Source organism: Manis pentadactyla, chromosome 17 (genome assembly GCF_030020395.1).
Source record: "Manis pentadactyla isolate mManPen7 chromosome 17, mManPen7.hap1, whole genome shotgun sequence".
Taxonomy (NCBI): Eukaryota; Metazoa; Chordata; class Mammalia; order Pholidota; family Manidae; genus Manis; species Manis pentadactyla.
Window position 1 is genome coordinate 52,673,835 of NC_080035.1, and position 576,716 is coordinate 53,250,550.

At 39.4% G+C, this 576,716-nt stretch overlaps 4 protein-coding genes, 1 long non-coding RNA gene and 1 pseudogene across 13 annotated transcripts; 2 read left to right on the forward strand and 4 right to left on the reverse strand.

Moving 5' to 3' along the window:
• Positions 1–2,489: 2,489 nt before the first annotated feature.
• On the reverse strand, positions 2,490–5,049 carry LOC118916735 (uncharacterized). The gene is made up of 3 exons (XR_005026512.2): positions 4,831–5,049; positions 3,417–3,484; positions 2,490–2,739 (listed from the first exon to the last, which is right to left on the reverse strand). It is a non-coding gene; the product is annotated as an uncharacterized LOC118916735 (long non-coding RNA).
• A 32,103-nt stretch (positions 5,050–37,152) lies between these two features.
• CLDN10 (claudin 10) lies at positions 37,153–135,476 on the forward strand. Of its 2 annotated transcripts, none has more exons than XM_036893963.2 (5): positions 37,153–37,618; positions 119,909–120,070; positions 120,159–120,240; positions 134,415–134,519; positions 135,133–135,476. In XM_036893963.2, exons 1-5 carry the CDS (start codon positions 37,405–37,407, stop codon positions 135,254–135,256), a joined length of 687 nt encoding a protein of 228 aa, XP_036749858.1. In that variant the 5' UTR covers positions 37,153–37,404; the 3' UTR covers positions 135,257–135,476. The 2 variants fall into 2 exon arrangements, with proteins under 2 accessions (XP_036749858.1, XP_036749857.1); XM_036893962.2 differs by lacking the exon at positions 37,153–37,618 and adding an exon at positions 113,263–113,774.
• DZIP1 (DAZ interacting zinc finger protein 1) lies at positions 130,799–186,619 on the reverse strand. 8 transcript variants are annotated; one of them, XR_005026521.2, is made up of 23 exons: positions 186,361–186,619; positions 185,591–185,686; positions 185,013–185,226; positions 184,058–184,285; positions 183,389–183,946; positions 177,143–177,227; positions 174,203–174,327; positions 171,938–172,099; positions 168,621–168,758; positions 161,450–161,590; positions 160,951–160,999; positions 159,712–159,768; positions 157,861–157,917; positions 152,880–152,939; positions 149,247–149,389; positions 145,948–146,110; positions 145,510–145,639; positions 144,782–144,835; positions 143,154–143,347; positions 141,827–141,954; positions 140,013–140,187; positions 138,243–138,485; positions 130,799–131,225 (listed from the first exon to the last, which is right to left on the reverse strand). XR_005026521.2 is itself a non-coding variant. In XM_036893956.2 (22 exons), exons 4-22 carry the CDS (start codon positions 184,058–184,060, stop codon positions 138,409–138,411), a joined length of 2,496 nt encoding a protein of 831 aa, XP_036749851.2. In that variant the 5' UTR covers positions 184,061–184,285; positions 185,013–185,226; positions 185,591–185,686; positions 186,361–186,619; the 3' UTR covers positions 137,479–138,408. The 8 variants fall into 8 exon arrangements, 6 of the variants coding, with proteins under 6 accessions (XP_036749851.2, XP_036749852.2, XP_036749853.2 ...); XR_005026520.2 differs by having other exon boundaries at positions 130,799–131,252; XM_036893956.2 differs by lacking the exon at positions 130,799–131,225 and having other exon boundaries at positions 137,479–138,485; positions 174,203–174,324.
• Positions 186,620–188,841: 2,222 nt separating this feature from the next.
• On the reverse strand, positions 188,842–189,502 carry LOC118916721 (AP-3 complex subunit sigma-1-like; annotated as a pseudogene).
• Positions 189,503–201,891: 12,389 nt separating this feature from the next.
• DNAJC3 (DnaJ heat shock protein family (Hsp40) member C3) lies at positions 201,892–239,066 on the forward strand. Its single transcript, XM_036893645.2, has 12 exons — positions 201,892–202,120; positions 210,764–210,874; positions 217,353–217,477; positions 219,159–219,233; positions 224,465–224,617; positions 226,115–226,296; positions 226,738–226,857; positions 229,647–229,752; positions 229,837–229,957; positions 235,753–235,885; positions 236,753–236,901; positions 238,891–239,066. The coding sequence occupies exons 1-12, from the start codon at positions 202,039–202,041 to the stop codon at positions 239,046–239,048; spliced, it is 1,515 nt and encodes a 504-aa protein (XP_036749540.1). The 5' UTR covers positions 201,892–202,038; the 3' UTR covers positions 239,049–239,066.
• A 9,881-nt stretch (positions 239,067–248,947) lies between these two features.
• UGGT2 (UDP-glucose glycoprotein glucosyltransferase 2) lies at positions 248,948–420,705 on the reverse strand. Its single transcript, XM_036893788.2, has 39 exons — positions 420,436–420,705; positions 411,925–412,007; positions 399,498–399,628; positions 398,750–398,862; positions 389,244–389,418; positions 384,271–384,367; positions 381,658–381,730; positions 379,431–379,531; positions 374,969–375,068; positions 373,383–373,443; positions 368,993–369,084; positions 364,765–364,915; positions 355,633–355,752; positions 354,662–354,747; positions 353,933–354,068; positions 345,691–345,822; positions 337,274–337,438; positions 336,806–336,929; positions 336,613–336,711; positions 334,407–334,501; positions 323,445–323,651; positions 318,395–318,526; positions 309,605–309,729; positions 304,658–304,753; positions 300,487–300,589; positions 297,652–297,731; positions 294,690–294,870; positions 290,502–290,660; positions 290,063–290,148; positions 278,550–278,640; positions 273,318–273,400; positions 270,771–270,869; positions 269,738–269,822; positions 267,826–268,008; positions 266,328–266,488; positions 265,574–265,688; positions 258,325–258,441; positions 254,220–254,343; positions 248,948–249,464 (listed from the first exon to the last, which is right to left on the reverse strand). The coding sequence occupies exons 1-39, from the start codon at positions 420,585–420,587 to the stop codon at positions 249,442–249,444; spliced, it is 4,536 nt and encodes a 1,511-aa protein (XP_036749683.2). The 5' UTR covers positions 420,588–420,705; the 3' UTR covers positions 248,948–249,441.
• Between the last annotated feature and the right edge of the window lie 156,011 nt (positions 420,706–576,716).

A 576,716-nucleotide genomic window follows, 5' to 3' on the forward strand; every position in this document is an offset into this window, starting at 1 on the left:
CTTTGATTAGTAGTAGTTATTAGCACAGAAATCTGGGAACTTAATCTGATAAATAAAACCTTTGTTTACTTGATCTGCAGAATTCAGGCCAGGAGCCAACATTTGTAAAGCTGACTTAGGTCTCCATGGCAATTTCAGAGCTTTGCCACTTTTGCTGCTAGGTGGAAAAGAAAACCTCTAGAACAAGTAAGTTTACCAGGCAGCTTCTCTTTTTATTCGGTCCCTCAGCTTCCAGCCTGGTAGGACACCAAGGCTGATGAGCATATTATGCTTACAAGCTCACACAGGGCCAGGGTGGACATTAAAGCCATGAGTGGGCTAAATCCTGTTCGGCAGCTTCTTAACTCCTCTCTGTTATGTGTGTGTCCTTCTATCAAAGGATTCCTCTTCCCCGTCAACAGTTTCTGATGGGATCTTAGACCAGCTTCTCAAGTTCTTGGGGCCTGCTGCCTGATCCCATGTGTCCCCTGCTCATCTGCATAATCCCTATTGTCATCTTGAGAGACAACAGAATGTCCAGGGGCTGGAACCCCTCTTGATAGTGAAGGAAAGTCACCCTACCTAACAGCACCAGGCCATTTTTGCCTCCCTGTAATACTTTGGTGGTCATGTGGCTAAAGGAATCCTTTACCGCTCAGCATGGAAGAAGTAGGAGGCCACACAAAGTGCAAAAAGAAACACAAATAGGGAATTCCAGGGTTTTTAGTCTGAAGGGCACTGGTGGGCAAAAAGAGAATAGTTGGCAAGAATACCTAGTCAACCAAGGTTTCCTCCACAGGAGAGATTAAAGCCCAGGCTGGAGGAGAGCAAAGCTTTGGGAATGAGAGGGAGAGAATTAGAGATCGCGGTCACCAACTGTCCCCACCCCCAAACCTCCACGTGAGGGCAAGGTAGAGGGTGGTAGCCATAGAACCCCCTTCCGGTGTGGCTCTGCCTCACCCCACCCCCGGTAGGAGCCACGTGAGCGGTCCGCTGGCAGGGATGACCATGTGCCATCAGCAAAGTAGAAAAGCTCTGATTTCCCGCTGAAGCTCTGGAAAATTCAGTGGGGATACTTGGCACTTTTTTCTCTCTGATAAAGGCAGCAGGCTTAGAGGATTCTATGAGCCAGAATAAGAGAGCGTCATAGATGACGAAGCATGAACTGCCCAGCTGGGGAGTAGATGAGGACCCCGTTAACTTCCTTCCTTTACAATCCTGTAGCAGATTTTAGTTGATTTTAAAAACAAAGTAAATTGAAGAAAAACCTGCCTGGGAAAGCTGAAACAAGATTTTGCTAAAGTTTAAGAGACAACAATAGGAAGATAAAGGAGACCTCTTCCTAAATCTAGATAACCTGCCTTACAATCAGGTTAGATCTAAAATCCCTATGCCCCATCCTCCACGTCACAGGACTAGAGACACCATTTCCCTGTTGGCAATGCCATTTCAGCCCCTCATCCGGGAGCCCAGACCCGGTTCTCTCACCCTAACGTCTGGGCCCTTTCCTTTCCCACCAACCTAATATCCACTCCTCTTCCACAAATGGAGGACACCAAGGATTACTGCTCCTTTCCAGAGATACATCAAGCCCCTACCGAAAGGGAGTTACCTTATGGGTAAAAAACAAAAACCAAACCAAACAAGCAAACAAAAAATATTAAATCAATACCTTCCCTGTATGGGATCTTCAGGCATAAGGGAAGAAATTGGTGTCTTTCTCTTCACCAGGATTGTCTCGGGGGTAACAAAGGAAATAGTCATTAAAGGGAAGGTAGGCCCTTTAATATTCTAGGAGACCATGGTAGTGGCACAGGAAGAAACCAAGCCCTCTTCTGCCCTATAGTGGGCTGTGATGTTTCCCAGAGGCCCAGCTAAGGGAGAGGCACCAGGCTAGTTAAGGAAATTGTGTTGCTTAAGTAGAAATGCAGTGGGCTGTTCCCTTGGAAAGTGATGCCTACCCTTGGAAACTGTGCCTTGCCTCCTGGTAGAAGTCAGCCTGTTCCCACGAAGGGACCTTTTTGCAAAGGAGCTAATTCTTTAAGTGATTTCCCTTTTAGAGACTGGGAGAGATACACTGTGAAAACCTTAAGCCATTCCCTCCTGCGCTGAACTACCCTTCTGAATTTATTCCAACTCTGGAGTCCACACAATTGGAAGGTGTCGGCCCACCGTCACGCTGCAGCCTCAGGGGACTGACAGGACGGGAGGGTGAAATGGGAAGGGGGCTCGGCCTCCCCACCTCCCCTCACTGACCTGCTGGGAGGAGAGCATCACCCTTTCAAGGGGACCGTGGGTCAGAAAACCCAGGTCTTGACCAACAGCCCTGCGAGGGGTGGCAGCGGGGAGTGACGGGAAAACCCCAGCACGTCAGGGTGTGCCGTAGTGCACAGCTCACGGATCCTAGTAAGAACAAATCACATACCTATTACTAAATACCAAACCACCCGAAGACATAGGTGGCTTAAAACATAAAACAATAGTTACTTATTTATTTAGTACATACAGTTGTGAGGGTTAAGTGGGCAGTTTTGTGGCCTTCCTTGGGCTCCCTTGCACGCTTGCACACTTGCAGCTGGGGGCCTGGGGGGCCCTGGGTGTCCCAGTGGCCTCACTCCCCTCGGAGGTCTGAGCTGGGCTGGCTGGAGGAGGTGGCGTGGTCTGGTTTCTCTCTCCACATGGCCTTTCATCTTATGCTTCTTCACGGCATGGTGGCCCGGGAGGGAATCTCGGGTGGAGTAACTTTTGAGCTGTGATCTGCTAAAGGATGAGAAGGCAGTAGTAGGTAGGCAAAAGGGGAACAGACTGTAAGACAGAGGGAACTAATTTACAGGAAGTATAACATGTGCCCAGACCCTGTGAGGTCAGAGGAAGTATGATGCTTTTCAGGAAAAAAAGAATAAAGCCAATTTGGTTATGGCACAGGATCCAGGAAAAGAGGGACAGTGGGTGCCAGATCATGCAGTAAATAGCAAAGGATTTATTTTGCTAATTGTCATACTAAGAATCGTGGGAAACCCCTGAAAGGTTTTAAACATGATCCAATTTGCTCTTCAAAGAAAGAACATGGTTATGTATGCAGGAGGACTCAGCACTATTGCGATTTGGGACTAGATCATTCTTTGTTGGGGCAGGGGGGTGGGGACCTCCCTGTGTATTGCAGGATGTTCAGAAGCGTCCAGACCTCCACTCACTACGTGCCACTAAGACCATCCCCCATTAATGGTGACAACCAAAAACGTGTCCAGACATTACCTGGTGTCCCCTGGGGGCCAAATCACCCCCATCCCCACCCCCACCCCACTGAGAAGGCCGGGCTTCTCTGGTCACTATTACATTGTCCAGGAGAGAATATTGGTCATTTGGACTTGATGGTGGGTGTGGAGCTGGGATAAGCAGATGGGATTTGGGAGACAAGGAGATGACTTCCACCGTACCTGGGTGGACAAACCCATCACAAAGGTCCAGTCCTCAACTCCTCTGCTTCCCTCCTTGAACATTCCACCTGCTCAAAAAGAACAATCCGGGCTTGTTTGTGTTGGGAAATAGTAACAGTCAGGTGGCAAAAGATAACACGTGGAATACAGAATGCTTTGTCACTCTAGGAGATTGTTGATGCAAAGCTCACCTAGGGTCAAGGTCTAATCAGCAAGGCAGGGTGTTTCCAGACTTATTTTTGAATGAGGGAAGTCTAGAGATTTGGACAGCAAACCCTGAGAAGTGACAGCAATGGAGGGAGGGCTCTGGAATGAAGCCATGCAAAGACACTGGCAACAAAACTTACCCGTGGGGGCTGCCTTTGTCCAAGGGCCTAGCCGCCTGCCTGCACCTCTGTGGAGGCCGGCCCGCTCTTTTCTATCACAGCAGTGCCCTCCTCCCCTTGGTTTCTACACAAAGACGAAGAATTCTCTATCTTCTGCCTGCCTGTAGGAAGTATTGTGAGGATGGTGAGCTCCCAACCTTAAAACACTTGGAATTCATCCAATAAAAGATCCTGCCCTTATTTCTCCACCTACAGAGAACAGCTTTCTGTAAAGGAAGAAAGGTTGTGTTTTCTGCTCCTATAGAGGCAAAACAGAAACCAAGACCCCTTTCAAATCAAAGTTTTGTTCCTGAGTCAAAGGCGCCTCTGAGCTTCCAGCCAGGTCCCATGAAAAGGCTTTGTCAGATTATCTAAAGTCATCAGAGTTCATAAAGGTCATCGCTTCATTCATGCTGAGCTTGAGAAGCATCCTTTCTTTGCTCCTGACACGCAGGAGAAGTTGAATGCGATCAAGCGTACCTGCATTCTTTTTTTCTTTTTTTTTGCTGACTAATGAATATAGTCACTCAGAAGGGAGTCAGTCCTGTGATGGTCTATTTTACTGTAGATGTATTATCATTAAATTCATGGCAATGTAGTCACATCAGAATTTAGAGACAATGTGAAATACTGAAGGTTGGTTCTTTTCAGGGTCACGTGGTGCTTTCCACTGACCTCCTGATTTCTCTCCTGCACAAAGGTGTCTGTGAATGCTGACCACTAGCCAACCTGCCTGCAGCCAGAACACAGTCCTATCTATCGTCACTTAAAAGTGAGCAGAAGACTGTTTTCTACAAAAAAGTCAATTAGTCAACGTAGAAGGGATGGCAGACAGTAGTAAATCACCATGCGGCAAACATCACAGTAATGACAGTCACAAGCCAGAGCAAAGGCTAAAGTTAGCAGGCCAAGATATGATGGGAAGCAGAATATTTGCACAGACTCCAAGTATAGTTTCATAAGACCCTTACTAAGTTCAAAGGGAGAATAATAAATTTACAGTGGAGACTCCTGTGATCAAGCTAATAGAACCAACATTGGAACATTACCTGCAGAACGTGTCTCCCAGTATGATGTCCGTTTAGCCCTGGTGTGCCCATTTTAAACACTTTCTTCTGGATGAGATCAGCCCTCGAATTAGTAGACTCAGTAAAGTAGATTGGGGAGGAGCATCAGCAAATCCTTTAAGGGCCTGAGTAGAAGAAAAAGCAGAGGACAGAGGAAATCACTCCTTTTTTCCCCACCTCACTGTGGAGCTGGACCTCTCACCCCATTTTCTCCTACCACCGGGCTGGGATTTACACCACTGGCGCCCCAGGTTCCCAGGCCTTCAGACTTGGGCTGGATCACACCACTGGCTTTTCTGGGTGTCCAGCTTGCAGACAGCAGACTGCGGGCCTTCGCAGCCTCCATAATCACATGAGCCGGTTCCTTAGAATAAATCTCCTCTTACTTAATATATATATCCTATGGATTCTGTTTCCCTGGAGAACCCTAATATAGATGCTATGCGGAGGAAGACACAACCTCATCTCTGTGGTATTCTTGCCCAAAATGCATAAACCGAATTTAATCATGAGAAAACTAAATTAGATAAGCCCCAACGTCCCCAGTGACCTTAATGTTGCCAAATTCAGTAATGATTCCTCGGTGCAGGTTTTACCAGGCCTGCTGCAGCGTTATGTGACTCCGTTGAACACCTGTTGTTAAAGCCCTTCCTTCTCCTGCTTTTTAGGGCGTGACTCTGTTGGTTCTCCTCCTGCCTACAGTTAGTCCCCTCTTCTGATTTCTTTTCACCTTCCTAAGCATGTCACTTCCGCTGCCATCATCTGTGCTGACCTCCAAGGCGCTGCCATCACTCCCGCGACTCTGCGGCTTTAGGAGTGCAGCGGTGACGTTCTCACTGCAGGCAGCAAGAATCAAAAAGGGCAGCAGAAGACCTCCTACACCAACACCCTTAAATCTCCACTTACAGTCCATTAGTCAGCATTTAGTCACATGGCCACTCTCAGCTGTAAGGGAGGGTGGCCATGTGCTAAGTGGCAAACAAGAGTTCTGTCCTTATGGAATAAGAGAATAGCAGATATCAGGAAATAACTAAGAGGTCCTTCTATCGGTGGTGAATCTTATCACACCTCTAGTTTATCCAGCACAAAATTCAGATGGATCTAGAGTAAAAATAGTGGATTATTACAACTTTGGTCTGAGAGTAACTCTGCAGCTGCTATTCCAGATAGAACGCTTTCCTAGAGCAAATCAACACAACATCTGGTAATTGATATGTAGTTACTGAGCGGCCAATTTCACTCCTCTCTCCCAAAAAGCAGAGAACATAAAGGGCAGATGGCTCTGATCTGACAAGCACATAGCATGCCTTGATGTTCTCAGTATAGGATGACATAAGCTTCTGGCATTGTGACACAATTTAGTCTGTAGTGACTTAACATTTTACTAGTACACAAGGTATCAGTTTGGTCCCGTATATTGATAATCTCACTCTGACAGGACACCCTAGTCCAGGTAGTAGCAGGCTTTGCACATAGTGCTTATTATGAGGGAAAGGAGAACCACTTTGGAATATCAGCCTTTCTTAGGGATAGAAACAAATGAGTTGATGGGAAACCCTCCTTGTGAGCAAAAATTTGAGAAATACATCTATATCATCACTCACTTTGCCTGGAATGCACGGCTGAGATAGAGGTCTATGCCGTTTCCCTTCCTTCCTTCCCCCTCTGTCTATCTTATCTAACTATCTATGCTAAAATTTTAGCCAGAGGGGGAGAACTAATGGTTCGAAGATTTGTAACAAGTTATATGGATGGATGGATGGATGGATGGATGGATCTTTTGGGTAGCCTGTGTACGCTCAGTGTTGGGAATGTTTTCAAGTCAGGTCTTACCACTCAACAACAGCTCTTTGCTCAAACATTTGAAGGCTTCCTCTCTGCCTGAGGATTTCAGCCCCAGGCAAGTTCACTATGGATTCCATGAAAGTGAAAAATGACAACAGAGTGTTGCTGCTAAAAAGGGGCTCATACCAAGCTTTATTCTCACTGTGGCAGGTCAAACACTAGAATCATGTCCTCCTCTGCCCCAGCAAGCCCATCTCAGTCTCTGTTCTCTTCTACAGGCTCTGCTGTCCTGTTCTCTCCGCCCTAAGCACCTGGTGGAACTCTTATTGCAATACCGGCAGAATGGCTTATCGCCAACAGGTATGCCAGCACGCGCCTGGGTAGCAGTCCAAGTATTACCTCATCGCACACACTTAGTGAGTATCAGGTGAGGATCCTGGCCGTGGAGCTTCCATTTTCCCTGCCCTTGCTCAATGACTTCATGCACGAAGTGGCAAAGGTGCTCAGGCTGGAAACCATGCTTGGGCTCAGTAACACAGTGTTACTGTCACCAGGCTAAGCTGCCTGCTGTCACAGCTGAATGTCCAGCTTGCCCACAGCAGCAGTGAACCCCCAGACCTCAAAATGGTACCACGCCTTGGGTATACAAAGCCACCCAGCCACCTCGTGGCTCATTGACACCTTGGAACTTTCTGCCACAGCTAGAGCAGCAATTTGTCCTCAGTCGGATAGACATGTTCTGGATTTGGATTTAACTTCTCTGTCCACCATATTTCTGCCAGCCCCACTATCTATGGGACTCACTGAATGCCTTATTCAAGGTCATGTATACCATTCTAGAGGTGATTCTGATCACAAAATTCACTGATAGCACAGGAAGTAATGCAATGAATTGGAGTCACTGGTGCATTCTCACTGTGCTTGGATTCACCGCATGCTCTATCACCGCACTGCAGCTGGCCTTAAAGAATAGTCTACCGAAAACTCAGTTATGTCCTCACCTGGGAGACTTACCCAGTCAGTTGCACTTAACCATGTGGATGAGCACTGGGTTGCAAATCCTCCACGCCAGTTTCACTAAGTTAGGTCTCATCGGCTCAGGGTCCTGACTACATCCTTCCAGTTTCACCTCACCATCACCCAGACCTTTTTTTTTCCACCTAGTGGCTTTGCTTCCTCCTGAAAGGAGCACACGCATGTGTGCACATGCACATGGGCACATGCACACACACCGCTCCCTGCAGTCAACTGCTGGGACTTCTAGCCTCCAGAACTTCAAGAGAATGAATTTCTTAAGTGGGTGATTTCCTGTATGCCATCTAGCTTGTGGACTTTCTTATAGCAGCCCTAGGAAACTAATATAGCTATATTCATTCGTTCATTTCAGAAATATTTATTGAGCACCTACCATGTACCAAGCGCTCTCAAAGACTCTAGAAATAGAGAAGTAAGATACGTAGGATCCTTGCTTTTAGGCAGCTTCTAGCCTGGTACAGAAAGATAAACATAGATAAGTAAACAATAGCTTCATAATGGGAAGAGCTGTGAAATACATAGAATAAATGGGGTACAGACTCTTTCTTTATAAGAACTCCAATCATTAGATTTAGTGTTCCCCAAACAAGCTTGACCTCATCTTACCTTGATGGTATCTGCAAAGACCTATTTCCAAATAAGGTCATGTTCACAGGTCACTGGGTGTTCAAACTTCAATATATCTTTTGATGGGCACAGTTCAACCCACAACAGATCACAACTGGCATCTCTATAGTGACAATAGCTAAAGTAAAACCCAAATGCCAAACTATGCTACTCAATACAACAGTAGCTTAGAAACCGAGTTCTAAAAACTCTTGTAAACAAACAAATCCAGGGTGAATTAATGAGTTTTCACTAGTGAAATGAATATCTTATATAAGTGCATACTGGGTGCTAGAAGTGGACCCTCATTGGTAAATAATGGGAATTCAAGATGTGTGCAGAGACTAAAAGATTTCAGCCAGCATCATGTAAAGCTTACAGGAGCAGGGTTTAAATAAGACTTTGAAAGACTTCCCCCTCTTCTATTATAGTGAATCCCAAGGCGTGGTTCTGAAATGGTCCTGTGTGTCCAGCCATAATTTCAGAGAATTTTGGTTGCTAGTGGGTTAACTAAATATTGCCTATAAATTTCCATATCTGTCTCAAGTCAACCTTTCAATTAAGGGGTAGTCAAAGCACATACTAGGACAGAGAGCAGAGACTTCCTAGAGTTTCCAGAACAAATTTGGTGAACTGTTTTTATGCTTGCTTGCTCATAAATGTTTGCCTGATAAATGACTCTACGTGTGCAATAATTCCACCTGAAACCAGCTGTCATTAAAATGTAGCAGCAAGGTTTTGGGGGAGTAGTTAGCCTTCCTCTACTTCTTAACTTTTGGCAGCTACAGAACCTACCAAAAATAATCTAATAGTTGTGCACAGCTAAATTCCCTTGTTCAGCTCTCAATACCATGAGATAATGTCACTGTTCCAGTGAAAGACAAGACGATGACACAGGGGATCTCCTAAGGCTCTGGCCCCAGTCTCCATTGTGAACTCTCTTCTTGGGCCTGATTCTGACCCCTCCTGACCTCCCTCTGGCTCCACACTTCCCGCTTTTCTTCTTGCCCCTTTGATAGTTGCCTTGCGTGGCAGCGTCTGTCCCTTCTATTTCAGTTTGCTCCTCCATGTTGCCTCCTGGAGCATCCTTGGCTCTAGGTGCTGCTGCTGAAATCAAGTTCTATCCACCTACAAGCTCATCCTGGGTCCCGGGAACTCTACCTGGAACAAATGCAGTAACTTTTCTTTTCTAGTCAAAGTATCTGGACGTTTTTTATAGAGTCACAGAAAAACACCAAGCTAGTTGCTGTCCTAGCTGTTATATGTCTCCCACATTAGCAGGTAGCATATGATGACACATTCACTGACTTGCATTTCAAATTGCCCTGAGAAAACCAAGAGGGACTGCCTGCCTCTGAAGTGTAGTCATTGGCAGCTTGCTGAGGGGAGTGGATGGAATGTCACTGTGACCTGTGGCTGAGTAGTTGCACATTAGTCTGGGCCAAGTGCTCCCTCTCTGAGATACATGAATTTATATTTTCTCTGGAGTTCACCCTTGGAATTTGGAACCGAATTGATTCAGAAATTCCAAAAAAAGAGGCTACTGTAGCCAGATTTACTTTGTGTTTCCCTGTGAAAATTAAAAGGCAAGGATGACTTAGCAAAAACTTTTTGATAAATAGACCTTTGTTACAGTGATAAGGATTTATTGGTTTATAGGGCACTTACAGGCATAAATCACATTTTTCCATCCCCCAATTGCTTTCTCTCATTCTCTTTCTGTTTTACATGCTTTTTAAGTGCACAGTTCAGTGGCATTGAGTACTTTGGGCCACCATCAGTGCCTCCATCTTCAGAAGTTTCTTTTCTTCCCAAACTGAACCCCAGCGTTCAGGAAACAGCTCCCTGTTCTCCCCTCTCCCAGCCTCAGGCAACCACCCTCTTACTGTCTGTCTCTAAAACTCCACTTCTCTGGGAATCTCAGATAAGCGGAATCACAGGGCATTGTCCTTCTGTGACCAGTTTCTTTCCCTTAGCAGGATGCCCTCAAGGTGCCTTCATGTGCTAGCACGTGTAGATTCTGTGCTTTTGCCTCATAAGCCACAACCATCTCTCATGCCTATAAAGATCCTGTCTAATCTTCTCCTCCAAAATGAGATAAAGTTCAACGATCCTCATATCTACCTCTAGTTTGTGCTTTTCTAGTTCAGTCACAGTCCCACCGGAATATTCTGTTATTTAAAGAATAAGTTGCAAATTTAAATGCCCTCAATAATCCTTACATGAATAATAGGTACATAACAAGCAAAGTAGAAAATTTGCCTTCATGTCTATTATGGATAGGGAGACTAGTTGGTATTTTTTCCTACTGCCCATTCCATCTTCCCTTGCACCCCAGCCAGGAAGTCAGCTTTTGGGGATTCTTGCGTTGGTGGTCTGCAGACTCTAGCACAACACCCTTGGGAGATAGCAGCTGACCCCCTGACCACAGTAGAGCACCGAGGTCACTCAGGAGCACAGGAGATGCTGCCCGGAATACCCACCGAAACACGGAGGAGGTAGGGGTCCACTGCTTTTACCAAGCACGGCAGGCCAGGGACTGGGCCTGGGTTCCCTCGACCAGATGTTATCCTGAAGCCATTGTGGCTAGAAAAACAGCTTATTCAGCTAAGTGAGCCTGAGACTCCCCTGCCACCTTGTCCCTCTCTGAGTTTGGTACCCACAGCTGTGTGACAACAGTGGCCCCAGCTTTTGGTGCTAGTGGAACAGCTCTCAGAAGTGTGTAAGAGAACAGGCTTCCGAAGCGGGTCCTGGCAGAGGTCAAGAGACCCCTATGCCAGCAGTTAACTGACATAACCTCAGGCAAATCACTGGGTGTTTCTGCTTGTATTTGCTCCCAACTCTAGCTATAAACCCAAATCTGCTCAGTTGTATTGCTTTGAGAATAAAGTGTACTGGGGCTTGAACTTAAAATCTGTGTTCTTCCCCAAATGACTAAATCATTCCATTTAAACTAGTTATACTCGTTCCCTACCTGCTTATCTCAAAGGCTAGTATTTAACAAATTTATTGCTAAACTTTATAGGAATTAAGTTATAGAAACTGCTGCCATGTTGGCTTTGCAAATAGAAACTGGGTATGTGAGAAATAACTGCAATATTAATTGGAAACTAAGTAGACACAAAAATAGATGAGAATTGAGACTTTTCTTTCCTAAATGAATACAAAACTCTGACTTTAGCTTTAATAAGTCATTTTAGATTTGCTTCTGCTAATCATTTACCACTTTGTGAGTTCTGTTACTTAATTTGTTTTAAATCAATAATGTCAGTTCTCTGAGATCAATGCAATGACTAGAGGGGTGAATAAATCCCCCTCTTCCTTGTCCCTTAGGCATCATGGTGCATTAAGGGTGCAGGTCTAGGGAGGGAAGCAATTCCTGGCTACTATCTTCAGTGCTTGAAAGCCCCCTGGCTTTGCAAATAAACAGAAAAAAACAGAGAGGGAGAAGGCAAAAAATTTCTAACTTAAGATTGAAATAAGAGACTTTTAAAAAAGATAACCACATTACCATTGTCACATTTAATAATCACCTTAACATCATATAATACCCAGTCATCCAGGAGCTGACTTGGGTAGAGGCCAATACTATATATATATATATATACACATAGAATATGCACACACACAATATAGTAGTGTATATATACTTGGAAAATGTCCAATACAATATAAATACATATATATACAGTATATAGTATTATATATATATATATTATTAGTCTATGTTAATTTTATACATAGTATTTTATATATTGGCCTCTACCCAATGCCATATATATATGGTGTATACTATATACATGCACATATATATATAATATTCAGTACTATATTCTCCAGAATATCTTGTGTAACTTTGTCGTATGCCTGCTGAAATCTTCCTATAGGATCTCACTATAGTTTTCTTCTAATCCATCAGCCTTTATCAGCAAATGCATTTAATTGGCATTATGTTGCTTTATTGAACCTAAGAATTTACCCCAGTGATCACAGCTTCCTTTTCTAAACCTTCACAGCCACCAGATTAATAATGCACTTTGGAATTTTATGTAATGGGCATTTCTGGAATGATTCATCTCTCCCCTTTGAAACTTTGTCTAAATAGCTTTGGTCTTGATACCCCTCATTTTTTTCATCATTATTATGCAATAATCTAATCAGAGAGCTTTCCATTCAACTTCCAAAGCCAGAAATTAGAGCGTTTGAAAGACAGGTAGGAGCACAGTGAAGGCCTGGAGAGGGGGAAGGAGCCCGCGTGCGGGGCTCTCAGGCTGCCAAGGCAGCTCTCCTGCCCGTCACCGTCGCGGGGGACCTGGTTCTGGCCGAAGCGCGATCATGTTGCCTGCATGTTTCAGGCACCAATCAACACATCAGACCCTCATGCCATTTCCATCTTCACCATAGCCCCTGCCCTTGTGAGGAAAGCCACTCAAATATCAAAGGATATGCTTTCAAATAACATATAAGTTAGTTTAAGAATGATTTCAGCTCTGATGCAGAGCTTTGGGGAGAGCTGAACAGATTTCAGGGGAAAATGCAAGGGTGGATACAAGGGCAAATGGGAACAGGAGGGCTGAGGTGACGGAGGGCAGGCAGGCGGAGGGCCGGCTGTGGGGCCAGAGGGCACTCCCTCCTCATTTTCCTTAGATTTCAGTCATGGGCTTGGAGGTCAAGGGCTGGTTATGCAGACATGCCTTCTCTAGGCCTCAGCCCTGCCCTTCTGGGGAAGGTGAGTGAAGAGTTTGCTACGTCTCTGTGGAAAAGTGTGGTCACAAATGTGTGCACGGCGATTCATCCCTGGAAGTTAGTCACAGCCCTTGGTGAGGTCTGTAGGGAGAGGCTCTTTCCTACATTCTAGGTCCAGGAGGCATTTTGCTGTACCTACCAGCCACATCCTTGACAGGCTCTCCTATGACCTCGAGGGCAAATTCTTAAGTCATTTGACCTGTTTCCCCAGGGAGCTCCCCCCAGCCCGTGTGGCTTCTGTCTAACCTGAGTTCTCCAAGAGATGTCCCTATGCCTTGCCAAACTCTCCTGCAGCCAAGTTGGGCAAAAGCCAAGGGGGACTTCAGTTAATTCCATCCTTCCCATGTTCTGGGTTTATCGTTGAAATCAAGGCCTCTTTTCCATAGGGAAATTGGAAGCTCTCCTATGATGAATGAAAACAGAAGCAGCTTGTTGACAACAGCAGTTCTTAATTACCTGTGCTTTGTTTTATGGCTTGGCAGGCTTCCCTGACCTGAAAGAGAAGGAAAAAAGATGTGTTTGCAAAAGACAATAAATAAATAAATAAAGTGCTAGCGCTCTTGACAGTTTCTTTGATATACAGTCGGCGTTTAATGCTGGCCTTCTTGGGCATGAATCGGGCTTTGTGGGGCACAGGGTCAGGAGCTCCCCGGAGGAAGAAGTGATTTGAGAACAGGAGCCTACACCTTGTTTTCTTTCTGCTATTTGGTATTTTCTCTGCCATCTATAAATCACCTGACCTGGCTTTCTGAGAGTCTCCACAGATTTCTCTTTTTTTACTTGTGGTAGAATATACATAACATAAAATTCACCATGTAGAAGCATACGGTTTGGAAGTGTTACGTACGGTTCACATTGTTTTGCAACCCATTTCCAGAATGACTTTCCATCTTGCAGAACTAAAACTCTGTCCCCACTAAATGACAACTCCCCACCCTCCTGCCCCAGCTGCTGCCGCCCACCCCTCTCCTGTCTGTCTCTATGAATCTGACTGCCCTAGGGACCTCATGCATGTGGAACCATGCAGTATGTGCCCTTCTGTGACTGGCTTGTTTCAAGGAGCATCATGTTTTCAAGGCTCGTCCGTGCTGCGGCCTGAGCCCCCACAGATCCTCACATCACCCATCTGACCCTGAGCTGCTTCCTTTCCTCCACTTTCATACAGTTGTACTAACAGATGAATCTGTTAATAAGTTTTAAATATACTCTTTTCAACATGGGAGGCCAGAGAACTGAAGATAAAAAAGGTTTATTTGAGAAGGAGAAAGAGAAGGCAGGGAGAGGTTGGAAAGCATCGCTGCAGAGGTGGAGAGGTTAGCAGCATGGCAACGGAGCCGCGGCGGGGGGGCAGAGGGGACGCTGTCCCCAGGAAATCTGTCACCTTCCCTGATGCCGAGCAGCCTGAAGAGTGAATCCCCACCCCTTGGTGCCACTGTGCCTCTAGAAAAATCTTCTGAACAGCTGAGCTAGAAATCAGGACTCACAACCTGGAGTCCTTCCAGCACAGCAAGACTGATGCATGTGGCCCCCAAAGTACCCAGGACATCCCCCGGTGAGGTCCAGTTCATTATCCTCCCTCCGCCGAGTCCCCTGGAGGCCTGCGCTGTGTCCTGTGAGTGGCCTGCCATCCCTCCTTGTCTCCCACAGAGCCCCCCCCAAGTCCTTTCCCTAACAGCGCTTGTCCCCAGGTGTTCTCCAGAGATGCTCTCTTTTCACACACCACTCACCCCAGATCCCACCATGAGGCCTGTGCCCTTTCTCCCAGCCTTCCAGCCCTTCCTCCTGTCCCTTCTTGCCAAGCGATCCTAGCTTCCCTGGTGCTCAGACCCTCAAACCAGGCCACCACCCCCGCCCACGTCCTGCCGCCAAGCCACTTCCTCCTCACTGCCCCCCACTCCTTAGGAGGAAGCTCCTGGCTCATCTTCCCTCTCTAGGGCCATGAGCGTCTACATGCCAGCCTCCCCTTTCCTTAACCACCTCACCTACAAGAACCTTTTCCTCTGTTCCACCCGTCTCAGCCACCCAGGCCCAACATCAAACCCTGGACCTTGTCAGAACCAGAAAGTGTGTCTCATCTGCAATCTCAAATTCAGACAACCCCTTCTCCGAGCCCATCTCCTCATCTTCCTGCCTATCAGCTCCAGGATGCCCACTGGAACAGCCCTTGGTCCTCACTGGGACGCCCATCCATGGAGGCCATCATCTCAGGCTTGCAGCGACCGGCCAGGGTTCCACGGCACATATGCAACTTCCTCTCTGTCCATCAGGACACTGTCTGGGAAAACCCAACCTGACTTAGGGGCAGCCCCCCACTACACCATGCCGGCAGCTGGGCATCATGGAGGAACTCACCCACCTGGGCAGACCGATCCTATTTAGAGATGAGATCACGAACTTTGAATGGACTTTAAGAAGCCAGAAATTGTACCGTGCTTCACTACAGAGTTCCCTCTCCCACTGCCTAGAAAAACCAGCCCCACGAATCCTGATATCTGCAATTCACTTTTTAAAACCAGGATCATTAGTGTGATCTTCCTGGTGGGGTTGTCAGTTTAAGCTTTCATTTTAAGCATAGTTGGTAACATGCTGTCTTGCATGGTCAAGGGGCCCAGCCCTGGTATGGTGCGTGTGGGGAGATCTGCGGGACTGTGCAGGAGAGATTGTATGTCATGCAGGCCCCAGATGCACAATCACGTGGTGTGCTGGAAGCGGCCCCAGGGCCTCTAAACCCTGCTGAGGGTGCTCACCATGCCCTCATGCCGCCCTCGGACGCCCACGGTGGAGTGCTTCCATCCATCACCGGGAGAGTTTTCCTCCTTGGCCTTTCCCACCCTCTCTCTCTCTCCATGTGTCCTCTGGATGCCTTCCTACTGATGAAAAGCTTTAGGACAACCCTGGAAGCAGAGGCTGATGTCTGCAGACGAATGAAGGCTGCGCTGGTTTACTAGCACCTGCTGTAAAAATTACCAAACACTTGAGTGTGTAGAAACAGAAATATGTTTTCCCACAGTTTGGGAGGCCAGAAGTGGGAGGTCAGGGTGTTGACAGGGTCTGTGGGGGAGGCTCCTCCCTTGCCCCTTCTGCTTTCTGGTGGCCCCAGGAGTTTCTTGACTTGCAGATGCATTGCTCCAATCCCTGCCTCCATCTCCACATGGTCAACATCTTCTTGTGTGTCTTTATATCATCCTCCCTCTGTGCTCGCATGTGTCCAGATTTCCCTCCTCTTGTAGGACATCGGTCATATTGGAGGGTCCCCTGCTCCAATATGACCTCATCTTGTTTAACGAATTACACCTACAACTACCTCATTTCTAAATAAGGTTGCATTCTGACCTTATGGGTATAATGGGCATTTGACTTCCACATATCTTTTAGGCAACACAAATAAAACCCACTACAAAGACAAACAGACTATTGAAGTGCCTTTACTTACTCAGCTAAAACAATGGAAATCCACAAGGATAGATTCACTGTTACCCCTGAACTGGGTGGGGCGCATGAATCAACAGGGCAGGATTTGGTGAAACTCTTCTGGAGATTCCAATGGTGTCTTGGGGTTTCTGTTGATATCTACCACCAGGATCAAATGTTCCTCACAATTATGAGAATGAAACCCAAGGGGAGAGATATAGATCCACTGAATATCTAGATAAAATGGGTAATGATGTTGTGGGACAGTTAGCAATTATTTTGGCAATTATTTTAAGGGATACCAAATACAATTTGTGGGAGACATGCCATTGGGGCTTTACTAGATGTTACCATGGAGCTTCAGAAAATGGGGATGAACACGAGCTTCTCTTTCTTGAAGTATGCCAGGCAAGCCCATGTAGAAACTGGCAAGACAGGTCTGGCTGTTGTGCAGCTGCGGTAGAGCCCGTGGAGGCTCCGATCCCCTTGGGAGGCCACCTGCACGTCCTCACGCCAAGCCCAGGGTCCCAGCCCCAACCCCACAAAGGCATCTGTCCTGCTCTCAGAGGATGCCCAAACCTCAGACTAATGGACGTATTCTTCTTTTCAAGACATAATCTGTTAATGTCAACTCATCAGAAAATGCTACCTTGTTTAGGGCAGTAGGAGGAAGCCTGGTATCAAAATATTTTGATTTTTTAAATGACGGATGTAAAGGTTCAGCTGTAATAGTCCTTTGAATGAAACTTACAAAGAATTTATCACATCCTAAATGTGCACTTTTTGGACACTTGTAAACATATTTTTTAATAAAGATATTGCATTCTAAATTGATATGTATCAGCCTAACACTGTCAATTGACAGTAATACTGTCAATTACTACCTATGTCAAATAACAGAAACCTTCTTTCTTTTTTCTGATAAAGGGTAACAGAATTTTTTTAAAAAGTACAGTCCTGCGTGTCCAGCATTATATTAGAGGGGGCCATACTCCACAGGTGGCCACAACAAATCTTGATATTGTCCCTATCTTAGTCCAGAATTGACCTGCCATTCATTGATATATTGGATGTCAAGAAACAGGTTTTTATTGGCAAAACTATTGGCCTATTTATTAGAATGATGGATGTTAGAAAGGGCGACTCCTTGAGGACATTGAAGGTATTCAAGGTGTGTGGACCAGCTAAACTAACTGGAACCACCTCCCTCCCACCTCGACACACACCCCTGTCACCTGTCTGTCTTACATGACCGCAGGAAGAGTACTACGGAGGCATCCAGCCTGCACCTCCTACAGAGGGGCTCTCTGCTTCCTGTGACCAGCCTTCCGCTGAGGAGGATTCTGACAGCATGGTACCAAAGAGAAGGCATGGAAGGTTGCCTTGGGAAAGTTGCCCAAGTGCAGAGCTGGAATATGTAAGCTGGAATCCCAATGTATTAGACAGCCTTCGCCAGCTTGTGCTATGGTACACGCAGTCCCTGACTCTCCATGGCCTATAATAACCAAAGCTTATGGCATATTGGCTGCAGGCCAGCTGAGGTTCTGCCCTTCATTCTGCATGCCCGAGCAAGCAGCCCCTCTCTGGGATGTCCTGGTCTCCAGGCAGAGGACAAAGAAGGACAGTGCAAGCAAAGGAAGGATCTTAAAACCTCTACTGGAAGCGAGACCCACTGCCTCTACTCACTTCTGTTGGCCAAAGCAAATCCTATGGCCGAGCCCGAGGTCGCTGAGCCAGTAGCAAGGAACAGGGACAAAAACACAGCCTACCCATCCTATGAGGTCCGAGAGCTGAGGGTGGAGTGAGTTCGCAGAACCGGTTGCATGAACTATGCTGCGCCTTCCTTGCTAATGACTGTCTAATAAATAACGTATCTGAAGCTTGTTTCATTCTAACTTTGTGGCGAGGCTGTGGGAGGAGGCTGATTAAGCATGACCTTGGGTGATTTCTTTGCAGCTACCCTTGTCTAACAAAAAGAAGCTGGACTGTGCACAACCAAAGGGGTTCAGGTCAGACCGTTTCCGCAGATTCACTGACAAAAGCCAGTGGCTCCCCAAATACTCAAGACAGGAATCATCCCTTCGAACTGGCTTCGGCCATTTTCCCCAGTCTCATTTCTGCACCAAAGCCTTCCTCTTTACTGAATCATACTCACCAGCACATAAACATGTGCTTTCCTTATCTTATAAACAAAAACATGGACCTTGAGGATGTTATGCTAAGTAAAATAAGTCAGACGGAAAGACAAATGCTGTACGTTCTCACTTACACATGGAATCTAAGAAAATCAAACTCAGATGTACAGGGAACAGATTGCTGATTGCCAGAGGCGGGGATAGAGGGTGGCAAAATGGGCGAAGTGTGTCAAAAGGTACAACTTCCAGTTAAAAGACAAATAATTCCTGATTTATGTGATGTACAGCACGGTGACTACAGTTTACCATGGTGTATTGTATATTTGAAAGTTGCTAAGAGAGCTGATCTTGAAAGTTCCCATCATAAGAAGAAAAAGGTGTGACTATGTGTGGTGATCATTTCACAATACATACATATAGCAAGTCACTATGTTATGTGCTTTGGACTAATGCAATGTTATATGTCAATTTTTGTAGGGGCCGGCCTACGGCCGAGGCTGAGTCCCACTATGGCTGAACACCGCCCTTCCACTCTAGTTGACCAATGCCCTAAGGTGGCGCACGCTTCCTGGGCGCCACCCTGCCTGGTTTGGTGGCATTAGCATAAGGAAGTTGCTCCTATAGGCTTGATCACCATAGGCCAGCTTCCTTTATATAAGGCGTAAGCAGGAAAGAAGCACTCTCTCACTCTGTCACTCACTCACTCTCTCACTCGCTCACTCATTCTCTCTCAATCTCTGTCTTTCTCTCCTCTCATTCTTTCCTCTCATTCGCTCCCCCCGGCTGTTGCTTCTTCTCACTCACCTTCTCCCGGCTTTCCGAGCAACAATAAACAACTGAAGTGAACCAGGTCTGTGTACGTATCGCTGTCGTCACCGCCACAAGGGGTGAACGCGGTAAATTTTATTTCAAACACAGAACAAACTCTTTTTAGTCTTCAGCCTCCTTTGGTCACTGCCTTATACTGCTTTCTTCTTCCAGAAAAGCATTTTAAAAAATTGTCTGTATTTACTCTATCTACTCCTTATGTGTTTAGTCATTCCCTAGCCCACTGCAATGTGCCTTCACTTGCGTGATGCCAAAAAGTCGGCGTTGGAACCTCCGTGCTCTGAATCTAGCAGACATTTTTCAGTCCTCATGTGCTGGCCTCCTCACGGCGTTCAATGCCATTGTTTACAGGCTCTCTTTTCTGAGCTGACTTGAGAGTTCTTCTCTTAGCTTTCCCTTACCCCTGTGGACACTCTTTGGAAGCTCTGACATCTTTCCTGAGCTCCGCACATTTATATCCACCTAACTATTTGACCTGCCCACTGGCCTTAGCACAGGCATTTCAGGCTTCTGAGTCCTTGACCTCCCTTCCAAAACTTGTTCTCTGTCTTTCCTGCTCATATCAGTATGTGCACTTCCACACGCCCAGACACACCTTCCCAAAATGTTATTACTGTTGATACTTCTTCTCTCCCTCATCTTTTCTAGTCCATTTCCAAGTCCAAAAGTTCCTACTACAAACTCTCTCTTGACTCCCTCTCTCTCACAGCACATAGTCTAAGCTGCCATCATCTTCTGCCTATGGAACTACAACAGCCTTCTTAATAAAAAGCTTGTTTCGCTGTTAGTGAAAGAGGATTTTGAAAACCCCAAGAGATTTGTTTTGGCCAGAATTTGATGAGCTTACAATAATATCACTATTTGGCATTTTTAATCTGAAGGAAGGATTAGATAGAGTTGTGTTTCATTCCACAATTTCTAGTTAAATTCCTTTAAAACATTTTTTGAACACACACACACACACAAAGACACATAGACACAGCTGTGTATTACAGGTACGTTTTTCACTGAGGGGGAATTCTGGGTGTGCTGGGTTGGAAGGGAGAGAAAGCAGTTCTGGGCATTCCCTGGTGATCTGGGGTCCCACCTCCCCTTCAGCAGGGCCCTTGGGACTTGGGCCCCACGTAGCCCCCAGGGCCCAAAGCAAAGTAGAGAATGGAGTCCTTGTCATCTGTCTGTGCTCAGACCTCACAGTGATTCTCAAACAAAACCCAGAGTGACCTTGGAGATGGTGGTGAAGTGTCGGAGGGGAAGATTGCTTTTCCTTCCTACATCAATGACTTTCATGTGATGCCACTTCTCTATTGCCTCTGCCAGACAGACAAGGAAGTGTCGAGCAGTCTAGCAGGCACTGTGGTATTTACAACTGAGTGAATAAGCATCTTGAAATATAAAAATGGTCACCTTTTTATTTTTGAAAGAATGTGATATCTTTCTTAAACCACAGCTTTCATTCAAAATGAGTGACACATCAGAATGTCAACCAAATTATAGCTGAGATTGGTTTTTTTATGGGTCTCTGTTTCTGATCATTACAGTCTATGATACTGTTCAGTGTTAGGGGTAAACCAAAATGTTTAAAAATCAATTTTAAATGGGAAAGGGATCTATAAATGATCCATGAGGTGAAGCCAGTTGCTTCTTTGCTTTTACATACATATAGAAGGAAAGGAAAGAAAGAAGCTGTGTCATGCTGGGTTGGACTCACGAATTTGTTTTCTCTCCGTGTCTTTCCTCTTCTTCAGAATAAATAAATCATTATACTGACACCCCCCAACCCCCTTGCCCCCAAGCAAGTCCCTGTTCTCTTTAATAAGAGACGGATGAATCAGTGGCATGCTGGCTGGGGAGAGGGGAGCAGTGGTGGGCTATTTCTGGGGAACGAATACTTTGTCTTGGTAATACCTTCCCCAGCAATGCTGCCGACAAAGGGAGAGGACAGAGGAAACGGGATATGCTTCAGGGGTTTTATGAACTGGCTATGGACTCATCAGTTCAGTGAGTTAGCTTTCATTTCCCTTTTCTGCAAAAGGAGAAATGTTAGAGGTAACTAAGTGAAATGTCCTTTCTGTGCATAAAATCTCACTGGTGCTTCTCCCTCAACAAATGTGGTCCAGTCTTGGATTTCTACCATGTTCTCTGCCCCCAGGAGAGTACTGTGTGCTTAGTGAGTTCAGGGTGCTGTGCGTGGTGCCCAACAGCATCGTCCCATTCGTTTCCCACCAAAGGACCCACCCTGGGCAGGTGCTCTCCGTTTCTCAGTAAGAAAGCTCAGGTGCCTAAGGCCACAGGGCTGGGCAGGCGGCAGAGCCGGGATTGGAAAGGCGGCCATTCTATCCCAAAGTCTACGTTCTTAGCCTCTACCTAACCTTGCCTACTCTACACCACCTCCACGTCCTCAGCCCTCTCACTTCCTCGGGTTCGTGATTCTGTTCGTGCCCTTTCTCAGGGTCACCGGCCCACCAGACCGCTGCCCGGACCCAAGCCGGCACAACAGTCTTTGCAGCGGAGCCACCGTCTTACTGGTGCAGGATGCCATCTAGTGGCCAAGTCAGGCAATGGTGGAGATCTACGTTACATCTATTAGGGCCACATTGGTGCTTAATTTTGGATGACGACAGAGCTCTCCAGCTGTTTTTATTATTGTTCTTTACTTTAAATGGAGTAAAATTAATTCGCATCTCAAAGAAATTCATGTCCCTATTTTAACTGATTCATATGGCAGGAATGAGAAATGGACATGAGGCAATAGAAGTAGGAAAGGGACGTATCATAGGAATAAGAATGTCTCAAGGATTATTTTGTTATTCATACAGTACTGGCACTTTTCTCGGACACTAATCAAAGACACAGAAGTACACTCATGCACGAGGTACTGTAATAGTAGCACTTCTCAGAAGTACATATAGCACTGTGAGAACTGACCTCCCTGTATCTACCTATGTTTTCTTGTATCTATTCCCAGTTTCAACAAATGTTAAATGAAAGACAATAATATCAAAACCCGGCTACATATTTGCTCATCCTTACTTGCATATCTGATAATGTTCTGTGACTTCCCTGTGGAAGTTACAACTGACTTTGCAGCCTGGAATGACTTCAGGACAAGATGATGGTGCTGTGTTCTCCTAAACCTCTCCTACACGATTGTGAGTGTTGGGAATTACTTTGAGAGAGACTGAAGCCTGTTTGTCAAGTATTTCTATGATGTGCATTTGCCATATTATTTGACAATAGTCAATTCTGCTATAGAAGACAAAAAAAATAGGAAGGATAGATGAAACTGCTAAGTGTTATGTACAGATAGTAAGCAAGCAAGTAGCTTATGAAATATAAGCAGAATTAATAGGATATATTAAATACATCTAACAAGTAAGTTGGTAATCTGAAAGGTGTGCTGCAAATAAGTAGAAAAGAAGGAATACATAGTGGAACAAATAATATTCCTCATAGATAGAAAGATGGAAATATTAAGTTGTTGGACTTGTTCTAAGCTGTTAGCTGTATCATGCCTGTGTCAACCACACACTAATGATACACAATACAGTCTCATTCTGGCGTCACATGTGCTCTGCCCAAGAAAAGGGAGATAAAGTGCCGAGGTGCTCAGCAGGCTGCCTGGCAACTCCTGCTGTGACCAGGGGAGCTTGCCCCCGGGGCTCTCAGAGAGAGCAGGGGGTGCTTTGGCCTCTTTCTCCTCACATGCACGCTGCCAGGGGGCTGATGCAGCAGACAGAGAGGAAGGGGAGAGAGAGAGAGAGAAAGACAAATACTGTAACTTCCACTTACATGAGGCACCTAAGTAGTTCAACTAGGGGCAGGAAATAGATGGTGGCTTCCAGGGGCTGGAGGCTGGGAGAGTTAGTGGGTCATTCAGAGCTTCTGTTTGGAAAGATTAAAAAAAAATTCTGGAGATGGGTGGTGGCGATAGATGCATAACAATGTGAATGTACCTACTGCTGTGGAATGGTACATTTTAAAATGGTTATTAAAATGGTAAATTTTATGTTACCTATATTTTACCATAATTTTTTTAAAGCTAAAAATAGATAAACTTGCCTTAGTAAGTGTGAGGCCAGCCCAGCTTTGCCTGGCTCCAAAGCCCCTACCCTGTGCTGGGTGCTGTTAACAGAAGCAGAGGCTACAAGGCAGTAGCTGTTCTCGTCTCCTCTTCACGAGGGGTCCCTGGGCCTCTTGCTCACAGTCCATTGCTGAACATGGTTTGACACTGGGACCCCCTCAAATGCCAACCCATCTCCATATAACATAGAATGATGTGTTTAAATTCTAAGTGAAGCTTTGATTCACTACAAAATAATCAAGAAAAAGCAGTTCAGCACTAAATGTTGATACAGTCATAAAATTATCATCAAAAAGTCCTGCCCAGAATTTACTGAAATCGTATTAATTCAGAAAGATAAGTGGAGAGACAGTGAGGTTTTGCCAAGTAATCCGGAGAGGAGGATTCATTTTGGAAGGAGCTGTCGAGTGGTATGAAATACTGAACTAGCATAAACATACGCCTTGAAAGAACTTTAATCTTCCTAAAGAAGTCAGAAAGTCTCTCAAGGGAAGTTGGGAGGTTTACTGCGAGCTCACAAGCCGACCCAATACACACCATCACTCCCATTGCTTCCGTATCTCCGCAGGGAGGTGTACGTGCTGCGTCCAGGTCTGGAGTCATTGCTCAGGCTTTGATCCTGTTGAGGTGAGCTGGGCAGGCAGCCTGAAGAAAGTGAGGCCAATGATGTGTTAACCAATGGCAATAAAGGAGGAAGGAGGTCTGGAGTGTGCTAAAAAAAATGGTTAATCCCAGACTCCTGTAGAGAGACAAGGACACAGACACCGGGGCCAGATAACTGATGTCTGTGAAGAAAAACGATTTGGAAATAGCCTTGGAATTCGAAGGCAAATGCTAAATACAAGTGGGCAGGCCACTGATGAGGATTAGAGCCCAGCTGTTCTCTGAATGGGGACAGTTGGAATTCCCAAGTAAGCATATGCTCTCCATTCACAACACATGTTGTTTTCAACACTCATGACTCTGCGTTATATTTCCCCATAAAGAGAAGAATTGTGCATGACGCCTGGGGTTCAGAGTGTTCGTGACTGTTTTGTGTGGCCATCCCAGTGCCTGACCTGCAGCGTGTTGCAATTCAACTGGACGCTGAAGATGAGGCTGGCTGCTGGCTCCATGTTCCTCCACCTGTGCCCTTGCTGGGGATCATGTTAATGCTGTGGTTTGGGGTGGAGCCTCAAGGATGAGCTCAGCTTTGGCTCCCACCGCCTTCCTGGGGATGCACCACAGGGAGGTACCCAAAGGGTCCCTGCCCCGTTCAGCCCAGGGCGGTTGGGCAGCATCAAACGTCAAGAGAACCAGCTCAGCTCACACTTCTCTGGACCTAACAAAGGGTCTTGCCTGACATCATGGCAAACAAGAACGCTTGGAACAGTTGCTCCTAATTTTTTGTTTGCTTATGTATAAGTAGAAAGGCATGAGTCTTTCCATGTTGGGCAAAGCCAGATAAAGCAGTTCAATTCACTCCTCATGGTGGCAACGACTAACTTAAAAGTAGGGAGGTAAGAACTCGGTGATGACAATGCCTTTCTGGAAAATTCAGAACTTTCTGGTTCTTCCTATGTGCATAGTACCGTGCATCAGATTATTTGTTGAATAAAATGATGAATAATTCAACAGCACATTTTTTATACTGCTACAACCCTAGTGGCAGATCAGGTTGCTTTGTTAATTTATCCCAGCCCTGAGCGCTTGAGCAGACCTCCCTTCAATACACTGCCTCTAATGAGTCCATTATTTGCTTTGAAAACCACTTTAAAACACGTGTGCCAAAGTGAAAACACATTTGTCAAGATAACACATTTTGTAATTTCCTGTAGTAAAACCATAAACATGATTTGTGATTGTACTAGTGTAATATCAGAGAGGTAGATGTGGGACATTTCCTAATTTTGAAGATTTTCTAGATTATTAGATTATTTTTAGATAATTTAGTAGACTTGGGACAATCTACTCCTGATTTTAGATAGTTTTCCATGACACTGAATAAGAAATATTGTTATTGTTAATGAGTTTCTCTAAGGAAAATACCTCTTTACCTCCCTTTATCTGCCCAGTGTCAATATCTCACTATTTCTCAGACTTCTTGACCCAAGCCTATTTTGTGGTTGTGATATCTTGAGCAAAGGGTTTAAGAGATTAATTTTTACCTAAGTCCAAGCCGAATAATTTTTTCAAGTAACTCAAGACCTAAACATGCAAGTGTATGTCCAGAGATTCCATTCTCCTAACATTTGCAAGGTCCCCTTTCTTTATCTTACTGTTATCTAAAAACTCTAAAATTTTATTGGCTGTGATGTAAAGAGTTGATAAACTTCATCTAAAATGTATATAGCATCTTCCCAAGGTTGAGTCAAGCTTTATACAGTTTTGAGTCCTCTCTTGAAGAAATTAGATAAGAAAACACGTATTTTTTTAAATGAGAAAAGACAGCACAACAAAATACCCTAGTCACAGAGATTCACATCCCCTTCTTGTGAGACCTCTCTCTGCAGTTCACCAACTGTGCTTACTTAGAAATGCTAGCTGACCTCAACTTGCTTTTCCTTCCCACTGCAACATTCCATGACTCTCAGGAACTCCAGGGGTGGGTGCCACGGATGGGCCTTGAAGCTTACACTTCTTACTTTCATGACAAATCTACCTCTGCTCCATGAATAGCAAAATCAACCTTGACAAGGGAGGACAGGGGCGTTTGGGTCATCGAGGAGGGCTGTGGGTGTACTGACTTTGAGTTTATTCGCTGGGAAGATGTGGAAGCTGTGGACCTGGTAGGAGCCCTGGCCAGTGCAGGCCTGGTGCCCCCCAGGCTCCAGTGAGTAGCACTGAAGTGTGGAGGAGACGGGCTGAAGACACTGAAGACAGAATCCAGGACTTCAACCTCCAAGGAGGAAAACATGCACAGGACTGTAGTCACGGAATGTTAAGTCTCCACCTGTGCTCTGGAAGACTGACCACTTCGTTTCTTAGGAGATGCGCACCTTTATATACACACTCCTCCATAAGCATTGTTAATGCTTCTATGATTTCTTATTTCTTCTTCCCTAACAATTTATTTTTAAATTTTTCAAACCAGAGAAGTTGCAGGTATAATGCAGAGAATGCCCAGACACTTCCATCCAGATTCTTCAATTAGCAGTAGCATCTTGCCACCTTTGCTTTAGATGTACTTAGTTTTCTGAACCATTGGAAAGTAAATTGCAGTCATCTTGACAGTCCACTTCTAAATACTTCAACACAGTTCACCCAAGGATAAGAACATTTTCCTACATCACCACAGTATCATTATCACACCCAAAGAATTTAACTTTGCTACAGTAACAGTGTCTGTACAGTCAATATTCAGATTTCCCCAACTGGCCCAATGTCAGGCACAGCTTAAAATAAAAAAAAATCAATCCAAGTCAAGACCAACCAAGGATTGCAGATTGCATTTAGTTTTAAGGTCTCTTAAATTTCCTTTCATTTAGAACAGTGCTTCTGTCTGTGCCTCACATAAATGTACATGATATTTGATATGCTACAATTTAAGGCCTTCAGAAATGGCAGAGAATCAATAGGTACCACCTTAAGATTGAAGACTTTAAGGTATTAGCTTGTGTGTTTTGTACCAAAGATTTTTTTATAAAATACAATTTACTGTCCTTTGACAGAAATGATGTGCTCCAACATGCTTTGTTGAAGGCAAATTATGAAAAGAAACCTATCTTAAATTTTCCTTCTGGAAAAAAGTAAAGATATCTGGCTTTAATAAAACTCCAATCAAAAATCATCATGTCCTTACTGTCTTTTCTAAATTACATGTATATGCAAAGCCTTCTGGTAAACTAACAATAAAAATTATTTACTATCAAAAAAAGTGAAGAGAGAGGACTTTCCTACCAGGTATTAGGATATTTCTGGAAGCTGTAGTTTTAAAAACAGTGTGATATCGACAGACAAATATCCAAATGGACCAGTGGATCAGACTAGAGGGATAAGTTCATGTGTATACGGGAGAACTTAATGGTGTGGGGGAAACTGTCTCATTACATGGAACTAATAAAACTGGGTCCCTGCCTCATATCACATAGTGACAGATTCCAGGTGAATCTGACCTAAATGTGAAAGATGTATTTCCACGGTCATGTATGTGAAATGCATGTAGCCAGACATGTTTCAGAATTCAAACTTTCTCAGATTTAAAAGAATAAGATGATATATATATTGTATATATTGCATAACACCCCCAACTGGGTCCAGGGTAGTATCTGGTAATCAAACAGTCAGTATTCCTGCAGTAAATAGTGAAAAGACTTAGGTAGATTCAATTTAGTTTCAGTCAGATTTCGCCACCAAACAAGTTCTGGGGCTGTGCCACGTCTGGTTTGCCCCACCTGTGTTCTCTTTCTTTCCTTCCCCACCCCATTCTCTGCCTAGAAGGCAAGGTGTTGGGTGGGGGCGTTAGGGTTAGCTCCTCCCAGTGGGGTTCCCAGGCTGGTTCTGTCCCTCTGCTGAGGGACCCAGGTTTTGTGAGGCAGCCTTTTCCACATTTCCACAATTCCTCTCTGTCCCCTGGTGCTGGGAGCCACTCCCTCCCCTCAGCCCTTCCCATTCTGGAGGGATGCCTGCAGGCTGTTACTAGCCTAAGGCCCTCCTGTACTATTCCACTTGGGCTCTGTCTCTACACCAGTTGTTCTTAAATGGGAGAGATCTGGCACTGTCCGGGCACATTCCGGGTTGTCACGGCTGTCGGAGCAGCGGAGAGCAAGGCTCCTGATAAACCACCTGCAGTGCTCAGGCCGGCACCTCACCATGTGCAGATATCTGGCTCAAAATTCAGTAGTGCTGAGGCTAAGAAACCCTACTTGCCGCTTTTATTACAGTCTCCCCAAATTACCCAGTCCCAGCATGCCATCAGTTTCCCGCCAACCAATGGGTGCCAATTTTATGAAAGTCTGGATTATTGGACTTCAGAACTGTGAACTGTGACCAAGGGATTAGGGACTGTAAAAGAAAACATGGGAGAATTTCCTGGTTTCCCAGGGCAATGAAGGAAACTTACGCAGAACTTGAAAAGCTCAGAATATTGACGAATTTGGTCACATTAGGATTAAATATGTCTCATGAAGGACACCATAAGCAAATTAATGGGTGCCAGGGTGGGAGAACAGATTTGAAATGTTTAAAATTGACAACAGGTTAATATCTAGAATATATAAGGAATGCCTGCAAATCAGTAGGAATCCTAATGGGAAAATGGGCCAGTTTAGAAGAGGAAAAACTAAAAAGCATGCAAAGAGGTGCTTAGATTCAGGTAAATGAAATTAAAGCAGTGATATTACGTTACAATGATTAGTTTGACAAAAATTTGGCAACTGCATAATGCTGAGTATTGGCAGGGAGGCGGACGTACGTAGATAGCCCCATGCTCTGTGGGGAGAACGTTTGTCAGGGCCCCTTTGTGGAGTGCAGTATGGCAGCACTTTGGCAAAGTACCTATGGGAAATGCAGACCCTATGACGCAGCAATTCTCTTCCTGGGTATACACCCAAAGGAAATCTCATAAGTCCCTAAGGGAACAAACATGGGCGTTAGTCAGAGTGGTGTTGCCGTAGGTGGGGATTTGGGGGGGCTTGGAGGCAAACCCACATTCCTCACAGGGGATGCGGATAGGAACATTGCAGCCAATGAGCAGCATGGAATGAATCCTCTGTGACCACTAGAAACAATAGGTTAGCATCATCAGACGTGTTCTGAGTGGCATAGTCTTAAAAGTGATTGTCAAGAAAAGGCAACAGAATGAGATATATTATACACTATTTTTATCAATTACAAAAACCTGCACACCAAACAAACATGCACACTTTTTAAAGAATACAGAACAAAACAAGGTGCAGTAAACACCAGGGAACAATTATTGTTCCTGGAAGAGAGGAAAATAGAAATGGGGAATGAGGAGAAATAAAGACAAATTAAATGAGAGAGGGCAGCTTCATACACTGCAAAGAGGATGTTACATCATAAACTGAGGTTTATGATTAACCCAACCTTCTGCACCTAAAATGAGAAATGAAAGCAAGAAAAGAACAGGAAAAAAAAAGACAAGGAGAGGCAGAGAAAGGGGGGGAGAAGAGGAAAGAAGGAGAAAAAGGATGCACACCCCTTAGCTTGGAAGAGCAATGTACTAAAACTTCACGGGAGGCAGAAACTCTACACGGCTCTAGGGAGGGAAACTGACTGCGGGGGTAGTTTGGAGCATGCCCTCTGCTGGTTACCGCTGAGTGGTGCAGGGAACACGCAGTCCAAATCATGCCCCCGCCAGCCCTCTCCAGGGCAAGGTGCTGACTTGCCTCCCAGGGCAAGAATTAACTTTTCTTTTCAGGTGGCCGTGTGAGAGGAAGAAAGGGTAGAAACAGTAAACTTGCTGGGCTTGTGACAGAAGCCACCCAATCAAGGCTGAAAACATGGGACCATTTGTTTCCCTGGGGCTCAAGGGATCCCAGGACACAGGGCGTTCAGCGCAAAGACAGATGGTCTGAACAAACCAAAAGGGTTGGCTGGTCACTCTAATCTCAGCATCCTCGTTTTTTTAGGAATAATAATAACAGGTGACACATATTTAGCACTTTCTCTGTGCTCTACATGTATTATGTCATAATCCTCTCACCAACTTAGGAAGGAGATATTTGTGATTTTTATTATGATTTAAAATTTATTAGCCTGGAAGAGCTCATAGATTCCCTCTGACCCTTCAAAGGGAACCCTGTAATTACAGCTCTGTTCCCAACACTATTCCTCTAGTTGAGTGTCCCGTGATTGAAACTAGCTCTTTATTTTATTTGTTTATTTATTTATTCATTACTTTGGTATCATTAATATACAATTACATGAGCAACATTGTGGTTACTAGATTTCCCTCATTATCAAGTCCTCACCACATACCCCATTACAGTCACTGTCCATCAGCGTAGTAAGATGCTATAGATGCTACAGAATCACTACTTGTCTTCTCTGTATATGCTGCCTTCCCCATCCCCCCGCTACATTATGTGTGCTAATCATAATGCTCCTTTCTCCCCCTTATCCCTCCCTTCCCACCCATCCTCCCCAGTCCCTTTCCCTTTGGTAACTGTTAGTTCATTCTTGGGTCCTGTGAGTCTGCTGCTGTTCTGTTCCTTCATAAACTGGCTCTTTCTAATGTTTCTGTCTTGGCAGACTTAATTCTTTCCCCTTATTTTTTCTATGATTAATTACAATGGACTCGTCCCTCCATTTCCACCTGCAATTATCTTTGGAATCCCAGGAAGCTTTATGAAGAGATCAAAAAACATATAAAATTTGGTATCTCTTAGTTATTTTGATCACGGAATAGTGAAAAGTTTGGCTGAATGCTTGCAGAGAAATGATCTCTTCTTTCCCTGTAGGATGGCATGACTAGAAAAGTGGTCTTATACTGACTCACCTAGGTGATATATCTGTTTTCTTTCTCAGATTCTAATCCTCTAAATCTTTATGTCAGAAAGGAGATTTTAATATGGATTTACATCTGAAAAATAATTAAAAGTGTACCAAATTCGACAAAGTGAGAGACTAATAACTACTTATAGACAGAACTGCTAATTTTTTATTACTAGTTATTAGCTATTCAGGAGAATGTTTTACAGTGCTCTGTTAAGCACTGGAATCAAGATATTAACATAAGAAGTGGATATTAATGTTTCTAATTTTTAAGAAATCTAGTTAAAAATCTCATTTGAATGATATAGAAAAGTAGGTGGTTCTACATTTTAAATTGCTGGGTTTTCATCTTAATTGTAGCACCAGGCATATCTTTTCTGGGAATTCAACTCACAATATGATGAAGAAAGATATAATGTAATAAAAAAGAGATTTATCAGACAATCTTCTTCTTTCATTATTTTTTTCAAGAGAGAGATTTTTCCACTAAAAACATACAACTACTTTCCAAATGAAGCTATACATGAATTGAGATTAGGTAGCAGAGCAAAATTTGCAGAAATCTGAAATTCCAAGATTCCCCCTGTTGAGGATCAATTCATTCATTGTTATTTCCTGATAAGTTATTAGATTTTCACAAATCACAAAGCACCTGTTCTAACAAATCACCAAGAGTGAGAGTCAGAAGAAGGAGAATGATCAATTCAACCTGCAAAAAGCATAGGTATGAGAACAGTGAGATACAGAATATAAAATAAGCATCTTTAATACTTAAAAATAAAATAGGGCATTTCAATTATGATGAAAGAACAAGAGATGAGAAAAAAGGAAACAGGCAGATATGAAGAAGAATGAAATAGAACATCTAGAAATTTTTTTAAGGATAGCAATAGTCATTAGAAACTGTGTATACTTTAAGAGCAATTACACATAGCTGAAGAAAAAATTAATAAATTAGAATACAGATCTGAAAAAATTCCCAGAATGCAGCATGGAGAGATAAAAACTTAAACAATATTAAAGAGAAGTTGAGACATAGGACTAACCAAGAAATAGACTTTATCGGAGTTACAGAAAGAGATAAAGAAAGGGTAGGGACAGAGGTAATACCTGGAGAGGGAAGGAACTAACAATTTTGCAGAATTTTTGAAAGACATGAATCATCAGATTCAAGAAGTTCACTAAATCCCACAGAAGATTTTTAAAATCCACTCTTATAAAATCAAAGTGATTGTCCCAAAACCAAACACAAACAAATTCTTAAAACCAGTCAAAGAGAAACACAAATTAATCTATAAAGAAATAACAAATCAGCTCTCAATTTCTGCACAGAAACAATGGAAGCCAGATGAAAATGGAATTTTTTCTTCCAAATACTGAGTCAAAATATTTGTCTACTTATAACTATATACCCAGAAAAAATATCTACCAAAAGGCAAGCACAGATTAAAGATATTACCTGGCAAAAACTAAGAGATGTAACTACTAACCCTCCCTCACTAAAGAAATTTTTCAAGAATAGACTTTAGGAAGAAGAAAAATTAACTTAACAAGGAAGGTTTGAGAAGCAAAATGGACTAGAAAGCAAAAAAAAGAAAAGAAAAGAACTACACTATATATAATACTAATAATAGTAATAATAAGTGTAGCACTAACACATGTGGAGCTAAAAATCCAATCTGTGGGGCTAAAAATCAAACAACATAGAAATAAAGTAATAACAGAGGCCAGAAAGAGAATAAAGATAATACTGATTTTATATATTAAGTTAAATATTCATTGAAATTTCTAGACTTGCTACTAAGCAATACAAATAATGTGTAATTTCCATTTTAATAGAGTAGAAAATTGAAATGTGGAAAAAAAAATTTAAAAATACAAGAAAGGAAAAAAACCATATGTATATACAAGAGTAGAATGGGAAAAATCATATGTTAGATAAAATAGATGTTAGAATGAGTCTGAAATTTAAGAATAAGTCTAGCAAAAAGTAACAAAACCTTTATGGATTAAAGTATATTATTCTACTGAAAGATGTCAAAGGTGGTTAAATGAAGACACATAGGATACTCACTGATAGGAAGATTCGATTTTATAAAGTTATCCACTTCCCACCAATAAACATCCTAATAAGTATATATGTGTGTAACTTGATAAGCTTGCTGTTCCTTACATGTTCTAAAATATGTAAGAACAGCACAGTTACAAAAAAAAAAAATCCCAGACACTCTTGAAAAATAAGAACAAGGTAAAAAACACCAATAAGATATCAAAACATTTATAAAAAATAAGATAAATTAAGAAGGTATTGTATAGGCAGAGGGAAAGACATGCAGATACATGCAACAGAGTAGAGAATCCATAAACAGACCATGCAGATACCTCTATCTCATACCACAGAGGTAACATCACACATCAATCAATAGGGAACAGAGTTCAGTAAAGATAGAAAACGTGGCTGTCCACACTGAAAAATTCTAAAACATAGAAAAATCCAGTCTGGATGATTTAAGAGATTAAACATGAAAGCTAAAACTTTGAAATAGTCATAGAGGGTGATGTATGTATATTTCTGAAGGGTGTTTGGTAATCCAGGTCTTAAAAGTTCATGTCATTTAGTGTAAGTTTGGCAAGTTTGACAACATGAAAATTAAGACTCTTTATCAAATGGCCACATAAAGACAAACCACAAACTGGAGGAAGATACTGGCCACATAAATAATCAACAAAAGATTACTACCCAGGAGATACAGAGAACTAAAAATAAATCATAAAAAGTTGAGCCACTCAATGGACAAAAATGAGCAAAAGCTACGAAATATCTTTCCAAACAAAAACAATGAGCCAACCCACAGCCAACATCATACTGAACAGGGAGAAGCTGAAAGCTTTTCCTCTGAGATCGGGAACTAGACAGGGATGCCCACTCTCTCCACTGTTAATTAACATAGTACGGGAGGTCCTAGCCATGGCAATCAGACAAAACAAAGAAATACAAGGAATCCAGATTGGTAAAGAAGAAGTTAAACTGTCACTATTTGCAGATGACATGATATTGTACATAAAAAACGCTAAAGACTTCACTCCAAAACTACTAGAACTAATATCAGAATTCAGCAAAGTTGCAGGATACAAAGTTAACACACAGAAATCTGTGGCTTTCCTATACACTAACAATGAACCAATAGAAAGAGAAATTAGGAAAACAATTCCATTCACAATTGCATCAAAAAGAATAAAATACCTAGGAATAAACCTAACCAAGGAAGTGAAAGACCCATACCCTGAAAACTGTAAGACACTCTTTAAGAGAAATTAAAAAGGACACTAACAAATGGAAACTCATCCCATGCTCTTGGCTAGGAAGAATTAATATTGTCAAAATGGCCATCCTGCCCAAAGCAATATACAGATTTGATGCAATCCCTATCAAATTACCAACAGCATTCTTCAATGAACTGGAACAAATAGTTCAAAAATTCATATGGAAACACTAAAGACCCCAAAAAGCCAAAGCAATCCTGAGAAGGAAGAATAAAGTGAGGGGGATCTCGCTCCCCAACTTCAGGCTCTACTACAAATCCACAGTAATCAAGACAATTTGGTACTGGCACAGGAACAGAGCCACAGACCAGTGGAACAGAATAGAGACTCCAGACATTAACCCAGACATATATGGTCAATTAATATTTGATAAAGGAGCCATGGACATGCAATGGCGAAATGACAGTCTCTTCAACAGATGGTGCTGGCAAAACTGGACAGCTACATGTAGGAGAATGAAACTGGACCATTGTCTAACCCCATACAGAAAAATAAATTCGAAATGGATCAAAGACCTGAATGTAAGTCATGAAACCATAAAACTCTTAGAAAAAAACATAGGCAAAAACCTCTTAGACATAAACATGAGTGACCTCTTCTTGAACATATCTCCCCCCACAAGGGAAACAAAAGCAAAAATGAATAAATGGGACTATATCAAGCTGAAAAGCTTCTGTACAGCAAAGGACACCATCAATAGAACAAAAAGGTACCCTACAGTATGGGAGAATATATTCATAAATGACAGATCCGATAAAGGGTTGACATCCAAAATATATAAAGAGCTCACACACCTCAACAAACAAAAAGCAAACAATCCAATTAAAAAATGGGCAGAGGAGCTGAACAGATAGTTCTCCAAAGAAGAAATTCATATGGTCAACAGACGCATGGAAAGATGCTCCAGGAGGGGAGCCAAGATGGCGGTGTGAGTAGGACAGTGGGACTCTCCTCCCAAAAACATATATATTTTTGAAAATACAACAAATACAACTATCTCTAAAAGAGAGACCAGAAGAGACAGGACAATAGCCAGACTACAACCACACCTGCGAGAACCCAGCGCCTCACAAAGGGGCTTCTAACTCCTGATTCTTTGTAAAAGCACTTAACATACCGTAGATGTCCTCACCTAAAAGATAAATCAGTTGTACTATGTTGCACACCTGAAGCTAATATAATATTGTATGTCAGCTATTCTTTCTTAAAGAAAAAAGCTTTCTTAAAGCTCCCATCTATTCTATTCTCAGAAAAATTAAAAACAAATAAATAAATCATAATGATTGGAAAAAAAAGATGCTCCACATCACTAGTCATCAGAGAAATGCAAATTAAAACCACAATGAGATATCACTTCACACCAGTAAGGATGGCCACCATCCAAAAGACAAACACCAGCAAATGTTGGCGAGGTTGTGGAGAAAGGGGAACCCTCCTACACTGCTGGTGGGAATGCAAATTAGTTCAACCATTGTGGAAAGCAGTATGGAGGTTCCTCAAAATGCTCAAAATAGAAATACCATTTGACCCAGGAATTCCACTCCTAGGAATTTACCCTAAGAATACAACATCCCAGTTTGAAAAAGACATATGCAGCCCTATGTTTATCGCAGCACTATGTACAATAGCCAAGAAATGGAAGCAACCTAAGTGTCCATCAATAGATGAATGGATAAAGATGATGTGGTACATATACACAATGGAATACTACTCAGCCATAAGAAGAAAACAAACACTACCATTTGCGACAACATGGATGGATCTAGAGGGTATTATGCTCAGTGAAATAAGCCAGGCGGAGAAAAACAAGTATCAAATGATTTCACTCATATGTGGAGTATAAGAACAAAGAAAAACTGAAGGAACAAAACAGCAGCAGAATCACAGAACCCAAGAATGGACTAACAGTTACCAAAGGGAAAGGGACTGGGGAGCACGGGTGGGAAGGGAGGGATAAGGGCGGGGAGAAAGAAAGGGGGCCTTACGATTAGCATGTATAATGTGGGGGGGGCATGGGGAGGGCTGTGCAACACAGAGAAGACAGTGATTCTACAGCATCTTACTACCCTGATGGACAGTGACTATAATGGGGATTGTGGGGGGGACTTGGTGAAGGGGAAGCCTAGTAAACATAATGTTCTTCCCTTAATTGTAGATTAATGATAACAACAACAACAACAACAACAAAACAATGAGCCAATAAACACATGACCAAATGGTCAACCTCATTAGTAATCAGAAAATACAAATTAATCAACATAACCTGATACCTTTTATACCCACCAAAGTGGCCCCAAAAAACCAAACAAACAATTCTGACACCACCATGATACCAAGTGCTATGAAGTGGACCAGTGAGGACTTGCCCACTGGGAGAGGATGGTAAATGTCTATAGTTACTTAGTAAAGCAATTTCGTATTACCTATAAAGTTGAAGATGAGCTTTTCCTATATCTTAGCAATTCTGTTTCTAGGCTATACACTGGAGAAACTCTTGCACATGATCACAGGAGAGATGCGTGAGAGCTGTTCCAACAGTTCCCAAGGGGCTGGGGTGGGGAAGAAACACCACAGACGGGCATCTCCAGGAAAATGGATAAATACATTGTGGTATATTCATTTAATGAAATGCTATATTCCAATGTAATATCTAAATAACAATAGCTAGTTTCCTGAACATGGATCAATCTCACAAACATAACGTATGAAAGAATACCTACCATACGATTCCATTTATAAAAGATTCAGAAGCATGCAGGACTAAAGCAATTGGTCAAATAAGCTTTAACTGTTACTGTGTAATTTGTACTTTGTAATATCTGGTTGTTGCATGGTTCGTTAAGCTTCAGGCTAACAGAAAATTAAGCATTAACTCTGGTGCCAGGGGAAAAAAATCTGTGAAATCAAAACCTTTAAAATCCATTTGCAAGATTTTAGCAAATCTCCAAGTAGGAAATTAGCAAGATCATCTTAGACTATCTTTAAAATGCCACCAGTAAATAAGACTTTATCCTAAATTCTGGTATTCTGAGGCCGTCTGAGCATGAAATACGACCACCTGTCCACATTAAGTGGCCGCAACTCTTGTCCAGGCGTTTCTTGTCTGCTGCATGCCTAGCCCACCAAAGCGTTCTTTCTGGCCGGCGTCACTGGAGAAGGCCGAACGACATGTCCAGAGCACAGATCTCAGCTCTGGTGTTCGGTGTCGGAGGGTTTGGCGCTCTCGTGGCAGCCACCACATCCAACGAGTGGAAAGTAACCACCCGAGCATCATCAGTGATAACCGCCACGTGGGTTTACCAGGGTCTGTGGATGAACTGCGCAGGCAATGCGCTGGGCTCCTTCCATTGCCGACCGCACTTTACTATCTTCAAAGTCGAAGGTAAATATAATAGCTTTGTTTGGGGTGGAAGTAAAATGTTACTTTTCCCTTCACTATGCTAGAGTAGCTGTATATAGTCGGCTGCTAACTCTGTAAAGACTGAGCTCTTATAGTGCCAAGGTTTGCCTAGGATGGATGGGGGTGTGTGAATGTTGGCTAAAAGAATGAAATCAGGCATTTTATACAGTAAAGGAAGATTAACAATAACTTTAAGGACCTTTTAGAAATACCTAATGTGAATGATAGACTCCAAAGGGGAGGGCTGAAGTGACTGGCTGTTTTAGAAGCTAGTTTTTCAATTTGTCCTGCATCATGGAGGAATCTTTTATATACAAGTATGTATCTATACACATGCCATCAGCAAATAATACATTATCCTAAATCTCAATTCTTTCTCGGGCCATCTGAGCATGAAATATACCATGCACACACACACACACACACACACACACACACACACACACACACATTCGTATAAATATTCAGAGTGATAGCATATGATGAAGACAGTGTGGAGCAAGGAAATAATTCTGTTTTCAGAGGGTTTCTATGGGTTTTTTTAAACCATATTTAGTGATAAAATAGCAGAGTAGGAAAAATTTTGAAGTAGTGAAGTAAAGAAAATGTCCATGAACTTTTGCTTTTTGTTAGTTTTATTTTTTTAAATATATAGACAAGCTCTCATCGTTATGCATATTAGAAACTCTATTACAAGCTCATGTATCTTAAAAAGGGAATTCTTTTAAAGCCATTTTCATACTTGAGGATACCTCCAAGGAAACAATTATTTGCTTTTATGCCACTATAAGAATAATTATCTGCCTTTGCTTTCTATTTGATATGCTTACAAGTCTTCCACATATTTGTATTTAGTAGGTTTATTATGTTAAAAATTGCTTCAGGTATTTTACAAAATATAGTCTTCTCACAATCAAATGGCAAACTGTACCTTGGCCCCAGTAAAGAAAATGAAATAAAATTTTAACTAGGAAGTTACTAAAGTATAATACTTTATGGGATTTTGTGTCAAGGATTCACGTCATTAGTCTACAGTGCGTGCCAAAGGATAAAGAGAGAATACTTAGCTAAAGCCAGGAGATTTCTAATGACAATCGACGGAAATGCTCAAGCCTGGACAGCCCAGTTAGGCCCTCAAATCACACGTACTTTCCTAACACCCATTTGAGGAAATGATGCTGCGTCTCTCTTCATTTCCAACTTCTAAACTTACCGTGGGGTATTTCAAACTTGCTTCTCCTGCTGTGGAAGGTTTCCCTAGGTACAAGGGAAATTCTAAAAGGAGAAGGAGAATGTTGTAGGGAAACAGCCCTAATTCCGCACACCAGCTGTGGCTTTTCTTCCTCCATGACCCCCTTGGCCCATTCCCATCTTGGGCAGCTAGTTAAACACACGTCATGTGGCAAAGTGTATTTCTTTGCTCTTTACTGGGTTCATCTTTTAAAAATATGTATATATTTTGTCTGATTTCCCTTCATCCTATCTTCCTTAACAAAACCCATTTATTGTGAAACATAGGCATTCAACTTAAGCTCCAAAGTGGGCTACAGGACCATGGTAGATTACTGTAGGGCTCTAATAGCTAATTCCCCTAATCTTAGAAAACACGGAGTTAGAAATTTTGTCACTGTATAGTGTTCATGATGATCCAAATAATCTTCCACCTTTAAAATCTTATCCCCCTGATTTTGCCTCTCAGTTGCAGCAATAATGTGTCATCTCCTGTTACCCTGTACATGAGAGGTAGACAGAGAAATCCTGTCCACGGACAATGCATTGGATAAGTTAATTTAACATAATCTCTCTGTTTTCTTCATTCTGAATCAAAAATCCTTATAAATGATACAGGTTACTACAAAAATCTACTTTCAGCAGCAGGAGCACTGATTCATGTTTCCCAAGGAAATGGGGAGTCAAGAGTTTGAATTTCCTTCTTTGCATGGAATCATTGCTGACAATGCTGATCGTTTTTCCTTTATTCCTATTTGAAAACATAACAAGCTTTCTATGCCAACATATGCTCGCACACCACAACAATTCCAAACTGAGAAAAAGAACTCAGAAGCCTATGAGGAGTGAAACGGTTATATGGCATTTTAAAAGAATCAACTATCTAAACCTACATTGCCAATTTGAGACAAATCTTCTTAGACTAAGGTTAGATTAAGCTTCTGCTAAGAAAGAAAAACAGAAAATATTTTTAAGCTGCCAGAATTTTTTTTCCTTTGCTTTTTTGCTTATTTTTCCTCCTTGCTGGTTATGTAACTCATTGTCAGAGTCATACCTTCCTTTTGCTAACCCTCTGAGGAGCCCCTGTACCCCCACCAGTACAGCCACAGCTTTTTAGGGGCCCATTCAGATTAACAGTGACTATGTCCTTTTAAGATCTGATGTAAGCCAGCACCTCTTTGAACTAAGAGCACCTACAGTTATCATGAGAAGTACAGGCCCCCTTCAACTATAGTTTCGTGGAAGAGATTTCAGGGAAACATCATCAGGCCACTTGTGATTCAATCCTCATTGCAGCCTGAAAGCCTCTTGACTCAATTTCAAAGCACTTCCCTGTCTTCAGATGCAATGTCCACTCTAGGCTGTGTCTCTTGTTTTGGCATATTTGTTTCTTTCTCGTGTCAGTGTTAACAGAGGCACTTTAATGATGAAAGGAAAGCTTCCCATAGGGAGAGAAGCAGTCATTTGGGGAAGGCTGGATCCAGAAAGCATTGCTACAAGGAGGGACTGAAGCTAAACTGTGCTCACCATAAAGACAGGAGTCTGATCTGTTAGGTCCTCCTGTGCCCCTGACATGTGGCCTCTGGATATGTATTTGCAAAATGACTGAATGAACAAAATAATGAGTGAGACAGATATTTCGTGATGAGGCAAAACCGGATACCTGGAGGAAGGCTGGAGTGTTGTGAACTGAGGAGTTATTTAGGACATTTACTTGGGCAACAGCAAAGAGAAGTTTGCTGGATTGCAATTGAACAGAATGAGCTTCAAGTTTTGTTTTGTTTCTTTTATTAAGTAGCCATGAGACCTTGACTTTGGCAATGAAATTCTCTGTGCCTCATTCATTAATTTCCTCCTTCATAAACTGAGAGGGCTGGACTCCAAGTGTCCCTTAATGTATCTTTCAACGTAAAGTTTAGCTCAGGAGCTTCACAATGCTCCACCTCCTTGCAGTAGAAGTGTACCAAAGAATTAGAGCTGCAAAGGTGCCTCTAACATAATTGCTCATGAGATTAGCCCTCCTTTTTCTCTCCTTATCTTTTATCTTGGCCAGCTTCCTGTGTTACTGACTGTTTAGAATCTTATCTGCATCTGGGTGGAGACAGGTTTAAATGACCTCAAATGACCACATGACCCAAGTAAAGGTGCCAGGATTTCAGTGGAATGAAACCAAACACTGTTCTGGAAGTCGGCAGTCAAATGATGCTGGCTGCCTACAGGAGTGTGAACCGTCTTCTCTCCTCATTTCCCACCTCCTCTTTCTTCTCCCCACTGCCTTCCAGGCTGTGCCGGAAGAACAGGGTAAAGAAAGGCATTTGCTAGAGGAAAGGGGTTTTCTGTGCATGTTTATTCACATACAGGGAACAGCCGGGAGCCATCTGATGTCATAACTTTAGATTTCTTGTTAATTGAAATGTGTGCCTTACTCCATGATTAAATAACAGCAGTACATAAATCTCAAACAGCATAATTACCAAATGAAAACCAATTACAGTATCAGTGAGGGAAAACTGACTGATAATTTAGATGCTTCAAAAATAAGATATTTGATAGATCTCTGTACCCTTGGAAAGCATTTACCTTTAATCTCAGGAGAGGTCTCCATATGCTAAGATTTTGACTGCCTTCTGAGACAATTTCATTAAATACAGCTAAGATTAGTTTATTCTTGGGCTTATTTTCTTGCTGTGTTCCAAATGCATATAAAGCTATTTAAAAGCATACAGAAAAACTCAAGTTTTGTCTTTGGCAGTTGTCACCCTAAAAGTAAGCCTAAGAAATATTCAGTGTGTTCTTGTCGCAACAACAAGTACTGACACAATCAAGGACCCAAGGTAGGTGAGGTGTACTCTCGCAGGAGAATTGGGGCGGGATGAGCCACCATAAAGTGGTCTCTGCACAGGAGAACTGGAACACCCAATGCTGACATGTCCCCATGCCTTGTGGAGGTGAAGGTGGCCCATGATTGGACTTGGAACCCTAAGTCAGTACGCTTTCAGGAAAGTATCAGAGATTTTCAACAGTTCATCTCCATCCATAGCTCCTCTCCTAGATGCCAGGACCTTATCTTGTTTATCCTGGTATCCTCAGTACCACCACTGTGGCTGGATCCACAAACCTCCCAATAGAGGTCTGTGGATTGAACAAACAGAAGACGAAATTGTTTACTGACTTATTTCATAACACTTAATATATGCACAGGGAATCTCCTGTCACGTTACCAAGGTCTGGAAAAGGAAAAGGGAGAAGACCTTGCGGAAGGGCCTAGAAGGTGTAGAAGAACCAGGAGTGTTTTTTCTGATGAGATTCAAGAAGCAGAATGATCGAGAGACTTGCTTCTCAAAGTGTGGGCTTCAGACTAGCAGCGTCTATATCCCTGGGGAGCATGGTAGAAAAGCAGAATCTCAGCCCCCACCACGGACTATAGAATCAGAATCTGCATCTTAACATCTCCAGGTGTCTCCTAAGCACATTAAAAGTTTGAGAAATCCTATTTAGAGCTTGGACTTCGAGTCTGATGGACTCACCCCTTAATAACTAAGGGTCTTAATCTCCCTCTGCTTCGGTTTTCTTACCTGCTCAATGGTGATTAAACGGGATCACACAGGTAAACTGCTTTACACAATGCCAGACACAGAGCTGCTCACCATAAAGGGTGATAATCATTACTATGAATGCCTCTTTGAATGCCTTGAGAGCTCACAGCTCCACTGTAGGAAGATGACCACTACTTCTGCTCCATCTATTCATTGCCCGTCAAGATTGTAGTAGCTGCTTCCTGGGATTCAAAACCTGATAGAAGGATGTCTCTCATCCCTATGTCAAATCTATAATGATGTGATGGTCTTGTACTCATCAGACTATAGTGTAGGCTTAGGATTCACTGCACCTCATGAGGGAAGACCATGCTGCACTTAGACGTCAGGTTCTCACGGCAGGTGTGGGCCTGTTCATGGTGTCAATCACGTGTTGCATCTGCTGGAAATGCGGAGAAAAAGCCCCCTTCCATCTCTATGGTCGGGGTAGAGCTTCGTCTAAAGCTAAGATGCGTTCATGTGCTAGGCAGCTGAAAAAGAACAAAGGTTTACTCAAGTATTCTAGCCCCAAGAACTGGGGGAAACTTGGTGACAAACAGTTTAGTATATGGATTTGAATCATATTCACATTTTACAAAGTGCTTTCATATACCTTCCTATATTTATCCAAAGATGGTATTCCATAGCCCCCACTTTATAACTCACTGAGGACACAGGGGAAGCTACTTATAACTCTGTATGGTCATCTATAGATCTGCGGGGGAAATGTTCAGCATTTTGTACTAGACCCAAAACCTGAATCCCAGCTCTGCTGCCACTAATTTTTTGTGTGACCTTGGACACATCGCTTAAATTCCTGTTGTTTCTCTTTCTTATCTATGGGGTGATGATGGCAATGAGGATATCTAATTACATATAGTTAAAGTTTGTGGGAAAATCAAGGAAAAGAATCCTATTACATGAAATAGACTTGTACATGTTTTAAAATGCACCTGGAATTTGTTTTTATCAGGGAGATAAGACACCCAGACACAAACGGTGTCATGCAGGAAGAGATTTCCCTACTCCTAGATCCCTAGAAGCAGGAGGCATGGCTCACCACACCGGGCCACGGGGGGGCAGCCCCAGAGTCAGACAGGAGGCAGGGACGTGAGGAAACACCGTCAGGTCAGGAGCCTTTATTGTGTTTTCTGTGGGAAGGAATGGGCGAGGCAGGGTAATGAGGCTAAGCAGGTTTAGGACTGGCTGGTTTGGATTATTTCATGGAGCGTGGGGGCTGCCCTGAAGGGTCTGGTACTTAGCCCTGGGTTGATTAGGGCAGGGGAACATTGTTTCCTGTGGGAAAGTTTGATAAAGGAGATAACTGGGGTGAGGGCTTTGGGGCTGTCAGTCTGCATCTGAAAAGGGCATTGTTTGTGACCTCGGAGAGTTGGCTAGCCCTGGGAGGGCAGTTCCCGCCTCTCTCCCCACCTGACCCTGCCAGAGCACGGAGATGCAGAAAATCAGAACCCACAGCTGACAGTGTGACACTAGATCCTGAGGGCTGTTTGTACAGGAAGGTGAGGCAGGCAAGTGCCTTCTCTTCCACCTCTCCTCTAGGGCTTCACGTGCTTGTCTAGTGTGCAGTATTCATTTTCTCCTGGTGAGTATTTTGTGTGGAACAGGTTCAGGGTTGTTCTGCACAGGGCTCACCACTCCTCTCTGCCTATTGCCTGTCTGCCTGCACTCATGGCACGCTGGCTCTACTGCACTTCCTCTGCCCAGAATCCATTACCCACTCTTAGACTCTCATCCTAAAGGCGACATACGCAAAGGGCGTCTTCTGAGCCAGTGGTGTTCTGGAACTCACAGTTTAAGACTTCCTGCTGCTGTGCCTTTTTAGGTCATTTCAGAGCACTTCAGCAAGCTATACTGCATTTAAATGAGCTCAGGATAACTGAGCTGGTTTTCAGGAGCCTGCTGGTTTGCCATGATACTTTGGCCAGAATTTTGTATGCATTACAAAGACAATTGATTGACAATTTTGGCAAATGGCCATGTGCCAGATTACAACTACCGAAGGAACCCTGAAAATTGTTAATTCATTTATTCACTGATGAGTCCCTTCATCAAAGCATTCATTAGATTCCTAGCGCAGAATATACGTCTGGAGACTCAGTGAGGAGGACATAGGCCTACCTCAGTGATGTGCTGCTTAGAGCGAGACAGTCATTTCACAATTAGCCCAGAATGGTAGGTGTTGTCCGGCAGGTAGGTTCGGGGAGAAAGCAGACTTCCCAGAAGAGCTAGAGCTTGAACTGTCTTGAAAGACAGGTAGAAGTTTGCCAAGGAGAAAGAAGGGGAGGGTATTTTAGATTACTGGACTCATCCAGTTCTACAGCTTGTTAACCGACTCTAGGCAAAATGCTTAACATATGAGCTCTCCCATCTGTAAAATGGGAATACTACTACCTACTTCCCAGGACAGTGGTGAGGATCAAGCAAGTTAATTTGTGTACAGCACTGAGCGCAATGCCTGGCATGTATAAGCCAAGGTCTCAAAGTGGGAGGGAACCCAATGCAGCAGGGAACAGCGAGCATGTTCAAATGCTCCAACAAGAAGTACAGAGAGATGGTAATAGTGGGCCTGCAGATGTAGATCAGGGGAAATGCAAGGGGACCTTTAAGCTCTATGAAGGGATTTGGACTTTGTTTTGGAGGTGCTGGGAAGCTATTGGAATGTTTTGAGCAGAGAGTAATTGATGGGACTAGCATTTCAGAAAGATCCTGCAGTATTTCATGTTAGAATGAAGGGGTCAGCAGTGGGAACAGACAAGGAAGATATTTAGAGGTAAAACTGGTAAGACTGAGTAACAGGGTGGCTCATGAGGGATGGGGGAACAGGGAGGCCTCTGAGGATTCCTGCTGGGAGACTTGGTGGGCAGAGAAAGAGACAGCTGGCTGCTGAACAGGTCCTAACATAAATTCCAGTCCCTTCTCTCAGTACAGTATTTTCCTGTGCATACCAACATTTCAGGCAATCAAATTCTTAACCTAAAGTTTGGCTTTAAAAAAACCAATTGTACAGAATGAAAGACAATTGTTTGACTGAATTTAATTTTTTTCAAAAGCCATGCTTTTCTGATGCTTAATAAAAGCCAACAAGAAAATGTAGCAGCCGTAAAGATCAATGCAATCTGAAGTGCTAATATTAGCACTATCAGAATTAATTGATTACTTAATAGCAATATCAGAATTAGGAGGGAATAGCCCCCCAGCCCCGATATCCTGGAGTAACACTGCATAGTGCTAGTCGTGGGCACCGTATTTTAAGGAACTTGGACACCAATCACACTCACTGATTCTAGATGAGGCTAACTGGAAAGATGAGAGGACTTGAAATAAAATCACATGGGCAATTGTTTCACTTGGAAAACAGGAAGGGAATATGGTGGCAGGGAGGGAGAGACACCAGGTAAATGTTGCTAGGAAATCAGATTTGGGGAGCTATGCAGAAGGAATTTGCCAGAGTTGTACAACAATGCAACAGGCTGCCCCACAAAGAACTGGCTAGAATTATCCAGAGGAGGCCAGTGATCCTCTGCTAAAAAGGTGGTGGAGATAATTCCGACACCACTGGGAAGGCAGACTAGGTAATCTCGAAAGTCATTTCCAGTTTGAGATATGAGATCTTGTGAACATGTAAAAAGATAGAGAAATGTTTAAACATTGATATTCCTGATTTGCATATTGGTTTAAATGTTGTTGGACAACTGTTGGCTCTGTGCCAGGCACTTGGAAACACAACAGTTAATAAAAGCCCTTATCTCTGACCTGGAGATGTTCATAGCCTAGAAGGGAACATGAGTTAAAGTAGTAAATGTTAAAATATATGTTATAGTAATGTTATTACACTGAAACCGGTATATTAATCTATGGCAGAATTAACATCATGAAGGGAAGGAATGACTAATAAATCCGGGCACAGAGCTAAGTGACTGGGTGGGGAGACACAAGAACAAGTCCTAATTTGAAATTTTTGGGGTCAGTAATTTTGGTACCAAATATAGTCCATGCATAAAAACCAGACAGGTAATCCTACTGGGAGACAGATTTTCTCCAGAACATAAAACGTGGAATTTTTGCAAGGTGGGCAGCAGGTCATGGAAGGCCCTTTTCTTCCTGTCTTACTACCGCCAGATGTTCTCCTTTACTTCCCCCAGCAAACCCTGAGCCAGTCACATCCAGGGATTCTGGCCTGCTCTGAAGGACTCCTTCCTATAAATATCCTGCTAAACTAACCCTCAGTAGTGCTGAGATCCTTCCTTGGCCCTGCACCCTGGCTCTGTGCTCTCACCACCTTGCTCAGCCTCCAGTTCCTGGAGATCAGCTGATGCCCACTCTCCGGGTTAAACCTGGACCTCAGGCCCCCCGCTTTGCTCTGGCGGCTGATGTCTGGGTTCCAGGCAGTAGATCTGTCTTATGACTGTCTTACCCACGAAGTCCAGCCCACCTGGCCACTCGGTACTGACCCAGTGCCTTCCCTGAACTCTAAGCTCCACACTCAACGGATCTGCCTGCTGGCTAATCGTATCCTCTGCCTCTGGAAGAACTATCGGAGCATATCTCCAAGCTGTAAGAATTAGGAAGGAAAGGAGAAGGTTGGGAAAGAGCAATGCAGGAATTACCTCCCCCGCCTGGTTGACAAATGGGAATGCAAACAGTCAGTCTTGGCCTTGGTAGCGGATGCAGCCACAAAGAAGAGCCAGCAGATGCTTTTATAGAATTATCTGGAATCCATTTTTATCACCTGGGAAAAAACCAGTGTATCCCTACTGACTCCTTCTGTTCTAGATTCAAGTCAGTACTGGGAGGGCTTTGAACCTGAGAGAAGATGGTGCCCTTCCCAAGAACCTTCCTATTTCAGCCTCAGCTCCAACTTTATCCAGGAGGGGGACCCCCACACCTTCTTGGGGGTACAGTAATATAGCCTCTGCCTTGCCATGCGCTTTCTGCTTCCTGTGCCTTCGTTAATCCCCAGTGGGAGTGGTCATAGGCAGGTATCTGCCTTTTTACCCAGGCTGGTAAGTCATGCGGCTTTTCTCCAGTTCCACCCAGAATTATAAAATAGATGCACACTAGAGGCTCACACCACATGCACACCGGCACAACTGGTTCTACAGCTCATGACACATCCATACAAACTATCCCCATGCAGACACCTCTACACATCTTACACATACGCAAATTCACCATGTGGGCTACATATACACTCACATAACCACTTGCCACACAATCACATACACATGTACAGACACACAAAGCCTCACATTCATCATGCAGGCACCACAAACAATACTTACCCATATACAATCATGCAGGCCCCACAGCTAGTGACACACAGACACACACACCTGGAAACCTGACTTCCTGATCAAATCCTAGGTCTGCCATTACTAGCATGTGATCTTGGTCTAGTTACTTCCCCTGTGTTTGGGTTTACTTATTTTTAAAAGGAGGCTAAGAATAGTATCTCCCTTATGAGAAAGATTAAATGAGTTAATACATGAGTTAGCCATTATTGCTGTTTGTCCCAGCCCACAAGCCCAGCCTTTCCAGACGGCTCAGAATCCTGACTTGGTCACCCCTGGAGCAGCCAGCCTCCCAGTGAAGCATCAGCTCCGAGCCTTCGGCACACTCCCTGCGGGCTCTAAGGGACTCCTGCACGGAGGTGAAGACTTTTCCCACCCATCCCCACCCCTGCCCCCAGATCTCCAAATCTGGTAGGCTGGCAGCACGTATTTCTCCTCCTTGCTTTTCCCAGACCATTGACCCCAGGCTTCACCAGGCCTGCCTTCTTTTGAACCCCATGCTATTTCCTTTGTGTCTGCCCCCCAGTCTCCTCCTGACTTCCTGCTTTTTTTGGATGAAACCACCACTCACCTGGCCACCCAGGCTGGAAACCTGGAGTCACACAACAGTCGCCTGCTGCTTCTTCAGACCCACACGGGGTCAGGGGCCAAACCCTGCAGAACCTCCGGCCCCAGCCTCCCACTGTCTCTGGCTCAGCCTCCAGGCTCCCTGCTGAGCTAGATCGGCATCAGATAGGAGACACGTTTTCCTCTCTTCTGTTTCCTCTAATCAAGGCTATCCAACATGGCCAGGTAAAACTTGCAAGGGAGAGCTTCCTCCGGGTAACCCCGGGCTTTCTTCAGCAACGTTTAGGGAACACTTACTCCACGCCAGCCCCACAGCACATAGAGTCTCACTCTGTCCTCAGAGGGACCCTATGACTTAGGTTCACTATAATCATGCTCATTCTGTCGGTGAGGAGTTTAGAGAAGTTGTCTCTGGCTCAATTTCATGGCTAAGGTGGTGGCTGTGGCAGGATTCAAATGCCAGGCTGTGTGCCTTGGGAACCCAAACGCTTTCTTGCCTGGCCATCAAGGACACCCCCTGCCTAATTCCCCGCAAAAGGAATGGCCAGCCCAGTCCTGACTCCCCTTTCTAGGCCCCCCGCTTCCTTCAAGCTGGACTTCCTGCTTAATCTTTCCCCAGCCCATGCCTCTGCTTAAGCTTTATCCCCATCTCTGTTCCTTTAAACTTTGCCTTAAATGCCATTTCCTGGGCAAAGCCTTCTATGTCTTCTGACCATTAGGGACCTTGGTCTCCATCCGTCCCCAATGGACATGGTGCTTTTCTTACTGCGTTTTGTTTCTCTGGCTTGCATTGTGGTTACTTGTGTGCTTGTCCTTTCCCACTGCCTGACCGCAAGTCCCAGGAGGACCAGGATTGAACAGTTTTTCTCCACCCCTTGTCTAGAAGAGCACCCTGCATAACATTTATGCTCTAGAGGTGGATGCTGAATTAGTGAGTTTTTTTGTTGAGTTGACCGAATGGGAGCAAGGACAGGACCACAGGGTCTGGTTCGCCATCCGTGCCATCATCATGTCTGTCTGGATGGTTACGAGGCCCATGTTTCTCCTTCTTGTCCAGAACAGCGTGGTTGCTAAGGACTCTAGTAAGTGCATTAAAAGAGAAAGTGTCTAATGCTGTGTTTCTTCCACTTAGGGAATCGCGCTGGCTCCCAATAAGAGCTTCTTTCTTTACTAAGAGCTCTAACACCATCTTACTAATTATCTAGTCTAGAATTTATCTGGGGTTTGCCACCAAGTTTAGCAATGGTAATTTCTGAAATGTACCCTTTTGAAATTTGCAACATTTTCTTGGCACCTGTTTCCTTCTCCCTGGTCTTGTTTCCCTTCATTCTTAGATCACATCTGATCCCTTCATTCAGATGTTAACATCAGAAAAACAAAATCTCAGCCACCATTCCCAATGTTCCCTTCAGGCTGGAGAAAACAGCCTGCATTTGAAAGTTGCAGCAGAGAAATCAGAATGGGATAAAAATGGCTCTGATTATTCTGATTCTTTGAACAGACTCCCTCTCTGAGGACTTTCTATCCTCTGAGTGGTTCCGGGCTGAGTCCTTCTCTTGGTAATTAATGACTCTGAGATATAGATGTGGCTGTTGGGCTTGTCCATAAGTCATCCAGCCATGCATGACCTCAGTCAGCAGAAAACAGGACCTTGCCAGCCGCTCATCTGGCTTCTGAAGACTGGCTGGGCAGCATGGCCATCTCTGTGAGGGTTCAAGTTTCTGCTTGTTCGGAGCAACTCAGTGAAAAGTGCAAGGTAAACATAAAGTGCCATTCACACAGGCCGACTAAATTGCAAGTCACAACTTCCCGAGATAGCCGGGTACCGTGGGGTTATCTATATTACCAAACATGTCAGAGGAGAATTGCTTTGGAAATGGTTGTTCTTCCATGTGTCTGACTATATGTCACCTCGAATGGTTGAGTGAGGAGTGGAAATCTTTTTCTAACAATAAGTTATTTCCTTCCTGGATTTTTTTTTCCTGTTCGGATTTTCTCTTAGTGACCCCATTCCCTGACCACACCGTCCCCTACAACTTAACTGCACTTCCTTACCTTCTTAAAATGTTCATGATTATCTCTTATTATTAACTTCATTGACAGGTCTTCTTTTCCTATGCATAAATCTTGATTCTTCCCTTAATCAGCAGGCAATTTTTTATAACGTCTTAAACTCTTCTATGTCTCGTACTTCATATTTTGTTTTTCCTGTATGTAAGTCTTGCCCTACCCTACACCAGCCTGTGCGAACAAATGCTGTCATCTTTACATTTATGCCTGAGCTCAGGTGGGATCCAGGCAGAATCTCCAGATGTTTGTAGGGACCCTGCCCTAGGTACCTCTGAGCTTCCCTGGCAATGCTGCCCATCGTCTCCTCGTCTCCTACCTGCTCTTCTCCTTGGGGGAAAACGCAGGCTCTTCTCAAGAAGGCCATGGTTTGGCACTGGTACCACCACTACCACCATCACCACTCTATCCTCAAACTCCATCAGCCTCTCCTCCAAACGAGCATGACACAAGAGTAAAAACCACGTCTTCTATGCAAACATGGCTGCTAAAAAAGGACGCCTGTATATTTTTCCCAACCACACTGCTGTGCATAAGCTCTTTCCACCTAGAATTCCACTGCTGTGTTTCCTTCCTTGGTCATATTCCACGTCTGCTGGCCTCTGACATCCCTGAATCCACCCTGTATGTCTCTCGCCCTCCCTCCCCATGTTACTGCAGAGTGACTTCTTCCAAGGGTCCCAGGATGGGTAACAATTTTAATTCACCTACAGGCAGGTGTTTGCCACAAAATATACCCACAGCCTGGAGTCAAGTCAGGATACAGCTGGTGCCACACTGGGCTAGCACCCGGCATCCTCTCCACCAGTTTAAAGAAGGCTCGTGCTGAGAACCCACCATGGCTCCAGGCACCGCTCCCTCTCTTCCCACCCTTTCACGGGCTTGATTGCAGGGTGGGAAGGAAAATGTTGTCCTTTCTACACTCTGGCCTCTCTTAGACAGTCACTGGAGATGGCGGTAAAAGGGGTGGTGTGTGAGCACGGAAGGATGCGGAGGGTGTGGGGAACTAGGGTCAGGTCCTAGTTCCTTCCAGAAACCTTGACATGACTGAAAAGTTGTGAATCTGAATATTTTGAGGGCAAAGGTGCTATCCAACTCAATATGCAGCATGTGATTTTTAAATGCAAAAGGATATTTGAGGGCTGTGGTGGAGCATAATTCATCTCCTCTTCACAACAAAGTTTGAATTTCAACCCTGCAAGTCCAGTGAAACACTGAAGTCCTTTTACAGAAATCCCTGGCTAATCAATTTTACTGCTAGAGGGACTTTCCTGTTCTCGGTGTGCTCTGTACCCCCAGGCCCTGGAGCCACAGAGGGAGATGGCTATCCCCATTTCCGGGGACTCTGATGACTCCTGGGCTCTCCCGGTCTTTCTAGACAGCTTTCTGTGGTTCCCAGGAAATAGGCCTCCGTGACAGCCTCAGGCCAGCAGTGGCCTCATCACTACTAGAGCCACTTCCCTTCTTCCCCTGGGGCCAGTTAGACAAGCAAAGCCAAGGGGCTCCGAGGAAATGTTTCCCTGATTTCTTCTGCCTTGGGCCTCTACTGGGCCTCATGACGCCTGTGATAGCTGTCCCCATCTCAAACGGAGTCTGCTGTCCTCCCCCGGCACACTCCCTGTGCAACTCTCTTATGGCATTTATAACGTGCTTTCCACCCTGTTTTTGGTTTGGACAGTGGTGTGTTCCCTTAAAGTGTGTATATATGGATATAAAGATAAAGCTATGTATACATATACACATATGCATATGTTGACATAAATATGCGTAAGTTTATGATAAATATTACTGAAATAAATACATAGCACAATTTACAAATAAATATAATTTGCAAATAAGAGGCACAATATTCTTTATCATAAATTTCAGGTTGCCGATTGATTCTCAAAGAATGTTTTTCTTGATTTTTGCTGAATTTTTGTGTCCATGGCCAACCAGTGGTTGTAATTGATGGACAAGTGTTATTCTGATGTGATTGTTGGCTGATATACAGCAAGTCATGTGAAAACAGAGCAATGAAGAAACATGCTGGCATCACTAGGGAGTCAGTGACGTGAGAAACCACTTTGCTGTGTTGGATAATAGCCTTGAATATTGGAGGAATATTTCCTCAATTTTTTTTGTGCTATTCAAAATGTAATGGCTACAGACATGATACACTTTTTAAAGCTTAATCTGTATTCTTAACATTTGATCCATCATTTTCTTAAATCTAGAAAATAAAAACAATGAACTAAGTCCTGGTTTGTAGCATTTGCTGATTTCTGGGGTGTTAATTTGCCAATTTACTTTCCATGGCAATTTCGAGCTACTAATGTGATGTCGTTGAGTACAGAGTCAGGAAGATACTATGTAGTAGCACACATCTATGATTTAGCAAGTGATAAGTTTTGAATATTGATTACCTTTTTGTTCAAAATAATGTGTTTAATTGTAAGTCTGCATACTCTTTTTTTTTTTTGTAATGTCTGGGTTTAAGAACTGGCATGCAAAATTCCTGAAAACAGCAATTGGCTCTCGAGAGCTGGTATGAGCCAGGGCAAGTGAGCCTCGGCACACACTGGTTACAGATGAATGTACTCTTATTTCCCCTGCTAGACCACAGGTCTAGGAGGACACGCTCCAACCTCTAATTGCCTTTGTTTTCCCCCGTAGCATCTTACCCATATCAGATACGACCTGGCAATGAGGAAGGGCAAGAGAAAACACTTCCTCCTTTGGATCCACCTCATAGATTATAGGGCTTTTCCTATCACTCCAACTTCACACTACTTTGTGTTTCACTCTCACCAGTATGCTTGTTTCATCTCTCCAGTTACATATTAGCTTCTTATAACTTGGAACTCAGTCTTGCCCATGGACTTCCTGGGAGTGAAAGCATATAATCAGACCTCCCCATTCCTTGATCTTTTCTATAATGGATGTTTACCTTTGTCCTGTCACAATTCACCTCTGTTACTATTGTTTCCTCTAATTCCCCCCATCCAGAAACCCTACTTGGGGTTTCATATTTGGGATGTGTCAGTCCCCTTCTATTCTTACCTTTCCTCAGAATCCTCTCCTAGAAGTCAGACTGCATGCTCTTTGAGAGTTCGTGCTTTATCCCTTTCATCTTAATAATTCCAATAAGCAGCAGAGCACCAGGAAAACCAGGCAGATGCAGTGCAAGATAGTGGATGGATGCATGCATGCACGGATGCATGGGGGGGTGGATACACTAAGGGGAAGTCAGTGGTCATGAGCCACTGATGAAGCAAGGAAATTCTCCTTCTTTGGCCTTCAGATGGTCTTTAGGACCCAACATTTCTTTCATCCAGTGCAGGAAAAACATTCATTGGTTCATGCATTCTACCACCCCTCCTCTGTACTATTCATTGTTCTAGGTACTGGAGACACAGCAGAAAACAAGGCAGACAGTCCCTGCCCTCATGGAGTTTGGTTTTAGCGGGAGCAAGAGGAAATGAGGCAGGGTTCCCTGGGTGGAATGTTTGTGTCCCTCCCTCAAACCCATACATTGAAATCTTAATCCCCAATGTGATGGTATTAGGAGAGGTGATTTTGAGAGGTGATTAAGTCATGAGGGCTCCGCCTTCATGAACAGAATTAGTACCCTTATAAAAGACAGCCCTTTGCTCTCCACCACATGAGGATTCAATGAGAAGTCTGCAACCTGGAAGACAGCGCTCACCAGGCCTGACCATCTTGGCACCCTGATCTCAGATTTCCAACCTCCAGAACTGTGGGAAATAAATCTCTGTTGTTTATAAGCCACCCACTTTGTGGTACTTTGTAACCCCAGCTTGAACTGACTAAGACGTGGGGGGCACCAGGGAACAGCCCTCAAATGCCATACGTATGTAACAATCATCCTTTCGATATATGAACGTTCTTCAGCCACGGCTACCTTAACCTTTCTAATAACACGCTGCCATGGAATTCCTGTCGCTTTCCGTACTTTGGTTTATTGAATCTTGACGCACTATAGTTCAACAAACAAGGAATGAAGTTGGGGCATAGATGGAGTAAATGGAAACTTTCTCAATGTGTTTTGGGACTATAGGAACATTTGGTGCTACTTGTCAATTAGTTTTGGCTAAAGATAATTCCTTCTAAAGCTACGTGGGCTCATAGCAATGCTCAAAAAAAAATGTACACCTGATAGACTGTACTAAGATCATTTCCTACAGCCCCTAATGAAAAAAAAAAAGTATTTTAAAATTCATTTCCTGTAGCCTACTGGCTAAGGGCCATAGGATTCAACCCAGGGTTGCAATGTGATTTTGCTAGCCTTTTCCCACACAGAATGTGCAACATCTTCTTAAAGTGGTAAGGAAATTGTTTATGGTTATTCTCTGTGGAGTTTTTGATTGTATTAAAACACCAGTGTAAATTGAATTTAAACGGTCTTTTGACAAATTTCTTTATAAAAAATAAAGCAAATTCTAAACTCCTAGAGAACAGAAACAGTAGCTTCTGTTTCTCTCTCTGTTGCATAGAACTTACCTAGCTCATTGCATGGCAAAAATAAAGGGCTCTGTAAGTTCATTTGTTAGATGAATGAATTTATTTATTCATGAATAAATTCTTTATTCATGAATGGACTTACTTATTCACTCATTATTTTTCTTCCTTTCCTTGTATTTTATCTGCCATTTTCTTTATTCTTTGACTCAGTGATACTTTTCATATCATTTTCAATAAGAGAGCTGAATAATTGACCTGAGTTGAAAAGAGAAATGGAAACAGAAAATCTGTAGCAAATTGGACCAAAAATCTCCCAGTAAGTTGCAAATTAATCCAGTGAAATGTTCCGGATGTTTTGGATGAAAGAATTCTATCCCAGACAGGTCACACTCTCTTACTAACCTTGGGGCTGACTGAAGGAAGATTCCAGTAATCTAAAACATCCTGCAATTTTAATTTAATTATGAAACAACATGTTGCACAAATTAAGTTAGACTTCAAGATGACTTAGCAGAGAGTCTCTGGTTTGGTAAGGCAAACAGATGCCGTCTAACACAATAAAAATGACTACGTCAGGCTGAACAGTCAGAGACAGGTACAAACAAGCTGAAAGAGGCATTTATTTAACATGGTAGGAGCAATAAAATTGTGTGTCATTTGGGGCTAAACTTTAATTTTACATCCTTTAAATATAAAACCACATTTGCTACCTGAATGCCAAGTAGATTATCCAGTTATTTTTCCCCTCTTTCTTTACTTTCCAAAACCGCAACTTATTTTCACGTTCTGCCAGCATTCTTTCTTATTTTATACATCTGTCTGCTTGTTATCCCCACGAATCTCCCAACCCCTTTTCAACCCCTACACCCCTATCCTGCCCCACCTTGCTCAAAGGAACTCCAAGATGCAAAGTAAAGCTTCTGTTCAAGAACATTTGAATATCCATCCATCCATTCAATCAAAAAATATCTACTAAGCATCTTCTGTGGGTCGGCATTTTGCTTGATTTGTGGGTGCAGATCAAAGAAAATCAAATTATTGTTTCTATTCTTCAAGAGAGATTTAAGCTTGAAGGCAAGATTGAAGCAGAAGGGGGAACAGGGGGAAGATGGAGCTGAGATGCATACCCACAAGACAGTAGGGGCCCTACCGGGCTGCAAATAAAGTAGGTCCCCAACCAAACTCCTTATGTCCCTCCACAAAACCATCTCCTTTTCCAGCCCTTCTCGTGTTGTCCTGGTCCCACAGCTGCTCCTCTGCCGTCCAGCAGCTTTTTCTTGTACCCATCTTTTGTCCACCTCTCTTGTCGCTTACACATTTGCTACTTCTTGAGGAGGAGTTTATCTTAAACCTGGAATATGATGGCACATCTGATTCCTAGTCACCTCCACGTCTCTGGAGATTACTCGAGTTTCCAGCATAAATTGGTATGCAAAAAATATTTGTGGAGTTAAATTAAATCCTTACCATTTCACAAACTTATAAAATCTGGTTCCGATGCAACAACCATCTTGTACCTTTCAGAGATTGTTTTGGATGCAAATGGACCCTCTTCCTATTTTTTTCTAAACTCTAAGTAACTCAGGCAAGACCAAAACAAAGGTGTCTGGGGCTCTGTGCTCTGCAGATTGCTGATAACAGAGAGAGTCCTGGTCACCTGTTTGACCTTGCACCTGGTGAACCACATTCTGATGTGGGGGGATTTCCTTCTGCTACCACTGTTGCTTCCCTTCTCTAATTTCATACATACTCTAGCTTCAGATACTCTGCAGCAAGAAACTTCCTGGGCTCCTCCCAGTTACCGGATATTTTTTGACCCTGAGGTTCCTTAGGAATATCACTAGCCTGGAATTTGAATGGTTTGCAAATAAGGATCCCTCTCAAACAGAAAGGTACCCCGAATGTGTAGTTGTGGTCTCTGACTCTTTTCCCTCCTTATGACCCCATGGGAAACCAAAACCCCCAAAACTGAACCAGCTGGGAAAGTAGGGGTATCCACGGAGGTCTCTCTCATCTCTTATGGGTCTGGTAAAAATGGGTGATGTATGAATTAGCCACTGTCAGAAAAATCATTGTGTAATAACCAACCAACAAATCCTCTTGGTCAATAACATTAAACATTATTTCTGGTATCTGTAAACTTTAGCCAATCTAGGCTGGGCTCAGCTGGGTGGCTCTACTGATCTCAGCTGATGATTTCACGCATGTGTCTAGGGGTGTGATGGCGGCTGGCTGATTTTAGGTGGGATTGCGTAAGGGGGCTTGGCTTTGCTCTACCTGCCCTCCTCCTGGGAGCAGTAGGCTAGCCTGGGCGCATCTTTTTCTTGGCAAAAGCAGAGCACCCAAGTGGCTTTTGTAAGCTTCTTCTTGCATCACGTCTTCTGACATCCTACTGGCCAAAGCAAGTCATATGGCTGAACTCAGAGTCGGGAGATGGAGAGATTTTGACGAAAGGAACTGTAAAGTCAAGTAGCAAGGGGCTTGGTTATAAGGGAAACGTTGGAGCCATCAATGCAAAATACCACAGTTGGAAGGACATTTACACAGTGACCTCCGTTTGTCTCTTCTCTCCTTTCTTAATGTTTTGCATCTCTGCTCTTTTCAAGTAACAATGTGAGCCTGAGTGAAGTAACTCGGCTAAAATACTCCAGAACCTCTGTTCTCCACCATTTCACAAGTCTGATTTCTGCCCCTCACACTGAATTGTGAAGTAGAGGGAAGGACACTTCTCAAGGCCTTTATTTTTGCAAAAAAACTCACTTATATTTTTTCCTTCATCATTGGTCCCCATTCACGCTCATCTCCAAATTATTTGGCTTTTCTTGTTTTATGGTCAAATACCCAGAATTCTGCCTCAGTGTTCTTTGTGTCCCCTCACACTGTGCCTTGGCATTGTCAGCCTGACTATCTACCCGACTTATTACTGCCTCATGAAGCCCAGACTTCCCTTGGAGGTCTGAATTATTCTCAGAAAAAAAAAACTGATATTAAACAACTACAGCTTCTTAAACCAGATTCCTGAAGACAATGCTGCTTTTTAAATCAAAGCCAACCATTCCTACCACATGCAAATGCTTTAACTCTGCCCTTCTATGAGATACACAACAGCAGAAAATGCTCTTTATAAAACACTTTACATGCAGTATTTAATCTCTCTTACTAGGCTGGAACATCTTTCTTCAAGTCCTTGTAAAATGGTTATAAGCTTCCCAATATTTTCATGCAGTGCACAATATATAGAGAAAACACTTACTGATACCCAGGATTTCTTGTAACTGGGGAAAGGAGTTAGGGAGAGGGATGGAGATGAGAGGGGGAGATGTGAATAAAATGATTAAAACTGAAAGGGAAGTTGTGAAAGATGTTGGAAGAGTAGGAGAGGTTATGGGGTACCTTTTAGTGGAATGCCAGGTGATGGCAACGACTCAGGATGGGGTTACCCCACAGAGGTGAGCACCTTTGCCTCTCATGAGGCTACTTTATAATTCAGTCAGACAGAGATAATTTGCAGAAAATGATAGTACTACAAGTGATTCCTGTTCACAGCAGTGCAGTGATCCCCATTCCTGATAATATAAAATAATTTTATCAGGTAGGACCATAAAAACCAGTCATTATAGTTTACTGATTCCATCATGAATTGATAATAATAATAAATAGCTCTTAGATGAATGACATCCATTTAATATTTGCTTGAGAGTCATTTTATCTTTTTGAAAGTTACCCTTTAATACTACATTGCTGAGTTGCTTTTGGATTATAATCCCTGAAGTCACTTCCACTGGTTTTGTTCATTCAGCCTATAAACACCATGCTTGAGTTCCTTTACTCATTCTCTAAGTATTTTTTGGAAGTAAATAACCTCCATAAAGGCAAGGGCTTTGGTACCAAAGGAAACCAAGAGGCTCAGAGGGACTCTCCTGGGAGCACGGAGGGCCCAGTGTGGCTCTGAATCACTCAGAAGATGGAAGAGAGGAAAAGGAAATCAGGGCCTGGTGACTGCTTGGCCAGGAGAGAGCTTTTAGGCCAGAACACACGGAATTGTTTGAGGCAGTAGGCGTTCAGAAAAGAAGACAAAAAAACCAACGGTGGTCAAGTACCTCCTTATTCTAAATCACATCTGAGTTTTAGCGAGCAAAAAAGGAAGAATTTGTAAAGGAGGCGGAAGCAATCAGAAATGGGAAAAAGATAGGCAACTGTAAAGATTCTGTGAGGCTACAATTCAGAGCTGTTAGCAGTTCAGTTCCTGCAGGTACTTATCTGACTGGAAGGAAAAAAACAATCTATGAGTTCAGATACAAAAGAGAATAACCTAGTTTATGCTTGGCCCCTGTATCAGACTGTAAGAAGCTTGCCAGGGAAGGAGGCCTTCACAACCTTCTCTGGCAGGTTGGTGCTCCCAAAAGGTTTGAATGTAAATGCTTTTAGACCAGGCAACCCTCTGAGCATAGGGCCACTTCTCTCTACAGCAGCCCTTGGGGCCTCCCCCAGGTGCTTTGCCCACAGGGACATTTGAGTTTGCACCCTTGACAGTAATTTTATCTTTCAGCAGTTTTTTGAAACCATTTATGCAGATTTAACAGTATGACATTATTTATGGCAATTAGCCAGGATGGAAGTAAGTTCAAATTCTGCCCCTCTATGAACAAAATCCTTTGGCAGTGATCCAAAATATAGGCTCAGGACTTGCAAAACCCTGCAAATCCCTCTTTTCTGGCAATCTCTAGCCAGTGACATCTGCCCTTTGTGCCATTTATGTGTTTATGTTAAATGCACAACAGCTGCTGTTATCTGAATTCTGTCTTATTCTGTGACCAACCTTTTCTTCAGGTTTCAAGGCTATTCAAGCAACAGATCGAGTCCCTAAACAAGAATATGAAGTGCTCTCGTCCAACATCATCTATCTAAGTGGCAAATATAATAGTACTGAGACAGACCCATGATTTACACAGTCTCGGACACTGTACATGATGATAAATGCTTCCATGGCCCAGGCACCGTGCAAAATGCTTCTTTGGTATTATCTTTTAAATTTTTCATCTTATAGTGTTGGAATTTCAGAGATGAAAGACACTAAAACAAAACAATTTTGAGACTTAAAGTTTAAATAACTTGCCTACAATCACACAGCTAGTGTTAAGTCCAAGTCTAAAGCACTTGTCCTAAACCTCCAATCCACTTCCATGGCTTTAATCAAGGTATTCCAAAAATAGTGACCACCTAGCCGGTGAATAATTATGCCTGCAGCAAAAAAGGAATACACACACATCCCACCTTTTAGGAGTTCACACTCTACGTTCCTCTTAGCCCTTGGGTAAGTCCTTCATGCTGTTCATGATAAAGGCAGATTCAAGAAGACTGTTTCCAATAGATTCAAGAAAACTTATTTTTCCGACTAGCAACCCCTGAGATCCATCTATGTTCTAGCCCTACCTTGGGCCTTTCCTCACTATTGTTTGTCATCTCCTATGTTTAGAGACCTTCTAGAATAAGTGTTCCTAAGGTGGGGCAAGAAGGGAGAGGGGGTGTGGTCCATGAACTTGGATTTTATCAAATGCTTTTTCTGCATCTACTGAGATGGTTATGTGATTTTCGTCTTTCATTCTGTTGACATGATGGGTTATATTAGTTGTTAAATCATCCTTACATCCCTGAGATAAATCCCATTTGGTCATGGTATATAATCATTTCTCTTTGTATTCTTTGACTGTTTTTCTGTTGTGGTTAAACATATATCACATAAAATTTGCCACATTTAAGTGTATAATCTTTTTATGTGTTGCTGGATTTGATTTGCTAGTATTTTGTTGAAAATTTTTGTATCCCCTGAATGTGGATATCAGTCTGTAGTTTTTTTGTGTGTGATCTCTGTCTGGTTTTGTTACCAGGGTAATACTAGCCTCATAAAATGGGTCAGGAATGGGTCTTCTGTTTTTTGGAAGAGTTTGTCTGCATGTAGGGCAGTGCTTGACTGTGGGGGCTTGATTCTCAAAGTAGGGGGTACCTGCATTTTATCCCAAGGTGATGAGGACCCGTTGGCACTTATACTATAGAAGGTACATTTCAATAATTTAAAAACTCACTACAAGTAAGTAAATAAGACTTGAAATAAATAGAAGATCTCCTCATGAGATACAGGAGGAGAGCTAAAACCACACAGTTCAGGAGACAAATGAAAATATATTTGCAATAGACAAAAAAGGAATTGGTTTTGATTGGTACCTTAAAAATATAAGCCCAATGTATATAGAAGTATTTGAAAAAAGCGCTTACTTGTAAAAATCTTTATTATGGAAATAATAAACAAAAGTAGAGAAAATCATGTTCTGACCCCCCACCATGTTCCATCGTTATCAGCACATGACTACTTGTTTCCTCTGCACCCTCTCGACTCCTTGCCTTCACTCCCATCCCTGCTGAATTATTTTGAAGCAAAGTGTCAGATATAAAAAGTTTTTTATCCTAAATATTTTACGCTGAATCTGAAAAAGAATAAGAACTTTTAAAAGCACAGCCACATAAATATCATTCTACCTCCCCCACATTTACAGTATTCTCCCAACACCATCGAATATCCAGAACACAAATGTGTGTTCTGAACATCCCGATTTTCTCCTAATTCTTTTTCTGTTGGTTTGTTCAAATCAAGATCCAAAAAAGTCTCCTATATTGCATTTGGTTTATATAGCTCTTAAAGCTCTGTTAATGTATAGATTCCCTGTCCCTCTTTCTTTTTTTATTTGTTGAAAAACAATAATTTCTACAGATGTATAGAACGTGCCATACTCTGTTTCTTGCTGATTATATCCCTGTGGGGAGGTATTTCCTGTAAGCCAGAAGTTAGATCTAGAGGCATACTTGATCAGATTCAGGGGGGGCATTTTTGTGTTGTTTTATTTTGTTTTGTCTTGTTTGATGAGTACACTTAGGGCGGTGTGGGGACTCTCACTGTATCACACCAGGAGGTTCGTGAAGCCTGCCTGTCTTTTTTGCTATCTGAAGAATTCCTGGTGGGCTCAGGTGTCACTGCCTGGTCCATTCATTATAAAATTCCCTCTCAGTGTTTCACCTGACCCTTTGACAGCCAAGGAAAACCATTTACCTTGATCCACCATTTCACTAGAGGTTGCCAAATAGCCATATGCCAGTCCTAGGAACCCTCTGTATTTATTACCCCAAATTCTTCTGGAAGATTATAAGAGTTTTTTCCTCTATACCCACTCATCTCCTCACCTTTACTCTCACTCCTGCTGAATTATTCTAAATTATATATTCTGCATATATACAAATCATATATTCTGAATTATATCTAAAAGAATAAGAGGAATTTTACCTCATAAACTATTAGGTTGCCCTTCAATAACAGCTTGAATTCAGTTCTGCAGGAGGAGGAATTGAGCAATTAATTTGCCTCTCTTTTTATTTCTTGGTTTCCAGAGCAATGAGTTGGATTCCTAGCTTCCTTCAAAGGTGTGTGTGTGTGTGTGTGTGTGTGTGTGTGTGTGTGGTGTGTGCTGTTATATATTCAACACATATATGTAACATATTCAGTGTGTTTCAGTCCTTCCTAGTTATGATTCCTTTTGGTGCTGAAATTGTGTAATCTCTGGCCTATGGGCTCTTCAGCCAGGCTCCTGAGCCTTTCGGGCATGACCCCGTGGTCTTGCTGGCTTCCTTGCTTGCTATCATGACAAGATGGTCCAGGCTCATCCCTGACCTTGAATCAATCATTTCTCTGAAGAGCTCTTTTGGTGGGAAATGGTTGTGAGAAAGCACCTCTGGTTTTGGAGGGTGCTCATGCTATGGGTGAATCAATATGTCTAGTCCTTCACAACAGAGCTAGAAAGGATTTTTTTAAACAGAAAATACATATGTAGTCTTACTAATATTTCTAATTCAAAGTTAGAATACAGGGTTTTGATATAACCTCTTTGATTTGACATTTATATCTCTTTTTTTTCTTGCACTGACAATCTTGGTTCCTAATGAAAAAATATACTTAATTTCCTTTGTTTTAAATATATTATTGTTTCATAACAATTGTACCTTGCTCTTATAAAATATAATATCAGGGGAAAAATCATGCTAAAAAGGAATTACTGAAAACCACTTGAGATTTCTTTGCAATTTTGGGGTGGTTCCTTTTACTCTGTTTTCCTTGGCATATACCCCACTAGGACTGTACAGTCCGATTACTGTGGTTTAAAAATAGAAGCATTTTAAAAGTCCAGATTCAGGTGACACCTGGGAAATTTTAGCCAGCCTTGAAGGTAGGAATGATATACCCTGAAGAGGTTATATCTGAGTGTTGTAAACCACTATTTATTAACTCGGGTTTCTGCTAATTCAGGGAAGTATATGTACATAGTTATATTTACAATACTTACTTTAACTTAACTGTCTATATTTAGGAGTTAGACCTTTGCTAATGATCAATTACCCAACTGGCTGAGTTAATTTCACTTATGAGACTTCTTTAGTCTTTAGGAGGAAAGTGCAAAGTTCTAAAGCCATACAAGGATAGAGGGCTACTGAACCTTACAGGTCATTTGGTTTAATCACCTCGGTTTGCATGGCAGGAAGCAGAGATCCAGCAGAGTCTAGTAATTTGCCTAATGTCACACAGCTATTTAGTAGCAGGGGCAGAACTGGAAACCATCTTCCTTGGAAGGAAGCTGTCATCTTCCTTCCATGACACTGTGCCCTGCTCCATTGCCTTCCTTCTGTGACTGCTGAAGGGTACTGTCATTTTTGCAATGACCAAAGGAGGCTTGGTCTGCAAGTTTAATCTCAAGACCCAAGATACTCAAATGTTTATAAGAATTTGCTCAGCCATTAGGTAAGTATTTAGTAATTGGCTCTGAGCATGTGGCAAGATAGTCTTTGCTGTCTACTTTTTTTTTTAACTTGTCCATTGAAGAGAACATGTATCTGGGACAATATAAAGGCTACAGACTCTATTTCAAATATTTAAGACAATTTTTTCACAATCTTTTATCAAAAAGCAACACTCCATTACTTTAAAATAATTTCTGCTGTCCCACTTTTAAATGTTGTTCATGTTTATCTAATTCAATAAACCACAACCACAGCCAAGTCTCTAGGCTAATGGGGATTTTCTAACAGTTAGAATTCTTCAAATATGGACCAGGCTGCCTCCTAAATTGGTGAAGTGGGGAACTGAAGCCTATGAGTTATTCTCAGAAATCTGCAGAGGAAATTCCTACAGAGTTTAAAGGATGGGACCCTGTGATATCCAATGCCCTTTCCAGCCCTGAGTTGGATGAGAGATTTGTATCCTCTGATTTGTGTGATGTTCCAATGAAAGCACTGGTTTGGGGTAGAGGGTAGCAACCATTTACACAAAGGCACACAACCTGTGTTTCCCTCCATGCTCAGTTTCTATTTACAGCCTTGCCCACAGAGACTCAATGTATCAGAGAATAAGCCAGAGGCCCTCAGGAAACCCTATGCCTGCTTTCATCCTAGGGACCCCTCTTTATAAGTGCAAGGACAGGCTTTGCGGGAGTCACAGCAACGTGCTGTTGGCCCTGCACTCCCTGAACTGCCTGATTCTTTTCTTCTTTCTGTCTTCTGAGAACCCCACCCCCTACCTGAGGTTTAACAGTGGCTAAGTTCTTAGTCCACAGGTGAAAGAGAAGCAAATAGACACATTTAGGACTTGGAAAGTTATTCACTGAAAGCTTATGTGCCCACAAAGTCATCCAGCAAATATTTGAGCCCCTAATGTGACAGGCTCTGACAAAGGTTCTGGGGGTACAATGAAGGAGATACAGTTTCTGCTCTTCCAGGCTTGAGGAGGAAGGGAGAGGAGAAAGGAGTCTACAGAGGGGAAGGGTCCAGGGAGGGGGAGGGTCCTTATCTCATGGACAAGAGGAGTCCTGCTGGGTAAAATGATATTTCCCTTTCCACCCAAAGGAGGAGTACGAGTTAGCCAATAAAAAGGGGAAGAGAGTTACCAAGCAGGGGAAAGACAGGTCCAAACGTCCAGAACAAAAAACAGTTTAGCAGACTCAAAGAACAGAAAGAGGTTAAGACATATTGGAGCACAGGTTGGAGAGTGAGAATACCTCCAGATGAAGCACGGGAAGAAGGCAGGAATCAGATGGCGGAGGGGACTGTCATAGCACCTCTAAAAAGGCTCACAATAACCGCCAACTAGACCTAAAGATAGACTCTTCAGTCCTAAAGGAGTTCTTTCCCAGCTTCTTAAATGGTCTATCAGAGTCTATCATTGTGTAGCCAAAACCCAGCATTTGTTAGGCACCTTCTGGGGGCCAGGCAAGGTAGTAGACCATGGGACAAACTCATTAATAACAAGCAGTCCTTGCATTAAGGAGCTCAGAAAATAATGTTCTTCCTTTTTAAAACACCAAGTCTTCACCGCAACAAATACATCCGAGAATCAAGAGACAAAAATTAAAAGGCTAAGAAGAACACATCATCAAATCCTTTAGACCACATTTTAAAAGAGAGATACTTATCACTACAGCTGCAATGGAATCGCTAAGGCAATAGTGTTCTAATTCCCTTGACAAAATGTTAATTTTTGAAACTGAGATATAACTGACATACATTACATTCATTTCAGGTGTACAGCATAGTGGTTCAATATTTGTATATTCTGCAAAATGATCACCACAACAGGTCTCGTTAACACCCATCAACACACACAGTTACAAAAATTTTTTGTGATAGGAACTTATAAGATCTATTTTCTTAGCTACTTTCAGATGTACAACACAATTTATTTTGTACCTTTTGACCCCCTTCACTCATTTCCACACACACACACACACACACACACACACACACACAACCTACCAAGCTGTTCTCGGTATCTATGAGTCTGATGTTTGGGGTTGTTAGGTTTTTGTTTCCTTTAATTTAAGAGCGTGGGATGAGAAATGCAGCACTGTGATCACCCAGTTGAGCCTGATTATACCAATCATGGTGCTTAGAACCCAGGGCTCCATCTGAGTACTGGGTTTCTCCTGAAGATACTCCTGAGACCTTCGTGTGTATTAACGCCCTCGAGAGGGGATACACTATAACACAACAATATACGAAGGGCTGAGGAAGACATGGACAGTGGGCGCCCCGGGCAGCCACAGTGCCCAGTGATTCCTAGTGACAGCGACCAGGGAGAGCTCTTCCCTCAACTAGTTACACCCCTGTGACCATTCAGTCTAGGCTGAATATAATAACAAATTCCATTCACATTCTATTTCATCAAGTTCTCACTTTTTAAATCCAGCTGACATCAAACTTGAGTGTGCACCAGCATCTTCTGGAGGGTTTGTGAAGCCTGGACCACGCCCCAGGGTTTCTGACAGACCAGGTCCAGCTGGGATGGGGCCGGAAATTTGCATTTGTTACACTCTGGCTGCAGCGGCTACTGGTCCAGGAACTGCACTTTGAGAACTGCTAGTGAACTCACTCTTCAAAAACTGTGCAAGACCTGCTCTGTGCCAGGCTATTAAGCTTTGGAGGTTACAAATCCCTGCCCTCGGGGGGCTTGCCCCCTAGTGAGGGAAACAAATTAAAAGCAAGTAGCCCTTTATCTGCAGGGGATACGTTCTAAGACCCCCTGTGGATGCCTGTAACCATTGTTGGTACCAAATCCTATATATACTATGTTTTTTTCTATCCATACATACACACATACATATGATAGCTTAATTTATAAATTAGGCACAGTAAGAGATAAACAGCCATAACTAATGATAAAATAGAATGATGATAATAGTGTCCTGTAATAAAAGTTATGTGAATGCAGTCCCTCCCCCTCTCAAAATATCTTATTGACTGTACTCACCCTTCCTGTGATGATGTGAGACAATGAAATGCCTGCATGATGCGACGAAGTGATGGGTGATGTAGGCGTTGTGATGACCTTCTGATGATTCGTGAGAAGAATGAACATCTGCTTCCAGAAGGCGGTTGACCTGGGTGACGAAACTGTAGAAAGCGAAACCGCAGATAAGGGGTACGGTTGTATTATAATGCGGCGCAATATACTATGTTAGGAGAGCTTGTGATGAGCACAGAGAGGAGGACCAGCCTGCAAGAGCCTGCAAGTGGGTGAGAACAGCTAGCTTCAGCTTCCATCAGGGAGGGTGTGGGTAAAATGAAGGTTCCTGTGGCCAGGATTCTCCCCTGGCCCTGGTTGGCTGGCTCACTGCACACGTGTGGGCGATATGTTGTTATCGACTATATAAAGAGCTCCGCCCAGTGCTCTGGGTGACACGGTGGCACAGCTGCAAGGTGCAGGTATGCACAGCAGAGGCTGGAGTGGTGGCAGCGCCGAGGACAGAGGCCCAGAGGACGGCTGTGTGGGCAGAGAGGTCCAGGGGCAGAGACGGGCTTGCTGCATGCAGACTCGCTCTGCGTGGACAGGATTCTAGTGACTGACCTGCCACCGTGGGAATAAAGTTGGGTGTAACCCTTTCACCCCAAGAACGTCCTATTGTCATTTCTTTGGTCACATTGACTCCATAGTGAACTTGCCTGGGGCTGAAACCCATTGGCAAGACAGAGGGGCAGGGGGGCGAGACCAGGAAGAAGGAGCCACGCGTTCCGAAGGTCAGGAGGCCCAGCAGCCTGTGTCTCGGGGAGACTGGAAGGAAAGTGCGTGTGGAAAGTGACCAGGATATGCAAGAGGCGACCAGAGACTGATAAAGGGTTCTGAGCAGTGGGGAGACCTAATCAGATTTGGCCTTTGGGAAGATCCCTCTGGTGGTAGGCAGGAGAGAGGCGGTTTGGCGTAGGGCCGGGACAGACTGGTCTCGAGGCTGTTCAGAGGCGCAGGTGAGAGATACGTTCTGAGCTCGGGCAGGAGCAGGCAGGTGCAGAAGGGATAAGGCTGATAGTATCCCGGTGATAATTAGTAGAAATAACAGGCCTGGTAGAGAAGTGTGTTTGGATCGTATAGGTCTCCTAGGGTTCCAGCTTAGGGGGAATTGGATCCTTTCTGCTCTGCATTCAAGGACACGCACCACTAGTGCCTCGTGGTCGGGGAAGAAGTAGGAGAGCATACTCAGTGTCGTCCCCCAGCTCAGAGCAGACAGCACCTGCTCCTGGCCACTGTTGAGGAGCCCAGCCCATATCCCTGCTCCCACAGGCGCCCCATACTGCAGGGACAGGGATCAGGGAACATCCACGTGGTAACAGAAGCCCCCCGATGGGAGAAGTGATCTGGGTAGAAAGGGGACCGTCTGGAGCTCAGTGTGGTACGAGTCTGTTGTGGGGAACCGTATATTCAGTGTCCTACAGCTGCCATAACGAGGACCACAGACGGGGGCTTAAACGATAGACATTTGTTCTCACATTTCTGGAGCCCAGAAGCCCACAGGGGGTGGGGGGGTCTGCTGGTTCCTCCTGAGGGCTGGGAGGACGACCCGGCCTGTGCGTCTCCTGGAGGTTCGTTGACAGTCGGTGGTGCTCCTTGGCTTGTGGGCACAGCACCAGGAGCCTGCCTTCATCTTCTCCCTGTGTCCAAAGTTCCCTTTTTTATAAGGATACCAGTCATATTGGATTAGGGTCCCCCCTAATGACCTCATCTTAACTAATTACATCTGTAATGAATTCTGAAATACTAAGGATGAGGAATTCAAGGTATGAGTTTGGGGGTGGGGGAGGCACAATTCAGCCCGTAACAGGAACACCAAAGCTGCTGGTCTGCCCTCTGTTGAGTTGCAAAGGTTGGGGTGGCCTCCATCAGATCCCCCCGCCAGGTGATTGGAATTTGCAACTAAGCTTGCCAACCTCTGGCCTTTGCCATATTTAAGATAGAATGGGCTGTACCTGGATGAGAAAACAGAGTAAAGAGCGGTCAGGTGATTCAAATGCAGGACCAGGTGTGTACACTGATGTGTGTCGAGGGTGGGGTGGACAGGCTAGGCCTGCAGCTGCTCCTGTCCCCCGTGTGGCCTTCCGGGCAGGTTTGGTGTCCCTGCCACACTTCTTACTCGGATGCCTGGATTCTGCTTCCCCCTGCTGGTGGTTTTCAGTATGGCACAGCTTTCGTAGAAGTCCCGCGTTCATCACACGTCTACGAAGATGAGTCCCAGGTGTGGTCTTGATGGGCGGGACGTCCTAGGAATCGTAAGCAGCGACTTCAGGAGCTGCTCCTTCACAGCGCAGCGCAGGGAGCCCTAGGTCACTAGCCAGGCACTGGTCTGGCACAGGGCTGTGACTGGAGCCCCAGCAGCTTCCTGTGCTTGGGCTTTGGGGAAATGTGTCTCAGCAGCCTGTGGCAAGTGTCTGCAACATCAAGTGTCAGGAAGTGAGGACATAAGGTAACAAGCTTGCTACTAAACAGCAGCCACCCCTTATTCAGCTGTGTGGCAAGGACATGGTTTTCCTTAAATATCACATGTAATTCTAACACAAGCCTAGGTGTTATGATTCCCATCTTACAGGCAAGGAAATGAACCTACACAGTTTAAGTGACGCACTCAAGGTCACACAACTCAGAGGTGACAGGTGCAGGATCTGAACCCAGGCTGGTGGGACCGCACATTCTGTCCCAGCTGCTCCCATGTCCCCTGCAGGACCCAGGAGGTCTTGCCTGCCCAAGGACTTACGCAGTGGCTTCAGCCTGAACCGCCAGGAGTCCGAGGGGTCCCCCCAGGTGCCCACAGCTACGTCCTTCTGCAGGGCAGCCCCCGAGAGCCCCACGTTGGCAGGAGGACATCCTTGCCCTGTTCTAGCAGAAAACTTGTCCCTGCAGCCATCTTGCAGGATTGGATTCAGGCCAGATTCTGAGTAGAGCTACTGAGGAAGCAGGAGGCACTGTGAATCCGTTGTCGGCGTCTTCCTCTGACCTGCCTGCCTCCCCGTCTTCTCCCAGCGCCTCCTGTCCACTCAGGGCCAGCTCCTCTCCACTCTGCCCCCATTACAAGTGCTTCTATAATCCTGGTGTGAGTCAGGATCTCCAGAGAGCTGGTTGGGATGCAGATTCGTAGGCTCCAGCCCCAAAGAGTGATCCTGGGGAGGCCTGGAAATTTGAATTTTTAATAAACAATCCTGCAAATTCTGATGCAGGTGGTCCTCAGAACACACTTTGAAGAGCATTCAGCAGAACTGCCACTAATATTTGTGGGTCCCAGGTCAGGAGTATAAATGAAGGTACTCATATGAATGAGTATATATTTATGTTTAAATGTTTAAAACTTATAAATCAAGCTAACAAATATACCTTCATAACTACGTGGCAGGGTAGGATTTCTGGACCCTGGAGTTCCTCAGAAGGTAACGGCACAGGGAGAGCTGATCCCAGCCCCAAGCCCTCGTCCCTTCTTCTCCACCTCTGGCTCTGACCTTTGTGCTATAAGGACTCGGCTGCTCAAGAGGACACCCAGCCTTCAAGTCTGAGCTCAGGTCAGCCTTCCTCCCACCCCATAAACAGCTGTATCTTGACTTCCTGTTGAGCTAGGAGATGGACCCCAGGGAGAAGGCCTGTCTTGGTGCAGGAAGCAGGAACTCCTGCATTCTAGGTGCCCAGAGTGTGGCCTGGAGGCAGGAAAGGGCTCCAGGGGGACATATCATGCCCTTGTCCTTGCTGGCTGCCTGCACCGTGAGGAGGGCACACCCAGAGGACGACATGAGCAGGGCTTCTAAACCAGTGCTTTTCAAACTTTAATTTGAGAAGGAATCACCTGAGATCTGAAGATTGTGAATCAGTAGGTCTGGAGTAGAGACCAAGCATTCCTAACAGCCTCGTAGGCATTGCTGATAATGCGGGTCCAGGAGTCTCACTTACAACGGCAAAGCTCAGGGCTGGCAAGGGTTTTCCATGAAGGGGCTGGGGAGTAAACTCTCAGGCTGTGTGGCTCATGTGGTCTCTGTGTAACTCAGCTCTGCTGCTCTAGCTCAGTAGCAGCCATAAACAAAATGTTAACGGATGAGCATGGGTGTGTTCCGGGAAGACCTTAGTAGCAGACACTCAAATTTGCAGTCCATACAATTTTCCTATGACACAAAATATACTTATTTTGATTTAAAATGTAGAAACGATTCTTAACTCACAGGCCATACAGAAACAGAGAGCTGGCCAGACTTGGCCCTAAATTTCTGAAAGATAAGGATGTTTGAACATAACCACGACATCAACATCGCACCTAAAAAATGATTGGCAGTAATTCTTTACTATAGTCAAATGCTCTTTAAGCGTTTGAATTTCTGTCTCATTAAAGATAGATTCACCACCATTTCAAAATACAGAATCGTGTCTCTTCTGTCCTTTTTCTTGCTCCCCTGTCCCATTATAGCTCAGAGCTTCCCCCCGTGAATGTGCTGTCATACTACACTTCACCAATAGATGGCACTAGTAGCCGGGACATTTCCTAACTCGGCTTGGCAGGTACGCAACAGAGAACATGATTTGTATGCAACTGGCAATTACAGGTGAATAGATGAGAAAAAACTGAAAATTTTACGCAGAGCCCGTTTGCTCTGTGTAACATGCATAGAACTTCAGTACATTCCAATTAAAAGAAAATTATCAATGTCAAACAAATTTTCAATTTGTTTTAAATCAAGAGTATAGGAGGTCAGTTGCTCTATGTTGAGGTTTCCCTTAACTATGTCAACAGTTTCAGTGTTCAATAATTGCAGCTTATGTTTTTATATTGCTCTGATTAGGAAAAAAGTCCATTGAATCTATTTGCACAATTGACCTATGTGTAAATACCCATTACAAATGTTCCGTCTGAATTGTATTGTGTGCTTACCTCTGAATAAAAAGCAGTTCTTTTCCAAACTTCCTCTAGCATGTTCTGAAAAACAAGGAATCAGGATGAGATTTCCATGGAGTCTTTAAGGCCATCTAGTCGATCCCTCCCTGTTGATAGCGGACATCAAATCTCATTACACAATCACATAGAAATGTATGCTTTTCTGTATGTATTTGCTATCTGCTGCCTGAGAGATCCCCTTCTTCCTTTCTACCCTGCAGAGGCATAAAATATTAAAAATATCAAACTAACCCATAATTAACATTTCATTTTAAGGGCACAAAACCCAAACTGAGTAATTAATCCTCCCCTTTTCTGTCTTTTCAGGATATTCGGCAAACATTTATCTGGGAGTGCCTTGGCTAAACAAGATCTTGTTCGCTTGCTAAACTGGGCTTTTTATCTGAGCTCACATCCTATAATTCCCTAGAAAGAAACTAAGGCAACTTTAGGAAATCAGCCTGTATTAAATTTCTGTCCTTTCTGTTCTTAAAATCCTCTCTCCAGGGCAGGCCCTAAACTTTGCTCTGGAATGTGAATTCTCACCAGATTTACCCCAAGCATAAGTTCTTATAGGTCTCCCCCCTTATCTTCCCCAGATGTTCTGGACTATCCAGGCTTGCTTTCTCTCCACTGTGGCGCCACCCACCGTCCTTGGGCTGCGGCCGTCTGCTCTGCTCTGTGTTCTTCAGGCTCTGCCTGCATTATTTCTGTGCTGTTGATCTCACCTACCTTTCCCGACACAAGCTCTGACTTCACCATGCAGTTACCTTCCACCTGGAAGAAAACACCCAGTCCTACAGGAGGCTTCACCCCAGTAGCACCTTCCAAGTGTGTTCTGTGAAGTATTCATCAATAGGGGGTGTTCCAGAGTCCAAAAGATTTGAGAAGCAATCAGTTAAGCAAATTTAAATAGCTTTCTTTACTGCAGGACGTTTCAGTGCCTTTGATTCCCTAATAGGCACTGTGATCCTTTAAGACAGGGAGTGAGTATAGGGCATTTTCCAAATTGATTTGATTAAACAACACCATCGCCTGTATTGGTGCAGGCTGCCGTAACAAAATATCATAGACTGGGTGGCTTAAACAGCAGGCATTTATATCCCACAGTTCTGGAGGCTGAGGAGTTCAAAGTCAAGGTGCCAGCAGTTCCAGTTTCCTGGGGGAAGTTCCCAGTCCTCACTGTCACCTCAGATGGCGGTAAGAGAGGAAGCAGGCCTCATCTAAACCTCCCAGAGGCCCCATCTCCAAATACCATCATATTGGGGGCTAAGGCTTCAACATAAGAATGTTGGGCGGACACACACTCCCCCTCCTGATTTTCTGATTGTATTGTCGGCAGTGTGCCGTGTGGAGCATACCCTGGGACGCACACGCCAGGGCAGGTTACCAGGGTTCAACCCCAGGGCCACTGCTTTCCAACTGTGGGTTTCAGATGAGTTAGTCCATCTCCCCTTGCTGCAGTTACTTCATCTGATAAATGGGGATGATAATGGTGCCTCCTTCATAGGGTGCTTGTGAGCATTAAATGAGTCAATGCAAAGCAATAGGGCACAACACAGAGTAAGCACTCAAAAACAGAGCGACACTCAAGAAGTGTTATTGACAATGAATTGCATAATTAAACAATTATTGTATCAATTATTAAAAACATTAATAATGCCACTTATGCAATATTTCATTTTGATTTAGGTTGAATATCGAAATTTACACTTGGGTCAGAGTCAAGCCTCTATTTTCAGTAGCAGGCTTTAGAGGGCAACATAAGTACTGAAAAAAATAGGCAAGAAGAGATATCACAAACATGTGCCAGGAATCTGAAGTGCTGTGCCTGGATTAAGGAGAAGGGGCTGCTGATCTTGGTGCCAAGGCTCCGTGCCAGCCCCCACAGCCCTGGCAGGAAGCAGAGCTGTGAGTCTGCAAAGGACAGACTGGCCCCACAATGAGGACAGCAGGCCTGCCCAGCACCCTCTCCTCTATGCAACCACATTTGTACTCATGGTAAATAACTCCACTGTTTGTGTCATTGCTAAACGTGCATAGCAATTACATGGGATACCCAATAATCCAAGAACAGTGAAACTTTAACACAAATGTTTGCCTGGAATTTCAAGGGTGTAAGGGGTCCCTTTATATAACAAGGCAATGTATTCGTGCCAGCCAGGAAATCCAAGTATTTAAAACCTGTTCAGCATTTTTGCAGCCAAAGAGTAAGTTGCCAAACATTTTTCTCTCAAAAGAAAACAGGCTACTGAATGAATGCTAGACAGGGAATTCTGAAAAATATCAGAAAAGGGAAGGGAAGGGATGTCTTAAGAAAAGTGAAATGATGTTGAATTTAAAGTGAGATGATACCAAACTTGCATATGCTCAAAACACACAGTGAGAACGCGAACACAAGCTGACTTTTTTAGGCCAACCAAGAAAACCTGTTACAATCTGAAACTTCTGGATGTAATAAAACAAAACAGAGATTCTTTGTTAGGGATCCATAGAGCCCTCAAAGAGTTATGGATTCTGGCTCTTCCTGAGTAATGACTTAAAAGGTCAAAGTCATGGTCAGAGGCAAGTACTTCCCTGGAACTCACACTCCAGTGCTCACCTCCTAGCTTCATTAACATCTCCCCCACCCTGCCTGTTGTTATTTTATTGAAGTCACAGGATCCACAATGCCAATCTCCAGCTTCTCATTACTTAAATATTCCTCAAGTAGAATCAGAGTGGAAAATGTTTCAAAGAGAATTTAAACTTCCAGTACAAGTAAACACACCGTATATATATAAGTGTGTGTGTGTGTGTGTGTGTATAGTATATATACATATATATAATACACAATTATGTGATATATTTTCCCCCTTTTAAAAATTAATTTCATTAAATATACATAAAATTTACCACCTTAACAATTTCTGTGGGAGTTTTTTGAGGTAAAAAACATATAACATAAAATTTACCATCTTTTTTTTTTTTTTTAAGTGCATGGTTCAGTAGTGCTAAGTACACTCACATTGTTGTGCAGCCCATCTCCAGGACTCTTGTCCTCTTGGAAAACTGAAACTCTGTCTGCATGACACAGGGCTCCCCATTTGCCCTTCCCCCAGCCCCTGGTAACTGCCAATAACTTTCTGTCCCTATGATTTGACTACTCCAGGGACCTCAAGTAAGTGCAACCATACAGTATCTGTCCTTTTGTGACAGGCTTATTTCACTTAGTGCAATGTCCTCAAGGTTTACCCACATTGTAGCGTGGGACAGAACTCCTTTCTTTTTAAGGCTGAGTAATAATCCATTGTGTGTACAGACCACATTTTGTTTATCCATTCATCTGTCAGTGGACCAGGCAATACATTTTAAGAAGTCCATGAAAATGTGTTATGTTTAGAGTGCTTCACAGCAATTATCAAGCACCTTCTGTTAGTGCCTCTCTGACAGGCATTGAACGTAGGTAGGATCTAGGTGAGAGGCCACAGTCTGCCAGGCAGACAGACACTAGTGTAGAAGTAATCAACTCTGCTGCGGGTGGAGATGGAGAGTGCACGGGAAGGCTTGAGAGCTGGGGAGGAAAACTGTCGAAGGGGCAGATGTCAAACTGGCAGCAGGAGCATGAGGTTGAATGGACATTTGGAAGGTGCTGACAAAGAAGGCCCAAAGCCCAGGAAAGGAATTTAACATCAGTAAAAAATTCCCCTATACCAAATATCTCCTAATCTACCTACCACTCATTCATTGTTACTAGCTGCCTACTATGTGCTCTGGGATCTGAGGATACATCAGTGAATAAAACCCATGAGATGCCCATTCTCCAAGTCTACGTTCTAGAGCAGGGGAGATGCACAATAAGCAAATAAAGCAATAGGGTGTTCAAGACAATGAAGAGAAGTGTGGAGGCAATAGAGCAACATAGTGAGTGAGGGGTTGGGTGCTGCTTAGGAATGGGTGGTCAGGAAAGGACGCCAACCACAGGGTCTGAGACCTATGTGACTCAAGGGGTTACCATGCAGTGATGTAGGAGGAAAGCATACCTTGGAGAAGGAACGGCAAATGCAAAGACCCTTCACTCCAGTGTGAAGTATTTGAGGCCAACGTGGCTAAAGTATAATGAGCAAGGGAGGGTAACAGAGGCCAGTTCATGTACAGCCTGTGGCCAAGTACAGAGGATACTTAATGAACGTGTGGAGGAAGTGAAAGGAGGGGACTTCTGGCAAGTAGAGGATGTAAGCACAGAGAGAGGCATTGCTTGTTCTGGAACAGGAGTAATTGCTGTGAATGGGGTCAAGGATGAGGAAGGATCAATAAGAGGCAAAGTTGGATAGTTGGGTTGGGACCACTATAGCAAGCTGAGGAGGGGACCCGAACTCCATCCAGCTAGTGACTGGGAGCCATTAAAGGTTTTTAATTCAAGGAGTGACCTTATTTAAAAAAAAAAAGGAGCTTAGAGCTGGGATGGATTGGCATGGGGGAGAGACAGCATCTTGCCAAGAAGCTAGGAGGACCAAATTGAGCCAAAGGATAAGAAAGAGTAGAGAGGAGGTAGCATGTGAGGCAGATACTATCAAGGGCAGATTTACCTGGTCTTCTTAAGGAACTGTCCTATTATCATTATGAAATGACAGTAATCATCTCTAGTAATTCTCCTTGTCTTGAAGTCTTCTTTGCCTGAAATCAATACAGCTACTCTAACCTTCTTATAATTAGTGTTTGCATGGACATATTTTTCCATATTTATACTTTCAGCTTGCTTGTGTAATTTATATTTAAAGAGAATCTCTTATAAACAGCATTTAACTGGGCCTTTTTAAAAATACAACCTAATATCTCTGCCTTTAATGGAAATGTTTGGTCCATTTACATTTAATGTATTCACTGATATAGTTGGGTTTAAGTTTTACATTTTGGAGTTTTCTCTATTTGTTCTGTTTTTTGTTTCTCCTTTCCTATCTTCTTTTTGGTTAAATGAATAAATTTTAGTATTCCATCCCATTGCCTCTATTGACTTTTTATCTTTGCTTCTTGGTAATTTTTTTAATAGTCGTTCTAGGGATTATAATACACAGCCTTAACTTATCACAGTTTACTTTGAATTTATATCACCTAATGTAAGAACTTTACAACAGTAGTGTGCCATTTACACCCACTATCCCCTTTTTTCAAGATGAATTGCAGACAATACACCCAAGTCAGAAACCTAGGAGTTGATCTCAACCTCTCCTTTTACTTTACTTCGGAAATCTAACGAGTACCATAGAAATCTATCCATTTATAACATGTGCAAAAGTACAATCCTATAGCATAAAGTCCCTCCTACCACATCAGTGAATGATGAGGGGGTTTTCCTTAGAAGCATCAGGCAGATCTCAAAAGAGCAACTCAGTCAGTGTAGGAAGAAGCATTTCATCCTTGAAGACTCAGGTCTCCCAAAGGAAAGATGTCACCCATGGATGCTTCCCTCCCACCTGATCTTTCTTACACTCTCTCTCAGCATTGGGCCTATTCCTGAAATTTCTGGTTTCAAACCCCATCTGTTGCCTGTCTCCTCAGAAGGCTCTACTCCCTCTGCCTCAGGGACGTTCTCTCTTCTCAGTCCCATCTGGTGTCTGCAAACGCCAATGTCTCCAGCTTCAGCCCCTCACTAAGGGTGGCCTTTCTCTGCTCCATAAAGGGAGAGTGGGCCTGGGAGAACCAGTGTTGGTGGGCCAGGTCCAGTTCAGTCTCCCTAGCAGCACAAACAGATTTCTTTAATATTTTATCCAGAAATAAGAACACCTAGCTAAAGTGAGCTTTTTTTTTTTTCAAGCTGAAGGAACCTGGTCCTCCTATCAGTTGGCCCTTGTGGAGCTCACGTGTCCTTGCCACACCAGTGGCAGGCACTGAGGCAGTCCCAAGACCACACGGTCCCAGGGCTGCCCTCTCCCCACACCCCAGCCCATGCAGTACTTGGCGACATTCCATATGAGATGAGCATCAGTCCTGTGGGGGTGAGAGGCACAGACTAGGTTTCACCAACCTTGTAAGAAGATCAGGTGTACAGGCAGGTAAAATCCCCTCTTTCCTCTACAGGGAGAGGGAGAGTCACCACTCCACAAACTCAAGTGCCCCAAAGGAGACCTTCCTTCTCACCCCCAGTCTTCCCCTCGCTCCGTGTGGGTGGGGCCTGGGGCAGCACAGCCCTAGAAATGGACGCTTCCATCAGGCCACGAGGAACGGGGACAGGTCAAACAGAGAACAGCACAAACCTGGCTCCTTGTTGGCCTTCCCTGGGCCTGTGGAACCTGACTCTACCCTGTCATGTGTACTTGCAAAGCCTCAATGTAGTGTTGAGTTATCCCAAAGAATACAACTTCTCATGGATATTTTTTTGAGATAAACCTATCTCATAGAAGAGTTGAGGATGACAGGAGCTTCTGTGTGCACAGCATCTGGCACGCCCAGTACTTATCAGATGTTCACCAGCTTCCTCCCCACTTATATTGCTCTGTCATTCATAGTACTTCTCTCAAGGTACTGGCCCTGAGGTCCCCACTGATGTCCTGGTGACCCAGGCCAGCCTTCCCATCACGCTAACTCCCTTCTCTGCATCAGTATTATTGGCAAGGCAAGTGCCATGAAACCTTTCACTAAGGTCTTTCCAACCCTTGCATTTTGGTGCCACACAATAAAGCCAAGAACTTATCATTCCCCCTATTGTATTAATTCTGCGACACATTAAATACGTGACTCCTGCAATTTCAGGCCACTACCCCACTTACAAAGAAAATCAAGTCTACAACCAGCAATTATACAATATTTCTCAAGTATCTGCTAAGGGCTGGGCAAAGGAGACACGAGACCAAAGAGGACATGGCTCCTGCTGTATAGTAAGGGAGGCATACAGGTGCCCAGCTGTGGGACAAGACAGCATCTGAAAGATACACACGTGCCATAGGAGCAGCAGCACAGATGGGGTTGGGGAGAGGGCGCTAAACCAATCTGCATGTCATGGAAGACTTCCTTTCAGGGTGATGTTGGGCTGGGGTCTGCAGGATAAGCAGGAGTTAGCTAGACAATGAAGTAGGTAGAGGGGGAGTCAGGTAGAGGCATTGGGGGAGTCAGTGGAAATTCCGGGCAGAAGACACAGCGTGTGCAAAGGCCCTGACCTCTGAGGAGCTGGACAGAGGGCAGCTGCAGAGGAGTTGAGAGGATGAGAGCAGAGGACTAAAGAAACCTTGTTTCGTGGTGCCTCTTGGGCTGATGTGAGGAATTTGAACTTTATCACGAAAATCTAGCAAACTTTTAAAACAACAGGGAAGGGACACAATTAGATTTGTGTTTTCCAAATGAGAGCTTGCCATAAGGAAGATACTTGGAAACAGATGCTAAAGATATTAAGTTGACTGATTAGATGGGGTGGTGAGGGAGATACAAAATCTAGAGAGGATACTCAAGGTTTCATTTGAGCAACTACTCAGATGATAAGCAAGGCCTGGAATGTGAGAGAAGAGGCAGGTGTGGGTGAGAGATCATGGGTGTTGTATGTACTGGGCTAGATCTGCCCAGAAGCAGCAAGGACATGAAGGTCAGCCACACTACGTGCCAGTCAAACATGGACTTGTATACCTCACAGGGAATCAGGCCGTGGGGGGGACAGAGCCGACATCTGTCTGGGAAGAGTTGAGTGTAATGCGATCCTCACTACCTTAAATCAGAAGTGAGCAGCAGAGGTCTCTAGGCAGAGCCAAAATTCTTCAAGAGTTGTTCTAGATCTGCTCCAACAAACACAGGAACAAAGTGGTCAGGCCATGTAGCAAAGCCACCATAACTTGAGCTTCATAGATCTGTTTAGGAGTGGGGCCGAATATAACCAGATTTCTAAAAAATCTTAATTCAGCACTCATGTAACATAAAGCTCACAGCACCTCCACTCTGATCTAAAGCGGGAAAGAAACCGATGCCATTCCTCCCTAGACGTGGCTCTTTCCTACTGACTCCTCGGGCACTCACTCACTCTTCGGGAAGGTCCTTGGTGGTTTCCTGCCATCCTCCCCTCTGACCCCTTCCTTATTTCCTCTGCCCCCTCTCACTGGTCTCCTTTCCTTCCCTCAACACCACTACCGTCATAGTCCCCGGACTGCAAACGCTCCTCCCCACCGGTGCGCTGGCAAGCGCCTAACAACTGGTGGGTGGGGTGGGCGCGGGGCTGGCCTGTAGTGTCTGCCATTTCTATCGGGTGAATGTTCCCACCTTGGCAGACCGTGCAGTACTGATGACATGTTGTCAATGGCCCCTCAAAATTCCTCACATTTTAACACTGGCGAAGCTCCCCGAAGCCTTTCCAAGGGCTCCAGCACACGGCCGCTTCTGACATGGAGATGACTCGCACTGAAGTGGTTGTGTTCCTTCCCCTTCTCCTGGGGGCAAAAAAGCCGGAATGAAAGGAATAGTCCGGTTTACAAGTGAGGACGCTTCTCAAGGGAATTTGGAAATTTGTACCTTTGAGTTTTGCTTAGGCCAATCTTCCCTCTCCCTGTTAGGGCTCATATTCACTATCTCGTGACCTAAAGCGACACTAACCTCCTTTCAGAAGCCTTGTGTGGTTATCCTGACCTCTTTGAGCACACCCTGACGTTTGTGAATTAATTCCCTACTTTGCCATTTTGCAGACCTTTGTATGTTGCACAAAGACGCTAATTCTTTGGGCTAGCATCAATCCGATGTTCTCTGTTTTCCTGGGTTGATAGTAAAATTCTTAAAAGTGAGGATCTTATCTTTACATACAATTGATTCCTGAACATTTAATTGCCTGATTATGTGTTAAGCCCCTCCCTGATTTGCCTTACCCTATCTTTACTAGGCCCCGCATTTAAAAAATTACTTTTATGGGTTAATACTTTGTGTGCATGTATATTCTTTTTCATATACTATGAGAAATTAACTATTTTTACAATCATGTGAAATGTCTTTGCACAGTCAAGAAATCTTTCAATATTGGTAATTCAGAAATTATGCTGCTAGGAAGTTAAAGTGATAAGATAGGCTGGTTCATTGGTGATTTACCTCTATTACTGCCCTGCTACTGAGTCAAACTACTCAGGCCTCAGGCCTCCAAATATAAAGCAAGGGTAATAAGAGATTTCAGGGAATTGAGAGGGCTGGGTCAGCCAAAATACGTGAAGTAGTTGGATACTAATGGAAAGTACCCTGTGAATATGATGTATTTGTGAAGCATAAGAATTTTACTGAAAATTAAAACATCTTACCCTTCAGGGATCCTTTTTTTTTTTTAAGTTCAAAGATTCTTGGAACAGCTACAAAACTTAGGACTTGACAACCAGTTTTGCAAGAACCTTGTCCAATCTGCTCATACATCTGAAAATCACTCAGCTGTAAGAACTAAAACGAGCCTTAAGTAAAGTAAGATACTATAAATACAGATTAGTATCATCTGTACAAACCATTGTGGGGTTTTCTTTAGGTGAAAAAAGCAAAACTTGTGATAGAATGGCAGAGAACAAAAATAAAAGAAAAAAAATGTCTGGAACAAGGAGATCTTTCAAATCTGTGTCTGTTTATTAACAGAAACAACTGTTGGGAAACTCTAGTGATGTGAAGGAAACTGGTTTCACAGAAAAGCATTCCTTTGGAAAAGCCATTTAATGTAAAGATTTATCCTTCCTTCCTTTCCCACTCCCCCCTTCTTTCTTTCATGTAAATGGCGGCAATGTGTCCGGCCAGTCCATGGCGAGGCTTCGAAAGGAGAGATTGCAGGCATGGTGAACGTTTTAACTCCTTTTGAGGTGAATGATTTCACTCAAGGACAATGGCTTCATTTCTGCTCACAGGATGCTGGGAATTTCTCAGGGTTGCAGGGCAGTGTCAGCCGTGTACCATCCTCCCCCCGACCCCTGGTGCCATCTGCTCTCTGCAGCCTCTTTGGCCTGTGCTCTCCGGTGAGCTGGAAGGTGGTGCTTCGGGGCCTGGACTTGGCACCCCCGCAGGCTTATTTGGGAGCGTGGACTGAACCAGAATGCAGAAACGCCAGTTTTCCACACACAGCAAATGCCTAAAGTTGTTTTATCAGTAGGTGTTATACACACAATTATTAGCTTGAATTTGGAATACTCCTATCATTGTAGAATGCCCCTTATAATCCAAAGTCATGATCTTCTACATCATTCATTACCCAATGAATATTTGAATACCCACTATCTGCTAGGCACTGTGCTGGGCAGTGGACACTCAGTGGTGAAGGAGATATGTACATTTCATATAGCAAAGGGCAGAATGTGCTCTATGCTGAATATAGGCTTCTTTTATAATTAACATAAAGGCAAAAGATCATTTCACTCAAGGGGTTCAAACTATAAGCTCTCCCCACACCATACTCTAACTTGTGCCACATTGCCAGCCCTTTCTCCATCTCTGCCCTCTTTGCCCAACAGCCTTTCTACTTCTTGGCCTTATGAATTTTAAAAGCAGTTAACAGAGTTTTGTCCATGGAAACAGGCACATGAAAAGATGGTCCACATCACTAGTCATCAGGGAAATGCAAATTAAAGCCATAGTGAGATTATCACCTCATACCAGTTAGGATGACCAACATCAAAAAGACTAAGAACAAATGCTGGTGAGGATGCAGAGAAAGGGGAACCCTCCTACACTGTTGGTGGGAATGCAAATTAGTTCAACCATTGTGGAAAGCAATATGGAGGTTCCTCAAAAAACTAAAAATAAAAATACCATTTGACCCAGGAATTCCACTCCTAGGAATTTACCCAAAGAAAACAAGATCCCAAGTACAAAAAGACATATGCACCCCTATGTTTGTCACAGAACTATTTACAATAGCCAAGACATGGAAGCAATCTAAATGTCAATAGATGAATGGATAAAGAAGATGTGGTACATATACACATTGGAATATTATTCAGCCATAAGCAGAAAACAAATCCTACCATTTGCAACAACATGGATGGAGCTTGAGGGTATTATATGTGCAGTGAGATAAGCCAGGTGGAGAAAGACAAGTGCCAAATGATTTCACTCATTTGTGGAGTATAACAACAAAGCAAAACTGAAGGAACAAAACAGCAGCAGACTCACAGACTCCAAGAAGCCACTAATGTTTACCAAAGGGGAGGGGTGTGGGAGAAGGGTTGGGGAGGGAGAGAGAAGGGGATTGAGGGGCATCATGATTAGCACACATGATGTCAGGGGTCATGGGGAAGACAGTGTAACACAGAGAAGACAAGTAGTAACTCTGTGCATCTTGCTCTGCTGATGGACAGTGACTGTGGTGGGGTGTGTGTGGGGGGGACTCAATAATATGGGTGAATGTAGTGACCACAATGTTGATCATGTGAAACCTTCATAAGATTGTATATCAATGATACCATAATAAAAAATAAATGAATAAAATAATAGAGTTTTGTCCTTGGAATAAGGAATTTTTTTTTTCATTTAGGAAAGCTAAGAAAAGTTAAAGGCTGTGAAAAAGAAAGCCCTCTTATGTGGAATGAGCTCTTGACACTAATTCACAAATCCTTTGTGGAAACTCACTACATTGATAAGAATAGACGAGGATCGAGATAGATCCTCCCTCCTAGACCTTACAACCTAATGTGTCTTTAAGCTGTAGGGACAGACAGAAAAGCAAATGTACAAAGACACACACTTACAGCTTTTCAGGGGTGCAGCGAAGGAAATCAACAGTCGCGTGTGATAGAAAACACTACAGCAGTACACAGGAGCCAGTTCACATCGGCTCACAAGAGCTAAATGCTTCACTTTTCAGAGAGTTTGCCAGCTCGTGGACCTCACACGAATAGCTTGAAATCAGCTATGGCGGTAGTACTTACACCACATAAGTAAGCGGACACCAGCGATCAGGGATTCACCCCCTTCCTCTGAGAGCTGATCGTTCAACATTTGCCAGCACACCACTGATAATGGCATAGAGGAATTGGGTTACTTTTTTATGTAAGATGATGAAAGGTGCCCTGTCTAAGGAGACCCATAGTTTGAGAAAAGTCAATGTAAATGCTTCAAGCAAAAGTTTCAAGAAATGCACAGGCAGTAAGGTGGGTGACCTAGAGGGTCTTCTAGGGATTGCCAATAGGAGAGCTTGGTTGGAGAACAGTGAGTGGGGGGGGGGATGGAGGTCAAGATGAGTCTTGGTTCAGGAAATGTGGGATTCTGAAATCAACAGACAGCATTTAGGCATTCTTTCAGGAGGAATGGAAAGCAATTGAAGGGTTTTACGCAGGTAAGGGGTGTATGTGACCTGATTTGATATTTATGTCAAGGGGCCCCCTCTGGCTACTGGGTGAGGAGTAAATTTTATGGTGATGGGGCAACAATGGAGGCCATGGCGGTGTCTCAGGTGTGAGAAGATGTCATATGGACTCACGTGGGGGTGGCGCTGAAGATGGAAAAAGCAAATAGATTCGAGATGTACTGTGGAGGAAGAGAGAGATGGCTGCAACTTGCAATCAGGACTAATATTTTTAAGAAAGAAAAATGTCACACACAAGAACAGAATGATTCCCTTTTGTGACATGAATGTGAGTCTTTCCACTGCATGAAGCGAGCTCTGAGTCAGCATCCGAAGGAAGAGGAACTGTAGTGATGGAGGAGACTCGAAGTAACCTCGGAGCTTGCAGAACCCTGGCCCAGGGGCAGGAGCGCCACCTGCTGAAATCCTGGACCTGAAATCCTGGAAATTAGGCTCCAAATTGACTCAAAAGTCTACTTTTCCTTATGCACCTCTTTTCTGAAAGAAACTGAGTTTTTTTTTTCTTTGAAATATAAGCACTGAAACTAGATGCTATAGCATTCCCAAACTGAGAATTCCATATAAGTGCCTTCTTGATAACTACTGGATGGGGAAAATGGGAGTATCTCAAGCCAGCTTCTTTCTTTCAGGTTTTTAAAAAATTAAGATATGTCTAATAATTTCAAAATCATATGTGTTAAAATATGCAAATAAATAGCTGCTATAAATGTACACCAACTAAAAGGTAGGAAAGAATTTGAACTTCCTGTCATAGAGTATTTCTCATCTGTGTCAGCTGGCTCATAGCAATGCTGTCTGTTTGGTGTCATGACATTCTAAACCTTCAGACAGATTAAACAGTATCATAAAATATAAGAAATACTATGCAGGTCCAACGCTCCTTGAAGATCATAGCTTGAGGCAAGAAGGATTCACAGAGAAGGAGCAGCAGACTTCAGGTTTGTGTTGACTGGAGAATTTAGATTCAGACTAAAGAGACAGACCTTCAAATGAATAGCTGTGTTTCGAGAGCATGTCACTTTGTGACTGCTTTCAGGCTCTTTCTTTTTTTTTGACTTCCTTTGACATTCAAGAGGGTAATGTTTTTACCAAACATATTTACAAGGAAATAGGAAACTTCAGTGAATCCCAGAGACAACCAATCTCCAAAAACCTTTAAAGCCCCTATAATTAGGCAACCAAATACTATACAGAGATTCTGGCGCCACTGCCATTCTCAAGGACTTCTTTGGGGTGGCAACAAACTTGTCAGGCAGCTAAGAAAATGACTGGATCCCTGCGTGTGTGTAGAAGGATGCTAAGGGGAGCCCTACCTTCTAACAGTCTTCTTACTTATTTTGTGAATCCTTTACTACACGATTAAGAAATTAATCAGAACTTCTGGTAGAGTGGAGGTCTCTTCCTGCCAGATACAGGACTAACCATGTCCACCACTAACCATAGATAATACTAATCCAGAGTCTTTGTGATAAAGCCACTCTCTAGGTTAGTAGTAAGAAATAACCTCCCTCCCTTCCTTCCTTCCTTCCTTCCTTCCTTCCTTCCTTCCTTCCTTCCTTCCTTCCTTCCTTCCTTCCTTCCTTCCTTCCTTCCTCCCTCCCTCCCTCCCTTCCTTCCTTATCCTTCTTTTGAGGACTTTCACTGAACACTCACTCCTGCACTGTGCTAGGAGCTGGAAATACAAACATGAATGAGGCCGCCCTCACCCTCTGGAAACAAATACTAGGAGCGTGATGGGACGAACACCAATGACCTTGGGGATCTGGGGATGAGAAGGGACCATCAAAGGAGGAAAGTTGATGACTCAACTGAATCTTCAAAGCTAAAAAGAAAATTATCAGTGAGACCAGTCGAGAATAATTTGTTTAGGCAGAGACTAAAATATATTCTATTTTTTCTGGTACAGTTATAAATAGGAATCATATTAATAGCTTTGCTAATCTTTTCTGGGAAGATATTGGCTGTTGGAATCTTTAGCTTGGACATGTAGACAGTATTAACATATCCAATATTAAAAATAACATTTTAAAGGCTCTCTATACTTTTTCTTTCCAGAAGAACTTTAAAGCAGCTTATAAAAATATATACAGTAGAAAAGAAAACATGAGCAGATGAGGCAAGAAATATAAACAGAAAATAATACCAAGAAAATGAAATAAAGCTTTCTGCCTGCATGTCATAGCTCTTTTACAGTTAATGGAGGTGGTCATCAGATATAATGCCAAGTCTCCTTCTTACTATATGGGAGACATAATCAGGTACAATGGACACAGGATCCATCAAATCAAATCAAGTCAGAATTTTGCCCACAGGTATATAAAGCAGACTATAGTAGAGCTCCTGGTTTTGCTGGCCACTGGCCACCTACTCTTACTCAGATAACTAAATATGATTTCCCTCTGGGGGGTCATCCTCTACCCACCCATGATCTATGTGCACCTTGTGGATTTGATTCCATCCCCCACCCCCACCACTGGGGTTGAATGTGTGACTCCAACAAAATCATTGAATGCATTGCAATCCCCTGGCCAAGGAGATGGGTTTGGAGAGAAACACATGACCCAGTCAGAGCTCAACAGACCTCTTGGACTTCCGGAAAGAGATTCTGAATTTGCACGTGAAAAAGCATGAGTGCTGGAGCTGGGGCTACTATTCAGAGATCTCAAGGGCAGAGCTAATCTGAGAATGGGGTCAAGATAAAGAGCAATGGAATGAGCAAAAGTAAATGCCCCTGACATCATGCGAGCATGACCAGGCAGCCCTTGAAGCACATCCAGACTTTTCAATTCCATGAGCCAATATTTCTAAGTTTGCTTTAGCCAGTTTACGTTGGATTGTTTGTCCTTCACTCATGTAACGACACTGTGTGATGGAGCAGAAAATACTTCCAGCGAGATCATTACGGCAAACACAAAAGCTTTGTGAACTTTCTTGTACTAATCCTCAAAGCAGCTCAACTGCAAAAGGACAGAGCATGGTAAAGTCAACCCTAAAGGAAACAAGCAACGTAGTCCTCAGTGACGCTGCTGACCTGAGCCAGGAGTATAAGCACACTTCACATTCTTCAGAAAATTCTCAGTGAAGACAATCTTGCGACCACATTTTAGAACACGGGGTGAGAGGTCTCTGGCAAGACTCTGAAGTGTAGTGACTCCGTGTTACCCACTGAGACAGTGAGGGCATGCTTAGATAGCCAATGAATGCTCTCTTAGGAGACAGGACATATTCCTAGAGCTAGCCTTCCACGCTTTGAATTCCTTTTCTGTCATTTAGCAGCAGTTAGGAAATTCGGGACAAGTAACTTAACATTTCTTGGCATGAGTTTCCTCACCAGAAAAACAGAGATTATTATGTGACCTATCTTAGAGTTATTGGGAGGATACAGTGAGTATATGCATGTAAAATGGTTACAACCATGCCTAGAACATACTTATCACTCAGTAAATGTCTAGAAACCATTGCTTGATCATTGTCACATCCTCAGGGAGGATCTTTGAGGGCAGGGCCAAGATTGTACTCAAACAGTTCTGGGTCCACTCCACCACCCAGAAAAATTCATGAGCTGGGTTCCAAAGTTCCATCACAGATCATATCCATAATTATTTACATGGGAACATTTGCAAATCCTGGACTTGCTAGTTGAAGTCATTAAAGAAAAAAATTTCATCCATAGAATGTCTGATTTTTAGGAAGTGCAAAATTTCCTGATGATTGCTCTAAGGCAGAGTATCTGCAAAGTGGGCCCTACCTAATTCAATGACATTGATGTGACCAGAGTGATAGAATTGTTGGTAGATGTTGGTCACAGAAAGAATTTTGATTTGGGGTGTGTCTGTTATCCTATCTCTGACAATAATTAAATAACCGAATCTATTGATGAGGCCTCCCTGAGAACATGACAGCCTTTGGCAGAGCCCTGTGACTTTGGGAAAACTGCTTAATCGCTCTGCAGCTCTGTCCGCTGCAGGAGGGCTCTCCTGGGGATTACAGAGCATAATACACCTCAGTGCTGAGCACAGTTCTAGGCACACAACACAGCTCATTAGAGGTTAGTGTCTCAGGCAGGGATTGAATTTATTTGCACATAACAGAAAGCGCAGGTAATGGTGACTTAAATTTTCCTCTGGCCAGAGAAGAAATCTAAAGGCTGGTAGCCCAGAGCTAGTCCCAAGGCTTGAGAAGGCAAAAGCAAGGTCTCTCTGACATTCTGGGCCTTTCTCTTGTATCTGGTCACAAGAGGGCTGCTGCAGCCCCTGCATCCAGGTGACATGCTTTAGGCAGAAACATCAAAACCTGGGGTGTTAGTTTTTTAAAAAGAGGGAGAATTGATATGGCAGTCCTCGCTGCAGTCAGCTGTCAGTTACATAGTGGTTCATCACACCAGATCTTCCCATGAGCCCTGGAGGAGGTATTATCTCCATTTTACAGAAGTGGAAACTGAGGCTAGAGAGGTAAGGAATTTGCCCAAAGTCATATAGTAAGTGGCGGCAACAGGCTTCCAGCTCAGACTACCATTCTTCTAACTCTTAGTTAATGACTCTTTCCAGCACATCAAACTGCCACAAGGAACAATTCTTTGTTATAGGCACATGCATGAGTTAAAAAAAAACAAATAAAGGGGTTAATGAAAGACAATGCCATTAAATGTAAATTAAGACAATGTGCTGCAAAATACTCTGAGAGTCTCAGTCTAGGTGAAGAGGAAAGGGGAGGACAGAGCTTAAAGATTAAGGTGGGAAGGAAATGAGACCCAAATGAAAATCATCTATGGAAATCAGACATGAAAATCTAAAGTACAAAGAAAAAGTTACTCTTTCAATTATGACTATATTTTCCTTCCAAATGTAGTTTAAGGAATATAGTGTGTGTGTGTGTGTGTGTATGAACACACATGTGCTCAAGTGAGTGCATCCACATGCCTGATAGTAGACACCACATGTCAACAAAACCAGAAATAATACTACATTACGCTCTTTAGGTTAATAAAAGCTTTCAGCCCATGTAGGTCAATTTTATGCAAAATATTTGACATTAAAATCGACTTTCCATATGATATATTACATACACATTACATTTAATATGACTTATGCAACTTTTAATATTTAAATATATATTGTATATCAAATGATCCCACAGTAACAAAACTCTTTTTTTTTTTTTGAGAGGGCATCTCTCATATTTATTGATCAAATGGTTGTTAACAACAATAAAATTCTGTATAGGGCACTCAATGCACAATCATTAATCAACCCCAAGCCTAATTCTCAACAGTCTCCAATCTTCTGAAGCATAATGAACAAGTTCTTACATGGTGAACAGTGCAAGGGCAGTCATCACAGAAACTTTCAGTTTTGATCATGCATCATGAACTATAAACAATCAGGTCAGATATGATTATTCATTTGATTTTTATACTTGACTTATATGTGAATCCCACATTTCTCCCTTATTTTTTTTTAATAAAATGCTGAAGTGGTAGGTAGATGCAAGATAAAGGTAGAAAACATAGTTTAGTGTTGTAAGAGGGCAAATGTAGATGATCAGGTCTGTGCCTATAGACTATGTGTTAATCCAAGCTAGACAAGGGCAACAAAACATCCATGGATGCAGAAGATTTCTCTCAAAACAGGGGGTGTGGGGTTCTAAGCCTCACCTCTGTTGATCCCCAATTTCTCACCTGATGGCCCCCCTGCGACTGTGCCTGTCTTAGGTTGTTCCTCCCTTGAGGAATCTTACCCGTCTCTGGCTAACCAGCCATCTTCCGGGGCCATACAGGGAAATGTAAAGTTGGTAAGTGAGAGAGAGGCAATATTGTTTGAAAAGGTTAGCTTTTTACTTCTTTGCAGATTTATGCCCTGTGGCTTCTATGCCCAGCATTTGTCTTGAGGTATCTTTACCACTTGGAAGAATTATGATACTCTGTAATTTTCTATATGAGGCACAAATTCTACTAAAGGGTTGTAATTAGGAAGGAAGAAGAAAAGCTATAGAAGTAGCAGACAGAAGAAAACATGGGAAGATTGATTATTTCTTTGACATATCTTCTTGTAGAGTAACATAAGCGTATATAGGTTTTAACAAACTACTAATTAAATTGCGTACACACATTAACAGAATAGGAATACAGCTACATAACAAAAGCAGACCTACAATTACCAGCCATATCCAGTGAAACCAAGAAAACCAGTTAGGTACCCTAGGCATTTGTGAAAACTTATCAATAATATGATGGATATTGACTAACTGAATTTGAATAGTTTGAGAAAAATCAGACAAATTAAAACAACACATTCCTGGGAACTGTTCACATCCCATATGTTCTTTTAACAGTAGATAGTCTATAGTCACACGATTTTGGAGCTGCACTTCTCCTAATTCTTGGTTAAGTTCCGACAATATAGATCCAGTCAAATTTGTTGTTTTACTGTATGCACAGGCCAGCTTAGATATCTCCTTCATTCCAATGGCAAGTCCAGGAACCGGTGGGATGAATGCAGCTACAACTGCAACAGTGCCAGGATCTTTGTTGAAGTTTTTTGATGATCATCTTCTGGAATGACTCTTCCAGGGGATGTTGATGTTGGACAAAACTCATTTTTGCATGTATATTTAAATGGTGGGGCAGGTTGAGGACCATCATAGTTAGAAGTCAAAATTAATCTTACTACAAATTCAAGTTTAATAAAGCCTTTCTTCAATGAAAAAAATGACTAACATGTTGTAGCCAAAGAGAATCCCCTGGTTCCATTCTTTGTTTCCTCTCCTGTAAAGTGGGGATAATATTTACCTCACTGGGTGGTTTTGAGAATTATATTTGATAATGTACATAAAGCACTTAGCACAGTGCCTGATATATAGAAAACATTCAGTATTAGTACATTTCCTTCCTTCAGTAAATTTCAGATTTTAGTTTTCCTTATCTTTATTGATTGACAAAAAGTTCCCTAATACTGGCATTAGACTTCTTATTTTAAAGCATTAAAATTTTTATTAGGGTAAAAATTTTAAAACAGATACCTTCTTAGTCATATGGCTACTAAAAGAATGCTAGGCATAGAAATAATTTCATGGTCACAGTTTATAAAAAATGGCAACATTATTACTCTAAATTTCAAAATGTACTTACTTGCTACAAAAATGGCCTTGGAATTTAGTGTTTATAAGATAAGACACTTAGAATCATTTACATTATAGAATCTTAATAAACTATTCCTGTCTTGATTGGTTAAATCCCTGCTTACTTGTGCTTAAAACCAGTGGACTGCCATCTTGGCTTCTTAGTGGTAGGGATCCGCATGACACTTTTCAAATTGAGGGTCTAAATGCTTCCACCAATTTTTATTCCTTTATGCAATGTAGGAAGTTCTGTTATGGTGAGAACCCTATCTCCAAAGATGTCCTTTATTCTCAGCAGTAACCTTCAGACACTTAAGCTTCCCCAAATAGAGAAGCATTTAGCTCAAACATGGAAGACCAATTCCTCAAACATTATCAGCAGCAAAATTCCTCCTATTTTGTAAGACACCTTCCTCTGTAAAGGAAGGAGCAGGGTGCCACAGGTTGACCTCAGGCTTCAGAAGGGTTGGTAAAACTGGAGGTAAGATTTTTTGGAATTATCTTGACCTAGTTTTGGTTTAAGATGCAATACAATTGCACAGAATTATACTATTTTATTTTAGCTTTTTTAAAAGTAAGTTTATGTTTTAATAGAATCCAAACACAAAAGCCCACAAACTACATTTGATTAATATTTCTCTTAAATTTGAACTTGTAAGTTTCCCCTGCTTTTTTTTTTAAAAATGACATGTATTTTCTGAAGAGACCAGGCCATTTGTCCTATAGGCTGTCTTACATGCTGGATTGTTTTCCCATTCACATAAAGTACACAGTCCCCCTGTAACTGGTTTTTGCATGTCAAGTAATGTAGAGAGTATTTCATTTTTTTCTTTATGGATATCCAGTTGCCCGAGCAGCATTTATTGAAAGATACGCTACTTAAAATCAAGTATATATCCATCTAACTACCCACCTATCATGTGCAGGATTATTATTCTGGCTCTGCATTCTTTTCTATTGGATTTTTTGTCTAATACCATCCCCCCATGTCTTAATTCCTGTAGGTTTGTAATAAGTCTTGATATCTAGTAGAGCAAGAAGCCCCAATTTGCTCTTCTTTAAGAATATTTTGGCTATTTTGGACTTATGCATTGCCATGTATATTTTAAAAACAGCTTATCAGGTTCCACGAGCTGTCCCCTGTGTGACTATCTAAAATGCCACCACATGCAAGTGGATCAAATAATGGTGTCAAATATTTCTTCGTTTTCATATATATGGTCCAGCAAGAAAGGATATCAGCTAAAGAAAGCCAAGGGTGGGACAAACGAACCATTTACCAAAAATCAAATTCAAGTGACATAATTGGTAACAAGTGAGATCAAATAGAAATAAATATGATAATTTTCTTCTCCCCTAAGGACTAACAGCCAAATGGAGTGAAGCTAACTCTAAGGAAAGGGGACACGTCCCCACCAGTCAAACGTGAAGCATATGGCAGCAGAAACAAGAACAGATGTAAATATAAAACCAATCAATGAGATTTGACTGCCCTAATGGGCTATTTTATTAAATGGCTATTTGGCAAGAAAGAAAGCTTATTCAATAAGCTGGTAGCACTAAGTTAAAGAGAGGAATTATCTCGGTCATTAAGACGCCATACAAACGGATCTCTAGTGCTTGAGCAGAGCACTGATTGATTGTCCATGGAGAATTAGAAAGGGTCCCAACATACATGACTGATGATGGCCAATTGGGAATATTTTCCTTCTTTTTGTAATGAAGCTAGAAACCAAGTTTTTTAAATGTAGGACTGGTTGGATCAATGAGGTAGCTATTCCTGCCCACACCTCTCTTTTTCCTAATATTTTTGTATGAATAGGACCATTTAGACACAGGCAATTATGTCTATGTTTCTAAATTGAAAAAGGGCTCAAAAGTACTGGGCAGTTACATTGCCTGCCTACCTCCTCATTACTATAGTAGTTGGTTACATATTCTTATTTGGAATAAACATGATGTACGTCTCCACTCAACTCCATTCATACAATCCAGGTAGCTACGCTAAAACCAACAGCAGCAGAGATACCAAGAAGAGACCAAGTGAGATTAAGTGTGATCAAATAGAAATTAAGACATTTCCCTATTAAGAGATATACCAGCATTAAGAGATATATTCCTATTAGTGAAATAAACCAAGTGTTCTTTGCTGCAGCCAAAGAACTTTACACCAAAAACTGAATTGTATCTAGACTAACACCAAACATTTGTGGTAAGTTTTTGACAATATTGTGACCATAATTATTTTTACTATTTCTCTTGCTAATGTCATGACATTAAAATGTGAGCTCAACTTCCCTTAAATTCCATTTGTATCATAAATGTTCTCAAATATTAGTTATTAACAGACAGAATAAATAAAATACTGCATTATCAAAACATAAATAAAATGAAATTCTCAAAATAATCAGAAAGAGTAAACCCAGCAGAGGTTATTAAAATCTCTTCTTGTTTTTCTTATGGATTTATTTCTTCAACCAGTAAGTTAGTGTGCTTTCTTTTCCTATAGTTGGTAATGTTTTCTTTTCTTATAATTGGTAAACTTTTCATCAGATCACATGAAATTTTTTTTTCATCAGCAAGTGAGATTTCCAACTAACTGAAGTGAATAAATACACTTCTTTCAAAACAATGTGCCATGATACATAGAAAACAGGGCTTGAAAGGTATTATTAAGAACCATTAGCCTTATTAATGTGTAATTTTTGGTACTGTCAAGGGCACGGGAAACTCCAGTCTTTCACTGTAGAATTCTTAGCTTCTAGGTGAGCCTGCCTCCAGGCTGGAATAATTTAGTCACCTGACTTTCCTGTAACTCTTATTATTTTTGGCTTCATGAGGCAGCATTCATGCACAAATGGTCCTTTTCCATTCCCCAAAAGTCTTTTGTAGGACACTGATATCTATTTTTTTTCTCTACTTTTCTGTACAAAGTGTGCAAAAGTCCCTGGTCATACCCAAGGCTTATATACAAATAATAGATACAATTAAGATTCTGATTCTGCTTTTATGTGTTTCAAATAGTTTTGAGTTTCATATTGTTATTTCTTGGTTTAGTAACAGATAGCTCTCCCTGGAAACTAGCTTATTAAAACTGATACTTTGGCACTGTTTTTAATAATTCTGGTGAGGAAAACACTGTAAATTATTCTGAAGCCAAACCCTAAATAATTGTTGTAGAAGGTCACTTACATTATTTAAAACACTGAGCATGTTATACTTAAATTTAGAAAAGGATACTAGGTGTGCATGAATTTCATATACTGAAACATCAGGCCACATACATATAATGATTTTTAATGCCAACCAACACCAGCTAGAGAGTATATTATTAGGTTCACATTTCCAAGTCCTTACATTTGTTTATTCTTGAAAACTGGAGGGCAGAGAGCATCAGAAAGTTCTCACAAGGCACGGTGAATTATTTAAATCCGTTTCCTGTGCAGTGAAAGACCTATGACATTTCCAGAGCTGCTGTTTATTTTGGGAAGTGAAGGCGGTTAAAACTCTTTGTGTTTAAACCACAACATTTATGACTGGCATGAGACAAAGACCCACGGCAGCCGTAAGTGGTCAGGCAATCCCCACCGGAAGGAAAGAGGCTATTGAATTACCGGAGTCAAGAGTAGGCAAATTCACCCGGGCTGGCAAGCTTAGCAGAGGCTGCAAGAAAGACTGACAGCCATTGTTCCCCCTCACCTACCGGTGTGTATTCAACCTAAAGGAGCGGTGTGTGTATCTCTTCTTCATTAGTGCCAAGAAGACAAACTCCAAATCACATAAAGGAGAATGTCAACACACTGGTTACAAGCTTTTACACAAAGGGAGAAAAACTACTTCACGGACGTGCAATGAGAACACCTTGTGTTTATCAACTATCTCATGCCATGTATTTTTGACTGTTTTATCTGTAGGTTCCATAAAGTATTTCCCTGAAACTCACTGATCTTTACAATACCCTGTTGTAATAGGAACAGTACAAGAATTTCTTTCTCTCTCTCTCTCTCTCTATGTCTCTCTCCCTCCCTCTCTCTCTCTCTCTTTCTCTCCCTTCCTCTTTCTTTCTTTTTTTCTTTCTGGGTTATAATTGACATACAACATTATATTTGTTTCAGGTGTACAACATAATCATTCGAGATTTGCATACACTGCAAGATAATCAAGGCAGTAAGACTAGTTACCTTCCATCCCCACCCATATAGTTTTCTTTCGTCTCATACTTTTTTTCTTTCTTTACAAATAAAAAATACAGGAAGGGATTTACTTATCTAAATCCATATATTAAATTCCTAGGAACACCTCTTGCCATTGAACTACATTAGATTCTAATAAAAAGAAATGGGTCATCTTTATTAAATAATAAATTAATGGTGAACTTTAAGTTAGAATGTAATAGCAGTAATGGAGTCTTTATTTTACATTTTTAAGGCCCCCTTCATTTTAAAATAAGGATTCCAGTACATTTGATTAACTAGGAATGTGAAATCCCTGAGAGAGAGATAAACTGATTCATACTTTAAAATTACAGAGTCTCAAATTTTCTAAATGGTTATTAGAAGTCATTATACCCTCCTTATGGAATTCTTTCCCAGATTATGGGTGCAAAGGTTAAATAATCTTTAAGAGAGAAAATTCTGGATGTTCATTGCTCAGTATTTATATTTTGAAAAAGATAGGTAAATAGACATGCACTTATGCAAGCATTTTATTTTCAACAAAGACACCAAAGCAATCCAATGGGAATTTAATCAAATAGTGCTGAAATAAGTGGAGAGTCACATGGAAAAATGAACATTGACTCCTAAGTCAGACCAAACACAACATTAGAAGTGGATCATAGGCTTAAATAGAAAAGCTAAAACCATAAAGTTTTAAAGGGAAATAGCTGAGCACATGTTCATGATTTGGGTGTAGGCAAAGGTGTCCTAAACAGATCACAAAAAGCAATAACTATAAAACAGAAGAGGGGAAGTACATATATCATTAAAATGTAAAACTTCATGAAGGGCTGGTATCTAGAGCATATAAAGAACTCCTACAATAATAGATAAATAATGCAGTTAAAAATGAGTGAAAGATTTTCACAGACACTTCACAGAGAAGTATTTGATTGAGTAATAAGCACACAAAGATGTGTTCAACAGCACTAGTCATCAGGGAAATTAAAATTAAAATCACTGCATACCCACTAAAATGGCTAAAATAAAAGACTGCAAACATCAAATGTTGGCAATGATGTAGAGCAGCTTCTCATACATTGTTACTGGGGATGTAAATAGTACTATGGGATAAAGTCAGGCAATTTATTACAAAGTTAAACATACACCTAGTCTAGTAATTTATTTACCCATGATATTTACCCATGATAATATATGTTTACAAAAAGACTTGTAGAAGAATAGTTCTAGCAGATTTATTTGTAATAACTCAAAGCTGGAAACAGCCCAAATATTCATCTATAGAAAAATGGATTAAAAGAAACTGTGATACCTCCAGATAATGGAATACTACTCAGCCAAAAGAAGGAAAAGAAAAAGAAAGAAATGAATTACACATGCATGCAACTACATGGATAGATGACTCTAAAAAATATACTAAAAGAAGCCTTGTGCAAAGGAGTACCTGCTTTTTGTCTGCATAAGACAAAACTAATCTACTATGGAAAGAAATAAGAAAATGGCAGGGTAGAGATTGACTGGGAAGAGATATGAGGGAACTTTGTGGAAAGATGGTAATATTCTATATCTTTAAGGATTTGTTTTGTTTATAAAGATGCATGCATTATTAAAAATCAGTAAATGGATACTTAAGAGGCATGCATTTCATCCTGTATAAATTTCACATCAAAATAAAAAATGACTATTAATCTCTAGCTAATGATATGCACGTGTAAGTATTTAGAGGAAATTTTCCCAAAATGAGATGGATTGAAAGATGGATAGAGGAAGAGAGGGATGAAAAGAGAGAGATTGAGAGAAAGCAAGAAAGAAAAGCAGGTAAAATGTTAATGGTAGAATCTAGGTGGTGGGTACAATATACAAGTATATTAGACAGCTTGGGCAGCTATAACAAAACCCCATATACTGGTTGGCTTAAACAACCAAAATTTATTTCCTAACAGTTCTGTAGACAGAAGGACAAGGTCAGGTGCCAGCATGGTCAGTGGCTGGTGATGGCTTTCTCCTTAAGTTGCAGACAGCCTCCTTCTCACTGTGTCCTTGAATGGCAGAGAGAGATTGTTCTTCCTCTCTTTCCAAGGCCACCACTTCTATCAGATTGGGGCCCACCCTTATGACCTCATGTAACCTTAACTACTACCTAAAAGCTCTCTTTTCAACTATAGTCACACTGAGGGTTAGTGCTTCAACACATAAATTTGGGGACACAGTTCAATCCACAGCAAGGGGTGTTCACTGTGAAATTCAACATTTTCATAAGAGCATGCTGAGAAAAAAAGAAGGTAAATTTTTGAAAGACCGTATTGGTCTTCCAGTGATCTTTAGATACATCACCTTCCTAATATTGTTTTGCAGAACTGCTCTCTGAGAAGACTTTGACAATTAACAATTTGTTCAATCGTTTACAAGATAAATCAGCCTGGCATTTCTGAGTATCTTCCAGTAATTGTAGAGGTATAAGAAGGTGGGAGGGAAAACCCTCAGGCCAAATAACTTAAGAGGTGTTCCTTTAGCATTCACTACCTTTGCACCCCGTGGGATACAAAGACAGGGAAGACTGAGAGCTTACCTGTAGGGGCCACACTCTCACTGGGCAGGTTTAAATAACGGAGCGAAGTTCAGACCTACAGGCCTGCAGGTGGAGGATAAATCTGCTCAGCATCCAAGGCTCAGCAGCGCTAACGGCTAGCCTCAGCACAACAATGCCTTCCACTCTGATCTTCCTCTGACATCCTCCGACCAAAGGTCCCTACACAGACTGCTGGCTCCATCAGCAAGGCTCTCCTCCTCCGCCACACTGGAGGATGCCACCTCATTCACCAAGCCTCAGACCCCACCCATTCCTCCAGGGACACCCTGACACAGAGGCAGAGAACACTTTTTGTTAGACAACTGCAGAGTACAGTAGCCCTTTATGTGAGAGCATTTGATTCAGTTTATTTATTTTATTCCTGGTCCCCTAGATTTTAAACTCCATGCAAATAAATTTCAATCATATTTCCAGCAATTAGCAGCACCTGGTACACAGAAGGTGACATAGGGAAACACATAAGAAGTTTGGGGTTTGGTGGGGTTTTTTATTTCAGTAAGAAAGGAAAAACATTGTCATAACCATATGAACCTACTGACAGGATGGCTTATTAAAATAAATTCAAGAAAAACATTTTTTTAAAGGTTAAGAGAAGGAAAATGTTTGTTGACTCACAGGATCTTAGGTTGTAAGGGACATTGTGGGTCATCTGATCCCACATGCTTCCCTATAGTCCTGTCAAATTTATGAATGTCTTTAGTAAATATTTTTTTAAAGAACTGGTTATTTCAAATTGCTAAATAATTGAAACCAAAACAATCCTCAATTCTTCAGAAACTGATCACTGTATAAAGCATTTAATACAATGCTTGATTCACCATTATAAGTATTGTTAGTGATAACAGTAGTATCAGTAGTATTGCATTGTTAATATTACTATTATTAATAGTATATTAATCACATGAAAGGCAATATTAATACTAATACCAGTAGCATTGCATTAACATCTAAGTAGTAGTGCATTATTTTTAAAAGAGGATGGGTTTTGGACCATAATAAACTCAGGATTAAATCACAACTCTGTTGCTAACTGTGCCTGTGGCTTTGAGCAGTTCATTTAATATCTCCAAACCTCAAATTTTTTCTCCTGAAATTCCATTAATGGTAGCCAGTATGGTTATAAGACAATAACCACAGTGAGGATGAGTAAGATTCTGTGTTCACTCCCAAATAGCTCACAATCTAGAGGAAAAATAGGTCAAATCTCTGACTGTGTGTACTAGATGCAACAATGGAATCACGCCACAAGAGGGTGGGAGAGTAACTCTCAGACCTGGCCTGCTGGAGGAACAAAGGGTTTTGTTTAAAAAGTTAATGAAAAGAACTCTCCAGGATGATGAAGAAAAAGAAAAAAATAAAAATAAGTCACCCTGGGCAGGTGAACACTGTGAAATGCTTTTGGTGTGATCCCAGCAGAATATTCTAAGTCAGGTGTGGCAGGAGATAGGCTGCAGAACTGGGGTGTCTTGTATGTTTTGATAAAATACCTGGATTTCACACGATGGCTGATGGAGAATGAGGAAAGGGCTTTAAAAAGGGAAGAGAAACGATCAGACTTATCTCTTGGGAAAATCACTGGGGGCGAAATATGGTAGATGTTTTGGAGGGATGAGGCTAGAGGCAAGGAGACCAGTCAGGAGGCCGCTGTGACAGGCAATGGAATAGGTGGTGAGGGCCTGAATTGGGATGAGCAGTGTGGGCTGAAGAGGTGAGAATGATTGAAGAGATAGTTGAGGAATAGAGTCAGCCAGATGGGGTGATGTGGGGTACCGAGGGAAGTGAGGGTCTGTGGTGACTCATGATGGATCCTAATTGCTTGGGGGAGTGAGTAGGTAGACAAATATGGTTCCACGAATCAGTAGAGAAGATACAGAAGGAAGAAGGGGGAGGTGGGGTGAAGATGAGAGGTTTGATTTTAGACGTAACTGAGTCAGCAGTACCCATGGGCCATCAAGAGAAAGGAGATGTCCAATAGGGACTGGAAATCTGAAGCACTGGGTCAGGGAATCCCGTTCTGGAGCCACCCATTTGCCCAGGGAAAGAGCGCCATGTGTCCCTTAGAATGCCGGGAACACCAGCCCAGGAGGAGGAGACAGAGACCATGGAACAGGCAGAGAAATCCAAGTGAGAACGGGGTCATGGAAGCCAAAGGGAGAAAGCATTTCACAAAGGCACAGAGGTCAAGCAAGATAAGGAAACTGGTAAATGCGTCCTAAATCAGCCGCTGAAACGAAGCCACTTAACTACCTTTGCCGGTGGCGTTTCGAAGGAGAGAGAAAGCTAGGAAACCAGATTGCCGAGGACTGGAAAGTGAACGGGATGGTGGAAAGAGATATCACGGCGATACACGACTATATTAAAACGCTTGGTTGAAAAAGGAAAATGAAGAAAATGTTCAGAATGTCCCCCAAGATATCTTTAACAATATTTGCGTATTTTCCTAAATCTGCAAGAAGCCTCTCCTTGAGATCTGTTCCATCCAGGCAGAATGCTCACACAAGGGACAGTTTACCACACCCACAAAAAAAATGACAGTTCTCTAGAGGAACATAAGTGCTTGTCACTGTTGTCTAGAGAATATTGGCCCTAAGAAACATGACTTTGTTCCCCTCATATTTTGATTAAAAGACAAGTATAGATTCCTAATTCTGAGTTCTTCATATGGCCATTTTGGCCTTTCCCTCACAAAATCTTTGCCTGGGAGCCCTGTTAATGCCGTCTCTGCAATCAATGTCTTTCACATCTGTTCTTTCTCCTCTTTTCCCACGGTGTTTATTTTTAAGCCATTGACTGCATTTTTTTTTTTTTGAAGTTCACATTTAGATGTCTTAACAATTTTTACCCAAAAGAGGGCGCAAATTTCTCATGCAATAAAGTACAGTATTTCACAAAATTTGCTTGCTCCTAGTTGGATTTAAATTTCACAGCTGCTGTAATTTAAGGCAGAAATGCTATTTCTGTGGCATGTGTATATGTATTAAGTCCCATTGTGGGAGTGCTAATTGAGGGCCTTTTACTTCTTTGGAGTAGTTTCAGAGAAGAGCCAGACTAATAATAAGTTGAAACTAATGTTTTACTATTTGGAGCAGCCAAATCAAAATAAGGTAGACATTTTGAAATTAAACATTAAATGCGATTAAAAAAAAGAAAAAACACAACTCGATTTGTTTACAATCTTCTAATTTTAGGACGTATTTCCATTCCAACCTGGCTTAAAGAATGACTAGTAAAGTAATACAGTTCAGACCTTGTGTGGGGGTGGTTAATAGCTAATAGCTAACTAGACTTTTTTGTTTGTTTGATTTTTCTTTCTGCCATAACTGGGATTGTCCACATTTTAAATAGCCACTAAGTATGCCTCTTCTCACATACCAGAAGCTGTATGACTGGTGAATAGAAGGGATAATGTGAATTTTGATCTCAGTTACTTCTTTAGTTAAGTGGCAACATGATTGTCTACATTTTTTCAGGTGAATGATATGCCAAAGATATACTGAATTACTAGGAGGCTTCCTAAATGCAAATTATGGAAATGAAAGAAAGTGCAAAGAGGAAGCCATTTTTTTTTAACTATAGGTATCCCTTACTTAATAGAAATCCATTAACCAAATTCTGTACTTGAAATGTACAGATTAAGGCACAACCTCACTCCACAAAATGGCATTTCAAAATCTGAAGGTCTTGTGAGCATTTATTTGCTCATTCTTGCTTCTGTAATTTGCTTAGATTCCAAATTCTGATTTCTCGATCATAACTAACTGCCTTGTCATTTGCTGGAGGATAGTAACAATGACCACTTATCTAGAGGAAACAACACCGTTTTGATTGGCTTCTAGCCCATAAAAATAAAATAAATTCTTAGAGAATCACTGAAACTTTGCTAATTGATTAGTCACTAATGGCTATTACCTAGGACTCAAATTACATCCTCCTGTGGCAACATAGAGATAGCCGTAAGTAAGGTCAAGCTAAATTCATAGTCCCTCTTTACGCACCAGACTAAAATGACAGTGCCAAGAAGTGCATACAGTTTTGATAAGGAACCAAAATAACAAGAACTAAGCATTATTTCCAGCTTTCATTTACTTACAAATCTATGACCCATTGCCAAACTTACTCTAAAAATGATCAGTAAGTGCTCATGCCTCCCTGCTTATATGTTCACAGAGTGTTGCAGTTTGACCCACCACATTGATTTCTGCTTGTGTCTGGCCAAAACTTCCCTTCATCATGCACACCAATCACCTGCAAGGCTGTGTGTGTGTGTGTCTTGAGATTCTCACACTGCATCTCGTCAGGTTTCCTCCTTTCCCGACTATAAGACCTAATCTCATCTTCTCTAGAGCACAGCCTGGACCACATTTTCTTTTCTGGAATTTGGGGTCTTATGACCCCTCCTCCTCCTCTGCCCCCTATCAAGCCAACACCCCCGTCCTGTTGTACCCCTTAGGGAAACACCACAAGCCCCTTAGATGCCTTCCTTGAAGATTCCACCTCAAAGGTGATTTTTAAATATTCAACTTCCTTGATAACGCCGGATGTGTCACTTCTGCAACTTTCTATTGCTCTCCAACAATACAAACCAGAGCAATCAACCCCCCAAAATGTCTGAGGACGACAATGAGGAAGTCAAGGGGACAAAGGCACAAGGGTATCTTATAACACTAAAGATCGAGGAGGTTGGTGATAGGGCTGGATTTTGGATCTGTTCTCACATTCAGTATTTATGTTGAGACATTTGGGAATACAACCTTCTTTCAATACATCTTCTCTGAAATGGCCATTTTCTGGTCAGTCCATGACTTTGAAAGGTTTGCCACATTCACTGATCTGAAACTCGCATCCTGAAATCAATGTGTTTAGAAAACAAATCTGATTTTATAATAAAAGTGAAGAAAATATCCAGTTAGAAATGTGAGGCTGGAAGAAAACTGTTGCGTTATTTAAGGGCTTTAATCATATATAAAGGTAAATGGATAATAAAAGCTAATTACAAGACAGCTTTCTTTCTTTTTTTTTTTTTTTGAGAAGGTATCTCTCATGTTTACTGATCAAATGGTTGTTAACAACAATAAAATTCTGTATAGGGGACTCAATGCACAATCATTAATCAACCCCAAGCCTAATTCTCAACAGTCTCCAATCTTCTGAAGCATAACGAACAGGTTCTTACATGGTGAACAAGTTCTTACATAGTGAATAAGTTCCTACATGGTGAACAGTGCAAGGGCAGTCATCACAGAAACTTTCGGTTTTGATCATGCATCATGAACTATGAACAATCAAGTCAGATATGATTATCCATTTGATTTTTATACTTGATTTATATGTGAATCTCACATTTCTCCCGTATTCTTTTTTTTTTTACTAAAATACTGAAGTGGTAGGTAGATGCAAGATAAAGGTAGAAAACATAATTTAGTGCTGTAAGAGGGCAAATGTAGATGATCAGGTGTGTGCCTGTAGACTAAGTATTAATCCAAGCTAGACAAGGGCAACAAAACATCCACGGATGCAGAAGATTTCTCTCAAAACAGGGCAGGTGAGGTTCTAAGCTTCACCTCTGTTGATCCCCAATTTCTCACCTGATGGCCCCCCTGCGACTGTGCCCAAGACAGCTTTATTTCTTATTGAAGTTATATTATTTACCTTTCCAGAATATTGTCATGACAACACTTACACATCTTTTTGTTTTGTTGTTTTGTTGAGAAAAACTGAGACCAAGAAGATGCTCATTATTTTGAACTGAAATCGTTATGATTCTTTTGGTTTTTATCCAGCTTTCATAAGATTATCTTGGTCCTTTAACAAGGACCTTTTTTTTTACCTTTAAGAACTGTTTACTGCTGAAATCTGGCAGGATAAGTATTAACTTACAAAAGACTACTTTCTAGTTGTTCGTCTGAATTGGATAAGAAACACATAGCATTTACACATCCATTGAAAGTATCAGAAAAAAAAGCTAAATAAAAATTAGATGATGGCTGATGGCTCTGAGAAATGACATTAATTCTTAAAGTTAGCATTAATTCTTAACCTTTGTTACCTGTACAAATATGATCAAATCTCTAACTTAAGAGCTTGAATATTTATGTTTGTTGGAATATTGCTTCTTTCCAGTGATAGTTATTCCCCCAGCTTATTATCCTAGCACACTTTTTTATTTAGCACTAAAAGAGATGCATAGCATTTTTTAAGGTTTTTGGTTTTTGGCATTTAGGCTCTTTGGGACGTATTATGTTTAATAAAGCTTGTTCACAACAATGGGCATAGAAAGTTCCTTGCAGTTGACAAGTGTGTGATTTGGAACATGGTGAGGAACAGCCGCGTGGCTCAGCGGCCCAGGGCCCGCACTGGGAAGTCAGCAGCCAGCCATGCTAAATCCCGCTCCATCAGCGCCTGCTGCTGGACCTTCCACAAATTGCCTGGTTCCAGCCACAAAAACAAACGTAGGAATCAATGCCCTAGACTAGATCCATGGGAATCAGCCATGTACACATAAAACTGAAGCTCCCTTTGCCTTTCCTGTCTAACACCTGTGGACAGGGAGGAATTTGGAATGACCAGGCTGCGGGTTACTGTTCTTTGCTTCCAATTAAAAGAGACAAATATAAGCAAGTGACCATATGTGGGAAGGGATGAAGATGCTGGGGTAAGATAAGAAAAATGGAAGTAAAATTTGAGAACCAAAGAGTTAAGCTCTGGAGTGGTGAGAAAGCTTCCCGGATGATTCTGACTCTCCTGCCGGCTCCATAAGCGCACAACGGCTCCATTACACGTGCACCATTTTGTCCTGCGTTTGAACCTGCCTTTCACTCCTATTTCTTCGTTCCCTTATCTCCCCCACTCCTCCTTGCTTTTCCTTTGTCAGTACTGTTTAAAGACGAGGCGGAAACAATATTCTCCCACTGCATTTTTTATTTAGTCCCTTCACTGTTAGAGGTAGGCAGAATTTTTTTTTACTTTCTTCACCCACTCACTGATGGGAAAAACGGGTCCGAGTAAACACAAATTAACAATGTAGTGACAGAGCTAGACCCAGGTGGCAGGTCCTTTGAATGTCAGTCCAGTGTGGTTTCCATACATTGTGTAATGATAAAAACCCTCCCAACGCAGCACTGAGCTTACATTTGTCATATGTTAAGTGATGTTCGAGGATCATTACTTTACAACTGTGGAATCAGAGCAGGAGGATAGATGGCATTTAAACTCATTTTTTAATTTCACGTGTTGTTTGGTTTAGAATACTCAAAAGTCAAAGTGATTCTGAAAGGTAGTCACAAAGGCAGTTCATCTTTGGCCCTGTTTGCCCAAAAATAAAGTATTACACTGGAAATACATATGCTACCGTCAGTAAATAATCAGATGAAATTTATAGTCAAGGTCAAAGTCATAGCCATAACCATAGTAAAAAAATGTCATAATCAGTGAAAACTGACGTTCACACTTTTGCAGTGATTAGGTAAAGCTAGCACTAGTATTTGTGGGGGTCTCATATCCACCCTTTTAAAAAATCTTCTGTCCTGAAACTGAGAGTCAGTCAGAGCTCCCCAGGTAGTGAGGAAAAAGTGCCATTTTAAATAGGGTTGTGGGGGCACATACCACTTGGAGCTGAGCTTGGTTTCCCTAAACCACTGAAATACAAGTGCCTTGAAAGTCAAAATTAATCAACTATTAGGAAAAAGGATATAAGAAACTGGTGATCCTAATCTATGAGTAAAGTTATCATATAACTATTCCTGGATTAGAGGTACCGACCCTGCTTACAAACAGAGCAAAATGAACAGATGGAAACACATACTGCATTTTCCTAAATTCATATAGTATGACTCCAAACCAGCTGTAAAAAAATTCTTTAGTGATAAACATAATTACTTACCTATGTATATACAATGGGTTTTAAAAGACAAAAAAGAGCAACTATTTGAAGATTAATTCGATCATTTGAGGTTTAAAATAAGACCCCATATTTGTTGCAAGATTATAAACAGAAAAGATCTGACATTTCTTCATTTAGAAAGATTATTTACTTGGAAGAGGAAATAAAAATCAGACATTTACAGGTAGTTTTTGAGAGTTTATGCTGAACATTTCACCCAATATTTTAAGTCATTTATCCATTTGACTAATAAAACGAAATTCAACCATTTACCAAATGCCCATAATATATTGTAACATCTGTGCTTTATTTGATCTTCTCAATCACATCTGGAAATTAAGATGAAATAATGGAACTTTATTATTTGCTTTTCTCCTCTATAGTATATAAACTCTAGAAAACCAACCAACAAACAGAATAGCACTCAGGTTGCTTAACCAAATTTCATTGGCTGATTTGTTGACCATGTCAAAAAATTACAACGTAATATTTTATATAGTGTTTTCATCAGAAAACAAAACATTGCTTAACCTTATAGGATTATGTATATGGGTGAATTGTCTGGTGGGGAAGTAGTTGATTTAGAGCATTTTTGTTTGTCAGAGAGATTTAGGTCCGGAATTCCAGAGGTGTGGCATTACAGTAATCACAGGTAAAACATGACATCAACTTTGTTCTTTAGATCTTTTTATTAATTCTTCACAAACCCTAAATCAAACATAGAAACAGCTATTGCTCTGAACCACAAAAAGAGGTGTGCCTATTATCTGTCTACCATATTAACAGCATACAATTTTGTTATTTCCTTTCTTTTCATGTTACTATTCAAAAGCCATTTGTGGAGATGACTCTGCATTAACCTGAAAGGAAAAAACCTCCTAGTTAATATACTTGTAAATATTTTATCAGCACAAATACGTCATTGAGGAGAACCTGTGTGGAGTATAATAGTTTTCAACTTTTAAATATTCCAGTCTCTCTCATAATTCAGTTCTTCTAAACTCACACATTTTCAAATTCATAGATTTTTGAAGAATAACATATACAATGTATTATTCCCACAGATACAATACTCTAACACACACTTTATAACTTTATGTATGTTAAGAAGTCACTTGTGGATGCCAGTTCCTCACCTGTACTTTTTAAAGTACTTTCTAACTTGAATATTCTAGAACTATAACACATATGTGCTATATTGCTTTTGAATGACATCAAACTAAGATATATATATATATATATATTTTTTTAGTAATAAGTCACATAGACGTAAATGTAGAAAGAAAAGCTGCATCAGACTATTTTCTGATAGATATAATCACATGACAAACAGAGGGGAAGAGGGTGGTGGCAAAACCATTTGGGGGCAGGGCGGCACATGGCGTGGGGCCCTGAGCCCACGCTGTGCTCTCTGAGCTGTGGGCCTGGTGCCGGATTGCAGCCACATACAGGAAGGGGCACCTTTCTTGAACTCACGCAAAGATGTCTCACAGGCCAGCAGGAGGCCCTACCATGGGATGATTTCTCTTATCCTAAAAAGTTAAAAATTGTAAAAGAGGAAAGCCTTTCATGATGCCACAGAGCTGTTTCCTGCTCCTCTCTCCTTTTCTGCCCCCCTCGTCCACTGAGCCTCCCTCCCTTCCATTTTGCCCCCTCCGCCTCCTCCACAAAACAGCTCCCATCAAGGACCACCAGGACCTCCAGGTCTTTCTTCCAGTCTTCACTTGGCTTGTCTCCTTGGCAGCATGTGACACCATTAATCCTTCCTACTTCACTTCCTCCTCCTTAAAAAAGTGTCTTTATGCAGATTCCAGGATGCTCCCCCTTGTTTTTCTCCAACCTAGATGGCTGTGCCTTTTAATCTCTTCTGTAGTTCCTCCCTAGCTCCTAGACTCTCTCTCTCTGGTCTATGCTCAGCCCTAGAGGATCTGGGTAGTTTCTTGGTTTAAAGGCCACCTAACCACAGGTGGCTCCAAAGTGTACATGGGAAGCCTGATTATATCTGCTCTTAATGCTGGACCTGTAGATTCAAGTGCTACTCAGCTTCTCCCCCTGCATGTCTCCTAGGCACCCCCAAACTCAACATGTCTAAAACTAAACTCTGGATATTTGCCCCTAAACCTGCTCATCTTGAGCCTCCCTCATCTCAGGAAATGATGACTCCACCCTCCTGGGGGCTGAGGCCAAAACCCTCATGTCTTTTTTGATTTCACTCTCTCACTCATATATCATAGCCAGTCATTTGGAAATCTTGTCAGCTCTGCCCCCAAAATAGACCCAAGATGCACAATCTGACCGTTTCTCGCCACTTCACTTCCACAAGCCTGCTCAAAGCCACCACCATCACTCAGCGGGGTTACTGCCCTAGCCTCCCCTTGGTGTCCTGACCTCCCTTCAGGCTAGCCTCAGAGTGAGCCTAAAACCTAGATAGGATGCCCCTTCTCTTCACAAAACCCACCCGTGCCTTCCCATCAAACTCAGAGAAAATGCCAAATCGGTGTTAGGATTTACAGGGCCCTCCACAAGTTGCCGACACTCATGTACACATGCTCCTCCACCTATACACATGCTCACTCACAAATACACATGGGCACACGCCTAGACGCACACAGACACAGACACATGAACAGACACACTCAGGTACAGTTCTCTGCTTTTCCGCCCACCTTTTTTCCAGTGCTGCTGCTTCTCTCCCCAGGCCCATGGCTTCTCAGCTCGTTTTTTATCCCTCGGCTTTATTTCTTGTTTCTTTCTTTTCTCCTTCCATCAAGGAGCTGTTCACCTCCTCTTACACAGAACTGCCATCTACTTGTCTATCTTACTTTTGAACTTGCCTTTGGACACCCACCTTCCCATTTTCTTGCCCTGGCGCATCTCCGTCTTACTTCCTGGCTTCTCTGCCTCTGCTCTGCCCGCATCAGTCTCTTCTTTGCTGGTGCTCCACCGAATGCTTCCTGTTGTTCTTGCCCATTCCCTCAGCTGCCCTCTGTCCCCTTCATCACCCTGCTTTATAAGGGAATTGAACTCCAGCACTTTATCACAAGTTTCTAAAAAACAAACATCAGAATTGAAAATAAGACTACACACTGATATTTTTAAAACATGATCTGCACACACACCCCCACATACACACGCACATACACACGCACACCCTTTAAACATGGCAGAGAGGGACAGTCATGGCAGGAAGCAGGTGGAAAAGACAGTGGCGAGGACACTGAAAGAAAACTCTTGCCTCTCTCCTCTCCTTGTTGATCTTGCCTCTGACTGATGGAGTTCGCTAGGAATCATAGAACCTGCAGGATTCAAGACCATCTAAAACAACTCCGTTGTTTACAAATGAGAATCTGCAGCTCAGAGAAATGAAATCGCTTAGCCAAAACTAACAGATTTACTTGCTGTCCAGTCTAAGTGTCTGGGTTGATTAATACTCATAAGATGCTTCCTGATCAGGAAATCCACCAGCAAGTCCTGGAAGGTTCCAGTATCCCAGTGTGAAAGTCATTCCAGGCTGGAGGCATATTCACCAAGAGAACTATGAGACTGCTGGGGCCCAGCTCTCAGCTCTCTAGAGGAATCTAGACAGTCTTAGGATACCTTAGAACTGGGAACGTGTGTGTTTTAAATGAATGCATGAAACACAAATCCCCAAGATATATGGCACCGACTTGTAATAGGCCCATTGAAACACTTGGATGCAGTACAACTTCAGAGGGTACCAAATGCCAAAATTAGGCACTATTTGTTTCTTTATACTTTGCAAAATAATATATATGTATATATACACACACACACACACATACGATCACTGATGCAACAATAAGCAATGAGTGTCCTTCCCATAGCCATGCCTATTAACTCAGTAGCTATCATGCTAAGTAGATTATAAATATCATTGAATTAGTGTAGGGCATTAAGATAAACTAAGAGGGTTAGGGAAAATGGACGGAAAAAGAACACAGATATGGTATTTTACTATCGTAGTACTGGCATTAATGTCCTCTTTAAAGTGGTGTAACAATATTTGGCTCCTGAGCAGTTGTTGTTTCAGTTAATACCACGTTTACCAGGACTTCAGTTTCTTCCCACCTGATTAGCCATGCGCCACCTCGCTGGAACCTAGGAAGGAGCTAATATATACTGAAACCAAATTTGATGCTTAGAAAATCCTTGAGTTGTTGAAAGGCACACCTGTGCTGTTTGGCAGGTGAGTTGAATCGCAAGTAAAGAATTTCTGCAAATCTCCTGTTCAGTCAGCTAAACTGGTTTCACTTCTATTGAACAACTGTGTGGGATGGAAGAATCCTCTATTTTTCCCTAATAACCATGGTAATGCCAAAGAAACAACTTTCGGGGCTAATCTCAGTGGCTGAGATCTCAAATGTGGAAAAGCTCAGAATATAGTTCAGAACATCAAATGTCTTCAGGTGAAATTTATTAATTTAAGATAAATCAGTAGTTTTCATATTTGAAAAAAATGACAGTTTTTGTGCAAAAATAATTACTGTTCATTACTTTGAATAATTTGCAGAAGTAATTTTCTAGCTGTATTCATGTTTATATTTATATTAGGGATATTTGCTTTGAATAGTTAAATAAAAATTTCAGTGAACTGAATCCTAAGGAAAATAAAGAAGCATTTATCAGTTGACAGGTACTCTGAAAATGGGCTTGCAGATTAACTGCAAAGGTTATTTCAGACTCTATAATCTTAAAGTGAAATGAGCCATTTATCTACTACTTTGAAAAAAAATTTCTCAGTTCAGTCTGTTTTTTGCTTTCTGGACATTCGTATGTTAGATTATGTGGCCATCTGTCCTATGCTTAGTTTTTTCTGACTAAACTGGTTTTGAAAAGCTTAATAAATAAGACATTCTAAAATAAATGCTTGATTCATTACATAATATTCTGCAGGTATTAAAGAAAGTTAACATTTTTCATCCTTTGGGCAGGCATTTGTGAGCTTTACAAAAAAACTCTCCATAGTAAATATGCAGTACACGCCAGGGAAGAAAAAGACAAATGCCAGAACAGACAAAGGATAAAAGTAAAAGAAAATTAATCAAGCTCATAGGCATGACGACCCTAGTCTGTTTCTGCTGGCAAAGGAACTAATAGTGCTGCCAACCAGGTCTTAATTTATGGATTGCTTGTGGTATTTTTCAAACCCTTTTAAGTTGAAATTGTGTTACAATCTTTACAGTAAGAGAGTATTTCTTTTTTCAAAGTTTTCAGCCAAGAGATTAATAGTCTTTCTCTCTATAATACACCCCATCTGTTTTGCTAAATTAGCTGTTCATACACAAATACATGAATCTCAACCAGTCAGAGCTGTGCTTTTCACACTGGCTGTATATTAGAAGCTTTGGAAAAATCTTAAGAGCTACTCTCAGAGCCACTCCCAGAGATTCCGGCTTGAACAGTCTGATGACACAGCAAAGAGAAAGTCGTTCTTGGAGTTCCAAGTTGGAATTGAGAACTTGTTTCCTCTGGAAGCTATGTTGCAATGATTATCTGGGTTTATGGATTTTTTTAAGTACAATAGGTAAAGTTATGTTATCTGTTAAATAAACTTTTAGGGACTGGTCAAAAACACCAAACCATTCTTCTCTGTTTAAAACAAACAAACAATGTACCTTTGGTTCCAAACAATGGAATTTATAACCAGCCTGTTGATAAATTAGGAAGTGCTTGAGTCTTCACGGTCACAATACTACACCTTTTTGTGTCAGGGGTAAGTTAGGATTTTGTCTTGTAAACAAAAAAAATGAAAGAACAATTTTAGCGAGTACCTACTACCAGGAAGACAGAAGCCAACAAAGGGACTGTCAAACAAAGCCAGAAAATAAAGTCCAAAACCAAATTTCTGCAATTTTTAATTTTAGGAAGCACCATAGGGAATGTCCCAGTTCATGACGTTTTGTGTGTTCTGAATAGTAAATTAGATTAAAATAGCTTGATCATCAGAAAGCACTATGACATAAAAATAACAGTGGAAATATGCTGGAGGGCAAGAAACCAGACCATAACACAGCACTTTAAAAAGGCAAATCATACAAAAGAATAGAGGACACTTTGTAGTCAACTCAGAGGTGAGTGATTTGAATAGCAGGGAAGATGAGAAGGATGAAGTTAGGTAGATGCTTCCCAAACTGTTTTTGAGCCTGACCCATCTGTGAACCCAATATGACACACCAAGACAAGTGGGGACCAAGAGCAGTACAGTGGTGTAACCATGGGCTTATGCCACCAGGTCAGCCATCTTCACCCTTATGCCCATTCACACAAGCCCTCAGAGGGCCACGCACACACAGACACACCTCCCAAGGGCCGCTGTGTTGGCCCAAGAGTAGAACTTAATCTGTGTTATCTCAGCATAGACCACGGCATTTGGGTGGGAGCTGAAGAGAGACAGGTTTGCGCTCAACATAAACAACAATCTAAAAGGCTGTCAAGACACCACAAAAGAAAAGCAGAACACACACCTGCCATGCACTGAACTGGTGGTCCTGAATGTTACACTACTGAGTGTTATCTCTAGAAATAGGACAATTGTGTTGAATATGGAGTGTGTCCTAATGGTTTTTGGTGGTCCTTCCAAATTGTTTTGATGATGCTGTCGTCCAACTGCCTTTCTTCTCCATAAACATCTAATCACCTCTAATTTCATTTTGTACCCATTTGGTTGAAAAAAAAATAGTGACCAAGGGGAACTGAGAAATTCTTCACACAAACCGAAGTGCCCCTGCATAAAGATTGTGAAAGAGGGTTAGCAAGTAGCTTTCTTGTAGCAGACTCATTTATAGGTTTTAGACCTTTGGTTACTTTTGGCAAGAAGTGAGTCGTAAAAGCTCATACCAAGAACGGCAAGAACTTTAAATGGACAAATAATAACCCCATAATAAACCTAGTGTCTTTGTTCTTTCATTTATGCCCAGATTTGTGACCTCCGGAGCCGAAAGTACACCCTGCTCTTTATGTGTACCTTGAGACAGCAATGAGCTTATTCTTCAATTAGGTGCAAAAGGTGGAGGTGGGAAAAAATTGAAACAAGATACAGAAAAGTTTCCACCCTAGCAGACGCATCAGTTCCTAGAATAGACTCACAGAACTGGAAGCTGGAAGGTACCTACAAGAAAAATGTCTTAGATGCCTGTCCTATGTGTAGTGCACTGATTAATATAAGCCAGCAACTGTGGCTGGAATACTCGAGATCGAGATCGCAATGAGAGCTCTGATGGAGCCTGTGCTCACCATATGCTGTTTGCATCACGCACCTCTTTACATTGACTCTGTGCATATTTCCCGGCCAAAAAGAACTGGAAAATTTTAGGGCAAAACCGATTTCGAGCCCAGAACTTGCAGTGATCCCTCTTTGACAAGCCGAACAGGGTCAAGCAAACAAGCGTGGCCTAAAAACCTTTAGCGCTCGGTGAGCCGAGGGCGGCTTTACCGGGCTGGGTCCTTTCGGGGCACACAAAAGGTTTTTTCCGCTCTGCTTTTACAAGGTATTCCGGAGAGCAAGCTACGTGCCCGTGGGTAGGGCTGGGGCGAGGAGCGGGGGAGGGACGCATCCGGATGTGGACAACCTGCTGCCAGTCTGTCCAACAGGAGAGCGATTGCACGCGGTCCCTCGGCCCCCGAGATGCGAGGCGCGGGGAGAAGGGGAGCGCAGGCCAGCCTCTCTCCCGACTGCGGGCGCCGGGCTAGGGGCTAGAGAGAACCCCTGCCGCGGCCGCAGCAGCGCCACGCGAGCCCCCCGGCCACCGAGGACGCGTCCCCGGGTCCGCGCCCGCCCCCTAGCGCCGGGCCCGCGGGCGGGGCGGGGCGGAGGCGGAGCCGCGGAGCCGGGCGCGCGGGGGTCGCGGCGCAGAGCTCCAGCTCCAGCTCCACCGCGGCTGCATCGGGCGGCATGGCGAGCACGGCGTCGGAGATCATCGCCTTCATGGTCTCCATCTCCGGCTGGGTGCTGGTGTCCTCCACGCTGCCCACCGACTACTGGAAAGTGTCCACCATCGACGGCACGGTCATCACCACCGCCACCTATTGGGCCAACCTGTGGAAGACGTGCGTTACCGACTCCACCGGTGTCTCCAACTGCAAGGACTTCCCCTCCATGCTGGCGCTGGACGGTCTGCATCCCCTCGGTCCCTTTCCCGGCCCTCGCTGCTCCCCGGGCCATCGGCGGGGGCGCCCGCTCGGTCCCACGACCCCCGCCGGGGCTCCTGGGCCATGCTCCGCCGAGGCCCGGCCCCGCTCCCTCCCCAGGGCTTGTCCGAACCCTGCACCCCCAGGCCGGGGACGGGGACGCGCACAGAGGCCTGGGCGGGGTGGGTGATGGACGCGTCGGGGAAGGAGGGAGGCAGCTGAGAGGTCCCGGCTGTGGAAACTCCGTCTCTCGGGGACTGTTAGGACACGGAGTCACGCTGAAGGGGCTTCTTTCCTTCACCCAGCACTGTCCAAAAGAGCTGGCTTCTGATTAAAATGCCTTGTCAAAGCTACATCTGCTTGCCCTGAACTCCCCTTAACTGTTTTGCTAGATCTATTGAAACTAGGCAGGAGGAAAGGAAACATAATGCAGGGGGTGGTTTTCGCCCCTAAAGCGCTTCTATAAACGTGTCTGCCTGGGTCTTACCACCTCCTCCAAGTTTTAGGAAAACAAACTGCCCTTGCGGGTGTGGCAGGGGCAGACGGTAGAGAAGCCTGGCCTGTAAGAAGCTTGTGCCAGAGACTGACAAGTTCTGCGCGCCGGGTCCCCCTCGTGTTATTCTTGTGTAGATTGTTTCTGCACTGTTGTTAGCTAGGCGCTATCTTGCATTGCATTAGAGCAACAGGTAGATGTTCACATGGAAAACTGGCTGTCTTTTAATTTCAAGGGAACAATAGATGTCATCCCGGACACAATGATTGCTCAAGTTCTAGCCTCACTTTCTTCCCAGGATTTTACAGAATATGACTAGATGAGATCCGGCAGAAACTTGAGGAGAGTCACTTTCTTCTTTTCTAAAATTGAGGTGTTTTCTTTTTCTTTCATTACTAACCTGCAAATTTGTATTTGCATAGCTGAGTAAATAAAAGACAAGGTTTAATTTCCCTAAATTGGTGCTTGCCATGAAAAGCAAACTTGCTCACGTGGTTTTTGATGGAAGCTCCTGTAAGAGAATATGTGTCTGGTTTTAGATGAGTGACACCTGGGTCGTATCCTGTTGTGTAAAATAAGTACCTGGACACTGTTGATTCTCTGAATTGCTCTTGAATTTCCTGTGCTCGGTAGAGCACACATCCAGGGAGATGGTTTGAACAGGCAGATTCGTGTTTCTGTGGTTTGCATTTGTGAATGTGGATTGACAGCTTTTGTGCTAAGTGCATTCTTCTGTTGTAACTGTATTGTTACCTGAGATTGCGTGCCAGATAAGTACTCTTCCTTCTCTGAGACAGGTAGGGGACAAAGATGGGGATTGAGAAATAAATGCTCCATGAGGAGCACTGGTTATAGAATAAAGTTTTCACCCTATGCATCTCAGGTAAGAGTGGACTTGTTATCAAGAGGGAATTGAGAATGGAGTAAAGATAGGAAGAGTGACATTTATATACAACCCAAATTGCAAAGTGGCCTTCCATGTGTGCTCTTGTGTCTAGAAAAGGACTTTTAAAAAAAGCAAATGATATCACACTACTGTTGTTCTGCAACATTTTAAAATTAATAACGTATCTTTCCAAGTCAGTACATGCCAAAGGAACTCTTTTTAATGACTGCATAGTATTCATTTGTCTGGGCAAACTGGTTTATTGAACCATTTACCCATAATTGGACCTTGGACCCTTTCCAGCTTTTCATTTGTTCTTAGTGCTGTATTAAAAATCTTTATAGTCACCTCTTTGTGCACACCTGTACTTATGAAGTAGATACTGAGAAGTGGTCTTGTCTGAGCAGTAGACAGTTCATTTTAATATTCACTTTATCCTGCCAAATAACATCCTACTAACGGTTCATGAGAATGTCTGTTTCTCCCTATTCTTATCACTAAGTTCTTCATCCAGTACTACAGGTAATACTTGTAATAGTCTCAGGCAATCATTTTAGTCGACATTTCCCTGATTGCCAGTGATTTTTTTTACCATCTTCTCCTGTATTTATGGGCCATTTGTTTTCTTTGAATTGCCTGTACATACCTTATGCCTATGGTCTGCTGTTTCCCCTTGATTATAATGATTTTGTTTTTTAAAATTCTAGATGTCAGTCCTTGACTTGTTATACGTGTTGCAGTCCCAGCCCATTGCTTGTCTTTTAAATTTATGATGTCTTTTATACAAAACTTTGAAATGGGTACTATAATCAGATGTATCAGTCTTTCCCTGCTGGCTCTGCCTTTTGTGACTTAAGAAGGCATTGTCTACCCCAAGGCGATAAACTTACTTTTCTTTAACTCCTAGAATAACATGTGCCACAGCTACATTTTCACATGGAGAGGCTACCCCACCTACAAGTGGATCTTCCCGGAGCAAGCCCCGCTGCTTGCCCCACTCCCTGCCGGGGGCAGCTGCATCTGTTAAATGCTGGTTCTGAGGCGGCCCTGCCAACAGCATGCTGGCTGTGCTTTGGACTTCCTGGCATTGCTTTGGAGTGGCCGGAGAAGGCTACGTTACCTTGGGCCACGGTGGCCGCAGGCCTGAGCAGGCCAGTCTGTCCCTTAAAGGAGGCAGAAGCTCTAGTTGAGAAGAAAATCCAAGAAAGGGGAGGGGGGCTCACAGCGCCCTCTGGTTTAGGCTGAGGTGGAAGAACAAATTTCTTGGACACAGATGATGAAGTCATTAATCTTAATTTCATATGGGAGGTCAAAGCTCTGATCCCTCATCATCAAGGGATATCATTGTCACCCCAATCTCCCTATGAGGAAAATGAGGCTGGGAAAATCTAAGCATGTAGATTTAATGGCATGGCATGTTAAGACCCCGAGTCTTATTTCTGCTTGTAATCTATCTTAGTGTGATGGAAGGGAAGCTTTGATAAGTTTCTTATCACTCACCAGACACTATGTTCATATGATTCTCCCTGTGAGGTAAGTACTGTTGCCCCCATTGTACAGATGAGAAAACTGAGGCCTGGAGAAATTAAGTAACATAATCAAGGGCACACAGAGGGTAAACAGAAGAACCAGAGCTGAAATTCAGAGTTCATGTCTTCCCGCACACCACTCTCCTTTCAAAACTTGCAAAAAGTACACAAAGCTACTAGCATAAGAAAAGCACATTCTTCTCCTCACACCCAACCCTTTAATTTCACAACTAACACATGTGCTCCTAGGAAACTGTCTCCACCAAGTGGATAATTTCATTTTTGCTGGTTTGCAATGGAAAACAAAGTTCACGTCATTTGGAAAACACTTAACTTTTAAGGGACACCTTGAAGGTTTCCTCTAACAGAATTCATTACTTTAAAGTCACTGTATTTACTAATTGAAAATTTCACAGTCGAATGAGCTAGTGATTTCTGTTCGTTGCTAACCCATATTCCTGTCCAAGCACCACTTGTACTGCAACTGAGACTCATTTTCAGCCAGGTTGTTTTTATTGTATACCATCTATTTTTGTTAGTGGGAATGTTTGCCATTTCTTCTAAGAGAATTGGCTATAAATTATACTTCAGAGAACTTCTAAGTAAATATGTTCATGCCTCAGCACCTTAATGTGTTAATTAGCTATTAACAGTGTCAGTAAATTAGACCTGTCAAAAATAATGGCCTCCTTGACGAGGTTTTTACTACCACTTCACTTGATGGTGTGACTTATAAGGTTTGCCCTCCAGAACTGTTGAATAGCAAGGTTGTTGAGGTCTGCCTTGCAAAAAATAAACTCTGAAAAAATGTGTTGGGGAGTCACCTAAGACCTAAGTCTGTGGGTGTTTTAAAGTCTGGTAGCCCTGATTTACACACATCAGGTTTACCAACAACTATATTCTTTTTACAACTGGCAGGCAGGAAGCCCAACCCCTGCTCTTTGCTCTCCATTTCAGACAATCGAGCCAGTGATTGTGCTGGTGAGGATCCTTCTCTCCTGCATGTGACAAGTTAGCAAGTCATTGTTACTATTCTCACACCAGAGAAACGCACCTTAGCTTCCAAATCAGGGTTCTGGCTAGTACTGAGAAAAAGGCCAGCCCACATCAGAACCTGCTCTCCATTTGTCCTCTTGTACTTGTGTCAAGAAGTCTGTCCTACTATACTACAAGTAGTAGTCAAATGAAGTTTAAAGTAACTATTTAGTCATATTAAGGATTGAATGCATCAGCCTGGCATTCTGACCACTGTTTACCACCTGGAAAATGTATTCTGTGTTCAAAATGATCAAATTGTAGGACTTAACCTTTTCCCAGGCTCCTGCATTTTGTATTCATAAAGCCTGTAATATTACTAAAGTCATTACAAATTACAGTGCATGATAACGTTGTCTAGGATGGGTTTTTTTACTATATGTTTTTAGTGTATATCATCAAGGTTACATCACACAATGCTGTTTTGTCTGTTGAGTGGACTGCAACCAGAATCAGCTAAGATACCTCAGAATTATAGATTAAGGTTAGTCTAAAAATATAATGAAACCACACTGTCCTAGTAGCTCTGGGGGTAAATGATGAGCCAGTTGTGGTTTTCTTGGTAGACCTTTAATCTTACAGAGAACCGACAGGCTCCCTCTCTTCTGTCGATAGTACAAAATAGATCTGTGCTTCTGCCTGCTCCCTGGGTTCTGCCTGCTCCCTGGGTTCTGGTTGGAAGACTGGAGGGTCAAGTTTAAAACAGAGCTGGCTTAGTAATTCTCAGCAGAGACCCAGACAGCCCTGCAGTGTGATTATGGCTACCAAAACGAGCCTTCGGTATTCTAATTTGCAAAAAGTGGGTTTCTTTTGCTGATTTTGATAGACCTCACCATCAGTGAAATTATTTCCTGTCTGGAAGTAGTTCACACTATAGAATAGAACACTGCTGTCACTGTGGTCCACATTTATTGCAATTAAGTAGAGCAGCCCTCATGCGCTCTTCAAAACGGGTCCTGGGGATAGGATCAGAACTTAAAATTTCATTCTTTCCCAAAACAAAAAAAAACTGGAGGCCACCTGCCAGTTCAATCATAAATTATTCCCTAAATTTATGGTTATCATGGGCTTAGAATTACTGTTGATTGTAGGCTTTGCCCAAACACACACAACAAATGACTTCTTGTATCTTGACATTTTTTAATTTTTTCAAATTAAGAAGTTTAATTCCACATATAAACCTGATATATATGTATGCTTCTTTGCTTAACACACATTTACTTATCGCTAATATATGCCCTCATTATTTCAGATTGAAATATGGCACTGTTTCAGGCCGAAATGAAAATGACCTTATGTGGTAAAAGTTCTTTGGTTTAAATCCTATTAATTTAAAATTTGTTAGTGTCTAGACAAAAGCCAGGCTGAAGTTTACCATCACCCTGCAAAAAAATATGTGTGACTGAGAAAGTGAACGGAGCAGGGGGAATGGTCCAACAAACCAACTTTGTAAGCTTGCAGGGTGCTTTGAAAGTATCCATTTATAAGTGAGCAGTTGATTTAATAAGCATAAAATATTCTCCAAATAAACAATCAATGCTTTTCTAAACCCAGTTTTTTTCCATGTGCCCTGAAAATTTTTAAATGTCATTTAAATACTCCTTGATTTATATGCCTCATGGTTCATGATGGTATGTCAGATGGTCTCATTTTTAAGCTTTCGCAAATACTGGCAGGTTTGACCCTTCAGGAACACTTGCTGCCCAACAGTACATGTTAGAATGTTAAATCCATTAAAATGTCTATTTAAAAAGTCTGAGGTGCAAAAGAGTAAGAGGGTGGTAGTGGCAGATGGTGTTTTTTGCAGAAAAGGGTGGCGTGGCATGGGATTTTGTAGTCAGATCTAAAGAATCCATTGTTGCCTCTTTCTAACTCATCCCTGGCATATCATACAACCTTTGTGCACCTTAGTCTACTCATCTATGAATATGGGACTAATAATACTCAGAGATGTATCCTGAGGATTAGGCATAAGCTAAACTGAGACGTGTGATATAGAACAGGCACTCCGTACAGATGAACTTGCTTCCTTTCTCACATGTCTTGCCATGTGGCTTAACAATTATCGTTACGTATTGGAAAACAGAACAATAATTCAGAACAACGTAAAATGAGGGTTTCCCCCTGGACAGCCACATGTTCTATGTTAATGGAAGTGACCTCCTCTAATTGCAGGTTACATCCAGGCATGTAGAGGACTTATGATTGCTGCTGTCAGCCTGGGCTTTTTTGGCTCCATATTTGCCCTGTTTGGAATGAAGTGTACCAAAGTCGGAGGCTCAGATAAAGCCAAAGCTAAAATTGCTTGTTTGGCTGGGATTGTATTCATACTGTCAGGTAAATAGTAACTTTCTTCCAAACAAGGTCCTTCAGGATGTTAATGAAGTGACACTAACCATGGTTCTTTCCCTATGACACTTTTCAGGGCTATGCTCAATGACCGGTTGTTCCCTATATGCAAACAAAATCACAACGGAATTCTTTGATCCTCTCTTTGTTGAGCAAAAGTAAGTAAGCTTCTGCATGTTTCTAGCTCACAGGAAATGTATATAAATTCATATTCGCCATTAAGATACGTAATATCCTACATGGCCTTATGAAAGTGAGACATACTGATAAATGGTATTCAATAACATCACTCAAAAGTAAACATATTATCAGCTACATTGGCAAAAGATGCATTTAATTACTGCATGAGTGTTAAATAGAGTTTGTCTCTCAATAGCTCAAGGCATAGGATCTAGAACTCTAGACTTCATACTGCACGTCATAAAATTGAAGTCAAGTAGAGGAAAAGCGGAAGAGAGGTGTAAGATATGGAGGAAAGATGGTGACAACTAAAACATAAATGCTTGCCTTGATCGTTGTCGGTCCAAAGTGATACTTGCAAGGTTCTGGTATCTGGACCAGTTTCCATTTTCTCAAAACACTGAGATGGAAACTGAGATGTGTGCTTCTGAAGATTAGAAACATGCTAATGCTATTTAAATGAAATGCCGTTTTTCATTTTGAATTAGCCTTTCGAATTTGCTCTGTTAACTCTCCCTTAACAAGCTCCACCTAATAAACCTTTATAAAGAGTGGTCCATGATGCAGGGTTTTTAGAAGTGCTCTCGGAGTGGCACAGACACCCAGATGCGACTGGTCCTGGTTAGAGGTGAAAGCTTTGGCATTTCCATGTCAGTTTGTTTGTTGCTGTTCTTTAACTATGAGCTGTTGATTTCTATGGTTTTCCCTAGTCTTCTCTCTTTGTATTGGGAAAACCCCAGGGATGCTAACTTAGAAATAATAACATATCCAGTATTTTTGTCATCCATGAGAATATACCCATATACCTCCGTGGAAAGCCACATGTGTATGCATGTGTATTGCTGTCATCTGGGCTGGTGATTCTCTTTCAGTCTGCAGATCAAATGTTACAGAATTTTTTAAAAAGTGGTTACTATGACAGCTGGTCAGGTGTGCATTACTTTTTTTCTGGTGGATTTAAGAATCTTCAGGAAATTTTAATTCAGTCTTTAGTACTTTTTATGCATAAATAGTAAATGCTTATATAATGAAATATAGTGACAGTAATAGCTACCACATGTTTAGTTCCCTACTGTGTACCAAGCAGAGCATTGCAGGCCCTATTTTATTATATTATTTTATTCTTACAGTAGCCTTTTAAAGTAGGTTTTCTTGCTACTACCTTTCTTAAAATTGAGGAAAGAGGTCAGCAATGTGTCCAAGGGAACCTAGACTAAACTAGTACTATGAGTCAGTCTGGTTGCTCTAAGATGTATGATTTACACTATTTCATTATTTTTGTGACAATATGGTATATATTTATATATTTCATCAAGGGAGTTTCTTTTGTACAGCTTAAAAAACCATTAAAAATTTTATTAAGTAGGAAACAAAAATGACTGTTTCATTACCAGTATAACTTTTTCTCCCCTACCCATGTTAGAAAAATGTGTTCTGATTTATGCATTTTCTCCACATTTTTAATAATGAGATTTGTACACAGGTACATGACACCAAACATTGAGATAAAAAATGAAACTGTGCTGTAAAGATTAGAAACATTTCAATGATATTTAAATGAAATGAAACTTGTCATTTAAGTATTTTATTTAAATGATACTTTATTTCAGGGTTTGGTATCATAAATGTACAACAAAACCATATTTCCCATGGTTTGCTTTATTAAGGACATTTTCCTGATAATTAAGAATGTCTTTGCAAGAATCCTAAAAAAACACTTTTCATCTTTCCTCAAAAGGTCAAGGCTAATTGGTTTATGTGAAGAACATAAACCTATCCTTTGTGTAATTTTTTTTCTGTGCTTGCTTTTTGTTCAGTCACCTTATCCAGTTTACTACTACTGGCATTTCTTCTTCTCCTTTCAGATTTTGGTTAAACTCAGTTCAGTAATTATGCACTCTGAGAAGTTTTCCTCTTTTCCACATTCTTGGTGTGACATTGAATATCCATTCCCACTAATGGCCTCTCTTCCTGTCTATTTTCTGTCTTTTTCATTCCTTTTTCTATTTATGCCTACTCTCTCTGTGTATCTATACTCTCACCTGTAAAGTCAGGATAATAACAATTATCATCTCACAGAGATAATGTGCGAACTAAGAGAATGTGTGTATATAATGTGCATATATGTATATATATGCTTAGAACTAAGGAAGGAGCAAACACCTTGTATTAGTTATTACTATGTTGTATTAACTATTGTTAAGATTGCTTTTTAATTGTGTGTAGTGTTTAAGATGTGGCTTATCTTTATAGATGTCTTTATTAGCTCTTTTCTGTGGTGACTTGAAAATACAACACCAACCATTCGCCAATTTACCTTATGAAATTAAAAACGCAACAGCTGTGGGTTATGAAAAACAACATGGCTTAAAAATTGGTAATATTTACAAATAACAGGCCCTCTATACCAAGGCCTTAGAGAAAATACAGACTTAATTAAAACAAAGCCTGCATTTTAAGAACATGTTAGCCCCTTGAGAAAGGAGCTCGCTCACATCTACACCCCTGGATGTGCCCTGTGCAAAGAAAGACCCTCCATGACTTTCATAAAATCCAGTGGGTCAAGGGATTATCAAGGCCTGAGAACTGCAAAGAGGGCCAGATTCTAATTACCCCCAATGGTGGAAAAGAGGCATAAAAATGACGTGTGACATCTATGGGAATTCACAGACTTCATTTAAATAAAACTCAGAGAAAAACCAACAAATCAACTAACTTGATTTTATCTGTTTTTTTTATTAAGGTATTATTGATATATGCTCTTATAAAGGTTTCACATGAAGAACAATGTGGTTACTACTATACCCATATTATTGAGTCCCCTCTCCATACCCCACTGCAGTAACTGCCCATCAGTGTAGTAAGATGCCGCAGTCATGATTTGCCTTCTCTGTGCTACACTGTCCTCCCCATGATCCCGCACACACCATGTGTGCCAATCATAATACCCCTCAATCCCCTTCTCCCTCCTCCCCACCTGCCTTCCCTCCCCTCCCCCTTGGCAACTGCTAGTCCCTTCTTGGAGTCTGTGAGTCTGCTGCTGTTTTGTTCCTTCAGTTTTGCTTCGTTGTTATACTCCACAAATGAGTGAAATCATTTGGTACTTGTCTTTCTCCGCCTGGCTTAGTTCACTGAGCATAATATCCTTCAGCTCCATCCATGTTGTTGTAAATGACAGGATTTGTTTCTTTCTTATGGCTGAATAGTATTCCATTGCATATATGTACCACCTCTTCTTTATCCATTCATCTACTGATGAACAATTAGGTTGCTTCCATATCTTGGCTATTGTAAATAGTGCTACAATAAACATAGAGGTGCATATGTCTTTTTGAATCTGAGAGCTTGTATTCTTTGGGTAAATTCCTAGGAGTGGAATTCCCAGGTCCAAGTATTTCTATTTTTAGTTTTTTGAGGAACCTCCATATTGCTTTCCACAATGGTTGAACTAATTTACATTCCCACCAACAGTGTAGGAGGGTTCCCCTTTCTCCACATCCTCACCAGTCTTTTTGATGCTGGCCATCCTAACTGGTGTGAGGTGCTATCTCATTGTGGTTTTTATTTGCATTTCCCTGATAATTAGTGATGTGGAGTATCTTTTCATGTGCCTGTTGGCCATCTGAATTTCTTCTTTGGAGAACTGTTCATATCTTCTGCTCATTTTTAATTGGGTTATTTGCTTTTTGGTTGTTGAGGCATGTGAGTTCTTTATATATTGTGGATGTTAACCCCTTGTCAGATATGTCATTTACAGATATATTCTTCATTAATGTAGGATGCCTTTTGGTTCTGCTGAAGGTGTCCTTTGCTGTACAGAAACTTTCTAGTTTGATGTAGTCCCATGTGTTCATTTTTGCTTTTGTTTCCCTTGCTCTAGGAGATGCGTTCAGGAAAAAGTTGCTCATGTTTGTATTCAGGAGATTTTTGCTTGTGTTGTCTTCTAAGAGTTTTATGGTTTCATCACTCACATTCAGGTCTTTGATCCATTTCAGGTTTACTTTTGTGTATGGGATTAAACAATAACCCAGGTTCATTCTCTTGCGTGTAGCTGTCCAGTTTTGCCTAGACCAGCTGTTGAAGAGGCTGTCATTTTCCCATTGTATGTCCATGGCTCCTTTATCACATATTAATTGACCATATATGCTTGGGTTTATATCTGGACTCTCTAGTCTGTTCCATTGGTCTACAGTTCTGTTTGACTTTATCTGTTTTCTATTAGAGGAGAGGGAGATGAAAATTAGGAAGATTAATAAGGTACAAAGTGGTTAGCAACACAAAATCAACTGGCTTCATAGGTCTTAAAATATCTTAAGCAAGACTTTGACTTGGCATATTTAGGGGATAGCACATCTTTGGTGGGCATTTGCTAGCATTTAGTAATTGGTGCTTCTGATTTAGCATGACTCAGAGAAGACTGACAGATAATTGAGGCTGATGGCAGGGCCCGCCCAAGGAGAGCTGGCATTTGGAGGGCACCCCTGAAGGAAAGTTCTGACCTTCTTTGGTGTTTTCATTGGCCTGCATGAGAGTAAGTTCCTTGTGGTCAGAAAACATCTATTTCATCTTGATCTTATTTGCCTACCACAGTGCCTGGTAAGTGGAATTCTTATCTCTAGAATAGTCCTTTCAGGATTAGCAGTAAAGCCTTCTGCTGTCTCAGCTGACTGAGAAAGCCTCCGAGAGGACAGAGATGGGAGGCACATTCCCATCCTTCCCATCTCAATCGTGCGTGAATCTTCCTAAAACAACCCAGCACCAAATAGCATCTCTCCCCACAGCCCTGGAAGGCATGCTTGTGTCTGGCCCTTAGGAAGGGCAGTGAGACAGCTGCTTGCCACATGCTCTAGGTGAAATTTCTGGTGAGCAAATACTTGCTCTCCTGTACCCAATTCCTACAACACTCTAGAAAACATTTGGACCTCAGAACCTGGTTTTGTTGGTGTTTGCTTTAAGAATTCTGTACTTTATTTTTTAAATCTTCTTTGTGGATTTCTAGGACGGTCGTGTATAAGTCCTGTGTAAAACAAGGCCACCTTGGTTGCCTAAGTTAGAAACACACAACTGAACTCATCCACCAGCTTCTCACTACATTTCCTATCCCGTGCAAGGAACTCAGTAGGCGCTTTGTTGATGAGGAGAAACTGAGTGGACGCTAATGCACAGTAGAAGTTACGATTGCGGCTGTAGCACTACAAGCAGTCTATTGCTTTATGTGCAGTGGCCATTTATTTCTGAAACCCTTCCTCCGTAAAACATATCTGGAAAGATTTTCCTTCCCGGCTATAATCGTTTGTCAGAATTGCAACTCTGAAAGAGTTACATCTGATGGTGATTGTGTTCCACCATTTCCCCATTTTCTTCCCTTTGTGTGGCTTGCTTGCTGTCATTCAAGTTATGATTCTGTTTTATGACTCCAGACTGGGCTCCTGCAAAGCCTTGAAAACTATTTCTCAACTCCTTCCTTTGGGCTGTTTCAAACCAACTTCCTCCTTTTCGTTAAAACAAAACCTATCAAATCCAAAAAAACTCTGCCCTCCCGCAAGCTTATGGTAACAGCTACCCCTTGGCGTGATTACCCTACCAGGGGGTTGAAATTTAAGTACATTATTACCACAACTGCTTTGTTGTCCAAACCACTAACTTCCTGAGTGTCTGCTTTGTTTTTTTAAGCAAACTGTTCCAAGTAAGACTTGATTGAAACTCTTTTCAAATTATGCAAAGTTGGGGCACTGAACCAATTGCCCTAATTGAGGAAACAGGGCATCGTGATCTTAGATTTATTCTTTTTTAGAACATGAGGTTTACCATTAATGTTTTGGCACAGCTATTCTCATGTTTGGGGCTTATCCTCCTCCAGGTTTTTCTGTTTTGTTTTTAAAACCCTGGAGTTGTTGATCTCCAGCACTCTTCATTCCTGGTGTGTATTTAGTTTAGTTTCTACTTTAGGATTTAAACTTTACTTAGGTAAAGTTTTTCACCACAGTGGCTACTTAGTAGTTAGAAATAAACAGCTGATTCCTTTCTGATAAATTCTCTCATTATTGTTACCTGTCAAGTTAAATGAACAATAGACAATTCAAGAAGGACATTTCTAGATTGCACTCATTTTGCCTGGGTGAAGTGGAAAGGAATATCGATCTCACTAGGTGACCTTGCCAAGATATTTAACTTCTCCCTTCTGTTGTTATAATTTCATGAGTTATGGATGTTTGTTTACTTAAGCTTACTCCATTCCCGAGGTTATTTGGAGAATGAAGTGACGTTGTTAAATAGCTCATAGATTCTTGGATAAGGGACTCCATGAAAGTGCCAAGTGTTTAAAAACAAAATAGATTTTGACTGTTAAATATTAAGAAGGTGTAGACATCATTCTATGATTTTACCTTGATCAGTGGTAGCACAGGCCACTCAGATTACCAGAATTGCTTTGATGTTTTTGTTATGCCACCATGACTTAAAAATCTGCTTGGAAACCAAGTATTTGGCAACTGTGTTTTGTTTTACTGACCAGTACATGAAGTCACAATTCCTGTCAGTTTGCCCTGCTTCCTGGTGACTCAGCGTTTACCCCTGCCCACCACCAACCCCCTCTCCTTGTCCCGCCTGGGCGAAATGCTGCTTACCCTGCAGGACTTCCATGCTGGTGAGCCACCCTCCTGGGTGCTGCCATTCACCCTGTGCTTCTGCCACAATCACAGGGCGGTGAGCACCTGCTTATTGGTCCATCTTCCAAACCAGACCAGGCGCGTCTTGAAGCAGAGACCACATCCTGCTGACTTTGGAACCTCTCATAGCTAGTCCATGCTCTGTGACATTTTCAGCAAGGATGGTCAGCCAGCAGTGTGGTAAGACTGTCTCTATCTGTCTGCAGCTCTCCTGGAGTGGAGACTGAGCATGCTTGTGGAGATATGGTTAAGAGACAGGGAAGAGGAGGCAGCATGCACATACTGTTTTGGGGTGATGACCCTGAATCCAGGACCTCCCAGCTGCCTGGGAGTGGACCTCAGCTCTGACTCTATTAGTTGTGTAGCCTTGAAGAATCTACTTATCTTTTCCGTGCCCTGTGTTCCTCGTCTCTACAAGGGGATAACAGCTTCTATGAGGTTGTTGTGAACATTCAGTGAGATGGTTGGAAATATTCCGGCTGTTTGGAACCGTGCCTTGCACATAGTCCATGTTAGCTATTATTTTTAAGGGTACTGACCCTTAAGCGGAGTACATTGATGTAGCCATTCATTACCTTATACAGTACATCAAGTTAGCCACAGGGAAATGAATATTGAAATGTTGGTGGCCCAGAAGAAAGGATAAATGTTGTAAGATGCCTTGCTCTCAAGTAGAGGCAGGTTTGAAAGGGACCTAGCATGAAACCATTTAAAAGAAAAAAGTCTTGTGTAATTTCTTCTCTTTATTTTTGCTCAGTCATAGCCTTGAGTTTGAGATATGTCAAAGCTTCAAAAATTTGAAACTGTGAAAGGGATAGATACCCTTGAGGCCCTTCTCCTGAGAACCCACCCTACATACATCTTCCTTAACACCTGATTTGAGCTAAGATGTTTCAGGTAGTCTGTTAAGGGTTCTGAATATGATGATAGGCTTTTAATTGACCCAGGCATTTTGGCTGCAAGTCTGTCAGTTTATTTTTCCCTCCACACAAACAGATGTGCACACGCAGCTCCATATGCACAGATTCTGGACCTGTGCTCAGCAATGCTGAGACCTCAGGTGTCGCCAGACAGTGTTGCTCATTTTAGGAGAGTCTTATCTTGAAGCCCAGCAACCTTGGCGGTGGCAGTTTATGCAGACTTCAAAATTTTCACATAAACATGTTATTGTTCCTACTTTGAGTATTATGACTCAGCACATCATTTCTCACATCAGGAAACCCCCAGTTTACCCACGTGAATGGACATCAATGGCGTGGACATTGTGAAACAACAGATTTGATTTTGAATTGAACTATGTAATTTTGGGGATGAGAGATAATCCTTATAAGTTATGATTTGCTTTGGCTAATATTAAGTTATACCGTGGACTGTTTTTTAAATGTCCATGAAGAATTGGCAAGAATTAGAACTCCTGTAAAGACACTCACTGTGCACTTTCCACATGGTTAGAGAGGGAAGGTGGCAGAGAGGTGAGAGGCAGGTTTTAGGGTTACAGCTCTGCTCGGCTCCTGGCCCTGGTCCTCGCTCCTCTGTGATCTTAGGGCAAATGCAGTTGGAAATGCTACTGGAAAATGGAATCGAGCCCCCTGCTTCTGAATGTTAACAGGGTTAAAGAAAATGACGCATGTGAAGCACCCATCCACAGTGGCTCCTAGTAGGTGCATTAATAAGAGTTTCATGTTATTAAGATATACAATTTGTAGAATTCTGGAGGACCCTAACAGTAAACCATAATACGCAGAAAGGTAACGCATGCATGTCTGTTATAAACTTGCCACAGGGAAGCATTTTAGAATTGGCATGCCAACCCCCACCCACACACACCCGAGAACTGTCAATCTTCGTTTTAGGTTTCCTAAATTTGAGAATTCTCCATGTAGGTTCCATATATAAGTGGATGCTTATTCTTTAAATTCCCCCATTCTGCTGTAGCCACCATTTGGGAGGCATCTGCTGCTCTTTTGCAAGTCTCCTGGGAAGGCTTGGGTGAGAAAGCCTGTGGCATCTTCCAGGAGTGGGAGAGAACGGTTAGCTGATGGAAAAGTACAGTGTGACAGCCACGGGTATGCAGGTCAGGTGGGCGCTAAGCAGCCTGCTTCCAGAAACTAGGTCCCCGAAAGAATGTGGAGTAGTTGGGGGTAGTGTGTGTTTGCAGGTAATACTTGTAGAATACTTATTTAACATAAAATGCATCCATATAGTTATATAGATGTTGGATTATATAAACCCATGAGTTGAAAAGAGCTTGTTTTAGATAGTAATCTTTAGAAGAATGGCATGCCAATGGAACTCAATTTTGAAATGTTAACATTGATAATATATGGGTGTACTTTCTAAATATTAAACTTTTTTTTTACATATTTAGTAAAATTGTTTTAAGGTAACTGGAATATTTATATTGGCTGCTACCACTCTTGATTAAAAGGAGGAGGAGTACAAGATGTTTGAAAACACTCTGTTAGGTGTCAAAAGACCTGGCTCCTAGCTCTGCAACCTTCAGCAAGGTCACTATACTTCTCCGGGGATCTTAAGAAGGATGAGATTTTTTTTTCCCATTCATTAAACAGCTTTTGTTTTGTTTTTGGAGGAGGTGCATTTTCTTTTTTTGAAGTCCAGCATGCCGGGATTTTAATTACTGCTGTCACCTCTTTCTGTGCTGGGTGAAAAGACAGCCTGAGGGGATTCAGAAAAATTCCACACCCCAGAGCTTGTGAGCCACTGAGAATGTAATGAGCTGGAGAGAGAGAAAACTGCCATCTTTCTGAAATGACAACTAAAAGTACATCGCACTCATTGTGTATTTTTCACATAAGTAAAATCTTTTCTTAGCTAAGGTGTAAGTTAAAAGAAGGGGTAATGGTTTAGAGCTTGGCATTAAGAGTCACAGTTATGGGTTTTAAATCCTGGTCTACAATTGACTTAACTGAGGTGGGGGGCAATTTAATCTCCCTGAGCTTCAGTTTCCTCATTTGTAATATGAGGACAGTAATACATAGCTGTCAGGGTTGTAATAAAGATTTAACATAACTATGCAAAAAATATCTGAACACACACACAACCATCCTAGTGAGCTGACAGTATTAGCAGCTATTGTTACTGTAGACATTTACTTGAACCACAATGATATGCATTTGGAAGAACAGGTAATGTTAATTTTGCAAAACACGCTCTTCTGATTCTATTACGTTTCGTCACATTTTACTGTATTTATTTGCGTGCTGTCTGACTTATCCCCACTGGACTCTAGGATCCCTGAGAACAGAGCCGTGTCTTTCTCATCCACCCCAGAACACATGATGAGCACAGTGCCTGGCGTGTTTCTGTGGCGGTGACCAGGGTGGGCTACACCAGTCCCCCATGGATGGCAAATCAAGTCTGAACAGGGGTTTGGGTGCCAGGAAGACAAAAATAGGAGATAAAAGTAAGAAGTGCTCCTTAACCCATTCATCCGGAATTACCATCCAGGTTACTGGGCTGAAATATGAGTTAAAGTACGAAATGGTCAGATTAAGGCCACCAGCGGGTACCATCTCTGGTTCTGTCAACATGAAATGAGAGATGTGAGCCTGGCATGCCGGGCACAGCCACTGGGATGAGAATAATTTTGCCACATAGTTCAGAGTACATTTTAATGCCTTAGATCTTCATGGTTCTTTTGGGGTAAATTTTAAAGGATCCATCTGTGTTTTAATTTCTTTGTACAAGAGTAAAAATTTTCCCTATTATTTGTTTATTAAATTCACATTCAGTTACATAAATGAATTAAAAGCATACAGACAACTTTTGGTTAGTCCTGTCCACGGAGCAGAATATCTGAGATAGTCTAAAAATGATGTTTCGATGTATAACAAGGAAGTCTTGTCCTCACCCTGACGATCATGGATCCGTCTGGTGTGAAGCAGGTTCAGAGGCTTTCAGAATAATGAAGAAGTGTTGGCAATGCTAACAGCTCAGGGAAGAGGCCATGCTCTGGGTGGGAAAAGCTGGTTTAGTCTAGGGCCAGGGGAATATTGTCAGCAATGGAAAGGCCTGCCACAGACCATCTGAAATGTGGATAATCTGAGGTTGAAGTCAGCTCCTTTAGCATTACCAAAAAAATGAAGGAAGATTTCCAGGCAGAGAGTGTTTCCCAATCAGCGTCAGAGGAGGCATGCTGCAGCACAAATGTGAGTGGTATTATATTCCTCCATCTCTCAATCTTGTCTTTCAATAATACAAGTCACTTTTTGTCAGATCACGCACACTGAGAGACACGAATTCAAGTCACTGTTGAGTAAGTCTGCTATGCAGGTCTATCAACAGAACGAAGAAGAAAAGGTCTGGAAGAGAAAGAACTAAGTCACAGAAGCCCTCACATTCAAATTGTTAAAAAACATTGATGCAGGAGTGGAGTCTCTTAAAGACTTCAAATCTAAACCAGTACTATTTGTTAAATGTTTGTGTTCAACAGAATTCACAAGAATTCAAGCGGAAATGGTATTTTCCTTGGAATCGAGTCTATATTTACTGACTTAAAATTAAAACATAGTTCAAAATGGGAATAAACAGACCAGTTTTTTAAAAATAAGACAAACTCATGATTCTTCAGAGAATTTCAAGATTACTTAAATGAATATAAAGACACAGTTTCTGACTTTTGGCCTGCATGGGAAATTTATCCTCTGATTTCTAACAACACTGTGCACATCTTTGTATGTACATGATGCATAGCTGAGCTGTGATTTATGCTCTCACCTTCACCCCCAACTGGCCACTATTAATAATTAGAGAATTATTTTTAATCAACTGTGGCACCTGGCACTTGTAACCCATTTTAGAAAGCTAAATATTTTAAGAAAATCTCTTGCTTCAGGGGTATTTACACTAAGAGTAATATACCAAGACATAGTTCCAGGGGAGAAGATAGCCTGCACTCTAGGGTAGAAGAGAGAGAAAACAAAGTATCATTAAACTGTAACTCTACCATTGCTCCAAGGAGGAATTTTCAGGATGCTCATTGCTTCAGCTGTCTTTGCAGAAAAGGGATGACAGTGGGCACCTGATGCCCGCTCACTGGGACTGCCAGGCATTTGAAAGAGATCAAATGACATGTACCTACAACTTGGCAGACACTCTGCTTGGTTCATTTGCATAATCTCCCTCAAACATCATAAAACAAGGGCTGATGGTGGATATCCAGGTTGTCCCGTTTAGACATATCATGATATTTAAAAGGTATCTTTTGTAAAACTACCAATTTAACACTCTTGATCTGGCCAGCTCTTTTCTTTTCCACCTGTGAACTGAGCTCCTCAGTCCTCTGTTGGGCTGATTTTCTGTGCACACCGAAGGTGTTTTTCTCCATGTACCTGCCATTGCCTCCGATGGGATTCAGGTGGAGAGGGTTCTGGGTGCCCAGAGCACCGTCACTGTTCCAGGGCAGCTGTTCTGTTGCAGCCGTTCCTTGCTTTGGCTATTGCCTTGGCTTCCCAGGAAAGGCAACACTAGGGTGAGGAAAGACGGCATCACAGGGCAGTATGCATCGCCTCTCCCCAGTTGCAAATGCAGGCCATGAAACTGCCTCCAAGGGCAGATCTGAAAACGAGAGGACCCTAAGTCCTCATTTTCTGAAGCGTTGCTCCCTGGCTGGTGGTCAGGGCCCCGCATTACACACCACCACTGCTGTGACTCGGACCACGCCAGAAAGCCTGCTGGTGCCTGGATGAAGTGCAGACATAGTGACACAGCTCGAAGGAGAGAAGGCAGAGCTTGCACAGCACAGGCAGCTCATGCCAGCTGCTGTGAGCAGGGTGGTGTGGCCCTGGTACCTCAGCCTGGGTCTGGCCCTGCCCCTGGTTCTGGGCGGGGGACTGGCTGGCTGGCTGGGGATGTGATCTTGGCCTTGTGTTTCCTTTCTCACCCTCACCTCTCACCCCTCCTTTCTCAGCTCCTCTGTGGATTCTGTGGATCAAAACAGACGCTTCTCACTCTGACTTCATTTTACACTGAAAAGCACCATTAGGTAGGGAATGGCGCCCATTAGTTTCTGCCTTGTGATGGAGGCCAGTGGGCCAAAAATGTTTGAGAATCCCTTCTTTGTTTAGAAAAACCACTATTCTTCAAGAAGGGACAGGCAGGCATGAGAACACACATAGTCCTGAGATTTGGGGATCCTTTTCCTTATTCCTTATTTGTTTCTCTGGGTGAATGTTCCTCCCCTAAAAAGATTTCCTGCTCCCCTCCACCGTGACTTCCCTTTTTGTTCTCAGTAGCATTATTTCTACCTCTGTATGGTGGCCTCCCCAAGGCAGGGGCTGTCTTCTCTCTCTCTGCATCTGCTCCATTGCCAGCACGGTGCTATGGCCAGCCATCTAGCAGGTGCTTAACAGAGCTCTAGCACTCCATGATAGCTACCTTGTGTTCCTCTCCCACAGGACTGCAGTGATAAGCGAGATGCTGCATCTATTGCTGGCCTCTCTTGGGCACCAAGAGGAGGAAAAACTATTTTTTTCCCTCTACTCTCCCAGTTTCTCTGCTGGGTCCCTGTCAATTAGACTGAGAGAAGAGCAATTAACAAGAGAAACACAAAGTTTATTAACCTGTGTATCACATACACACATGGGAGCTCCCAGTGATGAGTAACTGAAAGGGGTGGTTAGAACTCAGGCTTCTTTTGGCATCCTAACAAAAGAACAATACATTTGTAGCAAAGCGACAAGACAGGAAAAGGACTTTGAGCTTCTAGGGGAGCAAATTGTGGGAAGGTAGATACACAGATATACAGGGGAACTAATGGAAGAGAAGGGCTAGTTAGTAAAGTTTGTGCCATAGATTCCTCTGGTGTCCCTTCTGGGCTGATCAGGGTGTACAGTTGTCTCCAGTGATGAACTTCTGTCCTTTCTGCTAAGGGAGGGGGACACTTTACAAACTTATGTCCTGCTCTTAGGCAGATAGAGGGCAGGCTTTTCTGGTATCTGCTGCTTCTCAATTGCCTTCAGCTCAAAATAATCCTTATGTCAAAGCGACATGTTTCAGGTGGCATATTCTGCCACCCTTCAGCACCTTGCACATGATTTGCAAATAAACATTTACTGAATTGAACTGAAATGAAAGCAAAGGCAACCTTCCCTTTTCTAACTGGCATTTGCTACATAATTTACCCTATGCCGCGGATTAGGTGGAAAGCTTTGTGAGCTTCAGGCAGAGCCTAGAGGAAAGATGCTAGCTGGGCAGGAGGCTTTCTTCAGTGGCTTTGCTTCTCCCTTGCCCACAGGAATCCCCTCACCTTCCTCTTGGGGTGTTGGGGCAGTATAATCAGTGATGGCTATAAAAATAGTTTGAGCAAAGTTTAAAGCATTAAATACAGATGGAAGTTATTTCCTGTGCACACTCCAATAGGAAAACCTGGTAATAAGCATTTAGTAAACGTTGGCTAGTAGTGTTAAATACTGTTGCCTCCCCAAAGAAGCAAGCCATAATACTTGTGTAATCCTCCCTCACAGGTATGAATTAGGAGCTGCTTTGTTTATTGGATGGGCGGGATCCTCACTCTGCATAATCGGTGGCATCATATTTTGCTTTTCAATATCTGACAGCAACACGCCCAGGTATGAACAAGAGACGAGAATGACCTGTGAACGAGTACAATGCTGCTCTGAATTAGTGCATGTGGGACAACTCATAGATAGTTCCTAGGGTCCCTAGACACTTCAGAAAGCCAGAATTGGGAAAGGTTAGCAATATATAGTAAATACAATATTAAATACAGTAACTATGTGGAATAAATGCAGTTAACTTATTATAGGCAATTAAACCAAAGCAGAGCTCATCATTCTTACATCCCAAAGCAATTTCTCTAAGTAGAAATACAGGTCTAAGTACCGGGGCATTTTCTCCACTTTGGCCTCGTCCCCATTTTCACATGGGCAGGAATTGCTAATGGTCATCACAGTTTCCTAGGTTCTAAGATGAGTTTTAAAGCAGAGCAGCAGAGCGAACCAACAAGTCACGAGTCTCTTCTGCAGAGACTGTCACACCAACGGCTCAGAAGTGACATCGAAGTATTTCTTGGGATGACAGGAGGGAAGAAGATAGCTACAAGGAATCAGGGAAGAACACTAGGCTAGGACAGAAACGGGGGAGGGAGGGAACCGGTTCCTTTCCCATTTTGTTTGTCCTAAGTGTCAAATAGCATCTGCCAAACTGTGTTTTGCCTTTCAGAATGGGATACGTGTACAACGGGGCCACATCTGTCATGTCTTCTCGGACAAAGTATCATGGCGGAGAAAGAGATTTTAAAACCACAAACCCTTCAAAACAGTTTGATAAAAACGCGTATGTCTAAAAAGAGCCCTACTGCAAGTTGGGTGTTGAGTTTGTTACAAAAGTGAACTGTACATGAAATGATCCCATCAAAGCCCTCCTATAATTAACACCCCAACTATTTTTAAAATATGAATTTGAAGAATGTGTTGATTATATGGATGTAATGTTCTTACATAGCTACATACTGATCATTTTCTGTTGCGGCTTTCTATATAAAAATAAACAGGCTATTTACAGGATTTGTATATATTTTATACATTTATAGAACATGTACATTATTTAGCACCAAAGGTTAGAGAAGTTTTCGTAATGGTGCCTTCTTAATCACTCACACTGCCATCTGTGTTCCCATTCCTTGTTTCTTCTCCTTCATATATTAAACAGATGGTCTGTGAAGAGTGGTGTGTCATCAACAGTATGGGTGCACTCTGTGACCAGTCCTCAAAAGATGTTTGGTTAGGATAGACGTGCTCCTGGCTGCAGAGCTGACATCTAGTTTCTTAGACCTGCCACCACTGAGTCACAACGACTGCTAAGGAGGTGCTGATGGGGCCAAGGTGTTACTGCCTGTGCCCTGGCCTGTTCGCCTTAAATAACCACTGAGGCTCTGGCAGAGAAAGCCAGTTCGGGAACCGAGCTAGAGACACTGGTTGACTTTGGAGCCAAGAGGGGAAATCTTGGAGCCTGCGTGGGACCTGCCGCACTCAGAACCTATGGGACAAGTCTGGTACATCTTGCGGGTCCCATGTGTGGAATGAACTGGGTAATGGAGAGACCATCATTTAAGACATGTAAGTTGCTCCAGAGACCTGTGAACCAAGATGATGATCTATTCCTAGGGCCACAGCCCTTCTACCACATGCACCTGAAGGGGACAGCGTGTCAGTTAAAACACAGGGTACGTGTGTGGCAGGCATCGACCTAAACACGTTCCTGTGGTTCCTTACTTGAGCCTCGGGCCCTCTCCTGAGGAAGTGCCTAGTTAGGATCTTCAGTTGACTGGAGGAAATGGAAGCCGAGAGTTTAAGTAACTTGCCACAATGAGTGACAAAAACAGGACTTTGATTGAGGAAGTCCAGGGTAAAACAGTTTCAACCTTTGGATGAGAATCTGTGAGCAAGACACTTTCCAATACTAATCACAGCACAGGTGGGTGAATACATTTTCCTGAAGCATAAAATAGACTTTAAAAGGAAAATCACAGTGCTTGGAGGTGCTCAGTGGGAAGAAAAGTAAATGAACTAGTGTTACCAAATATGTAATATATATTCCAGACCTGGTAATGCTGAAAACTTATTTTCCATGGATACAAACTCAAAGTCATAGAGGGAGGTTAGGTGATATAAGCTGGTGGAACGAGGGGCAAGTTTAGTGTATGTTTAAAACAAAGTTTTTGACTTCAGAGCTGCGCTGGCAAAAAATGTGTTGTTTAGATTGTACTGAACCATTCTAGCTCCTGAAAAATTTAGGGGAGGGGGCAAGTGCTGAAAAGCTCTGTCAGTAGCCAGAAACACATTAGCTGTGCATCAGTGCCGGGAAATAAAAGGCAATGGTCCAGAGAAAAATGAACAAGTCGAATCCAGTAGGACAAATGATAGGACTCAACAGTGACTTAAAAGACCAGCTTTTGCAACACAGATGTGCTGACTTAACTGAAGTATTTACTCAGCAGAAGTTCTTCACGTTCCACCCCCTTCCGTTCAGGGACACAGACGTGGCCTGCGCAGGGAGGCCCCTGAGACCCAGTTGGTCCTGCCTTTGTCACTCTCTAGCTGTATGGCCTCTGGCAGGTTACTCTCAGTTTCTCACCTCTTGAGGACGAGGATAATAACTACGTCTCAAAGCTGTTCTAGTCAAATGAACAACGCATGTTCATAAAATAAACCCAAGTGTTCAGTAAATACCCATTGAAGAGAAGCCTGAATGCACACAGAGGCCTGGTGCCTCCTTAGGCACAGTGTATTTGCAGGTGGTTTATCTCTGTCCTGCATGAAAATTTGATTCGGTCTTTATTAAAGCTTTTGGAAACTTACATATAAAGTGAGTACATTTGCATAACATAGCCCCTGTGGGAAGTTTTCAAAAGGATGAGATTGAGCCACAAGTAAAAAGGGTTGAGGGGGGCAGGCAAAAACAGACAACACTGGTTTGGGTCAGGCTCTCATGTGGCATAGCTAACACGCAAGCTTAAATCCCCTAACGATGAGCTTCATTCAGAAATCAGCCACAGTCATGATGATGTAATGGAGGGGTTTACTTGAAAAGTTGACAGAATGGATCCAACAAACCATTTAGTTAAAATGTTACTTTTTTTGGAAACAGTACAGATAGTACCACAAAATATTTTTAGAAAGCAAAAAACAGTTTATATGAACTTTCTGACCATTGACAATGTCAGTGTTAGAAGTATATGAGTTTTGAGGTATTTATAATATTGGCTGGGAATTTTAAAAGTGGGAAAACAACTACACACAAAGATTCAGTTACGACTCTCCATATTTTCTATATAGTCTAATAAATTGACATTTAAAATAGCTACATTTCATTCACAGAATACCCAAGATAAAGATTATGCTGCAGAAATGCTATTTAAAATTCTACAATAATTGTTTAATAACAACATGCTCACAATGGCTCAAAGCTGCATATGGTAAAGGTACTTTTGGAAAATGTATTTAACATGGGCCTGTCTATATTTTTATAATTCTAAACTTACTTCTGTATGAAGAATAACCATTCTACTCTTAAGATTTCACAGATTCCACTAATTCAATTTTAAGGATACTAACAGAATTTTATAACAGAACATTTGCAGTGTGACAATGTACATAAAAAAGACATTAAAAAATTGTTTTGATTCAAACCAAAACCTGCAATAATTTTAAAAATTCACTTAAAAACCAGTTGGAAAAAAATACATTTAAACACTAGAGTACCGTTCTGAAAAGAAAACTTTTTATGACTTCAATGACATGTTATTTTTAAGTGGTAGAAATCTTAAACACCTTGACATGCTTCAAAATACTGTTGACAATTAGCTTTTCAATACTGAGTTAGGTGCCATTAAAGAGACCCTTGTTCTGTGAATTAGCTTCCTTGTTATTGTGGGAGCTGTAGGCTGGTTACTAAAATACTGTTGGCATCTGCACCTTCTGGCGTGTGGGATCAGAGTTACAGATCTGAAGAATCGCTCCAGTCAGTCACAGTTACTAAACTGCTTTTCATTGTGCTTGAATCGTCTTGAAGTCCTGGAGGGAAGAGAGGGAAGGAGGGAGGCCCCAGTGATTAAGCAAGCACGTTGTCCAGCCTGTAGAAATCCTTAATTTCATACTGTCATTTACCACTCAATGCCCGCCTCTGTTCTCTGAGCCCCACCCCCAGCTCCCACCAGCTCTGTAGGCGGCTGCAGTGCAATCCCAACATGGAATGGCCACCCCTCAAGGACACCCTCCCAGGACTACATATGGAAGCGTCCACCCAGCATCCCTCCTTCCCTGCAGTCTGCACAGGGCCTCAATTAGTTCTGTTGTCATTGGCTCTGAGAGAGCAGATGGTAAAGCAAGGAGAATAAAAGTAACAAATCCGTAGGGATTAAATGGTAAAAGGTACATTTTCTAGAGTAGATGAGCTTAAATATGAAGTTAGTTAAAAAGGGCCTTGAGCCACATAGTATAGTACAGAGAATTCCACTTGAGTTTGACTCTATAGAGATGTTTTCTTTGAGGGGCGTGAGGCCAAGGCATTGGGAGGAATGATGGAAAATGTACTAAGGGTGTCTTCTTGGGAGTCCCTGTAATGTAAACCTGGTGTTTTGGTTTTCCAACCATTAGAAGGGATCTTTACCATAGCACAGAACACTTCATGACAGTTAGAGGACAGAAGGGCAGTGTCATGACTGGAGCAAAGGTGAGCCCAAGGGCAGAGGCAGCCATGGCAAGAGGCACTGACGCAAAGGGAAGAACGCACGTGGAGGCCTGCGTGTATTAATGGAAATTTACAAATGGGGTACAAAAATACCCAAGGAGGGGTAAATGAGTGATGAAAATGAGCCCAGTCCTCATCTGTCTTAGCAGGACATCGCAGTTACTATCTCCAGCTGATGAGTCTGGAAATGGTCTAGAATCGGCCTGCTCCTCAGAGAGATGGAGGCATTAACAGCTGACAAGGCCCTGCAGGGGCCGAGAGGCGGCGTGGAGAAGCCCTTCGGTAGGACTCGGCTTTCACCATGTGCAAGAATTAATTTGAAAAATATAAATTGCATTTTCCAATTTAAAAGATGCTTTGAAAGTTAAGTTACTGGACATATTTAGGCTCTGGGGCTGACCCAGACAATTTGAACTACGGCTTCAATTGTAACTCATCCTGCTGGGTACAGTGCTAGAAGAGAAATCTTCCTTCAAAGAAAATACTTAATATGTAAACAGATTAATACAGAAAGACTGCCAGAATGATGGCCTCATTCAGGTAGATGATCAGAAATTTTAATTTCTATGAAGCACCTGCATGAAGAGAGAATATTTGGGTATTTTCAAAAAACAATAAAACTTGGGAGACTGAAGATTAGGCTTGTAAAATAAAACTAGGAAATATATACAAAACAGTAAATTGTACATATGCAGTTCTTATCAAAAGAACACAAAGCACTAAGATGTCTGTTATGCCAGCAGAGTGTGTTCGTCTGATGATATATTAGCAGAGCATAATTAGACGTTTGCAAAGATGAAACAGAACTGGAAAACAGCACTTCTCTTTGGCAAGACACTAAAGCAGCGAACCTTCTCCCTTTGGCCCTTTAAGGTTCGATGCACCCCAGGCACTTGGCACTTGAGCAGAATTTGATTGATTCTTCCCAGGTGGAGGTTCCTTCTGCTCCTTGGCAATTTTTTTCCCAAAAGATTTTTCTTCCTCCAAGGATGATATGTCCCAGTCATCGTCATCCACATCCACACACTAGAAGAAATACATGGAGAATAATGAGTGTTTCCTAAAGAGCCCCTCTGTCACTTTGTTGGCTACCCTGACGCTGAATGCTAAGAGATGGGGTCCCCCAGCTCTCCATCTGGTGATTTCTGGAGGCTGATGAAACAGATTTGGAAATCTGTGCTTTGAAAGTGGATGGAAACCGTGTCTTTGTTTTGTCTCTTGCCATGGAAAGTATGTTTCCTACCTACTCTACCAACCATGAGTTTAGAAAATTCCAGAAACACTACCTTGTGGCAGTAAAGTGAGGGTGCTCCCCAAGAGGGGAGCTAGGCTCTGGGTTCTGACCTGTGATAATATGACACTTAACTATAAGGGACATCACACCAGGCACAGCAGATTCAGCCCGACAGAGAGGTACTGTGCCCGAAGGAAGACAGTTAGCTTTCTTGAGTGACACGACTCTGTCATTTCTGGCTTGTGTAACAAATCGCACTAATTAATAATAGTAGTTTGACAAAATGCTCTGGATTCATAGACAGACAGAGGAATTAGATCTGACCTCAGTGAAAAACTAAAAGCAACTACTACTCCTGGAAGACCCCGTCACCACAGATGCACCGTGCCCAGCAATACACCACACCAGAGCTCGGCATCCACAGAAACACTCCCAGTGTCCTGGGTGTTGGAGCAGCTCGGAATGTTCTGGCTTCTCCTGCTCTCAGGGAGAGGAGTCAGGCTCTGCCCTCCACTCAGTACACACATCTCGGAAGCATTTCTCCATGGACTCCAGCTCCCAGGTGGGCTAAACCCTAAAAGTCCCTATTTAAGTTCCAGGTTACACCACGATATTGGAAAAGTCCCTGTGCTCAGATCCAGAGGCCCCAGATTCTAGACAGTCACAGGTTTCTGCACACAAACCATCTTAATACCTGCAAGCATCAAGCCGTACATGGCAGGACTCTGGAACCCTGTAAAGCTGGATAAGCACCTGATCATGACTAGTTATCATTCTATTATCTGATTGTCTGTGGAGTGGAAAGAAACGCAGTCTGGCACATCTCGTTTCATTGCACTTCACTTTACTGCCCTGTGCAGATACTGCATTTTTTACAAACAAGGTGTGGGGCAACCCTGCATCCAGCAAGCCTTTCAGTGGCACTTTCCCCCAGCATGTGCGCACTTCAGGTCTATGTCACGTTGATGATTCTCACAATATTTCAAATCTTTTTATTATTACCATATTTGCTACAGTGATCTGTGGTCAGTGATTGTAACTCACTGAAAGCTCAGAGATAGTTAGCATGTTTTAGCAATGAAGTATTTTTTAATCAAGGTATGTACATTGTTTTTTTAGACATAATGCAATTGTATACTCAACAGACTACAGTGTGGTATAAATATAGCTTTTACATGCACTGGGAAACCAAAAAACATAAATTTGACTTGATTTACTGCAATATTCACTTCACTGCAGTATTCTGGAACCAAATGGACAATATCTCCAAGGTATGCCTGACTGAAAACAAAACCAGGTAAAAATCTTAACCTCTGCTACACTAATAATGGTGTCTATCTTACATTTCACTATAAAAGATATGACTCAGAAGGTGTACTCATTAAAAGATGAATTTCTCTGTGTGTGTTTAGCAAGTAAAAGTGATTTCACCTTTAGTTCTTCTAAGTCTTTTAGGACGAACACCTCAGCCGCATGAATCCCACCAACTGGCTTATTCACATTTTTGTGATTTGAAACTGTCTTTTCAAGTTTTTCAGTTAGTGTTTCAATGAAGGTTCCTATATGACCAACAGAAAACAGGTAAAGCTTTAAAAAAAATTAGTCACAAAATAACTTTACAAGCAACTTTGAAAGTGCCTAAGCTTTACAACTAATTATATGCTATTAAATTAAAATCAGCTGATGTATTTGAGGGCTTAAAACAAGTTACATTAAACACTTGTAATTCCTTTTAAAAAAATCATGACCCTCTAGACTAGAAGCAATACAATTTCCACTTTAAATCAAAGGACATTCTCATTCAGATACATGGTCGCAAAACTTTAATTTCAGTGAGGTAAACTGCATGAATGGAACATTCATATGGGTAGTTTTCAAAAACAAGATCAGTTATTTGAAAATGAATGTTATGTTTTACATACTTATGTAAATGACATACATAAAATAATGATACATTTTATATTAATACATTTAATAAATTTTATCATTTTTAAATTGCAATAAGCAGAATTTTCTTTTTTTTAAACGACCCTTTAGCCCACTGCTCCTCAGCTCATTCCTGGCAGTCACACACTTGGATCTGATGTTCCTCTGGCACTGGCCTGTCTTCAAAGGCAACACAGTGGGTCACAACAGCCACTTCACAGGCACCCAGGGTTATGGGTTGAATTGTGTTCCTCCAAATTCATAGGTTGACGTCTTCACCCCCAGGACCTCAGAATGTAACCTCATTTGGAGACAGGGACTTTAAAGGGGGATCAAGTTAAAGTGGGGTCATCAGGCTGGGCCCTAATCCAGGATGACTGGTGTTGTTACACAATTGGGAGATTTGGACACAGACGCACGCACAGAGGGAAGTCCATGAGACAAGACGCAGGGAGAAGATGGCCATCTACAAGCAAGAACAGAGGCTCAGCACGGATCCTTCCCTCAGCCACCAGAAGGAACCAACCTTGCCATCCTTGACTTTGACCTTCCAGGCTCTGAACTGCTGTGAGACAATACATTTCTGTGTCAAGCCACCCAATGTGTGTACTTTGTTACGGCAGCCCTAGGCAACCGGTACACCTAGGCCTGCCCCACTCCTTGCGCAGTCAGTCACTGAGCCTGTCCACTGTCCTCAGCAGCAGCAGCCTCCGGGTTAGCCCCGGCCTTTCCTTGGCAGCGTCCCAACTAGACTCCCAGTGCCCGGGGCCCGGGTTGAAAACCACCGTCCATGACAAAATTTCCAAAAGGATTTTCAGAGGTACAATCTCACCTGCAGGCTTGGGAGAAACATTGGAGTCCTTGATTTCACTTCCCTCGGTCCAGGCAGTGTTACATTTGACAATGTTCTTTCCAGAGCTGCTCTTGTTGCTTTTAGACGACTGCACAGGAAGCAAGTCTGGGGGTGTGTAGGCCTGGACAAGGTCATCGTCATCCAAGTCTTCCTCTGAACTAAAGGGAGAGGTCCTAAACAAATGAAAACCCAAACAGGGGGCACTGTTTTCCTAAGTCTCAGGATTTGCCAAGGTATGCCACTTAAAGTGGTGGAATCTTCTCAGGTAATTCCCAGAAGGTGTAACAAACAAAGGCCTGTGTGGCCACAGGACAAGATAGCAGCCAGACGCAGGATTTGTGCAAAAGGCCAGAGAGCCATTTCAAATCCACACCTGCCAATCCTGTGGCATATTTACCAAAGTGAATAGAAGTTATGACATTTTTCCTCTAAATGCAAACCTGTATATTCTTAATATTCTTGGTTTTTACACACACCCCCAAATATCGGACAAGAAAATCTTCTTCAAGAAAATATTCCATCTTTTAAAATAGTGTCATAACTTTTAACTTTTCCTTTATACTTCACCTCACAAAGTGCTTTTGCACATACAACCTCATTTACATCAGCACATGGATTACCACCCCATGGAAAGGTGAAACAGAAGTTCAGAGCAGTGTTAATTCATTAAAAAAATTTCACTAAGCACTTAAATTCCAGACAATGTTCTGCTAGACTGTGTCCCATGAAATAAGACTCTTCCCATGAGTTTACATGAAAAGTGCTTTTACAAGGTAAATCATTATTTGTATTATCTCTGCTACATTATATTTATACTGTCTCTACTATACATATTATTTATGTCTCTACTATATGTATAGTACATATATAATGTGTATATATATATGTGTGTGTATACACACACACACACACACACACACACAATGCCTCAATGAAGTTATTCCTGGCACCAGTAACTCTAGAATAAGTCGATGAAATTCAAGTATGATAAAATTAGTTTTACTAATAATTAGTGACAATAATATACATACAATTTATTGAGTACCCACGAGTGCCAAGCACTGAGGCACTTTTCATACGTTCTCATTTAATTTGTAGAACTATCATGTAAAAAGGCAGCAACATCTTATATTACAGGTAAGAAAACTAAGGATTCTGACAGGTAAGCAAATGAATCCACAGCACATGGTTAATGAGTGACTGAGATAGGATTCTTAGTATCCTAAGAGAGTGAGTTCTGGGGTCACTGTCAATGTCCACAAGGACCTGGAACACTAAGATATTATCTAATTACACTCACCATCAGGGAGCCATTAAAAGTCAACATCATTCATTCAATTTATGCTTAGTGAAAATTACTGGACACTGTGGGGGGAAATGGAAAATGACTCAGGGTGGTCCCACTTTTTAATGCAGGCCATATGGGAAAGTGCTTTTGCTTACATAATATCTGCTAAAGAAACAAAGACATGTCACAAAGGAATAACAAGTATGACATGGAATAGTTAGGACTTCAGTTAATCACAATGAGCATACGAATTTACAAAGAGAGAGTCAGTGAAAATAATTTTTTAAAATCATCTCCCCATCTCCAACCAAGTACTCACGTAATAGTTGAAGACCTCCTGGGAAAATTATCTTCTGGGATGTTTTTCGTAATTCTAAAAACAACAGAAAACTATTTATAAACAGCATATACAAACAATGTATTTAACATAAATTTCTGTGGAATTGGTTATTTTTGCTATGAATATATATTATTGAAGGGTAGTTGACGCACAGTATTACATTACATTAGTTTCAAGTGTACAACACAGTGGTAGAACATTTATATACATAATATGAATATATATTAAAGAGGTACTTAGGTAAGCAGCAATAAAAATGTCCTGGTCCAATAAGAGGCTGGAGGGAACTGTAAGCATGATTTTCTGGGGGGCCAAAATTGTTGTAAATGTTTGTGCCCTCCTCAAATTCCTCTGTGCAAATCCTCATCCCCAGTGGAGGGGATGGACCCTTCTGGGAGGTGATTAGGTTTGACTGAGGTCAGGAGGGTGGGGCCCCCATGAGGGATAAGTGTCTTTGTCAGAGGAAGAGACCAGAACTCTCTCCCTGCCATGTGAGGACACAGTGAGACGGTGCCACCTACAAGCCCAGGAAGAGGGCCCTCAGCAGAACCTGACCGTGCTGGCCCCCCGATCTCAGACTTCCAGCCTCCTGAACTGTGAGAGAATGCATTTCTCTTGTCTAAGCCACCCAGTCTGTGGCATTTTGTTACGGCAGCCTCAGCTAAGACAAACACTAATACAAACATTTTCGGGTCAGAAATACTCACTTTGGAACAGAGGTCCTATCAGAAAAAACAGGTCTTTGTCGAATTAATTGTCTGCTTTTGGAAGGAAGCTGTACTGCCTTGGGTATTTCTCCAGCCGAAAGCGCGTCCACTTGAGAAGCACACGGCTTATCTGGAAGAGCAGCGCCACCCGTCAGTCTCCTTGCCGTTACCGTCAGCAGGTGCAAAGCAGGAGGGGGTACTACCGCGCTGTCTACGCAGACACAGAAACAAGCAAGCCTGTCTCTAGGGTCTACAGTCCACACTACAGGGGTTCCAGAAATAAATACAAAACCCAGGCCCAACACATAATGGTTCAAACAGTATTAGAGTTGCCGATTAAGTGCCAGAGGTGGCGAACTATTTAGAATTATGAAAAGGTTGTTTGATTTCGTTTCCATTGGCAGAAGTGAAATGCAAGTTGGTAACAAAAAGGCTCACCTGAAGACAGCAATGTTCTCGCCTCGATTTTACATCTGACCTGACGTTCAAGGCATTCTCGAATCTGCAGAATGTTAGGTATTTGTCTTTCTCGCTCATGTCTTGCTGTTTCCAGGACTCTTAGCACTCTACTCAATTGATCGCTTGGAATACCGCGTACATCCTGAAGGAATAAAGTGTTAATTGATCAATTATCTTCAGATACTTTTCACTTAGTGGATGTTTGTCAGCATTAACACACTTTCATCCTTACTGCCACGTGTGAGGTGGGGGACACCCTAACACTGTCCTGGCCCAAGAAGGAGCTCACAGTGCAGTGGGACATGTAAGGTGTGTATATGACTGTGGATGACTAGTTAGCTTATTAGGCTGTGAGTGCCAGGAAGGAATATGCAGAAGGGGTATGTGTGTGTGTGTGTGTGTGTGTGTGTGTGACTGTTTATGACTGATTAACCAGCAACACAAGGCATGCGATCAGGACCAAATGAGTCCACAAGGGCTAGACTAGAAGCGTTCCAGGGAGAGAGGCTATCAGAGGCCCCCCTGGCCAGAGAAGGCTCAAAGGGAAGGCTGGGCTGTGCCCTGAAGGACAGGTGGAGTCAAACAACTAGAAACAGAGTATTTCAGATGGGGATGGAGTGGGGGCACTTTGTGGGAAAGGCAGGTGCTGAGGCAGAAACAGTCAAGGAATGTCCAGTGGCTAATGCTACTGAGGAATGGGTATGGAGGTCAGAAAAGGAGAGAGAATGCTGAAAAGAAAAGCTTAAAGGTTATCCCACAAGTAAGAGAAAGTCATCAGAGGTTTTCAGTTGTGAAAATAGCATAATTGAAGAAGTGATCTGAGAAAATTCATCTGGATTTGACAGGTATCTAGACATAAGAAAACTAGTTAAAAGGCTATTCATTCATTTATTCAGTAACAGCGTCGGTCACACACACTTGTACCATCCCCTCACCCTTCCGTCAGTCCTTCCTGTTTTTCCAGGAAATCACCCCACCACCCACCCCACTGCCCAGGACAGAAATCTCCATCATCAGATCAAGGGCCATCTCCAGAAAGAGACTTTCTTCTTCTGCCCTGTTATTCAATCCCTCTACTTTTCCTTCATTTCACACTCTACAATCTACTGTGGATCTGCCATCTTTATCTGTATGAGCAGCTGATCAATGCCTGTCTTCCTATACCCTGTAGCTGGATGGAAAAACCCAACGCTGTGCAAATGTCAGTCCTCCTTAATGACTATACAAAACTTAAGACAATTCCAATTAGAATCCAAGGGGGTTATTTTGGAACTGCATAAACTATTTCTAAAGTTCACTGGGAAACAAAATATGGAAGAACTGCCAGAGAAGTTTTTGAAATAAGACTAGTAAGAGAGGCATGGCCTATCGTAGATATTAAAATACAGGACAAAGCTACTGCAGTTAAATCAGTATGGTGTTAGTAAAAGGATACAGCGTTAAGGATGAAACAATTCAAAGTCCAAAAAACAAATTCAAATGTATATAGGAATTTCCTATATGATAACGGTGCCACTTCAAGTAAATGAGGAAAGGATTGATTATATTCAACAAACAATACTGGGACAACTGAATCAATTGGAAATAAGGTTAGATCTCCAATTCATTGTTTCCAAACTTTACTGTTAAGACCCATATAGACCAAAAAAAAAGGCGTGCGCACACACACATACAAACAGCAAACAAACACAAGACCTATCCAAGCTTAGGAAAAACCCAGAATGTTTTTCTAATCTTAGGATAAAAGGAAATATACCAAATAAAATATATAACCCAAAAACCATATGCAAAGAACCAAAATGAAAACGGGTTTCAAGAAGCAATTTGCTAGAAACTACTGACATTCCATGAATGCGTTTGATTTCCACTGCCTTACGGGTGGTTCAAACCCACCTAAAAGAGTTCATGTGGAAATTTAAAAGACTGATTAACACTAAAAGCTGGTGAAAAACACGGAGCAACTGGAACTCACACACTGACAGGAACACTAAAAACTGTTACAAACACTTTGGAAAGCTATTTGGCTACACATATTGAAACTAAACACGTATATACTCCCAGACTCAGCAATTTCATTCCTAGATACATATGCAAGAGAAAAGAGTGCCTGTGTCCACCAAAAGACATGTACAAAAAGCCCCAAACTGGAAATCCAAATGTCCATCAATAGGACAATAGGTAAAATGTAGTATATTTATTTAAAAAATGCTACACCACAACCTACTGCTAAATGACACAATAGGTATGACTCTTACAGACAAAATCATAAACAAAAAGAAGTCACATACAAAACACTACATAATGTACGATCCGCTCAGAGGAGGCTCCAGAACAAGCAAACCTAAGTCAGAATAGCTTTTACCTCTGCTTGGGAAGCAGAGGGTGATACTAACTAAAGAAGGGTAAACAGAGTCTTCCGGGGTATTGGAAATGATCAATCTCTTGACCCAGGTGGTGGTTACTGATCATGCACACATACACATAAGTATACACAGATACAGATGCATGTACACCTGGATACGCACAAATGTACAGAGGTGAATATACACATATGTATGCATCCACATTCAAAAAATGTACATATATGTGCACATAGTACATACACACGTATGCATGCAAATACACAAGTGTACACATCTGTGCACATGTGCACACACATATATACACATGCTTTTGTATACACACATATGTACACACCTGTATGTGTAGACACATACATGCATATAGGTATATAAATTCAGGTCATTAAGATTTGTGTGTTTTATGTACATCGATAAAAATGTAAAAAGCAGACTATATATATAGCATGATGTACCAGAATTATTCAATCTGGCAACAATATGAAGTATTCATTCATCCATTCATTTAGCAAGTATTGCTTAAGTGCTGATTTTGGAATAGGCAGTTATTTGGAGTTACCATCAAAAGGTAGGCAGCACTGCAATGGCCTGTACACATACGAGTGCTGTCTCCATCATTACCCGCCCAGAGCGAGGGTGACCTGTGGCAAGGTACTTAACACCCTCTGCAAAATGGAGATAATACTGTCATTTACCTCAGAGATTTGTTTCCATGTTTAAATGAATTAGTACATGTCTAAATAAAGCTCTTAGAAAGGTGCCGGGCACAGGATGAAAGCCTTCTAAATGTTTCATAAAGCATTAGCCTCTGGTCCCCAGTTGTAGACAGACTGACATGACTTCTCCTCTCTGATCTTTTTCACTTAGAAAACAAAATAAAACAAACCCAGCAAATATTCCCAAAATGAATGGACGTACTGCACTAATCCCCAAGGTTTCCAGTTTCTCCACCAAACTCTGCTCCAAGACTGCTCTTATTTCCTTCGTGAGGGTAGGGTTACCCTTCAAAGCTCTTCTTAATTGTATCTTGTTGTTATTTAACTTCTGCTCGTTTTCCTTTCCTGGAATAAGGTTTAAAAAATGTGTTTAAAAATTTAAACCAATACATTAAATCTCTGAAGAAGAAATTGGCAAAACACAACTTTTAAACAGCAAACAAGCATTTGTAATGTTTTTAACTTTTTGGATATTTTAGTCATTCAGCACAATATACAATGCTTAAATCTCACAACTTTCAAAACTATCTTAAGTCTGCAGCAACACTTTAGTGTCTTTAAAGACTTCTTCCACCTGAGTGTTTAAACAGATCACCGTGTATGTATTATTCATCATTATTATGTATTATAGCTAGATAAATAATGCCAGGAAAATGTCTCTGCAGAAGCAGAGTGGAATAAACCATTTAGAAGTTCAATGTTTTATCCTAAAATTATTTTTACTATTTCCCGAAAAATTCATCTCTCCTAAATTCAGTAAGAACTTATGTATCATTTTATGGAGAAATAGGATTGTGGAAGATCTTGAACAAAATGCCTTTTGATTAAGATGTTTTCTAAACACTAGTTCAATTCCAACTGTAAAGAATATTTCTGTTCATTAATAAATGGTTTTGCTGAAACCAAAATTAGTCAAATTACTTCTTGTACATTAAATAGGAGGAAAATCCTGCAAGGCAATGCTTCTCTATACTTTGTTACTGTGGCTTGCTCAATCAAAATTATGAGATTTTATGATTATATATGAATAAAAGTCAGAAGTAGTCTTAAATTATATATTCTCAGCATTCATACTGCTGTTTTACCACCAATGTTTTCCAGTATTCTGAAAGCCACCTAAAAAATGTACTTCTGCTCTAGAAACTGAAAATCCCTCAACATCTGGAGGGCTTGGCTGCAACCACGGCTGTGCTGCTGGCTTCGGCTGCTAGGTAGCCACCAAGTCTGCAGCTATCTAAGGCTAAAAAACAAAAAGGCACCAAAAGACAGCCTGGAAGTCACGGCACTACCATTAAAACAGACATGCCTCCCACCCTGATTACACAAAAATAATTTTTTGGTCAGTATCTGGGATATAGGGCCACATGCAGAAGTCAAGTGATGCTGATGAAAGACTAGCCAGGGTTCTGAGGAGTCACGGGGCCTGATGGCAGTTGTTGAATTCTTGGCTGATTGGTCCAGGTTCACCCTCAACCTTGATGACAGGTCCATTTTGATGACCGAGTTCCCCTAAGTGATCACAGATTAATCATTTCCCTCTGTCCTCAAGTTCACTTTATATGTTGGTGCTTGCTCTGGAAAGCCATTTGTGAATGACCAGAAAACCCTTAGTAGGAAGGGCTCTTACAAGGCTGGTGCTCGCCAATGGAAGCAGGACAAAGACTGTATAGTGCACACAAAAAATAACAATAAAGATTTTAGGTAAAGGTGAAACTGACCACTTGGAAGCCAACCACAGCTGAAGATTTTAGTTAGTACGTACTACTCACCAAGATCAACAAAACTGTCTAGAGATTGGCATTTCCTTAATTAAAAATTTTAAAGCACATACGAGCAGATGGCCAATACATACACAATAGCCCACACATGTGATCAATTATAGCAGACAAACAACATACCACTGACGGTAAGCAAATAACTGTGGCACAAACAGTAAAAAACAAAAAACAAAACAAAATAACCCCAGAATTTCTGAGTTGAGGACACTAAAACCAGAGAGGTAAGAGATGTCCCCAGAGGTCACCCGGCCACACGGCTGGTCCTGGACCAGCTTGATGGAAAGCAGAAAACCTGGACTTTAGTTCCACCCCTGACACTAATTAAACTCAATCACTTGAAGCAAGATCCTAATCCCCATGTTTCAAGTTTCTGAGAAATGAAACGGCCTTGAAGACCCCTGCAGGCCTCACCTGCTACCATCCTACAAGAGCAAGAGCAAGTCTGCCTCAACTCAGCTGTTAAAATAAGGATGCAGAAATAGCCACGGAGGAGTTACTTCTTTGGTAAGAGCCACAGGGTTTTTGCAAACTACTGCCAAATTTTAGCTGTACAGGCAGCATCTGCAAAATGTTTGCACAAGCCGAGGAATTTATTGATGGCAATTAATCTGGGTCGGCAGAGGCACCAGCAGGATGCAGCCACTGGTACCTGTGACATGCACTTGCACGCAGGTGTTCCCAGCAGTCCTCGGCTCTCTCCCACTACAGCTGTGCCTGAACATGTGCAGGGGGGTCAAGGGCTGTTTTCTTTCAAAATCTGCTTCCCCCATGTGGCAACGACCATTGACAGTGGTTTCGGTCAATGATCCCAAACTCATGCCTTATGTTTTCTGGGTAGAACTCTAAAAAAAAAAACCACAGGCAGAATGATGCCATGGGAGGAAGCTGAGTTTGAAGAGGTGAGGTGGGCAAATCAGGCCCCTCCTGGAACCTTGCTGGATCGTTTTCTAAAGTGATCTACGTCTGGCTGCTGAGGCTCCACTTCCGAATACTTGGACCCTTCCAAGAACCTCACGTTTCAGAATTCTTTAGAGAATAAGATATTTTGTTCCAGATTTAATATATGGGACGTATGAGAGAGAATGCTTGTTACATGAGAGCAAAATGAAAATACACATCATATAGTTATTATGGATTAGGCCTGATTTAGTTATTACATCTCAGTTTGTAGATTTGTTTTAAAAAAAATGTTTGGAAAAAGTCGAGAGAACACTGAAGAAGTTATAACGAATTTAAGAATTTGCATATCAGAATATGTAATTTTGACTATCTTCCTATCAAAAATGACAAAACCAGACCCACATAAATATTTACAATTTGCTTTCTTCTAAAGGAATGATGTATAGTAATGCATTATTATCATATGAAGAAAATTATGATAAATTGATGCAAGTGTATCTGTTCTAGGATCTACAAGTCTAACATTAGAAAATACTCTTAGAAATGTACAGTTTTTCATAAACTTTAAAAATTGATAGTTAATAGTTTTTAGAAGTGCCAAATAAAGGGAGTAAGCAGTAACAATTTTAATTCTCTTTCCAAACCTTTAACAGCTCCCAAGTTGCACCATAAAGATATTCTGCACATAAATATTCCACATTCAGAGGTTAAATATTATGTTTTCCTTGCTATTAAAAATAGTTTTTAAAATGGGCACTTTACCCATTCAATTTCACAGATTCAGGGGTATGAGAAACAAGTACTGTGATATGAATATTTTTGTAGCACCTGGCATACAGCACATGTGTGTTGACTTATGTGATCAGAGAATATCTGCACTGACATAAAGACTTATGGTTTTTTTCAAGTTCTCTGATGTAAGGTATTTCTTATTCATATGCTTAGAATACAGTAAAGCAGGGAAAAAATGTAACAGCACATTAGAGAATAAAATGACAGAATGCCACATATAGGTTGAAAATGTAATCCAAACCTAAACGTCTTCCCTCATTTGGATACAGTACAATAAAAACTGCAGAATCATATTTTCAAGGCTTAGGTTTTGGCATCTAAATGTAATATATGCAGGTATAAACCCTGACGGCGCCCTCTGTTACCTTTTTCTTCCTCTGAAAGTTCTTCTATTGGTTCCAGTATGTGTGATGAGAATGCCTGCTCTATTAATGAGGAAAAAGAAGAAGAGTACAAACAGGACAACAGCAAAGTAAAATCAGTTTCCTTTCAAACAGTGTTGAAATATATAGTTCCACAGTTTTAATCATGCCTAAAAGAGCAAAAATTTACTGAGAAAAATATACTGAAGCAGTCAGTTAAAGCTGGTCACTTTCTCATGGCATCTTCTCTTTCATGTATTTTCCATTAACTCAACTCTCAGGAAATTATATTTCAAATATTAAGTTATAGTTTTTACTCATCAACCTCATGCTTGCAATAAACCTTCTTCATTTATCCCTAAGAACACTTTCCTTATAAAATACTCTGATCAGGTGGCTAAAAAGAAAATGAATGAAAATATTTCAATTCCCGAAGAAAAATGTAAATAATGCCCAAGGCTCTGGGATTCCATGTCTGCTAGCCCCAGGTTCCCCAAGGGGTAATGCAAGGATGGTAAAGGGCAAGGACAGGTGGCCCTAGGGTCAGCGGTGGGATGACGCATTCTTACAGACTTCCACATCCCTAAAGCCTGGTTCAAGACCTAGATCTGCTGCTGGAGAGCCCAGGGCAAGGCTGGGTCCAGTGACAGATGAAGACAGGCTTTCCCCAAACCCAGCCCAGAACAGTGACCAGGGAAGATGAGGCTTCTAGGTACTTCCCAGGAAGGTTACTGTGCTTACACAGGGAAACCCCCTAGCACCATGGATAAAGCCACACATGCTCCTATCAGCAGAGGGGCAATTCCTTTCATGGGGAAGGTCAGGTTTTGGCTGAAGCTCTAACCTCGGCAGTCAGAATTAGACATGGCATGAAATGCAAGCGGAAGTCTGGCATAGGAGGGGCAAGGGTCACTCATCTTCAGCTTGGAGACTGACACAGGCCACCTCCCCGCAGAGCTCCTCAGCTGCCCCCACGGGCCAGAGGGAATTTCACTTTCCCATCAGACCTCAGAGTGGGTGACTGGTGAGGATGACAAGAGCCAAGAGTCACTGAGGGCTCACCGGACACATCTAAGTGCTTTGCAGACACTATTTCAGATTTTCTATTTCCTACTTTGAAGGTCGGGCTTTTAACTTACAGGGTATTTCTGGTACCTATTTTAGGCATATATAAATACACATATGTACACACATACACACACACAGGTATACAGATAAAATAAAAAATACTTTCTATTTAGCTATATATAAACAGGTTCTTATAGCTTGTTCAGTGACCTAGTCAACATATATAAATATAACTTTGACTGTATGGAAGAAATGCCCTTTCAACTACTTTCAAATGAACTTTCAGAACACAGCCCATTAGTAAATAGGAGTCCATTTTAATTCTGAACATGAACATGGTCCTGCATTTAATTCCATCCATGTTCTACAACTACTGAACACAAAAATGTGCTTTCAAAGTTTTTATTCAGCATCAAAAATTTAATTTTATAAATTATAACTATGTAATGATGGATATTAACTAGACTGTGATAAGCATTTCACAACGTACACAAATACCAAATCATTATGTTGTACACCTGAAACTAACATATTATGTCAACTACATTTTAAAAATATTTTTAAATGTAAAAATAACGTTATACCAATTGAATATTTTACTAGTTTGAACTGCTGAAAATAGATTTTAGCAGAATGGCTAAGTTGTTTTTTAAAGTCACATGGTTTATATTTTATGAAAATGACAAAAATGCAGTTATGAGGAAAAGTTCTATAATATGTCATAAAATCACCATGTGCATATTTATTATCATTATATTATACAGATAATCCTATGATTTATTTCTCTTGAGTCAAGATAAATTGTCAAAATTCTGACTTTTCCTGCTGTGGTGCAGAGGGCAGCGTTCTGAGGGAGAGATCCCTGAACCCAGGCTCCTACAGTAACAGCCGAGGAGGTGAGGTCGGTCAGACCCCAGTTCCCAAAACAAGCAGGCTGATGTCCCAAGCGGGGAGGGGAGGGCCTGCCATTCGAATGCTTCCCAAGGTCCAGGTCCATCCTCCAAAAGTCCCAGTTCCTGTCCTGAGCTGATAGTTACATGGTGAGTGTCTCCCCTCTGAACTTGCTGGAGGCTTCCAGAAAAACCCTGTCAGTCTCCTACCAGTACCTCCAGAAGAGAAACTTCCAGCCCCTTTTCCACTGGCTGACCTTGCTGGACTTCCTCATCCCTACCCCACTGAACATTTAGCCAGTACTTGCTCAGTGGCTCCAGCTCCCAAGTCCTGCCTCCCCTGATCCTTAGCACAGGCCTCCATTACTAGTCTCCCCATTTGGCAGGCAAGGAAACCTAAGCCCATCTTTCATGAGTCAACTATGATTCCAGACTGTCCACTTCTAGAGTCCAGGCTCTTAGCCACGAAACCATAATGCTTCCCCACTGGTGCTAGCTGAGTTTGTCTTCTGACTTCTCTAAATGGGTCCGCCGTCCAGTACCTGAGATCACGCGTTCTGACCTTCCTCCGCAGCCTTGCCCCCGAGGATCTGCCCAGCCTTACCACCAATTCCTCTGAGCAGCTGTTAAGATTCACTCCCTCTTGCTTCAACACTACAACTCCGATTTCTAGGTGGGGAATCTTATCTAGACTATTGCTAGCCTCCCCACCTGGTCTCCCCAGCTCTGATTCTTTGAATACACTCTTTCTGGTTAAGCTCTCCAATCTGGCTATGAACAGCCCTAAAAAACATTCAGCAGCAACACAATGCTGGAGGAAGGGCCCCCAACAGCTAGAGCCCTGCACTCAGCGGCAGCCGTGGACAGTGACCCAACTCTCTCCACAAATCTCTCTGCTCTATGCTCAGCCAAACAATCCATCTGCACCATTAATTCACATCTAGTGCTTTCCCGCTACTTTTTTGCTGGGTCTGAGCTGGGAGCAGCCTACACCCCTGTCTCCTTCCTGGGCCAGCGCACATCGGGTAACTGGTTGCCTCAATCCAGGAAAACCCCAAAATGCCCATCCCAGCTCTCAAGTCCCTGGTGAGATCTGCTGAGGCCTCCACTGCAGCTGCACCCGGTTCAATGTCCCCTTCTGCCCATCCTGCTTCTCTCGCAGAGCAGCTGTCTGCGAGCACTGCCCAGCAAACAGGCCGCCGGCAAACCCGTCTCAGAGTCTGCTTCTCCAGAAACCCAACCTAAGACGGTGCATAAGCATGACATTTTTCATGGAAAAGAACCTCATCAAGCTGTGAAATGATGGTACAAAAGGAAAGACAGAGAAGCAATCAGCTAATTAATATTATGCCGTACGTGACTAGCCCTCCCTGGCCCCCTACCACAGCTGGGGCCATGGCCATGGCTGGGGTTTGGGAGCAGGAACGTGGGCCCAGCCAAGCTTCTTCCTTGTTTCTGCCCTTTGAGATGCTCACAAATCAGGTCTGATCCCAATCCGAGGGCTGGAGGCCCTCTGCCAGGTCTGGCTGGCATTTAAAGCCGCATTTCAATCCCAGCAGATGTCAGCAAGGGGGCATGGCTGATTTGTGAAGCCCTGGTCCCGTCAGGGGAAGGTCCACAGGGAACACAGTGCTTTAGAACTGACAGATTTGTCAGGACTCTTGAATGAACACCGGCAAGCTGAACATACGTGCTGTATGAGTCCTTTACCAGGCACCAAAAACGTGAAAAAACAAAACGTGGACCTCCTTTACTGTCAAACAGAAAGGCCTCCAATAACACAGTAGGAAGAAGAGACAAACAAACTAAAACACACTGTTGAAGTACAAGAGAAGCGGCCAGCAACACCTTATAAAAACCAAGCCTCAGAGAGGACACAACAGATTTTGGACCTGACATATAAATAGTAGGAGAATAACTGCCAGAGATAATTATCTTGTATATCAACATTGAAGTAAATTTACTTCAGTCCTACATTCATTTCTCTCTGTTGCTGGTCTGAAGGAAGGAAACCTGTGTGTCCTGAACACTTGGAAATAACATCTAGCATGTGGAGGATGTATGCATGACATATTGTAAACACATGCTCATGGGATCTGATCCACCTGAAATAATCTTAGGAAAAAGAAATAAAGGGAAATAAACACTTCAGTGAGTCAGTCAATGAGCAAAAGGCATGATTATGGGCCAAAATATGGGCCAAAAATATGGGCCGCAATATTTATGTAGACAAAACAGCTGACTCAACTACCATGGATTTAAGGCTAACTAAATGGCTGAAAAGAAAAGTGGGATGAAGGAATCATTAAGTTTCCAGAAGCCTCTGTAGGTAAGGCAGGAAATAGATGGAGGTCCACCACCCATTCTAATTCATTGAATATGTGACTGTAAGAAAACAACATATTAGAAAACGTCCTATAAAAACTGCAAGCACCTTAATAGTATAAAAATAAAATATGGCTACAAATAATCACCCTGTCTACTGGATCATGTAATAACAATTATCACCCTTGCAGCCCGGCTCAAGAGCTAAATCCTGGTAGCGATTTCATCCAGTGGCTCCTACTTTTTTCCTTTAGTTTCCATGCCTTGTCTTTTATAGATTTTCCCAACCAATCGCTGAAACTGTTTGTTTAAAAAAGGTGATTGCTGCAACACTGAAAGTTATAAAAACAACCACACATGCCCTGTGGCTTGGGCTGCTTGGCTGGTCTAGTAGAAACTCACCCTTTCATCCAATACCTACTACTTCCCACCAGAAATCAGCATCAAAAACACCCCTCAAAGTTAGAAGTCTCTATTCATGAGTCCAACAACATATTCACATTTTGCTTCATAACTTTGGAAGGTAGGTTCAGTTCATGACACTGTTCCATATGGAGACTACAGTTTTATTAACTGTTTTGTAGTCACTACAGTGTTTTCGGGTTTGCATCATCACCCCTGCAGAAGCCCTTTCAGTTAATAAGTTATCTAACTCTGGGCGGAAAGAGCACATAAAATGCTGAGGCTCTGCTGAAACTTACCATGCGCCATTGGTAGACTTGATTTGGCCTCCAAAGTCTGAGGGGCTGTGGCATTCGCTGCAACAGCATAAAAAGAAAAACCTCATAGGCTTCCGTCATTAAAGCAGAAGCATCTGAACACGATGCTGACCAAATACTCAAACTAGTCAAGATACATACAGACTGAAGGCACAAATGCTTTGAATGACAAAGATAATACCAACTGACCTAAAGCAATTTTTAGTAACAGCTTTATTGAAATATAATTCATACCTTTTATATACACAGTTCAGGGGGGTTTAGTATATTCATGGAGTTGTGCAACCTTACTATCTAATTTCAGAACACTTGCATCACAGATGACTCCCCACTCCTCCCTTCCCCAGCCCTTGGCGGCCACCGACCTACTTCCTGTACCTATGGGTTTACCTGTTCCGGACATTTTATGTAAAGGGACTCATACAGTATGTGGTCCTTTGTAACTGCCTTCTTTCATTTAGTGTCTTGTTTTTGAAGTTCATCCATGTTGTAGCATATGTCAGCATCAGCATTTAGTTTTATGGCCAAATGACATTCCATGGTATGGACAAGCCACATTTTATGCATCTATTCACTAGGTGATGGACATACAGTCGTTTCCACTTTTGGCTATTATAAATAATGCTGCTCTGAACACTCATGGACAATAGAACCATTTAAAAAAAATCCCATCACTGGGCTGGAAGACACTGTGAGAGTTACTAACTCAGCCACAGTGTTCAGAGGAGTACACTGGATTCAAGTAATGCTAAATACTTGAATACAACTTTGTGAATACAACTTTAAAATATCTTCAGAAAATTAGATTCCATGGCCTCCCTTCCACGAGGTCCCTCTCTGGACTATCTACTTGTCTGTTAGTTTGCTGATTCTTTCCCTAGTTCATTAGGAAATTTAATTCTAATCCGACTCCATGAAATACTGGCTACAAACCTCAGTATGTCCATACCTTTTTGTTTGTACAATGGCTACCAGTCAAAGTGTTCAACTCCAAACTGTGAATAAATTGCTAACAATACTGGAAACACAACCGTCAAACCCATTTGCCATTTTCACAATCTAGATCAAGGTTTGGGAACTATATAGCCCATGAGACATACCAGCCCACCTCCTGTTTTTGTAAATACTGCTCCAATCTTGTGTCAAGTAAATTAAAGTATAAGCAATAATAATTTAGTGCCTTAAGCTTTCTATCATCCTCTGAATATATTTCACAACATCTAAGTAGAGCTTCTTTCTTGCCTCCCAGTCACCTGCTTCTTTACTTCCTCCGCCCTTCTACTTTCCTGAATGGAAAAAAAAATATTTCAACTATTTAAGCTATTATTAAGAAAACAAGCTGTCCATTTCAAAACTGTGCAAATGATGTCTTTTTGGATTATAACCAAATCCTGCTAACTCCAGGAGGTTCCCGTGGTCAGCGGAGCTCAAGTGAGTGACTGACAGAGCATCAGTTCAAAGCTTGCATCACTGAGAGTCTAAGTGATGCCGAGACGTGGCGGCCGCCACAGTCACATCGTTATACACCATTACCTCAGGAAACTGAAAAGAACAACCTGCAGCAATGCTGAAGAATGTTTAGTTGTCCCTTCAATAGGCACACCAAAAAATAACAGGTGTGGCTAACCAAAAACACTACCAAATCACACGGATATTCAGAGTCTTGGGTTTGGGAAGTAGGTCAAAGCCAGGAATCAAAATAGATCATTACGTAATCTCCAAACACACTGGTTTTCAAAAACAAAAGTCATTAAATATATTAAACAGAAATTATAAATCAGTTTAGCACTTTAAAAATGTCTCTAGAACCCTGACCCTATTATAGAAACTTACTGGGCACAGCTGGGGCTGTTGGCTTTGATTCAAAAGTTTGCCAGGTTAAAGGATTCCCTGAAAGAACAGAAAAAACTTTAATTAATAACAAAATCTTAAGCTATGGGTTATATTTTGCCAGTGCTTATCCTAATCCTTGTCCTTCAGAAAGCAATAAACAAAGCTTGTCAACATACAGTGACTCACCCAATAAAGATGTTTAACATAAATCCTTACAAAGCCAATTTTTTCCTAAAATTACTTTTCAGTCAAGTATTTATGCTACCTAAGTAATCAAACAGGTATCCTCATTACCTGAATGTCACTATTCAAAGAGAAGTTACAGGAAACCATGGCCCTTCCCAATCCTTTATCTCAAAAAACAAATGGGAAGCAAGCATTTAGGTCACTGCATTTCCCATGGACCCCAGACACAAGGAGGAAGCCCAGCTCTTACATCTATTACCAATCACTGGTTGGCATCCCGCAAGCAGACCAAGATCGCTTAACAATCTAAATTTTGCAGGAACTATAAGATTCGGACCACTCAGGAGAAGACCAGGCAGAAGGCAAGCTTTCTGCCTGACTGTGAGACCCTGCATTTCTGGCTCCCAATTCCCCTTCTAGACTAGCTCTTGACTGACACAAAGACGGGCGGCTATCACGGCTATAGTCAGTAGCCTCTGTTTGTCCTCACTATGCTTAGAACAAATCTTTGATGCCCAATAACCTCAAGTAAGAATAATGAAGCAGGCCTCTATGGTACTTTGGAGGAGTTGACTTTAGTATCAGTAACAACAGCTAATACTAGTCAGTGTTTAACAGGTGCCTTTTACACATGTTCACCATTTAATCCTGGTAACTGGCCTGTGATGCAGGTACTGTTAATATTCCAACTTTAGAGCTGAGGAAACTGAGGCAGAGACTCAGAGCTACAAAGAGATGGGAGTCGGGCCTAGTCTGTCTCCAGACCTTGTGCTTTCAATCTAACTCCGCCTTATCGTACTTCAGTCCAGAGGTATGGTTATTGAGAACGTGCTGTGTGCATAACAATGTTCTGTTAAAAAAAATATAGGAGACTGTTCAGGTTATTTTAAATTCTTCAACTTTCTGAGTTGTGGTAACAGGTCTCTCCAGTTAAAATGCCTAGAGGAAGACATCTTAGCACGATAAGCCTCCACGGCCCCGCACTCTTGTGCTGCCCAGCTTGCAGTGAGGGAGCCCCGCTAAACCTCCAGCAAGAGACCCTGGTCCACTTACCTTTGGGCTCACTGACGCTGTTTGATGGTTTCCTGGTAAACTCTTTAATCTGCAAAGAAAAATACTCTTCTTGTGATACATGTTTGCAAGTGGCTAGGGACATACTAGACAATGAATAGACACTGTACTTACTGCATTAGGCTTTTCACTAAATCCTCCAACGACACAGGACGCACGGACTTCAAAGACATGGAGGCAAAAGTTTTATAAACGCAGCATTTATATGCAGCTGCTTCTCAAAGTAATTACCTAAAGAAATTCTTCTCCACCTTCAAATTTATTCTGAATTCTATCAGAATAAATCTGCTTGCTCTACGGTATTTTAAAATACCTATTTAAAAACTATTGTACCGGATTTACTTTTACAAACAGTCAGAGAGAGAAAAATATACCATCTCCTCTATCATACCCAACTTATAAATGCTCTAAAATAAAAACACATTCTTCAATCAACTGTATTGCTTAAAGAAAAACAGCACCAACAAATAGCCAAAAATACCTGCTGTCTCTGCGTGATAATCAATTCATTCTGCTCCTGGAGCCTCTGCCCAAGCTCTTCTATCCTTTTCTTGTAGAAAACATTACTGGCATTTAGGTCATCTATCATTGAGGTTCGAAGTTTCTCTGTATGCAACAGGAACTGGGAAAAAAAATTAAGAAAGGCTTCCATCTGGAAAGTGCATGTAAAATGTCTTCCTTCTGCAGTGTGTATGTACATGCCCTGCCTTCTTTGCTGGCCTTATATTATATGTGCACATCACATCAGTCAATACATATTTGATCAGTGTGTACCAAGGCCCTGGCTATATAAGGGGCTTCATCTCTGTTCCCAAGGAGCTCATGACCCAAGACACAGAAGACGGAGAAGGTAAACAGCTGAGTGAACTCAGCACATTACGTGAAACAAGGTGGGGATGAGCAATGACAAAGGATCAAGGCTTCTCCCACAGAGCGTCTCTGGACCCACACAGTCCTGACCTTCAGACGTCCACATGTGTCATCCTGGCTGGGGGGGTTAGGGGGGCACTCCCTTGGCAAGAGAGCCCATCTTAATTATTTTCATATGTCCAGCAACTAGCACAATCTTTGGCCAATAGCAAGCTCTCAATGAATACTTCCTGAGAAAAGGAAGGCGGAAGAGGGAAAGAGAGGGGGAGAAGGAAGGAAGGAAGGGAAGGAAAGAAAGGAGGGGGGGTGTCTCAAGACGGAAAGGTCCAAACATTCACAGATAAATTCATCTTGAGAGACTTAATTTCAGGGAGATCATAAACTGGATGAAAGGAATTCAAGAAGAGTTTGTTTCCAATAATTTAGGAAAGATTCTTAAAGCAATCTCAGTAGTTGCTTAAACAAGAGTACCACAAAAACCGTAGTAACTGGAGCTAAGGACATTCCACATCTACAGCCTGGAAATGGAGACAGGCAGAGGGGGAGGGTGGTTAAAACTGCCTGAGAGGAGAATAAAGCGCGTCTATGCAGCATTTCCTGACCTGCTCGGTTTTACAGCCAACACTCACTGTGTGCTAGAGGCTGTGCTAAGTGTTCATCTTATTGACTCCACACCACAAGCTTACGGATACGTGTTTTGACCCCACTGTACAGATAAGGAAACTCAAGTCTAGAGGGATAAAGCAGACGGCCCAAACTCCGCCAGCTGGAGGGGGAAGGGCCCTGACTTGAACTGCCATGTCTGGTTTCAACGTCGACGCTCTCTGATTTAGAGTCTATGTATAATTAATAATGTAATGCTTGCACACAATTAAGCAGCCCCCAGGACTTTGAGAAATAAATCACATCAAAAAATAACAGTGATGTGCCTATTAGAATGGTCAAAACCCAGAGCACTGACTACATGAGATGCCGGTGAGGAGACAGGGCGGCAGAACCTCTCGTCCATTGCTGCTGGGCATGCAACTCAGTACAGCCACTCTGGAACAGTGCAGCAGTTTCTTACAAAACTAAACATACTCTTCCCACCTGGACCAGCCATAGTACTCCTTGGCATTTACCCAGAGTTGCTAAGACACTGAAAACTTCAGTGCACACAAAAACCTGCACATGGATGTTTACAGCAGCTTTATTCATAGCTGCCAAAGTATGAAAGCAGCCAAGGTGTCCTTCAGTAAGTAATGGATAAATAAACTGTGGTCCTTCCAGACACCGGAATACTATTCAGCATTAAAAAGAAATGCGCTATCCAGCCATGAGAAGGTTTGGCGGAACCTTAAATGCATATTGCTGAGTGAAAGACGCCAACCTGAAAAGGCTACATCCTATGATTTCAACTGTATGACATTCCAGAAAAGGCAAAACCAGGGAGACAGTAAAAAAAAAAAAAAAAAAAAATCAGGGGCCGGGAGAGGGAGGGGTGAACAGGTAGAGCGCAAGAGGACTTTTAGGGCGGTGACTATATTCCACACGACACTTGAGTGGTGGAAACATGTCAGATGTTTGTCCAAACCCATGCCACCAAGAGCAAACCCTGATGTGAACTATGGACTCTGGGTGATAACACATCAGTGTAGGTTCAGCAGTTGTAACAAGGGTACCACGGTGGGGCAGGAACGGTAAGGGGGTGCTATGCACACAGGGGGAGGCAGCGGGTATTTGGGAGCTTTGTACTTTCTGCTCAATGTTGCTGTGAACCTAAAACTCCTCTAAAAAATAACCTATTTACATTAAAAAAGGAATAGCAACAACAAAAAATTAATGCTCTCAATCAATACACCTGAAGGGTCTTCCCTCTGAAGTGCTCTGTGCTCAGTGAGGCAGGATGAACACTGGGTTGGACCAAGTTAAAAAGGCTTCCTGAATGAGAACTAAAAGACCCTTTCACATCCCAGTGGACACTAAGATTCTCCACCCAGGAGGACACTGTCAACAATCTCCCCTACAGCCTCACCGCTGGAAGGGTGCTCCCCAAAGCAGTCTGGGCAACACTGAGCTGGAAAATAAAAGAAGGACCCCAAGAAGGAATGGGACATGGAAAAATGAAGGGAATACAATAGTCTAAGCAAGAAATACACAGAAATCAGTTCAAAAAGTCTGTGGCCCTTGAGCCCACTGCTGTGTCCTTCTCCCATTTCAAGCACTCTGCTTTTTTCTCCCCGTCCATGTCCTGATCCTCCTCTTTGGTTGTGTGACTGCTCTACAACCACCCAGGCTCTGAAGAGTCTTCTGTCGGGTCGAAAGGGCACGCTGTCGTGTATCTGTGACTCTTTTTGAACTTGCACCAATGTCATTAAAAAAAAAAGAAAAAAAAAAAAGGCTGCCAAGAACCTAGGTAAAGCAATAAAAAGTTGGCAATCGCAGCTTCCCTTCAACAGAGAATCACAATACGTGCATTGTAGGAAGAGTAGGCACCAATCATGTGGAATAATTACCAGTTAGGTCTCGGGCAGAGATGACTAACTCTGGTTGAATTCACCTCCCTGTTAAGGTTTAAGAGAAATGGAGAAGCAAGCAGTTTCCGAACAAGCCAAACCAACAGACAAGGGAACAGCGTAGCCTAGTGGTGGCACAGAAAACTCTACGCTCCCAGTGGGGGGCGGGGGCAAGGCACCTCCCTCAGAACCCGGGCAGGTCTCGCTTCCTTTCTCCCAAACCATCAACAGTCTTGCCCTCTCTCCTGACCTGCACTGGCCTTGTACCACACTCTGCACCGTACACTCTATTATAGCCAGAAGGCCACAGGAACCCCCACAACTGCCTGGAACGTAAGAGGCTTTTATTTAAAGGAGCAAGAATGAAAGGTCAGTCCCTCTTAATAAGGAAGTCTGAATTCTGTCCCTAAACAGAAATGCTGTAAGATTCTTTTTTTTTTTTTTTTTTTTTTTATTGAAGGGTAGTTGACAACAGCATTGCATTACATTAGTTTCAGGTGTACAACACAGCGACTCAACATTTATATACATGATATTTCTAGGTACCAGGTATCACCATACCAAGTTGTTACAATATTTTGACTATATTCCTTATGCTATACATTACATCCCGGTTACTTATTTATTTTACAATTGGAAGTGTGTTTATATATATATATATATATATATATATATTGTGAGGGCATCTCTCATATTTATTGATCAAATAGTTGTTAACCACAACAAATCTCTGTATAGGGGGGTCAATACTCAATGCACAATCATTAATCCACCCCAAGCCCAATTTTCGTCAGTCTCCAATCTTCTGATGCATAACGAACAAATTCTTACATGGAGTACAAATTCTGTAAGATTCTTAAAGAGGAAGAATAGAACTTCCAGTTCTAAGAGCAGTGGTTCAAATCATGGATCGAAAACAGAAATCATGTGGGGCTTTGGTGTTTTGTTTTGTTTTCCAAAATAAACGTCTCAAGACTTACCTGCTGAATCAGGATCTCAGGAAGTGGAGCTGGGTGTGTGCATTTTAGAAAAGAGCCTCAGGTCATCCTGAAGTGTGTCTCTGGTTGGGAACTACTACCTCGGAGCCTCTCAAGAGAAAGCTAGAACGTTCTTATAGAAAAGCAACCCCCCTCTAAGCCGTCATTGCCTAGTATCCTCCGGAGCTGCCTCAGTGCCCAGAATGTGACAGATGAGCAAGGCAGCGAGGTGGACAAGCATGGCCCAGAGGTGAAGAGGGCCTGGACACCCCACTCATACCGACAGACAGCTCTCAACCCTGCTCTTCTGATCCCTACAACCAGGCTTTCTCCATCCATAAAAGCAAGGTTGAAATCCCCTTACTGGCTACCCAGTGGTTTCTAGGTTCACAGCAAATATTTAATGAGTGAGAGCCACATTTTAGGCACATTTTTGGATGTAAGGAATACAAAAGAGAGCATAATAGACACAGCCCTTTCCTCACAGGGCTGGTGATCTGGCTAGAGAGACAGACAGGAAACAAGTAAAATATCACAAAAACTACTTAAAAGAGTAATCAGAGTTATATTTGTGAAGTGATGAGAATAACAGAGGGGACTGCTTACTTAGAGGGAGTGGTCGCAGGTGACTTGCACAGCAAGGCCAGACGAGGGTGTGGTAGGCAAATTCTAAAATGGCCCTCGAGTTCGCATCCCGGCAGAGCCTGTGACCCCCACAAACTCATACGCTGAAGCCCTAATCCCCAGTATGATGCTACAGGAAGGTGGGACCTTTGGGAGGTGATTAGACTTAGACAAGATCAGGAGGCTGGGGTCCTCATGACGGGATCAGTGCCCTTGTGTGAAACCTTCTTTCTCTCCCTACCGTGGTGGACAGAGAGAGAAGGCAGCCATCTCCCCACCCAGAACTCAACTGGCCAGCACCGGACTGAGGGACGTCCCAGCCTCCAGAACCCTGAGAAGGAAACATCTGTTGCTGCGGCTGCCCACTCTGCAGTATTTGTTACAGCAGCCTGGGCAGACTGAGACACAGGTTGGGTAATCTTCAAACCATCCGAATACAGCAACGGTGAAGGGTCCTGACAGATGTAACTAAATTTCCTAAATTGCTGACTTTGTGTTAACAGGAAGGGAGATATTCCTGCACAGGCCTGTCTTATTCAGGAGGGCCCCTTAACAGAAGTTCCAGGTCCTTCTTGAAGGGGGAGAATGAAAGCAGGAGACAGTCTCCTGCTGGCCTTGGAGAGGTCAACAGCCCGCCTGAGGGCTACGGACCTGAGGGTCTTGCTCCCACAGTTCACTGCACAGAACTGCACGCTGCCAACAACGTGAACAGGCCTGAGCCCCAGATGGGAACACAGCCCGGCTGACGCGCTGGATGCAGAGCAAAGGACCCAGCCAAGCTGCTCCTGGACTCCCATCCCATGGAAACTGTGAGACAAGGAATTTGTGGTAATTTGCAACACAGCACAGAAAATGAATACAGAGGGGAGGGAGCCAGCCATGTGAACAGCAAAGGGAAGGACTTCCTGATGTAGGAACAGAGAAAGGCTGGCATGTTCTACAAATTACCAGAAGGCCATTGTACTCAGAAAGAGTAGGTTTAGAGAGAGAGGGTCAGGATGAGGAAGTCAGATCATTTTATCTGCTCCACGGAGGGCAAATTAGGAAAGAGGGAGGTTGGATTTGGGAGACAAGTTATGGGGCCTTTTCAGAAACGGGGGCTTGGAGAAGGGCGGAAGCAATGGAGGAGGTACCTACGGATCCAAGCTGTCTATTTGGTAAAACTGTAGCAGGCATTTTTTAGTATATAATCAAAAATGTTTAGACACGTTTGCACTTGGTTTTAATCTTATACTCTAAGGCAGGGGGCCAGCAAATACTTTCTGTTAAGGGGCTAACAGTATTTTAGGCTCTGGGGGCCAAGAGACTCAGTCACTACTATTAGTAGTAGAACAGTCATAGATAGTCTGTAAATGAATGGGTATGGCTGTGTTCCAATTAAATGTAATTTTCAAAAACAGGTGCTTGTTCACAAACCTGAGGAGCTAAAAGGAACACGAAGGTTTCTGAGTCCATGGCTTCTGAAATGACAACAGCTCACAGGAAGGAAACATGAAATTTAAGTGGAGCCTTAAGATTTTCTAACTGGGTGCTTCAATTTCTGAGACCAGCTTATTGGGAGCAACTGCCAACAGTTCAGTTCGGGACACAATTCCTGGTCCCCTACTAAGTGCAGGCACCTTGCTGGGCAGCCCCTGGCAGGCTAGGAGAGAAGTGAGAAGCAGGCCCTGCCCGGTACAGGAGGAAAGTGGACACGATAGAGTTTCCCTGTAATTGTATGTGATTGGGTCCTGCTTGGGCAACTTACAGAAATGCAATAACCCAGAGGAGAACCCTCTAGAAGAGGTGCTGCCCCAGCTGACTGAGTCAGCCCCAAGTCCTGAAAAGTGGGAGTGCTGCAAAGAGTAATAGCAGAACACAGAATGCCATGTTCTGGGGACCACAGCCATCTGGGAGCATGAAGGGAAAGTCAAGGATGGTGGGGGATGACACAGGGTCCGAAGTCTCAGGGACTTCAAATGCTGGTTAAGGATTCTAGACTCTGCTCTGAAGCTGTTAAAGGATGATAGACAGGACACTGACAGGGTCAGCCTGGCTGCAATGTAGAATGTGGATTTGGGGGAGGGAGGTAAGATGTGAGAAGCAAAGCAGGAAGTAGTGGCAATATCTGTTTTCAAAAACACACTTCTTAAAATGACATTTTTTTAAAAATACTGAATTCATAAGCTTTCATCTATTTTTGTGTCCTGGGGAAAAAACAATGTTCCCCTAAACTGTTGTGACGAAATAACCAGGATGACGATTATGCCAATCATGAAGGTTCACTTCCAAGTGACTGTAATTGTGTTTGATAAATAAAGATCACCACTTCCCAATGGACCTGTATATGTAAGCTCTAAAAATAAAGTTTATGCTTCAAAATGCCTTCCTATGCCTTTTGAAACTGTGACCTACATCTGAAATATGAAAGATAAGTACTAAGGTAATAGCAAGTAATTCAAATAGATATCGTGTTAGGGAAAATAAACAGCTTTGCCAACTGTTCTGTATCCACATCTACAGTCAATCAACAAGCACCTAATGAACACCTATTCTGAGTTATACATGCATTAGGAGACAAAAAAAGAACTAGTCACCTTCATGGTCGCTGAAACAGACAAACATCTTTAGTTCTATAGATAACACTTGCTATAAATTCACTAAGAAAATCAGACCTCCACTGCACTTCTCGCCCACCTTTACATACCTGACTATCAAGACGTTGCATCGCATTCTGGAAATCGTGAGGATACTGAGGACCTTCTTCTTTAAAATCATGTGCATCTTCTAATGTGCCTATGTTAGATTTGATGTGCATATTGGACTTCCGGACTTCTGACAATTCCTATAAAATAAAATGCAAAAATCACTGGTACAAGTACTTTTGTTAGACTGAAATAGAGAATAACGTTGAGCGTGTAGCCATGTTTTAAATCTGATGATGCTGCAGACCCTTATTTGCTTCTTTTTCTCCTGCCTAGTGGTTTTCCTGATTTCTGCTGCTTTCTAACACAATGTGTACAGGGTGAATAAGGGAAAGAAAAAACATAACTTTCTAATTTTAGGGAATGGGTCTCAAGAAATTTATCAGACACATAACAGTTGCCAGAAACAGAGGAACTGTGGGCAGCTATTTCTCAAAATAATTTCGTGATGAAGTACCATCCAGGGATCGTATCAGTGAACCCATTCGGGACAGGACATGTCAATCTTGCCCTTTGCTTGTCATGTTATTCCCAAAGTTGTGAGGGTAAAAACCCTCAGAAAACCACAGAAGGTAATACATTAGTTCCAAAAACATAAGGGTGGGAAGCATATTTCCCTGTAAGTCCCAATAGCAACTTTCTTTTGCCAAGAGTAGAAATGGAGGGAGATAACTTTTCAGTAGAGAAACCTGCTCACCTGGCTGGGGTAGTGTTCAGCCAGGTGATCAGGGTCAACATAAGCAGTCATAAATCATGAGGAGAGTGTGTACCCTTGAGATAATGTGATGAAAACCGCACTTTCTCTCTGAGGTCTTCTTCCCCCAAACCCCTAAGCCCAGTCTAGCCATGACAAGACTATCAGATAAACTCCAATGGTGGGGCATCTACAATACTCCTCAAAATTGCCCAGGTCATCAAAAACAAGTCAGAAAAGTTGTCACAGACAAAAAGAGCTTAAGGACACATGATGACTAAATGTCACGTGGTGTCCTAGACAGGATTCTGGAGCAAAAAGAGAACATTAGGTAAAAGCTAAAGAAAGTGAAATAAAGTATGGGCTTGAATTAATACTAATATATTGATATTGTTCATTAATGGCAACAAATGTAGCATACTAATATGAGATGTCGGTAGTGTGGAAAAATTGTGTACAGGGTAGGAGAGGGGGTTTTATATGGAATTTTCTGCACTGTTTTGCTCAATATTTCTGTAAACTGAAAACTATTCTAAAAAATGCTCTATTATCAATACTAACTTGGAAAACCTCAATAGCTCAAAAGGGCAAACAACCTAAATGCCCATCGATTGACGAATGGACAAATTGGTATATCCACACAATGGAATATCACTCAGCAACAAAAAAAGAATTGAACACAGACACATATGACCGCATGGATAAGTCTTGAACACATTACACTAAAGTGAAAGGAGCCACTCACAAAGGGTCACATAGTGTATGAGTCAATTTACATGAAATGTCCAGAACAGGCCGATGCATAGAGACAGAAAGCAGATGCATAATCATAAAGGCTGGCGACCGGGATGGGGAGCGGATTCCAGCAGGTACAAGGTTTCTCCTTGGGGTGATGAAATGTTCTAAAAGGGCTGTGGGGACAGTTGCATTGCTCTGTGAACATACTAAAGACTACTGAATACTTTCAGTGGGTGAATTGTATGGTATGTGAACTATATCTCAACAGAGCAGTTTAAAAAGAATGGTTTTAGTAGTAGAAAAGTCCCAGGTAGGACAAAGTCCTATTCCACAATCATCCTAGGAACAGGGGCAGGGGACAAGACCAGAGAAGGAATTCTCAGGTGAAAGGACTGCAACCGGCAGCTTATCACAAGAAAGAAAATGCATGTGAACTCAATGGGAAAGACTTAAGAAGCTAGTTTTAAATTGGCTAGTATCAAATCTACAACTGTGGGTAATAGGGACTCCCACCTTCAGAAGGCACCACAGGTATGAGCTCCAAGAGGCCCCTGGAGTAGGGGTGGGAGAATAAGCTACCTAGGTAGGAGCTCTGATGCTTAGAAGGAAGAATGACAACCAAGGAGAGGTAATATGGGTGTAACTGAACCAACAGAAGTTGCCAGAAGGAAGCCCTACAGAAAAGACACAGCGAGCCATCAAGTTATTTCCCCTCAATTTTTTATTGGCAAATTACGACTCACAGAAAAGTTGAAATAATAGTATAATGAACACCCATTTCACCCTCATCAAGTGTTAATACTGTGCCACATTTGCTTTGTAAAAAAATATGACAGGGTTTGGCCAACGTCTTCTCTAAAAAGCCAGATAGTATTTCATCTTTGGGAGACATATAAGACCTGTCACAACCACTCAACTCTAAGGCCACTCAACTCTAAGAAAAAGAAATGATTTTCTTTTGACTTTCTTCAACCATTCAAAATGTAAAATCCTTTCTTAGCTCATGAGCCATACAAAAACAGGTGGTATGCCAGATTTAGTTCAGAGGTTGCAATCTATCATCCCCTATGCAAGAGTTCAAGGCATTTTAGAGAAGGATCTTGGCCATAAAAACTCTTATTTTAAAGCAGCCCTCTATTTTAGTTCGTAAAACGTGTTGGCCCCTGGAGGGAGCTCACAGATCCTCCCTTGCCTCCCCAGCTTCCCTTTCCCCGGGAGACTTGGCACTGAGTTGCCCACCTGCCCGCAGAGCTCTGACAATTCTTAGCTGGAAGACACAGGCCACTGTCTGAGGAAGGACTTCGCAGAGGATTAAGGTTCCAGCCAGCAAGGTCTACTATCCACGCGTGTAACCAGGGCACTCTGGACCAACGCTGCTCCCGTGGTGGGAGAGGGTCTCGTTTCGCCTCGTCAGGCTCCCTCAGACCCCTCGTCCTCTTCACCAGCCAGACCTGGTGTGAGCAAGGTGCCTGGCAAAGGTTTTCCCACTGTCTTCCTGGGTTAGCTTCCTTCTCCCACATTGGTGATGTGTCAGCCTTTCTGGAAAGTTCCAAAACTGAGGGAGGAGTTCATAGATTCTCGCTATTAAAACCTAGCCAGCTAAGTAAAGAAGCACCCTCTTCTACATCTGACCAAATGTACTGGAAGTACCAAGTGTTCTACACTGGGGGTTGGGGCCAAAGCTCCCCTTTCCAGGAAATGACTTTGCTGACTTGCTCTGTCTTCTGTATGACCTGAGGCCCCTCAAGACTGTCAGGGAAGAGGGGTATCTGGGCCAGCGCACAATAAAGGAACTTCTGGATCCTCTGGCCGTAATGCCATCCTAAGGCCACCTCTCAAAGCAGCGACTCTACCAATACTATAAGAACTTCTTGGTTTAATACTTACATATTCTAATGCTGAATTTTTGGAAGTTAATTCTTTCAACTCCTTCATGAATATTTGCTTGACTTTTTCCATTATATCAATTAATTTCTCCTTTTCTTCTTCTTTACATCTTTCAAATAACTTCCGAGATTCTTCCTCTTTTATTTTCTGCATTTCATATTCCTGAAATTATTTTAATATATGGCTTTAATAAAAGTTCTGATGTGAAGCAGATATGCAAAGTTTTAAATAAAGGGACATAGCTTCACCTCAAATGTGCCTGCTAGTTTTGCCTATTTCAGTTAGGCTTTCAATAACACTTCATACAGCAGCAATGTACACAGTGGTTTTTCCTAAAGCAAAGGTAGCACATGGCATCCTTTTGTCCTTAAATCCCTTAAAATACAAACATACAGGCCCAAATCTGAAGTATTCTGTGATCTGTGAACTTGTACAGTATATATGATAATGCATTAATATATAAAAATGTAAACATACTTTAAAAGTCTATTGACTAGAAGAATCTCTCTTGATACCATATGAACTGGGGTAGAGTAGCCCCATTTCACCCCCAAAAAATACAAGTTTGTACTTATATAAGCCAAAGTCAAGTTCTAGTTGATCGGCCTTTGATTTCTCTATAACCTCCAGTTTGTTTTTTGTTGTCATTTAATTGGGAACGTGGGTAACACTGTAAACAAACCCAACCTAACAAACGTACATAGAACACTGCACTCAACAAGAGCAGAATACACATCCTTGTTAAAATCACCTGTATGACCCCAGGATAGATGATATGTTAGGCTGTAAAATTTCTCAATACATTTGAAAAGATAGAAATCATACAAAGTATCTTCTCTAACTACACGAATGAAGCCAGAAATCAGTAACAGAAGGAAAACTAGAAAATTCAAAAATACATTAAAATCAAACAACATACTCTTAAACAACCAATGAGTCAAAGTAAAACTCACTAGGGAAATTAGAAAACACTGAGATGAATGAAAATTAAAACACAACATAATAAAAAAGGGAAGTAGCCAAATCAGTGCTCAGAGGGAAATTTGTAACTGTAAGTGCCTACATTGAAAAAGAAAGATCTCAAGAGACAAGGAAGGTTATTACATAATGATAAAGTGATCAGATATAAGAAGATACAAGAATTGTAAATGTTTTTGCATCCAACACTGGAGCACCAAAATATATAAGGCAAATACTACCAGAATGAAAAGGAGAAATAAAAAAGCAATACAGTAATAGCGAGGGAGTTCAATATTCCAGTCTCAACAATGGGCTGATCATCCAGACAATCAGTAAGGAAACACAGGTTTAGAACAACACTATCCACCGAATGGACCTAACAGACATGTACAGAACATGCTATCCAATAGCAGCAGAACACACATTCTTTGCAGCATACATGGAACATTCACCAGGATAAATCACGTGAGGATGCAGAACAAGTCTTAACAGATTCAAGAAGGCTGAAATTACATCTGACCACAACTGTATGAGCAAGAATTCAGTAGTAACAAGAAGAAAATTAGAAAATTTACAAGTTTGTGGAAATGAACATACTCCTGAACAACGAGCAGATGGAAAAAATCAAAAGGGAAATCACAAATACCTAGATATAAACAAATATGGAAACACAAACACAACATGCCAAAACTCACAGGATGCAGAACAAGCAGTTTTAAGAGGAAAGCTTATAGATAAAAATTCCAGCATTAAAAAAAAGGAAGCTCTCAAATAACCTAACATTACACCTCAAAGAACTAGAAAGAAGGAACAAACTAAACCCTAAATTAGCAAAAGGAAGGAAATAGTAAATATTAGAGCAGAAGTAAACGAAATAGAAAATTGGGATACAAAAGAAAAGATCAAAACTAAGAGTTTATTTTTGGAAAAGATAAATAGCTAGACAAACCAAGAAAAAAAAGAGGACTCAAAGTTATAAGTAAAAGAGGAGACATTACAACTGATAAAAACAGAATTACAAAGCATCATAAAAGCCTAGTATGAACAATTATATGCCAAGAAACCGGACAATCTAGAATGGATAAATCCCTAGAAACACACAATCTACCAAGACTGAATTAGGAAGAAACAAAATATGAACAAACCAGTAATAAGTAAGGAGACAGAATCAGTAATCAAAAACCTCCCTCCCAACAAGAAAATTCCAGAACCAGATGACCTTACTGGTAAATTCTAGCAAACACTTAAAAGGAATTAACACCAATCCTTCTCAATATGCCATTGTTTCAGAACTCAGTATCATACCTTAGACTGGACTGCACTGGCATGCTGCGCAGCCTCTAGCTGAGACTTGGTGAGCTGTAGCTGTTCCTTCAACATGTCCATCTCATTCTTGAGTTTAACAATCTGCACCTTTTTCTTATACTCTGTTGCAACAGAAATATCATGTTAAAATACCATCTCTTCTGAAGCCTGTCAGAAAACTTATGGGGTACAGTCTTACTGGTAAGACAAAGACAAAGGAAACTGCTCTTACTTGGGATATTATTCTTTCATGCCAGGTGAGACAATTTTGGCTTTTTAGTGTTTATTTGCAGCCCCTCATATTATTGAGTGCTGAATTCTTCTTAGAAGACTCTTTAGCCACTGTGTCGGATTATCCTACAGAGACAGTGTGAGAGCCCATTCAGGGAGCAATAATGGTGACAAAGAATAGTCCTGGGCTCTTCTTCGAGATGCCTGTCTCAATCAGAAAAAGGAAGTGACACCTTTCGCTGCTGGTACCACCATATTGAAATATCTATGGTCACCGTACTTCTGGCTCCTACCAAACTCTGCTGAGAACCTCATCAGTACTAAGGCAAGCAGAGGCTGGCATTCCAAATGCAAATTCAGGCCATAACCTATCCATGGGGCAAAAACGAGGTACTGAAAAGTTGTAAAAGGAAGCAACAAGTGAAAGGAAGAATAGTTATGTACATGTACTTACATGCAGATGTGCACATGACTGAATGGACATACATGTGTCTGTGAGTGTAGACATGAAAGGTATGGAAACCAAAGTAGAAAGTCAGAATCTCAAAGATGACCTGAAGAAATAATACTTATTTCAGAGCCTGAAATACTCTCTGAAATGAGTATGAGATAGAATAAGATACTGAAACAGAAGAGAAAGAAAGTCAGTTTCACACTGAAGAATGGTAGATTCATTAAAATATTTCATCTTTCCAATTTCTCCAATACATTGCTAAATTCTATCAGTGGTTCATGACTTACAAATGAAATTTTATGCTGTTCACACTGTTTATACAAGGCTTAGCTATTTCCTAAATAAATCTGTTTATCTGAAATAGGTAGGCATGGAAACCGAATAGCCCAAAAAGGAGGGGAAAGAAAGCAATGAGTAACAAGCTAGAAGTACCCACACGCAGACACCGCAAACGTTTAGGATCATCATGAGAGGTTCTGTGGGTTACTGTTTTGTGAGCAATCTGCAGAATCTTTGATCTGCTCATGGAGGAATAGACCTTGTATTCTTGGCTTTCAAGAACATTTAAATAATAGGAAACCTGGTTCCTTGGAAAGCCACAGAACCCCTGCCTTCTCCTGCTTCTTCAATTTCCCCCTCCTTACACCGGTTAATTCACATCAACACTCAAACACATCTTAGTATCTCCCACATCACACAAAACAAAAACGTTCCCTTGGTCTCACATTTCCCTCCAGACAATGCCTGTCTCTGCTTTCCTTCCCAGCAAATGTTATTGAAATATATATCTGTCATTAACATGACCTCTTTGCCTGACTCTCAGCCCATCTTACTCCATTTGGGCTTCTGGCCCCAGCAATCTCCTGAAGCTGCTATGTCAAGGGTACCAGCAGCCATTGTGAAAACAATGGTCAATTCTCAGTCTTCATCTTCTGTGCAGCAGGAACATTTGATATAGCTCACCCTGCCTCCTTGTTGAAACACTTATTTCCCTTGGTTTCCATGACAACACACTTGCCAGATTTCCCTCCTGCCTCCATAACTGCTATTTCTCACTCTCTTCCTGAGCTCCTGATGCTGGGAAAGCCTTAGGGGCAGCCCTCAGCCATCTTCTCTCTCTAGATGATCTCATCCAGTCCAGGTTTATATAAACCCCAGTCGAAATCTCTAGCCTGGGCTTCTCCCTTGATGTCCAGATCTCCAGCATCTCCCCTTGCGTGGCCACTGTGTGTGTGACCTCAGCTTACCCATGACCAAGACAAAATGCCTTCCTCCGTCAGTGGGCTTCCCGGGCTTCCCACTCTTATGTTCCCCATCTCAGCAAACATCGCCGCCGTTCACCCACACATCCAGGACAAAACCCAGGATTGTCTTTGCTTCATTCACCTCTTGCTCTCAAACTCAGTCACATCTCTGTGGGCTCTGTGCCTAGAATACATCCTCTCTTCCTTCGCTTCTCCCATCTTCCCATTTTCCCTGGCACCATCCTGTCCTGCTGCCGTTTTCTCTCACTATGCTATTCTTACAGTCTACTCACTCTTCCACCTGCTTTCAACATTGCCCCTTGTCTGTTCTCCACAGCTGTTATCCAGCAGCTGGTGGGGTCGTTTTAAGGTACAAATTAGATTGTCTTTCTCCCCTACTTAAAATCCTCTAGTGGCTTCCTAATACACTGAAGAAAACACCCACATTTCTGGCCCCTTTTCTCCAACATCACCACACACCGCTGCCTCACTCACTGTACTCTACCAACCTTCTAGCAGCATCTCAAACACACTGTCCTGCTTCCCTGTCACACACTTTATAGTCAGAATTGCCCTTGTCTGAGATATTCATTTTGCAGGTGTTCTCAAGGGTGGAGCCTCCTCATCATTCTGGTGTCTGGTCCAATATTGCCTCTTAAGGGAAGACTTTGCTGACTTCCTCCCATCCCTTCTCCTGTTGCTATTTTCTTCACTGCATTCACCACCATTTGAAAAGAAACACTCATTTATTTCCTTAAGTGTGTCTCCTCCACCCATTCCATTAGCATGCAAGACCTTAGAGAGCAGGACTTTGTGTCGCTTATGGCTGTGTCCCCAGTCCCTAGTGCACCACATGCACATAGTAGGGACTCAATATTTACTTACTGAATGAACAAGGATCATAACACTTTCTTTTAAAAGGATTGAAAGAGGCACTGGATCATGTCTCACTAATAAAAGAAAAAGGTACCAGAAAGAAAACAGCTCTTTGAAGTTAAGCTCACGACTTACCAAGGTGAGAATCCTCAAGGTGGCGGCGCTGAATATGACTTTGTAGAAAAGCTTGGTTCATAAAGGCCTTGTCACAAAAATGGCACTGAAAAGGAGGGAGCCACAAATCCATGAGTTTATAACGAATGTCCTTCCACCCAAATTCAATGAAAATTAGGGTACCTGAAACATGACCTTTTGGGGGCTTTCCCCTAAAAGACACCATTGGGACAAGGGTGCTGAAAGCATGACTAAAAAGACACATGTAAAACCAGGGTGTCCCTCCCAAACTGAGCCCATGGCAATGAAAACTCTCTCGCAGCAGGTAAAGTAGGCCCTCACGGTGCTTTCTGGAACCCCTGATGATGATCCCCTTAGACTGGTGGCTCCCAGCCTGTCACCAACTTGTCTGGGACACTCCAGCCAGGCCAGTCTTGCTTCTGTCCCTCCAGCGGGCCACCTTCACAGCCTCTGCTGTAGCTGCTCCCTGCCTCTATCCCCCCAGACCTTCCCGTGGCTGGCTCCTGGACCTTCAGGGCGTGGTTTGCGGAACATCTTCCACCCTGGGGATGAACGCATGCCCTCAACAAGGTCTCTGCGGATGATCCTGCTGCTAAGTCACCGTCCATCCCAGTGTCTTATTTTGTACATCTCAACAGTTAATATTTTCAGGTTGATTTCACTTGTTTATTAACCCCCTCTAGGTTCTAGAGTGTCGGCTTCCTGAGAACCTGGACTCTTGCTTGTCTGATGCACAGCTTTATCCCTAGAGCCCAGCATTAATAAACCACTGAACACACCCTTAAAAATATTTGGCCTCCTAAAATGAATTTACTGAAAAAAAGATCAATTCCATCAATATCTCTATTCTCTATTTTAAACCTGATTCACATTTTGAACAATTCAATTTGTTTCATCTATATCCTTGCCCCTGGATTACTCTGAAGTAAATCCTGGATACTGTGTATTTCATTTGTACTTCAGAATCTATATCTAAAAGGACTTTCTTTTAACACAATCATATCATTATACCACTTTTTCAAAATGTGAAAATTAATTCCTTGTTATCAACAAATACCCAAACATTTGTTGTTGTTTTTCCCCCAATATTTCACACATTGTCTTAGGAAACATTTTTACGATCTGTTTTGAATCAGGACCCCAATGCGGCCACATCCTGCACCTGGTTGTTATGTCTATTGGCTTTCTTCTGGTCTATAATGTGACCTTCCATCTCTTTTTCCTTGCAGGTCTTTTGCTGAAGAAACTAAACATTTGATGAACAGTGTTTCTCTCAGTTTGGATTTTATGTTCCTTTCCATTGTGCTATTTACATGTTCTTCTATTCAGGTATTGCCTTACTCTTAATCAGTACAACAGCATCAGAATTTCAGGTTCTAGTGACCCAGAAAACTAACATTATGGCATATTCCTGGGCATTGCACCTCAAAGCATCTTTCCAGCCTTCATTGCTCGTGACGACTCCGGACTCTGCACAGGACTTCTCACACTGACTCAGAGGGAGGTGCAGGCTCTCGGGCGAGCCTAGCCAAAGGAAACGGAGGAAACCTGGAAAGCATAACTTTTAACTTCTAAAAAATGGAAAATACACATTTTAACTATTTGAATAAAAGAAAAGAGTCATAAGCTCAGAGTAAGAAGGGCTGCTTCTCCAAAAAGAATAGGCTGACATTTTTACTTCATCCAAGTGAAAAACTTTTGTATGATAAAAAACACCAAAACAACACTAAGAAACTTCTGTTTTCTAGAACTGCATGAAGGAGCTTGAAAATCACCACTCCATCCTAACAATAAAAAGCTAACAGACTGAAAAATCAGCAACTCTTCTTGTATCTCTAAGGCAGGGGAGGACACATGGCACGCGACTACCCCAAGCTTGGAGAGACACACAGATGGCTACAGGGAGTCGCCGCTTCCCAGAGCAGAGACTCGCCAGCAAGAGCCCCTGAAGGAACCGGAGCCAGGGCAGGAAAACCTGAACTGTGATTGACAGATTGCTGCAGATTTTAGAGTGGATGAGTCTGAGAGTTAAAACCTCCCGCAGGGGAGAGCGGAACTTTCTCAAGTTCTCAACTTGATAAAAACCTACAGCTAAAATCAGACTTAATGGTGAGAACTCAAATCTTCCCCATTAAGATTAGGTACAAGGCAAGGATGTGCCGTCTTACCAGTGGAAGTCCTTGTTACTGAAATAAAGCAGGAAAAGGAAAAGAAAGACATAGTGACTGGGAAGCAAGACAGAACTGCTTTTGTTTGCAGATGACATTACCATCTATATGGAAAATCCAAAAGAATTGAAGAAAAAAAAACCTTAAACTACCAACCAGGAAAGCTGTAGCAAAGTTATAGGATACAAGGTTAATATACATTCTTATACTTTATATAACTATAGTTTAATATATGTAGGATAACAAGGTTGAATATAAAGTTAACTGCTTTCGTATGTTCCAGCAATGAACAAATGGAATTTGAAATTACAACACACCACCATTTACATTTGCACCCCCCAAAATGAATACCTAGGCGTAAATCTAATAAAACATATACAAATGAGGAAAACTACAAGATTCTGGTGAACAAAATCAAAGAACTAAATAAATGGATATTCATGTTAATGGAGTCAAGAAGATTCAATATTGTCAAGATGTCAGTTCTTCACAATTTGATCTATAGACTCAGTGCAACCCCAATCAAAATCCCAGCAAGTTCTTTTGTGGGTATCAACAAAGTTTGTATGAAGAAGCAAAACCCAGAATAGTCAGCACAATATTGAGCTGGCAAACTGACACTACTTGGCTTTAAGGCTTCATATATGAAAGCTACAGTCATTAGAACAGTGTGATACTGACTAAAGAAGACAAACAGATCCATTTGTCAGAATGGGACAGAATAGACAGCCCAGAAATTACATATTTAATTATATATATACCGTGTGTGTGTGTGTGTGTGTGTGTGTGTGTGTGTGTGTGTGTATATATATATACACATACATACATATGTATGTATGTATGTATACTGTCGCCTGATCTTTGACAAAGGAGCTAAAGCAATACAATGGAACAAAGATGGTCTCTTCAACAATGGTGCTGGAACAAGTGGACATCCACATACAAAAAAAATGAATGTAGACACAGACCACACACCCTTCACAAAATCTAACTCAAAATGGATCACAGAACTAAATGAAAGTTGCAAAACAATGAAACTCCTAGAAAATAACATAGTTTTCACAAGAAAACCTAAACGACCTTGGATATGACAATGACTTTTTAGATACAACACCAAAGATACGATCAATGAAAGAAATAACTGACAGACAGGACTTCATCAAAATTAAAAACTTGGGCTCTGCAAAAGATAATGTAAGAAAATGTGAAGACAAACCAGACTGGGAGAAAAAATCTGCAAAAAATACAACTGATAAAAGATCATTATCCAAATAGAAATAACTCTTAAAACTCAACAAAAATAAAATAACCCTACTAAAAAATGGGCAGAAGACCATAATAGACACCTCACCAAATAAGACATATAGATGGCGAATAAGCATATGAGAAGATGCTCTACATATGTCATCAAGGAAATGCAAATTTAAATGAAATACCACAACACACCTATTAGAATGGCCAAAATGCAGAGCACTGACAACACCAAATGCTGACGCGGATGTGCAGCAAAAGAACCTTTCATTGCCGGTGGGAATGTGAAGTGGTACAGCTACTTTGGTGGTTTCTCATAAAACTAAACTTACTCTTAACATATGATCCAACAATTTTACATTCCTTAGCTCTTCCCCAAAGGAGATGAAAATTTAGGATCCACACAAAAACCTGTAGATAGATGTTTACAGCAGCCTTATTCGTAATTGCCAAAGCTTGGACTCAACTAAGTTGTTCTTCAGTATATGAATGGATAAATAAACTGTGGTCCATCCAGATAATAGGAGATTATTCAACACTAAAAAGAAATGAGCTATCAAACCCTGAAAAGACATCCAAGAACCTTAAATGCATATTCCTAAGTGAAAGAACCAATAGGAAAGGGCTATATCCTATATGATTCCAACTATACGACATTCTGGAAAAGGGCAAAACTACAAAGACAGTAAAAAGATCAGTGATTGCCAGGGGTTGGGGATTGGATGAACAGGTGGAGCACAGACAAATTTTAGGTGAAATACTCTGTGAAAATACTCTGTATGATACTATAATGATGTATACATGTCATTAAACATTTGTCCGAACCTACAGAATACACAACAACAAAAGTGAACCATAATGTAAACAATGGACTTTGGGTGATTATGATATGTCAGTATAGGTTCCATTAATTGTAATAAATGTACCACTCTGTGAGTAGGTAGAAGGGGGACTGAGAATGAGGGAGGCTATGAATGTGTAGGGGCATGGAGGTATATGGGAACTTTATCTTCCCCTCAATGTTGAGGTGGACATAAAACTGCTCTTAAAAAAAAAAAAACCCAAAAAACTCAAGTTCACACAAAAAACTGCACATTGAATGATCACATCAGCACTATTCATAATAGCCAAATCCTGGAATGAGGTAAGATACTCTTCAAGGATGAAAAGTTAAACTCTGACATATTTACACTATGGAATACTAGTTAGTTAAAAAAAGAAAATGGATTATTGATACATGCAACAACTTGGTCTGTCAGCCTCAAAGCCAGTGCTCTCTGCCATCACTGGTAGAAGTCAGATCATTCTTATAAGAAGTAGCACGAGGTTCAGAAATCCTGGTTATTGCACAACAACTCTACCTTAGAAATAATGAGGTTTCCTTTCAGGATAAGAAGGCAGGAAGGAATTCTAAATAAACTGGAGTCAAATTTCTACATTAAAAAGTATGCTTTTTAGAAATGCTTTAAAATTTTTATCCTCTAAAACCTTTTGCACTTTCTTAGAAAGATGATTTTATATACATGATAAATATGGGTGTGCATTATGAATTTAATATACTGATGAATAACAGAAATTTCTATTTCAAAGGAATATTTTTTATAGCATTTTACAAAAGAAAAACAAAATGAATTAAGAAAAGTTAGGTACTATTAACTATTCATAGAAAGGAATCTAATGCTCTTTCCATGACAACCCCCAGGTCTGAACATGTGAAATTATGTTCAGTACACTTGGTTAAAAACGTATGCTACCTAAGTCCAACAGAGGCCTTTAAAACCATATTTAGCCAAAATTACTAGAATATAAGGGTATGAAATCAATCTCGTCAGTCTGTTGCTTATTTATCTTTATCGAACATTGCTTATAACTTTTGTGCTTCCTCCACCTAATCAGTAAAAAAAATATGGTGAAGTGGTGAAAGGGATTTAGAGATACAGACTTCCAGTTATAAATAAGTCATAGCGATGAAGAGTGTAACATAGGGAATAGAGCCAATAGTACTGTAATAACTCTGTATGGTGACAGATGGTAATTAATTGTGGTAGCATTGTATAATGTATATAAATGTCAAATCACTTTTTTTTACACCTGAAACTATAACACACACACACACACACACATTTCTGTTATACTAAAAATTTACAATATTTACCTTGGGTTCATTGTCTAACCTGTAATAGTTGGAGGTTAAGATAAGAAAACCATTTAAAAAATTTTAAATACTGTTACATTAGTGAGTGTCCTTGCTCTTAGGAAATTTATACATTGAAATATTTAGAAGTCTGAAACCCATTGTCGAATGGTTCAACAGTATGAATATAGAGACAGAAAATAAGTCAAATACATCAAATGTTAATAATCCGGGAACTGAGGGAAGGGTATAAGAAAGTTCTTTGCACTATTCTTAAAACTCTTCGGTAAGTTTAAAAATATTTTGAAATAAAAACTCCCACAAATGTAATCATTCCAGAATTGAGGGCCGATCTCCACAGCAATCTGTACTTGCTTTCTTTTTCATAACATCAGTTAGGAGGTGGAAACTACTTAAACAGCGAGCATTTAGATGACTTCAATAAAGCACTGCAGTTACCTGTTTAATTTTTAAACCTGTGGTAGTCTACACAAGGTAATGAACCATGACATCTGGTGGTTAAAATTACTGTTTTGCTTAAATATGCTGTTACTTCTGAATTACAGTACAAATCTCAGGGGGAAAAAAAAAAGCAAGCAAGCAGTGACATAGGAAAGGACTCTCAATATTCCAATCAGTGCGAATTGAGAACTTTACTGAATTATGAATCGAAATCCCTAGGCAGTTTCCCACCTGGTAGTAGTTGGCTTTGGCCTCGATCATCAGCTGCTGGGTCGAGATCATCTTTTTCCTGCGTTTACACTCTTCTTTGAGTAACTTGATCTCCCCGGCCTGCTTGGCGAGGAGCTTCTGGCTCTGCTCGCCGTCGGCCTGGCTCAGACGCAGCCGCTCCTCCAGGTGGTGCAGCTGCGAGGTGAGGAACTCCTGCGAGTGCATCAGGTACTCGATGGTGAACTGCGCAAGGCGGATGAGCTTCAGCAGCACCGGGTCCACCCCCGACTGGCAGTGCTGGCACTTCTCGTCCTCCAGCGTGCAGAAGGTGATGTTCATGATGTTCTCCTGCAGCGTGATCACGTCCACGGCCCCCGCCACCTTGTCCACGTCGATGGCGCTCAGCCGCCGCCAGTCCACCCTCTCCAGCCGCGGCCGGAACTGGAAGAAGGGCAGGGAGCCCGGCGACGCGCTGTGGGAGGCATGGGCCATAGCTGCCGCGCCCGCCGCAGCGGCTGCGAGGCCTTCGGGACTCTCGAGGCCGCTGGCCAGCGGGTAGTAGACTTGCTGCTTAAGGGGCTACAGGAAGGAGACAGTGCGGGGGTGATGCGGGAGCCGGGAGTCCCGCAAAGCCCGGCCTCCCCCAGCCCGGGCGCGCCAAGCGGGCATCCCCGCCCTCCTGCCTCTTACCATGCTTGGAAGTAAGCCGCCGCCTCTGCGGACATCGGAGGGAACCGCTCAGTCTACCGGGCCCGGGCCGCCGCCGCCGCCCAACCCCCCAGGAGCGGGAGGTAGCCGGATCCCAGCGGTGGCTGCCTGAAGTCTCGGCGTCCAGGCCTTTGTTGCTATGGCAGCGCCCCGGCCGGACCTGGAGCAAAGGGCGCGCTGCCCCCGCGCAGTCAGCGAGCGCCCAAGGCCCTGCGGGACCAGAGGAGACCTCGTGGGTGAGCCCGGGCAGACACCCCCGTCCCGTCCCCCCGGAAAGCGCACCTTCTGAGTGCCAGCCAGCTCCCCGGGGCACTACCCTTTGTGCTGCACACTCCAGGCCCGAAGGCGTGGGGAGCCACGCCCAAGGAAGCTGGCAACTTGCAGTCCTAGCTCCGCCTTAGGTTTTGAAATTTAGAAATACCTTTTCATCCTCATCTTTTACGCATAACGTAGAAACGTTAAGCAACAAAACTGTAAAAATAAATGGGATGGAGGGGTCTGGCTGCAAAAGGGCAGGAAGATACTTTTGGAATGTTAACAGAAATGTTCTGTATTTTGATTGTGCTGTTGGATAACCTGGATATACACATGTCAAAATTCACTGAATTGTACACTCTAAGTTAAGGGTGCATTTTCTATATTACACCTCAATAAAGTTGTTTTAAAATCTAAATTTGATGGCAAGATAAAATCTGGATGAATTTCTTATATCCAAGATGCTTTTTTAAATGGAGTCTTTTTTCATCTATAGACTGGCCACCTAAATATTAAACTCTTGATAGAAGTGCAAACCAAAAAACTTCCCCGAATACGTTCATACTTCATTTGTCCTTCCAAAAAAATACATTTTCCGAATATGAAGACAAAAACAATTCTATGGAGAGGAATTTTAACCATCAGCTTTACCATCAGGTTTTACAGAGCTCTGGTTATTTACCTTACAAGCTTGTGAGGCGGCTGCGTTCTATCTTCTGGAGAAGCTAAAATATTTCTAGCAGCGACTTGTAGACCTCGGGCCTCTCATTCTCGGCATCTTCTGGGGGCCGCCTGTGGCTGCCACATAGACCAAATTGTTGAGGAAAAGCCAGACACTCCCCAATCCACCGGGGAGTCCCTGCTTGGACCAACCATCAGGAAATTTTTTTTCTTTCCTAACAGCCAGAGACATGAACAGAACAAAGGAAAATACAAGTCAGAGTAACGGGAAGCGAAGTTGTAATCAAGTATTTTAGCACTGCGTAAACTAGAAAAAAAAACCCATATGAACAACAAACAAGAAATACAGCATACACTTAACATGACTTCGTATAAACCATACGTCCAAATCACTTTACATAATGGGCCTTTGGGAAAAAAAGAACTATTAAAGATTTACAGCAGCCGGCATAAAAATCTCAAAGACCTAGGTTTAAGGTTTGATTCTCTCAATTTTTCTTGCTGCATGACCTAAAACAAGTTATGTCAGTCCCAGGCCTGCTTCCCTATCTGTTTTTTAAAAGGCGTCAGGATACTGACCTGGCAGGTCTGTGGACCATGGGCTCCATCCACTAGGCTGCAGGATCGGCGGGAACAAGGGCCGTGGTTTCTCTTGCTCACCGTTGTCCCCAGCACCTAGCACAGGACAGGCAGAGAGAAGCATTAAGAATGTGTAGCCCGTACACGTGGATAATGATCAAATGAATTCAGCTTTTAGTTAAGTAAAAACTCGCAGCCCGTGTCCCTCCTATTTTCAGTGCCTCTGGCCTGTTCGGGGGATTCCCCCGTGCTCTGAGCCCTTGAAGGTGAACATGGGGGATTGTCCGCGCGTCCCCACTGCAGGCCGGAGAGGAGGCGCGCGCGACCCGAGGCGCCCATCCCGGCTGGCCGCCAACACAGGGACCCCTAGCGCCGCGCCGTTCACCATCCTCGCCCCTTGGATGATTCTCCGTCGCCAACATGGCCGGAACAGGAAAAAAGGGGTCACGCTTTCCCGTTCCCTCCGCCCCCCACCCCAGAGAAGGGCAGCCAACGCCGCACGGCACCTCCCTCCGCGGGCGCACTGCAAGGGCCGGCCCGCGGAACCCACAAAAACAAAGGCCGGGGTACGCCGGCTCCAGCGCGGCCTCGGCGCCTCCCCGTAGAAGACAAACGGGGAGTGGAGGCTGCGGCAGCCAGGCCAGCGGGGTCTGCAGCGCCTCGGCTCGCAGCCGCTGAAAAGGGAGGCGGCCCCGGTCTCGCGGGCACGGACATGCCCCGTCGGCCGCAGGCTCCCAAGGGCGCCCGGCGCATCGCGGGCCTCGGCTCACCCCAGCCGTGCGCTCCTGGGCCAGCGCCCGGCGCTGCAGGCGAGCAGGGCGACGCTGGGGACCCAGACCCCAGGGGCGTGGCTGGAGCAGCGGAGGCGGTGGAGCAGCCGAGGGGGAAGCCGCGGGCCGCCTCCTTCTTCCAGGGCGCAGGATGAAGCCTGCCTGCTTTGGGCAAGTTGCGGCAAGGAGGGCTGCCTGATGCCGCTCCCGGCCCTCCCAGACTGCCGGCCACCGGCGCCTCGGGATCCCCCACCCCCCTCCCGCCCCCGCCCCTCCGCGATCTCCCCGCGGCCTCTCCTCAGCGCGTCCCAGCCTTTCTGGCAGTTGGGCGGGACCACGCGCGTCTAGACCGCAGAGCTAAAATGCGCTCCGCCAATCCGGCTGTAGGTGAGGACACGTGGTGCCGAGGCGCGATCTGTTGCTGGCTGGGGGGATGCTCGCCCAGGAAGGCTTTTCAGAGAAACCAGATTCACGCCCACCCTGCGGCTGGCCTGACCTTAGCTAGCTAATTTGCTAAAGGGGCTTTTATGTAAATTCGCTGCCGAGAAGAGATGCGTTTTAATCGCAGTTGTGTGTAGGTCCAAGGGACCTTGAAGAGAATATCTAACGCAGCCCTGCGTCTGAATGACGTGGGATTAGGGACGTTGCACCCCACCACGCAAGGATTTAAACGCATGTAGCTTTCCTATTCCCTTTAGATTATACCCACGTTAGGACTAACGGCATGGATCTCTGTTGGTAGAACGTTTGGAGGTGGGGGTAGTAGGGATGTCGGAGTCAAAAGTAGCGTGGCTATTTTTTTAACCTCAAAGTGGAACACTTGTTCTGACAATGCGGCAAAATTCAGTATTTTTAAGTAGTGACTAATCCAGAAAATATGCATATGCCATTTTAACAACCCTGAGGTTGACCCAGGCTGAGAAATTTGAGTACAACTTTTGCAAAATTTTAGTGTCTGCTAAAATTTATGTGGTTCTTCAAAAAAAGTAACCACATAAATTTTGCTGAAGGACATGTCACTGTGAAATGGTGTTTCCTTGTGCTTCTCCCTGACTGAATCAATTTTGTGCCTTACTTTATTTAGCACAAGGCTTCAAAAGTAGTAATAGGTCAGTAGTATTTATTTTGAATACCTTGCTGTGGTTTTTACTTGAAATCATAAGACCTAGGACAGCTTTGGTGGGATTTTTAAATGTCTAATTTTAAAATTCCTGGATTTGAAAGACAATTCAAGATCCAAATAGAGTCCTCTAAAGTAGATTGGGTAAAGATTTCTGTGTAGAAGTTTCAGGCAGTATGAGGTAGAAATTCCTTTGCTTTGCAAAATCTGTTATGTAGACTTTTGCAGGTGTATGTGTGTGGGTGTGGGTAGGTGCACATGCACGTGCATGTGTGTGTAAGATGCTTGCTTAATTAACATTTGATGATAAACCATTTCAAATACATCAAATGTATTCCCTATTCCCCACTGTCATTATATAACCCAACATATACAGAGTTGGGAGAAATAAGATGTACCAGTTGACACTGACATGGCATAGCGGCAATCATGCATTCTTGAACCTTTCAAACCTCTTATACCAATTATCACAGCTGAGAACGGAGTAGCAGTGATAAATAATTACAAATTTTAAAAATTATTTGGGGGTCTGTCTCCCCCAGCAGACTATGAGAACCTTAAATGTTCTAGCATATAGAGCACATAGCAAGTGTTCAAGTAAATATTTGTTTCTTGAAGACAGAAATGATCTTAAAAAAGGGAAATAAAATTTTGGTGAATAGTGATATTTTGTATAGTAAGCAAATAAAAATGTAGCTGAATTTATTTCAATTTTTATTTCTGCTTCTTTTGTTTGAAAATAGCAAAGGTGAGAAAAAAATCACAGTTGCCCCTTGAACAATGTGGATTTGAACTGCACAGGTCCATTTATATGCAGACTTTTAAAAATTAATATATTGGAAAATTTTGTGGAGATTTGCAATAGTTTTTTTTAACAGTGATTAAATATATTTTTATTTAGTTTGTTGAGAGGGTCTTTAAAATATTATTGCTAAAGTAGGTATCAAGCAAACAGAAAGGTGCTTTAAAAGTCCAGTTACCTTAGTTTATTTAAACCAAGAAAAAAAGGTCATAGTGTTTTCATGCAGTACATACTTGGTTCTTTAAATAGCAATTCTGACAAATAACAGAAAGAATTAAGGAATGCTGCACTTGTGGAGCCATACAAAACACCAACATTTTGGGTTGCACATAATTTAAAGAATTGTCTCAAACGCTTTTTGAAATACTTTGGTAGCCAACTCATAGAAGCATGCTTAGATGGGCATAGGAATGCTGTTTTAAAAAGAAAGAAAAAAATCACACAATTTCTTCAAAATCACTGAGCAAGAAAAGCAACACTAAACTTCCATACTGATTTTACACAACTTCTGTATGTACCTTGACTTAAATCCAAGGGCAAAAGGTAAGACTCTCTTCCACTGTATTTTATAAACAACTGCATGGTAAACTTACATGACTATTCCCTTTTGATTTTACCTGGGAGTGGCCTTTTAACTTTATTATTTAAACGAGGGCAGGTTTGGCACTTTTATACTGATGTCACCAATGTTAATATTTCTTAGGGTCTCAAAATTTTCATATTCTTCACAGCTGATAACAGCACGGGCTGGAGCTCCTACTAAGCCAGCCTCAGATATCTCCAGTTTATTTTGCGCATCAATTTGTGTTTCAGTCTCATTTATGTTGGCCTCCAATACCATTTCCCCCATCACCATTTCTGCAAGAATATTAAGAACCTTGTCTACATGGAAAATTAAAGCAGTTCACAGAGATTCTCAAAACACTTGTCTAATGTTTCCACAAATACTCAAATTAGATCTAAAATGCCAAGTTCACTTTCTGAAGAATCCAAACAGAAGACAAAATATAATGTTGTGTAATGTTTAGGTATCAGTTTGCTATCAGATCCTCCAATTATGAATCCTTCTTCTGGGAAATTACAAACATTTTCATCTTTCTTGGGTACCAAGTGGAAGGTCTCCCTGATGATATGGTGTTGTGTATCTTCACTATAGGGGTGGTAGAACTTGAAAGCCATGGCTTCCCATGGTTGTTCAAGATGAGGATTGCCTTGATCATGGCTGAGCCACTGACCTGGAAGGAGCTGGGGGCCAGGCTGGGGGCGCTGTGCCAGCCTCACCTGGGAATCTCACCTCCCATCCTTGCACACCCGCCCCTTCTCGCAAGCACCAGGATTTGTAACAATTTGAAAAAACACTTTCTTTTATCTGGCTTACTTTGTAAGAATACAGCATATAATACCTATAACATATAAAATACTTGTTAATCAACTGTTTAAATTGTCAGTAAGGCTTCCAGTCAACAGTAGCCGATTAGCAAAGTTTTGGGGGAATCAAAAGTTTTATGTGGATTTTTGGCTGTACAAGGGGGATAACCCTCACAGTTACTGAAGGGTCAACTGTACATTGAGGCACACAGTGTGCACATTATGTGTACATATCTCTAAACATTATATTATTTTCTTTTGAAAAGCTGAGTAGCAAGCACAAACTGTGAAGATGAGTCAAGTGAGTATCTGGGTCCATACCAGCTTTACACACAGGCAGGACGGTTTTTTCCCCAGCCTGGCCCTTGTCTTAGAAAATTCTAAGGGGTTAATGGATCAGGCCCTCCCATAGCCTGTGCTCTCCTATTCTAGACCATGTTCCAGCACACAGAAGCCCAGCCCAGAATTTCCTGCACAAACAGTGCATGCCAACTTCCAGAGCATGGGCTGCTTCCCCAAGTCTAACTTCTTGAAGGTGGACTGTGCCACATATGGTTAGGCACATGGGGTGGCTCTGGGCACCAGTACTATTTATTAGAAATATTAAAAAGCGTAGACATATGGCTTGGAGGATATTCACTATGTACATAAGGCCCCTCACTGGCCGAGATGGTGCCAGGTAAGAAGAGAAGAGTTGCTGCCTGAACGCTTAGCTGAAAGTCCAAGAATTCTAAATTCAAACCTGGCTTTGCAGCCTCACCTTCCTTTGACTAACTTAAAATGTGCTGCTGCTGAAAGGCAGTTGTAAATGCATATTGTAAACTCTAGGACCATCATTAAAAAAATTAAAAAGAGAAGTTTTTTTTAAACTTCATTTTTAATAAGTTTAAAATTTTAAATTAATTCTTAATAAAAAATTAAGGAAAGAATATGCTAAGAGAGGAGTAAGTGGAATGATACGATATAAAATGCAGAGAAGGCAGAAAAGGGGGGAGAAAAGAAACAAAAGTGCGATGAATAAAAAGCAATAGCAAATGTGGGAGATACAAACCCAAATATGTCAACAATCATTTTAAATGTGAATGGTCTAGAAAAACTGATTAAAAGATAGAGATTGTTAGAGTGGATTAAAAAACATGTACACAAGACCCAACAATATGTTATCTATAAGAAATTTCAAATATAAGGACTTAGATAGGTTAAAAGTAAAGGGATGAAAAAAGATATACCATGCTAAAACTGATCAATAGAAATCTGGAGCAACTATGTTAGTTTCAGACAAAGACCTCAGAACAAGGAAAATGATTATGGATTAAGAGGGGTACTGCATACTGATGAAGGGTTCAATGTTACAAGAAGACATAACAAACCTTAACGTGCACATACATAAGAACAGTGTCAAAATACATGAGGCAAAAACAGATAAAACTGTAAGGAGAAATAGACAAACCCACTGTTAGAGTTGGAGACTTAAAATCCCTCTTTTAACAATTGATAGATCAGGAGGGACACAGTTGACCCAAATAGCACTACCATTCAACCAGATCTAATTGGCTTTTGTAGACTACTCCATCAACAGGAGAATATACATTCTTCTAAAATTTGCATGGAACATTCAGGAAGCTAGATCGCATTCTGGGCCATCAAACACACCTTAACATAGGTAAAAGAATAGAAATCCTACAAAATATATTCTCAGACCATAGAATTAAACTAGAAATCAATAGCAGAAAGACTGCTGGAGAAATTCCAAAATATTTGGAAACTAACACACTGATATATAATACATGGGTCAACGAAGAAATCTCAAGAGTGATTTTTAAATATTTGCAACTAAATAAAAACACAACCTACCAAAATGTGTGGGATACAGTGAAAATAGGGATTAGAGGGAAATTTATTCATTAGAAGGGAGTCAATAAATTTTACCCATACCCAAGGGGAGGAGAATTAGGTTTACCTTTTGAAGGGTAGAAGCATCAAAGATTTTGAGGCCATATTTTGAAACCACCAAAGCAACCAGTACAATAAGCCCCCTTTCTTTGTCCCCTCGTGGCCTAAGTATGGTGAAATGGCCTGGTGGCAGTCTCAACTAACATTTCAATGGAACCATTAACGTGTTGCCTTGAACTGACTCAGGTCTGGAAGATAGATGTTAATAAATAACACAAAAAACCCACCCCAAACTCAAACCTAATTTTCAAGAAAGGTGACTCAGTCCTGGCATTTTCAGTGGGTGTGGGAGAGGGTCATATAAGTCAGATAAGAAATTGTGGTTTGATGAAATGCCTCACTTTGGAGCCCTGATTAATTTATCATAACCAGGTATCATGTGGTTCCGACTCTGTTGGAATCTGATTGCCACAACCATGGAACGACCTGCTAGGGTAGGTAGGTAAGCTGCTAGGTAAGCTGGGTTACCTCTGATGGTTAACAACTTCAGTGTGGCCACAGGCATCTTGAGCTCCTCTCATCCTCCTTCAGAGTTGGACGTCCATTTCCATAGCAGCTCTTGCCGCCATCATTCCAAGCCTACACAGGGTTTTTTCTGGTATAGAAGCTGTCACTTCTCTCAGGAGGTGGACAAAGAATCACTTCACTGTAACTTCATGCCTCATGTGTCTTCCTGCTCTGCAGAGATTAGAAAGCTAACCACCTTGCTTTCCAGACTTTTTTCCAGATCACATTCTGGAAGCAAAGTGGTTCCTGCCGATTAGAAGCACTCTTGAACACTGTGAAAGACAGAAGTGAGACGGAAGCTATTCTCCTGCTGCTGTTTTGCTGGCAAGCAAGGTCATGTGGATCAGAGCAGCAGCTGAGTAAAGGCAGCAGCTGAAATCAGGATGTCTTGTCCCAATTTTTAACAGTGTCAAGTGGCTGTTGGAAACAACAGTTGTGTGTGTGTGTGTGTGTGTGTGTGTGTGTGTGTGTTTTAATCAGAGGATCAAACCTCTGAACTCAGCAGTTCCAATCCTGCCCCTCCCCACCCCATGCTCCTTTAGATCTTCCAATGATTTTGCAAGCACATAATTGCGCCCAATAACCCTACTACTTAAACTACCTAGAGTGGCTTTAACTTTCTACAATAAAGCCATACTGATATACCTTATCAGTCAGTAATTTTATTACTAAAATAAAAGTTTGTGTCAAAGATGTGATGAGGAGGTGCTTGGACTAGGTAAGTGTAATCTATCTAATCCTTTATCCCCTTTTCTGATGTCTCTGGATTCCTTCCCTTACACTAGTTAAGGGATTTCTGACTTTTGGGATGTGATTTGTTGTGGGACAAAGTTCAGTGCACATGTACACTGAACAGTTTTTCTTCCAACTTGTTGCATACTGAATACACAATCTTTGGGAAGTGCCCATATCCATACATTTGGCTTGATACAAAATAGGGACTGTGGGGAACAAGGGCAGGCTACCCCCAAACCCAGCACTGGCATATTGATGACTTTGAATTAAAGTGACTGGAGAAATAAACAGTGCAAGAAGGATCATAGGACCCTCCCCTGTCTCCCCCTGAAACCAGGAAATAAATTTCCCATGTGAAAGATACCCTTCCTGTATCAGGAGGTTAAAGAGACATCCTTATCCTCAGAGATAGGGAATTCAGAGCCAAGAAAGCTGCATAAACAAATCTTGTTCCTACTAAAAACAAAGACATGGTGTCATATCTGCTGGGTCAAGTCATCAAACTGGAGCTTAAACCTGAACCTACTTGCAGTTTCAACTTCTCCAAGAAACATAGTTGATCAGGAATTTTCTGGTCAGTATTAATTAATTAATGTTACATATGCCCTCTCCATCCCCAAAGGAAAATGAATTAATCCAACTAATGAGACCATTATCCTTGACTCCTCTCACACCCATAGATGCCATTGGAATGTGTATAACATGACCCTTTAGGACAGTAACTAGATGTATCCATGCCACACTGCTTGTTGTATTGATAAATGCTAATCCCTTTCTGCATGTAAGCCCTTCTGAAGAAAAAGTATTTAAGATGTCTCCAAATGAAGGGGCTTTAGAGCAAGTTTATCAGAATATGCTGACAGTTCCTCTCGGGCCATAGCCCTCAGTAAGACTATGAATGAACTATCTTTCTTAAACAGTTGTGATGATTTCAGTCGACATTACTTTTTACTAATTTGCTATCTCAGCTAAATGCTGTTTAGAATTCCTTGCTAACTGAAGCTCCCAAATGTAAGTTTTCTTTGCCCTGTCAATTCCTCACAGATTTATTGTCTCTGTCTAAAATGTATAAACAGTAACTGCCTTGGGCATTTCTTTGGATCTCAATTTCATTATTGGGCCTCTGTGTGCATGTAATAAAACTGTTTTTTCTCCTGTTAATCGGTCTACTGTCAAGTTGATTTTTAGACCAGAAGAGCCTTGAAGGGTAGGGGAACATATTTCCCCACAGCAGGACCATGCTCCTTGATCTAACCTCAAAATTGATTCCCACAAATGTTCTCCTATTTTTTTTTTTAGGGGAGGATGTAAACTGCAAATCCCTACAACTTCTAGATTTCTAATTCTCCTGTACCAATACTTGGAATTGCCTTACCCACCACCCACATCCCAAAGGCATGTGGAATTTATATTCTGGTTGCCACAGCAACAGTGGAAGTTGGCTTTCTGAGAGGGAAATTGTTTTCATATGCAAAGGTAGCATGGCTTCCTCAGCCAAAGAGGGCAGAGTGAGGAGTTATTTCAGGGTGGTTTGAAGACTTCAGATCTTTTATGTCAAGTGCACTCAAACTTTCATCAGAGTCCCTTGGAGGACTTGCTAAACCACAGATAACTGTGCCCAAACCCTAGAATATCTGATTAGTAGACCTTGGGTGAGGCCAGAAAATTTGCATTCTAACAAATTCCCAGGTGAAGCTCATGTCACTGGTCTGGGGACCCCATTTTGAGAACCACTGTACTCAGTCTAACAGATCCTCTTAAATGTTGCCACTTCCACTTGCCAGGATCCACTATCTTCTGATCAGTTCTCCAACCTTCATATGAAAGACTTAGAAAGACTTGTGAACCCAAATCACGAAATCAGTTTCTGAGTCTGACTCTGTATATCAACAGCTGTAGATAGGAACTGATTTTTTTTTTGTCAAAGTCACAGAAAGAACTGGAAAATCACAAAAAGAACAAAAGAAGAGGTAAAACTTTGAGATTTGATCTTATTCTGTTTAAGTTATACGTTGGGTGAAAAACAATCATCATGCCTAGCTGTCCAGCATTCTTCAGTCCTTTAAACCAGTGGCAACAACTACTTAGCTTCCAGAGTGAAAGAACTTAGTGAAAAAACTGTTTCAGGGTATGTTAAGGGCAACCTCAGATTGTTTTGCCTTGTATTAGCCAAACAACTAATTCTGAACACCCCACATTTCCCCAGGGTGCCCACTCTCTGGGACCAATTTCCCTATCAGTTAAGATTCTTTGCTTGTCAACAACAGCAACTGATTTGTTAATGTAAATGGGTAGGGTTACTGGCAGGATATTGGATAACTCACATTATCAAAGGAGAAATCAAACAACCAGACTTTGTGAAAGTAATCGGTTGAGCTCCAGGGTTCTGTTACTTGGGACAACCTCAGTGCCACAGAGATAATTCAGCCTCACCTACCTTCAGCCTTTTGAAATTATGCTCAAGATTCTAATTCCTGACAAAGAGAAGGAGATGGACGTTGCTTGGGCCATGTATGTGATGTGGCCCTAGGGTCGTGGTAACAAAAGGGGGCTGGGATGGAGATACCATCCAGTGAGTGGTTCAGTACCCAACAGAACTGCCTGGAGAGGGGAGTGAGATATTCCGGGTGGAACAGTAACAGCATCACCTCTCCCCTTGACCACCCACTCTATGATCTTGCATTTGGGAAAGATTCCCCACTTTTCTTAAAAGGTCTCTCTCCTGAAGATCCAGGATTTGAAGATACAGATAAGACGAAATGAAAGATAGTACCTTTCTATCCCTCTGAGTAATCCAGATTTCCCTCTCTCAGGGAGGTACTTTCTCATCATTTGTAGATTCTCCATGCAAATTCTGGGATATCAGCTTCCTTCATCCAGATTCTAAGATCCTAGTCTACTCCATAAGACAAAACAGCCATCTATGTTTAGAAAGGATAGAAAACCAAACACTTTGATAGGAAAATCCCCATCTTTTTAGGGATATATGCCTTCTTCAGTTTTTCCTCCTCCCTTGCCTTCTAATGTTACCTTTACTTGGAAGGGTAAAGGTAGGCAGGGTTTAAGAACTAGTTCTGTTCCTTGGCCCTGATATCTTAGAAAGTCAGCCTCAGATCTCTTTCTCTTTCTCTAGCATACACACCAAGTCTTTATCCCAAATAGGCAAAATAGCTTTCAGGAACCAATATATAGTCTAGTAATGCCAGATGAGCTGGCAAGCAGAAATTTCACCACATTATGCTGAAGTTAACAGACAATACTCAGAATATCATATTTATGATAGAAAGGTCTTTTGGTTGTTCTACATCAGTTGTATGTATGTCTACTGTAGCTTTGCTCCATGTGGCCTCCTCATGGGACCCCAGACAAAAGCAGCAGCCCTTATCTAGGACATAATTTTCTTTTGACAGATAATCATCAGACGTTGGCTCTCAAGTCTCTGCTGGGAGGTGCATCACTTCTATCCACATTCAATTAACCAAAGCAAACTACATGATCAAACCTGAAGTATTAGGGCTGGGAAGTATACTTCTCTCAGAGCAAGTCAGTGAAAGGCATTAAGCTACTGACAGGAATGTGAATCCTTTTACAGTGGAGCAAATAATGAGGAACAATAATAACCTACTACAGAACTATAAGGTAGATCAGGGATGGGAAAAACCAGGGATCTACGAAGGGTTAAATTTTGTGTGGTGCCAACTTGAGAATAAAATATGAACAGTTTGATGTGGCAACTCACCCAGAGAGCACCAATGGCAAAGAGAAGGGACTATGGTCTTTTGATGGATAACTTCCATCATCCAAACCAACCTATAGCTAGACTAGTTACATAAGAAAGAGGAGAATGCTCAAAATATTTTAGCATGGTTTATGTATTTTCTTTCTTTTTGGGGAAGTGTTTTCCTTTCCCCCTTTGCCTTCAGGAAGGAGCCTTTGTAACATATTCCATTTTTTTTTAGTGAAGAAATAACTGACTGACTGAATTGAGTGAACAATTTGTTTATTCTTGAGCCAAGACATATAAGAAATATTGGATTGCCCATTGAGATAAATCACAGAGATAACAGTAATAGATCTAATAGAGTATCAGAGGGACAACTGATAAAAACAAAACAGGCAAAAGCAAACCCCCTGAGGAATGCCAGAAATAGCTTAGAGCAAGACAAAATTTGCCTGGACCACTGGTAGGATATGGAAGTGGGTCCACTGAGAAGGCATTCCATGCTTGCTGAACTAAAAGGATCTAACAATTAAATGTATCCCAAAGTGTTAAGATATCATTTTAAGGTCATTAAGAACAGGGAAATGTTCCTGTATAGTGGAAGATCAAGTACAAAAAAAATTGCAGTAAGTGATTTGCAAGCCCAAAGTAAGGGACATTCTATAAAATAATCAACCTATATTCATCCGAAGTGTTAAAAGTCATGAAAGACAAAGACTGAGGAATTGTTACAAATAAAGGGAATTTAAGAAGCTTGGCAAGTGATTTCAAGTCATGATTGGGGATTTTCATTTTAAATTAAGGACACTATTGGGGCAAATTGCAAACTTTTAATAAAGTCTGATGCCAAAATGATTGCATATTGTTATCAACGTTATTTTCCCAATGTTGACAGTTGTATTGTTTTAGTAAAGGTGTTTCTGTTTTTAAGAAATACATAGTGAAGTATTTAGGGATACAGGGCATGATGCCTGCAACTTTCAAATAGATCAGGAAAGAAAGAAAGATAAAGCACATGTGGCAAATTGGGGACTCTGGATGAAGGATATGTGAGGATATTTTTTTGTACCATCTTCATAACTTTAAAAAATAGGATAAATTTGTGTCATTTAAAGGAAGTCCAGAAGGAGGCAGTGTGGGTCTGTATGATGGCTGCATGAAGTTTTCAGGCATCTGAGCTTCTCCCAGCTCTCTGTAACCTTGGACGTGCCCATCTCCTTGTGGTTGAAGGTGGGTGCTGTAGTTCCCACAATCCTCCTCAACCCAGGTAACTGCACAGAGGAAGGGGAGACTATCCTTGTAACATTTACGTGTAAAATTATGTAAAAATAAAAAGTTAGGAAAAATAAGTATTTGTGTAAACACATTTCTTTTTTAATGAAATTTAAATAATTGTATCAGCCAGCTATCATCACTGGGTCCCTGACAGTGATGAAACCAACCAGATCTGCGTAGGACTAGAATCTTAGGATTGTGACAAAGGGGGTCCCAAGGAGAAAGGCATCTACTCGTAAGTGAAGCCCTATGAGACCATTTTTCTTACAGGCAAATATATTGAACTATGAGTCCAGAAAAAAATTTCTTCAAGAATTACTCATAGGAATAATATTGTGGTGTTCTTGCATATTAAAAACTGCTGATTTGTGGCCTTTATTCTTAAGTTTTCTCAATTGTCTTATAGCATTTCATGTTTATAAATGACTGACCCAATCTAAATTAATTTCTTCTTATAAATGACTTGACCTTTTTGTCTGGCTGCCCATAGTCTAATTTCTTTTTTTAAAATTCAGTAATTTTACCTGGATATGTCTCAAGAGTATTTGTTTTGAGACAATTCTTCCTGGTACAGTGTTCTTTTAATATACAGATTCCTCTTTTATTCTTGGAAATTTTTGTAACACATCGATACACGTGTTTTCTTCCCTTACTCTCATTTTCTCCTCTGGAGACTGAAATGTGTGTATAGTAGGATATTGTTTGCCTGTCATCCACATCAATTTTTTCTGCCAATCTTAATTTAAAAACATTTTTATTGAAGTATAACATACATAAAAAACTATACAAATCATAAGTAGCTCATTGAATTATCACCAAGTTCACACACTCATATAGCCATAACTCACATTTAAATGCTTTTAAACATTTTACTTAATTTTGCTTATTTTTCTCATTCTTATACTCTATGTCTCTTACTAGGCTTTTGACACGATTTTTCTTTCCAATTTGGCTTTCACTGATGTGATAGCTTTTTTTTTTCTTGTACATCTTTCCTGACTTCTGTCAGCTTTCATCTCATTGTTATTTGTCCATAAAAGCTGTTAAAAATATAAATTACCCTTAAAAAAATAATCTGACAATAATCTTAAAATTTTAGATGTGTGCATTTCTTGACAAAATGACCTCACTTTTAGGAACTCATTTTATAGAAATGAAAGCACAAGTTCTTGAAGGTAAGTGTAGAAGGATGTATACTGTACTGCTTTATATTGATTGTAGGGCTGCTATTTTGTTTTTAACTTGGTGAAAAAAAAGATATTTATAAGTATCATACTTGCCTCTGAACATAAATTTCTCATCACTAGTCCATCAGCAAAATTTATCTTGTTTACCTCCAAAATGTATTGTAGATTCTGCCACTACTGCTACTAGTTCTGCCTACCACTTTCTACCAACATTATTTTTTCTGGCCAACAAATGTAGATATAACATTTTTATATATTAGAAATTATATAATATTTCTGGTTTTGGATATACCACAAGTCCAGGGAGAGGAAATCCTGGGGCAAAAAACCCCTAAAACTGAAATCAGTTGAAGGGAGAAATAAAGTTTAAAACACATTTATTGCTTACAAACTGAAGTCCAGGGCTGTTTCTCTCTCCTGCTCCAGCAGAAGCCAACCAGCCCTCCCCTTAACCTCTCATGTTCAGATAAGCCCTCAGTTGCCCAGGTAATTTCCCATTGATATGGGCGATGAACTCCCTCCACCCCTGAGGAACGCCTATTGATATACATCCACCTCTAAGGATACACTAAAGCCAGGTGAAATATTCTGGAAATATTACAATTTTACTCACACCACCTTAATTTAAATATTTTACCATTGTTTTAAATCTTTCACTATTATAATAGGTATTATCAATTGAGTAGAGTGTGCTCTTAATTTTAAGCCGGATTGCATAAGTAAGTGATGATAAACTAAGTTATTTATAACTTCCTACAATCACTGGATTACTTTGTTTTTATTGATAATTTTAGTGTTGTACACTTACTGCTGTCTAAAGAATTGTTCCCTTTTTCTTGTGAAATTCTCTTTATGGGATACTTTGTACAGCTTAGTTTTAAGACTTCAGATTCAGCTTTGTAATTTGACCAATGAATAAAAAAAATCACTCAACATTGAAGAACCTTGTTATTTCTATTTTCTCTAACACAAAGTCTACCATCTCCTTAGTCATTTAAAATTTTCATCCTTAGAACTTTTTTAACTCTTTTTCCTTGAGACCAGAATCACTGGCAGCATCTGGTGATGATTCATGGTCTAGCATCATCTGTTTATAAAACTTTTCCCTCACTAGGTTCAGAATTTTGTTGGCTGCCTGACACCAGTATTGTTTGAACGATGTCATCACTATTGGTGGACACTGAATTCATCTGCTGTTTTTTAACTACCACCACCTTATGTCAATAAAGACAAGGGCAAACCAAACAAAAAACAAAAAACAAAAACCAACAAAAGAACCACTCACATAAACCTAAACCTCAAGGGATTTCCAAAATAATTTCATATTCTGCTCTTGTTAGAAAGACGAGTACCATTTGTGTAACACTTCATAATTTACAAGAAGCCTTTTTGAGTCTATCAGGATCATACCCATATTACAGATGAAGATGACTTAGGTAATAGTCATGGTGCAGAATTACATTTCTTGGAGCTGAATTCTCTGCTCTTCACATTTTATCATACTGCTCTCCACCACAACCAATCAGGGCACTCTAGTTGTTTTTTTTTTCCCCCCCAAAACTGTTTCCTTTACATTATTTCCCCTTAGAATAGTTCCCTCTCTGCATCTTCAGGAAATCAAGGATTTTCACTATGCTATTTCTAATTCACGAGTTCTTCGGAAGTGTGGAGTAAGACCAAGGTAGCAAATGCATTATTTCCGTTTAGAATAGTTCCCTTTCTGCATCTTCAGGAAATCAAGAATCTTCACTATGCTATTTATAAATTCACGAGTTCTTTGGAAGTGTGGAGTAGCACCAAGGTAGCAAATACGCATACATACACTGGTAAAGTAGGAAGTTTGGACTTGACAGTGCTTAACACAGAAAAAGCATTACTGTTTTAACCCCATGTAAAACATCACTGGTATATATTGCGCGTGTTGGGTTGCGTTGCGGAAGCCAGAGCAAATGGCCGATAGCAAACTTAATGTCAAGTTGAGTAACGTGAACTTAATTTTGTTCAAGTTCACATCTCTTGTTGAGTTTCCTTTGACGCGCACAAGGTGCAAAATCCGTCCTAACCAGTCTCTTTTTTTCCCCTACGGTTGATGTTGTCTGTGCTCTCAACGCCTCTCCGAGGTGCTGGCCCCCCAGGTTTCTTCTTCTTTGCAGAATCTTCCAGAATTGCTCTTTTCTGGACACGCCGTTCCGCTGGACAGTCGGGGGAGGGGATTCCCAAGCTTCCAAGCCTTTCTCACGTACCTGTCCCTAGTGTGCTTCTCTCTGGTTGCCCCTGAAATGCTTCAGCCTCCATCAGCTCACCCCACCACTCTCTGGGCTCCAGATTCTCCAGGCCATTTCCCGCGCACCCTTCCGTTCGTACTCCTCTGAGCCGCTCGGCCGGGAACGGCGGCTCTGCGATTCGTCCAGTTCCCGGGTCCTTTCCGGGACTCCATCCTAGACGCTTTAAGGCTCCCCGCAGACTTCCAGGGACCAGGTTCAGCCTTCTCATTACGGGCGCGGCGGCACGCCAGGAAACCTCGGAGCGCTCACCTCCTGCTCGCTAACCCGACGCGCAGCAACCGACTCAGAAGGGCTTTCGTGGCCTGCGCATGCGGACTCGTCTAGCGCCACACAGCCTCCCCGGCCGCCTCCCTCCCTCCGACCGCGACTGTTTGCAGCTCCCTGACAGCTCCGCGAGCAGCGGACGCAGCCTCGTCTCGAGCTTCCACGTTACCCTATCAGGAGCGGGGCGGGGCGTCGGCCTCCGCAGCCTATCAGCGAGAACCACGACCCTGGCGAGCCCAGTAGGAAAGAGGCTTGGAAGAGAGCGATTGGACGGCGGCGGCGTTCGGGGCGTAGCGTCGCCCGGGCCCCGCCCACCGCTGCTTCCCTCCACAGGGCGCCCGCCGCGGCTTAGGCCTGAGCTAGAGCTGACGGCGGGCGGGCGCGCGCAGCTGCTGTCTGAGCGCCGGCGGGGCTGGTGGGTCCCGCACCCTTGCTGCCCCTCCCCGCCCGCGCCTTCGGACATGGTGGCCCCCGGCTCTGTGACTAGCCGGCTGGGCTCGGTGTTCCCCTTCCTGCTGGTCCTGGTGGACCTGCAGTACGAAGGTGAGTCCGGGACTGCTCTGGCTGGAGGAGCGGGCCCCTGGGCTAGGCCTCCCTGTGCTGCCCTCCTGCGCCCGGGCGCGAGTCTTGGGGCCGCCCGGACGGTCCGAGACTCGGCGGTCCGACCTGGGCCTGAGCCCGCCCCTGGGTGGAGGCCGGCGCCCGGTTCCGGGTTTGCCGGGGAAAGAGGTGCTGGGGCCCGCGGGCCGCTGGACCGAGACAGCGGGTGTGGAGTGAGGAGGGGGCCGAGGTGATCCGAGGAGGCGGCGGGGCGCGGGGCGCCGGGAGGTATTCGGGGGCCCTGGGACGCGGAGACTTGGGCAGCCGTCGGGTTCCGGCCTCGCTTGGGACCCGCGCCCGGCTCCCGGGGACACTTGGTCGGAGGTGCTGGGAGGAGGCTGAAAGGTGCCAGGGGGAGGCTTGCTTCGCTGTGGAGTTCCGGGAGGCGGAGGGAGTGTGTCCGGCCGAGCGAGGAGCAGGGGACAGTGCTGACTGTTCAAAGTGAGTAACCATCACTTTTCTGTGCTCTGTGTTGTGTGTAGAAGTTGTTAGGTTTGGTGCGTTAGGGAGCCGACTAGCTCCCGGAGGGCGAGGAACTAAGTTTGTGGTTTTTCAGCTCCCAGCATGGTGGCATTCAATTTAAGGCTGGCTTTCCTTTTCCAGAGTTCTCTGAACAAATGACCCTCTAACAAGGTACAAACGCGTAAATCATTTCAGTCCTACAGACTGCAGTGTTGGCTACTCTACCAGAATAGCAGAATATAGGGCTGGCCCCATCTTAGATGCTTGCGAAAGAAGAATTAAAGCTGAAAGTGCCAATTAACTAATGTTCCTAGCTTAGTTAACTGGGCAAAACATGTCACATGCACTGATCTATTCTCATCCCCATGAAAAGGGCTAGTAGTCAAGGAGGCTAAATTACACATTTTAATATAAGACTTATTAGACTTTGAGGGAATGAGGAGCTGAAGTTGGGAATTCTTTCTGGTAAAATTCCCTCAAAATTCTCAACTTAAGAAAAGTAATACTCTCCTGGTTTTAAGCAGGTGGTGGTGGTGGTCTTCTGGTGACCATATTTTTTTGAACCAAAAATCAGAACTGTAGCATGACAACATTGGGACAAAGAGTGTGACAGTGAGGCTGCCCCAGAAAATCTAGGGAATTGAAATGCCTGGACCACTTAAATATGGGTCATGTATTCCAGTTCTCTGACATTTCTTAATGTTAGCCACTCCTCATCAAGTCTAGCATTTATATCCAGTTACCTTGAATGATAAATTTTAGCCACTTAAGAGAAAGTTGCCTATGTTCTGTTTAATGCCTTTTTTTTTTAAATTACAAAAGTGCACACTTTTGTATGATAACGCTGTTCCTGCTAGCTTTTGGGCCACCTTTTTGAATTGATGTTTTGTGTATGATTCTGTATGTCTTGTATGCAGGCTGGAGACAGAAGTGAAGTGTTGGCAGCATCATGTGGGTGCAAGCATTTGTAAGTGGTGACAGCTGAGAAAATCTGCACTTTCTGTTTGTTTGCTCGCTCAGCAGTAATGAACAGAAAGGCGATTCCCTGGCATATTTAATACAGTGCTTCGCAACCTTGAGTGTGCATCAGGATCTCACCAGGGCCTTTTAAAACAGAGCTGGGATCCACTGCCAGAGTCTCTGATTCAGTAGGTTGGGTGAGACCTGAAATTTTATATTTCTAAAAAGAAATAACTGGTGACAGTCACTGGTGTAGTAAATTATTTGGAAAAGTTAGATTAGGTGGCTGCTGTGTACTAGACACTAAATTTGGTGATGGGGATTTAAAGATAAGAAAGAACCTCCAACTTGTGTTAGCAAACTGTTAGCTGCAGTTTTCCCAGGTAAGTTCTGTGTCTGGGTTCAGTAACTTCAAAGTACTCCTGGAGGCATTCAGGCCTGCAGATTCCACTGCAAGGCCAGAGGCTTGGAGAGAGAAATGAAGGAGAATGGGTGCGAGAAGAGTGAATGTGGAACAGAGCTGCATAGAGAGTGCCACCAGTAATTAACTTAGTTGGCCTAATTTTTTCTGATTTAAAAAATATTCTTTTTTTTTTTCTCTAGGTTTTTATGTTAGTTGTAATCCAGAGAGAGAAACTATATAATAGGCTTATAAATTGAAAGATAACATCTTTTAGCACCCCCTTTCCAAAAGGCCTTTCGAAGAGCTAAGTTCAAAGCACTAGATTAGTAATAGAATTTTTGAAACAGAAAGAAAATTTTAGTAGTGTCTACTTCAGTATTCTCATGTTACAGATAAGGAAGCTATTTTAATTCTTTGATAATGATTTGTTCTGTTTGGTACCTTGAGTTGGAACACAGCCTGGGAACCCAGTCTTGCTTCTGTTTTTCTTCCTTAACATGCTGCTTGGACCCATTTTTCTTTATTTCAGTGAACTGATCTGACTAAACCACATATTTGACCATGGGGAAAAGAAAGTGGTTGAAAATCTTTAAGCATAAAAGATAGGGATAGTTTTTCTGTGAACCTAACTTACTAAAAGTATGGTTTGTCTTCTCTAGGATTTTCTTGACATTATTTAAATATGGAGAGAATCAAAAGAAGGGAAAATGAATGACTTTCAGTAATTTACATAAACCTTGTAATCTAACAGATGGTCAGATAGCTTCTAGAATTATTTTAATGAGGTAGGCTATAGTTAGCAGTAGTGTCAGTGTTCCAGTTCACTTGACTAGTTAGCATTTACTGAGCTAGTGCCTAGAAATGCAGTAGTTTTGATTCCGTGGGAGTTGTTCTGAGATGGGGTGCTTTGTAGTATTAGGCTTCATTTTCCCATATGAAGTGAATTAATTGTGGTTAAGTTTAATTTCAAGCATCAAGAGTTTCCTTCGAGTAATGTCCAGCAACTAATCTTTGTTTACATGGAAATATAATGGGAACCCAGTCACCTGCTCTTCAGAAATAAAATATTTCAACCATGGACTTATTTTTCTTACAAGATCTTTAGAAAGCTGTTTGCCTGCCCTTTTTTTTTTAATCTGATGAGTTTGTGTTATTTGGAGTTCTGGAATACTGGGAAGGTACATTTAATTTAGTCAAGGGAGGCTTGCAGTGCAGTGCTCTTTGGTGAGGTATGTATAATATAGAACTCATGGTTTTTGTCGTTGAGTTTACAGACCTCTTGGGGTATAATGTGCTTTGTGCAGCTTCCATGTCCTCTTCCCTCCTTTCTCAGTTTAGATTTAGTGGTCCATCTTGTAGTCACTCCATTGCAAACACTCTTTAATTTCTTTGCGCCTGTATTCTTTTGTTTCACTCACTTGGCAGAATTGGACACAGAATACATTCAACTTGGCCAACTTCTTTATTTACCTCAGAGCTGAATGTGGGTGGAGAAAAATGGAGATAACCTTGCAGACTGGTCTTATTTTAAGCATATAATCTCAATTTCAAGTGCACACTTAATGCTGCCAGTGTTCCTACAATTCCTTACTGTGTCTGTTCTTGAAAATTAGTACTTCGAACCTTTTCTTCTTCCCTTAAGTCTCCAATTTAAAACCCCCTTTCCTTTCTTGATTTACCTCATTCTTTTAGACCTGGAACTTTATTGAGAAAATGAAAGCCATCACAGGGAATTTTCTTCTTTTCTACCACTTAGTTCACTTAACCTACCTGTATTTGTACCTACTCTGATACTTTTCTTTCATGAAAATGGATAAAGCATCTTTATTCCTGGCAAAATCCAACCCCTTATGTCCTGGATCCCGTTTCTTCTCATCTTCTGAAAATGTTGCTTCTCCAGTTATAGGAGCGTGTCTCTCAGGCGTCGTCACTTACTCTGTTGGGTCACTGACATCAGCACTCCAACATGCCTTTGTGGTTCCATCTTAAGCGGTTCTTTGATGTCATGCATCCCTTCAGCTACTGATCTGTGTCTTTGCTTCTCTAGACAGCAGAACTTTAGAGACTTGTTGGTAGTCTATTTCCTCATCTCCTCTTCTCTCATCAACACGTTATCCATGAATACTGCAAAGCCTTACATATCTGACTCCTGTTTACTTAGACCTCTTTTCATCAGAATCTTCCCCTCCATCACTAGGCTCCCACCATATCAACTTCTTTTACTTCCACATGCCAGCCTCATTTTGGACAGGGTCTATTCTTGCTGTTCCCAGTCTGGAAAGCTCTTCTCTGAGATCTTCAAATGGGCATTCGTATTTCATAGAGGGCTGCTTTGACACACTATGTAAAAAAGCACTCTCTCCTGCAGTTAATACTCTCACTTTACCTTTTTGAATTTTCTTAACACTGTCTGAATTATTTCACTTATTTTTTCTGTCTTTTTGTTCCCTCTAGAATATAAACTTTATGGAAAGAGCTCTTCCTTGTTTTTGTGCCTTAAATATTGTTGACCTGAAGTCGATCTGCAGTAAATATTTTTTAAATGGATAAGTGATGTTGACTATTTGAGCTGTTTTTTGCATGGACTCTTCTACATCCCATCACAACATTCATGCCTTCACAGTGAATTGAAACAAAGATGGATAATGTCCATTGAAGTTGAGCAAACTTGTTACAATAGATTTTATTTTCCTAGTTTACTTAGGAAGATTTTAGTATAGACAGTGTCAGATGTGCTGCATAACTTACTCAGCCTTTTTGTCTTTCAGTTTGTGCAGAACTTTTTAGGTCAGAGTGACTGGGAAGAGGTGCTGAGGGTTTCCAGCCCAGTGTATTTTTATTGAAACTGTTTTGTCATTGGTCCCCACTTGAATATGGAATTGCTAAGGTAATTAACTTGGTGCTTTTTCTTTCTGTGGCTAGATTCCTCTGTTTTTGTGTTTCTGCCATAAGACTTCTTTCAGACTCTGCCCCATCTTGCTTGGATATTGATTCAGATTGGCCCTTTTACAGACAGTGCTTTGTCTTTTTTGCATCGTGTTCCTTTGTAGAGTGATCTTAGGGTTTTCCTCATCCCTCATATTCTGAGTGCTCTGACCTGAATTCCCATCCCTGGGCTTGCTCCCAGTTCTGTCTCCTGGCCTTAGCTTGACCCTTAGTATCTTTGACCACCAGTTCCTGCCTTTTGAAGTCTGGTTCTTCCAGTCTTGAGTGTGACTCTCACCACATCATACTTTTAACACAACTTTACATTTCTTTAGTTTTTTCTTTGTTTTTTATTCTCCGAAACAGCAGATTCTAATATTAACTTCAATGAAAGATTAGGTACTTCATCTTTTTCTTGCTCTTCCTATTATAATTTGCTGGCCTATGGTTATGCTTTTCTAAGGAGAATCTTATTTGTTTAATGCTGATTAGGAACTGGTATGATCTTTGGTTGCTTAGTCTCTCAGAATATAGGGGACAGCTCTCATTGTCACTGTCTCCCATGATGTGGCAAAGGAATAAAAATTATCCATAGCTCAAAACACAGTTGAGATATTGCAAAAGCACCCATTATTTACAATTAAAAAAATATATTAGTGTCTTTATGAAACTTTGGTAGTATTAGTTTGATCTGATAATTGTTTATTATGTATTTTGGATTCTATTATTCTAATGAATTATAGTACATTTAAGTAAGAAGGAAAATAGTTATATTGATTCAGTAAACATTGAGTGCCCACTTTGTACAAAGTACTGAACTAGGTGATATAAAGAAGAAAAGATAATTCCTTCTCTCAAACTTGCTTTATGTTTAGATTGGGTGGTTGGGTTATGAGAAGCAAACTGTGAAGGTTTCTATATTGAGACAGTGGTATTGCAAAGCGAAGTCATGTTGTTACGAGTGTGGGCTTTTTCCCACCCTCTTGCTGAAGTGGTCAGGGAAGGTTTCACAAAGAAGGCACCATCTAAGGGCAGAGTCCTGCTGAAGGAGTATAAATTTTGCATGTGGGCAGGTGGGGAAGGCCTTCTGATGAAACAGCAAGCGCAAAAGGATGCGATACAGCCTGAGAACATATGTTCGGGGAAGTACAACCAGTTCATTATGTTAGGACAATCAAGTAAGAGGTGGAAGAGTGAGAGATGATGAAACTAGACCCATATCATGTGACCTGATTAAGGGTCTTGCTTGCCTATAGATTTGAAGGGATTTAGATTGAATCTAGCAAGTGATGTGGAAATACTGCAGACTTTTTATTAGCAGTGCATTTCATAAGGATTGATCTGGCAGTAGCATTGGGGATGGATTTGAAGGAAGGTGAGGGAAAATCCCAGTTAGGAGGCACCCCATCTCTTGCAGGGAGAGTGAAGCCAGGTAGAGGCTTGCATTTAGAGATAAAGTGGAAGGACAAAGCTCATGGGGCAAGAAAACCTGTAGTTGTGCGTTGTCTAGGGGTTTTATAGGCAGTTGAGGATTTTTGGGAATGAGATAAAGTGCTTAGGGGTGTGGACTTGTTAAGTGGTTCCTGAATATTTAAAATTAATTTAACACAAGAAATTTACTGCTCTGATTTTTTCCTGAGATACCAGCATCTTGGTTTGGGAGCATATTAAACAAGACTGCCTGCCCAGCCTCCAATGCGGGCTGAGCTATTGTCTGTTTGCTAAAGAGTAAGTTAAGAATCTTAGTTCTTAACTTCCTGGGTATTAAAATACAATCTTATTTTTAAGATGGAATCCTTCCTGCCTTTTATTATGTTGTTTATGGCTGGGCTTGCTTGCCATTATTTATTGTCCAGATTGCAAATCATTTTATCAGGTCTGATAAAGTTGGCCTGTCAGATTGTCCAAATAAATGTGTAATGTAACCAATTGATAATTGGTCAGTCAGATTATGTTGTTCTATTCACAATTTCTCACTGGTTCCCCATTTGACTCAGAGCGAAATCAAAGTTGAACACAGGCCCTCTACTTCTTTGACCTCACCTTATACTGGAACAGACCTGGAATGCAATGTCCTAGGACTCTCGTACTAGCTGGCCCTTGTTCTTGGGAGGCTCTTTTCTTAGATATCTCATGGAGAGTTCTTCACTTCCTTTAAGTAAGTCTGTTCCAGTATCAGCTTCCCAGTGAAGACCATCCTAGACTACCTTATTTAATGCTGAAAGTCCCAGCATTCCTCACCCACCTCATGTGGCTATACTTTGTCTATAGTATTTTTCTCCTAACACACTGTATAATTTACTTATTTCTTATGTCTCTCTCCTCTCATTATAATGTCAGGTGCTGTGAGTGGCACAAGTTTTTTTTTTTTTCATTTAATTCCAAATACTGAGATCAGTGTCTATGTATTGTAGATGCTCAGTATTTGAACATTTCTTTATTAAAGCATCATTGATATACAATCTTAATGATGGTTTCAAATATAATATAGTGGTTCAGCATCCACCCATATTACCAAGTCCTCACCCTCACCATTGCCATCACTTTCTATCAATGTAGTAAGATGTTATAGAGTCATTAATTGTATTCTCCATGCTGTACTATAGTCCTATAGTCCCTTTGACCTACCTATATTGTGATTGCGAATTATAGTACCCTTTAATCCCCTTCTCCATCTCCAACCCCTCCCCCTTGGTAACCACTAGTCCCTTCTCTGTGTCTGTGAGTCTACTGTTACTTTGTACCTTCTGTTTTGCTTTGTTTTCATATTCCACAAATGAGTGAAATCATTTGGTATTTGTCTTTCTCTGCCTGGCTTATTTCACTGAACATAATACCCTCTAACTCCATCCATGTTGTTGCAAATGGCAGGATTTCTTTTTTTATGGTTGCAAAATATTCCATTGTGTTTATGTACCACATCTTTATCTATTCATCTACTGATGGATACTTAGGTTGCTTCCATATCTTAGCTATTGTCAATAGTTCAGTGATAAACATAGGGGTGCATGTCTTTTAGAATCTGGGATCTTGTTTTCTCTGGATAAATTCCTAGGAGTGGAATTCCTGGGTCAAATGGTATTTCTATTTTTATTTTTTTTGAGGAACCTTCATATTGCTTTCCACAATGGTTGCATCAATTTACATTCCCACCAACAGTGTAAGAGGGTTCCTCTTTCTCTTCATCTTTGCCAGCATTTGTTGTTTCTTGTCTTTTGGATGGTGGTCATCCTAACTGGTATGAGGTGATATCTCATTGTGGTTTTAATTTGCATTTCCCTGATGATTAGTGATGTGGAGCATCGTTTCATGTGCCTCTTGGCCATCTGTATTTCTTTAGAGAAGTGTCTGTTCAGGCCCTCTGCTCATTTTTCATCAGGTTATTTGTTTTTTGGGTGTTGAGACATGAGGTCTTTATATATTTTGGATGTTAACCCTTTATTGGATAAATCGTTTACGAATATATTCTTGCATACTATAGGATGCAATATTTGAATATTACAATGGACTCAACATTCATTAAAGTGGATTCTAGTTTAACAAAACAATTCTAACTTTGTTGTTTAAGATATTCTTACTACTACTTTGTTATATACTTTCCCTTATATTTTGTAGACTGGTCATTCTTTTGACTGACTAGGTCAGTATGGTTATATTTTGGGGTTGTTTATACTCAAATGAAGCACTGTTTATGCTTTATTGTTACTTTAACTTCTCGGCTTCTGTGACTTCTCTGAGTAAAGGTGTGAGGCAGATAACTATATTTTTAGCATTTTATTCTTCAGAATTAAATCTTTATTCATGGAAAGTTAACTTATTTTTTTATTTGTTTTTAGGTGCTGAATGTGGGGTAAATGCAGATGTTGAGAAACATCTTGAATTGGGCAAGAAATTACTTGCGGCTGGACAGCTAGCTGATGCTTTATCTCAGTTTCATGCTGCAGTAGGTTTGTATCTTGGAACCAAAGCACTTAGAAGCCATCTTAGTGAATCCTAATTAATAGCTCTTTTTTGGATAATGTTTAAAATAAACATTATTTAATGTTTAAATAAAAACATTTAAAAGTGTTTACAGGATTCTGGGTGAAATAGATTAATCAAGTAAATGTATAAAACTTGAATGTATATGTATTGAACATGAGAGAATTTTCCCGGTAACTGAGACTTTCTACTATAAGTGCCAAGAATAATTTGAGATAATACTGACAAAAATTTTTTTTTTGTCTTCTTAAAAGATTTTAAATTCTGTCTTCTTAAAAGATTTCACTGAATATAGTTTAGTTTTCTTGATGACTTCAGATCATCAAATAATAGTTACCTTACTCTGAGGCTCTTGGGTCCTGCAGTTCATTCCTCATCCGTGTTGGTCATGCTTCCACCACGCTTAGGCTGTCAATTCTTAGTGCTTACTTGTGTCTGTAAGCATCAACTGTCTCTGCAGCTTTTAATCTATTGAAACTGTGAGAAATGAGATGACCCCAATAAATATGTTTTGAGTGAGGGTCAACGGTTTTCTTATGAGTCACTACGTATACTTATGTTCTAGGACATTTTGACATTGACTTTCTTGAGTCCTTTTTTAAAATTTACTTATATATCTCATTTTTGTAGCAACAAAAATAATTGTTTCCACTTGTGGTACAGATTTTTCAGTGATTTGGCTTGAAATGTTTTTGTATCTGGTGTATAACATTTTTTGGCAGGAGTTTTGAGATTTGGAGCTGATTGGGAAATATTCTTGATCTGTTGGAAGCAATGTGATTTAAGGAAGAGTGTTGATGATCACTTTTCAAATAGTCCTCTAAAACAGTTGCATCTATTTCAGTATTATGAAGGCGTCAGATACAAGTTTTGTTCAGAGATTTATCATCAGAGCAGAAGTTCAGTGCAAGTGTGAAGATGGCCCCGCCTCTCATTCCTGCAGCATAGCCTTACTGGCTTAATGAATTCTAGGGCCTGAGATAGTTTTTGATAGACATTACAGAATGTCTTAGGCATGTCTGGCATGAATTAATGTATAAAGTGGTGGATTAAATGGCGGTCATAGGTTTCTTCATTTGCTTGATGGGAAAATCAGTATCAGACTTAACTTAGTTTTGCTAATTCAAAAAACAAAATCCACATTTATACTTATTTGTCACAAACATATCATGGTGCCTTCTCATCACATTTGAACTTCATTTGTGAAATGAGGATGGGTATTACTATTCACATTTAGACAGAAGGGAACAAAGATTGCTCTATGACTTTCCAGAGGTCACATTCCAGTTCGAAAGATTGTGAATTTCTTAAGTAAAAATTTGAATGAATGAAGGTGTAGAGTTGGGGTAGCTGGAAGCAAGAATTAAAAAATTTCTGTATTTAGGTGTGGGTGGTGTTCCTTCTGCTTCCGAATACCACTTTGTGCAACATTTGTATTTGGCTTTCTGATGTGTTTCTTTAAATAATAGTTGTACTTTCTTTATCATGACTAATATTCTCCTGTTTGAATTTTTTGATAGTTTTAGGATTAGACTTTAAATCTATTTCTCATGTTGAAATTTCTAATGAACTATTTCAGGAATACCTCATTTTATCATGTTTTGCAGGTACTGTTTTTTTTACGTTGAAGGTTTGTGGTAACCTGTGTTAAGCAAGTCTGTTGGCACCTTTTCTCCAGTAGAATTTGCTCACTTCCTGTCTCTGTGTCACATTTTGGTAATACCACAGTTTGGAAATTCCTGCAATATTTCAGACATTTTCATTATTATTATATGTAAATTGCTGTACTCTTAACAATAAAAATTTAACAGCTGAGGAGTTGCTTCTTATGGATTAGCAAAGAAAGTGGTTTCTTGAGATGGAATCTGGTCCTGGTGACGATGCTCTGATGATTTTTGAAATGACAGAAAAGGATTAGGATGTTGACATAAACCTAGTTCATGAAGCAGTGGCAGGGTTTGGGAGGACTGACTCCAGTTTTGAAAGACATTCTACTATAGGTAAAATGCTATACAGCATTGCCTGCTACAGAGGAGTCATTTATGGAAGGAAGAGTCAGTTGATGTGGCAACTTCTTTGTTGTCTTATTTTAAGAAGTCGCCATAGCCACCCCAGCCCTCAGCATCCACCACCCTGATCATTCTGCAGCCATCAATCAACATCAAGGCCCAACCCTCTCCTAGTAAAGAGATTATGGCTCACTGAAAGCTCAGATGACAGTTAGCATTTTTTAGCAATCAAGTATTTTTTAATCAAAGTATTATATTTTTTTTAGACATTATGCTGTTTACATTTAATAGACTACAGTACAGTGTAAACACAATTTTAACATGCACTGGGAAACCCAAAAATTCATTTTACTTGTGTTATTGTGATACTTGCTTTTTTGTGGTGGTCTGGAACTAAACCCGTAGAATCTCCAAGGTGTGCCTGTATAACAATTTGAATGACATGTTTTCAAATGAAATTTAGTATTTCTATATGTAGACCTGCAATTTAAGTAATAAACTGTATTGTATATTGAATGGCTAATAGGAAAAGTGATTTTTTTCAAGGTTATCAAATACTGTACTATGAGAAACTAAGCAAGAGTTTCTTAAACCAATCCGTGTTTTGTTGCTGCTCCATGCACAGTGGACACTAGATCTAGGAACTGTTTGTATTTCAAGATCAAGAGCCAGAGAAGGCTATTTTGTTTAGCCATTTAACTTGTGCTATACTGCTAAGCAAATTGAGTCTTGATGTATATGTTGAGCCATTGCCATTATTTTTGTGGGTTCAGTGTGATAAATTGGGATTCCAATCCCATTTCATATTTTAAAAATAACAGAAAACGGTAGTAAAATAAGCAAAAGTGAAAGCCTCAGAAATATTTTATATAGGTGTTTTTCATATATGTATAATCGAATCTTTAATACAAAAGCTATGCCATATATAATCCTCTTTGGAGGTTTTTCTTCATGGGCTAAAATTGTCAGTTTTTTTCCAAATAGAAGTTCAGTGTACTTTCACTGATGGTGGCTTCTTGATAAAATGCCCAAAGCTAGCAGCTAGCAGCTAGCAATAAGCATTCTTCTTTCCTTGAAAGAACTTCATACAGAGTTCAAAATAAATAAACTTTCAAAAATGTCTGTGCTAATTTCATATGGGAGAATACTTTGAACGTCCTAGTGAGGTACATCTGTTTAGAAGCCATGTCTGTGCTGATTTCTTTGGCTCCTTTGCTTGTCCCAGGCAGGTTGCAGTGTTGGTATTGATGTGAGAGTGTCCTTTGCTTCAGTTACCAGAAGTTTGTTTCCATTTCTTTGAGTCCAGGTACTTATCTATGGACGCACAAAAATGGATTCACTCAATGAATTAATTTTCTCTGCACTGCAGTGTGTGTGTGTGTGTGTGTGTGTGTGTGTATATATAAATAATTGATATTGGAAGGTAGTGATATGCTAGGTGCAGAAAAAAGTATATATTATAGGATATTATGGGAATTGGAAGGTATATTTTCACACATGTAACTAAATAAGTCATTTGAGCTGTGCCTCAAAGATTGAGTAGGATTTGGACATATGAATGTGATGGTGTGTGGTGTTAACTTTAGGCCTTAAATCATGCCATTTCTAGTATTTCTTATTCTCTGGTTAGTGTAAATAAGTTATGGAGAACTTAAATTTTTTAAAAAATCAGTGAAATAAAAGTACTCCATGTTCACTGTGAAACATTTTGGGCTATATGGACAATGTAAAGAAGACAGTCCAGTCTCCCTGCCCAGATAAATACTGTTGGCATGTAGTGAATTCCTTTCACTTTCAGAAGCAGGCAGTTAAGTTCGAGTAATCCTTAGGTATCAAATCATTCTTGTGGTCAGTTATGCTGACCAGACCCAAGTAGTCTTAATTTATTGCGCAGTCTAAATCAAATATAAAACTGAACCTAGAAATACTCTATTTCAAGTGCGCTCTAAATATAGTTTTACTCTGTTTCTTACTCCTTTTTCAAGTGAATTAAAATATTTTGTGGTAAAATCTATATATAGACTATTGACTTTGCTATTCTTTCCTTGTTTTCTAAGGGATATAGGAAATAAATTTCAGTGATGGTTAGATGGGATCATATATTTCTTTTTGGTTGGTTGGTTTTAGATTTAAGGAAAAAAATGAAAAATTGTTTATTGTTAAAAACCAATTCTCTTGTTTTTTTCAAGCATACTGTCACAATAATACTTAACAAAATTTGCCATTTTAACCATTTATAACTGTGTAGTTCATGGCATTGAGGATACCCACATTGTTGTGCAGTCATCATCACCATCCATCTCCAGAATCCTTTTCATCTTCCCAAACTGAAATGCTGTACTCACTGAACAATTTTTGCCCATTTCTTTTTTTTTTTCTCTTGAGCATGTTGTTGAGGTTCATCAATGTTGTAGTATGTATACTTCCTTGTTTATTGCTGAGTGGTATTGCCGTACATTTTAAATAGGCATTCTTTAATTGAAATCTTTGGTTGATATACAATATTATTTGTTTTAGGTATAATGATTTGACAATTGTATACATTACTAAATGCTCACCATGATAAATGTAGTTACCATCTGTCAACATACAGAGCTACTACAATATTATTGACTATATTCCCTATGCTGTACTTTCATCCCTGTGACTAACTTATTTTGTTATTGAAAGTTTGTACCTCTTTATCCCCTTCAGCCCGTTTTTTCCCCTCATTTCTGATCCCTTCCTTTCCCAGTCCCTGGTAGCCACCATTCTAATATCTGTCTGTAAGTTTGACTACTCTGGGTACGTCATAGAAGTGGAATCATACAATATTTGTCCTTTTCTTTCTGGCTTATTTCATATTCCACTTAGGATAATGTCAACAGGGCTCATTCATATTATAGTATGTGTCAGAATTTCATTCCTTTTTGAAGCTGAATAATATTCCATTGTATCTGTACACCACGTTCCCTTTATCCCTTCATCCATTGGTAGACATTTGGGTTGTTTACAGCTTTGGGCTATTGTGAATAATGCTGCTCTGAACATGGGTGTACAGATATTTGAACCCTGCTTTCAGATCTTCTGGGTATATACCCAAAAGTGAAACTGATGGTTCATATGGTAATTCCGTTGATTTTTAAGGAATCCACGTGAACTGTTAGTTTTACATTCCCTGCAGCAGCGCACATGAGCTCCAATTTCTCCACATCCTCTCCAATACTTGTTTGTTTCTTAGTCCCTCCTTCCTTCCTTATTTTCTTTTTATATCCTGATGGGTGTGAAATGATATCTCAGTATGCTTTTGATTTGCATTTCTCTAGTGATTAATAATGTTAAGTGTCTGTTCATGTGCTTATTGGCCATTTGTACATCTTCCTTCATATAAGGTTTTATGGTCTATGCTTTCCTGCCTCACCTCCCCCAGAAGTACTTTAGATAGTTTTCAATGCCACCAGCAACTGCTCAAAACCATAATTTTTAATAATTATATACTATCCTGCCATAGAGATTCTTGTATTGTAATGCTTTTCAAATGGTAAGATCTTCAGGGAGTTTTAGTTGTACATCTTATAATGATGCACATCTGTGTGCATAAATATTTATTCTTTAAAAATAGATGACTAGATTTGGTCAAGATCAGTTTTAAGATCCTTGATGCATACATATATTTCACAGTTGCTTTCTAGTAGGGCTCTTCAGCAGCACAATTTGCTTCTAATTGAATTCACTTCTTTTCCTGCTTTGTCGGTGCTAAGCAGATTGGAATTTGCTCGAAGACCTAACGCATCCATCTGCTTTCCTTCTTTCAAATGTTGTTGCCTTCTTTAGTCTTGCTCTTGAGTCTCACTCTGATTTTCATTCTCTTCCTTGTCCTGAGGTCTGTACCTTTCTTTTTTGCCACTTTAGTTGGAGTTTGTGAGGGAGCAGAGATTGCATGTTTGGTATCTCAGTTTTGTTGGAGGTCTGTAGTTTTCTAACATCCTGTGAATAAGTGCATAGTCTACATTCTCAATTAGTATTTCACTGAAGAAAATTGTAGCAAAATCAAAGACTGAATTGCATACTTATCAAAGTTATGAGGTGAATATAATTAATATTTTAGACTAGAGGTTGGCAAACTTTTTCCCTAAAGGGACAGATAATAAATATTTTAGGCTTTGTGGCCATACAGTCTCTGTTGTGTATTTTTTTTTGATAACTCTTTTAAAACATAACAAATATTCTTAACTTAAAGTCTGCTGGTTGGATTTGGTTCGGAGGCTACAGTTTTCTGGGCCCTGTTCTGGTTTTATTTGCAGTGCTGTTCCTAGGCAACATGATCTATTACTGATGAAGAAATTATCTTCCTAATGTCTTTCTAAGTGGAATTTTGTAAACTCTAATACTGTCCAAGTGATTTGGGTTTTTAAATTAATTAGTGAGAGCTAATATTTATTATTTTAATTTTCAGATGCTGACCCCGATAATTATATTGCTTACTATCGGAGAGCTACTGTCTTTTTAGCTATGGGCAAATCAAAAGCAGCACTTCCTGATTTAACTAAAGTGATTGAATTGAAGATGGATTTCACTGCAGTAAGTGCATGTAAACTTTCTTTAAAGGAGAATTTAAGGGACCTTGGAAGAGGTAGTTTGTTTCTTAAGGTGAGGACTGGAGTGCTGGCCGTAGCTGGATGCCGTAGGAAGCTCCTGTGATGTGGTGGACTGGGCAGCAGGAGAGACCCAGAGTCCCTCGAGCCTGAGGTCTGCGTGAAGAAGAACAGTGGGTACATTAGCTGATTTTGGAAGCATGGCAGTAATGTTAGCTCTGTGGCTTAGAAAGACCTTTGTGGGGAGGATGGAGTGGAGGGCAAGATAGCAGGCTGAGAAATGAGTTGATTCAGAGGCTGTCAGGTGACTGACCACAATGTCAGTTAAGGCTATAGCAAGAAGATTAAAGAAGAGGGGATAACTCAAGGAAGCTGTGGTTTATGGTAGGGATACAGTGCTGAATTAGACAGTCTTCCTCTGGAACCAACACACAAGGTTCAGGAATGGAGGAATTTATAGCCTACTGGGATGTCCTGATGATGGGACAAGTGAGTGTAATGGCTTAAAATAATAGGACCAATTAGGTGGTTTCAGAACTAATTTGGTAACTCATTTATTGTTTATATCCTATCATATTCCTGAACGGATCTGAGATAACTGATTGGATATGGGTGAATGTTTGGTTTGAAATTGCTATTATTTTAAGATGGAATTCCTAAGTGTCAAATTTTTCTCTATTACTTTGTCCAGATAAGCACAACCTTTCACAAAAGTTAAGTAGCTCATTTTCCTAGTATTACAGTAGCTATTAGATAGATGCAGTGGCTTTAATCTTTTTATGTGTGTTGGTGAATTTAACAGAGAATTGGGGAAATTTTATGTACCATAAAAATAATACATAAGTTTTAGTGTAGTATTGTGGTTTCTGTCTTATGGCAGACATTGGTCGTCATCAGAGAGTTGGTATTTTTGGAATTGATGGGATTATGCACATTAGAGGAAGAGGACTATCAGAGGTGAAGGGGGAGAAAATGATTCATGTTAAAGGGAAGAGGCATTGTTCTTTCTGTTACAGTGGAGTAATTATTTGCATTGAGAGTTAATTAAAAAATTATTCCCAGAGCTCTGATTGGTAAAGTCCCAAATTACACAAATTTAATTGTAGTGGCAAAAGTTATTTTGATGGCAAAAGATTTATTTTTTAATTGATAGTTCACATACCATCAAATTACCCCTTTTTAAAAGAATTAGTTCAGTGGTTTTTAGTATATTCACAAGACTGTGCAAGCATCACCACTATCTAGTTCGAGAACATTTTTATCACCCCCAAAAGAAACCCTGTACCTATCAGCAGTCACTCCCTATTTCTGCCCTAGCCCCTTGCAGCCTTTTGTCTTTCTGTCTCTATGGATTTTCTAATTTTGGATATTTCGTGTGAATGAAATCATAAAGTATATTTGGCTATTGCTATGAACATTTGTCTATATATTTTTTATGGATGCATGTTTTCAGTTTTTGGGGGGTACAGCAGAAAGTATTTGTAAGGAAGCATACTTTAAACAAAATTATGCACATTCGTTGGTTCCAGGAATCAGTTTGAGTGTTAGGTCAAATGGACTTTGGAAAAATAGGTATTTCATTAATACTTCATTAGCTTATATAGTTTCATTCTTTATGTTTAAAGAACATCTATAAATTCGCAGTAGAATATCCTTTTTTTTTCTAGGCAAGATTACAGAGAGGTCACTTACTACTCAAACAAGGAAAACTTGATGAAGCAGAAGATGATTTTAAAAAAGTGGTGAGTTAAGTTCAATTTGTATTTGGCTCTATGAAGATTTTATTTTGAGTGAGCATATTGCACTTTTTTTATTACTATAAGAAATGTAATAAGAAATTGGAATCAAGAAGGCTTTCCTAAAGGAGGGAGTATACTTGAAATGTGAATGTTAAAAGGACAAATCTGTGTTAGCAAGGTGAGTAGGAAGACCATCCGGGTAGAAGGTGAGTACCCTGTGCAAAAGCTGGAGGTCAGAAAGAGCCTGTTGCTTAGGAGAACGATGCCTCCAGGAGGACTGGAGCAGGAGTAGGAGGATACTAGACAGGGAGCAGAGGTTTGACTGCAAAGAGGACATATGTAGTGTCAGGTTAGAGCTGTGGAAGGTTTATATGGGCAGTGTTATGGTCAGCTTTTTGCTTCAGTAAAATCCAGGCTACTCTGAGAATGTGTTGGAAAAAGACAACAAGGGTAGAAGCAGACAGTTTGAAAATGAAGCTGTTTCAGTAATAATCCAAGTTATCTTTGTGGAGGCCAAAGGTTAGGCTAGAATAGGTGAGGCCTGAGAGAAACAGACATTCAGGAGGGTGGATCAAGAGCAATGCCATGACGAGGGTAAGGGAGAAGGAATAGTAAGTATGATGCCCAGGTGTCTGGATGGGTACATGCTATCCCTGAGGTAGGAGCCCAGAGAGAAATCAGTTAGCAGAAAAGACTGGATAGAAAAAATACGACTCTCTTATTCTTGTAAAACTTCCTGACCTCAGCAGCTCATTTTATTAAATAATTTCTAATCTGTGAATTCTTCCCTTTTATCCCCAAATCCAATATGCAGTAAATGCATTTTGAACTTACTTTTTCTTGGAGTCCAGGTTTTCTTTATCTTTGCTTATTATTATTTATCTTTGCTATCCATGCTTGGGTTTGAGTGGAAGGTATTTAGATTGAGGCAGTGTTCCATGAGATCCAAACACAATTAAGGAAGTGATTGATTTTAATGTTTATTTCATATTTCTGTATGTCTTATTTTGACAAAGCAAGCAACTTGCATTTTGATTGTAGTAGGGAAAACATATATTAGGTAAATAGCAGTGCCAATTGCAATTTAGTTTTTAAATCAAGATACTTAATAAACTCTTCATTGGTAGTTTGTGGACTGTGTTAATTGAAAGCAAATCAAACTAACATAATCCACTATATATCAACACAACTTAAGGCATTTTTTTTTCATCTTTAATCTTTTAGTGCAGAAAGGATGATTTCAAAATACCTAAATCAGTAATAACCAACATTAAAAAAAATACACATGAGTTTTATGAATTGGGAAGAAAGGAAAGGGAATAATACTTTTTAAAGACATGAAATAAATATGGTTATAATTTAATGTGAAGATAACACTCTGTGCTATGACTCAGACAATTTTTTTGGTTTTCTTTGAATCAGATACAATTTTGTATCATATATCATAATTCCCCAAATATAAGGAGCCATCAATTATAAGTTATTATTTTATGTGCTATTAAAAGAATAAATGCTGTCAATTAATGCACTTATAACTTAATATTTTTACTCTTTGCTCATAAAAAGAGCCACTGGAGATCTATACATACACTTTTATTATATCACACTGCTCCGTTTATTGCCTTTCTGCATACATTAACTAAGATTTTAAATGGCAGTTAAACTCAGTATATGTCATACCAGCAGTGCTCATTACCTGCCTGGAGTGTGCTAGACTGCTTCTGGGCGTGAGCAGTCATGCTGAGAGGCTGGTGGTAAGACTCCATCGATTTTAAGACTTTCCCACTTTGGGGGGTTGAGGTGTGCTTTCTTACCAGCTTGTTCAGATGGGGGGGCGGAAGGGGGAGAGGGAGGAGTGAGGCTTAGCTATAGCCTCACATTTCCTAGTTTCATTTCTGTTAAGTTTTATGTATGATTTTAACAAGTATTTGAGTTTGTACTCTGCCAGGCTCAGTGAACATTCTGCACACTAAATCTCCCCAGGGCAGCAGTTCTCAGGATGGGCCTCAGAATCCCACTATACTGTTAAATATCGAGGACTCCAAAAAGCTTTTGTTTATCAATAATTTTGAAATTATTTCAAATATTAGAAATTATAAAATTTATTAGTTTAAAAGTAATAATAGTAAACCCAAAATGTTCATATAAATAACTTTTACATGAAAAATAACTGTATTTTCAAAAATGACAAATTTAATGGGTGGTATTGTTTTATATTTTTTGCAAATCTCTCTAATGTCAGGCTTGCTTGAATTCAATTGAATTTCTAGGTCTGATTTATACATTGGGTGAACTTTATTAAAGAAAATGTGGCCTCACATATGTAAGTAGTGGGAAAGGAAGAATATTTTAATAGCTTTTTAGATAATTGTGGATATTCTTTGATGTTACACTTGAACTCCACTAGTGGTTATAGGTTAGATGCAATGTGGACTTCGAAATCTTACCAGTGAACCTTTGGTACTCTGTTATAATAAAAACCATTGGTTTATCTTATACTTTGAATAGATTATCATTTATCCGTATCTGCTTTGTCCCCACAGACTCCTGAAAGGATATTAAGGACCAACAAGGGTTCCCAGATCATACACTGACAGTCACTGCTATAAGGCATATACCTAGGAGGATAATTGCTGTTTTTAAAGTTACGTGCATTTTTAACCTGGCAGAGCCATTTGGCACTGTCCTGTTAAATGGTTGTCCAAATTTCTGTTCCCACCAGCAGCGTAGGAGAGTTCCACATGTTCCACATCTTAAACACTTGATATGAACAGACTTAACTTGGTTTTTGTAAGAAATTTAACTTGGTTGGTGTAAGAAATGCAACTTTACATCTTTTGTGTATATTTCTATTAGATTCTATTTATCTAACACTTTCTTTTCTGTCAGCCCACCCTTCTGTTAGTTTCTGCTTTTCCTCTTGTTCTTTTCGTCTCCCCTAGTTGACTTGGATTTTTCTTCCTTGTTCTGTTCTTTCTATACTCTAATGCATACTGTCTTTTTCTCTTAGTCATTACCCTAGGAATCTTAACATACATGCTTAATAAAGCTTAAAGGTAATCAGTATCTTTAGCTTCCTTCAGAAAAATACAGGGACCTTAGAATGCTTTTAACTCAGTCACTCACCTGCTAACTTGGATACAATTATTTTTCAACAATTGGGTCTTTCTATTTTCTTTTTATTGACATTCAAATTAGTATTATTTTTATATAGTTCCCTTAACAAAGACTGTTAAGAGTCTTTGCAGAAAAGAGTAAGGCAAATTCTAGAAGTACATGGAGAATGTTGCAGTTTATCTCAAACATTACGTATTATCCTATGTTATCAAATAGTATCAGATGAAAAATTTAAATTTGTTATTTACCTCCCCACACCATAATTAAATTGAATAGGATTAGACAAATTAATTCTTGAGCAGCAAAAACAGTTCAGTGAATGAATTTCATGCCAAAGTTTAATTTTATTTTGACCAGAGAGGAGTCAAATTAAGGTTTTATTATTTTAAAACAATAATACAAAATCTATTTGGAAATATTCACAACCTGGCCTTTGAGAAATGGTAAAACTACTGTATTAGCTATGTATTGCTGCATAACAAATTACCCAAAGTTAGCAGCTTGAAGCAACACAGATTTGTTACTGATCATGAGGTCAGGAATCTGGGCAGGCATAGTTGGGGCCCTCTCCAGGGTCTCTCAAGGTAACATTCACGGTGTCAGAGAGGGCTGTGGGATTATCTGAAGGCTTGGCTGGTGAAGGAACTGCTTCCAGACCCATTTGGTTGTTGGCAGGATTTAGTTCCTCTTGAGCTGTTAGACAGGCCTCCGTGTTTTCCAAGCTATTGGCCAGAGGCTTCCCTTGGTTCCCTCCATCTTCAGCCTCAAGATTTAGGGCTTTCCCCTCCCTCACCTTCCAGTGAGAAAGATTATGTGGAAGAGACTAGATTCTGAAGTTTGGGAGAGAAGAGATGCAAATTCCATACTGGAGAGGCAGTTTCTAATACATTCTGTCTGAAAGGGAGCAGCAGTGTACCTATAGGAAACAAGGTATCAATCAACTTTTCCTTTTACCCAGAGCAAGTGATAGTGCTCCTTCCGGCTCCCTCCGTGCTCCTTCCAGTGTGGTCTCTCAGAAGTTTTCAAGGCCATCCTGTGGAGGGTAAAGCAGTCATAGACAAGCATGCCAGGGCCCTCAAGCAACCCCCTTCAACTGGATAATTCATTCGTGCAGGGACAGTTCTCTCTGAGTGAGCTGAGGTTACCGATCCCTAGTTACTATGAAGAGTCCTATCCATTCATTCAAAAGCCAAGGATTAAACAGACTTACCCTAACAACAAAATGGCAAAGTACCAAGAAATGATCTCTGAAGGCTTTACATTTGGAGTGTTCTCTCCCACCAGGTGGTAGTGGGAGTGTTTTTAAAAAGTTAATTCACTAAAAGGGGAAGCAGTATGATTGGTCAATTGAAGGAGAGATATTTCTAGAAATAATCTGCAGTTGTCTGCGCCTCATCCAAAAAAATTGGACCTATCAACTACAATTCCCATCTTAGTAAGAGTTTAGATTTCAGGAATTATTACATATAAACTGTAATCTTAAGGAAAAAAGCACCCTCTCTCTCCCAAATTAGTAGCTTTTAATGTCAGCACCCAGTTTTTCTGAGCCATTGAGCTTAAGGTTTTCAATCTGGAGCAAGAAATTTTTGAGTCACTGTGCACGAGGCTGTGCTGGGAGTGGGGATGATACTAGCTCCTCTGGTATCAAATGTTTTCCTGTCCTGTTCCTCTAACAAGACTGCCCTGTACCTCAGATCTCCCATATTTCTCATTAATTGCTAAAATTAATTTATATTTAAATACTTAGGAAATATAATTAGAAGGCAAAATTCATAAAACCCAAGTTATTCTGCGAGAGTTATATGTAAGAAAGTAAGAAAGGTGTTTTCCTTCATTCTTCTCTGCCCCTTCACACCCCTAAGTATATTTGCTCCCTGGTAAGTTTGGGGGACCCAGGTCCTTGCTTCTGGTGTCCCTGCTCACTCTGGTGTATGAGTCTGTGGAAGTAAAGATGTAATCAGCACCAGGGGCAAGTCATTGCTCAAGCCTGTTTTGTCCGTGTCTCTGCCCTTTCCCCAAGGAACTAAGTATTTGGAATGGTCAGATTGTTGTGTAAACTATGGCTTTTAGATTTACAGAGATTAAAAATCCTCTTTAATTTCTTATTATTCTTACAGCTTAAATCTAATCCTAGTGAAAATGAAGAAAAGGAAGCTCAGTCTCAACTTATAAAATCTGATGAAATGCAGCGTTTGCGTTCCCAAGCACTTGATGCTTTTGAGAGCTCAGATTATACTGCTTCTATAACCTTCCTTGATAAGATTTTAGAGGTAAGTTTCTTAGATTTGCAGCTGACAAACCTAACACTGCTTCTTAATACAAGGCCTGCTTATGTACCTTGACATGTTATATACAACAAAAAGCCTAGACAGGATAAAATCAGATTGGTCCTTGGGCTTTCAGCTCTTAAGTAAAAGATAGTGTTTATGTTGAACTAAATTTGGAACTGAAGTTTTCAATAAATATATTGAGTTTGCTGTGGAGTGGGAATTCTGTATTTTAAATGCTGCTTGCTTTGCTGTTTTTGTTGGGAGTAGGGAGAAAACTAGAGGTTAGATAATGTGGTAAAACTTGAAAGAGTTGGTTGCAGATAAATAAAAAATAATGTTTAGGAGCAAAGAGGAGTGTTTGTATTGAGAAGTTCCTAAGGAAGAAGGCAGGTGAAGAGTTGATAGGATCCAGAGGGTTCTAAGTGGGGAAACCTAAGTGTGTAGTTTCCTTGCTTCTGAGGGACATAATGACAAATACTTTCAGAAGGAAACCTACTAAAATAATTCAAGCAGAAGCAGTCATAACTCATATTTATTTGTCATTTTTCATAGTAGTTTGGTGTGCAGTTTTATTTAATCTCGGCAGTAAACTTGTGATGTATGTACAATGGGCACTTTGTTATTCTATAGGGGAAATAGTGTGACATGGTCCAGTAGAATTCATGTTTTACTAAGTTGTTTTGGTGCTTTAGTAAGGAAATATAGTTATAATTTTTATCTTCCAGTAGTTGAGTATCCATTTTGACCTAGCTTACTGTCCATGATATTTACGTTATGTACAATGTTGATTTTGGTATCTTAATATATTTGAAAAGTTGACGTGACTTTAGAACACCTCTAAGAAATATGTAGAGATACTTCTGTAGGCCTTATTGGTATGTTTTTGGGTTTACATTTTGAAAAATACTAGTGTGTTTACTAAACATTCTCAACTTCTTGATAAAATAGAAATAGTGAAGCCTCAACCTTCTCACATTTTTTTTTTTGTTTTCATTTTGTGACATGAGGATTTAATTTCAAGGAGATGGCATTTCATAAAAGAGAATTCCATTTAATAATTAGTAGAATGAAAGTATTTTTTGGATTAATCTAGATTCTATTTTTTGAGACTAGAAATTAGAATTGTCAATTAAGTACAGAAGTATAATTACAGAATACTCTCTTCAAAGCAAATATGCTTTACTGGGAACAGCGTGCTAATAGTAAATACCATGTATTCTTATTTTCAAAGTTTTAGAATTATAATTGAAGGAGGTAGGAAAAGGGTCTTGTTAGTATGTGTATCTCTTCCCCCCATTAGAATTTATTTAAAGTATCATTGGAGAAATTATTTTGTCACATCTAAATTGTATCAGAATTTTTAATACTATTTACAATATAGAGTCATCACATTAATTGAGGATGTTTTATGTTCATAAGTATGTAGATAAAGTATAGAATGCAAGTATGAATACATAATTTACTGTTTCTTAAAGTTTAGTTCTTTTGTTTCTCAAGGTTTGTGTTTGGGATGCAGAACTACGGGAACTTCGAGCTGAATGTTTTATAAAAGAAGGGGAGCCTAGGAAAGCAATAAGTGACTTAAAAGCTGCATCAAAATTGAAGAATGACAATACTGAGGCTTTTTATAAAATCAGTACACTGTACTATCAACTAGGAGACCATGAACTGTCCCTCAGGTCAGTTCTACTGATGTGCACATCTCATCATCTTTTCATTGTTGGCAGTAAGATGATAATCTCATTTTACTTTAATTTTTAATTTTTTAAAATTAATAACATTGTGGTTAAGGTTGTTTTTATATTCTGTGTCTCTGTGTTTTGTGTTATCTGTAAGTTATTCTGCCTACTTTGTTACTTTATTTTCATGGAGTATGCTTATCAAAATAAATCGGGATATATTACAGAAGCAAAATGGGGGGTATTTGTATAACTCTACTTAAGTCATTTTAATTTGAATTACTAAGTGTGTACATTGCTACATATAAAAGTATATAGTAAATTGTTAAGTCTTGTTTGTTATAAACAAAAAATACATTCTATTGTGATTTCTGTATTTAATGGAAAACTACTCATTGATTTTGACTTGGAGTATTTTCTTCTTTTTAAATACATGAGCAGTGAAGTTCGTGAATGTCTTAAACTTGACCAGGATCATAAAAGGTGTTTTGTACACTATAAACAAGTAAAGAAACTTAACAAGCTGATTGAGTCAGCTGAAGCGCTCATCAGAGATGGCAGGTAATATGCTCATCTAGGTGATCCACCATTCCCTTCTGTGTCTCTTGCAGGCACAAAACAATTGAACTGCTTGCCCTTACTCCTTTGCCATTGAGGATGGAGTATCCCAGATAGCACTGGGCCTTAACAAAACTACCACAACTGTACGTTTTTAAAATAAGGCAGAATATAAATAATAGTAACTGCATAGCATTCTTACCAGCAGATTTACTTATATTCCATTGAATATTTATTGAGTATCTCCTATATTGGGCACTGTGTTCTTGGGGGTGCAGAAATGAATATGACTGTAGATTTTGGTCTTAAACTTATAGTTTAGTGTGGGAGAGAGACATAATCAATTGATTACTGAAAGGCAATGTGGTGTCTGGAGTGACAGCAATGTGTACAGAGTATACAGAAATTTTCTTGTGGTACTGGATTCTGGGTTAACAGTTCTTTTGTTGCAGCACCTGAAAAATGTTTTACCACTGTTTTCTGGTCTCCATGGTTCCTGGTGAGAAATCTGTTGTCATTCTAATTGTTTTTCCCCCTAAAAATAAGGTATCATTTTCTTCTGACTGCTTTTAAGAGTTTTTTCCTTGTCTTTAGTATTCAGAAGTTTATATCTTGGTGTGGATTTCTTCTTGTTTATCCGATTTACTTAGTTTCTGGAGTATGTAGGTATGTCTTGTCAAATTTGGCAAAATTTCCAGGCATTATTCCTTGGAGTACTTTTTCAACCCTACCATCTATTTTCCTTCTTAGACTCTGATCGACATAAGTGTTGGACTTTTTTTTTTTATCTTAGCCCCAATGGGTATCTGAGGCTCTCTTAATTTTTTTTCCAATTTATTTTCTCTCTCTTCAGATTTGGTAATTTCTGTCATTCCGATTCACTGATGCTTTTATTTGTCTGCTCTTTTCTGCTGTGGAGCACATTCAGTGAGGTTTTTTTTTTTTTTCTGTTTTTCAGTTGTAAAAATTCCATTTGGGTATTTTCTATCCTCTAAGTCTGCTGAGGCATTCGAGTTTCTGGTTTGCACTAAGCATGTTGTCATAGCTGCTTTTTCATGGCTGCTTTAAAGTCTTTGTCACATAATTCTAACATCTCTGTCCTCTTGGTGTTGGTGTTTATTGTCATTTCTCATTCAGTTGGAGATCTTCCAAGCCTGACATTTTCATTTTATGTTACAAGACTCTTTTATTTAAGTCTGTTTTAGCTGGCTTTTTCTGACTTGTTCCAGCAGAGGGGGGGTGTATACTTGTTTCTGTCAGGCTGAGGTAGAACTTTCCCATTTGGACTTTATTGATACTTGAGATGTGGGGGTTCTCACTCCTGCTTGGTGCACATGATAGGTTTGGGGATTCATTTCCAGCCATAGATGAAAGTTCTTGTCCCTATTTGGCCTTCTGTAACATCCCCTTGGTAGCGGTGTGAGCACACTTCATTATGGCCTCACCAGAGAAGAAGTCTAGATTCTTCGCTTGACCTGCTGGTTGGTATTGGTGGGTGTGAGGCCATAATTTTCTCTGTGGTGTTTGGCGTTGAGCCACAACTGTCGAAAAGCTTTGTGCCTTGCTAGGTTGCCCTTCCGGGTCCTTTGGCTTGGGAGAGCAGGCTCTTACTGGTTTTTGGTGTTTTTTTTATGTCTTCCCCTATTGGCATTTCTGAGTTGCTGGCTTCTTCAGTTCCAAGCTTGTGGTATATGAAGCAAAAAAGAAATCCAGAGAACTTATCACTCTGTGTTTTCCCTAGGGTCCTGAGGTCTCTAGCTGGTCTGTATTTTTTTCTCCCCTTTCTGAGTCTTCTTGTATTTTAAAAAATATATAGTGTCTAGGATATTTAATTGTACCTAGCTGAAGGAATTGGGGCAAGTACATTTACTTCACTTTCCCAGAAACTTGATTTTTTTAAAAAGCCAAGTACAGAATTTTCTAATGAACTTTTTATTTTGAGCTGATTATAGTTTCACTTAGTTGTAAGAAGTAAAGCAATGTCTCATATGCTTTGTGCAGTTCCCTGCAATTGTTGTATTATCTTGGAAAACTGTTGAACAATATCCCAAGTAGGACTGTGGCATTGTTAGCTAGCTTCTATTTTTATTGTTATACTTAAACCTGTGTTTTAATACATTAGCATTTAAATGTGAAGATTATGGCACTTCGGGAATAATGTGCCATTATGGCATATAAAAGTATCTTCTAGTTTGCCATTACTGAAGAAAGTAACTTAGTGTATAACATGACCATTACTTTTCACCAGTTAAAAAAAATGCTAAAATATTTTTTAGTGTTTTTAGAAAGCTAGTAAAGTTGGAAATTTAAACCAGTTTCTTCTGCAAGGAACTACATTGTCCTTAGTTGTGAACATTGACATTCATTATATAAAATAGTATGTATATACGGGCTGTGTTATTTCATGAAGGTGTGTAGTGACCAAGAAGTAGAATCTGATCTCTATTTTGCTAAAAGTGCTCTGTGTTATGTCAGACTTTAACAAGGTGTCTTACTTAATTCCAAAATCATAAGCATTTTTCTGTAATGAAATTCATCATTTGGTTTGATTGGTACTCACAAGTATGCTTTGATTTATTGATGTACCTTTTCTGTGGTCATGTTTTATATTTCTTAACTCTTATATGCAGAGAGAGTATCTTTTCTTGCTACTGTAGATCAGTAAGATAAAAGCAGTGTTTGAAGGCATGTGCTCATTCAGATTAACTGACTAAGCAACATACTGTGGGTCCTTTCTCTAGCTCTGGAAATAGAACCTCATTGTTACTCATCATGATTTGTTCATTTAATAGATACACAGATGCAACCAGCAAATATGAGTCTGTTATGGAAACAGAGCCAAGAGTTTCTGAATATACAATTCGTTCAAAAGAAAGGATTTGCCACTGCTTTTCTAAGGTAACAGTTGACTCGTTCCCAGAAATGTAAAAATTTAATATATGGGATAACAACCATAAATCCTTTTCTCACATTTACTTTTAGGATGAGAAGTCTGTTGAAGCTATTCGAGTGTGTTCTGAAGTTTTACAGGTGGAACCTGACAATGTGAATGCTCTGAAAGATCGAGCAGAGGCCTATCTAACAGAAGAAATGTATGATGAAGGTAGATTTTTTAAGGAATTTGATTTGCAGGATCTGAAAGTTGATGTATATGAAAGTAGCACATTTAATATCCTTCTGTTTAAAAATAGTTTACCATAGTATCTGGAAATGTTGACAGTTTTAGAAAAATGGCAGAGAACTTGAAAATTATTCTTCCTTAGTGAAACTTGAAAGGATATAATATTTGAGGAAAGAGTTCTGCTATTGAAACCAGTTCAGTGGAATATAAAAATACAAATTTTAGCTTTTGCTGTAGACAAGTTAGAAAAGATAAATAACAAAATACAAAGTTTAAAGTATAGATTTCATATCAGAGGTAATCACTGTTCATTTTGGTTATATATCTTTCAGACTTATTTCTATGCATATATATTAGTATATATTCAATTAGTAAATATTAGTATATATTATACACACATTCTATGCATATACACAGTATACATATTATACATAGTGTACATATATGTCATATATACCTACATTTAAAATGATCTTCTGTGACCCCCACCTAAGCTGTTCAGTAATGCTAGGATAGCTGCTTACCCTACTTTGTTCAAGTTGAAGTAACAGAGTTTCCTGTCAGATGCTGTACGGACCTCAGATAAAGGCAGTGCCCTATTTTGGAAAGATCACTAATGCATATTCAGTAGTAATGTAATAGAATCCTTTCATATATATTGCTTTGTGACTTTTTTCATGTGACAGTGTGCTATGAATATTTAAATTAGATGGTTTTTAAAAGAAGTAAGCTTTATAGCCCTTATTGTATAATTTTTGTTTCAAATCAGGTAAAGCGTTTTAATTTGAAAACAGGAATATTTTTCTATTAAAACTTGGCTTGTGATTTTTCGTTTTTTTTTTCAATGATGTACTGAATAATTAAAGTGTGTATCTACTGAAATAATATGTATTAAATTTTAGTATAACCCAAAAGTAATCATATTATGATGTAATTCTGGAAACATTTTTAAACACAGTAAGAATGCATCAGCAACAGTGATAAAATAAATCTATACTAGGAAGGAGGTAAACTACACTTACAATTAAGAAAGTTTTGTGGTACTATTTTTTTAGCAAAAAGATCATTCACTTTTTTCCTGCTTTCCACAGTTTAAAAAGAATCTTTCTCTGAACAGTTTCCTGGAGTAATAACCCTGGTTTCTATTTGTGGGCTTTTTTTGTAGTATAGTCCTTGAAGTCTGACTGAGGCTTGAAATGTATGCAAAGTGATATTTTAATATTTATAAGAATGCTTCAGTAAGGCAGGTAATCTCCGAAGATGTGGTAGCATTCTCGTGCTTTTCACTTTTGAGCTGCTGGGACTGCTCAGTGAGGTGGCTGTGCTCATGCTAGGATTTTGCACTCCAGCTGGGTTTTGGAACTCTTCATCAAAGGTACTTTCGTCATGTGTATGGAAACCCGTAATTCTAATTGTGAGATTAGAGAACCTGCAGAATAATGTAAAAAGCTTATCTGTTAAAGAAAGGTTAAATTTTATAGGCTGCTAAATACTTTGAAAGATTCCTTTTTAACTTGAATGTTAAACTGACTTGTTTTTTTAGGGAACCTTAAGAGCAATCAAGCTTGGAGGTTGAATTAAAATTGAAGGAAAAGATGCTTAATGCTAATTTAATAGGATAGATCTGTCTTTGAAATCTGTTTTTCCTTGAAATTTTTCTTTTAAATAGGAGTTTATTCTTTGTCTTTTTGGTGGGGGGTTTCGGTTCTATACTAGGGAATCTTTTGGAATTATGGTTTTACAAGAGTAAAATGATTATTAAGTCACAAATATGGAAATTCAGCATCTTCAGAGAGAGAATGGCATTGCCAGGTCTCTAAAATTTGTTGGGGGAGGAGAAGTCTGTAGATGAAACTGATATTGTTTGACTTGTTTGGATTTTAATCAGAGGTTTAGTAAATGATGTAAATGAGTAATAGTCTTATTTTGTATGTTGACATCCTGAGTTTCCATATTTTGTTCACTGCTTTTACCTTATTTTAAAATTATGGTAGGTATATAATGAATAAAGAAAAAATAGGTTGGTGAATAATGGAACATGGAAATTTATTAATTTTAGGCTTAATATAGAATAATCAGGTAAGCATGTAGGGGATTTCACTCACAAAAAAGGAAGTAAATAAGATTGTTGTTTGAGGATACATAGCAGGCACTCATGAATGAATGAAGTTAGTTTAACAATAAGGTCATAGTGGAAAGAGTATGGGGATTTAAAGTTAGTCCTGAATTTGAGTCTGGCTGTGTCACTTATTTTTTTATTATCAAAACAGTAAAACACTTTTAATAAAACACATGACAAATTTTACCATCTTAACATCTGAGAAAATTAAAAATGATTTTTCTAGTTCATGTCCATGGGAAGTCTTACATCATCCCTATTAAGTTTCTAATGGTTATTATTTAAAAATTTTTATTTAAGTATAGTTGACGTTTATTAGTTTCGGGTATACAGCACAGCGATTTGACGTTTATGTACATTATAAAGTGCTCACCACAGGAAGTGTAGTTACCATCACCATACAAAGTTACTACACTATTATTGGCTGTACTTTTCATCGCCATGGCTTGTGACTTATTTCATAACTGTAAGTTTACAGCCTAGAGGTTCTGCTCTACCCGCTGTAGGTGTGCTGGTGGGCGGGGCTAGCTCCCCGTGGGGAGAAGGTGCTCTGGAGGGGGGCTGGTTCTCCTGCGGCTGGTTGCTAGGGGTGGCGTGGTGATAGGCACTCTCAGGAAACACCAGTCAGAGGGGGTGTCCACAGGGTGTAGCAGTGTTGGGGTCACTCTGGAGACATGTCTGGGTTGGGCAGGCTGGGAGGGAGTAGTGTACAGGGAAACATCGGGCAGGGCAGGTACAGTAGATGGAGAATGTCAGAATGCGCACCTGTAAGCTTCTGACCAGCCAGGCTGAAGGAGAGGAAGAAAAATGGCTTCTGCCAGTCCCTCCTCCTCTGGTAAAAGTTCCTGAAGATGCACACCCTCTGGCACATATCCCTAAGTTAGTCAATAAATCGCTTTCCTGTATAACTGAGGTGCTTTTCAAAGTGGTCCTGTGCTGGGTCTCAGACCTATCAACACAGCACACAGGTCATCCAAGAGCAGAGACTGCCTTGCACAGCCCTCAAGCTCTTCGAGTTAAGCCCTGCTGATTTCCAAAGCCAGACATTATAGGGCATCGTCTGTCTGGTGCAGGTCCACAGGACTGGGTGTGCCTGATGTGGGGCCTTCTCCCTCCCACTTGTGGGTTAGGGAGGGGTAAGGGTCTGGGTCCCAAACAGGTCTGCCTCTTTCACCCTTCTTGATGTGGCCTTCTTCATGTCATCAGGTATGGAAGCTCTGTGCTGCCAGGCCTTATGGTGTTTTCACAGTGAGTTGCTTGCCTTACGTGTAGTTGGTGCCTCCATGTGTATGTGGAGGAGGTGATCCCAGGAACCTCCTATTCTGCCATCTTCTCAGAATCCCCCCTTATGTTTCTAATTAGTTACCTACCTGTAATCATGTTAATTTGGGAAACCTGTAGTTTATTATTTTTTCTGTAGGGATAAGAGGACATCAAAGACTGCTTTAGGGGAGATACTCTGAACATTTAAGAAAGGAAACATGTTGTAAGTGTAGCTTGCCTAAGGAGCAAAACTGTGTATATTGAAATATTTTCCCCTTGTATTGAATTCCATCAAGGTGCATTTCCTTACTAGGTTGTAATAGGAAGTGCTGTGGCTATTAATGGCAAAGTTAAACCCCACCACTATTTATGATGGTTTGTGTGCTAAATTGGAAAGATATTTTATGTCATTGTGATAGGTGACAGTAATATTTACTGTTTCATATTAATATTTAATATTAATCTATTAAGGCCAGAATTAGAGTAAAAGCTTGAGGTGTGTCCCCCCACCCCTCTCCCCTCAATGGGCCAAGGTAGTGTTGGTTCATTTTTCTAGGCAGTGAAGGCTAACTACAGTAGGTCCTTCCTTATCTGCAGGGCTTGTGATCCAAGACCCCCAATGGATGCCCAAGACCGCAAATAGTATTGAACCTTATATATACTGTTTTTTTTTCTATACATACATGATTTAATTTATAAAAGGCATAGTAAGAGATTAACAACCATAATAATAAAATAGGACTACTACAATATACTGTAATAGGTATTATGTGAATGTGGTCTAAGTATTATATTGTAAGTATTTAACCCTTCTTGTAATGATGATGTGAGATGATGCATGATGAGATGAAGTGAGGTAGAAATGATGAGGAAGTGAGATGAGGTGATGTGACGTGTTGGCTACTGTTAACCTTCTGATGATATGTCAGGTGTATCATCTTCTGAAGTGTGGCTGACCATGGGCAGCTGAAATGGTGGGTACCTGAAACCACAGATAAGGGTAGTCCACTGTACATTTGTTGATCTTATTCTCGTATCTTTCTCATTTTTATCTGCCCATGGTGCCTTTCTAAACCCCTTCCAGGATTCCTTGTTGCCAAGATGAATGTTCAGGCATGTCAATGAGAGACATGTCTTTTTCCACCATGGAATGCATTTCTATAAAACTAGAATTTAAAACCAGTGATCCATTATTTGAGATGTCTGTCCAGGGAGAACAGACATCTGTTAAGAGAAATTTGTGTTGGGGCTGCCCAAGACCATCTAAAGATTTGGTTGGTGATTTGGGAGGAGGACACAGGGGACTCAGCATATAGTTGTACTCAGGACTAAGATTTATTCTAGTTGACAGGATGCAAAGTAAGATCAGCAAAGGGAAAAGCTGTGTGGGGCAAAACCCCGAGGAAACCAGGTGGAAGATTTCAAGTGTCTTCTCTGTGAAATCACACAGGATAAGCAAATTCCTTAACACATGTGAAGTACTGTCTACTAGGGAAGCTCGGTAGAGACCCAGTGCTCAGGGTTTTCACTGAGGGCTGGTCAGGTGGACACCTCTTGCCGAGCCCATACCAAAATTCCAGACTCCCAGAAGGACAACATGCAGCATAAGCCACATTGTACAGTTTAGCACAGTGAGTCATTCTTATCAGGAACTGCTGTGAACATCCTAGTGTCCATCTTTCCAGATGCCGGCCAAGGGCGGCCTTACCACTAGGCCTTTCTAAGAATAACAACAATCGGGCCTGCTGTGTTGATTCTCTTCTGCATGATATTATATGTCTAGGTGCCTTGTATTTCTGAAATATTTAAAATACTCTAAAAGATGTAATGTGGATTGTTATCAGACTTACCATAACAGGACTTTATGGTTTTCTGCTTTGATTGACACTTAAAACAGGTTTGTAATAGTTTGTGTTCAAACCCGTGCATGACTTAAGTCATTCTGATTGATTGTGGTTCCTCCTGCTGCCTTTCTGAGCTTTTCATTTTTCTGAACTGTAGACCTGTAGCTGACCATGGAGATTTTCTTTGCCACTGCTTTATGTTCCCCTGTAACAATCACTTCGATCTTAGTGATGGTTAAGAATGCTTTGTATAAAGGGCTGATATTAAACTACTTCAAAGGCGTGGGGAAGGTAGTATGGGAGGGTGGGCGAGTAAATAAACAGCAATGAATTTTGTTGAATGAGTATAAGATACCTAAATTCAGCTTTAATTATGCTTTTTATAAATTTGTGAACAAAATATTGAGAAATAAAATATCACTTCTTAGGCTCTTAGCAGTAATGGGAAAAGAGTGAGGGGCCTTGGGATGGTGACTTTAATATCAATGCAGGGTTAGTAAAAGTTAATTGTAATTCCTCTTAACAGCATTATCTTAAACATATTTTGACAGCTATTCAGGATTATGAAACTGCTCAAGAACACAATGAAAATGATCAGCAGATTCGGGAAGGTCTAGAGAAAGCACAAAGACTATTGAAACAGTCGCAGAAACGGGATTATTATAAAATCTTGGGAGTAAAAAGGTGATTTATTATTAATTTAAAATTTGCATTGCTATTTTTAATCAACTCTTTTAAAGCTAATCTATCTTTTTTTCTGTTTAATTTCCTTTCCTTATATAATTTCAGTCATAGATTAAGCCCTAACAATTTACCATCATAAGCTATTTTGAATGTTACAGGCATTTCTTTATGATAGAGACAGCAATACAGCAATGGAGAATTAGTAATTGGTGACAGGATGTGGCACTGTAGCATGAACAGGTCCTCGGCCTAGATTTTTTAAGAAGGGTAAAGGGTTAGGAGTGAGCTTTCTTTTGGTGGGGATTGGAGGGAAAGAGGGGATGGGGAAAAATTCTCTAGGCCTAAAAATAAAGTGACACTTTTAGAATTAACTTGCAGGCACTGAGAGATGTGTAACTTATTCAAAGTATCCTTTTATATAAGACCCATCTTCCCTGAACAAGGGAACCATCAATCTTACAATTAAAAGTCTGAAACTTTGTTTTTAAAGTAAGCAAATCCAGAAGCAAAGTAGAAAGTGTGGTTTAAAGAGTCAGAGAATCTTTTTAATGCCAAGAATTGAATCATGGTATCTTGGAAATTCAGAAAGTTCAGAAATGGGTCTTTTATGAAGGGAAAATTGTAAAGATCAGGAATAGTTTATCCTCAGTGAGATTAATCCTAGTGAACAATATCCAAGGAAGCCTGAATAATGTCTGGGTTTGATCTGTGATGTAAAACCAGAGCTGTACGTCAGAGGTCCAGCCTGTGACACCACTGGCACTATCAGGGACAGCAGGTTAACTTGGTGAGTGGGATCTGAGCTCTCTCTTACTGTTCTGGGCACTTCTTAACTGATGATGATGATTGTTATTTTAATACCCTCAGAAATGCCAAAAAGCAAGAAATCATTAAAGCATACCGAAAATTGGCACTGCAGTGGCACCCAGACAACTTCCAGAATGAAGAAGAAAAGAAAAAAGCTGAGAAAAAGTTTATTGACATAGCAGCTGCTAAAGAAGTCCTCTCTGACCCAGGTACTTGCCTTTCACATTTTCTAGTGTCTTGAAATGGCTGACTCGATGACTGGCGACTCAGTAATTAGCTCCGTCCCTTTGCCCATCTCAGAGGCAGGGCTGGAAGAGGACAGTGGGTGGGCTCTGTGGGCTGCTCTGGGGCTCATCTGGGGGGCTGCAGACTGGCCCCCCCAAAGCCTTGCAGTTTCAGAGGTTCAGTTTTGTCTGCCCCTCTCAAGACTCAGGGACCCTTATATGCATGGTGCAGTGGAAAGACCAAAGAGGAATCAGAGGCCCAAGTCCGACTCTTCTCTCTATTTAATAATGTACTAGAACCTTTTGGACCTCAGTTTTTTCACTTGTGATAATGAAAGTATAACAGCGAGGGAGGTCTCTTAGGTTCCTTCCAATATCACAGATCAGTGATGAATTCTTTATCCTAAACTTAAGAGGAAGAGGATGCCAGGCTGGAATGCAGGGGTGGGAGAAGAGTATCTACCTAGCCCAGGGGCTGCCTGCCCTCTGTGAGTGTGTCTCCAGGAATCTTGCTTTTAATCAAATGTTCACTGGATTTACTGCTTGCTGTGAGTGTTATTTTATCGTATGCTAAAATGGCCTAGAAAGTAAGAGGGAGACAGCTAACAACCGAGGTACTACGGAACAATGCTTTGACATTTCCAGGGGGAGCTTAATGTTAGGTTAGTACTTTACTGTTTCTCTCTGGTCGTTTCTTCTTGCTCTCTTCCCTTGTGTATAATGACTTTTTTTTTAGTGTTATCATTGGATTCCTTTGTAAGTTTTGTGTATCTAATATAGGGTTTTGTTTTGTGGGTACCATGTAGTTTATATATGATGTCTTACATATGTAGCAGTGTATTGACAGTTACTTAAGTTCTAACGCTTAGGAAGCATTAGATTTTTAACTTTCCCTCCTCCATGTTTTATGTATGTCTTCTTTAACACCTTCTATTTAAGTGATTCTGTGAATTAGTTGGAAGAGCTGCCTCTCTCCATCTTGAAGGATTGGACTTGTGTGCGAATGGTCCCCTGGGTAGACTGTGTGGACCTGGTGGTTTTGACTGGCTGGAGGCTGAGTGACTGTGAGATGGGTGTGCCCTGGTTTTGAAGCTCCCAGGGCCTGGGCAGCAGGTATCCTGTGTAGCTGCCATAACAGGGCCACCCTGGCTGGTGTCTAAGGGACAGTTTGGGATGCTCCCAGGTAGGCAGTAGGCTGGATCCTCTCTGGCAGTGCAACTGAGTGTGGAGGGGCACTCTCCAGTGAGCTCCCAGGTGGATGCCACCCTGGGCCACATTAGTAGGGTGGCTGAGGGTGTAAGGATTCAGTCTGGGGTCTCCTGGCTGGGCCATGCAAATGGGAGGGCAGGGTTCAGGAGGCTGCCGGTGTGACCGTGCTCATTTGCACTGTCAGTGTGCATGGGGAACATAAGTAAAGGTATTCATGCAACAGGGTCCAGGGTGATCACGAGCAATGGTGCTCACCAGCTCCTTTGGTCCCATCCCAGTAGTCCTGCAGTCAGGTTTAAGCCCTCTAACTTTGTAGCTTTCTTTCCTGTCCAGGGCAGACGAGTGTGTGCTCTGGTAACCCGGCGCTCTCCCTCCCATGCAGGGCTGTGAGGCGTAGGGCTCCCTGTGGTACACTGTCTTTCTGTTTCTCCTGCAGTTTTTCATGTGCTCTTTCTATGTCTCTTTGTACAGAAGGTGTTTGCTCAGGCCTTGGTTTGTTTGGGTCCTTGGAATGAACTGCTCTGTGTAGGTGTAGATTTGGTGTGCATGTGGCAGGAGATGGGCTCGTGCTCTTTCTATGCCACCATCTTGGGCCTGTCTCAGTGAATAGCCATTTGCAACTCTGAACTTCACTGCATTTGGGCGGGAATACGAGAACCTCGATTTGAGAATAGGGCACAACTGTTTTGATAAGTGGGGAGTATGTAGTCCTCCAGCCCCTCACACCTCAGTCAGTACCTGGTCACTTGCTGGTTTCTTTTATAGAGATGAGGAAGAAGTTTGATGACGGAGAAGACCCCCTGGACGCCGAGAGCCAGCAAGGAGGCGGCGGCAGCCCTTTCCACAGGAGCTGGAACTCGTGGCAGGGGTTCAACCCCTTCAGCTCAGGCGGACCTTTTAGATTTAAATTCCACTTCAATTAAACCAGCTGTTTTTCTGCTCTTCTTCCTCAATTTTTTTAAAGATTAAAAACAAAGAAACCTTTTTCCAGGATCCTAATGAAAAAAAAAATTCAAATATTTCAGTTTGTCCATGACCAAAGAGTTGTTTTAATAAGAAAAATCCATTCTTATCCATTTTAGACTTGAGGTTGATGGGTCGGTGAGGACAGGAGGTGCCAAGGAATGGTTCTGTTTCTGACAGATCAGCTGTGTATGTTCTAAGTGTCTGGAAGAAGTGGGCTGAGGCAGGCTCACCTGCGAATTTTTTCTACACTGGTGCCTGTAGAAATTACTCTTTTCTTCACGAGAATGGGTGTGTTTCAGTATTCTTAAAGAGAATATGATTTTGAGCTGTATGTTCTTAGGGACAACTTTGCTTAGATTTTGGTCAGGCCAGTCGCTTGCAAATATCTATTAAATGACAGATCTTCCTTTAATCCATATGCATCTCCAACTCTGTCAGCATGAATATGGCTACCACTGAAGAAGGGATAGAGCCCATCTTTTAGAAAACCTGCTACCAACTGGTAGTTGATGTTAAGCATATATTCTGTTTTGTTCAGTACCTGCAAGAGAATACTGAAAACCACTGAAATAGAATTAATTGTAAAAACCTATGAGCCTTTTTATTCAATATGAAACAAATTAAAAATAAGTAAAATAGGTTCAGATAATATAGCAGTGGTACTATTAAGATACAACTGCAGAAGTGCACAATGAAGTACTTTAACAACTGAATTGTTTGTTAGACCCTCCTGTAACAGGACTGGCATAGAAATGTGAAGGCACTCAGTTAATACAAATAATGCCATGTTTCCCACTTTTAATAAATACAGTGAGGGAGCTTCTCTTATGTCTGGTTACCCTCTTGGACTGAAGTGACTCCCACATGAGACCTGTTTAAGGTGGACGTTAATTAGCAGACCTGCCCCTTTGCCAGAACTTGATGCCTCTAGACTTAGGCCTGCATAGGAAATAATACAAGTTTACAAATCTGCCCAGGTGTGGCTATATTTCCACTATCAAGATGGCGTCTCTCCTAGGATACGTTGTTCTTAACTTTTAAGAAATGAACTATTCAATTTTTGTATACTAATTTCACCCCGAAAAGTGTTACCTTAATCAAGAACATTAAATATTTATAGAACTATTGATGCTACATTTAAAATCTTGAGAATTACTTTAGATAAGAATTGCTGCCTTTATTCTGGAAAGATTTTTGTTTTCGCCTCAGAGCATTTTGAAGCATTTTAAGCAGCATAGGTCTAATACATTATTCTTAGGAAATCAAGAGTTTTAATTTTAGTCGTGGGAGGCATCCTGACCACGAATGTCCACAACAGTGAAGCACAGATCGTTTTCTTCTACAGCAGTCCTGAGACATGTGGAGGAAATGTTTTTAAGAGACAAAAGTCACATAGGTGAGCTGAGCAAATCACGTAAGTGCTTTTTGCATCTATTTAGAAGTGTTTCTCACCAATAAACTTAACGCCTTTTGAAAACTAGTGAGCACCTTGCAGCTTTCATTTTGTTTTAGTGTCTTAAAATTCAAGCCAGTGTGAAAATGATTTCCAAGGGAAATTCACTTTTATTTTTTAATCTTAGTATAATCTCATTACTTCATTAGTTATGTCAGCAATATTTTTCAATGTTTTTTTTCATATGTCACTAACGTCTTGGAAATCAATGGCCTCTGCCTACTTTCAAAAGCAATTTTCACACAGAATCAGAACAAAGGAGGTATTAAATCACTTGCCCTTACATTCAGAGAAGAGGATGAGAAATAACAAGAAGCCAGAGGGAGTCAGGATGGTTGAGGGCTGCACCACATGGGAGTGCGTCCTGGGTACTTGTTAACCTCGCTGCATGCCTACCTGCTTCCCAGAGGGTTGTTTGTGCTACTTTTTTGTTCACTTGTAATCACCGTAATTCCTGTTCTTAAAGGCCTACCGTGGATTTAACTTAGTCACTGTAACTGAAATGTGGAGAATTGCTTGTTTTCAGTGAAGAGAAGGGAAGCTATGGTGCCAAGTGCCAACACCGCTGAAAGAAAGGAATTCTCTGGATCCTGTTGTTTTGCTGATTAATGAAGAAAATAATGACTGGCATCAGCTGTCTTCTGGTATCCACATGAATGGAAAGGCAGTCACTCTATGCTTTCCCGGAACAGTGATTGAGAAAAACCCTGGGTGTGTGAATGGATGGATGGTTGTTCCTTATGTAGCGGAAAGCATAGCTGAGAAAGCATCTGACTGACTTCTGGGCTGCTTCCACTTAGCCCTCTCCAGTCTGTTTGGGGGTACTGCAGGCACCCAGTAATCTCTGTGTCTTTTTCTGGAAAGGTAAAATCAGAGGGTACCCAGTCCTAGCTGCAGTATGTTCCCTTCTTCAGCTCTTCCCTTCCTTTGTGAGCTCCAGAAGTGAAATACTGCTGGGCTGTGCACTGTGGATATTTTCTACAGCAGCAAGTATTAAACACATCAGCCTATAAATGTGAAGAAGTTCTAAAAAGAGAGAATACATTAATCTGTTGCTCACTTCTGAAAGTTTGTGCTTTCTTACCATGGGTAAATGAAAACTTGAAACAACTTCAATAGTTTACTAATGTGAATTGGATATAACAATGCTAATTTTACGACATCTTTATCTTTAGTCAGTATTAAAAATTTATTTAAATATCAGTATGAAAACAAATTTTTGGGACTCTGATTATGTATGGAATATAAAAACTTGTTTTTGTAAGTGAAAAATACTGATAACAGGAAAAAAAGGTAATAGAATCACAATTTGAAATTGGCAACATTTTCTATTCATGGTAGAAAATGAAAGATTTGACCTTTAAAGGCATGAAATAGGTCAGAAATTGTGTGTGACATTTACCATGAAAAAAAATGCACAAGATGCTTAGGTTAAAAATAGTTCCTCAGTCAGTTTTGTGGCAGAGCCGACTGCCTTAAGGGTAAAGGGCACTGGTGATGTGCCCTGCAGGGTTTTCACTGAGTACACATCAGTGATGTGACCTAGAGGAATGCATGCAAATTTGCTGAAAGTAGTTGACTTTTCCATATTTCCGAAGGAAGGCAGATGCTAATTTGGTAGCAAATCATATTTTTCTTTATCCTAAACCAGATCATTCCTTTTTGTTCATAGCAGAGTTTGTTCTGTAAATTGCAAATGATGTTAATATGTGGGGATGGTTTTTTTTTTAATGGATGACCTCATTTGCTGAATGATTCAAGAGTAAAATTAGCCACTGCGTGGCTCTGTGTATAGTAACAGGTTTTGCTGCACTTGTCTGTGTCAAACCTCTTGCCTGCAGTGGAAAGCAGAGTGTGGAGGAGGTAAAAAATTGGAGATGTTTGAGAAGTTAAAATATTACTCCTGCTGTAAAACTAGAGTTGGTTTTGAATGAGACAAGACTAAGTAAGTTAATCCATCTCAATTTAGTGTTTTAATAAAAAAAGAAACAGATAATTAACTGAAATGGGTCTCAGATACGTTCTACAAATATGGGTACTATTTTTATGCCCTTGTATTTTCACATTTAATAAAAATATTTATGGTCAAAGAAGTACTTTCTTGCTTTCATTTCATTTTTAGTCTCATGGAGCAGTGCATTTCCCAGCTCTGCTTTGCACGCGGTCAGACTGGTGGCAGAGGAGCCCCCTGTGTGAGCTGGGGGGGTGCGGGAAGCAGGGATGGCTGCGCTCCTAACCCTCCAGGGCCTGGAACAGGTGGGCCGTGACGCAGACAGGCCTTCAGTTTCAATACTATTAAAGCCCAGTTCTTAAACTGGCTGTTGGAAAACTTCCTCTTTTATACCATAATTTGCACATTTCTGTCCAAGTCCTAAAAGGGGGCTACTGCTGCCTGTCTCAAATTTCTAATACAAACAAAAGCAGCTGTCTTCTCAGTGATATATTCTGCATATCCTAACATTGAAGGACAGCTCGGATACTTAGGCAGAACTTTCCTAGAAAGCTGTTTCCAAATTCTTAATCATCATCATGGTATCTTGGCAACAGATGGGCAACCAGCCTCAGCCTGAAGACAATCAAACTTCCTGCGACAGGCATGAGAACAGAGGAAGGTAACATCCTGAGGCTCCTCCCAGACCCTCGGGAATTATAATCCAGCAGCACTAATCCGCTCTCCTCCCGCCCCCCACACCCAGTCGGGGTTCAATGTTCTGTAAGGAAGAAATCCCATCGTTTGAATCTTAAGGCATAGAGGTCCCACCCCAGAGACTCTGAACTCTTGCTGACCATATCCGTTGAGTAAATCTTTCCTTGGGAATAAATGAGCAACAGAAGCATAACGTGCAAATTTATTTGTCACTGCCTTATCTAATACACAGTTACACAGTTTCTAACAAGAGGGCATTCCAGAGACTATGCCAGGGTTGCAGCTTTGTCTTGAATACGTTTCCAACCATAACTAAGGGTCAGTCTACAGGGAGAGGCATCACTTCTGGCTTAGAGATTCCCAGGGACTGAGCAGCAGGATTTGGAAGGGCCACCTGAGAAAGTTCCAAGTTGGAACTGAACATTTTTGTTAAAAAGCCTGAGGGAGAAACCATTACTTGTAGCATTTCTTAGTGGATTTAAATGGTTCTCTTTTTGGTATATGCATATTTCTGTGTTAGTACAGGAGATTTCTATGGGTATTTGAGCACAGAGTGTCATTTGTATATATGTATCTATGTAAAGGACTTTTCTCCTTAAACTGGTTTCCCTAAACGGAAGGGTTTTTTCTCTCTGATGCTAAAGTTGCTTTAAAGACTGCAAAATATAATTCATCTAACATTTCACTATATTAAGTTTCTCTTAGGATTTTATTATTAGTCCTTCATATACAGCCACCTGTTGCAAAGTTTCGTTTCCTGCAATGTTTAAGCCTTTGTTACCTTGGGTTACTAAAACCTCATGAAAATGGAAACACTAATCTACAATTGTAGTGCAAACAAAAAGCACCTCTTCCTCCTATGGGCTGCACTCTACTATGTTAACATACAGGGAGGGCCCTGTAGAATATGGCCTTAGATTGGGGTAATTTTATTAGGGATACTGTGCTGTGAAAAAAAAATGGCATTATCAAATCCCAAATAAGGCTATTTTTATCCAAGATAACAGTTAAGTACTGATGTCATGAATAAATATAATACTTGGAAACAATGCAGACATTAAAAATATTGACCAAGCAATTTTGGATTAATATTAATGGATTTTAAAGGCCATCACTGTACTTAAGGGTCAAATCACCAAAGCTCTTCATACGGTCTCCCAACTCCCCTGCGTGACTGTAAGGCACCCTGGATCAAGCCTTACGGCCGCCTCGTCCTCAAAGGAATAAAACTACCTCCCCACTGTTCTTTCCTTGCCAGGCCAGCGCTTACTCCTTCAGGTTTCATCCTAAATGTCACAGATTTTGACCTCTCCTAACAATTTTCTTTCCTTTTCATTTGGATATTTGAAGCCTTTTATTGTGGTCTGGTAACTTCAAATGGACAGTCTGGCACACAGTAGGTACTTAAATATTTGTTGGATTTGTTCAAGTTAGGAAGACCTGTACTATTGGCCTTACTCAGATGAAACTTTTAGATATATTTTTCTTGTGGAAACAGACTGTGGCAAATCAAAGGAAAGGCCACACACTAGTGCCGGGCAGGTTTAATAACTTCTGCATGAAAAGGAGTTTGGGTGTGATGCTCTGGACTAGACAGTCCACCCTATGACTACTTATATTTACCTCAAAATTCACCCACCTCAACAAGGCTAGTACCGTAATTATTCCTTCTCTACCTTTTCCCCAAATTTAATATTAAACATAAGGTTGATCTTGTCATTCAGATATTATGGTTTTGAACAAGTCTTTAAAATTTGAGTAATTTTTCTTCCCTCAATTCTAATGAAATTTTATTTCATTAGAAATAAAAACCTTTAATTTTAAAGTGAAATCATTATCAGGTAAGATACAAACCTTCTACAGTTGGGCAGGTCCATATGATTGAAGTAAACTTCTTAAATTCAAGTAATTATGAACTGTAGGGAAAGATTATTTTCCAAATCTGAAATCTTTAAACAAAGATACTAACAGTAAGTTCTAAGTCAAGAGGCTTCACTCTAGAACTTCTCAGAAAATGGGAGTTTGTATCTGACAAGCTGGGATAAAACCTGCAGAATGGGGACAGCTGTCCCATTGCCCAAACACTTGTGTATGTTTAGAGTGGTTAGCACATGGGCTTGCACACTTGACCTTGCCTGTCAAAGTCAGAAAGCTGTCTGCAAGTTCAACTTAGACCATCAAAGGCCTGGACCTTTACACCTCTCCTCTCTCACTTTACTACCAAAGGTAAGAGTTTAACAAATCATCTGGTTCTTTGGAAGGGAGTGGACTCCCATAAGTCTACCAAGCCAAGTAACAGAAGCAGGCAAGACGGGCTGGACAGTAACTCAGACTTTGTGGTACTGAGCCTGGATCCATTAGCATTAGCAGCTTTCCTTTTATCTTGGAAACCAGGGATCTGAGACATGTCAGAGTCCTTCAATAAAATCTTATTTGTTCTAGTGGGAAGTTAAATGTCACGAACTTGCTGCTGTACCTCAAGGAAGAAAATTCTCTTAGCCATGCTTAATCACTGAAGGATGTTGTGACTCCACATATACCTACTGCCCCTAAAACTATTCTGGTGAGTCTGTGAAGCCTCTTTTGGGCAGTGAGAACTTTTTCTGTCTGCTTGCTTCTCAGGTGCTGGACTTGGCACCTGGCATGCAGAAGCAGCCTTTGGCCAGGCTCCCACTCATGTCAAACAACATTTTCATATTACAGAAAAGCCTGATTTTATCTGTAACTGCAGGCTGACATGGCCTGTGGTGCTTTCTGGAAGTATGCCAAAACCTAATCTCAGACAAACTCTGTTCTGACAGTTTCCTATAAGAAGGAGGAAAGAGAATGGATTATAACTTCTTGCAGATAGAAAATACATTTCATTTTTTCTTCTAAGATTTGATTTTTGCTAAAATTTGATAGAGGGCCGCACCTGAGAACCAGAGTTTGGGATCCAGAATGTAGTAAAAGCCCCTGGGCTACATTTCAGCATCCCCAGCTCAGCCGCTGGTGGCTTCCTGTGCAAGGGCTGCCACCCGCTCAGGTTGGATCTGTGGCACAGTTCCTGCACTGGGTCCCTGAGGAGGGTAGAGTTTTGTACGGCATAGTTTATGTGCACTTGACGTACAAATTTTTAAATGTGTCATTTTATAAAAAATTCTCCCTGTTCTAACACCATACACAAAAGTAAATTAGAAATGGATCAAAGAAAGACCTGAATGTAAGTCATGAAACCATAAAACTCTTAGAAAAAAACAGGCAGAAATCTCTTGGACATAAACATAAGTGACCTCTTCATGAATATATCTCCCCTGGCAAGGGAAGCAAAAGCAAAAAATGAACAAGTGGGACTATACCAAGCTGAAAAGCTTCTGTACAGCAAAGGACACCACCAACAGAACAAAAGGGCATCCTACAGTATGGGAGAATATATTCATAAATGACAGATCCGATAAAGGGTTGACATCCAAAATATATAAAGAGCTCACACACCTCAACAAAAAAAGCAAATAATCCAATTAAAAAATGGGAAGAGGAGCTGAAAAGTTCTCCAAAGAAGAAATTCAGATGGCCAACAGACACATGAAAAGATGCTCCACATTGCTTATCATCAGAGAAATGCAAATTAAAAGCACAATGAGATATCACCTCACACCAGTAAGGATGGCTGCCATCCAAAAGACAAACAACAACAAATGTTGGCGAGGATGCGGAGAAAGGGGAACCCTCCTACACTGCTGGTGGGAGTGTAAACTAGTTCAACCATTGTGGCAAGCAGTATGGAGGTTCCTCAAAAAGCTCAAAATAGAAATACCATTTGACCCAGGAATTCCACAGCCCAGTTTGAAAAAGACAGATGCACCCCTATGTTTATCGCAGCACTATTTACAATAACCAAGAAATGGAAGCAACCTAAGTGTCCATCAGTAGATGAATGGATAAAGAAGAGGTGGTACATACACACAATGGAATATTATTCAGCCATAAGAAGAAAACAAATCCTACCATTTGCAACAACATGGATGGAGCTAGAGGGTATTGTGCTCAGTGAAATAAGCCAAGCGGAGAAAGACAAATACCAAATGATTTCACTCATATGTGGAGTATAAGAGCAAAGAAAAACTGAAGGAACCAAACAGCAGCAGACTCACAGAACCCAAGAATGGACTAACAGTTACCAAAGGGAAAGGGACTGGGGAGGATGGGTGGGTAGGGAGGGATAAGGGTGGGGAAAAAGAAAGGGGGCATTACGATTAGCATGTGTAATGTGTGTGTGTGTGTGGGGGGGCACGGGGAGGGCTGTAAAACACAGAGAAGACAAGTAGTGATTCTACAGCATCTTACTACACTGATGGACAGTGACTGTAATGGGGTTTGTGGGGGGGGCTTGGTGATGGGGGGTATAGTAAACATAATGTTCCTCATGTAACTGTAGATTAATGATACTAAAAAAAAAATTCTCCCTGTGAAAAATTAATATAAATCTGGATTTTCAGATACAAGGTGTCACTCTTCTGGTAATGAGACATGTACGCTCAGCTATTCAAGTCACAAGGTACACTGGGAGGGGAGCCATCAAGACTGCTGACGTTCTGCAGCTGTAGCTCATGTGCTATGAAATTCAGACTCTGGCATACTGGAGACGCCAATTAGTAATAAGCCTGTTAATAAGGTGGCTTCACCCAGCTTATTCTTCCCAAGAGATTCTTTTCGAAGTAAAAACAGAGGCTGACAATGAAGGGAAACGAAGCACGGTCTTACAGTCAGTTGGAACTTCTGCCCCAAACCGCAGACCTCACGTTGGCTGGGTTAGTGCATCCGCCCACCCGTCCTCAAGCCCAGACGCGATACCTGCCTCCGGAGTGAGCGGGGGTGGGGGTGGGGGGTGGGTACCACACCGTCGGCCAGCCCAGGCGAGGTCACCCTCCAGCCTCCGATGGCGTCGTTAGAGTCGGTGGAACCCTCAGGAATGACCTCGTTGCTCAGGGCGGGCCGCCGCCGGGGCGCTCAGTTTCCCCCAGGCAGAGATCAACACGTCAACACAGACGGGCGGCCGGGCGAGGTCGTCTGATCTCTTGCTGGGAACAAACGATGCTGCGCGAAGAGAGCAGCGGTTTTCAGACACCCCGTGGCTGGGCTGCCCTGGAGAGGGGCTGGACTCGCTCGCAAGGGCTGGCGGGAGCACGAGCGGAGCCCGCGGGCGGGCAGCGGCGCGGAGCTGTCCGACGGGGCCCGGCCTGTCCCTAGGGGCGCGCGGCTCACTCCCGGCCCGGAGGCCTCCGCGACAGCCCGGGGCTCCGCCTGTCGGGGCCTTGCCAGAGGGGCTGTCGCGCCGCTGGGGCTCAACTAAACGTTCCCCCAGCCTCGCTTACCAACGGAACCATCGTGGAGAACTTTTTAAATGATCATGATTATTTAAATAATCGCCTCAGCCCTACGGAACCGGGTTCTCCAGGGGCGGGGTCCAAATGACACTGAGGTCTCCTCCAGTCCCAAGAGCCTATGACTCTAGAATAGATCGTTTTTGAACATTTAAAAGGCCTGTTCATCTATTGTTAATAAAGTGATAACAAGAAAAGTAACAGAAAAACAAAGTGTTCACATTCTTAGTTTCTACAACACTAGACAGTTCTTTTTAATAAAAATACATACATACCCCACAAGCCCATGAATTCTGTTATGCAATAAAAATCAGAAAAATTTTATCAACGCAAATACACACAGAATTATCATATGGTTTAAGAGAAATAAAATAAATGACTGCAAAGCAACCCTTTCTCCATTTTAAAACAACAGTAAAGGTACAAATGGATTTAATTAAAAAAAAAGTTTTCAGAGGTAACTAGGATTCCTTTTTCTTTCTCAGAAGAAAAAAAACACAAAATATAACTAAAGATGGATGCACACCGAGCTGGAACACACAAAGATGTAAATGGCTTGATAAATCCACGTGAGGATGAGCTAGTCAGATGTATTTTTTTACTGGATTATTTGGCATTTATGAGTTTAACTGGTGAAAACCCAGTGTTTTAAGCAATAAAGAAAAAGAAAAAACCTAGTTTTAAATACTCAATGGTCATTGCTTACATAACTTAAACATATTCAATACATTAAGTAGAAGTATTTTTAAATAATTTTTTTGTAAATTGAAGAATAGGTCACTGATCTTTAACGAAATTTCCTTAAGTCTTAGCAGTAGTTCCACACTTTCCCAGCAGGTGGCAGGTTTCTTCTCTGTCTTTCATTTTTTTTCTTCTATACGTCAGTGCTAGAGTTCATCATGTGTCAAAACTGTAGGGGGAAATTTTTTATTTAGTTCTTGAAATCTTTAATATCATATTAGCTTAAACTTCACTGAGGCATGAGATACAGAAAAGGATTGGGTGCTGACCAAGGATCCTTTAGTACCGTTTGCTTTATTATGTTACACGAGGATAGGTCTTTGTATGTTATGGTCTCTATGGTATTGTACCATAACTACTTACCTTTTTACCCAGCTAGAAGTAAGCCCTCATCATCTATGAGGACGAGGACCATACCTATTCATCTTTGTTATATATATATAGGGCCTAGCACCTGCGTGGCAATGGAGGCCTCGGAAAATACTAACAAATTACTCACCACGCACAAAGAATACTATCATTAATGTAGTGGAACAACTAAAAGCAGAAGATATATAGTGATCTTACAGGATGTGATGATAGAAATTCAAACGTAAGTACCTCAAATGTAAGAATCAATACGAGTGAAGACCCTTAGTTTCTTCTCCCGCATCACTGAGCGATCACACACTGATTTACGAACAATGAGAATTCAAAATATTTTGAGGCAGAAATTAATTAAAACATGATTTAAATGCATTCTGTTTCACAGTTCAAGATGGAAGACTATGTTTCTCTCTTCAGTAAATTCTACTTGGAAGGTTATAAAGAAATAAAACAGGGAATAACAATAGCGAGAATGGGGGCAGTGGATCTGACACACCCCTGGAATAGAGTCATCAGTGAATTTCTAAGACTGGAACATCATCTGAGATGATGAGTCATTTTCACGCCAGCAGCCTGGGAGAGCCTCTGAGCAGGAGCCGTGGGGAGTGAGTCTGACCAGGACGCAGGTAACCGCAGGGCCATCTGGAAAATCTGTGCCGGTCAGCTCCCCACTCTCATTCTGCCTTCTGTACTCCGGAGAGAATCTGACAGCCTGCTTATTCCACGATAAGAAGTAGAAGACTTCTTGGAAAAAATAAAACCGAACCGGAGATAGTGAGTGAGAGCGAGAGAGTTTGATTGATTGGCTGGCTTTTCTATCGGTGTCGATGCTCTCGCCAGAAGCACCCTCGCTCGGCCTTTGGCCCGGCGGTGTGTGGGGCGGGCTCACGCGCTGGGAGGCCCGCCGAACGTACACCCCGCTAATACACCGGAGCCACCCAGTAAGCCTTTCTTGCCCACTCTGGGAAGACGCCTATCAGAGAACATGTTTACACGATGGCAGAGGAAACATGCCAGCTATCTATGCTGATCTTCTAATGTTCTTCTGCAGTCTCCCATCTCCTGGCATCTGAGTAAGACCAGCAGCAAAAGGAAAAAGAACCAAGAGGAGCACAGAAGCAGTCACCCAACGAGAACAAAGCCGACCAAGGGAACCAAAGAGATACTTAGAATAGTTTTATTAATATTTTCCAGAGAAATCTAGAAAGTCAGTGAAGATAAAACAACAAACAAATTCAAAGGAAGCAAGCAGGTAAAGGAAAGATCTGTTGAAAATTAGTATCTGATTTCCTGTCTTTAAAAAAAAAATTCAATAGACGATAAAAAAATTTCCAACGACACAGAGGGAAGCTTAGGGAATATAACAGGAAAATATAACCACAGGAACACAAACAATCACATCCCAACAAATCGGACAACCTAGAAGAATGGGCAAATCCCTAGAAACATACAGCCTCTCAAGACTGAATCTGGAAGAAATAGAAAACCTGAATAGACTCCTTATTAGTAAGGAGATTGAATCAGTCTTTCCAACAACGTCCAGCACTATCTAGATGGCTTCACTGGTGAATTCTATCAAACATTTAAGAATTAATACCAACCGTTCTCGAACTTTTCCAAAAAACAGAGGAGGAGGGAATACTTCAAAACTGATTTACAAGCATTACCCTGATATCCAAACCAGACAAGGACGCCACAAGGAAAGAAAATAAAGGCCAATATCCCTAAGAGATCCCATTTATAATAGTAACAAAAAGATAACATAACCTAGGAATAAGCTTTAAAAGATACATGTATAAAACCTATACGATTAAAATGTTATGACTAAATTTGAACATAAACAGGAAGACGACATGTTCTTAGGAAAAACAGTTTCCATGAAGCTGTGAATACTCCCTAAGCTAGCGAACTAGTAAATGTAATGTAATCCTCCTTCTGCTTCTGCCTGTCTCCCCACAGACAAACAAAACAAAAATTTATGGAACTAGTTGAGTCTAAGGCTTATAAGGAAAAACAAACAAGAACATCCAGAAAACAACAACAAGAGAGCAATGAGGGGAGGCGTGACCTACTTGACTGGAAAACATATTGTAAGCCTTCAGTAATTGAAGTAGTTTGTGATAGGTGCCCGTGTAGACAGGTATCAAAGGAGCAGGATAAAAGTGCCAAACGAGACAAAGAACACAGGAGTTTAGTATATGATAAAGGTACCACACAAATCGGTGGAATAAAGATTGCTCATTTTTTTCCAGTGTTGGGCAACAATCCTCTAGAAAAAACGAGTAAAGGATAAAAACAAACAGTTGAAAAACAGAACAAATACAAATGGCCTTTAAACATATAATGGGATTCTCAACTCCATTCATGCTGTATATTAATTGTGTCCCTCACAAATGCACACATTGGGATCCTAACCTCCAGTACTTCAGAATGTGACCTTATTTGGAAAAAGAGTTTTTACAGAGGTGATCAAGTTCAAATGTGGTCATTAGGGTAGATGCTAATCCAACACGGCTGATGTCCTTACAGGACGAGGAAATCTGAACACAGACATGTAGAGAGGGAAGACAGTGTGGTTGGCATAGGAAGAGGACAGCCATTTATAAGTCAAGGAAGGCATGGACAAGGTCCTTCCCTCCCCATCCCCAGAAGGAACCATAATGACACTTCGATCTTGGATTTCCAGCTTCCCAAACTGTGAGACAATACATTTCTTTTGTTTAAGCCTCCTCTTCAGTAGTACTGTGTTAGAGCAATCCCAGTAAACTGACACAACTTATAATAAGAGAAATCCAAGACTTATAAAAGAAGAATGGCATAGCCTTAGAAGTGGTTCCCTATTTGGGTTTGAGTAAGAGAGGACTTCCAATTTTACTCTATGTACTTCCAGATTGTTTCATGTTTGTAATGAACATACATCACACTTGAAATTAAAAAATTAAAAAAAAAATCTTTTCTGTAAAACTTATTTATACCCATAACCATACAGAAACATGCACCCACAGAAATGTAATTTTTCTTTAATTAAGATGGGGTCAATCATATTATATTATTCTACACCCTGTTTATTAACTTAAAAATATGCTGCCAGTACAAACACATTACCTCCAGTCTCTTGAAATGCTACACTATGTATTTCCTTGTTTGTATCAATGTTTATGTAATAAATCCTCTATTGATGGAGAGTTTCAATTTCATTATTAAAAATGTAACAAACATATGTATAATACATCATTTTACTTTTTTAAATGTAAATTTCTTGAAGTGAATTGCAAGGTCAAATGGTCTATATATTTTACGTTTTTATACATTTTGTTAAAATTTCTTAATTTATACACCTACCATATGCACTGTGTATCTGAGAGTGCTCACTTATTAGCGAGGGCTAACACCAGTTATTACTAATCCTTTAACTCCAGTGTGATAAGATAAATATTGTACCTCAACATTTTGTGCATTTAAAAATTTTTGTGAGATAAGTATGTAAATGTTTTCCCTCTTTTGCTTTCTTTCCTTCTCTGCCTCCTTCCTGTCTTATCTTTCCCTCCCTTCAGAACAGTCACGTCATACCACTTACAGATCCATCTTTCTTCTGAATTGAAATGGTATCCTGATACCAGATTATTAAGAATGTACAGGTGTGTTTCAAAGACTGACCTTGTCAGATAATACCAGATTGATTTCGTTAAGAAAATAGAAAGTCAAGATGAAACACCATTTCATGCTTATGTGAAAACACTTACATATAATCATTTTGGCTTACCTAAAAAATGAGGCTGAGAAAAATAAGAGTTACATTCTGATCTCTTGGAAAGAATTACTGTGAGGATAAACTAACACAACCTGTGAAAATCTCTGACATAGTGACTGGAGCAGTGTAGGAGCTCAGTGCTACTTTAAAAAACAAGTGATGAACCATTCAGATGGGCACTGATGAGGCGAGAGAATCAGGAGGCGATCAGAAGTTCGCACAGCAGCTTGAAAAGAATATCCAACGCATGTGTGTTGAGGGCATCTGTAGGGGGATGAAATGCTACACTTTTTTAGAATCTAAGGCTTGGAAGCAAATCTAATCCAAGTCACCATCCAGCCCAGGACTAAGGCTACTGGAACCAAAACCCGTGGGGAAATTGATATTCTTATGAGATTAATTCAGGAGGTAGTAGATAATATTTCTCGTTAGCTCTGTAAGGCTTTTATTAAACTTCATGGCTTGGATTTTCACACTTGGGAAACTGAGGTGTACTTAAAGACAAGCAATTTTTTACCTTTTGTTTTTTACCTCTTATCTTGGGTCAGGAGGCAGATGCTATCTTGCCCATATGTGCTGATATGAATTGAAGCTGCATCTATGGAGGAATCGATTCTCTATCCATGTTTTAAATTTGTGAGCTTAGTCCATGTAAAAGTGAAATTCTGACCTAATCCTTTGAAGACTTCACTATGAAATGAGTTAATATTTTATAGTTTTACTTAATGTAATTTAATAAGTACAACTCACAGTCTTTTCTATCTTACTGCAACATGTAGCTCACAGAACTGTAGAATCATGACTTACCTGCATCCTTCTTGTTTTCAAGGTGATCTAACAGTTGTCGTATTTCAGTATCATACACCACCCATTCTGGGACAATCCTGGAGGCAGCTCTTAGTTTGGGCTCTTTTGTTTTGGGATTATTGCACTAGAAGTTTAAAAAATAAAGTTTTGTTACTGAAAAATCATGCTCCAGGAAACATAAAGGAAATGCTTGAGGATACAGAGGAGGCAGAGAAGGAAAGAAAGCAAAAGAGGGAAAAAAATTTACATACTGAGGATACAGAAATGAATTTTATTAAAGTACTAAATCCTTGGAATACAGTAATTACCTTGACAGACAAAGAATCCAGTGAGATAACAAATCAGTTTATGTAAGTGAAAAGGGTTTAATGTAAGCACCTCAATCAGAAATTTAGACAAAAATTGTTTAAGACATTCTGATGGTGCACAAGAAATTTGTCCAACAATTCTGTAAAATTGTTTGACAAAAGATTGAATAATATGACCATTCTTTAAAAGAACACAGAAGACCATATTAATAAATATTTTGTCTTTTCTTTGGACTAAAAATCTGATTCTATATACTTTATGTTTTCCACAGACAAAGCCACTTGTCAGCCTTTAAAAATGTCTTGATTTTCTTTAGCAAACGCATTCATTCCCCTTCACATGCCTTGGTTCTAATTAGCAATTGCGATATTAAAATTCGGTTAACTGGAGTTCAATTGTCAAAATAGTGATAGTTGTGAAATGCAGAATAGCCCAGAAATCTCTTTACTACAAAAGTAACCAGCTAGTCTGCGTACGGCAGAGTGGAAAAACAAATCGGACACGGACCCCCAAGCCTCAGGGTTCCAACTCCACACTTACTATAGTAAGGCCTGTACATGTCACCTAACTGTGTGTGTGTGTGTGTGTGTGTGTGTGTGTGTGTGTGTGTTGGGGGTGGGCGGGTGGAATCTTAGTTTCTTCATTTGCAAAGGAGGAAATAAAAACAAGGTCATCTCCAAGGTTCGCTAACAGATGGCCAATTTAAACTACTTAGTTAGCAACTGGTCCTACTATATAGAGTTTCTTGGGAAATTAAATAAAGGTTAAGAGGCAAAAAGTACAGGAGGTTGAGAAGAATCTGATTCTGGATGCCTCTGAAGGTACAGCTGACATTGCTAATGGCTGGGACGTGATCCATGAGAAAACAGGGGTCAGAGATGACCCCGGTGTTTGGCTTGAGCATGTTAAGGAACGGAGATGCCACTCACTGAGACAGGAGGGTCTGTGGGAGGAGCATGAACTCCCCAAAGTTGCGCAGGCGTGCAATTCGCTCTTCACAAAGCATTAACAGAGAAGCATCTTGAAGCTCACTTCTGCGTACGTTTTCTTGGGCTTGCCAAACCGGCCTTCTCCTTAATGCCTTATGGGAAAGCTCTTGGTGATGAGCCATGAGCCTGTTATCTTAATCCTTTCCTCACCAGATATTTTTGGTTCAGTCACTGTGGACTTTTTTCCCTATAGTAATATATTCCTTAAGTAAGTGGAATACAGGATATTTTTTGCAGAAATTAACTTTACAGGTGATATGCCCTATAAAGGTAATGGAACTGTTTTTCTGTTTTTAATTGTGTCAGAAACTATTAAAATAAAGATGCTATGATCTCCTTAGTTTTTTGTGCTATATATTTTTCCCCTTACAACCTATCTCAACACTGCTTTCCTGGGTCTACCATGCCCGGTCTGGGGCATTTTTGGTGGTCCCGACTGGGGTGGCTGGGCCGCTACTGCCATCTAGTGGCTGCGGCCAGGGACGCAGCTAGACATCCTGCCCGGCCCCACACTGCAGGGACGCCCCGAACAGAGGCGGCGGCGGTCGCAACTGGCAATGCCTGGTTGGCAAACCTCCACTGACGCAGAGCTGAGGCGGTGGTGTCAGGGCATTCGCAGACCCTCTCCATCTCACCATCAACACCGTTGACCATGCTTTTCCCTCTCCGTTAGGCCATTTCTGTGGGGTTTTTCTGCATTCCCTAAACCTTTTCCCCAAGAAGTCAGCCCAAAATATCATGCTCTCTCATTTTTAAGTGTTTCTGTGGGGGAAATGGTTAGGCTGGCCACCAAAATTTATGCCACCTGACCTATTTCAATATAGACCTACAGCGAGGAGGCAGCTGCCCACCCCGGAATGACGACTGTCAGCGCCTCCTCGGTCACGGGGCACCCGCCGATTCCCGCCCAGGGGCCGAGGCCTCCAGGCGCCCCTCCACACTCCTCCCCCTTCCCCCCGATCAACACTGTCCAGCCATCCAACAGAAACAGGGTGGCAACCACGCGTGTCATTTTAAATTTCCTAGAAGCCACATATAAAAATAGAAAAGGAACAGGTGAAACTTTAATACCACATCTTATTTGACCCAGTATATCCAAAATGTTAGTAACCATTATGTAATCAGTATAAAAACTAGTAATCAGATGTTTTCACATTTTTTTTTATTGTACGGAGTCTTCGAACTCCAGTGTATTTTACACCTCACAGCACATCTCAGTTCAGACTATTCGCGTGTTAAGTGCTCCTGGCTCCTGGCCACGTGCGGCGAGCGGCTGCCAGACTGGACAGCCCAGCTCCAGACGGCTACCGAGGATGACAAGTCCCTAGAGCAGAAGCAGCCCCAAGACAGACGGAGACTGGTCCCTGCCTCACAGCACACCAGGAAGCTCCCTACTGGCAGGACACGCATGCCTGTGAGGGTGATGCCAGTGGGACCAGGGTTGCTGGTGGGGCACATGCTGGCCTCAGTATCCGGGATCCCAAGGGGGCCTTCTTTGCTAGCCTCCCACGTCCCAACACCACCTGAGCAGCATCTTACACAGTTACGTTCAGCGATGCTCTGGAGGAGAGTCCCCTGCCACCCTCTTGGCAATGCCATCTGACTTGTTTCTGCCCCAGGGCATCACCTGTGGCTGCATCCTGGTAAGCCGGTGAGCTACTTTCTTATACATTTCTGGAAAAATGCCCCTATGTTTTATCATCCTGCTTTGTTTAAAACTGTATGAATTCTGATATTTTGGAAGTATATTCTTCAGTGGAGCTCTTGTAAACAATGATTTTATACTTAAATTAGCACAGCAAAACCATGTGGTCAGAAAAAGAAGAGTATCTTGGAACCACAAAAGACAACATAGTATTGGAATGTAAGTTCTAGGCAGTTGGACAAGAAATAAGTTTGAAATACTTCATGTCTATGACAGTTAAACTATGTAGCAGAAACTACTTAAAGTGAAAGTCTAGGGGAAAAAACTCTTAAAAATAAGAAAGAAAAAAAGATGTGTGGGATAATTTAACTAGATACAGAATTATTTTAGTTGTCCTCATTTGGGAAAAATACTGGCAGGAGAACTAAATGATGATAAGATGATGGCTAACACACAGGCATTTCAGCCAGCTCGTGGCCTTTCTTTCAAAAGCCCTTGTGCAAAAAAGAGTTAACATAGCAAGCCTGGGATTACCACTCTCAGAGGCCTGCTTGCAAGGCTGATCCCTGGCTGGTGTCTGGGAGCTTGGGTTTCACGAGTGGGCCAGCCCCTCCCTGTTAAGAACCACTTGCTGTGCCTAAACTGTGCACACAGCATGGTTCATGCTGAACACCTGTTCTCTTTCTGAATTTTGGTATATGCCAGGCAGAGGGGATGCTTATGTGACCAGCCCTGGGCATTGCATTTCTATTGAGCTTCCCTGGGAGACAGTATTTCACATATGGTGTGGAGTTTCTCCAGGCTGAAGGCAAGAAGCTTGTCTTGGGTAACCTCACAGGGAGAAGGCTCTTGGAAGCTTGCACCTGGTTTGCTCTGGGCTTCACCCCAGGCATCTTCCCTTTGCTGCCTTTCCTATGTTTCTTTCCCCTGGAATAAATCCCAGCCCAGAGCACCACTATATCCTCAGTCCTGAGACCTCTCAGTTAATCGCCAGACCTGGGATGCTCCTGGGGCCGCACACACAGCCTTCCACTTGCTCACCTAAGGAAATGTAACAGTGAGTCATGATTGAGCAGCAGTGGGCCTTTCCATTTGTAAAACAGAAAACATTTCTCCTTGAACACTTCCACATGTGCACACACACAAGTGCACACACACTCACCAGGTCAATTGTTTTGGCTCTGTGTTTGGACTCATCGTCACACCAGGTCTCACACCACAGCCAGTCTTGAGGAAGAGATTTAATGGCAACTTGGTAAATCATATTATTTGGAAGATCCTACAGAAAAAATGATTTAAACAAAGAGGTACAGAAATTAGAGTCACAGCCAAAGAAGTTGAAGATGTCATTTAGATTGTAAACTGGTGTTAAAAAACACATGCAAATCTGGGATATCTATTTTTAAGCTTTAATACTGAATTTGACCCAATCATTTTGCATCATGAATGAACCCAGGCATGGGGACTAAGCCTACACCCCTTACTTCAGAGATGAAGAGGGAGACCCAGAAACCCCCCACTCGACATTCCCCTCAATGGGCAGCCTCTGTGCCTCTGTCTGCCTTGGAATACCCGATTTAAATACCCACACTGCGCCTGCTCTTACTGTCTGTGCCAACCACCACCACACTCGGCAGATTCCGAGGTGACCTTTCATTTCTGTTAGGAGACGCTGCCCTATGACTATTCCCACCTTTCTGCGTGCTCAGGGCTTTCTAAGGAGAGATCGCTGGCACCTTTGTTAAGGGACGTCTAAATGGCAAATAAGCCTAATATATTAGAGACCTCTGAAGAGATTCAGAGACACCTGTCCCAGAGATACTTGTTTATATGCCAGGGCTTGTAGAAGCCTTTCCTTCCTCACCCCAGAGAGTATCTGTTTACATTCAGAGAACAGGACATGCTTCCTTTCTGTACCAGAGGGCTTGCGGGGTGCCCACGCTAGGTGTGCCATCTAAGCTCCAGGACTGGTATTTTCAGGTTCCTTTCTCCGTACTCCTATTATAATACCATACTGGAAGTCCTAGCTAATGCACAAGGAAAGGAAACAACAGGTATACAGGTTGGAAAGGAAGCAATAAAATGGTCTTTGTTCGTAGATGGCAGGATTGTTTATGCAGAAAACCCCAGGAATTAATTTTAAAAACTCCTGGAACTACTAAGTTCCAGCAAGGTTTCAGGATACAAGGTTAATATACCAAAGTCAATTGCTATATAACAGCAATGAACAATTGGAATTTGAAATTAAAAGCACATAATTTATGTTCACACACACACACACCCACCCCCCACAAAACCTAAGGTAAACCTAGGCTTGCATCTTCCATAACTTGTTCTGCTACATGAGGAAAACTACAAAATTCCGATGTAAGAAATTTAGGAAGATCTAAATAAATGAGAGATAGTCCATGCTCACGGATAGAAAGACTCAGTATTTTAAAGATGTCAGTTCTTTCCAGTTTGATTTATAGATTCAATACAATCCCAATCAAGTCCCAACAAATTACTTTATGGATATTGACCAGCTGATTTTAAACTTTATATGGAAAGACCTTGAGTAACCAACACAATATTGAAGAATAAGAACAAGGTCAGAGGACTGATAATACTGAACTTGTAGTCTTACTGCAATAATCTATAGTAATCATGAAAATGCAGTACTGGTCAAAGAATAGGCAAATAGGATCAATGGACTAGAATAGAGAGCCCAGAAATATGGGAATTCTTTGTATGTTTTTGCTCAAGATTTTTCCTGTAAACCTAACACTGCTCTAAAAAAATACGGTCTATTAATTTAAAAAAATCCTTCACTATTCCTTCCGACACCTTTTTCCTTGGAATCCGTTCTTTAAATAACCCGGTGGGTCATCTCATCTCAGCCACTCCCTCTCCCGTGGCCGGGGCCCCGTCCTGCCCTCCGTGCGTCCGGCTCTCACTCTGGGACAGCCTCTCGGTTCTCAGCTCGCTCCATCACGTACTCAGATGGCAACACCCTTTGAAAAATGTCTGTTTAAATCCTTTGACCACATTTTAAATTGGTTTTTGTCTTGTTATTGTTTATAAGAGTCCTTTGTGTATGTTCCACATCCTAGTTGCTTATGAGATATATGATTTTTGAATATTTTCTCCCATTCTGTGGGTTATCTTTTCACTTTCTTGTATCCTATAATGCATATATGTCTTAAGTTTTCATGCAGTCCTATTTATCTGTTTTTTTCTTTTGTTGTTTATTCTTTTGGTTTCATATCTAAGAAACCATTGCTTAATCCAAAGTCACAAAAGTTTACATCAATATTTTCTAAGAGTTTCATACTTTTAGCACTTACACTCAGGTCTTTAATGCGTTTTGGGTTAATTTTTGTATATTGTGTGTAGCATGGGTCCAACTTTATTCTTCACATGTGGATATCCTGTTGTTCTAGCACCTTTGTTCAAAAAAGCTATTCTTTCCCAAAATTATCCTGGCATGTGTGTCACAACTGAAGTGATCACAGATGAATGAGACTCTTAAATCTGCTCTATTGATCTGTACGTCTAAACTATGCCAGTCCACTTACTATACATATTTAAAGGGTACAGTGTGACCTCATGACCACAATCAAAATCACTGATCACATCCATCAGCCTTAAGTATCTTCATGCCCTTTTACAAACCTTCCCTACTGTTTTTCCTACATCTGTCCAACCTAGTTTCTGGGCAAGCATGAACTGCTTTTTGTCACTATGGTTAGTTTGCATTTTCTAGAATTTTACATAAAAAGAATCATACAATATCTATACTTCTGGCCTGGCTTCTTTAGATAAAACTAATTATTTTTAGATTCATCCATGTGGTTATATGAATGAAAAGTTAATTCCTCTTTATTTAGTATTGTATTTTATGGATACACTACAATCTTTTTATCCAATCTCCTCTTGACAGATATTTGGGTTTGTGGAAGGCAGCTGCTGAAATGGCTTCCAGTGATCCTTGCCTGGAAGGATGGCTCTTTTGTGCAATTCTATCTCCTGCAGAGTGGCTGGACCTAGTGACTTCCTTCTAAAAAAGAGACTATGGCAAAGTAATGGGATGCTAGTTCTGTAACTGCATCACAAAAGACCATGACTTCTGTTCTTCTGGCATTCTGACACTTGCATGCTCGCCCTGATGGAGACACCACGCGGCAAAAAACTAATGATCGTTGACAGGCAGCAGCCAGCAAGGCAACAATGCCTTCTGGGGGAAAGCTCTTGAAGCCGTGAACCCCACCCATAGCCACCTGAGTGGCCTCGCCAAGCCAAGTCTTTGGATTAGATGGCAGTCCCAGGGTCGACAGAGAGGTCACGGCATCATGAAACTATGAAGCAGAATGCTGGCCAATGGGCCAAAGAAACTGTGTGTTACATTAAGTTTCTGTATTTTGGGGTAAGTTCTTATACAGCAATAGATAATTAATATAAGGTTGTTTCTATGGTTTGGCTTTTATAAATAAAGCTACTATGACTATTCTTGCATAAGTCTTTGTGTAGGCATATGCTTTCATTCTCTGGGGCAAATGCTCTGAAATGGAATGAGTGGTCATTTGGTAGGCATACAGCTAAATTTATAAGAAATCAACTGATTTTCAAAATGGCTGGACCACTTTACATTCCCATTAGCAATGGGAGTGTGAGAATTCCAGCCACTGCACATCCTTGTCAACACTTGGTATGATTGGTCTTTTTAATGTTAACCGTCTAATAGATGTGTACAATTATTCATTGTGGTTTTAATTTTTATATCTCTAATGACTAATGATGTTTAGCATCTCTTCATGAGCCTATTACCATTTGACCATCATCTTTGTTGAAAATCTGATTTCTTTCTTATTAGTGAGTTTTGAGAGTTCTTTATATACTTAAGCAATTTTTTTCTTTTATGAATCATATTTTTATTGTCACATCTAAAATAATCTGCAAAATCCAAGGCCACAGATATTTTCTGTCTTCCAGAAGTTTTATAGTTTTACATTTTATCTTTAGATCTATAATGTTTTAAGTTAGTTTTCATATTTGGTGTGTGTTATGGATTGCAGTTGCTTTGTTTTGCATATGCGTGTCTAATAGCGCCAGCACCATTTGTTGACAAGGCTGTCCCTGCCCCACTGCACTGCCTTTGCACCTTTGGCAAAAGTCAACTGTCCATATGTATGGGTCTCTTTCTGGATTCTTTATTCTGATTCACGGACTGATCTATCTTTACACCAAATCACACTGTTTTGCTTACAAAAGCTTTGTATTAAGTCTTGAAATCAGGTAATGTAAGTCCTCAAACTTTATTCTTTTTTAAAGTGTTTTGGCTATTTTAGGTCTGTTGCGTTTCTAAATGAACTTTAGAATCAACTTTGTCAGTTTCTACAAGGAAGCCTATAGGGAAAAAAGCTTGTATTTTTATTGGAACTGAATTAAATCTAGAGGTCAGTTTGGGGAGAAATCCAATCTTTATGGTCTTAAGCATTCTGACCCATGAACAAGGTGTGCCTCCCTACTTATTCACATGGTCTTTAATCTCAGCAGTGTTTTGTAGTTTTCAGTCTGCAGGTCTTAAATCTGACTGATCATTAAGTCATTAATTTAAAAAATGCTATTAGAAATAGTATCATCCTTTTAATTTCAAATTGTTCATTGCTAGTATACAGAAATAGAATCGATTTTCATATATTGATTGTGTGTCTTACAGCCTTGCTAAACACACTTACTAGTTCTTTATAGCTTTTAGATTATATAGGGTTTTCTAGATGATCATATTGTCTTCCAAAAAAAGAGAAAAAGATACCTTTTCCTTGACCATCAATACCTTTTCTTTTTCTTGCCTTGCTGTGCTGTCCAGTACCTTTATTACACAGTTGAGTGGGAACTGTGAGGGGATATCCTTGCTGTTGCTCCTGATCGTAGGGGGAAAGTATTCAGTGTTTCACAGTTCAGTATGATGTTTACTACAGGCTTTTCATAGACGTCCTTTATCAGGCTGAGAAAGTGCCCTTCTTGTCTTTCTTAGCCAAGAGTTTTTAGGAATGGATATTGGAGTATACCAAATGCTTTTACATGTATTTAGTTGGTCATAAGGTTTTTCTATTGTAGTCTGTTAATATGGTGAATTACATTGATTAACATTTTAATATTGAATGAACCTTGCATTCTTAGGATAAAGTCCATTTAGTCATGATACAGGGTCTTTTTAAAAAATTTATTGCTCAATTTTGTTTCCCCAAATTTTATTAAAGAGTTTGACATCTGTTGATGAGGAATACTGGTAATTTTCCTTTTTTGTAATGTCTTTGGTCTGGTCTTAGTGTCAGGGAATGCTGGCTTCATAAATGAGATGATAAGTATATTCCCTCCTCTTCCATTTTCTGGCAGTTGGTGTAGAACTGGCATTCTTTCTTCAGTGTTTGGTAGAACTCACTAAGGAAGCTAGCTAGGCTTGGAGATTTAAACTAAATTCAATCTCCCCAATTGACATGAGACTCTTTAGGCTATTATTTCATTTGGAGTGCATTTTGGTAGTGGGTGTCTTTTAAGTAGTTTGTCTATTTCATAAAAGTTGTTGCATTTACAACCATAAAGCTGTTCATGACAGTCCTTCATTAGTATTTGAATATCTGTAGCTATGGTGCTGTCAGGTCTCTCATTTCTGTATTAGTAATTTGTGTTTCTTTTTTCTGATCAAGTCTGGCTACATGTTTGTAAGTTCTGTTAATTTTCTCAAAGAGCCAACTTTGGCTTTACCAAAAAACCCTGAAAACATACAATTTCTTTTTTTCATTTAATTGATTTCCACTCAGGTTTTAATTATTCTCACCCTTTCTACTGTAATTTTAATTTGATTTTTTTTCTAGTTTCTAAATAGAAGCTAAGGTTATTTATTTGAGACATCTTTTCTTTTCCGTAGAGGTACTCGTGCTATGAGTTTATCACTCGGAACTTTTAAGCTGCTTCAGATGATGCACCTTGTCATTCACTTTGTACGCAAAGAGAAGTAGCCAAAGGCTGAAATATCAAATCCACGTGCAGTGGTGAATGGTTCAGCTGACCGGTCAGGGGACTAGAAGTGGGAGACTGAGGACAAGAAATTCTGGGGTAGAGGCTTATGGATGAACCTATGCGGGAGGCAGAAATTGTCAAGATCTTTGCATATTGCACGAGAAACTTTGCATGCAGCAGCAGCACTGATGAGCAAGCAGACAGGACGATGTGGCCTGCTGATGTCAGCTAGCCTTGGTCCCTGGCTACTCCAATGACACAACGGGTACATGGAGGGAGCAGTCTTGATGGCCGAGGCGGAGACTATGAAGGGGCCCTACAGCACGGCCCCCCACTCAGCTAAGGCTGGCCCAGCTCTTCCTGCTGCCAACAGCAGAGACAACACAGAGCTTCTGATGCAGCAGTTATATTCTGCAAAGATACATCGACTGTTTGGTGGTCAGCTGACTACCCTGGACCCTTTCTACCCTGGAGGGGGCACAGATTCTCCTGAACTGAAGTGTACATAGATTCTGTGTATGGTTAGCCTTCCCTGCTCTCAGAGACTTCACCAGCACTGTTATCCAGAGCTTATGGAGCTACCTGCTGGCACAGGACTCCGTATAATACTGCATCAGACCAAGAGACCCACTGTACAGCAACCAAGCATGGCAGAGGACACGTGGCTGAGGATCCCACGGCCCTTTCACATACTGCACACGTCGAGGATGGCAGAGGCAATGGAATGATTTACTGGGAGTACAGCAGAGGTGCCACCTTGGATATAACACTCGGCAGGGGTGAGGTGCCATCCTTGAGATGTGGCATTGTATTCTAAATCACCAACCATTATATGGTGCTGTGCCACCATCGGGAAGAAGTACAGGGACCAAGGGAGCCCAGTAGAAGTGCACTTGCTGATCTCGTCCCTTCCAGAAGCCCTCTGGGGAAGTTGTTTTTGTCACCCCTTAGCTCTGGGAGGCCCTGGGTCCCACTGCTAGGTTAGGCAAATCGAGAAATTAGTGGGATGTGATGAAAAAAGTATTTGTCTGTTGGGATAAACAAAATGTAAGCCAGTAGCGAGGTGGGGCACAGGAGAAAGGGAGTTTGTCTTAAAAACCAGAGAGAGAAACACAGTTAAATGATGGGACTGAGTAAGACAAAGAGACGGTATGCAAGCAAGACAGGGAATATAGCGGGAAGAAGAGGTTTAAGGACAAAAGTGAAGATGAAATATCACTAGTTTTGAAATGTTGAACTTGAAGTGAAAAAATTCTATGTAAGTTGATATATCCAATAGAGAACTGTATAAAGGAGAGAAAGAAGCTGGAAATACAAGATTTTGAAGTTTACAGTCAGAGAGTTGGATCTCTGAACTGAAATCCATTTATATCTATGTACTGAAATTTATTCTATGAACATTTACTTACCTGATCCAGGTTTGAAAGACTGTTCGGATCTTGACTGAGAGTCTGGTACTGGCGCCGGAGCTTGTCACCTGCTGCGATTCTCCTGAACTTCTTGAGATCCACTACATACAAGGCACTGCGAGGTGAATACTCGTGGTAGTCTGTGCTGCTCAGGTATTTCTACTTTCCCCAGCTGACTGTCTCAAGAACCAGTATTAACTTTAGCTGTCCTTGGGTCTAATCATAATGATTCCTTTCATAAATTTGCTCCCAATGTCTGATACTGTTCCCAAGGAGTTTGAAGGCTGTTTTAATACTGACCCATATCCTCTTTGGGTCACCTCAGTTATTGCCAAGATCTCATGAAACTTCCTACAAAACAGTAACAGCTTTGGAGACAGCATCTGCATTTTATCATTTGACAAGCCAACTGTAAGTCCTCCGTGGTAGGTTAGGAGCACACCACTTGAGACATATTCCTTGGGTTTAACTCCTGGCTCAGCTCTGTACTAACAGCATAAGCCTGGGCATGTTACATAAGTGCTGTATCCCTGGTTTCACGTCTGGAGAGAACAACAGTATCTCAAAAGGTTATCACAGAGATTTTATGAGTTAATATATGTAAAGTCTTGTAAGAGTGATCTTTTAAGAGTGACTGGCATGTAATAAGCACCATATAATTGGTTGCCATTATTGTGTAACTTCTAAGAAAAGTGAATATTGTGATTCAGTAGGTTATTTGCTTACTAAAAGGTAAGCACATGGATTTTCTTACCTGATATGGTATTTCCTTTTTAAAAGATGTGTTGCCCAGTATCCCGTTTTCCAGAAGCGATACCCATCCATCTCAGTGCGGCTATCGCAAAAGGGGGTATACCCATAGGGGGCGCCATCCAGATCGAAATCTCGAAGTTCTTTGAGGTCATGTCTCACAATCTGAATAGTTAAAATTGTTACTTTGATGAAAACTGTAAGTATTAATAAGCCCTTTTGACGTGGGTCTCAAATTATTGTGGAAAAAATTCATTTCCTCACAGTTCTTTCGTGTAGTATGAGTTTACTAAGTCTCTATATTTTTCTTGTCCTTACAGATTTAAAAAACCCTAACATTTATACACTTGGTCTATAAGACAGCAGTCATACTCATTAATAAGAATAGCTTGTTACATCATTTTTTAATCAAGTTATTTCAACAAAATGTAGTTGGGAAGGAATTAAATATTACACAAGTGCATAGCTCTTAGTTTCTCGAGGTATGGATTAATAATTCAAAATCATTTTTATGGTAAATTTCCATTATTGTATATATATTGGCATATATTAGTTTGAGTCATAAAGAAAAATCTGAAAATTCTCAATTTAATGAGATTATGTTAGTATGTCTCATTTTTTGATAGACTCTAGCCTGCTGGAAAAATATTATTGTATCTGTTGGGGGAAGAAAGGTAAAATAAATTTGATGTTAGATATGCTTAGTTTGTCACCCACATTTCTCTGTTTTCTTAGTTTTTAATTATAATGATTTATTTTAATTTGGAAAATAATACAAAATAATGAGTTTATTTAGACTCAAAGTAAATTTAATAGAGGATTTGAAAAATATACTTGTTGTCCTAAATATAAATACTAATTTGTATACCGAATTTATAGAATATAAGTATGTACATATTACAGTTCTTAGAAATTCTATGTATTTTAAAAATATTTTTCCCATTAATGATTACAAAGGCAAGCAAGGACGGAAGGGGAAAGTCATAGTTTTTGGGTATGTGTATGCTGACAGCTGAGTGCTTTAAAGTTCTGGGACCCAAATCCCACACGTTTCCCCTGTGCTGTAGGGTGCTGGGGATTCGCTTACGGGCTCAACGCCAAAGAGTGCTGCGTAGGCAGGAGACGGAGGACAGCTGGGGCTGGTGGCCGGCTGTTCCAGCAAGAAGCTGCGGCTCCTCTTAAATGAGTATCAGTGCATACTCATGGGACTCATACCGGTACTTTTATTATGACTAATACAAGATTTTTATTTTTAATGACCAAAATTAATCACTACTTCAGAGAGAAAACTGCCATGCCCTAAGTAATAGTGGTACTTCATGCAGCACCTTTCTTTCCCCCTGGAATTCTGACAGTTGTTTTTAAAAGATACTTTGCTTATATGTTACAATCACATTTTAATGTATACATAGCATGGCAACAAATTATAATAGACACCAGTAACACAAATTGAGTCCCATAAGTGTCAGAAAAGTTTAAGTACAATAAGTTTATCTTATTACCTGGTCAGCATCAACAAAAATGATTTTGTCCACTGCTAGAGGAAAAAGGACATCAAGGAAAAGAATTTTGTAACCCCAAATAATCCTTTGTTTTTCAGTCTGTTGATGAAGCCAGTGGGGCCACCTATATTGGACTAGTTCATACTGGAATCCATATTTCTTAGCCATATGAGGAATTACCTCCTAGAAACATACACATACACATAAATCAAAGAATATGTCCAAGGAAGAGAAAGTTTTTGTTTTAGAGACAAATTAACATTAGGTAGAGTTTACTATAAAGTGTTACAAACCAATTGGTAAAATGCCTAAATATTACCTCTAACAACTTATACTAATAATAAGAAATATGAAAATGCTGACAAAATATAAAAACACAAATGTACAGAAAATTATATAATTAATGACATTAAAAAATAGATACACCATAATAACTAGCCAAGTTTATTAACTAACATCAATGTTTCCCTACACTTGCTACTACTGTCTGAGAGAACCTGACTATGGGAAGAGATGCTCTGGACCCTGGAACCTGTATGTCAGTTTGTGTATACGTCACATGCTGCTTGGTCAGGAGATGAAGAGGGTGTAAAAACACAAGAAGTGAGCTGTAAATTCAAAATTACATTCTCTAAATGAGTTTCGTATTTGAGATTTAGGATTGTTTAGCTCAAGAATCCAAAGTACAAGGCAGTCGCTGTTGTTTGAATATTTGATATTTGATTCAGTATCCTACAGGACTAGAGTACCTTATTCTGCTTAAACCAGAGCAGTTAATGGAATACATTGTTGGCTAAGTTTGGTTCAAGAGCCCAAAAACTGAGATGGGGGATAGTAAAGGTGGGAGAAATAAGCTCTGTTTGCATGACTCCAAGGGGAGAGGACAATGGGAAGCCCTGGGTTGGTATCCCTGGACCCTGCCCCATGTGCCTCTCTGTTTTGCTGATTTTAATTTTTATCTTTTTGTTGTAATAAACTCTAACTGCATGTAAAATTGCTTTCTGAGTTCGTGAGCCCTTCTTATGGACTGTGGACTCTCTGGTGGTGACTGTGGTCATGCAAACCTCCCAACTGTGCAAGTCAGTTATGTAACTTCTGAGTCTTGGTTTTCTGGGAAGAGGACTTTATAAAGAGCAACTGAACAACGCAGGCAAGATACTTGGCAATGTGATTGGCAATACTGAGGAATAAAAGCATGGTTGGCTGTTTTTATTTCTGCTCTTACCACTGATTTTGGTGTAGGAAAAGAGGACTCCTCTGAACTACAGTTGAATGAGACCTGAACTTTCATGGAATTGAATACTTTGCAATAGGAAGAACAGGAAGAAAAGGGGTACACTTTGTGGCAGGAGTATGGAGCTGAGTAAAAGGTAATAGATGTTGGCCATCTGAAAACTTTTAAATATAACTGCCTCAGAGTACTAACCATGTACTCACACCACCTCTTCACAGAGACCAAGCAGCCTTATTGCTCTCAGTGCTAGTGGGCTATTTCTTATGGTACCCTTTGCTTATTTTCTGGGTGCTACTGTTTCAGCCTATCTTTGTAAAAATATGACAGAATCCAATTCTTTTCATTGACAATCTGTACATTCTTTTCACTGCTAAATTTTATTTGATTATATTCACTACCATGAAAACCACTAATTCTGATTTTGAGTTTACTTAAAAACAAACATCTCTTCAAGTCCTGTTAAACACTTCTTTAAATAAAAACAGCATTAAATTCTTAAGCTAGATAATACTGAATAGCAAAGTTTTAAAACTGATTAAAGACAGTAATTTGAGTAAAAACACATTTCATTTCAAAGACTCATTCTGAAAAGAGAAATGGTATATGAACAATGATATAAATAACTGACTATTCAAACATTAACCATTCTATAATAAAAAGGTTAATGTACATACTTACTTTAAATGTTGGTGAGAGGTAATTTTTTAGAAACCAGAATTTCACTGGTGTTTTGGTGTTACGTAAAACAGAAAGCATCATAATTCTGCATAAAAGAACATTAAATCCAGTAAGTTAACAGGAGCTCATCCTCCTTTTCTTAAGGCTTTTAAATACTTAAATGTATTAATTAGGAGTTTTTCATTATGAATTATAGAGAAATAGACTGAAGTACCTTCAGATATTATGGTTGCTCATCAAGTATGTAAGGGTAAGGATATACACACACGCACCCACAGTGTAGACTACATTGACTGCTTTCTGTTCCACTGACAAAGAAAGCACCTGGTCTGAAATAGTCCGTGTAGCTGCACTACAGTCGAATCTCACTCTCTTACTATGTCATTCATGCCAGGTGTGCAAAACCTGGAGCACTGAAAGGTCTGTCTGTACTGATTCATTCCCTGAAGAAGTCGCCTGTTGTGCTCGGCTACCCCTCCGCTGGGAGAAGACACAGAAGTGCCCACACACACTCCTGCACTTTCAGGCATTCTCTGCAATCCTGCTGTGCAGTTAAAACAAAAGCCCTCCATAGTTGGTGCTTTCTCCTCCCATCCTCCTCCTTTTCATAAAACAAGATTTTCCTTACGGGAAAAAGAAAATTTACTATATCAACTTTCCCTAAAATATTGTTACAAAATATGTCCACTTTCTAGCCTTAAAGAACAATATTTCAAATCAAACTCATGAAATTTTACTCTATTTTACAAATATACTTACCTCATAATTTGGGTTAAAGAAAAGCAAGGTACAAAGCAGTATGTACTTTGTTATCATTTGGGTAAAATGGAGTTAAAAAGGGGAAAAAAATGTTACTTGTCTATATGTATCACTGGCAGGATATAAAAACAATAATATTGTTCCCTCTGGGAAAGGGTATCATGGGAACAGGGGTGGAAGATTGTTTTCATTGTACATTCTGCACCAAACTCTTATTCTTTCTGAATCATGTAAATGTATTACTTACCTAAACATTAGATAAAAATATACCTACCTTAAAAAGCGTTCATACAAATGTCCAGAGGCAATTGAAAAAATGTTTAGGACGTCTGTTTCCTTTTTGTCTTTTCCTTTATGCAACATTCTTGTGAAACTTGGAAAAAAAAGTAGTGATTGACAGTTTCTTAACGCACATCTGCAAACTTCATATACCTTGATAAAACACTGACTTTGATAAGCCATAAAACAGGAATGCTTTTCAAAATGAATAGTTATTACACTGTAAACAAGTTCTTATTCTAACAATTAAGAATTATCAATGTTAAAATAGGACAATATAACTTGAAGTTTTATAATTTAAAAGGATTTTTTACACAGAATGCAATTATATTGTCTTTAGGTTAATGAGGCAACAACTTTGAATCTCTGTGAGTCACAAAAGCTGTTTTAAGAACAAAGAATGAGTTAAGGTATGCCATGGCGATGGAATACCCAGTGTATTCAAACTTGAAACAGGCCAGTGATGAGGGAAGAACCTGAACGTCAAGTGCGTAACTATGGCACAGCAAGAATTTTCATATGGGGTCGTAAGTTAGGCCCTTGGGTGCTACAGCGTGGCTCGCGCAGAATGAGATGTTATGAAAAGTGCATACAGTTCAGAGCCCTTCGGCCAGGCAGTCTCCACTCCCCGCAGGCCGGGGCGGAATCTGTGCTCTGGGTGCCTCCGCGAGGAGCAGAGGAGCACGGGGCGCCCTACCCCTGCTGCTTTACGTCACGGCAGCTCCGTCTGGGCCCAGCTGTCCTTGTCGCTGTCTGGACCAGATCAACTTTTGAAACGCCCCACCTCATGTACAAAAGTGACCGAATCGTTTATTTGGGATTTTCATAGTGTATAATTTCTTCTTCTTTTACTTTCTTTCTAAAATTTTTAGTTAATTGAGAATTTCATTTTTATAGGCACAGGTATTTAGAAGGACTCATACTTAGAAAACTACATAATTTATAATCAGCATGGAATATATTTTGCCAAATAGGGATTGTTATGACAGATCGTTTCTAGTCCTTTTTTACTGTAATACCCCACATAAGAAAAACACATGGTTGATTCAGTGAGGAAAAAATAAAGACTCTAAATTAGGATTAAAATTAAGATAAAAAAGTGAAAGCATTATAATATACATAATACTTATGTATCTGGAGGAATTGCCATCACAAAAACTTACCTTCTCTCTTTCTAACGGACCATTATTTTGTTTCCAGATCTTCTCTTTTCATTAAGTGGCTAGGCTACAGTTCAACAATTACCTTTATTCATTCTGTCCCCACCTTCTGGTTTTAGAGGAAGATCATGGACAGATACTCTTTAAGATGCCCGGACTGTTTCATTAGCCCTTATCAAACATATCTACTCTCCAAATCACCTCAAAGTGAGTGAGTTTGAGCTGCTCTCCTTCGGAAACTGGTTCAATGCACACACTGGGAAAATAAAATGGTTCTTATCAAACCAGGAGTCAACTATGAAAATGAGGCCTAAACCAGGCAAAATCAGAGTGATGGGAGGGTTCTGGCTGTTTTAACAAAATCTGCTTCAGATGGTGAATCTATTTGGCCTAAAGTTTCGATTTATTTTCCTTGATAAACATGATCAATGATTCTCTATCATGAATCAAATTAAGTTCAAATCTCTAGAAAGGACTTTTAAAGTTTTCTACAATGTGGGTCTACAGCAGACAGCTTGTTTTTGCCTAACTCTTTTACACTTCAAGTAACAACAGCCCAGTATTTTTTGTTGTGGTGTGGTGGTGGGGCAGAGAATTCCTCCTCCAGTTTCCTTCTAGGAGGTTTAGGTGGGAGAGGCCTTCTCACCGGCTCTACAGGTAGGCAGGCATATGACTCAAGCGTGCTCAACTGGAGTCACATGATCAGCTCAGTTTGGGACACATGGCTATAGGTGGCTCAGTGAGTCAGTCTTGGGAACTTGGCTGGAACTGTTTGGAAAGAGGCAGTCTCTTCCCACTGAAGGTGGCACCTTTCTCTTGTAAAAGTTTATCTGAAAATGAAGGTAGCACAGATAGCAGAACTAAGAGACGGAGAGTTTCTAGACTGTATCGCCCAAATGGCTAAGGCCAGCTCTACTCCTGGACTCTTTATACATCAGCTAATACATTCTTTTTTGACTGACTAATACAGATCCTAACCTAACTTGAAGATTCCCTATTATATTTAACGTCCCAGCTGAGCTGGGCTACTTTGTTCCTTGAGGAACATGCTCAATCTTTTTAACTTCTCTCAATATCCAACTTCTGAGTCCAGGCCGTCCTTCGGAACCCATCTCAGTCACACATCTCCCTAAGGGGTCTCTTCTCAGATGGCAGCGGACTGGATGCAGCCTTTGGCTCCCTTGGTCTGCACAGGACTTTATTTTCGGTGGTCTTACAGTTCCAGTTTCCTATCTTGTATATTAATGTTTATGTGTCTGTCTTATCCTTCCTAGAGGAGAGGATCTGTGCTTAACTTGAATGTTTACCATCTGCAGGGTTTCCACATACTAGACTCCTGATGGATCTACAAGTTATATGTTAACACATGCATTTGTAATTACCTTTTAATGGAATCTTTTCCTGTTTTTCTTTCATCTTTATCACTAAGGACATCTTCCTTAATTTTCTCTGGCTTTTTTTGCACCTAGGTAGCACAGTAAAGAAAAATTTTAGAGTTTTGCAGCTTTAAGTATTATGCGGCATGGTCAGAAAGTGAACATACTGGGCAAGGAGACCCTGTGAATCTAAGATAGCTGCAGTAAACGAAGCCAGGGAAGATCTTAGTACAACATTATAGACACAACCTGGTTTCAAAGATCAGTTCAACCTCTTCTTTTTAGTTCTTTGGTGTCCACCATGATATCGCTAAATAATGTGCTTGTTATTTGGATTTACTGATTTATGAACGTTAGATGTTATCTACTAGCATATCTGGATTTGCAGGGTTGAGACGTTATTCATTCTTTCTGATGACAGATGAGCAGCTCACCTACATCACCCTTCCCTTCTCCCTTTTGGAAGTTTTGCATTAGTTCTTCTACTATGTTAGTAATTTAAAATAATATTTAAATGTATATTTTTTTATTCCAAAAACTTTGTTTCTCTTGCACACCCAGTTTATATAAGCACACCAATATCTCTACCTTTTCCCTCTGCCTCCCAACTTACATTGTCAATAATGTTTACATAGTTATATCTTTTGCACTTTGCTATGTTTATTCTACAACTTGAAAAATAAGTAAATGGCGCTTATTGCAACAATTTAATACTATTCAATGAAGAGTCTGAAAGGCTACTACAATTATACTTCCTTTGTACAGTTACAATGACATGACCACTGTGTCACTCATTATTAGTAGACTCTTGCTAGTTCAAATGTATTCTGCTTTCTTATATTCCACCAATAGAGAATTTTTTTCCTGGAATTCTATTGTATTTATTTTTTCTTGTGGTGAGATATATTTCTCCTTTACCATATACCTAACTTTTCCAGTTTATTACTCATATTACATAATGTTCTGAATTTGCTGTCTATTGAAGACATTCTTCTTGAAGCTCAACAATTAACTGCCTGTTTCTTTCTAGTCCTTACATTAATTCTCAGATTAATTTCACCATTTCTTGAAGTATCTTTCTTTTCTTGGTCTTTATCTTCACTGCACTGACGAACACCTTTATTAAGAAGGGGTGTGAAAAAGTCCTTCTAAATCTTCACACTTAAGAAAACTATTTTGCCTTCACGTCTGGTAAACAATTTAGCGGAAGAATCCTAAGATCAAAACAATTTTCCTCAAAACACTAAAGGCTTTGTTTTGCTGTCTTGTAACATCCATTTTGAAAATGAAAAGTCTGATGCTGCTGCCCATGTCATCCCACTGCAGCACCTGCCTTTTCTCCATGGTAGTTATTAGGGTCTTATGTGGGCCATTTTCACTCATCCTGATTAGTGTACCCTTTTAACATCAACATTTTTCCATTTAACTTTCCTTTCTCTGTTTTCTCTGTTTCTCTTTTTGGAATTCCTACTTGGAATTTGTATTAGTGGGCTACTGCAGTTCTGGGCTGATGTTGTTTATCTTTTCTTGCTTGTCTTTTTGTATAATTCTAAGAGATGGATGGTGAGGAGACAAAACTGTTATTAAAAAAACTGAAGGATGCAGGTGGTTAGGCTGTAGAATGTTTAATTTAAGTAGGGCATAATTATTACCCTCAAGGATTTGATGGTCATGGTGAAAGGATCAGACCTTCTCTATACAATGGAGAAACAGGTCAACTTTGAACCAATACATGGAGTACAAAAATTCAGCTCAGAAAAATAAAACTTTAAACAAATTTTCAATGGTCCTAGTTGCTCAAAGATGGAATTGTTCTGCCCAGCAGAAATGGTATTTCTCTCCTGTTTGTAAGGGTAGGAGGAAACTAGATGGAATGCTGGTCCTAAAGGCTTCAGGCTGAGATATTATCTTATACATCTTGTCTGGGTTTTGTGAAGTTTTCATTTGGATGGCCTGTTCAAGGAAAGAGTGTAAGTTGTTACCAAGAAAGAGATCAACATAGGAGAAAGAGTATCAAAGATGAGTGTGAGCAACATATATAACTGATCACAAGATAAAGAGCAGAGGCTATTAGGAACAGGTTTGTTGTAGGATGTAAGGTACATTTTGGTGACATGGTAGCTTAAGATTTAGGCAATATATAAGGTGCAAGCACTGATGGTCTATGTTATTGGATCTTAGAGATTCCAACCATATGGGTATTACCTATATGTTACCTTTAGATGTTAATTTATACTATACTGTATTGTAGATAGAGAACACATTCTGTATGATTTCATTCTGAATTTTTTTGAACCTTGCTTTTGAACTAAATGTAAAGCTAATTTTTTATCAATTTTTCTGTGAATTTGAAAAACTGTTCATTAAGTGTTATTTGGTGTTGTGTTCTATATGTCTATTAGGTGAAGATTTATAATCACACTGTTCAAAATCTCTATCTCTGATTTTTTTGTTGCTTGTTATATCAAGTCCTGAGAGATGTGTGTTAAAAATATTCCAATATGATAGAGAATTCTCAATTTCTCTTTGCAATTCTATTTCTGCCTTATACTTATATAAAATGACCTTATCTTTAGTATTGTTACTTGTCTTAATGTCTATTATCTCTGATGTTAGTATAGCTATACAAGATTTGTTTAGGTTAGCATTGGCCTAGTATATAGTTTGTCACACTTGTCTTTCCATCTTCTCCCTGAAGCTGTACCCTTATGTATTTGGTGTGCTTTCTGTAAACAACATCCAGTTGGGATTTAAAAAAAAATTTCAGTATAACAATCTTTGTCTTTTAACTGGAACATCTAGTCCATTTACACTTAATGTAATTGGGTTAAATTCAAACTATTTTGTGCTCCCTCTATGTTCCATGTTCTGCTTTATTTGCTCTCTTTTCTTAGTCGATTTATATTATTTCATTCCATTTTTCTTCTTTATTAGGACATTATGCCTTGTTTCTATTATTTTAATAATTATCTTAGACCAAAAAAATTCATATTTGCCCTAAAGTCTAAAGTAATCATTACCCTTGCTCTTGTCAATCTATGAACTTCATCTATTACTGAAAACAACCCTATTTAACTTATGGCTTAAATGCTGTTATGTTTTTAAATTCTATATATTTTTTAAATCCTAAAATACTTGTTTTATATATTTCCTGTTCACAGAGTCGTCCACATTTTTACCTTTTACTTTCTTTTCATTCTTTTTAAACTCAGACCTTCCACCTGAGATAATTTATTTTCTACCTGAAGTACACCTTTTAGAATTTTCTTTAGTATGAGTGTACTACTGGCAAATCCAGTCTTTTAATTTGTCTAAATATGTTGTTTTATGTTTCCTCTTGAACAGGTATCTTTTTAAAAAGGGTAAATTACTCTAGGTTGACATTTTTTTTTTCATTCAGTGATTTAGATATCATCTCAGTATCTTTTGGCTTTCATTGTTACTGCTGAGAAGTCAATTGTCAGACCAACTATAGCTCTTTGAAGGCAATCTTTCTTTTTTTCCCTCTGTTTACTCTCAATATTTCTCTTTGCTTGGCTTTCTGCAGTTTTATCAACAAGAGTCTAAGTGTGGATTTCCTTCTAATTGCCTTGCTTGGGAATCACTGGACTTCTTGACTATGAAAATTGGTATTGTTCATCAATTCTTGAAAATTCACAGCCATTATTTCTTTGAATATTAGCTGTACGTCATTCTTTTGTCATCTTCTGGAACCCATTTAAACTGATTTTATTTATTCAATACTCATAAGGCACTTTACAAAAAGCTAAGCTATCTTGTCCTTATAGGAGACACATAAGTAGACATGCTCTACTTGTCCTATTATTAATTCCATTTTATAGATGAAGCAAATGAGACTGAAAGAGGTTAAGTAATGTGTCCAAAGTCACGCAGCTAATGAGGGGCAGAGCCAGGTTTAAGTGCAATCCTGGTATCTTAGATTTCTCCCTCTATTCTCTATGTCTTTTATGCTCTGTGCTGTATTTTCCTCTATTTTAATGTCCCTATTGCATTTGGCATACTTTTTTTGGTCTACCTGTCAACTCACTGATTCTCTTTCCAGGCATGTTAAAGTCATATACTGAATTCTTAATTTTGATTATTGTATTGCTTAGTTTTAGAATTTCTACTTAAAAAAAAAATTAGCTATGTGCCTTTTATAGTTCCCTGCTCCTTAAAAACTATTGTTTTTAAGCTTGTTTTTAATTTCTTTAAGCACCATAAGCATAGTTGTTTCAGAGCCTGTGTCAATATTTCTAATATATGGAGTATTTGTGTGTCTGTTTTCTGTTGTTTGTTGTTCCTGTTTTGTTTGTATGTGTATTTGTATACAGCAATCTTATTCCAGAAATATATGGATGTTTCTGCCAGATGCCTATACAACCTTATCAATCTAGAATTACTTTAGTACATATTCTAGCCTCAGGGTTCCCTGGACTATTTAAGTGATATAAATTTGGACTAAAAGACTGTGTGGGATAATTTACTAGGGTTCATCCTTAGCCTGAAGCTACAGCCAGCTTATTGTAGACAGGGTCTTCTAATAGGTTACACACTTTATATGAGAGTCCAGGCTTTCAGTTACTGTCCCCAGCACCCTGTACATTAAATCAAAATGATAGTCCACGGATACCAGGACTATCCTGGTATTACATGTTCTCAGGGCAACAGTGGCTTTCTCTGGACAGGAGACACTTCTGTGCTTGCTCTGCTTTACTAGACTCCTATTTCCCCTTTAATTTTGGTTTAGTATTTCATTATGTCAGCTCTACATTGCTTTTAAGATAAAAAAAAAACCTTTACCCAACAATTTTTCCAGTTTTAAGTATGTAGGTTAGTCCAAAACAACTAAACTTGCCATAATTGAAAACTCCTCTCTCCTTTTTTTGGTAAAGGAAAGAAACATCACTTTTTCAGGGCTGACTTTTCAACCTGTGTGCCTGATCTCAGCTCTAGCGCCTAACCTGTAACATTATTTGACTACAATGCAGTGGATATAGTAGACACACGAAAACTATAAAAAAAGAAAATAATCATTCCTCTTTTTCTATCACCAAGCTCTCTGCTTTCCCTTTATGAACTTAACCTTCCTTTCATTGCCAGAGTTGCAATATGACATTTTAGGTAGTAAAATTATAAAATCAGTTATAAAATGAGAATTAATCCATCAATTTAGGACAAAAAAGATAATTCTTAGTATGAAGAACAAAACCTATAAAAAACTTCTGCCTCACATACTTGTACTTCCAATATTTTGCTTTGGAAGCTGTTTAGCACAACAATGACATCTCCTAGGTCTGGTTTCTTCTGAGAGTCAGTTTCTTCATGCCTAAAAGCAGAAAAACATGTAAATGTCTATAATCAATTCAAGAAAAGATATACAATTATGGTGGTATAAATGACAGAATAAATTCATTTTGCAATAAGCATATCATGTGCACATTTGCTATTTCTATGGTCAATTAAGATATGCTATATGCTATAATATGGTATAATTTTCAAAATTATTCAATCAGTTTTAGTACAAATTAAAATTGTACAGAAGTAACTAAATTCGATATTGCCTAATCAAAAAAGCTCAATTTTGCTTATCTTTGCTGCTGTATACAAAGATTACCACATAAGTCAAATTTTTCATATCTCTTTGATACATTTTCTAGACTTTAAAATACTTGTTTATATGTTCATAATCAAAGGAATCCTATACTGTGCAACAACTTTCCAACATCTACCAGTCATTTTCAAATACTACAATTCAAAATGTATTCCTAAACTCATAAGCCTGAAAATGTGTCTATGATGTCCATCTGCATCACCTGAATGGTTCTACTTTACATTATACATAATGTACTTCACTGTCTAATTTTCAAAATTGCATTAAATAAATCAAATAGACACTTTGCTTGTTAAGTACTTTTTTATGCTATTTTCTCTATGTACTAAAAAGTGCTACTGTAAAAGACATGCATAATAAAACTGAATTTGTCAAAGGAAAAAGGCAATCAGATGTCATATTAGTAGATACTTTAAATTTAGTCAGATTTACAACATACACTTGAACATTTATCTAAAATGAAAATCTGGCACATGCCTTAGACTCTCAATTCCCCTGCTGAGGTAGGTAAACCAAAGTAGAAGGTCCAATCATGCCTAACAATTATCACTAGAAAATAGAAAGGTTCCAACTTATGTTGTAGAAATGTGAAATTTCTGAAGAGCATTGCTCAAGGGCACCAGCAACTTACCCGTAGAACCCACTGTCCGCTCACTCCAGCTAATAGCACTGCAGCTGGACCTAATACAAGACCCCCACGAGATCTAAAGCAACCTTCCTGCATCCCACCAGGTGGTAGATACTCAATGATGAAGACTGTTACTCTATCTCAGGCACTATTTTAAGCGCTTTTTAGATGTTAACTCATTTAACCCACACAGCCACCCTTTGAGGAGGGTATGGTTATTATCCTAGATTCACACAGCTCAAGCAGTCTTCCCCGCTGCACTGTTAGACCTATAAAAGCAATGCCGAGCAATCTAAAAATCACCAGATATATAAGGAGTCAGCAGCTTAAATGAAGCAAACAAGTTAGGCAGTCAGAGGACATGGTCTTCACTGATAAGGGCTTAATGCAGTCAAAAAAAGGATAGTATTCAAATAATTTACATCCTCAGTGAGATTTGAGAGAATACTGTATCTCAGTAAAAGCCATTTTTTTCAAAGTGAAAGGATTCACTATATGTCAGGAAGCATTGTTTTTATAAAAGGGACACATACACATATTTTCCTGCAATTCTAAATATAAATATCATTTAAATTTTTGCAGGGGAAAAGTCAATCACATTGCCTCTCATTTCTTATCCAAAACACTGGGTGGTAGAAGACAATGAAAAAACCTTATTTTAAGCATTCTGAGGAAAATTTTAATGCTATTGTCAATACTTGTGAAAAGTAGGCAAAACAAATTCCCAGGCCTCTAGGATCAAAAGTATATTGCTAATATTCCTAAAGAATATTTGTAGAAATGTAGTGCATATTATAATATGGCAGGTACTATCCATTCCACCTATCAGCACATATTGCAGAAGTTGGAAAGTTAAATACTCTCTTTGGTTTTTATTGTCTCTAGATTCTTTTGCAGCTGTGGTTATGATTGATAATTAGATTCTGCCAAACAGGAACATTTGCATGTGCCTTGGACTTTAGAAGTGAGGTAAGGGAAATGTACTGACGCCTGGCTGGTTTCTTTTGGCAAGCAAAGTCATGGAGACAAGAGATTTTCTACATTAGCGTTCCAGTGTGCAATGTCTTAGCTTCCGGGTCCTGAGAGCCCATTGATGCGTTGGGGATAGCACCTTCGTGCTTTCTCACTTTTCTGATCATGGGGAGGCGGCGGCTCTTTCTGATTGGTCAGTGCCCTGGCTGTGTTCTGTGACCCTTTCCCGGGAGCAGCCCTCCTGGAGAGCTTCTCCTCCAAGTCTTCCTGATAGAGGCAAGAATTCTCTGTGTTAAATCCTTTTCTGATATGGGAAATCAACCACCCAAACAAAAAAATGAATGTGAAAGATAAAAGACATTTATAAAAACTGTGCTCAATAATGAAGTTGGTTAAACTTACTTTGAATTAATGGTAACGTGCTGGTAAAGAGCTGAGATTTTTGGGGGGAGGGGTAGTAGAGGATGCCAGACTGTGTCAACTGGGGCACCAATAACACAGCCTTCAGGGAAGGGATGTGTGAGATGAAGGCTGAAGAGCTTCTTTGGAGAGGGCCATTGCCAGGCTGGGAGTCTGTGGCACTGCCCCTTCATGGGGAGGAGGATGACTTTCTAATCCTAAACTCGGTAACATAGATGCTTTAAGGGGAAAGCACTTCACAATGTAATTTTTTTTTTTTTGATTTTATCTGTCTTTTTTTTATTTTTTTAATTTTTTTTATTGAAGGGTAGTTGACAACAGTATTACATTACATTAGTTTCAGGTGTACAACACAGTGATTCAACATTTATATACATGATAATTCTAGGTACCAGCTATCACCATACCAAGTTGTTACAATATTTTGACTATATTCCTAATGCTATGCATTACATCCTGGTTACTTATTTACTTTACAATTGGAAGTGTGTTTATATATATATACTTTGTGAGGGCATCTCTCATATTTATTGATCAAATAGTTGTTAACAACAATAAATTTCTGTATAGGGGGGTCAATACTCAATGCACAATCATTAATCCACCCCAAGCCTAATTTTCGTCAGTCTCCAATCTTCTGATGCATAACGAACAAATTCTTACATAGTGAATAAGTTACATGGTGAACAGTACAAGGGCAGTCATCACAGAAGCTTTCGGTTTTGTTCATGCATTATGAACTATACACAGTCAGTTCAAATATGAATATTCATTTGATTTTTAAACTTGATTTATATGTGGATACCACATTTCTCTATTATTATTATTATTTTTAATAAAATGCTGAAGTGGTAGGTAGATACGAGATAAAGGTAGAAAACAGACTTTAGTGTTGTAAGACAGCAAATGTAGATGATCAGGTGTGTGCCTGTAGACTATGTGTTAATCCGGGCTAGACAAGGGCAATAAAACATCCACGGATGCAGAAGATTTCTCTCAGAACATGAGGGGGGAGGTTCTAAGCCTCACCTCTGCTGCTCCCCATTTTCTCACCAGATGGCCCCCTGCGACTGTGCCTGTCTTAGGTTGTTCCTCCCTTGAGGAATCTTACCCGTCTCTGGCTAACCAGTCATCTTCCGGAGCCATACAGGGAAATGTTAAGTTGGTAAGTGAGAGAGAAGCCTTATTGTTTGAAAAGGTTAGCTTTTTACTTCTTTGCATATTTATGCCCTGTGGCTTCTATGCCCAGCATTTGTCTTGAGGTATCTTTACCACTTGGAAGAATTATGATACTCGGTAAATTCGACATGTGGCACGAGTTCTATTTAAAGGTTGTGATTAGGTAGGAAGAATAAAAGCTATAGAAGTAGCAGGCAGAAGAAAACCTGGGAAGATTGATTATTTCTTTGACATATCTTCTTGTAGAGTAACTTCAGCATGGATAGGTTTTAAACTACTAATTAAATTGTGCACACACATTAACATAATAGGAATATAGTTACCTAACCAAAGCATACCTGTAATTACCAGCCATCTCCAGTGAAACCAAGAAAACCAGTTAGGCACCTTAGGCATTTGTGAAAACTTATCTATGATCTGGTGGATATTGTCCAACTGAACTTAAACAGTCTGAGAGAATTCAGATAAACTAGAACAACCCATTCCTGGGGACTGTTCATATCCCATATTTTCTTTTAACAATAAATAGTCTGTGGTTGTAAGATTTTGGAGTGCTACAATTTGCACTTCTCCAAATTCTTGGTTGAGTTCCAATAGTATAGATCCAGTCCAATTTTTTGTTTTACTGTATGCACAGGCCAGCTTAGATATCTCCTTCCTCATTCCCATGGCAAGTCCAGGAGCTGGTGGGATGAGTGCATCTACACCTGTGGCAGTGTGTGGATCTTTGTTGGAGTTTTTTTTTTTTTTTTGCTGATCATCTTCTGTCATGAGTCTTCCCGAGAGTGCTGATGTTGGAAGTTCTTTTTCATATCGCATCTTAGTTCATTTTCGGGGTAGCCAAATTAGGCTTTGATCCTCTGTATAAACACAAACAGACCCTTTGCCTACACTTTTATATGCCCTTTATATCATTGTGTAGAACTCATTAGAGGTCACCACATAGGAACTGCTTTTTTTTTTTTTTTTAATCATAAATCTACACTTACATGACGAATACTTTGTTTATTAGGCTCTCCCCTATACCAGGTCCCCCCTATATACTCCTTTACAGTCAGTGTCCATCAGCGTAGCAACCTGTTGTAGAATCACTACTTGTCTTCTCTGTGTTGTACAGTCCTCCCCTTTCTCCCACCCTGCTATGGATGCTAATCTTAATACCCCTCTTTTTCTGCCCGCCCTTATCCCTCCCTACCCACCCATCCTCCCCAGTCCCTTTCCCTTTGGTACCTGTTAGTCCATTCTTGAGTTCTGTGATTCTGTTGCTGTTTTGTTCCTTCAGTTTTTCCTTTGTTCTTATATTCCACAGATGAGTGAATCATTTGGTATTTCTCTTTCTCTGCTTGGCTTGTTTCACTGAGCATAATACCCTCCAGCTCCATCCATGTTGCTGCAAATGGTAGGATTTGCCCTTTTCTTATGGCTGAGTAGTATTCCATTGTGTATATGTACCACATCTTCTTTATCCATTCATCTATCGATGGACATTTAGGTTGCTTCCAATTCTTGGCTATTGTAAATAGTGCTGCGATAAACATAGGGGTACATTGGTCTTTCTCATACTTGATTGCTGCATTCTTAGGGTAAATTCCTAGGAGTGCAATTCCTGGGTCAAATGGTATGTCTGTTTTGAGCATTTTGATGTACCTCCATACTGCTTTCCACAATGGTTGAACAAGTTTACATTCCCACCAGCAGTGTAGGAGGGTTCCCCTTTCTCCACAGCCTCGCCAACATTTGTTGTTGTGTGTCTTTTGGATGGCAGCCATCCTTACTGGTGTGAGGTGATACCTCATTGTAGTTTTAATTTGCATTTCTCTGATAATTAGTGATGTGGGGCATCTTTTCATGTGTCTGTTGGCCATCTGTATTTCTTTTTTGGAGAACCGTCTGTTCAGTTCCTGTGCCCATTTTTTAATTGGGTTATTTGTTTTTTGTTTGTTGAGGCGTGTGAGCTCTTTATATATTCTGGACGTCAAGCCTTTATCGGATGTGTCATTTTCAAATATATTCTCCCATACTGTAGGGTTCCTTCTTGTTCTATTGATGGTGTCTTTTGCTGTACAGAAGCTTTTCAGCTTAATATAGTCCCACTTGTTCATTTTTGCTGTTGTTTTCCTTGCCCGGGGAGGTATGTTCAAGAAGAGGTCACTCATGTTTATGTCTAAGAGGTTTTTGCCTATGTTTTCTTCCAAGAGTTTAATGGTTTCGTGACTTACATTCAGGTCTTTGATCCATTTTGAGTTTACTTTTGTATATGGGGTTAGACAATGGTCCAGATTCATTCACCTACATGTAGCTGTCCAGTTTTGCCAGCACCATCTGTTGAAGAGACTGTCATTTTGCCATTGTATGTCCATGGCTCCTTTATCAAATATTAATTGACCATATATGTCTGGGTTAATGTCTGGATTGTCTAGTCTGTTCCATTGGTCTGTGGCTCTGTTCTTGTGCCAGTACCAAATTGTCTTGATTACTATGGCTTTATAATAGAGCTTGAAGTTGGGGAGTGAGATCCCCCCTACTTTATTCTTCTTTCTCAGGATTGCTTTGGCTATTCGGGGTCTTTGGTGTTTCCATATGAATTTTTGAATTATTTGTTCCAGTTCATTGAAGAATGTTGCTGGTAGTTTCATAGGGATTGCATCAAATCTGTATATTGCTTTGGGCAAGATGGCCATTTTGACGATATTAATTCTTCCTAGCCATGAGCATGGGATGCGTTTCCATCTGTTAGTGTCCCCTTTAATTTCTTTTAAGAGTGACTTGTAGTTTTCAGAATATAAGTCTTTCACTTCTTTGGTTAGGTTTATTCCTAGGTATTTTATTTTTTTTGATGCAATTGTGAATGGAGTTGTTTTCCTGATTTCTCTTTCTGTTGGTTCATTGTTGGTATATAGGAAAGCCACAGATTTCTGTGTGTTGATTTTGTATCCTGCAACTTTGCTGTATTCCGATATCAGTTCTAGTAGTTCTGGGGTGGAGTCTTTAGGGTTTTTTATGTACAGTATCATGTCATCTGCAAATAGTGACAGTTTAACTTCTTCTTTGCCAATCTGGATTCCTTGTATTTTTTTGTTTTGTCTGATTGCCGTGGCTAGGACCTCCAATACTATGTTAAATAACAGTGGGGAGAGTGGGCATCCCTGTCTAGTCCCCGATCTCAGAGGAAATGCTTTCGGCTTCTCGCTGTTCAATATAATGTTGGCTGTGGGTTTTTCATAGATGGCCTTTATTATGTTGAGGTACTCTATTCCCATTTTGCTGAGAGTTTTTATCATGAATGGATGTTGAACTTTGTCAAATGCTTTTTCAGCATCTATGGAGATGATCATGTGGTTTTTGTCTTTCTTTTTGTTGATGTGGTGGATGATATTGATGGACTTTCGAATGTTGTGCCATCCTTGCATCCCTGGGATGAATCCCCCTTGGTCATGGTGTACGATGGTTTTGATGTATTTTTGAATTCGGTTTGCTAAAATTTTGTTGAGTATTTTTGCGTCTACGTTCATCAGGGATATTGGTCTGTAGTTTTCTTTTTTGGTGGTGTCTTTGCCTGGTTTTGGTATTAGGGTGATGTTAGCTTCATAGAATGAGTTTGGGAGTATCCCCTCCTCTTCTATTTCTTGGAAAACTTTAAGGAGAATGGGTATTATGTCTTCCCTGTATGTCTGATAAAATTCCGAGGTAAATCCATCTGGCCCGGGGGTTTTGTTCTTTGGTAGTTTTTTGATTACCACTTCAATTTCGTCGTTGGTAATTGGTCTGTTTAGATTTTCTGTTTCTTTTTGGGTCAGTCTTGGAAGGTTGTATTTTTCTAGGAAGTTGTCCATTTCTCCTAGGTTTCCCAGCTTGTTAGCATATAGGTTTTCATAGTAGTCTCTAATAATTCTTTGTATTTCTGTGGGGTCCGTCGTGATTTTTCCTTTCTCGTTTCTGATACTGTTGATTTGTGTTGATTCTCTTTTCTTATTAATAAGTCTGGCTAGAGGTTTATCTATTTTGTTTATTTTCTCGAAGAACCAGCTCTTGGTTTCATTGATTTTTGCTATTGTTTTATTCTTCTCAATTTTATTTATTTCTTCTCTGATCTTTATTATGTCCCTCCTTCTGCTGACCTTAGGCCTCATTCGTTCTTCTTTTTCCAATTTCGATAGTTGTGACATTAGACCGTTCATTTGGGATTGCTCTTCCTTTTTTAAATATGCTTGGATTGCTATATACTTTCCTCTTAAGACTGCTTTTGCTGTGTCCCACAGAAGTTGGGGCTTAGTGTTGTTGCTGTCATTTGTTTCCATATATTGCTGGATCTCCATTTTGATTTGGTCATTGATCCATTGATTATTTAGGAGCGTGTTGTTTAGCCTAGATGTGTTTGTGAGCCTTTTTGCTTTCTTTGAACAGTTTATTTCTAGTTTAATGCCTTTGTGGTCTGAAAAGTTGGTTGGTAGGGTTTCAATCTTTTGGAATTTACTGAGGCTCTCTTTGTGTCCTAGTATGTGGTCTATTCTGGAGAATGTTCCATGTGCACTTGAGAAGAATGTGTATCCTGTTGCTTTTGGATGTAGAGTTCTGTAGCTGTCTATTAGGTCCATCTGTTCTAGTGTGTTGTTCAGTGCCTCTGTGTCCTTACTTATTTTCTGTCTGGTGGATCTGTCCTTTGGAGTGAGTGGTGTGTTGAAGTCTCCTAGAATGAATGCATTGCATTCTATTTCCTCCTTTAGTTCTATTAATATTTGTTTCAGGTATGTTGGTGCTCCTGTATTGGGTGCATATATATTTATAATGGTTATATCCTCTTGATGGACTGAGCCCTTTATCATTATGTAATGTCCTTCTTTGTCTTTTGTTACTTTCTTTATTTTGAAGTCTGTTTTGTCTGATACCAGAATTGCAACACCTGCTTTCTTCTCTCTGTTGTTTGCTTGAAATATCTTTTTCCATCCCTTGACTTTAAGTCTGTGCGCGTCTTTGGGTTTGAGGTGAGTCTCTTGTAAGCAGCATATGGATGGATCTTGCTTTTTTATCCATTCTATTACTCTGTGTCTTTTGATTGGTGCATTCAGTCCATTTACATTTAGGGTGATTATTGAAAGGTATGAATTTATTGCCATTGCAGGCTTTAAGTTTGTGGTTACCAAAGGTTTAGGGTTAGCTTCTTTACTATCTTACTGTCTAACTTAACTCGCTTGTTGAGCTATTATAAACACAGTCTGATGATTCTTTATTTCTCTCCCTTCTTATTCCTCCTCCTCCCTTCTTCATATGTTGGGTGTTTTGTTCTGTGCTCTTTTTGGGAGTGCTCCCATCTAGAGCAGTCCCTGTAGGATGCCCTGTAGAGGTGGTTTGTGGGAGGCAAATTCCCTCAACTTTTGCTTGTCTGGGAATTGTTTAATCCCTCCTTCATATTTAAATGATATTCGTGCTGGATACAGTAGTCTTGGTTCGAGGCCCTTCTGTTTCATTGCATTAAGTATATCATGCCATTCTTTTCTGGCCTGTAGGGTTTCTGTTGAGAAGTCTGATGATAGCCAGATGGGTTTTCCTTTGTAGGTAACCTTTTTTTTCTCTCTGGCTGCCTTTAATACTTTGTCCTTGTCTTTGATCTTTTCCATTTTAATTATTATGTGTCTTGGTGTTGCCGTCCTTGGATCCCTTGTCATGGGAGTTCTGTGTACCTCTGTGGTCTGAGAGGCCATTTCTTCCCCTAGTTTGGGGAAGTTTTCAGCAATTATTTCTTCAAAGACATTTTCTATCCCCTTTTCTCTCTACTTCTTCTGGAATACCGATAATTCTTATATTATTCCTTTTTGATTGGTCACTCAGCTCTCTTAAAATTCTTTCGTTCCTGGATATCCTTTTATCTCTCTCTGCATCAGCTTCTCTGCGTTCCTGTTCTCTGTTTTCTAGTCCATTAATGGTCTCTTGCATCTCGTCCATTCTGTTTTGAAGTCCTTCCAGAGCTTGTTTTATTTCTGAATTCTCCTTCCTTAGTTCTTGCATATTTCTCTGCAAGTCCATCAGCATGGTTATGACTTTTGTTTTGAATTCTTTTTCAGGTAGACTGGCTAAATCTATCTCCCCAGATTCCTTCTCAGGGGAGGATGTAGCAGATGCTGAAGCTGTCTGGGTTAGTCTTGTCTGGATCATATTTTTTTGCCTTTTCATGTTGACAGGTGCTATTGACTGTCAGCTGGGAGGGCCAAAATTTTCACTTGCTACTGGCCTTTCTTTACTGGGACAACTGCGACCCCTAGTGGCTTGTGTTGGGTAATTGCGTGTAGAGTGGGTCTTTGTGTCTTGCCCGGCCGGAAGGGAGAAATTTCCCTTTCTGTGGGCGGAATTTGTCTCAGGTGCTTCTCTGCTTTTGCAGCGCCCGGTGGGGTAATGGATGGGGGGGCTGCTTGACTGTTTGCCTCCGTGAGGGGTCTCAGAGCTGTTGCCCAGGGGGTTAGTGCACCCGGTTTTCCCTGTAATTTCCAGCTGCTGTACTGTGACCTGGGCTGTTTCCTTCAAGCTGTTAAGTCCCTGTCCCTTTAAGACTTTCAAAAAGCCCCCGCTTTTCTTTGTCACAGGGGCTTCAGCTTCGGCACCCGCTCAGAGGTCTTACTCCCTGTTTCCCCAGTATCCAGGGCCCCCTGGGCACGCACTGTGTCTGTGCTCTGGCCCGGATGGCTGGGGCTGGGTGTTCGGCAGTCCTGGGCTCCGTCTCCCTCCCGCTCTGCCTATTGTTCTCCCGCCGGGAGCTGGGGGGAGGGGCGCTCGGGTCCCGCCGGGCCGGGGCTTGTATCTCACCCCTTTCACCAGTCGCTGGGTTCTCGCTGGTGTAGCTGCAGTCTGGCCACTGTCCTGCGTCTTCTGGTCTGTCTTTTAGGGCTAGTTGTGTTTGTTGTATTTTCAAAAGTCTAGATGTTTTTGGGAGGAGATTCCCACTGTCCTACTCACACCGCCATGTTGGCTCCGCCCCCCACAATGTAATTTTTAAAGCTGGGGTTCACAGAGGACACCATCTGGCTCGTTTCTGGGTAAGTTAAAGTGGACCACCAACTAGGATCTGTTCTTTGAGGACTGACATACTATTGCTCTAGTCCAGGAGAATGCTAATACCCTTAAGGCTGGCCTGAACTTCTAGGGTTTGGTGGGCAAGTGATGTGTAAGCATTGCCCATGGATCGGACATGGCCAAGCAGGCAGAAATTTGGTTTCATTATGACAATGGGGTAGTTATAAGTCCTGCTGATACGGCAACCTGGAGAGAGGAGAGCTCAGCAAAAACCAGCCCCGTGTAGAACGCAGGAATCCCAGAGACTGAGGCAGCTGGCAGAGAAGCCACCTGGAATAGGGAGAGAGGCACCAATGGGAGGCAAGGAATCAAAGGAGAGCAAGGTGTGGCAGCAGAGGCCACGGAAGCACCTCCACAGTGAGTGGTGCCCACTGCAAAGGCCGAGAGCACAAAGCTAGCTCACAACGGGACCAGCTCAAGGAGCCATGGAGAGAGAATGGAATACCTTGTCTGAAATCTCTCCTGCCTCCTATATAAAATATAGGAGAAGCAGTCAGTCTCAAAGTTACTGTGAAAGGAACCAATTATTATTTACAAAAATGGAAAACTGAACGAACTCACATATGATAACTTTGTTCTGTAAGATACAACATACGTTATATTGTGTTTAAATGACAAACTTATTCCTCTAATACATGGAAGAGTCTATGAAGATAGTAAGTAAAGGAGATAAAGGACAAGATATATACTTCAGGCATACCTCTTATGCTTTTGAAATAAAACAATGATAGGAACAAATGTTCCGGTTTCATAAGTAGTTTTTCTTTTATAGTGATGGTATTTCTGAACATTTTGGTTGTTCAGATGACCTTGGTCATATATCACACTAAAAACTTACTTACACCTAACAATTTGAAAGTGGTTTATGTAACTCACCAAACTATTTGATAAATATCTTCAGATTTGCCTTGGCGTAATTTCAGTATCCAAGCACCTGGGTTTGCTTTTAATTGAAAATATCCCTGTTAAGAGGAGAAAAATATAATTATTATTATGACTAGAAACATCCAATTGTTTAAGGAAGATTACATATGAGTCATCCAAGAAAGCATTTACTATCTGTGGAATGAATGAATTCTATAAATTAATTCCAAGGAAGGCTATTTTACAATAACCTGTAAAAGCACATTCCGAAAGTATGATTTCCTTCATTTTTGTTTTATTTAATTGTCTATTCAAGGATTCAGTTTTGTTTTCTGGAAGTTCTTTAGCAATACAGGATAAAACTTATTTCATCTTATTCTTAGGAAAACTTAGGGGATTTCACCAAAACATCTAATTAAATACCATCAATTCAGAACATAACAATACTTACAAGATTGGCCATCACTATTGTATCAACCACAACAGGTTTGTTTTTTGTGCCTAGTGTAAACTGCAGACCCTGGGGAGGCAGTCCTGTCACTGTATCTAAGCAGTGGCCTTCAAGTAGGAGATGTTCCAGTTCATATTCTGCTGTAACAGTTCTCTCAATCTGTGGAGGACATATGTCATTGTTTCTGGCATTAGTAATTTTCATAAGGCAAACTTGAAATAAATAAATGTGATTATTATGGTATTAGCCACAGTACTTTGGGGGGCAACTTCAAGTCTTTCTTTCACAAGAGTAAACTTAGTTGAATCAATTTCTTGAAGACCAAAGCTCCCGATGGGTTGTTCCCTTTCCCATGACATCGGCTCTACTCTCACCCTAGCACACGTGCACCAGTATCACAGGCAGGAAAGATGTGGTCAAGCTGAGGCACTCCAAGACCTCCTCCAGACAGATTTCCACGGGGAACCCCTCCAGAACCTGCTCCATTTGCTGTTGCCCCAGAGCTCCCACCTCAGACCTAGCAAGAAAGCCAACTTATCATCTATCACCTTTCTTGTAAAAAAATCAATGTTTAATTGTTTTTTACTTAAAATAACATACACTTATTAAAACGCATTTAGCAAATTAAGAAAACTGGAAAAGAGAATTAGAAACCACCTACAGACAAAACATTCATGTGCACTGAAATCAATTCACTGATTTCTATTTCTTTTTCTTTTTTTCCCTAAGAAGTGTAACCTGCTTTTCCATTAAATACTGTTAGTTTCCTAAGAGCACGACCCTGTCTCTATAAACATCCTTTTAAATGACTGATCATTCCACTGTCCCCATATTTATCTCTATTGCAAATTTTATAACAAACGTTTTAGGGATAAAGCTTTTTTTGTACTTCATGAGAGAAACAACCAAACATGAAAATAAACCAAATGATAAGCGATTTTTCTACATAGTTTGGTTACTTTGTTGAGCATATAAGACAGTGATGCTATATATAAATCTACATCTCATTTTATTTTACTTTCTAATGTTTTGGACACTTTTGCTTAGTGTTTTAGGATACAGAGTATTTGAAAACACTTTCTGTTTCTTTCTCTGACTGTAATTACCACAGAAATAATTACAGTACTTGTCTGCAGCATTTCTTTTTAAGTCTAGTTCTTGTAATTTTACTGTTTTTAAGAACCAGAAATAAGTACCTTCTTTGAAACCAGTATCTGTTTTGACTTTAGTTGGGTTCTGAAATTGTTATTGAATTATTCTATTCTAGTGATGGATGTCATATACTTCATTCACCTGTGTCCACAGCCCTTTCAGCACTCTGTCAGAATGAAAGATACACATGGGTGGTCTCAGAAGATGAGAACATTAAAAGTCTAGAAAGAAACTAGATCATCTGGTTTAACTTCTTCATTTTATAGACAAGGAATCTGTACCCCAAAGTGACTGTGAAGTAAAGCTGAACTATTATTAGGTATTAGGCAGAGCCCAAATGCTTTCAGTTTGTGACTTATCAGGTATTAATATGAAAATTTTTCTTGTTCCATGTTTGTGCAGCAGACGTCAATTCTATTGACTTATTCAAACCACACCACCAAAAATAGTCTATTAGTTTTTCAAAGAGCTCTTTCTAGTGAATATTTTAAGCTTTCCAAAAATTTAATAAAAGATAATTTAAGTTAAATAAGTTCTATTATCAGGGTTTATTTTTAGCAAGAATATGAAAGCTTGTGGTCTTTTCTGATGTTTACATCTGCTTTATATTTTTATATATCTATTCTAAACATTAACTGTTGATATGGGACTTGAATTTATTACCTTTCAAATAACTTTCGGTGCATATTAATATTTCTAAATAGCAATGTTTATTGTATTACCCTGTGACTGAACAGTTAAGAAGTTAGCTTCTTCCTTTAAAAAAATAAGTTTAACTATAAAACTTAACATTTGGGTTTTTAAATTATCTTTGGCAGTCAAATAGGAAATCTTTGATGATTACATTGGTAAAGAATATCCTGTCAATAAAAATGATGTGTACATTATTTATATTTCAGAAATGGCTAATAGATTTTTGGGTGAATTCCTTTTAATAGCCACATTATATTCCCCTTTAGCAATCTTTTGTTTACTCACTTCCTCTTTACTGAGTAAACAATTGCTAAATTATGTCAGGTATTTTGATACCTTTCAGATACAGGCTGTGATTAAACACAATTAGAGTCTTTGGCTGCAGTTCTAATAACAAGCTCTGAGGAGAACAAGGCCTGAACTACACATAAAAGTAACTAACTTGTAAGCTTTCCTGTAAACCACTTTTGTCACCTTTAATTATGGCATTAACACTGGCTGTGCAAGCAGCCCTGGGAACAAAGTCCTGGTAAGGGAGGAGCTTTCTACATCAGGCTTTCAGGCGTTTACACAATACTCAGGAATTAGATGCAGCGAGGAGTACTTGCCCCGGCTTGGGTGTCATGATGTTCCACATTATTAGTCTCTCATTATTATAATTCTAACTCTCTCATCATAATAATCTCTCATTAGTTCCATTTTTGTGAGGATGCGCTTCTTTATCTATAGGTCCTTCCTATTTTAGCAGATGTCTCTGTTATTTTGTGTTCTTCTAGGAGAGTTGCAGGTAATATTCTAAGTATGTACAGCAGTGAGAGAAGAGTCTCAGAGGTAGTTAACTTCTTACAGATGCTGGAAGTTATCATTTCCTTCTGTTTATTCATATAATCTATAAAGGTAGAGGCAGTTTCTCTTTATATTAGTCTTCCAAAATACACAGAGTTACTGTCCACTTAAATAGCTTCTAAAAAGATATGGCTGTGCTCGCCACTCACAACAAAAAATGCTTAATCAGTTTCCATCAGTTGTTTAGTCGCTGCTGAAATTTTCTTTACCAGCAGACTCAACTGAAGATCTTTTCTAGGCTGCATTAATTCTCCTACCACAAACTTTTTTATTCTTTTGGTTAGAATCTTTAAAGTTTTCTTGTTGGTACAAACTGCATCCAAGAGATTCCTTTAAGGGGTACTGCTGATCATGGAGAAAGCAGGATGGACTGATTTTTTTACTTCTTGCCAAGTTCATTTCTGCAATTCCCTTCACTGATATTATTATCTTGCTGTCTTCCCATTCTTTCCCTAGATTTGAAGGACTGATTGCAGATGATCGTTAGAACTGAGTTTTAGCTTCTCGGGTGGGTAAAGTTGGGGTATCAGCAAGTATGTTCCGAGGGAGACTCTCAGGATCCCACAGAATCTACTCATGGGTGGAGCAGAAGGAACTGCCTAGGAGGACAATCCTTAGGCAGGAAGTGACACGTGAGAAGCATGAGAAACAAAGATGATGACCCATCTTCATCAAGTTACTAGAGGCAAATGTTTATTTACCTCAAGGCATGGCTGCACTTGGAAGGAGCTGTCAGACTGAGCTGGGAGCAGGTCAGGGCGGCACAGAACCAGGCCAGAGTGGGGATGGTGAGAAGAAGCAAGTATTTCCTCCCCAGTTTCTGGACAGCCATTCTCGGGGTAAACTCCCCTAAAAAGCTTCTGGTTTCTGTGGCTTCTGAACCCCTTCCCCATTTGGAATAGAGTGCTCTGAAATACTCAGTGAATTGTAAATAGTCTTCTCCCCTTCTCTGTGCTGTGGCTGAATGATGAAGGTGGGCCGGAGGGGTCTGGCCGTCTCCTGGACCAGGGTGACGCTGGCGCTGAGGGGAAGCTACGCGTGCAGCCTGCGGGCTATGAGCAGCTGCTTCCTGCCTTCTGCCCTACTCTCGTCAGGACAGCTTTCCGTGGCTATCAGCCGTGGGGCAAAGAAGAGTTGCAGATGAAACCGCTTCTTTCTGAGTTAAAAAGCAAAACCTGGAAGGCATAATAGGTACTCCGTGGTGTTATCCTAAGTTGCCAGGCATCCGTCTCCTATTTCCTACGTCATTCATTTCAGAGTAGCATTTGTGAACCAGGGGTCTGAAGCACTAGAAAAGGTGAGGGCATCAAGGAGCCCAGAAAACCAGAGAAACTGAATTTGGAAGTTAGGGAAACTCAGAAATCAAAGGGAAGACTGGATTAGGACTTGGAATCATAAGGAAAAAAATTCTGGTAAGTAGCCACAGAGGAACCACTCTGGCTGGTAAGAGTTTATCCTATTTCTTTTTCCTCTAAGTAACTTTACACGGGAACTTACATCCTCTAAGTGAATATTATCAAGGTCACAGTTGCTGTGTACTGTTTCAACCAACCAGCCTTCAGGAGTAATCATGTTGAGGGTCAGAAGGGGTGATTCGGGGATATCCATGAATTTTGCCACCGGTCCAATGTCATTGGCCACTAGCATCGGTTCTGGTTCCAGAACAAAACGGTAAAAGCTGTCAAGAGACCATAAATAAAAATACACACTGTGACCGAAGTTGAGATTTCCCTTAAAATATTTTAAAACTGAAGATGGCTTAAAAATATAACCAGTCTTAAATTAAGAAGACAAAAAAAAAAACTGTACTTCAAAAGAGTTAATGCTTGTACATGGTAGACAATTACTGTCTTGTACACTATTACCTATTATAAGACTGTATATTGTGTACCCCTGTTAATTGTTTCTGGATCAACACATTTAGTATCCCATTAAGATATATTGACTTGTGCAGGTTCTAGTAGTTTATGATCTGTATTCACTCATTGATCCTTCTTCAAACATAGTTGATTCTTCAGCTATTTTATTAGCTCTTAGCACCACTAGTAATATGAACAGAAATAATAAACAGAAAGCAAGTAAAATTCAAGCTGAAATTCCTGTGCCAATTTTAAAAGATCAGTTGAAAACAAATAGGATTGAGTTGAAAGGAACTGCTTATTAATAGAGCATTTAGCAATGCCTGCAGTTTTAATGTATTTTAGCCTTATCCTCCAATATCATGCATAATAACAATTAGTTCTGTTATTAAGAATAGAGGCTTTCACTATTTTGAGACTGCAATTAGGCTGTCAGCTGTGCTGCAGTTCACAATGCTTGGCAGGGGTCATGCAGTTCCAGGGTCCTGCAGGTTCCGCAGGGGCCCTTAATGTGAGAGCTGCAGTCATCACTAACGGTTACCTGGCGACTGCCCGAGGTTCCCTGACACAAGGGCATCTCCAGCATGTGATGTCAGAGAAAGACACAAAAGCAAGAGAGAGCAGATGCCAGTAGGACAAAAGCTACAGTCTTGTACAGCCTAACTGCAGAAGACATTCTATCACTTTGGCCATATTCTGTTCATTAGAAGCAAATCACAGGTGCAGCCCACACTCAAGGAGAACCTACACAGAGTGTAGAACCATGTCCAAAGCTTTCCACTGAAGTCAGGCTGAGTAAAAACAGGAGGGTAAAAAGAGACACAGGAGAGAACACAGTCATGATAAAAATGTACAAGCACTTGGTACTGTCAAGTGCAGCAGAGATGCCATCAAGGAACAAGTACCCCATGGATGTTGCTTTAGGGACTTAGTAAGAACATTTCAGCAGCAAAGAGGAAGTTAAAGCCAATTGGCAATGGGAAGTACAGTGAATGAGAGATGAAGAGGGGGTATGGCCAGACTTTGAAGAAGGTCAGATGAGAGAGGAGAAGAGGTTCTAGAGGACAGGAAGGTAAGGGAGCAATTACGTTTTCTTTTTGAACTGATTCATTCTTAAGACTGAAAAGCTAGTTGAGAGGTTAAAGGTTTTGAACAAAGGGACTATGTGATAAAGCAAGGATCCAGAGCAAGTGGTTAAGCCCGGGATAGAACAGAAAAGGGAGTACCAACTGAGAGGAGAGAGCACACTCTTCCCTACTACACAGGAAGGCTGGGAGGGGTAGGAGGGCAGGTGGCAGGGGCCCGTAGCTGCTCCCACCTCTGGGAAGGATGAGGTGGGTTCTAAAGGGTGAGGGCTGGGTGTAACACGTAACTAGTCCGCTTGATATATATGCTACTGAGTAAATAGCATTTTGTTGAACTCTTAGCTTAAAAACAACTTAGTTCACCTTAGCAAGGTCAAGTTCTTTACCTAACAGATTGTGCTTGCTTATATTCAGTACTCCTACTCTTTATTATATACCCCAAAGCTTTATAGAGATACTATGAAGAAGAATAAAGTGAATAAAAATTCTGTATTCATGGAGCTAACAGACCTCTCAATTAGTGGCTAAAATAAGATGGAAGCTTTTATTCCATTTAGAAAGACATGGTAAAATCTGAAATACAAAAGACAGATGGGAAGTATGAAACTGAATGAGATATGAGGATACGAGTCTCAGGAATGGAACAAATACACCATCAGTTTTCATTTAAATGTTCCACATTTCCCTATTCCTGCTTTCCAGACATTAAAAAGACTTACCTTGTTTAATATATCTGTTCAAGGCAATAACCTATAGTATGCTTATCAATTACAATACATACAATTCAATAGGTAAATAAGGGATTAGCTGAATGTACTCTTCTGTCTCGTTTGTTTGCATACACATTTTATTTAGAGTTAAGTAATCAAATTATACAGAGAAAAGCACATTAATAAGTCTTCTTTCTGCCCCATGAGACCAGAAGGATACTATATATGCCTATCAGTAAGAGTAGCTCAAAATGATAGTGATTTTGATTCAGAAAGAAAAGGAAGGGTATGTTTTTGCCCCCACTTAAGAGACAATGTTATTTCAGCAGAATCAATGAGGACTATTTGCATATAATGCAACATTTTCTACATCACTGAAAGATTGTTCTAAACAAATTACATGTCGATACTCCCAAATAATAAATGGGATGACACTGATAAAAACTATTTTGATAATTCAGTTCTTAAGTATTACAAGTATAGCTAAACAAAAATGGTTTAATTCAACCTTATTTACTATTTGTATATTTCTAAATAGATATTCCTGAATTACATTTTCAAAATACCCACAGAGAAACATAAGTCTATGTAAATTCTCCAATTAGATTAGATCAATTTTACTAGATAGGTAAATTTTACTAGCTAGGTTATTTTAATTTTATATCAGTTAAGGTTGATAAACTATGTTTGATCTTCTGATTTCAGTTAGGTACCTCATGAAGAAAAAATACAGGTAATTATGGTCCTTTTCTCAACTTAGCATTTGCAAATCTTTCAAAATGAAATTATGTTCTCTTAGACTCACCTTTTTAAAGGGGCTTCGGAAAGCTTACCCCTACAGTTCATGAACAACTTTATCTTCATGTTGATAATCTTGCCAAGTACCTATTAGGAAAAAATTCCCATATTTGATATCAAGTCATATTAATATTTAATATTATTAAGCATTTACTATGTACCAGGCATTGAATTAACACTTTATATTCATTATCTCATCTGATCCTCACAACATACTTCTGAGTAGCTACGTTTGGAGTTGACACAGAGAAATGGAGTAATTTGCCCAAGATCAACAGTAAATCATGGCAGAAGATTAGAATCCAAATGGCTGTTGGATTTTGTTGCCCAAGGGTTATACTGCCTTCCTTTTGCCTAACATGACTTTCTTTCATGGGATCTAAATTACCTGTAGTACTAAAGAACAAGTTAAATAATCATTAGACCACTGACATGCAAATATAAAATGGTGACCTCATAACATTGGCGAGGGCGTCTGGATCCTTTTGGAATTTGACCTACGTTGTAAAAGATGTAGGAAGTTCTTGGCGACGTACAGATGAAACATTCTACTTTCTTTTCATTTCTCTGGGGCATAAGAAGCAGGAGAATTCTACCTACCTCTGTACAGGTAACAAGTTAGTGAAGCTTTCAAAGATAGAAAAGAAAGGACCTAAGTAAAGGGAGAAGGAAAAAACATACAAGGGACCTTTAGAAGGGATGCAGGCTTGAGGAGGAATTAGCACATACAGACTAACGATTTAAGAGTTTTGAGCTTTAATTCCCTTTCAATTACTCCTCATATTTGCTCAAATGACGGTCACTGAGCCACTGTTTTTCCCAAGTGTAAACTGAGACACTATCCATTCCATCTAATAAATTAACTTATGCTGCACAGTATACACTTATAGCACAAATATTCTTTATGGCAAGAAATAACGAATTATGTGAAGTGCTGAGTTGGTCAGAAATGAAGTATGCTATTATTACCAATGATGTAAAGTGGAGCCCAACTTCATATTTTATATTTCTGTATAATCGCATATTTATATCTAAATTCTACCTTTACATAAAAATGTCAGGGGTAAGCAATTTTTTTCTGAACAACAACTCTCCCTAGGAATAGGTTTGTGTACTAAAATGCATCATACCAGCTCCACTCCTTGTAGATGTGATTACTGATTGCTGTTTTCTAAAAAATAATCTGAATAATATGTCTCAAGAAACTCAAATTTGAAGATATAAAATGCTAAAAAAGAGAATGGGGTGAGTAAATCAACTATGGAATTAAATTTTCCCTAGTTATACACTGAATAGGTGGAGTGGCTGAAGCTCTCCAAAATTATCTGTCCACATTAATAAATACATTTATAACAGGTATCTAAAACTTCCTTTTCCAATGTGATTGTAGGGCAAACTAATTTCTGAGATAAATTGCGTTTTGAAATTCTGATAGAATATACACTAGTAAAACACAGCTTGATCGATCACTTACATCTCTCACCAGACTTAATACCTAATTACTTTTGCCTGCTTCCAAAAGTGAAGGCAACTGTAAAAGACAAATAGTTTCCACTTCTGAGAATTGTTTTTAGCGTCTTAAAAAAAAATTGAGGAATTTCAAATAAAAATGTCCCTAAATTCTGAGTATCACTACAGCAATGTACAGCTTATTCAAATTTAACTACTGAAAGCTGCACCTCAATTTGAACGTTAAAATTTTTCAGTGCAATGATAAGCCACAAAAAATGTCCTTTCAGAGTTTGCAAGCTGCCTCTGAATATTCATTCTCCCTCCATTTCTTAGGGAAAGTTTTTTCAGGTTTATGCAGTTTCCAGCCTCCCTTGTGGATAGAACGTGCTCCTTGTCCCCTTCCTGCTGGCAGAAATACCGAGATGATGGCAGGAGCTTGACCAGTGATCTCAGACCATTAGGCAGAAACTGCTTCACGAGGACGGCCGGACAGCCAGACGGAAGGTTCCCGAGGCCCTTACGCCGTGGAACTGCCTTGGCGACTCCAGGAGGTTTACCGTTGAACTGTGTGATGACAGAAAAACCTTTGGTCTTGAAGGTCCTGTTTCTTTGGCGTTTGTTACAGTGGCCAAACATACTGACTGCAAACTCCGTGTTCTCTCTTCCCTTGGCTTCACCTGTTTAGCTAATATTACTTATCATACTTTATTCAACTAATTAAGCTCAGGCATCAGTTTCTATAGAAACCAGTCTTCACACCCAAAGTCTGGCTGGAGACAGGAAGACGCCCCTACCACTTAGCTGGGGCTGCCGTAACAAAATGCCACAGACCGGGTGGCTTAAGCCACAGAATTTTATTTTAGATCAAGGTGCTGCTGGACTCGGTTCCTGGTGAGGATTCAGCTCGCAGCTTGCAGGCAGCCAAGTCGTGGTGGGCCCACATGCCCCGTTCTGTGTGAGTGTGAGGAGAAAAAGAGAGATTTCTCTTTCTTTTCTCTTATAAAACAATCAATCCTATTGGATTAGGGCCTGACCCTGAAGACCCCATCTAATCTTAATTACCTCCAAAAGGCCTTCTTTCCAACTACAGTCACACTGGGAGTCAGGGCTTCAGCCTGTGAACTGTGGGGGAGGAGGAGACAACAGTGCAGTCCGCGGCCACACCTGACCTCGGTACTCCTGGGCACCGTGCCCAGCTCCGCCACTTCACCTTCTACACTGAAATGTGACACATCACTTAAAATAATGTTGTATAGAATAAAGCATCAAGACCACAAATACTTGATTATATTTGAAAAGACTCGAAAAAATTATAAATTTCAAAATAAAAGCAATATTGTGATATGGTGAACACACATGAAATATATAACGAACCATTACATTGTCTTACAATCAACAGCTGGGTCATCTTCTGTGCTTCCCTTGTTAGTGGATCAACAATAGCAATTACATCAAAGAACATATCATTCTCGGGAGGGTTTATCTTTACAATGCTGGGAAAATAGAAAATATGATGTAAGATGGTTAAGTTTATTCAGTTGCCTAATTAATCTTAATCTTAGCTATACACATTCCTATCAATTGCCTTCTTTCTTACTGGATTAAAAAGATCCTGGCTATTTCACTGAAAAAAAAAAAAGGAAATTTAAAAGTCTAATTGTGTTCAATAAATTACAAAACTGGCAACAATTAGGAAAAAGTGAAAGTAAGACTTTATGAGTTTTTCAAACTCTTCAAAGAACAATACTATTATAGTGAAAACTGATAATTTTAAGCCCCCCAGATTCTTACAGGTTATACAGTGTAAAAAATAAAACCAAGATGCTTTTGTATTAATTAAATATATTCTTTCAGATTTGAGATTGATATAATTAAGTGTTTAGTACTTATATTAAATTCAGTATTAAAAAAAACAAAATAATATAATAGAAAAGTTAGGAAAAAGCACCCAAATTTATTGACTTAATTCTGATCCATCAGCCTTCTCCTTCCTTCCTCCCTTGTTCTCTCATTTTTGTCTTTCATTGATCTAAGTTAGAAGATGTACTAATTCTTAAAGGAAAATGTTGGAAAAACTGTTAAGCAATGAAAATGCCAGTGGAAGATATCAATTCTATCTTTAATATCATTAAAAGTTAAAAGTATGTATTTGATTAAAAGTACAGAATATTCCAACTGAATTACTGTTTTAACATTAATATGTCATTTTTTGAGGGATGAATAAATTAAATATTTTACATATTATAAAGGCAAAAAGATCACCAAATCAAAACATGCACCTGAAAAATTACAGGGATATTAGTCCTCTTTGGTATAGAAAGTCTCTAAATATCTGGACTTTTTGCAGTGAAAGGATGAATTTCTCAGCAATTACATAAAAGCTAATGTAAAGTTCACTTTAAATATGGGCTGACACAGAGAAATTAAAGATATTTTATTTTATATACAGTTGATATGATTCAATTGTATTAAAATAGGAGTGGCAGAATCAGAGAACAGATCCTGCTGGAGAATTACTATTAGAAATATGGGCCCCTGTTTACTGCTACTCTGAGTTCTTCCCCTCAGACTGCTGCCAGTTCTGTGAGGCTGGATGCATCAGAAGTCCCATCATCTATCACATGTGTGCTGGTGTAGATCTGGGACAATTTCTGGGCAGAATCTTGAGCCTGACAGTAGGTATTACATCAAGTCATCTAAGAACAAAAGCACAACAACCCTTTTCTTAGGCACAATGGACAGAAAATGTGAACGCTGCTCAAACCACCTTTTTAAGGCAATGGATTTGTACTCAATTGCCAAGCAACTATTGCTATACTTCATGCCATTAGCCAGGAAGAGCAATGTGGAGCACTGACAGTCAAGAATTACTAAAAACTTAACTCCGAGAAAAAATGGCCAAAAACAGCCTGAGGTGTATGCAGTTTATCACATACAGACACACCATACACAGACTGCTGCCTTCTCAGCCAATACTGAATACATTCCATGCAGAACTGTTTTACTGATTTGATCTTGTTATGATGCTATCAATTCATGTATAAAAACAGGTCAAGTCATCTATTTTAAGGATGTTGAATGAAGACACTGTTCATTACATAGTATTCTCTTTGTGAAATTCCCCAGAGAAATTTCTGCACCCTCCCTTTTCTAAGAATATTCATGTCACCTGAGCAATTACTTGCTTTCATTCAAGAACTCTGTGAACCATGCAAACTGGGAAATCTTAGAGTTCAGTTTTTAAAGTCGCAGGGCAAGCATCGGTCTGCAAGACCTTCAAGACCTTCAGCACCACACGACTGGCAGCTGCCACTGCGAGTTCCTGAGATAATAGGGCGACAGGTTAGGGCTGTTGTTTTTGCTTTTGGCAATGTTGGAACATTATCAAATCCACATATTCTGGAGAGAAGGCAATACAAAAAAATCAAAAGATTCTTCAGGGCTGAGAAAAATATAACTGTGCTTTTCATTTTTCACTTTCTTCTAGATTTCAATTTACCCCCATCCTTTTCTTCCTACTTTTGCAAACCATCTAAGTTACCTTGTAAATTTAAATACTTATAAGGCAATTTAAATTTTAGTAGGAATAATTAAGATCAAATATATTAATACAGAAATATCAGATTTATAACTGTTTTAACACATTTCTGAAGTATTATAAAATGGCTCCATACAGACATAGAAGCAGAGTGCCAGGGCATAATGCTGCATAAAAATATATATATTATATATCACTCAGAAGTATAAGTGAATTAATTTTTCAGTGTGATTACCGAAGTATGTATTCTCCTGAAATAATATATAACTATAGATATGATATTGAAAATGTATAAATTAAAATGAAAAGTGACAAGAAGTTTTTGCTAGCATACTGTGTTACCCTAATATCAATTTCCAAAGGTTCACCAACATTTTTCAAAATTAAGTGTATGACTTTATGCAGAAATTCGTATATAAAATTGACTTGTGCCTATAAAATACCATAGTTTTCCTTGACAGGAAAAAATTAGAAGCAAGCTTTTTGTTAGCCAAAGGATGGTATTTCCAGAGAGAGTTACTAAAGGTGATAATTTTAAGACACTTGAGTGAGCTCTGGGATATTTAGTAGTAGTATTAAAAAAAAGTCGCATAGCTACTGTTAAAAATAATGAAGATAGAGAAAGTAAGCAGAAACAACAATAAACTTATAAAAGATGAGATGTTTCAGACATTTAATATGGGAGCAAATAATTCCAAACAAAACAAAATTCCTAAGTATAATTTAAAGGGACAGGATTATGACTGATATTTATAATGATAGTTTTGAACAATTTCTGTTAAATCATTTCAGCACATGACATTTAAGAAATCAAAAAATTTGTGAAAAGAATTCTATTAGATGCGTTTAAAATAGTTAAAATTCACAGTATTGAATCTTAAGTTATCTAAAAAAATAAACTTCATTCCCAATATTACCAGATAATTTCTATTTATAATTTCTTGAAAATAATACTATACATGTGTTGAGGCATCTCAAAAGATAGACTTCTACAGCTAAACCATTTTTAAGCTTCTACTAGTAAACTTAAGTAATCTAAGATTGCATCTACCATAAAATCAAAAAACTCACAAGGCAGTATCAGACATTTTATGTTTGTACTAAAGTAATTTATCTCAATTTAGATTTACAGAAGCAATTAGAAAAAGATCATATAATAAAGTATAATAAAGCATGACTATAGTTTGGTTATGTAATTCCTAACTGATTTTTTTCCCAATTCCAACTGGTCCTCTATTAAAAACAAGAACAAAGAAGTTCCCTTTCTGTGGACACAGGTAATTCTATATATTCAGATAGAACCTGATGAATTTTATTTCACATCTCTTGGAGGAACAATTGTATTACATAGTGAAATTATAAACTAGTTTAATATTCTAAAAGAGTATTTCTCTGATGGCTGTTTTCAGAAAACCTAATTTTTATGAGATACATTTTTAACAAAGTATTCCGTGGGTGTTCCACAGATAAGTTACCCGACTGCTGAATTAGCCATTAATGAACTTTTGTCTTCTTTTAACTGCATCACGTCTCACAACTGTTAATATGTTGATGCACACTGAAAACACCTCCCCCTGCAAGGATGCAGTGTTCTCTAAACTTACATGACCAGGGAACAGTTTTTCCCTCAGAATATATCTGTCAACAGCTCAGAGTGGGGACATGCTGTTGTACATGTCTACATTTTTTATCAGAATTCTGTAGGAGCTGAGTCTTTTATACATTGAGAATATAAAGTTATTATTATTTATAATGATTACACCAAAATACTGCAAAAATTCGAACTGACCTTGGGCATGAAATGAATATAACAAATCATACCAGATATAACTTGCATGAAGCTTCATATTCTATTATTTACTAGAATATATACTTAACTGGAATTTCTTTGCCTAATCTTATCATATATATTTATTCTCTAGCAAAGAACTTTGAATTTTGCTATATTATGAATACAAATGGAAACTATAACTGAGCTTAGGATGCAATTACAGACAAAACACAGACACTATTATATTCTTACCTGTGATTCTCTTTAAGAAACGTGACATCATGCCGAGATTTGTGCTGAGGCAAAGAGGAAATAAGGGCATCAACTTTCATAATAAGGTCACTCATGCTAGGTAAAAAAGACAAACAATGTGTGAGTTTTTTGGGAAGAGGAGGGTCCATATTTCATGTCATAATTAATGCCTTAAGGGGAATTTAATTGAGAATGTCTCCAGTAGATAAATTTATGTAATTTTTCTTTTAAATTTGTCAGTAGAATGTGTCAGTCTAAAGACAACTGTTGCTTTTAAAAACATCCTACTTTTTCTTATCATTGATATGATCTTCAACACATAGAAGCAGTGTTCTCAACAGTGTCTATGAGAACATAAGCAATCATTCAGTTCAGGTCAATATTTGCTGAGTGTCTGAGCCCTGGGGCCCATATAGGAAAGAAAGGCAGGAAAAACAAAAGGTCAATAACAGGATGGCTACTTTCAAAGAATTTTAATATAGTCAAAAAGCCCAGATTCCTATAGTTACAAATTAGTTTGGTAACTAATTAAGACAGCATAGAATAAATACCTAGATTAAACATAACCAAATTTGAAAATCCATGATAGAGAAAATATATTGTATGGTTAGTGATACACTGAGACAGAAAGTGTTGGCTGAACTTTAAGGAGGCTTCCTGAAAAGAAAAAAAGGGAGAAAAGAGAGGCACCACCACTTTATAAAAAATTTAGATTCAGAGTCATTAAGAGCCTTCTATCTACTATAATATATCATCTTTTACTGGACTGTAAGGTCCTGAAATGTAGCACTCTCTATTCTTTCTATTCATAATACCTACCTTTCACAAGGTGCTGCATTTAATGGCCACTTAAAAAACATGTATTCAGTGAATATATTAATCAAAACTGTAATCTCTATGCCTAAACTCTCTCCGAAGTATTTATTTATTAGCAACACAATCTCCTCTAATATGTGAAATTGTAGGCAAATATAATCAAATGTGCTCCCCATGGTTCAAGTAATATGTATGTATTGAACTATGTACTGAATGGAGAGAGAGATGAGAAAAGGAAAATCTTTGAGGCCCCAAGCAATTTTTTCTAAGGTTCTCTGAATTTTCAGCTATCCCGGTCGATTTTTCTCTTTTTGAGAAGTACTCTGAACTAAGAAGGGGAAAGGGCACGAGAAACTCAGCACCTCCTGCCTGGGAGCTGGGACGTCCCTCAGAACAGCAATCTGCAGGCACTCCACTAGGGAAATGGGTTTTATGTGCTCCTGGGAATAAGGGTTCCAAGGATTCAGTTTCTGGCATTCAGGGTTCTACCTTCCTGGTTAACTAACTCCTGAAAAGCATGGAAATCAGGATGCACACCTTAGGGGCATACCTTTAACATGAATTTATTGTAATTACAACACAACTTGTTTGTGTGCATGCAACAACTTAAGACAATTAGAGGGGATGCGGTTACATTTTAATGTTGCTGGCTTTTGCTGTCTCAGTAGTGGTTTGGTTTGAAATTTGGTTTGGCAGCTTTAAAATGGCTAAAGGAGCTTCTTGAACCTATTTATAACTACTTATAACTATAACTATAGTTTTTACCAAACAAAGCTAAAAAAAATTAACTCTGAAATGTTGACATATTTATAAAATCTGACAAATAATTATGAATTATGTGCTTTTCAACATATTCTAGACTTAGCTAATTTATTTGACTATGAAATTAAAACTTTTTTCTTTTTAAAGTTTTCTTCCATTTTATTCCACTTGAAAATAACTGTGGCTACTACCAGTTCACTGCAGCTAGGCTTTTACTTTACTACTCAGCAAACATTTATAATTTTTTATTAACATCACTTCCTGAATAATGAATTTTTAAGATACATCATTTCCTAAATGATAGATTAAGGACATTCATTTCATCTGAATCAGAATTCTGTATTCAACACTAAGAATAAGAACTTTTAGTTCTGGCAAGATAACCATCCCCAAAGCCTAGCCTTAGGCTGTAAGATGCATGGGTGCCACTGAAAGAATAGAAAAAAATATAACAGGGAAACATTAATAAAAAAAATGCTGATGTGGCCTAAATATAAGACCCATAGATTTTAAGAAAAAATCATTATTAGGAAATCATTATATAATGATGAAAGGAATAATTCACTAGGAAGTAACAATTCTAAATCAGGGTGTACATAACAATATACAGCTCAAAATACACGTAAAACAAAAATTGACATTACAAGAATTAAATAATAAATCCACAGTCTGAATGGTGTTTAACAAATTTCTCTTAGTAACTGACAGATAAGAAAATATTCAGTATTTCAATGATTGGAAAAAAATACTATGTTCAATGAAATAGACCTATGTAAAATCTTTCACACAATTAGAGAATATGCCTTTAAAAAATATCAACCATTTTGGAACAATGATAAAAATCAACCCTGTCTCACAAAATTTGGATAAATACCAAATAACTTGATGTCCATAAATGATGTTCCCTGATAATGGTTCAAGATAAACTGGAACTTAGTTTTATACTGTGCCTTCAAAAATTTTTAAACATACTTCATTTCACCAAATTTTTACTGGGTACCTAACAACATTTAGGCACAATTCTATGCACAAGAGATAAAAAACAATAAAATGGACAAAAAACTTGTCTTCATGAGACCAACACTCTGAATACTTCAAAACATTTTAAGAAATGAAAATTATTAAAAAAATCAAAACAGAAATGTGGAAACACTTAGCACTCAATCAATATGAAGTATTTACAGATCAAAACTTATGTGATTCACATAAATAATATAATTTCAGGCCTATAATACAAGGGTATGTATGGAAAAAACTAGCTATTAGTGAGCTAAAATTCCAACCTTGAGAAGTTGATAAAAATAAGAATTGAAATTAAAAACAAACAAAAACAATTAAGAGCCTATCATTAAAAAACTAGTAAAGCAGATAGTTTTAATTTCCTTGCAAAAGTAAGCAAAGTAAAACAAGAGAGAGGCTGACATAGGAGACATGTGAAAACTGGAAGTTAAGGAACAAGGCTGTTGTGACTGAAAATGACACAAGAATCTAACACTAAACATGTTACAAAAAATAAGCACCCAGCAATATAGAAACTTAATATTGTTCCTGTGATTTAGCAATAAACAATTTGAGCATGTGATTTAAAATAGACTATTTACAATATGAGCTAAAAGTATAAAGAACTAGGGCATAAATCTAAAAACGTATGTGTAAGACACCGTGGGAAAAAAAATGGAAGCTTCACTGAAAGACCTGAAAGGAATACTAAGCAAATGTGTCTATTTACCTTCCATCCTATTCTCAGATATAAATTTATATGTAAACTATGTACCATATATGCCAATTATATGCCTATCTATTATTATATCATAAATATATATTTATAATATCTTATAAATATATATTGTACATACATTTATATAGCTACATATAAATAATGTGTGTATATACACAATGGATAATTTCAATATTATACAAAGGTGGCAATTCTCTTTAAACTAATCTATAAATTCAAAGAAAATGCCATAAAAATCTAGGAGGGTTTTTTAATAGAACTTCTGATGCTGGTCCTAATCATATTTATATGGAAGAGCAACTAGCAAAAACTAATCAAAACAATTTTGAAGAAGAGGCAAAATGGGGAATTTTCACTATCTGACATCAGAATTTATTAGAGCTGTGGCAACTGGAGTGTGGGACTGGCATGAGGCAATATAAAACTTTAAGAAAAAGCTTTTAGAAGAAAATAAAGGAAACTGTCTTTATGAACTCAGACTAAACATAATTTCTATACATCTCCCCCACCTCTTAGACACAAAGATCACAGATAAACAATGATGGAATAACCCTGATAATATTTTGACATAAAAATTTTAAAAAACCTTTGCATATGGCAATAATTACAATAAAAAGTAAAAAGCCAAGCCACAAACTGATTATATTTGTTGCACATATAATGGATAAAGATTAGTATAGAGAATCATAGATTTACAAATAGTGATTGACAAATCACTAAAAGAAGAAAAATAACCCAACAGGTAACAAAGCAAAAGATATGCACAGGTATTTTTACAGAAAAGCAAACTTGAATGAAAACAATCATATGAAAAGATACTCAACTGTGCTGGAAGTCAAGGAAAGCAAATTACAACAAGGTACAATTTCATATCCATCAGATAAGGAAAACTAACAAGTCAGACAACACCAAGTGTTGGTGAGGACTTAGGAAACAGGAACTCTTATGCATTTCTGGTGGGAATATTCACTGTTCCAAGTATAAATGTTTAGGAATATTTGGTAAACACATACACCCTACAACCCAATAACAATACTCCCTTAATCTAGAGAGACTCATACATTGCACAAGGAGACATTTAAAGCACATTCATTATAGCATCTCTGTAATAGTAAAAAACTAAAGCCAAGTTAACTGTACCTCAGTAATGGATTGAGTAAGTAAACTGCAGTAATACTCATAAAATGAAATACTAAAAAGTAATTAAAATTAATCAACCAGCTCTATGCACATGAACTGGATAAAGCTCCTACAGAAGGAGACTACAAAATGGGCTGATAGTATAAAAGTATCTTTCTAAAAAAGTCAAGGCATTTGACACATGAACACTGATAATGGGTACTTACAGATGAAGCAAAAGTATGAACACACCTACGGGAATCATGCACACAACACTTAGGAAAATGGGTGCCTCTTGGAGAGGGAGGCGGTTGGGATGGGTGGTTGAGAAACAGAACACAATACTAACATCTAATAGTTTGGTGATGGCGAGTAAATGGATATCTTTAATTATTTCTTTACATTCTCTATAGCTTTTATTACAGCTTTACTTGTGTATTTGAAATATTTTCTAATTAAAAAAATCAGATACAAAACCCCAAAAAGAATTGCTCTATGATTTAAATACCTACTTCTTTGAGTTGATTTCCATTTTTTCAACAATGCCTTTAATTTGCTCTGCTAAATTAGCAAATGTTATCTTTTCCAACAAGTAAAAATCTTCTTCATTGAAATTTTCATCTAATGGGCCTAAGAACTTAAAACAAAAGGAGTTATATTTATTATAGTATATCTTCTATAGACAGGTATTTTCTCATCACATAGATTTTAAAGCAAAAATTGATTACAGATTAAACTGCTATTAAATCTACTGGGAAACAAAGAAGAGAAACACTTTCTCACTGTGCTATTACAGATAATATTTGCATAAACACCAAAATCAAAGTAGCAAAATTAAAAAGTAGTGAATTGTTTCCATTTGAAAGTTTTACTTTGAAAAATACCTACATCTTTCCAAAAACCTACATCTTTTCATTCTAAAATAAATTATGAAAGTAGCTGTCTATAAGTCATAAATCTTTTAATTTCAATTTTCTATTCATCTATAAATTGTAGTCTACACTATGCACATGACTTAATACATAAGCAAGACATTAAAAAGGAAAAACCAAGAGACAAATCATATAATTACTTGATCACACCAATGAATCAGGTTGCATAAATGGTCTGGAGCACAGCAAGGTCATGGAGCCTAGCTTTACATCAATAACTACAGAGAGGGACACTGGCAAACTGCCACATGCCTAACTCCTTAGGGTGGCTATCCCATTACCACCACCAACTCGCATTTTCAGAGGAAACAAATATATGCAATCATCACAATTTATGAATACAATCTGTCCTTGATGCAGGAGTTGAGCCTGAAATAGTCATATGCACTGAACAATTATACTTAATGACAAACAACTAGAAAACATGTCAACCAGATTAACTTTTTTTCTTGGCAAAAAGATTAGGATGAAATGGTTTCTAGCAGATTTTCCCACTTCTGCTTCATTTCTTTCTGCAATTAATATTTTCTAAAAACTAATGTACAGTTCTTGAATCTTTCTCATTTGGTCCTATCATACATAGGTGATGTCAGTGGGGTGTTGGCACCCAGCTAAACAAATATAAAACATGGGCTCTTAAAAATACAAAAAATAGGTATTATAAAACTGAAAGTACACATATAAACATTTCACTGCCTTAAGATTTGATATCATTTCTATGGCAACATTGGAAGCACTTCCAATGTTGTATTTTTTGGGCTATGCATCAGAGAGGCCTGGAAAATAGCTGTATTTTACCTTTACCACCTCTAGTGACTCAGACAGTTTTCTTAATAACTTAGAATAAGGAAATAAAATCTCAAATTATTTTCTTAAGGGGTTAAGAGTGTCTCTCTTCATTGATTAAATTCAACAGAGAACCAGCTCTATTTTGCCAATGTTAAGTACAGCGTCAAATAGGTAGGAGAAACTCAGTTTTTCCTATGCCTTAGTTCTCCTACTTGGGGTTGAGTATAATATTTGTGCAATAAAGTAACTTAAAAAGTATAAAATCAGATAGTGTTCAAGCTGGGAAAGAGAACATTAAACCCAAAGATCCTGTCATGGCACAATAAAACCTGTCTACTGTTTAAATCTTCTTTACAACATTTTGGAAATGTGATTTTTCAGTTATATAGAATAACGGCTGTAATGGAAATGCGTTACCTCCTTCGACAGCTCATTAAAGTTTTAGAAACTCTGTTAAGAGTGGTCAACCCACACGCTGAGCTAAAAAATCTCCCTCCACTCAGAAAGTTTGATCAACTGGCCTTGATTCTTTACTGATTCTCATACAGTGTAACACAAATTTTTTTTAAATTTATATTTTGGAATCATTAATCTACAATTACATGAAGGACATTATGTTTACTAGGCTCTCCCTTCACCAAGTACCCCCCACATACCCCTTCACAGTCACTGTCCATCAGGGTAGTAAGATACTGTAAAATCACTACTTGTCTTCTCTGTGTTGCACAGCCCTCCCGGTGCCCCCCCCCCCACTATACATGCTAATTGTAATGCCCCCTTTCGTTTTCCCCACCCTTATCCCTCCCTTCCCACCCACCCTCCCCAGTCCCTTTCCCTTTGGTAACTGTTAGTCCATTCTTGGGTTCTGTGATTCTGCTGCTGTTTTGTTCCTTCAGTTTTCCTTTGTTCTTATACTCCACATGAGTGAAATCATTTGGTACTTGTCTTTCTCCACCTGGCTTGTTTTACTGAGCATAATACCCTCTAGCTCCATCCATGTTGTGGCAAATGGTAGGATCTGTTTTTTTCTTATGGCCGAGTAATATTCCATTGTGTATATGTACCACATCTTCTTTATCCATTCATCTACTGATGGACATTTAGGTTGCTTCCAAATCTTGGCTATTGTAAATAGTGCAGCAATAAACATAGGGGTGCATCTGTCTTTTTCAAACTGGAGTGCTGCATTCTTAGGGTAAATTCCTGGAAGTGGAATTCCTGGGTCAAATGGTATTTCTATTTTGAGCATTTTGAGGAACCTCCATACTGCTTTCCACAATGGTTGAACTAATTTACATTCCCACCAGCAGTATAGGAGGGTTCCCCTTTCGCCATAACCTGGCCAACATTTGTTGTTGTTCGTCTTTTGGATGGTAGTCATCCTTATTGTTGTGAGGTGGTATCTCATTGTGGTTTTAATTTGCATTTCTCTGATGACAAGCAATGTGGAGCATCTTTTCATGTGTCTGTTGGCCATCTGAATTTCTTCTTTGGAGAACTGTCTGTTCAGCTCCTCTGCCCATTTTTTAATTGGATTATTTGCTTTTTGTTTGTTGAGGTGTGTGAACTCTTTATATTTTGGATGTCAACCCTTTTATCGGATCTGTCATTTATGAATATATTCTCCTATACTGTAGGATACCTTTTTGTTCTATTGATGGTGTCCTTTGCTGTACAGAAGCTTTTCAGCTTGATATAGACCCACTTGTTCATTTTTGCTTTTGTTTCCCTTGCCCGAGAAGATATGTTCAAGAAGAGGTCACTCATGTTATGTCTAAGACATTTTTGCCTATGTTTTTTTCTAAGAGTTTTATGGTTTCATGACTTACATTCAGGTCTTTGATCCATTTTGAATTTACTTTTGTGTATGGGGTTAGAGAGTGATCCAGTTTCATTCTCCTACATGTAGCTGTCCAGTTTTGCCAGCACCATCTGTTGAAGAGACTGTCATTTCCCCATTGTATGTCCATGGCTCCTTTATTGAATATTAATTAACCATATACGTTTGGGTTAATGTTCGGAGTTTCTAGTCTGTTCCATTGGTCTGTGGCTCTGTTCTTGTGCCAGTTCCAAATTATCTTAATTACTGTGGTTTTGTAGTAGAGCTTGAAGTTGCGGAGTGAGATCTCCTCCACTTTATTCTTCCTTCTCAGGATTGCTTTGGCTATTCGGGGTCTTTGGTGTTTCCATATGAATTTTTGAACTATTTGTTCAAGTTCATTGAAGAATGTTGTTGGTAATTTGATAAGGATTGCATCAAATCTGTATATAGTTTTGGGCAGGATGGCCATTTTGACAATATTAATTCTTCCTAGCCGGGAGCATGGGATGAGTTTCCATTTGTTAGTGACCTCTTTAATTTCTCTTAAAAAGTGTCTTACAGTTTTCAGGGTATAGGTCTTTCACTTCCTTGGTTAGGTTTATTCCTAGGTATTTTATTCCTTTTGATGCTATTGTTAATGGAATTGTTTTCCTGATTTCTCTTTCTATTAATTCATTGTTGGTGTATAGGAAAGCCACAGATTTCTGAATGTTAATTTTTTATCCTGCAACTTTGCTGAATTCCAGTATTAGTTCTAATAGTTTTGGAGTGGAGTCTTTAGGGTTTTTTATGTACAATATCATGCCATCTGCAAATAGTGACAGTTTAACTTCTTCTTTACCAATCTGGATTCCTTGTATTTCTTTATTTTGTCTAACTGCCGTGGCTAGGACCTCCAGTACTATGTTGAATAACAGTGGGGAGAGTGGGCATCCCTGTCTTGTTCCCGATCTCAGAGGAAAAGCTTTCAGCTTCTTGCTGTTCAGTATGATGTTGGCTGTGGGTTTATCATATATGGCCTTTATTATGTTGAGGTACTTGCCCTCTATACCCATTTTGTTGAGAGTTTTTATCATGAATGGATGTTGAATTTTGTCGAATGCTTTTTCAGTATCTATGGAGATGATCATGTGGTTTTTGTCCTTCTTTTTGTTGATGTGGTGGATGATGCTGATGGATTTTCAAATATTGTACCATTCTTGCATCTCTGGGATGAATCCCACTTGGTCATGTTGTATGATCCTTTTGATGTATTTTTGAATTCGGTTTGCTAATATTTTGTTGAGTATTTTTGCATCTACGTTCATCAGGGTATTGGTCTGTAATTTTCTTTTTAGGTGGGGTCTTTGCCTGGTTTTGGTATTAGGGTGAAGTTGGCTTCATAGAATGAGTTTGGGAGTATTCCCTCCTCTTGTATTTTTTGGAAAACTTTAAGGAGAATGGGTATTATATCTTCTCTGTATGTCTGATAAAATTCCGAGGTAAATCCATCTGGCCTGGGGGTTTTGTTCTTGGGTAGTTTTCTGATTACCGCTTTAATTTTGTTGCTGGTAATTGGTCTGTTTAGATTTTCTGTTTCTTTCTGGGTCAGTCGTGGAAGGTTGTATTTTTCTAGGAAGTTGTCCATTTCTCCTAAGTTTCCCAGCTTGTTAGCATATAGGTTTTCATAGTATTCTCTAATAATTCTTTGTATTTCTGTGGGGTCTGTCGTGATTTTTCCTTTCTCGTTTCTAATTCTGTTGATGTGTGTTGATTCTCTTTTTCTCTTAATAAGTCTGGCTAGAGGCTTATCTATTTTGTTTATTCTCTCGAAGAACCAGCTCTTGGTTTCACTGATTTTTTTTCTATTGTTTTATTCTTCTTAATTTTATTTATTTCTTCTCTGATCTTTATTATGTCCCTCCTTCTGCTGACCTTAGGCCTCATTTGTTCTTCTTTTTCCAATTTCGATAATTGTGACATTAGACCATTCATTTGGGATTGTTCTTCCTTCTTTAAATATGCCTGGATTGCTATATACTTTCCTCTTAAGACTGCTTTTGCTGCGTCCCACAGTAGTTGCGGCTTTGTGGTGGTGTTGTCATTTGTTTCCATATATTGCTGGATCTCCATTTTAATTTGGTCGTTGATACATTGATTATTTAGGAGCATGTTGTTAAGCCTTCATGTGTTTGTGAACCTTTTTGCTTTCTTCGTACAATTTATTTCTAGTTTTATACCTCTGTGGTCTGAAAAGTTGGTTGGTAGAATTTCAATCTTTTTGAATTTACTCTGGCTCTTTTTGTGGCCTAGTATGTGGTCTATTCTGGAGAATGTTCCATGTGCATTTGAGAAGAATGTGTATGCTGTTGCTTTTAGATGTAGAGTTCTGTAGATTTCTATTAGGTCCATCTGTTCTAGTGTGTTGTTCAGTGCCTCTGTGTCCTTACTTATTTTCTGTCTGGTGGATCTGTCCTTTGGAGTGAGTGGTGTGTTGAAGTCTCCTAGAATGAATGCATTGCATTCTATTTCCTCTTTTAGTTCTGTTAGTATTTGTTTCAGGTATGTTGGTGTTCCTGTATTGGGTGCATATATATTTATAATGGTTATATCCTCTTGTTGGACTGAGCCCTTTATCATTATGTAATGTCCCTCTCACAAACTAAGTCTACAAATGTACCCACCATTTCCCATGACAACCTTCAAGTATGTAAAGAGAAAAGAAGGGTTAATATTCACTGAAAATTTATGTTTAATATTCTTTAGGTTTAACCTGACAGCTTTATAAAACAGACTATTATCATTCCCATTGCCCAAATGAAAAACCAAGACTCGTAAAGTAACAATTAGAGGTCATATAATTAGAGGTGCAATGAAATCTGAATCCAGATTTGTCACTGAAAAAAGGCCTTGCTTGTTTCCCTACTCTCTGCCACTCCATGTCTTTCAGCAATTATAATATGTAGTTGATAAAAATTAATTTATTACAGTTATAGTAAAAGCATTATTTAGGGTCTGATTTAATAATAATAATAATACATTTTTAATTCTTCAGCATATCAATAAGAAAGATAATCACTGTATCCAGTTTTGTTTATTCATAAACAATTTTAACTCTGAATATGTTCTAAATCTAATGTAAACATTTGGACAGGTTCAAAATGAACAGTGATTCTAAAATGTCAGAATTATTTCAAGCAGTAAGTTATCTGGTTCAGAATTATAACTATCTGCTACAATTGCCATGATTATTGTACTTTATGGCATTAAGTCTGAGACAGTGTAGTAAGTATTACATTATAGCTCATAAACCACAGTACTTATTTTTGGATATATTATACTTTTCCATTTAAGCCATAGTTCTACAAATAAAAGAATAATCAAACTTAAAATTTTTGTTAACACAAAAAGTTGAACAAAAAGCAAACATAAGTTGACTTAAATATTTTTCTTCAGCTGCAGCCTCTCCCCTGAATTCAGCTCATGTTCAATTGCTGACTCAACAAGACTCCTGGGAGTGTGGTTCTTAGTAGGTGCAGACTCAGGGCTCTCTCTCCCCTGCATTCCTCCCGAACAACCCCATCCTCCTGCAGACTTCCTCAGCTCCGTCCATGGCAGCTCCATCTGCTAGTCACGTACGTACTTCTACACCATGCCTGTCAGCAATTCCTGCTCACTCCTCCTCCAACATACATCCCATACCCACCTCTTCCTACTTTCATGAGAGCCATTCGGGTCCCAGCCACTTGGACTATTGTAGCAGTTCCTAACTGGTGTCCTGATCCCTATAGACTATTCTCATTACAACAGCCACTAGTGATGCAAATAAAACCTACATCAGGCCATGTCATCCCTTACCCAGAACTATGAGCTTCACAACCCATCAGAGTAAAGCAGCTGTCCTTCAACTGCCCATAAACCCTGTGTGATCTGGCCCTCAGCTACTTCTCTGAGCTTTTCTCTTGACTACTCTTTTTCCTGCTATTTCCAGAACACACAGAGATGCGCTCACCTCAGGACCTCTGTACTCACTGTTCTCTCTATCTAGAACATTCCTTTTCCAGATAGTCAGCATGGCTTGCTCCCCTATCTCCTTTGGTTTTCAATCCAAATGACAGCTTATCAGTAAGGATGTAACTTGTTATCTGTCTCTGCCCACCATAACGTAAACACCACAGAAACAGTTTTGTTTGCTACTACACTCTCAGAACCTAGAAGAATGTTTGGTTCACAGCAGGGGCAGAACATTTTTGTCAATTTCAAGGAAGATGAGAAGAAAATAGCTCTAAGAGAAAAAGTTGAACATAACTATAATCTCTGTTATCACTAATATTGATAATAATATATGAATTATATTAAACAATGACAAAAAATAGGGTAGTTTTTGCATAATGTATAACCAAGAGGCAAGGTACCAGATATAGCAGGTAATTTTTCCCTCTTTATCTTTAAAATACCCACGAAGCCACAGGTAGCCATATACTTTAAAGTGTTCTAAAAAGCTACATTTCTTCCCAAAGCAAATGCTAAAGAGAAAAAGCAATGCCATTTCCGGGCTTCCACATAGCTCTCTATCAAAATTCACCACTACTTTCTGTTACTATAATAATAAATGGCAACCATTGTCACTAATTTGTAGAACAGCCCTGTAAAAAGAAGACCCCGAGTCTAACTGCTTTCAGGAGCTAGTGCCAATGAGTCAGCTCAGAAACTTACACTCAAGCAGATACACTTGATCTGTGGGTGCGTGGGGACAGGAGACCCTTACTATTCTTCAATTCCTATTATCTATGCAGTCAGAAAGCAAAGAATAAATAAGCATAATTTTAAGGGGACAATGCTATAACAATAAGACACACAAGTGAACAGAGCTCATAAAAATATAGAAAAAAAAGAAACACTGAATGTACCAGAACTTTAAAGACAATTTAGGGCTGTGTGATTTGAGTTTGAGCACAGAGATGTCAAACACATTGCATAGTCAATTTCTAATAAATCTAAAGCACCAGATTAAAATTTTAATTTAAGTAATTCCTGAGAAATAGAACCAGACTATCATACTCAAAATATATTAGTAGGTGGATATCATCACTAGTTTTATGTCTATAAAGACAGACAGAATCAGAAAATCAGAAAAATGTTTATGATATACTAAGAGAAAAAAGTGAGATATAAAATGATACATACAATGGGAGTACAATTACGTATTTTTAAAAACCAGATATGGCTATGTAGGGTAGAAAAAAGGGTTAGAAGGTAAAACAGTAAACTATTCATAATAAATCTAATAAGGAGGGTGGAAGTAAGTGGTTTTTTGCATAGATTTTTAAAGATTATATTAAATACTACTTTATACTTCAAAATTTACATAAGTTTTGAATTGTTATTTAACAATCAGTTGTAAAGAAAAACTACAATAAGAAAACGATGTCACAATGTACTTTATAATGCCTACTACAACGGTGGTTCTCACTTTCAATGTTATAATCTGTACTAAGTTGTTTGTTCTAATACTTAGACCAAACTAAGTGCAATCCCACTAGTACATTCCTACTTCCATCCAACGTTTTTATCAGCAGGGAAGGTGAAGTGGCAGGTGGTGTGCCAGGAAGTGGATATCTCAGAGGCCATTTGCTGATGCTGAGACCTGTCTGGTGTGCCTAGCATATGAGTGACATCTTCTGCATGTGTGGCATCAGGTGTGTAGCAACAGAAGTTAAGTTTGAGCCCTTGCAATATGGTGTCACTGCAAAAAGTGAGCAACTGATTTTTCTACTTACTCTCCCATTGCTGACAACACCCATTTCTCCAGGGTGCAATTTAAGTACATCTTGACAGAACAACTGGTGAGTTCGGAAAATATTCACTCCAACAGTATTATATTTTTTTACAAAAGCATTTTTATCCATCCCCTAAAGCACAAGAATGATGAAATTAACAGAACAGTAACTACATTAAATCATTGTAAAATAAAGCCTACTTTAATTAATGTATTAGTATGAAATATAAAATTACACTAAATTATGATTTAGAAGTATTATTTTCTTCTTTAGCTATATTTTTACAAATCCTTATCAAGTCAGTTATATTTGTAAATCTTGTTACAAACAGACATAGATTGCTATTCATTCTTTGAGCATTTCAGATGGATTATCAGTAAAATGCTACACAGCATCAATTTAAGAAAAATTTAACAATGAAGAAATGAAATAAAATGTTTATTAAATTCTAAACTCAGTTTCCCCACCCCATTTTGGTGTGCTCAATAAAAAAAAGTGTTTAAAATAGGAATATCCTATCTCGCCCAATTATACTAATATACAAAACCAATTTTGTGATAGTATGCTTAATTTCTGGAATATAAAAGTAATCCTTGGTCAGAGTCAAAAAATATATGAACATTTACAGAAAATAAAGCACAAACAGGTTCTTTATACCTTCATACTAAGACACACTTCTCCATATCAGTATTTACCAAACTTAAAGGTGTCACCTGGATGTCATGGTAAAATGGAGTTTCTACTTCAGTGAATCCAGGGAGGCCTTAAACTCTGAATTTCTAACAAGATTCTGGGTGCTCCTGTGATGAAAGAAATGTTCTCTGTACTGTCCAACATGGTAGTGTGGGTAAAACTGCAATATTTCCAGAATCTTTCACCTGGCCTTAGTGCATCTCCGTGTCAACAGGTGATTCCAAGGGGTGGAGAGTAGTCCATGTCCATATCAACAGATGATTACAAGGGGGAGCAAAGGCATATCTGGACTGGAGGTGGGGTGGGGTCCCTTTTTGCACCCAGGTCACAAGAGATATGGGCGATCAGAAGTGGATGACTGCTTGCAAGAAATAAAAGGATTTCTCCCACTTCTCCCTTTCACTGATTTTGGCTTCAAAGGTAATTTGCCTCAGGCTGGCAACATACTTCCCCGCAGGAGTTACATCTGGCATAGTTGGCAGGATGTCTGAACCTGAAATCTGTCCTCATGGGTGCAACGCTTGGGTGGGCTGCTCCTAGAGATGGTGGGGAGGCCCCAGTGGCTGCTGCAGTAGGGAGGGACAACTCACCCTTACCTCCAACAGCAGTGTGAGGGGTGCAGCTTCACCTGGGAACACCCTATCTATGGGGCTTCCACTTGGGGAGCCCCTAGTGGGACATTGGTCTAGGGTAAAGCATCTCCTAGATGGAGATACTGGAAGCTCTGAAATTAGCTCTTTGTGGGACAGAGGACTTCTTAGAGGCCCCAAATGGCCATGTAGCAGTCAGGATTGTGGAATGTTTGTTTCTCAAGATATGGAAAGGGTTACTGAGGAGAGACACACACTTTGGCATCTCTTGGAGGAGCTGGGTGATGACCTATGGGATGCCCTTAAGAAAGAGGAAGCTATTGAGAAGACAGGTCGTGCTCCTGGAAGATACGTTAGCAGCAAGGGAGGAGGCGGCAGGAGAATCCACGTTGCAGGAGGCTGTGGGGGAGGGGGAGGAAAGAGTGGTGCCTTCAGCCCTGGAGATGGTAGAGGAGATGTCAGGAGAGGATGAGGGGGTGGGGCTGAAGCCTAATCTATTGCAGAGGCCACCGCCCAAGGCACCAGCCTCTTCTGTATTAAAGGCCTGCCCAGTTTTAATTAAGAAAATAAAAATGAACAACCATGGGCTTCTCAGGGGGAGAAGCAGACTCCTCCCCAGTTGTGGAGCACTCCATGCTCCACTCCTATACCCAGGATGAGCTGGTGGACGTGAGCATCCGGTTTTGGCAGAAGCCGTTGGAACCTCTGCCTACATGGCTTTTGAGTCTCTGGGGTATAGGGGTGGAAAACATGGTTATGTTGGGTTCTGAAAGGGGTAGACTGGCTTACCTGACAACTCACCCTTCCCTTCACCCTTCCCTGCAAAGTGCCCATCACACCTCAAGGAATCAGGCACTTCTGGATTGGCTGACAGCAGCCATCAGAGCAGTTTGGTTGAATCAGGATGATTTCCCATACTTACTCACTAGCTGGAAAACATATGCAGAGCTCCTGCAGGTATTATGGGAGCTGGGCATGAAAAATATCATCTGCAGTATGGACCCCCAGGGCCCTGATGAGGAGCTGTTCACTGTAGGAATGAGAAATCTAGTGCTCCATAAAACTCCCCAGTCCCTCTTTGGGTCCCTAGTAACTATTCTTGTCCCCCAAGTAGGGCAGCCCGTAAGTGAGGCAACTCATACTTTATTTAGCAGATCTTGGGGAGATTGAAACAATAAGAGCACGGAAGGAAGTACAGGCTATAACTGAAAGGAGAGGTGTAAAGGCCCTGTGAAGATCTTGAGGACCCAGATGTGGGTTGATCTGATACAGGCCAGGGTAGTGAAAGAAAAACTGGATGGGCAGCCTAATAGGATCTTGTTAGAACTGTGGCACCAATTAAAGCCAGAGCAGCAGTTACAGCCTCTAAGGTCCAGGACATGGAAGCCAGAGGCAAAGTTCCATGTCTGGCCTGTGTCCCTGCAAGACTTTCTCCGGGACAGTACTCAGGCTCTGCCTGGGCCTTCACTCCCACAGGAGGACAACTGGGCTTTGCGGTTTGACTTAGGGGGCAGTCAAGGCCCTCACCAGGGGGATGTGGTGGGGACTAGAGGCTCTGTGTAGAATTAGCATTTCATTGGTCCCCTATGAATGCACAATGTGTCCTGGTGCTGGTGGACACAAGAGCTGAATGTTTTCTGATTTATGGCAACTCTGAGTGTTTTCCTGGGACTCCTGCTTTGATAGATGGCTATGGGGTAAGGCAATTAGAGTGAAGAAAGCTCAAATCCTATTGGGAAAAATGCCCCAAAGGAGTATACTGTGTACATTTCTCCTATCCCTGAATATATTTTGGGGGTCAATATCCTGCAGGGCCTGTGGTTACAAACCATGGCAGGTGAGTTCAGACTGAGGGTACATGTGGTAAAGGCAGTTTTGAGGGGACATGCTCAGCACCAGCCTGTAGCTCTGCCTATACCTCAGTGGGTAACAAGTACTAAGCAGTTCAAATTGCCTGGGGGACACAAGGAAATTGGGGGAAATCTACAGTAGTTGGAGAGGGTGGCATCATAAAGCCCACTCATAGTCCTTTTAATTCCCCAGTGTGGCCAGTGAAAAGCTGGACGGCTCCCGGTGTATGACCGTGGATCACAGGGAATTGAAAAAAGTCACACCCCCTTTGCATGCTGCTGTCCCTCTATAGCAGCCCTTATGGACACACTCAGTCATGAACTAGGAAAGTATCATTATGTAGTAGACCTTGCTAATGCTTTCTTCTCTATTGACATAGCACAGGAAGGTCAGGAGCAGTTTGCCTTCACGTGGGAAGGCCAGCAGTGGACATTCACCATCCTTCCACAGGGATACCTCCACAGTCCCACCATGTGTCATGGACTTGTAGCCCAGGACTTGGCCACAAGGAAGAAACTATAAATAGTGTGGCTGTATCATTACATTGATGATATTATCCTCATAACTGATTCTCTTGCAGGTTTAGAAGGGGCAGTTCCTAGACTGCTGCAACATTTACAGGAGAAAGGATGGGCTGTGAACAGCAACAAGGTTCAGGGACCTGGTTTGTCTGTAAAGTTCTTGAGTTTTGTCTGGTAGGATAAAATTAAAGTTATCCCAGAAGTAGTCAGAGACAAGGTCCAGGCTTTCCCTACCCCTACCACTATAAGCATCATAAGAGTTCGTGGGTTATTTGGGCCACTGGAGACTGTTCATCCCACACTTGGCACAAATTCTGAAGCCCTTATACCAGCTGGTATGAAAGGGCATCAGGTGGGACTGGGATGAGACATGTGCAGCTGCTATTACTGCTGCTAAGCGAGCAGTCAAGGCTGTACAGGCCTTGCTTGTAATGGACTCATCAAGGCCCTGTGAGCTGGACGTTCATGTAACCAAAGATGGTTATGGATGGGGCCTTTGGCAGCAGTTGAATGGACACAAAAACCTACTGGATTCTGGTCACAGCTATGGAAAGGCAGAGAGGTCAGGTACACCTTGATAGAGAAGCCCCTGGCTGCTGTGTGCCACACCTTGCTGGTGCGGAGCCCATCACTGGAACCACTCTAAGGTAATAACCACCTATCCCATTGCGGGATGGGTGCTTGACTGGACCTGAGAGCCACAGGGGTGTGGCACAGATGCCTACACTGGCCAAATGGGTGTGTATTTACAGCAGCATAGCTCCCTTTCTAATAGCCCCTGAAGTGGAGAACTCCAATGCTTACTGGGGCCAGTGATGTATACCAGTGAAAAGCACGAAGAACTTTTGAGCCATTGGTAGCCAAGAGGGCTTATCAGGAGGGAAAAGCCCCTATACCTGAAGATGCTTGGAATACAGATGGCCCAGTCATGGGAAGCCCCCAAAGTGGAGGGCTGTGGCTTTCCATCCTAAGACTGAGACAATATGGATGGAGGATGGAGAGGGGAAGAATGGTCAGTGGCTGGGCTGTGGGCTGTACTGCCAGTGACCAGCCAGGAGCCCTCCCTCACAGTGGTGCACTGACAGCTGGGCTGTCTATCAGGGCTTGATCCTGTGGCCACCGACACGGTACCAGGCCAGCTGGACAGTTGGTCACCGTTCCCTTTGGGAGAACAGACGGGCTGAAAATGGGCGCCTGGAACATTCTAACATGTAGAGGTACAAAAGAAAGGATGATTCATTATGTTTTCCCATTTAAAGGAATGCTGATTATCCCCAGTTGATTTTATACATATCCATTAATGTTTTTTCAGTAACATGCTATCTCCAAACACACTGACTTATACTTTTTGAAATATCCAACAGATATTTATTATTTCAAACAAATAGTACTGACCTCACTAAGGAATGCTTTAATTTTATCTCCAGAGTAAATAGCTGTAGCAATTTTTTCTGTTGAGAATTTCCAAAGAAGGTTTCTCAAAAACCTGTTTTTCTGTGTAAGAAAAGCTGCCAAAATTCCTCTAGAAATAGCTGTGTTCTCCTCATTTATTTTTGATGTAGGATTATAAATTACTCCCAACCGGCTGTGAACACTTGTTTTCTGCAAAACACATTTACAGATGAAAAAGATCAGTATCTTACATACCTTTTTACAGTTGAACTTTTTCTTTCCAATCAAGTTGTACTTTACCATACAGCATCTCCACCACCAAAATCTTCCTGTGTTGTTGTACCGAATAAGGCATACCACTGAAATAGCCTAAAAACAATCATTTTAGTAACTCTAATTGCTTCACCTTATTGCATAACAGTTCTTTTATAATGCAGTACCATGTTTAACCTCTTTTTGTGTTTATGTGTGTGAAATAACACACATGAAAAATACACAGATGTAGAACTCAGTGAATTAACCATAAAACTATCACCTAGGTCAAGAAATAGAGCACTATCAGCCCCCCAAGATATCACTCATATTCCTTGCAATTACTACACTTCCCTCTTTATTAGATGACCACTATTCTGCCCTTTATGGTAATACCATTCTCGCTTTTCTTTGTAATTTACCACTTCAGCTGGTATCATTAAATAAAGTTTGAACTTCATATAAATGGAATCATACAGTCTGTATTCTTTTGTGCTCTTTTTCCATTCAACCTAATGGTTCTGAGATTCAACATTCTTTTGTGTAGTTGTAGTTACTTTTTTTTTTCTGTACTGTACAGAATTCCATGGTGTGAATATACTCTTCTTTCATCCATCCTACTTATGCTGGACATTTGAATTTTTCTCAGTTTGATGCTCTATAAACACAATATGCGTATCTTCAACTTTAGAATATGTTAAACAGATTTTCAAAATAGTTGGACTAGTTTTCACTCCTACTAGCAACATATGAGAATTCCATTACCCCCACAGACTCATAATATTTTGTACTGTTAGACTTTTTTATTTCAGTTGTTCTAGTAGACATGTAAAGAGATCTCATCAAGGTTCAGTTTGCTTTTTCTCATCACCAGTGATATCAAACATCCTTTAACATGTTTACTTGCCTGTTCTCTGATTTGCCTGGGTAATCTTTTATCAGTATTTTCCTGGAGATAATTACCTTTTTTTCACTGACTTATAGGGGTTTGATTTCTAAGACTTGAGTGCTTTTTTGGGTTTATGTGTGTAGAGATAACTTCTGCCATTCTGTGGCCTGTCTTTTTATTCTCTTGATGGCGTGCTCTGATAAAAAATAGTCCCTAGTTATAATGGGATTGAATTATTGGTATTTTACTTCATGGCTACTGGGTTTTACATGCCATTTTAGAAATCTTGCCCTACACTGAAGTCATAAAGATAACCTATGTTATCTGAGAGACACTTTACTGTTTTGTTTTTTAAGTTCAGATCTATAATCCATCTGGAATTGATCTTTGTGGATGATTTGAAAAGGAGAAGGTTTAAAAGACAACCCATATTGTTCTAAAAGGCCAACTTTATCATAAAGCAAGTGTAATATATACATAGGTCTGTCTCTAGGTTCCCTGTTCTTTCTCTCTTGCTCTATTTTTCTGTGCTAATGCCAAACTGTCTTTAATTATACAGCTGTACAAAGATCTTGATATCCAGAAGACCATTAATTGTGTCTTACTCCTCTTTAAGAGTATTTTAGCTATTCTTGGTCTTTCGAATATCTATGTAAATTTGAGAACCATCTTGACATTTTCCTTTAAAAAAATGCTGAGATTCATACTGGAATTACACTGAAGCTATACATCAATTTTAGGAGAACTGACTTCTTTACAATATTGAGTCTTTCAATTCATGACTATGGCATATCTCTCCATGTAAGTTTATGAATTTTCTCTTAATATTTTATTGTAGAAAAGCTTTAAACATATTTTGTTATATTTATGCCTAGTATTTGATATTTTTGATACTATTAAAAGTGATACATTTATTTTAAAATGTATTTCTCCTTTGCTACAATTCTTAAAAGAGTTTACTTTTATATACTGAACTCCTGGTTTAAAAATAAACTCATCCTGGGCAGTCTGGAAGACTGTGTGCATGCCAAAGGTTAACTCTTCTCAGGAGTAATTAGAAAAGGAAATTCCAAGATACTGTTTCATGGGTGAATGTAGGGCAAAAGCATAAAATCCCTGAACTCTGAAAGGAGTCTCTAACATCCAACAGTAAAGGTGAAAATCTAAGTGACTACAAGGACCTATGCACAGACTTTGACCAATAAAGGGCTTTTGCTGATCCAGAGGCAATCCCTAGGAAGCCAAGATAAAAGATTTAAAAAAAAAGAAAAAAATCTGGGTTGTAACAGAGATATATAATGAGAGGGAAATAGACCATAGAAATAGTTGAGTCACATAACTGAACAAACATATGACCAAATAACAAGTAGCTCTGGGAATGAAGGGATATCAGTATCCAAATGTATTACAGCATTATCTAAAATGTGTGGTTTTCAATAAAAAGTGATGAGACATGCAATGGAACAGTATAGTGTAATTCATACAAAGAAAAAAAACCAGGTATTAGAATTGTATTGAGGGGTCTTAGATGTTCGACTTAACAGACATATAAATATATTCAAAGAGCTAAAGTACCATGTCTAAAGAATTAAAGGAAGGTATGATTATGATAATACCAACTTATTACATAGATAATAAACAGATAGAAATAAAAAAAAAAGAACCAAATGGAAATTCTGGGGTTGGAAGCATAGTAACTGAAATGAAAAATTCACTAGAGAGGTTCAACAGGTTTGAGTTGTCAAATGAAAGACTCACTGAACTTAAAGTCAATGGAGATTCTGCAATCTGAAGAACAATATAAAAAGAAGGAACAAGAGTGAACAGATCCTCACAGAAATGTGAGATACTGTTAAACATACCGGCATTGGCCTGCAGGGAGAGCTGTATACACTACTGGGGAAAGGCGGTTTGTCAGCATCTCAGAACAGGCTGCCAGAGAGTCCTGAGAACAATGGGAAGGCAGGCGGGGGTGGCTCCACAGATCCCAAACGACTTTCCTGAAATGTCCTGGTCTGCAGTCCACTGAGAGAGGCCAGAATGAGTTCTGAGATCGTCTATGATAAGAAAATTCTCCTGGCAGATGTTATGTGTCATTTAAAATGTATTGATTATTGTTAATGTACAGCAAGCCTCCAAGATGGCCCCAAATGATCCCCACTTCTTGGTACCTATGCTCTTGTATAGTTAAACCTTGTACTAAATAGACGTAAATTGGACACTGTAGCAAATAAGACATTGTAGAAGTACAGTGTGTGACTTCTGAGACTAGATCATAGGAGGCATGTGGCTTCTCTATCCCTTTATCACTCATTCTGGGGAAAGCCAGCTGCCATGTTGTGAGGACACTTAAGCAATACAGAAAAGGTACCTATGTGGTAATGAAATGAAGCATTTGGTTAGTACCCAGTGAAAACCTAAGGCCTCCTGCCAACAGCCGTGTAAGTAAGCCATCTTCCAAGTTCATCCTGCAACCCAGTCAAACCTCTGATGATTTAGCCAAAATCCTGACTCATCCTCATAAGAAACCTAAGCCACAACCACTCGGCTAAGTCACTCCTGAATTCTTATGTCCCAGAAACTGAGAAAATACTTGCCTATTGTTTTAAGGTATTAATTAATGGGTAATCTGTTATACAGAAGTAAATTTACGCTTAGTACAAAACAATTTCATAAAATATTTTGGTTCATTTCTCAGGTGTTTTTATCTAGACAGACTTTTGTGTTCCTTTCGAAATACAAAATGTTATAAAATAGTACCTTTAAAGATTCAAGATGGCGGTGTGAGAGGTGAGACAGAGAACTCCTCCCAAAAACCACATACAGTGTGAAAATATAGTTAATACAACTGGCCCTAAAACAGCAACAGGAAAGAAGGCTGCACCAGACTGCATACAGACCTCATGAACAGAGCAGACTTCATGAAACGGGGTAACGTATGAAAGCCTTGATCCGATGGGACCCAAGCCCTTTCCCCACCTCAGCTCACCAGCAGGAGGAAGAGAAACAGAGTAGGAAGGGGTGGAAACCTAAGACTGGTGAACACCCAGCCCTGGAGGTCAGCTTTGGAGCACAAACTTACATTGTGTGGGGCACTGGAGGTTGATGGGGTTGGGGACCTGGGACAGAGAGAGTGCTTGAGAGACTGAGATTTCCGGCCACTTGTGGAGGACGGGAATCCACATCTGGCTGCTCTGGGATAAAGGAAAGATGGGCAGTCTGACAGGCTTCCTAGCAGCAAGAGGGATGCTGAAGGGGCGGTGTTTGCATGGAGCTTGCTGCGTGGGAGAAGGGATAGGTGGACAACATTGTCTGGGTGCACTCTGCCAAGCAGGTTGGGAACTTTGAGGAGCTTCAGGCATTCCATCCCCCTGGCGGCCTACTCAGCTCCAAGGCCCCCCACTGTGACACGTAGCCTGCTGCGCCTTCATTCTGGCCTGCCAGTACCTGCTCGCAAACCAGCAGTCACTGCACTGGCATCAGGCAGCCAAAGCAACAGCTAGAGACGCCAAGCACAGAGGCTTACACCTGTGTGCCTGGCCCACTGGCTCTGACACTGGGGACAGGCACCGCAGACGGGAATCAGGAATCAGCTCCTTCCTCCCCTCAGGCACCAGTGCCGCTCCCCTATGACCCCCCAACCTCACTCCAGGGGCTGAGAAGCTCCAGAGACTGGAACTTCTGGGCACCACACAGAAATATGAAATGTCAAAAGAACATGGTTCAGACAAAAATCTCACAAACTGCAGAAAAAGAACAAAATGAAACTGAACTCACCAATCTTCCTGAAAGAGAGTTTAAAATAAAAATCATAAATGTGTTCATGGAGGTACAGAAAAATATTCAAGAACTCAGGGATGAAATTAAGATGGAGATTCAATCATTAAGAAATTCCATATCTGAAATGACACATACAATGGAGGGATTTAAAAGCAGATTGGATGTAGTAGAAGAGATGGAAAATGGAATAGAAATTAGAGAAGAGGAATACAAAGAAGCTGAGTACAGAGAGAAAAAAGGATCTCTAAGAATGAAAGAATATTGAGAAAACTGTGTGACCAATCCAAACGGAACAATATTTGCATTATAGGGGTACCAGAAGAAGAAGAGAGAGAAAAAGGGATAGAAAGTGTCTTTGAAGAATTAATTGCTGAAAATTTCCCCAATCTGGGGAAGGAGATAGTCTCTCAGGCCATGGAGATGCACAGATCTCCCAACACAAGGGACCCAAGGAAGACAACATCAAGACACATAATAATTAAAATGGCAAAAATCAAGGATAAAGACAGACTTTTCAAAGCAGCCAGAGAGAGAAAAAAGATCACATACAAAGGAAAATCCGTCAGGCTGTCATCAGATTTCTCAACAGAAACCTTACAGGCCAGAAGGGAGTGGCGTGATGTATTTAATGCCATGAAGCAGAAGGGCCTCGAACCAAGAATACTCTACCCAGCAAGGTTATCATTTAAATTTGAAGGAGGGATTAAACAATTTTCAGATAAGCAAAGCTGAGAGAATTTACCTCCCACAAACCACCTCTACAATGCATTTTGGAGGGACTGCTATAGATGGAAGTGTTCCTAAGGCTAAAAAGATATCACCCAAGGGACAGACAAAGAGTACAGAATGTGATACCTAACATATAAAGAATGGAGGAGGAAGAAAAAGGAGGAGAAAAAAAAAGAACTTTTAGGTTGTGTTTGTAATAACATACGAAGTGAGTTAAATTAGACTGTTAGATAGTAAGGTAATTATCCTTGAACCTTTGGTAACCACAAATCTAAAGCCTGCAATGGCAATAAGTACATACATATTGATAATCACCCTAAATGTAAATGGTCTGAATGCACCAATCTAAAGACATGAGTCACTGAATGGATGAAAAAACAAGACCCATCTATATGCTGCCTACAAGAGACTCACTTTAAACCCAAAGACATATACAGACTGAAAGTAAAGGGATGGAAAAAGATATTTCATGCAAACAAAAGGGAGAAAAAAAAGCAGGAGTTGCAGTACTTGTAACAGACAGAATAGACATCAAAAAAAAAAGAAAGTAACAAGAGACAAAGAAGGACATTACATAATGATAAAGGGTTCAGACCAACAAGAGGATATAACTATTATAAATATCTATGCACCCAACACAGGATCACCTACATATGTGAAACAAATACTAACAGAATTAAAGGGGGAAATAGATGCAATGCATTCATTTTAGGAGACTTCAACACACCACTCACTCCAAAAGACAGATCAACCAGACAAAAAATAAGTAAAGAGACAGAGGCACTGAACAATGTATTAGAACAGATGGACCTAAAAGACATCTACAGAACACTCTATCCAAAAGCAACAGGATACACATTCTTCTCAAGTGCACATGGATTTTTTTCAAAAATAGATCATATACTAGGCCACAAAAAGAGCCTCAGTAAATTCAAAAAGATTGAAATTGTACCAACCAGCTTCTCAGATCACAAATGTATGAAACTAGAAATAAATTACACAAAGAAAATGATAAATTCCACAAACACAAGGAGGCTTAATAACATGCTCCTAAATCAATGGATCAATGACCAAATAAAAACAGAGATAAAGCAATATATGGAGACAAATGACAACAATAATTCAATACCACAAAACCCATTGGATGCAGTGAAGGCCATGCTAAGAAGGAAGTAAATTGCAATACAGGCCTACCACAGGAAAGAACAATCCCATATGAACAGTCTAAACTTACAGTTAACAAAACTAGAAAAGGAAGAACAAATGAGGCCCAAAGTAAGAAGAAGGAGGGACATAATAAAGATCAGAGCATAAATAAATAAAATTGAGAAGAATAAAACAATAGAATCAATGAAAGCAGGAGCTGGTTCTTTGAGAAAATAAACAAAATAGATAAACCCCCAGCTACAAAACTTCTCAAGAAAAAAAGAGTCTATACACATAAACAGAATCAGAAATGAGAATGGAAAAATCACTATGGACACCACAGAAATTCAAAGAATTATGAGAGAATACTATGAAAAATTCTATGGTAACAAACTGGATAACCTAGAAGAAATGGACAACTTTCTAGAAAAATACAACCTTCCAAGGCTGACTCAGGGAGAAACAGAAAATCTGAACAGACCAATTACCAGCAATGAAATTGAATTGGTAATCAAAAAACTACCTAAGAACTAAATCCCTGAGCCAGAAGGTTTCACTGCTGAATTTTATCAAACATTTAGTGAAGACCTAATACCCATCTTCCTTAAAGTTTTCCAAAAAGTAGAAGAGGAGAGAATACTCCCAGACTCATTCTATGAGGCCAACATCACTCTAATACCAAAACCAGGCAAAGACACCACAAAAAAAAAGAAAATTACAGACCAATATCCCTGATGAACACAGATGCAAAAACACTCAACAAAATATTAGCAAACCAAATTCAAAAACACATCAAAAAGATCATCCATCATGATCAAGTGGGATTCATCCCAGGGATGCAAGGATGGTACAACATTCGAAAATCTGTCAACGTCATCCACCACATCAACAAAAAGAAGGCAAAAACCACATGGTTATCTCCACAGATGCTGAAAAAGCATTTGACAAAATTCAACATCCTTTCATGATAAAAAGTCTCAACAAAATGGGTATAGAGGGAAAGTACCTCAACAAAATAAAGGCCATATATGACAAACCCATAGCCAACATTATACTTAACAGCAAGAAGCTGAAAGCTTTTCCTTGACGATTGGGAACAAGATAAGGATGCTCACTCTCCCTACTTTTATTCAACATAGCCTTGGCAATCAGACAACACAAAGAAATAAAAGGCATCCAGATTGGTAAGGAAGAAGTCAAACTACCCCTGTTTGCAGATGACATCACATTGTATATAAAAAACTCTAAAGAATCCACTCCAAAATTACTAGATCTAATATCTGAATGCAGCAAAGTTGCAGGACACAAAATCAATACACAGAAATCCGTGGCTTTCCTATACGCTAACGATGAACTAGCAGAAAGAGGAATCAGGAAAACAACTCCATTCACAATTGCATCAAAAAGAATAAAGTACCTAGGAATAAACCTAACCAAGGAAGTGAAAGACCTATAATCTGAAAACTACAAGACACTCATGAAAGAAATTAAAGAAGACACCCATAAATGGAAACACACCCTGTCCTCATGGATAGGAAGAATTAATATTGTCAAAATGGCCATCCTGCCTAAAGCAATCTACATATTCAATGCAATCCCTATGAAAATACCAATAGCATTCTTCATTGAACTAGAACAAATAGTTCTAAAATTCATATGGAACCACAAAAGACCCCAAATAGCCAAAGCAATCCTGAGAAAGGAAGAACGGGGAATTACACTCCCTGACTTCAAGCTCTATTAAAAAGCCACAGAAATCAAGATAATTTGGTACTGGCACAAGAACAGACCCATAGAGCAATGGAACAGACTAGAGAGCCCAGATATAAACCCAAGCATATATGGTCAATTAATATATGACGAAGGAGCCATGGATATACAATGGGGAAATGACAGCCTCTTCAACAACTGGTGTTGGCAAAACTGTATAGCTACATGCAAGAGAATGAAAATGGATTATTGTCTAATCTCATACACAAAAGTAAACTCAAAATGGATCAAAGACCTGAATGTAAGTCATGAAAACATAAAACTCTTGGAAAAAACATAGGCAAAAATCTCTTGGACATAAACACGAGCAACTTCTTCATGAATATATCTCCCCGGTAAAGGGAAACAAAAGCAAAAATGAACAAGTGGGCCTACAACAAGCTGAAAAGCTTCTGTACAGCAAAGGACACCATCTGTAGAACAAAAAGACATCCTATAGTCTGGGAGAATATATTCATAAATAACATCTCTGATAAGGGGTTGACATCCAAATTATATAAAGAGCTCATGCACCTCAACAAACAGAAAGCAAATAAGCCAATTAAAAAATGGGCAGAGGATCTGAACAGACACTTCTCCAAAGAAGAAATTCAGATGGCCAATAGGCACATGAAAAGATGCTCCACATCCCTAATCACCAGAGAAATGCAAATTAAAACCACAATGAGACATCACCTTACACCAGTTAGGATGGCCAACATAGAAAAGACTAGGAACAACAAATACTGGCAAGGATGTAGAGAAAGGGGAACCCTCCTACACTGCTGGTGGGAATGTAAATTAGTTCAACCATTGTGGAAAGCAGTATGGAGGTTCCTCAAAAAACTAAAAATAGAAACACCATTTGTCCCAGGAATTCCACTCCTAGGAATTTCCCCTAATAATGTAGGAGCCCAGTTTGAAAAGGACATATGCACCCCTATGTTTATCGCAGCACTATTTACAACAGCTAAGAAATCGAAACAACCTAAGTGTCCATCAGTAGATGAATGGATAAAGAAGAGATGGTACATATACACAATGGAATATTACTCAGCCATAAGAAGAAAACAAATCCTACCATTTGCAACAACATGGATGGAGGTAGAGGGTATTATGCTCCGTGAAATAAGCCAGGGGGAGAAAGACAAGTATCAAATGATTTCACTCATCTGTGGAGCATAAGAACAAAGCAAAAACTGAAGGAACAAAACAGCAGCAGAATCACAGAACCCAAGAATGGACTAACAGTTACCAAAGGGAAAGGGATAGGGACAGATGGGTGGGAAGGGAGGGATAAGGGTGAAAAAGGGTCATTACGATTAGCATGTATAATGTAGGGGGTGGGGAACATGGGGAAGGCAGTATAACACAGACAAGACAAGTAATGATTCAATAGCAACTTACTATGCTGATAGACAGTGACTGTAATGGGGTATGTGGTGGGGACTTGAAAATAGGGACAGTGTAGTAACCATAATGTTGTTCATGTAATTGTACATTAATGATAGCAAAAAAAAAAAAAAATACTACCTTCAAATAAGTATAGGAATGTATCCTACTGAAGTATATCAGCTTGTAATTATCTAGTAACAAGAAAATTAAGGTTGACTTAAAGTTTAAAAAACTTTTCAGTAAGATAAATTTAGTTTTTCTTAAATAATCGGAGAAAGAAAGTGCTGCCTTTTAATGTGATGAAAAAGTGCTTATTAGAGGTAGTGGCAGGATCTACAACCATTCACTCTGTTTTAATAGCATTTTTTACAACCTTTGTGTCTTAGTTTGAGCTGCTACAGCAAAGTAATCATAGGGTGGTGGCTTATAAACAACAGAAATTTGTTTCTCAGTTTTGGAGACTGGAATCTGAGTTTGGGGTGCCAGTATGGTCAGGTTATGGTGAGCACCCCCTTCTAGGTTGTAGAATGCTGATTTCTCATATCCTCACGTGACAGTAAGAGAGTGAGTAGCTCTCTGATCTCTTCTTAAAAGGGCACTAATCCCACTCATGAGTGCTCCACCCTCATGACCTAATTACCTCCTGAAGGCCCCATCTCCAAACACCATCATGCTGAAGGGTTAGATTTGAACATATGAATTTTGCAGGGACACAAACATTCAGCCCATACATACTATTAGATATATGTCTGTCAAATAACAAAGGCTAGCCGAGAATACATTAGTCAAGAATCACAGGAGACACACAGGTTTTTCTTTCCCTCGGCAAAGTTGACAGTTCAGCATGTAGACTATGTTTGCACTGCCATCTCAGTCTCCTTAGCACCAACTTCTTATCAAGTTAAGGTACTTAAAATGCTAGCATGGAGGGGAATAAGGATTTAATGCATGTTCTTTATAATGTTTTCTCAAAATTAACAACATTAATATTAAAGTTTTTGTAGTAAGAATATTTGAATACTCACCATGTGCTCTAATGCACTGAAAAGCAGTTTTCTCCCAGATGGTTCATCAAAGTCAGCAATAATCCAGAGAGAAACCGAACAAATTATATCATAATCTGAAAGGTTCAAATAGCTTGGTCAAATAATTATTTTTAACATCAAACCAAAAGCAGGGGACATTTCCAATTATCAAAATACATTAAAAATATCAAATATTAAAGTTAATCTTTCTGAAAATAATAAATATTGCTAAATATTGTAAACATTGCTAAAAATTACTCACACACACACTGGCATACATGTAATAATGCTGAAAGAGTAATTTATTATTTTAGCTTTTATAAACTCAGATACCAAAAAGAAAGAATAGTCCCTAAGGGACATAAAGGTGGGATACTTTCACCAGTAGAAAAAATTATATTATGCCTATCATGGTTCCAGTGTCAACAAGTTAAACTGCCTTCTAGTCATTTGTAAAAAAAAATTGATATTTATACCCCACATTTAAGTAAAACTAGATACAACAAAGCTTATTAGTAGATATTGAAAACAGCAATATTTTATTAGCTTACGATTCATTTACTTCAAAACATCTGGCTCTTATTAACTTGGTCTAACAGATCATCTTGTGCCATCAACATCAGTACAATTCTTTTAAGAAAAATTTGAAAAGTGGAAGCCATAAAAGCCACAATTTTTAATTCTGAAGTTACAGTTAAATGGGTTTAATTTCATATAGCCTCAGCATGTAACACCTGAGTTAATGCTTATCTGGCTACCATTAAATTCTATAGAAAAATTGATGCTTAGAACACACGACCCACTTAAAACGATGGTAAGAAATTTGCTACAGGAAAAATTCCCTGAACAGTTGGGAAGCTACAGTGATTAACATGCTCCATAATATCTAACTAAACAAAAACTGTAACAAATGGAAGGATCACATTGCAATCTTCAGAAGCAACTTAAAAGTTAAGGCAGCAGCATATTTTTTTTCAAGGAAAGGTAAAGAATTGGGATGCCTTCTTAATGTCAGTGCTTTCACCATCACAGCAAGGAAACTGAGAAATATTTAGAAAGTGCTTAGTAAATCTCACAACTCTAGTATTTCTTTACACATTTACATCAATGCAAATAAGAGGAAATTAGGTGTTTCTCAGATAATAAAGTGTTTTTTTAAATTTCAAGGGACTTAACCAAAGGGCAGTAAGTATAGGCTAATTTATTCTGATGCCCGGAAGCACTTTTCAAAATACAACACAGAACCTGATAAACATGTTTCTTATTTCTTATTTCCTATTTGTTTGAGTTCTTTTCCCTTCATTTGACACATTCAGGACTTTAGCCTGCCATAACTTGGAACTGTATTAGATGTTATTATTTGTTGGATTTATTGTAGACATACCACTTTATGAACATAAACTCATGGGTCTGTTAGAAAGTAATTCTGGGGCATCTGGTCCAAACTTGGATTCACTACATAGCATTCTAAGAAACTGGTTGGGTGGCTTCTGCTTAAATCTCTCTCATTAATAAAAATTTACCACTTATTGTATACATCATTCCGTTTTTAGATCACTCTCATTGTTATAAAGTTAATGCTTTACGTACTGATATAAAAATGAGCCTTCTTTTTTATCTTTCATGTCTTGGTTCTCATTTTTCTCTCTAGAGTAAAGCAGGTCCAAACTTTACTTAGCTGCATCTATCTTAACAGTTCACTATCCTCTAACCAATCTTTAATAATTCACTGTCCTCTAACCAATCTGTGGCCCCACTGCAAACCCCCCTGTTCAGGCTGACTCCTTATTTATAGGTTCCTGTCTTGGTGTCCTCATCTTGGGTTGTGATTCCCAACCCCAGAAAAAACTTCCAGATATTATTTAATCAACATTCTCTGACCTAAGACTTTTACTTTTCTTGATGATTATATAATCTTGACAAAGTCTTGAAATGTTTCTTTTCTTTCTTAAAAAGGTGAAAGAAAAGAATAGCTTGCTTCGATAAAAGGCAAAAACCCGAGATTGAGCCTTTTGCATATATGATTAGCTGGAATATTAGGCATCATTTTCTCAGCACAGTCATTTTATCCTAACAAATTACAAACTCTCAAATTGAAAACCAGGCATCTAATCAAATAGCAACATATAAAATTTATTACCTTACTAAAATTACAAGTTTTTGCTATTTTAGGAATAAATTCAAGAAAATAAAATATGCTTATTACCTTCTTGGGTTAAATAATACATGTTCTTTGTTATTACAGCACTCTTATCTTGTGAATCCAAGAAAAAGAATGTAGAGAAATCTTCAATATCAGCAGTTACTGAAAATTTTCATATTAAATGTTAAATAACAAATTAATAGAACATTCACAATTCAATAAGCATTTGTGAAAGTATATGGAAGGATTATTTTACCTGATGTAGATATTAAATTAAGGTACTGTGGTTTAGTGTGCAAAATCAAAGGATTTATATGAGGTACAACATTGTTCTTATCCATAAGGAAATCAATGGCATTTGTCTGGTCATTTATTGTGCCCTAAAATAACAAAAATGTTATTTAGATAACATAGGCAACTTATATGCATATGTTTTCAAGTTGTGCAGAGATTACATGCAAAGACTACTTAATCTGAAATAAATCAATAAATAGTATGCAATTTTGGATTCTTGAAGTTTCCTATAAAAACTTGAATTTTCTTTCCAATTAAGCAATTTTTTGACATGATTATGCACAGATAAATTTAAACAATTAGTTATTACTTTTAAGAACCACTACCAAATGATCAGGACAGAAATTTTCACAAAATTAACTTTTGCTATCAAAAATTTTAATATAAATCATATCATTTATCATATATTTTCTCATAAATGTCTACCTACCATTAAAACTTCCTTTTGTAAATATACAGTTGCATCCATCATTTTGTGAAGAACAGCTGTTTCTAGTTCATTAATATTCAGCTCTTCAGGGTTAAAGGATTCACCATTGTAAAGAGCTTGAGGCAAAGGGCCCAGGCCAGTCATTTCATAAAAGTTTGCTCCTGCCTATTCGGTTAAGAAATATCAGAGTTAAACAGAATATGGCCGCCTCCAAAAGAAATACATAAGAAAGAGACAGGGAGAAACTGCCACATTTTCATAAACCATAGGAAAAAAAGTTAATTTTGCTAATTTTATTTGTCCTTTCCAAACATCATTTAAAGGAACTTACCTACATTGAGCAAGAATCAGGGAACTCCCCATAAAGGGCAACACAGTACATAGTTCAGGTTTTGAGCCACCCAGTCCCTGTTGCAACTTACTCAGCTCTGATATTGTCAAGCAAAACACTGATGCACAATTCAGGAATGAATGAATGTCAAAAAAACTCAGTATTTATAAAAACATGCAGTGGAAGGGCTGAATTTGGCCCATGGGCTGGAGTTTGCTGATCCTCAGAGTATGACATTTATTTTTTTTAAAAAACAATTTATCTGTATCACCCCTGCTTTCATTTGTTTAATAAACACTTATTGAATTCATGTCACTAGCACCTGCTAGACCCTGTGAGTAGAGCTAATGTCTGCCCTCAAGGGATTCATGTATATCTATACATGCCATCAGAATGGAGGTGCGCACAAGGCTCTATGGGAGGCCAGGAAAGCAGCATCTGACCAAGCTTGGTACAGACAGGAAGGGATCAGAGAAGGCCTCTGTTCAGGGGTGGCACTCAGAGTCTTAATGATGAGTAAAAATTTGCTAGGGACTTAAAGTGGAGAAAGAGCATCTAAATGAAAAGACAGCATAGCAAGGAACGGAGAGGAAAGAGAGAACACAGCACATTCAAGCACGGCAAGTAATTTTCTGAGTTTCCAGTGGGGACTGTTTTATGTGGAGGAAGACTCCTTCCACACAGGGTCAGAGGGAAAGGTAGAGATCAGATCACGAAGATTCTCGACATTTGGATTTTACCTTGTGAATGATAAAAGTCACTAAACAATTCATTCATTTGCTATTCAATACTATGTGTTATAATAATAATTATTATCTCCAACATTCTCACAATACTCTGTGAAGCTAAGTACTATTATTACACTCATTTTAAAGATGATGAAACAGATATAGAGAGACTAAGTCAACTCCAATGCCATACAGCTTGTTACATTTTGGAAACAGAATTTGTGTTTAGATCTGTCTAACCAAGAGTCTGACATCTTAACCACTGGACTGGACTGTGTATCAGTCTTATGAATGCATATAAATGCAATGCAAACTCTATCCTAAGGAAACATAGTTTAACAAGAGTGAGAGATGGATACATGAAAACAAATCTGAATGTAGTATCCAGGGGTAAGAAGGAAGGCAGGGCCAATTCCATCTAGAAAGAGGGCTCATGACAAATAGTATGGTTATTGCTGCTTATTTAAAAGTAGGACCTGTGGCACCAACGCAAAGGAAGAGGTAGGAGCAGGCACTGGGGATGCCAGGGCAGGGGCTACGGTAGGTGTGGTAAAGGAACAGGAAAGCAGAACAGAAATCAGTGGTGATGGACAAGGAGAAAATGAAGCAATTTCTGAAATCTTTAGCTAGCAGAATGACAGAACACAACGATCTATTGCTCAGAATGGCGTGAGGGAAAGGAAGTAGTTCGGGAAGACTTATCAGGCTTCTGGCATAGGTGGCCTGGGAGAATTATGCTGCTCCCCTCTAGGATGGGCACAGAGGAAAAGGTTTGGGGTAACAAGGAAGGTGATGGGCTGGGTTTGAGATTCTTTTGATTTAAGATGCTTACGGGCAATCCAACAGGCAGCTGTATACATGGGTATGGACCTCAAGAAAGATGTCCCTGCTGGAAATGCAGGCCCTCTCCTGATTTACTCTTATGATTTCCAGTTAGACAACAGCCCATTCCAAAAGCTTTACTTGCTACAAATAAGCCTATGACCCTGAATTTTATACTTTACACCCATACCTCTCTCTGAGCTATGGACACACATAGACAGTCGCTCATTTCTGGTCTCCTCTGGACATCCCATCTCCTCAGGAAGTGAGAACTGAGGGGATCTCATTCCCATGCCTCCCACCTTGGCCGTGGCATCGTGACCCTCCTGGGCAGTTATTCACATGAACCCTGGGAGTCACCCTGACAGTTTCTCATCTCCCTCTACCCCATCCAGTCCAGCAACAGGTCCTAGGCTCTACTTCCTGAATAACTCATTATGCCCATTTTTTCCGGTCTCTATTTCTTCCAAGGCCTGCTAGCCCAACTCGCCCCTAGGTGTTTCCTGACCCATCTCTCCACACTCACTTTTACCCCCTAGAAACCTATTCCAAACCATGCAGAACACTCTTTCAAACAAAATGCAGTCACTGCCACTTCCCTCCTTAAAACTTTACAGGTGTTGTCACTGTTGTCAAGTTCACCCTGTGCAATCAGGCCCCTCATCTGATGAACTTTCCTCCACAACACAAACTGGCTATCTCTACAGCAGCACCAATTCGTCTTAGGTCCTTCACAACTCAGGACCGCTAAACACTCTTCTCTGCAATGTTCGTGTCCTACCCTTTCTTGTTTTCTTCTGTCCAACTCTTCTCCCACTTCAGAACCCAGCTTAAAGGTCACTGATTCAGAGCAGTATCCCTTACCACAGCTGGGCACCCACCCCTCTTTCATTCTGGGTGTTGTGTATCTGGTGGGCCCTTCCAATGAAGATAAACACCTGTCAGTTCAGGGAATTTCTGTGCTCTCTCTCCGATGCTCTCTTTCCTTTGCTCTCTGTTCTTTCTGAATCTTCTGGATTGAGTCTCTAACAGTCTACCTTCTTCTACTCTTATTTTCATTTCTTTGTCTCTTTTTGTCTCCCTGTTGTATTAGTTTTATTTTACTTTAAATTTTCAAGAGATCTTTCTTGTGCTCTATTCTTTCACTTTCTGTGCATAGAACATTGCAAGTACTCAATAAATATTTGTTAAAAGTAGTACAGATAAAGTTTGGATGGAGAGAGAAAATTACAGGCTTATGATTTAGGGAATAAAGGCCGGAACTCACTTATTTTCTTTGTGATATAGGAGTCTGAGTAATTTTGTAGGCATGAAAAAGCAAGTGGAAAAGAAACTCATGGGACTCATGAATGTCAGAATAGCTTTGGGGAGAAACAGGGAGGGGAGAAGCCCAAGCACAACCAAAGGACCATCAAGTAACAGAGTCCTGTTTAAAGAGACTTGGCAAAGTGGAGAAATGAAGAGACTGAAGAGATGCTCAGACAGGCAGTCTCAGGGGAAGGGAGGTGTAAAAGGGCACAAGCAGAAGACCACGCGAAAACAATGGGCTTTAGGCTATCTGAAGAGGGCATGGCATCCCTAGTCTTCACCAAGACCCATAATGCTTTTCGTAACTTCAGGAGAAAAATGACAGCAGATATCCTAAAATGGTAACACCATTAAAATTCTATTTTCTTGCATAATTTGATAAAACTGAGTTTCTGATTAAATATGGTAGATTTATCACACATGCTCATCTCTCTTCACAAATTTCACTAACATGATAATTATGAATACAATTATGATGATAATGATCGCAACAAGATACAAGCCCACAAGGATAAAGAAAAAACAGAAAAAAGATAACGAGTAGATGATCTAGGTAGAAAGCAAATTCACACCAGTGCAGACAGAAAAGGACACCAGCACTTTGCAGTATCCCTGATGGCTGAAGACCCAGAGACACTTGGATCTTGGAAAGGACAAGGAAGGCAGCAGAAAAAAAATTTTTGAGTCTGTACACAGAACAGTTACACATCCAGGTCCCTCTCTGAACCCTGAAAAGCCAAACTGTTCTGCTTTTCCTTATTCTCTGTTGACACTGAATCACAAAGGCTCTAAACTTGATTTTCAGGTGTGATGTGATGGAAGGTTGAGAAGGGGGATAAAAACCAGGTGGGAGATTAAAAGAAAGGTCACATTTCTTCACGCCCAGCCAGTCACCACATGCTGTTTCTGGATGTATCCTACCCCCAGTTCCCACCCTATACCCTCTCAATTGCCACATGTACTCCTACCGAGAGGAAAATCAAGAATTCTCATTTGAAGAACTCGCATGCTGCAATAGACTGTCAATATCAGAAAAGATTTTTTCTTTTTTTGGTCCTTTAATTGAAAAAGATCAGCTCAGCTCCCTGAGTGAGGCCCACCAGCCAAAAAAACCGATTTATTTGTATCATCTTTTTAGGGTTTCACACTTACATGTGAAAGACAAACGGGCAACATAAGACATCTGACATATATTTCAAACATTCGTTTGGGGAGAAAGCTATGGAAGACAGAGATAACACAGGGAGCAGAGCAACACATCAAAATATTAACACTCTTAGATCAAACAAGATAGTACGTCCATGAAAGAAAAACTTTATGCTACAAAAAAGGAAAAGGACACAAGAATGTTCACCAGAAAATTAAAAAAAAAAAACTGCATAATAAAGAGAAAAGAAGAAAAACCATATATAGAGACTTAACTCAGAAGATTCAGAAATAACAGAGAAAAAGAGGGGAAAACAGAGCAGTAACAAAGAAATTTCCAGAATTGGTGGTGAATCTCCATTAGAAGGAATTCACCAAATATACCCAAAACATTTAATGAAAGAGAATTAAGACAAAGACATATTATCATGAAGTTTGAAGTTTCCAAACACCAGGAATAAAAGGATCCTAAAAACTTTCAAACAAGATAAATAAATAAATAAATAAATCAAGCAGAAACAAAGGAATTAAAATCAGAATGATCATTTATCTTGGTAGCCCAGTAGAAGCTGGGAGACAGTAAAGCAAACCTTTAAAACCTGGAAGAAAGATGATTACGCAGTCCAACTATCAATAAAATGCAAATACAAATTAAGATTTTAAAATATAAAAGAATGCAAATAATTTTTCTCTCACGCATATTCGCTTGAGAGAAGTAAAATCAGAAATAAACCAAAAAGAGGAAGGGGATAGTGTTCATGAAACCCTCCTCTTTTTGGTTTATTTCTGATTTTACTTCTCTCAAGCGAATATGCGCACCCTTGGTGCTTGTGTAGGGGAGGGAAGGTGCTGGTTTAATTGTTATATTTATTTGTAATGAAAATTCTGATTAGGTTAGCTGACCAGTCTCTTGAATATTTGGATACATTTATAATAGGTAGAAAACTACATGAATGGGTAAAAAAATGGGAGTAATTCTTAAAGCTAAAAAAAGTTAAAAAATGGGAAAGACAGAGAATATTTGACTTACAAAGAATGATATTTAAAAACCACACATGCTAAATATTCACCTAACTAAAATGTATTAAAAACAGATCTGGTATTCAGCTGGGTTGCACTGTACAGGCTTTATCAATTCTTAATATACTTAAATATTTCTGTACCAGTTGGTAAATAACTGTTGTCTTGGGATGGCAGTTTCCTCCATGTAAACCAACTTGAGCTCTTTCCCAGACCTTCAGTGTCAATGATTCAGCCACACTGGGGTTCGTACCTCCCTCAGCACGAGGGCCTCCGAGACTCTACTCCAGGTCTAGGATCTGCTCTAGCTGATTCTTTCTGACTGGCTGCTCTTGAAGCCACAACAGTTTTTAAATATTTTAAGTAATACACCCGGACTGGGGGAGACCAAAAACTAGTGGGGTAGAAGAGAGCTCATCTTCAATACGCTAACAGAAACTCAGCAAATATATCTAAAATTCAAGATGTGCTGTTGCAATTTGAGAAATACAAAAGAGTAAGATAAGGTTCCTTTTCTTGAAGTACTTACAGTCCAGTTGGAAAGGAAACTGACATCCACGTGTAGTATGTATGAAAAAGGTGGTTAGTAAGAAACAGTAATATTGGGTTGTGAATGCCACTATACAAGGATAACATGGTGTTGACTCAGATACTTGTATGGCAAATGATAAAGTAGTTCATTTTGGCTATATAATATTATCTTAATTTAAATGCATTTGCATCAACATATGTCACTGTTACATTTTTCTAGAATAGATATGAATAAATTAATCCACTTCTCTCCTCATACAAGTTAGATTATCAACAATATTTCAATATATTGAAATTAAATAAATATCTTGAATATTTCTTGCCTAGCTGTTCTTAGGAACAATATTTTGTTTAAATGTACTTATTATCCTCAGGTATATCGATGTTATAAAAGGCTTTAAATGCTATAGTTAATTTGAATGAGAAGAGGTTTCTTAAGAAATAGAGCATTTACAACTTAGTGAAAAACAAAATAAGTAGTTTCAGATTAATAAAAAGGGAAAATCAATCAAAAAAAGTTTTTTACTTTCAAACGAGAAACGATTCTTAGTATCACCACACTGCACCTATCAGTCATGCTTAAGAGATGGTGTTTGCAGAAGTGTTGGTCCCTAAGGAAGGTCAGGTCTGAATAGAGATTGTACTCTATCACTTAGCAGAAAGCTACTGGAAAAAACAGAAGAAAGAAAAAGAATGTGTAACATGTAATTATGGAATTACTTCTCGGACTCCTATAATTAACACTCAGTTTTGGCTGATATTAAAACCCAAACGGTGCAACCTTCTGCTTTCAACCACTGCAAACAGGATCCCAAATATATAAAATTTTTATATTCCATGAGCCTATATAATCATCACAGGAATTTTTGCTCCTTTTCTCCATAATTCAGGATACCTGAAGAGTACTTGTAAAATGATTTTCTTCCTAAATGTCCTAGTGCTATGAATGACCTTATTAAATAAGATGCCTCTATGTAACTTGGCCCTAAAATAAAGCTCATCTTACTAGCTTTGTAGCTTTGCTTTTTAATTATATGAACATATAGTAATGGAAAAAAGACTAATAAAACCCTTTCTCATTTTAGAAATAACCTTCTTACATAACTAAAAAAAAAATCCATAATTCCTGCCACAGTCGCTTCTCAATCAGAGACACCACTGGAATTTTGGGTCCCTGTCTTTGTTTCCTCTTCTAGGTCCTTTTCTGGACCCCACAGGCCTTACTTATGGGCTAAGCTTTGGATCTCTTACACTAATGCCATGCCCAACCTATAGAAATGCAATCTTAATTGAGTGCTTTCAGTTACCTTCCTTCACTCCTGCACTTGTGTATTTTGGGCTTTCTTTAAAACTGAAGAGACTGATAACCCTGCAGATTTGTGGTAAGCAATTTCAGCAGAAATTTCATCATTATAGCAATTCTTCTATATGTTTTTTTACTCTATGTCCTTTCCTAGTCCCTAGAGCAGCAATTTCTAAAACTTCATTGCCCTTCTGACGTTGCATTCCTACCACATGCACGCTGGCTCTCAGGTGGCCTTGCCTCCTCATTCATTCATTCAATAGATATTTATTGATTACACACTATGTGCCACTCACTAGGTATTGGACCTACAAGATCCAACAAGATATATGATTTCTGCTTGCATGGAGGAAAGTCTAGTGAGAAGGTAGGTACTGAGCAATTAATTACAATTAGTATTATGCAGGAGTAAGTGGTACTATTTTAGCATGTAAATTAGCATGAACAACTTAATCTCATTTAGAAGGCTAGAAAAAGCTTCCCAGTTTTCCCAAATGTTACTTTTTCCACAAGGTACCATTACAGTCAAAAGCTAATGATAATAAGCACAAGCTATAAGAAAAAGGAGGGGGCATCCATAAGCATTGAGAGCAAGTCTGTGAAGTCCCTCCGATGAGAAGGAGGTGACTCATTCAAGGACCTGAAATAATGTCAATGTTACCGGAACAGAAAGAGCAAGGGAAAGAATGAGAAACGAGACTAAATTAAAATTTCATAAGGGCCAAATCCGGAGGACCTTTTCAATGCAAGTGATTCTGAACTTTGCTGTGGAGGGATATTACAAATGAGAGTGACAGGTCAGATCTGCTTTCAAAAAACTCTTATAAAATACCGAGAAATTTCCATTTAGGAAATTTGAGATCTGTATGAGCATTAGAAATTCAACCTGAATGATGTTACATTTTCCTAACTTTGGTTCTTGTTCTAGCATTTATCTAAAAAGCCAGCTTTTCATTTCTTCCTAAGAAAGCACAGAATACATCCTTTAAAAGTCTATATTCAGACTTTCTATCCCGTAAGTCCTGAGAATTATCTTTTTTCATACTTTTAAAAAAAGTTGATAGTGGCAACTTAAATACTGTGTTCAACTCATGCCATCCAAAGTCTAAGATTCTTCTTTCTGAGGGTCGGCATCAAAATCATGAGTTAACTATATTGAGATCATTTATTCATGAGACTATAATGAATTTCTTGGTTTATATTTTTGAAATTTTGCATTCTAACTTACCTTTCTTTCATAATCATATAGAGAATGAATTCCCAAAATATTCCTGATATCAGCATGAGGAAATTCATTTTGGAGAACTCTCTTCACATTGTCCACAGTGAGAATATTCTGATTCTTTACTTTTTGGTACATCTGCGGAAACAGTGATATTAAAGTTAATTTCTTATAGCAATTAGTTTTCTTTCCTTTAGCATGCAGATAATATTCACAAAAAACAAGTTTTATTTTTTTTTAAGTTCTAAGCATACTATATATATACACATGCCCCCCACACAAAGCATTTTAACCATACAGTGTATCTTCAAATAAATATGCTTTTGTGGAATATTCTATAGCTTCCAAAACCACCATAACAAACTTAGATGTTACTGTCTATTTTGTTCCAACTCGGTACTGTGATTGTTAATAATGATTGCCTTTATTTAAAAAGGTATGTAGGATGTTTAAAGTGACTGATTTCAGAAAGCTGTATTTTCATTTCTGATTTTTCTTCAGTAAATACTTTGCCTGAGTTTCTCTGTACCTTTGTTCTCCCAGTGTGAAATGTGTTAAACACACATGCACAACGTAAGGTGTTACTCCATTACTTTTTGTCTCACGTCTCCCTTCTTTACAGACCCTCTACTTTGTATGACCCAGGCACTTTCTGGGCATGGGGAACAGCCCTCATCAGAAGAGAAGGCATCTCTGAGCAGATGAGTCAGGTGAAGCACCAATATGAACACTGAGCTCGCAGGAAGACTTCCTGGGGAAACAACCTTCCAAGAAGGGACTTGTAAGTACAAACACCATTAGATGGCATTTTCATACATCAATTTTAAGAATACTACTTTTGGTTCTATTCACGTCAATCCTTATTGCCAGAGATGATCCTCACATCATGGTGACAGATTCTCCACATTATTCCCCAGGGTAAGCAATTAGCATTCATCTTTTGTTTTCCTTTCATCAGTGTAAACTTTGCAACCTATTCCTTTAAGAAGTGGTGCAGGTCTGTGATTAGATTACAGTTTAGTTTTATTAGCTTCTCAATTTATGGGCAAGTTCTCTCCTCATATTAAAACAGAACACAGTGTGAATTTTAGCAACTCAAAAAAAAAAAAAAGGTCAGCCTTCCATAAAACATTAACAGGGATTAGCAAAATGAGATTTCTGAATACAGCAAAAATTATACATGAAAAGTCACTGAGATTGGTCATTTTACTAATCAGTCACTTAAAGATATTAGATATTCCTACAGTATATAAGGTAGTCACAATGTCTTGAATGAACTTACATGAATACTGATTAAATCTCCTGATCCATTTAATTTTAAAAACTGTTATGGAACTTGGTAAGCAAAAATGAATGTATATAACATACTATGTTGTGAGGCACAGATAATAAAATGAATGGTTCACATGAACAGACCCTGCAACATGGCAAACAGGCATCACCAGCACCAGTGAAGCACAGCTTCCCTCGAACCCATCTCCCCAGAGCAAGCATCCTCCTGTGTTTATCACTCCCTTACCTTTAAAGTTCTGGAGTTTTATCTGAATGTATTCCCATGTACTACAATATTTAGTTTCATTTGCTTGAGCTTTAAAAAGTCTATGGTAGTATGTTAGCCTTCTGTAACTTCATTATGCTTCTAACACAGACATGCCCTTGCATATCATACTCCATTATGCAAACAGACCAAAATTTTACCCATCCGTTTTACTACTGATATATATATATATATATAATATATATATGGGTCATTTCCACTGTTACTACTGTGGATGATTCTGCTGTTCTGCTGAGAAGTCTCCCCTACAGCACAGATAGAAGAGTTTCTCTTGTTCGTGGTGGTGGTGGGTGTATCTAGAGAATATGCAAATTTAACTTCAAATTTTGCTACCAGATTGTTTTTCAATGTGGTTGTGCCAGTTCATATTCCTACAGGCAGTGTAACAGTGTAAAGGCATTCCCAGTGCTCCGCATTCTCATTAACATATGATATTGCCAGCTTTCTTAATTATTGCCAAAGTACAGGGTGTAAAGCATATCTGAGAGTAGTATTTATTTGCATTTTCTGATTTCTGAGATAATTATCTTGTTTACCACTAATTGTAATAAATATTTATTTACCTCAATAACTTCATTAAATTTTTATTTGCCATTAATGTATCCTCTTGTATTTTTAAAAAATCTTTTATGTATTTCTTCTCTCGAGTTGTTTGTATTTTTCTTTTTGATGTGTGGGAAATATTTGTATCATGGGATGTGAATCTATTGATTTACTGATTATATGTATTCTAAATACTTCCTTTCCTTGGCACTTACTTCCCCTCACTTCCTTACGATATCCTTTGATATACATTGGCTTTTCATTTATAATATAGCTAAATTTGTCAGTATTTTCCTTCAGACTCATGGCTTTTAAAATCTTATCCAGGAAACCCTTACCTCCTTTGGCCTAATTTCTCCTAAAAGTTTAAGTGCTTTTCCCCACTATGCTTTTAAGCTAACTGAAATGATTTTTACATAAGGTGTGAGACCTTACCTGTTTGTATTGGTACAATCCATCATCCAACCACCACTTGTTGAAAGTCCACTCTCACTTACTGCAAGGCCTCTTCAGGCTAGGAGGCCCTGTATCTTCCCTTGGTCTATATATCTTTCCCCTGTGCCAAACATACACGGTCTTAATATAACTGCATACATCTTATTACCTGGTGTTGGTAAGTCCCCAAGAGTTTCTCAGCAATTTTGGGCCTTTACTCTTTCACACAAATTTTATTTATTTTTCTATTGTGTTTTTTCAGTTTTATTATAATCGACAAATAAAACAGCAATATATTTAAAGTGTACAATATGATGGTTTGATAAACTATATATACACATACACTGTGAAGAGATTCTGACCTTTGAGTTATTTTTTAACACATCCATAACACACCTTGTGTTTTTCTTTCTTTTTCTTTTTTGGTGAGAACACTGAAGTTCCACATTCTTAGCAAATTTCATTTATACAGTACAGTATTATCAACTTTAGTCATGCTGTACTTTAGATCGCCAGAACATATTCGTCATATAACTCAAATTTCATACCCTTTACTTAAAATCTCTTCACTTTCCAGCCCTCAGTCCCTGGCAACCACTTTTCTACTCTTTTTCTAGGAGTTCAGCTTTAGACTCCACATGTTATATTTCACTTAGCATAATGACCTCCAGGTTCATCCACTTGTCCCAAACAGCAAGATTTCCTTTTTTTTTTTTTTGACTGAATAATAGTCTGATGTTTATATACATCACATCTTTTTTATCTATTCACTCATAGATGGACACTTAGGTTGTTTCCTTACCTTGACTATTGTGAATAATGTTATAGAGAAGATGGGAGGACAGATACTTCTTTGAGATACTGATTTTGTTTCCTTTGGACATACAGCCAAGAGTAGGATTCCTGGTTCATACTGTAGACTTATTTTTAATTTCTTGGGGAACCTTCAGATTGCTTTCCACAGTGGCTATACCCATTACATTCACACCAAGAACATATAAGGGTTCTTTTTTATTCCAAATCCATGCCAGCATTTATTATCTCTCATTTGATAACAGACACCCTAACAGAACTGAGGTGATATCTCATTGTGGTTTTGATTTGCATTTCCCTGATAACTAATCATATTGAGTATTTTTTCACATACATGTTAGCCATCTGCATGTCTTTTTTGGAAAAATATGTATCCAGGTTCTTTGCCCATTTGAGTTATTTGCTTTTTTTGCTCTTGAGTTGTATGAATTCCTTGTATATTTTGAATATTAATTCCTTATTGGGTATGTACACTGTTTGCAAATATTTCCTCCCATTCGTAGGTTGCCACTTCATTTTGCTGATTTCCTTTGCTGGGCAGAAGTGCTTAAATTTGATAGAGATCCACTGTTTATTTTTGCTTTGCTGTCTTTAAACGTATTGCCAAATCAAAAACATCATTGCCAAGATCACTGTCAAGGAGCTTGCCCCCTATGTTTTCTTTTAGAAAATGATTTCTTCTTTTATGGTTTCAAGTCTTCTGCTCAATTCTTAAATCCATTTTGAGGTGATTTTTGTGCAGAGTAAAAGACAGGAGTGCAGTTTCATCATTTTGCATGTGGATGTTGTCTCAACACAATTTATAGAAGAAACTATCCTTTTCCCATTGTACATTCTTGGTTCCTTTGGTGAAAAGTGATTGATTATATACACATGGGTTTATTTCTGGGTTCTTGATTCTGTCCCACTGATCTATGTGTATGTTTTTATACCAGTACCATAGTGTTTTGATTACTACAGCTTTGAAATATAGATTGAAATCCAGAATATGATGCTTCTTCTTTGTTATCTCTTTGGCATATTGTGTGGTTCCATATGAATTTTAGAATTTTTTTCTATTTCTGAAAAACGACCCTGGAATTCAGTAGAATTTGCATTGAATGTGTAGATTGCTTTGGGTAGTATGGACAACTTAACAATATTATTTCTCTAATTGATGAACACAGAATATTTTTCCATTTATTTGTGTCTCCTTCAATTTTTTCAACATTTATTTATAATTTTCAGTGAAAAGGCATTTCATCTCCTAGGTTAAATTTATTCCTAAATATTTTATTCTTTTTTGATACTATTGTACATGGGGTTGTTTACTTACTTTTATGATAGTTCTTTATTGGTGTATAGAAATGCAACCAATTTTTGTACCTTGCAACCTTATGGAATTCACTTATTAGTTCTAAGAGATTTTGGTGGAGTCTTTGGGGTTTTCTATGGATGAAATCATACCATGTGCAAACAGATAGTATTACTTCTTCCTTTACAATATGGATGCTTTTTATTTATCGTTCTTGCCTAATTCTCTGGCTAGGACTTCGCTATGTTGAGTAACGGTGGTAAGAGTGACATCCTTGCCTTGTTCCTGATCTTAGAGGAACAGTATTCAGCTTTCCACTGTTGATAGTGATATTTATTAGCTGTGGATTGGCTTTTACTATGTTGATGTACATTCCTTCTATACCCAATTTGTTAAGAGTTTTTATTCTGTAAGGATGTTGAACTTTGTCAAATGATCTTTCTCCATCTACTGATATGATCATGATTTTATCCCTCATTTTGTTAATGTGGTGTATCACATTCACTGATTTGTGTATGTTGAACCACCTTGAATCCCAGGAGTAATCCCACTTGATCATGGTGTATGATCTTTACAATGCACTGTTGAATTCAGTTTGTTAATTGTTAATTTTAATTGAGAATTTTTGCATCTATGTTCTTCAGGGATATTGGCCTATAATTTTCATTTTTGTAGGGTCCTTGTCTGGCTTTGGTATCAGGGTAATGCTGGTCTTGTAAAATGAGTTTGAAGCATTCCCTCCTCTTTTATTTTTCTGGAAAAATTTTCTTTAAAAGTTTGGTAATTCACTAGTAAAGCCACCTGGTCCTGAAAGGCTGTTGGATCTTTGTGCAGAGGGATCTGATTACTGAGTCAATCTCCTTACTAGCTTTTAGTCTGTTCAGATTATGTTTCTTAATGATTCAGTCTTGTTGGGTTGTGTGTTTCTAGGAATTAATCCATTTCTTCCAGATTGTTGAATATTTGCCTTGCATATAATTTTTCATGTATTTATGTGCATTCTTCTAATAAGCTTAGGTTTAATTAATTCATACTTGAGATATTTATTAATATGGTTAGACTAACTTATGCCATTTTGCTATTTGTTTTCTATATATTTCATGTGTCTTTTGTTCACTGTTGCTTCTTTTACTGTTTTCCTTTATGCTTCATAGCTATTTTGTAGTGCAGGATACCAATTCTTCTTTGGATTTTTAACTAATTTTTAAATTTATGTCTTTGTGGTTACTCTAGGAATTACAATATATATCAGAATTTACCACACTGTATTCCTATTAATCTTAACTTAAAATTGACAAAATAGAGAATTTAAGTTCCAAAATAGATCCATTTCATCCTCTATTCCTTTGTATAATTATCACATGTATGATATCTGTGTTAGAATGTTTTATTTTACCTTGTATAATTTAAAGAAGAGAAAATATACAGCCTTCTATATTTACCCATATATTTACTTCTATTTACTGTTACCATTTCATTTCTTCCTGTAGATTTATCATCTGTTGTCATTTCCTTTCAGCCTAAAGGATTTCCTGTAGATTTCTTCTAAAGCAGCAAGGAATTCTCTGAGTCTTTATCTGTGAATATTTTTATATCACCTTTTGCAAGGATCATAGCTCTGTTTCGTCTTGTTGAATATCTGAAAATAGACTAATTTCATGTATTTTGTCTAGTTTTATAACTGTTTATTGTGGGATGGCTAATCTGTTGCCAGTTATTCCATCATGGCCAAAAGTTAAAGTCTTAAAGTGCTTTTACATTCTCAAACATGCATTCATCAAATATTAAGAATGTAACATACACTTTTTTTTTAATCTTAAGTTTGCAAGTATGGAGACAAGATTAAATTAATTATCAGTTTGTATAGCTATGTTGCAGGAAAGCTGAGATATAAAGGCAGATTGTTTCACTACAAATACTGTATTTACCATAATTCTCTATCACATTTCAATAATTTTCATATATTTTTATTATAATTTTGGCCTTCTATATTCCTCTCCTCTCCTGACACTGCAACTTTTAATTATTTAAAATCATTTGCTCACTGAAAGTAATGAAATATTACAGAACAGATTTTTATAATTCATGTCTTTTACTAAAGGACCACATTTTGCTCAAATTATTCTCAGTGAAGTTAATCATCTAATGGACACAATACATTCCTGATAGAATGTAAGCTTAATGAAATTTTACTTCTCTGTGGTATACAAAACTCTCTGGGTCACAAGCACACAGTTTGAATAACTATCAATATTCTCATATTTCAAACTCCAGTGAATTCTAATATGCCTTCTCTAAATATTTCTTCTTCATTTATTCTTCCCTCTGATTGTTTAGCACAACTTATTGGCTATGGCACATATTTAATACTTACTTTTATCCTTTGCATTAAATTATATGGTTTCAATTATAATTTTGTGTTCCAAGACATTATAGTATTGTGCTAAACAGCAAAGTAGATGACTTAAAAGGCAAGTGATTGAGAAATATACTTTCACATGTAAATTAATACAAAATGCTTACAGGATAGAGAATCAATAGAGGTAATTAAGTTAACTTAGGTAAAGGTAATTTTAGAATGTCTTCAAGTTTCTTAGTTTTGAATATCATGCTAATACTTTTACAAGAAGGTAGTTAGACTTCTACAGAATACAAGTCAATTCAGTCAAGTCCTGACAAACTCTTACACCAGTCAGTTGGTAAAACTAACAGACTGAGACAAAAATACTGACACGTATTCTTTGGCACTATTTTACAGAACCAAATGCATCCACAAGTCACCAAAGTATAGGTAGTTTCTAGCCTCCAGGAGAATGAATTAATGAGGTGTTCAGTGGTTTTCCTGGAGCTCCAGAAATAGGGTAGGGAATTTACAATGCTTTGGTAATTTCATTCTCAGTTTGAAGAGCAACCATTCCTTATTATAATAATGGTTGACAAGCTAAAGACCAATGAATTTAAAAATGAATAGCCATTATTTTTTTAAACTATAACCTTTCTTAATAACAATATAGTTCTTTAATACATTTATATTTCTGTGATGGACCATAATACTTTTAAAACCTCAAATATGATAGCCTTCTTATCTCTTGTTCTTTCTTCATCAGGTTCTTACCAATATCTGACTTTTCTTATAAAATCGATGTCAGACTCACTGTCAGTCTTACCATCCCCACACCCATTTGCTGTCATGAAGTGATCTTCTTCTTTGAAACTCTCTAGGAAGTCTATACACTTTGTCTTTTAGAATATTTAACTTTGCAATAATCTTTCCTATTCATGATTTTATTCAAGATCTAGTTCAAGAATTTTTCCCTGACTAATCATTTTCTATAAATATATTTCCCTCTACACTTATATATGAAACATAAATTCTTTTATTGGCTGGGTAAACCTATGTAAATTTATATATTTTGGCAGAACTTCAGTTGCCTAATTTATAAAGTGAGGACATTCATTTGGGAGTTGCAAGAATCATTTTCATCATCTGTATTAATGGCCATGATAGTTTTTATAAACTTTCAAAATGTTAAAGTGAATAATTATATTAATGCAAAAAGCCCACTACACATTCTAAAGAAATTATACTTAGTGTATAAACTCACATGTACTATGGAAACAAATGCTTGTGACACATCATTTTCTTCTACAATATAGTTGAAAGCTCGCCAAAGGGCAACTCCAGCGTCGTGGGCTCCATCCACTTCATCATCTGTGTTAAGGATGAACACAAAACCAATTCTGGAAAAAGAAGATGCATAATGAATGTCACAACTGAACTTCAACAATCCATGGTTTTAAAATATTGTTAGACGTTAACATCTCAATGGAGGGAATCTGTTAGATTGGGGAAAGGGATATTCCTTGAAAAGGTTTGCTTTGTAATGTCTATTCACCCAAGTCTGCACATCTACTGCCTTCCTCCAAAATGTCAAACTCTCTCTGGTGGTAACATTATTAAATCACCATGTTTTTCCACAGGGGAAAAAAAGGGAAAGTGTACTTTTAATATAACCACTGGGAAATAGATCCATCTTTATCCAGAGCAATAGATCATTCTCCCAGGATGATCAATATAGTTATTGATATGGTTGGTTTAAGTTGTGCCGTTTTGCTATTTGTTGTCTATATATTTCAGGTGTCTTGGTAAACAAAGATTACCAAGTGGCTTTGAGTCCATCATAAAGGTCCGGGATACTTCACAACAGACAACCATGTTGTGCCAGCACAAGAGAAGCCAGTGCTTTCACTTCCACATTAACACTCAATAATATAACATGAACAACGTTAGATTTCCTTCAGCTGATGGTTTAATGTTATATATTGACAGTTACCTAAGAGGAATCCGATGAGAATAGAAAAGCCCAGCAAGTTCTATAAAATCCAAGGTATATTCTTGAGCTGGATCAATAAACAAAACCTAAAAGAAAGAAGATAGTCTATATTTACTATTTCATTGTAACACCTTAGATTTTAATGAAATTCAAGTTCAGTCTAATTTCTGTGGCTAAAAGCATGAAACTCAAAGTATTATTTCTTTTTTTAGTAATTTCTAGCAATTCTAAAGAATTTTGAGGAACATATATAAGAATTTCACAGTCTATGAAAGATTTCCAAAAGCTACACATCCAAATAGAAAGATACATGGAATTCAGCAGATGACTCATCCTTTTTCACGGTACAAAGTAAATATTTTTTTATGAGAAGTGAAACACCTTATTTTAAATGCTCACTGGATTTTCTGTGATATATTTTTTTAAAAAGTAAATAGAGATTGAATTTTGACCAAAAAAAAAAAAGGCATTAGCATAACTGCTCACTCTAGGATGCTATAGGAAATAAGATATTCACTTCTTAAGAGAATACAAATAAAGCCCTAGGTGTTTTCTCTACATTTGAAAGTTCTATAAGGTTGTTTAATGTTGTAATAATGAACTTACATATATAGATGATAAAGTAGTATTTATGTATTTTTCCCTGAAATGCACTAAACTTAAATCACTAGTTCTTTATAATATAGATGGAAGAAAAGTTCACTCAAAAATTACTCTTAGAAAATATAAAAGTAATCATCAACTAATATTGGTAATAGAAAAGTACTTGGAGGACTAAAATACAAGAAGCAGATCGTGTGACATTGCTAGTTTTTGCTACCTAGTTAGCTATGCCACCTCAAGTTTGTTCCGTCCGGCAGTTACGTCCTTCCTTATTACTCAAATGCCTATTTACATGGAGCAGGGTAACCCCAAAATAATGTTAATATCTTATGAAATGTGTATACAAAATGTCAAAGTACAAAACTCACCAAATTATGAAAATTACGCCTTATGGAAGGTATATGTCCAGGCAATACTGGTTTCAGAAGTTCTTGGCAACTTGCAGGCCATGTAACATATAAATTGTCCCTTTCTAGGTCATTAATCCACTAGAAAAAAAATCCAGAAATCTGTGAAAGCTATCTCAAGAAAATACTTAAATTATTTCAAGGCCAGATTTCACTCTATCAAATGACAAGTGAAAATATATTCAGGATTTTCTATATTTCTGATTAAATACAGGAGACAAGTTGAATATTCTTTAAATCAAGGAACACACTATATATAATAATTTTTTATTACTATGGCTTTTACATTAAGCTTTCCCCCCAAAACAATTGATTCCTTTTACTCATGCCTGTTTACTCATATTAAAAAATATTGTATAAAAATTATTATTCTCATAGACCACTTAAGAGAGAGAAGCATCTATCTTAATTATCAGCAGTATAGGAAGCAATGAGGTCCTCCACCTGCCCTCAGAAATTTAAAGACTTGGACATAAGGCAAATAAAATGCCTTATAAAAGTTAAATTATAAAACCAACACCTTGGACATCCAGTTCTAATCAAGATGAAATACTTTGTATCAGAGTAATCCTCCTGTCTGAAACAATGATAAAAACTGGAGAAAGAATATAAACCCTCGTGTAGAGGTAGGAGGTAGGGGTCAACCAACAGTTAAGAGTTGAGGAGTTACAATCCCTGAAAGCTGGAGCCATGTCGAGCAAGCCCACATTTACCTCCTACTCTGTCCCTGGAAGCATTTTCCAAACTGTAGCTGGGAGAAACAGAATTCACACAGAAAGTTAACAGTCATACTGGGCTAGAAAGATAGAAGTCAAAGTTAGAGCTCCCAAACCGGTGGGATTTGAGGCAGGCAGATGCAGGAGAGGAAGAAAATGCAAGAAACCAAAGCATTTCCATATACATTCTTCTCATTTACTGCGTATGAACCTGCACATACAGATGGAAACACTTCTCCCAATTCCCGCAAGTCAGCAGAAAACAGAAACTGGGAGGCTGAAGCTGAAGCCACACGTGGTACTGAGGAGACAGAGGCTGCAGTCCAAGGTGGAAGGACTTTGCTAAATACTGTGCTTTCATTGGAGACCTGGTAGGGCCAGACCCTTGGAGTAAGACACAAAATAGAAGAACTCTCACAACAGCCTAGAAACAAGTCTCATCAGAATCAGGTAAGCATCCAGTACTTGAATTGTCAAAGCAAACCTTACCACTCTTTGCTTCCATACCTTTTCATTGGCAATTTATGGCTCTTATCAAACACTCATGCAAAAAGAAAGGATCAAATATCAAAATACAAGAGAAAAAACAGACACTAGAAAGGGATTCATGAAAGGACTTTAAAATAACTGCATTAACCTATTTTTTATAAAAGAAGAAAAACAGAGGGAAAGATGGAAATTTTTAACAGAGAACTAAAATCTATTAAAAATGAATCAAAGGGATATTCTAGAATTTAGAAACAGTGTCTGTAAGTAAGAACTGTTAAGAACTTATTAGGTGGGTTTAATTGCAGATTGGATGCAATTAAACTGATGACCTGTAAACAGAATGTGTATTAACTAAAATATACAGAGAAAAACTAACACAAAATCATTAAGTGTAAGAGAAATGAGCAGCATAGGCATAAAGTCTAAGACGTGCAACTGAAAATCCTAGAGGAGAGAGGAGAGAGATAATCTAGACATGAGTGCCTGGAGGGCTTGACTAAGTCAGAGGAAGGGTGTTAGAAAGAAGACAGAATTAAGGGACACTCACAAAGAGGGATGAGCAAGAGGGAGGAATCTCGGGTAATTCAGGGCTTTCAGAAAGGAACACTGTATCGACACTGAGATATTAGGCTCTATGAGAAGTCAACTTTTCCAGGAAACAGTATTAAGAAAGCGGAGAGGGAATTAACTCAGTTTTAGACACACTTAAGCTGCCCATAAGGCATCTGAGGAGAGAGAACAGCTGACTATTGCAACAATTTCTACTTTAGTGACTAACAAGTATGATGGGAATCTGGGATTAGCTGTATCTCTACTCTAACTTGTCCCAGGCATACCGAGACAGAATTTTGGTCTCCCTGGAAAAGTCAGTAGTAGCATATCTGGTTTCTGTTTCTGAGGTAATTCTTGTCAAGATATAAAGGCAATGGGAACAATGTTAAAGATCCTCACAGTATGTGAGGATTACCTACAAACTAGAACTCCCACTCAGTCAGCAGTGCCTAAATTAGTTAACTGTTCTATGGGAATCCTAAGCCAGAAGGGAAGGCACCAAGTGGAGGTTGTGAATACGGGATGCTATTGGTGGTCAGCTGTAGTTCTTATTTTATGTGAGAAACTGGCTTATGCTTTATGTATCAGTCCGACTGAACTTGACTAATGGGTGGCGGTGGAATCACTTTTAATGAGGATCAAAACAGCTGGAGGTGTTTATTTAAAATGCAGATCCCTTGGCCCCACTAAATCAGAATCTCAAGATCAGCCCTGGGAATCTCCACTGAAAGCAAGCACTTTAGGTGATGCTTATCACAAACACTGAAGTTAGAAAACTATAGCAGTGGCTTAAATTACAGCATGGGTGTCGGACAAACTAACCGAGGTGACATTCTGATCCACTTTGGAGAATCACTGAGACAACACTGAAAATCACTCTGAACAGGCTCAGAAAGACTGACCTGCCTGTTCCTTTACTATCACGTCAATACACAGAAGCAGCAACAGCAGCTGGAAGAGTGGCCTCAGAAAGCTGCATGCAGAGCCGGCACTGACCTACTTCCACAGTTCTGATGGGTGTTGACTCCGGCCTTTACGTCTACTAGGCTGCCAAGAAATTGAATAAAAGGTACTGAATACAAGATGTCACCTATAAATCAGAACCTATAAGACAATATCTTCAATGTCCAAGGACCTATATAGGCCAACAAATGAATATAAGATGGGTCTCTCTTTCTGAGAGAAGCAAAGAACTTAAAAAATAATATAATTCATTTCTTTTGGGTTTTCTTTATGGAGTGACATCAACTACAATTTTTTTGAGTAAGGAATTCCAAAACTATGCCCTTACATAAAAGGAACAAAAAATGGAAAATCTATGGGAATCAACATTTTAAGAACTATGAAAACTAACCAAAAGCATTCGGCAACCCAGGAGTGCTGAAAATTTATTCAATGAAAATGGCTGAATTTCAGCAAAAACAGTAACATATGTGCTGTCATAACTTTCCCTAGTCCCATTTCCTGCTCCCAAGCTTATTGGTAACCTTAAAAATGACAGCTCACATTCCAATATTAACATTGGAGGGTGTAGAATGGCCCTCATTCTGAAAGCGTTATAATTTTTTTGTTTGAACTGCCTTGTGACTCCCCAGAAAACTCACTGAAAAGGTTTGTCTTTATCCTGCCTAACTCACAACTTGCCTGGTGTCAAAGCAGCTGCCTCAATTTGTGGAAAACATTTACAGGCAAATGTTTTAGTCAGTCCTTCCAGAGGCAATAAAAACAGTTGGGACAAACAACAGAGTAAGCAAAAACCTAGTAAGGAAAGGGAGAGGAATGAGAAGTTTTGGGAAATAGGGCTTTGAGAAGTTCTGACATATTCCTAGGAATCTAAAAGGCCATGTACACACCCAGAGATATGCAGATGCTCAGGAAAAATCCTGAGAAGGCCCTCAGTTCTCACCTCTGGTGGACTCCAATGCTCTATGCAAGCGAGACGAAGGCTAAGGCCTGGCTGAGTGTCCAGCATGTGCGGTTTCCCCCCCTCCACTGGCCACACACCCAGAGTCCCTTTGCAAAGAGCGGGAGTTTTTTGGTTCCAGGCATTTAAGTAAATCTCTGTCCAATATTTAGTAGTGACTAGGCCAACATAACAGAGACTTCTATGGCCACACATGAAAAATAATACAGAGAATTAGTTCAGAAAACTCACTAGACAAGTAACAAAAAGAGCAGTAAACAGCAACATTAGCAGATTCTGGGGGGCTGAAATCCGATGTCCAGAGCACCATATTACAATATTCAAAACGTCTAGCTTTCAACAGAAAATGAAGAGGCACAGAGAAATCCTAAAATACTTAGAGATAAACTTGACAAGTATAAGACTTGTACACTGAAAACTACAAAACATTGCTGAAAGAATTAAAGACCTAAAAAATGGGAAGACATCCCATGTTCATGGATCAGAAGACTTAACATTTTTACACAGCAATATTCCTTAAACTGACCTACAGATTCAGTGAAATCTCAATAAAAATTCCAACTCCCCTTTTTCCAGAAATGGAGAAGCTGATCTTATAATTCATAATGAAAGACAAGGGGCCCAGGATTGCTAAGGCAATCCTGAAAAAGAACAAAGTTCGAAGACTCACAATTTCCCATTTTGAAACTTACTATAAAACTATGGTAATCAGACAGGGTGGTACTGGCCTAAGGGTAAGATGCAGATTAGTGGAACTGAACTTGGAAGAGAAACTTGCCTTCATGGCTTGGGTAGCAAGTTAAAGTCTTAACTTGGATAAAGAACTCATACCCTCTGCCTGTGTCTACTGGTGCTTTTTAAAAACCATCCACTGTTATCTTGGTGACAATGAAAAAAAATTAGAATTGTTTTCATATAATGACAAATGGCTAGGGTGACTTGGGAACATTAAAGAGGAGGAAATGAAAGAAAATGATCAGAAGCACCCCAGGAATGCGGCTACATCTCAGTATCGCAGGATAGAAAAGAGTAGCAACTGGAGGCAGGGCTAGTTTGGTAGAATAGGGCCAAAGCCCCCTTTTCTGTAGGTGGTCTTGCTTGAAAAGGAATCACAATCCAAAGTAGTCAAACATACAGTTCTATGTTTGTTTGCATTGATGTCTAACAAAATGCTAGCAATACCTGAGGAACTGTAGCAAGCATGGAAAAAGGGTACAACTAGCCTAGATGAATTTAAATTGTGACTCCTGATGTCTGAGAGAGAAACCTCGAACGATAAACCAGGGATGGGAGAATACTCAATGACCCTCTTGAGTTCTTACTTAACTGTCAATCAGCAATTTTTAAGAAATACGCTGCTAAGGTTTGTTTGGGGAGGGTGTAAACAGAGGTCAGAAGTGATGTAACTCAGTGACTCAGCTTTCTCTATAAGACAAAAATTAAATGGGGAGACAGATCCAGAGTGGGGGGCAGGATTAAAAGCAAAGTATGGCTTTCTTTAATGGGTAACTGTTTTGATGGGAAGGTACTCGACAGGTTTTCTGAGGACTTGCTATATGATAGGACCTGGGGTATGTTGAGGACATTTAACAAAGTCCTGCTTTTTGTGGAACTTACATTCCACTGGAAGAAGATTATAACAAATACATACATACAGTGGGTGGTAGCAAATGCTATGACACAAATATAAAGCTTGTGTGTGAATTAATTTTGCTGCTTTAACAGAACAAGGTGAAAAGAGTTCTGAGACCTCAGAGCTCTGCATTTTGTGCCAGTTAATTTTTTTTAAAGGTATCTATAAAATAAAACCTCAGAAATAATTTTCTACTCAATGCAGGCTCTTCCCAAGTGGAAAATGAAAGCATTTAACTGAGACATGAAGCTTCCCTTAATAGTATACAAAAAAAGATATTTTGAAAAAAATTCAACTGTTATTTAGCTTTCACAGATAAAATTCTGACACCTTCTACAACATGGATGAAGTCCGAAAACATTACGCCTAGTGAAATAAGCCAGGCATGAAGGGACACATATTGCGTGACTCCACTTACATGAAATACTTAGAAAAGGCAAATTCACAGCGACTTTACCAGGTAAAGTAGAAAAGACGTTACCAGGGCCATTGGGGGAAAAGGGCATGAGGAGCAGTGTTTAATGGGTATGCAAAGTTTCTGCTTGGAATGATGAAAAAGTCCTGGAAATGGGTAAAAGTGGTAGTTGCACAACATTGTGAATGTACTTAATGCCACCGATTTACACACTTAAAATTGTTGAGAGCATATTTTATGTTATGCATATTTTACCTCAATAGAGAATTATTTGTGACACTTTCAGGTAGAAGTTCCTTGGAAGAGAATGCCTCCTGAAGGTGGCCAGGAAGTGGGCAAGAGGGTAGGAGACTTCAGCCCAAGGAAATGTGACTCTTTGGCGGGTGGGCACAGCGGGAACAGCACTGTCAGCTCCTCCTAATACAAGAGACTGTCTACCACCAACCTCAGAGGACCAGGGTGTTATTTAATCAATGGAGCTGCTAAAGTTCTTTATAGATCCATTTCTTATGTCCAGAATAGCCTTGAAAATTACTTTCCTAATTTTCTCAGTGTGACTCACACTCCCAGCATCCTACAAATGCTAAAAAAAACTATAAATGCTTAATATAAAAGGCACAAAGTATTAAGATTACCAACATGGTTATTCCTTTTTCCGATAGAACATTTTTAGAAAAGATATCTATTACTGAGCTTCTAGATACCCAAGTAAAGTAACATCTAGCCAGTGAGAGAACACAGTCTAAAAAGTAGTGAAAAAAAAAAGGGTAACAATAAACATTCATAACAAGTCACTTAGTTCTAGAAAATATGTGTGGTTACTAATTACTAATTGTGGTGGTTTTCCCTGAGTCTGAAGTCTTTGATGTTCAGGGAGTGCGGCAGGTTTTCGGTGCTGCTATCACTCCATGATTCTTAGATGGTGGGACTACATTTCTAAGTGGGAAGGCGGCTCTACTAGGACAAAAGTAACTAATAACCGAGCTACTTCAGAGGCAATCCCTTACATTTTTATATTTTATATGAAACAGTCAGATATTCAGAGAGGTTATATTATTTTCTCTGATCAGATGTACCTATTGTTAAAAATTTGAAATTTACAGAAAAGCATAAAGAAAAACCCAACTATCTATTAAACCCTATCACCTATTAATAACTTAACATTTTGATATATTTCCTTCTGATTCTCTATCTTTTCATGATATAAGTCTATATCTTTTAGTTAACATGAGACATACTATTGCTCCTGTTTACTAAAACATTTATAAACATAATTTTAATGTCTGAATAATATTAGATTGTGTGGATACACAATTTATGACATTCCTGTTATATACTTAAGTCATTTCTATTTTGTTTTAAAAATATGCAGTGATGATCGTGTCTTTGGGTGAAATTACTAGAACAAAGTGTATGAACATTGTAAGGTAACTACAAATGTTACTTTTTAAAAGGCTATGCCAATTAACACTCTTTCTCTGAGTCATTTTACTCTTATATTTCCTCAGTTAAAGTGCAGTTTTAAATACTAATTATTAGGATTATTTTATTGTATAATAGCTATTAAGATATTGTCAAGGTATTTACATTTTTGTATTATTATGAATAAATCTTTGTCTTCCAAATTGTTTTTGGAAAAAAGCTTTTGATTTGTTTTCTGTCACTTCAAAACCATTTTGCTAGTCTCTTATTAATTATAATGCCTTTCCTTAGCTAGTTTTAGTTACAATGTCTACGTCATATGATAGTCTTATTTTTTCATTTCTCATGTTCTACTTTTAAGGTTACATTATTATGAGTATTATTATTATTATTATAAATGTTAAATAGCAATGTGGACATACTTATATTGATTATGTCATAATTGGGATGTTCCCAGAGTTTCATTGTTAAAAAGTATGTTTTATATTGGTTTGAGATCAACATTTATGTACTCATTCAAGGAATATTTGTATTTATTGAGTACCTACTAAAACCAGGGACACAAGGGTGACAAAAAAATGGATAAAATTCCTACTTTCGGAAAGTTTGCATAGTCTAAAGACATCAGAGAATCACTGTATAATGAAAAATTACACCTTTGTGTGTGAAAGGATTAACTCAGCAGGCCTGGGTTGCTTATTCCTTGCACACTCCCAAGAAGGACCTGTTTTCCTGACACAGGTTTTCTAGGTTGGCTTCCTGGAATTGAGCTCTTGACAATGTTCAAACTGACAGTTTCTTTTTGCGTAGGGCCTTGCAGCATGCTGCAGCAATCTATATAGAGAGTGCATACAAATAATATGATTTATGATGAATACCTGCTTTTCCTCCAAGGGTATGAAGTTCAGTGACTGACATCAGTCACTTAGCCATATGACAGACCCTTTTATTTTACTTGCATATATGATATACCCCTTTTTAAAACTCTGAAATTTCAGGCTCACGAAAGTTTCTCTAGTAGGTAGCACTTTGCACATAGCTTCACACCTCACGTTAAGCACATCCTGTATAACTCCACTAGGAGCAGATTCTTGGAAGCTTGCACCTGGCTTCCTCTGGGGTTCACCCCAGGCGCTTTCTCCCGCTGCTGTTGTTTCGTGTTCGTTCGTTTACTCTAATAAATCCAAACCAAGGTAGAACAGCTTCTAGGCCCTGGGAGTCCTTTCAGCAAGTTCCTGAACCTGAAGGTGATCCTGGGGAACTCCCTGATGTATGTGTACATGGAAAACACCCCTCTAATCTGGAGACCTAAGGAAAGCTTCTTTCAGGAATTGTTTGGGAGTTGAAGTATGAAAAAAAGAGTAGGAGTTATTTGAATGGAGTAGGAATTAGCTGGATATCCAAGCATGAGACAGGGACAGCAAAGAGAGTACTTCAGTCTAAAAAATGAAAGGAAGAAGTAGGCCACACGGAGGGCTGTTTTGTGCTTTAAGGAAGGGAGAAGGCTGTGATCAGATTTCAGAAAATTCTCTCAGGCTTTAATACACAGACCAGAATGTTTGGAGGCCTCTGAAAATTGTCCAGGCAAGATTTTTATGATATTAAGGTGGTCTTACATTCCCCAGATTTTATCAATTCGGTGTTTTGTTTTTGCTGTTGTTCATGTGGTTATTTTGTTGTTCTTGTTTATTTTGTTTTTAACTTTAAAGATGAAAAGGATACTGAGTGAGAGGCAGTGGGTGTTCTTGTGAGCAAATACAGAGAATCTGAGGAAGGGGAAGGAAAAGGCTAGAATGAGGGATGCCTCTCTACTTCTTTTCTCCTGAGTTCTCCTGCAACAACCTCTTCCGAAATATTGTATTTACTATAAGGCTGCCAATATTTGGTATTAAGTCTTAAATTTACTAATGGTTTGAATACAAGGAATTACATGAACACTTACCACTATAGAAGGATGCCTAATATCTAAGGCATAGGTATCGTCCCAATCGTGTGGATTTAATTTTAAAAATTTGCTCCTATCTTCTCTGTTGATCCCAAGACTGCGAAAGCCATTCATAATTTGTCCTTCTAGTTTCAGCATGTCCAAAATACTTTGTTTAAAGAAAAGAAATAAATTTTATCTTTATTTTCCATAATTTAAAAAAATCCTTTAAAATTTATAGCTTTCTCAAAGCATTAGAAACAAGTTTCAATGCTATTTTTATTAGTAGCAGGAAAATACAAATAAGACAAGGAATGTTTCTAATTAGTAATCCAGGGTAACCTTCTACTGAGGTTTTTTCCTAAAGTAGTAACAAAATCTTATTATTTAAAACATAAGACAACAAGGTACATTTATTATATTCCTATGAAAGAAGAGAGGATATGCTTACCCCTGAGCAAGCTAAATGAAGGGGAAAATATACTATGTTGCTATTTTGATAAATCTACTACCAAAACAAGGTAAGATCAAATATGACCTAAAATGTACAATTTTAGAGCAAAGAAAACACCATTAAAGCATGAAAGTTCACATCTGTTTAGAATATATATTTAAATTTTTAGTTACATATATAATAATTTGACAGCTCTTAAACATGTTAGAAATTATTACTCCTAAAATAACACCAGCAATAAATAGCTATTGACAAAAATAATGGCCCATTACTATCTTTATACTATATATCAAGCTCATCCTGCATGTCAGGTAAGTGCCAAGTGCTTTTCAAACAGAGCTCCTCTGAGTTTCACAACACCTCAGGATGTCCCAAATGATGCGGCTGAACTCAGAGAGGTGAGGGCTCCAGCCCAGGTACTCAGCCGGCTAGAGGCCGGTGGAGCTGAGATGTGAATGCTACCAGAATGCAGCTCTTTGCTGTATCTGTAAAGATTAGGCTTTACTGACTGTGGCAAAGTTTGTTGATATTTAGGAGAGTAAAATTTACCAGGCAAGGAGGAACTTCATTACTTTTTGAAACCAATGTTAAAATTCATATTTACAATATTTAACCTAAGTGCTTCATTAAAAAAAAATTCAGTCATAGAAATCACTTTGTCTTTCAGAAATGAACAGAATCAGAATAAAACAATACATGAATTTTTTAATACAATTCTCAGAGGGGACTATAAAGATCCACATTTAAAAAGCAGAGATGTAATATCTCAGCTCTTAAGAAAGCTGGTTTTTGTTTTTGTTTTTAAAGTTTTCCAGCTGGCCTGAATGACTCAAGTGCTGCATGTCTGTATCCCAGGTGGTTCCAACCACTGTTTTCCAAAACAGAATTTTTATACCCTGCAAATGTATCAGGAGATGAGTGTGATAAAAAGAACACTAGCTGAAATATATAAATCACCAATCTAATAAAATTTAGCTGGGCTGTAACACTACTTCATGTGTGGTTTCTTGAAGTTCTTCACCCTTTTAGTCTAAATTTTCTCATTTGAAAAATGAATTTTGGATTGCATTGTCAATGTTCTATTTCAAAATTTTTATGTTGCTTACTGATCATACACTTTTTTGTGTGATAGAATTTTAATACTCCCCATTGCTTTTGTAACTACTATCTTTGTTATCTCAACCTAGTTGAACGGAAACCATCAGGAGAAAAACTAGATAAGAGTTACATGGTATATTGGAAAGGGTGTGAGATTTCGAACCCTGATTCGATTTGCTGACTGTGTCCCTATCTTTGTGTGAGATCTCTCTGTGTCTTTGTTTCCCCATCTATAAAAAAGAGAATAGTAATAATCACTTGATAGACACTAGGATTAAATTAATTTACTACTGGGCACACAGTTGCCCTCAGCAAGCAAGCATTAGCTTTTACCTTGCTCTTCCCAAATATTGAATTTTGCATACTGATTCCTCCATCTCTGGATATATAAATAAGTGAAATAGTTTCCCATGTTTCTCTTTTAAAAAGTCACTATCTTTAGATATGCTTAGAATCACTAGCTTCTCCTGCCCTTGAAATAAAAGGCCAAAATCCAAAACCCGACTACACAATCTGACTGCTGCCTACGTGCTTGAACTTGGCTTCTCACAGCTCCTCCTCACTCCAGTCTGGCCATACTAGACTTTACTTTCTCAAATATGCCATGCTGGCAGAAACTCCACTCAACTTCACCTGAATCATCCTTAAGCCTTAGCTTGAATATCGCTTTCTTGAAGAAATCAGATATCTACTTGTCTCCATGTTCCATGAAGAACAGTTTAAATCTCTGGAGTTTTAAATTCCCAAAGCACTCTGCTTTACCTTTCATAAACCTTACCAAACTGTAGTTATGTGATTCATGTCAGTTACCCATTAGCCTTCCCATTTCACTCAGGTGAGACTTGTTACTGTTGCGTCCACCACTGCACCCTCAATGTTGCGCGGTTTCCGTAGCATAGTAGTCCCTCAGATGTTCACTGAATTTTAATACTGAATTGATTTTGTAATATTGAATTTTAATATTGCTTGCATTATGAAAACATATTTATCAAGAACCTGAAAGAATTCTGAGCCAGATAATGTCATTAAAATACAGAAAAAACTAAACAAGTGGGGAAATCAAGACACCTTTACTTCTTCCTTTCTGGTAGGTACACGGTAGTGACAGTGCTCAAGCAGGAAAAGGTTTGCTGTCAAAATGGGTAATATCCACTTTGTTCCAGTTTCTGTCTGGTCAAGTCTGGGGCCAAGGTGAACTTAGAGACAAAGATGTGTGCATGGCTCTAAGGGAGATATTTAAGATGCCAAATTTACTCTGTCCTCCCTGCTTTTCTCTCTGGTCACTGCCACAGCCTCCCCCTGCCTAGGCCTCCCTGGGAGTGCGAGCTGGGCTTGGGCACACCCCAGATGGAGCCAATGCTGATCGGACCCACGGAGGCTTTGGCTCCTCCCACTACCTCCAAGATCAGAGCGAGAAGGGCAGGGCCATGAGCATGTTATCAGTTCTCCTCAACCCCAAAATGCATTGAGAAATGGAAGATAGGAACGAAGTGCAAAATAATTACCCACCCTGGTTTTTCCCCAGAAAGACAATTCTGAAGTACCAGTTGCATAGGACCTCTCTCTAGATCCAGGATACGACTTTTGCAATATATGGCATTTTGCTTCCTCTCCTCTTTCCTGACTCATTTTCTCCCATTCATCAACCTCTTCATACTAATTCTATTCTATATGTTCTGATCTTTTTCTGAAAACCTCTTTATTTTGCGCTTACAATGTTAGATGATATAAATATGCTCCCATATTTTCCTTTCCTTTTTTAAGGGCACTGTAGTGACTACAACTGGTGATCACACCAATGAAAAACAAAATTGTATCATATATCCTACAGATCATTAATTACCAGGCAGATGAGCTGTATTTCTTGAATAACCTACAGCCTTTCTAAATTACTGGGCAAAGTGCTCTTGCTACCAAAATCTCCCCAAGTCCTGACACAGAAAACTTTCCAAAATCTACCTACCGTTTCACTCCCTCCTTTGAACCTGTTTTCACTGTTCCTGGTGCAGATGTAATTCTTGTTCCTCTGAAGTGCAGGCCAGGAGCCAACAACTTCCCTATTCTTTCTATGTGTCAGATTTATCCTGTATATCTTGGGTTATTTTCCCAATACTAGGTCCAAGGATTCAACTAAATAAAGAGAAAAGCTCCATTTGAACTACTCTACTTCTTAGACTTTCCTGTATTTTCCCAAGTATCTCCAAACTGTTAAGAAAAATAAAATAAAAATTTAAGTTCAATAAAAGTATATTCAACTGAATTAAAACTGATTTTCTGAACCAAGGTATTGTGTTTACTAAATTCCTCTTATTTTAAATATTAATTTTTAAGGTAGTTTTATGTTTTTCTCTAAAAGTAAAATAAATCCAGTTTGAATTCTCCTCTGTTTGGCCCCTGACTTTAATTTATGGGCAAACACCATGATAAATAAAAGACTCTGGGATAGTACAGGTCTAAGATTCAGAAACATTAATTTTTTTCACCTGAACAAACGTCTCCCAAGTCTCTCCCAGGTGACATCCTAAGACACTTAAAAGTATTTTATCAAAATAATGAGTTGTTTTGCACAATCAAAAACATGCATTTGGCTTTACCTTTAAAGTGGTTATTTGCATTTTGACAAGTACTAAATTCAGGATAATATTTACCTTTACATAAACCATAGTTAGTTTGTATCAATAATTCAATACTTACCTAAAAGGATCATAAGCATCCTTATCAACATGAAGTCCATTTATATACAGATGAGCATCACCTGGCTGAATGTCAAATCTATTATGAAGATCCTTGAAATAGAGCAGAGTAATATAGTTAACTAAGTCATATAACAATAGCGATCTATGTCAGGAGTTGGCAAGCTTAGAGAAAATAGTTTAGGTTTTGCTGGCCACATCATCTCTGTAACCACTCAGCTCTGCCCTTGAGGCACAAAAGTAGCCATAGACAATACATAAACAAATGGGCAAGACTATGTTCCAATACAACTTTTATTTATAAAAACAGGCAGCAGCCAGTTTGGCTTATAGGTGGGTACTAATTTGCGCATCCCTGATCTAAGTGATGGGAATCTTGTGATAGGTTAGAGACACAAATATCTGAATATGTTGTTTTTACAATAAGTGCTATTAAAGTTGTAATGCTACAGAGATGACTTACCTACTACGTGTGTATATATGTATGCACATACACTCAGAATTTGATAGTTGCCACATTCCTATTCTTTGATATTCCAGGACTCAAAACTTTGGTGTATGTGTAAATATTTGCAGATCATTCTAATTTCATAAAACAGTATTTGAACATTTACTGTCTTTTCATTCAGTAAATATTTCCTGAGTGCCTGCTATGTGCTAGAAATGATTCTGGGCACCAGAGCAATTAATAAAAGTAAAAAAGGTAATGTCCTTACCAGTAGTGTATAGTTATTAAGATCATGGTGTGGGAGTCAGATCTACTTTCAATCTTATTTTGCTACCTACAAGTGGTAAGATTTGAACATATTTACTTAGCTTCCATGAATCTGAGTTTCCTCATGTGTAAAATGAAGTACTTGTATCTATCTTACATGTGTGTTAAAGTTTATACGTACTATGTACCTGTGTCTAGGGACATGCACAGCACTCTCAAATGAAGCTTTTATTAGTTACTGTTAGCAGGGTAGGCAAATTGGTTTAGGAGGAAAGAGTTAAGGAAACTTCAAACAATACATTTCAGTGACATCACATGATAAGCAACCTAACAGAAATTTTGCATAAATTGTTCTGGAAAGGCAGATAAAGCAACTAACTGGAAGAGATTCAGAGGAGCCTTGGCAGAGGTGAATTTTTCTGGATGGTTATCTCTCATCACAGCAGGGAGTTACATTCAGAGAAGGCAGAGAAGGAACTACATTTGTAAGAGGAAAGAAAACACTTCCACTGGATTTACACGGAGTACTGGCAAGGGATGAAACTTCAACATGAGAAGGTTCATAGGTAAAATTTTTATTTGTCTTTAGCTACTGCTGTGCCTTTCTAGTTTCAAAATCTACAGATGCCTAATGAACTCGTTGCCTGTTTTCCCCAAACTGCACTGAACGCTCATCCACATTGTCTCAAGCTCCCTCCAGCACCTCATCCATTTTACACCTTTACTCTAAGCGGAGAGCAGACCGAGCACACACATCTATTCTAAACTGCTAATTCACTCAAGAATGGTTATGCCAGGCACAGTACCTTGAATAAAGAAGATGCTAAAAAAAGGGTAATAAATTGAACTCAGTGAAGTTGATGGCTGAAATACTGTTAGTCTGGTGGAAAACGGAGCTGATAAATTATTTCCCCTTCCCCTTAAATCCTGGCAAATTCCCCAGAGCGTATCATCTAAAGCAGCCTTTCTTAAATCAAGGAGTAAGTTTTCAGTTTTTAGCAATATGGACCAGAGATCATGAAATCCTCCTTACTGAAATAAAACTTGAAATGCTAGACAAAAATATTAAAAATTCACTCTAAATGAATGGCTTAGCTTTTAAAAGTAAAGACTTCCATCTAACAGCAAAGAAGTGAGAATATGAGTTCAAGGATGAAAACCAACACTGAAGGCCCTGCTTTGACGAAATTGCAAGCTTCCTAGGAGGCCTAAAGCTTGAGTTTTTAAAAGTCAGTCACAGAATTACAGGAGGCAAAGCCTTGGGCCCACCCAAGGCAGGGAGCAAGGCCAGAGATATCTTTGTGCACACAAATACGGCCACATTCACAGTGAAAAGGTGACCTAGAAAACCAAATGGCCTGCAAAAACAGCTTTGAAAACTTGTCAGTCTCAACTTGATCCTTGGTGGAGGAAGAACAAGTCTTCCATGAGAACTCATGGCCTCTGATTTATCTTCATATGAGTTTGAGGCTTGAGTTTACCCTATTTTTAAGGTCTAGAAAAAGACAAAGACATTTTATTTAAAGTGGAATTAAGTTGGGAGTGCGCTTAGGGTTTGAGCAGAAACAACTACAAATACCCATGGAAAAAATATAATCTCTTTCAAGAAAGGAACAGGTATTCTAACATATTCCTTTAATAGCTAAAGTTGTTGGTCATTACCTGAACCTAAAAAAATCTAATTGATTGGATCTCAGAAGAGAAATCTCTCTGGTTGAGCTTTATAATGGTAAATTTCTTCTAGTCATGTCTGGAGGTTCCTAAACTGAAACTACATAAATTCTAAATTTAAAATTTGAAGTTAAATCAGATATAAATTTTAATATAGAGAACTTTTTCTTTTTTTCAGTATGAGTGACAAGAGAAGATAAGATTCTGAAAAATACATGTTTTACAGAGGAAATTTTGGAGAAGATACTCTAATTTAGGGATTTTTCTCTAGAACTCAAACTGCCACACAGTCTAAGTAATTAGTTGACATAATTAGAAAAGGTGTGAACTTTTTTTGGATGAGGTATAATCCTTTATTTGAATTTTGTATTTAAATATCTGCATTTGGTTTATTATGTAATTATGTAATTGAAATGATCTGTTTCACACTGCTGAAGTAAAAAAAGGAGGGGGTGTTTATTGGGCTAACTGCCCATATTTCCATTTTCCCCAAACAAAAAAATGTCATGGAATATAATTAACAGTTCTTACAGTGAACAGTAACAGATACACACTGGATTATCATTGAATTTAAAATCACCGGAAGTGGATTTGTGCCAGTCTCTGAGCAAAATAACAATTTTTGAACTTTGAAGGGAAATTTGTTGGAGTTAAAGAAGTTGCCTCCTGAATAAAACAAAACTCAAACTCACTTAAATGAATTCAACAGTCAGAATATTTTCTGAATCTCTGGATGAGTCCAAAGTCAATACTCATAAAAACTTATCAAAAACCTATACAAAGAATTCCTGTGCTCATTCCAGCAACTTCCACTCTTTCTCCTTATCTATCCATGACCCTTAGAGATAACCTTTTTTCTTGTTCATCCTTCTGGTGTTCCTTTTTGCAAATATACAAATGTGTATCTTGTTCACCTGACTTTCTTACACAAAAAAGACAGACTTGCCAACAGACAGCACCCTCAAACTTTGGAATTTTTAAAATCTGGTACCTTAGTTTAACTGATCTCTATGTATCTTATTATGAGTGACGATAGATCATCCTTCTGTATAGTTAAAGATCACTTATTTCTTTTTGCTTGTAAACCTTTGGTCTACATGTTTTGCAGGAATTATTCTTCAGTGTGCAGAGAAGAGATGCTGGGGCACTGACGCACTTCCGGGGCGCCATGTGCCCAGTCCGTGATGAACACTGCCAAGGCCGCTCCATGACGATGTGAACTTCTAGTTACAAACACTCTCTTCTCCCAGGTTGGAACCCCGGCTTGTTTGGTTACCACCCACATCCCCCACGTGGTAGTGAGTCACGTGGACTACCAGTCCAAACACACTCCCCCAAGATTAATAACACAAAAGCCATTACCATCTGTCTTTCTCTCGGTGCACTCTGAAGAAGGCAGCCAAGGCAGTCAGCAAGTCTGTTCTATTTCCTACACCTCCCAGGATTTCTATTCGTTGCAACATTTTATCATTGAGTACTATTTACCTACTAAGCCACCAGCTTTCCCTTACCTCTGTTTCAGTTTTGGTCCTACGATAAACATATCCAATTCTCAACAGACAGTAATCTGTCAAAGTGTCTTTGATCAGTTCTTGGTTGGGAGAAATTTCTCAGAAAGCACTCTTGGGAGCAGTAAGCTAACAAGCTGGGGTTCCAACCTGGGGGAAGAGAGTGCTTCTAATTAGAAATTCACATCATCTTGGAGTGTCCTTGGCAGTGTTCCTCACCGACTGACTGGGCACGTGGCCGCTCTGGAAGTGTGTCACTGCTCCAGCATCTCTTCTCTACATACCAAAGAATATTCCTGCAAAACATGTAAACCAAAAGTTTACATGCAAAAAAGAAGTGTGGTCTTCATACAGATTCAAGCACTCCCTGAATTCTTGATGTTCAATGTTTTTGTAGCCTACCAACTATACCTATTTGACTTAATAATTCCTAAGAACGCCTAGTTGCATATGTCATATTAGTGTGGTAAATTTTTAAAAAAGGAACTCAAACAAACCTTTTGATTTTCCTGTATATCCTCCCTCAGATGTTGATTTACAGGAATTCTGGTCAGAGATCTGGGAAAATAAGTACTGATATAATTCATTCTTTCTTAAATATTTAGTACTAATCTGTAATTCAGTATAATACATTACTCAGATAAGAAACTAAAAACCCCAAACACTTCATGGCTACAGATATACATTTCCATATAACTACTGAGCAAGTGGTACCACGGCTTTCATTTGACAATGGTACTCGATTCAAACGGAACAGACACTGTCAAATGTTCATGTGCACTAACTGTATGCATTATTATCAGAGCTTCTTTGCTACGAAATACTTTTTTTCTCAAAAACAAGTGACTGAAAATGCTATTTTGTATTGTTTTGCCTATACAAAGAAATTTTATTTGAAATTACCATGTCATATGTGTCAATGCAATAGGCAATTTTTTAGAATATCTGTACAAAAAGAATTTTAGTTAACCTGGGATCTTTACCAGAGTATATAAGTTCTAAAATACTAATAAAACTAACTTTACATATTAATTCTTAAAGAACAACTTGCATGTAATTTAAACTAAAACTGACCGAAAAAATCATTTCAGTTTATTCATGCTTTATAAATCAGGTGATAAATCTATTTTCAGGGTACCATGAAAGACCTCTTGGTATCCTGTCCAGCTTCCTGTTTATCTATCTTTTAAAGGTTAAGAATATCTCGATTTAAGATTCAGTAATCTGTACTGTGGATATATGTACAAAATAGTTTGAGACACACAGAGGCCTAGCAATCATCCACTGCCCAAGAAGGGATGCTCAGGGCACAAGGACGCTCTCCTGTTCCTTTCAATAAAACTCTGTTGTTGCACTTGTCATATGTTGTATGTCTTCAATATAAGCTAATTTATTTTATATTTTACTGGTTGCTTATAATTTTACATTGTCATTCCTACCAGAATACAAATACGTCAAAGTCCTGTTATTTTATAAATCCTTATAATAAATGGTATCTGAATTGCACGTACTGGTTACCTTCAGATATGCAAACATATTATTTATTGAACTGGAAGACATGTTTAATGTAACATTAGGATTTCTGGAAGCAAATTCAGTAAGATATCCTATTGGCAAAAAAACATTCCACAAAATATTCCATACAATTAAGACATTACTAATTGTTTGGAATCTGAAAGGGCAAGAACACGATTTGGCAGTTCTTTGAGCACAGATCTATTTAGAATAATACTTTTCATCATCCTCCATATGGGAAAGAAAAAATAATCCCTTATTATTTATTGCTTCAACGAGTTTTTCTTGGATTACCATGTCTCACTGTTTATGTTCAAATAATTTTTAAAATAAATTTTTTCTTTTACAGTTGCCCCTAATTCAGGAGTTCTTTTCTGTAGTATGTACACAACCATTACTCTCCTCTAGTAAATAAAAACCAATGTACATAATGAAGAAAAACCCTGATCTTATAAATATTACATATACTATAATTCATTGACATCATGAATTTAAATCAGCTGTTTTCATAAAATTTATTTAATGGAAAGAATTCTGGCTATAATAAAACCAATAAACTTTAATATACCTGGCTTTTATGGGGAAGTTCTGTGAAATATCTTTCATTAACTTTATGGCATCATAAACTGGAGTGGACATTATTTGAGAAGCTGCTTGAAAACTAAGATCTGGAAGGAAGAAATATCATTAAGAATCTAGAATAATGTCAGACAGTTTTGGATACTTCCATGTAATTTAAATAATTTAGTCAACCCTTCTTGCCAAATTTATATATAGACACATTAACACTCTTACATTTAGCATTTTCTAAACATTTAAATGGAAAAGTTAATACTATGTCCAATTAAGATAAGCTTTATACTTTTATGAATGAGTAATTATGATTTAACACCTATTATTTGTTTTCCTCGAATTACTGTATAACTTCAAAAAGAGATATATGGAAAGAAGTGTTGATGCAAAGCTATTTTTTCTATAAGTTAAATGAAACATGCTACAAAAAGCTTTGATACAAAGAATAACAAGAGGAAGGAAAAGAGAGCACTGAAGAGCCAATTCTGAAAATAACTCAAAGATCCAATGTGTTTAACTCAGTAAATATGAAATGTTTATTCTTTCAACATTGTTCTACCTTTATACTACAATAAAAATAAAATCTGAGACTTAGTGTTATTTTACCTGAAATGAGAATCCTATGGAAAGGAATATATGTGTGGATTACTGCAGTCAGTCTCATTACTTTGTCAAGAATCAGAAAAGGTTTTACAACTGAATTCCTTCGTTATCTAATAGTGAAGCCTACTGTTTCTCTTTAACATTTCACGAGAAGTAGAATTCTAGCTTATCAAATACTAGTAAAATAACGAGTTTAACAAAATAAGACTGGTTTTGTTTCCATATTCTCAGTGTGAAGTGGTGGACGAGGTGGGAGTTAAGACTAGACAAAGGTTTTTTTTGGGTAGCCTCTGTCTGGTGTGGTGGAGAGTCTGACAGACCAAAATTCAAATTCCAGTTCTCTAATCCTTTCTAGATAAATAACCTTAAATAAAATTTCCTCAACCTACCTCAGCATGTTGCCAGCCTCCACTATTACACTGAAGCTACCAGTGCTCACTAGTATCTCCTAACTGACAAACATAATGGGCATTTTTCATTTCTTATCTTACTAGGATCCTTTTGCAATAGGATTTCTTAATGCAATGAAAAAGTGGCTTTTATTCAGTAACCAGTGCTGGGTAAACTTGGTATTCACATGTTAAGGAAGGAAACTGAAGAACTATTTTACACTATACATAAAAACAAACTCAAAATGGATTAGAGATTTGAACTTAAGTTCAAGTTAACTTTACTGGAAGAAAACATAGTGGTAAGCTCCTGGACATTGATCTTGGCAATGATTTTTTTAAATTTGATACCAAAAGCACAGAAGCAAAAATAAACAGGTGGGACTTTATCATACTAAAAAGCTTCTGCACAGCAAGGAAATTATCCAAAAAAGAAACCTGAGGACAGTATATAATCAAAGATCTTGCCTGACAGCATTTGGCTCCACAACACTATACACCGAAACAGTACAATATAGTGATATGGAAAGAATTTAGGCTCTAAAATAAGACAGACCTGCTTATTTTAGGGGATCCCTGACTGTGCTTTATCAGATTTGTGATCCTGGACTAATTATTTTATGTTTCCATTTCTTAGTTTCCTCACCTAGAAAAGTGGGCTTTCTACTTCACTTGAGTTTTTAAAAAGTTAATTAGGATAATGCATATTAAGAGCCAGATATATAGTGCTGGCTAATATTTTTATCATTGTCAATCATCATCACCATCATGAGTAACTATTTTTATTCAGGTTTGATAGTACAACCAGTCTTTAAAAACTTTTTATAACATGAATATAATGTCACATCACATAACCAGTTTTCTGCACATAATTTATTTGAAAGCCCCTGAAAATTCACTTATGAAATCAGGGTGTAAATAACAAATGAGTATTTGCATATTCTATTAACATTATTTTTACTTTTTACTAAACTGCTCCATACTTAGATGACTCTTAAATTGCTATTTAAGACCTATACTTTGCCTCTGAAATTCAGAACCCCATATTTAACTGTCTTCTTGGTTTAACCACTTGGATACTTCAAAAGCAGCATGTTTAATGAAAAAAATTTGTGATCTTTCTGCCCCATCTTTGCCCAAATCTGGGTCTCTTTAGTCCTTTCTTTACAGCAAATACCACCATTGTCCATCCAGTGAGCAGAAAATGAATCTAGTTTTTACTGATATCTCCTTTTACCTCACACTCCATAGTGAACCTCTCACAAAGATCCTTGGTATTCTCTCTAAATTACCCAGCTCCTCAATTCATTCCAACCCCTCCTCAATCTCAAACAATCTCCACTTCTTGATAAAGCCTCTGCTTTCTGTTCCCCCTTCCCTTCCCTTTCCATTTCTCACTAGTTCAGATTTCCTGGCATTTACCCTTCTTAATCCTATCTACCTCTATTTTGCAGCAATTTTAATGGTAATTTTTATATATTTTTAAGTTACTTATGTTTATCTAAGATCCTTTGAGGAAATGTGGTGTCTGTTTTAGATAATATTATCTTCAGAATCTAGTGTTTTTCAAAATGTCAGTTGGAATCTATTATTAAGTAGTGAAATCAGATTAGTGGATAATGTGAAGTTCTTTTTTCTACTGAAGTAGAGTAGAATAAAAGAAAGTTTTGTCAGACTGAATAAAAAATTGTAAACATATATAACATATGCTGAAGCTTTTTTTTTTAGTTTTGAGCATACATTGTACATTTGTATATGGAACATGGTATAAAGTATATTTTCTACTATAGGTGTCAGCCAAAAATTTATGAACCCATGGACGTAATGACTGACACCTAGCAGACATTCAATAAATATTTATTGTATCAATTAAAAAAAGGAAGAAAATGTACTGATCACGTTCTCTTTCCTGAAAATCTATTTCCTTTAGCTTCTATAATGTGTTCTTCCATTTCTCATCATTCTGCCATGTCTTCTTCCTTGGCTCTACTTCCCACGTGGGGATGGGCACCCAGCACCCTCCTTTGTGCACTGATAAATCACTCAACACTTTCAGTTAGCACATTCTCCTTTGGAAAACCTTTATGCTAAGATTTTCAACTTTTTATATCCTCTCCTTTTAGCTTAAGAACTTTATATTCACCCCACTTTGGACCTTGTCATCTAGATAAGCTACAATCACTTTAAGTCAACCTTTTTAATGCCAATATCATTATTCCTAAGCCCCATATTCAACCTCCAAATCTACTTACATGTTTTATATTCTTGATACGCAGGCTTAAAGCTGGAAATCTTAAAGCCATCTTTGACTCCTTTTATCTCCTATTTTCCCAAACCAGCCGCCTTCTCTATGCCTTTGACCACAGTCAGAGTTCAATCTCTTATTACACTATTTCAATGATGTCTTAACCAGATTTCCTGTTTCTAGTCCCTTCAAATCTATCACACACAAACATTCGGAAGGCTAACTAAAGCTAAGCTGACTATGCATGTTCTCTGTTTATAAGTCTTCAAAAGTACCCCATCACAATTTTCTAAATTACCTGTGCCTTGGAGAACATTCTGAAGGAGAAGAAGGTAGACTGGTGCTTGTCTAGAGCTGGAGGAGTTGGGGGAAATAGGCAGGGACTGATAATAGGTAAGTTTGTTTCTTCATGGGGAGTTGAAAATACCCTAAAATTGACTGTAGTGACAGTTAAAGAAGTCTAAAAATATTCTAAAACTCACTGAATGTACACTTTAAATGAACTGTATACTATATCAATAATATCTCAATAAGCTATTATGTTAAAAGAAAGTTGATGAGACGTATGATAAAAGTTATGGATTACACAGAAAATGGCATGTCCCTATACCCTACTAAAAATCACAAATATTAAAAAATAAAATTACAAGCTGAAAAGGATTAATAATTCAATCCAAACTAAACTGAAAAGGATTAATAATTCAATCCAAACTAAACTGAAAAGGATTAATAATTCAATCCAAACTAAATTGTGGTCACAAAGTACCTGCTTATAGGATGTCAGCACAGAAGCTATTCTAAGCTAACAGCGAACATGCTATTAAGGTCAAAATGGTCTATTAAGCTCAAAATTATAAAGAAGAAAACTAAGATACAGTTTTGATTTCTTCTGACAGACTAGTTAGAATTTTTAGTGAATATTGTAGATTGCTTAAAACATAATTTAACACTTTAGATGAACATCTAAGAAATCAGTAGACACTTAGAAATGTTTCGAGACTATCAAATAACTACACTTTATATAATTCTAACTCTTACAAATACAAAAATGGACTTGCTTGATGAATAACCTCTTAATTATGTATTTCCAACTAATATAATAGTTTACATTACATTATTAACTATTACGGTATGAAGTAATTTATGTCATGTTACACAAAAGCTAATTTAACAATACAGAGATCAAAATAACTGTGTTAAGGTAGACCAAAATACTATACCTTGTAGTTCCCAGACTTTCAAAGGCATCATTTCTTTGTTGCTCTCAATAAGGTATTTCTGAAATGCTGTCAGATTATCTCTAAGATCTGAATATCTTTCTCTGTATTAGAATATTAAGTTAATTATCATCACCTATTACAAATCATTATATAAGCAGTGTATTTTTAAAATTAACTTTCAAATAATTAGAAACAAATTGTAATAATAAACTATGATGCAGCTATCTCCACAGAACTTAAAAATAATGAAAATTATTATTTCAAATAATGAAAAAATACTTTTTTCAATATATAAAACAAAACAAAATCTGGAGGGATGTACTCTCAACTGTTTTCATGTTAACATTACTATAACTGACCCAAGGATGAAGGTAGAATTATTAGTTTTAATGTTCTATACTCTTCATTTGAATATTTTATAAATCACAAGTATCATTTTTATAATATAAAACAAAAACTTTCATAGGATATTAATGCTTCCTATACAACCTTAGAGTTTATTTCTGAAAAGTTTCAACTTTGAAACTTATAAAAAAACGTGAACAACTTAAAAAAACATAAACATAAATAAATACATCTAGGTATCCTTTAGAGTGCCAAATAATAATGTAGTAAAAATATTTTACTATACATATGATCTAAACTAAAATATTCTTTCTTCTCTCTCTCATAAAATCAAGACATAGGTGCTATTTCAGATTTAAATAGAATTCTTAAAAACACTGTAGCTATCAGCAAGAACAACTTACAGAACACATACTTTCAACAGTAAATTGTTTTTCATTTTGCTTTTTAAAATCAACAGAATACATACAGAAATGCATTAACCTTATAGTTAGTAAACATACTATAATGCCAATATCACAATTTTATTAAAACATGGGACATTTTGAAAATGAATCAAGACTGACTATGTCTATTCCTATAGTGATATTTTCTCCTGAAAAGTAGTTCACTAAGAATTAAATTAACCCTTCATTTTCAATATGTTAAGTTATAGAGCAGTAAGTTTGTCAGAGCTATTATATTATTTTTATATTTATTCATTTTAATAATTTTCACTACTAAAATTATTTATGTAGTCAGACAAAAATACATTATTCATATAATACCTCAAAGCAAAGGATTGCCTAAATCAATTGAATAATTGTGTTAAGAACTATTTCCTTTTCCAAAAAACTTATATCCCAGAGTTCCAAAGGCTTTTTGGAGGATGTGCAATTTATTTCCATAAAAAGTTATGTTTAAAAAAAGAATAGAACAATGGATTCCAAAATGTTGAGACAGAGGTGAAAAGGTAATGAAAACGTATTGTTTTATACTGAACAGATACCTTATTTAGAATAAATACATTTTGCAAGATGCATTAACTTTTTAAGGATACTAGTATACCACTTGGCCAACATATTTTAGAAATGTAACTTCGTCATCTGTGTATGTCAGCTTAGTCTCCAAAATGTTCCCCTTGTACAACTGCACATTTTGTACAAAATGTACAGTTACCTATTCAACAGAATTGACCTTAGTGTCCCTTATAAACACTTTTAAAACTAAATAAGAACTAAAAATATTAATAAAAAGTCCTTTACTTTTACTTAATTTTACCTTTCTAATGGAATCACAAACTTTCCCTCCTTGTAAATAAGGGAAAGCACACAAAAAACTACCACAATCTCCATTCAAGAGTGTTCAGAGGGCAACTCACCATCCTCTGCCTCGTCCTCAATCAGGATGCAGGGGGAAAAAGAGGCACAACTTAAATTTTTGAAAGGTTACTCATACGTCTATATGAAATTAAGACCCGATATTGAAAGGTTTTAAATATGACAATCTGTGGTGCAGAATTTTAGGAAAATAAATACTTTCTCTTCTTTTGAGACATAAAAATTTTGAATATTTCATGCTTAAGACCAATATTAATTTTGATTTTTGTTACCCAATAGATTTGTAAGTGATTCTATAAAGTTTTTAGTTTTTTGCCAGAGATAACTTTGATCATTTTCAAGTCCTATTTTTCTAATCATACTCAGCACACTGTGGAATTACTGATTATTTTTTCTCAATTTTTTTGCTTACTTGCATTAACCGTGTGTTACTTCTGTAATAAATAAAACAAATATATGTGTATTTTAAAATGTGAAATATGCCAACACAGTATACTGAATTAATTTCTTTAAAAATGAACTTAAGAGTATAGTAATACAATTTCATTTCAATACAGACTTACTTTAGTTTCCCAAAGAGAAATCCTTGAACTTCATTTGTTTCAATCTCATCTTCTCCAGTAGTATTAGTCACAGCTATATTTTGGAAACAAAAACAAAACAAAAACATTTTCATACTGGGAAAGGAACATATAATAAAAAATTAGAAGAACTCAAAATGAAATTAAATTCCATTTGTTTTAATTAATTAATTAAATTCTCTGGTTTTCTTCCTTTGATCAGCTTAATGACACACACAGGTGCATATACTTCCTGCACGTTCTCTCTTTGTAAACAGGCTCAGGCTGATGATTAAACATTTTACAACCGCAATAAACATTTTGTAGATTATTTCATAGTCAAATTCTATTTTATAACAAAAATGATAAACCAAAGGACCTGCAACAAATCCTGGGTTTAGGTCTTAAATCAGGCAGGAGATATCCAAACTCTAACAAATGTAAGAGTTCTTGCATATTTCTGACACCTTTGAAGATCATCAAGAAGTCTTTAGAAAGAGCAAAATTCCTGGCCTCAAACAGTTAGGATATAGCATTACAGTCATTTCCCTTCCCTTGCTCTTCTTTCTTCCCAAGTGATTCTAATAACACAGTGTAGCAAGCGTCATAGGGAAGATACTTTGGGGTCATGAGAACGTGTGATCTCCCTCCGCCCGGGCTACTCTCTCATCAGGCACACTTCGCCCGGCCTATTCCTCTGAAGGTCTGGCTCCCAAGGGCTACAGCCATAAACCCTGGGGGCTTTGACCTAGCCTTCCTTTTTCTCCGTGGTGCTGGGACAGACAACAGGAAGCAGGACACAGAAGACACAAACTCCACTTGGTGAAGAGGAGTTAAGTAGGTAGGCACTTTTCACAGTGCATAAAAATTTTCCGAAAGAAAGCCCAGAATATATGGCATATAGAAAAGGGAAAACCATTCTCTGACAGGGCAGGAAGACAGGCAGCCATCTCAGACGTACTGATATATATGAGTCTTAAAAATGACTAGGCCTTCAGGGAAGTGAAAGAGGTGGGGGAGGAGGAAGGAACAGCATATGCGAAGGTATGAAATCACTCTATCACCGGCACACAGGCTTGGTGTGGAGCCAACTGTGGAGGCACCCAGAGGGCAGAAAATGATTCTGAACAGCAGTTTAGTGTTGCAGGGCCAGAAGGTACAAATGGGAAAGGGCTGAGGGAAGATGAAAAGGCAGAAAGTCAGAGTAGAAAAGCTTTCTTGACTATGCTATGGCACTGGAATTTAGAGGGATGTTACAGGGAGCCACTTAGGGATTTTGAATGGTGGAGCCACAAAATCAATTGGAGAATACTGACTAGTCTATTTTGGGGGTTGGGGGACTGAGGGCACTGAAGACCAAAGATCAGAGAGAAGGCAGTTAGAAGCCCCATTCACATACAAAGAGGGCAAAGGAGACCGGACCTAAAGCAGCAGTAGTTGCAATGGAGAGGAGGCAGTATATTCTAGATACCTGTGAAACGGTGACAACAGAGTTTAGTGTGCAATTTGTAATGTAGATAATCTACGTGATCACTTTTTAAACAAGTCTACAAGCTCAAGAATAGCTAGAAAGGGCCTTCTGTTACCATCACAACTGTTAAGTAAGATGCTAAATTATAAAGCTACACAGAAATACATAAAATCTGGGTATTTTTATTTCTACCATACTTTTTCAGGAACTCTTTAACTGGCAGTAACACGCATCACTGTACATAGTGTTGCAGATCTTTAAATCATAGTAATACAGGTCTTTATCCGAGCACTTTCAGGAGGAATGGCCAGGCTAAAGGGCAGAGCCCTCAGGGCCATGCCCTCAATAGAACAAAAAGATGAAGCAGAAGCCACACTTGAGAGCACAGAGAAGAATGAGCCGAAACTCTTAACCAAGAATCGGGGATAAATAAATTTCTGATGAACCAGCTAATAGAAGATTTCTGAAAAATTCTTTAGCCTTTTTTTTTTAGGACTCGAGTCCTTCACCGAGACCCAGCATTCAGAACACAGAACCACAGACACATACTGGTTTGTGATACTAGGTCACAAATCTTATCAATCTACTTCATCTAAACAAATGATTCACAGGTTCGCCCATCCCACTTAAAAAAAAAAAAACCCCAAACAATACCACCACCCTAGTTTCATTATAAATAAACACTTCAGACAAGGTTTCCTAAGGCGGTGTATTACCAATGACTTGTAGGTGTCCTGAGACACAGACCCCTCAGAGCTCCCCCACTGCGGTGGGGGTGACTGGGGCATATCAGGAGGCAGCCGGGGCTCTTGGTCAGTCACCTCTTGCCATAAGCAGCCTCATCTGTTGCCTCAGTGTACTTTACATACAGTTTTTTGGATGGTGCTAAAAATTGTTGGGAAGCCACTGGATTCAAGCAAAATAATATGCTCTTTGCAATTTTGATACAAGTTTTTGAGAGGACAGTACTCTTAAATATATGTCTTTCAGTTTAAAATTAAATTCCAAACTAAGGAGAAACACGCCTACCCTACCTCCAGCCTCAAATTGACACATGAATTACAGTCAAAGAAAACATACTTTTAAAGACAAAAGTATGTAAGCCTCCAAATTTTCATTCTACTCAAGTACAGAGAGAAACTTACCTTTAACTTGGGTGTCATCCAGTGCTTTGTATTCTGTACTCTTAATTGCTAACTCCACACCATAGCCAGATAAGTACATCTTCTGTGAGACTGGTTTCTGTTTGAACACATTTATTTCAAAAAAAAGAGAAAATATTTAGTCAAACATCTTTTAAATTTAGTAAGACTGTGATTAGGACACTAGGGTGAATTACTTATATCAAAGTTTTTTAAACACTGTGAAATATTTTATTATTTGGGGATATTTATACTCTCATTAGATAGTCTGTCAAGGAACAAGAATTTTTTTGACCATTTCCTTACTAAAAACTTTACTGTTTTAATTACTCTGCTAAAATGAAAAAATCTGATGTTATACCAGGGTACCTTTCCTGTGTCTCCCTTATTAACTAACAGAAGATCCAGTACAATCAGGTCTCCATAAAACTGTACTCTTTTCTGCGAACAAGATTTGCTAAACCAGTGAATGGGATTCATTTGCTACTTGTCTAGATGTAGGACAACCACAGTGTTGCCAAAAGCAAACACTGGAAAGTAAGAGGCAAAGGAGGTGAAATGACCTCAGTGCCTTGAACAACCTGATTATATTTTTCTTCATGGTTCTCAATGATTGAAACATATCAAATGCTATAAATTAATAGCTATTCTTGCAATGAGGGGCAACGACTGTCTCACCTGAGTTCTATCAACTATTTATGATTAGAATTTTGGTAGCTAATTTTCCCCTTCTTATAAAGTGCTAATATAAAATGTACTTCTAGAAATTACTCCATCAGAGAAGAGAAGCTACCACATTTTTTCAAAAGGTGAGCAGCCTGGATGAATATACATAATATTTTAGAAGATGTCTATGGTTCCTTCTAGCTTCCAGACTGAAATTCTTACCAGTTGTGCCACAATCATCAATTGGCACATTTTTTCACAGGTGAGGGAACCAGTTTAACCTAGTGCTCACCAAATTCCTTCAAAGGTGCCCTGTGTCTTTGCTCGGTTCGCGTGTGCACATGTGCAGGGTTTTTTTTTTTTTATAAAAATATCGTTGATATACAAACTTATGAATGTTTCACATGAGAAACATTGTGGTTTCAACATTCACTCATATTACCAAGTCCTCACCACCCCACTACCCATTGCAGTTACTGTCTATCAGTACAGTAAGATGCCATAGAGTCATTACTTGTCTTCTCTGTGCCATACTCCTCACATGGGCAGTTTTGCAACCCTAAATGTGACAGAGGAAGAGGTGGACACTGGAAGGAAGGAGAAATCTAATAATGTGTTACACTTTTATTCTCTTCTTTCCTCCTTATACTACTCCCCCAGCCTTACAAATAAGGCTACACCAGAGTGGCTATTCCTGGACTAGTCTATTTCCAAGTAAGATGATGGAAGAATTAGTTTCAGATATGCAGACAAGTATTTAACATTGCTGCCCACAGGAAAATTTAATTTGCTAATTTCTCAGGCACATGCTATAATGAAAGATAGCATGAGGAAACTGGGTTGTTTATAATTACAGTAACCTGACAAAGTTGAAAATCTTTTAGGGTTTTCAATTTCGTACGCCTCAATTTAAAAATACATTTTGACTATCCACTCCAAAGACAATCAGTTGGTGGCTAAGCAAATTGAAGCTCTGGGTCCACATAGCTTGTTACAGTTCATAAAAGAGATGTAATTTCACATAACCAATTTCCAATATCAGTACTGGAATATTATTAACGCCTCTGTAATAAAGATAAATGTTTATTAAATTCTTATTTACTTTCTCCATTTGAAAATGCATTAATATAAAATTTGAATTGTAATTTAGGAAGTTTGGATTTGTAGTCCAAAAGTGCTCATAGGCTAAATCAACTGGTAAAAGGCATCTTTATTTTTCTATTTCTTCTCTGCCCACAAAAAGGCATCTGTTAAAAAGCTAGCATAACCTATTTTTATTAGAATAACATGTTGACCAGATTTACATTATAACTATTTTGAATCCATAATATCCATTAAATAGAAGGTTATAATTTGATGTTACAAAGTACTTAGATTGTTGGCTAGCATGATTTCACAGTTAATTTAATGGTCATATTCTCCAAAGAATAATTTGGGACATCGATTCTCAATAGATGAGCATACCTCCTGGGGATGTTAGAATCACTAGGGGAAGATTTTTTTAAAAGATGAACATACACTTTGATTTCCCACTTCCATTCCTATTCTGATACAATTGACACATACACAACATTGCATTACTTTAAGGTGTTCAACATGATTTGATGTATGTATACATTACAAAATGATTACCACAGTAAGTTTAGTTAACATTGATATCTCACATAGTTTCTTTCTTGTGATGAGAACTTTTAAAATCTACTCTCTTAGTAACTTTTAAATATGCAATACAGTACAAACTATGGCCACCATGCTGTACATTACAACCCAGAATTTATCTAGTAACTGGAAGTTTGTACCTTTTGACCACCTTCACCTATCATCTCCCCACACCCCACAACACAATCATCAACTACCAATCTGTTCTGTGTTTCTATAGGTCTGTTTATTTAGATTCCACATATAATTGAGATTATACAGTATTTGTCTCTGTCTGACCTATTTCACTTAGCATAATGCCTTTAAGGTCCACCCACATTGTCACAAATGGCAGGATTTTCTTCTTTTTAAAGGTTGAATGATGTTCTGTGGTGTATGTACATACACCGCATTTTCTTCATCCATTCATTCAATGGATGCTAGGTTGTTCCCATATCTTGGCTACTGTAAGTAATACTGCAGTGCGGCAGTGAACATGGGGGTGCAGATATCATTTCAAATTAGTGTTTTAATTTTCTTTGGATATATGCCCAGAAGTGCAACTGTTGAATCATATGGTATTCTTTTCAAAAATTTTGAGGAACCTCCATACTGTTTTCCACAGTGACTGCACAACAGTGCACAAGGGGTCCCTTTTCTCCACATCCTCACCAATACCTGTTATTTCTTGACTCTTTACTAGTAGACACTTTAACAGGTGTGTGGCACTACCTCACTGTGGTTTTGATTTACAGTTCCCTGATGATTAGCAATGTCAAGCAGCTTTTTATGTACCTGTGGGCCATTTCTGTATCTTCTTGTTAAATATCTATTCAGGTCCTTTGTCCATTTTTAATTGGATTGTGTTTTTCTGCTATTGAGTTGTATGCCTTTCACACTGTCATGGCGTCCGCCGCTGTGCAGAGGCTTTCCAGTTTGATGTTGTCCTACTTGTTTATTTTTGCTTTTGTTGCCTTTGCTTTTGGTGTCAAATTAAAAAAAAAAAACACTGCCAAGACCGTTGTCAAGGAGCTTATCCCTTAGTTTCTTCTAAGAGTTTCATGGCTTCAGATTTTATGTTTAAGTCATTAATTCACCTCAAGTTAATTCTTGTGAATGGTATAAGATAGTGGTCCAGTTTCCTTCCTCTGCATGCATGTGGTTGCCCAGTTTTCCCAGCACCAGTTACTGAAGAGACTATTTCCTACTGAGCATTCTTGGATCCCTTGTCAAATATTAGTGGATCTATATGCATGAGTTTATTTCTTAGGTTTCTATTTTGTTCCACTGATCTATGTACCTGCTTTTATACTAATACTATACTGTTTTGATACTATAGTCTTGTATAGTTTGAAATTAGGAAGCATGATGGCTCCAGCTTTGTTCTTTGTTCTCAAGAATCTAAATGCTTTAGATTTTAAAGCTACTGAAGTTTAAATGCTATGTTTGCGTAGAATAGACATATTATTGGGACAGAATAGTCAGAAACATACATGCCTATATGAAAATTTGGTATATCATGGCTTTAGAATGAAGACTTAACTGTTGAATGAATTATATGGGGATTAATGATTTTCCAAGAATTATCTCTCTACCTCGTATCATATTCAAACACATTCCAGATGGATTAAAGACCAAAACATAAATAGTATTTAAAATGTCACAGGAAATACAGGAGAATGTGTTTATGACATCATGAATGAAACCATTAAAAAAAGTTGGATAAATTTGACTACATCAAAATTAATACTTGTGTTGAACAAAACATGTCATAAATAATTTTTTCTAATACCAGAAGACCAGAAATAAACTAGAAGATGTTTGCAAAGTATAGAGGAAAAGATTAGTATGCAGAATATAGTTTCAAAATCTGTAAATTAGAAAAAAATCTCCCCAAAATCCAATACAAAAACAGGTAAAAGACAAGGACAGGCAATTAACAAGTATATCTTAGATATCAATATGCAAATAATACGTATTTTGGGAAATCCAAATTAAAACACTCCTATGTTGGGAATACTGCAGTAAAATAAGCAAAGCTCTTCTTCTAATGGCCGTTATAATCTAGTGTGTGAGTATGAGAATTTGTGCCTGGGGGAGAGGGGAGGTGTTAAAGAAATAAAACTTGAGTTACAGTAGCAAGTGCTATGAAGTCTTTAAAATGGAATAATGTGATAGAGTGTGACAGCAATGGGAGGTTGGGAGAATGGGGATAACACATTTGACCAGAAATGTGAATAAGAAAGCAGCCAGCTGTGCGAAGATACATGGTTAAGAGCATTCCTATACCATGCTTAGCACTTCGAATGAATATATACTATATCAAGTAAATCAGAGTTCCTCATTGTAATATACTTTCATTAAAAAAACCCTATTTATAAATCCCAGCAAATATTAAACACATTTTCACACTTCGGTTTGTTTTTATCCAAGTTTTTAATCTCTTTGAGTTATATATGATAAGGGAAAAGAATATAAACATGATAGCCCCAGAAAAGACACAGAGTCCCAATGTATTTTTTTTCATATAAAATTTACATTTGATAGTGTGTTAATTTTTTAAAATCTTTAAATAACTGTTCTGGTGGAAATTATTATGTAAAATCTGGTTAGGAAATTGTCATATACATTCTTTATAGACAAAATAATTTTGGATAGAAACAAACACACACCTGAATGTAATGCCGAAGAACATAGTGGATTTCCCCATTGCGAGCTTTTTCAGACAGTACTGTGTGAAACTGACAAAATGCTCTGGTACCTATTTCTGCATAGAGAATAATCACTGGTAAGTTTTCTTCGTTTGTGGGAAATTCATGATCTCCTTCAAACAGGTAAGGTCTGGGCCTAAAATGAAAACAAAACACAAACTTTTAATTTAAAAGACTAGAAAAAGCAAAGAGCATATGAGAAATATATGACACTTTATAATTTCTCCTTATCAAACAACTCAGAGGAAAAAATACATATATACATATATTTTACATATATATAAATATAAAAATTACCAAAAAAGAATTTAGATTTCCTGTGGTGAGGTATTTTGTATAAATACCTTCTACTAAATGACAGAAAAGAAAAAATCTGATTACCCCCAAACTGAGTATTAAAAATACTTTATTTTCCAACAAGGTTCACTATCTTTAAAGAGTAACATATAACAGAAACATATTTTCCAATGAAATAAAATTTATATTTTCTTCAATTAGAGGGACATAATTCTTCATTATTTCCTGAATTATTTTATCATTTCCTGAAAATGGATTCTACATATTTGAAAAACATAACAAAGGGACTATATCAAACATTATCAGTACTTAATATGAATAACAACTCATTAAATCTTCAGGAATAATCAAAGTAAATAAGAGAAGTCCTACAGTCTGGCCTTATCACCAGAAAAGACCTTGACACCACCTGTTTGCTGGGAACTATGCTAGATTCTTTATAAATATTACTGACTTCTGTCTTCTCAACAATTCCTTTAGAGAGTTACTAATATTTACTTAAACTTTTAAGATTCCTGAGGCTCAGACAGCTAAATACCCATGACAAGATAAAATGGAAAGCCGGAATTTCAACTCATGTCTACGGTATTCCTAAGCCCACGTCTTTTTTTTTGTAAACAATTTACATAGGCAGAAAGAAAAACAAGAGATAATGACATTAAGAATAACAAAGGTGTTGAGAAATGGCTTTTTATTTAACGAATTTAGGTCTCTACAATCTTTTAGTCATTTACTACCTTCAAATAAAGGAGAAAAGAAAAGAAGGCATGAATAATGCTTCTGCTACTGGTGCTCCTAAAAAAGACTGTGGCTTTTGAAGGTAGGCAGAATTGGATTCAAGTTCTAGCTTAATTATTCATTAGCTTTGTGACCTTGAGCAAGTGATTTGATCTCTAGTGGGCCTATTTATCTGTTCAGACGGAGGAATTCGGGCTGCCTCCTAGGGTAGCTACCTCCTACTATGGGTTTACAAAATAACTTGCAAATCATATAGCAGAGCATAAAGTACAAGCATGGTGCTCAAGAAATGATTATTTTTCTCTTACTCTTGCAAACCTCTCCTTAAATTATCAATCAAGAATACTGTCAAAGAGAAAAAAGAAAGAAATGTTGGCTAATATACCACCATTAATGATAAATATAGGCGTATTTATTTATGTAATTATGATTATATAAGCCTTGACTATTTCTGGAAGGACACTTAAGAACTTGATAGCACTGGTTGCCTCTGGGAAGTTCTAGAAGTCTGCAGTAAAAGAGAATCTTATAATTTGCTGTACATATACACTGTATTCATCAAATGATATCAAGTCAAATGGATTATCATTTAAAGAACTGATTTTTATCAAATCAGTACTGCAGGGGTACATCTAGTAATTTATACAGGGTATCTTACATTTTAATACTCATCTAAAAGATGTTTTCAAATAATTTACTGTGGTAGGTAACTGGAAAGGCTGCTAGTGAAACAATGCTATAGATAAATCTTGAGGTTGAATATAAGAGAAAAAATTAGAAGAAATAGATGTTCCAGAGAATAAGGTAAGGTCTCATTTATTATTTGAGTCCATAATACAGTGCCTTCCTACACCTACACACATACCTTTCAAAGTTTGCTTCTGTGATTAATTTATCACCTGCTTGGATATGCCTATCATAGGTAAGAAAAAGTACTCTACATGTATAGGGAATTACTGGGAAAAAGAGAAAACAGTCTTTAAAAACTGAATATATTACATTTAAAAATAGAAATTTTCATTTATTGAACTAAGATTATAAAGGGGAATAATATAATTAGCATTGTTGAAAGTTATAAATAGAGTATAAAACCTAACTAGCTTTCTAAACAATTTTGGTGTACCTATTTTAAATGTACACACTTATTTACCTAGTGATTCTAGTTCTAGAAATTTATCTAAGACAATATAAAGATATACGTACAATAACATTCAACTAGATATTGTTTTAGATGAAAAATGTGAAATACTTTATATCTATCACAGGGGTGGGAATAATCAGATGTACTTGTTGATTAATTATGGTATCATTCATTTAATATTTTTTAGCATCTACTATGTGTCAGGTAGAAAAACAATATATATGGGTCCTGCTCTGCAATAACAGAGCATACCTATATTTATATGTAAGACATGTAAGGGTGTATAATTTAGTGGGGGGAAAGTTCTGAGATATCCTTTATAGTACAATCTCATGTTGGTTAAAAAAATGTGTATATATTTGTATGTGAATATAAGCATTAAAAAAGAATATACTGAACTGTTAACAGAATTGTGGGTCAATTTTTCTTCCTACTATGCATTTTTTTGAACTATGTGAATTCTTTTGTAATGACTACATATAATTTATTTTTTACTTTAAAAATAGAGCTTTTCATTTTGGACAGTATAAAGTCACAAAAAAGAGAGCCACGGTGATTTAAAGAGGCATTTATAATATGGCCCCTAATACTATTCCTGGAATCTCCAATACTATTTTCAAAGACAGAGAAAAAGTCAAAAACTCTTAATGAAGAAAAAAAAGTAATAATAACCTTAAACCATTATTTGGGAGCAAAACATACTAATTATACGACCTATATAATTTAACTCAGTCATAACTGCTAGTCAGCATTACCACTTAAAACATATTATCTTACCATTTGAAACACAATAACGTTTTTGCCAGAAAGAAAAGTAAAATGATCCTTCATCTTTTCCCTACTTCCTGTTCCGCAGTTCAAAGATGCATGGTCTGGATCTGCCCCAAAACTTGGTAGATATTATACTGAAATGTGACCTAAATTTGGGAGAAAGTGATAGCAATCATCACCATCTAAAGTGTGAGTATCTTTCTCCCTCTGCCCCCAACAAGAAAACATGAGGAGGTTTTTTTGAAATTGGGACGATGAGAATATCACAGAGTAAAGAAAGGCAACTTTGATGACCTAAATGTGTTATGATTCAGAATAGGAAAAAAATAAACGAAGTGTTTAGCTCAACCAATGGCACAAGAAAATATGAATGCAAAAGATAGAGTAGAACAACAGAAAAAGTAGAATAAATGAGTCATTTCTTTAAAAAAAGAAAAACAAAAATATCATCTGGAAAAGCTAAAGGAAAATGAGAACCCAAGACAATTTATGAATTAGGAACATCTACACAGAGGGAAAAATTAAAGTATTTATATTACTGTAAGCACACATGTAAATAAATAATTTGATTAAATCAGAGAAGACAACCACTAAGGACCAATGCCAATGTTGTGTCAGAAACCAAGGACTATGTGCCTAAGGTTCACAAAAAGAAAAGAAAAAGCATGTGTTAACCTAAGGCTATCATCAGGCTGGTGAACTGATTTCCCCCTACAGCAAGTTGGCCTTTTACTGTTTCATGGGTTCTGGCAGAAGACACAAGACCTCTAGGTCAGAAACTAAGAACACTCAGGGCACACAAGCAGCACGAGCATTAGCGTGTCTGCATCAGTTCTCTGCGGCCCCCACATTCCATGGGAATGAAAATGGACCCACAGGAATCCTCCACACAGTGGGTATGCATCACAGCTAAGAAACACTGAGATTGGGGACCCGTCGTTTGATAACAAATGGTAAGCAAGCTGCCCTTTATCCCAGTGGGAGACAGCAACTCATCCCTCACAGCTGCTTGGTGCAAACGATCCTGAGAAATGGCCTGGGTAAAGGGCAGTCAAGGTCTCAGTCCTGGAGTACCCAGAAAGACAGCCAGGGCCTATGGCAAAGTGCCTTCCCAACAATCCACCCTTTGGCCTGAGAAATTCCTGACCAAACTTACATTTTTATGACTATGCCAGCATCGGCCATACTGATGACCAACAGAGGATGGGACTAGATTGTTCAATTAACTGGTCTCCTATAGCATTTACTTAAGGCTGTCAATGGGACCCCAGCAGCAGGATGTGGCCCATCTGCAGTATTAGCTTCAGCCATGCCCACAAATCCCCAGAATCAGCCAACTGTAAGTCCCCTGGGGACTGGCTTGTCCTATTTCAGGCAGATAGGCTGTTGTCCGAGGTCACACTATTACCCACTACTACCTGCACAAGGGAGTTTATACCAACCTGATCTTTGCTGTCATTGCAAATATTTACTGGGGGCAACAAATGGGTCAAAAAGAAACAAGCCCTGTCCCCAGTGGAAACACTCTGTGCCCTCTGTCCTCACGTACAAACATGCAACCTGAAAGAGGCACATGCCACTCCTGTTCAAAACTGTTAAACTAGCATCCAGGTTGTATCCTCAATCACCATACATAGCATAACCCAAGGCTGCTCAGGGGAGAAGTATATGAATTTGTATCATTATGATTCAGACAAGGTTGTGCCAATCCACATGTTTGTACATGAATTGGGGGAGGAAGGGTCTACACTCAGGATCTGCCACTGATGGGAACCAGGTCCCTGTGATGAGTCAGGACTGGCCATGTTCACACAGTACACGGAGGGGACGACAAACCCAGCAGCAGGTCAGACTATTGGCCGCAGCTGCTGGTTGACTCAGCTGACCACGATTGCTCTGAGAGGCTGCAGTGCTGGATCCAGGATCCAAGAAAACACGTACTCTCCCCTTCCTGCACCTTCCGGGGCCTAAGATCAGGTGCTAGGGTTGAGGTTCTCCCTCATCAGCCGTGAAATCAATGTGTCCCATCCAATACCTGTAACTTCACTTATTATCTAATCATCCTCTGTTTATACCCAGATCTTTTATCTGGAAAAGTCAGCTATAAGTCAGACCAGGACATTTTTCAAAAAACCTTACAAATATCCATTATGTCTCTACCTGGGCCACTGTAGGAGGACTTGGTAAACAGTGGACTCAACAAAGTGGTTATCTTCATGATCTGGGACCATATCTTTCCAACAAAACAGTCCAGGGGGCTGGACCAGAACTGAAGATTGAATTCCTTCAGCCCCTTCTGGCTGGGCTGCCTCACAGAGGCTGTACCAAGCAGACTGATCTGTGGTTGCTGTTGCTGGGGGCAAAGCTGCATCATGCCCAGCAAGGCCCAGGGTGGGATCCTGAATAGGTCTATATAACCACCTACCTCTTCACCCTGGTCATTTCGTAGGAGATGAAACCTTTCTGAGAATGGTCACATTCAGAGACCAAATTGCCCTACTAAGGTCTATGGATTAGGAGGTGATAGAAGTAGGGTCAAATCTTTTTGTATTAACTTTTGAGGAAGCCATTCCAGGGTGCTCACCAAGTCAGATGCCTGTGGACGGTAGAGAATGTGTAAAGCTCACTATTTTCTCTACCGACCTAGTGACAGCCTCTGTGAGATGAGGCGCATAACCGTCAGACTGCAGGCGATCTGGAAAGCCCAATAAAAAACAGTTTAGTGTCAGGGGCCACAGAGGGTGGCCAGAGTTAGCTGACTGGACTGAGAAAACCATAACCTGAAATGAGGCACCCATGGCAGTAGGGTCAGAGGTCTGACGCAGTCAGTTTACCAGGAGAGGGCAGGTGCCTGATACAATGTGGACTCCTTTCCACAGGACAAACCATCCACCTTTGGGAGAAGACACAAGGCAGGTATGCTGTGTAGACTGGACAGCAGAAACACACGGCCCTTTACTGTGCTCCCAGATGACCACAGCGATGTTTCCTTTCCCGTGCAGTGGTGGACCCAGGACTTGGCTGCAGCAATCTGGGGGCTGCAGTCTCTGCAAGCAGCCAGACACCACTCAGAGAATAAGCCTGCATCTACACGTAGAGTAACAGATGGGCAGCTGCAATTTACCCTCACAGTGTAGAGCCCCAAAGAGTGGTGCCTTTAATCTGCCAATTGCTAGTCTTCTACATGGCAGACCAGACTGGTAGGCCATCAGCAATAGCCCAGCAGTCAGTATAAAGGTAGGAGGTTTTATCACAGGGTCAGGGACTAGTCAGGAATAGGAGGACTGCCTTGTATCCTGCCCACTGAATAGAGTGATGCCATCTGCTTCTGGTTTTACACAGCTTGAGCTTGGCTGAACAGCAGCAGCCCAAAGACACCACTGGCTTTTAACTTAGCTGAACGTATCAGCACCTTGACCCAGGCATTGAGGGAAACTACTGTGAACTGAGGGCCATACTGAGCCAGAAACTTTACTTCAGGGAGTGGTAGGGGACATATGGTTTGTCCCAAAGGGGTAGCTGCCACTCTTTCATGCAAAGCTAAGATCATTCCAGATTGAAGCAACTATGTTCTTGAATATACTACGTCCATTTGACTTGTTGGGTCCCTTCTACCTTGGTTGTCACTGAATCCCAATTGACATATGCCAAGATGTAAACATCAGATATTAGTCACAGGCCTCCCTGGGTTAGGTGTTCAGTTTCAACAGCTTGGTAGCTTTCAGAGCAGTTCTTTGAAAAGGGTGTGCTTGACGGCTGAGTGTGGCAGGTGGTGCTGTTGTGCTTAGAACCTGCCTCTCCAGGTATTCCAGCAACAGCTAAGTCTATAAGGGAAGTTGTGATTTTCCATTTCCTCCCAAGATTCTATGCTGTTTCTGGGATCCCCTGGAAGTAGACAGCACAAGTGGTAGTCCCTGAATGAGAGTGTCTCCCTTTAGACTTTATGATTATTCATAGCATTCATGGTATAAACGTGTACAATATCAATACCCGTTTCATACTCAGGTATGGGGGCCAGAACAGTAAAAGCACATTGACTTGGTCTAGACATCATTTTAATTCCCTTCCCCTCGGTAAGCACCTTTCAAACCCATCAGTTGAATCTGGGTGTCTTTTGCTGTAGGAACAAATCAAGAAGCGTGTGTCAGGGTCTATAGTAACAGTTATCAGAAGACTGCTGTCACTCAGCCTGGAGAACAGGGAAAGAATAGCAGGGGGAGAGAAAGGAGAATACTGGGAAAGAAATTTTAGTGTTGCGCTTTTGTTTCGCCAACCCATGGGGCCCTTGGCTTTCCTTTTCCAGGAAGCCACGTACCTGTCAACATCCCATCCTTATTTCTAAAACTGTCAAGAACTGTCAAGGTCTAAGGTTTGATTTTACCCTGCTTACAAAGTGATACTTTAGGTTTTTATCATTTAATAGATTCTGGTAGAAGCCATGAGATTCCTGGATCAAAGACAAAGGACTTTATTGCTCCTGGCATAGCAAGTATCATGAGCATTACGCTTGCCCTGCAAGTTCCACAGGGGTGACAAAATATGGACTAAATGGATACCACACAAACAGTGGTGTGTGTTGCAGCTGAGGAACACTGTACCTGGGAACCCGCTGTTTTATAGCAAGCAGTAATCAAGCCTGCTCATTTTTCCAAAGGGAAATGGTACCTCATTCCTCAAGGTTGCTTACTATAAGCACATCCAGAGAAATGGATCAGGTAAAGAGTGGTTATGGTCTTGTATCTTTCACTGCTCAGGCCAAGCAAGGACATGCAAAGACCCAAAAGGTCCAGGGAATAGACAATTCTTCTATACTGTATTAACTCTCACAGAATAATAGGGTTGCCTAATCTACTATATGAAGTTAGGATGACTCTGATAAAAAAAAAGATGGTATAAATAATTTAAATAATGGCTAACCTCATTTATCAAAATAGACATGAATTTTATTAGAAATTTTATAAGATTAAACATGAATCTTAATAAAAACACAAGCAATCTTAATTCAACATAAATTAAGATAATCTCACACCATTAACAAGTAATGTACCCTAAAAATGTAAAGGTATAATATTTTAAAACATATTACTATAATACATAGTATGTTCAGTGATAAACTTTGTATTCACCCCAATAGATGAAAATATAATTGGAAGGCAACTATGCTCACCACTATACCACCAACACAAACTGAGATGAAAATATAATTGATAAAACAATTATTTCTGATTTTACAAACACAGAAAATTATAAAACCTTGAAGTTTTAAAAGAAGGTATGAACAGAAGAAGACATACTGTGTTATCTGTTGAGAGATTCAATGTAATAAAGATTTAAGATCTTCTTAAATAAACCAATAGGTTTAACATAATCTAATTAAAATCCTACCAAGCCTTTTTAGGAAGGCAATTTGGCAGGAGAAAAATGACTAATATGAATTTGAAAACACTGATAAATATAAAGATAAGAAATTTTAGAGGAAAAAAGCAGTAATGAAAAGGAAATTGTCCTGTGAGATGTTAGAATATGTGTAAAACAATAAATACTAAAACAGCATGGCACTGTTACTGGTAATTGTACAGAACAAATAGCTATGAAATAGACCGTAATATAAATATAATGAATGTAACAGTTGACTAGCCACCTCAGAGAATGAAGATCATATTAGATTCTTACCTTTTGATGAAAATATATTACAGATTAGTTAAAAGTTTAAGGTAAAATGAAAGGAAAAACTTTAAGATAAAGTTACTGGAAAATAGTAAAATCTCTCATTGTTTTGGGGAAACTGTGTAAGCATAAAAATACAGACACATACAAGAAAAATTTGGTTCTGTAAAAATAAAGGCCTTCTATATATTCAAGTTAATCTGAAATACTAGGTTTCCAACTAGTAAGAGAAGTATTAATATGAATTACTAAATATATATATATATTACTGTTAAACATATAAAAGTTCTTTCAAAATCAGAGAAACAACTCTAATACTTTTAAAAGTATAGACAATCAGACAGTAAAATGTAAACTGGAAGGTATTATTCTGTAAAAATCACTAAAAAATTAATGATTTCCTTCTTAATGCCCATGTTCATTTGTATGAAATACTTGGAAGAAGTAAAAAACAAAGTTGTGAACAATACATTATAAAAAAGCAAATCTATATTACTGTTTTTATTATTAATTTCTAGTTCCCAAGGTATAGATTCAGTTTATATTTAAAGGGATATACTCAAAATAAATCCACAGTTTTCTGTGTTTACTTGAAAAAACATATTTTATAGCATTATGGTATAATTTATATTCTAAATCCATAGCTAATCAAGACACCATATTGAAAGTGCTTATGTATTTAAGAAAAGGACTTAGACAATCAGCTCAGATATATTCAGTGTTTCAATATAGAGAACATTCTTAAATGAACATCTTGAAATATTAAATTATTTTATTATAAAAATTTCTGCTATTTCAACCCTCATCTCTTTTTATAAACCACTTCTCTCACTATAGGCTATCATTTATTTACCTTGAAGTAGCCTTCTTCAGCAGCTTTTTAATCTTGTTAATCTTACAGGTGTGTTTCTGATGGATCACCACAAATGCATTACAACCATCTGGCGGTGGTTCATCAGCTGCAATCTAAGATTTCAAAGGTTATATTTAGCTACAGTAGTTGATAATTATGATTCTAAAAACTCATACATTACTTTGATTAAAGTAACTAATAAACTACTATGAAGGTACTGCTCCAATTAAAGTAAAAAAAATCTATATGCAGCAAATATTTTAACAAAATCTACCTCACGGTAGGAAATCTATGTTCAAAATTTTTGAAAAACTTCCATTACATTAGAATATAGTCAATGATCCTGTAACATCTTACTACATTGATAGACAGTAACTGCACTAGAGGGGGTGAGGATTTAACATTATGGGTAACTGTTGAACCACTGTGTTGTATATTTGAAATCAACATAAGATTGTATACCAACAACACTTTAATAAAAAAAATTCCATTAAATTAAAATTTTCATTATAGTTCACTTCAATAGTGATTAGTCCTTATAATTTCCTTATTTCAAATAACTGTAAAATTATGTAAAACATTCAATTATAATCAATGAAACACATAACAATGATAATATAATCAATTATGCTATGGAACCAGGTATTATGTTTGTAGATCTTTCTGAACCAAAGATATTCATATTAAGATATATTAATGTACATTATCATGTTTCCTTGTCAAATATAGCTTGGGTATTTTTACATACCTGTTGGAACATCTGAACAGCTGGAGAATATGTCCGTATAGAGAAAGCAAACTTTAGGAGATTGATTTGTAAATTGTCTAAGAATTGTCCTGCTTTCTTCAGGATTAGGTTGTAGTAAGAATAATCTGATTCTGTAAGAATTCAAAAGAAAAGGATGCTAATATTTTGCATTCAACATACTGGCAACTCTCTCACTGTAAAACTAACTTAATATCATATAATCCTACCTTAAGTTTGGTTATGGATGGTTTTAGAGAAAAATGGAAAATCAAGATCTCTGATTTATTAATTTCATTTGGATTTTCCAGCCAGGTCCAATCAATCAATCAATCAACCAGTGGTGAATGCTGGAGCTGAGCTGGGATGATAGCATTTAGCCACATGTTAGGAAAAGGAGGGGAGCAGAAGAGACCAGAATGGGATATGCAGAGGATACAAGCCAAGAACTGGGCAGTAGATTCAAAACATTAATTTGCCCAAATTCTCTTCTATGCAAGTGGACTTCTTCACCAATTGTTCTGTCAACTTCAAGCCCACCCCACTGTGACAAGTACAAAGACCTGTCTTAGGTTACAGTAAGGTTAGACCTTCAGACAAACGGTGCGTCAGAGATGCACACCTATACTGAATGAGAAAGGCAGAAATTCATAGCCACTATGTTCAGAAGGCCAGAAAGTCATTAAAACATTAGTTCACCTGGGAGATGAAAGGATGAAGTACATAAAACAGAATTATAATCACCTTATGATTTCAACAACTCCTACAGTCTATCATACCAAGCTTAGATCCTTTCAAAGATAACAGTAAAAAGTCTGTTATTGAAATGAGTCCTGGCTGATAAGAGAGATTTCCCTTTGTCAGTTATAAAGTCTTCCCAGTAGTCTCTGATCCAGGAGTCTCATGTTTTATGTCTGTCTGATCCTTGAAACTGTGGTAACCTAAGATTTTAGCTTGCAAGTAGGGTAAAAATCTCAGTGCTTTATAGTTCTCAAAAAAATGCTCAGAAATGAGATGTCTGAAAAACAGGGTGATACAAAAATAGTTCTGAAAGAACAAGAAAAACATATGAGAAAATAGAGACTAAATTAGAAGTAACAGAAGAATAAAGAGATGTTACAGTAAACAGTAAGAGAAATAGAGAATATGCTGGGAAGTGTGAAAGAAATGGAAAAAAAAGGAGAAGAATGAAAAAAACATGTGAGCATAAATGATACAGAAGTCAGACAAAGGAGATCTACCATATGTATAATTGTAACCCTAATGCAGAAAACCAAGGCAACAGAATGGACAAAGAAAACTATAATCCAAGAAAACTTTCCAAAATTAAAAGGAATAATGAATCTACATATCTAAGAATAAAGACTAAGAATGGTTAGCTGCAACATTTTCTAGTAGAGCTATGGGACTCTGAAGTTAAAAATCTGAAGTATAAATTCACACATAAACAGCTATATATGTGAAGAACTCAAAGCCATTATTTCTAGAAGTTATTCATTAGCAAACTTTCTATAACCAAGAAATAATTGGAGAAACTGCAGCATAAAGCTTGATGGTGAGCTCTGAATATACTTACCTGTAGAAGTAAGACTAAATTAAGGAGTGCAGATTTACAGAAGACTATGTCAATGCTGTATGCTCTGGTGATACAGAAAAGTACATCATTGACAAAAATGCAACAAAAGGGAAATGACGTGGACAGGAGAGTAAACTCAGTGATTCCTTATGAACGTTAGCTGGGAATAAAAGGAAATCACTGAAGCCAATAAGGCAAGAAATAGAAGCTATGTATACTTAAGAACACAAACATAGAGACTAAAAATATTTGCAAACAAAACCAGATGTTAGTGAGGGTAAGAAAGGATCACTAGCCATTTTGTTACTGTTGTAGGAGACCAACAGACAGTTTCTAAAGAAAGAGGAAGCATGTGCCTCAAGGCCTTCACACACATTATTCCTTTGGCATGAAATGCAGGAGGTGGTGGTGGGGTATGTTTGGCCAGCTCTTATTCAGCAAACCTCAGCTATGTGTCACTTGCTCTGGAAAGGGTTTTTTCTCACCTTCCAATTCTAGACCCTGGTATGCACCCTGACAGGACTCTAGACCATTTATGGATCAGTTCTCAGAACTGTAATTAGAAATTTGTATAATTATTTTGTATAAATTATCTGTACAATTATTAAGCTGTCCTTCCCATCAAGTTATAAACTGTGAAGGCAGGAATCTTTGTTAGCCTTTTGATTGTAGTTTTCAGGCACTCCAGGCACAAAAATAGACATTCAGTACATTTCTGGAATTAATATTTAGGAATTGAGTAGGTCTCTTAATTCTAGGCAATAAACTTCCCTAATTCAGTCATTTTGAAGAGTTATATGAAAATAGGTGTGCTCATTTACTCCCACTTCTTTAATAAGCTTTAGGTGACTTCTCAAGAAGTTATGATGAGTTTTCCCTCAGGAATAAAAAATAATGCAATTAAGACTCACCTTCAACAGTAAAAGCAATACAAAATAGATTAGAGATGTCATCTTAAAAACTGATTTTAAATTATACATAACAGCAATAGGACCAACAAGAAAATAGTGAAAATTTAATTTAATAACATAATTAACATTCGACTACATCAGTCTAAAGGGGATTGGTCCTCCATGCAAACAGAAAACACAGTCAACAGAAACAAATGGGTGCCTGACAACAGACATCAAATTTCATCATGGTAATATCTCAGGTGGTCTCTAATGTAGTGACAGATGTAGGATTCAGGGGTTTATAGAAAGTAAGTATTTGTAAATTGGGCTTAACTTGCAAATCTCAGTCATGAGATGGATACATTAGACAATTTTGTTGATGTTTTAAAATAACTACATTCATGCTCACCAACTAATCTGCTGCCAATAATTTTAGCCTTCCCATATCTTCCTATTCTTCCTTAACCTCAACCTCATCATTTACCTGATTTTTGCCTATTGGCATTTAGTATACATAAATCACTCTCATCTCCAAAAAAGAAAAAAAAGCATCAGTCTCTAGTTAGCTACTGATACATGGCCAATCTTTCAAGGCTTTATGGTACTTAATCTCTACTTCCTGTATCTCTACTCATAGCTCAACCTACTGTCATTTTGATTATTATACCAGCGAAACTGCTTTCATCAAAGTCACCAGCACTTTCTCTGTTTGTTAAAAGCTTAATATTTATATTATTTCATCTGCCTATAGTATTTGATAACATCTATCACTTACCACTCACTATTCTCCTGGCTTTCATGGTATCACGGTTTCTAGTTCTTACTCCTTCTTAGTCTTTGTTGAGTGTTCCTCTTCTGGTTAGTCCTTAAATACTGGTGTTCTTCAGGGTTCTGTCCTTGTGACCTCATTTCTTCTCATTACAACTTCAATTACCCTCTTGATGTTGAAAAATCTCCTTTAGTCTAGATTATTTTCACCTAAATCTCTCCATCAACTTACTGGATATCTTCCCTTGGATATTCCACACACATGTCAAACGTGACACATCCAAACTGCAACCATCTTCACACCCCAAACCCAGTTCTCAGTTACAAGTAACTGAGTTAGAAATGCTACAACATTATCTGAAAATCTTTCCATTAAAATATACAAGGAACTTTACTTGTGTAGAAACTGTTAAAATCTAATAGGACTTTGAGAATGTGATTCTTCCATGCTGAGCACATGGAGAAGGAAAAATAAATAGGGACTTTGGAATCAGATAAACTTTGGCACACATAAATTACATAGGTTAGGGAGGGATCACGGGAAGATGGCAGCATGAGTAGTTCAGTAGAAATCTCCTCCCAAAAACATATATATTTATGAAAATACTACAAATGCAACTATTCCTAAAAGAGACATCAGAGGATACAGTACAACAGCCAGACTACATCTACACCTGCGAGAACCCGCATCACATAAAGGGGGTAAGATACAAGCCGCGGCCAGGTGGGACCCGAATGCTCTCCCACCCCAGAACCCGGCGGGAAGAAAGGAGTTGGAGCGGGGAGGGAGTGAAAGCCCAGGACTGCTAAACAACCAGCTCTAGAAATCCACACCCAGAGCACAGACACAAGGTGTATGGGGTGCTGAATATTAGAGAAACGGAAAAGCAAAACCTGTGGGTAGGTCCCCATAACTGGCGCCCCTGAGACAAAAGAAAAGCGAGGGTTTTTTGCAAGTCTTAAAGAGACAGGGACCCCACAGCTGGACGAAGTCGTCCCGGCACACGGAGCCAGCAGCAGGCAATCCCTGGGAACTTTAGGTACCCTAAAACCCTGGGCAGCAGCGCAGCTCTGAAGCTCCTCATGGCACTAAGCAGCCTGCCAGTCATTCCCCCAATTGGCGTGGACCCTGACACACCGGCCCAGTAGTGGGAGAGTGGCAGCGTGCGCCAGGGGTGACGGTGCCAGAGGGGACCGGGAGCAGCTCGCGTGCGCCAGCGGCATCAGAGGGGACCAGGAGTGGCTCGTGCGAGCCTGCCACAGCGGCGACCAAACAGCCCGGGAGCGGTCTGTACAGGCGGGCGGCATTGGCACCAGAGGAGCCGGGGAGAGGTCCGTGCCAGAGAGGCCCGTGCGCACCTGCAGCAGTGCCAGAGGGAGCAGCTGTGCTCCCAGCAGCCGACTGGAATCCCAGCCCATGGCAGCGACCAAACAGCCCGGGAGCGGCCTGCGTGCGCAGGCGGCAGTGGCACCAGAGGAGCCCGGGAGAGGTCCGTGTGGGAGAGGCCCGTGCATACCTGCAGCAGTGCCAGAGGGAGCAGTCATGCTCCCAGCAGCCGACTGGAATCCCAGACCATTGCAGCGACCAAACAGCCCGGGAGCGGCCCGCGCATGTAGGCAGCAGTGGCACCAGAGGAGCCCGGGAGAGGCCCGTGCGCACCTGCAGTAGTGCTAGAGGAAGCAGCCGTGCTCCCAGCAGCTGGCTGGAATCCCAGCCCAACGCACAGCCACCTGGGCCAGACCCAAAGGCTGCTGCTGGTACACAGCTGCCCGGCAGGGGCACCGCTATTGTGGAGGAGCACACCTGGCGTGCCTGACACTCCCTGCAGGGCTCCACGCTGCTCTGATGGAGACACCGTCCACAGCAGCTTAGGGGACTAACCGGTGGCTGCTCCAGGAGTGCAGGTAACTGTCACAGGCAGCGGAGAAGGGCAAGGCATCCAGCAAGCAGGAAAGGACTTTCGTCTCCCAGCTGACACACCCACAACCTGCCTACAGCCACCGCTATCACCATGAAAAGGCAAAAAAATTTAGTCCAGTCCAAAATATTTCAGAAAACTCCTAAGAGAGAATCTACAGAAACAGACCTAACCAGTCTCCCTGAAAAAGAATTCAAAATAAAAATCATAAACATGTTGATGGAGCTGCAGAAAAATATACAAGAGCTAAGGGATGACATCCGGAGGGAGATTACAGAAATGAAACAATCTCTGGAAGGGTTTATAAGCAGAATGGATAAGATGCAAGAGGCCATTGATGGAATAGAAACCAGAAAACAGGAACGCATAGAAGCTGATGCAGAGAGAGATAAAAGGATCTTCAGGAATGAAACAATATTAAGAGAACTGTGTGACCAATCCAAAAGGAACAATATCCATATTATAGGGGTACCAGAAGAAGAAGAGAGAAAAAAAGGGATAGAAAGTGTCTTTGAAGAAATAATTGCTGAGAACTTCCCCAAACTGGGGGTGGAAATAGTTGCTCAGACTAAGGAAGCACACAAAACTCCCGAGAGAACGGACCCAAAGAGGACAACACCAAGACACATAATAATTAAAATGGCAAAGATCAAGGACAAGGAAAGAGTTTTAAAGGCAGCTAGAGAGAAAAAGGTCACCTATAAAGGAAAACCCATCAGGCTAACATCAGACTTCTCAACAGAAACCCTACAGGCCAGAAGAGAATGGCATGATATATTTAATGCAATGAAACAGAAGGGCCTTGAACCAAGGATACTGTATCCAGCACGACTATCATTTAAATATGATGGCGGGATTAAACAATTCCCAGACAAACAAAAGCTGAGGGAATTTGCTTCCCACAAACCACCTCTACAGGATATCTTAGAGGGACTGCTCTAGATGGGAGCACTCCTAAAAAAAGCACAGAACAAAACACCCAACATATGAAGAATGGAGGGGGAGGGATAAGAAGGGTGAGAAAAAATCATCAGACTGTGTTTATAATAGCTCAATAAGCAAGTTAAGTTAGCAGTAAGGTAGAAAAGAAGCTAACCTTGAACCTTTGGTAACCACGAATCTAAAGCCTGCAATGGCAATAAGTATGTATCTTTCAACAATCACCCTAAATGTAAATGGACTGAATGTACCAATCAAAAGACACAGAGTAATAGAATGGATAAAAAAGCAAGATCCATCTATATGCTGCTTACAAGAGATTTACCTCAAACCCAAAGACATGCACAGATTTAAAGTCAAGGGATGGAAAAAGATATTTCATGCAAACAACAGGAAGAAAAAAGCAGGTGTTGCAATACTAGTATCAGACAAAACAGACTTCAAAACAAAGAAAGTAACAAGAGATAAAGAGGGACAATACATAATGATAAAGGGCTCAGTCCAACAAGAGGATATAACCATTATAAACATAAATGCACCCAATAGAGGAGCACGAATATATGTGGAACAAATACTAACAGAATTAAAGGAGGAAATAGAATGCAATGCATTCGTTTTGGGAGACTTTGACACACCACTCACTCCACAGGACAGATCCACCAGACAGAAAATAAGTAAGGACACAGAGGCACTGAACAACACACTAGAACAGATGGACCTAATAGACATCTATAGAACTCTACATCCAAAAGCAACAGGATACACATTCTTCTCAAGTGCACATGGAACATTCTCCAGAATAGACCACATACTAGGCCACAAAAAGAGCCTCAGTGCATTCAAAAAGACTGAAATCCTACCAACCAAATTTTCAGACAACAAAGGTATAAAACTAGAAATAAATTGTACAAAGAAAGCAAAAAGGCTCACAAACACATGGAGGCTTAACAACATGCTCCTAAATAATCAATGGATCAACGACCAAATAAAATGGAGATCCAGCAATATATGGAAACAAATGACAACAACAACACAAAGCCCCAACTTCTGTGGGATGCAGCAAAAGCAGTCTTAGGAGGAAAATATATAGCAATCCAGGCATATTTAAAGAAGGAAGAACAATCCCAAATGAATAGTCTAATATCACAATTATCGAAATTGGAAAAAGAAGAACAAATGAGGCCTAAAGTCAGCAGATGGAGGGACATGATAAAGATCAGAGAAGAAATAAATAAAATTGAGAAGAATAAAACAATAGAAAAATTCAATGAAACCAAGAGCTGGTTCTTCAAGAAAATAAACAAAATAGATAAGCCTCTAGCCACACATATTAAGAGAAAAAGAGAGTCAACACACATCAACAGAATCAGAAACAAGAAAGGAAAAATCATGACGGACCCCACAGAAATACAAAGAATTATTAGAGACTACTATGAAAACCTATATGCTAACAAGCTGGAAAACCTAGGAGAAATGGACAACTTCCTAGAAAAATACAACCTTCCAAGACTGCCCCAGAAAGAAACAGAAAATCTAAACAGACCAATTACCAGCAATGATATTGAAGCGGTAATCAAAAAACTACACAAGAACAAAACCCCCAGGTCAGATGTATTTACCTTGAAATTTTATCAGACATACAGAGAAGACATAATACCCATTCTCCTTAAAGTTTTCCAAAAAATAGAAGAGGGAATACTCCTAAACTCATTCTATGAAGCCAACATCACCCTAATACCAAAACCAGGCAAAGACCCCACCAAAAAAGAAAACTACAGACCAATATCCCTGATGAACGTAGATGCAAAAATACTCAACAAAATATTAGCAAACCGAATTCAAAAATACATCAAGAGGATAATACACCATGACCAAGTGGGAATCATCCCAGGGATGCAAGGATGGTACAACTTTTGAAAATCCATCAACATCATCCACCACATCAACAAAAAGGACAAAAACCACATGATCACCTCCATAGAGGCTAAAAAAGCATTCGACAAAATTCAACATCCATTCATGATAAAAACTCTCAACAAAATGGGCATAGAGGGCAAGTACCTCAACATAATAAAGGCCATATATGATAAACCCACAGCTAACATCATACTGAACAGCGAGAGGCTGAAAGCTTTTCCTCTGAGATTGGGAACAAGACAGGGATGCCCACCCTCCCCACTGTTATTCAACATAGTACTGGAGGTCCTAGCCATGGCAATGAGACTAAACAAAGAAATACAAGGTAAAGAAGAAGTCAAACTGTCACTATTTGCAGATGACATGATATTGTACATAAAAAACCCTAAAGACTCCACTCCAAAACTACTAGAACTAATATCGGAATTCAGCAAAGTTGAAGGATACAAAATTAACACACAGAAATCTGTGGCTTTCCTATACACTAACAATGAACCAATAGAAAGAGAAATCAGGAAAACAATTCCATTCACAACAGCATCAAAAAGAATAAAATACCTAGGAATAAACCTAACCAAGGAATTGAAAGACCTATACCCGGAAAACTATAAGACACTCTTAAGAGAAATTAAAGAGGACACTAACAAATGGAAACTCATCCCATGCTCCTGGCTAGGAAGAAGTAATATCATCAAAATGGTCATCCTGCCCAAAGCAATATACAGATTCAATGCAATCCCTACCAAATTACCAGCAACATTCTTCAACGAACTGGAACAAATAGTTCAAAAATTCATATGGAACCACCAGAGTCCCCGAATAGCCAAAGCAATCCTGAGAAGGAAGTGGAGGGGATCTCACTCCCCAACTTCAAGCTCTACTACAAAGCCACAGTAATGAAGACAATTTGGTACTGGCACAAGAACAGAGCCACAGACTAGTGGAACAGAATAGAGACTCTAAACATTAACCCACAAATATATGACCAATTAATATACGATAAAGGAGCCATGGACATATAATGGGGAACTGACAGTCTCCTCAACAGATGGTGCTGGCAAAACTGGAGAGCTACATGTAAGAGAATGAAACTGGATCACTTTCTAACCCCATACACAAAAGTAAATTCAAAATGGATCAAAGACCTGAATGTAAGTCATGAAACCATAAAACTTTTGGAAAAAAACATAGACAAAAATCTCATGGACATAAACATGAGTGACTTCTTCATCAACATATCTCCCCGGGCAAGGGAAACAAAAGCAAAAATGAACAAGTGGGACTATATTAAGCTGAAAAGCTTCTGTACAGCAAAGGACACCATCAATAGAACAAAAAGGTATCCTACAGTATGGGAGAATATATTCGTAAATGACAGATACGATAAAGGCTTGACATCCAATATATATAAAGAGCTCACACACCTCAACAAACAAAAAGCAAATAATCCAATTAAAAAATGGGCAGAGGAGCTGAGTAGACAGTTCTCCAAAAAAGAAATTCAGATGGCCAACAGACACATGAAAAGATGCTCCACATCGCTAATTATCAGAGAAATGCAAATTAAAACCACAATGAGATATCACCTCACACCAGTAAGGATCGCCACCATCCAAAAGACAAACAACAACAATTGTTGGTGAGGTTGTGGAGAAAGAGGAACCCTCCTACACTGCTGGTGGGAATGTAAATTAGTTCAACCATTGTGGAAAGCAGTATGGAGGTTCCTAAGAATGCTCAAAATAGAAATACCATTTGACCCAGGAATCCACTTCTAGGAAGTTACCCTAAGAATGCAGCACTCCAGTTTGAAAAAGACAGATGCACCCCTATGTTTATCGCTGCACTATTTACCATAGCCAAGATATGGAAGCAACCTAAATGCCCATCAGTAGATGAATGGATAAAGAAGATGTGGTACATATACACAATGGAATATTACTCAGCCATAAGAAAAAAACAGATCCTACCATTCGCAACCACATGGATGGAGCTAGAGGGTATTATGCTCAGTGAAATAAGCCAGGCGGAGAAAGACAAGTACCAAATGATTTCACTCATATGTGGAGTATAAGAACAAAGGAAAATGGAAGGAACAAAACAGCAGCAGAATCACAGAACCCAAGAATGGACTAACAGTTACCAAAGGGAAAGGGACTGGGGAGGATGGGTGGGAAGGGAGGGATAAGGGCGGGGAAAAAGAAAGGGGGCATTACGATTAGCATGTATAGTGTGGGGGGGCATGGAGAGGGCTGTGCAACACAGAGAAGACAAGTAGTGATTTTACAGCATCTTACTACGCTGATGGGCAGTTACTGTGAAGGGGTATGTTGGGGGGACTTGGTGAAGGGGGAGCCTAGTAAACATAATGTTCTTCAAAAAAAAATTACATAGGTTAGCTACTATCATTCCACTTGAATCCTGAGGCATCAATACATAACTCTCTAGCAGAAGCACATAAAATGGTTAATAAACAGGCAGTTCAATGTTTAAAAGGTCTTCATTTGCTGGTGCCTAATGTAGTGTTCCCACTAAACAGTATGAAATTAGCACCTGAATTCAAAAAGTTAAATATTCAATACTTACGACTTATTTAAGCAAGTCGATCACTGGAACTATTCTTTAGTAAAGAGTATTTAATGGGCCTCATGGAGATTCAAAAAATTACAAGTAACTGAGGATTTTAAGTGTTTTCTCTAGGAAAATGTCTTGAAAACAAATTCAATGAAATCTGGTATTTGTTAACATATTTAATTCCATATGTATATCATTCTTTCCTACACCTAGTAAGGTTAGCAGTAATATTGCGTATGTATTTGACTATCACCATTCTAAATAAACTCAACAGAATGATATTTTCAGTGTTAGTAATTTTTATTTAATAGAATTTCTTTTAGGTTTAACCCTGAAATACACACACACACTTCCTACAATACATGCTTGAAGTAGAGCTTAGGTATTCCTGAGCTTTATTCCAACTTGTTACTGGTCAGCCATCAGACTGTCCAGGTGTGTCATTTCAATTAGGTATATGTAGATATATCTAAGCAACTTAAAATAACAGTTCAAAAATTTAAGAGTAGTTTTCAAAATTGCTTCTCCAGTGGAAAACGGCGCTGAATAAGGCCATAAAGCATGTAAGAACCACACATGTGGAACAGTCAGGATCTTAGGTGGGAGCCAGGAAATTTGGTGGATTTTTTAAAACTATCATGAAAACCTGATATATTAATGTAGTCTGTTTTTACCTCAAACACAAAAACTAAAATTACCAGGACAAATATAAAGCCAACAAGACAACAATTTCCCACTGATCTAAAAGTAGACTCCCAAGTGGCTGAAGTTCCTCCACACATTTCACTCCCTTCGGTCTCTGTGCTCCTTTCCTCTCCCTACCATGTGGCTAAACCCTGCCATCCAAACTCAACTCCAGCATTTGCCACTGGAAAGGCTGTCCTGCTCTCCCTGTACGAATAACTGGGTGTCTTTCTAATGTGCTCTCATGAAATACATATCCCTATTAAAGCTCTTATGTCCTAACATTATATTAGCTGTTTTTCTGTCTCCTTCATACTACAAGATCTGGAGAACACAGATCATATTTATTCATCTTTGTATTCCCTGTATCTAAAGACTGCATAATGTCTCTGATGACTCAAACAATGATAATTGAATAATGAAGCTCTTCAGTAAAAGTTTTTAAAAAGAGCAGATTACTTGCTTTTGGAGATATTTCTGTTTAAAATATTAAAGGAGTGTCTGCTCTGCTTTTAAACTTTTCTCATGAAATCAAAAAAGTGCTGAGCTTAAAGGCCACTTGAGCTCAAGAAGGTCTAATAAATGAACATTTAAAGCATTCAAAGCTGCTGTTTATCTTACATTTACACTCAGGAATAAAATCATTAACTATTTAATCACCAAGTAAGATGTTTTCTCTATGTCTAAAAGGCTAAAGAATTCTTTTGTGTGGCATTTCATGTTACCATTATTTATTCTATTCTCTATAGATATAGGAAAATGACTAACCTTCCATTATAATAATTAACAACCTTTTAGCCTCTGCTGCTAAAACCTAATTTCAGTATCTTTAATCTATCAATACTACCAGATGAAAAACTAATACTATTTCATAGAAATCTAGGTAAAAATAAAACCATAATTCAACAGTTTCTTTTGCTTCTTGATTATAATTCAGTATACAAACTTTGCTAATTATGAGTTTTCTTACAATAAAGTATTAAAGCCCTATGTTTTTGAAAATAGGTGAAGAAATAGTTTCCATTAAAACATCTTTTCAAATTTAATATTCAGATTTATTAACCCAATTAAGCATTTATGCTCACCTTTACCATTAAAAACAAATATATCAAACATAAGGAAATACAAATCTTCTAACTTAAAATATGCACATCACCTACCTGTTTGCTTATAAATTGCTAATTCTTTTACAGTTTCCAAAAACTGCCAAAATTTTTCATTACTTTCTTCTGCCATAAATTCACTGTTAAAAAAAAATAAAAGCAATCAATTAATAGATGGAAATGAAAAATGGTTTAGGTACTATAAACTACACTTTATAACCAAATTATAACATGGTAAAAATGAAAACCTCCAAAAATTAAAGTTACTGATTTCCATTTACTATAATGCAGAGAGAGAGCAAATTGATGATTCTCGCCTGAAATATCATTCGCAGTGACAAGCACATATATAATCATAACTGGAAAAGACGATGAGAAATTATTTTTGGCTTTTCCTCATTATTAGCTACAACTAAAAAATGGGTAATTAATTTTGTTCCTCAATGTGAAATACCACTGACAAGTATAATTGAACAGTAATGAAGATAGTATATAAAGGTAAAAAAATATTAAATAATAGACTGCCTGTTTTTCACAAACAAAAATGGATTTATGGACTTTAAAAGTCATTATTATCTATTATTTTTATTTAGCCACATATTTGTGTAGACTATCTTATTATTTAAAACAAAAAATATCCTAATAAAAAAATTAGTGTAAAGTTGGTATATTGCATTAGGCCTTTGGCCTTGAAGCCCAAATAAACTTCCATTTTTCCACAAAGGTTTCCATTTAAAACCTTTTGGAATTAATAAAATAAGTGAAAGGTTATTCTGTCCTCTATAGAACAAAGTACAAATCACCTAAAACAAGTAAATTTAATTATTTAAACTAGAATGAAAACAGCCCCCAAACAGCTGGTACAGACTCTGTTTCTGCCCATCTTAGCTTTCGTTCCAGCCTTGATAAACTTAACTAATGCTCAGTGTAACTGGGAAGTTCTGAGAACATCCAAGTTACATGCATAGTAACTAATCCTTGGAGTCTGAGATGGTCACTAAAGGAGGAAAAGGAAGTGAGAAAAACAGATTTAATCATCAACATAAACAAAGCAAGCAGAGGAATTTAAAGTAACAAGTAACTTCAAAACAACTCTTGCTATTAATGGTGTCTAACTCAATGGCATTAAAAAAAAAAAAAAGAAGCTAAAAGCAGAGGAAACAACTGGAAACACTGAACAGGATGTGACCTGGAAAGGACAGGGATGGTATAAAACCTTAAGCAGGGAGCAACACTTAATAACTAAGTGACCTGACCAAACTATGACATTCTCATATACTGCGCAACCGCAATAAGCCTTCATCTATATGCCATAATTTATACATACAAGTACAATCCTTCAGAGTGACCACCTTAAAAAATATTCACTTGCACTTATTCCCTCCAAGCATTTTTGGATATTCTGGAATTACTTTCAGGAGCAATTTACCAGGAATCATCATTAATTTTAGAGGAGGAAATTTCCTTGAGCACCCATCTATATCAGCTCCTTACCATCTAAGAGATACTATCTTTGGTTAAAGTTCTTAAAAGGGGGGAAAAAAACCCCAGGCATTTTCAATTTGTTCACTTGTCCTACATAGAATATTTAGCTTCAAGTAACAATGGTCCTCCCTGACCCCCAAATTCTACCATGGAGAAAGAGTTATCTCTGAAGAGGGTGTTTTTATATGTATTAAAGAGCATGACAGTAATTACAAGTGGGGTTCAAAAAATATTTTCACCAAGAGCAGCATCAGTGGAACAAATGGAGTTTATAAGATGTATATGTTACAATGTACATGGTTTAAATATTTATCCTCATCAGCCTGTAATCACCCATAGCAAATAGTACTAAATTATAAATTTCATTAGGTAGGGGACATACTAATTTATGCTTGTTTACAACAGAAGATGCAGGTGTATGAAATAACACTGAGCATTCTGTCTGGTTTATTCAGAGACCAGTTACCACAAGTCAGATGTATTTTGGAGGTAATTCTGATGGTGCTTTGAAGCATACACGCCTTACAGAAGGTCTCCCAATTAACCGACATTATTGAGCACCCATTTCTGTGTACTGAGCCTTGGGGAAAACAAGTATAAATAAGAAATACTGATCACATCTACTAAACTAATATTTATTCCTAATATTTACTGAGCACCTAACTTCTGTGCACTGTGTCTTGGCAAAATAAAAAGAGTTAGAAATACTCTTGTCCTCTAGAGCTCACATTTTAGCAGATTAGCATATATGATACCTTGCAATCAGGATTATTACAGAAGTATTGACAAAATGGTTTGAGAACAAAATAGACATTCATTTTATTGGAGGAAAAGATTAGACAAAGAGAGAGTAATATGGTATGTCCTCAAATACGTATTAGTGAGGTAAGGAATGTGTTACATAATAATAATATTACCACAAATTCAGTGGCTTAAAATAATAGAAATTTATTTCTGGACAGTTATTGAGGCTAAAAGTCTGGATTCCAAGTACTGACAGGGTTAACACAACAGATTCCAGAGTTTAGGATGGAGATTTATCTTTTTAGAGGGCCACCATTCAAGCCACTACAGTCTACCCTCTGGCTCCCCCAAATCCACATTTGTCCCACATACAAAATACATTTACCCCATCCAACATTCCCCAATGTCACCTCAACCCCTTACAACCTCATCTTTAAGCCCAAAATCTCACGTAAATATCATAATTTTCAAATCTCATCATGTAAATCATCTGAAGCCGGTATAAGTGATAGTGTGAGTACAGTCCATCCCAGGGCAAACTTCTTCTCCATATGCGGACCTGTGGAACTAGAAAACAAGTTATCTGCTTCCAAAAATGCAATGGTAAGAGAGATATCTAAAATTCCAAAGACACACATTCCAGCTCCAAAAGTGAGAAATTGGAAAGAATAAAGGAGTCACCAGTCCCAAGCCAGTTTGAAATGCAGCAGAACAAATTCTGTTAGGTTTCAAGCCCTGAGTGTAACTCTCTGTGGCTTATTGCTCCACCCTCTGTGCTGCCTGCCACAGCTCTGTCCTCATTGTTATTCTTCCTTTTTCTTGAGTAAGATATGCTTGCAGGGTAGCACATGTTTGCAGCCTAGTTCTATCAGTCAAGTTCCTGACTATACAATTTTGGAAGTCTGACAGCCTTCTCTCATTTCATCCTGTCTCTGTCCCTTTTAATATAAATTGGCAGTGTTTCTGCTGATACAGCATAATCAAAATCCTTGTGGGTCTCTCATATATCTCATCAAGGTCATACTATTTCACAAGGAACCTCTGCAGATCCTTCCTGGATAAGCCCATTTCTATTCCATCTGCTGAGGTGGTTGAGTGGACCTATGAGTCACATACCTAACCTACACAGCCAAATATCCTGTCACACATTAGGCTTTGTTTCCAGAGCATGCATTCCCAACACTGAGTTTTCTAATCTTAGCATTCTTTGCAATCTGGATAGGCTGAGAACCTTCCAAATTATCAAGTGCTGCTTCCTTTTTCCTTAAGAGTTCTTTCTTCAATTTCTCTCTAGGAAAGATTTATCTTGCATTTTACTATAAGCAGCAAGGAGAAACCAACTGACACCTTTTCTACTTTGCTTGGAAATCTCCTTAGCTAACTATCAAGTTCACTGCTTCCAAGTTCTGTTTTCCACACAACTGTAGAATCAAATTCAGCCAGTTTTCTGTCATGATATAAAAAGGATCATCTTCATTTTCAATAACACATCCCTCCTTTCTTTCTGAGCCCTTGCCAGAAATGCCTTTAATGTTCATATTTCTACCAACAGTCTATTCATAACCTAGGTATTCTCTAAGATGACAGAAGCTTTTTCTACTGTGCTTCCTACTTTCTTCTACATCTTTATCAGAATCACATTTAATTTTATATTTCTGCTAATTTCCTCAAGGCAATCTAGGCTTTTTCTAGCATGTTTCTCAAAACTCTTTCAGCTTCCAACCAATTTAATAGCTACTTCTGTATTTTTAGGTATTTGTTACAGCAGCATCCCAGTTCAAGGGGTACCAAATTTGTATTAGTTTCCGAAGGCTGCTGTAACAAATTTCCAAAAACAGTGACTTAAAACTTATTGTCTCATAGTTCAGGAGGCCAGAAGTCCAAAATCAAGGTATTGGTAGGGTTATGTTCCCACCAAAGCCTCTAGGGGAGAATTTTTCCTTGCCTCTTCTAGCTTCTGGAAGCTTCAGGTTCCCTAGCTTGTGCTACATCAATCCAGTCTCTGTATCTGTTAACATGGCCTTTGCCTCCTTGTCTGTGTCTTCTCCTCTGCCTAAGGATGTTGAAACAAGCTGGCAATGTTTCTGCTGATACACATAATTTAGCACCTATCCAAATAATCCATGATGACTGTGTCTCAAGATCGTTAATTCAATCTGCAAAGGTCCTTTTCCCAAATAATGTAACATTAAGAGGATTCAGTGGTTAAGAGGTGGATATTTTGGGGAGCTGCCATTCAACTCATTACAAGTGATGAGGCTGATACATCAGACTGTGGCTAGATTGTGAGGGACCTTAAGAAGCACTGTATAGGAGTTTCAGCACTAAGACTCTTGAGGCAAGTAGAAATCAGGACACTGCAACTACAAGTCTAAGATTATTAGAAGTTAGACTGATTCAGAACTGAGTATGAGATCAGATCCATGCAAGCTTTTGGAGAAACTTGGTAAAAGATAGAGGAAGAGGACACATTTTAATCTAGAATACTTTATTGAATAAAAACTGTTTTATTGCACCAGAAACTACAGAAATAAAAAGGATCATAAGATACTATGGACAATTATGCACCAACAAATTGGACAACCTAGAAGAAATGTATAAACTTCTAGAAACAATAAGCTACTAAGACTGACTCATGAATAAATAGAAAATCTGGACAGACCTATTACTAGTAGAGATTGAATCTGTAATTAAGTAACTTCCCCAAAAAACAAAAATCCAGGAACTAGACTGCTTCACTGGTGAATTCTACCAAACATTCAAACAAGATTTGTTATGAAAAATACTGGAAAACCTGGACTGGATCACTGATGGAAGAAGCAAGCAGCACTCGGAGGTCTTGGAGTGGTAAGGTTTTATTTTACACCAGCGGGCTCAGAGGGGAGTAATCTACCAAGGTCTGAGCCCTGAGCACAAGCAATGGCAGCAATTTATATTATTTTGATATGTGGCATTTCGGCATGTACACGGCAAAAGAGGAGCCTGGAGGAGGGGAGGGGAGAGCTGGGAGTGCTCAGCCAACCAGAGGAAAAAAGCAGTTTGCTGACCTTGGCAGCTGTGTTGAATATTTTGCTTATCAGATTTAATACCTGTCCTTCTCAAACACTTCCAAAAAATTTAAAAGAAAGGAACAAGTCCAAACTAATTTTATGAGGCTAGCATTACCCTAACATCAAAACCAGACAAGAGTGACATGAGAAAATTGCAGACCAATATCCCTGATGAACACAGATGTAAAAATCAACAAAATATTAGCAAACCAAATTTGATAATACATTAAAAGGATCATACGCGATGATCAAGTGGGATTTACTGAAGATGCAAGGATGTTTCAACATCCACAAATCATTAACACAGTAACAAAATGAAGAATAAAAAATCATTTGATCATCTTGATAGATGCAGAGAAAGCATCTGATAAAATTCAATATCCATTAATGATAAAAACTCTCAAAGTAAGTGTGGAGAGAAGACACTTTAACATAATAAAGGCCATATAAGACAAGCTCACAGCTTATGTACCCAATGGTGAAAAGCTGAAAGCCTTTCCTCTATGATCAAGAACAAGACAAGGATGTCCACTCTCACCACTTTTGTTCCACATTATATTAGAAGTCCTAGCCAGAGCAACTAGGCAAGAAAAAGAAGAGGCATTAAAATTGGAAAGGAAGTGTAAAACTGTCACTACTTGCAGTTGACATACTAGAAAACCATAAAGACGCCACCAAAAATTGTTAGAACTAATAAGTGAATTCAGCAAAGTTGTGGACACAAAAACAATATACAGAATCTGTTGCATTTCTAAACACTAACAAACTATCAGAAATTTAAAAAACAATCTCACAAATGCATCAAAAAGAATAAAATACCTAAGAATAAATTTAATATCAATGTGATGGACCTATATACTGAAAACTGTAAGACATTGATAAAAGAAAATGAAGACAGATAAATGGAAGGATACTCTGTGTTTATTGATTAGAATACTGTTAAAATGCCCATACAATGCAAGTCAATCTACAGATTCAATGCAATCTCTATCAAAATCCCAATGCCATTCTCACATAAATAGAACAAACAATCCTAAAATCTGTATGGAACCACAAAAGGTCCCAAAGAGCCAAAGCAATCTTGAGAAAGAATAACAGAGGTTGAGATATAACAGTCCCTTTCAAACTATACCACAAAGCTATGGCATTCAAAACAGTATGATACTGGCATAAAAACAGACACAGATCACTGGAACATAATAGAAAGCCCAAAAATAAACCCATATGTGTATGGTTAATTTATGGCAAAGAAGCGAATAATTACAACAGGAAAAGGACAGTCTCTTCAATAAATGGAGGTAGGAAAACTGGAGAGCTACATGCAAAAGAACAATTCTCTTAATACCATAGAAAAAAGTTAACTCAAAATAGATTACAGACTTATACATAACCTGAAACCACAAAACTCCTAGAAGAAAACACAGGCAGTAAGATCCTTACTATCTGTCTTGGCATTGATTTTTTGGATTTGACACTTAAAGCAAAGGCAACAAAAGCACAACTCAACAAGTGGGGATACAGCAAACTAAGAAGCCTCTGAAGAGCAAAGGAAACCATAAAAAATATGAAGATGCAACCTACTGAATGGGAGAAGATATTTGCAAATCATATGGCCAATAAGGGGTTAACATAGAAAATATATAAAGAACAAATATAATGGATAGATGAAAGGATTAAGAAAAATATATTATTCTGACACAAAAAAGAAAATTCTGCCATTTGTAACAACATGAATGGACCTTGAGGGCATTATGCTAAATGAAATGAGTCAAAGACAAAAATCAGATGATCTCACTCTATATAGAATCTTAAAACGAACTGAGCTCATATACATAGAACATTTTGTTGGTTGCCAGAGGCAGTCAGGTAGATGGGTGAACTGGGTGAAGGTGGTCAAAAAGTACAAACTTTTGGTTGTAAAATAAACAAGCCCTAAGGTTGTAATATAGACCATGGTGACCATATTAATGATACTGTACTGCCTATTTGAAAATTGTGAAGAGAGTCGATATTCAAAGCTCTCAGCACCGGAAAAAATTTTCTAACTACATGATGGTAGACGTTAACTAGACATAGTGATTACTTCATGATATATACAAATATCAAATAATAATGTCACCTGAAACTAATATATCATGTTAATTACATCTTTAAAAAACTGTTTCAGCATCTTATATATGCAGTGTAATGTGTGGTGATGCAGTCTCTCTTTAGGACCATAAACTGTTGCTTTGCTGAAGTGACAAAAGCAATTGACATTAAAACTTCATACGGTTAAATGAAAGAACTTGTATATTTTAACTACTTGGGATACTAGGAGCAAAATTCAATAGTTACAAGTTGTGAAAATTAATAAAGGGAAACCTCACTAAATGGGGAGTCAGGAGGCTAGAAGGAAGAGCCATGCCACTCCTTATCATTTACAGGAAGACCTGTCAACTACAGACCCCAACAGAATCATCCTCAACAGTCACGAACCATCAGTTACAAAACCCTCCGTTCACCCCCGCAAAGATGAACTTTGCATCTCCCTCAAGAAATTGCCCCTCAAAGCCAGTGACAAACTCTCATCACCCTAAACCCTTTTCTCTTACAGACTTTCCTTCAAAACAACCCCTCCAAACTTCCTTTTCCATAAAATAATGTTCCTCTCCTTTGTTTGCTGGACTTGCCTATCATTTCCCCGAAATGTGCACGTCCCAAATTACAATTCCCTGCTGTTCCCAAATTAGCCCATTTTTGCTGGTAAAGTTTTATTTTTAAGGTTAGCGAAGTTTTGTGTATTCACAGCAAATGATACCTGGTGAGCAACGAGTGGAGGAGATTCTCAAAGAAATAATAACTTGGGGGAAGTTGTCTACTGGGCAGGAAGCCTGGAAGCTGACCTAGTGATGTTATCATTATGAAACCAGGTGCTTCATGTACCTTTCCTAAAAAGAACAGCCTACGCCAAATAAAGTGCTTGCATTACACGCCACGCTCCATCTCTCATTTTTTTCTCTTTCGTACATGCTAATAAAATCGGAAAGAATCAAAGGCCCCTAAGCTTTAAAAACCATGGATGAAGCAAATATGAACCGCAGGGAAAAGAACTGAGAGTGCCGCGCACGGGGTGGCTGCGGAGGTGATGCGCCGAGGGCCAAGCGCCAGGGCGCGTGGGGCAGCGGTGCGGGGCGCTGGCGCCCTTGGGGAAGGGACAGGTCCGAGGAACCTCCGGGTCCCAGCGCGCCCTCGGCCCCGCCGGACCCTCCCTCCGCGCCCGGCTGCGCAGAGTCCGGCCCGCACCCACCTGGCTTCCAGCAGCAGCGGGGTCGCGGGCCACTTCGCAGCCAAGCGGGCCGTCACCGCCTTGGACGCGGAGGCCGTCCGGGTGCCGATCAGCGCGACCCACAGCGCCGCGGAGCCCAGGAGCAGCCGTACCACGGTGGCAGCCTTTGCCATGGCGCGGAGAGGGAGGCGCGAGTCCCTGGGGGCCGGCGCCCACCGCCACGGCCACCTCGGTACAGCCGGCAACTCCCGCCGCGGGGCCGCCCACTTCCGGTACGGGGCGCGCTAGTCCGTTACTTGAGACCCGGGCTGGCGCGCGCCGAGCGCATGCGCGTGGTGCTCGGGCGCTGTCCGGGGAGCCGCGTGGGCCGAGCCCCGAGCCACGTAGGTGCTGGCGGCGCCGGCGTGCGGACGGCGTGGCTGGTGCCCGCACGGCTCCGCCCCGGGACCGGGGTCCTCTGACCGCGGCTGTGGGACAGGCGGCGGGGGAGCGGGCTCCCGACCGAACTGGGATTACGGCGGAGTATGGCTAGAGATGCCAAAATTTGGAAGCAAAGGCAGGAACCCGCGTGGAAATTATACACATTTACAAAGGCGGACAATAAAGCGTGTCGGAGTTCAAGTACCTACCTCAGGGGGTTCTCAAATGTTATTGCAAATCAGAGTCAGTGGAGATTTTAGACAGCCCCATGCCCAGACCACACCATGGTGGAGAAAGTGAAGGTTCCTGTGGCCAGGATTCTCACCTGGCCCTCGTCGACTTGTTCACTGCACATGTCCGGGGATTCCGTTGTTATTGACTATACAAGGATCTCCGCCCAGTGCTCTGGGCAACAGGGCTGCACCGTTACACAGCAGTGGGAGAGCAGAGGCTGGAGTGCTGGCAGCGCCCAGGACACAGACTGAGGCAGCTGCTGCGACGAAGAGGCCCAGAGCCAGACACCCGCTTGCTGAGTGCAAACTTGCTCTGAGTAGACAGGATTCTAGGGACTGACCTGCCACCGTGGGAATACAGCTGGGTATATACCCTTTCACCCCTAGAATGTTTCACTGTCATTTTTTCAGTCTTACTGAATCCATAGTGAACTTATCTGGGGCTGAAACCCACTGGCAAGACAACCATGCACCAATTGGGGAATCTCAGGGGAACAGGGATGAGAGTGGGGCATCCACAGTGTTTAATCCGGGATGATTGGAATGCGCTATCGTGTTCGTAAACCAGTGACATCACCGGAGGGCTTGTTAAAACACAGGTTGCTGATTCAGTAGGTCTGGTGTGGAGGCCAAAAATTAGCATTTCACATCTATCAAGTTCCCAGGTGATGTTGATGTGGAGATCTGGAAGCCACAGCACTACCTGTGAGCTCGTTAGATATGTAGAACCTCAGGCCTCACCCCAGACCTGCTGCATCCTTATCCCCAGTTTAACAGTAACCCTAGGTGGTATATATGAGCCTTAAAGTTTGAGAAGAGCTGATTTAGGGGATTACAAGTAAAATGCATAGGAAGTGATAGTTTCTTTAGTCATTATCAGCCAAAATAATATAACTGTGACTAAGTCTTGATTTCAACCAAGGTTTGTCTCACCCCAAAGTTCATGCATTTACTACTGTGGCTAAAATGAAAGGTCCTGTGGCCAGGATTCTCACCTGGCCCTGGTTGGCTGGCTCACTACATGGTGTGGGCAATACATCGTTATTGACTATATAAAGAGCACCACCCAGTGCTCTGGGAGACACGGTGGCACGGCTACAAAGCTGCAGGAGAGCAAAGCAGAGACTGGAGTGGTGGCAATGCTGAGGACAGAGGCCCAGAGGACGGCTGCATGGGCAGAGAGGCCCAGAGGCAGAGACCGGTTTGCTGCATACAGACTCTCTCTGAGTGAACGGGATTCTAGTGGAATCCTACCACTGTGGAAATAAAGTTGGGTATAACCCTTTCACCTCAAGAACATTCTACTGTCATTTATTTGGTCACACTGAATCCCTGGTGAGCTTGCCCAGGGCTGAAACCCATTGGCAAGACAACTAACTACATCAGGCTCAAAGACAAAACCTTGCAACAGAATTAACTGATTTTCCAGTATATATGTTCATTGAATCAAAATATTATTTAACCAAGCAGTGGTGGTGTCTCAAGATTCTGACTCCTAGTCGGGAATGGCTCTTTTTCTATTTAGAAGAGAATAAATTTATTATAAATATTAATATATATGGTAAAGAAAAGCAGCAGCTGGGAAAAATAGTTTAGGAAGATGCACTGAGCTGTGCCTTTTTTCCCCATTACTCCCTTGCTTGACAGAGAATCTCCATCTCCTGAAGTTGCCAAAACATGATGTAGAGAAAATGGAAGTTCCATGGCCAGGATTCTCATCTGACCCTTGTCTGCTAGCCCACGGTGCATGTGCAATGCTTGCAGGCTGATGCTTACACACCTGTTGGCAATGGGATATTATTGACTCAATATAAGGAGAGCTCCACCCAATGCTCTGGGGCTGGGAAGCATGGAGAGGCCAGGGACCGGCTTGCTGCATGCAGGCATGCTCCGAGGTGGGTGGGATTCTAGTGCTTGCCTGTTACAATGAGAATAAAGCTGGGTATAAACCCTTTACCCACAATGTTCCGTTGTCGTTTTTCATTCTCACAGAATCCAGAGGAAACTTGCACAGGGCTGAAACCCTCCAGCGACACACAGGATCACTCCACTTTTTCATTTCCCCTCTTTCACCTTTCCTTAGAAGACCTTGCTCTGGAAATTCTACTCAGGTCCCACTTTTTAAATTTAGACTTCTTTCACTTGTTATGATCTATCCCTCCTTTAAATTCCCATAAGCTCTTTATTTTTAAGTTGTCATATACTACTTAAAATTGTCACTTTAGAGTTTGAATACGATACTTATTTATTTCTCCTACCAGAGATGGTATATTCCCTGAGGGCTCATGCCTTATTTATCTTCATCATCCCTTGCAGTATCTAGCACAATACATATTATTGGGGCTCAATAAATATTGAAGAAGCCTTGTTTTATGGACAGATAGAATGCTAAGGCAGATGAATAAAGAGCTTAATTTCTATCCATAGACCATAATAGAAAAATATATTATGAATCTTTTGCAAGCATTTGCTTGAATTAGCTCCTCATTTCCACTTATTTTTAGACTGATTTTTTTTTTTGACTAAAGCTATGGGATGAAGAAACTAAAATATTGACAGTGAGTGTTTTAAATGTCAAGATGTCTGATGGGCTGCAAATCTTTAAGAAATGATTTGCCTTTAATAAGTCACATAATACACTATTAAAGAACACTATTAAAACATATATTGATATACAGTCCAGCATATTTGAGTTCAAAATAGTGAGGAATGCTACATTTATCTCTTAAAGAGAATGAAATTAATCGAATCCAGTGTCATTTATTTATATAATTCTTATACATTTAAGCTTACATTGCATTTTCTTAGGAATTTAAGTGAGTTTGAAATATTCCTCAGACTGGTCATCCCCAGCCTGGTTTCTTCATCTGCAGAACAAAAGGAAGAGTAGGACTGGATGATATTTAAATGTGGGAAGTATGTGACTCCTGCGTGACCCACCAGCTGGACCCAGACCCAGGCAATCAGATATTCTACCCATTATTCCCACACTAGGAACCACTTGAAGGGAGCAGCCTTGAGAGAAAAATGTCATTGAGACCATCTGGATTGTGTATGTGACTGAAACCTGTTAAACCTCTATCTAAACTCTTAAGATTCTGCCAGATGAGTGCAGACTTGTGCTAGTCTCATGGCTGCTCAAGGCGAGCCTTGTAAGTTCCCTTACTTAGTAAACCTATCTTCCATCAATCTGGAGTAGTCTGCCTCTTTCTTCGGTTCCTCGTTGCCCTCTGTTTACAGACACCTGTTTGGAATTTCACCCATGGGACTCTCCAGGTTACAAACCAACATTAAGGTCTCTTCTCTATGTCATTTCCGTATACAGAGAGAAAAATTAAAATGCAAAAATTGAATAACTCAGCAAAAGTTGCTAAAGTTAATAAGCAGTAAAGCATTCTTTACTCTATTATCAATAACCCTTTGGCACAGGTTGATTATGAAGTGAATGTAGTTCAGGGAGACAGTTGTACTTTAATATTTTCTAGCAAAATGTTATTCAAAGTTATTCACATTGGGGTAATATGAATGAAAATTGATGATGATGGCATTTTCATTATATATGGAAGAAGTGATTAATGAGTACTTTATAATAAGAAATTTGTGTTTAATAGAATAAATCATGTTGAATGTATTTATTTAGGTACAGCATGACTATTTGTTTAATGAAAATAGTAATGCTGTGTGAGCATAAGTTACTGCCTAATTATCATGTAATATGATATAACTTTAATTTTCTTTATCTAAATAAAATCTCATGTGGCTTTTCAAAACATATCACTTTGTAGGACTTCAGATTTTCTTACTATAAGACTCTATTCTCATTTTTATATTTCAATATATTCAATACACAAAAACGTCCTACTCTTCATTCCAGTTGAGAAGACTTTATAGACTGATGTAATTTTTTATATTTCTACTCTCTAGTCAAGATTATACTACAATCATAATTAAATGAGTAAATGTTTAGTTTCCTTTATATAAATTTGATTTTTATGTTGGCATATTTTATTTAAAATAGATTACAAATACCTCGCAAATGTTTAACTCCAGGTATGTTTGATGAAATTTTTTAAGTGTCGTTTACAATAGTGACTTTCAAACAGCAAATTAATTATGTGAAATACATAATTTTAAAATTAATCATTTGGGGTAATGTAAGAACTTAAAAGTTGATATTTAGTTAACTTCTATACCTGCATGGTTAGTATTTTATAGTTATGTGTTCCAAGTTTACTAGGTCACTCTCTTGTTGCTTCTATTATTTGTTTGTTTCTTCAACAAAACACATAGGATTTAAAAATGTCAGTGAAAGGCAAAGAAATATATCTTTTGCTTGTACAGCTTGTAGTAAAGGTTAGTATAGTTATGTGTATAAACTCATTAATTCATTCAAATAAACAAATGCACAAACAGCGTTAGTGTATTTTCTCATTAAAATTCCTTCCTGAGTTTAAATCCTGCACTTTGAGAAGCAGCACAGATTCTTTGAGTCCCTCAAGAAACATCTGAAAAGTACCATCATGATTATCAACACTGTAAATAAGCATTTGTAGAGAAGCCACTTTATATTTATGCCTGAAACATGGTCTCAAGCCCTAAGTGACTTTGTCATTTGGTGGGGAAGGTAGTACTGTACATAAAAGTAAATTATAATGAGAATTTGTATGTGACAAGATCCAAAAGACTGACATGTTACAATAAATACGACAGGAATTAAAGGAGGAGGCAGTCTCAGGAAAAGCCTCCCACAAGAGGTGGCATGACCAGACTTTGAAGGAAGTGTAGATGGCTTAGAAGACAGGTCAGCCACTGTACTGTGAGTGCAGCCATAGACAGTATGTAAACCGTGGATGTGGATGTTCCAAGAAACTGTATTTATGAACCGTGAATTTCCCATTTTCACACATCATATAATTTTCTCCTTTTGCTTTTGTTTAAATGAAAAATGTAAAAAACATTCTTAACTTGCACGCTATACATATTTGGCCCATGGGCCATTGTATGCCAAATTTTGCTCTAGAGAAGGTTTTTCAAGAAACCTGTTCAAGAAAGCTTATAAAATTATTGTTTGTAATAACAAAAAAAAAACCAGACAGAGTTCAGATGTCCATTGAAGTAGAATGACAAGATAAATCGTGGCTTGTTTGTTCAATGGAATACTAAATAGCAGTGATAATGAATCACAGCTACATAGATAACATGGATGAATCTCAAAAACACAATGTGGATAAAAAAAAGTCACAAAGAATATATATACTAAGACTCTGTTACACAGGGTTCAAAACAGTCTTTAGGGTCTTTAGGGATGCATGCAAACTCCAATGAGAATAAGGGAATGATTAACACAAAATTCAGTATGCCAGTTATCTCTGGGTGAGAAAAAGAAGATGATGTCAAAGATGGACCAAAGAGAGCCTCAAAGATATTAGTAATGATTTAATTCTTAAAAAAATGTGAGTGATACATGATTTCACTTGTTATTGATATAGGTCATAATTTTTACAAAGTGGACTATAACTCCCACAAAACAAATTATATAAATATCTTGCTTTAAAAACTCTGATGTTTCCCCATTGCCTAAACAATTAAACTGAAATTCCTTTCATATGTTGCTTAACACGCTTTCAGATTTCAAATATGTAATTGAATATTGGCCATGGCTTTTTCATTTCCTGGAGGATCCTCTGCTGGTGTTCTAAGTCCTGCTTAGAGATTTTTATGGAATGTGAGATTTTTAGGTAATCTTTCAGTAGATATTTTATTGTCATTGTGTTTAAAAAAATTTTTTTAACACTCTGACCCATGACACCAATATGTCTTTGTCCTCAACCTCATTAACATGTTCCTTATTCTTAAAATTATTTTCATTTTCTCAGCTTATCAAACCCTTTTGTGTACTCTTATTTGCATGTTGTATCTTTTAGCCAGAAAATTCACTTTCATTCTTTTGCAAGGCCTGTACCTTTTTTATTATATCATAATATAGAGATAATGTCTTAGTCAACATGGATCTCTGAGGTTTAGCTGAGAGTAAGTGCTCAATAAACTTTCCTGAATAGTAAATGAGGAATTGAACATTCTCTAGAGTTTTTTTTTCTTTTTGTCAATTATTTTCATTGCCTTCAATGGAAAGATATACAAAATGACTAAAACAATGAGGTTAATTTTTTAAACAAACATCCCAGAAAGTCTCTCTTAGGTGGATGTGGACTTTATCAGATGCTATAACTAGTACAAATATTTTTTTAATTATGGTAAAATACACATAACACAAAATTTACCAACTCAGCCATTTTTAAGTGTACAGTTCAGTAATGTTGAGTATATTTACATTGTTTTGCCTTTTCATCTTGCAAAATTGAAACTCTGTACTCATTAAACAACCACTCCCCATTTCTCCTTCCTTCCAGCCTCTGGCAACCACCATTCTACTTTCTGTCTTTGTGGACTTGACTCCTCAATGTGGATGGAGTCAATCAGTTTTTGTCTTTTGGTAACTGCTTATTTTACTTAGCATAATGTCCTAGGTTCATCCGTGTTGTAGCCTGTACCAGAATTTCCTTCCTTTTTATGGCTGAATAACATTTCATTGTATGGTAATACCACATTTTTTTCATCCTTTCATCTATTGCTGGATCTTGGGGTGCTTCCATCTTTTGGCTATTGTGAATAGTGCTGCTAATTGGGGTGAGGCGGGGTGAGGTGGGGTGAGGCTATAATTCATTGCTAACTTGATTTCCGTTTCTCTAAGTGGTCAAAGTATTTCTGAAAGACAAGTTTTGGAACTAATTTCAGAGCTACTCAAGTAAATAATTTCTATAATTGAGTGAGTACAAGACACTCTCCTTTGCTTTTGTCCCTCTGTCAATGTTTCACTTGGATTATCTCTCAATGAATTACTTAAGAGGTTGAGTTAGGCTGACAGTATCAACACATCCAAAGGAGTAACTTAAATTAGGAAGAGATTGTATTTCTTTTCTCGGGAAACTGGAATTAAGAGATTGTATTTTTTTCCTCAGGAAACTGCAACAGTTCAAAGATGCCCAGTCTTTTGTTCAAGCAGCTTTAATGTGTGGATTTTAACCTCATCTTCACGATGGCTCCCGTGTCCCCGTTTATCTTTATATAGTCCCAGCAGGAGGGAGAGGAAACAGAAGGGACAAAAGGCAAAGTCTGGTGCCATCCGAGCTGCTTATATTTAATAAATATTCCTGCAAGCCTATCATCCTCTGACCTGTCTCGTTGACTAGTTCTCTGCTACCTGGCTATCCCTGGCTCGGCAGGAGTCTGGAAAATGTAATTTTATAGTGGGGCGCACTTTCCCCATATCCCCCAACAAAATCAGGATTCTGTTACTAAGAAATCAGGAAGCACTGGTACTGTGTAGACAACTGGTTGTGTTTGCTACACTAGTGTATCTTTTCTACTTTTCAGTGTTTCACTTTGTTGCAATGAATTAGCCTGGAATCTAGAGTGAGATTCTAGAAGCCAGAGGACAATTTATAAGGCAACATCAGGAAATGGACTATGGGCCATAAGTGAGTATCTTCCAGCCCACTGGAAGTACCATAACGTGTTTAATTGAAGAATGACTTGGAAGTCAAGCTGTAGTAAGTTAAGAAGGGCCTTTATTTCAAAAATACTATAATTCAAAAGTAGCAAAATATCAAAATTTAGTGTTGATTGTTATCTTGAATCTGTTATATTTGCAGCTGCAAGTGCTAAAAATGACTTTGTCTAAAATTAGTTATCAAGCACCATGAGCCAAGAAAATTTACATCATTTGTGTACTTTTGGTTTAAAATCCTCCTGATCCAGCAACTGATTTTAATATAACCAAACAATTTGTTTCATTTCAAAACCCAAAACTTCATTATTCTTGCCCAGTTAAAGAGAGACCAGAGAAATTCATTCTTTCCATTTACTTTCTACTCTGCACATTTCAGCTCTAGAATTAGGAAGGGAAAAGAAAGACAGAAGCATGAAGGCAATGTAAGTAGCACATCAAATATGGAATTAAAGTTTTCTGCATATTGTGTCATTAAGAATGGTGAGGGGGGCAGAGATCTGGAGAGAAGGTAAGAGGTTTTACAATGTTAGCAGACCTGGTAAACCTTTTATTTTCATTTTTGTCTCCATTCCACTTTGGGGCCCAGGATCTTACTGTTTGCTCTTCGATCTTCATTTCCCTTTTCACTGTTAATCTGATGTCATTCATATTTAATGTAGGGTGGCTGCATTTCTGAACCTAAGCTGGAGTTGCCAGAGCACTATTTGAAAGAGCTCTTTGGTTGGTAGCTGTTCACTATTCTCAGTTGCCACTACATTGGATGAAAGAGGGACCTGGGCAGGAACCGAAAGGGCATGGGCTGTTCTGCTTAACAAGGTCCCTGCTTTATCCATCCTTGGCTTTTGCACTCTTTTCCAAATCGGTCAGACTCCTCTCCACATGGTTACGGAGTCCAAGCTCATTTCACTTGCTGCACGACAAGCCAATAAGCCCAGAGACAAGATGTTGGTGCAAGGAAAGTGACTTTAATTGGAAAGCCAGCCAACCAAGAAGACAGTGGACTAACGTCTTCTAAAGAACCATCTGATCTCAGGGTTGATTTCAAGCTTCTTTTATGCTCGGGAAGGGGGAGGAGAAGAGGGAGGATGGGGTGAGTGGGGAGGTGTGGGTGAGGCTGATCAGGAGGTGACTGAACACTGCACACATCTGGGCACCAGTGAGGGTCCAAGGAGAGCTGAGAAATTCCACGTTCTTGGTTAGTTGACTTCCGTTGACCTGGGTCTGGGTCACAGTATTCCTACAGATCTTTGACAGGACAATCATCATTCTCATACATACTTCCCTGTCTTTGGGTAGGGAGGCAAGCTTCAGGTAAGGAACTATTTGCAGAAATCTCAAACTGTAAGCAAAATTCCTTTGGATGATCAACAAGCCTACGTGCAGAGCTACAGGGCTCAGGAGAAGCCCTTTTCCCTTTTGGCCCAAAGGTTAAAGCAGCAAAGGAGACAAATACAGTGTGGAGGCAGAGATGTTAGGCTTTTTCCATCTGTTAGGACAGCAATTTCTTTAGCCCAGTGGTCTGGCTTCCTCCTGCAAACTGCATAACCACTCACTGGACCAGCCCCTTGCTCTCATGCCCCAGAGATTTTTTATTTTGAATCATTTGGCATCCAGAACATCTGAGACTGAAACTCTTTAAAGATGGGTGGGATGCATATGAATGCTATTCTCGGAAACATCTTAGAGAAGGCCAGGCAATGGGTAAATATGGATCACAGGGTACTTCATGACAGGTGGAGAATATCAGTCACATGTGGCAAAATTTCCTGACAGTTGACTATGGGGAACTGGATTCAGGACTGAGCTGCTTTACTGCATTTTGTTAATCTATTAACATACATGACTAAAATAATGAATATTAAACTGCCAATATGGGCACTTTGTGGATACCTCAAAAACAACAGAGAGGATAAAAACTCTAAGAACAATGGCATTATCTTCTCACTGTTATTTACCTCATTGTAACACATTATAAGAAATATATGTAAAACTACATGAAATAAAACAATGTACATAAAGTGCCTTACGTCACACCATGTAGGAACTGCAAATTCAAATATATAATTATTATTCTGTCATGTTATATATTCATCTCATTTTATTATACTAATCATCTGACTGCAATTATAATGCATTATATAATTTTATAGGTGCTTTATGAGGTTATCTTTGAGTTTCTTATTGTTATAATTCTAATGTTCATGTAGTAGAATTTTATGTTCATACATTTCCCAAACTGATGAGACCATTTGTGTGGATTTTTATTAAATCTTACTGAAAATTGTAAGCTGTATCTTCATCTAAAATTTATGTCCCAAGTTTCTCTACAGTTCAAGATGTCAGAATAATTTCTGCCATTGACTCAGAAGGTGGCTCTTGGCCTACCAGCTTCTCTGCTGTTTTGTCTGGATTTATATTTAAGCATTTGGCTTTCATTTTTGTCTCTAATTCAGCTGGGAGGGAGGAGTTGAATAGCAATACCAGCTGGCATAGAGTTGAGGCTGTATCAGCATATTGATGTTCCTGCATCAGCATATTGATGATAGTGACACCAAAGTGTCTCTCTGTCTCACTAAATTGCCTCGCATAGACATTAAACAAGTATGGGGACAAAAGACAGCTGACGGGAATCATCCTCCAGTTGGATGAATGGTTGCCCATTGGAAGAGGGAACGTTTCACAGTGAGGTGGTGGATTATCACAATAATGTGAAACAAATCAATGGATCCCAACTACCCTTAATAAATAAGAATGAGTATGTGACTATCTGCTGGTCATTGATATTGACTATTGAGACCAGAACACTTTTGGGTCTGAAAGTGATTAAAAACAAAACTCTCCATGAAAAGGACATCTAGAAAAAACTGAAGGTGTTGTTCAATCCTGATATGAAGATAACTAGCTAATCAATTATTATTTTTCTACTTAATTAACTTTGTAATTGATGAGAAACATATATACAGAAAAGTGCCCACATCATTCTTATACAGCTCAATGAATTGTCATCTATCTGTCATACTCACGTAATTGCCACCTGGATCAGAAAAAAGTACATGTTGGCGGTACTGCCTCCCAACAGTCAATAACCACAGCTTTCTCCCCAAAGCCAACCAGTAACTTGAATTCTTACACAATAAATTAGTTTTATTTGTTTTTGAACCATAACTCTGTACTACTTTTGAGAGTGGCTTAAGTGGGGAGTGTATTATCAGACATAAGATAGAAAGATTATTCTGTGGCAATATGAAGAATAAAATTGAGCCCCACAAACCAGGTAAAAGGTAATTGAAATAGTCCAGGTAACAGAGAGCAAGGGGTCAACAAGGCAGCAGAAGAGGAATAGAAAAGAAGACACACACACATGCAGGCGTGGTTTGTAGAGAGTATGAGGGATCCAGACTGAGAGGCAGTTTTCCAGCTTTGAGAACTGGATGGATTTGGTTCTACTCACCAAGAAGATGGAGCAGATTTTAGGGGAAAAGGGTTGAGATCCATATTGGATATACTGAGCTTGAGGTGCCGTGGGAGAAGGAGAAGAATAGGATTTTAGGTATTAGGAGTCAGTATGCAAAATCTTTGTTGGTTGAATGTTTTGGGGAAGGTCATGTTAAAGAAATAAAGGTCTGATGGTGTTACTCAGGACTCTGCCTTGGAAAGTGGGTGAACAGTGTGGACATTCACTGAGCTAGGAGAAGTGATGAGTTTGAGCCACTTGCAAGGAATCCAGATAGAGAAAAGTTATGGATAGTTGAATATATATATATATATATATATATATATATATATATATATATGTATATATAGGCATCTGGTCTCAAAACATGGATTTTTTAAAAGAAGATTAAAATAAACTAAAATACTTTGAAAAGTATAAAGTGCTCCATCAACCACTATTAGCTATTATTTTTTTGTCGACTCAGTTTAAGAAGACCCTGATAATGATACCCAATTAGTCCTGATTAATTGCTGGAAGAGAAACATCGTTTGTGGTTTTGTGGAGGTAAAAGAAGACATCAGCATTTTGTCACTGGTAACAATGGCATCGTGCCAGTCTTTGAAGCCATCTCAGCCAGTGTTCATCAAAAACTATGCACCTAAATTTTAACTGTGAGGCAATTCAATTGTGTAAGGAAGGAATGTTAATTTATCCCTTAAAATTGATTACTATTAATGGTGGCACTAGAAAATGCTTTTAATTGAGTAAGGCCAAGAAAGAATTGGTTGGAACTGAGGATTCTTCTATAGTCTATAGTGAAAATCCTCGTTGTCAAGTAAAGTTCTTTGTTATGTTCCAGAAAACTAGGAATAAGACATTGTTATCACCTTCATTTTCCAATCCCAGTGATTCACCTGCGAAGCAGGGAAGCACCTAAAAACCAGAATGTGGTGTAGTACTTGAGTTTGAAGTTCTTAGACTACATAGAAAATACCCGAAAAGGCTCTGAAAGGACATTGCTGAATGTTTTAGACAAGCACTATGCTTTTAAAACTCATGAAGAGGTTCTTCCTTTTGCAAGAGTCTGTCCCCTTGATGCTCTAATAAGTATGGAACCAAGACAAGGTAGAAGGAGAATGATGTACTGTCTGCCGATGGATGAATGGATACAGAAGATGTGCTATAAATACAATGAAATAGAATTCAGTCATGAGCTAAAAGGAAATTCAGCCATTTGGGACAAGGATGGGCCTTGAGGGCATTATACTAAGTGAAATACGCTAAGTGAAAGAAAGACAATAGAAAAGTGATTGCCAGGGGCTGGGGATGGGAGAAATTGGGAGAGATTGGTTAATGGGTACAAACTTGCAGCTGCAGGGTCTGAGGGTCTAATGTAAAACATGGTCATAGTTGAAAACACTGCACTATATAATGGAATTCGCTAAACAAGTAGGACTTAAATGTTCACATCCAAAGTAATATGTGAGGTGATGAATGAGTTAATTAAGTATATTGGGGGAATCTTTTCACAATGTATACTTTAAATATCTTACAATTATGCCTCAGTAAAACTGAAATAAAATAGAAGAAAATAAAAGAAAAAAGGAGAGTAATCTTGAAGAGGAATGATAAACTTGACAAGATAAATCATTAATTCATTCCACCAGTAAGAATACATATTCACCAGGCACTATGCTGAGTATTGGTGAAACCAAGTATAAATATGTCTCTTCTCCCAGGGTCCTTATAGATTCGTGGAGAGACAAACCTATACATAATTAACAAGCAAAAATCTTGATTATGATAATGGAGATAACACACGTAGGAGTACAGGGTAGGAGGGCACTTAGGGCTCCCAGTAAGGAATACTTCACAGATAAAATGGCACAAAATAGGTGTGGAGGGATGCGTTGGAATTCAAATAGGCAGGAAAACTTGAAGAGACTCCCACTAGCCAAACTTATGATAATCTGAAAAAAAAAGATGACAGTAATTAATTATAGTACATTGAGTAAAAAATATTCTTAGATCCATAGTGATACTCAAGAAAGAAAGATCAGGGGAGGGATAGGAATAGATGAAATGGAAGAAGGAAAGCCAATAAATACAGAAGAAATGATAACATCTGGAAATCATCACTTGAAACCGCACTGTAATATTTGATTCAGATATGACTCACGAATAGATACTAAAACCATTGTGTAAAATGATTTTGGAGAAAATGTTACTTGAACAGTGCCAAAGTATCACCCTGAGTTCACGTATCCATTATGTTGTCAGGCACCTACCTGTGTCTGGGGAGGTCTCTCCCTGTGCACCACAGGGAGGATTCTTAATGCTGATCAAGAAAGAGTTCTCTGCCAGTTCAGATGAGTGTAGGTAAGGAAAGAATTCAATAAAGCAAAAGTAAAAGTGAGTGTCAGTGGGTGTGCAGGCAGGAGAGAGGAAGGAAGAACAGAGGGAGGAAAGGGAAGCTCATTGACCTCCTGCGCAGTATAGGGCAAATCCCTTGCCAACGCCTAAAGCCAGGGTTGCCTGGTGTCTCCTTGAATCTGTATGGCATGGGAACTAAGCCCCTACCACCCCAGGATTTGGGGGAGCTCCAGAGCACTGGATGGAGTGAGTTTCTGTTCTGAGAACTCCCACTTCTCTACTGGTCTGAAATAAAGCAGGGAGACAGAAAAGGATTGTGTTAAGACTAGAAAGCTGAATGAAATAGCAAAATGACAAAGACACCACTAGCAGTGGAGGTTGGAGAGTTCCTGTCTTTATCATGGAAAAGAGTTCAGCGACAAGTGCAACTGGTTTATGTAACAAGAAACTTTATTTGATATAAGACAGTACACACTGAGATGGGAGTGCAGGCAACTTCAGAGAGGAGATACATTTAAGAGTTTGTGTATTTTTAAGGTCTTTTGGGAAGGGGTCAGCATAAGGCAGGATGTATACAGGTGATTCTTAATTCCTCTGATGTTTTGTCTTAAGAATAGGGTTATTTAATTGACTATGTTGGTCCCCATCTCAGTATTCTTTATCTGCATAGGTTCATTTACACTTTGGAGGACTATCTCTTGTCCTGGTTACAAAGTTACTGAATTGATTAAGGGGTTGGAAAAAGAGGAAGAACAGCACATAGATTAATTTAAAGAATAAGCCAGGTCTTTTTCTCAGGCTAAGTAGATTTTACAATGGCATGACCCTTGTACCATTTACCTGCCCTGTCTCAATTACTAAATTATCTTTTTTCTCAATTATCTTTACAACAGAGTGACCTGGGGACACCGCCTTAACCAAGTGGCCCAATTCATCATCTCATAGAGTGAGAAAATGTGATATCATATGCCTTCTGATTTGCTGCAATCAGATGTACACATCACTTACGAAGTATTTCTGTCCAGAATGTTAAACTGGCATCTATTCAAGCCTCTAAACCTAACTTCAACTTGATGGAAATACAGGGAAGAGAAGAATAAGTTAAACAACATTAGGAGAAACAATAAAAAAATTCAGGAATGTGGGGTCATTCTACAATAAAACTGGCCCAAACTTTTGCAGGTTAGTATCTTGGGGGAGTGGGGGTAAATGATGGTGCTGTCCTAGATTAAAAGAGATTCAAGAGACATAACAACAAAAGTACAATGTGTGAGCCTCGACTGGATCCTTGCTTGAAAAAACAAACTGTATTATGAATATTTTGGGGAAAACTGGGGGGACATTTGGATATAAACTAGATATTTAGTTATCCTGTAGAATTGTTAATTTTATTAGCTGCGATAAGGAAACTGTGGTTATATAGGAGAATAGACATTCTTAAAAGATGCATGAAGCTTAAAATTTCTGTGACACACATTCAAATGGTTCAATGGAAGAGGTGTATGTATTTGGCAACATGTTAATGATCTCTTTTTCATGCTGGCCCAGGGCTTCCTGTGTCAAATCTATGACTTGCTTTCAGATTTTACTGTCCCAGACTTGGGGACTGCTTGATTTCCCTAACCTGACATCAGATCTTTTTGGACCTTAGACCAGTGTGAATGTTGGACTGTATTACTATGACAAGGTGGTTTTAAGTCCCTCCAAGAACCGCATAATGTTATCTGAGCCAATTCCAGACCCCATCCTATGTCCACCATGTGACAGCAGAAGGCTTCACATGTCACCACAAACTAATATCTCTTAACAGACCTCCTCAGACTCTCTTGTTACTGCAGGAAACAGTTCTTTTCTTAACTTTCTGTAGATGGCTCTCTCATGCCATGTATAAATGGATACTACACCAGATTCAAACAAAAACAAGCAGTAACATTATTCTCCATTTGCTGTTATTCCATGTATCACTGCAATTTCTGGGTGCATAATTTCCAGACGGTTTAAGAAAGACATACTGCCCTAGTTCTGGTATTATATTCAGCTTTAACAAAATGAAGATTGAGGCTTATACCCCCAATTAAAATCAAATCTTCATGTATTTCAAGTGCAGTAAAAAAAAGACAAAAATATACTAATAACTAAAACTGAAACATTATCAGGCAATCAAGACATATGATTTACACTTTGGGAAATACAATAAATCACACTCTGATTATAGCATTTCAAATTGGTAGACTAAAGAGCTCCTTATGAATTAAATACTTTCTTCTCAAAAACACTGAGTCTCTATATCAACTTATAATTTTCATGATTTTAAACAGAACATTTTAGTTACAGTCATTTAATCATTGAGTCTGTGCAATTGCATATATTGAGCATAACTATAGTGAGCATGTAAAAATTACTTTCCAATAATGCAAACGAACATCCTATATCTCTTCCCATTAATTTGAATATGTAAAATTTTCGACTGAGTTGATTTACATGGGGTCATAATTATAAAACATTGAAGAAACAGTTTTAAAATCAATGCAGAATATAAAAGGCACACATGACTGAATATGTATAAAAAATTGCAGCCACAAGCTATTAAACATATAATTAAAATGGATTTATTGCTTTTGGCTTTGATTTTTTTTTCTCTGTTATTGAATCATTATGGGGATCCCTTGAGTTCAATTATAATTACACACATACACATTATAATGTTTTACATATATATAGTACATATATAGTCTTTAAAGCTGAACTAATATAATAATATGTATGCAAATTTAAATGTGTAAAATTCAGGTAATTAAAAATTATGATTCCCTAAGCAGCATTAACATTCATATAGTTATGAATCACTGTGTTGTACGTTAAATTTATACTCACAATACATCTTTCTGGCAAGGTGGATTATGGTGTATGTATGAATTCTTTAAATTTCATAAGTTACATCCTTAAAGTATAAATATCCTTAAAAATGTCTATGTTTAATAATTTTATTCTATATTTAAAGACTTTCTTTGTGTCCTGGATAGCCGATTATTCCCTGCACAGGGTCCCCTGCTAGGCATTGTTAACTCTAGATGATTGCATAAGTTTTAAGTGGTTATAATGACATTTCATGGCCCTCTCCCCTTAGCTACAGCTGAGATAATGGGTGGATGGGCACCCTACTCAGTTTTCCCCAATGTGTAGATGTACCAAAGGCCAGAGTAGTGATAAGGATGGAGGGCTTTGCACAAGAGAAGACTAGGTAACTCATTTGAATAATTATATTCTCTCACTGAGTTTGAATGGGAGATTCAGAGAAAGATGAGCAGTTGGTAAATGGAACAAAATTATTGAAAAGTTGAAAATCAAGAAGCTGAAGCATGTCAATAGGACATGAATTGCATCCCTCTAAAAGATACGTTGAAGTCCTAATCCCCAGTACCTGTGACTGTGACCTTATTGGAAATAGAGTCTTTGCAGATGTGATCAAGTTAAGATGAGGTCGCTAGGGTGGGCCCTATTCTGATATGACCTGTGCCCTTATGAGAAGAGAACACGCTGTGAAGGGAGGAGTGCCTTGTGACGTCTGTGCACAGACTGAAGGGCTGCCGCTACAACCAAGAGCTGCCAGCCAGCGATCAAATGCGGAGAAAAGGCAAGGAAGGTTCTCCTTTACAGCTTTCAGACACCTTGATTTCTGACCTTTGATCTTCAGAACCACGAGACGACACATTTCTGTTGTTTTAAGCCACATACTTCAGGCACTTTGTGATGGTGACCCTAGGAATCAAATCTGTCTCTGCGAGTCACCTCAGCTGAGTTTCCTGTTCTCTCCGGGGCTGGTTGTCTGACTTCTGGATTCCCATGTGGCTGATCCACATTCTCCTTAGTCCCATCTAATATGAAGTGAACTGACTCTAGGTTCCTTGAAACCAAAATATCAGTATCAGCCGGGGCCTGGAGTGGTGCTGTACATGACAGAGGCTGGCAGGCAATGAAGGGCGTGTGGAATTGTGTACGCTGATGAGGTAGGGTCATGGGCTTGAGATGTACTGTCCATATCATCAGGGAAGTGCTGGTAGCCTGCATGTCATGGTGATGCAAGAGCTAGTCAAGCCATAACCTGTTGTCTTCAGAGACTTAGACAATACATTCATCCAAGACAAATCTTTAAGAGCTTTTGTAACTCCAAAGACAAGGTCCAAAAGCCTATAGAATTGTAGGGTCAGCTGAATTCCTGAGCTGTCCATATTTTAACATGAAGATGTAGAGCACAGATGGCAGAATGTGGAATCCAAATAATGAGAAAATCTGAGAAATAGGAGAGGTTAAGTGACTTGCTCAAGGCCACACCGATTTTATTTAATGTGTATTTTACTGAGACTAAAAATGATTATAAGTAAATAAAGCCCTCAGATTATTATGAGTCAGGCAAAAAAAAAAGTAAAGAAAAAGTTAATAATTTGGAATGTAAAAGGTTGTACTGAGAATTATATATGTGAATCTTTAAGGCTAAATTTGGAACAAGATCTTTGCCAAAGGCCTCATGTTCTCCACTCAGTGTGATGTGTTGGATGAATGTTTTGCTGAAATGTCCCACTAGGGAAAGGGACAAAAATTTAGGATAATGTAATTTTTATGATCTTTACAGAATGGCTCAAAAACAGAGTGTCTTACTGCATCTAATACTTTGCAAATGTCCATCATATTTATGGGGGAAGTAAGATTATAAAAGACAGGAATATAATGATATATCATCTCTCTTTATATAATATATAACATTTCTAGTTTACATATATCCTATGTATCCATAGCGCCAGTGCCTTAAATGGAAGATTCACAATAAAGGTGGAAATCTTCAAGGTTGTCACATACTGTCTTTGTCCCATTCCCTGAGTGGCTAAATGTAATTGAATGTCAGACCTAAGTTTGCTTCTAGAATGAGAAGAATTGGAGATAAAAGATCCTTTGGTTTTCTTTTGGCAGAATAAAAGTCACACTAATCTGTAACCTCTTTTGCCCCCATATCAAATAAGGCAACAAACAAACCAGCAAGTGCAAATACTCAAGCTAAAATCTCCTATGCTTCTTCAGGTATCTTCCAACTTTATGCAGAGATGAGTCCCACTCCAGAGACACAGTTTTCACTCTTCACCAAGAAAGTGCAAATGTTTGAAACATGCTTACTGGAACTTGTCTTACTGGCAAGACAGGGAACGGACATTTTCAAAGGTCAATTCTTCTAACCCTTTCAATTCCACTGGGATATAGAGAGGGCTGCTTCCATGTTACAGAAGTGAAGATGTTTATTCACTCAACCAAGGTCATTCAGCCAGTGGCCAAGACTGGTTCTGTATGACTCCAAGTCAGATGCCTTTTTATGGTACATCACCGGCCTCTCATTTTAAGAGAATATTTATTCATGGATAAAGTGACTTTTGCTTAACAATTTCCATAAATACCCTGTTTTCTTCACATCTTGCAATAGTTATGATTCCTTTTCTTAGGCAGTACATGTGTACACATCTCTCCCTCCCCACAAGTCAAAAAAGTGATAACAATCTGCTAATTGTGATTCTCAAGTTTCCTTTGTCTTTGATATTCTTATAAGTCAACTTTTGCACATGAATGCCTTTTTAGGCAAAGTAACCAGATAATACATATTTTGGAATGATGATAACCCATAATGATAAGGCTCCCATTGAAGCTGTCTACAATTTCATATATAAAGCACTCTTCTTGAATTTGGAAAATCTATATTTCTAAATGGATGTGTAAATTCTTTAGTAAGCTGCTCTTAGGAAAAAGAATAGACCATTATTTAATCAACACATGCAATGCAAACTTGGCTACTTCAGTTTCACCATTTCCACTTTTTCTTTTGCTTATTAATCAAAAACTATTCTGTTTCTTGGCTTGGAGGAGATGATGATAAGAAAATGTACTGTAATTGTTTAGAAGTGATTTTCTCCAGAGATCCAGGAAGCTTAAGTAGTTGAGTTTCCTATTACTTTCTGCCCCCTGGGTTTTACATTAGTTCTGCACACTCACTTTCTTGTCTTGTGTATTTGTAAGAGTAAACGATTAGGTAGGAGAGGCTCCAGGGGACTGTTCTTGGCAGTAGCAGGTTGTGCTTAACTACCTTCTGCTTGCATGCACCTGATGCTGTTGGTTATTAACAGAGTTTGTGGGAATCAATGACTCCAATATCTCTTTGCTTAATAGGTATACGCAAAGGAAAATAAGATGTAATATCATTTATCTGCAGGTGCATCCTGTGGTCTCAATCCAAGAAACAGAATTTTGTAGAGTTGTTGACAGCTGTTTTACTTGTCCTATGTTTTCATTGCACAGGTTGAGCCCTGAATATTCAAAACATGGTCTGCCTGACTATGCCACCCATGGGACAAATCAAGAAGAAGCGATGTATGTGGTAGAAAGTAATGGATGGCTACTGAAAATGGAGTGGTAGGAAGAAAGAATAAACAAACCAGAATAATGGTAGGGCCAATAGGTGGAGGATTTTAGAAGTTGAAAACGTGCCACCATTGGTGAAGTCATAGTATCAATTAATATTTTTGGAGGACGCTGATGACTTCCAATTCATTAACCTCATCTGAATGCTAGAGACTGAATCAAGTTTCCTGACTGTTCAGAGAAAATTTGAAGTGTGCACTTTTGTATCCTTGCCCTACCATCTTTGTAGAGAAGTTAATTACCTTTCTTTCCTCTCTTTCATTCCTTTCTTTTATTTTCCTTCTCCACCTCCTCTTCTTGTTCTTCTCCTTATCTTCCTCTTCCTTTTCCTGAAGCTACTGGGCCTTCTTGGTTGCTGGATGGAAAGAAAAATGGAGAAAATGAAAGCCAGATGGTTCTTCATGATAAAAAGGGAAGGAGACATTCAGAAGGGAAAATTCAGTAGAGGGGTTGGAGGCTGGAGGGACAATGGTCAGCAGGGGATGGGAAAGAGTGGGCAGCGGTTGGCAAAAGGATTGAGCTAAGGGGTCCAAGGGACTTCTGGAGGACAGGAAGTGTATAATAAGGATGTGTCACTATGAGATGCATGACGTAATCCTCATATGTCTATTTCCAACCAAATTACTGAAAAGGTCAGAATGCACATGTATGTATGTTTGGGTGCACCTGTTAGGTCAACCTACATGGCTGGGCATTAGGCAAGAGCCAAGTAGACCCACTAAGACTCAAAGAAGAAACAGTGTGAAAAAAATTATTAAAAAATAGGAATCACTTCCTTTACCCTCTTCTAAATTATCTCCTACAGCCGAGTGTGACTCCTCACTGCTTCCAGAGCTTTAAGCCCCTTCTTATCTCCGCGTTTCTGTGCTTGCACTCGCTCAGCCTTAATTAATCTTCTAGCACTTCCGTTTCCCCTGGCTGTCAAAATCCTACCAATCTTCCAAAGTTTAAATGCCATCTTCCTCTTAAATCTTCTCTGACTCTGTGGCTGGAAACTACTTTCTCTCTAATTCCTTTCCCTGCACTTTGTTTGCAGCTCTTTCAAGTTCCTCATCACCCACTGCCTTGGGTTACAGCCACTGAAGGGTCTCTCTCTGCTGAGTGTGAGCCCCTCTGCAAAGCGCTTCTTTTCTCCTTGTCCCTGTGTTCCCTCTAGGTTCTGGGTCAGTAAACTTAGCAGATGATCATCCATCATCTATGGAACAGAGCATGTGTAGCTCATCAAATACTGTTGACGCTTGAACATACAGGGGTTAGGGGCACCCAGCCTGAACAATTAACTCTTGACTCCCCCCAATTTAACTACTAATGGCCTACTGCTGACTGGAAACCTTACCAACAACACAAACAGGTGATTAACACACGTTTTGTATTATATTGTATTCTTACAATAAAGAAAAAAAATGTTTTTTTCTGATTGTTGCAAATATCCAAGATTTCTTCCAATATAGTTATTGAAAAAAAAACTGGTGTACAAGTGAATCTGTGCTGTTCAATCTGTGTTCTTCAAGGGTCAACTGTGTAGTGTTTTTTTTTTTTTTTTACCTGTATCTTCTCTTATAATTCATGAGTTTTTTAAAAGCTCTTTTGTGGGTAAAATTTCCTTCCCATTACATTGGAAGGTAAAATTGTTAATAACAAATTGCAACTGTCAATATAGTTGTAAGACAGGCAAGATGGAAAACTAATCAAGAAATCCCTTAGAGTATACTATTTGTATTTCAGTAACTAAATTATGATAGGTGCTCATCCTTTTGGGAAATGCATTTACAAAATAAAATTGTGTGGTAGTGAAAGACAGTAAAACTGTCATTCTAAAAATTTTGGTATTAATGGAAGGGGGTCCTTGCTGTTATCTATCTCTGTCTTTAATTAATAGAAGAACTGTAAAATTTAAATGAGTCCAGAATCATAAAATGTAACAACCTGAGGTGATAGAGGTACTTTTCATACTTCCCTTGTGGAAAGAATAGATACTTAATGGCTGCACACATTTCTCAGTTTTCCTATTGTCCCTGTGTCCCCTATCAAGAAGCAAGAAGAGAACTTCTGATTGGAGATACTGCTTGGAAGAAATAATAGGATCCGAGAGAGAATGACTGAATAATAGCCGTATATATATCAACATAGACTAACCTCAAAAAACACATTGATTGATGAAAAAGCAAATCACAGAAGTATATGATCAAGGTGAGTCCCCTTATATAAAGTAAAAAATTAGGCAAAACAATATGTTGTTGAGACATGTACAGTGTTGAAACATAAAGAAAATAGGGAATGTTAATGTAAAAGTTAAGAAGTGAACTCTACTTTTTGAAGAGATAGAAGGGAAACTTAGGAGGGAATAACAGGGGTCTTCAAAGATATAGATAATATTTTATTTCTTAAGCTGAGTGGTGAATTTAAAAAACTGTATCTCCATGCTATATGCACTGTGTATGTGATGTAATTAATGTTTAAAATCAATACATATTGGGACTTCCCAGCCCTGTTGCAAAATCGGTGTATGTATAGCAGCTTGGTAGAGTTGTGTCAGAGGTTATACAAAACTGTAAGATAGACCTACCATTTGGGGATATCATTTTTCTTCACAGTGTGATAAGCAAGATATTTAAAAATGAAACCATACAGGCCTATCTTATGGAATAAAACAAAGCATTTGCATGAAGTTTTTAAGAGAAAGTACAAACCTTGCCAAGAGAGTTACTGTTTATACTAGACCATTTCAAGCTTGACCCCAAACCACTTGGAGGCACATTCATTGTCCTCTACAGTAATAGATGGTGTAGAGTAAGAATTTGGGAAGCCTCCAGGACTCAAGGTGAGGAGGTTATCCTCAGCCAACAAGGAGTGTAGATTCACACCTTATCTCAGAACATAGCAAAAATATATTTATAAATATAACCCTCTAGCATATGGTGTTATACAAGTTTGCTTCCTTTTTGCTATTTTAGAGAACACTGAGCAAATTCCTTCAGTTTTTGCTGAAATAGCTGTTGGTTTTGATGCCCCCTAGAGGTTATTTGGGATACAGTAATAAATTAATTTATAGTTTACAAGTGACATTGGTACTAAGCTACTTCTAGAAGAGTGAGTGAGGCATTTTGGAGAGTTTATAAGGGCAGATAACACACCTAAGAAACAAGGTGATATCAAAAAGCAAAGGGAACTTTAGGACACAACGAATAGGCATCCTTAAAATGCAGGAATACTTGATTAACTTCCTTTGTGCAAATACAAATGAGCTGTCTCTTGTCAGAAAGGGGGACGTCAGTCTTCCTAACATATGCACATTAAGAAAGGGTAAGTGTTGTCTCTCGAGACAAGCAGCATAAGGATATTCAGAATGCCTAGATACACCAATTTAGCAAACGGTTACGGAGTGTCCACTCTGTGCCAGCACTACGCTAACCAACGGAGTTACAGTGAGGAGTGGAAAAATTGTCACTGTTCTTTGAAATATATATCCAGTAAAGAAGATGGAAGTTAATCAAGTGGCATACCAATAAATGTGGTGTACCAATAAGTGAAGACAGTTAAAATGTTATGGAATGAAGGCACATGGTGCTAGAAAGCAAGTGCTATGTAAGAGAAGGATGGGGTATATTGGTGGAACGGATCAAGAAGAACTTCTCTGAAGAGGCCACATTTGAACTGACATCTGATAGATGAGTAGAAATTAACTAGTTGACTTGGGGAAGGACGTTGTGTTTTAGGAAAGAAATAGTATATGCAAAGATCCTGAGGGAGGATGCAATATGCATGGTATATTATAGAAAATAAAGGAAGGCCAGCATGACTACAATGTAGAGAATGAAGTGGGGATGAGGTGGGCATGGGAATGGCCTTGAGGACCATTTAAGGATTTAGGTCATTATCTTAAAAGCAATGAGAGCCATTGAAGTGTTGTAGAGGGGAATGATAGAAAAATAAAATATATAAAGAGAATTTATGATTTCAAAGTGTAGAATATATTGGAAAATGCAGAAACAAGATCAGTTAGAATTGTGAGCAAAAGCAGTGGATAATGGTACTTTAGCTTATCATACTAATAGAAAGGAACATGTTCTGAGAAGTATTTACAAGACAAACTCTCTAGGACTTGAAAATGGACTGAATATGAGGAGTGAGGAAAAAACATGGTCAGAGATGACTCTCAGATTTTCTGGCTTAAGATGGTTTTGCAGTTGACTTGGGATACATAAGGGAAAGATCAGGAACTTGGTTGTGGACATGTTGAGTTGGAGATATTGGTAAGACCACCAAATTCAGATACTGAGAAGGCAGTTGGTTACATGCAGGTGAGGTTGAGGGGAGAGGCTTGCATTGGAGATGGAGAGAGGACTGGGAGTCACTGGTGTGTAGGCAGTATGTTAATCCTAGGGGTGCAGGTGAGGCTTTTGGTGGAGGCGGTTTAGAGTGAGAAGAGAGGAGGGTCCAGAACTGAGCTTTGAGGAGCTCTAACAAAAGCATGAAGAAGAGTGGTGACAGAGCTCAATCCCCTATGGCAATTGTGTAATTTAGCCTTTGTAGCTCCACTGGAGAGTGTGGCAAGGGAAAAAGAGAAGGATTCAGTTAAAAACCATTCATTCATTCAATTACATGAGAAGCACCTATTGAGTGGCAGCCATTGAATTAGGTACCTGAACAATCCAAAGAAAAGGAATGCAAACCCTGCCCCTTTTTAGCCCATAGTCCAGGTAGGCATGGAGCTTTCAACTTCCAGTTCCTCAAGTTGGTGAAAAAAAGATGAGGCCATAGAGAAATTCAAATCCCACCCTCAGAGAAACAACCACCCTGTCCAGCTGAGCCTTCAAATTTCTAAACCATATAGTCTTATTGTCTGCTCTAAACAAAGCCAAGAGAATTTCTACCCATCTTATCACTTGGGAACATGGGCCAAGGCAGAGTCAAGCACAGTTTATGCACTGGACTTTGAGGGGATGGTTAAAGTTTTTGGAACTCAGGAATGGGGAAGGAGCAAGGGAACTGAATTTGGACAGAGTGATCAGATCAACAGCAATCATAATCTGATGCTGAGTCAGCACTGTGGTAGTCAGTTGTCTCCTGCTTCTGGTCACTGCTGTACAGGGGAATCCAACTTCTGAGAGTCTGCATCTATAGATAAGTCTAACTGTTTGGAGAAGGGGATACTCAACTATTTTTTGCAAACTTTTAGATTCAGCTCTTCTGACTTTGACATGCCCTCAATAATGAATCATAAACACCCATGGCGTTGCATCCAAGAAGTTCTAACACAGACGTCCTCACCTCTGTGGAGGCCCACAGGCTGGACAGCACCAGGAACATACCCATAAAGATGAGTTTATTGCTTTGCTCAGCCGCCAGACCACACACTGTGGAGAACCATGGATTCTCAAGAAGAGGAAGTGGGGAGGGGCTTACTAAAAGATGTGGGCGTGTGTTACGTGGTTTTGGGGAGGAATCAAAGGAGCAAAGGTCTGTATTGGGGTCTGTCAGAAAGCAGGACACTTAGAGAAAGGGGTATCTTAATACTTCTACTTAGAGGAAAGGAGGAATAGTGCAGAGCTAGATTTGTCACTGGAAATGAAGCAGTTGCCGTGCATATTTTTGAGGAGGGGATGACTGATTGTCTTGTGGTTGCAAAGTATCTCTGTTTTTATCTCTATTCAGGCATTTTTATGGAGGGGTCTCATTTTGTCTTGTTCGTAATGATGGAGTCCTCACCTGATGTTGATATTATGTGAAGCTGTTTATATTCAGTAGGAAAACACTATGGCCTAGCTGGTGGCAACGGGGCCAGCTACCAGCTGATGGTTGTCAGGGCTGTTTTTCTTTCTCACTGAGTAAGTTGGGGTCAGGGTAAGGATGACAAAATGATCAAGGATAAATTAGAGATGAGGAATGGGGTGGAAACTGGGAAACATGAATGGAAAAAACTAACCTAAACAGACATGTCTACCACACTTGTTCAGTTCAGAAAGGCCCATTAATCATTCTAATAAATTGTCTCTTCATTCTCCAAAAATTCATGTGTACCTGAATGAGCCACAATAAAGCCCTTTTTCTAAATAGTATCTTTCTGTCTCCCTCTCTCTTTCCTTTTCCTTCCTCCTTTCCTTCCATAACCTCATTTATTAATTTACACCATCCACTCAACAGCCTACTCAATAGATTTTATGTATCAGGCAACAGGCTAGGGTATTATTTTCCTGTTGTGATGTAAGAAATTTCTATAATCATAGTGGCCTAAACAAGAGTTCAGGTCGTAGTTCTATAGGTCAGAAGTCTGGGCATGTCATGGCTGGATTCTTTGCTCAGGGTCTCACAATGCTAAAAATAGTGAGTTGGCAGGGTCAACTTTCTGTCTGGGGGTGCAGAAGAATCCACTTCCAAGCACATTCTGATTTGGGCAGCATTTGTTTCCCTAAGGCTATGTGATTGAGGTCTTGCAGACTGTGGGTCAGGGACTGCTTTCAGCCTCTAGAAGGTGCCTCTGGTTCCTTTCCATGTGGTCCCCATGGGCAGTTCACAGCACGATTATTGCTGCATCTTCTGGATCAGCATGAATGAATTTTCCTGACGTCTTCCTCTGCAACTACCTGGAGAAAACTTTCTGCCTTTAAAGGGCTCAGGTCTAAGCAGGGTTATTTCCCTTTTGCCACATAACAGTCACAGCTCTGCTCACACTCAACAGGATGGGATTATACAAGGGCAAGGGCTATTGGGACTCACCTTGGAATTCTGCCTTCCTCAACTGAATAAATACAGTTATTAATGATCAACAGTGCCTGCCCACAAGGAGTTCCCAGTCTCACTTAATAGCCAGGCATATAAACATAATTTAAATACACAGTATAGTAGTAAAGCTATGTAATTGTAGTGAGGTGGAATAGAGGAAGGAATACTTAACTTTATTTGCAACAGAAGGATTATGGAGTGTCCGGATTGCCTTACAGAAGAGCTGAGTGTGGAAAGGTAAGTTTGATCCTCAGGTTGTGCAGAAAAGTTCCTGATGGGATTTTGCCAGAAGTAGAAAGAGTGTGTGTGTGTGTGTGTGTGTATTTGCGGGGGTATGGGTCTTTGCCACTGGAGTGTGGCAGAGTGAGAAGAAGGAGCTTGTGGTAGAGTCTACACAGATAAAACATCCATAGGTTAGTGGTAGAGCAGCAGCTGCTAAAACAGACCCAGGGAAGAGCAGTAGTCAAGATCCAGTGTTCATTTTAGCTCCCAACAAGCAAGCAAAGCTCCCCAGCCCACTCTTCTGTGAGTGGTGCACTTGATTTGTATAAGCATCAACATCGTTTTCATCTTGCTCTGCCATTTTGTGCTTTTAGCAAATAGAACTTCTCAGAACAAAGGCCCAGAAAGACAGATGTTTCAATTTCCTTTTTTTCAGGGGAATGAAATGTTTGTGCATCTGCTACATTAGGACAGCACCTTAGAGTTACTTAAATGACGTATCACTGTCATATAAAATCACAAGAACAACATTTAACTAACAATAGTTGGGAAGAATTAGCATTAAATGCTTAAGAGCCATTCACAGAAAAGAATGATCAGTAGACAGCTATGCTCCATGTAGAGAAGGAAAATGAAAGAGCGACTGTTTCTAAAGGTCTTGCTGTGTAGAAAAAAGGATGTTCAATTTGGGTGTCTGGAGCACAATTAAGAATTTGTCAGATTAAAAAAACTGTAAATCACAGCATGGTTTTAAAAGTAAATACTTATATTAAATGATTGAATAAAAATAGATATGAACCTCAAAGGTTGTATATAGGACCTTGACTTGCTTTTGGGTAGGTAGGCTTGGAGCCACATCAGACTTGTTTTTTTTTTTACATTTTAAATATACTTTCTTGATGAAATAGAAAACTAGACCAATAATGAACAGAACTGAAAACTTTAAGAACATGCTCTGAGGACAATATGTGTTTACTGACTGATTGCTCAGGGAAAGAAAAGGAAATAATTATAAAAGTTTTGAAAACAATAAGATTTTATGTAATAACTATTAGAAGGTAGCAAAAATAATTTTGCCTGATAGCTAATATGCTTCCATGGCTAGGTGATCAGTTTTTTTGATAAATGAATACATGTATTCATACATATATATATATATAATAGAATTTTGCATTTTTATGGTATATTTCAGCAGAACATGGGAACATCAGTCAAAATCTTAGTGAAAGGTCACACTAAAAAGACAATCATCAGTGGAACACAATAGATGATATGCCAGGAGAGTCAATGCTTACTTTGCCTTGGATAAGACGGGAGCAAGAAGTGTTAGGGTTTGAGGCGAGGCACATGTTAACAAGGAGGATGGTATAATTCATTTGACAATTTAAAAGGAGAACATATTTATTTCTTAATTTATTCAAACAACATTTTTTCAGATGTCTATTAAGTATAAAGCTCTTTGCTAAGTACTTTATAAAAGGGTCTGAAGTAAAGTCTTTGCGGGAACTTTCAGATCATCTGTCTTTCTGTGTTGTTGAAAAATGCCATCCTAATGGAACAAAGAACAACTACCTACAATATTTCTAAGAGCCTGCTTTAGACATTTAATGTCTTATGATATATATAGAGATAGAAATCTATCTATCATCTATCTACTGCCTATCTGTTTATCTATCTATCTATCTATCTATCTATCTATCTATCTATCTATCTATCTATCTATCTATCTATCTATCTATCATCCATTTAGAGGATAAAATTCATTGCCAGTGTGGCAAAGAAAAGCATTGCATCCCAATTTATCATATGAAAAATTAGGAAAGAGGAATTTGTCTATATAAAACATACTTCTATCTAAAACTTTTCTTTCCAAAGCTAATAACTAAACTAAAGTTATCTGTCTAGCTGCTAAAAAATGAAAGTTTATTTTTAAAGTCTGCTTCTTTAAAATAAAATGCAGATGTTTTGAAGCTCAAACCCATTTGAAGAATACAAACATTTTAATTTGCTGAGAGAACTAATAATTATCTACACTAACTTCCACTCCCAATCCTCTCTCTGTTTCTCCTCCCATGTTAATGGCATCAGCATCCATGAAGCTTTCCAAACCAGGCCACTCTGAATCGTTCTTAACCCTCCTCCTCTCTCACTGCTTTGTACTTAGCCACTGAATCCTATTGGTTTTATCTCTGGAATATTTCACAGATTTTTTACTCTTTTGTTCTACCACCATTCCTTTTGTTTGTGTTTGATTTCTCTCTTGAACCATAGTAATTGCTTATTTAGTCTTTCATAGATTTCTTTTCTCAACAAATATATAGAGAGCGTTTACTGCTACATGTGACCTGTATTATTAAAACCACCACAATTCTATCTCTTATTTGGTCACATCTGAGCTCCAGATCCTATATACAGCTATGATTTTGATATTTCCATTTGGCTGTTTCATTGGTATTTTAACTTAAAAAAAAAAACCCAGTTAACTTATCCAAAGACAAACCCAGAATCCACCCTTCCTGAATCCCCAGCCTCCCAAGCTGTTTCTTTTCCATTTCCCCCTTTTCAGTAAATAGAGCTCTTAACCTTTCAGCAGCTCAAATGATAAATCTCAGCATCATCTTTGATTCATCCCTTATTTACTCCCCCTTATCCCATCTTTTAGCAAGTCTTATTAATTTGGCTTCCAACGTCTTTCTTGAATCCAGTCACTTCTCTCCATCTCTAAATCAGGCTATCTGGTTCAAGTCTAAGTACCATCACTTATTAGCTATGTGACCTTGGGTAATTTAAAAGGTCTGGTTTGCCCTTTTTAAAGGCAAACCAGACCTTTTAAAGAAAAAAGTAGCTATCATGAAAACAAATTTCTAAAGATGTGGCTTTACCTATCGAAAGCCAAAGTCTGACTCAGTGGGAAATATCTGTGCTGATTTGGCCTTCTTATCTCCCCCAAACTGATTTGTTTCGACAAGGGAAGAGAAGTTACTAGACCCTCAATGAGAGTGGCATCAATACCTGGGGGTGTATTTACTGGTTTTCCATAAAACTGTCTTGCATCCATGTGATTTTCAAATATTCTACTGTGTTCAGAAATCAGATTAGCCTTGATGTGTAGTAGGACTTCAAGATAGAAGGCAAGCTTTTTTGAGATATTTTACATTATAGAGAAGTATTTTGACCTGATAAAAACAGCTCATTTATGAGACTATCATACTTACCTGTTCCTACTCCAAAAATTTGTAGTTTCTCTTGGTGTGTGAGCTCTGCTCCATTTAAGTTTATTCTCTTTTTCTTATCATATATGTAAGTTAAGTTTATTCTTATTTATTGTACCACTATTTTTAATTCTAGTGTCCACTAACAACTCTGCTCTTTCAATTTCTTCTTGAAAGGGATGGCTTCTGATATCACTTCTCTTATCTCTCAGCAAGATATTTAAGAGACACAAGCATCTGATTCCTTCTTTATGTTGTCTATGGTAGAGTCAAAGCTGGGTATTTACATGCTGAAATATACTGTGTTCTATAATTAATTACTTTCTTCTTCTATTTCCTTCACATTGTAATGAAGGCATTTTTAGGTTAGTGTTGCAAAATTATGCAAAAAAATTGTAGGTAGATTCTATTATCTATGACATTTAAGTTGGAATTATTAAAGGGAGTATTTCAAAATACGTGTTCAACAGAAATGAGTGCTGAGTCTAATGGAGTTGAAAACTGCCAATTTAGATGCAGATGTGTCCCTGAAAAGAGGCTATGGGATTGTTGAAAAGGCTGGTGGACAGAAGGGGCCTCAGTTCAGTTGAGTAAGATAAAGAGTGTGTAGACATGATGGCTGAGATTATAACAGGGCAGCAGAAGACCCAGCAGAAATCAAAACCCACGCTTAAATCCAGGTGAAACTCACTACACATTGCATGGAGAGCTATGGGAACAGGAAACTCCCAGCCAAGCACATCTCTTTCAGCCGATGCAAAGATGCTACATAAACTCTCTTAGCTTAGATCACCTTGGAGGAAAGCAAGGAGAGGGGAGAAGCCTGAACTTGAATATTTACCCCACAGAGATGGACATTAACTGAGACGTGATGGGTTAGGTTGGAGACTTTTCATTTTCCTCAGGAAGTAGGATCTTCACAGCAAAATTTCATTCTGTTATTAGAAAATGAAAAATGTCATATCTTTCCATTACGAGTTTGTAGACTCAGCACTGTAAATGACTTTCTCTGTGGCCCTCACACTAGTCAAAGCCCCAACCTCTCTTGCCTGGAAAACTGCTCTAGCCTCCTAACTGGTTTCCCTACCTTCTCTCTTGTCCTTTCTAATCCCAATTCATTCTTCATGGGGCCAATGAGCCTTTAATATCAGCCATGTCATTTCCTTGTTTACACTCCCTTTGTACGCATTATCATGGCCCTGAGGATCTGCCCCCATCACCCTCTGTAGTGCCCTTTGTCTACCTTGAGCCCGCCAAGTTCTTCCTCACTCCAGACCTTTGCACTTGTTCTGCTTAGAAAGGTCTGTTCCAGGATGTTTGGTATGGCTGGTTCATTCTAATTCTTCAGGGCTCAGCCCCTTTGTCTCTACTTTATCAACAGTCTTTCCTGGCTGCTCAGTGGAATGGACTACCTCTCTCCACTCCTGTCATTTATTTGTTGTCTCCTCGCCCTCCTTATTTACCATGATAGCACTGGTAGGGATCTCAGTTCACATCCCAGTTGATGGCAAATGTATCTTTCCAGTTGTGTAGGCCCCAAACCTTTTGGCATCTTTCTTGGCTCCCCCCTCCTCTTATACCCCACATTCAGTTTACAAGGAAACACTGACAGATGTGTCTTGAAAACGCAGGCAATCTAACTACTTCCCACAACTTCCTCTGCCACTACCTGTCTGGGTTACTGGCAAAGCCACTTACCTGGTTTTCCTGCTTCTAGATCTGCCCTCTTATAGTCTGTTCTCAACAAAACAGCAAAAACTATTCAAATGCTCCAATGGCTCCCCATCTCTTTCAGAGTAAATTTATTACAATGGCTCACAAGCCCTGACATAACCCACATCCCAATATCCAACTTCTTACCTACCATTTTATGTTGCTAGCATTTAAACTCTTGAAGGCAAAAATTACTGTCTTTAGTGTTCACTAAAGTATCCCAAATATCTAAAAGTACCTGGTACATAGTAGTGGCTCAGTAAATATCTCTGGATTAAATGAATGACTCTTGTTTACTTTATTCATCATTTATTTTCACTGTGTGGAATGTAAGATACATAAGGATAGGGTCCTTATTGGTCTCATTTAACGTAACCACAACACTCAGAACAGTACCTATTACACATTAAGTGCTTGGCAAGTTCTTGTTGAACAACAGCTACTATGAAAAGATTATTGCATCTTCTTACACTATACTGAGTTAATGAATACATTATGCATACAGGTAACATAGTTTCATTCATCGCCCGTAGGCAGAGTGTTACACAACAAAGAAAAGATGAAGTGTTCATATAGATAGAACTTAATGGGAAGGATTATGTAGGGTTATGGTTGCCCCAAAGTTACAATCATGTAGTGCACTGGAACACATTCAGTATATATCACTATTCTCTCTGCAGTTTGCCCTGCCTGTATAAACTTTTCTGCTTAAATTCCTCAGGAGAAAGAATGCTACTGCTTTGGTGGTTATTTGCAAAACTGCTTACCCTGGAGGACATTTATGTTTTTGTGTTTTTGGTTTGTTTACAAAGATGAAAAAAAAAAGTCATTTCAAAATATAGGAGCACTATGTGTTCTTGAAGGAAAGATTCACACTGCCAGTGGCTTACATAATCTATTTTGTTTTTCATCTGTATTGAAGGGGATTCATATCTCTATATTCTTGTGTGCAAATGTAGGGGATCCAGAACTATTCTCTGTGATTGTTTAGACTGTTAATCTCTCCAGGGTTTCCTCAACATTCTTAAAGGCAGTTTCTGGCACCAAAGGGAAAATGGAGAAGTTGAGATGCAATTTTATCTCCCAATTGAACTTGATTAAATGGGGAGTGTTCTAATCAAAAGTTTGAATCCTAGGGGAGTGCGATGTTGTTAACGGGTTTGAGAGCATTTGAGAAGAACAGGGAGGAACAGTACTAACGTTAAGGCAGAGAAAGAAGCAGGCAAGGAAATAATTGTAGTAAAGCTTATTAAGGCATAAAATTAGGTGAACAAATTGCTTCACAGATAGTGTTAAGCTCATCGTTAGACTGGCAAAGGAAGTGGAAGAAGGCTCTTTGAAAACATTATTTTTATTATTTTAATAATTTGTGTCGGAATCATAGTAGCTGCAATCTGTTAACCAGAAACAATTGCCAGCTGGTGTCATCGTGGAGTAACTATAGCAGGCTGTATGCAAACATGTTTTTCCTTTTTACCTGGAGAGCATTCAATTTTAGAAATTTTCTATTCATTTTCACCTGATTGTGAGGTCTGCCCTTGTAGATAAGGAAGCCTGTTTATTGCATTATTTAAGAGCTTTGATTAGATTCACACAAAGTTCCACAACTGTAATAGAGAGAGCACACCTGGGACAGTCTGTATTTACACAAAGTTACCTATCATTAAAAGGGAATACTTGGGTACATGTCTGAAGTGTCCGTGTAATTGTTCGAGTCTATGCATTTCTTTCCTTGTGGTTACCACAAGGAAATAGTGGCACTTCATTAGTTATTTTACTGAAATAAAACACAGATCTGGGATAATGTTTGCAAAAGGGCTAAAATGCACTTATGGAAAAATACATTTTGTTAGCAACAGAACTTTGATATTTTGTTGAAATATTTCCTTCCAAAATTTTCTTCAATAATTTCTTTTAACAATGATATAATCATAGTAAGATTGTTATTGTCTTTTCCCCATTTATCTGGAAACTCACAGACTAGGTGCCGAAATACTGCAGGATGTAGAGATTGCTCAGCTTTGCCTATAAAGCCAGAGGGAGAAGGAAAATAATTTAATTGTTGTATTGTAATTCTATTGTCTCTTCCTGCCTTTTGACTCAAAGAGTTTCAAGAGCGGAAAGAGGAAATTATGGGCTCTGTTGTTGATGCTCATTGGATTTTTTCAATGGTGATTTGAATGTATTTCAGGGATGTTAGTGATTTCTAATCCTGGCTCTGCTTACACCTAGTTTTCCTTGGTTCAGTTTCCTCATCTCAGAAGTGAGACATTGTACTTGTCTCATTTCCTTAGAGTGTTGTTCTGAGGAACAGATGATTTAATGTCCAGGAAAGTGCTTTCCACTATACAAACTGCCACTAGCACTCAGTTTATACATTTGGTCAGCTAACAACATATATTTATCCATGGGATGCCAAGCAATTGTATAGAAAATGAGAAACTTCTCAAATAAAAGTATAACTAATTTTTACTTTGCTAAAGCAAAGGTGTATATTTTAAAATATGCAACACCATTAACCAACTGCATTCATGAAATAATTCTTGATTTTTACTGGGCTTTTGTTCTGTCACAATGTCTTGCTTTGGAGACGAGCATGATGCCATTAATAGGATTTTAAACTTTAAGTGAGAGAAAAAGAAATAGAATCAAGTAGCTTTAAAGAAGCTGATTCATCTTACCTAACACCTTTCTCAATAGTAGAAGCTCATACAGTATCAGGATGGGATGGTTTGTGCTTGTTTATAGACTTGAAAGGAGGAAAGGAAGCAGAGGAGGGAAGTTTGCTGAGAAGAATACCACCTGCCTCGAATAATACACGTAATGTCCTATGGTCAAGAGTTCGCATTCCTGTAAGAGATCTGGCGCTTAACTGATGGCTGTGAAGGGCACAGTCTGACAAATGGAAGAGATTGTCACTGTGTCTCAGGAAAAGACAAGTACAGCACAGGTCCATGAGGAGGCCAGGTTGCAAGGTTGGCTAATATGAAGGCGGGATGCTGGGGGTGGTGGACAGGGACTGGCAAGGTAGCCAGCAGGGATATGATGACCTGCGCCAGAGAATCAAATTGCCTTGTCTCAACCTTCAACATACTGCCCCTGCCCTCTTGGGTCAAACAAGTGTAGGGATTGTAGAGGGACAGTTACTCCAATCTGATAGTACAGCCTTTCATTAGCTGAAAAGCAGCAGCTGTTATTAAACTAAGATTTGGTTTGTTCTCAGGTAAATGCAAAATGTAGATGTTTGAAAAATAAAGTTAAAAAATCTGCACATGAACAAGAGCTTATTTAGCTTAGGAAATACAGGTAAGGGTAGATCTTATCGTCCTCTTTGGGAGGAGGAAGGTGTGTCTTGCACGTTTAGGAACTTCATGTGTATTAGCAGTATGAAGTTTAGGAGGTGACCTCTAACCTCCTCTTACATTCCGTATACTGCCTGGTTGTGGGCTGGATGGTCTGGTGCTGAAAGAGATGCAGTGTGCGCTGAACAAAGACCCTGACACACAGTAGGCGCCTAATGGATAATTGATGAATGGATGATGGTTGAATAAAGTTGTAGAGTTGGACACACCAAATCTGTGCTTAACAAGAGACCGGAATAAAACTTGGGAACCAGTTAGAATGTCTTAGATAGAAATGAAAAGCAGTCTGGAGCCAGTTTTCTCAGCCCACTCACGGCAAGTGCTGTCTAGGGGGTCTGCCCAGCGGTGCGTGAGGGTTAGCCCTGCCAACAGGCCGGCCAGATTCCTGCCCACTCTCAGAAGGAGCAAGCAGCGGATTCAGAGGTCTCAGATCGGCGCTAGCCACGCTGGCCCCGGGCCTCCGGTTGCTCAGCCTTTGCCTTTCTCCCAAATACCTCCTTGCTCTAGGCTGCAGGGATTCCCGCCCCCAGCCGCCTGCTCCGAGCCCCGCGGAGCAGCGGACTCCTCCCCTGCAAACTCCTCCGGGGCTGGAGAAGGCTTCGGCGCATGCTCCGTACCTAGGGCAGGTTTTTGCTGCGGGTAGCAGGGCTCCTGTCACACCGGCTGGCGGGTTGTGGCGGTGCCAGCCAGTGTGTGCGAGTGTGTCTGCGTGCCCGCGCCTGGGCGGACCGACCCGGAGCAGCAGTGCGACTCTCCCGGAGAGGCTGCTGGGCACCCGCGCCTCGCCTGCAGCCGCTGCCGGGGCTCCTCTGCAAACTTGCGGCGGGCGTCCGCCCTCGCGGCTCCCGCGCCCGGCGACCGGAGGACAGAGGGGCCGGGCGCGCGTTCGGGACGCGGTGCCGGCGGCCGGCCGGGGCGGCGGGGCCGGGCGGCGCCTTCGTCCTTGGCCCGCGCCCCCGCGAGCCTCATGCAGCCCCCGCACCCGCGGCCGCAGCCGCCCCGCCGCCCTGCTGGCCGGGGCCGATCCCGGAGCCGCGCGGCGCTCCGCAGCGCCTGAGCGCCCGAGCGCCGGCGGCGGGATGCCCCGCGTCGCCTGAGAGCGCGCGCCGCGCGCGGGCCGGAGCGGGGGGCCGGCCGGGCCGGGCGCCCCAGGGAGCGCAGGGCGCCCCGCGCCGCAGCCGCAGCCGCGCGCCGGCGCCCGCCTCCCCGCCCGGCTGGCAGGCCCGGCTCCGCCGGCCCCGGAGTGGCGGAGTGCCGCGGGGCCGCCCGCCAGCCGCCCGCGCCGGCGGCAGGGGCATGGAGGAGCGGCGGGCTCGGAGCCGCGCCCCGGGGTCCCCGAAACTTCCGAGCCGGCGCCAGTGCGCGCCGCCGCCGCCTCGCCTGCCGGCCTGAGAGCGGGACCATGGACGACAGGTTCAACAAGTGGCTGCTGACGCCGGTGCTCACTCTCCTCTTCGTGGTCATCATGTACCAGTACGTGTCCCCCTCCTGCACCAGCTCCTGCGCCAACTTCGGGGAGCAGCCCCGCGCGGGGGAGGCCGGCCAGCCTGCCGCGCCGAGTCCCGCCCGCCGGGCACAGGCGTCGCCGGAGCAGTGGGAGCGGCGGCCGCAGCTGCCCCCGCCGCCCCGGGGGCCGCCCGAGGGGCCCCGCGGGGCCGCGGCGCCGGAGGACGAGGACGAGGGGCTCGGGGACCCGGAGGGGGGAGAGGAGGAGGAGGAGGAGGAGGAGGAGCCGGACCCCGAGGCCCCCGAGAACGGCTCCCTGCCCCGGTTCCTGCCGCGCTTCAACTTCACCCTGAAGGACCTGACCCGCTTCGTGGACTTCAACATCAAAGGGCGCGACGTGATCGTGTTCCTGCACATCCAGAAGACCGGCGGCACCACGTTCGGCCGGCACCTGGTGAAGAACATCCGGCTGGAGCAGCCCTGCAGCTGCAAGGCGGGCCAGAAGAAGTGCACCTGCCACCGGCCGGGCAAGAAGGAGACGTGGCTCTTCTCCCGCTTCTCCACCGGCTGGAGCTGCGGGCTGCACGCCGACTGGACGGAGCTCACCAACTGTGTGCCGGCCATTATGGAGAAGAAAGACTGTCCGCGCAACCACAGCCACACCAGGTACTGTCCCCTGCCCCGTCTCGCTTCCTGCCGCCTCCCCGCCCCTCCCAGCGCCGTCCCGACCCCGGGCGGCGCTGACCTTCCCCGAGGTGCTGATGCTTCCCTAGTATTTTCCAGCCACTGGGGCTGGGGCTTTGGGCGAGGGATGAGAAACCTCTGGATAGTGCCCTGGTCTTGAACTAGCCCCTCCCCGCGCCCACATCGCTTCTCGCCGTCCCCTTTCACCTTCAGAGGTGTCCCAGCTCTCGTGTGTGTGTGCTTCCTTGTGCCTAGCACGGTGTGGCTTCCCTCTCGGGGCGAGCGCTCCGTCAGCCGTGCAAGGGAGGGGGCCTGGGTTAGACCAGCCAGCGAGCTCGAATCTTGTACTGAGTTGTGTGAGGGGGAACCCATACCCGGTAAAAAGGCCGGGGGAACTGGGCGTTGGAAAGGCAGGGCAGGAGTTTTCCAAGCGTGCTGCAGCGGGAGATGAGTCTAATCCCTCTTTAAGTGGCTCCTGGGTGGTTGGTTGTTCACCAGCTCAGGAAACAATCCTCTTGATGCTTCTTTGAAGATATACGTTCAAATTCCTGCTCTACCTTCCTAACTCTAATTCTGGAGATGGTCTTTGTTACTGAGCAATGCCAGGATTTGGACTCATGCTTCTCAAAAAGATTTCCGCTCTCCCCCTGGCCAATCCACCAATTTATTCCAAAAGTATTTGTTAAATGCTTACTGTATGCCTGGCAGTGTGTTAAATGCTAGGTGGGTATGAAGATTAAGTAAAATACATTCCTTTTAGGATAGAATGGTGCCTTCTGCCCCCATTCCACACCACTTTAAAATAGTAATACTACTGAGAATGGGAAAGTTTGAAATCTTAATAGCCAGTGAAACTTCTTAAAATATTAACATCCTTTGAGAGAGGCATGGGCTAAGAATTTGGTTGAATGTTCTTTCTGCCCATTGCAATTTGAAGATTAATCTGACATGCTTGCCCAAGGGACTAAAATATTAAAAGCTTGGGACACTAGCTTATTGAAGTTTTTCTCTCAAAGGTTTCAAACAATTTGGTTCAAGGAAGCAAGAATTTAAAAGCTCAAGCTCAATATGTTGATATCAGATAGCTTTCCATTTGACATTATGGAAAAACTTCATTTACTGGAAGCTACCCAGATTCTGAAATTCACCACCACTGAAGCATCTAATTCTACTTCATTTCTCCAAGAATGAGCAAGATTTCATTATGGGATTTTTTACTCGGGCAGTTTTTCAAATCTTTCTCCCCTCCCTGCTCCTTTCTCTGTTTAATGGAAATTGGCTAGAATAAGAAACTGGTTGGACTTGGAATGAAGGCATTAGGCTCCTTCCTTAGAATATTTTAAGGACTTTTTACTTTAAAGATTTCTAATTCTGTAGTATTTTAAATCCTGCTCCTCTATTTTAGCTTAAAACAAGTTTTCGATGATTACTTCTGAACTTCTTAACAAGTAAGGAGGCTATTATTTTAGTGAGAGTCAATCTCTGCCACATTTCATTCAAAATTATATTTTTTGCAGTTAAACCTTTATAGATTAATTAGTGAATGACCCCAAAGAGTTTGCTAGTCTGATTCCAGCTTCCATTTCACTTAAGCTAGGGGTTTGAGTATCACATAGGAACATTAATGACTCTTCAGTAGGGATCTGCATGTTTTACCAATGTATATAAAAGTCTTAATGAATAGATATATTTTGGAAGAATTAGAGATTATGGAATCCAAAAATAATTGGATTTCTTTCTTAGTGATGAAATGCTGCCGTTGCTACAGACCCTGCATAGATTACAGCAGTAAGGTCTCGGTGCTATAAGAAAGTCAATATCTCTTTACTTTGTGATGTAGGGAAATTCCACCTTGGCTCTTTGAACATATGGTTTGCATTGCACAGCCAAATGCTTTTCTTTGTTTAGTGATGGACCATGAATGTTCATTTCTCCCTGAATCACAAGTTATCAGATAATCACCCTGCACTAGTTTTCTTTTTCTTTTTCTAATTCTTAATTTTTATGGTAGTATTTTTTTTTGTGGTACCACTTTTTATATTCCTTCATCTTTTTCCTCCTCACCCTCACTCCCTTTCCTGGTATTCCCAGTTACTTTTCTTCTCTCGTTGTGGTAGGAAATAATAGTTGTGGTTTATGTGAGGTGTCCTGGTTCAAAAATTCTAGGAAAAAAGTTGGAGAGATGCTCCCTAACATCTTCCTCACAGCAAGGATTGAATTAGTTGTCTGTCATTGGAATGTCTGTGTACAGCATTCTACAGTCAATTAGATTAGCCTGGATAATGGAGGGTACATTTCCACAATGCAAAATGGCAGATCATCTATTGCTACATAATGGGAACAAGGTTCTTCTTCCAACAGGGCTGACTCTAAGAAAAACTGAGAAGTAGATCTGTTGGTTTGAGTTTCCTAGTCTCTTCACTTTCAGTCCCCCCAGGGTCCCCTTCTCCTTTCTCATAGGCATCAGTGCCCCTGTGGATCACATGATGGATAAGAGCAAGGATTCTGGAGTCAGATGGGTATGGCTCTTGCACTTAGTAGCTGTGTAACCAGGAGTAAATTACTGAGTCTCAGATTAGTCATCTTTAAAGCATAGATAATACTTAATGCTTCTCTCATAGGGGTGTTCTGAGAACTAAATGAGCAAATGCATGCAAAGTGCTTAGCATGATATCTATGCACAGTTTATATGCTGTTTTATATTTTACTACTTAACAGGCAGGTATGAAGTCACATTTACAAATTATTAATTGTAATAACAATCTTTTTCTTAATGCCTTCTTTCATAAAAGGATCTGAGGTCAGTTTCTTAGGACCACTCAGGGTAAATGGGTCACCTTAATTCATAGCGATGCCATTCTATGATTATTTATATTGAGACAGAATCCTGAATTTCAAACTTAAGAAATAAGTAGAAAATTATGGATATCTGTGCATCAGTCATTGCAGGGCACAGGTTGGGAAACAGAGATGGAGGGCACATAATATAATTGCCTATACATTTTATTGGTGACAAGAAAAACAGTCTGAAATGGTGTGAGAGCAGGTGGGAACAACCAGTGTGCAATCCTAAAGCAGGAAGCCAGCTTTGCAAGGAGATGTATCGTGACGTTGAAAGAGCCATCATCTGGATTATATAGGCCCAGGAAGGAGCAAGGGTCTCTAGTTGGCAGTTTGGATCCAGTGGAGAGAGCATTTCTGACTACAGAAGTTGATTAGAGTAAGATAGGAAGATGGCACATCTGAATGACCTCTTTTATCTGATGTTTTCAGAATGACTGATGATTTCTTCTTTTGCCTTTTTTCCCCCAATTATTTCTTTGCCAGTTTTTCTTTCTTATTATCTTTGTGCTTCCTTCTTTATTATTGTGTGTTTCTCCCTTTCATCCGCATGCCCAGGTCTTTAGAAGACTCTTCTTTACCATTGTTGAGGATAGATAGAATCATAGAATTTTATGTTAAAAAAGATTGAAGAGATAATTAGTCTCACAATTCATATGGTAAGTGGGTCATTTAATGCTAAGGAGGAGAAATGATATATCTACATCCAGGGAGCTCATGTCTTCAATTTGGCAATTTATAGTCAGTGTTTTGTGTACTGTTTCTTTTATTTATTATGAAAAGTATGGTAGGGAGTGCCTTAAGCATCTACTATGTGCCAGGCACTGTGATAGTTCTAGGAATACAGTTTTGAATAAATACTGTCAGCCCTATGGAGCTTAGGCTATTAAGGAAGGTAGACCTTGATCTTCTTTGCTAAGTATCTCTCATTTTTAAAGAATGTTTGCAAGAAATTTCAAGCATTCATCCATACCTATAGTGTGAGATGACTATTTTTCTCTTTTATGATCCACTTTCTTTTGGTCTTGTTAGAGTACTTGGAATCTTGTGCATATTGTATTAGATAGGACCCTCTGTGTTACAAGTGATAACAAACATAACTCAAACTTTGGTTCAGCCAGAAGGGAATTATTGGTTTAGGAGCCAGACCACAGGACAGGCAGGAACAGAACTGGTTTCAAGAATGATTGGAATTGAAGATTTGGGGTCTCTCTCCCCACATGCTTTTGCATATTGATCTCATTCTATCTAATTGGCTAATTCCATGAAATGGGTAAATGGCAGTCACATCTAATAGCTCCATAAGCCACAGGGAAGGCAGGCCTTCTCCAAGTTCCATTTGAAATCTTGGGGAATGACGCTGATTAGTCCATCTTGGAACTTGTGAACTCTTGGAACTCTTTCAGCCAATCAGTGTGGCTAGGGAGATGACATTCTCTGACCCACCTTGTATCATAGAACCATCCCCATGCCTGGAGTGTGTGCATTGCCACAAGAAAGGGAGTTTGCATCGATCCATCCCCTGGGTGGACCAGTGCATTCTGCACAGTCCTGCCAGTTGTGTCAGTTATTGGTGTAAATGAATAAGAAATAAATGAACTTTCAGATCTCTTCTTTGCATTCCATGTAGGAATATTTTAAGTCAAGCTTCAACTCCAATTTATTTGCAGCATCTAGAAACCATATCATATGAGGAATAATTCAAGTAACTGGTAAGAGTTAATATGGAGATGGGGAAGATAAGGAGAGACCTAAAAATTGCCTTGAAATGCTATAAGAAGAAGGTGTGGAGGGTGGAGGGCACTTGTTCTGTATTTCTCCAAAGAATAGAACTACAATAAGTGGGACTGAAGTGATAGGATGAGGATTCAACTCAGAGGAAGAAAGAACTTCATAAAATTTATAGCTGTCTAAAATGAGAATGACCTCTTCTGTGCAGTGGCATGTTCCCCAGCAGTGAAAACTCAGATGTGGCTGACAAACCACTGATGTTGTAAAAGGAATTCCTTCCTAGGGAAGGGCTTAGCCTGTATGGCCTTTTATTTTAAAGTTTGGTGTTCCAATCTAAGCTAAGTTCAGGGTATCTTTCTTTTCCTCTTTCCTGCAGTGAAAACAAAACAAACAAATGAAAAAAGGATTATACATGAACTACGCAGTTCTCAAACATTTGTAAATATTTCTACCAAGGAAACTTTTAGTAAAGCATAGTCTGACGGTATAGACTGTTTTATACATTCAGGGCCAAAAGCAATAAATAGGTCCTGTGTACTAGAATGTCTGCTTCTTAATAATACATATAAAAAGGTAAGATGAGAAAATATAATACAACTTGCCACAAAAAGCCATAACCACTTTGAAACATAATCTGGTTATTGCTTTTCCTTTAGACAGCAGGCTAAAATATGTAAGGAGGCTGCAGGGCTCTGTTTCAAAGACTATCTAGAATATTATGGCCCGTACTGCTTTCTAAAGCATCATCATTTTGACGTCTCTTCTAATTAGAAATGTTGAACTGCAAAGAAGGTTAATTTTCACCATCAGGTTTGTGTGCAGTGTAAAACTAAGTAGATAAGAGATTGTTCTGTCTATAAGCCATATCCACTTATATGTTCATTATGGGGTCTCTGAAAGGATTGCTTCTGGTTCAAACCACCAATATTTGCTATAAATCAGAAGGAAGTTGAATTAAGCCCTTTCAGGTTTTTGAATTGTGAAGATAAAACTGGAACTGGTAAATGGTAGTAGATGATTTATTTTTTTGCCTTTATCTTGCTTGGATTTTTGAAAGGGTTGATTTTAGAGAAATATAAACTTTCATGTAGTAATGGAAGCTAAGTAAATTTAGCCTCTAACAATGTACATTTGCTTAATCTTAGACTCACGTGATTATTCCCCAAAGCTAATTATTATCATCTCATTTTGACTAAGGACAATCAGAGGCTTATGGCATTTGAAGTTATTTATGCTTGATAATGAATTAAACAGGTTTAATTGAGACGGGCAAATCCTAATGTGATTTTAAGTCATGAAATAAATTATTGGGCCAAGAAATAGGTTTAGTATGAAAACAATTAAATGGGGAACCCAAATTAATATTTGTAATAATCAATTATCTTGTTCTTTGAGTCTGTTATATTCTGGATATCATGTATAAATTCCCTCATAGATTTTAGTTGACTCATGTAACTTTGTTTTAATTATAGCTAAGCATTTAACTCCGTATTGGGAAGTGTACTAAATATTTGTTGACTTACACAATACTATTTATTTATTCTTCCTGTAGCAAATGCAGTCGCTCAGTAAAACATGTAAAATTCCCACCACAGAGACTGACCTATAGAAGACTGGTCTTTGTAGAAGACTCAATAAATGTCAGCTAAAAATATAATATATGTTATAGATTACCTTGTAAAATATCAACATATCTTGACAGGACTGTGGTTCATTAAAAAGATGGAATTATCAAACACTTTGCATTGTGACTCTCTTATTTCAGTTGCAAATTCTAATTTATCTGATTGTTAGTAGTTGCCTTCCATAATTAGCAAGGTGGCAACTCCCCTGGTTCTCTAAAAGGAAAGTAAAAGTAAATAAAGATGTCAGAGCTTATTGCACCATCCTAGGAGTTTTCACCTACTAGACTGTATGAAATCAGAAATTCATTTGGGTACAAAAATTTGAACTTGTTCTTGGGAAGGTTAATCTCATCATGCATTCTCACTTTGGGAAAAAAATCAGCCTAAACCAAGAACATGGCCTCTTTGATGTAGGCTGGGAGGATAAGAAAATGTAAGTAATATAGATTCTGGATTACTGCAGGTCAAAGTTGGATGGTTGAGGTGGCTGTGGTTAGAGAGTGTGATATCAGACAGCAATGGGAAGAGGCCCTGAGTCTGGAAAAAATTCCTCAAGAGACACTGGAAGAAGCCAATGATGAATTTATCAGCCATTGGAAATCACTGAAAATTGTGCTGATGCCCAGTTTATGAATGTAATTAGAGTAATATTTATAGAGAATATAGAGCACAGGCTGCTATCTGGATCTGAATCAGGCCTAACCACTTACACTCATGTAATCGTGAATGAGTCAAGTTACCTGATCTGTACTTCAATTTCCTTCTCAGGAAAGGGGAGGAATAACAGTGCTCTCTCATGGTGAGTGCCAATAATACATGCGGCACTCTTTGAACAGAGCCTGACACATAGAAGAGTCAGCTATTTTTATTTTCACATGGGGCTCCACTTAAATATCCGTGCTGATTGTGTAAAAGTAAAATGATAGGTGAACCTGTACCATCCTTTTGATTCTGGAACTTTTCATCCTGAATGATGCAAAAATGAAGGTGCAAAAGAAAAGCTGTAAGTGATAAAAGTCAGTGTTAATTCTTAGGGTACCATGGACATGCCATGGGCACTTCATGAATGTTGACGAATAGGACCTTGTGGTCTTCCTTTTCTTCCTCTTATCTTTTTTTATGGGAAATTAATGAAACGGCAACAAAAATGCTTACACACATACAATTAAACTCATAATTGAAGAAATCCTGCAGTGAAATTGAGTTAGTTGCCTGTAGGCCCACAAATATTTGTAGTTCATTGCTGTTATTAATAGCTTACTATGCTTTATTGGTCAGTACTGTGATGTTTGTTGTCAAAACCTTGCATGTAACATGGGAAGGTCATGGTTGACCCTGCCTTCCCATTTCTAAACATAAGGTAGAAATGCTGACCACTTCAGTGTCCTCTGTATTTATAAGCTTTTATAGAATATTCCTTCCAAAGAATTCAAGGTTATGGGTGTGTGATTGTAAAGCTGAGTGGTAGTGCCTTTATTTTGTGGACTCTAATTTTAGATCTTTAGAGGTTTACTTAAAAAATGAAAACAGAGGCCTAGAAATAAGAGTAAACGTTACTTTAAACATAGATATGTGCCACCTTAACCTGTGTGTGGAAATCGGAAGGGAAGATTTGTATTTCACAGGAACGAACAATGTGACATGCCAAGGAAGAGAGAGCAGACTGTGGTAGTGTGCAGTGTAAATTAGAAGGGTGCTCCAGAGGAGGGTGAGAGGAAGGACAAAAGCAGTGAAGGTGAAGAATGAAATCCTAAAAGTTCCAAATGAGCAAGTAGGGATATTGAAAGTAGAGGTCAGAAATTTATCTTGTATGCAATATCTTGTCTCATTAGTTCATTTATGGTCAGTAATCAACTACCTAAGAGGCTGTCTGGCTCAGAGCAATGGTGTATTTAAATGCTGCCAGTATTTTTTTATTTACTTATGTATTCTTTTTCTTATTATGTTGCTGTTTTAGAACATCATCAGCTGTATCAGGTAGGGACTTGGCAGCAATCAAGGGGCACTGTGGGATTGTGAAGGGACTATTTACAGAGGTATCCACCTGGTAAGGCTGCCAATATTGGACCTGAGCTTCCTTGCAACTCATAACTTGGGGAAACTGTTACCCCCTTGGGTATTGAAGTGGCAGAGGGAAAGAACCATGCTGTTAGTATCCGTTGTTGCTGAAGCCTGACAGGAGCTACTGTCTAGCAGTGGGAAGAGCTTCCCCGTAGGAGTGGCTTGTAGAAAGCAGCCACCGCCAGGTGTTTGGGGCTCAGGCAGACAAGAAGGGGCTTGCATGTTGGAGGGCTATCTTGGCCACTCTCTGCTGCCACCTGTCCATCTCCTCCCATTGGCTGAATCCATCTGGAAGCTGGATGACAAGAGAGCTCCTTGATGCCTTTCATGTGCTTCACCAAGGCAGAGAAAGATGGAGGGTGGATTTGGGTTTGCAGCGGTGGGAGGGATGAAAATGAAGAATGACTTGTACAGGGCCTCAAAAGAGTTTGACACTTCTACTACTTCATTTTATGAATGCTCTGCTTAGTTCTCCAACTGAGACCTAGAACAAGTACCCTTTCTTGCAGTACCTGCACCTCATGTTTTCTGTGTGGACCGCTGTTCTTCACCTGAAGAATGGTGAACACAAGCAAAGGACACTTAGCAAAGGAGCAGTCACCGTAGACAGGTGACTTTTTGCTGAGAAGTAAAATGATACTAAATCCAGGTGTTTTGTCACCTTAGTGCCCCAGAGTCTGCTAGTTTTAGTGACAGATTTGGTCAGTTAGATCTGTATGATGATGCAGGGTAGATAACACAGATATCTGTGTGTGTTATGTTATGAATTTGAAGCTATATCACAATAGTAAGACATGAAAAAATAGTTTGTAAAACATACTTTGCAAAAGCATGTTTATAAGATGAGAACCTATTTGTCGCTTAGATTTTCTTCCTCAAGAACATTAAGAACATTAAAAGTAATATTAATGTGGCTGTATTCTCTGATGCTGAAAGGTGAGGGAAGAAAAAAGATTGCATAATCTTTGAAACTATTCACATGTTTTTTAGTTTGGATTTTAAAGGGTTTTTGCAACCCTATTTTCATGCTTACTTTGGGGAACTATGATGTGCAGAAAGTATACATACATGCAACTCTCTGTGCCAAACACTGTGAACCTGGAATCTCCAAACACTAGATACTGAAAAATAGTTAAATAAAGTTGGTATCTGAAAAAACTGATACGAGAGCTATCAGTTCCCTACTTTAATTCTAAGGGTCAGAATGCCATGAGCAAACCACTATTCAACATGTGTGTCTGTAGTTGACAAAAACAGTATTCTGTGCAACAATATCTGTACCTCATCCATCTATTGAAATTGGTGCCTATGTGTTCAGTTCATTTTTCCCATCCATAGGATGAATTTTGAGTTGCTGGGAACAGCCTCATCCATGAGAAACATACCCACCTTCACTCTCTTTTTCATAGTCCCCGTTCACACACAATACTCTGTTTTGTTCCCCAGGACACCATTTGTGACATGGCTAGAGTCAGTAATGGTCTGCTAACATGAGGATCATCTCCAGCCTCTTGCCTCTGTCACAATAAGATTGCCTTAGGAATTGTTTTCTGCTGGCTGTGGAAGTTATTAGCTCTAAAGAACTTGAAGTCTGTTCAACTGGCTTTACGTCCAGCTAACTTAAAGGTTTTGGGTGAGGTGTCAGAGACAGTTTTCTTTCCCATATAGCTTTATCGAGTTTGTCATTGTGTCTTCCATATATGTGATGAAAGATGTGAATTAACGAATAGTCTATTTCTAATATTTGCATAATAAACATTTCCATCAGTACTTGTATTGATAAGTAAATATCCAAAGTATTTTGTATAAAACCTTTGGGCAACACGAAGGAATGAAGGTCCTTGGATGTGTCAAATTTATTATCTGATGCGTTTCTGATCTAAAAATATTTGTCAGCTATCCTGGCACATTCTTTGTCTTTTAAATTCAGACTTAAGCCTACAGCACCATAGCAGATAAATTTCTTTGCTTTGAAATTTTTATTCTCCCAGTTCCTTATGTGTGCTATAAAGAATAATTAATGTAATGAAAAAATCAATATTGTGTATAAATTATTTAGGCTTTACTATCATTGTAATTTTCTTTTCAGCACCTATTGATCGGTAGCAATTCATTTGTTAATTTCTTCTTAATAAGATATTCATTGTATTAGGTCTGTAGAAGTGCAGCCCTGCACTTTCACAAATAAGTCATGAATTACTAATGACACATGGAACAAGTTAACCTATCAGTGAGTGTTGTGCAGTGGAAAATGGGCAGAGGCGAGGCATTTGAAATGCTGTCTATAGAAACCCTGGGTAGCCAGAAAACTGCCTATAACTAAGTGAGTAGACTCTTGCAGGATGTTAATATGAACTTTAAAAGTTTATGTGAATGTATTTTTCCCAGTAAAGGAAGGTCTTAGCATTGGCTGATTCTGTCTGAATAGCATTTTCCATATTGAGTAAAGCAAAGAGGCATAAAACATACACTCGGAAGCTTAATTCCTTCCTCTACTACTTATTGCTCTGTGATTTTGCAGGAGTTCCATAAATTCTTCAGGCCTCAGTTTCTTGATCTGTAAGATGGTAAATGGTAAAATTCTTACCTGATATTAGTGTTGCCTCACAACCTGGGGAGCTTTCTGGGTGGAACTGGAAACTGTCCCTGTCTATGGAGGGCAAGGAAAGACCAAAACAGGCTTTTTTCAGGTTGTAGATGGCAAGTGTGATAAGCAAGGGACTTACATATGACGCTTATCTTGGGTGGCTGCAAGATAAGTCATTTCTGCACTTGCCCACCCGAAAAATTAAAAGTTTATATAAAGTCCTTAACTGCGTTCAGTCACATACACCATCCAGATGGTCTCAGGAACACCTTACTCTCTCAAGGCTGCCTCTTTGAAACAGTTCCTAGTGTTGGCATGGTAGGAGGAACATACATTACAAGGGCAGGGGAGGTGGAGAGGAGCTTCTGATTGCCCAGATCCATCTGGTGGGTGAAACAGCAGTGACATCTTCCAGATGACCTCCTCCAATGATTAGTGAGGAGCATCATATGTGTTAATGCACACAAACATTTATATGTGTATATGCTTCTTGTCTAACTTAATTTTTAAGTCTGCTCTTGTTTTGTGGGGATGGGGACAGTCTTCCCAAATGATCTGTACGAGTGCTCTGAATGAAATGGTTATTAAACACTGTTTTGACAGTTGTCCACTCCATTATTTCAGAAGAGTGGGAGAGATATGATATCTTTTGGAAACCCAAAGAAATGTGAGTCCACAAAATCAAACTGCCAAAATTCATGGCAAAGAGAACTTTTGCAGTAGCTGATTTGGACTGGGGGGCAGAGGGGTATCCTGAAAAGAGACCTAAATTTGTGATCCAGCAACCAAGGTTCCTTGTTACTTACTTATTTATTGTGTGGCTTTCCTGCCAAAATTGAAGTTTCCTGAAGGTGGTGACTGTTTTGTTTTGGGTCCTTAGTGCCTAGAACGGTGCCTGGTACACCATAGCTGTCAAATAGTTGTTGGCTGAGTAAATGAAGAAATGGGAGAAAACTTGCATAAGTAAATATACTAATTTATTGGATAATTTGGACAAGAATATGTGTCCTATCTCCTTTTTTAGAGTTGTTAGGGGTTAAGGAAATGACTAGGAAAGCATTTTGTAAAGTATGAAGTACTATACAAATTAAAATTTTTACACTGACAGTGAGAAGCCTTTTGATACAGAATGGAAAAGGAAGGAAAGTTGGATTTTGGAAATGCAATGAAAATATAATTAAGTTTTTAGAGAGAGTTAAAAAAACGATGATGACAAAGATGCAGTTGAAAAATATGCAAAATCCACATTTAGCTCAACAACTTGTTAGAGTAATGACCAATTTCTTTAAAAACAGGATGTAACATATCATGAAAGGCTTATCAAAATGCTTAAGTGTTTTCCTTAGACCATCAGGAAACCTTTTCTTTTTTCCCCCCAAGGATTTGGCACAGATATAGGTACACATTTTTTTTTTCCCCATTGCTTTACCCCTTTGAGGAGGTTATGTTAAATTGAAATTTAAAGTTTTGTTTTCAGGACTTACTGTTTTCATATGACAGTTATAAATTTCAGCTGTCAGTTAATACATCCTGAAAATAAGCTGAGACTGTAACTCTTCATTTAAGCTGAGCTCTTCCTGGCATACTTGGCTTGGCAGCTGATTACAAAGAAGGCAAGAAGTTACTTTACAATAAAAAGAAAATCTTCCAGAATCTAGTGTTTGCATTACAGTAAAGATCTACTAGCAGAATAATTTTGTTTAGTGACAAGCTTGTTTTCCCATGTGAGGTGTGCCAGTCACTTCCTGGGGGAGATGCATGCTGGCATGGGTGGAGACCGAGGGGTGTGTAACTCCTGGGCTGGGGAGGCGTCCTGGAAGAAGTTCAGTCAGCTGATGGAAAGCCAGGGGAGCTGTGATGACTGGCAGTAGGAGGTGATCCAGAAGAACCGAGCAGGGGCATTATCACTTACCGAACTCTTAATTTTAACAGCAGCCCCATCAGGCATGTAGAGATATTCCCATTTTACAGATAAGGAGTCTGAATGTATTTATTAGGTGCCATCAGCAGCATTTAACAAAAACTGAAGTTCAAACTGACTTAATAATAACATTTTAAATCTCATAACAAGCCCAGACATAACTGGTTGATTCTGTCTTAATAGCGTTTTCAGATCCAGTAAAGCAAACAGGCGAAGAATCCAAATTCTGAAGCCCAACTGTGGGTTTAAATCCTGACTCTGCTGCTTATTTTTCTGTGATCTTGCACAAATGGCATAAATTCTTTGGGCCTAGGTTTGATCTAGAAGACAGTGATAAAAACATTCCTACCTGGTTGTAGAGATGAGGATCATACGAACTAATGCACACAAACATTTAGAGGAATACCTGAAGCATAGGAAGCATGCATTAAATGTTTGCTATTCTTATTTTACTGGCAACCCAGGTGTTTTCCCACATGTTTATCTGTCTCCTTGAGCTTGCTGACTTGGGCCATAGGCTGCCTCCTTCATGGTTGCAAGAAGGCTGCAGCTGCTCAGAGCAGAATTTTCTGAGCAAAGGGACAATGACTAGAGCAGAAAGTATCTAGTCACATTCCCATTCCTAAATTATCACTAGCAATGAGAATGGCACCTCCAGGATTTGACTTTGAAGATGGGGATAGGGTTACCCTGCCCTAAGCCATAAGTGAACAGCAGAACAAAGCTTTATCTCACAGCAAGAGAAAGGGGCTATGGATGTTGGAGAGGTTATTGATGGCATTTCCATCCTGTCTTAGAGGGGGCATCTGGGATTAAATTATAAAACTGGGCTTCAAATTCAGACCTCACTGCCAAACTGTAGCCTGCTAATTATTCTAATCAATACCTGTTAAAAGTTGCATTTCTATGATTAGTCAAAGAACCTGGATTATTCATTGATTTTTTTTTTCATTCATTCCTTTCTTGGTTCAGCCAACTTCAACATACATTTACTGAGAGTCTACCATGTATCAATCACGTACAGGACAGTTTCAGGGAAATCAGAGGGAGAAGAAAGTATAATTATTGCTGACACATGTAGTTACTTGCTTACTGTGCTCTAGGCAAAGTGCTTTAATGTTATGTAAATACATGAATTAAATAAATAGGAACCATTATCATTTCCATTACACAGATGAGAAAATGAGGTTCATGGATGTTAAGTGACTTGTCCATGGTTGCACAACAAACTGTTGGTGGAGTGGCTGGGTATTTTAGCCCAGGCATGTCTGATTTCAGAACCATATCCCTTAATCCCTAGGCTGTACTGATACTGTGTGTATTTGACAGCCACTTGGGCAGGTGCTGAGAATACCTGCAGGAGCCAAGTAGGACCAAAGTAGACCTAGGCGAGTTATTGGAGTAACCACATTTTCTAGTTTTTGTCTTTCATGCTTTGATACCTGGGGTCTTGCTGCCCCCCTGTCCCCCATCCCCCAGGGTTAGCTAATTCCTAGAGATAGTAAATGAGCTTGCCTTTGAAAATGCCTTTCATGGGCAAACCAATGAATCAAGAGCCCATACCCCACCTGTGTCTTCACCAAGCTCTTGTACTAAAAGCCACTATCTCCCCTGCCCTTGTCACCTCAGAGCCAAGCACCGAGTGCTTGGGACAGACACTCGGATGGAGATGATTCAGACTAGCCAGTCCTAAACCCACTTACCCTGCCTCACTTATTCCTTCCCTCCAAAATCACAATGAAGGCTCCTTCCTACATTTTCCTCTTGCTCTTCTACCTCAGCTACCCTGATGCTTCCCCACGTGGCCCCAGGTGGCATGCTGTGCCTCCGGTTTGTAGGGGTCTAAGAGTACAAAAAAAGTCTTCCTTCATGACAGGCTTGTGTTTGTTTTTCTTATCAGACATGACTAAAACAAATCCCCAAGTGTCCTTAAAACAGTTGTCAAGAATGGAATTCAGATGTAGAACAAGGAATTTAGTTAATCAAAAACATAAACGTGGTAACAAGTGGGTTCTGAAATGATTTAGAAACCAGTGATCAGAGTACAGATGCAAGGTTGAGCTGAGACCAGATCCAGGGTTAGACTCATCAGTGGCCTCACTTCCGTGGTCAGCACTGTGGATTGGTTCTGGAGATGGGAGTGTGGCACAGTCTTCGTCAGCTGGTTCTAAGCTATAGAGGACATGGATGTGTGGGTGGAGAGTAAGCAAAGGGAAGGTTTGTGAAGCTGCAACACCAAACAAACTCCGAGACAGCCAGTTCCTTATAATTGACTAGTGTTGTAACAAACACTGACTGGTTGACCAGGGTGATAGAATAATACGTAATTTTATTTCGAAGTCATTTTCTTCCTATAGCTAGCTAGCTAGATTGATTCATTCATGAATATTCACAGCCCAATACCAGGCACTGTGGAAGATCAAGCTTGAGAAGCCTTGTCCTGCTTCTCAAGGAGTGAAATCATAGTTATGTGAGCTATAGCAAAAATGACTGGGAAATATTTACATCACAGCACTGACGTCCATTCATGCTAGTGTATTCAGAGCTAGAAAGCAAAGTTCTGAAGATGTGCCAAAAGAAAGGAGTGTGAATATTTCAGGACTGATCAAGGCACATAATAAAGGGTTTGAATTGGCTGGAGAGAGGGTGATATTGGAATGGATGGAGGGCAATTTGCAGGGGGCCCTGAATATACTGGCCTGAGGAAATTAGGTTTTACTCAATGTCACATTTACAATCACTTTAAACTCTTGAGCAGTGATGGTTTTGAAAAATGTCTATACATTCTCTGAAACTCTTCTCTTCCAGAGGTAAAGCTCAATTCCTCTCTCCACTCCCAATATTGACTTTAGTGACTTGATTCTAATGAATAGAATACAACCCAAGGGATGAGATGCCACTTCTGAGGTTGGGTTATAAAAGGATTGTGGCTTCTGTTTTGGTGTTCTCTCTCACCCTCTTATCACTTGCCCTGGGTAAAGCTGTGCTCTGAGCAGCCCTATGGAGAGACCCTCCGGGCAAGGAACTGAAACTTCCTGCCAACAGCAGTGTGTGTGAGCTTGGCAGGGGATCCTCAGGCCCTGTCTAGTCTTTGGAGACTGCAGCCATGGCCACCCGCTTGATGCAATCTTGCAAGAGACCCCGAGCCTTCTGTGAGTGTTAACAGGAATGATCAAGCAAACAGGGGTGATTGCAGGAGTGATGTTTTTAAGAAGAGAGATGATCCGATCAGAGAGCGCAGAATCTCATCTATCTTCTTTTTTTTAACAGAAATGAAAGCAGAGTATTTGAGAACAGGCACAGGAAGGCTGGTGAATTGATAGTTGAAAGATGAGGTCATTCTAATCTGATTGCGTCTCTTTTCTCCACAAAGTACAAGCAAGGTCATTAGCTGAGAGTGGGAAGGAGAGGAAGGAATGTTAGAAATTTGAGGAGAGCAGAGAAGGTGTGAATAATTATCTGAGAAGTTGGGAAAACAAATTTCCTAGGAAAGTAAGCTGTCTGGCAATATTGAGTTCTGTTTTGAGACCTGTGATTATAAATTTGAAACCAGTCCAGTTAGCATGGTTCTATGATTTTCTTCAGCAACATTGGCTGCTCTGGGGGAGGCATGGAGTAAACACAGAGGGGTTTATCCAGGGTTCGGATTTCACCAAGGGAGGAGCAGGAAAGTTATGGCTGTTTGCAAGGAGGCATTTATAGTGCCAGGTCCTGTCATTTAGGCTGGTTTACTCTTAACCAGGCTAAATAAGCACAGATACCAGGGTGGGTGATAGATAATAAGAAAAGAGACAGGGTCAGTAGTGTGTGTTAGAGTTGACGATAGAGGCCTATCTGGGGAATTGCAGTGGGAGAGCAGAAGTGCTGGATTCTAGGAGACGATGGTCAGAGGAGAGGGTGTTTGAAGCTGAGACGGGGATGTGGGTGATTAACCTGCATTATGTTATGTCAGTGGGTGCCTGAGGTGGGACAAGACGTGATCCCTGGGGTTAAGGACGTTGAAAAATGGCGGGAATAAGAGGTTGGAGGGATTATTTATGCGAATGTTGAAGTCAAGAGTGATGATCAAAGAGGAGACATTGGAGGTCAGGAGGTCAGCTGTCACCATGACAGCTGTGTGGGTAAAGCAAGATGAGAAAGACTATGGGCATGTGATTCCTCAAGTCAGACTTCTAAGCTGTTGAGTTTTCTAGGACTGTGATGAGCTAAGAAAGAAAGGGACAAAGGGAAGAGAAGAGAGCAGAACATAGAAATAAGGGAATAAGGGAACATAGAAATAAGGCAATAAGCAGTGATAAGCAGTTAAAGAAAAAGAGAACCTATATATCCACTCTGGGAAAGAGCAAAAGCTCCCTGTCCTTCAGTTTCCCACTGGGGGCATAGGAACTGCAGTGTGAGGGGGTGGAGTGACATTGCATGACAGGTGGGTGAGTCCTGTGCCTTCCACTAGCTTTGTATCACTCAATCACAGCTATCAGGGAACACTTTTGTTCAGCATTCTCTCTCTGAAAGCAGAAATGTGAGTAATGTTTGTAAAGTTTTCTTTTTAAAGTGTTTTATTTTGAGCCTTGGCACTGAAGGGACCAAGATTCTATTATCTGCAAAATTCCCTTGGGAGACACATCTCTGTCCCTATGTTGCCAGATATATGAGCTTTTCCAGTGGACAAATGACCTCGCAGGAAATAAGTCTGATCATTGGCAATGAGCTGGGCCTTAGAATCTGCCAACAAATTATGACTCAGCAGATCATATGTCCGTATGTGTGTATCTAGATAGGTTTCTGAGAAATAAAAATTTCTTGAGGAGACAACTCGAGAACACATTTATAAAGGAGGATTAGGGTCTTGAAACCACTTGTGGTTTTGGTGAGATGGGTGGGGAGCAGGAAGCGTTAGGGGATAATTATTACAATTTCTAAAGGTTATACATTGCTTCTATGTGGAAGGGGCTTGTGTTTTGATTAAGATAGATTGGCTTGTGTTTTGTCTAAAGCTTGATTCCTTCCACATTAGAAGAGTTACTTACGTGTATTTAGAATCCGATACCCTCTTGCTGTTCTCTGGAGAAGAGCTGATGGCAGTGCAATAAACAACACTGTGTTGGTGACTTTGAGACATAGAAAGGTTGAGAAGGACCAAGAAAGGGCTGAGGAATGGAGATTCAAAAGTGTCCCAAGAAAGCTGGAATAGGAAGGTACAAATTGTGGATGGACAGTAGCCCTTATACTTTATATTCAGTAACAGGACAAGCTGAACCATGTGGTGGTGGCTAAGGCCCTGCTGACAGAAAAAGCTCTCTTTTTTTTGATGAGAGACAACAATCTGAACAATGAAGATGTGGTGTGAGTAGGTTGGTACGGTGTAGGCACAGGGGATAAAAAGGTGAATCAGACAAACAGGTGTGGAGATACACAGGTGAGTCCCTGATCTCAAGGACCTTACTGTGGACAGACTGAAACCTGGGCAGTCATCATATAAGGAGGAATGTGCTGTAACAGGTACAGTGGGAGCAGAGTGAGGACAGAAGGCAGGTCGCCTGCAGCGGTGTGGAAGACTTCCTTGGAGGAAATGGAGAAATTATCAAGCATGATCAGAATTCAGAATAAAGAGTGGCTAATTTTGCCTGACGGGTGTGGTAAAGGCTTCAGAAGTTGATTCAGGGTCTGCACAAACAAGGTCAAGGAACTTCTCCAACATCATTTTCTTACCATTCCCCACTTATCTGCACCCTGGGTATATCTTGATGACATGCTGTTTGTTATACTTTGACCAGTTATTAAGTTGTACCATAAGCAATTTATTACTAAAACTGTTGAAAGTACCAAAGTTTGTGAAAAATGGTTATATTTTTCTTTCAAATTAAAGAGAACCCAAGGTGACCCATGGAATCTCTCTCACATCCTGTGTTGCTTTCCTGAGTGGGATACAAAGGGGTAGATTTACAGTATGTCCTGAAGGAAGAAGGTTGATTATTCCGCTTTTAGCATATGTAATTTGGGACAGATGAACAATACTATTCAATTATCATATAGCTTAATTACTTGTGAATGTGCATATTAAGGTACATAACCTTCCTGGGCTAACTGCTTACCTCCAAAGACAATTTAAGGTGGATTACAGAATTAAAATAGGACGATTAAAAGTATGAGTAAAATGAAAACCAATTAAAGGGAACAGGAAAAATGCGTGCACCGGGTATCTAAGTTTAGTTCATTTGTGCAGTTAAACATGTTCTTAAGCTTTTAATATCTTGGCTGCTTAGACAAAAATAAAGTACTTAGAAAGCCTTTGTCATTGGGTTATGTTTTTCTCAGACAAAAAAGCAACAACTTTTTTTCTGACCTCTGGAAGGAATTTATTGCTTAAAGAGACATGAGATGACATCATAAACAATGTTTTCACAATAGTTTTTCAGAAGATACAGAAACATTCTTCAAAAGGCTGATATATTAACTCTTTAAGAAAGAGATTTTGGTACACAAGCAGTGAGTAGCTGAAGAGTATAATGAAAAAATCTCATTCACTATAGTGACAAAGATATAAAATCCTAAGGAATTAGCTTATTAGGGATTACTGTGATTGATGTAAAGAAAACTACCACATTCCACTGGAGATATACTTGAAGCATGAATGAAGAGAGAAATGTTTCCTGGATGGAAGAATGAATATTGTAAAGATTATAAATTTTTATCAAGTTAATTTATAAGTCTGAGCATAAAAAAATCGACTAAGCACTTTCTTGACAAAATCATCCTAAAACATTCTGAAAAAAATTACAGGATACCAGAAAGATTACTAAAGAAGAAAATGAGGAGGTGGAGTTAGTTCCAGATATACACCATGTTAGAAACAATTGTTAAAACTGTCACTGTTGGTGCATAGCTAGATATGTACATAAATAGGACAAATAACTCCAGAAATTGATACAATTATATTTATGAATGGAATGTGTGATATAGTGGTTATTGGTTATTGCAGAACAAGAGGGAAAGGAATATTAATTTAATAACCAGTTTCTCTACATTTAGAAACATGGCCAACTCTTTTAGATCCATGTCTCCTATTATAAAAACTATGTTCCAGAGGAACGCAGTAATTAAACATAAAAAGTAATCAAAGCTTTGGGATAATATAAAACTGGATTTGAGTACCTCAGAAAGAGTGATCCTTTTCCAAAATATGAAGGGACAAAAGAAAGCATAAGGGAAAACCTGACAGATTTATCTATATTAAAAACATGAAACACGTACAGTGAAAACAAAAGAGCAGAAATAAAATGGGAAACAGGAAGGCAGAGTTTCAGTGGGTTGCTAGGGACACCACAGATACACCTACTCCCCTGGGAGATTAGAATACGTTCCTGATTTATTTAGTCAAGGACCCAGGGCTTCGCTGGGATGAGGAGGTCGGTCACCCGGAGCTGGAGCAGAGCAGGTGGATCTCACCAGCTCTTCTGTCTGTGGAGCTGCTAGTGAGGCAAGTGTGTCAGCTCTGCTGCATGTGACACTGTCCCAGCAGGGTGGAGTCGCTCCAGAACTGAGAAGCTCAAGTGTTGCTGCCCCTCAGCTCTTTTATATTTAGGGCTTAAGTCACCATTCAGGGATAAATCACATGAAAGTGGATTCACTGAAATTTAAGGAGGCACCTACAAATGTTAAGTTCTCCTGGTTCCTGAGACAAACTGAACCTCCTCAAGGTGACAGCTTCATCTATGGGGACGAAGCCCACTCTGAGCCCAGAGGTCACATGCAACATCTCTACACCTTGCTTTCCAGGACCCTGGAAAGCTCACTCCACAGCAAACAGATTGAGGCAAAAAAATGCAGAATATAACAGGAAAGGATTAATGACTTTCTTGAATGCATTCGAACTGGTAGGAAAATGATTATATTCTCAATAGATAATTGGGCAAAACTTATGTACAGACAATTCTCTCATAAATAATCTCAGTAACTAAATAACTAGGGAAATATTCACCTCTTCAGTAAGCAAGGCAACTAAAATATTAATTAAAAAATAATATATACCTTACACCTACTAAATTACTAAGTATTAAAGAATATAGGCATAATATCCAGTCATTCAGAAACTGTGGTGGAATGAGTTCATTGGCGAGTTTGTAACCTTCCATTTCTGATTTTTGGAAAGTAATTTGACTATATATCTGGAATCAAAAAACTGCCCGTGGACGTGTGTACCAAGAATCTCATCCCTGGGGATTTATCTTAAGGAAATAATTCAAGAGAAGAAAGAAAAAATGTGCACAAATATATTCATTCCACCATTCATTACTTATAATAGCAAAGAAATGGAAAACCGTGGGACACCTGGGAGCTTGGATGGTAGGGGAATGGTTTACCTATGGTACAGCAAATTGATGGAATTTTTTGTCCCCATTAATATGAAAATTTATGAAGATCAGCATTTTAGGAAATTTTGAGGCATTGTTAAATTAAAGAAGACACAAAATAGTATATTCAGTCATCAGCTTTGTATCCCTGTTGTCATATTCTACAAGGGAATATAATAAAATGAAAAAAATGTTTGTAAAATTGGGAGTAACATGAATTTCATTCCTGTATTCTTTATTATTATCAAAAGCAATGTGGAGTAGTGGTAAAAAAAAAATGCGGATGCTCACATTTCTGGATACATATCCCAGTTCTGCTTATTAGCTGTGGAGAAAGTTAACTTGATACTTTTGTGCTTCCGTTTGCTCTTCTGTAAAATGGGGATGATAATAGTGCCTACATGGGGGGGTGGAGCCAAGATGGCGGCGTGAGTAGAGCAGTGGAAATCTCCTCCCAAAACCACATATATCTATGAAAATATAACAAAGACAACCCTTCCTAGAATAAAGACCAGAGGACACAGGACAATATCCAGACCACATCCGCACCTGAGAGAACCCAGCGCCTCGTGAAGGGGGTAAGATACAAGCCCCGGCCCCGCGGGAGCCGAGCGCCCATCCCCCCAGCTCCCGGCAGGAGAAGAGCAGGCAGAGCGGGAGGGAGACGGAGCCCAGGACTGCCGAGCACCCAGACCCGGCCATCCGGGCCAGAGTGCAGGGCCCTCGATACTAGGAAAACAGGGCAGCAAGAACAGTGAGCAGGTGCCTGAGGCCGGTGCCAGAGAACAAAGAAACGGGAGCGGCCATTTTTTTTTCTTTTTTTTTTGGCGAGTGCTTTTTGGAAGTCTTAAAGGGATAGGGACCCCAATACTAGGGAAACAGGGCAGCAAGAACGGTGAGTGGGTGCCTGAGGCTGGTGCCTGAGGACAAAGAAAAGCGAGCGGTTTTTTTTGTTGTTGTTGTTTGTTTTTTTAATTATTTATTTAATTTTGTTGTTGTTGTTGTTTTGGTTTGGCCAGTGCTTTTTGGAAGTCTTAAAGGGGCAGGTCGGGACACTTAGTCCAGAGGCAGGGAATCTGGGGATCTCTGGTCACTCTAACCCCCTGGGCAGCAGGGAGCAGGGAGGCCCCTTACGGAGATAAATAGCCTCCCAGCAGCTCCCCCTCCAACGCGACTCCACCACTTTGGAGCAGCTGCCCGAGCCAGGCCACGCCCACAGCAACAGCGGAGATTAACTCCATAGCAGCCGGGCAGGAAGCAGAAACCCTGTCTGCGCGCAGCTGCGCAGCACAAGCCACTAGAGGCCGCTGTTCTCCCAGGAGAGGAGGGCCACAAACCAACAATAAGGGAAGTTCTTCCAGCCATCACTCGTGCCAGCTCTGCAAACTATCTCTATCGCCATGAAAAGGCAAAGCTACAGGCAGACAAAGATCACAGAGACAACACCAGAGAAGGAGATAGACCTAACCAGTCTTCCTGAAAAAGAAATCAAAATAAAAATCATGAACATGCTGATGGAGATGCAGAGAAAAATGCAAGAGCAATGGAATGAAGTCCAGAGTGAGATCACAGATGCCAGAAAGGAGATTACAGAAGTGAAACAAACCCTGGAAGGATTTATAAGTGGAATGGATAGAATGCAAGAGGCCATTGATGGAATTGAAATCAGAGAACAGGAACGCATAGAAGCTGACATAGAGAGAGATAAAAGGATCTCCAGTAATGAAACAATTTTAAGAGAACTGTGTGACCAATCCAAAAGGAACAATATCCATATTATAGGGGTACCAGAAGAAGAAGAGAGAGAAAAAGGGATGGAAAGTGTCTTTGAAGAAATAATTGCTGAAAACTTCCCCAAACTGGGGGAGTAAATAATCGAACAGACCACGGAAATACACAGAAACCCCAACAGAAAGGATCCAAGGAGGACAACACCAAGACACATAATAATTAAAATGGCAAGGATCAAGGACAAGGAAAGAGTTTTAAAGGCAGCTACAGAGAAAAAGGTCACCTGTAAAGGAAAACCCATCAGGCTATCATCAGATTTCTCGACAGAAACCCTACAGGCCAGAAGAGAATGGCATGATATATTTAATGCAATGAAACAGAAGGGCCTTGAACCAAGGATACTGTATTCAGCACGATTATCATTTAAATATGATGCAGAGATTAAACAATTCCCAGACAAGCAAAAGCTGAGGGAATTTGCTTCCCACAAACCACCTCTACAGGGCATCTTACAGGGACTGCTCGAGATGGGAGCACTCCTAAAAAGAGCACAGAACAAAACACCCAACATATGAAGAAAGGAGGAGGAGGAATAAGAAGGGAGAGAAGAAAAGAATCTCCAGACAGTGTATATAACAGCTCAATAAGCAAGCTAAGTTAGGCAGTAAGATACTAAAGAGGCTAACCTTGAACCTTTGGTAACCACGAATTTAAAGCCGGCAATGGCAATAAGTACATATCTCTCAATAGTCACCCTAAATGTAAATGGACTTAATGCACCAATCAAAAGACACAGAGTAATAGAATGGATAAAAAAGCAAGACCCATATATATGCTGCTTACAAGAAACTCACCTCAAACCCAAAGACATGCACAGACTAAAAGTCAAGGGATGGAAAAACATACTTCAGGCAAACAACAGCGAGAAGAAAGCAGGGGTTGCAGTACTAATATCAGACAAAATAGACTTCAACACAAAGAAAGTAACAAGAGATAAAGAAGGACACTACATAATGATAAAGGGCTCAGTCCAACAAGAGGATATAACTATTCTAAATATATATGCACCCAACACAAGAGCACCAGCATATGTGAAACAAATACTAACAAAACTAAAGGGGGAAATAGACTGCAATGCATTCATTTTAGGAGACTTCAACACAACACTCACCCCAAAGGTAGATCCACCAGGCAGAAAATAAGTAAGGACACAGAGGCACTGAACAACACAGTAGAACAGATGGACCTAATAGACATCTATAGAACTCTACATCCAAAAGCAACAGGATATACATTCTTCTCAAGTGCACATGGAACATTCTCCAGAATAGACCACATACTAGCAAACAAAAAGAGCCTCAGTAAATTCCAAAATATTGAAATTCTACCAACCAATTTTTCAGACCACAAAAGTATAAAACTAGAAATGAATTCTACAAAGAAAACAAAAAGGCTCACAAACACATGGAGGCTTAACAACATGCTTCTAAATAATCAATGGATCAATGAACAAATCAAAATAGAGATCAAGGAATATATAGAAACAAATGACAGCAACAACACAAAGCCCCAACTTCTGTTGGACCCAGCGAAAGCAGTCTTAAGGGGTAAGTATATAGCGATCCAGGCACACTTGAAGAAGGAAGAACAATCCCAAATGAATAGTCTAACATCACAATTATTGAAACTGGAAAAAGAAGAACAAATGAGGCCTAAAGTCAGCAGAAGGAGGGACATAATAAAGATCAGAGAAGAAATAAACAAAATTGAGAAGAATAAAACAATAGCAAAAATCAACGAAACCAAGAGCTGGTTCTTTGAGAAAATAAACAAAATAAATAAGCCTCTAGCCAAACTTATTAAGAGAAAAAGAGAATCAACACAAAACAAAAGAATCAGAAATGAGAACGGAAAAATCACAACAGACTCCACAGAAATACAAAGAATTATTAAAGACTACTGTGAAAACCTATATGCCAACAAGCTGGAAAATGGAGAAGTGGACAACTTCCTAGAAAAATACAACCTTCCAAGACTGATCAAGGAAGAAACACAAAAGTTAAACAAACCAATTACGAGCAAAGAAATTGAAATGGTAATCAAAAAACTACCCAAGAACAAAACCCCCGGGCCGGACAGATATACCTCGGAATTTTATCAGACACACAGAGAAGACATAATACCCATTCTCCTTAAAGTTTTCCAAAAAATAGAAGAGGAGAGAATACTCCCAAACTCATTCTATGAAGCCAACATCAACCTAATACCAAAACCAGGCAAAGACCCCACCAAAAAAGAAAATTGTAGACCAATATCCCTGATGAATGTAGATGCAAAAATACTCAATAAAATATTAGCAAACCGAATTCAAGAGTATATCAAAAGGATCATACACCATGACCAAGTGGGATTCATCCCAGGGATGCAAGTATGGTACAACATTAAAAAATCCATCAACATCATCCACTACATCAACAAAAAGAAAGACAAAAACCACATGATCATCTCCATAGATGCTGAAAAAGCATTTGACAAAATTCAACATCCATTCATGATAAAAACTCTCAGCAAAATGGGAATAGAGGGCAAGTACCTCAACATAATAAAGGCCATATATGATAAACCCACAGCCAACATTATACTGAACAGTGAGAAGCTGAAAGCTTATCCTCTGAGATCGGAAATTAGACAGGGATGCCCACTCTCCCCACTGTTATTTAACATAGTACTGGAGGTCCTAGCCATGGCAATCAGACAAAACAAAGAAATACAAGGAATCCACATTGGTAAAGAAGAAGTTAAACTGTCACTATTTACTGATGACATGATATTGTACATAAAAAACCCTAAAGACTCCACTCCAAAACAACTAGAACTGATATCGGAATACAGCAAAGTTGCAGGATACAAAATCAACACACAGAAATCTGTAGCTTTCCTATACACTAACAATGAACCAATAGAAAGAGAAATCAGGAAAACAATTCCATTCACAATTGCATCAAAAAGAATAAAATACCTAGGAATAAACCTAACCAAAGAAGTGAAAGACCTATACCCTGAAAACTACAAGTCACTCTTAAGATAAATTAAAGGGGACACTAACAAATGGAAACTCATCCCATGCTCATGGCTAGGAAGAATTAATATCATCAAAATGGCCATCCTGCCCAAAGCTTATATACAGATTTGATGCAATCCCTATCAAATTACCAGCAACATTCTTCAATGAACTGGAACAAATAATTCAAAAATTCATATGGAAACACCAAAGACCCCGAATAGCCAAAGCAATCCTGAGAAAGAAGAATAAAGTAGGGGGGAATCTCACTCCCCAATTTCAAGCTCTACTACAAAGCCATAGTAATCAAGACAATTTGGTACTGGCACAAGAACAGAGCCACAGACCAGTGGAACAGATTAGAGACTCCAGACATTAACCCAAACATATATGGTCAATTAATATTTGATAAAGGAGCCATGGACATACAATGGCGAAATGACAGTCTCTTCAACAGATGGTGCTGGCAAAACTGGACACCTACATGTAGGAGAATGAAACTGGACCATTGTCTAACCCCATACACAAAAGTAAATTCAAAATGGATCAAAGACCTGAATGTAAGTCATGAAACCATAAAACTCTTAGAAAAAAACGTAGGCAAAAACCTTTTAGACATAAACATGAGTGACCTCTTCTTGAACATATCTCCCCGGGCAAGGAAAACAACAGCAAAAATGAACAAGTGGGACTATATTAAGCTGAAAAGCTTCTGTACAGCAAAAGACACCATCAATAGAACAAAAAGGAACCCTACAGTATGGGAGAATATATTTGAAAATGACACATCTGATACAGGCTTGACGTCCAGAATATATAAAGAGCTCACACACCTCAACAAACAAAAAACAAATAACCCAATTAAAAAATGGGCAGAGGAACTGAACAGACAGTTCTCCAAAAAAGAAATACAGATGGCCAACAGACACATGAAAAGATGCTCCACATCGCTAATTATCAGAGAAATGCAAATTAAAACTACAATGAGGTATCACCTCACACCAGTAAGGATGGCTGCCATCCAAAAGACAGAGAACAACAAATGTTGGCGAGGCTGTGGAGAAAGGGGAACCCTCCTACACTGCTGGTGGGAATGTAAGTTAGTTCAACCATTGTGGAAAGCAGTATGGAGGTACATTAAAATGCTCAAAACAGACCTACCATTTGACCCAGGAATTGCACTCCTAGGAATTTACCCTAAGAATGCAGCAATCAAGTATGAGAAAGATCAGTGCACCCCTATGTTTATCGCAGCACTATTTACAATAGCCAAGAATTGGAAGCAACCTAAGTGTCCATCAGTAGATGAATGGATAAAGAAGATGTGGTACATATACACAATGGAATATTACTCAGTCATAAGAAGAAAACAAATCCTACCATTTGCAGCAACATGGATGGAGCTAGAGGGTATTATGCTCAGTGAAATAAGCCAAGCAGAGGAAGAGAAATACCAAATGATTTCACTCATCTGTGGAGTATAAGAACAAAGGAAAAACTGAAAGAAGAAAACAGCAGCAGAATCACAGAACCCAAAAATGGACTAACAGCAGTTCCTGTGTGGCGACCTCCAGTAAGTTCTTCACAATGGTATAAAGGGTATATCAAAGTGTAGGCAAAGGGTCTGTTTGTGTTTATATAGAGGATCAAAGCCCAACTTGGCTACCCAGAAAATGGAATAAGATACGATATGAGGAAGAAGTTCCAACATCAACATACTCTGGAAGAGTCATTCCGGAAGATGATCATCAAAAAAAGTGAACAAAGATCCTGGCACTGTTACAGTTGTAGCTGCATTCATCCCACTGGTTCCTGGAATTGCCATTGGAATGAAGAAGGAGATATCAAACTGGTCTGTGCATACAGTAAAATAACAAATTTGACTGGATCTATACTGTTGGAACTCAACGAAGAATTAGGAGAAGTGCAAGTTGCAGTGCTCCAAAATCTTGAGACTATAGACTATCTAATGTTAAAAGAACATATGGGATGTGAACAGTTCCCAGTAATGTGTTGTTTTAAATTGTCTGGTTTTTCTCAAAATATTCAAATTCAGTTAGACAATAGATGAGTTTTCACAAATGCTTAGGGTGCCTAACTGGTTTTCTTGGTTTCACTGGAAATGGCTGGTGATTGTAGGTCTACTTTGGTTATGTAACTGTATTCCTATTATGTTAATGTGTGTGTGCAATTTAATTAGTAGTTTAAAACCTATCCATGCTTAAGTTACTCTACAAGAAGATATGTCAAAGAAATAATCAATCTTCCCATGTTTTCTTCCATCTGCTACTTCTATAGCTTTTCTTCTTCCTTCCTAATTACAACCCTTAAATAGAATTCGTGCCTCATATCGAATTTACCGAGTATCATAATTCTTCCAAGTGGTAAAGATACCTCGAGACAAATACTGGGCATAGAAGCCACCGGGCATAAATCTGCAAAGAAGTAAAAAGCTAACCTTTTCAAACAATATTGCCTCTCTCTCACTTACCAACTTTACATTTCCCTGTATGGCCCTGGAAGATGACTGGTTAGCCAGAGACGGGTAAGATTCCTCAAGGGAGGAACAACCTAAGTCAGGCACAGTCGCAGGGGGGCCATCAGGTGAGAAATTGGGGATCAACAGAGGTGAGGCTTAGAACCTCACCCCCCTTGTTTTGAGAGAAATCTTCTGCATCCGTGGATGTTTTGTTGCCCTTGTCTAGCTTGGATTAATACTTAGTCTATAGGCACACACCTGATCATCTACATTTGCTCTCTTACAGCACTAAACTATGTTTTCTACCTTTATCTTGCATCTACCTACCACTTCAGCATTTTATTAAAAAAATAATAATAATAATAATAAGGGAGAAATGTGGGATTCACATATAAATCAAGTATAAAAATCAAACGAATGTTCATATCTGACCTGATTGTTTATAGTTCATAATGTGTGATCAAAACCAAAAGTTTCTGTGATGACTGCCCTTGTACTGTTCACCATGTAAGAACTTATTCACTATGTAAGAATTTGTTCACCATGTAAGAACTTGTTCGTTGTGCTTCAGAAGATTGGAGACTGATGAGAATTAGGCTTGGAGTGGATTAATGATTGTGCATTGAGTCCCCTGTACAGAATTTTATTGTTGTTAACTGTTAACAACCATTTGATCAATAAGTATGAGAGATGCCCTCTCAAAAAAAAAAATAGTGCCTACATGACAGAGATGTGAGGATATACATGCGTTTATATTTGTAAAGCGCTTAGAGAAGCACTTGGCATATATAAAGCACTCTGTCAGTATAATGCTCATCCTGATAAGATATAAAAGGGTTAAAACCCCCCAAATAAACACAACTTTGTTCTCATGAAACACCATCACCCAGGGCTTAATAAATAGACGTTTACTTCCCATAAGCCACATAAAGAGCAAAGCCATTGGCGGTGGACTGTGACTCTAGTTTTGCCCTTTTCTGTAACATGCTGGCTGGCTCATGGTGAGCAATCAGTAAATGTTTTTGGACTGAATTGCTCAGACATGTGTGCTTTTTGATGATCTGGCTTAATAGTCAGAGTTCAGGTAACCATAGGAACTGTTGGTCCTTGACCTTGCAACTGCCTTGAGCCTTACCTGTCTCTCTTTGTTCAGCTTACTCGTTTTTCAAAACTCAGTTCTGGTGTCATTTGCTCAGGCTGGCTCAGGAGCCCTTTCTCAGTGCAGCTATCGAACCCTGTTGATATACCTGTTATAGCACTTATCACATTACAATTACATTTTTGCAATTAGGTGGATCTCACCTTCTTCCAAGTGACAGAAATAAATCCAGCTAGCTCACAGTAAGAGTGGCATTTATTTAAGATTACAGTAACATCTCTGGAAAGCAGACAACTGAACATTAGGTGTCAGGAAGAGTCTTAGGAATCTGGTCAATTTCGGGACCTGGACAGCAGGAATGCATGAACCCTAGTTCTCCATTATTGACCGGATTACATGTTCTCTTCATTTACAAGCTTCTTGTACACCACTACTACCTGCATTTCTTCTTATAGGCCTAATTATAAAATTTTGGCTGAGAAATCTGACTGGCCTTCCTCACCTGACCCAATTGGGATGTAGGGGTCATGAAGGGAGTATTGTGGTTAAAAAGTACACATGGCTTTTCCTGATCGGTAGAGAGACAGCCTGGGGTGGGTTCTTTGAGAAAGGAACAACAGCAGGGCAAACTCCCCCAAACATGTTTAATGTGTAGCAGCTTCTCCTCCCCACGCAATTTCCAAATAAGCTTTTCAATGGCAGATGAGGGTCTTATTCGTCCATGTACTCTGGGTAACTGGCATGGGATCTGACATGCAGAGAGTGTTCAATATACATTTATTGAACTGAGCTTTCAAATATCAGCTAGTTCACTCATCATAGCAAGTGCTAAATTGCAGCAAATTTTCCCGTGAATGCCTGCACACCACTACTTTAAACTGTTGATTAAAGAGGAGAGCTAGAGAGGTGCAGGTGGTAAAATCATGATCCTGTTGTGATTTTGTTGCCACCTGACTTGTATTCTCATCTTTCCACTTACATAGAGAGGCAAGGGGAACACGAAGGTAGGTAAAAATGCATTTAAGAGTTGATGGGAGTGTACATGAAGTCATGGGAAAGCGGGGGATTTGAAGTATACAAATTAATTTTGACCCTGAGCTTTCTCATTTACTACGTATATGAGCTTGAGAAGGTCACTAAGTTCTCTGAGCCTCAGTTTACTCATCTGTAAAATGAGATAGATAATTTAATCCAATTTTTTAGGATTGAATATTAAATTAGATTGTGAAACGAAGTTTCTGGGATAAAGTAGGTATTAGTAATTTAATTCCCTTTCCTTTTCTCTCCTTGCTTCTTACATCCTTAAGTGCTTTGAGAGTTATTCTGAATGGAGTCCTTAGAGTCCTGATTTCTGTAGCATGAAAGAGACTGTTTTAGCCTGAATATTTCATAAGACAAGGACTTCCAGGAAAATGATAAAAGGATTAACATTGTAAGATGCCCCCTGTGGTCTAAACATATCACAATAATAGCAGAAGAATTATAATAATCATAATAAGCATCACAAAGGGAAAATAACTCTGGAAACAATACATGAAATTTTCAAATAGAAAACCAGATCTCACTGTGAAAGTGTTTTAATATGAAAAGGAAGAACATATTTGCAGGACCAGGCTTTTGCACTGGTAGAGGAGGAAAACAAATATCAAGAATCACAGCGATAAGATTGAAATATGATATCCACTTGAGAAGATAGAAAAGAAGACATAATATCTATAAAAATATGCAGTGATGATGAATGACTGCAGCACATGGAAATGCTGCAGAAATGCCAAAAAACAAGGCAGGCTACAAAGGATAGGTTTAGAACACTGGAGTAAAGATTTACGTTAGTTGTAAACTGTAATGCTAAGTGATGGAATTAAAACTATGTGATAGACCACATGAATCTAGAAAATAGATTGAGATAAATCTTTGATGAATAGGAATACCATTATGGGATGAATTGTAGCCCCTGCCCCCCAATTCATATACTGAAGTCCTAGCCCCGGTACCTCAGAGTGTGATTGTATTTAGAGATAGGATCTTTAAAGAGGTAATTAAGGTTAAATGAAGTCGCTGGTGGTGGGCCCTGGTCCAATTGACTGGTGTCCTGAACTGTGAGGAAATCCGTTTCTGTTATTTGATTCACCTGGTCTGTGGTACTTTGTTATGGCAGCCCTAGCAAACTAATACAGACATGAAAGAAAAATGATGAACAATCACCATGAAAACCACAGGAAGTACGCAGAGACTTGTAATCTGGAAAAGGAGAAATTATAAAAAGAGAACTAGGAAAAATGTTGAAACGCCTTCTATCAATACTCCTAAGTAACAGTACTAGAGAAGCTTGCTGCAGGACTATGAGTGGAAAAAATATGAAGGACTGGATGAATAACTTAGGTTACTAAACTTAGGTTACTAATGTTTACAGGATTATGTATTTAGAAATCCTAAGAAATCAACTAAAAACTATTATAGTAACAGAAATTCAGCACAATTGTTATGCAATACATCCATAGTTTCTAGTGCTTCATACATGTATAATATGTAATAAAAATCAATCTCTTTAAATAGTAAAATAGTATTAAATAACTGCCAATTAATTCAAAGTGGGATATGAAAGTTATTTAAAGGAATTTAAAATAATGGGAGACATTTAAAGAGAAAAGAGAGCTATATATTACTCTGGAATGATCTTACTAAGTATGCTAATGGTTATAATCTCTATTAAACAGAATTAAGTATAATAATAGATACTGATGCACTTCATAAAATAGAGTTGGACACCAAATATTGTTTTATTACCAGGGCTTAGGATCACAAAATTAAGACTCAACAAATTTTAGGGGAAAACAGATTTTAAGATGATCTAAAATACACACTTAAGGATGGAGATCAACAAAGAGTGCTTAGTTGCCCAGTTGATCAATCATTTTGACCCTTGATTAAGTGAAATTTGCATCAAATCTATTCCATTCCCTATTATAGAGTATGGTTAATCTCAAGGACCATGGACCCATTGGGCCTGGCAGCTCTTCCATCTATTATCTGAGTGTCTTTGGGCAGTTTAATATTTCTGCTCAATTTTCACTCTGTAAAATGGGGAAGAGTTTGCTATGAGGACTAATGAGTCCTGAAGTATTACGTCAAGAGTACAATTACTTCCACAGACCATTTTCAGCATGACATAATAACAACAACAATAAAGGACACTTTGTTCTCTCCTAGGGGATGGTTGAAGCTTAAATTATGTCCTCTCTCCCGGGAATATGCTGGGAATATGTTGAAGTATTAACCTCTAATACTCAGAATATGCCCTTATTTGGAAATAGGGTGGTTGTTGATGTAATTGGTTAAGATGAGGTCATCCTGGAGTAGAGTGGGCTCCTAAGCCACTGTAACTGGTGTCCTTGTGAGAAGATGGTCATATGAAGACAGAAAGACCCATGTAACAATGCAGGCAAAGGCTGGACTTAACGTTGCTACAAGCCAAGGAATGCCAAGGACTCCTAACACCAGAAGCCAAGAAGAGGGAAGGAAGGATCTGCCTTCAGGTTTCAGAGAGGGAATGGCCATGCAGACACTAGGTTTCAGATTTCTAGCCCCCGGAACTGTGAGAGAATTAATTTCTGTTGTTTGAAGCCACCCCAGTTTGTGGTACTTTGTTACTACAGACCGAAGAAATGAATTCAAGGACTATGCAGTTTTTGTAGCCATTTAAAGCATATATGGTCTTGAATATTTTAAGGATATGAAAAAAGTTCACAATAGATTAATCACTGGAAAAGCAGTTTATGAAATAATCTGTATGCTCAGACTCCTATTATCTGAAAAGTATGCATATGCATGTATATTTGTTTTCTCCTATTATCTAAAAAGTATGTATATGCATGTTTATTTGTTTTCTATACATCACATAGTTAAAACTGGTCTTCTCTGACTAGGGGTGTTTGAACAACTTTTATGTTCTTCATTATATTTTTCTGAATTTTTCAAATTAGACAAAAAAAAATCTATAAATGCTAATTTTTTGAAGAAAAATTAATTTTACTTGGTATTATTTTTCTGTGACTTAGGCAACTATGTTTCTTTCTGAAAAAATACACAATTGTAAGCATTGTTTTTTTCACCTTGAATTTCTATGCATGGAGCTTGGCAGAACCATTACCAGTTTTGGTATAGAGAAGGCCTAACATGAACAAATCAGTTAGAATGTATAAAATAGGAGGTTGACATCTGAGGACATAAAATACAAAAGCAATTGAAAGTTCACATAAGGCACAGCAGGTCAGTCTCATCTGGAAACTGGGTAAGGTTTGCGATAAATATAGGATGTTCTAAAGCTAGTGGAGATGCGTTGGCCTATCATAAAATTATTTGGCCTAATAAAACTTGGGCACCAAGAATTTCATTTTCTAAACCCCTGATGTCTAAAAACAGATACTATTAAAACTGGTCACACAGGATTTAAATTATTTTGCATACCTATCTGAAGAATATTTTAAATCATTTGTAAGTATATTCCCAACCACCCTAAAATTTTAAAAAGACCTTAATTTCCCTTTGGGGTTTTAAAAGTACACACTTTCTGAACTGCTGACTTACTAACACATTGAATTCAGATGTATTTACTTTAGCTCAGTTGAGCTGTATGCAAGCACATGTGCTTTATGGGCTTCTTGGTACACTTTCTTAAAGACTTATGAAGGAGCCAGGCAAATGCAGTGAGGTGAGGATTAGTTGAGGTGAGCATCACCCTGTGAGGTGAGCAATGAGGAGGAATGTGGGAAAGGCACACTGATTGTTATTATTCAGTTAAAATGTATGTTGACACCTTGTGGCCATTTGTCTTTCCTCTGAGTAGCTAGAACTTCTTTAAGCCACCAAGGAGTGGAGAAAGGAAATGAGGCAGCAGGTGGCACCATTGTTAATAACCCAGGCCAGTTCATAATAGCCACCTAAAGAGTGAGCTGGAATCTCCTCCAGTTCGAGGTCTCTTCCTGGTAGCAATGGTTATGAAGTAGGACATTACAGATTCATGAATACTTGGCTTATTTTTATTGGCTGTGGGTCACTATTTGGCAGAGCAGGGGGCCCTGGACCTCCAACATTCTCCAGCTATGGGATTCTCTGAATCACCTCTCATTTACCACCCAAGCCCTTCCCGACATGACCTTGCTCTTTGGGTGGTGCTCAAGGTCTCCTAAAACTCATCCCTACCTTGAAGAGGACCTCACAAGACCATATGTTACTCCACATTGATTAGTTCCTGTTACTTTATATGCTGCAATGTTTAACCATTATAATGTCGTTAGAATGAGAAGAGAGTATCATTACCATGGCAACAGGAGTAATGTTTGTACAACCCATTGTCACCCAAAACTTTGTTCCTTCTGGTCATACTCTTTCATTCTTTCTCCGTAGCTAAAAAATGTAAAGCATTTCCTACTGATCTAGCTACTGTAAGAGATTTACATGCTGGTAATTTCTTCAGTCATCAGAATAACCCTATCAGGTAGGGTTACTATTCATTTTACTATTATTATCCTTATTTTGCAGATGAGGAAATTGAGGCACAGAGAGGTGATTTGCTCTCAAGGTCACAGAGATAGGAAGTGTTAGAGCCAGGACTGGATCTCACGAACCCTGTGCACTTGCCTAAATGCATTTGCATTTGATCTCAAAATCCCAGACACTTAGCTATTATTCATTAGCTTCTCTCCAGTTTTGTTTTTGACTGTTATCTTCAGTTGCCACAAAACAATTCAAAGACATGTTCTTCTAAATCTATTATTATAGTATATTTCTGTTAACATAATCTCCTGATTATACTTTTGTAAACCCTCTAACCAAATATCTTACATATATTTGCAGCTTAACCTAATATGTTTCCCCAATTTCATTATTGTAATGGAAATTACACTAATGTAATAGCAGCCTCCCAGTACACTACCAGAGACCACTGAAAAGAAAAGCTCATGGACAAAATTAAGACTCTTTAATCAGATGGTTTATTAAACCAATTTAAAACACATAATGAGTATCAAGAGGAAAAAGATGGAGTAAATTAATGCTCTTAGAATAGAATGAAAGTCACCTGAATTCTGGAGTATGAAATATTCATCTGTCTTGTCACATCAGCCTCCAAACTGGTGATGTGGTTAAGAGGTTGAGAGTGTGTTTGAAGAAGGGGTCCAGACAGACAGAAGGAAGGTGTCTGGAAGGGCACACTTGCTTTATCAGGAAGATGCAAAGGCAGGTTCAATAGGCTCGGCTTGCCGATGAGCCTGCTGAACAGCTTTGGGTTTTTATTTGCATTCCTTTGGAGAGAGCACTTGTTCGGCCACAATTGAACCAGAATTGATTTAAGGATAACATAGTTGTCAGCCCAGAATAATGTCATTTTGCTTTAAGACTTGGTCCTTCTGAACCTTCCAATCAAAAAAATAATAGTCTTGCTTGTTCCATCATACATTTCATTTGTCCTGTGTTTAACATGTCTTACAGGTTACTAACTTGCTGTCTATATTTAACACATCATATGCCTGTGTCTCACAAGCAACTCATTATCTATACTTAATGCATCTTATGAATTTTGCCTCTTAAGTTGTTAGTTTCCTAATTATCTATGTGTAACATTTCTTGAGTTCTATTGGTTTTGCTCATATGTTTTAGGAGAATTTAGTAATTGTAGGTAACAGAGAAAGCACCCATTATTCAAGTGCAATAGATGTCCTCACCTACCATCAACTGGCAAGTGAAATGTATTCAGATTGAACAGAGTGAGAATTAGATAAATGGTCTTATGTGTGTGTGACTTATTTTGGTGGAAAAATCAGACAAGGTTTTGCAGAAGGAGAATGGAGCCAATGAACAGGTTCTTCATACTGGTTAGTTTGTTTTGAACTGCTTCATGTCAACTTAAGAGAATCTTCTGTTGTCCTTCCTGAGATATATGCAACTGTTAAAGGAATTTCCATTATGAAGGAAAACCATTTCTGGAAATCAGGTATTGAGTATGGCTAGTGTATATATAAATTCTCTTCCTTTGAAGGGCTTTTTAATTATCAATGGGTTTATTGTCAAAGGGGTTTTGGCATGATATCTTTTGTGTAAAGGACAAAGCTGTTATGGTTGTCTTTATTGAGCTATCTCTTAATTTGCCTGATGAGTGAAGGATTGCAGATAAAAGATTTATATGGTGGAAAAGTCCTTTCAGTGGCTTGTTTCAGACAAGCTAGTTTGCTGAAAATTCAAGAGCGTAGATAAGGATCTTCTTTTGTGCCTCTCTCTTGGAAACTTTGTAGAAAAGGACTACATGGTTGTTTTAGAAAGTTAAAAATGTACAGCTTATTGAAATGTTAGCTGTATGCATAGGCTGATTAGGAGGTTTGGCCAATAGCATAAGGTTAAGTCTGTTGAAGATCATGGACTTAAGGTCTCATATTTGTTACGTAGGGACTGAATCATCTCAGATACTAAAAAGGAAAGGAAGTAAAACGTTCAGGAGTGTTCCTTAATAGTTTTTAGAAGTGGTGCTTATTGCTCTCTGGATGGCAGTTTCTAGCCTGTTGTTCCACTGAACTGCCAGGAATAACGATTTTAGGTGTGAAGTTATTAACCATCTCAAGAGGACCATCCTTTAGGACAAGGAACACCATCAGGGACTTGAATGGGAGAACTGATTCCAGGCGTTAGAAGTCCTCGGAGACAAAATGATTTAGCCCAGCTTCTTCAGCAGACGGGTCCCACCAGTTTGCTTCCTTATTTTGGCACTTTACTTTGTTTAATTGAATATTTGTGCATAAACAACCCAAGTAAGATAAATAAAGGGAAAATAGATATTGTCATATTCCCTTTCAGTAATGGAATATGTAAGCAATTTTGATCTAAAAAGCCTATCAGCATCTAACATTGATGAGACTAGATAATTCTTTGTTATGCTGTTTGGGATGACCTTAGATTTTTACGCTTGAGCCAGAGGCCTGTGGGTTACGTGCTGGGGCATAAACAGGTAAAGACATATTTTGCTGAGCTAATGAGTTATCCACATTAAGATCTGGTGTAAATAAGCAGTTTCCTTATCTAACCACGCCTGATTTACCTCTGGCTATTAAAGATTCTTGCTTTTGATGACAGGGTGCAGATAAGTAGTAGTGGGTAGTGTAGAGTGCTGACAAGCCATTCAACTTATAACAGTTTAATGTGCAGTGTCTTATCAATGATACTCCACTCCTGAATATAGATTGATAAATGGAGCGATAGGCCCAGTTCATGGAGGTTATTTCCCTTTGGCACATTCTGCCATATGTAGACAAGTTAGAAAAAACATTTTGAATAGGGTTACTTAGGATGTGATTTTTTAGGGTTTGAGATGAAGTATGGAGCTAGCAATTTTAATTAAGGTTCAGTGGCTATCTGGATCAATGTTAAGAGTGAGATTTCTGGATATTTATTTTTAATTTATGTTGCAGCTACTCCAACAATGTTTGAGATAGCACGCAATTCAAAATTTCACAAAAACCTATTAAGTCAAAGATAAGGAGCAACATAGAAATAATAAATGAAAGTATTGGTTTTAAAAGAAAAACCTGGGTTAAGGAGAGTTATTACAATTGGGAAAAATATTTACTTCCATGTTCCGTGGAGTCAAGATCCCAAGGAAAATGTAATGAGTTAAAGAACTCTCCCTGTTTAAAAGGAGGAAATACTTACTAGTGTGTTAGGAGAAAATTTTTATCTGGCACCAAATTCTAAGAAGAATTTATTGCATCATTTACTTACTTGCTTATTTTGCATTATTGATCTTAACTTGCAGAAATATGCTTCATAAACCCCTATCAATTCTAGTTCCATATTACTTGCTTAACTTTATTTACCTGTTGCTTCATGTCTGTTACTTATCATAAATATTTTCTATCATGATTTGTTTTTGTAACTTTGTAAATCACCCAAACCCTATACAGCATAAGGTACAGTGTAAACAAAATGAAAATAAACAACATGAAGGTAGGGTCTTCAGTTGCAGTTTTCATAACATATGCAGAATCATTTAATGTGGCCATTTATAATTGACTTGATAAAATTATACAAGTAACAGTATGTGGTCAAGGTTCTGTTACATTTTAGCTGGTGATGATGGCTATTTAATTTTAGTTCTGTAAGTGCATGTGCTTCCTTCCTGATCTCTAGTCATTGCACTTTGGCTATATACTGCTTGTTGGCTTCAAGTAGACCATTAATCTTTAAGCCTCTCTCCTTTCTCCCCATCTACCTATCAGTCCCTCTTGACCTCTGTTCCTTTCCAGCATCTTGGGGCTATTCATTCACCAGCATCTTTACCCATGTTACACGTATCTTCGCTGCACGCCACTCCGCAAAATATGGACTCAGGGTTGATACTACATTTTGCTTCCTCTACCCTGACTCTTGTTTGCTGAACTCTGTTGGAGGAAAACTACACAACTGTGTGGGCTGTTTCCACGACAGTGTCTTGGCGTTCTGGCTCAGTTGGGCCTCGATGCCATCAGTTCATCCTTATATTCTCTCATTAGTAATGAGCTCAGCATTTCACCTCTCCAGGCTCCACCTGCACCTCTCCTTTTTAACCCCTTCCTCTCACTCTCAGTACATGGCCACTGTTATATGCAACCTCAAGAAAATCGGCTTATCAAGGTTATCCCCATTTTGCCTCACTTCCACCTAAAAATCTAGCTACCTCTCAGCTCTCTTTTTCCTTTTTCCTCCAGTCAGAGATGATGAGGTGTCTGACCCTCTATTTTGTATTAAGACACCCACTGGCCCAGTCTCTCTCTCCTCTGTGTGCTTGCTCCATCAACAGCAACCTCTTTTTCTGAATCCCCAATATTCCCTTTCTTTGAAAGGATCCCGAGTGTCTCTTTTCCTTACAACATGGGCAACAACTCTTGACTGAGCATAGGTCTCACTCTGTTCCATCTCGTTTCAACTTCTTGATTCTTCTGCATTTGATTCTTCAGTCTTCCTGTCTCTTCACTGCTCAGGTTACTGTGGTCAGGGGTCAGTCTCTACCACTCTAGCAGAATTGCTGTTTCCAAGGTCGCTAGTGACATCTACTGTGCTAATTCCAATTAATGCTTGCTATTCTCCTATGTGATTAATTAATTTCTGGTGAAGCTATGTTACTGTGTTTTCCTGATTCTCCTTTCATTTTGTGGACTTCCCTTTTTTGTCTCTCCAAAGTTCTTTTTTTCCTTCAGATGTCCTTCAGATGTTGGTGTTATTTAGATACATGTCCTTAGTTCTGCTCTTATTCTAGTCACTCTCCTTGGAAGATCTCACACATCTTCATGGTTTCCTCAACCTCTCGTGTGCTCATTGGTTGATTGGGAAACCAAGTGAGGTCCCTTAGACCTGTCATGTTCTGGTGATTTGGACCACTCTAGAGTTAGAGCTTTGGGAAGTGTGAGGAGGTGACTACTAGCATTTTCCTGGAGGTTTTGAAGTAACAGTCCCATACCTACTGTGACAGAATCACTTAAATATATTTACCTGACCCTATCCCTGAGTTTCCTGTTTGGAGCAGGACCTGGGAATCTGTATTATCAAAACATTCCTGAATTGCTTCTGATGCACATTTTTTTTGGTGCTTGCTGTATATCAGGTACTGTGCTGTGTTAAGAAAGAAAACATTTTATTATGGAAATTGAAAAGCCTTGTCTATATCCTCCGGTTAGCCTATAAGTTTTCTGGCTATAGGAAGACTCACAGGCAGGATCAGAACTTTCTTCTAAAAGTAGCCTTGAGTGTTCTTATAACTTATAGAGTTGATTAAGTATTAGAGTCTTTCTCATGAAGCACTAGCAGTGTGGTGGCCCAGGACATTTTAGGACAGGGGTTTTCTGATGGTTTGTCTCATAAATGTCCTTTGAGGGGCAACTGCTGACTTTGAGCAGTGCTGTATCATGGTGAGCCCAGGGTGGGTTGGCCTGTGTGCATTCTGAGATACCTGCATGGACGACGTTATTCCTACAATCCAGATGTCAGCCGAGGCGCTCCTCCCTATCTGGCTCTTCCAGAAGCATGCTGAATGGTGTGGCTCTGCAGGGGTGCACAGCTCAGCTCCCATCAAGTTCCCCGAGACCCTTTTCCATTTGTTAGTTTACTGAAGATTTGGCGGTTCCTGTGGGAATTACATCTTTTACCATATAGCCTCTCTATGCCTCCAAGTTCTCTCCTTGCCTGATTTTCTCCCTTCTCTTTCTTCCCCTCATTCCCATTCCCTCTCTCTGCTAAGAGCTACACACATTCTCCTCCTTGTGTGATGTGGAGAGCTTAATAATGGTCATTTTTAAATTTAAATGTACTTGGGATCTTTCCCTTCATACTAAGAAGTTTGTCAAAGTATTTATTTATTTTTGCCTTCTTCCTAAGAAAATAAATGACATTTTATTTTATTTATTTATATTTCCAGAAATAAAATTTTTACACCTCACTTTTTAAGTTACCTCCTTCAAAGCTGTCTGTTTCTTAAACATGACAGTTTGGGTGGTGTGATAGGCACTATCGTGAGTGGTTTATTCTGGATTGTCCAGTTTCTGCAAGAAGGTCATTTCTTACTTCTCAAGGAAGATGTTATGGCAGGCAGGTATACATCTAGATAATCTCCTAACTAAATTCCTGAGGGTAGAGGTGGCAGTGGTTTTGCTTTACATAATTTGGAGTTTGATTTGTTGAAACATGGTCTATTCTGATTCTCGTGGTGATACTACAGTAAACTCATTTAAAGTACCTGGGATCAGGGTCTTAATTAGTTTGTATGGAACCAAGAATGACTAGGAAATAAGAATTAAAGTTAATTTGAAGTATTTAGTCCTATCTTAAAAAAAATTCATCTGATATAATTATCTTGAGTGGTGGTAATAGTCAAATGTACAATAGTGCGTGTTTAGGGTTGAATTACGCCCCTCCCTCCCATTCATGTATTGTAGTTCTATCTCTCAGTTAGTACCAAGGATGTGAGCTTATTTGGAGGGCGGTTCTTTTCCAAGAATGGCATCTCCCTATCAGCGTGAAAACAGCCATCTACAAGCCAAGGAGAAGAGCCTGCAGGGCTCCCTCCCTCACAGTCCTTAGCAGGGACTAACGCTGCCAGCACCTTGATTTCAGACTTCGGGCCTCCAGAACGGCGAGACAGCACTTGTCTGTCATTTAAGCCACCTCGTTTGTGGCAGCTAAGTATAGTATGTCTTAAGTTGTAGTTCCTTGTGCAGAATGTTAGACTGACTAATCCAGCTATAAGGTTTAAAAGCAGAAAAGAATAGCAAAGAGTTGGAAAGGTATTTCAATCAAAAATGAAAAGTATGTAATTTTGGGAAGAAGAATGGTAACTTTTCAGTAAAAAATCACTCATCCCTAGGGTTTTCCAAACTCTATTTTGCAGGGAAATTAAAAAAAAGAAAGAATTTTAAAGGAGACAACAGAGCTACTTTGCTTTGGTTCAAAGGGCATGTGTGTGTCTGGGGAGGAAACTGGCTGTTGTCCCCAGCTCCACTTCACCTACCCCGTTAGGTGGCCTTGGGACCCTGGGCCTTCTAAAACACAGCTGGAATACTCTTGGCAACTACTCTGAATTGACCCAGAAGGAACCTTTCCTGAGGGGTTAATTAAAATCTTTGTGAGTTAGGATTTGCTACCATTAAAATAAGTTAAATTGCCCTATAGGTAAAATATCATTTCTGGAAAAGTGATTAATTATATATGCTGCATTGGGGGAGGGGCTACCAATTCTTAGATGGGGAAGATTTCAGGGTCTATGAAACATGGGGTTTCATAGAAATGATCATGGGGAGAAATAACTTACCTAGCCAGTCACTGTGAATTTGTCTTTTCCTAATTCTTTTTTCTTGAAGTAATGCCAAGAGTAACTATATCCCCAAATCTGCATTCATTATTGGCCCTGTTGGTTAAGCCTTGGGCTTTTCAGTGAGCTCTGTAGTAATGCATTAAAAACTGCTTATAAAAGGATTTACATTTAATGAATTTCTCTGCAGCTTTCTTGGAGCTCTTTATCCTGCCTATCTAGTCTGGAACTTCCTCCTTCAATTACTGCTGCTCTTACATTTTCACCTGCCTTCTCTCTGATGCCTCATTCTCTGAAGTTATTCAAAATGTTCAAGCCTTACCCATTTACCAAACCCCCAAACACACTCCTATGGCCCTGCAGCCCATCTCAGCTACTTAAGTTTTTAAAGTCATTCCTTCATTTTTCTCTTTTTACCTCCAAGTAATGCATTTGAGAGCTAGTTGATGTCAAGGCTTAGGTGAGCATTTGCCCAAAGTGTGCTGCTTCTGATCTTCCTAGGCTCTCATCAGCTCACTGCCTTCAGCTTTCCATTAAAACCACCTTGTTATCCTTTGCCAGTAACTGTAAGTCTTGGAAGGTCAAATCTGCAGATCAGCCACCCTTGCACTGAACTCAAATTCTTAACTGCATCTAAGAGAAGCGTATGTCTTACTTTACTATTTAAAGAAACTCTTCTACTCACTTAAACTGTTTCCATTTATTCCAGTTTAGATTGTTTGTCTTAGTTTATGAGTCCACTTAATGCTTAGGATATTTTCTCTTAAAAAATATTCCTGGTTTAACTTAAAAAATTTCCTTACTATTTACTTTTGTTATTTTATTTCTCTATGGTGTTAATTTTTTATTGTTGTTTAATTTTATTTTATTGTAGAAAAAGCACTTAACATGAAATATACCCTCTTAAACTTTTAAGTGTACAATATATTACTGTAACTGTAGTTAACAAATGTTGTTCAGCAGATCTCTAGAGCTCATTCATCTTGCTTGACTGAAACTACGTTTGTTGATTAGGAAACCCCATATTCTCCTCCCCCAGTCCCAGAAAACATTATTCTACTCTTTGATTCTAGGCATTTGACTATTTTTGATGCCTCATGTAAGTGGAATCATTCATGCAGCATTTGTCTTTCTGCAATTGCCTTTTTTCACTTAGCACATGTCCACGTTCATCCACGTTGTTACATATTGAATAATTTTTCTTTTTTAAAAGGCTGAAGAGTATTCCATTGTATATATGTATATATATATACACATAAACACACACATGAGTTTCTTTATTCATTCGTCTGTCTATGGATAAACATTTATGTTTCTTCTACATCTTGGCTACTGTGAACTGTGCTGCAGTGAACATAGTGCTAATCTCTCTTTGAGATCCTCATTTCAATTCTTTTGCGCAAATACTCAGAAGAGGTTCAATTATTCAATCATATACTAATACTATTTTTAAGTTTTTGAGTAACTTTCATACTGTTTTCCATAGTGGCTGCACCATTTCGCATTCCCACAACATGGTACAAATGTTCCAGTTTTTCCACATCCTTGCCAGCACTTGATTTTTTTTTTGTTTTGTTTTTGTTTTTGGTGATAACTACCATCCTGACAATTGTGAGGTGATATATCATTGTGGTTTTGATTTGCATTTCCCTAGTGAATAGTGTTTTTTTCATGTATCTTTTGGCAGTTTGTATTTCTTCTTTGGAGAAATATCTATTCAAAAATTTAGGCCATTTTAAAATCAGGTTATTAGGTTTTTTCCCTGTTAAAGTTATTTACTGTTGAGATTTTTGCTGTTGAGTTTACTAATAAATATTTTGGAGATTAACCCTTGTCAGATATATGGTTTGTGAAATATTCTCCCATTTTATAGATTGCCTTGTTACTTTGTTGATTGTCTCCTTTGCCATGCAGAGGCTTTTTACTTGATGAGAACCAATTGTTTATTTTTGTTTTTGTTGCCTAAATCTTTGGTGTCATATTCATGAAATCATTGTCAAGGAACTTTTCACCTGTGTTTTCTTCTAGGTATTTTACAGTTTCAGGCTTTAGGTTTAAATCTTTAATATATTTTGAGTTTATTTTTATACATGGTATAAAATAAGTATACAATTTTATCCTTTTGCATGTAGATATCCAGTTTTCTCAGCACCATTTGTTGAAGAGACTTGTTCTTTCCCCATTGTATATTCTTGGCTTCCTTGTATAGATTAGTTGAACATATACATATGGATTTTTTTCTGGGCTCTCAATTCTGTCCCATTGGTCTATATGTCTGTCTTTATAAAGACAGTATCATGCTGTTTTGATTGCAACAGCTTTGTAATATTTTTGTAATATTTTTTGAAATCAGGAAGTGTGATGCTTCAAGCTTTTTGTCCTTTGTCAAGATTGATTTGACTATTTGGGATCTTCTGTGGTTCCATATTAATTTTAGAATTGTTTTTTTCTCTTTCTGTAAAAGAATGCCATTGAAATTTTGGTAGGGATTTAACTGAATCTGTGATTGCTTTGGGTAATATGGACATTTTAACAATATTATGTCTTCTAGTCCATGAACATGGGATATCTTTCCATTTGTTTGTGTCTTGTTTAATTAATTTCATCACATTTGGTAAGTTTTAGTATACAAGTGTTTTGCTTTTTTAGATAAGTTTATTCCCAAGTATTTTATTCCTTTTGGTGCTATTTTAAATGGAATTATTTTACTAATTTCCTTTTCAGACAGTTCATTATTAATATAGTGAAACACAACTGATTTTTGTATGTAGATTTTGTATCTTGCAACTTTACTGAATTTGTTTAACAGTTTTTTTGGTAGAATTGTTAGGATTTTACATATATAAGATCATGTCATCAGCAAACAGAGACAGTTTTACTTCTTCCTTTCTGATTTGGATGCTTTTAATTTCTTTTTCTTGTCTAATTGCTCTGGCAGCACCTCCAGTTCTATGTTGAGCAGAAGTAGTAAGAGTGGGCATCTTTGCCTTGTTTTTGATTTTAGAGGAAAATTTTTCAATTTGTATCATTGACTATAATGTTAGCTGTGGACTTTTGATATATGGCCTTTACTATTTTGACATGCATTCCTTCTCTATCTTCTTGTTGGTTGAGAGTTTTATCATATTAATTTATAAAAAGTCAAACTCTCTCATATTTGTTTGATCACAATTAAAATCTTAAATAGATTAGCTTATAGTTTTATGTATTTTCAACATTTGAATTTTTTTTTGTAATTCTTTTAATGCTCTATTTAGTAATTTTTGTTTTCCATTTGTCTTATATCTTACTCCCACCATTTTTCAGTGCCCTGGTTTTACTCTCATTTATCTTTCTTTAATTTTCTATCTGATTTTTTTCTTTTAGTCTTGGTTCCTGATTATTATTTTTCACCCATTTAAGTTTTAGCAGTACAATAATTTTTCTCTTTTTATATCTGAGGTTTCGGTTTTATCTATTTTTTGGTTTTAATTTTGCTAATTCTTTGCATTATAATTTTCAAAACCCTTTCATGTTATTTATTTTTTGTTTTCGTACTATATTCTGTTCCTTCAATTTCTTTTATTATTATTTTAAAAATTTACAGACACATAAGCATTTTGTTGGGGATGAGATTTACAAGGAAATACTCATTAACCAGAGATTTTAGATATTTTTCTCCTCACTGTCCCTCACTGTCACTTCTTTGGGTTTGTGGAGTCTCTCCATTTCCCTTCAGGGTTGATGCTTCAGGAAAAATAATATCATCATTTATATCTGCAGAGTTGCACAGAATAATTTCTTATCCAAGGGTGATAATTCTCTTTATGGAAGGGACATATTTTATATTAGAATTAGTAAGTTTTTCTCTCCTTGCACCCCATTTAGGTAATTTTTAATTAGGAGCTGGATATTCTCACAATATTCTGTCTAACACAAGCATTGGGACCAGTAAGTTGTTCAACAGGGTGCCACAGCAGTCAAAGAAGTCATCAGGAGAAGGCTGCCTCTGCAGTGTGGTTTTGCTGAGGAAACCTCCAAAAGACCACTCTGAAAGGATGCTTTATGGGGGTACCAGTCATGCTCCTGAAAACTGTTTTATCTCGGTTGGCTTTGTATGTTGAGTTTGACCTACAACCCCTTAGCAGTGTTATGTCATTCCTACATTGCAGGGAACACATGCACTGTTTTTATCACCAATGGGCTTCCTTTTCCTTTTTTAAAAAACTTAGAAGTGTGGATGAATGAAAGTATGGATGAATGAATGTATACTTTAAAAATAGAAAGGCAGGGTAACAAAAAATCATGCTATATGCGGAACAGTTGAGGGACTGGCTTGTCTAATTATAACTGGAACTTCAGGGACATTTGCTTGCTATTGGCAGATATCCCTAGGGCTGCCATGGAAGAGGGAGTTACTAACTAGGGCAGAACTGGATGCAATGGCTCGAATTTACAGGGAGCCAGCTTTGGCTGTGTTTATGGAAGAAAACATTCAAATATGAAAACTGCTCAGCCACACAAAAGCTGCCTCAAAGTGGACCATGACAGGCTAATTTTAGAGGGACCTCAGAAGGTCTTGTGATATTTTGCCCTGATGTTTATTTTTATCTCTGGTCTTATATAGGATTTTAAATGATCTGGTTAGTTTATTTCAAGATGGGCCATTTGAGTTTGAAATGGGTTTCCTCATTTAATTTTATTTTTTTTGATAATGAAAAGGAAATCATTTTTCCTTAGTATCATTAATTATATGCTGTCCACAGTGTGGTCATTATCCTGGTATCCAGTAAGAGTCATTGAATATAAATTAGGATCATGTTAAGCAAAAGGCATCAGTGTTGGATTATAATCATTTTAGAGCTGATCCTTACCTCTCCAGAGATTAATATTATCCCAATTTTCTTTACTGAGAACAAGCAATATATAATGAAATGCACAATCTTATATGTTTAGTGTGAGTTTTGACAAATCTATACACCATGTAGCCACCTCCTGGAAGTTCCCTCATGCCCCTTTCTAGCTGTTTTCTTCCCCATCCTCAACCTCATAGATCAACCACTCTCTGACTTCTGTAACTAGAGCTGTTTTGCTGGTTTTTGGGCTTCATATGAATGGAATCATACAACTCATTGTTTTTCTTCACTCACCATAATGTTTTGGGGGTTCATCACTCATGTTATTGCAGGTATCAGTAGTTCATTCTTTTTTATTGCATTTAATTTCATGAATGTTTAGTTTATCCTTTTGCCCCTTGTAGATGTTTTTTCTTGAAACCTAGAGGAACAGTGCTGAACACTTTGAATTCTGTAGGTAAGCTTCCTCCTGACGTCATCACTCAATACTGTCATATTTGTGGGCTTTTTTAATAGTTATCAATTTCCATAAACATTTATGTCTAGGTCATTAAAAAAGATCGAATTTTTTAAAACTTTTCTTACTTATTGTAATTATTTCCCATTTTTGGATACCTCCTTACTGAAAGAAACTAGGAGGTACTTGATGCATAATGTAAACTGCTAACACAGGGTCTGGCTCATGGAAAGCCTTCAAAGACTGTGAGCACTAACGGTAGCAAGAAGAGTTTGCCTAGTTTTGTCTCAAATACTTCTTAGTCCTAAACTTGAGTGGTGGAGTTAATATTTTAGTAAAAGGAGTTTCAGAAAAATATAATAAAATCTGTTGTGAATTGCATAAGAATTGAAATGTCACTTTATCAAATGTATGAATAAGCCTTGATGATAGGAAGTTGTATTCTCTTTGAAATAAAGTGGTGAGTTGTATTTGTTACCACTTTATAATAGCTAAACATTGGAACCAACCTGGTATACAATAAGAGAATTAAAAAATATATCTCCAAGTTTCCCTGTGCCCCTTTAAAAATTTTCTCTTCTATCTTGTCTTTCCACCACCTTCAGCATCCACTGATTAGCTTTCTGTCACTATTAGACCCGTTTGCATTTTGTAGAGTTTCAGTAAATAGATATTAAAATAAGTTGTGGTACATTTATATTTTGTTATAATTAAAATGAGGCTTTTGGAGAATATTTAATGATAGGGGCAGTACTCATGATATAGTGTAGGGGGAAAAATGATACAAAATTAAAAATATAGAAAAATCTTAAATTTACATAAAATGTGTTTAACATGACTAGAAAAAAGATTGTAGGAAATCTATTAAAGTGATATGGTTATTTCTGGGTATGTGGTGTTATGGTGATTTTATTTAATTGTTACTACTTTCTATTTTCTAAGTTTAGTATAATCAGAATATATTGTTTTACAACCAGAAAAGAATAAAAATAAAGAAATCCTTGAACTAAATGAACTATGTCTACAATGAACTTTTTATAATGCATTTCAATTGGCTGAGGAAACTTTCACTTGGGGATTGTAACTAAATACTTAAGCATGTGTTCTCTATGCTAACAGAAAAATTCCGATAAAGAAGCATTTTCTTTTTCCTGGAAGTATTGGAGTGCCTTGGATATGAATATAATTTTTCTGAGTAATCACGTTAATAACTATGGTATGTAAAATAATTCCTACAGTATCTGACTGCTTATCTTCTTGGAACTGAACTGAAAGCATTAAATGAATTCTCTTGGTAATGAAGGTTACAAATCAAAAGAAAGAATATGTGCAGAAGGATTAGAACAAAAAAGAGCTCAAGCCATAACTCTATATCCCTGTTATAATGAATCCCATAATTTGACAAATGTAAGTGAGTAAAAGATGGCACTTAATGAATTAAGGATGAGCTGCTGTTCCCTATTGTCAGTTGGGAATAAAAACTTTTTTCCTGAAATACTGAAATATTCAGCAAAAAGGACCATATAAATTAAAATGATTTGTTAGATATAAGCAAATTGTCATTTTTACATAAATAATGTTCACAGTAAAGAGTAACTTTTCTTCTTGATTTATAGCATGTATAACATAAATAAGAATTACAATGTTTATATAGTCATTTTTACTTCTCAATTTAACAAAATAGCAATTGCCTATCATGTGTGAGTGGGCCTCTACTTAGTGTTATGAAATACAAAATTGAGCAAGTAGTGCCTTTGTTCACAAGTCACATACAGTTAAGTGTATTTTTTGGATGTGGTCCTTGGGCCTTAACCAACTATCTATTTTGAGCCTGAAGGACCAATATTTTCAAGTCTTATTTTTATCTATTAGTATCCCAGAAGGGAATGAAAGTGACAGCATAGATCAATATAGTTATCAATTTCCATTAAAATTTATGTGTAGGTCATTAAAAAATATTGAATTTTATAAAAAAAAACATTTTCTCACTTACTTTTATTAGTATTATTTTCCATTTTTGGATAGCTCCTTCTTCAAAAAAAAAAAAGCAAGAAATTAGTTTTTCCAAAGAAGAATTTATTATTTGTATCCAAATTCCAGGATTAGTATAGGTGAAGTGAGAATGGTTGAAAACAATCTGGTATCAAATCGGTAACTCCTAAGGCAGTTATTTCAGTCTTCAACCAATGTATAAACTGATGATAGGTCACACAATGTGATATTCACAAGGACATTGATAGTGGTTTGCATAATCAGAAGGTATATATTGCTCTTCCATTTATTTGTGGCAAAAAGGTGTGTGAATTGTAGTTTCAGGCAATTCTTATCCTACATGACTGTATCTCATAGTATTGTTCTGGAAGTTTATAAATGTGGTAAATATATATGCCAGGAACAATGGCATTATCATGAAACTATAATTAATGCAATTAAACACTTAATTCTTCCTTTGTACCTATAGCCTGTTTTTCTTCACAAATCCTCCCACTTATTAAAGTGAACTCATTTTAAAGGATGCATTAGAAAATCAAGAAACAGTAATATGGTATTTCAGTAATGTCTTTAAAAATATATTTCGAAGTTAAAGTGCTGATGCTTTCTGAGAGCTTAATTGTATTTAAAAATAAATGAAATTCTGATGACTTACAGCCTTCACCTCCCCCAAACCTTTCTCTAATGTAAATGCTATTTCATATAAAACTCCTTAAGCAGAACCTGACATCTTCTAAAATCATTCACTATCATAACATAATGTAGTCTGCAAATGTTTTTCACTTCATTTGCAATGTCTCTTTGGATGAACACAGATCCTATTGATAGAGATTGAATGCCTTACTCTCATTGCATAATGAAGCTAATATCACTATGAAAGAAGATAACGAGATCTCAAAATTTACAGAACTCCCTAAACTTTTTAAAGATCAAAACAAAAACTTGGAGTGAAAATAGTGATGCATAATGTTCCTTAACCTCTTTGTATTTAGGCAAGTGATCTGCTACATATGACAGGCAGGGTAGTTTCAAGAATAGCCTTAAATACTTGTAAGTGGTTTACTGCAATTGCTTAGAATTGAAGCTCTAAATTATTTAAGTTGAAGAGATGTCTAAAAATACTTAGTACTATTTAAGTACTTAAGACCGTTTTTCATTATTTAGATGAATACAATTTACTGAAAAAATAATAAAGACTGTTCTCTGTAACTGAAAATGAATTGTTTTCCCTTGCTAGACACACTCTAAACAAACCATTTAATTCAGTTTACTCTTGATTGTTTGGGTGGTGGTTACCCTGTTTGTAGATTTTTCAGACGGTCTCTTTTGCTCCTTTTCCTGGCTGCTGTTTACCTTCTGTTCATATTAGTGCTTACCAGAATCCTAATGGGATTGAGTGTTAGAGAAGCGTGCAAAGGAACAGAAGTTAGATGAGTCAGTGTTTTTCTTATTAATGTGCGGAAAATGGTTTGCCCAAAAGCTGTTAGTTAGAATCAGGTTTTCAGTGTCCTATTGGTTTTCATTTATGGGACGAATGACTTTCATTAACTTAAGGAATCCTAAATGCAACTGAAAACAAAGGCACATGATATAGTGAAAAGTTTTGAAATCAGACACAGTGGGATTCAAATCCCAGCTCTGCCATTATTAACCACCTGACTGGCAAGCAGTTTAATTTATTAGCTTCTATTTCTTCATCAGGCCATTGAAGATAAAACACCTGTCATACAGAGTTGTGATGACTCTGAGAATTAATAGCTGTTATAATGAAAATTAATAATGGTTTATGTTAAAATTTGGTATGTGGCATGGTCGCAATTTTTACTGAGGGTGTCTCTCACTTTATTAGAATACATCCAATACCAGGGATTTACTACTTGATTATATTAAGTTTGCTATGTATAATATGGAAAGTAGTTATCAGAAAATCAGTGGCCAAAGTTTTACTAGGTAAATGTAACGATTCATTATTCACATAATTCCATGACATTAGTTACTCTAGATCATAGGAAAGCATGCACCATTTCTGTTTAATGCAGAGAAGCCACCCATCAGAATTAGGTGAGAAACACAGCAGAGAAAACTGAAAGAAGTCTAGAGACCCCTTTTGCTGCAGGTTGTGTTCACTATCAAATAGTCATGAACAAAATCTCAGTTTATTTACTTCATGGACTAGACGGGATCCTGTGTGAATTGTAGTTTCAGGCAATTCTTATCCTACATGACTGTATCTCATAGTATTGTTCTGGAAGTTTATAAATGTGGTAAATATGTATGCCAGGAACAATGGCATTATCATGTTTTTAGAAGCAAAATTCTAAAATATTCTTTTTAAAGAGTAGAAATTTGAATAGATTAGAAAACCTTAATGTTCAAAGAAATCAGACAGAAACTTCTGATTAGTGCTCCCCTAATATGCTTTTGGATTTCTTCAAGATACAGTTATAAATCAGTGAGAGATCATGTCATGTCTCTCTCTTCTCATTCCTGCCTGGCTTTGCTTCCCAGGGCGCTCATGTTAACCTAGGATGAAAGCAATTTTATGAACTAATTCATACCCACATGTAGTCACCTTGTGTGGAAATCACTTGGAAAAGTTATTCTTCAAGTAGGTTGTGGTTTAAAGTTAGTTTTTTAAAAATTCAGAGAACACAGGACTAGTGCCTTTAATAAGGAAACAATTGCATTAGCTAGTGTTGACTTGTTAAATGTGGTTGAACCACGAACCAGGTGGTAGGTGGCCTGACTGGAAGGATCAAGCAAAGCAGGTTGTTGCACTGTCTATGATCAACAGCTCCAGGAAAGTTCATTGCATTTTCCAGATACTGTATTGAGATGCTGTGAGTAGAAGAAAAGCCAGTGAGTGACCAAGTATGGCAGAGGGACCTTTTAAAAGTCAAACTTTCATTTTCTCAAATTTCTGTACTTACTCCCACATAACTTTAATTGAAAAAAGAGCAAATGTGTTTTGTTACTCTTGATAATGATCAGCAAAGCATGTAATGAAGGATTAGCCTAATTATTAATCACTGTAGGGAATGTCATTCATAAAAAATCCACTTTTATTTAATAGATTAAGGCTGTGTCCTTCCCATTTCACTCTGTATTATTCAGTATATTCAGAATGATGTATCAATAGCTAACCTGCCCTTTGACGAGTTTATTAACTATCTCTTTTAGATGTTGCCAGGTTGCAGCTGCCTTGATAAGTCATAATGAGACTGAAGACCCACTAACCATCATCTTAAGTGCATATTGGACAAAACTATTTAATGAGAGAATTCCAGCACAGTTAATGTATTAAGGCAGGAGAGTTATATGTGGATCACGGTCAGGTAGAAACATCTTTGAGTAGGATCTGGGGGGGGAGAGAGAGAGAGAGAGAGAGAAAGCAAAAAGAAAGGTGAGACTGTGCTGTTTTTATAGCTACTCTTTTCCTTTGACTTGCGTAGTATAGCTATTTCTTTAATGAACATTTCAGTTAATTAAGAAAATGCATTTACAGATTCACAGTCTTTGTGTAAACTTCAACGAAGTGCAAGCATCAGTCCAAAGAAGATGAATTTCAGGAAAGCCAACTTCAGTAAGCTTAAATAAATTAGAAGAGAAGGATCTGTAAGTGGGAGGATCCAGGCAAACTAGATTATTTCTTAAAGCAACACTTACAAGGGTGACAAGAGGATGTAGAAACAGGGTGAAATCTGAAGAACTACAAAGAGCTGCAGACCTGAAATGGCCCAAAGAGGAAGGATTAGGAAGAAGTGGCGAGCCAGAAATGGGGGCACATCAGTGACGGCATGGAAGGATAAAACCAGGAAGCATGGGGAATTGAAGATAAAATGCACCAAAAAATGACAAAATATACCTTTAGGTATATACACACGATGAAAGGAAGATGGAGAGAACACATCCTCTCTGTTAGATGCAAAGTAAAAGAGAATTAGAAGCAAAACAAAAAGCAGAGTTCAGTGATGCTTTAAGAATATTTGGACTTCATACACTTCTTCAAGTGTGGAATTTGGAAAATGGAATAGGAAACAATGTGGTTGAATGACAGGGAAACAAACGAGACTTGGCAGGGAATTGATCAAAGATCATTTAAATAAAGAGATCCTGATGACTTCCAAATTAGAGTGCCAATTATTGATGACTCTGGCTCTGAGGTGCTAAAAATAACACTTTTTTGTTACAGTAGAAAACTATTCTTAGTGATTTTTAGATCACTGTGAACTCTTATTAGCTGCTTCATTACACTTCAAGTCAAAGGACACAAAATGAAAGTTTATTTTTTATTGTGAAAGCAGTTCACGATCATTTTTCTTAACATGCCTTAATTTTTATAGCTTTTTTCTTTCCAACCACAATAGCATGACTCCCCATTTTCTTGTATCAGGGTGTGATGGGACAAAAGCTCACCTCATTTCTAAATGACTTGCACCCACAATAAGAATTATAGATCTGTCTCCTGGGAGAAAAGCCAAGCTCTGTGTCCCAAAGCTGTCAGGGCATCAGAGAGGAGTGAAGCAGAAGAGGAGCCCGTCTCAGCACCCTGGTCTTATTTGAGAAAGCAAACATCTTATTTAGATCAATGGAAAATACAATGTATGGTATTTAAAAAAGATGACCTAATCCTGTCCTATAAAAATAGATTTTTATTATGTCCAGGACAGAATACAATGTATAAACTTTATATTTTACAATGAACAAGGATTTGAAGAACCTGGCAAACTTGCATGAAGAGCTGCAAAGATTATTCATCAGTAGCTAAATAATGCCTTACATGGAAATTAATACATGTTTTCTCTTAAGATGTCTGAGAATGATTGGGTCAGTCCCATGGAGTTGAAAACATGTTATGTGAAGACAACTAGTTAACTGAAGGCAGCTATTTATTCTAAGACAACTAGTTATCTGAAGACAACTAGTTTCACTAGCAGTGAAACTGTTAGTGATGGCATTTCAGTTGACTATATTCAGTTTTTAAAAAAATTAGTTAAACAAATGGATTTCTGGTGAAGGTCTATATCTAGAAGCCTACACCACTGTAAAAGATAGTTCCTATGTCATAAAAGCAGCACACTGAGGAGTAAGAGCTTTCGGAAGTAGATGGGAATCCTACCACGGTGGGTCTCCCTGTGACCTTGGGCAGGACACCTGACTTTGTTTTCTTGTGTTGCTCTAGGCTAGCTGCCCGTGAAAGACCCTCTCGGGCACTCTGATTCTCTTTTTGAAAATCTATGATGAAGAACCTACATAAAAGATCTAAATGTACCAAAGTTTATATATCTCTATATTCTTAAGGAGAACTCGAGTGAGGAAATGTGAATAGCTTATCTATCCCCTTTTCCTTTTGGCATGAAGGTTAATGGGTTGAACATATTTATAAGTAGATGAGTTATAGACACTAAGGATATCCATCAATACGAAAATGTATTCAGTAAATATTATTATCATTAAAAAAATCACTGTTCAGTTTTTTAGAGCTGCTGTAACAAAATATCACAAAGTGGTTGGCTTAAAGACATATATTGTCTCACAGTTGTGGAGGTCAGAAGTCTGCAATCAAGGTGTCTACTGAGCCATGCTTCCTCTGAAGCCTGTAGGAGAGATCCTTCCTGGCCACCTCCTCAGCAGCAGGGCTGAAGTTCTTTATCCCATGGTTTCTCCTACTGTATGGCATGTGGATTGCACTTCCTCTGAGAATGGTTAGGTGATGCAGTAATTGGTTCAGTTTCCAGGACATATAGTTTACCTGGATCCACCTAATATTCTGCAGGCAAAATAGACCAAAAGCAAGCAACATATTTGAGAATTGTATAATACTTACATAAATGCTATTTCAGTAATCAAAACTACCAGTATGAAATATTGTTTTAAACTTTAGTGAGTTACATAAGCAAACTTTAAAAATGTGAACTTTAAAGATGTTAACCTTTATTAATGGAGATGTTTGAGGAAGTTCCAACCAGAATATAGCTACCAAATTCACTGGATAAATGTTCATTACCAAGTTTTATCACTATTACTGCAACACAATATTGTCATGCTAAGGGGCTTCATTGATACAAGGCCAGACGCTTAGCAGCAGGACACAGGCCCTGGGCTGGCATTTGTCTCCATCTCCTGCTAGCTGACTAGCCATGGCTAGGTGGTTAGCCATTCTGAACTCATAGTTTTTCAACTCCAAAGTAGAACAGCTAATTCTCACTCAAAGGTTTGTTTGGAAAATAAAATGAGGTAATTTATCTAACACACGTTGCATGCTGTCTGGCACTTAGTAATTGCTCAGTGAATGGAGGTGATTAATAATAGTGCTAATATTAAATAATGTCAGATCATTTGAGATCTAGTGTAAGCATAAGTTTTAGAGTGGCAGAATAATCAGTTTTATTTGCATTCACTGAATGGTTTCAACAATGCATTAAAAGGTCAGGGGGAAATAGGGAATAAGGCAATTTGTTTTAATTGGCTGGTGTGTGTCATCTTTGGGGAAAAAGCACCCTTTATTGTAATTTCAAAAGATAAGTATAATTATAGCAGGTAAGTTTCAGTGAGAGTAAAGACCTTTAAAGCCTCCAAATTGCCCCTCAAACACTGTCAGAACTTGGTGAAGTATTCTGGAAATATTTTAATTTTCATTTATTAGTGACTGTGATTTCACCATTCAGCTTCGTGTAACATTAGCAATAATGTCAAGGATCCTTCTAATATTCTCAGTTTTAGTATTAACGAATTTGATGAGAAAAGGAGATGGTCTCCTATAAACTAGTGGAAAAAAAATGAGGGTTCTAATAGATGAACAGATGAAGATAATGAATAGGTGACCCACAAAAGAAAAGTAAAGCTTGACAATAACCAAAATAAGAAAAATGTTCTCATAAGAAGGGAAGCGAAAACTAATATGGCAAATATCCATTTTATTTCTTGCCTGTTTTTATAGACAAACATTTTGGTATGGTGAAGCAGGGTCTAGTGATATTGATTACTTACTTAGATTATTGATGGCAGCAAAATTGGTGCAACCCTTTTAGAGGCGATTTGAAAATATGTATCAAGAGCCTTATAAATATTTATACCTGTAGACCCCAATTCTACCTCTGGAAATTAAACCTAAGGAAATAATACTAAGATAGCAGAAGGTATATGGAGGAAATATTCATTACAATATTATTTAAAATTATGAAGACTAGAAGCAATGTTAAAGTTTGCCACCATGGAAATGGCTAAATTAATTTTTCAGTTATTTGTAGTCAACACATGTATATTATATAATAGACACACACACACACACACTATGCTGTGTACCAACAGTAGTGTTGAGAAAATCAAAATATAAAATTATGTGTGCACCATAATTAAGGTTTTATAAAAATGTGCATGGAAAAAAAAAATCAAAGGAAAAGCCCAAATAATAGTAGCAATTACCTAATAGAGGTGATGTCATGAATTTTTCCCTTTTGTTTCTCCAAATTTTCTTTGCTGTAGTTATGTTTTATACAAAATGTTTTATGCAATAATAAAAAAAAAGGAGATTCTCTCCTGACTGAGAAATTCTTTTGGGAAAATATATTCTTGCTTGTAGACAAGTTTATCTTGTCCTCCAGGACAAAAGATGAATGTTTAATAGGTATTAATTAGCCATAGATTCAGCTGTAGGGGAGAATGAAGATGTCAGAGGTTAATACAAATTTTGATTGGGATAATTTATACAATGAAAATTCATGTTCTGCCATTCTGGCAAGTTTTCTTTTAAAAAAAGGTTAAGGATTTTTTTTTAGAAGTCTAACAATGGCAATAACTTTTAATAATGAAAAACTGTTAACAGAAGAAAAAGATTTCTTGATATATAAAGTACTTCTATCTTCCACGGCCAACAACATAAGTACAGTTAGTTTATCTTGCTCTGTAATTTATCATATTATTTTCCGGTCAAGATACATGAAATTTAGGATGGCATTTAATCTTCCAAAAATGTTTCCCTGAATAAATACAGAGGAATTGTAAACATGCTACATATTTGGTGAATAAGTTGTAGAGGTGTGAAAACTACTTTTTTTCTAAGCTCACTGAAGACCTTTAAGTCAAATCGAAAGGGACTGCAATTGGCTGAATGTTTGTGTTCCCTCCTGAATTCATAAGTTGAAGCTTAACTCCCAGTGTGTCTATATTTGGAGTTGGGAGTTAAACGAGGTCATAAGGGTGGGGCCCTAGTCCGATAGTATTTGTGTCCCTATGAGGGGAGATACAGGAGAGTAGGAATTCTCTCTCCCTGTGCTCACACACTGAGGAAAGAGCGTGGAGCACACAGAGAGGAGGTGGCCAGCTGCACCCCAGTGGGAGGGCTCTCACAAGACACCATCCCTGCTGGTACCCTGATCTTGGCCTTGCAGCCTCCATACTGTGAAAAGATAAATTTCTGTTGTTTAAGTCACCTAGTCTGCAGTATTTTGTTTTGGCAGCCTGAGCTCACTAAGACAGTGACTTTTGAAAGGATCAGGCACTTAATTTCTCCCTCCTTTAAACATGCCTTCTCTTCAGCTATCACAAAGCTATGCTCTCACGATTTTCCTTTCATTTCCCTCTTCTCACATATGGAGTCATCTGACAATGTATAGGTATCTCACTAATATTTACTGAAGTTTATTATGCAGTGGGCACTATTCTAAGCACTCTATAGCTATTATCTCACAAAATAGTCACAGAAACCCTTTGAGATAGGTAAGGGCACCATCCCCTTTTATAGGTGAGTAAGTTAAGACACACAGTGTTGACCTGTCAAATCTTATTGTAAATGGCAGACCTGGGATTGGAACCCAGCAGCCTGGTTTCTTAGCATGGGTGTTTTACCAGTGTACCCTACCATTTTTTACAGCACCCCTCAGTGCCAACAGTGGCTGGAAACCCGAGGTGGCTTAGTGAGGACAGGCCTGACTAGGAGAAATCCAGAGAGAAAAGGGTTAGCAGCTCTCTAATTCACTGGTCTGATAAGAGGATGTTTTAGAACACCTCAAGGACCGATGGGACTGACTATGACTTGTTACAGCCAAGTTTCAGAATGGCAGAGCTGAGTTCTTGGTGATATTCTTAGACAAGATCCTGCTGATTTAAGACAGTGTTGGCCATGTTGAGACAGCAGACTTGGTTTTAAAACACTGTTAATCAGGTCCATTAACTGAGAGATGTTGCGTTTGTTTCGGAACTTCAGGTTCTGACCTTCATTTTCTTATCTGTAAGGTGACGAATAATACTACCCTGTCCCATTTATAACGTATTCTTTAATTAAATGAAAAATATACTAAAGCTCTTAGCATACCGCACAGCATTAATGCAAGCAGAGTATAAGATTGCTGTTTCCTTCTGGGAACAATGCTGACTAGCTAGGAACCACATGTCAGTGAGGAGAAGCGATGACCTTTAGGCAGGTCAATATTTCCTGTGAAAATTACTCCAGGTCACTCCAACATATGGCAAGGGGCCACCATTTATTGTCTTGGTAACCTTGGGCAATTACTGAACCTCTCTGAACCTCAGTTTATTGATCTATTAGACAAGGATAAGGACATTTACTTTGATGAAGATTAAAGTTAGATAATGATGTCTTTAAGTGCTAACCTACTTTTTAATTTCTTTAGTATTTGATGCCCTTTAGTAAATGTTATCATTGGAAAAGGCTTGGGCTATGATTTTTCCAGTTTTCATTTTTATGACCATCTTACTTGGAACTCAGTTTCTTCTTCCTGCCATTCAATGGGATAATGAAATCATAGAGATTTTAATTCCTAAAAGTCTAGAAGTTATCAGACGTTTATCACAGAAATTATACCCTGAAAAATAAGAGAGGAGACAAAGAATTTTACGAAACAAAATGCAAGCTGGCAGGAAACGATATTTCTATTGGCTTAAAATGAGGCAAAACTGAGTAGGAACAGGCACCAGCACTGACATTTCAGAAAGCAGTGACGTGTTTGGCCAGGGACTTGTGACATAATTTGTCATTTTGGGCTTTTAAAGTTGGAATTAAGAAAGCAGTAGTGAGCAACTGGCTGACTTGGGAAACCGATTGGTGTTCTCATCAGCATCTGCTTTCTTTGTTTAGTGGAGGTAATTTTTCTGGACAAGAACCTTGAAGGGTCATATTTTATGATATTTATTTCAGGAGGAAAAACTCAACATATTAATTACCTTGAGGTTTTTTTGTATGTGTACAACTCACATAATGAATTATTAGTGTTGCAAGGAACTCAAAAACATCATTTAATATAAACCCTTACCTTTGAACAGGATTATATATTCACCTGGACAGACAGATCAGCTCAATGAAACAGACATCTTTGAAGACCTACTCTGAGCCAGGCACTAGCTCAGTGTTACATGAGGTACAGAGGAGACATACAACACAGTCCCTTCAAGGAAGACAGGCAACAGGAATGAAGGGGGTGGGACTCTGCCAAGTTACCATGGTGCCATGTGGTATATGCTGTAAATCACCAGTATATATAAAATGCCTGGAGGACAGTGAAAAGGAGCTGAATATAGCTGACCCTTGGGTTAGGGGTGCTGACCCCTGTGCAGTAGAAAATCCACATATAACTTTGGCTACTCCCAAAACTTAACTACTGTTAGCCTACTGTTGACTGGAGAGTTACTGATAACATAACCAGTCAATTAACACATATTTTGTATGTTTTATGGATTATACACTATATTCTTATACTAAAGTAAACTAGAAAAAAGAAAATGTTGTTCAAACTGTTGCAAATCTCCAACAAATTTTCCAGTGTATTTATTGAAAAAAGTCCATGAATAAGTGGACCCCTGCAGTTCAAATCCATGTTGTTTAAGGGTCAATGTATTCTTAGGAAGAGAGAGAAAGCTTCAAAAACTGTGACACTTGAGCAGAAATCTGAAGGTAACTAACTGTATCAAGTGAAGGAAACAATATATATAAAGGTTTCAAAGCTATAAGCCATCCAGGATGAAGACTGTTTGGCTCCATGATTGCTCGGCTGCATGTGAGGAGTGACAAGAGATGAGGTTGCATAAGAAGGTTGGGACAGGATTTCAAAATGACTGGGTGGTTTCCACTTGGGAGAGAGCATGGATCCCAGTTAGGGCACAAAGAAGAAAGAGTGGATCTGAGGAGAGAAAACCTGACATGGCTTTGAGTATTTTGGAGCGGAGTGTCCTGGGTGTAGGGGGAGGTAAAAAAGGAGGGCTGGAAGACCAGTGACAGGGGGTCACTGGTGACGTTGCTGAGACTGATTTTTGAGAAGTGAGAGCAAAAGCCAGGCTGCTCTGGCATGATGAGTGGGTGAGAGGTGAGGACTCTAGGTAGAGCATATGGCTTTGTGGATCCTCTTGGTAGGAAAGAGAGCTCCTAGGAAGGGGTGGCTTGTATATAGATACAGGAGACCTGAGCCATGGGTGTTTGATCTGAGAGCCACAGCTAGGAGGAAAGGATCCATTAAGGATGCAGAGAGTGTGAAAATAAATTTACAGGAAAATTACGGAGGAGGTGACAGAGGCTGGGCTAAAGAGCACGAATGGGAGGATTAGTGTTTGAAGAAGCAGGACACTTTCTCCCCTAAGACAGGAAGGGAAGACATAGGGATGAATGAATGTGAAAAGGAGAGTGGAGTGTGTGAACACCCTAATTTTTAAACTCTCTTACCAAAGGGAGCATTCGCTCCCAAATGCTAACAAATTATTTTATTTTATTCTTTTCTTGGAATTATTTAGTCTTTTTGCATTTTAAAGGAAACGGAGATAACATACTAATAGATCATGGCATGTTTGCAGAAACCAGTCATTGTTCATAGCTCTAGCATGGGCTGATCTGGAAATAGTTTTCTTAGGCAGAAAAGTTCCTGGCCACATCTTTGCAGTATTCAATCTGTGATCAGAACTGAGGAATTAACCAGCTGGTGTTTATGTCTTATTATCTATACTGTAATTTGTAATAATAAGAATGATAATTTCAGGAGTCACTACATACATATACTATCAAAATAAAAATAAAATACTACATTAGTAGGGAAACAAAAGCTGCAGATATTAATATCTTAAGTTCATTCTATTAGGTTGAACCATTTGACCATTTTTGGTCTACAAAAACAGCAATTTCACACAGTTCAGCGCGATGATAATGTCAAACTTATGAGAATATCTGACCAAAACTTTCTTCCTACCTCCATCTCTGATTGGCTGCATGACCTTGTGCTTATTACCTCATATCCTTGAGGCCCAGTTCTCATTTTTAGATGCAGTAATGATAGTACCTAACCCACAATATTTTAATGAAGAGTAAGTGAGATAATTTATGTAGCTCTTCACAACATGCCTGGTATGTAGTAAACACTCAATAAATATTAATGGAATGAATAATAAGAGCAATAATAACTTAAAATTGATATAGCTATATGAGGTTTTAGTAGAAGCTTCTTGTTTGTAGTAGAGGATGCTCTGTGTAATGAAAATGCTGCATTGGTAGAAATTAAGATACACTAGATCTGATGATGTTTATCACCTTTTGAAGTCCTTCTGAACAGGTTAAATTAATATAGTTGCCCTGGGCACCTAGAAATGGTTATGCTGTGCTGATCAGTGTGAGTGACTAGTTTGTTTATAAGATTAGTTACATTCTGGAAGCTCTTAGAATTGAGTGAATGGATGAAGCAGAACTTTGGGTTATTTAAAGGTTGATTTTATTCACTGTGTAATTGTGAGGGCTATTTCCTTATGTAAATATATCCAACTCATCCCATTCTGATTTTCATATTATGTAGGTGTACTTAGAAAAGTGGTGATTAATTTCAGGAAGACCTGCATTCTGCTACCAAGTTCCTTTCCCCTGTGACCATGAGTTCATTTAACTTCCATTTACTCTGGTTTATCTATTGGAAAGTGAGAATAATAAAGGCTTTCCTTATAACTTGGGGCTATTCTGAGGACAAGTAAGGGAAAATATAATACTTAAGCATCTATCTAGTCAATACACTTTTATTTAATCTCTGATAAGCACTGTGTCTGGTTTCTGCTCTCAGAGGAGATATAATCTAGTTGGGTAGACAGATACACAGTTACCCTTTCGGGTGGTAAATGCAATGAAAGAGGCATGCAGGCATGCAATAGAACCCAGAGGACTGGGCTATCTCTTGGGGCTTTTTAGAAAAGGAGGTGGCACTTAGACTGGTACAGGTTTAGAATTTCAAAAAGAGGAAATTTCGTTTTCCTACAATCAAAAGCTATGATTTTGGACCCTAGTTCGAATGTCTTCACTCCTTTACTTACTTGAATTTAATTTTTTGAATATATATTTGCCAAATAACATTTCTCATCATTGAAACAAGGGTCATCTTTCATTTTAAAAAAGGTTGTTGAGTGTCTATTATAGGCTGCTCATTGTTCTACATGCTGCTTAAAATATGGGAAGATATAATAAATAACTTTGCTCTGAGTAAATTATGGTCTAGTTTGGGATTTTAATGCTTTCAGGCAGAATGAGATTAGTACACCAGTAGGGATATGGGTAATATATTATAGAGGCCAAGATAATGAAATGTCCACAACATATGGAATTGTTTCATAGAAGAAATAGCAGGAGTCTATCTGGATCTTGACAAGTGAGTGGGACATGGAAGTAAAGTGAGCTTCAGCAAAGGCAGGGAAGCTTGAAATCGCATAGATTCTCTGAGTAGTTGGGCTGGCTAGTGATTGTGAGGCAATGGAGTGGGGAAGTAGGTTGGAAAAGAAGATGAGACTGACATTTAAGGATTTTACCCTATATTGTGTCTGCTAAGATCCCTACCATAGAGTTCTTCATTCTCTTGAGAGTGAAGGACTTAGAAACACTACACTTTTTACTATAGGTAAAAAAAATAATGCCAAACTCAATGATTAGGTCCTTAGCAGAACCTTAAGGATAGCACTGATTACAGCATGATGTGAAAGCCTGGGGAGGAAAGAAAAATTAGGCTATTGCTAAAATAGACCTTTAGTTCAAGACTGATGAATAAAGAATATATTGAAATCTTCTCTTCCCACATAAAATTGAGAAAAATATGTAAAAGAGAAGAATATAAAACCAACAAATATATATCTCTTCTAAAAGAAGAACGGAGATGGGGTTAAGCTCAAGAGCACAGGGAAAATTCCCTCACATAAAAGAGGGAGTCTGTAGAGAGTGACAGAGACCTGAGACAGGTCACCATCATGAAAGACACCACAATTATTTAACACATAACACAAGATTTTGCTCTTGAGGAAATAGAGATAATTGAATAGTCCAAAAAAGACTTTAAACTGAAACTAAAAGGATGATAAATGTCTTCACATTACAAAACCAAAACAAATGTTTTCAAAATAAAAACATACATTTATGCAGAACCCATTTAGAGATCTGGAAATAAACAATAAAATTATTAAAATGAAAACATAGGCTACGTAACAGCTTGGAAACAGCTTAGTAGTTAAATCAGTAATTTGGAAGATCAGCCTAAGGAATTTTGCTAGCATGCAGCAGAGAGAAAGATATGGAGAAAAATGATAGAAAATTTTAGGATGTGGAGGATGGATTTATAAACCCCAACATCCATTTAATGATATGAAAATGCAGAAGGTAAAAAGACAATAAAAGAGGAAAAATGGACTAATGGGAATATAAAAGAATGAAGTGAATTGTTGAGTGGTTGAATGTGAGAAATTTAGACTACTTGTAAAAGACTTGGATATAAAGTGTAAAGAAGGATGAGTTGAGGAGGATCATAAGGGAGTAGAGGTACGTGACGGTGCTACTGGATAGAGGAAGGAAAAAAGTTGTGGGCAAAGCATTTCAATTTGGTTTTGGACCTTTTGGGTTGGAAATGCAGGAAAGATAGCTATGTGGACATTCTTATCCAATATTAAAGTTCCAAGTCTGGAAGCTCAGAGGAAACTTAGGGAAGAGGTCATAAAGGCAGTACTTGAAGGTATTCAAGTGCACAGTGTAATAGAAAATGAGATAAAATGTGGTGTGAAGAATTCTATTGATATGTCATTGTACTCTGTGGATTAACTTTATTAAATCAAAGTTGGTTGTGGTTCAAAGAAGTCTGTGCCTCTAAAAATGTTTCACAGTTAAGATAAAAGGCAATGCATTTCGTTATCTAGCAGTTCTTTTTCATATTTTGTGTTTGGATTATGTTATTTAGTTTATGTTTGATATGTTAATTAATGAATATGTTTGATGATTATTAATGTTTCTCCATATAAACAGTAATAGAGCTCTTTTTATTCTAACCCTCCCCTTTCACAAAAGAAATGTGTGATTAAATCATCACAGCTACTAAATTACTCAGATAATCTAATGTTAACATATATAAAACCTTGTTTTAAGATCTGACCCCAAACCTCTAACAAAGCTGGAATTAGAGCCACAAATTCTTAAGAAAGGAGAACAATTACTGATTTTAGAGAGTGGCTCTTTCATGTCCAGAATAACATGCTGCTCTTCTGGTATAGTGGACATATAAGTACGATATTTTTTTGTCTATGCCATTTCTGTGCCTTGTGAGATAGTTTTTCTTTTATAAACCAGACTGGTATCCAATATATACCACTTGGTGCCTGCTCAGGTGGTATGTTGAACTACAGTGCTCTGTTCAGAAAGTACCATCGAAGTAATAATATAGGATTAATTTATAATAATATTTAATGTATCTATAGCTTAGTAAAAAAAACCTTTTTCCCCCCTTAGTCTGAGAATATATCATTATTAAACTAGTACTGCATGACATGATGTACTTAGATCATTCTGTTGTGGTAAATTTTCCTCAGCAGAAGTTCTGAATCTGCCAGTGTTGATGGTTTTTATTCAGAAATGTAGTTGCTAGCAGGGGTCTTTTTAGTAGAAGAGTTTAGATATATTACCCGTGAGTTCTTAAATATGTATAAAACTGGGAAAAAACATTTTATGGTCTTGTTGGCATTCTAAGATACATGACTTGAGTTCTGGGGAACACGATTCTCAGTCCTCAGTGGTGCCCCAGGAACGGTTCCTGGAGCTGCCACAGGTACCATCGCAGCAAGGCACCGACCCCTGGACTGTGGGAGGGTCACCTCAAGGAGACTAGGCTTTTTGCTCAAACTCGTCTTGCAAATCCACAAAGAACCCATGAGAGTTTGCCTGCCCATCTGCTTCTTTGTCACATACACACCAACTGTGTTTTATATCTATATAAAACATATTCTTCGAACAGGAGCATGCACACTTTTCAAGGGTACTCATGCATGGGTAGTTTTAAAGATTTACAGTAACATGCTACTTTCAGTATTTTCAAGTTCCACATTTATTCTTTTCTAAAATTGCCTCAGAAAGTATCTGCTTTGCACATTTCTTCCCTCACTTTACAAATGAAGGACTACTCTTCACCCATCTGAAGTGTTAATATAATGCGTTTCCCCCAGGATTAGAAACCTCCTATGTATCAAACAAAAAGGATGATTAGAAATATTAGTTTTGGAGGAGGACTTCTTTAATGCTCAATCAGGGAAACTTAAACTTGGTGAGTTTCTGGTCTTTCTGTATCTTACATATATTTCTGATAAGCATAAATTTGGGCCTTGCAACATAGGTTAGTGGTGCTGGTTCCTTTAAAAAAAAAATCCATCAATGGATAAAGAAGATATGGTACATATACACATGGAATACTACTCAGCTATAAGAAAGAAACAAATCCTACCATTTGCCACAACATGGATGGAGCTGGAGGACATTATGCTCAGTGAAATAAGTCAGGTGGAGAAAGACAAGTGCCAAATGATTTCCCTCATTTGTAGAGTATAACAATGAAGCAAAACTGAAGGAACAAAATAGCAGCAGACTCAGAGACTCCAAGAAGGGACTAGTGGTTACCAAAGGGAAGGGGTGTGGGGAGATGGGTGGGGAGGGAGGGAGAAGGGGATTGAGGGGTATTATGTTTAGTACACATGGTGTGGGGGGGTGTCAAGGGGGAAACAGTGTAGCACAGAGAAGGCAAATAGTGAATCCGTGGCATCTTACCACTGATGGACAGCGACTGCACTGGGATATGGGTGGGACTTGATAATATGAGTAAACGTAGTGACCACATTGTTTATTCATGTGAAACCTTCATAAGAGTGTATATCAATAATACTTTAATAAAAAATTAAAATAAAAAATATCCGTGTTTTTCAGGACTAACAGAGTTTTAAAGAGACATTGGATAAAACCACAAATACATACTGCATTTGATTCCTTTTGGATTTAGGGCAGTTTTCAATATGATAGTTAAAACATATTTTATCAAAGCATGTCATGAAATATTGATTTCAAGTAAAGTTGATCATCTTATTCGTCTGACAAAATATTTAATATTTTGTATTGCCTATTAACAAAATATTAGCTTTGAAACATGAAAATTTTTGGGTGACAATTTAAAAATATGTAAAGGGAGTGCTTTTTTTTTTCAAAATTCTTCTAGGGGGAATATGAGCAGAGTATTTTGAATAACACTGAATAAAGGCCTCCTTGAAGCATCACCTGGGTTTCCAGAGGCCTCAGTTTGCCCCTTGTTCACACGAGCCTACTCTTTTGGTGCAGTACGTAGCTGCTTATTAAGCCCCGTGCTTTACCCTGTGTTCTCTGTGGAATGCCTTGTCCAGGAGGACTTCTGAAGCTCACATACTGCTTTATGGAAGCAGTATGTCAGAGGACAGGCTTCCAGGAAACAACTGGTTCAAGCCACAGCATCCCTTTTATGGTGCCAAGTGTCAGAAAGGGTGTGTGACTAGTCAAAACTGTTGATTGTCCTGTGGTTTCAAATGATACCAACATCTTCATGGCTTATAATTGCCAAGACGTATTTCTTGCTCATGCTGCTTGTGCATATGTGGGTCATCTGTGATTGTGCTCCTGCTGTCTTCACTTGAGAAGTCAGGTGGGTGGATGAGCCTCTCTCTGGGAAAGAGAAAGCTGGGCAGACTATGGCTAGGTCCCAGAGCTTTTGCCTGGAAGCTGCATATCCCTTCAGCTCACTTTTCACTGACCAGAGCAAGTTTATGCACCAAAGTTGACAGTGGAGATAAGGGATATGGTCTCCTCTTAGAGAGAGGCAGTGAATATTGTCAAAGCAAAATTTGTATTGGGCAAAGTTAAAAAGACAGGGAAGCCTTTATTCAAGACTATTGCAATAGGAGAGAGAGAGCCCTATACACAGCAGTCTTCATCCAATTCCACTGAAACAAAGGGTAGGGGGGAGGGTTTTTAAAAGCTGGGATAGAGGATAGGGGAGTCACTGGCTGACTGTGTTTTGCTAACCAGCCTTACTGGAATGAAAAGTAAATTTTCTCCTGTCTTCATGACAGGAGGCAGTTTTGCAACTTGAGTTAGCACCACCTAAGTTAGGCTTCTACCTTCTACCCTCCCACAGATACTGCAGATAGGGACCCTATCTTCCTTGATGATTACATTTCAAATAGAAGGCCTCCAGGTCCTTAAGAAACATTGCTGGGTTGCAAAAACTGGCAAGAGGCTTTTAAAAATGTTTACATCTCAAAAGGACAGAGAAAAAAGTCACAGTTACAAGTTTTCTAAAGTAACTGCTTCTAGTAAATGGGAGGTCAGGGGCCTAGACTCAGAAAGACTGCCTATCCAAAGTTTAGTCAAGCTGAGGTGAATTTTAAAGCCATCTTGGTCAATATTTAAGAACAATAATACAGTCTACCACAGGGTAGAGGACGTGTAAATATGTGTGTGTGATTTGCTTGATTACAAGCAACAGAAACCAATGCTGGCTTCCTTAGGCAAAAAAATGCCTTTTGAAAACTATTAGGGGATCACAGAATGGATGGGAGCTGAGCAGCAGATTGGAAAAACTGCATAGCAGGTCCTTAGCAGGCAGCCCCCCATCTTTTGGCAGGAAGTATGTGGTCAGAACTTTGCCACTTCTGCGCAGAGATGTGGCTGCCCTCAGACGCCTCTGTAGCTGCTATTAATAAAATCTGGCTACTCCTTTAATTTTACTCCAGAGTCAAAGTCTGGGATGGAATATCTGATTGGCAGAGCCCAGGCTGCACACCTTGGGTAACGAGAAGGGCACTATCTCTCTCCCACACCCAGGCTCTGGGGCCTGGGTGGTAGGGAGGGGGTGAACTGACTTTGGCTTTGGTAATGGGAAATGGGGTAATGGGTTTCATCAAGACTGGAGGTAACCCCCTCCCTTCCTACCTGAAGAGAAGGTTGGATAGACCAACATAAAGCAAAGCAGAGCAGAGAACAGCAGAACACAGAACCATGCAAGCTCTGATGTCTACTACCTGCAGGATGGGTGGTTGTGAAGAAAGTTACAGCAATTGCTTACCCACCTTGATCCTATTTCTTCTGTAGGACTCTTCAGTGGCCAACAAACCACCCGATTCCTGCTCTGACCTCTCAGCCCACTAGTACAGACTCACAGGTTTCTAAGTGGTCTACCAGCATCACATGGGGGAAATTCCCTCCTTCAAGCATCTTGCACTAAGATGGGCCAGGTGGATGAATGAGGCTCTCAAGACCTCTACGTATATCTATAAGAAATAAAAAAATCTCTCAACATAGTATGGAGTTCCTGACTTAGTTCCTTTAAAGGGTAGGCAAAGCGGTGTTCTTTGAAGTCGCAAAAGCTGGGGTTCAGGTCCCTGTGGCATATCTCCCTGAGCTCCATCAGGTAAATGGAGTTCTCATGCATGTTTTGCAGAGAGTTTTGGAGAATGTGTCAGGTGACATCTGTAGAGGGAACAGTGCTGGCACATAGGAGGCATGAATAAATGGTGGCAATTATTAGGAAAGGGACATCTTTCACTTCTTCTTTCCTCTCTGCAGAGTTATTTCTCCACAGCAATCACAATTCCAGTATTTGTTCAGAAGGAAGGACACGGGTCTAATTTTGAATTGGCTTCTGGGGACTGTGAAGTGCCATGCGCACTTGCTGTGTCTTTCCTCATAGCCTGAGGATCTCCCAGGCGACTCGTCTGGCCTAAATCAAACTTGTGCAGAACAGATTGGAGCATTTCTGCCAGGCTACTGGGTCATTTACTGGGCTGCAGTGCTTTGCATCTTGAAGCATCTTGAACAAGGGTTTATTAGACAATCTTTGTTACATCCTCACACCAGTACTGCCTCAGTCATGCTAAAGCATGCAAGTACCCACGTGTTTTATGACCAGGTAATTAATTAAAATGTTATATGCAGGTGTCATGCAGTACCTGAGGATTTCTATGGAAATTGCTAACTTTTCTATGAAAATTTTTCCTTGAGCCTATTTATAAATATATGCCTAAAGATGTGGTATCTCTGATATATAAACATACTGTGTGTACATGCGTGTGTGTGCATGAGTATGTGTGTGTGTAAAGTGCTTGATGATGATTAAGATTTTATTGGTGTGGACTTAGATTATAAAGCTGGAAGTCAACACTGAAAATTTTTCCAAGTGTCATTAAAACTTAACACCATTTTTCCTGTTTTAAGAATAACTGTCTTAGAAAATTGAACAAATTGGAAACTTTTATTGGCAGTAATGTTGTGTTTCTTAAATTCTGGTTGCCTTGGTTACTCCTGGAATATTAAAATAATCTGGGCCTTCAGATAGTGAGGACTAGTCTTCTGTTTACTCTGGGCCCCTGACGGTGCTAATTAACCACTCTCGAGGTGCGTGTGAGGAGGAAATGTACGTGCTGTCTGGAGGGAAAGATGACTGTGGCCGTTAGCAGCCCAGATAATTTCTAAGCAAAATAGCATCGTTGACATGAAGGATCATTAAGATATACATAAATCATTTCTGAATTTCTATGCATTAAGGTGTATCTTGACGAGTTATTTCAAATTTTTTATTTTAGAATAGAGAATAGGGAGAATCTAATAATGTTAATGCATGTCTGTTATTTTTTTCTTTAATTATTGTTCCCTACCACCCCTCCCGAGAGAGAGAACAAGTGCTGAAAGTGGCCGCAGTCACAGACCAGTTCTGAAGAGGACGTGGTTCTCACATATTTATTTTTAGTCTCCAGCTGTGCTTAACACTGTGATGGCTGCAACCTTATCCTAGACGAGAATTTCATAGTTGAAGTGAAAGGTAAGAGTTTGCTGAGCTCAGCCCACATTTTTCAGATCAAGTGACTGACGAGCAGGAATTTCCATGTGGAGTTTCTGAGTTCCTGATTTCCAGAGCAGGGTTTTTCTTTTCTTTGAGTTTAGACTGAGGTCGATCCCTTCTTTTCCATGTAAATTGAAGTCTCTAGTTTAAGTGACACTGCTGTTGTAGGAAAATTGTTTGGTAGCATCAGAATTTTAGAAGGTGTCTGGGTGGAGTTACGGGATCATAGAGTGGAGAGGATCCTTGAATAAGTATGTGATCCATCACATCACCTCCAGGCTCCACCAGAAATGATTGTAATACCACACATGCTCTCTGCTGACCTGCTTCAAATGATGAGCTCTTAAAATGTGTGGGGAGACACGTTGTAAGGAGATCAAGGCTTAGAAGCAAGGATATCTGTCTAAACAAGACTGTTTTGCTAATTCAGCATACTTCTGTTAACCCACCTAGTTAGAATGATTGCCTATAGTATTGTTGCAGGATAAAGTGCTCTGAGGAAGAATTAGGGCTTGCTTAGGATAAAAATAAAACCCTGATTTCTATTTCAATGTTTCTACTTGCAGTATTTCAGGACCATCACATAATCCGTGGTGATAGTTTAAGTGTCTAATTGATAAGCAGTCAATTAACAATGTCAAGGGTAAACAACACAAGAAGGGAAAAGGGAAAAATAGCACTTTTTGTGGACTGGGTTCAACCTGCCAGCCTCTTATATTCAATCTCCACCATCAGGGCATGAGGGCACTTACTGTCACTGTGTTACACTGAGGACACTGGGAATCAGGGTTCAGTGTCCTTCTTCGGGTGACAAAGTTAATAAATGGTGACGCTAGGATTTGAACCTGGTCTGTTGCCTCCGAGGGAAGAGGAAACTCTAAATGGAGAAAACTAACTCGATAGTGTCCTGGTTCAGCCTGCTTACTGATTTTCATCCCCTGGCCTAAAAATAAGTCATTTCATGTGATGCTGTTGGTGAGCTGTTCCTGTGGGAGCAAAGATGCAGCCAAGGGATTTTCTTATATTTGCAGATCTCCTGAAGTTTAAAAATGGTGGGAGAATGTATTTTTTTTTTAAGCTAAAAACTGGAGAAGAGCTGATGAATAAGGAAAAACTTAAGACACAGATTGATAAAGGCCTCACTGGAACTGTCAGGGGGAACAGTGCAATGGAGGAGGAAAATGGGGATGGGAAGGCAGTGAGGCCAGTTAACTCCGTAACAGGTAAGTGCAAAAGTGGTCGAAATGCTTTTATATTCTGTAAGCCTAATAAAACCCTGAAATGATTAACCAGGCAATTGGAAGCAAGTGAGGCCTTGACGTTGCACAGAAACGAGGTGGAGGGAACTACACTGAAACTCCAAAAACATGACAGATTAGGGGAGTTGTTTTATCTAATACCTACACACACACTTGGGTCAATGAGATTGTATTAGAATGATTAAAAACAAAATAAGACTGAGAAAGATTTCATCTCAGGCCAGGCTAGTAATAAGAAGGGATTTAAATATATCTACATATAGACCAGATGAATACCTTTTAATGAAGAAATACAGAACTTCGATTTTTGGTTAAAACCCTGAATCACATAGTTTCAGGATCAGATATGACAGAAACACTCAAATTAAAAATCCATCATTTTTTATTAATATGAAACCTAGAGAAAGTGGTGGAAGGCAAAGTACCAGTGAACATGAAATCCTGAATGCCCACAGATTTAGTACCGGCCTCTTGCCTCCTCTTCCTCCTCTGTTTACCCTTCTCATCTCCCACCTCTTGCATCTGTTTGGCATGAGGACTTTCACAGCTCAGAGACGGCATGGTGTGTTCAAAATGGCTTTTCTGTCCTTTTTTGGTCAAGGGAAGCAAGGCCCAAGTTCCCGTAGGAACAGAATACACTCTGAGAGTTTCATTTTAAGTCTTTGATGCAGAGTCCAGAAGCTCGCTCAAGTCTACACCTATGGTGACTTAAATATCTTTTCTTTGACGCTCTTCTCTCAGTGGGCCTCCAGACAATTTTACAATATATTTGAACTTCTTGGCCAAGTCTGAGTTTTGTGTTCCGGTCTACATGTGACAGTGTGGTTTGTCTGTACATCCCAAACTTCACTGGTCCATGGAGACCTTAGTTTCTCAGTAATTTTTTTCATGGTGCTCCTTGGCAGAAAGCAAACAAACAAGCAAACTTAATGAGTATTAATGTCCCAAGAATCGTAACTGTTAAAAACATTAATCCATATAGGTTAAAAGAAAAAATATTTTAATTAAATTCTTAAATAATGGAATATGCGCACCTGTTGAGCACTGCACAATGTCACAAAGCCTAAAATCACACCGCAAACTATCACCTTCATTTTCTGTTCAATATTCATCTGCACATGGTACTTGCTTTTTATTACATCAACTGCCCAAAACCCAGCTTTATCTTTGCAAAAGTGTATAATGCAATCCCAAGTTACACCTGGGAACTACCTTGAGCTGGTAACTCACACAGCATCTGTCAGATGGGGCTGTTTTCTTCAAAAATTAAAAACATCCTGGGTGCAAGTTCACTGTAGTGCCTTGGTATGCACAGTTTGAGAACCACCATGTGGCCTTTTGTTTCACTAATGGATTCATTTAGCAGAGAGTACACACTTACTAGTCTCCTTTTACCTAATTACTTTCAATGTTGTACTAAGGTTTTATCACAGACACTTGCAAGTCCTTTTTATTAGGGACATAGTAAGATTTTTACTTGTGTTTATAGGTTATTATTTACAACCACTGTTATACATGTTTTAAAAATTTCCTTAAAAGAGTCACTGTCCAGTTCAACCCATAAGTGGTGCCAGTACATCTTGTTTCTAATTGTTAAAGATGATCTCATAGGGTTAGGGGTGAAGAGAGAGCAGAAGAATACAACATACTTTTTGTCTTCATTTCTAAATTTACTGTTTAAATCCCCCTAAATCTCTATATCTCCTCTTGCCTTTTAATATTAGGTAAATAATAGAAAGTATTGACCTAATAGACTAGAAAAATATAATACTGAGCTTTCATTAGATGCTTACTTTTTGCTAAGCATCATGCATTTTATATACATTGTCTCAGTCTAATAATTCACCAATACTCTTCAATCAAGTATTCATTCAGAAAACATTTCTTGAACAGGTGCTATGTGCTAAGCATTGTTTTAAGGGCTGCACATATAGATATGAACAAAGCAGGTGGAACCTTATTCTCAAGAGGCTTACAATCTAGTATGGGAGACAGGTAGTAAACAAAGAATTGAGGTATGGAGTGATAGCAGATAGAGGTAAGTGCCATGGTTGAGAAAAATAAATCATATAAAGGAGAAAGAGAATGATAGGATGTCATGTAACTCTCTGAAATAGGTGGTGTTATTTCCATTTTATGGGAGAAGAAAGTGAGTCTCATAGGGGTAAGTGACTTGTCCACTGTAGCAGTTACAAAGATCTTAGTTGGGATTCAAGTCACTCTAACCAAGAATTTTATGCAGTGCAACCAAGAGTCTTGAATTAGTTCATGGATAAAGTTATTAACATATTTGTCAAAGTTTATGAGTTGATATATCATTGTGTCTTAGTACCTGAAATTTTCTGTAGTAACTCCCATCTATAAAGAACTTGAGAACCAGGGAAGGATCATTCTCATTTACATACTTATCAAGGAGGTAAAACCTATTATCATAAGGGTGGAATAATTGAATATGCAAGCAAACATTGCCTAGTGAGGTAGAGCAGAATGATTTCTCTGAGGACAAACAAGACTTGGCTTCTCAGAAGAGGTAAATTCTCAAGCTGGGAAAAAAAATAGGGTCTGGAGGACGATAGTATTTATTTAGTTCAAGAAAGAGAGATCATTTTCGTTTTAATTGGCAGCTAGTAAATAAGAGGAAAATCAATTGGGAATTGCATTACACGTTAAACAACTTAATTTCACTTTCCATGAAAGAAAAGTAAACTATTCCACTCACCTGAACTTTATGTACAGAATGAGATCATACAAGACAGATAACATGTAAGGGACAGTAACATCTTTTAATTGCTATTATTAGGACCAGTTAAATGGAAAGGAGAGCAAGACAGTAATGGACAGAAGGAAACCAAACAAACTCCAAGGGGAATGTGTTAGCTATAAGTAAATCACGCTTGTCACACTGTGTTTTGGGCATCAGAGTAAATTATCACCTGTTAACATTACTCTTGGAAGGTTTTCAGCAGATAAGAATAGTCTTCAGTTCCTCAGTGCTTTGGGAAACATGTTGCAAATGAAAGCATATAAATACCAGCTCACATTTATTTATTCATTCTCATATTTATGTTTAATTAAAATATTATGATAAAATTCTAAGCATACAGAATGATATAAAATGATAATAGTTTCCCAGCTGCAGTACCATTCCCCAGAGGCAATCACTTCCAGATTTTTCTGTTTATACATTAATATTATATGTGTATAATAGGTTACATGTTTATCCCCCGACCTGTCGACATTAGACAGTCTTACTGAATACCAATCCTGAAAGAGGAATTTATCTCACACAGCCTGCAGGTAGTACTTCACTCTTGTTCTCTCAATGATCACATTTTTTGAAGGAGTTTATTCTTTTTTTATGACTGCAGTATCATCTCGAGTCTGTCTAAGGATACTAATTAGGTTTTAAAAGTATTTTTACTTCCTCTGGAATCAGTTTTTAATCTCCCTGACCCTCAGTCTTCTTGTGTTTTGTTATTTAAAAATTTTTTTGGTGACATTTATTTCTGTGTTTCAAATGAAGGGCTACACTCTTGTAGGGAAAGACCAAAGTCTGAAAATATGTATGATCAAAGCTATTGTTACATCACTATTTGTAGAGTTGAAGATTGCAGATAGCCCAAATGTCCATCAGTTGGGGACTGGTTGAATAAACTATGAAACATACTCAGAATGGAGCACTCTAATATTATAAAAAAGATACTAGGAAAATGTATCTATATATTTACATTTTATGGAATGATCTGTAGGATATATTGATAGGTTAAAAAAAAAGGCAAGGTGGAAACAAGGTTGGCCATGAACTCCTACTTTTGAAGCTGGGTGTTGGGTATAACATGAAGTCAATCATGCCATGCTCTCTACCTTTGTATTTATTTGGAACTTTTCATAAGTAAAAGTATAAGAGAATAAAGAATGAAAAGCCAGTTTTGGTTAAAAATAGGCAGCATGGGTTTCTTTGGTAATTCAGGGGGACTTTTTAGCTGTAAGATCTCTACCCTGTGAAGAGGGCTGACCGTGAGCTCCATGTAGAGGGGTGGGGAATTTTAACTGGCAGTTTTAACTTCACTAAGGGTGTGCAGGATATGCATCATTTGTTCAAGTACCTAAAGGAGGAGGCATTTGAACTCTGTGAGGGTGCTGAGTGTTCCAAAAATAAGACTTTTCGGTAAGTTAGCCCGATGACCGTTATATAGCCTATTGGGGATGTGTTCTAGCTGAGATTTCTTAGTTTGGAGTGAATCTGTTTCCAACCGTCCTTCCCATCAGTTCCCTGGGAAATGGTTTTGTGCTTGCTCTTTTGCAGGAATATATCTTTGCAGATAGAAGTAGAGAATATGGACCATTGGAATTCTGGGAAATGACATTATTGCCTCATGAGGTACATGTCTGATGAAGTGAAAGCTAACGCTGGTTCTTTCATGTAGTTTCTGACAGCTAGTGACCAGGCTTTGTACAGAGGACTATTTTAAAAGCTGAGTTATATTGGTTTGGGGCCAAGTACTGAGAAGTGGAGAGACTGGCTAACACTGAGGAAATAAATGAGTATTTCAGTGGATAAAGTTAGTGTGTTAATAAAACAATGGAGCAGAGACTCAGATTTCCACATAGGTAATCCAGGGACAGGTTTGAACAATGAAATTTTCAGGCTGGGAAATGACAAACTTGTCTAAGTAGTAAACTAAGATGGTGAAGCTAAATGGGTAAAGTCTCCATAGGAGTGGATAAAGAAGTGAGAGTTGAGTGTGCACATACCCTGGGCAGAGAATCTTTGAAAAGGAAATCCAGACTATATTTTTAATAGCCTGAATTCCATTTGAACTGGCTTCTCTCATCACTAAGACGGTACTGTTGAGGGTCACTACTCTGCAATCTGCAAAAACATTAGCAAACTCATTGCATCAGTAACCAAACTCTATGCTTCCCATCTGCCCTGCTGCAAAGTAGCATCATTGTAATTTCCACTGAAGTTCCTGGTAATGCTGTCTTTTCACTCCTTGGGCTCATAATCGTGAAACTGTTATTTATCTAGTCATTCATTCATCACATATTTACCAGTGCTTGCATCTATCAGGCTCTGTGCTTGGTGTTGGCGACACTGGTGAAGGGGGTAAATGTGGTACTTGCATGCACGGAATTAAGAGTAGGGTAGAGATTACCCATGGCCCCTTGCTCTCCTTAGGGCCAATGTATAGGGCCAATCCAATCTCTCTCAATGTTAGTCACCTTTTACTTGGCATCTCTAAAATAGTACTCATCCTAGTCTGTCTTATGTGTCTCTTTTATGTTAGAAACAGAATTCATTTATTGCGTATTATTCTTTCCCACCTTCCAAACCCTTATTTATATGTTTTATGTTTCCTGGTTTTAGGATGCAGTTATGTGATTTCTTAACTAAACATACACACACACATGCATGCAGACATATACCCCCACGCTTGTCAACCAACAAAACCCCCTTTGTGTGCAGGGGAAGGGCTCCAAAGCAGATGACCAGATGCTGTAAGTTACGGTCTGGTTCCACTTGACAGTTTGACGCCTTCTTCTATATTTTTTCAGCTTCCTGCCAGGGGAGAGTGAAAATTATGTCTGCCTCCCTTCTCTGATACTGAGCAGTATTGTTAGAACTCTTCCACCTCAACCACAATTTTTTTGAGGCTTTTGACAGTAAAGTAGCTTTTAGTCAGACAACTTTAGGGGATCTTTCTGGAAAGACAGGAATAAGGAAGTGTTAATAAATATTTATAAAAACTTTTCAACTGTTTTATGGATATCAATAGAATCTGGAACACAGGGAGATTAATTGCTTTATAGCAGGCATTTGACATATAAACATAAGAATGATGGAGTACTTATGTGTACCTGGCACAGAGCCAGATCTTTTATATGGAGAAATTTATAGGTCCTCACAGCAGTTTTTTGAGGCTGGTGTCTTTCCTATCTCTATTCCTTGGCAGATTAAGACCCTGAGGCTTAAAGACATTAAGTAATTTGTTTGTAGCTATCAAGTGGTGAGTCTGAGATTTAAACTAACCTTAACTGTATCAAAGTACCAAATAGAAAATTTGCCAACTTTCTTTTTTTCCTCCCTTTTCCCCTTCTCCACCTACTCTAATTCCTTAACAGGTGTTCAGAACTAGAATGTATGGCTGCATTTGATATGCTGTTGCAGAGAGTTCATTTACCATGACATACTTAATGTTAAAAAATAACATTGTGCTTCTAGTACTAATATTAATATCCTATTATCACATGCTTTTATTATTTAGTGAATAGCAGTGGCTGACTGGATTTCAGTCATTAGGTTTTACTCTGTATATAGTAGAGAAACATGTTATTATCTTATTACAAAAAGTTACTCAACATCGTTGAACTTAGAGGTTTTATTTTATAGAATACCTGGTACTATATTCACGAATTTTTCCCTACTCAAAATTTGTGGTGTTTTACAGAACTTTTGTTTAAAACTTGCAACTCTGAGAAACTTTAGAGGCATTTCTCCTCGGAAGAGGAGCAGTTGGTCTTTGAATCTATGCCCATTTATATTTCTTACTGCAAGTCATTTACATTTACATGTTTTAGTTACTGAGTCGTGCTCCCAAAATGTCAAATGCAATTATCATAGTTAGCAGTGACTGGAAAAACTTCTGTCCAGATATTTTCCTCAGGAAAGAAGAGGTTTTTTTCCTGCCTCATTCTGCTTCCAGGTTATCTAGCTCTCCTTTAGCTTTTTGCCAGACTTTCTCTAGCAGGTCGCACGCACATGGTCTGCTTTTCAGAACCTCTTGCTGGAAGTCCCTGTCTTGGCACAGCACAGGAGGCACGGTAAGCTTTGGACGACTGCTCTGGGAGATGTTCACTCCCATTTCAGAACCCCCGCCATCACCCAAGACCCTCCTAGAACACAGTCTGCACCTCTGAACTCCCACCCCTTGAAAGCTGTTTCTTTAGACTAAAACCGAGCCTCTGGATTTATATCAACACCTCTCACCTTGATTTGTTTCAATTTACCTTTTTAACTGCAGGATCTCATAGGATTTTTACCCATGTTATTTTTACTTAATAATACTTTATAGCTTTAATAATGTCCTATTTTCAAAGCTCCTTCACTTACCCTATTGTGTTCTATCTGCTCCATAAGCCTATGAGTTAGGAAAAGAAATTGTATTAGGAGAGACAGTACAGCCTAGAAGAAGTTCATGGACTCAGGTAATGACACCTAGTTGGTGAAGGAATGCAAACAGCACATGTAGAATTTGTGACTGTTGGTCTACACTTCTTGAGACTAGACCACGCTGTTCATCTAGGACATTTTCAAAATAACACCTCCTGGATTGATTTCTTCAATTAATTTGAGTTTCTGAGGCTTTACTGTATTGTCAACCTTTGACTTCTCCTAAAATGATGCTGACACCTGCAATTCATTATGACTTTTGGGGCACAGTGATTCCAGCACTTGCTAAAAGTATGCTGGGCCATAAAGGCAATGTCTTAATGATTTAAGACAAGAGTCCTTTATTCCTAAAATAATTCTGCTCACTGATGTGATCAAGGAGCTCAATTTCAGTTTGACGGAGGTTTCAAAATAGAACTTCATAAGGGGAAACTGCAATTAGATATTCATGGGTAATATGCTTAAGTTTGTGAGGTAGAATGTTAATGAAGAGTAGTATTGATTTTATTTTACTTTAATTATGCTACATTTGCTCTTATATCTGCTGCAGATGGTAAAGGACTTTATATCATTGGTTTGCCTTTTCTTCTTGTACAATACCTATTGTACTTGAAAGTAATAGATTCCTTTGCGTTCTGCAGCAGACTTAACATCAAATGAAATGTACTTGTTTTGAGTAAGCAAATAAAATCCTTAACAAAATTCCTTGCACTAATACTTAGTTGCAAAATAATGTCATAGTCTTACCTTCTTATCTTGGAAGGCTCTTGCTTGAACTACAGACCTCTGTGAGATTAGAAATCAAATAAAATAGAATAGCAGAAAAATAGCCAGCCCAGTTACTCAAACCTAAATTATTAGCTCCCTTTTCAAAGTCTTCTGCAATTTCTTTCTTCATCCAGTATTTGGAGATTAAGGATTTCCATTTTGTGGATGATCACTGTTGTCAGTAGGCTCCTCCTGAGTGAATTAAAGAAGTGATAGAAATTGTTTGAGAGCTGATTCTAGATGGCAGAAGAGACTAACATGGGACCTGGCCCTGTTGTTTTTGTGTTACCAAATGTTGTAGATAATAACAATCATTTTGATAACCTCCATTTTCTTGGAAAATGATTGAATTGAAAATGTGAGCTTGGAAATTACAGAGTGCTATGATAAATCCTTTGTGGGGGAAAGCTTGTATCGAAGTAGATTTTTCTTTACCTCTGCTGTTATCTAGGTCCGGCCTCATGTTGGGTGAGAAACTCTAACGTGAAAGGAACATGTTGCTTCTTTTAGGGTCCTATCCCAGTGCTAGTGACCCAGAGCGACTCAGATGCTTCAGGTGGAAAAGTCTATGGGTGATTTTTACTTTACCAGTGTGTCTTAGGGGAATTTACCATAGGTACCTAGAGGGGTTTATCAGTTCTCAGACCTAAGGGTTATGCATTAGCCCCCAGCCTCTTTCATTTATAACCCCATGAGAGAGCATAGCTGAGCACAGCTACTCTCTGCCTCTTTCAGTCCGAGACCCACATACACCTTGCTTCAGGCTCCATTGCTCTTCCCATGGCTACATTAAAAAATATCTTCTTCTAAGGGAAATTCTGGCACATGCTACCACATGGATGACCCTGGAGGGCATTATGGGAAATGAAATAAGCCAGTATGATGTGTTTTAGGTGAATTACATAGCTCATCATGACACTATAAAATCATGGATTTGAAGAAATTGTGTATTTGAAATTTGTTTCAGAGGCATTTAAAAATATATAATCTTAATAACTAACAGTAAAAATGAGAATTCTGCTTTAAGAGAAGCAAGCTAGGATCAGCCAGTCACCAATCAGGGTGTTGCAGAATGTGGTGTCTGTCCCATGATCACAGCAGGTTTCTGGCTGTGAAATGGGAATAATAATACCTGTCCCATCCACTTCAGAGCCCGTTGTAAGATTACGTTGTTCTCTTTCTTAGTGGTAGAGTGCTTTAACATTTACAAAGTGTTTTCTTACTTATGCCTCATAGCAACCTGGTAAAGTAGGTATGATCATCTGCCTTTTATAGAAGAGGAACTGCGTTTCTGATATTCCAGAACCAGGCGGGGGCAAAGGTGGGATTCGCACTGAGGCAGGTCGCTGTGTGTCTGTTACTCCGTCTTGAGCACCGCAGCTACGTGCTCGCTGCACCGCAGTGGAGCATTCTGAAATGCTTTTAAAACATACATTCTTATCATGAGTTTAATCATGGTGAGTTTACTTATATTAAGTGTGCTGTGTTGTCTTACCTATTAATTGATTAAGCACTTGGGCAACCTACAGAAACACACAAATACACTCTCTACGTAATTTTTTCAGTAGCAGTTTTTCTAGTCCAGAACTGTATACTTTGCTTGAATTTGGAGAAAGAGAAAATGAAAGCACTTGAAATCATTTCACTTTCTGAATTTGCCTCTATGTCTTTTTCTGTTTGCTTTGGCTGAACATGCTTTTGGTCATGTGAGGGTGTTGACCATGGGATAGTTGCAATCGGAAACATTTATTCACACATACATGATTCATCTGCTCCTCCCAAATAGGGCAGAGGGGCTAAAAAATGTGGAGTAGGTCTGAACAAAGTCATTTAATGTATGTTTCTGTGTGTATGTGTATGTATATATATGTGTATATCTGTATACGTGTGTGCATATTTTATGGTATATATTTATGTGTTTACATTGTATATGTATATGTGTATGTGTATACACACGTATATGTATTTTTTTTCTCCCGACTAGGAGCAAATTAATCTGGCTAATTTTCTTGAGGCATGACCTTTCATATATGCAGTGAAAGTAGATGAGGCCCTCCTAAGTGTGCTTCCTTTGTGAAAAAGGAACAAAGTAGTATGGCTCAGAGCACAAGGAATGCATGCTCCATCCTCTAGGGTTCAGTCTGAGAAAGGTGGAGCTCGAGGGATTTCATTAGAATTTGCCCTATCGGGTCCTCTCAACTGGCAGGAATTCTGCAAGAGACAGCATATGTGATCGCAGGTGATGACTGAATGCCTCTTTAACCCGTCTCAAGTGACCTTTCTCCCTCAGAGCCTCATGGCACACGTACATGAGTTTAAACTTTGACTTCATATTATTATGCACCTGGTGGTGGCTTTTTGGACAGGTCTTGAAAGTTTGATGTGATTCATAGTAATGTCTGGTTGCATTTCCACTAAGGAGACCTTTGTACGTGGGTATAAAACACCCTAGGACTTAAAGCCTTATCTAAAGGTATTTGAAATTGCAAGTAAATTGTGTACATCAGGGTCACCATTTTCTATTCTTTTGTCTCTGTGGGCAAATGTGTAACAAACACCTCTGAGGGAAGCTGTTTTTGTTTTTCCTGAATGTTCCCTCAAATATCTATTTCTAATCAGATTCTATGGTATAGGTATCTCTTCCTTTTCTTAGGCCTCTGTGTGAATACTCTTAACTGTCAGCATATGTTCTTCACCTTCATTCACAATGGACCAAAGGAGCATTTTTTATTTTATTGTCCTTCAGGTTCAAAGATGATGCCATCCATGATGATGCCAGACATGAGGGTGGGTGTGATTGAAGAGGCTACTGTGATTGACAGTGTCTTCAATGTAATTTGCTAAGAAAACTGTTCCTCGGTTCGTGGCATGGGGCTCTCTTAGCTGTGATCAATCTAATTATGGGGGACCCAGGCTTTCATTCTCACAATCTACCAATACCATTGCTACAAGGGAAGCCTCCTAACCTGCTGTTTAGCTTGGTGGTAGTGGCAGCTGTGGCTTACCAGGATTTTGCAAGGAAAAGTACAGTTTTTGAGCTTGTGCCTCAGTGTAACTTTAAAATACTCTTCTGCTGTCTTTTGTACTTGCCTGAATTTGTTCACCTTGCAGCAACTTTTATGATATCACATTTCTACCCCATATCTGGTTAAGAATACGTATACTGCTCAGAACACCATTTTCAAGGTGGCCAAATGATTTATAACATAACTGTCTCATTTACTGAGCATCTACTAAGTGCTAGCCATCTTAGCTGTGCTATCTTCATTTATTATTGACCACAAAGTTAAGGCATTATCCCCATTTTAAAGATGAGGAGATGGAGCTTCAGGGTGTCAGTGTGTCCAAGCTCTCTCAGTCTGCAAGTGGCAGAACCTGCTCAGGACCCAGGTCTTATCTGACTTCAAAGCCCCCATTTTCTGCGAAGTGACCCTAGTTCCCCATGGTCTCACGGTGGCTGATATAACCGGCTCTGGCCCTTGACTGTTGGCTGGATGGCTCAGTGAAGTGTGACTCAGTGATTTTTATGACCAGTTTTCAAGACTCTATTTGTGGAAGATTTCTACTATTCTTGTGCATCGTGGATTTGACATCAGGAACTGTCCTTTGATTGGTAGATCAATGCCATGTTCACGTCTGTTCTGTCTCCCAGCCGGCTGAAGGACATGTTGACTTTTCTGATTTGACTGGCTCCTTCTTTATCTGTCAAGCTGCTGTCAAAGAGCTTGGGCCCAGGTAGCAGAATTTAGTGACAATTTCTTTCTCTTCATTGACAATGAACACCAGCAAAAGACTTTGCCTTCTAAGGAGAGGTTGGTATCTATGTCAATCTTCTTTTGACAACAGCTAAGTTTTAGCCCTTCAAGTTTTAATCATTTCATTTGTAGAGTTATATAAGGAATTACTTGTAGTAATATATGGCACTAAAAACAGGTACATGCCTATTTTCTGGTGTGTCTCCTTCCCTTCATAGCACTGGGTCATGGGATTGCTTCTGCCCACATTCTTGTGATGATCATTTAAATCCTGTCACACATGATGCTTCCCATAGATTCTGTTTCAGTTGACAAACTTTAGAGAACTTGATGTGGAATGATATATAGGGCTATAGTTTAATATGATGTTTATAGTAATTTTTAGATAGAGTCAAATGTCTGTCTTTATTATAATTAATATATAACATTGTTTTTGTTACAAAATTAAAGCAGTATTTATAGAAAATTAAATAAAACCTTGGCAGTTTCTTAATCTTTTTTATCACTTTCCTCACTAGTGAAACAGATATATATGTGTGTGTGTTTATATATATATACACATATATATGAATATATATATGTGTATATATATGTATATATATATAAAGAGAGAGATAGGTAGTGTGTATATATATATGTGTGTGTGTGTGTGTGTGTATACTTATTTACATATTGTTAATGGAAAGGAATATATATATATAAAGTGCCTTGTACAGTGTAGTGTCTGCAATATTATTTCTCAAATGGCATTTTTCTTCCTCTATAAAGTAAGAATCACAGCAAAGTAATTCTTAACCCATTTTCTTTATATGTTTGCTTTATCACTATAATTATCAATATGTAATTTTTATTGTTCTTAGATGACTACATTTAGGGTATTGTCCATTACTGGAAAAGTTCGTTAAAGGACATGGATAAGAGAGTCTAAGTTATTTTGTATGCTAATTTAAAAGACTTCTCCCAACATACTATTTCATATTTCATTTCTTTTTTGATACAAATATTAAGATCTATATTGTCATATTATAAAAAATGTAGCTATAGCCACCAATAATAAGCTTCTTGATGTAGGTATTGTCTTATTTGAGGGAATCATTTTAATTAAGCAAGAATGGAAAATGTATCTCAGTTCATTTTTCTTCATCTGTAATTTTCTATACATAAAATTTCATGACTTGATTAAATCTATAGGAATTATAGGACTATAAAATAAATGAAAATTGATTATTTTATTGACACTCATTCTAATGCTCCTTTATGTATATAGTTTTATTGAGTTTTCTTTCAGAGGAGCTTGAGAACTATAGGCTTTAAAGCTAAAAAGGTTCAAAGTAGGGGTGGTGAGTGCCAGCTGACTACAGGATGAGCGAATAGACTGTGGGGGTCCTAATGGAGTCTATAGTAGAAGATTCAAATTGAATCCCACTTAATAATGAATGTAAGTTCCTGGATTATTCATCCTTGAATTTTCAGCTAGACATGTTCCACTAGGTAAGGTCATATTCACATCCTGTTGTCTTGAACTCCCTTCTAGGAAGGGATGTAGGGCTCTCTCTAGAGTTGCTTGGTATGGAATTTGTCTAGGAAGCCCTTGTCTTTGAGGTCCATACTCTCTTACTTTCATCTCACAGGCATTCAGTGTCTTCTTGGGGATCCAAGAATCACGTCAATTTTTGCCACTGTAACAGCCTTCAAATCTCAGTGACTTACACCAGTGAAAATTAGCTTCTTGCTCATGTTTCCTGTGGCTGCGGATTGGCTGTCAGTCTGTGTACTGTACCATTTGTATGTCCAGGCTGCTGATTGACTGGAACTATTCCATCTGTGTTATGTTTCTGGAGCACAGACTAAAAGAAGCAGCTCCTATGTGGGATATCTCCTGGCAGTGAGTTTGAATCCAAGAGGTTGAATGGAACATGCAATTGGATTTAAAACCATGACATGATGTGATGTACATCATGTTGGCTCACAGGCCATTGGATGAAGCAAATCACATGGGCAGTCTCACAGAGCATGGGTGGGTCAGAGGCAAGAGAGGAAGAATGAATACTTAGGAGCAATAATGCAATCCACTCCACATTGACTCAGATCTTCTGGACCCTAGATGTTAAGGAATAAATAATGTGATAAAAATTCATAATGTATTGTGAATTCCCTCACCTAGCATTTATTGAACCATGTAGTAGACTGTAGCTATTGAAAAGACAAATGGCCCAAACTTGATGTCCAAATGAAATTTATGTAGTGTTTTATAGGATCAGATGTGTGTGCAAGCAGCTATAACATGCCCATCCATTCATTTGTTAATTTGTGCAGTAAATGCTTATGAAGTATTTTCTGTGTGCCAGCTACTGTCATAGGTGCTGGCTCCTTCGCCTCCTGACTTCTCTCTCCCTGGGCATTTGCTTTCATTCCCGTGGCTTCAAGTACCACCTGTGTGTTGATGGCTGAATTCATCAGACTCTGTTCTGGCTCTGAGTTTTCTAACTGTGGCCTCAGGCTGCTTACTTATCCTTTGTTGAATGGCAAACACAGTAGTGCCTACCTTATAGGGTTGTGGGGATTCTTTTATTTTAATTTAATTTCACGTTTATTGAGGTATAATTGAAAAATAAAAATGGAAGATATTTAAAGTGCACAACATGGTGACATGATATACATATACATTGTGAAAAGACTACCCTCATTTAGGTAATGAACACATCCATCTTCTCACATATTTACCTTTTTGTTGTTTTTGACAGGATTTACATTCTACTCTGTTAGCAAATTTCAGTTATTCAACAATGCTATCAACTGTTGTCACATTATATGTTATATCCTAAGGCCTATCTCATCTTATAGGAAAAGTTGTACCTTTTTTGCCAACATCTCCCTATTTCTTTCAACCCCCAAGGCCTGGCAACCACTTTTCTCTCTGTTTCTATGAGTTTGACTATTTTTTTTTGGTTCTGTATATAAATGATACCATGCAGTATTGGTCTTTCTCTGTCTAGCTTATATCACTTAGCATTTCTATGAGGATTAAATGAGATAATGAAAGTGCTTAGAAAAGTGTCTGACAAATATTGCTATTGTTATCATTAGTACTAAAATAGAGGTAGGAATATTTTCATCAAGGGTTATAATGTTGACCAAATACTATGATTTTTCAAAGGCAATATTGATAGTACATCCATACTATAGACATATATATATATATATATATATATATATATATATATATATATATAGACACATATAGACATATATTCAATTAGGATGAGTATAAGGTTGGGAGGAAGTGAAAAATGAGGCAGTATATGACAAGGCTGAAGGAGAGTGTTTCTGAGTTCTCCAGCAGTATTATGGCACTCAAGAGTCTTCCAAGACGTCCTGGAGCACCGTTCGGGGCCACTTCCTCCTCTCTCTGGCAGACTGGCTGTGCCAAGTCCACTACTTCTTCTGCTTCAGCTCTGTCTCTAGTGCTTCCTTTAGTTCTTCTGATGCCTTTTGGATCCAGGTGTCTGTTTTGGACCAAATGAGAGAAATCAAGGTTGTCATGGCCCAGAGATCTCTCTTCTTAGGTTTTAGGTGAGATCACATGAACCCAGTGGATTTTCCCACCTGTACCCTATTACTAACCAAATTGCTCATGTTTTTGCTTCTGGAGTGGAATCATCTACTCAAAGCTTAAGGAAATCAGGAGGAGCATGGTTTGGCAGCTCAGTTCTACTCAACCAGCATTTTTAATCCCCTTGTCTTGCCTGATGGTTTCAGCTCCGGGTAGGTTCACTATGGATTCTGTGAGATTGAGAAATGACAATGGAATATTCTTGGGGTAAAAGGGTTTATTCCCGACTTTATTCTCATAGCTGTAGGTCAAACACTAGAATCATGTCCGCATCTAAAAGTCTGTAGGTCCATATCCACCTCTGTCTCTGCCTCTGCCCAGAGCACTGGGTGGGTCTCTTTATATAGTGACTCAGTCAATAATAGTTCATTGTCTACAGGTGTGGGGGCATTAGCCTAGCAGTAGACCAATTACATCATCCAGTAGTTTAGGGTCAGGTGAGGATCCTGGCCATAGGAACTTACATTTTCCCCATACCCCTGTAGGGTACTTTATTCTATATTTCTTGTAGATGCCATTAAGGTAGTGTAAATAACTAAACATGGGGAATTGAATAGAGGCAGAGGGTAAGAACAGTTAAGGGAGCTTTGGTGTTAGTTTTTAAGAGAGCTCTGAAGCTGGTGATGGGGAAATTCAAACATAATAAACTCTCAGAAAGGCAGTTGGTTTAAAGAGGTCAGAGACTGCTATGGATATGTCTTAAACATTAGGATGGTAGTTATGGGTACGTGCTTCAAAACTGGTGATATTACAGAGTTTAGAAAGAAATCAGAGAAGAGAGAATATGAAGGAGAGAGGCTGCAAAGAATCATGGCCTAGCCTGTGGCTCAGAGTTGCAGTTGCTTCGGTAATATTTGAGTGTGCATTGTGTAAGTGGATAGGGCATTCAGAAGGAGTGATAGTGAAGTTTCTTACAGGATTTCATTAAACCCCCTTCTAACTACCTTATTATTTTGGAAATTGAATAAACTCTTTCAGGACACCAGAGCTAATTAATACACTTGGTAATCTGCTACTTCATTAAGTGGAACTCCTTGAGGAGCCCATGAAGCTTCAAAATGTGCATTCTAGGAATAATTTTTGTTGCTTTTCAGTAATAATAATAATAGGCATGGGCTGTTGGATGTTTACAATGTGTTAGGCACTGTGCTCCAAGCTTTATGTAATTCTCCTTTAATCTGTGCAGCAATCCTATGAGGGGGATCTTCCTCAGCCTATTCCCAAAGCCTTGGTTCCCCCATCTGCTGCCATTTCACATATTGCCAGTGTTACCCTGGCATCTTCATCTCATTATCTGTATAATATCATAAATGAAGAAGACCCAAAACTCGGCTTGCAGGAATTATATTATGTCTGCTTAAACCTGACTGCCATGAGGCCAATCCAAAACTGAGATGTAAAAAAATGCAGAAAACATTTGAAGACATTTAGTCCTGGTCTCTGATTTTTTAAAGTAATTTCTTTGATGCATTTTGTCAATTATAAGCCCAGGGAAGGATGAAGGTCTCTATTTTCTAGACTTCTCTTTTTACCCAGAAAATTCATCCTGTTATGTTCCTCTTATTTCTTTTTATTCCCTTTAGTCTTTCTTGTACCAGTTACCTATCATTTCTATTGGGTGAATTGATCCTATTTCCAAACTTTAATTAACATTTTGTTATTGATTAAACTTAGAGGTCATGTGCTGTTCGTGGAATTAATGTGAATATTGTGTGTAATGGTTATTTTAAAATGCAATTTTATTGATTTCAGATATAAAACCATTACTTCTTTCAAGAGAGCAATATGTTGGGGGTGGATGGGAATGATGCCTTTGCTGTTACTAGTTCAAGATTTGTCTGCTAGTCTCAAGGATTTTCTTTTTGAAATGTCAAAACTAAACAGGGAAACAAAAATAACATTAACAGACCCACGTAGGAAATTATATTATTTGAGGATGTCAAATTGGAAGATGGAACATGTTTTTGCAGACTTCCCTGCTTCCTGAAAATAGCAATGAATAACAGAGAAATCTTTAATGCCATCTTTGAGCTTTTGCTTGATAAAAGGAACTGCTGTACAGCTTCGAAGGTTTAAAAAAAACAAACAACTCTTTGCAGGAATGGTTTATCCTTTCCAGAGCATCTTCTCATCTCTGTGCGTCAGTGCACTCCCAGTGGCATGCTTCATCCATCTTCGCGGCCCTACATATCTTCAAGTATGTGCATAAATTCTGCCGGGAAGGAACTGCGACCTCGCTGTGAATAACTGCAAGCAGCACTGTGCGTGCGGCTCTATTGCTTGATGTAAAACTTGGCCCTGGATGATCACGCTGTTCTTGGTGTTTTAGGTTATGAGGGTGATGTGAGCTCCTTGCCCCAGTGGTCAGTATCACTGAGCCCTTGGTGGGGATCCAGTGCCTGAAAAACATCCCTCAGTCCATTTCTGTAAATTTTCACCCACCCTTCAATTACTCCAAGTGTTCTCAGATGACTTAACATAACTTAACCCCTCTGTGCCTCAGTTTCCTTCTTTGCCAAACAGGGATATTATTGTGTCTCTCACATAAAGAGATTATGAGATTAAATGAAATAAAGCACCCAGAACATCTCAAGCACATAGTAAAATATGCTCTTGATAAAAGTTAGTTCAAAGCATTTTTTTTTCTGGCTCTCTAATAGGCTTGAGTTCATTAATCTCAGGAACCAAATGATTTCTTTCTGTTTCGGATCTGCTTTTACTTGTGAGCTTTTTCCTGAAGCATGAGGCATAATTTCGTACTCTTCCAGGATGTTCCTGAGGGCACTGGCGTGAAAGTGAAGGGTGGTTCAGGATGGAGTGTCATGCCGGGCCAGCGCAGGAGCTGCTTTCTCTCTGCAACGCGAGGAAGGCGGAGGCAGCCACCACTCGTGCCCACAGAGTTGCTGGAGCCTGCCTGCCACCCTGCCCTGCTAATCTCTCCTTTTACCGGGTCTCCGACGTCCTTGTCCTTGTCACTTGGGTTCCTGGCTGATCTGTCTCTCTCGGCCTTGCCTTTTTTGAGTGTGACCCATGTATATTGCCTTTGGAGTTTTTGATTGGCGTCCCCCTAGATGCCTCCCGGCTGAATTCCCCTCGGCTGTCTGCTCTCCGGACAGTACATCCGCCAGGAAGGGGGAAGGTGCAGTGTGACTGAAATCTGCACAGCATCCTGTCCTGCAGCCATGTATTATTCTGTTGTACACTGATACTAAACAGCGTAGAGAAAAGGAAGAACTTCCCAAGGCCATGGAGCTGACTAATGCCTTCTGGGTCTTGAGAACCATGTTGCTGATGGCGACTTTGGTACCTGCAGCTCGGAGCAGGGCTTTCGAAGCAGCGGTGTGAAGGCTCACCCTGCAGCAGGGTAGTGCCAACAGGGACAACTGTCCTAGGCAGGCACTGGAGATCTCTGAAGGGCCTTTCTCAGGAGGATCATGAACACAGCTCCACAGATGTGGCAGATGCAGCCGGTTTCTACCCAGGAATCATTTCTCCTCCTCTCTTTGCCATAGGACCCCAATATTTAGCTTCTCATACTGTCATCCAAGACAGACAGCTTTTCTTGGCCTTCCTTGCAGCTAGATGTGGCATGTCACATTTCTGGTGGGTGAGTTTTGAGTGAAGTGTTGTGTGAGGCTTTTGAGAAGGCTGTTCAAAGGGTCCTGACTCAGATGCCTTTCTCTGTTCTGACTTCCTCCTCCTGGCCTGCAGCTCAGATGTGATGATCTTGAGGGTGGAAACCATATGCGAGGAGACTGGGTCCCTGATGATACTATGAAGCTGTCATAGCGGAGCTGAGCTTCCTCCTTGGACTACTTTTATGTGAGAAAGAAAGCAACTTCTGTCTTTTCTGCCACCGAATGTATACAATAACACAGTTAAGCATACAGCTAAGCAAAACAGCATTTAGAAGAAAACTATAAAATGGTAAGATAGGCAAGGAAAGGCACCAGGGACAGTACAAGCAAGCACGAGGGGCCAAGTAAACAGCAGAAAATCTGCTCAAGGACCCAGGGTCCTGAGGAAAGGAAAGGAAACCCTTGGCACTCAGGAATCCAAGGCACAAAGAGGATAGCAAGCAAACTTCCTGAACCAGCCAGCACTAGGGCCAGGATGTAGGATTTGATCCTAGGCTAGTGGCTCACTCATTCATTGTCTGACTCCCATCAATCATGAGGTTGTTCAGAGTGGCAGCAGTGGGCCTGGCTTTGGGAAGTGCTAACCAGATGTGCACAAAAACCTTTCCACTCCTAGTTGCTCTTTGCCATCAACCAGCATTGCAATGGACACTGGGAAAGTCAAAGCTCAGCTGGGCCCCACAGCAGCTGGGCATCTGGTGTGGGCCATGGTGGAGGGCTCTCAAGCCTGGTTGTTCATTGCTCCCAAACTCGAGGTGAATGCATTTATCCCTGCTGCACACGTCTCTTTTCCTTTGGTCAATGCTACAAACCCAAGCCCCTGTTCACTCATTATGTGCAAACTTATCTTCATGAACCAACCCTCCACTCTTTATTCTCCCTATTCCTTTTACATCTCTAAACATCTTCTCCATCTCCTTGACTTGAGCTGACATCGGCCTGGTCCCCAAGGATGTGGCTTCCTCGGCAGCCCTCCCCCTGGAGAGCTGCCAATCCTCCCACAGCCTTTTTTCTCAGGGCTAGGAAGTGCCTTCTTTGCTCTGAAATGCCACTTTCTGACCAGGGTTTGGGCACCATCCTGAGGCTCATGTTGCTGGCTCTGTTACTCCTCCTCCGTGTGACCTCAAGATGGATCTGTATGATTCACGGAGGAAATGACAAGTGGATGTAAACCACATATGACCATGACATGATAAGTGCATGTAAAGATATTAGATAAGTAGATGATAGAAACTGTCTTTGGCTTTTAAGACTAAAGTACATTTAACACTGACAATATATAATTCATTTGCTTTATTGAGTTAAAATAGGCAAACATGAAATCGTTCTCTCCATGCATATGGTTGAACAATCACAGGGAAGGTGAGGTTTTGTATATAGGGTGTAGATTGCTTTACTTAAAAAAGGGAGCAACCACAGAGGTTCTCTTGATAGTTATCGTATTTTCCCTGGGATCTCAATTATATTATTTTAAAAATTAATTATAAGCTCACTGGATGGGAATTAATGGGTTATGATATAGCCAAGTGCATAGTCAGCATTAATTCATTTTAATAGCTGAGTATTAGCTCTGAAGAAATGAGAACCATTAAGTATCTATTGATTTTTGTTTTGGTTCTGATTTCTGCATCACTTCTGTGTATATCATTTCATTTTTAATTTTGTAAGCTAGACTATAACTTGTTTTAAGGCAAGACTAAGCCTCTTGCAAATTACTATATGCTTTATTATAGAATTAGAGCTGAAATGTAGAAGGTAGGCCTACCAGGAAACAATGCATTAACAATCTTATTCATATTTGGTAAGAACAGCCTAAGAATGCCTTTTAGCCAGTGTCAAAGGACATGCAGATTGTTTTCTTGTGATTATTTAGAGTCTTGCTGGCAGGTCAAATGAGAATAAGACTAAAATTAAACTTTCTTAGAATAATGGACTTCTATGCCCCTTCCAGGAATGGAAAAACATTTCTGACACTGAAAGTGAAATACATCTGCATGTTTAAAGTCTCCAAATAAAACATCTTCAAGAACTACCGACCATTTAGTTCCACACTCTTACTTAAAATTCACTTCCCTTAGGAGAAAATATTAGAACTGGAATTTGCAAAGATATTTCAGGACTGTGGCCCAATGTCCCAGAAATGTCTCTCATATTTGTGGGGGTGAGCAAGCAAACAGATGTAACCATGGAAACCCCTACAGAGTCAGCTGTGCCACAGCTGCCCATTTCCCTCTGACTAAAATCTAGCACCCTACAGTGGTTCTGAAGGCCCACGAGATCTGACTCCTGTTACCTCCGGGACCTCATCTTCTGCTGTTCTCCCCACTACATTTTGACTGCAGACTTCAGCCACCTCTCCCCAAACCCTGGTACACCCAATCTTGCTTATTCTACTAACCATTTCATGTTGCCATATTACTTATTATTTTATGACTGTTATTTTCCTATTTATTATGTCTCTTGCTTTTGTATGTCTTCTCCAAGACGCATAAAGGCAAACATCTTTGCTTTGCTCACTAATGTATCTGAAGTGCCTAGAACAGCGCCTGGCTGTATTTATTGAGTGGATGACTACAGAATATACCTTATGTCCCATCCAGGATAAGAATGCCTCTCATTTTAAATTGTTCACCAGTTGTCTTTTGTTCAATATATGATCTGACTGTGCCTTGCACTGTACTTAACTGTCACTCCTCCTACCCTGCTCCCACTATCCCCTTTTTGTTTGTGTTCTAGAGCCACCCATGGGCCTGTCAAGACAGAGCCCAGGCCAGAAAACTTATGGCTGTGAGTTCACAGCAGGTGGCCATAGTATTCTGCCTGGTTATCTCTGAGATTAGAGATGCCGTTGATAAATGACAGCCTGCCAAGCATCTATTACCACAGCCCAGCTGTGCATGGGACTGGGTGTGCGTCCCTCAGACGGCTGTATGCAGATGCACCTGTTTCACTCTGAGTTCTGGCATGTCTCAGAATTTCTGATGATGGTGGCTAAACAGATGCAGCTATTTGGGACCTGATATAAGGGGCAACATTCCTTGCTGAAAAGGAAGCTTGGCTTGCAAAATGGCATCGTCAGAAATTCAGATGACAGCAGACTTGCTTTCCAATTAGTTTCCATTTCAAATTTCTAAATCCTTTGCATGGAGGGAGCCATCTTAGATTAGGCTGGTTGGAATAAAGATATCTTCCAACTCAGGTTTCTGTGACTAATATTGCTCTTGTGAAATCCACAAGAAATTTATCAAAATAGGAAAATTTAGAAATTGTTATAGAAAGTGAAAATCCATCATGTTTTTAAAATGGAGAGTTGTGTTTTGATGCCACTGCCTGAATGATTCTACATTAATTTTTAATTCTCTTTGTACAGGATCCCTTCCAGTACTCAAGGCACATGGCTCTACGAACCATACACTATGTTTATGTTAGCTCTAAACTTAGAGTGTAAGCTTCAGATATGACTGGAAAGATACTAAATAATGAACTGGGGATTCTCTGTATCACTTGCCTTTATAGCACTCAGCAAGCACCATGTGGAAACTATATGAATGATTTTTCATGAAAGTAATTAGGGTGAATATTTAATATTTATTAGGTAATAAGAGTGGCAAAGTTTCATTTCAGGTTTCAATATAAAATAGATTTCCATCTATATATTCATTGAGCATACTCAGTTGTAAATGCCCAAAATGCTTGTATGTGAATGCATGTATGGTGTGCATATGTATACCTATACCATGACATGGTGTGGTGGCTTTAAAAGATTATTTCATCCCCCAAATTCTGCTTTTAATGTCTTTTAAAAAACGAATTGATCTGATACCAATGGATTACACCAGAGAACTGCATTTTAATGCCTCATTGCCTCATGAAATAATTGGAGAGGGAGTGAAGGCAGAACATATTTTCCTTAATCAAGTACTCCTCACATCCATTTGAAATTCTTGATCAAGGAATTCAGTGCTTTCTAGCTACTATCCCCTCTTTGATCCACTTCCTCTCTATGTGACTGCCCTGATTTCATCAAATGCCTCTGTCCTGATTCCCTACCCTCCACCCCACGATGCCCAGACCCCATGTAGTCTGCCCTATGATAATTTGTGCTTCAAGATCCCCCATACAACCCTAAGATATTGAATTGGAACAGCCACTCCCATCCACCTACAACTGCTCCTTGGAGGAATTCCCTAGGAGGGCATACAACTCTGATCTGTATTACTTCTCTACCATCCTAAGAACTCTCGAAGAATTCTCATTTCTTAAAATTATAGGAACCCATTTCAAAACCGACATTCCAAAGCAGAAAATAATTTTTATTAGGAATTAAGGAAGTGGCAAATGTAAGCTAAAATGTTCCTATTTCAAAGTATTTTCATGTTGTTAAAATATCAGACATTGAATGTCCTTCACCCAGCTTGTGGTTCCTAAGAAGAGAAGGGATTTTTCCCTATAACCTTTCTGGGCAGAGCACTTTCCTGCCACTGCGGAGTCACAGTCAGTTTGGCCATCGTTGGCGTGTCCTGAGGTGTGATCTTGGGCCCCCAGATTATTTAACAATCCTCTGCTCACATACTCATAGCCTTAGCAGAAGTCAAGGAGAACAAATGTTGTCTTCCTATATTTTTTATTTCTATGACACCAACTTCATCACCTGTTTATGTCATCATTATTATTATGGTTATTGTTTGGCTGGTAAGATGAACTTCAGCTCTTGGGCTCCTGGAAACCGTATACCTGTCAATGCCCTCCTTTCCTTTGGAGCTGGGTCACCGGTGTCCACCCCTGGTGATGGTACCATGGCTCCCATTCTCAGCCGACTCTTTCATATTTACATAAATAGATGTACAACAGGCTTATTGAATCCCAGTTTAGTACTTTGCAGGACCGAGTTAGCTGCTCTAATTTTCAGAGAGCAGAGCTATATATCATCAAAATGTCATTTATATTGTGAGAATGTTGGAACCCTTTATATATATTATTTTCTATTATATTATTAGATACTTTCTTACTGTAAATATCTTTTTTTCTTCTCCTCTAGGAAAGAAAAGGATAATAAGGAAGATGAGAGGATGCTATTTTGTTGTGGAAGTATGGCACCATAGGTGGCTATCTTTAGGTTGGGCCTCTGGGAAATTTAAATTTTGCATTCAGGTTGCATTGAACTTACCTAAATGTCTACACATTGCAGTGATGTACAACTGCTTTTCTTTCACTTACCCTCTTTTTGTCAAGAAAACACAAAACCTTATATATATTAACTCTCAACAACCCCAGAGGATGAAATAAATGGCAACTGTCAAGAAAGTTACAGAATGGATAGACAATTTTTATCTCATCACAGAGTATACCAGAAGCAAGAAAGGTCCATTAACTTCATAATTTCTCAAACCAGAGTATTTCCTGATTAGGATGATTCTACCAATTTGGATATATCCTACTAGCTTAAAGCTTACATCAAAAGGAGCTTTTTCTGACTGGTCAAATGCTGCCAGGCACATTAATAGGAAAATGTCTCAAGGGTAAAAATTGAAGAAAGCTTTTTGTAGAATTTTTGAAATAGAAGAAAGAGGAATTGAATTGAAACTGCTATCAGTTTTGATGCCTGGGTGTTATTATAGCAGCACATGTAAGAAAATACGAAGTCATTATATATGCGAGGCAGGTAGAAGGTATTCAAAGTGTATTTCATTGTTTTGAAAATTCCCATGAAAACCTACTTCCTTTGTGGTTTAAAAGTTGAAGTCATAATTAACTGGTTTTCTTTAAAAGATGTATTATCAGGGTCTGATGAGTCTTGGTGTTTGTCTCTTTCAATAACAATGTCTTCCTACGGAATTTGAGAAAATAAGGAAAATTCTCTGAATCCATTTGCAGATCTAGTCTACATGTATTCACATTACATAAATGTAGTCAATTTTACATTTTCAGAGAAAAACACATTACATTCAGGTTTGAAAATGGGTCCCAAATGCTAAGTTGCTTTCTAGAATTTGGGTTATTTTATTCTCTTGATTGGCTGATACCTTCTTTGGGGGTAAAGAGGGCCAGAAGTTGGGAAGCAGGCAGACCAGGGTGGAGTGCACTGAATCATAGATGTAATACAGGTTTGCTATTTCACGGGCAAAGAATTATATTACTGAACATGGCAAACTCACATGTTCAAATAATAGTATTTCATTTTTCATTGCTCTATATAGTGACTAGATTAACTATTGAAAATATATTTTCTTTCTCCAGAATCCAAAGAGAGAAGAAAATTTCACCAGCTAAATTTATTAACTTGCACCGCTAAAGCAGATGGTATGATAGGAAAATATTGATTTTTCTATACTGACAGAGCAGCTGATAACTTATTTTTGGTTTGACTTAATGTATAAACTGTGAGTTAGGTCAAGGGATTTTTGTGCTATTTTGTACTGGCTTATCTAGGACTTTACAAATCCAAATATGGACTTCTCAAAAGAAAAAAAAAATCTAATTTAACCCATTCAGGTTTTCATAAGACCGCCACAGATTTTCCTTAAAATCTGGCCCTCTTGAATGTACACTTGCCATCTATTTCCCATCAGAGAGTCACAAAAAGGGTACAATTCAGTATTGGAATGTACCACAGCTTTGTCCACAAATATTTTTATAATTTTTGTGTTCCTTGTGTTCCTTTGTTCTTTTCTCTGAATTTGCTGGGGACATATTCTTACCATTAATTCTGCCCAGATGTAAAGATTCTACATCATGCTTCTGTGAGGTCTCCTTTTCCCTCCTGTGGTATGGCAGCTGAGGATTTTATTTTTCCTCCCCCTCCTTAATGGGCGTCATGATTTCCCAATATAAGCAGTGGGTGCGGTGTACATTTCCATGTGCGTGTGTCTATGGTACTCTTTAGGGCATGAAGACCAAAGCAAGTGAGTTAATGTCCCCTAATCTGTGGTCTCCGCCTGCTTCCTGCCTCCATGCAGGACATTCTGATATCAGTGAATAGTAAATCTCAATGTGTATCTGTCTTCCTCAAAAACAGTGCCCTTCTATAAGAGAAGAGAGGGGTATTACTTTTGTATATGGATCTAGTACATATGTGTTTAAGTTATGTGTATTTAGTCATTTTAAGAGAGAAGCAAAGTACATTCACTCTGACAATTGGGTCCCAAATGCTAAGTTTGGATATTTTGATAATGGAATATTACAAAGTATATGTGTCATAGACCTCTATGACCTTATTTCATCCATTACACCTTTGATTAGTGGGATTCTCTTACTCTGTTTTTTTTGTGTGTGTGTGAAATATTTTATATCTATAAAAAAGTACAGAGAATAATATAACAACAGCCTTAAATCCCTGATTAAAGAATAAAACCTAATAAGTAGACTTGAAGATCCCTGTGGATCCTCCCAGGTCTCATGACCTTTCTCCCCTATGCAGTCACTAGCTTAATTGTGGTATCATCTTTCCCTGCCTATTTTTATACTTTCACTATGTATGCATGCATATCTAAACAAAAACTGAGATTATGGTTTTGCATATTGTAAAAGCCTTATACAAAAGGCATCATGATGCCTGCTATATCACAATCTGCTTTTTAGCCTGACACTGTGTTTGAGATGGATTACATGAATACTTGTATTTATTTATTTGTATTGCACTATACTTTTGCATTGTATGAATTTACCCAATTTTATTTTTTCTCCCCCTTGTTTATGGGCATTATGATTTCCCAATATGAGCCATTGGTGCAGTATGTATTTCCATGTGCATGTGTCTAAGGTACTCTTTAGGGCATCTACTTAGGAGTGGAATTGCTGATTGCTCGGCACACATATCTTTAACTGTACTAGAAATTGCCAAATTGCTCTCCAATTTATGCTTACATCAACAGTGTGTAAGAATTCTAGTTTCTCCATATCCTGACCAGAAGTGGTGGTGTCAGACTTTTTAAATTTTAGTTGTCTATCTGGTGCATATAAAATAATATCTTGTATTTTTATTCATTTTTCTCTGATAACTAATAAGGTTAATGAATCATCGTTTCATATGATTATTTGTCATTTAAGTTTCTTCATCAATGAATTACTTTTTAATAGCCTTTGCCTTTTTTTGATGGTTGTCTTAGTTCGGGTTGCCATAGACTGGATGGCTTATAAACAATGGAAATTTATTTCTCACATTCTGGAGTCTGGAAGTCTGAGATCAGGGTGTCAGCTTGGTTAGGTTCTGATGAGGTCCTCTTCTAGATTGCTGACTGCCAATTTCTTGTATTTTTACTTGGTAGAGGAAGAGGGAGGGAGAGAGAGTTGATGTTCCTTTTAAAGGACAGTAGTCCCCTCATGAGGGCGCTGCCCTCATGACCTAATCACCTCCCAAAGTCTCCAGCTTCTCATACTATCACATTAGGGGTAGGATTTCAATATATAAATGTAGGGGAGGTACAAACATTTTGTCCATACAGTTGTGATCTTTCTCTGACTGACTTGTAAGATTTATATAGTCTGGGTTCTGATCCTTGGCTATATGTATGGCAAAGATCTTTAATCTGTAGCTTCTCTATTCACTTTGTAAAAATGGTGTCTGTGGTTGGCCTGTAATTTTTACATTAATATGTCCTTCTCTAGCTAAGGTCATTAAGAAACGTTCCTAGAGTTTTGCTTTCTGCTCTTTCATTTCTGTAGTTGGTATTTTTGTGGCTATTTTCTACTTTTATAATCTTATAGACTGTGTGTCAATAGTCTGTAAATCTGCACTAGCCAGGACAGGATCCAGAACAACAGCTGTGAACCATTTTTCCATGAAATCTATGCACAGTCAATATTTTTCTGAGCTACTAACTTCTGTAAGACTTCCCTTGGGGATGGGTGGGTGGGATTGGTGTCAGGAGGAATTACAGGGTGATATACTTGCTCACGAACCCCATGTAGCCTCCAGGAAGTTAATCGCACCTCATCTCTGACTACTTCCCCCTTGGGAGTAGCCCTGCCACTATGATCTGCTTTCTCCAGACCCCTTGAGTTCTGGTGAATAAAATTTGCCATCTCCTTACAATTTTCTTAAAAAGTTTTCTTGCTTATAAAGTCTGTATTAACTAGATTAGCCTCTTAGGTTAGGCTACCTATCCCCAAAAGCTATTATTTTAAAGGAGTTTATTAAATACTGTCAAAATATGTTGCTAAGGACCCAGAACTAGTTGAAATTAGACTGGGCCCAGGATGTGAGTAGGTAACTTTGTTGGGGTATGAATCTCTCTTCAGTTACATGTTTAGAAGATTATAAGTACTAGAAATTTCTATCCCTAGTGTCTTAAAAATGAAACCAAGGGAAGAGGTTTATTATTTGAAAGTCAATGAAGGTGCCACCATTATAACTTTAAAAGCAAAAGTAAGAATTTGAGATTTAGACTCTTCAATGCAACTGAATTTTGAGAACAAGAGAGACATGCTGCTTAGAATGTGAGCTGAATTCTGTTTATTTCCTTCTTGGCACATATAGCTTTTTACAATACTTTATCTACTTGGTTTTGGTCTTCCTTGTAGAGTAAAAAGTAAGTCCATGTTTATTTTACATAGTGCATGTCTGAATGATCGGCCCAGACCTGGCACAAAGAAAATACCTAAGAAATATTTGTTGAATTAAAAAATAGAGAGAGAATGTGAGCTGAGCAGTAGCAGATAATCGGTGCCCGCCCACAACTGGATTGTTTGATGGCTTGTTTCTAACCCCCAGCCCTTTCCTCACCTCTGCTCCACCTCCAGATTTTTACTGGAGTGGGAGGGAAGAGGAGGTCAGGGATGGTGCAACGGTTTGGGATGGAGTAAGGACGGTGGTAAAGGCCGCTTGCCTTTCAGGTCCTTCATCTCTCTGTGGAAATGTCTGTATCACGAAAGCAGCTGCAAAATACCATGGACCCGTTTTGTCCAATTTGCGATGCTGCCTACGAGCAACATTCCCGGAAGAGGCAGGAGTCTGTTTTGGTGGCGTGTCACGTGCCTGTGGGTGGCTTTCAGCTCGCCCAGTGATTAGTAATTCTTGGTTGTTAATGGGTAATGAGACACAACTTGGATAGCTTGGAGAGAAAATCATCGGTCATTCCATTAAATTGAATTCTAGATGTGAACTGCCGATGGCAGTAGGTTTATCCAACCAATCATGTAAAGAAATGTTGCCTCTCCTAAGTGTTACCAGTCAAAATTATTTCTTGGTGATATAAAATTATATGTACTCTTTTGCAGTAATATGGGAAACAAATATTAAAAAAGACTTAAAGGGAAGCTGTAAAATGAGAGTTTAAATTTTGTTTTTTACCTCAAATACTATATTACTTTGTAGTTTAATTTTTTGTTTAAAGTAGCTTTTCTTGTAGACTTTTTCCATTTTTTCTTTTATTCTTTATCAAATAATACATGCTTATTGTAGAAGATTTAGAAAATAGTACAAAGAAGAATTAACATCTAGCTTCATTATTAGGACATGGGTCTATGGAAGGAGATTTCTCAGTTACTGACTTTGTGATTTTGAATGAATCACCTTGACCTCTCTCTGCTGAGGTTTTCCTCTTTTCTTAAACCTTTTTTTATTAAGGTATCATTGATATACTCTTATGAAGGTTTCACAAGAAAACCAATGTGGTTATTACATTCACCCATATTTTCGAGTAACCCCATATCCCATGCAGTCACTGTCCATCAGTGTAGTAAGATGCTCAGACTCCCTATTTGTTTTCTCTGAGCTACACTGTCTTCCCTGTGACCCCACACACACCATGTGCACCAATCATGCTACTCCACAATCCCCTTCTCTATCCCTCCCCACCCACCCTCCCGCACCCTTCACCTTTGGTAACCACTAGTCCCTACTTGGAGTCTGTGAGTCTGCTGCTGTTTTGTTCCTTCAGTTTTGCTTTATTGTTATACTCCACAAATGAGGGAAATCATTTGGTATTTGTCTTTCTCTGCCTGAGTTATTTCACTGAGCATAATACCCTCTAGTTCTATCCATGTTATTGCAAATGGTAGAATTTGTTTCTTTCTTATGGTAGAATAGTATTCCATTATGTATATGTACCACATCTTCTTTATCCATTCATCTACTGATGGACACTTAGGTTGCTTCTATATCTTGGCTATTGTAAATAGTGCTGCAATAAAAATAGGGGTGCATATGTCTTTTTGAATCTGAGAAGTTGTTTTCTTCAGGTAAATTCCTAGGAGTGAGTTCCCAGATCAAACGGTATTTCTATTTTTGTTTCTTGAGGAACCTCCATATTGCTTTCCACAGTGGTTAAATTAGTTTACATTCCCAACAGCAGTGTAGGAAGGTTCCCCTTTCTCCACATCCTCGCCAGCATTTGTTGTTCCTAGTCTTTTTTATGTTGGCCATACTAACTGGTGTGAGGTGATATCTCACTGTGGTTTTAATTTGTATTTCCCTGATAATTAGTGATGTGGAGCATCTTTTCATGTGCCTGTTGGTCATCTGAATTTCTTCTTTGGAGAAGTGTCTGTTCATATCCTACATGCATTTTTTAATCTGGTTATTTGCTTTTTTGGTGTTGAGGCATGTGAGTTCTTTATATATTTTGGATGTTAACCCCTTGTCAGATATGTCATTTACAAATATATTCTCCCATACGGTAGGATGCCTTTTTGTTCCATTGATAGTGTCCTTTGCTGTACAGAAACTTTTTAGCACGATGTGGTCCTATTTGTTCATTTTTTATTTTGTTTCCCTTGCCTGAGGAGATGCGTTCAGGAAAAAGTTGCTCATGTTTATATTCAAGAGATTTTTTCCTATGTTTTCTTCTAAGAGTTTTATGGTTTCATGACTTACATTCAGGTCTTTGATCCATTTTGAGTTTACTTTTGTGTTTGGGATTAGATAATAGTCCAGTTTCATTCTCTTGCATGTAGCTGTCCAGTTTTGCCAACACCAGCTGTTGAAGAGGCTGTCATTTCCCCATTATATATCCATGGTTCCATTATTGAATAGTAATTGACCATATATGCTTGGGTTTATATCTGGGCTCTCTAGTCTGTTCCGTTGGTCTATGGGTCTGTTCTTGTATCAGCACCAAATTGTCCTGATTACTGTGGCTTTGTAGTAGAGCTTGAAGTCAGGGAGCATAATCCCCTCTGCTTTATTCTTCCTTCTCAGGATTGCTTTGGCTATTCAGGGTCTTTTGTGGTTCCATATGAATTTTAGAAATGTTTGTTCCTGTTTGTTGAAGAATGCTGCTTATTTTTTTGATAAGGATTGCACTGAATTTGTAGATTGCTTTAGGCAGGATGGCCATTTTGACAATATTAATTCTTCTTATCCATGAGTATGGAATGTGTTTCCATTTATTGGTGTCTTCTTTAATTTCTCTCATGAGTGTCTTGTAGTTTTCAGAGTATAGGTCTTTCACTTCCTTGGTTAGGTTTATTCCTAGGTATTTTGTTCTTTATGATGCAGTTGTGAATGGAATTTTTTTCCTGATTTCTCTTTCTGCTAGTTCATTGTTAGTGTATAGAAATGCAACAGATTTCTCTGTATTAATTTTGTATCCTGCAACTTTGCTGAATTCAGATATTAGATCTCGTAATTTTGGAGTGGATTTTTGCATCTATGTTCACCAGGGATATTGGTCTGTAATTTTCTTTTTTTTGTGGTGTCTTTGCCTGGTTTTGGTATTAGAGTGATGCTGGCCTCATAGAATGAGTTTGGGAGTATTCCTTACTCTTCTACTTTTTAGAAAACTTTAAGGAGAATGGGTATTAGGTCTTCACTAAATGTTTGTTAAAATTCAGCAGTGAAACCATCTGGTACTGATATTTTGTTCTTAGGTAGCTTTTGATTACCAATTCAGTTTTATTGCTGGTAATTGGTCTGTTCAGATTTTCTGTTTCTTCCTGGAAAAAGGTTGTATTTTTCTAGAAAGCCTTGGAAGGTTGTATTGTTCTAGAAAGGTATCCATTTCTTCTAGGTTGTCCAGTCTGTTAGCATACAATTTTTCATAGTATTCTCTCATAATTCTAGGTATTTCTGTGGTGTCTGTAGTGATTTTTCCTTTCTTATTTCTGATTCTGTTTTGTGTGTAGACTCTCTTATTTTCTTGATAAGTCTGGCTAGGGGTTTATCTATTTTGTTTATTTTCTTGAAGACCAGCTTCTGCTTGTATTGATTCTTTCTATTGTTTTACTCTTCTGTATTTTATTTATTTCTGCTGTAATCTTTATTATATCCCTCCTTCTCCTGACTTTGGACCTTATTTGTTCTTATTTTTTTAGTTTTGTTAATTGTGAGTTTAGACTGTTCATTTCAGATTGCTCTTCTTTCCTGAGGTAGGCCTGTATCGCAATATACTGTCCGCTTAGCACGGCTTGGCTCCATCCCACAGATTTTGTGGTATTGAATTATTGTCATTTGTCTCCATGTATTGCTTGATCTCTGTTTTTATTTGGTCACTGAACCATTGATCATTTAGGAGCATGTTATTAAGCCTCCATGTGTTTGTGAGCTTTTTCATTTTCTTTGTGTAATTTATTTTTAGTTTTATACCTTTGTGATCTGAGGAGCTGGTTGGTACAATTTCAATATTTTTGAGTATACTGAGGCTCTTTTGTGGCTTAGTGTATGATCTATTTTGGAAAATATTCCATGTGCACTTGAGAAGAATGTGTATCCTGTTGCTTTTGGATGGAGTGTTCTGTAGATATTCGTTAGTTCCATCTGTTCTAATAGATTGTTCAGTGCCTCTGTCTCCTCATTTATTTTCTGTCTGGTTGATGTGTCCTCTGGAGTGAGTGGTGTGTTGAAGTTTCCTAAAATGAATGCATTGCATTCTATTTCCCCTTTTAATTCTGTTAGTATTTGTTTTACCTATGTAGGTGATCCTGTGTTGGGTGCATAGATATTTATAATAGTTATATCCTCTTGTTGGACTGACCCCCTTATCATTAATGTAATGTCCTTCTTTGTCTCTTGTTACCTTTTTGTCTCTTGTTATTGTTTTGAAGTCTATTTTGTCTGATAGAACTACTGCAACTCCAGCTTTTTTCTCCCTATTAGTTGCATGAAATATCTTTTTTTCCATCCCTTTACTTTCAGTCTGTGTATATCTTTGGGTTTGAAGTGAATCTCTTATAGGCAGCATATAGATGGATCTTATTTTTTATCCATTCAGTGACTCTATGTCTTTTGATTGATGCATTCAGACCATTTACATTTAGGGTGATTATCAATAGGTATGTACTTATTGCCATTGTAGGCTTTAGATTCGTGGTTACCAAAGGTTCAGGGTTAGCTTCCTTACTGTCTAAGAGTCTAACTTAACTCACTTAGTCTGCTATTACAAGCACAAACTAAAGGTTCTTTTTTTTCCCTCCTTTTTCTTCCTCCTCCATTCTTTATATATTAGGTATCATATTGTGTTCTCTTTGTCTATCCCTTGATTGACTTTGGGGGTAGTTGATTCGATTTTGCCTCTGCTTATTAATTAATTGTTCTACTTTCTTTGCTGTGGTTTTATATCTTCTGGTGACAGCTATTTAGCCTTAGGAACACTTCCATCTATAGGAGTCCCTCCAAAACGCACTGCGGAGGTGGTTTGTGGGAGGCAAATTCTCTTAGCTTTTGCTTATCTGAAAATTGTTTAATCCCTCCTTCAAATGTAAATGATAGTATTTCTGGGTAAGTATTCATGGTTCCAGGCCCTTCTGCTTCATTGCATTAAATACATCATGCCACTCCCTTCTGGCCTGTAAGGTTTCTGCTGAGAAGTCTGATGACAGCCTGATGTGTTTTCCTTTGTATATGATCTTTTATCTCTCTCTAGCTGCTTTTAAAAGTCTCTCCTTATCCTTGATCTTTGCCATTTTAATTATTATATGTCTTGGTGTTGTCTTCCTTGGGTCCCTTGTGTTGGGAGATCTGTGGATCTCTATGACGTGAGAGACTGTGTCCTTCCCCAGATTGGGGAAGTTTTCAGCAATTACCTCCTCAAAGACATGTTCTACCCCTTTCTCTCTTTTTCTTCTGGTACTCCTATAATGCATGTATAGTTCCATTTGGATTGGTCACACAGTTTTCTCAATATTCTTTCATTCTTAGAGATCTTTTTTTCTCTCTGTGCCTCAGCTTCTTTGTATTCCTCTTCTCTAATTTCTATTCTATTTACTGTCTCTCCTACTAATCTGCTTTTAAATCCCTCCATTGTATGTTTCATTTCAGATATGGAATATCTTAATGATTGAATCTCCATCCTAAATTCATCCCTGAGTTCTTGAATATTTTTCTGTACCACCATGAGCATGTTTGTGATTTTTATTTTGAACTCTCTTTCAGGAAGATTGGTGAGTTCAGTTGCATTTGGCCCTTTTCTAGTGTTTGTAACATTTTTGTTTGAACAAGGTTTCTTTGATGTTTCATATTTTTATGTGGTGCTCTCTATTGCCCAGAAGCTCTAATCTCTGGAGCTGCTCAGCCCCTAGAGTGAGGTTGGGGGTCATAGGGGAGTGGCACTGGTGCCTCGGGGGAGGAAAGAGCTGTTTCCTGCTTCCATGCTGCAGCGCCTATCTCCAATGTCAGAACCAGTGGGATGAGCACACAGGTGTAAGCCTCCGTGCTTTGTGTCTCTAGCTGTTATAGGCAGGGCCTTCCTCTGGCTGGCCTGACACCAGGGCAGTGACTGCTGGTTTGCAAGCTGGTGTCGGCAGTCCAGGAGGAAGATGCAGCAGGCTGCATATCACAGTGGGGGGCCTCAGAGCTGAGTAGCCAGCTAGGGGGATGGAGTGCCTGAAACTTCTGAAAGTTCCCAATCTGCTGGGCAGAGCATGCCAGGCAACCTTGTCCATCTATCCCTTCTCCTGCACAGCAAGTTCCATGCAAACTCTGCGCCTTCAGCAGCCCTCTTGCTGCTAGGAAGCCTCTTAGAGTGCCCGCCCTTCCTTTATCCCAGAGTAGCTGGATGTGGATCCCTGTCCTCCACAAATGGCTGGAATCTCAGTCTCTCCAAGTATCCTGCCTTTCATAGCTTTCCAACCCCACTAATCTCCAGAGCACCATACAATGTAGGTTTGTGCTCCCAAAGCAGATCTTCAGGGCTGGGTGTTCAGCAGTCCTAGGCTTTCACCCCCCTCCCTGCTCCATTTCTCTTCCTCCCACTAGTGAGCTGGGGTGGGGGAAGGGCTTGGGTCCTGCCAGATCAAGGCTTTGGTATGTTACCCTGTTTCTTTTGATCTGTTCTCTTCTCCAGGTGTACAGTCTGGTGCAGCCTTCTTTCCTGTTGCTTTTTTAGCATTAGTTGTATTAACTATATTTTCATATTATATGTGGTTTTGGGAGGAATTCTCTGTCTCACCTCTCATGCAGCCATCTTGAATCCTGGATTTCGAGTTTTTCATCTTTTTTAATGGGGTTAATTATATCTACACACAGATTGTTGTAAGGATTAACTGAGAGGGTTGCTGCCCTTAGCAATGTATGGTAAATTTGTTATTATTAGTCTCTGTATAGGAGGTAATAGAGTAGAGTAGTTAAAAGCATATTCCAGAGCTAATTGCCTGGGCTCAAATCTCATTTCTGCTACTTCCTAGCTGTATAACCTTTGAAGTTCCTTAACTTTCAATTTCTCAGTTTTCTCATCCATAAAATGGGGATAATAGTTTTTAATCATAAATTTGTTCTGAGAATTGTATAAGTTAACATACATAAACAACATAAAACCTACTATATATATAGTAGGTAAATGTTAATTATTATCATCATGCATTTTATAGGCAATCAACACTGACTTCATAGCCTATTTTACTTGTTTGTACTGTATATAAATTGTTTGGTCTACTTTTTCACATAACCAACAGTGTACAGTCTTTTTAATGACTGCATAATATTCCACTGAATGGGTGCTCCATGATTCACTGAGCCTTCATGTTGATCCTAAAGGTTTCTTTCCTTTTTTTCCTCCCTCTCTGAAAATAATAGAGAAATATTGTGCATACCATTTGTTGAAGATTCTGATTTTTTTCCCAGGGATGGAATATAGATATTTTTTTAATGCTTCATATATACACAGAAGTATAGAAATTAAAACAAGAGACCCATGACTCAACAACCAGATTAACACATGCTAACATGTTACCATTTTTACTTATCCTTTGCTGAGAAATGGTATGTTGTCATGGCGTGGGAGGGAGTGACAAAGGTGGTGGTAGCGAGCACAGTGTGCAAACAGCTGCTCTTAGAGTCGAAGGCTGCCTCGTCCTGAGTCCCAGCCCTCCCACCATGGAGGTGGCCTCTCTTACTGTATGTTTTCCTGCCGTATGCAGGGAGAGTCAGCTGCTTCCTATTTTCTCTTACCACACTAAGACAGGCTACCATTTTCAAAGGGACTTTTACTAAAAATAAAAGGAAAACTAAAGGTTAAAGAAAAGAAAACACAAGAAGCCTAGCCGCCTGAGTTCTGCCAGTATTCGCCTTATTTCCCCTGCCCCTGGGCCCTGAGCGTCTTGGTCTCGTCCACCTACAGAATCACCTGTGTTCACTCTGTCTTCTCTGTACTTCAGGGTCCACATGCAACTCCAGGGTGTGTTTCTGGAGTCCTGTTCATCTAACTCTCTGATTGCCTGTCTGCTCCTGTCTTGGTGCAGCTGTGGGATATCAGTGAGCAAGACTGAAGCCTGCAATTTGGCAGGGGGCAGCACAGCAGAAGCCGAGTTTGAACATCATATCTGGTCTAATTGCAAGGGATCTGAATTAAGGAGTAAAAGGGCAGAAGACACTGAGCATTTATTGAGTGACACATTGTACTAGGTGTTTTACATGCATGATCTAATTTAATTATTCCCCAAACTACAAGATAGGATTTATGTTCCTCATTAATAGAAAAAACTGAATCTTAGAGAATTAAAGTACTGCGCTCAAAATCACCATTGCCTTTTTATGGTATAACTGAGACTATTTTTACTCCTCTGTCTCCCTCCATCAGAATGAAAGCTCCAGGAGACAATAAAAAATGTTTACATTTATTCAGGACTTACTCTGTGCTTATCAATAAGGACTTCACTTGTGTTATCTCACTCAATCCTCTCCACTACTTAAGGAAGTAGGTCCTTTTATTTTACAAGGGAATAAACTGAGGCACAGAGACCTAATGCAAATTTTTGCAGCATCTTACAGTTAGTTCATTGTAGGACGGGCATTTGAAACCAGACAGTTTAACTTCTGAGTCTGTACTGTTAATGACTATGTTATACTTCAGAGAAGCTGTGTGTACATGTGTTTGTGTGAGTGACCATATGTATGTGTGTGTGTGTGTGTATTTCTTTGCACATCTTATTTGTTGCTGTTTTTCCAGCATGTAGAATAATGCCTGCACACAGTAGGTGTTTAATAAATATTTGCTGAATGAATGAATACATTTATATAAGTTAAGATCCCAATATGAAAGATGTAATGGAGATGTTGTTCTCAAATGAAAATAATTCAAGGCAGATTTATTTATGGAATTCCTCATTATAAAGATACAGACAGAAGACCTATAGAGAAGTCAGGGCACACTTTTCCCTGTCTCTGTGATGTAACCAGAGGAGAGAGTTGTGCAGAGCAGGGCACCTTGAGAGGACCAGTGACTTAGGTGAGGGACACAACAGCTAGAGGGGACCCCACGGGGAGGGAGCCAAGAGAACAAAGCTCGCTCTTCCCTCCATCTAGTTTCCTGCCAGGGCTCCCCACTTGCCAAACTCAAGTGGAAGCCAAGGCCAGGAGTCCCTTGTTGTGGCCCGTACAGGTGAGCCTCAGAGCAGAGAGGAGAGTGGAGAAAGGTGGAAAGACCTGGAGGTGCCAAAGGACGAGATTGGGCCGAGAATGTGTATAACGCCTTTCTCTCTACTAATCTGGTTCTTACCAGAACCTTACATTCTCTTTGGGAACCTGCCAGTTACCAAATGTCAGATGCTCAAGTCACTTGGAGCTGTGTCGGGAGAAGACAAGCATTAGGGATGTGTTTAGAAGCATAAGTCAGGAACTGGCTGGAGATGGACCCTGCGAGGAAGGAATGCTGCCTGGTCCCACTTAGTTAGGAAGGCATCTGTTGTAGGGCTGGGGCTTAAGGAGTATCTGAGTATTTTCATCTTGTGCTATCTGATATTATTTGATGCTGTCCATCACTTGACAGATGGGCTTTCTTGGTGCAGAACCATGCCTGAATGTGCACCATTCTTTCTGTGTCATGGCTGTGACTGCTCTTGGTAGGGACTCTTCATCACCAAATTTGTTTTTCCCTCCAGTCCTCAGCTCACACTACTTCTCAGTGGACATTGTTAGTCAAGAACCTAGAGCTATTGCCCCTAGTGAGCCTGGTGTACCATTTCCTGTTCCCCACAAAAGGCACCAATAGCTCCCTAGGCCATCCCCTTACAGAGCTGTGTCTTTTCACACGAAGGTGCCCTGGGAAACAGCTGTGACCTCTGGAAGGTTCCTGTGCATATTTCCCTTGGAATATCTGCCTAAATGAAGACCCTTACATCTAAGTATATGGTTCCAGAACTTCAGTAACACAAATAGCTTATCTGGTTCACAGATGGTCATATTCTCGTTCACCTCTGCCTTAAGTTTCCACCTTAGGTAGTCAAATTCTTGGCATTTTTCTTTCCTTCTCTTTCATCCATTTGCCCTTTCAATATAGTCTTATCAGGCACATGAATGTATTTTAAGTGTAGAATACCATCTAAATAATATGAACAAATTGCTGTAGGTGGACAGGGTTTGCATTTCCTGAGAACAATAGTTGGTCATGACTGTATTTTGAACCCAACTCTTTCCGTCCAAAAGATCTTTCACAAAAAAAATGGCACATTTAATCCATAAAACATGGATGGTGGAGGGAGACAGACCCGAGCTCACGTTATCATAGGTAGGATTCTTAAGCTCTTGTAACATCATTCTTCATTTATCCCCCAAACATTTACTGAGTGCCTCCTAAGTACCAAGCATTTTTTTAGGGTCTCTCGAGTGGGAGGCAGGCAAAATTAATTGCAGATGCCTTTGTGAGATGGTAAAATAATGTCTGACTTGGAAGGTAACTATTAGGATGACATGAGATGACATATGTAAAGCAATCATCATAGAATTTGGCACATAGTAGTTGCTAATTAAGCTATATTTGTCATCCATTCCCTCCAGATAACATTTAGGTACATTTTTAAGATTTTTGTGAAAGATCATCTGGAGGGAGAATACTTTTGAAAGACCTTCTTAAACAGACAATTTTAAGGCACCACTAGAACTTTATTTTTTCCGATTTGTTTTCTTGACTTTTAAGTTGTAAAGAAAGACATATTTGTAAGGGTGTAAGAGAGAGCAGTTATCTCACAGACATCTAAAGTCACCTTTCTTTTTTCTGCCATTTATAGAGCTTTAATTAGAAATGGTAGTGATTTTCCTTTTCTCTAAACTATCAGCTTATTTGATAGGTTGTTTGTGATGATCCATTCCATATTGACATTTTATCTGAAAAAGAATAAGGAAACTTTGACTTCTTTCCCTTATAATAATTTTATACTCCCTAATAAATCTGTGACATTTTATCTGGCCCAGAGCTTCTATAAATGCATATATTAGATAGCTAAACCACATGATGTAAAATTTTAAGGCTGTTCCATGGGCTTCATGAATTTAACTCTGTAATTGTTGAAATAAATGTGGCCTGACAATGTCATGATTTACCCATTTTTTATGCCTCGGGGTTGAAGCACCCTGTTTGGAGTAAATGTGTGGCTATTGAAACCATGACAGCCCACTACAAAACACTAATCTGATTAAGATATTAAGGATCAGAAAAATATCCTGAAAACCATCAGGATACTGGAGCTCAAACAAACATTTGTTTTGCCAACAGCTTTAAGACTTTACTTGACTGTTAATGGCATTTGCAAGCTGGCAAAAAAATTTGAGGAGGACTTCTATACTTAGATGGCTAAAAGAAACTCAGTGCACAACATATTTAGCAAGCACACACTTTCTGACTGAATTAATAATGTAAATCCCAACCAGTTCATGCTCGGAACCCTACATTGATAACTTTTAACTTATAAAATACATCTGAGCATGTTGAGTATTTCCTGCTTGTGTCTTTTTGGTCCACTTTCTACCCTTCTCCACCTGATTCCTTTCCTTTTGTATCAGTCTGCTTGGGCTCCATCACAAAATAAAATGGGCCAGGAGACATAAACAACAGAGATTTATGTTCTCACAGTTCTGAGTGGGGGAAGCCCAGCATCAGGATTCAGCAAGATTTGGGGTCTGGTGAGGGCTCTTTTCCTGGGTGGTAGATGGCAGCCTTTGGGCAGGAGCTCATATCACCTTTTCTTGGTGCGTGTGCCTGGGGAGAGGGCAAATTCTCTAGTGTATTCTCTTAGAAGGGCACCATCTTCATGACTTCATCCGACCCTCATTACCTCCCAAAGGCCCCTTCTCAGCTACCATCACAGTGGGGCTTAGGGCTTCAACATAGGGGTTCTGGGATTCTCGGGTATTGTCCTAGTCCATACCTCCTGGGAAGCTGGCTTTTACGGACCACATCAAAGCATTTCTGGCCTCTGGCTTACTGTGGGGTTTGGAGAGAGAATCAGTAGGAGAAGGAAGGAGGGAGAAAAGTGAAGTTAAGGGTTGTGATGGGCTGGCTGTGCCCCTTGACCCAAGGTCGGGGCCCTTCAGGCAGCCCTCTGCACACACCCTCTCCTGTTCCAGGCCCCTGTAAGCACTCCACCACTTTCCTGTCAGGCCCAGTGGTGGTGACAGCCCTGCACTTTTCCTGTTTGCCCTGTACCCTGGCTCATCTTTGTAAGAAGTCCCTTTACTCCTCCTCCCTGACATCACTCAAATATCTTAAACATTATTAGACATCAGACTGAAATAAACAGACAGAAATAGCTAATAAAGAAGAAAATTTACCTTTCTTGTGTCTCAAATACTACTCTTATATTCCCTCGACTATAAAATAAAATAAAACCTTTTTTTTTTCAATGGAGAAAATAGGTGCTGCTTTGTTAATGGGAGACTGGTTTGTGACACCCCTCTCTTTCTGTTGGTTGGAAACAATCTAGGATCAGGGAATCCTGGGAAATAATCATCAAATTGCCATCTATCTGTGTGGGGCAAATGTGACTATTCCTTGGTTCACTGCTGGGTGGACACCATTCCCTGACACTGTGACTCGTTTAGTTGGTTCATTGTTTATGGCCAATTTTCACCTGTGGAATTCAAGTCAGGGTTTGTGATTGTCTTAAATGCTATAGTGTTCCAGGCACTGAGAACAATGCTTGATAGCTTCCAATAAATATTTGTCAAGTGAATTTGTTACCCAAAGTCCATTGAACTGCAGTAATATCAGGGTTGGAGAGGCAGGATTTGGGAGAATGAACTCAGCTGAATGCCCTAAATAAAGATCATTCAGCAGGTAGGAAATAGTAGAGGAAAAATACCGTGCAGACTGCAAGGAGTGTCATGGATAAGCAGGTGGCCCCTGGAGTCCAGCAATGTATGAGGTGGTTCCCAAAGTCTTATGGCCCAGATGGAAGGTGACTATAAACACTGGACCCCCTGAAACTCTGAACAGTTGGGATGTCTATCAGCAAGTTGTGTAAGATGTGAGCAACCTGGAAGATTGCATGTGTTAGGCTGCAGGGACTCAAAGATGGATGAGATGTGGTCCCTTCCATTTGGTTGGTTGTCTCTTTAGCATGGATGACTGAAAAAATTATTATAGTCTCCCCCTCAAAGTGGAAAAAATATCAATTGACTTTAGTTACAATATTAAGTTTCCTTTAAGAAAGATAAATTGAGGGTTCTTTTAAATTTCATAATTAATTCTAGATGGTTGAACAATAAACTGTAACATGTTGACTTTAAAATTGCTCGAATCTTAAAATACAGATGGTGAAATTGACAGTATGATTGGATAAAAATCAGGGCTATTTTTCCATGGGCAGCCATGAAACACCAATCTCAATTCTTTATTTAAAGCTTCATAAGACAATCTAGAGATGCTGAAGTAAATAGGATTTTTCTTCTAGCCACTTTATGATGTAACAGGGAATAAATTGATTCCTTTCTAACAAGGCACAAATCACAGAAGCCAAAGGAGTAAAGGCCTTGAAATGGACTTTAATAATTTCCAGGCCTTAGAAGGTGCTACAGATGTCTGCGTGGAAAGGTGATGAGCAACATTTGTTATGGTACAACATCAGCTTCATTTTCCTTGGGCTGAAGATTAATAACACAGGAAATTAAAGAACGTAGTAAAGCTCAGAGAAAACCAGAGGCAAAATAGCTAGAGCAAGGTCAGTATCCAGGCAAGGAGTTAACAAGATCAGTGAAAACTCATCAGTCCCTAACTTTCTTTAATGAAAATTGCGCACTGAACTCATACCAGGTAAATGGGTTTAGTCATTTTATCCTATTCCTGGAGGATTTCACTCCTAGAGCACTACTACTTAAACAGGAGCATATTATTCAGGCCTAACAACTAGTAATTGCCCCAGTGACTGAATCAGCACTGGGATAATCAAAATGAACTTATTTACAGAGAATTATTGTGTATGTTAGGGCATTTTAGATGGAAAATTAGGCAGTTTAAAACTTAGGACCTCTATGCCATTAATATCTTGATTTCCATCCTTTTCCTTTCAGAAATTAATTTCTCATTTATTTGGAACTATGCTTTAGTGCACACACTTTAATGATAAGACTCTTGTTGCGTGGGGAGGGTGACTCTCCTTGTTGCCTGTGCATATCTGATTCAGTGGTGTTTGTGGACATGAATTTGGTCAAAGACGTCAAAGTAGGAGCTTCCATTGTCTGTTACAGCTTTCAACTGCACAACTGAACATGTTATGTTTTCAGTTTAGAAATATAACAGTTTAAAAACCGTGTAATATGTCTTAGTATTTGTTTATGGTTTGTAGGATGCATCTGTGTGTTAAATAGTCACGTCATAAGCCATGCTTGTTTGGGAATATTTTATTTCATTAAACCAAAAATAAATTTTGTCTTTCTGGTTTGAATTTTCAGTATTATTAGGTCAGCTGTGTAATTCAGTCAAAAGAAGAATGGGATAAGTGACGAGTAAAGTTGGAGTGAGGTGGAGATAGATGGGATGATTAGCCATCCTTACTTTGTAATAGGAAATGTGATAGTGGCTATTTAGCAAATGCCCCGTTGCTGAGTTGACAACACACAGGCATTCCTATTGTGCTGGCCAGCACAGCACCCCACTCCAGAACAAGACAACCCGTTCAAATGTCCTTTGCACTGTGTTTACTGCTGACCCCGTCTGGCTAATTTCCACATTGGTGTTGGTGGGGTTGAGAACACAGAGCATCTTCCTAATGCCCCAGTGTGGGTCTGAACCCAAGAACCATCTCTAGAATTGGCATTCATAGATGGGACCAGAGCAATTGCTTTCAGAGCAGAACACCTATATTTTGTGGTGACACAAAATAACCCCTTGGGTGTTCTTTATGGAATGGATGCAGGAGAAAAAAATCTTTCTGTTTTTTATTTTTTAGTTTATTCCTCTATTTGTGTCTAAGTTGGGGGGTGGTAAGAGAAGGAAGGAAATTGCTTAGATTTTGCAATAACATATACAGTACAATTTTTTGGCAGTAACTCTATAACTGACCCTAATAGTTGCCACCATAAAGGGTAAAAAATACTGTCCTTGGATACCTAGTTGAGGGACTCCAATTTCTTTCTTTCAGCCCTGATGATTTCTTTCAGAAGGAAGCTAGTTCTTGATATAATCTTAAGCAGCCTTCTCCAGTCATTTTCATCCTCTCCTCTCCTCTCCCCTCCTCGCCCTCTTCTCCTCTCCTCTTATCTCTTTTGCAGAGTACATATGAACTGAATATATAAGAGCATGACTCAGCCCAGTAGTAGCGAGCTGTCCATCTTGGTGGCATGCGTAACTCCTTTTACATGTTACCTGTGGCTTTTCAAGATGTTCTAATTTCTGTATCAGGATAGTAGCCTCTACGGTGCTTTCAGTTATCCTGTGGTTCTTAAGGCTAATGGTTGAAAATGAGACTGCAGGGCCCCATCACTGTGAGCACTGCTGGGAAGAGAAAAAATCTTAAAGCTTGCAAATTCCAACATGAGAATTAATTTGAGATTAGCTGTTTGGCTCCTATTAGAAATTAACCAAACAACCTTATGTTTTTATGTATGTTCACAGTCCTATGCTCCAGACAGAACATAATTATCTTTGTTTTGGGATAAGGGATTTTAGGGTTAGAGAGAGCCAGGGCTTGGCTCCAGATTACAGGGCCAACTAATTGTTTCCTGATTCCTTAGACCAGTGCTCTTTCTACAGGTTTTTTTCTGGTAAGGATCTTACACTCTCTAAAAATGAATGTGCTCTCTGTCATCCATTACTGAGATTTCTTTTAGGCTATTCTTAAATAATTTGGGCAGACTTTTATGTTTGTTTAAGTGAAGCATGTTTGCATTGTTACTGGGAGTGCATTTAATTTTTCCAAAGGGTAATTGAATTATTCTGAAGTTGAATGCATGGTTTATGCACAGCAATATATTAGCTTCTAAGTTGGCAATTGAGGAAGGCACTAAGAATAAAACATTTCCTCCAAGCGTCATAGTATTTTGGGAGCTTAAAATGTGAATTTTGATCACAGGCATCCTTTGTAGAAATAGACTTAATTGGTTGTACCTGACAGGTGTATCCATATGCAAGGCCATTTGAGAAGTAAATGTGTATCAGATCAAATTTGTCCTAATTAAATTATCCAGGGGACATAAGCATATAGAAATGCCAATGCTGTTACTACAAATTACCTATACCAGGAGTTGCAAACAATGAGTTATTCTGGCCAAATTCATTTTGGAAACTTCTTCACAAGTTATCACATAATTTCAAAAGTCCACAAATTAAGAAATGTCAATATTCTAAAAGTCACATTTCCTCTCAAAGTGGGACATCTTTACTGGAAATGAACATCATACTTTTTAATATTTTTCTCACTGCACAGATAGGATTATTTTAGGTAATTATGTTGAATGTGTCCTTCTTTTATTTTTTTAATGTTAGGGTTAGCACTAGAAAAGGCAAAACAATATGTCTTAAAGGTCTTGTACATCCATCCCTACTTGCACCAGGATATCACTGCTATGAAAAGGGAACCCTCCCCGTACTGTTGATGGGAATGTCAATTGGTGCAGCCACTGTGGAAAGCAGTATGGAGGTTCCTCAAAATACTAAAAATAGAAATACCATATGACCCAGTAATTCCACTTTTAGGGATTTAGCTGAAGAAAAAAAATCTCTGATTCGAAAAGATAGATGCACCCCTATGTTTATTGCCTGCCACATTACTTACAATAACCAAGACATGGAAGCAACCTAAGTGTCCATCAATAGATGAATGGACAAAAATGATGTGGTACATGTACACAATGGAATATTATTCTGCCATAAAAGAGAAAGAAATCCTGACATTTTCAACAGCATGGATGGACCTAGAGGGTATTATGCTTAGTGAAATAAGCCAGATGGAGAAACACAAATACCATATGATTTCACTTATTTGTGGAATCTAAAAACAAAACAAACAAAACAGCAGTAGACTCATAGACACTAAGTGACTGGTGGTTGCCTTGGGGGAGGTGTTGGGCTGGGTGGGTGAAATCGGTGAAGGGGATAAAGAGGCACAAAAGTCTCAATCATAATATTAATTAGTTATAGGGATTAAAAAGTACAGCATAGGGAATAGAGTCAATACTTCTGTAACATCTTTCTATGGTGGCAGTAACTACACTAGTTGTATATAATGTATATAACTGTCGAATCACCATGTCGTAAACTAGGAGCTAATATAATATTGTACATCAACTATACTTCAAGAAAAATTCAAAAAAAAATTAAAAAAGGAAGAAAGAGAAAAAACATTTCATTTTAATTACTTTCCTGTGTTAATAAACAATCAGTTCAGAAACTGGTACTTTTCTTTCATATTAGCTCTTTTTCTGAGATTTTTTGGTTTTCATGCCCATATTTTCTCTGTGAGCAACCAAAGTTGATGAGTATTAAGTGTCTTAAGATTTAAGAGAAAAGAGATAATGTTCTTCACCTGGGAAAAAGAAATAAAAGGGGACCTGGAAGAGCAAGGGGACTATAGAAACGTGGACAAAAGCATATAATCATTTATGGTGGCAAATCCTGGGATAATATATTAGGAAATTTGGCTGATGGTCTTGCCACGGTCTGCTGATCTTTGGTGAGCACTTTTTGCTGAGTCTCTGTGCTTCTGCGGTAGTGTGAATAATAAAGTTTATGTGAAGACACAGCCGGGAGTGTGCTTTGGTGTGGAGGGACCAGCTTTGGGGAAGGCACAGCACTCTTAGAAATGGGTTTGGTAGATGAATGGAAAACACTGAGTGCACTTAAAAACAGCTAACAACTGGATTTATATATATATTTTAAAGGGGAAATACCTTAAATGGTTTCAGGATTTAGATGAGGAAATTAAGACATTGCATGATGTCTTG

Bases quoted from the DNA above. Each gene is read 5' to 3' on its own strand.
- CLDN10 (XM_036893962.2), top strand. From the start codon at position 113,555: ATGGCGAGCACGGCGTCGGAGATCATCGCCTTCATGGTCTCCATCTCC. The intron at 113,775-119,908 runs GTCTGCATCCCC...CTCTAATTGCAG, and splicing joins CTCCATGCTGGCGCTGGACG to GTTACATCCAGGCATGTAGA. The intron at 120,241-134,414 runs GTAAGTAAGCTT...CCTCCCTCACAG, and splicing joins CCTCTCTTTGTTGAGCAAAA to GTATGAATTAGGAGCTGCTT.
- DZIP1 (XM_036893954.2), bottom strand. The intron at 159,769-160,950 runs GTAAGTGGACCA...CTGTTCTTTCAG, and splicing joins CAGCGTCAGTGAGCCCAAAG to GGAATCCTTTAACCTGGCAA. The intron at 140,188-141,826 runs GTGAAATCACTT...TATTTCTTCTAG, and splicing joins AAGACTTAGAAGAACTAAAG to TGTGTGGATGTGGATGACGA.
- DNAJC3 (XM_036893645.2), top strand. From the start codon at position 202,039: ATGGTGGCCCCCGGCTCTGTGACTAGCCGGCTGGGCTCGGTGTTCCCC. The intron at 226,297-226,737 runs GTCAGTTCTACT...ATACATGAGCAG, and splicing joins GACCATGAACTGTCCCTCAG to TGAAGTTCGTGAATGTCTTA. The intron at 235,886-236,752 runs GTGATTTATTAT...TAATACCCTCAG, and splicing joins AAAATCTTGGGAGTAAAAAG to AAATGCCAAAAAGCAAGAAA.
- UGGT2 (XM_036893788.2), bottom strand. From the start codon at position 420,587: ATGGCAAAGGCTGCCACCGTGGTACGGCTGCTCCTGGGCTCCGCGGCG. The intron at 300,590-304,657 runs GTAAGAATATAA...CTATTTTCCCAG, and splicing joins TTTCTTAAAGAGAATCACAG to CATTGTAAAGATAAACCCTC. The intron at 290,149-290,501 runs GTAAGTATTGTT...TCCTCTTAACAG, and splicing joins CAATAGTGATGGCCAATCTT to GGATATTTTCAATTAAAAGC.